We start from the raw sequence: 564,340 nt of genomic DNA on the forward strand, positions 1-564,340 counted from the left end.
TGCTCTTTTTAAAATGTCATTCTTCAGACAGTAATGTGTAGTTCTGTTTTTTTTTTTTACTCATACCGATGTGTGTGGGTCTGCCCTAACTTTAGAGCTATATGATATAACATGACCTGAGCCGCCCTTATAAATACAGTAGCAGTAAAATCCAACCAAGGACTAAGCTTATCAACACCTAAATCAAATTAGGTTGTTTATCCAATGACATTTAAATGGACTCTTTCAAATGCATTTTGACTAATGTTTTATTCCACATACCATTATCAGTTCAACAGCCTCAGGAAAAATAAAGTATAGAATAAGGTATCTGGTATACAGTATGTCCGTCTGTGGTTTAGTACATGTGAAAACATGATAAAACGCACTGTGGTAAACATGTAGGTATTTCCTCTCAAATACCTGATCTATTTCCCTTAAATTTTTCATGCTACTTCGATCCAGCAGATCCTCTTTCATACTGAGCTACTGAGCAGAGGAACAACCCCAACACAGTGAATGGAAATTTGAGGATTAATTTACATGCTGCGTAGGAGATGTGAAAAGCAGGGCACTGCGACTGATTTAGCAATAACTGAGAAATATGAGACAAGAGCAGAAATATTTGTGTATTAATTACCTCGCTGGTACGCAGTATTACCTCTCGCCAGCTCGTGTGCTCTGGTGACGAAAAGGGCAATAAAACGAATTTTTAAAAAAGACTTTGGACTCTGTCCCTGTGGCTATGCCAAGGTTTGAGTTTAGAAGGCCAAAGGTTTTACATGGCCCGGTTGAACCGATCATCGGGTGCATCACTGGCATTTCTGTGTCCTGCCTAAAATTCAAAGTACCTAAACAGGAGATTGTTAACTATCTCAGTCTTTGTACCATTTCCTCTCTATTCATGTTCCTCTTCTTCACACAGAGTTCAGTCCCTCCACCGTTTTCAGGCCAAATCATCTTTCCCTTTTCCCCATTCTCTGACCCCTTGCACTAACCTGGATGAAAGTTAATGGGGCAGAATTAATATCCACATAATGCAATTAAACTATACATTGACTATATTTTGCCTATGTCCTTGGGGAAGTTGTCCAATTTAATGGACTCTTAAAATGAAAGTGATGTTTCAGTTCACAAATGTGTAAAAAGAGGAAAGGATTCGTTCTTTTGACTTTTGAAGGTGACACAATAATCCTGTTATTTTATAATATTTTACTCCAAGCTTGATTGGAGATTTTATGAAATGCACTTAACATCCCATAATTTTTCTGCAGAAAGTACCTAAAATTTTGACATTTAATAACATTGAGCATCAGTCATTATGTAAGAATATACAGTAAAATGCACCGATGGTGTTACGTTATTTCTAAAAAGCTGAGGTTACCAAGATTTAAAGAAATGACATGTATAGTATGTATTTAGAATATTAACCTCAAAAGTATTTTCTAATTCATTTTTTGATAAAAACAACATAAAGATGACAGAAACCAGAGCAACATTTTTATTCAGAGTATCCTTTGGTACAGTCCCCTGCAAATTCTGCAGGACTGTCTTAGTGCAACCAAAACAGGAAGAGCATCACCTCAGACTGCTTGTTTGTAGACAGATAAATACACCGACATTTACAGCTGTTGTAGCTTGCAGTGCAGAAACACTTTTCCTGTTGTCAAGTTTGAAATAACATTGATAATAGCGTCACGTTATTTCCATTTATTGTTCGTGCAGAGGTAGATGTAGTTCATTAATTGACTTTACAAAATATAATCTATTCTTGTAACAGAAAGCTACCAATATCAGATTCATGTATTTGTCCTTAACATACAAGATGCCTAAAACTAACACATAAATACATCATTGTAACATGAGTTTAGCCATTCTCCCTGTGAAGGGAGAGAGATGCATTGGAAAGACTGAATGATCTCAATTGGAATGCTGATTAAGATGTCTTGAGTAGAGGTTTGAGTCGGGTTTAATTTCACTACTCAAAAGAAATAAAGCAATCAATACACATATACAAAGACTGTATTAGAGTAATGGTAGACAGCTCCAAAGAGGGACTATAAAGTTTACTCTAAAGTTTTCAGCTTTAAGGTCTGAAAGAAGTTCTTGGAGTGTGACTCAAATTACATCGGAGCTCTCTTCTCTTTTTCTTTGTGCAGGAGAAGCATCTGCCCTGCGAGACTATGCGGCCAACACCATGAACGAGTTTTTGGGAATGTTCGGTTATGACGACCAGCAGGTAAGGGATGAGCTGACCAAGAAGATCAGCTTTGAGAAGCTCAAAGCCGCTACCTCAGACCCCTCATCCCTCAGCAGTGAGGAGGCCTCACGGCGTGCCCGCTTCTCCAAGTACGAAGAGTACATCCGCAAGCTAAAAGCCGGCGAGACCCTACCTTGGCCCGTGCATGTTTCCCCTCCCAAACCAGACGACCTCAACTCCAAACTGGCCCAAGACAAGAGTGCTACCATGCCCCAGACCTCCGGGTGCCTACCAGGGGCAGAGGCCCAGATATACCCCTCCAGCCTGGACCACAAACAGCCAGTGGCACCTCAGCTGGGTAACTCTCAGCCACACAATCCCTCTCACATGCAGAACATGGCATCCCGAGCCTCCAAGTATGACTTCTTCATACAGAAGCTGAAGATGGGAGAGAGTTTACAGCAGCAGAATGGCAATGCTTACAAGCGACCCTCTAAGTATGACCTGGAGAACGTCAAGTTTCTGCACCTGTTCAAGCCCGGTGAGGGCAACCCTGATATGGGCGGTGCCATCGCCTTTAAGACTGGCAAAGTGGGTCGCCCTTCGAAGTATGACATCCGAACAATTCAGAAGCTAATGCCGGGAAACCCTGAGGCGTCACTGATGCCCAATGTCCTCGCTACAGCACCTGGGAACACCGGAGCTCCTGGTGTTCCCACTGTAAGCGCAGCTGGGGCCAGCATCGCCCCAGGGCTCACAATGGACCAGGCGGGACACATAAGTTTCAATGCCTCTGACTACCTGAAGTCCAGCTTTTCCAAGACTGACTCCATCACCACGGGCACTGTGTCCTCTGTTAAGTAAGTCCGTTCAGACATCATATTATAACACTAGAAAGCCTCTGCCAAAGGTATACAATGCTTTTGATTTAATTTAGTATGTTTTAATTTGTATGACATTACACATGCAGATAGATAGTGCTGTTTTCTTTTTAGAGTTTTGTCAGAGAATTGTCCAAAAACATAAGCAAGTCACTAAATTTGTCACCACACCAAGTTCTACATCTTTTAGATGCATTAAACTTGGTACAAATAGCATTTTATTTGTAGATGGAGTGGGAATGTTATTAGATTTGTTTTTAAGCCTTAAACTGTAAAAGTTCAGCAGGATTGTAAAAATATAATTGCACGACAAAGTGAAACATGGTGGCACTATCAGCACCAAAAAAAAAAAAAATCCACGACAAACCTCTCAATAATGTACGGTGATTGAGATTTGTTTTGCTAGGTTTAGAGGTGCTTTTTGATGGAAAATATTGTTTGACTAATGCATTACTTATTTGCAGCAAATTGATACATAGTTCTTTAAAAAAAAATCTGCTTGTAAGTCATAATACCTGTCGGTGAAATTTGAAGTTTACTGGTGGATTGAAAGCTCGCAGGTCTGTCTTCTACACACTGATGGTCTCTCAGCTGGACCCCATGGACCTAATGTGGAGCTCACATACACTTAACTGCTACTGTGAGTCAGTTAGCCTAACGCAAAGGTAATTGCTACCTTCACAGCAGCCAACAGAAATGTAGTGTGAAATAGCGCATAGCGCCCAATAGATCCACGACATGATGAGTTGCGAAGGTGCATGAAGTGTTTACTCGCTGTAGCACTCCATGGAGACTGATTTAGCACAGTCATCGCAAAGTGACTGACTTCTTTCGTTTGGCTAGGGTGTAACAACTCTCCCTTTAATTACTTTGGAGCCATGACTAACCTCCCGGCAAGTCACAAGGGCCGACTCAACACTGCCTGATGAGTGCACTTTAAAGGAACCAAACGAGGGGTTTGGGGAGCTAACCTACAGTTGTGCACACTACCAGTAGGAAACAGCTCCCTGAGTCTGTTTGATTGGTTTTGACCTTGTCTCCTGTTAGTCAAGACCTATCAAAGACACTGTTCAAGAGCCCTTAGGCACCTCTCCCTCAGGCTTTGGCCTTTGTCAGGTTGGTGTTGCAGTTTTGGCTAACTGACCCAGTCTGGTGCTTGTATACATGGAGGAGATGGGGTACTAGGGAGAATGTCTGGCAGTGCATCCTCCCCTCTGGGCCAGATTAACCTCAGGTCACCCCCCCATGTGGAGCTGCTTACATGGAGCTAAATGCCACTTGCTGAGAGGGAGCAAACAGGACCAATACTGTATTATGACTGTTATTTCTCAGGCCAGCATCATGAAGGGACTCACTGTACAGGTGACAAAAAGCAAACATCATTCCTCAACACGCCCCTGTGATGTGATAAATTCTTCTTGATTTCCCGCTTTGAAATTATTTTGATTAGGTTGAAACGGATGCAAAGTCGATTAGCTTGATCTATATGGATTTAAAGCTGCAAAGTTGTCTTAGATTGTTGTTTGAACTGAGTCCAGACTGATTGGAGACAACCTGACATCAGCATCAGAGTCCAGGCCTCTGGAGTTTATCAGAAAATACCTTTTCAGAGCTTTTCCTCCACATCCCCATTATCCAGTTTTGCATATGAGCACTCACCAAAATACCCCCATAAAAGATTAATGTCCTTTTGCTCCTGCATTTTGCCTTTCATTGGTTGGGAGACCATGCATCAAAGTGTGAGCCTTCCATCCTTGATTCATACGGCACATGAAAACGCTGTTGTGCCACAGGAAAATGTATATTGATAGTCCAAAGTTTGGGAGCGGCTTGTAAGTAAATATTGTGTCAGTTTGTTTTTATTAACAACAGGCAGCCCAAGCTCACCATTAATCCTGTCTCTTTTGTGTTTGCTGTTGCATTAGGAATGGTCTGCCACCAGATAAACCCCCCAGCGACGACATCAACCTCTACCAGAAATATATTGCCAGGTATGCAAATCCTTCAATGTGCTGCGCCAATGGAAAAATACACCCAAAACAGAGACAAACCTTTTTTTTTTTTTTATCCACTGCTGGTGCATTTTATTCAGTGATGTAATGAGGCTGGTATGGCAATGTTCTGTGTGCACTAAATTAATTAAGAAAAGGCTCAAATTTATGTGCTGTGGAAGGAGAAGGATGGGGCGTAATGAAAGAGAAATGGCTTGATGATAGCTACTGTAACTGGATGAGTAAATGCTCACATTGTGTACAGCACTAAAACATTAAGAAGAACATAATTCTGTGCAACTTTGTATTATTAGCTGTGACTGACAGAGAGGATATGAGATCAGGCTTCTGCCCATTTTTTGTCGAACACATGACGAAGTGATTGATCTTAAAAGTCAGTCATTCACACCGACAGAGACAAAAGCATGGAGGGGAGGGGAGGGGAGGGGAGGGGAGGGGAGGTATCTTGTGTTTCAGTGGACACAGAACAATGTCCCCCATTCTGGATTCATCTTGAGGCGACACTAAAAAGGTGATTATCACTTGTTTGTTTATTCCGTTTAAAAAGAAAGAAAAACAGCATTTGAAAAGCCAAAGTGGCTTTGGCGTTAATGATTACTTCTCCAAGCCATAACATGAAGGGCACAAATCAAAGCCTTGGCACTGACAGACACATACACACACACACACACACACACACACACACACACACACACACACACACACACACACACACACACACACACACACACACACACACACACACACACACACACACACACACACACACACACACACACACACACACACACACACACACACACACACACACACACACAAAACCCCTTCCTTGGACTGATTACATTTTGCAAGAAGATTTAATTAAGGAATTTTTAATGAGGCTTCTGCTGGCACTGCCAAGAACTGTTTTGATATTTGCGCTGCATAATGCATAAAATTTGTCTAAACATCTCGGCAGTTGATGCACGGGGAGGTTGCAGATAAGCCCAGATACAGTTTCAATTTCCGTGTTGGGGTTGAGAAAAAAGAGAAAGGAAAGAAGAGGAGGGAGGGGAAAAAAATGGAAAAGGAGGGCTCATAAAAAGGGCAAATGTAGCACCAGGAGGGGAGGTAGAAGCGGGGGAGGGTCCTCTTTACAGCCAGGGCTAATGAGTCCACACTAATACTAAAAACCGGCTTTGTAAATGTGTTCGTATCCAATCGTAGCAAAAACTGAAAAAAAAAAGTTGTTCATTTGTTCACCGCACTACAGTTTGATGTTTTAAAGAGCTTCCCTGGTTGTGTTTAGTTGCAGCTTTCACTCTTTAAATGCTTTCATGCACCCACCATTGCCTCGGCACTTTGATCTGTGTATCTCTATTGTAACTGGAGATGCGCTGCAATCTCTGTATCGTGGCGATATTAATATTTAATCTGCTGCTGAATAGCAGAGGCCCATTAGGCCCCCTGACGCGGCAAGTGGGAATTGTCCAGAGGCAAAGTGATACAGCTGGGCAATGAGCAGAGGGGTGGGCCGTAGTCTCAGGGGGATGGGGGGGCTTTGTGTGTTAATCAGTGTGAATGTGAGTGTGCATGTGTGTGACAGAATGGTATAGAAACATTAATAGTGGGGACATATGTTGGCTTTAGTGTGTGCACGACTTCTGGTTCAACTTTCTAAAGGAGCCGTCAGACTTTTTCCAAAGGCCCCTCTACCTCCATAACTATTTTCCACACAAACACACACACACACACACACACACACACACACACACACACACACACACACACACACACACACACACACACACAACACACACAAAACACACAGCCAACTTAAAAACAGTAGTAGATGTGCCGTTCAATTAACTTAATGAACTCAGCAAAATGATCTGTAAATGCAGCTCTGGGATAATCTGAACAAGGAATAAACAGAAAGAGAGATGGAAAAAATATGACTTAGCCCACTTTTCCCTCTCTCTCTCTCTCTCTCTCTCTCTCTCTCTCTCTCTCTCTCTCTCTTCTGCACTAGCAGATGGAGTTCTTGGCAGCAGCAGTGCAAATGTTTATTTGTGTGTTTTCACTGGTAATTGGAGGATTTTAACAGTCATCATCGTCAGGCTTATAATCACCATCATAAAAATGGCTGTACTGTAGCAATTCGCTGCCTTTTTTTTTTTCTTAACCAGCACCAGACTAATATCTGGTTTCTGGATCCAGACAGTGAAAAGGTTTGGGGTGAAGAGTAGACAGAGCTTTTCCCGCATCTCATAACACCTGGCCGTTTACCTCACCAAGCAAAATTTGTGGTTAACCTGAAAGAACTCCGCGATGATTTGACAAGGACTTTCACAGCAATGAGAAATAAAGTAGTCGTGGATATCCTGATGATTGAGTGGCTGTGTGTGTATGTGTGTGAGGGGAGAGGGTTTCAGTATAATAAGTGTCTCTTACGGCTGCTTTGGAAATAAATGGAGATAATTTGGCTGAAATTGGTGTGACAGACGGGTAAATTGTTGCAACAGTGTGGGAAGCAGAAGTCAGTTGGAAGGTGTGAGCTTCGTTACGTTGAAGGTGAGATGAGCACAATGCCTTTGAAAACTCCTTCACCTGTTTTGTTCCGTTCGTGATATTTTAAATAATCTCCCCACTAATCATTCTTGATTTGCTGTTGATCACTTTTGAATCACTCTAACATCTTTCTGAGCTGCTTCATTATTCAGCTTTTTTTTTTATCCCGATGATTGTTCTTTGTGCGATGAGCTCTGACGTATTCCCAGGTTTTCGAACAGTCTTTTTATCCATTGCTCGGTTAAAATGTGGTTAACTGTGGGAATGTGTCCTGTAACTTTGTTTTCAGGTTCTCTGGAAGTCAACACTGTGGACACGTGCATTGTGCCTATCAGTACAGAGAGCATTATCACTGCATGGACCCCGAGTGTAACTACCAGGTGAGCGTGAGTATTTTATCACTTTTCTTGAGCATCACTCAAATACACATTCCCAGTTCATAAAATAATACAAAAGAAATTTAGTTTCAAGAACCACCCTCAGTGGTTAAAACCAGCTAGTGAACCATTTCCATGTTGATCGTAACAAGGTAGAGTGATTTATTTTATAATCTCTTTTATCACGACATGATGAGGGGGGATGTAATGATCCCAGGATAGACAAATAGGATAACGTGTCTACTTTTCATTGGTGGTCACACCCAGCCAAAGTTTACACATGAAAAGTTTGTTGGTCTTTGGTCTGCCGAACAGGCAGCAGGTATTTACATCCGTTCAGTTTTCAGACGTCGTCAGGCACAGTTTGACAGTTGGCCTTTTATTAGAAAGGTTAATTGTAAGTATGCTTGAAATATGGCTCGTTTTTCTCTGTTTGTTCTTTTTTTCTTTCTAAAGAGCCTGCCACCGTAAAGGGCCTACTTTTAATCCACTTTCACGTTATTAATCTTGGCCTGGTCCCGTGAGACGTCATGTATGGCACAGGAAGGAGAATAAACACAAAGCAGATCATCACACAGGCCTTGTGTTTGCCGTAGCATATGGCCTGACAGAGTTAGACAAACACGGGTAGATTTGTCGAAGATGTAAAAAATCCATGCGCAGCTCGAGCTGTGTGTTTTCCTGCCTTTCTTACCAATTCTCTGAATTAAGCCATCTTCAGCTGTAATCTCCTGCCTGCTCCTGATCAAGAGAGATTACCGCTCGATAAATATTGTTTATGTGGTGAAAAGCATTACAGATCTAAGCTTTCATTTTCTGCTTGAATCCCACTTCACAGTCTGATGAGACACATTCTTGGAGGAATACAAAGGAAAATCATTTCATGTCATTATTTAGAGCGTTAGTTCAGGTTATCATGGCAATTTCCACGGTCAGGTCCACATTTCTCTGTTGCTTTGGCGTTGCGTGGAAACACAGATATGCTTTGGAAGCCAGCTCTCGGGATGTCAATACACTGAAAAAAATAGGCAGGCAGTGATGAGCAGCCCCTTTCAAAGCGATAACTCATGAAATGTTACATGACACACACTCCTGGAATATTATCCCACTGCCAGCCTGCGGGCAATTGGCTGAGTCTTAACATTCTCCTTTCATGGGCTTGTACATGAGGGAGAGTGTGCATCTTGCCACACTAGTGGGAATCCTAAAATAAATGTAGCAAGTGGCTCCCAACCTTCATCACCACTCGACTGAAAATTAGATCTTTTTCACAGTCAGCTCTCTCCATGGCCTATTTTGGACAGCTTAATGGATCGAATGTACCATGACCGCAGTTCAACTTGTCTTCTGGTCATTATCAACCATCGCACACCAAAAAGCTCAAAATGATGAACTGAGATTGGGATTTTTTTTTGGAGAAAAAAAAGAGAAACTCAAAAAGTGATAAATCTAAAGCTTTAGTCGATGTGATAAAAAAATCGTAATGAAGTACTCCAGGAGTCAGACGTTTCAGAAATATACAGTGGGAAACAGGCCAAGGGAAGGGAATGAACAGCTGTGTGAGATCTCAGCTTTTTAATCGTGCGCAAGTGGAACACATGACACAAAGCAATTACCCTACTTTGTACAGCAATTAGTTGCTTTTTAGAATAGTTCTTTCTGATGTTTTTCCCTCAACTGGAAATAAATATGGATTGAAGACAGAACTGTCTCATTGATTTAAGCTTCTCCTGTTACAGTTTCTGTAACATCAGCTTAAACCCAATTACAGCAGATTTGGTTGCTGCAGGTCTCTATGGAGTGACTTTTCTGTTTCCCCTTCCTGACTCCCGCCTGTGGGAGGGATTTTATTTATTTATTTATTTTGTAATTTTAGAAGGCGGGTCTCTTAGCATATTCACTCATCATTACAAGCGAAACCTGCACCAAAAGCAAGCGTTCATGCTTTAATTAAAAATGGAATCATATCTCAGCGAATTGAAAGGGAAAATGTTTTTTGGTTGACTTGTTTGTTTGTTTCTGTTGTCTTCTGTTTTCCCCTGCGCACGTCTGAGAAACCATCTGCACGGAACAGAATTTTTCCAGAGCCAAAAACATCAGAACTCTGATCTTGCATGTCAATTGATTCATCTTAATTTGAAAAATACATTTTGTAGGAGGGGAATAATACAACACAGAGACAAGGGGTGTATAGGGAACATACTTTATGTTCCACGTGGAAGCTTCTCCTGCGCCCAGAGAGTCCCATAGCCTTTGGTGCTGCATTTGGATAGGAAAAAAACTTTGAGATATGCAAAGTAAATCAATAACCCCAGAAAGAGTCCTCTTTAAAGACATCCTGGCCCTCTCTATTGCAGTGTGTACATCCCTCCCTGACTGCCAATTGGCTCCCGCATGTTGCAGCTGCTGCTTCCACAGAGATAAAGTGACTTGTTGCTGATTCTGTGACTGGTTTAAATAAACACCAACCTGTTGCCGTACATTTTCCCCCTCCCCTTTTTGCAGCGGTTTACCAGTAAGCAGGATGTAATCAGGCACTACAACATGCACAAGAAGAGGGACAACTCCCTGCAGCATGGCTTCATGCGCTTCAGCCCTCTGGACGACTGCAGCGTCTACTACCATGGCTGCCACCTCAATGGAAAAAGCACCCATTACCACTGCATGCAGGTACACTGCAGACTCACAGCTCCTCTTCCACCTACACACAAACACACACACACACAATAAACCCACAAACATGTACAGTAGAGATGCATGCACGCACACACGGAAACATCTGCAAATATGGTTCCATGTTCTTAAGCATTACATACAGTGCAAAAAACCCACTGCTCACTCATTCTGATAAAGAACGTGAAGTTGAAATGCACACTTCATGATTCAATCTATATCCCAGTGGCACACAACATACATGATTGTCCAGAGCACAGACTGTCCATATAGAGTCTAAAGCCTAATTCTGTCCATTAGGTTCCTTTAAATAACTTTTTAGCACCAATGAAATCACTTTGCTTAAATTAGAACGAGGCTTGTGAAAAAATAGCTGCAGAAAAAAATTACACAAATTTCATCCGGATCTAGAAAATCAGGCCACTTTCAAGACAAACACAATTTCAGGATGTTTAAGAACCACACAGTTCCACACGTTTTCCATTCAAACTTTCGCTTAAGAGCAGTTTAACAAAACATGTCCTCATGTAAATAAAAGAAAATTTAAAAAGGGCGAAGACACGTGAGGCTGCTTCTGCTTTCCCCCTCCTCTTTACACTCTCTCGCTCCTTAATTGGCATGGATAAAATTCTGTTAGGTGTTTATATAAACTGCACATTTTTCATCTTTTAGTACCAAGCAGCCCGTTGAAGATTATTCCCCCTTCTGGATTTGTTTAATTTTTTTCACATCTGCTTATTTTCAATGTGTCATTGTGCCGAGAGCTTTCTCACCGGCAGGGCAGCAGCGCAGCAGCGCAGCAGAGGATGGCTTGAGATATATTCTTTTTTAAACCTCTCTCACGGTGTAATTGTTATTAGGACGTTTCAACCCTTGTTTTAACAGTCTCTGAGAACCTGCAGATGTTGGCATCGGCTCTCTTGATTTGGGAGGAAAAAAAAAACACCGTGGCATTTTTTTCATTGTTTGACTCAATATGGAGAAGTTGCCCGGTTTGTGCGGGTGAAAAGTGCCAGGGATGATATACAATTGCTGCTTTTAATTCAAACATTACAATTTTTTTCCCTCCTTTGTTGGCTCTGCGGGCTCCTGTGTACCAGAACAATTTAAACTAAAGACAGTCATCTTACTCCTGTCTTCTTTCCTGTTCTCAGAGTTACAGTAAGTTTGTGGCGACTCACACTCCAAATATGAATTTCATTTTCTAAAAGGCTGCTTTGCCAGGAAGAAACTGTAGTTTCGTCAGCCCTCTGTGACCACTGCCTCTTTCAGTCACTTCTTTTTTTTATGGTCACAATGGTAAGATTGTTTCCAATTCACGTGAAACTCTGGTGCGCATTAACACACATTAAATTGTGAATGTGAGGAAACAACTTTCCTCTACTGATTTCTAGGCCACTAGCATTTTCCTAACCACAATAAGCTCTCTTCTCTGTAGCTTGTACAGTACATCACATCAGCATTTTAGAAGTTGTTTTTTTCAAACTATTCTTGCAAACTGAAACTCAGATGCTTGCTGCGGGCCAAGTCTTGTTTTCGATTCCTATGCTTTGTGTCTGCTCTGCAGGTGGGGTGCAGCAAGGTGTACACCAGCACCTCGGATGTCATGACCCATGAAAACTTCCACAAAAAGAACGCCCAGCTGATCAACGACGGCTTCCAGAGATTTCGTGCCACTGAGGACTGCGGTACAGTCGGGTGTCAGTTCTATGGGCAGAAGACGACACACTTCCACTGCAGGTGAACACACCGAATATATTTTCCACATAGATAAGTTCCACATTACGCATAAATGGATTAAAATGTATTCTTTTTAAACCAACTTTAAATATTTTTTTACTATAATGTGTTTTGGCTTACATATGAATCGACACCTGGCTGCAGGCACTTTAGAAGCACTAAAAAAAAATAACATAACCATGTTCCTTATTTAAAACAAATAAAATAAAAATAAAATGCAGTACACAGTTTATAACCACCAGAAGTTAAATCATGACTAAATCGTATTTCTTAACATTAAAGAGTCCGAGTTTGACGGGAGAGTAGAATAAATCAAAGTAAATCAGTTTAAAAAAAACCCAACTTCTTAAAGTACATAAAGTTGAAAAATGTAAGAGCCTGCATCACAGAAACATTTACGATAACTACAGAGAATCCCTTGGTTGATTCATCAAACTGCCTCCCAGGAATGCGGCGCTCTCAGCAGAGGTTGCAGGTGGTGACGTGTCAATGAGCTGCTGCTGTGTCACTGAACCGCCCCACTTATCATTCCTCCATTGTGAAAAATTTGAATCATGTACACTGTCTCCATGACTCCCATCTGTACTGAGGTACGGAGGGGTAACAGTGCATCCTACCTAATCATATTTTTTTCTTAATTATCTTTTTCATTTTTTTTAGGCGCCCAGGCTGCACATTCACCTTCAAGAACAAGTGTGACATTGAGAAGCACAAGAGCTACCACATCAAGGATGATGCCTACGCCAAAGACGGCTTCAAGAAGTTCTATAAGTATGAGGAATGCAAGTATGAGGGCTGCGTGTACAGCAAAGCTACCAACCACTTCCACTGTATCCGCTCGGGCTGTGGCTTCACCTTTACCTCCACCAGCCAGATGACCTCCCACAAGCGTAAACACGAGCGTCGGCACATTCGCTCCTCCGGCGTCATGGGCCTCCCCTCCGCCTACCTGGTGCCGAAGGATGAGCCAGAGGAGTCGAGCAACGATGACCTGATGGACTTCTCGACCATCAGCAGCAAGAACTCCAGCCTGAGTGCCTCGCCGACGACCCAGCAATCCAACACTGTACCGCACCTGTTGGCCACGACCATCACTGCTGTCTCCTCCTCCTCTCAGTCAGGCCACACCCTCAAGTCCACCCCCTCCATGGCCAGTGTGGGCCAGCGTATGTCCAGCCTGCTGTCTCAGGCTCTGCCCAGCAACATGCCGGTGGGCCTTGCCTTGTCCAACAGCGCCCTGGCCACCTCCAACCCATTCTTCCCCCTCATGCCCAGGCTGCCCCTCCAACCACCTCCACCAGCCGCCAGCCTGATTTCAGCTGTATCTTCCGGGGCCCACTCCATGCCCACCGACACACTGACCCAAGGCTGCTCCACAATGGGGGCAGAAGGGGCCATGGCGTCTACCCCGACCTCCTTTGCCACCTCCTCCATTATGGAGAAGATTTCTGCAAGCAAGGGTCTGATATCACCCATGATGGCCAGACTGGCGGCTGCTGCCCTGAAGCCCTCCAACAACCTAGACACAGGTTAGTCAAATATAAATTACATACTGGAAAATGGTTATTTGTGCACAAAGAAAGAGTAAAAAAACTCCAACAATTTTGATAATCAACAGACAAAAACAAAAACCTTTTGAGCTCTGTCATCTCCAAAGACAATATCCTGCTACATATTTCTTCTGTGTGTGGACTGAGCAGAGGGTGCACTACTCAGAGGTCATCTCTGTAACTTTCCCAAAGCGGAGAAAAAGGCAGAATAAACTGCTGTTTTCAGGCTTAAAGGGACATACCGAAGGCATGGTCCTCTGCTCTGGGCTTGTTATTGTGTTGATCGTTTGTTAGATACCCACAATCCATTTGGAGATAAATGCGCTGACAGGGGAGAGTAGAGCCTGTAAAAGTCTCTTATGATGTTCAGAGTGGGGGCTCCTGGGGCTTGTGTTGAACATGTTTCCTCATCATTGGTCTCTTATCTCTGTCTGCGCCCGTTCCAAGCAAATGGAGGTGGAATGAAATTAAGTTCAGAAATTGCGAGAAAAAAAAAAAGAAGCTTTTTTTTTTCGTATCCTCTATGCAAACTGATAAAAAAAAAAACTGAAATCACTCGGGCAGAAATGACTCAATGCACCAGAGCTAAGAAACAGGCTTTTTTTTTTTTTTTTCACTGATACAAGAACTGAGACACACTTGCATGCATCAGCAAAGACACACTTTCTGAATTTCTAGAAACCTTCTGTTTCCACGAGAACATGTCACTGTCTATTTAGCATAAACATAATTCACATAAATTTTGGAGGTAATTGCCTTGTCTATGTTTATCATTTTGCTCTAAACAAAGCCTCTGAAAATGAAGTTAAAGTATTCAGTTGATAATACACTGCGCAGCATTGTCTTGCATTCAGCTGCAGTGGGTCTTCTTGTGCTCTGCCGGAGCAGGTGGGGAGTGGATTGTAAATGGGACTGCTCCGGATGTTGGGACTGGGACGGATTACAATTCCTGGTGGTACTCCTGGAGCAGGACAGGCCCTGGGAGAGAGCCGGGGCAGCTGCTCCGGGGAGCCGAGCTGAGCCCAGGCTGTCAGGCTGAGCTCCACCTCTGGGCTTCCAGCAGGTAGTCTGAACACTGGGAAGGCCCCCACTGAGGGTGGGGCCTCCACAGATGGTGCCTTCACCACCCCTCTCACTGGCTTACTCAGAGGCTCCAGCTCAGATCTCTTTTCTGGCGAACAAATGGTCTATAAAAGAAGCTCCACCGTCTCAATCACATACGTTAGTGTTAAAAGTGGAGTGCAGATGCATGATGGAAGAGTAACTGTGGTTTTTGTTTCTCATATTTGCTTCATAAAATGTGTGAACAGGACATTTAGGGCTAAAAAATGAGGAGGAAGTGGTTTGTGCTTCTGTGAAAAGGTGTGAGAAAAGTCACTGTTTGTGGCTATTTTTCACCGAGTTTATTTTTTTTCATCGGGTTGTGAAACTTCACCCCTTTAGCAGTGAATTGTGCATTTTTCTTGTTTCTGCCTTCAGTATTTTTTTAAAATATTAATGTTCCGCTCTAATTTACCCCTAAGTGTTTTTCCCAGAGATTCAAGCATCTGAAGGGTTTACTAATTAGACACACAGTACAAATGATCTTTCACAAGCTCTGTATCTTATCCGGAGTAATTACATGGTCGTACATTATTCCTGGATAATTTCCAGAAAGAAGCTGCTTTGAGTCAAACTCATTTGTTCTCCCTCCTCGGGAAGTGGGTGGAAAAAATAATTTCACGATGTGCATCAGAATAAGATAGTTGTGCACTGTAATCCATAGTAAACAGTCAACTTATCCTCTGTTTAGTGCAGGAATACTCAGCCCGGTGATCATGTGTAGATCATACAGCGAGTGGCTGCTCTTGATATAATGTGCTCTCATTTCATCTGAGTTGATTTAATTGTCAATGACAAGGCAGGATTTGTCTGGCTAGTTAATTTTGGGTATATTCTTATCAAGTTGGGGGGAGGGAAGGAAAGCTGGACGGAGACTTGGGAAGCAGTCGGCGACCTCAAACCAGACGCAAAATTGTTTGACTGCTGTTTTCCTTTAGCCCCACCCCCAACCCCTCCAACCCCAGCCATTGTCAAACTGAACTGACACTGACACTGACACTTCCCCATCTCCTAGCTTTCAGCTGACAGGGCCCAAGACTGGCTTTTCCACTCCTATTCTGCCTGATATGTCTCTGGGTCATCTTGGTAGCAAGGGGGGGAACTCTGGTCGGTTTCCCCCTTACGTAGGCTGGTCTTGTTTTTTCCCCTAGCAGGAAAAAGGAGAGGATCGTCACCAGGGCCAAGGGCACACACTTGGTTGCCCATGACCTTGCCTGTCACTATCCCTCAACACCAGCCCTGATTCCTAAACAACAGTTTTCCCACCAAACCAATCACGGCTGCTGGTGAGCTGCAGTTTAAGTGTCTCAGAGCCCACATGCCAGGGAACCTCAGCCGTCCCACTCACATTTTTTTTTTTTTTTTTAAATGAACCACCACTTATTGTCAACCTAAAGCCCAGCTTTCGCTGTATAGCCCCAGGACAAATTAATATTTCAATCCCTTGGGACTGGGAGGGGGCAGAATCCACCTTCCTGTCAGCATTTCTACCTCAGGTCGTCCCCTGGTGTTTATTTATTTCAATTCAGTGCTCCTGTCCTCACTCACAGCATTCACTGAATACCTATTTGGAGGAGAATGTGATCGAGAGGTCACGCTATTTGAACCAATCTGATTGGCTGTCAGCTCCAATCTGACCGACATAGCACCCCTGTTCCTTGTGGGTACGCTCAGTGGCATTGGCTGCCGCCCGTTGTCAGGCCAACAAGGAGCCTGGGAAGGTGGGAAGGGAGGGGGTGGCCAATCTGAGACTGCCACTTTCCCTCAGCATTAGCATCTCACTTAATGACCAGTTAAGAGGCAGCCCGGCAAATGAGTTGTGACAAGTGCTGTAGAAAAAGGAGTCTTTTTCCCTCATATCTCCCGCCTCTCAATCACCATTTAAAAGGCTTGACGGCCTGACATAATTTTGCAATAATTATCACTCGGAGTATTCTTTTCGGGCCAGGACCGAAGTCAGATTGGATCTCGTCACAGGGTAATAATGCTGACCAACAATAACTTTGTTGTCTCTTCTCTTCTCTGCGTCTCTGGCTTGATCCTTTAGGGAACAGGCAGCCGGCTTTAGCCAGCCAGTTCAATCTGGTTCAAGTGAAGCAGGAACCAGTGGACGCCAACTCCGGGGCTTCCCAGGACTCCACACAGGAGCATAGCCTGGACCTGAGCAAGAAAGACCACAGGTATGCAGCTGCGAGGTGTACTGAGAGTTAAATAAAGAAGGGAGAATTTTAATTATTGTTATTCCCATTCATCTAACCAATATATTTGCAAAAAAATCAAGACAGAAATAAGGTTTCTCTGATTGATAGATGATTCTATTCACAATTATTTGTCAAAAACATTGTTATATATATATATACAGGCACATACAATTATAAAATCCTCAACCCATTTCTCCATTTTTGTGTGAGAAAGATGTTTACATAAACCTTCACCTCCAATCTCCCCCCCAACGCAGAAAGATAGAGGTAGATCTTATTCCTTAAGAAGACAGCATTTTTCTTCTTCATTATACAGCCTCACCTTGTGTGATAAATAGTAATATTTACTGTTCTCATGCAAATCTTGACTAAACATTGTTCATTTTCCTTGTTCCAGTAATGAATCAAACGGACACCCTGTACCAGGGAATACATCTCTTTTATCCTCGCTTATGAATAAGGTAAGATCCATCCATCAAACGCCTTTCATCCCAAGACAAATTAGCAGGACACGGAGGGGCCTGTTTGTTTTTTAATGTTTCACCGCTAATAAGATGAGTTTGTATCATTTAAATTTTCCAGCCATTTTTCATACAGTGTAATTTTCACTGCACCTCTCACAAATTAATATAATGAAGCAGTAGCTGGGTGCCATGCCAGATATATAGAGATGTTTGTTTTTTGATGAGCTGTTTTGAACAGGCCGTCCATTTTTTCTCCCCCTTTATACTTTTTCTTCCCCCGCCTCACTCCACATTTATTTATAGAGTTTATAAATTATTTGATTAAAAAGTCAGAGGAGAAAAAGCAGGAAGGCGCTGCCCTCATTTTTTAACAAGTCTAAATGTGAGCGTATGGAAATTTAAACGTGTATATTTTTTTTGTGAAGATTAAAATGGACATAGTCTAAGTCATATATCTTACCTGACTGATACAAATGTGCCAGGCGGTTTCCATCACATTGATGATGTAATGGCGGCTCAGCCTCCATTTTTATTTTTTTCACTCTCACCAGCAGATCAAGACCTTCTCCCTCCCTCTTGCACGCTTCCCCTCCACACACAGACACACACACACGTTGTCTTTTTTAACCTTTCCCTGCGAGAGCTTAACTTCAGAGCGGCAGACATTAAACCCAGACAGTGGGTTCAGAACTGTTGTCATGTCAGATTTTTGGGTTTGATTCAAACCACCACATCACATAAAAGGGTTAACAGTCGCTCCCGGAGGATGCTTGGCAAACACGCTTGGCCTGCACTCAAGCAAAACCCTGAATGTTTGTAAATCTGGCTGCTCTTTTTTGCTTCGCCAAATCACGTGTGTGTGTGTTCATTCTCACACTCTCACTAACATATGCAAGCGCCCCGCTCACGTATGCTCAGCTAACATGGTGGTTTATGTGCTATGTGTTTTGTAGATGTCACAGGTGAACCCTGCCCTCTTCAATGCCATGAACCTGAAGACGGAGCTGGAGGCTGGCCAGGGCGGGGACACCTCCGAGGCAGCGCAGTATCTGAATAGAGTGCTGAAGAGGCCGCTGCCAGAAAAACCCACCGAGATCTGGAGGACGTACCTCCGCAGGTAAAATAAAACACAGATTCACTCACTCATTCACTTTGATAGTGAGAAAATAGAGTGTTTAAAAGCACTGTCCTGTGAAGGGGTTTTCCTGTGTATGCTATTCTTCACATACCGTTTCACTGGAGACCCCCTGAAACATGAAGAATCCGGTCATGTTGGTCCTTTTAGTGTTTATTTGAAAAGGCCTTATCTGTCTATGTTAAGGTTTGACACGGACGACTTCTGCGAGGCTCAGTGTGACTTCCTTCAGAAAGTGCACTTTCACTGCATGGTGGAGGACTGTGGTGCACTCTTCAGCACCGTGGATGGGGCCATAAAACATGCTAAGTGAGTGTCACACCGGTTCATGATCAGAAAATATATTCTTACTTTCTGCATTTTTTTATTTTTTTTTATTGATCAGTATAAAAATGAGCTTCCGTCTTGTTTTACAGCTTCCACCTCCGAGCCACCTTCAAAGTGAAGTCGGAGCCTCTGTTTGGTGAAGGCAAGGACTCCATTGAGGGGCCCCCGCTGCAGCCTGTGGCCCCTGTCTCTATGGCCAACAATCCCTCCATAGATGTGGCCCACCTGACCTCCTCCGGTGGCTACAGCTCTCCTCCTCCCTCCCTGCTGGCCTGGAAGCAGCTGACGGGCAGCATCCCTCAGATGCCGGCCTCGATGCCCAACCTGCCAGCCAACTCTCCTCTGGCCACCACCTCTCTGGAGAATGCTAAGCCACAAGTCAAACCTGGTTTCTTGCAGTTCCAGGAAAAGTACAAGAAAACTTTTGTGTCTTGCACTCAATACAGTGTGTTTCTTTTCTTGTGTTAAAGAGTTGATGAAACTGTGTTTTCCATTTTTGTCCACCCAGTGATCCCTGTTTGGCTACGGACTGTAAGTACTCAAACAAGTTCCATTTCCACTGCTTGTTTGGAAATTGCAAGTATGTGTGCAAGACCTCTGGAAAGGCAGAGTCCCACTGTTTGGACCACATCAACCCCAACAACAACCTGGTGAACGTCCGCGACCAGTTCTCTTACTACTCTCTTCAGTGTCTCTGTCCCAACCAGGTGAGTGCGGCTTGAGAAGTCAGCCAGGAGCTGAATCACCTACTGTCATCCCCCAGAGCTTTCTAAGCATGAAGTATGCTATCTATTAGACCAGTATTTGAGGTTATTTGACTCAAGGCTTTCACAAGCACTGCTCCCCGTCTTCCATCTCTCCTGAGAAAGACAGTCGACTCACCCCAGTAATGCCTGTTTATATGTCAATGATGTCATTTTGACTGCCGCATTCTCCTCTCAGAAAAGGCCAATTTAGCTGATATTACCCAATAAATCATTGTCACTTGCACAGTAAACAAGGCTGTCTGGAATAGGGCAAAAATCAGGGGAATGCTTTGCAAATGAAACCTAAATGGCAGCCCCTGCCTGCTCTCATGAGCCCGTATTTGGAAAACCGTTTAAATGAATTCATTAATGTGTCGAAAATCACCCCTCTCACAAAAAGTCCCCCCTCGTGCTCCCTCCCTTCTCCCCCGCCTCCTCTCCTCCTCCCCTAAGTCTCCATCTCCTGAACTGAGCAGATCTTATTTGGCCTAGTCCTTGGGGATCTGGGCCTCACAAACAGATGGTGGTGTACAGACATGTTCGAGAGGAGGGGTGTTTGTAGGAAGCCTGGAAGAGCAAAGTAATTGTACTTAGAAATGTGGGATGTTCCAAATAACCAGCAAGGAAAAAGACTGCGAGGTGTTGATTATGTTTTTGGAGAAACTGTGTATGGTGGTCACTTTAACTTTGCACACAATGAAAGATCAAATAAAATCAATCAGCTCCTTTTGGCTTTCAGACAGTCACCACGTTTGACTCATGAAATTGGAAATTATGTGTCCCCGCTGCAGCACTGCGAGTTCAGAATGAGGGGCCACTATCACTGTCTGCGGCCTGGCTGCTACTTTGTCACTAACATCACCACCAAGCTGCCGTGGCACATCAAGAAGCATGAGAAGGCCGAGCGCCGTGCTGCCAACGGCTTCAAATATTTCACCAAGAGGGAGGAGTGTGGCAGGCTGGGTAAGACCAAAAAAGTTTTGACCTCCTGTCTCTCTTCTTTTTCTGTCTTTGTCTCCTGTTGCCGTCATCACCCCATAAAAACCTCCATAACTTGAACAGCTCTTGATAATATTTTACCCGGGTAGATGTGCGGATTAAAGGTGTTTTGCTGAGAAAGCTGCAGACCGAATTGTATTTGCTCTTGCAAGAGGATATTCCCTTCAAAGGGAGAGAGAGACCCGTGTTGGCAAACACACCTTGTGCTTCGGGAGTGGTTTAAAAGGCATGAAACAAGTCCGCCTCGTAGGTTTTGTTGCTGCGTTTTGCATATTCACAATGGCACCTCAAGTCCCAGAGGTAGTCTTGCCTGTACTATATGAGCAATAATGTCAAAAAGGGCAATCACATCCAGGTTGTTTTCTTCTTTCTTTTGCCCCTGTCAGAAATGAGCAATTAGGTTTGTGTTTGTTAATTATCTGGCTTGTCTGGTTTAGCCTGTTTGTGTTCTGAAGCTGCGCCTCACAGCCACCGCTGCCATCACACAGAAATGAATTAAAAGTGATCTGTTTTTTTCAGGCGGTTACACAAGCTTTTCAGAACGCAGAGACAAAGCAAACAAAACCAGGCCCTAAACAGCTGTTTTTTGTCCCCAGCCTGATCTGCCAACTGTATTGTTCGGGCTGGGGGAAAAACAGAAAGGATTACCATCGCTAGCACTCCAGTCATAAAGAATTGATGGGCTGCCAGTATCCATGGCAGCAACATTAAACTGAACACCGCTGATGATGTTACCTGGTTTCTGTCTCACAAAAGGCCCTCCGTGTCACGGGGGGTTACTGTTATTTGCTCAACTTTGCGTGTTTAAAACATTGTGTGCGCAAAAGCTATTTGATGACACAGACATGTTTTTCTCTTAAACCGGGTGCCATGGTTACTGACATGCTAGCACCTGCCCAGCATGTTACTCTTTCAATTATTTCTGCCTGCTTTTATATAATGGTATTTGATTAACAGGCACAAAACGGAACATTCATTTAATTTGAAATCATAAAGCAATTAGAGGCAGACCGCTTAAAACACAAGAAAAGAACAGAAGAATATGAAGCAGACAGCAGTACAATGGAGAACAAAAGGAAAAATGACAATGGAGATACTTTGAAAAATGAATTTAATATGGTAATAATTGTATATTTACTTTGGTTTGCAGGGGTGTGTGCATTATTGGCCCACAGAAAATGAGAATTTATTTATGTAAATTCCTAATTGAATAAAGCATGTCAGTGTAATAAAAGAGCTCCACAGGTTTAGTGCACAGAAGCCTTGACTTGCTCAGTGTGACACCGGAGTGATCTAATATTCCTCCTACATGTACACTCCAAAACACTTTGAAACCCGATCCCTCTTTTGTCAGAGCTATATCATGAAATTAAAAAAAACTAAAAATATTTCACTTTGTGTTTGATCTAATCACGACACCGTCACACTGATAATATTGCGTTTAGCGCGGGAGCTGTTTTTGCGTGCCTTGCAATGAGCTAGAGACAAATTGATCTGCAAAGGGAGAGTTTACAGCTGTGATTGTTTTCCTTCTGCAGGTTGCAAGTATAACCAAGTCAACAGCCACTTCCACTGCATCCGCGAGGGCTGCCAGTTCTCCTTCCTGCTCAAACACCAGATGACCTCACACGCACGCAAACACATGAGGCGGATGCTGGGGAAGAACTTTGATAGAGTCCCATCGCAGGTACGAACGCACAAACGGTGACACGTCACATTCTGAAAAGGATAATTGTGTGAAAATACAGGCTGGACACCTGGTGTTCATTGTAACATATTCCAACAAAGCCGAATACCTCACACACTCTTTTACTGAGAGATCAAGCAAAGAAGGTACTTTTTCCCTTTTGAATTATGCATTTATAGATTGTAGATGTTTTGATGTCTTTCCTGTTAATCAATTGTGTAACTTTTTTCACCATAAAACACTGAAATGTTTTAAAAAGAAACTGATATTGTTTTTCATCCTGATTTTTCTTGCATGTAGAAAATTATATTAAAGAAAGGTTCCCGTCCAACAGGCACTGCTCACAAAATCTTCTTTTAAAATGAAATTTAAAGCTGCAAAAGGCCTTTTTTTTTTAATGATTTTATATTTTTTTATTTAAGCTAAAAAATAACATAGTTATGTCGACTTGTGAACTTAGTTTGTTCGTTTTGTGTTTGTTTTTTTACGTTGTGTTTCCTGTTCGATGAGTCAGATTCAGGGAAAGACTAACAAGTTCCTGTGGTGTTGTTCTGTAAAAAAAGAGAGTACTGCTCATATCCTGTCATACCAGTCAATGACAGCTCAGACATGGCATTCTTTTGATGAATTTTGTCACACTGGAGCGTACACCATTTCCTCACCCAACTTCTGCAGTACATTATGTACGTGGATTTAAACATGTGGATTTTCTAGTTCTGTTTGTTCTTTTCTTCCAGTTTCATATAATGACAGAAGTACGAGGTTCATTCTGACGTCTTACGAAATATTTGATCATACGCCAAGAGCCAACACCTGCATTAATGACATATTTTAACCCAGGATCTTTGTTTCGACTGTACCTTTACAATGAAGGATATTTTGTTTTCCAGGTGATGCCGCTCGGTCAAAGGGTGGACGGTATGATGTCCGGGCACTTATCGACCCATCTGGGTGTCAACTCCAACTTCTCCAGTGTCATGGAAGAGCCTGACGAGTACATGGACTACATGGGCGGAGGAGGCAGCCCTTTGGGCCTCTCCTCTGAGTCCTCCAACCAGGACCGCAGCTGCACCAGCACACCTTTAGGCAACGATAGCTCTCCAGCAGGTGAGAATATGTAAAAACTGACCTGACAGGGTAGCATGTGGAGATTTTGTTTAGTCTAGTTTATCCAGAGGTGAATAGTCACAATACAGGTGACTCTACTCTCAGCTTTGACCATTGTGCTTCACCCACACTCACCTACTTCACCCAGCAACTTGTCATCTCATGTATTCTTCAGTCATGTATTTCATGATTCAGTAGTTTGACTTTCGGTCAATAGACGCATTAGTCTTAATAAACGACGCTGATGACAATGCTGTATTCTTCTGTTCTGAGTTGTGGACAAGACATTTTGCAGTTTGCCTGGTCATCCTCATAAAACCTCCATTTTGTACATCAGTGGTTTGAGTTATTGCACTGTATGTAGCTTATTACATTTTGCTTTGGCCAGAGATCATCCCTGTGGCTTTATGTCTACTTTAGCACTTTTAGTGGGTTGAATTGTGGGACAAAGGAAAGGAAATGAGAAGCAGCCTCTTTTTTTTTCCGCAAACGTACTGAATAAACAGGTTCTCCTCTATTTATTTGTACTTCTAAATCTAAGCCTGCCTGTGATTTTCACATTTCTCCATGTGCCAGTATTATCCACTACTCTCATCATTGTTGTTTTGGCTGGTGTTTGGGTTACTTGTCTTGAATGGGCCTCATTTTGTATCATTCTCTTATCTTTTATCTTTCCCTTTTTACCTCCCATCCCTCTGTGCGCGTGCGTGCGCGTGTGTGTGTGTGTGTGTGTGTGTGTGTGTGTGTGCGTGATTTGGCCCCTGTTTTTTGCGTCTGTGCCCGTCTGTCTCTGTGTGTGTGTGTGTGTGTGTGTGTGTGTGTGTGTGTGTGTGTGTGTGTGTGTGTGTGTGTGTGTGTGTGTGTGTGTGTGTGTGTGTGTGTGTGTGTGTGTGTGTGGTTTTTTTCCCCTCTTGCCTGTCCTTCACCCTCTCTGGTCAACCTGTCTCTCCAGGACACGGCTGCCCCGCCACCACTTCTGCTCCTACCACCCCTGCTGACACTAGCGCTACCCAAAACGCACCTCCTTCTACCCCTCCTCCTCCACCACCACCACTTCCTCCTCTCTCTGCTCCTCAGCCTGGCCTCCAGTTACAGGTCCCATCCCTCTCTCCCGCTCTCCTCCGACCTCCTCTCCCCTCACTCCCATACCTTCTCTCTCCATCCTGTCTATCATACTCTCTGCTCAGCGCCTCTCTGGGAGCCACTCGGAGTGTTGTCATGCCAACCAACACACCAGCTTTCAGCCCCATCATTGCCACTCCGTCTCCGGTTAAAAATGACGTCCCTATAGTGCAGGATGCTGCAGGTACTTATCCCCGGCGCAAACCAACACTGCAGCTGTCGCTCTCAATTATTGAGTCCTGTGCAGCATTTAACTGTGATCCAGCCGTTCTCTACAGTATTGTAGTGGAAAGTTAAAAAAAAATCAAAATGGGCCTTCCAGCATGCAAAAAGAACATTTATGTGGGTACAGAAAAAGTATGTATAGTTACTTCACTTACACCTTTGAGTGTACTTTCACCTTCAGTAGTACTACAATTTGGAAATGGAGCAGTTAATTTGGCACCTGCTCTGTGAAGCCTGGGCCTCGTTTAGCCTCCATTAACAAGACTGCGTCAGCAGCCTCTTATTTTAATCACGCCTCAAGTTTTATCGAGGCCCAAGGCTTCCTGTCTTGCAGAACAGGGATCACATCATTAGCAGTGACCCCAGGGTGTTGCAAAAGGTGGGTGCCCCTCGTAAAACAACATGAAGTTAAGAGGGTTGGTTAAGACTCCCAGCTCCGCCTCTGTTTGGAGGCTGGAGACACCCTGTAAAAGTGTCGTGTTCCACAGTCAATCTATCATTTCCCCCCCCCCCTCCTTTAATCATTCTGGGAATTAGGAATAAAACAAATCGTGGCTCTCTGTGCTTACTCAGCTGTGAACCACTTCTGGCTGAGCAGGGTTGAACATTAAGAGTTTTGACCAGGGCAGTAATTTTCTTGTAGTTTGTGGGGTTTACTTTGTGAACCAACGTAATGTTTTTAAATGTCTTTTTTTTTCAGGCAACACCATCTCCATTCCCACGGCCACTGGTGCGAAGAAGCGCTTCTGGATCATCGAGGACATGTCACCATTTGGCAAGCGCCGCAAGACCGCATCGTCACGCAAGATGCTCGATGAGGGGATGATGCTGGAGGGCTTCCGGCGCTACGACCTCTACGAGAACTGCAAGGACTCGGGCTGCCAGTTTTCTCTGAAGGTGACCCACTACCACTGCACTCGCGAGAACTGCGGCTACAAGTTCTGCGGCCGCACCCACATGTACAAGCACGCGCAGCACCATGACCGCGTAGACAACCTCGTCCTGGACGACTTCAAACGCTTCAAATCCTCGCTCAGCTGCAACTTCCCCGACTGCCAGTTTTCGGGCAACAGCACCCACTTCCACTGTCTGCGCTGCAGCTTCCGCTGCACCGACAGCACCAAGGTGACGGCCCACCGCAAGCACCATGGCAAGCAAGATGTGATCAGCGCCGCCGGCTTCTGCCAGTTCAGCTCCAGCGTTGACTGTGAGGTTCCTGACTGCAAATATAAGCTCAAGTGCTCACATTTCCACTGCACCTTCCCCGAGTGTAAGCACACGGTGGTGGGCATGTCCCAGATGGACTCCCACAAGAGAAAGCACGAGAAGCAGGAGCGGGGCGAGCTGCCGTCTGTGTCACCGAAACAGGAAGCGGTGCACCACCTGGGTGGAAATGTGGCAGCAGTCCCTCTATGCTCTATGGGCCTCTCCACCTCCTCACCTGGTTTGTTTCACGGATTGTCCCACAACATTAACAGCAGCGCTCCCTCCATGCTCTACACAACAAGTGGCCTCACCTCTGACTATACCCACTCATACCCGCCGTCCTCCATCAGCTTGGACGGCTCCCTCAACCTGGGCACCGACACCAGCAGCTCCCTGTTCTTCCTGAAGAACGCGGCCGGTCTGGGTCTCAGCGACTCCCTGGACCTCAGCAAGAAGATGCACCACGAGGCAACACGGCCTTGCTGCAACCCCGCACCCCCGCTGGGTCTGCCGGCAGTTCAGGACGACACCACAGGAACATCCGGAGAGGCCGAAGACGACCTGTCACCCGAGGAGGAGGCGCATGCAGAGGAAGAGGACGAAGAGGAGGAAGAGGAGGAAGAGGCAGAGGATGAGCTCAACACTGACTCAAATGATGATTCGACGGCGGAGCCTGAGAAGGACAATGGCGAGAGTTTCGATGCTTCCGTTAACCACACTGATACTTCCCAACTGGAAAAGCAAGACGCTGACCCATGAAAAAAAAACTAAAAACTAAAAAAATACCAGTGACTGTAGGAGCTGCAGAAAAATCCTGTGTACAATGAATAAACGAAAATGGAAGTGGCCTCATTTATCATGTTCAGAGACTTCAGATGACAACAAAAAAACAACTACAGCGTGGAGAAAGTGACGGCCCAAAATGATTTATTATGATGTTTACAAGATGACCAACATTATTAATTCAATTATGCATTAAAAAATATGAACGGAGACACACAGAGTTAGGCCCTGTTTTACACACAGGGCAGCAATGTAAAGCATTTTACTACACATCAGTCTTTTTGTGTGCGTGCATGTTTGACTTTTAATTTATTTTTTGTTTCGTTTTTTTCACTTTTTTGTGTGTGGAGAAAAAAAACACGTTAGAAAAACAAAAAGAAATCTCTCTATATAACTATATATGTAAGTGTGTGTGTGTGTGTGTGTGTGCGCGCGTGTGAAAGATGATATACAAAAGGAAATTGCTGGCACACATGAACTGCAGGGCCGCAGATACGTAGAAAAAGGGACGTGAATCACTAAGGGGAAACAGGATGCGTTTCAAACATTTGATCTTTTTTTATTATTATTTTTATTATTAATATTATTAAACACTGAGAGAAAGGGGTTACATTCTGCTTGTTCCCATCTCTTTGGTATATTTGTCTTTGTTCTCACCGACACGTGGAGTTGACCAGTAACTGATTGGTCAGTGTCAGCTGCAGTCAGGCGACCAGCGAGCCGCCAGCCTCAACAGTTCTCCGACATTCTGCTAGAAAAGTCAGACTAGCACCAAAACCAAGCTTAGCCCCTGTCATTTTGAAACCCCCCTGCAGAGGAATCAAGTTTGTGCGTGGATAGTGCACTTTTATATTGGCTGACCATGATGATTACAATGACAATAGATAACTCATGAGTATATTTAAAAAATATTTTTGTTACCATTTGCATCTTTGCATTAAAATGTTGTTTTGTTGTGTTGTTTAGTCAGAAGCATATCGATCTGTAAGCAGGCGTGATTAACGGTCGGTGGGGTTGGGAGGCGGGGTGGGGGGTCAGACTGACCGAAGGAAACGATGAGTCACTCAGATGCACCGAGGGGGGTGTGTGTGTGTGTGTGTGTGTGTGTGTGTGTGTGTGTGTGTGTGTGTGTGTGTGTGTGTGTGTGGAAGGGGGTGGGGGGCGGCAGGCAGAGGAAGTGTCGGGGAGTGCGTGTTCTGTTGAAAATGTACAGACCGAAAATGTCTCAACGGCATTTTGTTTTTCCATTCACTATGGCTGTGGTTGAGCTCCTGTTGTAACGTTTTTTATTTAATATTTATGTGACCTTCTGATGAGAAATTTTAGGGTGTTATTGCACTTTTTAGGTTCATTTTTACCGTCTGAAAAAAAAAGAATGATATATATCTTTTAACAGGGAATTTGCTTTAAAGATGTTGTTTTAGTTCACTTTTTTTGCTTTAATGCACAAATAGATGTTAGTGTGACTAAGAACTGTTGTTCTGTGGTTTATTTAAAGACTGGTTTTTATTTTTTTGCTTTTTCTGTGATTGGACAGTTTGAAAAGAAAAAAAAAAAAAAAAGGAACTGCGGTGTGCCAGAAAAACTGCGCCCCCAAAAAAGATACACTAATACGGACTGTGATTTAAATTAATTCTTAAAAAGTTCGTGGCAATGCTTACTTACTGTAGTACTAAATTATAAATCTGTCAAACCACCCTCTGTTTTTTATTGAGTGAATATGTACGACTGAGGAGTGGACACATTGATCATGAAGCTTGGCATTGGAAATAAGTGATCATAATATAGGGAATAATAATGTGTGTAGATGATATTCCTCGAGATATTGTTTTGAGTAGAAAAAAATAAGGTTGTACAGTATTTTCCTCTGTAAAAAATAACTATATATGAACAAAATGCTCTTTGATGAACAGCTTCCTTTAAAAAGAAAACCATAAAAAGGAGAAATGAATAATAAAAAGTAAAAAATTCAAATATCCTCATCATAGTTTGCTTGTGTGCGTGACCTTTTTTTTTTTTTTTACCCCAGGAGTTATTCATACTAGCAGCGGCAAATTCCGTTATTTGCAGTACTTTTTTTTTCTTTTTTCTGTCAGAAGCTCAAACTAAAATACACGGACTTGAATTCAGTCATTAATGTTTCTGTTTTATTTATCAACTCATTATATTCATTGTCATTTTTTCTGTGTGTGCTTTTGTTTTTGTTTTTTTTGCTCATTAACTGAAATCCTTGGTTTGTATTTACTTTGCTGTGGGCATGCTGCGTTCACAAACTGAACTGTCTCTCGGGACTCTGTTGTAAAGCAGAGGCATTTACTACATTTGTTTTGTTTTCTCATCATTTGCTGAGATAACTGTAGGCGCTGGGAGACGTTGTGCACTTGAATTCAGTTTGTGTGTGTGCGTGTGTCTGTGTGTCTGTGAGGGTGTAAAATAGCAGGATTTGTAAAAAGTTGAAAATAAAGAAACTATAATTATTATGACAATACACATGTAGTGCTTGATAGTGCTTCAGCCTGAGGACATTGTGGGTCATGTGTGGAGGGCAAAAGGTCGCAGGAGAGCTCTCTTTTTTTTCGTTTTTTTTTTTATCAGTCAGTGATACTACTGAAGTGTGTGTGTGTGTGTGTGTGTGTGTGTGTGTGTGTGTGTGTGTGTGTGTGTGTGTGTGTGTGTGTGTGTGTGTGTGTGTGTGTGTGTGTGTGTGTCTGTCCCTTTCCCTGTCCCTGAGAGAGGCAGATAGGCTGTATGAACACGGACCTGTGGTTCTGTCCCAGCTGCTCCGAGCTTCAATCCAGACCATAACCTCATGACCTTGTGAGTCTTTTCCCTGCTTTGTTTCGCTATAAATCCAACTGGGACACTTTTCTTGTCACAGAATTTGAAGAAAAAACAAGAACCAATCTGCATTTATGCAGGTAGAGGAATCAACAATATTTGTTGTTGGGGTCGCCCGTTGTTCACTCTTGACGTTCTGGTGCGAGAACAAGATCAGAGCCGAGGACCATTAGGGAGATTTAGGGGCCTGCTACTGCTAACAAGATGGCTCTCTGTGTCTTGCTCAATGTTAACAGGGCACATTTGTTATTATTATTATTTTTTATTTTGCCTTGAGCCATGTGCTGAGTTTTCCTTCCACTCCCTGGTGTCACCGAGTGGCCAGTGTGCTGACTCTGTCTGTCCCCTTGTCTACAGCTGTTCCTGTCCTTCCTCCTTCTCTTCCTTGTGATGTTTTTTTAATAAAAAAAAAAGAAAAAAAAACACGGGTAAAGGCATCACCATCTGTCAGCCAGCTGGCATCCTGTATATAATCTACCAGAAAAAAAAAACAGAAAAAAAAAACAGAATAAACATGAAAATTATATTACACAAAAACCAGACGGAAACGACCTCCAAATCCTGCATAGGCTGCTGCCGAACCGACAGATCATTTTACTGTTTTAATTAACAGAGTAAAAAGGATGGTATAAAAAAGTGGTGGAGAAATAAACAGAGATGTATTTCCACTCCTGGAAAAAATGTAATATGAAAGCTGCCTGCTTACTGCAGAGTAGTGAATAAACAGAGCAGCATTTTAGACTTTGTAAAATATATTGCACTTTTGGACTAAAAGCCATCTCCCGTTAGCGTTCAATTTGGCTAGATTTATGAGACATTTTATATGAAACGTAGACAATGAAGCAATTTTTTAAAAAGTCTCTACTTGAATTTGTTGCCCTCAGCACTGCTATTCATTCTAGTCCTTATTGCTTATTTCCATTTGGATACAGTGCTGTTCATCTTCATTGTGCTATATTTATGTTTTTCTTCTGTTTCTGCATGTCTTATGCAAAGATTGAGCTTTTCACTCAGTGAAATAAAAGCATACTGAATAACTTTAGGCCTGTTTTCAGTGTCAATGTGTTTTTAAATAAATAATAACAATAAAAAAAGAGTGCAACATCATCCACCAGATGCACCTTCTGTCTTTTCACAAAACACCTTCACGTCCTACATATTATGAGCACCAACTGTGCGTGTGGTGGGTATGCGTGTGTGCCGGCCAACTCTGACATGCAGTTGGTTGATGTGCCAGGAACAGGTTGAGTGAGAGAGTGAGCAGTGTGGAGAGGCAACAGTTGAGGCTTGGAACATACACGACAGGTGTGCACTGCATATGTGGTCACATGATGCCTATAAGGCAGATTAGGGCCCAAACAGATGAAGCACTGCTTAATGGCAGCTTTTATTAAGTTCACAAAGCGTGGAGGGAGGGGGTGAATAGAGGAAAAGCAGGTGGCCGGGCCTGTGCACTCTTAGATGAAGACAGATATTGTACAGTGGAGTCTGAAGAGGGTAGCCACTGTGGAAGGATTTATGGAGATTTGCCTGCCCTGGACTCACCGCCTGCCTGTTCCCGAATCCTGCAGTAATGGACAGAGGGAGAGCTGGAGGAGAAAAATGTGTGAGCCATGAAACCAGAGAGGGTGATCACATGAGATGAGATTAAACTATAATAATACCTGTGTGTATGGTCAGTCACTGCAACAACAAAAAGTAAAAGAATGACAGAAGTGAAGACAAACTGAAAACAATTCTGGAACAATTCAGCACGGATTAAAGAATGAAAATGCAAAAATCATGCATTGTGAATTCAGTGAACATTTAAGATCCATGGTGTATGAGCAACATCGTCACATATATATCCTGTAAAAAACATTGAGATATCAACAATTAAAGGTTCAAAGAAACTTTTGACAGATGCAGATGTGCACTATAAAAATAAATGATATACTTAAGGATGGTATGTTAAACGACAGATGTCTGAACAAAACTAAAATGTGAAGTTCTGGATAGCTACAATGTTTCATATCCATTTTATAAAGGGCTATTCATTTAGGTGCAACATGAAACCAACGGAAAATAAAAGGTGTTGATGTGTGTATTTGCGCCCGCTCTCACTGTGAACAATGTGAACCTCAAGGTGTAAAACTGATCTGCATCAGATCAGGGGAGTCATTTGGGGCTCAGGTTGGCTGTCTGAGTGTGTTTGGACTGCGTGTACTCTACAGTGTGATGACATGAAGGAGCACCCACAGCGCCACGCGTTCAGGCCCCAGACACAGATACTGAACGTCAGTGAAATGTGTCTACAGTACTCTTCACTTTAGTCCACATCTCTCTGCAAAAACTGCCTCCAGGCACACACCACTGAGACAAACATACTGTTCCTGGTTTGTTGATCTGTCTATCTCCCCCTCTGTCTCTCTAATTCTTCCCGGCACATATAAGCTCACGTGAGGCCATTGCTGACAGTTTTTTTTTTTTAATTTATTTATTTTTACACCTAACCGGCAATGGGGAAGAAAAATAGAGAGAGAGAAAAAAAAAAAGCCATTATAATTAATAGTTTCATGTTAACATTCTTCCTCATTTATGCTGACTATCTGAACCTTTTTCAGCTTCCTGTTCCAGGCACATCGCTCAGTTGTAGTTGAATCTCACCGCGTCATTTTTGGGTGACATTTTTTATTTTAAGTTAAAGAAATATGATAAACTCAACTGAACGCCACCTGCTCAGCGCCAAATGGCAAACAGACACAGCGATGGATTAGCTGACACCATCAGGCATTTACAAAGTGGGTGGAGACCAAAGCAGGGGCTAAAGCAGTGTGAATATTGGATTTAAATTCATCAAGGGGACAGAAAAGCGACTCAGAATGAACGCTAATGTTGCCTCGTGTCAGCTGAAGGTACTGAATAATCAGGCACATTTTCGTCAAACAAAATCTTATGTTTCCCAGCTAGTTAGTACACTCATTTCCAAGGTTGGTATAGCTGGCGCTGCTTTAGTGAGACACTCCTTTTGCATTTGTAACACAGTAGCTTCCGTGTTGTTGGGGTTTTCTGTGCATAGATCTGGCTAAATGTGTATCTGAAATTATAATTTGACAGTAAAACTAGAACATTAAAGGTAGGCTACTCTAATATTTTTTGTTAAAAAAAAATGAAAATATGAACTAAAATAATTAACAAAATGTGAAGTCACTAACTTCACAATAATAGCAATGATAGTTTTCACATGAAGTCAAAGGAAACTTTGTTTTGTTTTGCCCAGATGCATGATGATGGCCTCTCCAGTCTTGTAATACCACTCCACACCTCAAGGGGCCACAGTGAGTCTCTCTAGGAACAGTCAGATCCCAGTCCAGCATCAGAGGAAGAAGAAGTGGCAAAAAGCAAAACGAGTTAACTTTGGCGTTGCTTTCCAGTGCTGGAAACAGCTATCGTTCAGTAAAGTCATGAAGTTCGATGCTGAACTCGCAACAGAGACTGGTAAGTAAACAGCTGTTAATGCTAATGCTGGCGACGTAGCAATAGCTTGTGAAGATAACTAACTTTATCATATTGCTGACAGTGTTAATACGTTACATTAGCCTTTTTTTGATATGCGGTTCAGATAAGTTAGACAAGTTAGCGAGCTATGTACCGAACTAAAAACAAATCATGTAGCGAACAAACTGGACGTACCGACCTTGTCTGGACAATTCAAAATGTATTTTTGCTCCAGTTAATAAATAACACAAAATGTACCGAAAACTGTTCCAAAAGAAGTCGAGTTAGGGTCTTGCTTGTCGCTGTGTTCTTGCTGCCACAGTCTAGTGTTAAAATGAGATAAGTAAGCTGTAATGTAAAGCACAGGCTTACCCGATCATTGTTTTTCTTTAGCTGATGAACGACTGGGTCAATACAACACGATCAGTGACTCTACTCTACATCACAAACAGTCAAAGTTTACTCGTTCAAAAAAAAACTTTTGCAAGTTAACTCGCGTGCATTTTTAAGTGGCGTCGCGACCGGCTCAACGCTCGTGACGAAGAGGAGGGGAGACGGGAAAGGTTGATGTGCCAGTCGAGAGTTTTGTTTTCAATGAACAAAGTTAAACTGTAAAAGAAACACGAGGTTTTGAAGATGAGTTGCAGACAGCGGTGAACGTTAACGCACGGACGGGTGAGAAACGTGGACGCGAAGTGTTGAGGGTGAAAGGTAAAGTCAACCCAACCGAACCGAACCGGGAGACGTGGAGCCGAGGAGACGGAGACACGCCGGAACGAGGCTGGTATTTGCAGCACTGGCGGAGGCCGACACAGGCGCCGCCGCGTCGCCTCGACGACCCTCCCTGGCGGCGAGCAGGAAGAGAGGCCATTTGAGCCTCAGCAGGTAGAAAGGGAGGGCTCGTCACGGCAGCATTACTCCCCCCCCCCCCCCCCCCCCCCCCCCCCCCCCCCACCTCTCCAAGTCAGTAACGGCCTACTGAACCCATCAGGTTAGGTGGAACCCTGCTGGCCTATTTGGGAGAGATTTGTGATGACCGCCGACTCTTCAGTAAAGCTGACAACAGTCCAACTTGATGTGGCGACAATTAGCGGTCTACACCTTGGTTACCGTTAGCGAATAGGTACAAGGAACTCCTGAAGCGCAAACACGCGCCCCTGAAACACACAAATGAATGAAATGCTCAGTATATGGCAGGCGTCTCGTGAGAGCTTAACAACAGACTGATTTAGACCGAGAACATTGAGTCTCCACCAGTTGACGTCCAACTCGTCCAGTGAGATTATGTCCGCCTTAAATGTGGAAAGAAGCGTTTTTGTAACCAATCCTTGAATGAGCACTGCAGAATGAGGCGCTGGCTCCGAGTACAGAAATGTTTTGCATAAAATGACTGATCTCGCTTGTGTCATATCTTTGTCATAAGAGTAGTTTGTTGCTGATAGGCCCCACTGGCATACAGTATATCATCTATCATGTATATATGACATGCATGCACCCCTCATTTTACTGCTTCATTGGCCCCTTTATAGTTCACGTTTTTGGATGAGATGCTTCCCTCGTCTCTTTCAGCACTCTGCCCCGGTGAGACCTCTCTTTAAATCCGGTGCCCTTTGCAATAGATGTTCATTTATCTATTTTTGCATGTGTATGAGCTTATTTTGGAAAGACCGCGGTCACACTGCAGAAAAGGGGGCTGTGTGAAAAAAGCTGCTTTGCCATTGGTAGCAGCTGTTGCTGCTGAGACACCTCTGAGGAAATGGAGAATTGGACACACACTCATCCAATTTACCATTAACAAGACCTTATTGGATGCAGGGCCTTAGAAACATGTGGCTTTGCCTTATGTGGCTCTGTTTAGATATTACGTTGTTCCTTTTGAACGTGTGTGACCGGGGTTCGTGATACTCTATATCAAAGTTTGATATTCACAGTAATCGCGAGTCTGTCATTCAGCAGCAAGTAAAAAAATACTACACAAAAAAACAAAAACAAAAAACAAAGCAGCTATTGCAATAAGGCGTTTAAGACTTAAAGTACTGAACAGAGTTCAAAATAACAAGAATTTCCAAGTCTATGGGAGAATCAGTGTTAAAGCCGTCCATAGGAAAATGTGAGTTGTAACATGAGATAGTTTCAAACATCAAACACCGAAACTGGTCCACAAAGATCTGCAAAAAATGAGGGATTTCCATCAGTTTTATATTTTCCACATTTATATCCAACCACACCAAGAGAACTAGGTTGGATGTTAAGCTTTTCAACATACCAACCGCTGGTCAGACGAACATTGACTTCATCCGCCTCCACGGCTTAATGCATTAACAAATATATAATTATCTTTTACAGATCCTATCCTGTATAAGGCTCAGATCTACGCCTCTATACCCTCAGCAGATTTGAATAACTGTCCTACTCTTGTGCAACACCTGCTTATGTTTCTGGTATGGTTAAAAAAAAAAATAAAAAAAAATGTTCTTCTCTCTATTTTTTCCATAAACACATCTCACATTCTTTAGAGGGCAGCGTATCTAGAAATCTGTCTTTCAACACGTTTTTTTTTCTGTAAGGTCACACAGCTAACAAAGCATTCTTTTCTCACAGTTTTGTTGGAACATTCAGTTCGTGAAAACAAACAACGGTGGCGTGGTATTAACCTCAAAAACCAGAAATACTGGATTAAACTCGGGCCGGTTCACACGGACTGTTGAGCAAATGGAAACTCTCGATCAAATCATCGTAGCAACGAATCAGATAAAACACGTGTTTTTTTCAAATGTTTTTTAGCTTCATTCCTCTCTGTTTTCTTTATCTGCACCGTGAGGTCAGGGTCTGTTGAAGGGCAGCGGTCCACTCAGAGCGACACAGGAAAGAAAATAAGTAAAACTGTGAATCTATATGACTTTTCTTTAAGACATTTGAGTCATTATGGGTTTGACCTTCAGAAGATGAGAAAGTACATCAGGTCCTTAACAGCGATACATTTTAAACGCTGATGAATGTTGGATTTAAAAAAAAAAAAAAAAAAAAAAAAATTTATGAGGGGCGGGTGTGTTCGTGTCATTAAACCACGAGTTAACATGTGGCCGTCGTGCACAAAATGAAACGCGGCTACTGTGCTGAGCTGGGAACAAACACAGTTCCCATATTTCTGTGAGCTGTGTTTGAAGTGGACACATTTTCACGGCAGGTGGGAGAGGGTAGGGCGGTAGGGGGGGGCTGTAATGTTACACGGGAGATGTTATTTGGTAAACATGCAGTTGTCATCGGACAAACACAAACAGAATCCAGAGGAAAGATTAGCGTGGAGGCCCTTTTAAACTGCTTGTGAAAAATGAGCCTCCCGTCAGCCCTGTTACATAAATGTTTGCTGAGAAATACCAAACATTGTGTTCTAATTGTTTTACTTTGCCTCAAGTTTGTCCAATGCCACAGATTAGTCATCCCCCGAGATCAACACAACTTTGCCAGCAGAAAAAACAACAACCAGTAGCAGACGGCAACCAGAACCAAGTGCACGAAACGGCTGAATCGTGCTGGCTCGTAGCCACATGGTCATTACCCTTCAAGTACTTTGCTTCAAATTTGGACCAGAGGTCTCCAGAGTTGAGTGGGAGTGTTTCATCACTCTATAAGTCTGATCCAAAAGGAGAGAGCTTGCAGCAAAAAAAAGTCAAATGGGCCGGCGCTCTGTCAGAAGCCAGAGTAATTCTCATTCCACTTCAGTTGCCACAGCGCAGCACCGCTAACTGGCAACCGAGGCCCGCTGCTGCCGCTTTCTTGGCAAACGGAGAAGTTCTTAAGTGCTAAGCTGTAAATTTGCTTAATTTGACGTGAGTCCGAGGGGAAAGGGATCATTTTCTTTCAGGGGAAAAAGCCCGGCATATTGGCTGACAATAAGCTGGAATGGTCCAACATGGTGTTTCTGCTCCGCGATGACGGCTGGAACACAAAACAGACAGCGTTCGACAGAGCTGTAAAACCGCTCGACTCTGGCAGCGGCACCCTGTGACTCATTTTTATGTTAATAACATGAAAGCCTTTCAACAGCCATTTTCTGTGCAAAAAACGTGATGATGAAGCAGCTTCGCGTGGTTTGTCAGTTTGTACATACAAGACGAGTTTGAATCCGCCTTCATAAATTCCTCTTATTCTGCGCCACAACGGCGCAGTTACATAAAGAAATGGACACATTCATGGTTGCAGGAAGTGTCACTCATTTCTCCCTTCAGTCACCATGTCAAACTGAAACAAAAAGATGAAGTTTTAGTCACTAATGTGGAAGAAAAACTGAAAATGTTTCCTATACATGGGAACAGGTCAATGCTGCAGTAATCTCTGACTCATGAGAGCAGAACAGCTCTGTAATAAAGACGATTTGAGAAGAAAATGCTGTAAAAGTTACAATCATCACTAAATATCATTATACGTATCTATGGAAGAAATGTCAGTAAATGAATAGAATGTATTGTCATTTTTTCTATACACTCTAGTTCATTATTAGCTCTGATTTATCTTTTTTAAGATAAGAGAGTGTTTAACTTTCCCACATTCATCGTAAATCGAAAATAGACGGTGAATGATTGCCAAAAGATGTATTAATGTAATTAGCGGTGGTTAATGAATAATGAATACTTCTTTGACACAGAACTGGACGTTGTTTTTTTTTCCCCTTTACCTTATAATGCGGTTGCAAATAACTTAAGAACGTTTTTTTCTTTCTTTTTTTGAGGTTCTTTTAGGGCTTACTAAGTATATCTACTATGGAGAAATGGGAAATATGCTCTTAATTGTGCCATTAATGTCACTTCTCTCATGTAGTTGACATTGGCTGGTTGGGGATCAGAGATAAACTTAAAATAGACTGGTTGGCCAGAAATGTGACAACTGTGGCATTTAAAGGACAGCATGTGTTGGGGTCTGTCTTTAAGATTTAAAAGAACACTTTTTCTATTTTCCCTGGTTTGACAGACATCGTAGCACAACTGTTGGGACACATTTAAATTTAAAGTGTTACAATCAGCTTTATTTCTGTTGAATGACTCTTGAATCTGAGCAGCCCAACATGAACATCATGAGAGCCTTTAAAAAGACCGGTTTCAGTATCACAGCTGTGACCTTCATAAAACAGAGCTGGGCAACAGGTGGGCATCATGTGTGCTAATCTTCCACATTATGGTTGTTGATAACAGACACTGCACAGCACCGCTCGGTTAAAACTCAGTAATTTAATATGGAATACATCAGCAATGTGATATTTGCAGCATGGAAGAAGCAAAGGTTGGGAAGATTCTGCTGATGCTAATAATAGAAAATGTCCATCATTCATTTCGGGTTTCTGTTACCAGAAGAATTCTGAGTACTGCAGACCCTCCAAAACAAGACATTGGGCGTCCACTGAGGGATTTTGGGGATTATTTTTTTCACTCGCTCTCCTAACCTCAAAGGGCATGAAAATGTGGATTGTATTTCGTGTTGACAATCCTTGCCAATTTTGGAGGAGAAGGGTGGGTAAATGACGGGTAAATGTGCCTTGCCCCTTTTTCACAAGACATTCAACGCCTACAGTTAAAAAACTTCAGGGCCCAACTGCGACAAAGTTGAATATAAAGGAAAAAAGTATTTTAAGCTTTGCCAGAGTTTTCAAAAGTGACAGGAGTCATCTCAACATTGTTATTCAGACCTAACAGGATTTTGTAGTTTTTTGATTGTTGCATTTAAAATGCTTTTGAGATAAAAAAAAAAAAGAAAAAAGAAAAGAAAAGAAAAAACAGGCACTGAGCAGTAGGAGGATGGAAAATAATCAGACATTTTTTTAGCGACTACAAAATCACAAATCTGCAAGAAAAAAATTCAGAAGGTTAAAGTTACAAATTTACAACAAAAACCCTCCAACTTGTGGAAATAGTACGTTTTTGTTTTTTTTCACAAGGAACACTGCTTCAAGGTTGGATCAGCTTATCAAACCACAAACACCACCACTTGAAATGTATTGTTCCTGCAGTAGCTGACCTAGTTTAACAAAAATACAATAGCGATCTAAATATTTGCTCAAGAAATGGTGGTGGGGTTGGGTCAGTTGAATTTTTCCAGGGTGTACTTCCTGTTTCGTGCTAATTAGCAAAAAATTTGCTTTCTAAATAGCTAATGCTGCGTTCAAATGGAACCTGTGAGCTTGTGGTTACAACATGGGAAGTTGTCCTCACCGTATGCTTGTTGTTCAAATGGTTAAGTTGTAAGAACACCACCGCTAAGCAACAGTAAAATGGAGGGTGTCTAGAAGCCACAGAGGCTAACAATTTTGCAAACTGGCAGGCGGGTAACGGAATGCAGGAAGTGCAAAGACATAGTTATGGCGGGAAAAGAACATTTTCCACGCATGCATTATTGAAGGTAAGAAGCAATATTTAGCTCAACTTTTTAAGAAAATTGAACTTCTATAGGCTCCGCCATTTCTGTAAACGTCAGCAAACACGTCACAACTCGTGAACTCGGGGCTTAAAGGCAATTTTTAGTTCCAACATCACGACTTCCACAAGACGGGGGCCTTCAAATGGACTCTTCTCTTTAGGAAACATTCTAACTGCTAAACATCTGCATATTAGCATTGTCAATTGCTGTGTTCAAATGGAACTCGTGAGCTCGTGGTTACAACGTGGGAAGTCGTCTGCTTGGCGTTCAGGTGGTCAAGTCGGAAAAAAAAACACGGATGCAGTCTAGAAGCCACACATGCTTACAATCGAGCAAGCTAACAGGGGGCTAACGTAATGCAGGAAATGCAAAGGCACAAAGGGAAAAGATGAGGCCGTTGGGAAGATCAACATTTCCCTCAGACGAAGGCTGTAATCTAAGTTACGAAGACAAACTCTACACGGCTAAAATTACAATATATTAGCTTAACATCCAACGAAAAATGAAGGTCCGCGTCCTCTGTCATTCCCGTAAACGCCAGCAAGCACGGCAGAACTCATGAACGTGTGACCTACAGAAAATTCTGAGTTCCACGACGTGGTGAATAGCACCTGATGGGCAGTTCACATGGACTCCTTCTCGTATACACGGTAAATACAACCTCATTTGAACGCAGCACCAGTCAACATGCACTCAACTCGACCGCCACCGTGTCAAGCGCCGCCAGTAGTCGCGAGCGCGACTGTAGACGAGTTTAGTTTATTTAGATAGCAAAGACAAATATTGTATGAAGTTGAATGACTGTGCTAACAGAACAGGAACTCCATTGTGAATGTAAAAAAAAAAAGCTGTAAAGGAGACAGGGGACGGACTCAGACCCTTTATTTCCTTCTCTTTTCCTCATCTCCCTCCTCTGCTACCTGCCTGCTACCAGCATGCTTCAGGTGTTCCACAGTCAGGCCCTGTGATTAGTCTAATTTGCACAAGCGCTGGCAAGTGGCGCACCTGTTGCCCCTGCGCCGCCTGCAGCCGCGGTCCCTCAGCAGGCTGACAGGCCTTCCCTTGGATAATCCAATCTCTCCACCAGTGCAGGACAAGGGCATTTGTTTTTTTTTTTTTCTACGTCTTGTGTCCCCTACGTGTTCTCATGGCCACCACGCTCCCGATGGCTCATTATGGACCATTCATAAATATTGCCAGGCACTTCCCTGTTTGTTTTTTGTTTTTTACAGCATGCTGGTCTTTTCCCTCATTGCTCCTTAACAGTGCCTTCTGTTACCTGTCAGTATAAGGTGAGTAAAGCTTTCCTTCAGGTTCCAAGGAGGCCCCCACAGCCTTTCTTTCACATGACAGCCTTCCAGTATCCACGTACTCCATTTGGATTTGAAACAGCGCCAGGAGAAAATCAAGTGACACGGGCCACACAGAGTGGGAGGGCGGGAGGGAGGGAATGTGATCCCACTTGATTGTTGAGAGTTTATATAGCGAGTGATGACAAAGTGCTTTATGACTTTGCAGTGTTCGCTGGGCCCTGCGATTGAAGCCTTATACAGGCAAAGCCCCCTGGTGACCTTGGCTTGTCAAATGTTCTCATTTTCACCAGGAAGGAGCCGGTGTTCAGCGGCTGCTCAGAGCTGGTAAGCTGCTTTTAGAGCGACAGCCGCAGAGAGCTTTTGGAGGTGACCCGTGCTTCCTTACTTTCACTGCTGAAACACTGTTGAGGAAATGCATCAGTCAAAGAAAAACCATTCAATCATAAGCCTGTATAGAATAAGTCCATTAATATTTTAAACAACACTAAGCATCTGCAGCCATGCTAACATGGCACATGATATTAACGAGGTAAAAAAACGTTAGATTTTCTCTAAAAGGGGGTCTTTAAAAACAAGCTGAGGATGACGTCATTTGGTGATTCATTAATCAGAGTTCATTCTGAGTGGAACATGAACGTTTGACACGAATTTAACATCAATCTAACCAACAGTTGTAGCAGTTGTTGAGGCCTTTGCCTAAAAACAGATCATGTCCACTTCATGGTTGCCCAATGAAGAGAAACAGTGAGGGCATCACAAAAGGATACATCCTCTGGAAACCATGAACATCGGTTCAAAATTTTCTTCCCATCCATCAGTAGGTTTGACTGAAAACTTTTGATGGGATAAAATATCAGCGGTCATTGGGATTCATCCTCTTAGGAAAATGAATTTCATGCCAGTCCATCAAATCGTTGGACTTCAGTCTGGATTAAAGCAGTTGAACAACACATTGACCTTTACAGACTGACACTAACCTCTCCTACAGCCACTCTCCTTGTGTGGATAAAAAGTGCAGAGAAACGTTGAAACACACAAAAGAAACTAAACTGAACAACATTGATGAAACCATCTTGAAAGAAGGTTAAGAGATCCTCACTGCAGATGGCAATAACATCAGCAGAAAGTGGAGAAAATGGATTTTTCCAGAGGGCTAACGCAACCGGTGGCGTTTCCACAGACCTGGTCACACATCAGGTATTACATCAGATGGCTCCTAGATACATACTACATGCCTCTTATCTCACAGGGAAGTGGAAGGGTAAGCTTTTCACCCTCAGGCCTCCTCTCTGTGCTTTGTCCGTAACCTTTCCTATGCAAATTCCAGGGCTCTTTCCCCTGGAGGTAGACGTGTGGAAGCTTGATGCTTCAAGAACAGGACCTTCGTTGCTGGGATGTAAATGAACCCAAATCAGTGTGATGGGAAAACAAAAAAAAAACTGGACCGAGATCAACACTCAAGGACTTAAGGAGGAGTTTTAAATGAGAAGAGATGATGTGTGCACGGCGGAGACAGAGCCACGGTCGCCCTCTGACTGCTGCTGCTGCTGTGGGCTAACAACTCTTGCATTGATCCAAGAAGACACTCAGCCCTCTAACCTGCTGAGTGCTCAGTTCCAGTGAACAATGGAGTTCAGAGCGCGTCGATACACTATCCTATTGAGTGCTCTCCGTTTAGCAGCAAGATTGATGAGGTTAAGGCTCCCAACTGGGGAGCCAAATGGTGTCAAAACCAAGGTGTTGCTTTGGACAAACAATCCCATGCTGCACTGCCACACACCGAGGGGCACTGGTTACCGGCTAATACGCCACCTCTAACCAGGCAATATATTTAAATAGGCACAAGGTTTCAGACTGCAGAGGGTGGTGGGGAGAGTTGGAAAAAAAAAATGTAGATGATAATATGAAGGAAGGATGGATTGCGCTTTCTGGAAAGAAATGCACTGCAAATCCCCCAAGACACTAAATGATGTACAAGTGGATTTATTACTGTAGGTGCTTATAAATCTACGGTTGGCCTGAACTCCTGGGAGAGGTTAATGGATTACAAAGGGATGTGGTATCGAACCCGAGAAGTTTATACACCTCATCAATACGTGAAATGCTATTGATCATTTGGACCGTGATAAATTAAATTCATACATTTGATAACGCATGGCAATATTCAGAATGCCTCGTATGAGGAAAAATGGGCAAAACTGGACATTAGGAAAACAAACTGTGGCAATGATTTGATCTGTGATGTCGATGCTGAGAACCTCATCAGCGACCCAACCTGTACATATAAAGTACAGTAAACGTCTCAAGATACAAGGATCCATGAACTTTATTTGGGGACCAAATGTTTCCACATTAATATTTTCTATGAATGCCTCGCTAAATCTGTGGAAAAGTTGTAAAAATTAGACATGCATACACATCACATTAACATGTTATATTTTTACATGTTCATTTCTTATACGAGTTATTGAAATTGATGCAACTATACTGAACCACATGTAACATTAGTAAAGTGCTTGGTATGCTTAAGATTTATTTTAAAGTAATTGTTTTGCATATTAACGGTACAACAAAGTTTAGCCCAGAAATGACAATGGACTGCTCAAAGTCTGACAATGTAAAGCTGAGCCTCACCAGCTGACTTGGATATACTAAAATAAACCTTGATGTTTTAAGTAACAACACTGCTCTCCTCCGGTGCCACCTCTTGCCAACCAAGACTTTAAGCAGAGCAAAGCCCTCTCTACATTTTCCAACAATTTAGCAATTCTATTGTTTTGGTCCGCGCAGAAAAGCCTCACAAGGCTACTGGTGTGACAACAAACTTTTAAGTCCATAAATGACACATTTTATGTAGGACTCAGAAGATACAACCTTTTCTCTCCGCACTTATTGTTCTACCTTTCTTATATTTGCCTGTCTCACCCCTTAACAGTTTCCATGAAGCAAAACGTATTGAAAATGTAATTTAAGTCTATGAAGGCTTTCTTTAACATCTTCACTCTATTGAAAATGTTACGATAAATCCCATTCTAGAAGCCAGTACTCACTACAGAAACCAAAAGACAGGCACTGATAATGCACCCACAGAGATAAACAAAGAAATCACACATTTCATGTTTAACCATGTCACTTACTCATTTGTGGAGAACGCTGAAAAGAAGCGTCTGAAAGTCCCTGCACAGTCATGCTTTCTGACAATTAAGCAGAGGGTGATTCATGACTATACGTACAGTAGACACACACACCACTTTGTTACAGTTAGAGTCTTACAGATAACATGACAGCTGGTTAGCAGAGGAGACACAAAAACTTAAAAAAAAATAAATAAAGATTATACAGATTAAAGATTAACCTGAAAATCTCCCCTAAAAATGATTTCCGTATCAACAGGCCTTTAAATTAATTTCATATTCAGACATGCTTTTGTCTTTATAAACTTCAAATTTGCAAATGCATTTCAAAATAGATTTTTTTTAAAATAAGAAAATAAATGTCAACCCGATTAAGGTCTCCTATTTTCTGATTGTATTCTTACAAAACCCTTTTTAGCCAAACAAAAAACAATACTAGATATAACCAACCTAATATAACAGATATAATGTATTTTAATACAGGTTAAAAAAAAATATAGTATTTAAAAAAAACAACAATAAATGCCAGTGATTTTTTTTTTTTTTAAATTAAAAATATTTGTTGGTTGTCACTTACTGTATTTACAATAGTTACAATTATTTTTTTTTATCCACTCTAATTGTTGTGAGTTGTCACGGGACCGTTAATGTTTGCTACTATGTCTCATATCACAGTCGCCAACTTTTACATTTTTAACTGACAGAATGGGGAGATTTCTTTCACAGCCACCCCGACCCATAAAAGAATGCACTTGAATGCATTATTAATACATTTAAAATACAGTTGCCTATTTAAACATTATTTGACAGTCTGTTAAAGTGCAATACAGGGTCAAATTTTGCTTATGACATCACTGCCTTTCATAATGTATTTGACATTCTTCATAATCGATAAACAACTTTTATTTGGTGTGCCTGGATATTCTGGTTTAACCATGAAAACCTCTGCAGTAGAATGTATTTCTTTTGGCTAGATGTCTGTAAAATAAATATAGCGGTGATTCTTCTTGGGATAATTACAGTTTATTACAGTTGTGGCTGAAAATCGGAGTGTTCAGCAAATTACAGAGGACCAATCACTGAAACTACAGTGGTTACAAAGCATATCGATTCTGTAATCTTTTCATCAAAAGTTATTTATCCTCAAACATTTATTTCTAATACATCAAAAAAATATACTTTACAGCATCGTTGTCTCATCGTTCAGTACTTTAAATCAACACAAATATGTAGGTCAGGACCTTTGCGTCAGAGCTCTGCAGAGTCCCTCGGTACCTTCTCTGTGCTCCTACAAAGGCCATGTGATGGAGGTGAAAATTGGCTTTTATTCCTTCTTCTCACACATGGACTCGTTAGCTACAGACACAATGAGTAATTCAATGAGTCAGGTATTCATTTATGACTTTCCTTTTCAATCATGGGGTAATTCTGTTTTTGACTTCCCCAATCCACCTCCACACTGAGAAAACAAAAAAAAAAAAAAAAAAAAAAAACACCGAAGTTCTGCAACTTCCATCTGTGGCAGTGCTCGTTGTCTTACTGCTGCTTAATTACAAAATATTGGCGCCGTTTTCTGTAAAGATTACTCACTGTAGGAGGCCCTACATAATTTGGACCGGAGGGTTTGTCACGGAAAATAATACAATGCAACTGGGCTTTCTGTATTAGATTTCCGCTTTTAGCCTCCTTGACATTTCAAGCTGCATGAACTAATACATCTGTTATTTGTTGATCATTTGATTATTAACATACTTCACAAACCAAATCAGCTGCCCTGCTGGAGACACAGACACAGCTCAGCAGACAGCCTGGGTTTTTCTCGCCTGCCACGCACAAACACACTCGCAAAGATGCACAATTCTGCCCTCAGTCAAAAAGGAAAGCGGGGGGAAAAAACATTTATCTTCCCCTCCTTTGAGCGTACGAGCACTCCGACACCGGCACGGAACAAAGCCCGTCATCACATTCTAATCTCGAATTTCAGGGCTTTTATTTCACCCAAATGCCACCGTGCTGGCCTTGTGAATTATTGACAGACTGACACCAATGCGAAAGGACACATAAAAGAGGCTAAAAGCTCCGGCCCTGGAAGAGCTTGTCCTCTCCTATTGCCATCAACAGCGAGACAAACTCTGCTAATGCTCCACTGGAAGCTCACGGTAACTTTGACACTAAAGCACCAACATGTGATTCCTGACCCACAGCTGCACCGTACGGCAGAGATAACCTGGGCAGCGCTGCCTCTTTGGTCTGAATAAGAGCCTCGGCACATTACGAGGACACCAAGGCAGAGCTGTGAATTATCTGATCCAATCATGAAAATTAAAAGCAGCAAGTCACACGCGGTTAGTACTGCATACAGGCTTTTCAAGTCGTTCTGATTTGACTCCTGCTAATCATTTCTCCTTTCAAAGACACGTCACACCGTGGTTCCTGGCTCGGCGTGAAGTCATCTAAGTTGCATGATCAAAAATGAGTCGTGGTAAACCATGTGTCACTGGACGCGCCAATATTTGTCAGTTTTGCATCTTCCGACACCCACACCTATTGCTCATTCTGCTCAGCGTTAACGATGTTAGAGGAACCAGTGGAGACAGACAGTAAAGACAGATTAGAAAAATAAAATAAACAAACAGAATGTGTGTGAGCAGAGAGAAACAAAGCCATCAGCAGAGATGAGAAGTGGTGTTTTGGAGAGTGTTTTTGTGCTCTTGTCTAATCAACCTCGCTCTCATTGCTGGCACCCTCAGGCCTCCTCAGTTTGTCCACCTGTTCGTTAATCTGTCCATCCCCACCTCGCCGGTCCTCTGTCTGCATGTTTAGACCCTGCTCCTGCTCCTCCTCCTCCTCCTCCTCTTCCTCCTGCACCTCCACATGGCTGACATCATCCTCCTCTTCCTCCTTTTTCTCCTCCTCCCCCTGCACCTCCATGCGGACCTGGTCCAGGGGCAGCGTTGCACCCAGCCCAGCGGCGCAGGTATCTCCATTGATATCGTGGGCTCCATCGGGCCCTCCCAGTGCATCCTGGGGGCTGTGGTCTCCGTCTTTGATGGGGGAGGAGTAGGTGGACCCATTACTGACAGGGGAGATGTCACTGCTGCTGCTGCTGTTGGTGTGGTTAACGGATGTCGAGGTGGATGGTGAAGGCGGCTTCAGGGGAATTTGCCACGAGGGGATCTTAGGAATAGCGGGAGTGGAAGGGAATTGTCTCCTGTGGAAGAAAAAAAAAAATTAGGCCTGATCACAACCTCATCAAAAACCTCACCGTAATCAAAATGTGTGAAAAGCACTTTCCCACAATGTAATCAACCATAATTGGGCATACTGTGACCACAAAACTACATATAGCTGTCTGAGTCAGGTGTTAACACACAATTTAAACACTGGTTTACATTTTAACACGCAGCCACACACTCTATGTAATTCTCATAATCACAGCAAAGAAAATGGGTTTTCTCCCCAAAACAGCCAGATGTTCATCACACCTGGTAAGGATGCTCGAAGATTTTTTTTTTTTTTTAATTACACCCACTGCAGCTTTTAAGATCAAAAAGACCACGTTGAATAGGTTCAGCAATTCTTGGTGCTTTAAAAAAAAAAAAAAAAAACAGTTTGGAGATGATTTGGATCATTTGAAGAGGATGGGAACAAGTTTGAAGACAGATGGTGATACAGAGCCTTTATTTTGTGATTCAAGGCTTTGCCAGAAAACTCATTGTGAGAGTCAGGATGAAGTCAAGAAAGCAAATGACAAAGGGATTATTACTGATTAGGATGTATGAGGGGAACAAAACATGATCAACTAGACAGTTCTGAGGCAATTTTCATCCTTGCCGGTTTTCTGATGTTCACTTTTACTTCAGGCTTCATTATAGACACTGATACATAATCACGCATGCTAATGGGCCTGACTGAGCCGGGCTGTGCCTGACTAGATTGAGGAACAAAGCTGGAGAGAATGAGGGGACGTCTGGTGGTATATGGTGAGACCTTACCTCAACAATAATGCAATATGCCTTATATCTTGTTATCAACGTTGTCAGAACAATCTGATTTTACACTGAAAGTATCTATAAAGAGTAATTTCTCTCTTTTTTTTTTTTTTTACAGCCATCCTTCTTTTTGAACACATACAATTGCAGTGGAGCAATTGTGCACATATGTGATTATCTTATATACCAATGAAATCATTAAAACACCAGCTGATGCTTGCAGTATGCTAATTGGCTGAGCCAAGCCGAGAAGTAAAAAAAAAAAAAAATGGCGCAATCAGGAGTGCAATTTGCAAGCGCCGTGTGACATTATGTGTTTTTTTGTTTTATGTATTCATACACAAACTTTTAGGCCATCGTCAGCAGTACAATAGGAAGCGAGTGTGAGCCTTGTCCAAACATACGTTTCTCAGATTTAAACTCACCTCCAGGGACAGTATACGCATTCAGAGCTGAGGTCAGCATACTTGCTTCTTTTTTTTTTAAGGCTTTCATCCTGTGCATGTGCTTTCAACCACATATCATCGGCTTCCTCTGCAGATGGAAGTGTACTCAGTTTTGTCAATTTGTCAAAGTCATTAACTCGGTATCAGTTCGGATTATTCCCTTCACATACACACAGGACTACATCCCAGTCATGTGTTTACAACGGAGCACTGAAAGATCCAGAATAGTAAGTGTTCCCTTGAATCAAGATTGGTCAAACTAGCTCCGAAAGTTAAAAAATAAACTTTCATATTGAATACAGTGTATGTGCGTCCTCTTCAAGGGTGAGCTGCAGACAACTGCTGCTTGGCTTCTTCTTGGCTTTTTCAACACATGTATTATAATTACATGAACCTTTGTTTGTATTTTAATTTGTCCATATTTTGTTTTTTTGTTTTTATATTTGGTGTAGATGAAATGTGGCCATCTCCTCTGGATAAGAAGTCACCAAGTAGTGAATTACATATCAAGCTGGTGGTGCTGTGCTCCTGTTTAATACCATCAAATAGTTCAAATAGATGGCATCAAGGAACTCCAAAGTGCACAAAAGCAGTGAGTCCCAGGGCTTTCAACGCACGCACACCCGGACTGTTTCATGTGACTGGGGTCAAGATAACTTTGTTACCTGCTGAGCAGTAAGCCCTTCAAAGAGGCGATCTCAGCCTTTAGCTCTCCAACTGTTTGGTTGTCCACGATGCGGTTGGTCGAGGACGAGGCCTGTGGGAAAAACAAGAGTGAGAGACACACAAAACAACCTTCACACACACACACACACACACACACACACACACACACACACACACACACACACACACACACACACACACACACACACACACACACACACACACACACACACACACACGCGCACGCGCAGTGGTCGGGTCACATGCAGCGTCGCAGCACAGAGTCAGTGGAGTGTCGGCCCTTTAACAGTCCCTCCATGCTCTGTCTCAACAATATGAAATAAAAAAAAATTTAAAAAAAATGTTTTAAACTAAAAGGACCGGCTGGGTAAACAAATATGGCAAATGCAAATGCTAAAAGCCACACTTTTTTGTTTAGCCAGGTCATCCGTCGCCATAACAACCTCAAAACAACCTGCTGCTGGTAATGACAGACAGAAGGACAAACAATCTCACTACAGCCGTCCTTCATGGCGTCAGAAAGTCCAGTGAGTGTGAATCATGCTGTTTTTACATAATTTTCCATACTATCTAGAAAAGATTAGGCCAGTGTGCAGTGGTTTGGATAATGACTATCTTGAACAATGGCCACATTCATGAAGGCAGACCAAAGCTTTGCAGTTTGTTTTGTTCTTTTTGTCTTTTATCAAAGGCGTGTGTTATCACACACACTGCTGCAGCATGAAATGCTACAGGGTATAATGGAAGTATTTGAATGGCAAATTGCTGCTGAAAATCTGCCTCTGCAGCACTTTTTTAGGGATAGGCTGGACTTTGGCAGAGGGAAGTATAAAATGACAAGTTTTGATAAAGTCCAAGAGAAAATATAAGCATCACAAGTCAAAAGATGCAATGATAACACCGATGCAAAATTTGCAGAATTCATGACAATCATTGCAACTCGAACGAGGAAGAACTGTAAGACCTGGCCCGCAAACACCTGAAACGGATGCTTTATGTCAGAAAAGCTGAGGTCAGAGGACTTGAAGGGTTGCATAAAGACTAATCACACAGATTTACGCTTATTGACAGTTTTTAAGACATGACTCGATAAATTCTTTTCTCATAGCTTTGCCTTTGACGAGGCACAATGAGTAGGTATTGTCTGTTGAAGCCCAAGTGTTTGGGAACCAGTGAGGTAGAAAACTGCCTCCCATTCTTTTCCCGAATAAAACGCACAAACATGTGCGAGAGCAGGAGGATAGACTGACGAGACCAAAGGGAGTAGAAGGAGCAGACAAGGGAAAAAGTGGGATAAAAGAAAAGTAAAAACTGTAATTAAGACTCTCCTGACTCACCAGAGGAAGCTTGTTAGGAAGCGTGGACCCCCTATCGAGGGGAGAGGGATAACTTGGAGTCTTTCGCTTGTAATTAAATCTAAGAGAAATTAATTGAATCACATCTGAAAGGGATCAGACTCATTTACAGTGGATGGAGGGAGGCAGAGGAGGAGAAATGAAGGGAGACAGAGAAGGAGGCGAGGGGGAAGGAGTTTTTTTTTTTGGGCTCTTATCGGCTCCTAAACCTTGCTGATAAGGAGTCGTGTTTTAGAGGTGGTGCATCGGAGGCCTGCTGAAGACACTCTTATTACAGCCGTCACCTCATTAGAACCATCTTAATCCCTCGCCTCCCCAAGGCACCCGTATAATAAGGCTGGATTCTGCTTCTCTCTCATTTTGTGTTGAAAAAAAAAATTAATTGCTGTAGAGGCTGAGCTAAAAGATTTCCAAGGCACAGAATCATCTTAAGAAAAAAGCAGATCTCTCCAAGTAACTGAAATGTGATGATTTCTATATACTTATGCCACAGCTTGAGAATAGAAGGGTTTAGAGCCGACTTGTTAACCACCAGCTACATACATAACATGCATTATCTACAGAGCAGCACCATATAATATCTCACATCAAGCCTTGTCACACAACACTAACTCTGACATATGTCTTATTAAGTCTGAAGAAACCTAATTAAATGTTGGGCCAGGACTGAATTTCAGCTCTGAGATACATTATGTCAGTGTATGTACACACACACAGTGTAAGAATGGTGTGTTAAGTGCAGGCGGTGTTTGGATGGAGGCTGAGTGGTGGGGGTATCAGTGACTGCAGAGAATTAAAGTACGCCGACTTTAAAAGCCCCACCTGAAGTACTGACACATATCCAATAGACCGCACCAGTGTGTAAGTCGTGATGTTTTAACAAACTGCTGATCAAAATATTTCACCTCTGCAATTATTTAGCAGATTTCATAACAGAAGCACCTTTTAAAAAAAAACCTGCCAGCTCCGTGGCTGATACAACACTGAATCCGACCTCCACACATTATTCTTACTATTATTTTACCAGTAATAGTGGACGATACCAGTTGGCTTTTTTTGCCATTGTAATTAACTTGAAATGTTTTTTCTTAATGTATGTCATTTGCATTGGTACGTGTCAGTGTGTTTTCTTACACGTTCACTTTTCCTATATAAATATGCTCATTAATGTTGGGGGCTTTATATATATTTATTTCCATTCATCTTCTATACTCGCTTAATCCTGGACATAATCACAGGTGGGCTAAAGCCTGTCCTAGCTGACTTTGGGAAAAGGCGGGGTACGTTCCTGGCAGGTCACCAGTTATATATAATATTTCATGTTTTGAGACCTAAATAGTGCACTTTGCTTTCTCTGGCAGACTTTAAACGAAACCAAACATGTTTCAATCTGTAAGTCTCTGTTTTGTATTTTGGTCACCGGGATGTGGGTGTATAGAGTCAGATGCAAAACTTCGGGCAACCCCAAGCAAAAAAAAAAAATGTTTTCCAGGTGTTGCATTTACTTCTTGTCACTTGAACTCAACAAAATACGCAGCTTGCAAAACTTCTGTGTCTTCAAGAGTATGATAACCGCATTTGTTGAATCACTGCAAAAATATGTTTGCATATACTCTATATACAGTTTATATATATATATGAAAAACATCGGTTGATGTATCGATATTAATATCAGTATCCCAAGAATCCAGTATTGTTCCGGCTCTTAATGATCGCATCTGTTTGGCGGCCTTATCTGACCTCTAAACTCCTGCCTGTTCCTGTTTCCTTGTTTGCTGAAATAAATCATTTTAAAAACAAACATTCAGAGTTAGGACTGTTGTTTCACTCTTCTCCGTTTCACTTATAGTACACTTCCTGGTGTACAGGTGGAGGGCTCTAAGGGCTCTACGTGGCCTAAAGAGTAAAGAACTTGGCACTGCACATTGCAAAAAGCATTAGTCATGAACAAACAACCAACAAACAGATAAACCAACCAACACAAACCAAAATAACACAAACTCAGCCTATCAGAGGAGACCCTCCTATTGAATCATCAACTACCACTGAGCTGGCTCAGTGTGTTTTTTTTTTTTACTCTGTAAATACTGTTCGCAGTAAAGATTTCCTCTAACTGGTTTAAAAGCCTTGTAACTAATATGTCTCGGGTGGGTGCCTGGGTGCGATAGGGGTCGGCCTATTTCTGCTGGTTAACTGAGTGCTTGAGAGAAAAAAAAGAGAAAAAAAGACAAATATATATTACAAGGAAAGAAAAAAAAAAAGACCATCAACTCCAGCAGCACCCAAGGACGGCAGCGCATCTGGCTAAATGAAGATAAATGCCTGTGGACCATTAGCAACCAGATAAGATCTTTAACAAGCCTTGTTTAAGAGTGTCTGAAGGCAAATTAATTCACAGTTATTCCGCCAGCAGACTGTGTGTTTTCTTGTAACACATGTATATTTATGATGGAATTAGTTTCAAAAGGAAGTCCCCAGAGGAGTGTTTTTGAGTGGAAACACTGGTTCAGTGCAATTGATTTCACTCTATTTATGCACTTTCCCACTGGCAGCTCGTCTCACGCAAGCTAGGAGGCGGTTTCTAATCTTCTATGTAGTATCCACTAATAAAGAGAACGATCAGCGAGTTGAGACAGCGGGGCAAACACAGTTAACAGGCAGATTTGTAATGATAATGGTGCAGAAATAGACTTGGCTGTTTAACATCGAGGATGAATCATCCTGAGGCAAATCTATCCTCCACACCAGTGGGAAAATACAGTAGCATGTCTTTACAGAGTCATGATAACAAGACCATGGAGAAAAAGAGAGGAACTGTCCCATGCTCTGAAGTCTGGAAATGTGCGGCATCAGCCTGTGTGCTGTGTGCGCGTGTGGACATGAGTCAGTCTGTCTAAACTCACTTCCATAATGAGGTCCCCAGTTTAGGGACAGTACACGCACTCCGCAAATTGAGCGGTTTCAAACTACGAGAAATGTTTACTTAGCCGCTGAGGAAACAGAAGTCTCCATGTGTTTTGGGTTAAAGGCACATTTCCGCGTTGAGAGGTATAATTGCGAAGCGTGGCGCGCTTCGAGCAGCGTGGTGAAGCAAACCCTGAAAGCCGCAAACGGTGAATGATAAGTAGCTCCCCAGCTCCAACATGTGTTTCTCATCAAACATCCCGGACCTGAAAACAATTTCCCAATTTCCCCTCATGGCCTGAGACAACAGAGGGCCCGGTGCCGACTCACTGGGAAAATTTAAGATCAACACATAACTATAAAGCAGAGTTTATGATTTGTTTAATGGGTGTTTTGATGGGAAATATACTTTTTATACACTACTGCTATCCAACAATGCACTCACGGCAAATGAAGTCGACACTTTTTAATCCAATCTGTGATTTAGAGATGATGTATGAAACCAAATAACATCCCTTGTCCCTTTATGCTGGAGGGAGCTCATTGTTAAAATTGTACCACCTGTCTGGCTGACAGAAAACCTTAGATAGTTACAGACCTGCATGAGGTCAAATCAGATCATCGCTCCCATGTAACCACTGTTTTCTACAGTGCACAGAGGCAATCTGTGGCTCAGAACCTGTAGCAGCACAAAATGAGCTATTACGACTACATTTATGATGAACCTCGTCCAGGGAAGAGATCCATATTTTTCTTCCTCGTTTGTGCTGAAGCAGATGTGTCCGCATATGTTTTCCTGCGATATCCAGATGCCACAGTTACACACCCATGTGCTTAACAAGCTGTGGACATAAAACATTGTCTAAGATCGTCTCTTCCAAGGCAATTCTTGAAGCCTGGAGATCATAAAGTGATTTATGAGCAGTTATAAAAAGCAAGCAACAATTCATCGCTGCACATAAGTTTTTAGAACAATGCGTTTCACCTAAACACTTACAATTCTGAGTAGATTATGGACACTGTCTATAAAAATCAAGGCGAAGAGGAATGATATGGTTAAAGATTATGGTCCCATGATGAGATGCACCATACTTTTTTGTAGCTTGTGTTCTGATGATATACAGGATAATAAGGCTGTCTGTCTTAAGTAGTTATGACTCGGGCTTTGCAAAATATTTTAGTGCACGAAGGCCTCGAGAAACCATGTCTCTCTGCTCATCAATCTGGAGATTTCAACCTGCAACTTTACAGAGCTCTTTTGTAATTTCAAAGTTACTGCCTGTCCAGGTCTCCTCAAAAACATCAATCACAAAATAACTGACCTTAAAAGGTGCAATCCGTAACTTTCATGTCCAGACTACAGCAAAGCTTCACTGATTGCCGGCTTTTTAAAGTTGTTTCAATTTGAGGTGAAGATAAAAACAAAAATAGGTAATTTAGTGAAATTATAAAATGTAGATGGTCAAATTAGAATTTCCAACCATAACAAACGTGCCACTGTCTGCTTTAACTAAATTGTTAAAGTTTACCAGTAAAGCCAGTGAAGGGAGAAGGTCATAAAAAAAAAAAAAAATTAAAAAAAAAATAATAATTAGATCATATCTCATTTTAAATTCAGTATAGATGATCTTCTAACAAATCACTGGTGATGCTAAACAAAGGCTGCTGGGTTTCTGAGGTGGCAGCTACCTCTGCTGTAGCCAGCTCCTGAGAGAGCTCCTGGATTTTCTGCTGCTGCTGGATCAGGAGGTCCTGGACAGCAACCAGGGTCTGTTGCAGCTGGCTGACTGTAAAAATTAAGCAGAATAACAGACAGTAAGTTCATTTAAAAAAAAAAAAAAAAAAAAAAAAAAAAAAAGGAGGCAAGACTTTATGATACGGTTATTTTGATTAAACAAAAACTGAACATTTTCTTTCCGGAGACAATGACAGAACTGATGAGACTCAAATTGTGTCGCTGATCAAAAGCTGTCGTCTTAAGAATTGTAATCAAAGCTAATACCCGGTAACTTTAGTCGCAGATTTTTGGTCCGAGGCATTGGGGGTAGATGGTGGGAAGGAGGGGGCACATAGGATGGAGGTATTAATCTCTAGTGTCTGAACTTAAATCAAATAACAGTCTCTAACCTTCCATTATCCACCCAGACACTGCCTTCTAATGCATCTTAAATCCTCAAACGATCAACAAAGGAAAAAACAAGGCTCTCATTTGGGAGGAGGCTGCCAGACAAAATGTCCCCCCTAATCCTAATAAATATTGTTCTTTTTCCATTGACTTTGAAGATTGAATTAGTTCAAGTGTTGGTGTTGGACGAAGGTGTATGATTTCAAATAACACCGGGCACAGTTTGTTGCCCCCTGCTTCCAGTCACGCGTGTATTACCAAACAATGCATTAAGTTTCCCTGAGCTGATTATATTACAGAAAACCAATAAACATTCATATAAATCATGGGCGTGTAAAGTGTTAAATCAAGCCTAATAGGATTAACATCAACAAATATTGTGGCGGTCCACTGCTGAGGTTGTCAGGCCAGTGGTTAAAAGCCTGAGCTGCAGCCGGCTGGACGGGATGTAAAGAACCTTCCTCTCACATTAGCTCCAGCCAGGACAAAAGACAGAGCCCTGCTTGGGCGCTGCGTTTCTTTTGGAAAAACAAACAGACAAAATATTTGATCTTTCAAAGACGATAATATCTTTTAGTGACACCTGTGTTTAAATGGGTGGAGTTGTATCAATATAGGTGGGGTGCTGAAGCGTTTGATCTTTTAATGCGCGCAGGAATCATGCGTTCGAACAGAATCGCTGGTTGGGGCCAAAGACCATTGCGCAAACAATTTGAGTTTGTTACTCAGTTTGTGATCCAGAGTGCGACCAACCTTTCTGAAGACGGTAATAAAACTAAAATACGGTGGCTATCCCTGCTTAAAAAGGTGTTACTATGACAGGGTGTGCACTCTAAACTGAGAGCTGCCCTATTAGTGTTTGATTCCACCTCACCACAGAACAACTTATCCAGATGTGTGGGTCACTCTGCCAGCCTGTAATGCTATGCCTCCTGAATTACCGTTGGCACCACTTTTTCAGCCACTTCAGCCAAACAGCCCACAGCCCAACTCTTTTCATGTCTCTCCACAAAGTTGACTCCTTTGTACTGCTCAGACATTTGACAAAAAATGCATAACTTCTTATTCCCAGTTATCACAGATATGAAGCCAAGAATAATAATAAAGTCAATGACTTTGGCCGGGCATGAATCAGAAGGAGGCTGTAGCGGCGATGTGTGTGTGTGTGTGTGTGTGTGTGTGAGAGAGAGAGAGAGAGAGAGAGAGAGAGAGAGAGAGAGAGAGAGAGAGAGAGAGAGAGAGAGAGAGAGAGAGAGAGAGAGAGAGAGAGAGTGTGTGTGTGTGTGTGTGTGTGTGTGTGTGTGTGTGTGTGTGTGTGTGTGTGTGTGTGTGTGTGTGTGTGTGTGTGTGTGTGTGTGTGTGTGTGTGTGTGTGTGTGTGTGTGTGTGTAAAAGAGAGAATCAGAGACAAGATGATGTGTGAGGCTTGCAGCTGCTGTGAGGAGGGTGCACATTGTGTATTCAGTAAATTATTCAGTAAATACCTCGATATAACGTACACTACATATGTCCGGGCCTGTCTCTGTCTTTAATGGCCAGCTGGTCACCAATATGGCTCCCACCAACAAAGAGTGCCCAAACAGCCGCACAATTCCATTACAGCCTGGGCGCGCTGAAGTAGTTCCAAGATCCATTCATTAATTGTCTGTGTGAAGTTGTAGGCAAATCATAATGGGAGTCAAGGCCCTTACTCTTGAGCTGGGGCTGGCGAGAGAGACTAATGTAGTCCCCATTCAAAAGGATACATCACCTCATTGCGCCTGGCACTAGAGAAATACATGAACTTTAACAAAAGGGGGTTCAAGCAATTGGCAGCAGCGAGGCAGTCGGTCGCTATTACTCAGTGCAGCGAGGAGAGAAGGAGCGAGAGGGAGAGGGAGACAAAGGAAAAGCAGTGGGAGAAAACTCTCAGTGTAATTGCAACCCCTCTCCCCAACTGTTAACTACAACAGTCATTAACTACAATAGCAGCTTGGCTACTGCAGTCATAGCAAATTAGTTCCCCACATTGGCTGAAGAAAAGACCTGTGTTTTTTTTTTTTTATCCACTGGAGTCTCACCTACTCACTGAAAAAAAAACTTACTGAGGACTCTTACTGTGGAATTCTGTCTTTGCTGACAAACAAAACAGGTTGTGCAAGCTGGCAACTCTCCAAAAACTGATAGGTGGAGACAGAATGGGCAGTGAAATAGCCACAGGAAATGTGTTTGCATAGTTGGGAGAAAATGACCATAAAAGAGCATATATTTGTTAATCAGATTTAGGGTGGCACACCTAGCACGCCATCTCGCAAAATTGCTGCACACAATCTGCCAGAGCCAGCCAGAAAACAATGGCATGGGTGTAACTGGATAAAATGATAACAGACATATTTTTATCTACACGGTTTGAGTCTGTGACAGGAGCTGTAAACTCAACTTCTTAATTTGTTTCAGTTTGGAGATGAAGGAAAAATTAAACAAAGGATGCTTGTACGGACAAGATCGTATTTATGATTCGAGTTTGGATCCTCTTTGTCTCTGTTGCTAAAAGTCCACCTGAAAACTGTTACTACCGCAGGGACAGCGGAGCCCTTTCTCAACAGACTCATCCAGCTCTGCTGTCACAAGGACCGATACAGGAGATCATTCCTGCCCACTGCAATAAGACTTTACAATAGCTCATCTCTGGCCAAATCTGTTTTACATCACTGACAATAGATTCAATAGACTCTACTAGAATCACCATTACATCACCATGTTCAGTTAATTTGCACTTAACTGCTGACCATTGCACTGTTGTTGTTTAAGTGTATTCTATTATATTTGTATGCACTGTTAATTTTTCCTAAATTTTTATTCTGTCATTTGTATTGCTTACCCTGTATCTTTGCATGCTGCTGCAGCAGAAACATTTCCCCTTGTGGGAATTATACTATATAGAAGCAAAGTAATGAAAAGCAAGTCACAGTGAAGATATATATATATATATATATATATATATATATATATATATATATATATATATAATGTATATCTGTTCTGTCTGTCTGTCTAAAACAGGTCTCGTGCTAGTTTAGACAGTTTGTCTTCAGAACCTGAAAATGCAGAGAATAATTTGGGAAATAGGTAAGTGCTTTACTAATTTTAGGAATAAAAAAAACCCCTGAAATCTCAGAGACGGAGGCAAACAGCAAATGAGTGTGGCCTCATGACATTTTTAAAGGAATTGATTTGATAAAAAAATAAACACTTTGATTCAACAAACCTAAATTAAGTGTGTATAATCTTATGAGAGTATCTCTGATTATCTTAAAAAGCACTCTTTAAATAAAACCTATTATCACTATTACTAAAATACTAAACCACTTCAGTTTGCCTGAGCCTGTTTTTCCGTGTCAAACTGAGATTAGTACTTTTCAGGTGAAAACACACTCCAGTTCAACACTACCGCTAACAAGACCAAAGTTTCTCGGAGTGCCTCTCTCATTTACGCCTCCCTGGATTTTTAATTATACTGACGAAGAGCTAGGAACGCATCTCTCTCCCCGCTTCTCTCTCTCCACGTCTGACAGCCAGGTTGAGATTCCTCACCTGTCCAACATGGGAGCCGCACCTGTCACCGTGCACTTAATCACACTAGGGCCAGTGCTGAGCCCAGACGCCACACAGCGCCATGCCGCGCGCGCGCACACACACACACACACACACACACACACACACACACACACACACACACAAATGCGCACATACACGCACACAAAATTAAAATGAACTTTCTGCCCACCTACGGGGAAGAGGGTGGATGATGATGATGGCGATGGAGGGTTTGGATGGGGGTGAGGTTGGTGCAGGAGGGGAGACGGATGAAAGGGGGGAGCGAGAGGGGATGAATGTGTGTGTGTGGGGGGGGGGGAGCAAAGTTGTCATTTCCCAACTCCTCATTAATATTCCGAGGTTAAGAGCTTTTCAGCGAAACGTAATTAATTGAGCCCGAGCCTGACAGTAAACAAGCAATTTCAAATTAAAGCGAAATGACAGCGGCGTCATTTGTTAAAAACGTGCGGGGCCCCCCGATTTTGGCGACAGATAAATGAGGGAAAATGTTAAGGAGGGAGAAAGTGATGAAGATATTAATCTTCACCTGTCTGTGTCAGCGTGCCACTCATTGCCGCAATGTTGCTTTCCATCCTCTGCAGATGCTTCTTGTCCTCTCGGCTTCTCATAATGAGGGGAAGGATGTATTTCTGCAATTAAAAGCATGGAACAATATTACACTTCTCTCTGGTGGAAAGGGGCAGAAGGACGAGGAAAAGACAGGACCACCTAGACTTGGCAGTTTAGGGTCAAAGGCATTGTTTTATTACACTTGTGCTTCACTGTCTAAACTGCCTGATTAGGTACATGCAGGTACATCTAGTGTCAAAATCCTTATTAGGTTAGAAAAGTAATCTACGATTTTGATAACTGATTAGTAATTTCAGTTAATCATCAAGCAGAAGTGTCAAATATTTTCTGCTTTTCAAAATGCTGTCACTGTAAATTAATTTAATATCATAGACTAGGTAATTGTTTCGACAAATGTAAAGGGAAGTAACTGTCAGCAGCAGACCTGAACACATATTTCCAGCAGTATAAATGAATGAAACCTACAAAAAGGACAGTGAAAGCCAGAGACAGGCCTTCAGGGAAAAACATGGTGGTGAACACTGAAAATAGTCTTCCAAAACGAAAAACAATGTCATATCGTGAATCATCTCCCTGCCACTGAATAAACAGAACTCCACCAAATGATATGCAGATCTGACAGCCAAATGAGGATGTTTGTTATCCTGTGTGAGTGTTAGCCAGATGAGCATCTCACTCAGTCCTTCGCATGTGTGTGTTGGAGCACAGTTTGCCAAATCAAATAAATGTCCGAGTATCCTTGAAGACACCCACTGAACTGGTTTCAAATATTTATTTTTTCCGTTTTGGGTTTTAAGGCTGAACAACTTAATCCCTTGCTGCCAGTTTCCAGCTCTCTGCCGGGTTTTCTCTCCAGCTCAGGTGGCAAACAGCCACACCAGCGCAAGTAATAAACACTTTTTAGTGAAAAAGATTAAATGGGTGTCAACACGTGGTAATTAATAAGTGGGTTGCTGGGAGTGTGGTGTTTACAAGGTGCACCATAACATAAATAAAGTATGGGCAGAAGCCTGGACATATGGTGCGACTGGCGCTACGCTCTAGTGACATGACAGCAACCTGTGCCGTCCCACCAGGGAATCCCACCTCCCAGGTGACTGGTGGCTGGCAAACAGTGGACGGGTACAGCGTGTATTTTTGTCTTTAGAGACAGAGGAAGGAGAGTCTGAATGTGCATGTGCAGCCTGAAAGACTGTAAAGAAGAACGAAATAATACGACATAACAGGATCTAAAGAGAAGCGAGTAAGTCTGACAGGGTCAGGAAGGCATATGTAGGTACACGATATGTGCTCCCTTTCTCTCTCTTACACACACAAAAGGAAAACGGCCTGTCATCTAGGCCAAGAGCTACTGCTGGAGCTCCTGTCCTCCTCTAAAATGAGAGTAATGGCTTCCACATGCCACTCAGACTACTACTAACAACCACTATGGGATTAATGTCACCGGGGACAAGGGGCCTCATGAGCTCATGTTCAAGGGCTGCTAAGCCCGATAAAAAGCGGGGTGATTATTTTTAGGTTGTAGGACGTGAAAAAAAATGGTTGTGTGCTGTGTTAGCAAATTTAGTTTTTTAAAGGAAAAAAAGACCTATTCGAAAGGAGGAAAGAATGAGAAGTTAAAAAGACGGTGCTCAAATGAGATCATGCTCTGATGTAAAGCAAGGTAGCTTTAATAACAAGAGCAGGGTGATGTTACATACTGCAAAGGCGCCTTCTATTCCAGCGCTAGAATTCATCATGAACTGATGCCAAGTGATGAGGCAGTACTGACAGATAAGACGCAGTGTACAATATGTATAACAAACATTTACTGTGCAAACAAAGTCAGTACAGAAACAGAAAAGAGCACGGAGTAACTTGCCTTGTAAAGCTGATGAAAGCCAAACGCGATGCCCACCATGATGATGGTGAGAGCGCCATAGTCTCTCCATCTGTAGCCTGCTGGACCTGGAAGAAGCACAGGAGTAAAATACTGATCTCTGGAAACTACAAATCTACATTACATTATCTCACGTGGCTATTGCAAAATGTAGCTGAACTAATTATGTGGATGTGTTTTTGTGATGGACTAAAACCACCATGATAAAGTTTCACAAGCCAACGTCAGCTGTTTGATTTTTACACTGTACGGAACTGAAATCAATGGATGCCAACAGATGCCAAAAATTATATGAAAAAATACAATTAAAATCCCCAGCACAGTGTGTGTGATGTTAGGTGTACACAATTTATAATAAATGAAAAAAAAAATTGAAACTTGCTGGCATAGTCCTTTAAATATATCCTATAAATTACACAATATTCCCACAATGTACTCAGTGAACAAAATGCAGTGCAATTTACATCTGTGGGACGTAATAATCATCTATGTTTATGCAGAACATTTAAACTCTTTTTAAGGGTTAAGCCAGAGCAAACAGAAACTCTATCCTGCTCTTTCATAAAGGACACCATTGTCTTCCACTCATTTTTTTTTGGAAGGCTTTACATACAGTGTTTGTCTATAAACCTTCTAAAATGAACAGAAAGGTAAGAGAGTGTGCATTTGTGCGTTCAGAAGTTGACTGTCTTGCTGAGTGACAGATAATGCGAAAGTGTGTCATTGTGCAAGCTGTCATCCGGGTAGGCCAACTGTCTGTCAAGGTGGAAATTCCCCACTTAGGAGAGGCATTCAACTGAAAATGTCACTAAACAACAAACAGGTCTGGAGGAAAATATGAGTTTTTCTTTTTCTTTTATTTACTCTGGTCGGGTTAAAATGAATAGGAAATTATTAGAGGCTAGGCCACTAAAGTACACCATTGATATTCTATTACAGGTCTGATTTCACCTAATGGGTTATGTGGTACATGTTTACTGGCCTGAAGTAAGTAAACCAGATTGATCTTGTGCCTTAGCACTTGTGTGATTTTACATGCAAATAAAATGAGAGCCCCACTGTCATAGTGGAGTAGATGGTACATTTTCAAGGTGAATGCTATTTTATTCTCCATACTCAAGGGCATGTTTCATTGCTGCTGCAGCATTCTGCGATGAACCTGTAACCTTTCCTATCGAAAAATTTGAATCATTTTCCAACATCCATATGGTAACCACATAAATTTGGGGCTTCATCAACATTATAGCTGCGATAGACTGTCACCTATCCCAGAATACCATGCATCTGAAAGGCCTGGGAGTCCTTGGGATAGGTGGTTGACCCTGAACAAGCCTCACTGCATCACTAGGGGTCTTCACTTGCTCTTTCCCCCTCCTATAGGACCTTTCATTCTTTCCCTGTCTCTCCCTTTTTCTATACCACTTCCACTCTGCCATCTTCCTTTTTTTATTTGGTCACTTAAGCTGTGGAACTGTGGTCTCCATCCCCCGTTTTTCCAATCTCCTCTCAAATTTATTGGGTTCAGTGGAGGCCTTCCTGTCCTTCTACCGTGTGGAAATAGAGATCAGAGTATCCATTACTTCGACAGAGATGGATGCGGGTCCCTGTGCACCGTCCCCATAAGAAGGACATCAAAGGGAGGTAGCCCCCTCTTTTCGGCATGACCCCCCATACAAGACTCCCCGCTCTCACCTCATTATGCAGCTCCCTTATAGCCGTTTTGATATAAAACCCCCCACTATGGACAGAGAGCTGCGAGTCTCCCTAACTACATGGCCATCCCATCAACATCACTTTCATTACAAAACATGAGATGCCGGGGGAGTCAAGGACAGTGTGGTAATAAATGAGGGTGGAATACATCTGGAATCATTGTCATATGGGTTAAGCATTACGCGGACTTCATTCTGCATTGGTAAATCAGTGGACAGCACTCGTAACCTCCTGAGGTAATAAAGATACAGGTTGCGGTGTGGGGTCTTGCCAGGGTGGAACCCCTTGAAACAGAATGGCAAGAGACTTCATAAGCTTGTGCTCTGCAATGTCATAAGCTCTGTGTCTGAATTCACAATCAAGGCAACTGCTGTGTGGTTTACATGACAGTAATACTTGTAAAGATTCAGGTATGTGTTGACCTATGAATAATCCCGTTAAGTGTGATTAAATCAACAGCAAACCTGCAATGGACCAGGAGTTTAGGTTTTGAATTAGACTCAACTACAAACTGTTTTTGAGGCGAGTAAACACACATAAACATAAAATGTTATGCATATGCACAGGTGCAAAAAAGAAACTACTCACTGAGTGGAGCAGGAGCTAGTTGAGTTGCATGCAGTGCATACGGGGGCCCCGCAGGGCTCAGAGGCAGGACTTCTTCTGTACTGGCGGAGCGCTGGATGGCCAACTCTACCTCTTCATCCGTCAGTCCTGCAATCAAGACACACACACACACACACACACACACACACACACACCTATAAGACATTCGGAGGATGTGCAGTGACTGCGCGTTAATGGAAAAAAACTAAATGGGTCCTTGGCTCTCATAATGTATACTTAAATACTTCCCAAGCTCCCCACAAATCTTTTAAGTACAATTTAGAGAAAGTATGTCAAATCTCATTCAATTTCACCAACACCTCTTCTCAAAAATTTATTTTCATTTCATAATTTAGAAATTCCATTGAGGGTTTCTGTTTCAGGGACATCCATCAAAGGAAGATAGTGCAGAAAGGTCCGCACAGTGAAATTTGAAACTCTGCTAGCCTATTAACTGCCACCAAAGGCAAAGAAAATAAGAGTCTGTCCACTTCTCCAGTTATATTTCCCATGTGGAGATTTCATACACCCCAGACAGCGAAAATGCATTATTTTAATTTCTTCATTGTAATGTAAATGTATTACATAATTTTGCAAATGCCAATATAATTTAATCTTCAGATCTTTTTAATGATTTTAGTGATGATTAAATTGCAAAGAGCTCCCTGATGGAGAATCAGAGGGGAGGAGGAAAAAAAATCTAATATGAACATCTCCTTTTGTGGCAAGAAAGGATTTTATTTCAGGCGCCATATGCTGCGATTGCTGTGGTTCTGATCTTTTAATAAGCGATTTAGTCTAAACAAAGGAAAATAATTACAACTTCTGATGAACTACATTAAAAAGCAACATTAACCCATGTATAGCAAAACAATTAAAAGAAAGCCAAAAGCCCAAAAAACTGAACTGGAAGATACTGTAGTTCTCAGATATTGAGGAACATGGTTTACCACAGTATTACAAAAATCATCACATTTCACATTATAATGTTGTTCTCACTGTAGCTGAACAGGGTGTCTCTCATAACATTTCACCATTACCTCCTTTAGGTCAATTCCCTGTTTAATGACAGAAAATCCCTTTTAGAGTCTTTTACTTGAAGTATTCCTCCCATGAGAAAATGTACACATGCCCTGGGTAAACCTTCCTCCATCCTCTGACAGATATTGAGGAATTGACTGCAGTTAGTTCATAATATTTCTGGCAATAACCTCTAGAGTGGCCCTTAAAAGACAGGAATACAGCAACACCCACATGGATCGATACCAATATGCACTGTGTGAATGCAGAAATCTTCATTTATTAAATATTGTAACAAAAGTATTTTAATCAAATGATTCCTCCCATTTGAATGTATGTTTAAGTGGCTTCATTGTAAGTCATATCTCACTCGCAAGTTTAACCTTCATCAGAAATCACACTTTAACCTATCCTTGTATCAGCAGCCCAAAAGCAGAAACAAAATCTCTGATGATCTACCACACAGCTTTACGCCAAGAGGAGGTGGTCCCTGCAGTCACCTATTTAAATGCTCTGAGGACTGGCCATGAAAATTGTTGAATAATTGAAGGAAAATATTGGCCAGCCTGAAGTCAACAGCAGGTACTGAGTGCCAGGAAGTGGTGAGCGCCATGTGCTGAGTTGGTGCAGTCAGACTGCACCGTCAAATAAGCAATAATGTGTCCCTGGACTCCTGATTCATCTGACCACGGCAGACTGCATGGTGACAGACTATTGAGTGAGACACGCAACGATCTCAGTTTCACCAAATCAGACAAGAAATAATAATATTTCACCTTGAAATCCAGTCCTTAAAAAAAAAAAAAAAAAAAAATCTGCATTAAGGCTGTTATTGGCATTAATATGTACATCTTAATAGCGGTGCACATCTTTGATGTTGTTTATGTTGCAAATAAAAGGTTTTCTTTTACCTGGTATCAAAATAAATACATGGAAATTCCTAAAGCTGTTTTCTAGTTAAATTACAGCTTGCTAAGTTGTGTTGCAGGCTCTGATCTGTTATTGTTGAGGGGAAGACAACAGCAAATGAAAGAGCCCTTAGATCCAAAAGAAAAAGGAACAAGGTGAAAATGAGTTTTACATATAAAAGGAAAAGACAAAAAAGGGATTGTGAAATTTATTATGGGTTCCAAAACCTGTGGAATGACCCCTGGACCCCCATTTCAGATCGACCTGTGGGGAGATGAATTTTTTAAGACATAAATTACACCTAATGACGACACCATAAAAAAGAACAATAATGGAAAGCTATTCTGTATTTCATTATACTGTATTATTTGGTGCACCTGATACACGCAGTGCCTGTTTATGAGTCACCGTATTAGCAGATGCTCTGCCAAAGCATTTGCTTTGACCTTGCCATTCTCATTGGGGCATGAAATTACGGTGCTGGCACCTCGATATTACAGCTATAAATACTGTAAACTGCATATCCGGGCTACGTTTTCTATTGTCTTTCAACATAAACCTGATCGGTATTTATTTAAAGGAAAACCCATTGCTCGTCAGGTTATTTACAGCTCTATTTTCACCGGCTCATATTCTCTGGGTATTTTTTAAGGGCAGAGGGGCAGCAAGGCTCTTGCATGAAATCCACTTCTCCAATTCGGGCACTTCTGGACTTTATGGGTCAGGACCTCGCCCGGACAGCTAATTATAAAAATTGCTTACTAAAATATTTTGGGTGGTAAAAGGTGAATGCCTTTTTCGTTGTCCTCCAAGGTCTGAATTATGAAGTTGCCCTTGAGTGAAAATTACTTACATTTTGAATATCATATTTAGAAAAAGGAATGCATGGCAGGGGTCATAAATAGATGGAGGTCAATGGGTTATCAAGAAGAAGTTCAACCTGATTCTCCAGCTGTACACGCAAGGGAGATTCTACATGTCATTTGGTTCAACTGCTTGAAAATGGCATGCCCTAAATAATGACCACTCTCATAGAGTATTCATTTATGTATTAAAAAAGGGGACTCTGTTCTCATTTCCCTGCTTTATCGCCTTGTACTGATGACAAAGTAGGCAAGGCCTCGGCTAGGTGGCGCCGTGGAGTAATTTATAACCACATCAATCCCTTTACCTTCTACGCAGGCCTTGGTCATTGTCATTTTTGTCCGAGAGGTGAGTCACATAACCCCACTTACAAACAGCATCCTATTAATATCTGGGATGATGAACCTTAGCCTTACCTTCATACCAGGTATGGTAATAGACCAAAAGCCTACCTGTGTTCCCCGTGACCCTCGATCACCGGGCCTCCACTCAGGGTGAAATCTATTAGCATTATTTATTCAACTCAATAACAACTGGGACGGTATAAAAAATAAATAAGTCACGCCATCATTTATGTCTCCCTGACAGAGAATGTACTGTGCCTGTTTCACATGCTGAATTTACCTGTATTGCATTAATGTGTGTGTACTCTCTGCGCTTTATTTCCCATACAAACTGCAGTCAGTTTGGTAATCTAGGACCGGCTGAGTGATGTCAGCTCAGAGGCCACGGTCAAAGTGACATGTTGAAAGCTGGAAAATGTTGTTGACTCGACCCTGAGAATTAGATTTTTTTTTGGTAATTATGTGTGCAACTGCTAATTGTCTGGGCTAAATGGTGGTGCCAAAATGGGCCCCGATGCTCTTTTGTTGTTACATCTGTTAATTGTAGAAGACATAGATGGCCCAATTCACTAGATGAGACTCTAGCACATTATATTTCACTCAAACACAATAAAATTTACTTGATCTTGGCAAGGAACAAGTGAAGCAAAATTGCTTCAAGATTGCCGTATGACGGTTTAAAATGCAATTCATTTCCTCACTCCTCAGTAAAAGAAAGAAAAAGCATCTCTGGGTTTAAATCTTGATTTATATTACAGCAAAGTGACAAAGTTTCAATATTACAGCCAGTTTATTCAACTTCAAGGACTCAAGAAGGGCAGCTAGAAATATTGGACTGCATAATTTCCAATTCATAGCCTGAAATTGACAGTTGAAGGAAAACAGAATTTTTTTTTTTTTTCAATGAATATTGAAATAAACCGCACTTTTAGGATCTCTTTGGAAAAAAAGGAGATGTCCTTCAGTGCAGATTAGGGCACAAATGCGCAAGGAAATAATATGCACGACTGAGATTATTGTGTAAAGATTCTGCAACATGCAATCAAAGTGGGCCCTATTTTCCCCTTCATCAGCTGTCCAGCGTAAGTACTGGCAGCAAGAGGAATCCAATTTAAATTCCACTCTACTGGGAGATGGTATTGTTTCATTTTATGTGTGCTTTGACATTTCTGGCTGTTAATATAGAGTAAAATCAAAAAGTATTTACATAAATATGACATTAAACTGTATTAGAAATTAAGACGGACACATTTGCTGTGGTGACTGTGGGAAGAGGAGGATGATTGAGTTTCTCTGTCAAAAGGTTGAGAGGACAATACACGCTGGGCACAGAAACATGGAAAGTCTGAGTCTTGGCCTGTTGCTGGCAGCACAAAAGCCCACTGAAACTCAAGGGAGGCATAAAACGAAGCCAGCAGTCCAAACTAATCATATTCTACATATTACTGATTCAACATATGAGCATTTTTATAGAGGGAAAGTGGTCAATTCAAAAGGGAACTCCTGTCAACATACAAACTTAGACTAGACATACTTTTGATACCATAAACTAGCAATGTCATGCATCTTGTATATGATGTTTTGACATATATTTGACTCGGAAAGTAACCAAGAAGTAAAACTCATGATGCAACACTACAAATAAAGGCAGAGGAAACTTATTTCAATCTTTTCATCATGACAGAGAAAGGTTTTAATTGTATAAGTGACTGTATAATGACATCAATTTGTCCAATGATTTATCTTTAAGATATTGATTTTTACCCTTAACTTTCAACTTAGATGACTTTTTTTTACTAAATTACTAAATCAGCAACTTAATTGAAGTGTTCAAGGAATTTCAAGGAAGGATGACTGTAAAATATTTCCAGGTTCAGTGCTGTATGACTGTACACTTACAAGTCAAGAGTTATCCTGAGAATACTGCAGAGTGCTACTCAAACATACTTTGTGCTTAGTGTTTCATCGCTCATATCTACCGTCTCTTTCTCTCCCTGAGATCAATGCCCTCATGTAAATCAAGAGTTCTTGTTTAGATCCACAGAGGAACCGATTTTCCAAAATAAATCTGCATTAAAGCGTCATACATATTTCATGGACTTAAAGTGCAGTGAGAGCAAACCATTTTGGATAGTGGAGCTCCATGGAGTTTGCAGCAAAGCTGAAAGTAAGAGGAAAAGGAGGTGCAGCATGACATCATGTAGTGAGGATGAGGCCTTATTATATTTGAAATAACCAGCGGCAGATTCTGCCTTAGTTGTCAATAATGACACAAAAAGACCGAAATTTCAAGAGATATCAAGAATCACTAGAGCCATATGAGATGTGTGTAGTAGCAGCCGGCTACCATGGATTTGGTTTCAGGTTTCCTTTCCCAGTCAGAGCTTTTAGGCTCACTTTTCACTGTTTGGCTAGTCTAATGCTGGAAGCAAAGTCACTCAGCACTGCAGAGGTACAGTCCCCCAAGTACTGAACTGCCTTGCAACAAAATAAAAATACTCACCATGAAGAGTTTATTTGAGGTAAAGCTGAAACAGTCTCTGCTCAGCCATGAGCCGACTGTAAGAAACACATGGCATCACACTGCACAATTGCACCGCCGCATCATATTGAACCAACTTAAATGAGTTCAGAGTAATAAAGCTTTTTGCAAGTTTTATTGCACAAACAATATTCTACCATGTGTTGGAAATATCCCGATGAATTGCAAAGAAAGTGAATCGCCAGCAAACATTTCCGCCCACCCTGCTTAGAAAAGCTCCCTGTGTCATGCCTCAAATTTACAATAACAGTTAAATTAAGTAAAAGGGTTAAAATGCTGGAGGCAATATTGATAATTCCATTGAAAATGCAGAGGGAGTTTGTCAATATTAATTTTCCTGAACCCAAAGGAGCATCCCAACTGGTGTGTCATTTATTCACTGGGCCTGAATCATGTTCTCTGAAGCTAAATCGACCCCTATTAGATCCCCCAGGGCAAAGCGCTATGGCCACGACCTTTGACCCCGACAGATCTATCTTGCAAAAAAAAAGGACACTATCTGTATCTCAGGTCAACCACAGTTTGTAATTAAACACATAATAATTGTAATCTTAATATAATACCTCAACAAATATCTCTCTCTCTGTGTGTGTGTGTGTGTGTGTGTGTGTGTGTGTGTGTGTGTGTGTGTGTGTGTGTGTGTGTGTGTGTGTGTGTGTGTGTGTGTGTGTTTATATCAAAATATAATCAAGTAAATCAAAAGTCTCTCACCTTTTCTCTTCAAGAAGGCTTTTCTGGTGGCCAAGGGGCTTTGACGTACTTTTGGATTCTGTAGAAATTTTACAGCAGTGGTAATCTGGGAAGAGACAAATGCAATTTAATTCCTCATAATGAGATAATGTGAGAGGAAGGCGGCAAGCTCTGCAGGAAACTGAGGCTTTTAACACTACAAACAACAGTCTAGACCTTCCTTCCTTCCTTAAAGAAAGAAAAAGGTTCATTATAAATCCAACCACAAAAAACAAAAGTCCTTAAATGGATTCCATTTGATAGTTGCTTTTACGCCCCCCACACTCAGCAGTGAGGAAAAAGACCACCTGACCACTTTCCAGCTAAATGTGGGGAATGACCAAATCAGCAGTTATAAAATTAGCCCATCAAGAGTGCTGGACAAATGGAGTATGGAGCTTAATTTGCTATTACGCTCTTAAAGACAAACTTCCATTCTTAAGTGCGCAGTGGAAGAAAATCTATACTTAATGCAGAGGTGATCATTTGTATCTAATAACTTGAGAATCCTAGGCTGAAAACTTCTGTAATTCTTCCAGTTAAAAACCTGCCATGATCAAATCACCCAGCCTGAATGTTGTAATGACTTGAAACGTTAATGCACTAGAACGTTAAATAGCATCAGAACATCAGTAGTTTTAAGTGCACTGCGTTCATCGATTCTATTATGTTTTCCTTCGAGATGCACCTTAATTTTCCACCCCAGTATGCATTTCCAAGAATTGGAGGAAGAAAAAAAAAATCCTCCTCAAATGGCATTAAAACATAAATTTGAAGTGGGCGCCATGAAGTGGCGCCTCCTAAAATAGATAAATATGTAAGAACACAGAGAAAGGGGAAACACACTGGAGGGGAGGTTTCGATGACTTATTATCGCACCTGTGGTCCCCGTGATTCAATTGTAAAAGTCATCCCTCTAATAGGTTGAAAGGTTTTGATTACTCTTCTTTTCTCTTAGTGTTGAAAGATACAAAGTGATTGAGCGCCCTGCCAGTGGTAATTCATTTTGGGTAATGCATTGCATATACTATGAACCTGTTTCAATCCAAAAGCAGTTTAAACTTGTCCAAGGGGTAGGAGTGGCAGGGAGGCTGCTTAAAAAGCTGGGTTTCTGTGACAAACACGGTACAGTTGAGAACCATTGCACAGGCATCTTTATGAAACTTATGAAAATGTATTAAGCTTTTCTTTAGTCTGCTATCAAGAAGCCTTGAAGCAAGTGAAGAAGTACACTTCATAGTAAATCTTCTGGAATATTCATGCAGTAATAAAATTTCAACAGTGAATTTTATCAAAACGTACCAGATTCATCCCATGAGATGTTGCCACAATTTATTTAGACACTAATCTACCGTTTCACTGGGACACAACCGTGACCTTGACGTACACAAAGGTTGCGCAAGAGGTATGGAATTTCCTGGATCTCTATATGCTGAGGGCATATTAAAGTCAGTCACCCGGAACCTTCATTGTGACAACCAGATTACACCATTTGCATGGTGAACTCGCAACGGATGTTCTGGGCCAAAAGATGCAGTCAAAACACAGAGAAAATATCCTTTTGATAACAAGACAAAATCATTCTGCTCTTGGGGAAGCTCTCACTTTTCAAGTCCGAGAGCCAAAAGCCCAACTTGCGGTAAAGGCAGAAACCAGAGATAATAAACACCCTAAAATCTAATATTCAATATTTATGCCAGTAAATAACAGAGTGCTGTTGGCCCTGGGAGAGGTAATGACCTAATAGAGAAAGAATATGCTGAACGAGCAGTCCTTGTTTAAGTTCGCTCCAAATTTCAGTAGCACAATATTGACAAGAAAATTGTATCAATGTTAACATGCATAAGTATGACATCTTAGCTCAGCGGCATACTAATGAGGCAAATGTCCATTTGGTTAAAACTGTAGTGGTAGATCTTCAGGGAGAGGAAAAGTGCACTTCTTAGCAGATGACATAGATGCTTTGCACAAGTTCCATCCAGACATCTCAATCAATTATAACCACATTGCACAGATTTCAGTCTTGTTATTGACTTATGGATCACCCAGTTATAGTGTTGGGTAGCACACAACTGGGCTTTTAGGGGGGTAAGATGGATAACGGTACAAGGCACATTTGGATTGGCAGCATAAATTACTAAAACAGAAAGTAGGTAAATTTCTCTGCTGCAGAAAACTGGCAAATCATTTTTTGGGTTTAAAAATTAATTAGGCTCTTTTGTAAAGCGTTTTGTAAAGCTAATGCACCAAAGTGCTCCATGTTAGGAGCAATATTCTTTGCAAACCAGATAACCAATAAAGTGTCAGGTAAAGCTGAAAAAGAGGTGAAAACTCAATCATAGGAAGAGAAGACATTAACCAACACACTTAAAGAGAGTGAACTTGATGAACGGACAAGATTACAGAAATGTTATTGAGTTTGAATTGGACAAGACTTTGCACTGCACTTGTCTGAAAATTACAATTGTGATACCTCAAATTGTGAGAAATGAGGACCAAATCCAATTATGTTCGAACCACATGAATGGACGTCTGAGAGAATCCATGTAACCAGCTGTATATTTGTGCTCAAACTAGTATTAATACTTAACTACAATATATCATAAGACCTATGGATGTTTTGCAGGTGACCATGATTGAGATTCAGGATCAGGAGGTGCGAGCAGCTAGGAAACCCAGAAGATCTAAACTAAAAGGATGAATTCTCTATCTTACATTTGTTTGTTTTGGCTGGTTTCTGTATTCAAAGTTTGTTAAACCTTTTGAAATAAACTCAACTTGAGCCAAAACAAACAGATGCCTCAGAAGAGAAAGTCTAAAGAGTCGTGTTTTCAGTCTGAATTACTCAGGACAAATTAAACCAGTAGTGAGCAACTTGAAGGTAAAAATCATAGACTGCACATACAAGTGAACGCAGTTTTCCAGTTCTTAACAGAGGCTCATGCAGAAGTGCTTTAAACTGCAATGCCTCCGAGGGCCACTAGGTGTTGGCTCCAAAATGGCTCTGGCTCCACAGACTCCCATTCAAATGTTCTAAAATAATGGTGCTGAACTCGAGGCTTCAGAATAGTAGCACAAAACTAGCTGGCGACCTCTAAGCTAGTTGTGCTTGGTAAAAAAAAAATACAATACTTACAACTGTTACTATTCTTTTGTTAAACTGCAATTTCAAAGATGTTTATTTTGCTCTCTTTGGCGGCACCTGTGGCGATAAGCAGTAACTGCAGCTGTGGCAATAGCGGCTTTTGGAGGTCACTTTTCAGAGATCAAACAGCACCGACTGTGTGACGTCAGTCAACTTATGGTGGTTAAAGAGAGGTCTGTTACATTGGCTCCACCTATCCTCTCTGGGGGAACAACCACTGCTAAGGGATGGAAAACAAGTCACTGAACTGTTCGCCACTTATGATTTTACCCGGGAATGTAGCCACAGAGATTCAGCTTGTCCAGTTAATAATACCGCATATAAAACGGCTTTAATCGGCAGTCCACGCACTCAGTCACAACTGTTTTACCTCATTTGGTTAGAGACAGCGATTTAACAGACTTTTGTTCAAAAAAAAAAAAAACTCTTTTAAAGATTTAAATAATCTTTTAAAGATTATTACTTTAAAAGTTAACATATTTATAATCTCCTCACCTCTTAAATAAATCAACAAATATTTTGAAAAAGTCAGCCTATAGTATGTCATATCAGACCAAGTTTCTCAAAACTTTAATTTTTCATCTTAACTATCCCAGCATCACAGACTAAAAACATAATTCAAGTGTCACATGTACTTTTGAATATTTTTTTTCTGACACCCTTAGCAACAATTTTCTCAATGTCATCTACTTTATGGACACATTTTGTCTGCTACAATGAAGATATTTGGAGGGCATGATGGTAGAAGTTGGGTGGGGGATGCAATGAAGGGGCTAAAAGGAAATCATTAGCAAGTATAGGATTCTGTCTCAGTGTGAATCAATTCATTCCAAATTGCCCCGGCCTGTACATATGTGGAGAAGTGCCCCTGATATGATAACACACTGATAGACATGAACAAAAATTGTGTTAGGCTAGTCTCAAATTTCTCCCCCCAAACACATGTTTGGAGGACCAAAAGCGAGAGAAAGTGAGAGGCGGTGAAAAATGAAGCTCTATATTAATTTGGTGCTTTCATGGATGATTTGCTATCAGGGGCAGCTGTCTTAAATGACTTAACCCAATACCTTTCTGATATCAGAGCCCTGCCAGAAAGGAATTAAGTTTTAATGCAATTATTGTATTTCCTTTAGTCGCCTGACAGCTTGATGTGGCCAACAGTGCTTTTTAATCTTTTTAAAAGAGCAGCTTTAAATGCCCTTCTAATTGTGACATCTTTCCCGCCTTAATGTGACCTTTAGTGGAGGAAGCAAGGCCTCATGGGAGCAGCTACAGGGAATTATTGACCCTGAGAGACATCAGGAAGTGAGGTGCAGACCCAACCATTTAGCTCACATCCACACTTGTTCAGGCACTGCAGGAGCTCGAGGGCCCTGCTGGAGATGAACCACTATGACAATGACTGTAAAAAAACAACCTTTTGTTTCTGATCTCATTGTTTCCTGTCTTTCTTTTTGTGCACTTTTTTTTCAGCGAAGCTTCAATGTGAGAAAATCAAAAGAACGGCTGTTACTGCAAAAATCTAATTCAGCATCAGAAAAAAAAATTATAAATAAAAAGAGGAAAGGTCTTATTTATTTTTCTGGCAAAGTACAATCTAGTCGAGGCCTACTTTTACAGTATATCTGGTAAAACAGTACAGTAAGTACAAGCGTAAAAACACTGGTGTTGTTTGCATACTCGTCAAGTGGTCAATCTTTATTGCAACTCTTGAAATTCAAAGGTCAGAGTCAAAATTTCAGCAGATGAAAAAGGGTCATGGAAAACTTCATTGACATTTGCTATGCAAAGGTTTAAAAATAACATACAGCCTGTGTATCAGTGTCAGTGCCACAGCCATGGGCAAGGCTACAATCATGACATCAAAAGCTCATTATGCAATTTTTGTAAAGGGGGGGTGGTGGACGGAAATCAGGTTGTTGTTTTTTAAGACCACCACACGTACACAGCAAAACTTTCCATTCAGCAGCATTTACCTATCAGAGTGCTGTCAACACAAACATGGAAAAATTGAGTCAGTTCGGCAACACTGAGGGCTGAACGACATTTGATCCAGCGAGGACATTTTTTTTAAGTGTAAAAACAGTGCAGAGTAAAGATAAATGCACATACTACAGCTTTCGATATTATTCGAAGGCTGTCCAAAAAAAAAAGAAAAGAAGTTGCTTCATTCGTATGGAGATATAAGCAAGTTTAACGATGGTGTAAAATTCTATTTCAAAACCGTAACCTCATATTTTATGGTCCAATTTGCCACATATGTGTGATGACGTCATGTGATTGCTTCACTTCCTTTATATTGTAAATTCAAATTATGATATGTCTTAACAAGGAACAACCAAAAAATAGATGTGGTGTTTTTTTTTTTTACTGGTTCTACATGAGAAAAAAAATAAATAATACAACTTCTTTCCAAAGTGGCTATACAAGATAAAAAAAAATTAAATACTTTAGTGCAGCATGAGGAAACAGCAGTTTATGCTTACAAGCGTTTTAAGAATAATGTGATGTTAACAACAAAGAGATGCATCTCTTTTATTCCTGTAAGATCTAAACCGGAAGACAATCATGTGGCATTCAGCCAGTTCAAAACTAGCTTGAGAGATTTGGTATAAAGCCGAGTCTGACATTTCTTAATGTGCATCTGTCAGTGGTGCTGCATGGGGTTGCCCTTGCTAAACTAGCGAGACAGATGACTGTTTAGATAAGGACATCCCCAGCGGGGCCCTGAGAACCCCGAGAGCCCTGGTGACTAAAGAGGAGCAACTCCGTCAGTGACACCTCACTTTCACCCACTTTGGACAAAAAAAATACTTCTATAGCCCACACATTCCTTTTAATTCAGGTAAAAGGCCCAAACCATGAGTCGGGAGCTGCTCTGAGAGATGAGGGTCATCAGAGATTAACCCATGGCACTTTAGCAGTGGGGGCGCAAGTGGGGAGTCGCAGTGAAGCACAACAAACTACTTAGCTACCACAAAACATTCCAGCCCTTTCTCAGCTGCAATCCAGTAATGGATACTTCCTCAGCTCCTCGATTGGTCAAAATGTTTTCATACAATAATTTAATTCAGAAACACATTTACAAAGCAGGAGTAATCAATTTTAATTAGTTGATTTTTTTTTTCCATTCGCATAAAATTTAATGTACTGCCATCGATCTCCTTTGTTCTTTAATGCAGTGCCTCTTTCCTGTAATTCGAAGCTTTTCTTTTTTTTTTCTTCTTCTTCTTTTGCAGTCAGTGATGACATTCTGTGACATGCAGCTTTTCAGTGTGGAGAAGGAGCCTTTCCACACAGGAGAGTGTTCAACTTGATATCAGTCGAATGTACTAGAGTGTAGTGACAATGTGGTAAGTGTGAAAAGTTTTGTTCAAAAATGAGACGTCAAATATATAAGAATTGGTTTAAAAACACGAAAAATATAGAACAATACATAAACTTTTATCTGCAGGGAGGTGATGACCTTTACAAACAGTGGGGAGCTCAATGCAAATTTAGATGAATGGGAAGTGCTACAAATGTGGTTATAAAGTGATCTATACACTTGCCATGAAAAGTTTTGTAAAAAAAAAAAAAAAACACAATACAAATATACTTTCTCATTGAATTTCAAAAAAGATCAACTGTATTTATTAAATTCTAAAATAGATAAATAAAACTGCACTGAGATCAACATAAATTGTCATGCAAATACATTTTTGAAATATACGTTTTTAGCCTCAATGAACAGATCTGCATAAATTAGTTGAAAGTTATTTTGTGAACAGAAATAATAGAGAAAACGGTCTACTGTCACACAAAGAAACACAAAATCTTTTCTTAAAACTGCCACTGCTCTGTGTGTTGTCCTTCATATCATCAAGGCCCGCCGGCCTTTCACATTCAATTAGTTGATTGAGGCAAAATGCAAGCGGCACCGGCAGCAAACAACGAGAAGCTTGTGTCCAAGCGACACACCACAGAAGTTGTGTTGTGGTGTCAGGAGAAGAGCTGCCTCCGTCACGAGCAACTTACAGTGACAAGCCTATCCTCCTCTGTTGATCCAAACTGCTCCTCTCACTGAGGAAGCACCCACACGCACACAGACACGTACACTCGCTGCAACACACACAAGAGCAAGTCGAATTGAACCACTACAATAGGCAAATAAAGCAGCGAGCTGGGCTGAAGATGTAGTGAGTTGGCACCAGTTTTGTGTGTGGCCTTGCCAGCCTGCCAAATTGACTAATAAAAATAGAATAGAGAGGCCGGTGACAATACAGAGAGAGGTGTCTTTTTATTGATCAAATTATTCTTTCTTGAGTACACCGTGCCGCCGAATGAGAGTATGCACACAAAGACAGCTAGACGGATTGTGACATTCTAGTGACATTGTAATTGTGTGTCAACTCTTCTCCAGTCAATAGGCTGAATGCACTAATCATGTGTCTTGGATCAGCAATTTCATGGTGTTCAAAAGGGGCCAGGAATTGGTGGCATGACCCTCCACACAGGGTGAGACCCCTCTTTCCTCAGCGAGTGCCACAGAGAGAGGAGAGGGGACGGATGGTGTAAAGGGAGACGCATCGAGGCCAGAGCAGAGCCAGAGAAGATGAACATCGCCATCTACTGGCCAGGGGTGGTATGGGTGGCGTCTAGCGGAAGGGTGGGGGGCTGGGGGGTGGTCTGGCAGTTTACCCTTGCGGCCTGTCTTTCACTGAGACCTGTCAGAAACATTTAGACACACTTGCCAAGACAATGGGCCACACATCTACAGTGGCAGACAAGTCAGACTGAAATCACCATCAAACGAGGGAGGAAACTTAAGGCAGCATGCCTTCGTTTGGTTTTGGAGGAAGAGAGCAAGCAGAGTCTGTTCCTGATCACACTAAGTGACAAGGAAAAATGTTGGCTAATTCTCTTTTTCTGGAGGCGTCCAACTTCCACTAAGAGTTTAACCTCGAGAGTCGGATAAGCAAAAAAAAAAGAGAGTGGTGCTGACGGCATCAAAAACCAACAATCATCAGAGTCTGAGAAGCAGCTTGTGTCTTTCTTCTCATTCAACCCAGTGTCAGAGAATGCAAACAAGACAGCTCATCAGATCAAATAATATTTCTTCAGTTCAACTTTTGTAAAGCAGTTAGGCTACACACTGGAGATTTCATCGGTTATAAAATGGCATAAGGTGACTAAAGCATGTGCCACATTTGGTTGATACAAGCCCCAGCTAAACGTATTTCCCCTTTTCTGAGGTGTTTACACAGAAGTTTCAGGTTTTCCAAGATGGTTTCCTAATGTAGATTGTCGGTAACTGTACATGACAGTGATGTAAAGTCAACACAACTCCACCCAGCTGCCTCAAGTCACACATAACATTCATGTTCTGTCTTTAGATCTCAAATTGTTGATTTTTTTTTAAAGACTGTATTTGAACTTGCTCCTACAGTGTTTAAAAAAAAAAAAAAAAAAAAAAAAAAAAAAAAAAAAGGCATTTTTATCCAAATCAAAAAAAAAAAATTAACTCATCAGTTTACATTCTGCATGTAACTTACTGGCATGTTTCCCAAAAGTCTCATGACTAATAATTTAAAGAAAAGGGCATCCCCTTTCAAGAAGATCATTTCTTCAAAAATGGCGAGATTTAATAGATGGAAGGAGTAATCAGAGAGGAATGTTGCACGTCTCTGCTGCGCAGCACCAACACTTTTTGTGACTACGTGACAATCAGAGGCAGTGGTCAAAGTTTAGGCGTCGACACCCATCTTAGAGCACGTCACGTGGGGAAAGGGGAAAATGCATGTTTTGCCAGCCTCCTCCAAAAGAATGAGGAGACGAGACAACCCACAGTGAACCACTATAATGTCACACAGGGTGGCGTGTTACAGCAAAGGGGCTGAGTTGGCAAGCAGCTCAGCAGCAGACGCACACCTGTTCTGACATTTTCTGTCGACCTTGACACAGAAAACACATGACAATGCCACTCTCTGCATTTCAAAAGTGCAGGCTGTTTGACGAAGCCCCTTCACTTCTCCTTTTCTCATCCCCATGATACCTAAAACCACTTTCCACACACTTTTGGAACCATGACGTAGCGCCGTCGACATAAAGAGGGTCAGACGGGAGGCAAGTCTCGTAGTAGCAGTAAATACAAAGAAAATAAATAAATAGAGGAGACATACAAAAATCTGATAGCGAGTCATCTTTGGGGACAACCAAAGACCGTTGGCAACTGTCAGTGCCGGCTGGCTGACTCTTCCCACAGGATTGCATGCCACCAATACCTCCTTTAAAATCCCAAAGTCCACAGTAAACACAATCTGGGGAGGACAGAGCGGCCTCAGCCTCTCCTCTATTCATTCTGTCTCGCCCCTTCTTTTGAAGGTCATGACGGAGGTACAATGCTTCCATCCATCCACTATTTTAATCAAAGAGAAAGCAGAGTACTGCTGCCAGGAGAGCTGCACAGGAAAACAAATGCAATCTTCCTGTTAATCACTGCATTAACAAGAAGTCGACAGTCTCCATGCACACGCTCGGGAGGGGAGCCAGTCCAGGTGTTGGATAATTGTCAGTTGTGCCAGTGGTTATAGTTACCTTTTTAACTCTGCCAACCTGTTTCACTGCTGGTCCACACTTGTATTCTACCTTAATGATAGCTTCAAAAAGGTCCTCTTTTTACTGAAGACTGCATGCAGACACAAAGAAGTCTTGGTGAAGATTTCTGCATGCTGACTAGTGGACTTTGGATGAAGGCATGGACATCCAGCTTATCATCAGTGCCAAGTGACGTGTCGCTCAATTTGAAAGATGTTTGGGCACGGTCTAATTTAAATGAAAGGCAAACAAAACCTGAAAAAGACATCAGAGGTATGTAACAAGTCTGAAAAACAAGTCCATACAATGACTTTCTGGCAATCAACTATATAGAAGAAACGCATAACAGTATCCGGAAAAACAACCTGCCAAGACAGCACCTGGACAGAAATGATTCACGTGTTCCTTTCATTCAGAAAAAAGAACAAAAAACGACCTCAACTGCAGATGAGGATGATATAATTTTGAGATGAGGAATTGAACAGCAAGCAAGGCTCAAGTTTTTATTGGAATACACTACAAAAAAACTTTATCGTTTACTGGCAATGCCCTTCTGGATCCTTCTTCTAAACTTAGGCTAATTAGAGTGCGATATTTTCACTCAAGTGCTCTATTTTGGCTGGTTTTGAGATAATTTATCTCAGTTTTTATATTCTGTCACTTTCATTTTAGCCTAGAGAGTAGCACATTATCTCCCTTTTTTCAGATTCTCCTGATAAAGCCACAATCTCAGGGCCCCACACACAGAGAAAAGCCGAAAATCCCATTAGCATTTTACTTTCATTATTTTTAATCAAACCCAGAAAACTGACACATATTAATTAATATCCATTAGCAGTTTTTTTTTTTTTGCCCCTCTCCCAGAGAAGACGTTCGGGAGGAAAAGAAGCAATTAACTTAACAAAATAATCAAAAAAATTGTTCCAGAAATCTCTGATAAATGTCATGTGAGGTCCCGTCTAAATGTAAGAAGTGTAATACATTCTTGCTGTCATATTCCATTAAACTGCTATTACAGTCTTGATAGAACTATTAGTCACTACATTATTAATAACATTAATGTATTTACATTTTTGGTGTACAAGCCTGCTTTCATGCAATAATTTATGAAGGCGACTTCAGATATGTTATAACGCTCCCCATCTAGGCTCTTTTGTGTTTATTATTGATTGTGAAAACAGTCAAAATTCCAAATCTAATACCCTTCTGCCCTCCCCCCTACCCCTTAATGTATTGGAGTGGGCTGTTTACATTAAAGGACTGGAATAAAGTGCATTTACATCTGAAGCATAAGTTCATAATTTACATTCCAACATTTATTAGAGGTGACAAACGAGCGTTTGGTCCACTCGTGCTTTTCCACAATGCAGCACTCATTCAATCCATATAAATTACAGCTGGGCTTGGGAGTGCAAAAGCAAATTATTTTATTATATGTATGCATGTATGACTCTATAGGGGGTTACTAAGACAAACAGGGAATTACTTGATTAGGCCAACTGTGGTTAACAAAGAACGAAATATGAGATTGAGGGTTAGACCAATAAAATTTCCGCATAAATGTTTGGCCCTTATTTAAATATCTAAAATACACAGATCTTAGTGTAAAAGCTTCAAACTGTTGTATTACTGTAGTTCACTGTACTTCTGTGTATTTTAGGTAGTGTATATATATCTCTTTTAGGTGGAGCTGCTCCAATAGTTTACTCTTAGCTAGCGCTAATGTTATTCAATGAAAAGAAACTTGCCTAAAAGGCAGTATTATATTACATAATTAGACAGGGCAGCATTTTCAGAAGGGGATTTACAAATGCGCTGAGGGGATCCCAGCATTTGAACAAATATCTAGCGCTGTAGGGGAGCTTGCTGACAAATTAACCGCTTATAATTTACTAAGAAGCCAGATAAAAGGAGAAAAAAAATGTTCCCCAAAGTGTCAATTACAAATAATTTTTCCTCTGATTTCTACAGTTGTGAAAGAATGATACCCTAAAAGGCTTTTGTGTGCCAAAATTGCATGTTGTTCATCTATATCTTTTCTCTTCTTTTTTTTTTTTTTTTTACACAACGGATTCACTCAGAGAAAAATAATTTAGCATCAGCAGCAGGACTGTTTAGGATAGCTCTGAAAGCATAAGTGTATGGCTCCCCTGTGAGAACACTGGCTGGTCGGAGAGGAGAGCGACCGACCGACAGACAGACAGGTGCAGGGACCGGGGGAAATGAAGGGGGATTCAATCAGATTCATGTTCATTAAAATCAGAGGACATCACAAAAATTAGAAAGATGCTGACAAATCAAAGGGTCTCAGTACCTGAATTACCATAGTCATTTACTTATTAAAGCCAGGATGCTTCCTGTCAATCAAGAGCCATCACATTCTCCATTTGCAGCGGAAAGCCACCGTAATTGCTTCTCATACTAATCAACACAACTTGTGTAATTATGCCTTGAAAGTGACATTGGAGGCTGAGAGCGATGTGAGCAGTCTTGACAGCAGAGACATCTCAGATTCATCGGGAGATTTCCAGTCTCGCTGCAAGGAGACAAGCCACTCTCAGACCAAGTTACTCACTCGAGCAGTTTACAACCATAAACACAAAGAAAAGACAATAAATCAAGCTGAAGTAATTACAAAGCAGAATAGAGAGTATAAAGGAAGCTCAGCTCAATAAGGCCACTTTCCCAAGTATATTGAGGCAAAATGACTACGCTGTAATTAAACTGGTGTCGTATTTCTATCATTTCTTAAGTAAACACATTGTGACAGTTCACTAAATTGTGGGAGAATAGGAAATTACAGCTCTGTTACCATGCTGTTTACATTAATATACTTGCTGAGACAAAAACCCTACAAATAAAGCCCTAAGTATTCATTAAAGTTTATTGAATTCAGCTTAATCACAGACTTTACACATGTCTCCGAAATGAACTTTGCGTAAAACTAGCTTCAACATTCCTCAGAGCATCGGAACACTTTCCAAACCATATTCCCAGGCTGCATCTGTCACCAGTCACACTGCGGCCCAGCCAGGAAGGTCACAGTGAGGTCAAAATACTGCAACAAATCAAGAGCCACGGGTTATGGCATGAAACTCTACATACATAAACTACGTGTATTATTGACACTCTGTGACAACAGCTTCTTCTTCATTTACTGTGAACTTTACAGGGAACTAAAAAATGGTCCTTGGATGCTCTAGTAAAAAACTAAAACAAAAGATCAAATAAAAATAAAAATGCTATTGTCTGAGCTGGCAATGCAGATCCAGTCCGGCTCAGCACACGAGGCAGAAACCACTAAAAAATAATTCATAAAAATGGGTTGGACTCATCTGTGCTCATCCTTTTCAAAGAGGTGGGTGGATCCATTGGGGGAAAAAAAAAAGTCACCAACATCAAAAAGAAGTCAACTGATAATTCTGGCATACTATGAGGGGAATGAGCGCAATGATTTAATCTGTGAACAGAAATGAAGATGAGAGATTTATGGCTCATAAAAAGTTCAAACGACAGAAAAACCCAAATCCTTCTGTGTCATTCCTTGCTCATAACCTCCAAACTTTAGCACATGTTGAAGACAAAGTAAGAAAATGTTTTTTTTGTGGCTAAATATGAGAAAAACACGCACAGTTACTGACATAGAAAACACAGGCTTTTACAGGAAAAGCCTGTGTGATTCACCCCCTGCGTTCGACTCTAATGAGTCAAAAAGTGTGACCTGCACTTAAACAAGAAGTCACAGCCAGAAGCTGTAAACTCATTTCCCCGTCCAAGCCAGCAACGTCGGCAGGACCTGGAAGATGTGCTCCGAGCATGCACGATAAATCTGACGTGAAATCATAATCATAAAAGCAATTAGCTGACCCTGCGCCACTCGTCCTTGGACATGACAGTGAGAATTCATACAGAGTCCTCTAAGGAGGCTGGCTGCCGGGTTGGGCGAGGAGGAGAAAAAGTGCAACACAGCAACAATAAAATGGAGGGCCCTTCCTGTGTCATTAACCACGGAAACAAACAGCGCATGATGCACAAAGAGAGCTGTGAAACAGAGAATTGAGCTTTTATGTTATTTAAAGAGAAAACTTCACCACGACCACCGAAACAAACTTTGCTGCGTAGATGTTTCTTCAGTAAAACTGTGGCTGAAGGTAACAATGGCATCATATCCTCCCCATATATCACAACACTCGGCGTTATCTCACACTGTAATACAGTTTTCAGACTGCATTCGAAATGTATTTACTCTGAATCATTTGAATCAAGCCACAAAAATGTAAAGCTGGAGGATTTCAACACGTCTTTAATCTGTGCTGCTGCAGAGGCTGAAGCAGGTTTACAGTCAACATGACAGTTTACAGAAATTATTGACGAGGAGACGGCAGGTGATCAGATTCATCCCACGTTTCTCTTTCAAGAAGTGCACAAGAATTTGAGAAACCTCTCTTCTACCCTTGTGCACACACGCGCACGCACGCACGCACGCACACGTGCCCACGCGCGCCCACACACACACGCACACAGTCAGAGTTTCTTGCTTTCACTTCCCACTCAGTAATTACAGCGAGGCCGAACTAGTGGCTGCCACCTAGTGACCGTCTTCCCCAATAATCATGAAATATCTCTATGGCTCGCGCCCCCACTCGGACCATAACTCTCCTTTACTGCAGACAGCTCCAATAAAGGATTACAATTACAATTAAAGTAATGAGCAAAGAGGAAAAAAGGAAAATCTCAGAGAAGGTTCCCTTGACTAACTAAATGGTAGCCTAGTTTCTTGACAGAATGGAGTTACCATACCAGACTCATTACCGGCTCCCATTTCTTATTCTGCCCCAATAATTAATTTGGAACGTGTTGAAACCTGGAGGTCTCAAAACTTAAAGTAATGGTTTTAAAAGTGATGAATGTGAAATGAATTGAAATATGAATTATCAAATAAGAGATTAACTTCTTGTTATTTTTGGTTTATGGGAGCTGTATTGTAAAAAAGTGTGATCACTTAAAATGTATTGTATCTTCAGGGAGGTGGAGAGGGGGTGGAGGGGCGGCATGTGTGGGGAGGTGATTGTGTAAATTGTACAGTCCTGTGAGGAAAAAATATTCACACATGCACAGAGAATAGACTGGTGTTAAAAAGGATATATCTTCCCATGTTCCATGTGGAAAGTCATTAAGGAAAATTTTTTTTTTTTAAATAACTCAAGTCAAGACCTGAGAGTAACCCCTGACTTCCTGCCATCACCACTGTTACATTTGTGTTACACCCACGCGCAAGTGAAGAAAAAAAAATGAAATCTCTTTTCAGAGCTAACATATGAGCAACATCTGTCTGCCTGTGACTTGCGGGGCTCGGCAAAAGAGCCGTCGGGGAGGAAGAGGTGAAATTGAAGAGGAAAAAGAGCCAGAGACTGACAAAAGGGGGACAGTAGCAGTGCCTCCGTGTCTTTGGCTGGACCAATTACTGTTGGCATGTCCTCTGCCAACCAGCCAGGTCGCCCACACCTCCTGCACCTAACACACTGCTCCTTTATTCCCCCTCTATAGTAAGATGGCTATTGCAAAGGGGCTACGGAAATTTGGAGACTGCTGAGCCAAAACAGATCACTTCAAAGCGGCTTATTTAACGCTTGCTAAATTTTTCATCACAGTCGCTTAATATCCTGGGGAAGGAGAGCTTTTGAAGTTGCTGTGAGACCGGGGATGTTCTTCTTACAATTCTTTTTTTCCCCCTCCCTCTGCTGTATTAAAATCCCCAAACCTAAACACATAACACACAACCGGTTTACAATGCCTACATGCACGCGAAGCGTTGGTACAGATGCACCGTTTGCACACATAAACCGCACGCTTGCATTCCCCACAAACTCACACACATTGTTATTCATTTGGGGCCTGAATTACTTTTCAGGAGTATAGAGAGTAACAGGATTAATACTGCCCTGGATAACCAAAAGTATTAGAATTATTTTCAGTGAGGGGTCAACTCGCCCGAAGATCATCTGCACATCCACATGACCCCACAACAAAAAGTTTCTCATCAGAGGCAGAATTTATCCACTTTCATCCGGTGACTCTAGACACTTAGCGATAGGTTTGTCTGATGTCAGCACCTTTACACTTATCGTGTGCTTGATGAGAAATACAAAACAAATCTGATTATTACAACAGTTTGACTCCGCATTTCCACGATGCAAAAATAATCGAAAATAAATCTGCAACAATTTTGAAAATAAATTAATCATTTTAGATTTTTTTATTTTTTTCCCAAAAAACCCAACCGTTCTGTGGGTTTAGCTTTTTAATTGTGATGTCTTGTTGATGCTTCATGTTCGTATACAGAAATATAAAGATTTTGTTTTTTGGAAAAGGTAAGGACCCTCAAGACATCACTTGGACTCTGGTAAAATTTTGAAGCGGGTTTTTCCAATAGTCTTTTGAAATTTTATCGACAAAATAATTAACTGATAAATCCGGGAGCAATAAACAGAATAATTGATAATTAAAATAATTGTTTGTTGCAGCCCTAAAATTCATAACATTGTAAAAAGGTAATAAGATTCCGTTGGTCATAATTGTTGTTTCATTTCTTCTTCTTATTTTAACTACAGTTCTGAGAGAAAAAATTTTTAAAAAAAATCACTCTGTTAAATAAGTTAAATAAAAAAATAAAATTACAAGAAAATGAAGCACTTAAACTATTAAGCATCTTTTATGATGATAAAATTGCAATATTTCAAATTAATCCCAATACATCTAGTCCCACATCACAATATACTCCTATGCTACTGGATAATAAGTAGATATATTTCCCGTTTTCTCCTGTTATCAAAAGTATTTTTCCTCATGCAGATATCATTGACATTTGTTTGGGTGAATTCAAAGGCAGTGAGAACACAGTGATGAAAGGAGATGCGGGTGAGCGCAGGGTGTCACAGTAGAAAGAGGGCACAATGACTAAGGAAGCACCAGCAAAGGACTGGCAGGGGTAATGGCCATGGCAGGGATGAGCTGAAGGTGGGAGGGGGTGGGGGATGTAGATGCAGAGAGCCGGGGTGAGAGCGAGCAAACAGCAGCGCCGGAGGCAACAGCAGCGGCTGGCAGCGACTGGCATACCAGTCAACCACGGAGCACACACACTCACATATAGGCTCTCCCACCCTTTCTTTTCTCTCTCTCTCTCTCTCTCTCTCTCTCTGACTGCAGGTCCAGATCTGCCCCTCTGGCCTGTGTGGTGGCAGAGGCTGTGAGACCGGCCCCTGAGCTGGGCCCTCTTGCCACTGAGGAGGAGAGCCCATGCAGTGCAGTGTGCCAGGGCCTGCTGATCTGGGCGAGGTGAGTCAGAACCTGTTAACATGACTGGTGTCCCCAGCCTGACACACTGGCTTGTCTGACATGCACATGTGCACATAAATGTTATACAAACGTGTGTGTGTGTGTGTGTGTGTGTGTGTGTGTGTGTGTGTGTGTGTGTGTGTGTGTGTGTGTGTGTGTGTGTGTGTGTGTGTGTGTGTGTGTGTGTGTGTGTGTGTGTGTGTGTGTGTTCTCTCTCTCTGTCTGTCCTCCCAACCCTGCCAGCACTCCCTTTCCTCTCATCCAGATAAAATCCTTTCAGACACAAATTTCAATTATTCACCTCATCCAAATAATGCCATGTGACAAGAATTATCCCTACTGTAATAATCCACTTAACTGGGAAAGAGCAGCTCATCAAAAAGAGAAAGGAGGAAAGGGGTTGGAAGTGAGGGTGGCGGTGGTGGGACTTGTCAACCAGTCTCGAATCAGGACCCTCATAACAAGAATTTCTTCCCTTTTTGAGGAGGCAGTCTTGAAGCGCAGTGGGATGATGAAATTGAAGTAAATTGAAAGAAAGCCTGGGAGAATGCTCCCACAATCAATAACCCCAGGATTAAATTAGCCTTGGCATGAAAGGATGATGGGGGGAAGATGAAGAGTGAATGGTGGTGAATGACATTGAGACATGTAGGCTGAACAATACAGCACTCCTCTAACCTGGATGCCGTGCCCATACAAGGACAGTGAAAGTACCTGGGACATATTCCATCCCACTTAGCAATAACACAACATTCCTGGTTATAATCAGCACTTGGACCAGGCATGTCTTATAAACATGTCCCTTTACACGTTATTGAAAAAAACTGATGTTTATTATTGTTAAATGTTGCCTTTTGATGGTACTAATGACTTGAACTACTTATTTAGTAGCATGAGTAGCCACCTAAGTAAGAAACCACTGCGTTTAACAGGCATTTTTCTTTAAAAACAAAAAAAGATATTATTCAGACTAATTATTGACAAACCAATTGAAAAATTTACCTGGCCATAAATGTAAGTACTGACACAGACTGAAAAACAGTGGGCTAAAAAAAAAAGACAACAAAAATATGTAGTCTTAGTTTTAAGCAACACATGATTAAAGCTGCTGTTAAAATAAACCTTTCTCAATCCTTTTTCCTATCCAAAGACAAGGAACACAAAGTCCACTCTCATTGCGGCTTAGGGACACCAGTGTGATGCTAAAGTGACTGTCTGCTAATTAGAAGCCTTTAACACTGCATCTCCCTGGGGAATGTGTAATATCATCCGATTAGCCTATAAAAGTATTTAAGGAAATATTAAAAGAAACAATCTTAGTGTTCCTAAACTACAAATCATCAGTTGCCAAGACTTTTTTGCAAGGTTTCATACTTTTCAAAATGCTGCAGCTGCTTATTTCCCGGGTAAACACACAATCAGATCAGCATCAGCTGCCTTAGTGTTTAAAAACTGACAAAAAAACAACAACATTTAAACCACTTATGAGGACTTAATCTGACCTGCCATCTCTGTCTAATTTGCAGTTACATTAAACAGACCCTCATAAATGATTTTCTGATTACGGTCCATATTGACTCATCAATCAAGTAATCTGTATTAAAGAAGGAGTCCTTTACCAGTGTTTCTCTGGGACCAGCCGCTCCAACATCTCCAGGTGGAAGTCCAGGCTAAAAAAATAAAAAAAAAAAAAGACAAGCAAACACTTGTATTAGAGCGCCATCTAGTGGAGGACAGTGGCAAACAAAAAACAAAACAAAAACAAAAAAAAAAAAAGGTACAAACAAGAACTTTTTAACGTCACATATTTGAAGGTAACAACGAACCCAGTCTGGCAGCAGAGTAAACAATGATACCATCCCTCACATTTTTATTGTCACTGTCAACAATTTCTTAACCACACGGAGTGCACTCAAAATGTAGTTCTTTAAATGGGAGCAAACATTTGAAACCAGTCTGTTGAATCACATTTACTCAGCTTTCTTCCAAACCATGTGATACCGAGTAAATCTGGCAGAACCTAAACGTACGTTTAAGCATATATCTTTGCAACAACAAACTTCCCGAGAAATTGTTTGCAAATGTTGTTTACATGACAACATTCATTTTATTTTATTTTATTTTCTCTCCCCAGGATGATTGTTTTTTTTTTTTCTGGATTAAGTCAACACACACGCCACATTTCGGCGCTTCAGCTCTCAACTATGCACATTTAATTCTGGGAGACGTTTCCTCTCTGTTAACCAACAGTATTGTAATTGCACCTGCAAAGTTTAACAGTCTAAAGCAGTCACTGGTGAGATACCACTTTCAGTCATATTCCTGGAATGATTAGTGCTTGTTAATAATTCAAGCAAACACTAATGAACGGAGTACAAACCACTGCTAACTGTGACCTTTCCTCAAGTCATGAACTGATCAGAATAAGACACACACACACACACACACACACGCAAAGCTACATCTGGTCAGGGTGAGTGGTTAGCCAATGAGTTGAGAAAGCCACATTATTTTTTTTGTTGTTTTTGTTTTTGGTAACACACGGTAAGCCTCGAGAAGCAGCGGTGCCCACATGTCAACACAAGCATGTGAAACTTTTGAAACGTAACCTAGCACGCATGCTAACTAGCACGCATGCTAACCCTCGTTCGCCGAGCAGTTTAAAAAGTAACAAAGAAGAATGATGACACGTAAAAGCCACCAAATGTGAACGCATTAAAGAAGGGTTCACGGTTAAATGTGGGAACCACGGGGTAAATGTTTCAGCTTGCAGAGAGAGAGAGAGAGAGACCTGTGCTGGAGGATCGAGTTGGTCGGTGGATGCCATCTTCCTGCGGGCTTCGGAAGGCTGCTCGAGTTATCTGCGCTCGATTGCTTTTCCTGAAACGTGTTCATTCAGCTCATTAAAAACACAGCCAGGTTCACACGAAAACGGACTGTGGTTTTTACCTGGAGACCATTCAGAAGCAAAACACAACAGCAACTGAAACGATAAAAGTCGGAACAATAATTTATTTTTTTATTTATTTTTTTATACAGCAAAAAATGAATACATCATTAAGACTTTTTTGTTTGGCGTTCATTTTGTCATGAGTCTTAATAATGTGCTTCGAAAAGGTGCATTTTCCTACATCACTTTGTCCATTTAATACCAACAGTATCCATCTGCGGGCAGTCTGACTGCTTTCAGTCAATCAAGGCTGATGTGACTGATTTATCCCAGCGTATGATGTCATAACTTGCAAAGAGAACATCACTTTTCATAATCGCCACCAAGCTACACATCAAAAGAAGATAAATTTGCTGGCGAGACATCCTAATGTCTTCTGGAATCCAAACATTGCCTTGTTTCTCGAGATAACGGGACACACACTCTATGGCCACATTCATTTTTATTTTTTTATTATTTTTTTAAATCGCCCTCCAGCAGCCTCTGGCGGATATTGTATACGCGGTTTAATATGTTGTACGTAAAACTACATATCCCAGAGTCCTTAGCGCCACCACGGCGGTTCCGTGTTCGAACAGATTGTTGTCGGACAGCTGTTGTTGGCGTTTGTCAGAGTTAAAAGATAAAAGGAAGGAGAAGAAAAGCGGTTTCCTCGCAGATCTTAGGATGACGGATAGCAGACCGTGTAAGGTGTGCAATTTCACACGTCAAAAGTCATATGGGTTGGTAGTTCCCTCCCTGAATGAGATGAAGATAAAAGGTGAGTTGTCGTGGCTTTTAAAACGTGTTTTTAGAGAACTGTACAACTGCAAGGCTCCATTTGCTGATAAAACTATGCATTATATAGTACACAGTTCTGTAAACATAACATAACATTAAAGTGAAACTAAATCTCGTACTATATTGTTGTTACTGCATTCACCACTCATTTTAGTTTGCATTGGTACTAAAGGGACTGTATTATATGGACGTGAAAGAAATGCTATGATGGACAATGATCAGCCACTCAACACTACAATAATGGGGATTATTGCTGCACAGCATACTTTATCCGTCATGATCACGACCGAGCTGTGTGTAGCAACGCTTCCATTTCCGTCGTGTTCAAACATGCAGGAGCAAAACATGAAAAGTCAGTCGTCTTCTGCTCCTCATTCCTAGAATACTAGTCACCAGGCGTTGCCTTATCACTGCACTCTGTCCATTAGAGGTGCTTATACAGGCTATTTTATAGAAATATCAATGGGATGAGGACGCCATCACTGTGTCACTGTTTTTTGAACCCACCGACATGTCCAAAATTTAGATGTACTTTTAATCTTGATAAGCTTAACTTTTCATGACACTATGTCTTGAATGTTGTCTTTTGAGAATCTTTCATTATTTTTTTTTACCTTTTTGTAAAGTTATAGATTGCGGCCTCATGTCATTATACATACTCCTATTTATGCAGGTTCAGTCAATATCCAAATAACATAACTACATTAAACTACAAAGGAAATTACCCAAAAGATTCAGTGGGCAGCACAAGCAAACCAGAGGGATGGGTTTATCATTGACATAAAATATGAAAAATACATATAATATGTTTAGGATGGCAGAGGGAGTGAGCAGTGCAAACACTCAACAGTATGGAGAATAGGAGCAGCTTTGATGAAAGAGCAGCTGACAGCTTTAATAAATTGACTTGTTGAAAGTGCATAAGTATTTGCTTAAATCGGCTGGTGGTCACATGGTGTGTGAGCTATTAGTGCTTAGAATATGTAGCTTTTATCTCGGTGCTACTGATTGTTTTACTATGACTATATGGCTGAAGGCGTTATGAGTAAAAGTTCCCCCAGGAACTCAAGAAAAAATATATTAACATGAGATCTGTAAAGTAATTTCTCTGTTTTCTCCAACAGGGTGTGAGTTTCTTGGGTTCAGCCCCAGTCACCCGGTCACAGTGGTCCTCGAGAATGATGGGACGATAGTAGAGGATCAAGCCTACTTTTTGTGTCTGCCAGCAAACACAAAGTTCATGCTGCTGCATGAAAAAGAGACGTGGTCTCCAGTTCGCAGGGGTAAGAAGGTTCACTCCGAATGGAGATTTGTTTACAGGACCAAATCCTGTCATTGAAATGAAAATGAATTGTGTTGTTTACTAGTTGACGGAGGCACAGCTTGGATGGCAAGAGACTCTATGATACTGGAGAGTGATACTGTGGACACCTCTAGTACTGCAGCACCCTGGTGTGACCTGGCTCAGCAGCTGAAGCAGGACCTGACCAGCATTATTTTCATGTCCGAGGCAGACCTACAGGTACCAACATCAGTCCTCTGTGTCACTAAAATGTTCTGTTGTCCATATTGCAGCATAGTCTGATAAGAAAACTATACAGAAGTAGCACTGCTGGGAAAACACACTTTCCACAGTTGTCACCATTGACGTCTTAACTTCTGTCATGTTAAATGATGAAGGTGGTAATAATATGCAATTTTAAAATCTCATGGAAAGACAAAATATAGCAATAGATTCATCCAACTAACAGGAATTGTTTGTGTAGTGAAAGCCTGATGTGGCTGATTCCTTTTTGCAATCAACCTCCACTGTTGTCCAGGAATGATTAAAAACATAAGTGAGCCACAGTCACACAGGATGACCCTTCATTATGTGGGACTTGAACTGTGTTAACCTAGAGCTAAAATAGTCTCCTACAATAGTATATTACTGCTTTATGTCACCTGCTGCTCCAGACCCTGGTGGATGCCCCGTGCCCTGAACTAGCCTCTGCTCTGGGCTTCCAAGAGAAGAAGGCTGAGGTCCTCCAGGAGACGCTGCAGAGGGTTTTGGATCGGAGGGAGGAGGAGAGGCAGTCCAAGGAGTTGCTCCAGCTCTACCTAAAAGCTGTGGAGAAAGAGGACAGACAACAGGAGGAACCAAGCCAGCCTAGTGTGGGAGGTACAGCTGCATCATTATGTGGTTTTCAGTATTACGTTTTATTTTTGCCCTACCCTCTGCGTAGGTTTTATTATTTATTTAGTGTGGCCTTCTGACACTATCACCTCTGTGATAACTTACTAATTCTTGGTTAGAAAGTCGTTTTTGTTTTCAGATTTCAGTTGTGATAAAGACCCTCGACAGACAGAGAGACATGACAGCAATACTAGTTCTTAAGGAAAATGAAATGAAATTTTTTGCGATACCTCCGCCTCTGGATTCATTGTCTCTGCAAATATATTACAGCATCTTTTGAAGAGCCATTAGTGTGCTAAATAGAAATTTCCAAGTATCCCTAATGGCTGATGCTGTTAATAACATCAAAATGTTACATTATCAGGCAGTGCTTATAATTTTTTGTATGTAATAACCTCTGTTCTTTAATTTGTTTTTAATTTTCGTCACAGTGTTTATTTTCTTGCCCAAAATTATATCATAATGTAAAATATTTTTGTCCAGATGTTTGCTGTGAGTCTATGACTCTTAAGGCCTTTAAACACCGGCGGCGTGACGAATAAACGACACAAAAAAGTGATATACTCAGACAAATAGTTTGCATCTAAATTAATCGGCTGTTCAAAAGGTTATGTTGTGAATGTGAAAAACAGCCCCGATGGGTAAAAACCTTTAAAATGTCAGAGGTGCTCGTACAGTGTATCTACTACTCATAAATACAAAATATCCAATCAATAAGCATAAGTACAACACCCAGCATAATAATGAATACTATCCTATGCTTGTGTAGCCCAGGAGGAAGGTAATGACCCCCAAAAAATGGTTCGCTGGTCGCTGATGTATTAACCAGCATGTAGGAGTGATAAAATCAGAAAATTCGAGGAAACATTCATTTTAAAAATAATGATTGATCTATTTGTGCTTAAGAAGTATTTTATTGACTAGATCTATATTTTAAGACAGGTTCATGTTGTTTAGTTCATGTCCGTGCAGAATATCAAAACAAATATTAACAACAAAATGATTCAATCATAAGAATGGAAACAGTAACTTTTTAGGTTGCAAAATTAATAAGGTGGGAAAAAACTGATGATATTATTGATTCTGACACATTTCAATGCTTAGAGATATATCAGTTTTCAGTCTATTCTGCCTCTTACATTGTGTATTATCATCAACAGAAGAAGAGCTGTATTTGTACCTTTTGGTCACTAGGTGGAGCCAGTGTTGCTCCTTAATAATCCCACCTCTTCCAATGATTCTCACAAAATTGAAGCTTTTTTACACAACAATTATTGAGAAAACCTGTTTGAATGTGTCAGGTGCTGGAGACGTGGATATGACCGATGGGATGGAGGTGGACGCTGCGTCTGGATTCATTTCCAGGACATTGATGGTACTGAAAGGCAAAACATCCCCAGAGACCAGGCTCTCCACTGAGGATCTGCAGGTAGTCAACTCACACCACTGATCCTGTCAGCCTCAAAACCTCCGCAAATAGAAATTTGACTCTTACACTTTTACTGTGTGCAGCCGCTTCAGAGGATTCAGTCTTTCTTCAAACCTCCAAAAAGATTCTACAAAAGATTTAGAGATATCTGAGGAGCCACTCTTATGTCCTTTTCTTCATCATATTATTACATCCTTCCTTCTGACCCAAGGCCCTTGCTGTAACAATAGATAGATAGATAGATAGATAGATAGATAGATAGATAGATAGATAGATAGATAGATAGATAGATAGATAGATAGATAGATAGATAGATAGATAGATAGATAGATAGATAGATAGATAGATAGATAGATAGATAGATAGACGTAGCAAGTGATGACGTCATCCACCGATTTACACTGATCCAAATCGACGCCTAGAGAATGGCTCGACGGGGGATGCCATCTTTTCCGGTGGGAGTCAGGACCTTCCAAATATGGGGTGCATGGTGAAGCTAGCATCATCATGTATTGCCTACTCCACTGATGAATGGAAATGAAATGACAACCGAATAACAGTCATTGTTTCACAACTAACTCCGATGACATTCGAGTTCACCGGTGATTGACCCTTCTGGTCTGCCTTGTTCAGGCGGCTTGTCAATTGCTCCAGAATCCAATGTTAATCAAGCCAGTCACACCTTCAAACATACTTGTCTTTGAGATCGATTACCAAAACATGACCAGCAGCACACTGATTATAAAAAGTTGACGCTTTCTGGGAGCTTATGGGAGATTTATTTGGAACCAGCACTCAGTGAGGTTCAGTGGCATTACACTTACAGGTACTTCTGCACTGATTTCAATTTCAAGGCGGGGTTGTTGCTGCTTTGTTGTACCATGGCCCATCATCTCATCTTGAAGCAGCTGTAAAAATGAAAAAGCAAGCGTGTAAAGCTGAAATTCCTCACGCACTTAAAACACATCCGTACTGTCACGGTTCTGATGTACAATGGGAATTTACTTTAGGTCAAATGCAAGCATAAGTTTCTGTCCACTCTCATGTGCATAAATAAGGAAAGTCAAATATTAGAGAACCTTTCAATATATTTCAGGTCACTATACCAACAACACAAACTACAGCCCCAAATCAACATTTTTCTTGCGCAGTATCAACAATTTTGAGCATCAACTGAATTCTTGTACACGCATAGATTTAAAACGATAAACGCCAGAATAAAGTCTTGCATGTTCGCCTTTACAGTGTCTGAGATGGAGCTCTTTTCCATGTGTCTTCAGATGGTGGTGACCAGAGGGGTGGAAGGTATGGAGCAGGTGCTGGGCTTCGACAGAACGAAGACATCGGCGCTGCTTGAGGCCTGCGAAGCTGAACTGACCGCACGTCTCCAGCAGATTCAGGCCCTGCAATCCATCAGGAGCAGCACACAGCCGTACGGCAGCCAGCAGTCCAGTGAGAGGAGCCCGGAGGAGGGCGCAGAAACACCAGCCCAAGACAGCAACTAGGCCGAGGCTTTACCTGAGCAGAGACTGATAAGAATTCCCACTGCGTGCCTCGGGTCAGTAGAATGGGATTTGCGATTTGTTACTGATGATATCTACTGTGCTGGAATACATGAATGTTAAGAATTTTTATATTTGCATCATGTTGGTAAACATGCAAACCACTTGAATGCTTTTGCCCCAAGAGGAAGCAGGATGATTTGCACAAGTCATGTTTATCAAAGACATGATGACATTAACCACTTGCATATACTTTCAATGGGCTTCTTCTTTTGATGAGTGCCATGCTGTGAAAATAACTACAGACAAACAAATCCCTGAGAAACTTAAAGCCATCATTCAATATTTTAGGAAATGCCCTTATTCACATACTTGCTAATATGAAAAAAAGGATAACACTCACATGTCTGTCCTTTGAATATGAAGCTAAAATCAGCAGCTAGTTACTTTAGCTTAGCATTTAGACTGGAAATGGGAAAACTGTCCAAAGGTAACAAAATCTGCATCTTGGCACCTCTTAAGCTCACAAATTTCATCATTTGGAGGTCGGAGGTCTACTGGTTACCCATCTAAATTACTAGATCACAAGACAAGTCACTGCACCTGCCCAGGAAACAGTCCAGTAATGTTGTTCCCTAGTAGCCTATTAGTTAGAGCACATACCTCAATACAGTCCAAGGTTAAAAAAAAAACAGGCAAAAATACACCCCAAAAAAGTGAATCTTAAAGAAATAAAACCATACAAAAGAACAACTTGTCAATTTTGTACTTCTTCACCTTTGTACATTTACTTAAATGAGATATATTAACTTTTCTTTACCTTCGGACAGAACCAGGCTCGGTGTTTCTGCTAGTTATTTTGGCTTTACTTTAAGCCAAGCTTGCTGTCTCAAGCGTTATATTTACCAACCAGATATGAGAATGATATCAATATTCTCATCTAACCTTCAGCAATAAAGCCAATAAGCATTTTTCCAAAGATATGTAGGTCGTGCTTCAAGGATTAACAATAAACTGTCACTTTTAAATCAGCTTTCCAATGTTGTTGTTTTGCCTTCTGCTGCCTATTAAACACTGCTAGTTCGGTCAGAAGGTGTGCATTACCGTTTATTTTACATCCTTGGTTTAAATATACACTTTGAAGTAGCCAGCGAAACACTATGGATGTTCAGCAAAGAAAGTCATTTTGTTTCTGTTGGAAATGATTTACCTGTGCTATCGCTGAAATGATATTTGTATCTTGAGTTCAGGGGAACTTTTGGAAAGTTTCGAGTGGTAATCAATTTGTAACCAATCCTGTGCCTCCTAACTCTCTTGTTACTTCCCCATCTTTGTATCTTTTTCAGTTAACTCGTAGTTTAACGATAGTAAACTGCTTCAAATATCAAGCTGTTTTCTAACTTGAGAAAATGTTTGGAAAACAAGTTTTCATATACTGAAAATCAACCCCAAAAAAATGTTTGGATTTTTTTATTTTGGATTTTTGTTTTGTAAAGGTACACTGCAGTGTCAAATGTCATTATCAACTGATGTGTGACAACTTAGGGAATCTTAACATGGAAAAGTAAATGGTAGAGATACTTCTAAACAATGCAGAGTACCTGTACAATACTGACAGAAATGGCAGACAGGATCATGAGGCAAGCAGTTTTTTTTAGTTTCTTTTTTTTAGATATGCATAAATGCTATCATTGAGCAAATATATTTGTGTAAAATCTTATGTTACATAACAAGCAAGTGTATTTGATTGGGGCTCACAGGCTAATTCATCATTCTAATAATAAAGAGATAGACAAGATATGATGCATGTCACTTCGTACATGCAAGCCTCACTGAACACGCTATGGCTGACATTATGGGTGAGAAGGACATACAGTATGATGTAAGATGGTGTGAACAATGTGTGCAGGTGTCTGTGACTCATCTATAAGAAGGCGTGTCATCTCATCTGTCTCTTGAACAATGAACACAAGTGATGGATTTAAATGTGCGGAAATATCTCCTCTTTGTGTTGTGGTGAGATTGAAATGTCACTCCCGGCTTGAACTTTATTATTACTCACAGGGAGAAGTGCACCATTCATAATGATCTCCTGATTACTCACTATTGTGTCTATTTATGCTAAAAAAAAAAAAAGAAAGAAAAAGTTGAGTCTCAGCATGTCACGTGTATACCAACAGTAACTGTGAAACACGTAGTAACCCGACACATTCCATGTTATGTACTTATTTTAAACACGCATGGCAAATGTTGCAAAGGGCAGTTGTAAATGACTGTACAATATGTGATATATGGTACCTTTTATATTCACTGAATGGTGGAGAAGGGATTCCTTTTTTCAATAAATTAGCCTTCAGTCTCTATGAGCGTGCCGTTGTCCCACATTTTTGTGACTAATAAAAGTATTTAGAATTATGCACAGTCTAATTGAAAGGTGTTGTATTGTTGAGATTTCAACAACAACAAAATCTTGGGAAAATACAATGAATACTGATTAGGGAAGGCTCCTCCATGGTTAACAATAAAAAATTTTTAAAAAAAGAGTCTCCTTTATATTATTTTCTGCACTGAGTTCATGCATGAGTGAGGTAGTGATGGGTATATTAGCAACAAGCCTATTGGTAGCGTGCTGCTGCTACATATTTTCCATCAGCTGGTTAATAGGTTGCATGGGGTGCGTAATTCCTGTGGAATTGGCTCCAACTAGGCTGAACAGTTCGGAGCGAGTTTGATACATGTTACACAATGTGCATCAGATTGTGACTCAACAGTGCTCAGGTAAGAACTGCAGGTTTGCTCTGTAAGCACCCAGGTGCCCTGAGGACTGTTTGGGCATTTCATGCTGGAAACAAACCTTTTTTAACATGTGGTTAGATGACTTTCAGAGAGACTATGCCCACCTAAGACCTTATGAGTCTGTAGGGTTGTAAATGCCAAGGTGATATATGGGTCAGTACGTACCTTGCCTTGCTAAGTTGTGGTGGCCTTCAAACTGTAGTGGTATGTGGTACAACAGTTCAGTCAAAGTTAAAATACAATGGTTAGACAAAAACAAAAAGTCATAACGTCACATATGGTTTACCTCAATCTAAGAGACAAGAAATAAAAGAAACAAAATCAAACACGGGAGCAACCGAAACGGTAAAAGTAAATCAGCACAAGTGGTTTTCCTTCATACATTAACACACTCAGGCGTGCTCTTGTGCACCAATTGTGGGGCACACAGATGGAGGAAATGTTCCTGAGTGAATGCAAAAGTGTCAGATGAGGGGCAATTGGGTCTGAAGAACCTTATAATGAATGTTTTGATAGAGGAAAGGAGCCGCGATTGCTAAGAACAAGCTGCATAATGTATGAAGGTTAAACAACTGGCATTTATTGTTTCTCAGACCAGACAAACTGACTTTCTCATGAATTAATTTATTATTTCTGTGTTCAAAAGAGTCGGTCTTCAACTAGAATGGAGCAGAATAAATGCTCGCATTTTGAGGAATACCTATTTATCAAAATGCTTGATTACACACAACCTTAGATTATTTTCATGGTCACAATGTACAGATTTGAATGGAGAAATAATACTTCTCTAAATTGGGAAAAGTGTCCTTAAAATCTTATATTAGTTGCACAAGTAACAAATAATAAAGTACCATATAAAAGACAATTGAAACACGATTCAGTCAATTCTCTTGCCAAAAAGCCATCAGTCTTAAGTTAAAGGGAGAGATTCAGCCTTGGCTCTGGTGTACTTGATCTTCCATCCCTTATTGTTCCCGCTGCTGTCGGATCTGAATGTAACATGCACTTGGTAACTTCCTGTGTCGATGGGGCCTGGTGGCTTTGAGCCACAGAAGGGCCCATACTCCTGTCCAGCTGTGGAAATCTTTTAAAGGGAAACATCAACAAAGAAAAAATAGGATGGTGTTTTATTACTTCCCTGACTGATTAATGTGTAGCCAAACTTAAATATGCAGGAAACCACATGGGCATGCAGTATATCACCCAATAAAGACAAGTCAGTGACAGACTACCTCCACGGGCATGAGGAGGAATACATTGCTTATTCATCATCTTGTGTGTTAGATTCTAAAGTCACATTACTGACCTTCAATATGTCGTACGGACAGGGGGCATCTGGGTGTCCCTCTATGTCAAAGGGCTCCAGGAATTCTAGGATTATTCTGGAGCCCTCAGGCAGCTGAATGGTGTGGTCGCACTGACTCATGGGTGGGTAGGGGCTCGGGTAACCTGGGCTGGTCAGAACCCCCGACAGCGACGTCAACATCTGGCTACGGCATGGTACTGTAGAGACACACTAAATAAAGTCTTAAACTGTGGTCACTTTGGGATGTGATTCAGTCATGACTTCACAAAATGGAACTTCTATCTGCACCTTAAACTGCTGGGTCACGAAGTAATGGCTTTAAAAAGTTTCTTGATTACAAGAAAATGTTTTTTCTAATGAAACATTTCCTGGCATCATAAATGATGGGATTCATTTAGGTTTGCGTTATGCCCGGGCAAATGTGCAGATGTTGTCGCAGACAAAAACAAATGAGAATTGCAAAGAGGCAGAGTTGCTGTAATTCATATAATTAGTGCAATCTGTAGGCAGATAATAATTTTTGCCTATTCATTGCATGATTTGTTTTGTCACCCTTTTTCCTCTGGCAAAGACTAATAATTCAAGGCAGATCAGCTGGTAATTGTGATTAATTACCAAGTGTCAGTGCACTATTAGCGCTCCACACAGGTATCAATTTTTAATGCCATTTTGAAGTTGCTTTTCCCTTAGGAGTTGATAGTAATTAACCTCGCCCTACACCAGCTGGCAGAGATCAACTACTTTCTGCATCAGTATGCCTTTTCAGTCTGAAATTAGTAAGCACAGGCCAGCTATGACAGAACAAAATCAAATATGTAACACGACTAACTGTGTGGAATGTCACAGAATTTTTTTTTGGAGGACTTTTCTCTGTAGTACTTTGAAATATGTGAAAGATAAATGGCTTTTTTGCGCAATAATTAGGTGGAGTTAGGAGTTTACAACACAGCAATATTATAAAATTTTCCTGTCCCTTCTCAAAAAATCTGAAATTAGAAAAATTTTGTGTTTTACCATAATTATCTTATAAACACTTCAATATCACCTCAGTAAATAGTGCCAACGGAAAGATTTGGCAATCATCATATCCTTAACAATCACTGGAATTAAATGTGTTGTCGTCAAATGTGTCAAACAGAGGTCAATGCACACTAATGAAAATTGCTTTGCTTTATTGCCGTCAATATCTGCGGTGTCTGGTAGTGAGCAGCAGTGTATTTAGCTCGAGAAACACTACATACCCTATTTACAAAGATCAATACACAGTAAAACGCTGTATGCCAAGCTCTTAACACTGCACCTCAGTACACAGCCTCCGACTCACTTTGATTGAGCTCAGATGGACATGACTCTTGAGCTTTAGTCAGTATTGCTCTTACCTGTGCAGGATCTGTTGTTGTCATGGAGAAGGTATCCTTGTCTGCATGTGCAGTAATAGCCACCGATGTAATTGTGGCAAAAATGATCGCACACTCTTTCCCCATCTACCTTGGACAGGCACTCATTGATGTCTATGAGAGACAGACACAGTAGAGAGTGAAACACAACATGGTAAAAATGCACTTTTCAATCTGTGAATCAGAATGTGGGATTGTCTTTTTGTGGATATTTTGTAAATCGTAAGTGTGTCTGAACCCACGTCAGAAAATCTGAGATTATTTATTTGGGTTGCATCATCCTGCAGTGTAGAAGTCACCATTGCCTTTGTAAGTAAAGCAGAAACTTCATGAGACTAGTTTGTCTTAACTCTGGCTCATACAAAAACGTGGTGTCAACTGGTTGAACATAAACAAACTGTTTATGCAACAGAGCTGCAGCAGGCTGCGAGGTGTGATTGTTACTGGAAAATATAATAGGTTTAGATTGGAAACTTAAAAATGTAGTAATTCTATATAAAAACTGAAATTGCAGGGAGACTTTAAAAAAAAAAAAATTATTACAAAAGAAAAAAAAATGGGACCTGTACTGGCACATTTTGTTTGTATGTATTGTTGCTAGCACCTTAAAATAGGAACTCATAGTTTGTCAAATTTAAAATATATGTAAAATTGGAATCTCCTTGAATTGTGTCTAACCTGTTTCCTGTTGCGTTTTGCCTCTATTATATTGTACAGTCTTTCTTTTTTTCTAAATCTGGAATATTATTTAAAAACTTGACTGTTTATACCTGTGATGATAATCCAGCTATTATTTCTGTCAACTTCACTGCACTCTGCTAAGCTTTGCTCAGTGTAATTACAGGAGGCCAACAATGTATCTGCCCTCTGGCATCACTTGTCACTATCCTGTTTCACCTTCAGAGGTGTAAAATGCTTGGAAGCCAGTGAATCGGCCCTCGTTAGAGTAGTCACTCCTAAAGACCACTGACATGAGGTTCCCGGCTGACAGGATGATGGTGTTCCTGGGGGTGCTTTCATAGTTCTTCTCTTCCTCACCACAGAACCGCAAGGTTTCGTTCCCCTGTGCCAAAACCTGGTTTGACAAGGTCAGAGGCCTTTTAGTGAGCAATAAACCACTGACTCCAGTTCAGACGGAGGGAGCTGGGATCTCTCCTACCTGGATGTAGTCGTATTCACATAGGTTGGACGGCTCCATGCTGAAGTGGGTGAAGTAGAGTTTGACCCTGTGGCCGTCTGGTACAGTAATGTTCCACACTATGTGTTGGTTGTCTGGGTACGGCTGGGGGAAGTCGGGGGAGGTGAAGCTGCCGTGTAATCCTGTCATTTCCACACTCAGGGAGACATGAAGGAAGGAAAACAAGACAAATACACAGAAGCCACTGGGAAGAATTAGGTGTGATGGCAGCAGTTTCAAGGATTATTTCACAGAAATGAGTAACTGAAACTCACCTGCTCATGGTGGCTTTGCAGATACTGCGTGTTTTGGAGTGCTTCACTCTTCCTGATCCGAGGGTGAATGAACTCTGTCCTGCCTAGAGGACATTAAGGTAAACAAAGTGAAACAGGCACATGATCAGTTTGTCATCACACCCGACCTTCTTCAGTCAGAGAAACCTATCAAACTAATGTACATTAGAACAACTTTGATTCATTGTTGTTCTGTTAAACTCTTTCTCATTGTTTCATCACCTCATGTTTCTAAGAGGAAATGACAGTTTGGATGACTGTGACTTTTCCCTTAACATTGATTGCTTTATATTGTTGAATTTGAATGTTAAAACTGAACAAATGTGAATGTAAAAAGGCAAATATACTTATAGAATTGAAAATCACCAATCACCTGTGTCACACCTCAGTGTCCTGTGACTGTTGTTTAGACAGTGAAGCTGATCAGAACAGACCTTGAGCTGCTAATTATTTCAGGCCCTGCTCTGATAATGGCCGAGCTGAGAGGCTGTCAAATAAAAGCCTCAGAAAAATAAATACACTATAGCCACAACATTTACCAGCACGGCCCTTTTGTTTGCACCTAATCTCTTTATCATGGATGAAAACAGTCAACATTACATCAACACAGTGAATGAAACCAGATTGAATTTTTGTTCTTTTTTAGACGGCTGCATTTGCACTCTGCCAAATGCTTTAGTTTCAACCTTCATTGTAAAAGCTTTAATAACAGAGGAATCACAATGTATTCATGCTGTCGGCTTTGATGGAATACGGATATTGATGTTATTCAAAAGTGACTGGGGTCTTTCAGCCAGCAACAGATGCATGATAAGTAGCTTATAATAACCAACCCCCTGTTTTCCCCAACGCTAAAGCACTAATAGCTAGTATCTGAGGTGAATTACAATGATTATCCATATAAACATTGATGTTAATTGCCCTCTGTAAATTACCTTTTTGATTGCATTCTTTGTCGGCCTCGACCTTTTCGTTTTCCTCCTTCCTGATGTTGAGCTGGTGGGATGTTAAACCCCGATGGAGTCTGTACTGATGGCAGATGCTGTCCTCTTGGATATCATCCATGACACCCTCAGACTCTAAACATAGCATTCCTGGAACAATAACTATTGTGCCATTCAGGCTTTATGCATCATCCCAACCAGGGGTCTCCTTTTCATTGCCTCTGGGAGTGTAAATTGGTTTCAAGACACGGAGCCTTTGTTTCCAGAGAACTCAGAGGGATCTTAAAGGTGAAAATAGAGAAAGATCCTGGACTATTTCCACTTACACATAACCCTCCACAGAGCTGCATCACTGTCATAAAACTGTAAACATCCTGACAACTTTCTTATATTTGGCATTTTGCAGTCTTGGTTTAAAGATATTCCCCCCAATTTGAATTAACACTGCAGCCTCCAGGGGCTGCTAGTGGTTCTTTAGACACTCATACCTTTTTTTTTCCCTTTTGCCTTAAGGGTGATTTGTTTTACTAATTTTGAAATCTCTTCTGCTCTGCTCATGTTTGCATGTTGTTTTGTATTCTTTCATTGTTATTTTCTAGATATCATATTTGTATGTATGTATCTATTGTATTTTTTAAACTAAACTACTAAAACACTTTAAATTCAACAGGAAACATCACTCTTATTGGATCTGTACAATTTTCTTTATATTTTAGGTGGTTGGTATTCATTTACATAATCACATATTGAAGTATGTGGTAAATACAGTTAACATAAGTGAACTAAATCATATTAGAACTACAAAACAAAACAAAGATGTCTTTGAGACCACTTCTATCCATTTTAATATACATTACATGATGTACATTCATTTTAACGTAACACAAACACATTCTGCAACTTTGTTCATAGTTAATCATTTTAAAGACCTACACATTGAGTTGAAGTAGGTTTTATTTATTGTGAATTTAAATATGTGCCAAATTTGAAATGTTTAGTAGAATAATTGAAAGTATTTGTTGTTATGAAGTGGATTTTGAAATATTTTGAAGACTTAGTTATAATCTATAAAATATAGCTTGACAGAAAAAAGAAAAATTAACTGAACACTCGCTGTAAATGTTGTCAAGTTTAAATTTATATCCCTATTTCATTCAGACAACTCACATTTGAAATGTTTGTTTCAACAGCAGAACATAGTTTCAGTTTGGTGTCTAGGCTCAGGACTCATCACTCCCCGTAGATGGCATTACACAGATATATCTGGGGTGTGATAAGCAAATATCATAACCCCCCCGGAGCCTGCAGGTGGATGCTGGGGTGGTGGTGGGGCTGAGCAAACAGGCAGCAGAACTGACGTAGACAGCAGTGTTGTTCACGGGTAGAAAGGGGGAGATGGGAAATTTCCCAGCTTAAATAGATCACCAAATTTGGAGGGTCTGTATAGCAGATGATTATGGAGTATGTGGCATGTCACATGATGCAGAGCGGAGCAGCTCGAGTTGACGGGCTGAACTACCTCGCAGGCGTCACTCCATTTATTTTTTGCTGAAAGCCATTTTTACGTTTTGCCTTTGCTACGAATAAGTGTACATTGTAAATGTCATTGCAGTTATTGGTACTGAAATGCCACAGCTGTAGTAATTAGAAGTTACATGACACCCAATCCTTCATAATGTACCCCTGTCTGTCTTATTGATTGAACACGAAAGATTTTTTTTGTTCTTGGTAGGTCCAGTCAATCAGCCTGTTCTGAAATACAAAAAGGGACATCATCCCTCGAAAATGCCCACAGCTACTCAGACCCACACTTATTTTTGTTTTTATCTTTCCCCTCCAATGCCCATCTAGGTTCTCAGCTTTATCGCCGTTTCACACCCTGAGGTCGAATCTTTCACATCTTTAGGTCATACCTTAAGTTGTGAAAAACCTTTCCTTTTATTGTGGGTGGATGTAGCTTGGTAGTATTCAGTAGAAGAGAACATCCAGTACAGATGGTACCAAAGAGGAATAGCACAATTAAAGCCTAAGACTGAATTCTGAATCCTTGGCAACAGAAAAAAATGCTCGAGGTATGCCAAAGTTAAATATATATATATCTATCTATATATATATATATAGATATATATATATCCTGAAAAAACAAAAACATAAAATCAAACACTATAATAAAAAAAATTATGTAGAGAACAACAATATTTTTGCAATAGTGTATTTAAGTTGGAATTTTTAAAGTAGTCTCTCTCTAAGTCAGGTAGATATGAGACAGTCGGTGAACTGACTGAAGTGATGATGTCATCTGAAGACAAAAACGGAATCAACCAGGACAGTGTACAATGGAAGAGCTCACGCCATGACAGCAGCCTTTGTGATTGATACGGGGACATTTTCTGATTCGCGACTTGAATCCTCACATTTCTATCAATTTCACTGGGATGGGTATAATAACTTCAAATAATAAATGGCACTAATTCTTTGGAAAGGGACTGATTCCTTCAGGCAAAGATCCCATTAATTCATGATATTTACAATTTCGTGAACTACAAAAATGAAAAAACAAAACAAAAATTATTCAACATGGAGGCCTCCTGAGTCACCCGAAGAGCTGACATAAATCAAACGACTTTGAATCCCATCCTCAAAGCACAAATATTTATCATAAAGGCTTCGAGAGCACATATGAATATTAGGGCAAGTAATTGTACATGTGCGTCACGAAAAAAGGCCATTTGCCAAACACTGACTAGATTCAGTGTTGCGGTTGTGCAGGTACCATAGATAATGGGCTTACACACAGAGATGAGCATGCACTCAAAATGTGCAGGGACACAAAGCTCCGGCTGTTTTGATTTCAGCATGATCAAATCCTGAATGTTCATGTGTGCACCGCAGACAGCGTGCCCACAGCACTGTTCCATCAGCTTGTTGTGCCATGCAGTAATGAAGTGCTTCTTTATAGGAAGTCAGCCAGTCATTAAATAAAGAATAGGCCACTTCAGATCAATTGAAATGACAAAAGGACAGTGACTGTTTGTATCTGGCGACTCAACAGAAGGCAGTGAACAAGATGTATGGAGACAATTTTAGATAGGTTCCATATCAGATGCTGGGAGAAGGAAGAGAGGGAAAAGTGAATTTATTATTTCAGATTTTGCATCATTTACACATCTCTCTGCTGCTCCTTCATTGACCTGAACAAGCTGCTTCCACAGTTTTTACAAGCTACAGTATCTCTTTGAACATCTTGTGCGAACAAATTATACTATCAGACATGCTAGTGTGAGTGTATCTCCCCTCACAATGACATCCCTCTGCCATCTTCATCCTCACTCTCATCCTCGTTCTCCTTTCCACCGACTGCAATCACTGCAGTCCCAGACACCCACAGGCTGTAAACTGTAATTAAGGACTTGAATGTGTCAGTTGAGTTAAACACCAAGGAACAATGTAGAGTTAATCCACTGTAATTTGCTTGTCCACTGTAGTTATGCAGAAGTTTTGGCTTTCACAGCACAGTACCTGCTGCAAATGACGGACAGGCCAACATGTCTCTATTGTGTCACACACTGAATACTAGACAGGTTAACAACTTTTTAATGCAGAGATGTACAATGTTGCTGTTAAGATCATGCGCATTTATTCAGAGAATAGAGAGAGAAAAAAAGCTTTTAAATGCCATCGCCTCGAGCAATTCCTGAGTCTCACTCAGTTTCCACACCACAAACAGGTGCCTCGACTGGAGCCCCGGCACCAGATGTTCACTGGCTAAAGCAGAAGAATTGATTGTGTGTCGTTAATATATATTATCATTTCTCTTTGTTCTGAAGAGAGCAGCAGGTTCAGTTTAATGTTTCCATTAACGCTGCCATTGTACTTGTACATTGTGCGTGGGCGCAGAGATTACAGTAAATGGCATGAAATAAAAATACACGTGGAACTGTTTCACTTTGATTTCTTGTTTAAGTGTTACTTAAATTTTTTCTCCTCCACGAGCTTTTGTTAGGGATGGTTTCAGATGGAAATACATAAGAATGGAGGAACATGTAAATGACTGCAAGGAATAAATGGGAATAATCAGGGATATAAGAGGAAAAATAAGGCCAAAGGATCTCACATAATGATAATAAAAGATTTTAGGAATCTAAAGATTGTCTTTCTTTTAAGAAACAAATTTTAAAATCTTGACCAGAGCTTGCTTTGTTTGTATCAGTTGAGAGCAGTAGCCAAAGCTTATTCTGCGATACATTTTGTGGATGTGGAAAGTTTCCAAGTGGTTCTCAGATTTTTAATAATCTGATATTTAAGTTAACAATTAAACAATTTGAACACATTGTTGTAAAATAGTTCCCCTTGGTTTTGGCTTCTTTTGTTATTTAAACTGCCTTGTTCCAATAAGGAATTTGTTCATCACCTTCATTTATTGACAAACTACACTTGGATTTCCTGCTTATTTTTGTGGGTCTAAGAGATGTACCAAGACAAAATTAGCATTCTGATCTGTCTAATGGTGGTGATTCATGCTGGGGAACGATGCATATTTCAGGTTTTTGAAAAGATAAGTGTATGTTCTGTGTCCTTAATTATGTTGGAGTTTTTGTTCAAATTAAGTGTCTTTGCTCAAAAAACCCTGAAACTCAGTGTTACTATGAATAGGCAACATCTGAGTTAACAAATATTGAGGTGAAATATTCTTACGGCTGAGAGATTACAGGTTTTGAAGTAATAATTAGTCTTCTTTCATGATAAAATACACAAAATGTGTTAACAAGGGATGTGTTTGCCTTGGTGCATTTACTGCTAAGTTTCCCAAATGCCAAACCCACATGTTCAGGGCGTAATTTATTGTTCACCGTAGGTTCCCAGCATCCCCAGATGCTAATCACCAAGAATGCATCCTGATGAATTGATGCTGAGCCTTTTGTGCTGGATTTCATTCCTGGCGTCAGGCCCATTACTCTTTCAATTTGGCCTGGCATGGCTCTTTTTCACAGATAACAAATATGGTCATTTCCTTGCTAATTCAAACAGGCTCTAGCTTGAGCAATTCAGTGGACTGCCATGAGGCAGTAAAGCAGTCAGTGACGTCGGTGTGAGAAAGCAATGATGAGAAATGGCACACAGGTGCTGCTCTCGCCCCCGAATGCTTTCCTTCATTATGGCGCCTCACTGCCACCCTGAGTTTTCCTTCATTATGTTTCAAACAGATCTTGCTTTTTACAAACCTACTGAATTACAATTTAAGGGCAACTGAGGATTTTCAACTTAAAAGAAGAAACACGACTGTCACAATTCAGAAAATGCTTCAAAATCAAGAAACTACAAACCTCAACTAACTTTTTGGTAAGCCTGCAAGTGATCAGTGGTAAATATTTCATTTCTTGAAACATACCCTTATCACTGATATGAAGTTATATAACAGTGCCGACAGGCCATGACTTAAAAACTCAGATAGTGATATTAATGGGGGGTTATTTCTTGTATAATTGATTAAACATTTTCAGGTCTGTTAGGCTTGAGAAAAATGATGGTTGGCCTGTACAGTAAACATGGATTTCCAATAAGAGTAATGGCACGACCTCTCAGACTTCACATGCCATTAATACCTGAAAACTATCACTGTCACCCGTAATGCATGGTGACATTTAGGTTCTCAATGGCTTACACCACCCTTTTTTTTTCTCTGCATTGTGGCCTGACCATTTGACATGAGGGGATTTCATGTTGTTAGAGCAACTGCAATCAGGTGTATTGCCATCCCACAAGGGCCCAATTGTCCTGAAAATAGTCAAAAGCAGCACTACATACTGGGAGAAAATAACATTACTTGAGCTTCTCATCTGCTGCTGTGGCAACAAATCTATTACAGGTGCAAAGGCTGAGCTAAACAAGGACAGTTTTGGTAGCTAATCACAGGAGTGTCATCCTTGTGATTAAATCCCTTTATTGTACACATAGCAGTGCTTGAAGAAGACAGTCAATATCATCTTGTGATGCTTTTTCCTTCTCTGCGGTCCTATTCTTCTGATGATACAATCAACATGATTGGCCCCTGGTCATGACACTCAGTATGAAAAATAAACTAATGAACTGTGATAGTAACTCGGACCATTTTTGTCTTTCTTGAAACACAGTTTGTACTTTACATCCAATTACCTTCCTCATCATGTGATCTACGTTGTATAATTGCTGAAAATAACTCGTGTGATGTTCTAACTTTGACAGTTTTTCATCTCCTTTGACCCCAGTGGAAATTAGTCTTGAGCCTCACAGCAGGTGAAGGGTTTAAAATTTGTTTTTCAAAAGACACATTTTTACAGACAAAGTCTAGACAAATAATGATGAGATTAGTTGTTAGTGTAGGGAATCAGTCAGTTGATCAATGAAGCACAATTGAAGCAATTAATCTTTACATGTTTTGCATTGTCACCCAGTTTCCACTCCACCTCCGCACCGCAATGCCTCTGATTCACTGAATATAAAAGTACTCAACTGCCTTGCTGCCTAACTTAACTAAAATGTAACAGTTTGTGTGGAAATACTTAATGGAAAAGCTTTTTAAAAATTAAGAAACGATTTATTTACTCAATAGTTGCTTCAGAAAATACTCAGGCTTCTTCACATTTTGCATACATCAAATCTACCCACTAACCCACAATAACAAGTGAAAACACATTTTTAGAAATATTTGCAAAAATCAAAAGCTGAAATCTCTCTAGCAAGGTTGGTGCTACCGGGGTCTCTCCTGGACACAGATGACACGCTCAGTCGTACTTTTGGGTATAAAATGCCTTTATTTGCCCAGTCCATACACCAATGTCTATGTGCAACCGCTTCTCCCTTCCTCCTTCTCCCTGCTCCCCTTTATAGGGGAGAGCTCATCAGTTCACATCCAGCTCAGCTGTGCTCATCAGTTCATATTCGGCTCAGCTGTGCTCATTACACCTTCCCTCTCTACCCCCTGCAGCTGAGCTAACCACACCCCGCCACCACACTCTCATTTACAAGTTTTAAGTCCTCAAGTTCAATACAGTTCTGAGTTTTCTTCGAGTCTCTACAGCAGGGGTGTCAAACTCATTTTAGTTAAGGGGCCACATACAGCCCACTTTGATCTCAAGTGGGCCAGACCAGTAAAATCATAGCATAATAACTGATGGGAGAGAAAAAAAAAAGATTTGTCCCTTCCTCTTGTTTGCATTGTGGCTCCGGAAAGTCTCTTCTGTTTTCTCTCTTATTTGCAAGTGATTCCTTTTTGTTTTACTTTCCACATCTAATTGACTCCCCTGTGTCCTTATCTTGTGAATTACCATACGAAAGCAGATACAAAGGGAATAAGGGGGTGACTGTCAACTGTTTTGTCACACTGTATGAAAGCTGCCCTACGGAGGAGATCTGGGAGCGTTGCTGCACACCTCTCTTTTGATGTAGTTGCTCCTTCTTGCAAGAATAAAATGTCCGATGTGTTTTGATTTTGAACCAAGCCTCATGAGTAATTTCTCTTCACAATAACGCATACATAACGACAATATTTCTCTATGTTTAAATCATTGGTGAAGGTTTTTGGATGATAAACCCTATTTTAAGGTACTTTCTACAATAAACTAGAAACCTAAAGAGCAAAAACTCAAGACATCAGCCCACTGTTTATCTGCCTGGGATCTCTTTGTGACGCATTTGACGTGAAACGCGTCACAAAGCGAGCAGCGAGCGCTGCTGCCTCCGGAGCAGACGTCGCATTTACGCTGTTTTTGAAGCAATTACTGGATCGATTAAAAAAAAAAAAAAAAAAAAAAAAAATTACAAAACGTTTGTACTCATAAACCTCCATATTCTCATAGAAATGCAATTTCATGTCTTTCTGTAATTTTCACACTTAGCAAAGTCATCCGGCGGGCCGAGCTTGTCCCCCTGGGGGGCCGCATCCGGCCCGCGGGCCGCATGTTTGACACCCCTGCTCTACAGGCTTTGCAAACTTGGATTCATCAGTTTATCCTGTCCCTCCAGAAGATCCAGTTAAGCTTCGTCACATTGGTTCAAAACTGCTATCTTTAGATCTGTTGTGGACTTTGGCTGTGTCACTGACGGGCAGTTAAGAGACTTGTACAGAAGCTACTTCAGTGTTGTCTTGTCTGTATGCATTGGGTCATTATTGTGCTGGAAGTTGACCCGCCACCCCAGTGTCAGGACACTTGCCCTCTGCACAGATTTTCTTTAAGGACAATCTGTATTTGGCTGCATTGGCTCTCGTGTTGTTTCAACATAGTCAGTAGTGTTGGACTTGGGCTCCTGCTAGTAACCAAAATGTGTCAGCCCCCAGTCCTGCGTGTTCTTTAATGAGGCAATAGGAGAATATGTCAGACTCCAAGATATTTATTTAACAGCAGCAGAATAACCAGTTTACAGAGCTCTGGGTCCAGACTATGTTTCCCTGACCGCAACAGAGTATGTGTCAGTTCACGAAGTCTGAGCTCCTGACTTTCCCTCACCCAGTCTTCTTATAGTACAGACACCAAAAAGTAATGTGTATTGATGTATCCTTTGTTGGTTGGAGGAGGTGGTGGTTGTCTTCCACCAAAAAGTCATGTGTATTGATGTATCCTTTGTTGGTTGGAGGAGGTGGTGGTTGTCTTCCACTAAAAAGTCATGTGTATTGATGTATCCTTTGTTGGTTGGAGGAGGTGGTGGTTGTCTTCCTTCACATCCTGGAGTCCTCCAGACAGCCGTCTGTTCCTGTTTATGCCTCAAAGAACAACAGTATGTGACCCCACAGGTTGCAGACCCCCTCCTGTGACCTTTTGGTTTGGCACAGTACTCTCACTCTCATTTACAAACACTACACCTTCATTCACAACCACACCTTGTTCGTCTACACCTTCATTCACAACCACACCCTGTTGTCTACACCTTCATTCACAACCACACCCTGTTGTCTACACCTTCATTCACAAACACAGCCTTTCATCTACCCCTTAGGATTAATAGTTGATAATACGACCTATATATAATTAATATGATATGGCATATATATATGTTGTATTATTGTAAACATAACCTAGCACAGAATCGCACAGTAGTGAACTTTTTTTGTGTATATTTGTATGCCATTGCAACAGTGATAGCCATAACCGGATGAAGAATGTTTTTTGGTAGTCTCGTGAATGTGATATATCGAGAACACATTGAGGGAATTCCTTCAAAGTTGGCACAAACGTTCACTTGGTCCCAAGGATGAATTGATTCATTTTTGGGGGTTAAAGTTCAAAGTTCACTCTAAACCTCACATCGGCCAATTCTGGTGAACATGATATCTTAGGAAAGCCTTGAGGGAATTTCTTATATTTCAGCACAAAAATGTTCTTGGCATCACACATAAATTGACTTGATTTTTGTGGTAAAACGCACAGGTGATTGGGACCTCACTTCCCCCACATCCATCCATACCATTCTTGTGGATGCATTATCTCATGAACCCTTTGAGGGAATATCTTTAAAGTTGGCACTCACTTGGTATCAAGGACGAACTGATTAGATGTTGAAGGGGTCAAGGTTCTAAGGTCAGGGCCTCTGTTACCCCACATCTGTCCCATTCTTGTGAAGTCGATATCTCAGAAATGCCTTGAACGTCTTTAAATTTGGCACGAACGTTTATTTAAACTCAAGCATGAACTAAAAAAGATAGGCAAAACACTTTCCATTTTTCGAAGCCATAACTCAAGAAATGAGGGGAATACTGTGACCATATTTTAGATTTTGTCATATTGAATTGCTGACACCAATCTTGTCCCTCTGCAAACTGTGGTCATTGTATAGCTCTTCTATGCTGATGGGTTGAAGAGGTGTGTGAAGCATCCACATTTTAGAATTGGTAACTTCTTTGCAGGACCATCCATATTTTTACATATGAGTCTGGACAAACATGGATGTAAACTACAATTTGATTGGTTACCGGAGGAAGACAACCACAATAATTCCAGTTATTCTAGTCATTCATATTGCTATATTACAGTAATTCTAGTTATGTATTTTAGACTGGTAAGCTTTCTCATGCTAAACTGATGAGATTGCTACTTTTCACAAAACAAAAGTAACCTGCAGTTTGCAGGTTACTTGCATTGTCACCTAAAAGCCTCGTGACCCTGTGTCTTTACTTTCATGCCACAGACCTGACCAGCTACACAAAGTAGTGGCATCCGAAGTGAACAGGGTCACTGTTGTGACCAGCTTGCTGTATCTCCTCCTCAAGCTGGTGACAGCTCATTTTCTGAGCCACAGCTTTAGCACTCAAAGAGCAGAGGGCCCTATAATGATCAGCTTTTAGTGCTGGCACTGGGCGGCTGAATAAGCCATCAGGCATCATTACGCCTTGCTGGGGAAAACAATCTCTTCATTCCCACTGGTGCTCCCAAACAGGGGAACTCTTTAGGAGAAATGAGACACTTCAGTGTGTGTTGTATGTGAGCTAGAATGCTTTGCTCAGTTGCAACTAGTATCATTCAGCAGTCAAAGAGCCCATATTCCCGAATATGCATATATATATATATATATATATATATATATATATATTATCTGTTTACACATAAAAATCTTTACGATGCGGAAATCTTCATTCAAAACAGAAAGCAGTGACTGATCAATAACAGGATCACGGAACGTTCCCCTGAAAAGAAAGCAGTCCCTTCTAAAAAGGCACTAATGATCTCACAACACTGAGATGCAAAGCTGCGCATACTACACAGACAGACAGGTCCATTATTTCTTCTGGGCATATTCTGTCCCCCAGGACGGCATTTTTAAAATGGTTATTTATATATTTATTTGACTTTATAATGCCTCAGCTAGTCAACCATACTGCATTTGTTCAGTGCTCTAGATATGACCTAAACCTCAAATGTCACAACTAAACAAATTGAGCCTGGCTGACAAGGATGAATAAGGCTGCTGCAGGCACTGACTTCAGAGTAGCCGGGTTAATAAAGTACAAGTACGCCTCTATGGACGGTACAGAACTTCCATTCTTGCTTTCAAACAAAACACGTATACAATTTGATGTAAAATGAATGCATTATGCTGTTTTATATTTCCAATTTACTCTGATACACACTGAATCAGCTCATATTTTGTATATATAACAGTATGTTAACACAAATCAGTAAAACAAATCTGTGAAATATTTCATTTCAAAAGAACAATCCCCTTCTTTCTATGTAAATCATTTATTTCAGCATATCTCTTGGTGAACATTGTTTGTTGTACGCAGGAGAGGACACAGCTTTCCTTTTCAGCTGGAAATTGCCACACAACTTGCCTGCTCACACCTTTCCTCAGAAGCATTCAGCCGAGCGCTGGATGTTAATTTGGCCCATCTTGTCAAATGGGGGCAGGTTAGGGAGCCGTTTGATGTTAACAGTTTCAAAATTTTCACTAGTGCAGGATAGAAATTCATACTGACACATTTGTGAAATGCTGAGACAAACACTGCGATCACGTAGCTGGCTGTAAGGCTGACACAGCCTACAATGAAAGTAAAATTTTATAAAAGTATAAATATGTTTTTGTGGGTCACATGTATCTGAACACATTTACAGAATACAGTAAATTATTTCAAGATAAAGCGTAGTATTAATTATTCACATTTGTTCTCAAAATAATCAACTTGGTGGACCCAAAACAGTTAAAACATCAAAATGCTTAAACTTCATGACATCGTGACTCCTGCACAATGACATGCCTTTTTTTTTTTTTAAACACATCTTTGGTTTTGTTTATACTTGAAAATGATATGGCGAAATGATTCTGCACATCTAGGTTAAATAATTGGTTTAAGAGTATCGGTGAATTAGTTTGCTATGCTAGTGCTATGACAAGTAGCTCCTGAAACTTTTTTCTATTTGCTCTTCACTATTCAGTACAATCAGTCCTTTGTTCACCACTACATACGAGTTATTTAGCAGGAAAATCTCTTCAGTTTAGGTCGATTGCTAATAGGACAATAAGCTCAGAGGTTTATTGAAAACATGTAGCCCACTATCGCTATAAACTATGACTTTTTTTTGTGGAGCAGTTCATACTCTTGCTGCATTCAAATGGGACTCGTGAGCTCCTAAAAACATTGTTGCTATTCAACAGCCATGTGGATGGTGTCTAGAAGCTACACAGGTAAACAATTTAGCTAACGGGCGGGTGATGTATTGCAGGAAATGCAAAGTTACGGAGCAAAACAATGAGGACTTTGGGAAGACAAACATTTTCCTGTGACATAGGCTATTATTTAAAATTATGAAGAAAAATTCTGCACAACTAAAATGACAAAATATTAGCTTAGCATCTAACGAAATATGAATTTCCATGGCTTCTGCCTTTTCCGTAAATGCTGGCAAACACGTCACATTTCGTGAACTCTGGGCTTATAGAAAGATTTGAGTTACAACATTGTGAAAACCACATGATAGGGCTGGGACTCTTTTCTTGTAAATACGACCCCTTTGACACAGTATATCTGATACTGGACTCTGCAACATAGGTCTTCCTAGTAAATAAAAGCTTCATCCATTTTGGACTTTTATTTTTGTTGACCGTTGTCAGATAAAATTCAGATAATAAAGTCATTTAACAAGGTTTGTGACGCTAAGAAACTGTGTGTGGGAAAAATGTAGTTTATATCGTGCAGACCATGAAAGTTTCCAGCACACGCTCCTGGAAAATTTTGGCATGCATCTGTTTTGGCAACATCTGGGAATGACTTGATGATGGTCTCAAAGTCTGTGGGATCCTCATGGAGGTTAATCCAGCCATGACTGAACGGAAGGCAACCTGAATCAGTGCTGAACATTGGGCCATGTGACACGTTTACTTACTGTTTGACGTATTGAAGAGCCTTTTAACAGTCAAATTACTTTTGTACCTATACTGATGTGTTTTATGACCCTGGGTCAGAAACATGTTTACTACCCCCTCACACAATTGACTTTCAGCATTAAAAACTGCAGGACACAAGGCGGATGAACTGTTGGGAACAAACCACACAGAAAATTCATACACCATAAAACCAAAACAATGAGCTAAAATATGCTAAAAAGCTCCTTATAACTGCTCATTTTAATGGTAATTGTTCTACAACGGAATTACACATAATAATTAGATCAGTTATTGCTATGAAAATATGAATTAATGGAGCTCAACACAAACATCCATCTGGAGAGCTTTTGTGTAATGATGAGAATATTATTCTTTGCTAAATGTCCCAGTTGTTTTAATACATTATGTGCATATGCATTTTGGGTTGTGTATACTTATCTATGGTCACTGCAGTAAGATATAGATATCCTCTAACAATGAAACAGCCATAACCAGATACCATTTACCAATCATACAACATATAGTCACATACCATAAAGTTGACAACTGCATATGTAACCATGGTGGGTTCACTTTGAAGTTGTTTTTCCTCCTATAAAGTGCATCAACAATACCTAAGTCTTTGTTATTTTTAAACACCGGCTCATATGAAGTCACATTTAAATTTGAATTACACAGTTAAGCCTGAGCTCTCCTTTTCCTTTTCCTTAAGATCAAAAGGAAAACCAATAAAATGCTTCACTTGCAGGCATCAGCTTTGATGTTGCTCCTCTGCATGCTCATTTGAGCCCAGGGGCAGAAAGTCAGGAGTGGACAGCACCTCTACTGACATCAAATTGTATTGTGTTTATAATCTCAAGCCCAGGAAATACTGATTGGTGTCAGATGATGCTTTTTTTTTTTTTTTAGGAGAATCAGATATTTGAGTCTTCCCCCTTTTTTCTTTATTCTAAAAAAAAAAAAAGTTTTATACTAGCATCAGGCAGTCTCATGTACACAAATGTGTAATTTTGATGATTTTTTTTTTCTCTCTGATTAAATCACGTAAGAATGACAAATGCTGCAGGATGAACTGTAATCAAGGAGCCCACAGGAGGCTTTGTCTGTTCAGCATCGTTCAAGGGAGCGACAGAACAGAGTTCCCGGCAGTTGTGAGTACCATGTAATTACACAGCTTTGAAATTCAAGAGCTTGGACAATTGAAGAGCTTTTCTTTTCAACTGCCTCAAAGACTTACACAACAACAATAGGGGGGGTGTCATCACCATAGCTTTTAATGTTCTACCTGAAATTCAATCAAAACTGAAAATATTCATTCGTGTCTTTGCACCTGTGAAACATGTAAGAGTCATTAACATGTTGAGAGCAGTTCATGTAAACTACTCCAAAGCTTTGTTTTGCCTCTGGTTGTTTAGTCTTCCTATAGATGCTAGAGGTACATTAATGAAGGTTATTTAAGAATTCATACATTTCAATGTGAGTCTTTCATTGATTGGCCATTTCCAAGCTTCAGCAAAGCATTGGGCATTAACTGCAGCTGGAAGAAAACTTTAAATAGTTGGGGTTAATTGTATGTATTTAGTTTGAACTTTTCTACACTACACTATTTTCTACTCGCAGACATTAACAAGAACACAAAAAAAGTACAAAAATTATATTAATCTTCCTCATATTTAGACAGAGCTTTGCTACATATGAATGAACGTTTTTTGTTCTCCATCTAACTTAAGCTTTTTATTGGCAGTTTAGTCATTCACACAAAAACGGCTTCGACATGATCAACCAGCCCATAGCAAGAAGACAAAATGAAAAAGAGACGTCACAGTAAAGTCAGTGAAGGAGTTAGTGTACAAGAAAGTTGTTCCAAAAAGTTTTGCGACATTAATTCACTGTAGAGACTGTAAATAATGTTCTGAAATTACCCTCATGAGTATTAGACATTAGCTTCCATTATTCAACAGTCCTCCGCTAAATGCAAAACATTTGTTATTTTTTTGCTCAGTTGTATGATTGGTCATTTACTCACAACTACAACAAAAACAACCACTATTTATTCTGGAACAGCAGGACATTTCACCTGCATGTAATTTACCAAGGGAAATTCATCAGTTCAGTAATAGAGGCTGTGGGCCCAGGTTGAACTCAATATTTGATGGTGGCCGGCACCCGCTCCACTTTCTCTCTCACAAGTGGTTAACAGACACACACATAACACAGCAGTCATACATGCCAGAAGGGCTCTGAGAGTGTGGAGTAATTGTAATGAGACTGAATGAGGAGCGAGAAGCCAGTAGCCAAACTCAGGCTCTTGTTGTCTGCAAGAATTATAAGTCGTGTTGATTTTGGCACACAGGGAACACTTTGTTATCTCAACTTGCAATAGAAACCCAGTCTGTGCTTTCTTTATCAAACAGTGAGGTCAGATTAATATCAACAAAAGAAATCCCCCCCCCCCTGATCTTTATGTTAAAATCTTCTCACTGTTTTATTCTACAGCAGTTTTCCACTTTCCAGGCTGCTTGTACTGAAACTGCTACCGACTTCAAATAACAGCACTGAGTGGATATGGGGGGAAAGCTTCTGATTTATTTACTTTCCTATTTTACTGACATGTTTAACGACCTGCGGTAAGTCACTGAAGCTACTCCCTAACCAGGAATTAGTAAGGATCACTGACTGGCAACTAATACAAAATACATGTACAATTCATTTTCATTACAGACCTATATTTTTTATATGTATTTATATTTGTAAAGCATAAAGGCACAACATTATTATTTTTGACTTAGTTCCGTTACTGTGTAGTTTTTAAATTCAGCTGATAATTTAAGAATCAAATTGTGGCACTTTTATTCTACTTTTTCGTTTCTTTTTTAGAATGTAGGAGCAGATTTTTTTCTTCTTACTTGCGTATTATTATATTTTAGCCCATAAACTAGAAGGACTAGAAAGAGCCTGTGATTTCAACATTAAAAAAAAAACCCTGATTGTTTTGGCTCTTAATGAAGAAGGTAAAGAATTGCGTGTCCACTGTTTGCTGTTTACGAGGATAAAAATATATTCTCAAACCCTCAAACATTTTTCACAATTTTAGTCAGCGTTGTAAGTCACAATAAAAAAATACAGCCATGGATTTTGCAAGAAATCTGACTTTGCATTTATATTGTAGAAGCAGGTGAAAAATATGACCTTTTTTTTTTTTAACAATTTGCAAAAGCAATTGACTGTTACCATGTCAAACATTATATCCATGCTTTATTGTCAAACCTAAAAGAAACTGTTACATACATAAATACATACATTGTATACATAAATAATTAATAGTTAAACAGACTCTCTGGAAGTCTCTGTGAAGTCCATCGATGCTGCATGTCTGACAGGTGTGGATGACAGTACAGCTGAAGAGTACTACAGTTCATGTAGAGCTGGGAGGGAAGGAGTGCAGGAGGCAGGCAGAGCCAGGTGGTGTGTTTGGGGCACTGTTAGCAGGAGGTGAAAGTTTTCCAGAAGAAGTTTTTACAGGGGGCTTTGCGGTCACGCTGAGGCAGTGATAGCCTGTTATAGACAGCCCTCTCCTCCAGGCGAGACTCCAGCGGCTCCTCGAGATCCATAGGTGCCGCTTCCCCCGGCAGCATGTTGGTGTCCAGAGCTCCGTCCAACAAGCCCGACACCAGCTTTAGAATCAGCTCCTTGCGCTCTTTGTTCAGCTCCTGACCAAGAAACAAAGAGAAGAGAAAATATTATTCAAGGGACAGCAGATCATGGAAAAAGTGAATTTTTAACATCTTACTGAGAAGTCCTCTGGAATTATCATGTGTTAGTGTTTTGATTAAGATTGTAGGTACTGACAAGACTAATTAAAAACTAAATCAACTTCCTTTAAGATATTTTCAAATGCGTATTAGAAATATCACACTACATAATTGTGTAACCAAAAGCAATTTATATTGTAAGTTCAATCATTCTTTAAAAACAACAACAACAACAACACATTATTCAAACTGTTTTCCTACAATAAAATTGCAGAAATGCAGCAATAATAACAGTTGAAATCCAGAAAACATATTATCTACTCACCCTGTTCAAATGGATGGGGCTCCTATCCTCCATAGGAATCACGGCAGCTGCTCTAACACTGAGCACGACCCCCATCAGAGCTGCTAACACCACCAGGAGCTGCATGCTGTGACAGGAGTGCAGGTGACAGACCAGGGCTGCAGTCACAGGAGCAGAAGGTTCACAGATAGCAGTGTGTGACTGAGTGAGTGTGAGAGACTCTGAGCAGCTCAGACTACAGCCAGAGATCCAGAAGGAGAGTGATGGAGAAAGTGGTGGCAGCTGCTCACAAGATTTGGAGACCACAGATGTTTCTTCTGCTCTACCTCCAAAGTCCCTCACTGTTTTATACACCTCTCTCTCTCCCCCCCCACCTCCCACCCCCACCCCTTCGTCTCCCACTGACGTAGAGGGTGGTGGGTGTGTGACGGAGGGTGAGGGGTGTACGTGTGAATGTTGTTGGGGGTGTGTGTGCGTGAGCAAGAAAGAGGAGGGGGAGATGAAGGGGTCAGGATTCAACAAATGGAGCCATTTCAAAGTTAACCTCTTTGACAAATTGTGAGGTGTTTGCATTCATGTGATTCACGAGGAGCGAACATGTGCAACGCACGGCGACGTCAGAGAGCCACAACCGGGTTTTGACATCAACTAAAGTGATGGTAGTTATGATAGACAGTCTCAAATAACACCTTTTAGACAGGTGGATGGAAAATTGAGCAATTAATCAACTGTGTGATATCAGCAGATGTACTCTAACCGTACTTAAACGTTCAAAATAAAATGGTCACATTTCCCATTAGCAGCAATCAAAAAAGTCGAAAAGAAATTCAAATTGAACACAAGCTGGCTCATCTTATACTACCAACACAGGTCAGTGTTTGACACGCCACTCCATGCAACATCTGACTCCTGTCACAGTGCTTTAGTGTGCCTCTTTGACACCTGCAGATTACAATTGAACGGTCTGACACTCCTGTAGACTCAAGGAAGTGTCTCCAGGAAATGCACATCACCAATCTAAAGGAGTAAACACAGTTGTTAAAAAAAACATAAAGGGAGTTAGAGCTTTGATGTGAAATGGAGCGGAGGGTTAACTTTGATTGACATTTAAAATGTTTGTTTTTTTGGTAGATTTTAAAAAAGTTACCTACTTTTATCATTTCAAAACTAAATTATGTCCTTACGTTCAGAATAATAGATACTAAAGGCAGGTTTGGAGAAAAAAAAAACTGATAAATGAGTTTACTAGCACTGCTCGTCAAATAAAGATGTTTGTAAAAGCGGTTTAATTGTATTTTGACTTGATTTATTCATAGAAAAATTGTATTAATGTCTTGAATCTCATCTTGTAAGTAACAATGACAGAGTATGATTTACCCTAAGATATATTGTAGGCTGTAGCTGCCTTACAATATCGACTATAGTTTATATAGTTTAGTCAATAGTTTGGATTCAGCCTGTGAGAAAATGTTTCCAGCTGTGCATTCAAAATGAGAAAAAAAAAGGGAATTACACCCTTTTTTTTTCTCAGCCAAAACTTTCCTATAGAGTTGTTTGGATATTGCCCTGGAGAGTGTTATATGTTAAGAGATAAACTGTCAAGATAAACTACAAATTATTACAGTTTGGTCAACACGTGTCAACTTACATTGAGACCCTTCTTTAAATTTGACACATTAACATCATATAAATAGCATCACTAACTATAGTTTATGTGTTATAAAGTTCTCACCAAAACTGACTATGGAGAGCTGATTACAGCATAAAATATATGTTCTTGTCTGAGAATAAATTGTTTAAAGTGTTTCAGGAGCTGCAGCTAAACATCAGAGACACATCGCTGAAATAGCACAATTAACAGTTTACTGGTTTCACTGTTGTGCAACTAACTGGCAGGGAACATACAGTACTTATGTTCCAATGTGCCTCGTTTGATATGTGCAAATGGATTCGTCATGCTTTCAGAACAGTTTTTGGGGTATTTTCTTCTGATCTGAAGAAGGCCCAAAGCCAATCCAAAGATTAGCTGAGCGTTGAAGCGGTTATATTGGCAATTCAGTGTGTTTGAAGAATCTACGACAACTGGCCGCCTTAAAGGTATCTGCAGCCAATACTGCAAGAGACTTCAAACAGTAAAAAACGTCAGCATGACGACTGATATTTGTGCTCCCAGATTGTACTAATGTGCGTGGAAGTCTCCATTTTCACTACACTCACTGTAGTATGGTCCAGCTCCACCTCATTGACTATCTGAGAGGGATCAATGAGGAACACTGACTCACAGATCATCTGAAGACTGGATTACTGTTATCTAATCAACAGATGAGTCTGAACATCTGGACATATCTGTCTATTTCACGACACAGGAAACATTTTAAACGTTGTGCACCAAGTTCTCTTTCTGCAGTACTCCTTTTATCATTAAAATACACAAACATCTTATTAAATATGAATGGATAATTGTTTAATGTGACAGTTATGCTTCATTTCCTATAATACAGAATGAACTCCAGCAACCTTCTAGTGCAGCTAAAAGTCCAGCCACCATAACTCACTGTGAAGCAAGTATGACAATAAGGCACGGCCCTGTTGTATGCACGTCAGTTCAGTAGAAAACCAGTGAGGACAGAGGTCTTGCGCAACAATAATTTGGGTTGATGCAACTGAACAGCAACAATGCTGCACACACTTGAAACCGCAAAAAAACGGAACAATTTATTGCCACCAAGGGGCTTTTAGTTCAAATAATCCGAACTGTATAATTTAAATGGAGTATTTTTTTTGCATTAAAAGGGCTGAGACTGACCTAAATATAACACATTCAAGACTGCCACCTTGTGCCTGAATATTGAAACTACATTCAGATCAGACTACACCATTGCTCACACCAGCCCCGACAAGACTGTATTTAATCATTTGCAGTGAGCAGGAGCTGAAAAACAACATTAAAAGGTGCATTTGGTTGGAAAGTGATACTAAAACAAGGTGACGATTAGCTCCAAATTTTCAGACAGGTTTTGGACTGTTGAATAGAGACCTTGGAAAAGCTGCCACTTTTTTCATTATCCAGCAGCAAGAGAGAAACAAGCACAGAATAATTTTTCATGCTATCAAATAACCACTCCCTCAGAAATAGAACAAAAAAAAACTGCAAAAAGACATAAAGCGAAGTCTTGTGTCTTGGTTTCATTGCGTGTCTTTGTGTAAAGTAAAGAAACGTATGCACACAGATTACAAATATCCATTTTGTGTTACCAATTTATTACAGCTCATAATTCTTATAAAAACACAAATTCATTGCTCGGGTATGATCCTACGTCTCAACAAAGATTCAATGTGGATTGAACTAACAAATAAGTCAAACTTCCGATATTTGACTTTAGATCGACAAAAAAAATAAACCACACTGAAACATCAGATCTTCATTGGGAGAAAAATCAACAGCATCCTGTAGTTCAAACTTACTACCAGTGGTCAGTACCCAATACTAAGAGTTATGATTGCATAATGAATTCACATCTTAAAAAGACATTTCTTGCGTTGCAAAGCTCGATTACAACTTCATTTGTACTTATTCTAAGACCCTAACATGTCTTTCATATCAAATTGGCGGTGAAACATCAGTTAGATTTATTTAATTGTAAGTTGGTGATATTTTAAAAGGATAATTTGCCTGGTTCATTATGATCGATGCAGAACAACTTTTCTTTTTTCAACAACACACAACCAATTTCAGGCACTATAGGGTTCATGTAGCAGAAACATCTGCATTATGAATACACAGTCATGACTGATGGCAGCTGCGTATTTTCCTATGATCACAAACTGATATTGAACATTATGAATAAATGTGCAGCAATACATTACATATATACAGTATACACTCTATATGGTATGTAATATATTGCAAATTGTGAGGATACAGTGAATCAAATAAAACAGTATACTGTTTGACAATGAGGTCAGGTTTGATGACAATGCTCTTCCCGCTCAGCCCGGCCCATCAAACTGCTCTTCACGAAACGCTGATAAGACAATTACAGAGTAGAAATGCAGTACTGTGTACGTCAGACAAATAAATAAAACACCAAGAGCGTGTAAGACTGAAGGAAGGAAACACTGAATTGAACGAACATTTTCTCTGAATAACTCAGCAAGTTCCTACCGCTTGGTTACTCTCTTGGGTGATGCTGAACTAAGTCGAGGAGGTGGAGAAAAGATGGTGTATCTGTGGTCTGAGGGCCAGGTACAGGGATGAACATGGCGGTCTGTTGTTGCAGGTCATGCTTCACTGAGAACCTGTCAATAGTCCAGCAGAAAGAGCGAAACGTTTTAAAATGCTCTCACCTGTGTGATGTATGCGAATCAAATATCAAAAATGAATTACACACAACTTTACCTTTCTTGCAAACTCGGGGAGGACAAACGATGCTTTGTGAATTTCAGGGTTGTAATATTTAAGGTTCATACTTTCCATTTCCTCTTTTGACAGTGCTTTCACCGGTTCCTTGAAATTTGTTTCCTAATCAGAAAGTGAAGAGGAACTTCAGTAACTTGACATACATTACTGATCACAGAGGAAAAGTGGACAAGTTATTTTGCTGTGAGGAACGGTTTTACAACAAGCTGGTGCAGTTTATAGGCAATCGAACAACAATCAGGTGTTCGGTGGACGACAAATGGAGAATGACAAGTGCACTTACAGGGTTTTTACTGCAGAGCATGAATCCAATTTGGCCGCTGGGATAAGTGGGGATGGTGCTGTAGGCATAGTCCACCACAGGGAATAGGGTCTTGCAGAAGGTTCGCATCTCCTTTATCAACTCCAAATGGAGCCACTGACACTCTCCTGTCAAATTGACACAAGAGCATGTTCATCTCCTGACTACTTTTTGTTGCAACTGTTCCATCCTAAAGAAGCTGGAGGACTGAGTATATAAATGGGAACATAACATTTCCAAAAGGAGTACATAAATGACGCAAAAATAACAATCAGTGTTTGAAATTCATGTGGAAATTGTCATTTAATAGCACAGTTATGACTTTGACTTAAATCTGCATTTTACTCGTCAGCATTTAATTTTTTTTTTTTTTTTTTTTTAACTTTTATTGCAAAACCAAAGGCTCACCCTGGGAACAAAGAATTCCACCGCTTGTCAACGCTGCCTTCATCAGCTGGTAGTAAGACTCCTTGAACAAACTCTCAGCAGGTCCTGCAACAAAAACAGATTTCAGAATGGGATTGCCTCCAAACAAATGGAGCCAAGACAACTGTAACAATTAAAAAAAAAGGAAAAAAAAAAAGAAGAAACCTACCAACTGGGTCTGAGGAATCTGTTATGATGATGTCAAAGGCATCCTGGTTCTGCTTCATGAATTCAAAGCCGTCTCCAATATGGAGGGTGAGCTTGGGACTGAAAAAGCCTTGGGCCATCCCCGGGAGGTACTTCTTCGATACGTTAATGACGTCCTACAAAGCAGACAACATCGACACCGACGTGAGCTGGCGTTACTTGGAAAAACATTGATGCGAGAAGCCAAAAGCGTAATCGGCGTCGCTGTTCCGACCTCATCTATCTCGCACAGAATCACAGACTCCACCAGCTGATTCTTCGCCACCTCCCTGAGCACACCGCCGTCTCCACCTCCAATAATCAGGACCTGTAAAACAAAAAGGAAAAAGAAACCCAATGCTGACTGTCAAGACAGGAAACACCACTCATCCTGGATGTGTTCATACTGCAGCTTCCCAGAAACTTCCCAGGATGTCAGTGATACCTTCTTAGGGCAGGGATGGCTGCACAGGGGCAGGTTGGCGATCATCTCCTGATAGGCAAACTCATCTCTCTCCGTGCACTGGATCACTCCATCCAGCACCAGGACGTTCCCGTAGGTTTTACTGAAAGGGGGTGTCACAGCAAAATATGAGGCACAATTGAAAGCGAATACACCCTGAAGCTACTGTTTACATAACCCGAAAAAGAGGCAGATGTGTGGCACATGTTTGCTACCATTCATTAAAAAAATAATAATAATAATAATAAAAAAAAAATTAAAAAAAACAGCCATTCATGTTTATGTTATTCTTACTAACGTCGCCTACTGATCTGAGGCAAAATGGGAAAACTCACGTCTCTGCAGCTGAAGAAACGAGCCTCGAGTTGCTCATTCAGTGCTAATACACTGGAGCTAATAGCGAAGCAACATTAGCCAAGTTATGGAGCTGGAAGTACTCACCTCTTGAAAACCATAACATCCTGAAATTGGGACTTCTTGTGGTACAGGACCTCTTCCACCTGGAGGCTCATGGCTTGCCCCGGCCATAGCGTGCACGACTCCGTAAACCATCCATCCTTAATGTGGTCCATCGCAGCTGCCTTTCAGCCACAAGTAACAAACTAACGTGTTTGTAAGTGTGGCAATGTGAGTAAGTTACGACAAAGCCGTAGCGCCGACAGCTCAACGTGCTGCCTCGCGTTATAGCGAATGGGACGCTGCTGACGTAGCCGAGTCGCCGCTCCGCGGACCAATGAGCGTGGCGGGACGCGCTGGCTCGTACGTAAGTTTGTTTGACTTCGCACTGGCGTCGCCGCCCTGAAAGCGAGAGCCGAGGAGCCCACGTGAAACTACACTACGGTCACTGAGCTTGTGCGGGCTAGAAAACATGGGAGAGGAGATGAGAACGTGTTGTAAAGTTATTCTTTAAACTGAATCGTAGTTTCCTGGGTATCACCCCCACCATCCAAAGACATGTTAATCAGTGCTTCTACAAATTGCCCTTAGGTGTGAATGAGAGCGTGAATGGTCTTTGTTTCTGTCTGTCTCTCTGTCTAAAATTCAAATGACAAAAAAAGCTAAAACAACTCATGTTTGTGATTAGACAGAACCTGAGTCAATCTGCCTTTTAGGTTGTAAAGTACATATATCAATTCAACACATACGTATAACATACACATATTTAGTGGATCATGGAAAATCCATTGAGAATAAGTGCCTCAACACTCTCTTACTTTCCCATTCCAAGTGCCACAAGGCTGCACACTCAAACTGCTGAAGAAGACCACGTGATTTGATTGAACACTTCTGCAACACGCCCATGTCACCTAAATCAACTGTTCAGCTCATTATGGCGCTCCATATGACAAGCCAACACAGCATTAACAGAGCTTCACATGGGCAGTTCTGAAGAGCGTTTCCCCTGGGGACAGATCCTATCGAGACCACTCCGTAAGGTGAAAGTGTGCTTATGTCCGTTTACAGAAGGCTGCCTCCATACTTTATATAACAGAGCGTTATATCCAGAGGATAAAGTAAGCCAAAAGGTAAGAAAACTAATCAAACTTGTCGGGTAAGTGTGCTATTCTGTGCTAGGCTATGGTCACAATAATACAACATGTAGGTATGCCATATCATATTACTTATATATAAAGTCGTATTATCAACTATTAATCCTAAGGTGTAGACAAAAGGCTGTGTTTGTGAATGAGAATGACACTGCTGGGCCAAACCAAAAGGTCACAGGGGGAGGTCTGTGACCTTTGGGGTCACATACTGTTGTTCTTTGAGTCATAAACAGGAACAAACTGCTGTCGCGTGTGAAGGAAGACAACCACCACCTCGACCAAACAACAAAGGACACGTCACCACACGTTACTTTTTGGTTCCTGTACTATAAGAAGACTGGGTCAGGGAGAGTCAGGAGGTCAGACTTCGTGAACTGACACATACTCTGTTGCGGTCAGGGAAACATAGTCTGGACCCAGAGCTCTGCAACACTGATTATTCTGCGGCTGTTAAATAAACATCTTGAAGACTGACATCTTCTGCTATTGCCTCTTTAAAAGAACACGCAGGACTGGGGGCGTACACATATTGGCTTTGTACTAGCAGGAGCCCGAGTCCAACATAAGTCAAGCAGAGTTTCATCAAAGATCACAAACTGGGTGCAGTTTAGTGTAACAGTATTTAAATGCCACCTAAATGGGCAGTGCTCGACTAATCAGTCTATCACAGAATAGTGGAAGTTTGGTCCAAAAGATGATCCGTATTGTTGCGGATGTGGGACTAGATTAGGTTCCAATTGTTGCAGTGATGCTGTTTAAAGACAGGTACCTGACCAAGCCATCAACCATCCAGGAGGCCTAATCAAACTGTTACAGTCCCAAAATTTAAAAGGGTAAATCGAAACTCATCAACAGCAGTTAATTCGTTTCGAAGAGTTGATTTTCACAGGGATTTTTCTGTCCACTTAAATTTAACAGAGAACTTTGAGTCTTTCTACATCTACAATCACATTTCAGAAATGGGACATAAACAAGCTTTATACACAATAACAGCAATGTGACCATATAGTTATCAAAGTGGTTTAATACGTTTGATTATTTGATTAAAAATTAAACAAACTCAAAACTTCTATTCTCTGACCAAATAAAATAGGGTATACGCTGAGGTCTGAGCTCACTGCCAATCTTCAATACAACACCTTGACAAAGCAACTCAACCACAACCAAACCAAAAATACACATGGGCTGAATGTTGTATTGAATTGAATTCTGAATGTTGTTTTACTGAAGTCAGATCCTATTTAGATTGTTAATTTCGGTAACATACGTGATTATACAGTTTTTGTGCAGAGGTGTTTACTTAGTTTCCTTCTGTTTGTGTGTTTACGCCTGATGCTTACATTGGAGAGAGCGTTATATCCATGGGGATAAAGCAGGCCAAGAGGTAAACAAACAAGTCGAACTCGTGAGTGTCGGCAAAGAAGAATTTTTACCAAAGATCACAAAACCTTGTTGGCGTGACGGTAAAGAAATGTGATCTTGGGAGGTAATCACCACACTGATCAATATTTCACAGATTTGTAGATGTAAAAGGAATAGTGTTTGCTTTCGAGCCCGAAACACGATCAGTGTGCACAAGACCTGGTGCTAGTGACTGTAGCCCAAGTCAAACTAATACGCTCTTCAGGTTTACGGTGCTGAAAAAGCTCAGCAGGACAGATCCTATTTTGGCTGATATCACAATGTACATACAGTTTTAGACCTCTACCTTCCGCGTGTGCTCAACATAGTTTCCTGTAAATATTTGCTTTTGTTTGTCGGTTTACACGAGGCTGGCCCAGAAACTTAAATAACACAAACGTTATTTCCTGGGGATAACGCGAGTCCTCGGTTGCGCAAGCACCCACAGTGCATAAGTACAGAAATTGAGAACACATTTACAGGTCAAGGAAGTTACTTGCAAATTTATACATTACTGATGTAAATGAAGTAACAATGCCACAGAACATGAATCTAAGCAACTGTTAACAGCTGTATTAAAAAAAAACAACCTGTCAATGATAACAGCAAAGCCTTAAGTATGGCCGCCTGCTGTGGAGCTGTTGAGCTGCATGCATGCGGCTGGTTTTCTATCCAACAATAATCTGAGGAATCCTGCGTAATACTCAGAAACTCTGTTGCTGATTGAAGTAAGAAGAGTCTCACCAACTATTTGCAGCTAAATTGTGGACATTATTGGGATAATGTGGAGGTTTCTGGCCCTACACTACTAAACTTTGGGCCTAAAAGGCCTTGAAGATCAAACCAAACCAAAGCTTCTAACAACACCACTGAGGAATCTGTCACAATGGCTCAAAGTGTGTGAATTGTTGGACCAGCAAAAGGATTTCTATAAAACTTTGCTTGAACAACAGGAAAAAAGCTTCAAGACTTGTGTACAGATCATAGTTGATTCCTCAAACAGGAGGATTGATGATCTGTCAAAGCAAGTCTATGATCTCAAAGTGAGTCTAGAAATGACTCAAAAGGATTTTGATGATTTTAAATTCTCATGTAAAACTTGGTCCAAGAACTGCAGTGGGAACTAAGGCAGATTTGGACACAATTTGCAAAAGCTTGACCTCAATCTCAGACAAGTCAGAATGTCTGGAGGACCAGTCAAGACGTCATAATATTGTTGTGGAGGGCATTATGGATTCTGGAAAAGAAAAGGTGTCTGAATCTGAAGAAAAAAATGAGGCAACTATTCAGTGAAAAACTACAACTGGATCACTTGAAAATAGAACTGGACTGGAAAGTCAACAACAGCATCAGAAAAGCCCCGAGCCATTGTAGTCAGATTTCTGCGGTTGAAGGACAAACTTTCTGTTCTTATATAAAGCTAAAAACCTGGGGGCGTCCTGACAAAAGCAGAAGGAACTGCTCCCAGCGATGAAGGCCGCTCGTGAGAGAGGTGACCGCATATTTGAGATACGACAAAACTTATTGTTCATCCACCCACCCAAAACCCACCACGACAAAAGGAAGACCAATGCTCAATTTGACCAAATAACCTCCAGCATTAGCAATTTAGACAGTTCACTCATCAGTTTTACATTTTTTTACACACACTATGGATCACAAAAAATAAATAATTCGATTTTATGGACCAGACCTTTAACCCCTTTGATCCTTCCATAATTTTCTTTCATCATTTGATGCATCTAATCTCTGTGGTTATTAGAATGAATCTCAGTTTAATGACCTTTGTGTTTTTATACCTCCTAATATATCTTCCACCTTCGTCTGAATACAAGAAGTCTTCCTAGCAACTACGATAGATTTATCCATTATTTATCTTCACTGAAACACACATTTTCTTTTACTGCTTTATCAGAAACATGGCTAACAGAGGTCTCTAAAGAAATCTTTGAATTACCTAAATACAATTCGGTAACACTGTGGAAGACAGAATAGATCTGGAGGCGGAGTATCTCGGTTTATATATGATGACTATGAATTTAAAATAAGGGATGATCTCTGAAACCATTTTGATTGATCTTGATTTGATAAGCGATGAGGGTATTTTAGGATCAATTTCAATATAAACCTCTTTAATAATAAATTAGATTCCCTCACTGGGGATTTTCTCAATACGCTTTACTGTAGTTACTTTTTTACACATATATAAATCTATATATAACATAATTGACATAATTGGTGAACTAAAACTATCTTTGGCTGGTCATGACAATATTTCTCCATTCCTTGTTAAACAGGTTAAACAGTCAATACTGAAACCACTTCTCTATATCTTTTCTCTGTCTTTGTCTCAGGCATTGTACCAGAGGATTTAAAAGTTGCCAAAGTTATTACTCTGTTTAAAGCAGATGATCCATGTTGTTTTAATAACTATAGACCCATATCTATCTTGCTATGTTTTTCAAAAATATTAGAAAAATTATATACAAAAGGATTCTTTTTCATCTAAATTCCAATTCAATTCTTTATAAATACCAGTATGGTTTCTGGAAAAAACACTCTACTTACATGGTCTTAGTTCACCTGATTGACAAAGTTACCTGTGCACTCTAAAAAATTAATTTGCCTGCAGTATTTTCATTAACTTCTCAAAGGCTTTTGATACCGCTAACCATCATATATGACTGGAAAAACGGCACAAATATGATTTTCATGATACTTCATGCAAATGGTTAAAAAATGACCACCGATAGAAGAGTTTGTTTGCATAAATGGTTGCTATTCCAACAAAGCTAGACTACTGTGTGGGGTTCCACAAGCGTCTATTCTTGGACCATTATTATTCCTTATCTATATTAATGACCTGTCAAATGTCTCAAATATCCTTTCTCCCAATAATGTTTGCTGATGACAAAACCCTGGTTCTCTCTCATTCAAATTTCAGTTCACTGATTAAGGATGCTAATGTTGGTTTAACTGCTAAGTTGCATGGTTTAGATTAAATAAACTATCTTTAAATATTTAAAAAAAAATAAAAATCTAATTTTGTCATCTTCAGTATATTCTAAGGATTCATCTAAAATTATAATAGAGTCTGTGGAGATGACTTGAGTGCCGTCTGCAAGATTTTTGGGAATCCTTGTTGATGAGAATTTGAATTGGAGATCATACGGACTGGGTTATTAGCAAAAAAAATAAAAAAATAAATCTATTGGTATAATAAAGAAGGCTAATAATCTAGTCAGCCCAAACCGTCTTCAAACTATATATTATAATCTAATTTATCCTTATCTTATCCTTTCTCACCCGCAGAGGTCAATTTTCAATTCGATACGGGGGTACCAAATTATGGAACAGCCTCTCCCATCTGACAAAAAAACTGTTCCTCTATTAAATGCTTGAAAAGGTGGTTAAAAAAATATTTAACTTTTGTTTCATAACTGCAATATATGCATATACACTCTCATCCATCACCATACTCATATCCTTTCGCTTTTATATTGACTTTAATGTTTTTGCTGTTATTTGTTTCCATTATTTTTATGTAGCGATATTATTTTGTAAACTTTGTATTTCCTATAACTACATTTTTAGCATTATCGGGTGGAGGCTTCAAATAAGCCCACTTGTTTTTTTTTTTGCCTCTCCCTTCACTGTACTGATTTTTTTTTTAAATTCGTTTTTAATTTATGCAAACTAAATCAAATCAAAATCAAATCAAAGACACACAAAAAGCCAAACAGAATGCAAAAAGTGTTCAGTGTATACTTAAAAAAAAAGAAAAAGCACAAAACACCAACACATGAACATGAGTCTGAATGTGCCTAAGAGATAAAGTTATGGAGTTTTAATACACTTCTGAGATGAATGGGAGGAACTCCCTGCAGCTACGTTTCCAAACCTCGTTGATTCTTCCCTGAAGAGTGGAGGCTGTTAAATCAACAAAATGATGCACATGGTTTTGGATGTGATACTCTACAATCACAAGGTTTGCACACACTTTAGGCAATATAGTGCAATTTTCTTTGGTTTGGTAACTTTTGTAATTATATCGGTGCTATGGACTGAGCTTATATTCTGTCATACTCTTCAAACAGGCGTTTAACTCTACTTGTGCTGTCTCACTTTGGAAAATTATTTTCACTTTACAGCAAACATCCATCTCAGCGAGATGCATTTACAGAAACACCTTATAGAGCCAGGTTATGAATCCAAATATGCTTTGTTTGAGTTTTTGTTTTAAGTTAATGGTATTACCCGACATCTTAATACGAGTGGTGATAGTCATAGTACTGCATGACACCGTTTCACCCGTTTGATACCGTTTTCTGGTTTGATAAAGCAAAGAAAAAAAAAAAAGATAGATGGTCTTCCTCTAAAATTATCTTTAATAAAGAGGTCTGTGCTTCCACATATTTACAGGATAAACTGTTCCACAGATGGAAAAAAATACACTTTGAAATTCATTAAATTCTGAATAGTGAAGTTCACTTGCAAAAAGGGAAAAAAGGGAAACATTGTTTCTGCTAGATGACAAAGATTTAAAACAAGAGAGAATAGCGTGAAAGAGTCTATCTTTTGGGCCAGTTGTGTCTGAATCCTCTGTAAGAAACAAAACGACAAAATAGTTCAAAGATAGGGACGTCTGATTTGCAGAGGGAAAGAAACATCTGTATAATAAATATATATTTACCTTTCTGACTTTCCAGCCAGGTACGACATACTTCTGTTTCCTGCTGCGAAGCTGTTATTTTGTCCCTTTGGAAATTTCTGTTGGATAAAAATGTTAATTCATCAAGCATTAATAATACACGTTGCTAACAATATATGTCACACAGTATTTATAAACACTATTCAATAAACAAATTACTCAACAAACATATACCTTTTTTTTATTATCATGGCCTTGTCTGTTTGGATCAAACTGCGTGTTGTCTTTTGATTTGGTACCTGTAAAAGAAAAGGAGGTTCACAGCGTAATCTTTATTAAGCACAACAACTGCAGCTCAATGAAAAGTAAGAAGTGGTTTGTCGTGTGATTAAAAAAAAAGAAAAAAAGTCAAATATACATACCAGCAAAGACTTTGAGGTCTGACTGACTGTAGTCAAAGGGCTTGAAACTGTCTTGAGGAGGCGTCTCTGTCTTCTCGGCAGACTTCATCAGCTTCTTGCTTGGTTTGGGAGTCAACTCTCCAACCTCACTGGCAACCCTCTCTCTTTTCTTTCCTCCACCTTTTGCAGATTCCTAATAAAATTGGTCATTAATATATAATGTGTCATCATTCAAGAACTAATATTTTAATGAATATATTTGTAAATGTAGCCATTTTGTTGAACTAACAAGATAGTCCACAGTGTTGGATGACAGTTCCCAGCAACAGGACGAGTCACATGCATTATCAGACAGCTTTCCTTCTGTGATTATTTTTATAGTTTAATATTCTGTTAAAACAGGTTTTTTTTACGGTGCTTCATTAAATGGCATGATGGAAAAAGAAATCAAGGAAGTCTTTACATTAAAAAAATAAATAAATAAAAAAAATGATAAAGACACTGACTAGACACCTTTGATTTGAAACAATATGTTGCATTTTAAAACAAGTATCTAAAAATGTTGTACAGTGCTTGAATAAATTTACTAAGTAATGTTGCACCACTGCTCAAGACAACATTACATTGACTTACATCTGCCTCCATCAACCAGGCGAGTTACAGTTTACATCCATGTCCGTCTAGACTCGTATATGCAGAAAGGATTTTGAAAAAAAAATTGTCCAATAAAGTTGTTACCATGACAACAGCCGATGTTTCAAATGTAGATATTGCTGAAAAGAAGCAACAAATTCTAAAACACGGACGCTTCACACACCTTCAACCTGACGGCACAGGAGATCTGTACAATCAGCACAGTTTCAAGGTGGCCACACGAGATTAGTGTCACTAATTCAGCATCCGACCATATGTGAAATATGATGACAATCCTATGCGACCATATGAGTTATGGTGTTGGATAAAGTTATAAACACCTAGAAAAGTGTTTTTTCAGAATATTTTGATGTTACAGTGAAGTTGACCTTTTGGATATAAGGCACCGTCACTCCATCCTTTTGTCCTATTAGACACGCGTGTAAAATTCTGTCATATGGATTCTTGACTTATAAAGTTATAAACATGGTTTGTGAGGTGACAGTGACCTCTGACCTCCCTAATCTAATCACTTCATTCCAGAGTCCGAGTGAATTTTTGACATATCACATTCACGCTCATTGGATGAACGTACAAACGCACGAACATAATGCCTCCCGCGACAGTTGATGTCAGCACTTAGTCATAAGGACATCAATAAAAGATCTCCACTCAGGTAAAAAGGTTAAAGTGGTTATGAGTCATCACTATATTGGAAAGGACAAGCTGGTGGCCAAACCAAATATTGGCTTCAATACAAGAGGTTTTTTTCCAACAAAGTATTTAGGAATTTTTTTTATATTAAAAGTCTTCACTTATGTAAACAGATGTAAACGTTTACAGTAACAGGACGGCTACCAATGTCGTGGCTAAAGTGAGTTGGACTGTGGGCTGCCGTACGAGATTCATTTTCAGCCCACAACACATACATTTACATTGTAACTCAAAATATTTGAATTTCATTTTTTTTTTCACATTTCAAATGTTTTTTTATGTGCCAAGTTAAAATGTGGAGTCCTACATTTCTATCCTCAGCCAACACATTCGCTTTATTTGACTCGATGACAATTAATCCGTTTTTTTCAGGCAACTGTTGGTGAACAAGACACAGAGAAAAGAGAAAACCAGAGCTGGTGGAGCCCAATCAGAGCACACCACTCATAATATCAGTGCAGTGGGAGCTTTGGAAGACCACAAAGCTTTCTTTTAATCTGTAATTAGACAAGAAGCCCTCGCTGCCAAAGCGCCGGCTGAAACTGACAGTTAGCCGGAACAGCCATTCTGTTGGCAGGTTGACGACCGTTACCTTCAAGTGCTGCTGCCAACATTTCTGACTGTGATGCATGTGACCAGACGGTGCCAGCGTGATTATTTGAAGGCGCCATTTCAGCAGGGAAACCAAGTTCTCGCTGAAGCAATCATCACACAATGGATTACTGTGGTGCACGCCATTACTGTGTACTCTAGCGAATGATGGCTCGAGCCTCAGACAGAGAAAGGCAGAGGGGAAGTGGTCCTACTGGCAGAGACGGCAGCGAGAGTCAAAGAGTGGTGGACCAGTGTTTCTATTGTCCCGCCTCGTGGACAAGACTAAACGCTGAGACTTTTGTCAGAGTATTTAAAACACCATGCGGCGGATAGAGTTTGTACGAGAAAACTAATCGGGTCCCCAGTGAAGCCCACCCCCGGAGACGGATACAACAGGAAGTGAGTTTTTGGGCAGAAAGTAGCTGTCGTTGCTCCCCAGGAGGAAAGAAAAGCGTTTGATGAGTACAGGACATGTCTCCAATGCTCCAGTCCCACGCTGTGCCCCCTGCTTCCCCAGGCGCATCATGTGACAGATATAAATATGAAAAGGCCACTATCGGGCCGGCGCGGGGGACTGACACAACAGTTCACTCGCTTGTGAGTCACCGTATTTATGTGCAGTGAAACCAACTTGCATCTTCAGAAAATGGGGGGCACTGCAGAGGTTTAAACTGGCTATTAATGTACTATCTTTAGTATGCTGTGCCAGGCTCTTAGGTGAATATATTCCCGCTTTTCATGAAATCTGTACTTCCCGACAGGGACATCAACAGTGAAGTTGACAAGAGTTCAAAGCCTACCTGAGGTGGAAAAGAGGAAATTAAGGAACGCGAGAGCAAATGACTCACCGCTGCTTGTTGGCGAACAGTGGCGACGTTCTGGAGAGACTCTTGGTAGCTCTGTTTAGCCTTGTTTCTTTCCTCTGTGGAAATCAACATCAAAAGTGAGGAACGTTACTTAAAAGAGTGTTAATGTAGAGCAAATGAAACCGCACTACCTGACACTTTTTTCGCCTGTTCCTTAGCTTCGTGCTTGGCTTTCTTCTTGGCCTCCAACTCCTTCTGTTGCTGTTCAATACTCTGCAGTTTCCATCTTTTACTAATCTGTCACAGGGAGGAAGATATAAACGGAGAGGTCACATCAAATAAGTCTGAATACAGATCAGTGAATCAGTCAGCTCTATAATTACCTCAAATATTTTTGAAAACGGGTCAAACTTGGCATTCTTGTTGACGTGAACATCGCTGGAGGGTAAGTACTGAAATACCAAAGGAAGATGAATGTATAAAGTCTATCAAGGTTAGGAAATTGCAAACAGTGCTGAGGGTTAATTGCTGGTCACCTCTTACCATTCTGAAAGGATTTTCAAAAGATTCATTGATACGTCTGGCTTTCATCAGAGCCACGGAGACGGACTCTTGGTCAATCTTTGTTTCCACCTCCTTCAAAAAGTTAAGCAGAGCTTACATTGTGAATCACACTTGCACACAAATTGTCTGGCGGAATCGAGGCAACTGAATGTCGATATCTACCTGAAACACGGTGATTTTAGCTGGCGCTGTGAGGCCGCTTGTTTTCTGTACATCAATGTCCATCTCGTGCTCATCCTCGGTGAAGAGCACCCCTTGTTTCACCGGTACTTCTGGGAATGATTAAATACATCAATATGAGGCCTGATTGGCAAAATCTTTTGTCACCTGTTAAGATGCACCACGTACATGAGTATCAAAGCTTACCATCGGGGGATAAGAGGGGGAGATCGCTCTCAGAGACTCTGGATGTATCATGAGGACCAAACAATGCAACATCTGGCTGAAAAAATGATACAAGATCACATTAGTTTGACACCTGTCGTGGTTTCTTCCGCTCTTAAAATAAAAAACTGTTCTATATTACATTTGGTTTAAACAAACCTTTTTAATGGGCGTGAGTCCTTTCTTCTTCTGAGCTGCAATCTCAGCCTACATGAAGAGGAGAAAACATTGTAGTATTTGACTAACTTGGATAACAACTGAAAAACACAAACACAGTGAATAAAATGTAGACCCCCCCCCCCCTGCTGCAGTCCATCTCTCCTCACCTTCAGGAGAGGCATTTCCCTGGCCTGCTGCACTAACAAGTGGAGCTCATTGACCTGCTGCCTCACCAGTGGGGGCACAGGGTTACAGCAGGCAATGATGCCCTGAGGCTCTCTGAGAAGGTAAAGGCAAAAACATGGTACTGAAGGTCATGAATAAAAACACCACATTCATGTGCACCAAGGGAGAAAGAACACACACCGAAAATGCATTAAAATTCAGCGGGAAATCTAAGCAACTTACTTGGGCAGCTCCTCAGATATTTTGCTCATCATATGGGTGGGGAGGATAAATCTAAAAGCACACGAGTAAAACTATATTAAATAGTGTATAGGAACATGTCAAATGACCTTGAAAAATCACGTCAGTTGCAAAAATTAGGCTGGACAGGAACTATAAATATGAACACGGCGGTAGCAGATTTAACAAGTTGCAAGTCCATCCATTTCCAAGCAGCCTACCCAGTGCTTTCATCTTCCTGCCTGGCCAGCTTGTCCCTCCAGGCAAACAGCAGTCTGAAGGCAGTGAGCTGCTGGGTGTTAAAAGACTTTTTCTGCTTCCTCTGCAGCTCCAAATACGACTCCTCTGTGAATATAGGCTTCGCGTATTTCTGTTTGGAAAGGGTGGGAGGCACATGGCGAGTCGTGACAAATGTCAGAAAATGGTGTGGAAATGTACAAATTTCAGTGAAGTAAAGAACCTATGGTACTATTTGAATTGAGGGGGACCATTAAGGCTGATTTTTAAGTGTCACTTTAATCTTCACGATGTATGAAAGTGAGACTCGGGCACACCTTTAGGGAAATGTCCTTGCTCTTGTTCCAGACGGTCTGCAGCAGGCCCGTCTGCCCATGGTTGAAGTCCATCAGCTGCGCCCTCACACAGTCGTAGATGTAAAGGAGGTAGTGGGTGTCTGTACGGGCATACTGCACCATCTCGTCCGGTAAGGGGCTACAACGCACGGGAAGGAGGAATAGTGTTTATTTCAGCTCCGTTTTTTAAAAGCAATGTAACAAAACAAAACAAAAAACTGAAAACCATGTCTGATTCTCCAGTTAAAGAGGTTAAAAGAAACCACCACCCAACTAACACGATCAAATTAAGCATCCAAAGAGCCTGTTATCAACATACCGAATCCTCCAGTCAGCCAGCTGGTAACGTTTGTCTGAGTCCACGTTGCAGAAGTGTTTGAGCAAGTGGTCGAGGGAATGTCTGGCCAGGTTGAGAGCTCTGCTTGCCTGATGCGTGTCAAACAGGTTGACAACATACAAGCCCAAGTCCCTCTGGAGCCACTCAATGTCAGAATCAGCACCGTGAAATACCTGAGAACAAGGAATAAAGCACATTCAGCTGAAAACCTCTCGGCAGAGGGACCAGCTTATTTCATAAAAAAACAAACACAAACTGTAATTTGACTCATTTGGACCACAAATATGAAAAACTGGGGGGGAGGAGGGGGGGCACTATGTGACATTTTACCATTTGGATCATTTATGCATGCCCACGCACCACACTTTTTCACAGGGTGTGAGTCATGGCGGCTCCCACACACACCACAGGACGCCCGCCAACTTTATCAAACATGTTTGAAAATGAAAGGACTTTGAGAAACCTCGAAGAAATTCAGGCTCAGAGGTTTTTATCTTAAACTTAAATTGCTACATTAGTGGGGACTTTCTTCTTTATGCTGCAGTCTAATTTCAATAGGAGAACATCATATGAAGAATTAACCACATCCCTTCACTTGAGATTAATTTAAGTCTCGATTCATTACTGAGATTTGGGAATGTGACACAGCTTTACAACACAGACAAGTGGTTTGACAGCTTCTCTTTAAATATTCTCAGTTTAATTATCTAAGCCACTAATTTGGAACTAAAACCCAAAGCAAATGAACTGTGCACACAACTACTTTATGTCAAGTGGGTAAAATTTGAAACGGGAAGCAAGATTTTTTAGAACTGACAGTCGTAACTAACATTCATTTTAATGTCTCATTTTGCACAGGTAACTTAGTATGATGTATGCTTATGCAAAATATGTGGTGTGGTTGCTGTTTGCATTCAGTTACAAAGCTGCATCTTGACATCATCATGAAGGTTTTGATGAAAAACATGGCTACACGATGTTAAAAAAAAAAATTCTGACTGTGCGGTTACCCGGCACCCAAGAAACAAAATCAGATCAGACGTGTAATCTTCTCGTTCCTTTTGACAACCGGAGTCATAGAAGATGACACAGCTAGAAATGATGTGTGGAGCAGGTCGATTACCTTGACAATAGCCGGGTCAGTGAATGCCTCGTTCAGGATGTACATCTCGCTGCGGAGCTCCAAGGTGTCCATGATGAAGTCCTCGTCTCTGGTGGAGATCTGCATCAGGCAGGTGAGGCCGAGGAAACTCCTGTAGGAATGGTGCTGCGATGGAGAACAAAGAGTTAACAAACCAGCTAAACAACAGCCTCAAAAATGATCAAAGCATCACATTAATACATTTCTGATAGAGGCCTCTTGTATTTGCACTGTTTTTATTGGATCAAATTACATATTTGATCTTTGTACCTCAAGGTCCACTGCAAACTCAGACAGTTTGCACAGCTTCTCATTGAGAGCCACCAGATCCTCCAGTGTGTCGATGAAGGTGAACTTTGTCTCATCCATTGGTTTGTACATCTGAAATTAATTAAGACTAACAGATTAGACAGGAGCCTAACAAACAATGACAGGATGATATCATAGTATCATTATTTCACTATATTACCTGAGGCTCACACTTAGACAGGAGGTTTTCTGCTATTGAGAGATGGTCCAGTTCATATTGGTATGGATGTGCGAACCTACATGGATCAAAATCCTTTAAGTTTTGATGGAAAATGAACATTACAAAAATATGTCAATATTATACAAGAGACAAGTCTTACATGTCTTCCACATGTTCCTGAGTTCTTTGCTGGTGAATGAAGTCAGCGAGGGCGGCTGGGACATCGAGATCCTCAGGCCTCTCTTTACGTATTTGTTTGTTGGTGAAATCTACAATTGGAGAGCGAGAGAGCAAATGAGTTAAACATGTTACAGAGTTCAGACAGAATTAATGTAATAATTTTCTTTTTTTAAAAACAGAGAAAAATCTGTCTTACAAGATGGAAGTGGTTTTGTTGCATTGGGCTTGATGAAGATCTTGGGAATAAAAGGTGTGTTGCTGTTGTCAACTTTTTCCCTGAATTTCAGCTGAGGCCTCGCAACATTCTTGGCGTGGAGCAGTCGGAATGTCTCGGAGCGACTGCCAGAACCAGAACCCTGATCAATTAAAAGAAAAAAACCCATTTTTAACCCAAAAGTGTGAAGCACTGATATGAATATTTATCAGGTGCTTCAAAAACTTTTTTAGTGCTTTAAAAAATTGAATTCCAAGATTGGCAGATCATGTTTCAGCTTGAATGCGGTCCATAACAGATGCTGGCATCTGCAGTGTAAGAGCTGCGAGGTTAATTAACCGACCTTGCGATTCCAGCTAGAAACGACAATTTTTGGAGGCTGAAACCCTGCAGGCATGACAGGCTGCTGGCTCCTGTTCACCCCATCAGCTTCATCAAGAAGAATCCCCTGTAAATCAGAAAGGAGGGCTTGGTTGGTTTGCAAAGACTTGTCGTGAAGGAACTTGTTTGACACCAAAGCTGCAGGTCATACCGCTCTTTCGAGGATAACATCATTGGAGTCAACGACCAAGTCGAACCTCTCCTCGAGCCCTGTCAGCTTGTTCCGGTCTCTCATGTGAGATCTGCAGCCGTGGTGCTGCATTATCTGACTCATGCTGACACAGAGACGCAAAGAAAATAATTGATTTCTTTTATTGATACACAGCAAGGGACCAGGTACTCAGCGAACCAACATCTGTTTGCGTGGCAAAGGCTCAGACAAACTTGACTTTATTCCTGCAAAATTGCAATGCACTCACTGAGTATCAAACAGATTATAGGAGCAATGTTGCAGTGTACATTCGGCTGGTGTAATTCACTTGTCTACATTCAACAAACGTGAACTTTACAGGGTGGTGGAAATATTTGCAAAGATGATAAAAGCCTGTCTGAGCCTTAACCCAAGAGAAACAAAAAACATACATACTACAGGACTCACCAGAGCAACAGCTTATCTCCTTGACTTTCGCAGAACTCCTGGAAGCCCGGGAAGCTCCGATAGAAGTCATAATCATCTCCAGTTTGAGGTAAGCCAGCGGATGCTTTGGTGGCTGATAATACAGCACCCAGTCCATACTGCAGGGGAGAGACAGGCCGAGTCGTTAGTCAAACCTTTTACAATCAGATCAAATGGGAGTACAATTAAAAGTTTAGGGCAGGGAAACACTGATATACTTATCTTAGTTTATGTCATATTTGAGTTTTGTCTTATTGATTTCACATACATATAATGCTTAAATGATTAGCTTATATTTTTCAAAAGAATAACTGAATATGTGCAAATAACATGTTTGATAATGACTTAATCATACAAAACAGCATCCCATTATGCTGAAGACAAATTCTAATATATACACACACATATATATATATATATATATATATACACACACACACATATATATACATTGGCTAACTTTGTCACATTCCCACATGCTTACATCCCAGCCCGCTCCCTCCACTCTGCTTCTACCAATCGGCTTGTTTCTCCTCACTGATCTAAACACTCAACAAAATCACGACTGTTTGCTGTCCTGCCTCCTAAATGGTGTAATGAGTTCCCCACCGACATCAGAAACTCTGTACATTTTCCGCCGCAAACTAAAAACACACCTCTTCAGACTTTACCTTGAACAGGAGAACTTAAAACGCATCTTACTGATAACACCCTGTAGTTTGGCTTTCTTGAAGAAATTGTATTTTCTTGATTCCTGTTGTTCTGGGTTTTGTACCCTCGTGGTTGAAATGCACTTATTGTAAGTCGCTTTGGATAAAAGCGTCAGCTCAATGAAATGTAATTTGATGGCTCACTTATGGAGCTAAGTTAAGTAGCTTCGCGCTAGGTCAGCTATTCAAATCAGCCCAACAAGAAATAAACATCCATCTGCAGACTGCCACATCCTTAAGCTAGCTACCTTTACACTTAAAAAAAAAAAAATACACGTTAAATAAAATCTTGTCTCAACAGTTAAGAGTAATTTCTACCAAAAACAAAAAACGATCTCAGGGTGGCGAAGTTACAGCTAGTGGCCAACAGGCTAATCCACGTTGCCCACCTGAGCGCTCGCGTAAACTGTGTCGAGCTTCACTTACTTTGACGAAGGCGTCCACGTCTTTAAAACCGGGACACAGCTCGTTTTGTTCCTCGTCGTTGGTTTCTGAACTGCTGTCTTGACGGCCACTGTTGGCGGAGTCGCTTCTCTTCGCAGACTTCATCTTCTAGCTCGGTGATATGTACATGTGTGCGACAGGAAATAACTCAATGTTTTCTTCGCAGCCGCTGAGAAGGACGCGCAGGTGGAGACAGCGCCATCTAACGCCGCGGAGTGGAAAGGCCGCAGAAGGGCGGCAGATATTTACGGAGTTTGTTTTGGATATATTTCTTACTGACCATTGGTGAGATATTATAATTTATACCTTTAACTTGCTACAGTTTGTTCCTGAAATGCATCACTTTTATTTGAAATACCTGCAGTATTTTCGGTTGCCTTTATATTAACGTTGACTAATATCAGATATATCAATATCATTATATCTGAATCAACACTGGCTATGAATTCTGTCATCTTAATACTGCATTACCAAGCTATGGTCGTCTGTGTACCCACTCAATGCACTGACACTGCAGACACAGTCCTATGTTCTGCCTCACCCCATCCAGCCTGACCACAGTGATGCACCAGCATGTTGGTACCATCAGGGGGCAGTGTTGACATTTGCAATCTGCAGCAGCAACCGTACAGCATCTGCTGCGTTGGGAGAAGTAATGTACACCAATCATGTCTTAGCCAACAAGAGATGTCTATATCCTATCTGAATCCAAAGCAATATGCAGTATTGAGGTAAAGATGCATCAGCTGTGGGTATACTGATCATAATACATTTCCTTTGGTGTCTGGTGCAGAAAGACTTTACAAAGGCCCAGTTTTGTGATTCGGTGGTCAATAGCATGTGAAGCGCAATAGTCAAAGTATTGACACACCAGCTCATTATGGATGATCTGTGGTGTGTCGGAAGAAACCTCTCTTTTCTTCACTTCCCTTTCCTATTGATCTCTTCACAGGGTCCTCTCCCTCTTATTATCTTAAAAGCATCTCTGCAACACTGGTTCAATCAATATTTCACAGTAGCTTTCCGTGTCATTCGCTTGTTTTAGAGGAAGGCATCCGAACTTCAGCAGATACACGCTCTAAAAATCCAAACAAGATGAATCCCTATTCTTTGGAAAAGCTACAGAACAAAGCTTGTGTATCTCATGTGATGTTAGTATTCAAAACATTTTAACATCAATGATGATAAGGCTTATTATATTATATAATACAATTAGTATATGCTGCAAAACCCTTTTTGGATGTGTTCTTTATCCACTGAACAGGACATTACTGCTGCCATTTACTCCCATTTATATGCTTTTTCATAATATTATGCATTTTATAGCTTTGATGGTGCCCCAAGGCACCACTCAAATTCTTCCTGCAGTAAAAGACACTAAAACTGCTGATGCTGAAAATGACACCATCCCACACATAATTCAAAAAAAAGAGGAAAAAAACTCCAAGACAAAATCCTCAGTGAATTGTTTTTATTAACTCCCTCATTTAGAAAACACAGATGCACCAAACGATATCATACATGCACGGCTTCAGCATATCAAGATCAGCTGATGACTTTTCAATGTGAAAACATTACTGCCACGATCTCACGGAGATCACCTGGACATTAAAATACTGAGGAGTCACAACAGAAAGGCCAAGCGTTGTCACCCAGAGCTCCAATTGTCAACCTTTACGGAATTACAAATTGAAGGAAACCTATTTATTTTCTGATCAATTTTGCCTTTTCTGAAAATTGTGAAGCTGTATTGGTATAAAAAAAAAAAAGACAAAAAGTAGTGATAGATGGCACTTTTTGTATTATCCACTGTGCACTGGCCAACTACCTTGTAACAGGTAGTGTTTGTGTCACTGCACCAAAAAGGCTGTGTGTGATAGCAGCTGCTTGGAAATGTTTCTCTCTGCTCATGTATTTTTCAGACTCTGGGCTTGACTGAGAATCACAATTGGAAGTAGGACACCACAGTTTGGTCTCCCAACAGGGGGTTGTTGCTTCAAGTCACAACAAAATACATACAGTATGTAGTTATACTGTATGAAATAGATACGAGATTTCAGTGAACTGGCTTTACAAGGAGCAAACAATGGCTCTTCATTGTTATTTCAAAACAACACTTGACCTTTGTGCAGAATTTTTGGAAGAAAAAAAAACCCAGGAACCATATCAACATTAAAAAAAGAGAAAATCAAAGTCAAAACATCTCCACAGTACTGATACATTACAAAACAAAGAGGCTGGCAATGCTTTCTGTGTAGCCAAAAACACAAGTTCATGAACTGTGTAATCCTGTCTTTTTTTTTTTTAGTTCATGTAATCAATAAATCAGCCAGAAAGATGCATTTCCTGTGTAAACATCTGATAACCATGACGATCTGTGATGAAATAATGAATACAGATTGACCACACAAAAAGCCACAAAAACAAGAAAACAGGATTCAAAGACAGCTCTCAGTTAGTTATCAACACTTGTCGGGGGAAGAAGAAAACCCTTTTTGTCTTCGTGTTTATTACGAGCTTTTCTCCAGCAAGATGCACCTGTCGTGGCTTTGGATTCAGGAGCTTATTTTTTCTCCAAACTGTTCCTTTGCTCAAGTAATCCACGGTACAAAAAAAACAACCCAGACATTTGTACTCCTCCCTTGGTCAAACTCGTTTTTTTCTACCTCCCATATTGACCTTATACTAATATATTTTAATGTCCGCAATGCTTCAGCTGGCTGGAGTCTTGAACCACAGTTAAGTACAAAAAATGACTTTAAAGTATTTCTTCTCCAAATAGCAGAATGGTCTTCTTGAGAACACTTGTCCATGACACCGTAGGCTAAGGTAATAACCATCCCGTGCACACACACCCTTCCTAGTGTCATCTTGATGGGATTGTCCTAATTTAGACTTCCCTAAATCCTGATATATTAGTCTTGTGTGGGTGTCATTAGTGCCATTACTCCTATGCCCTTTTCCCACAGAAACCCCTCAGGCCTGCTCTAATTTATTAAGATGTTTTAATGTCTGCTAAATCATGGCACATATCAGGCTTTCCATTCATCAAGTCAGACGGTTAAATAGACCCTTGTGTTCTGTGCTGACACATTTCTGATCTATCCTCTCCTGCCATTTCAGAGCAGTTGAAAGATAGAGTGAAGCAGGTCTGAATACCTGAGCAGCGGGGGTTTGCAGAAATACATAAATAAACAATGACAACACATAGCACATAAAAAAAAGCCAATACAACTGACAACAAAGGACAGATTCACAATGTATTAAAACCCAGCTGACCATACAATTAGCCAAATAATGTCTAAGCTGGTGGGTAGATTTCAATTATTATCAGACTGGCACAATTGGCAGCGCTTTAAACCTCCTGTCCCAACTGTAATGGCTGATGATGCACATTGACTGGCACTGGCTGTGCGTTGCACAGATGGATGTACACTGGGGATGCAAGTACTGATTAGTTTCACTACTGATGAATCAGTCAGTTGTATTTCCTATTTGTCGCATAGAAAGCAGTGAAAAATGCACATGACTATTTCCCCGAGCTCGAGGTGACATTTTCAGATTGTTATTTTGTCTGATTTACAGTTGCAACACCCAAACATTTTGAGTTATTTTTAATTGTAGATTCTGATTAGTTAGCAGGTATCCCTTTGTTTGTTATTTGTGTTTGTTTAAACTGGTTTGACAAAATAAGCTTAACTCAAGCGGTATTCTGGAGCTTCTAACCACAACACTTAATTAAAGAGCAGTTGGGAAATCCCCTTTTTAATTTTGTTATTGATAGGTCAAAGAATCTATACCACCCTCCTCTGTACATTAACTATGGAGCCACTGCCAGGTTACACTGTAAAAAAAAACACATTTTGTACGACATGTGCACCCTGGTTGAAAGGCAAAAATGTTTAAAGCCGTCAAGAGTGTGGGGTGAAATATTGTTTAAATATGGCACATATTGTCAGTCTTTCACTGAAGACATTGTTTCACTCGGTTGTAAACAAAGAAAAGAGTTTGAGGAAAAAATTCAAACCAGGTTTACTTTCTCACCTCCACATGCCCGGCAAGTCACAGTGCGAAGTGGGTGTGAAGTGTGTGTTGAATTGTCAGCTTTGGATAATTTAGAGAAAGTGGTGGGAACAGCACCCCTAATACTGATGCTGGAAAGGTCTTACAACCACTTCTAGTACACAACCAAGTTAGAAGCTGCTGGAAGTTGTATTTATGAATTTTGGACAAAGTCAAGCGAGCTGTTTCTCCCCACGTTTAATGTTAATGCTAAGCTAAGCTAATTGACTCCCCGCTCCGGCCCCATTAACATGCAGACATTAGAGTTGCATCAATCTTCTCTTTGAACTCGGCGAGAGAGTGCGTTACTCCCAAAAACGTGGACTCATCCTTTAAAATGGGATTTTAGAACTAGGAAGGATCTGAACTCTCCTGTAGCCTGATAATCAGACTGAATAGCGTTTTGTTTTCACTTCATGCACTGGAAGGTCAGTAACAAGCCTAAAACATTCAGCCCAGCCTTGTGAAAGGCACCCATCCCTCAGATCAGCTGTTTGGTGCCATGTTGCCTAGCAACGCAAGCAGCAGGGATTTCAAGATACAGAAAGTTTGTCATGATATTACTCTAAAAACTGGAAAGTGAGATAAAAACGATATATCCGACCTTATTTTGATTTCCTATATTCGATTGTTGGCAAAGCGGGATAAGAGTTGGATTTAATGAAGGTTAACAGATTGTAATGCAGCGTACACCCTGTTATGTATTACACTTTAAAATTTAAAACGGAGAGAAGCAACAAATTGTCCCATTGAGATGCTGGAACCAGTGAATATTTGGCATTTTTTTTCCTTGATACGTGACTTAAATGATTTCTGTTAATAATAAATCATTTTTTAGTTGATTATTTCGGCGCTAGAGTTGGGAAAATGAAATACAGTGGCAGCTGTACACCTCTGCCACTACTACCGTATGCAGGCAAATGTAATCTCGGTGAATGCAGTGGAAATCCAATCCACCAATCAGCGGGCTATTACAATAACTAGTCTGAGGCATTAAAACCTTTAGGAGCCTTCATGGTACATTCAGCTCTACACAATCAAATGATAAAAAGTAAATGGCTATGAGGTGTTTTATGAGTTTCATCTGGGACACAACCACCTTTTAATGGCGCACGTAAAGACGGAAATGGCTGCAGTATGTTCCGAAACACAAAGTATCTCTGACCAGTGTCTATAAGCGACGCCGTTACAAGAATCTCCAAAGGCACGGGCGAGGGTGAATGAACGTGTTCCTACTCTATAATTTTGTTGTGAAGAGGAAAACTGAAAATTCAGAAATAATAATAATAATAATTTCATCAGGGCCCTACCCAAGGTACACTGAGACCTTAAAAATAAGAAACAGTGAGGAAAGCATTAGGCTATCTTAACAACAACAACAAGAAGGCTGAAACCACTTTGGCACATGAATGGAAGTAAGGCATCAGTATCATTCTAGAGTCAAAAAAAGAGTTGAAATGGTGCATTGTTCACAACCGGCAAAAATGCCAAAATAGACCCATGTTTACAAAATAAAATAATGCAAGCGTTTACTGATAATAACTGTCTGACAGCACGCTCCACTCTTGCGCTGCATAATAAAATAACACAAAACAATATGTGGTAATTTCTTTAAAAAAAGAGAGAGACAAAACTCGGCCACTTTCACAAATTAAAGGAAATAAAATACCAATACTGAATGTTGAAAAACAGAAGTTTGTCATTTTGTCACAACGTTGACCTGAATGTAGATATTGCGATGGTGAGGAGCAGGGAGAGAGGAGGGATGTCAACACTCTGGGCCTTGGAGCCACGGGCACTCATACCTGCAACACACACACACACACACACACACACACACACAAAACACATTAAAGCACCAACACTTCAGCTGACATCCTTCGAAAATACAGATTTGTAATTTTAACTTAAAGCTCTTTGCGGTATAAACTGTGTACTCAACCAAAAACAGATAAGTAAATAATGTTTTGGCTGAAAATAAGATACTTTTTAAAACATTAAATATGCATATTGATATTTCACAGGGGAACTGAAACTGTGGTAAAAACTAATTTACGTCTTGACTTTTCACTGCGCTTGGAAGTAATAAATGTATTCAGGGAATTGGGTGGTAAGGAACCAGGACCGTGATGCTGCTTGCGCTCACTGCTGGTTTCTCATGACATGATATACGTGAGCCAATAAGCTCTTACAGACTGTTTCCCTCTAATATACACATAAAACCTTGTACTGGATGAAAATATACTTATTACTGATGAAAAAGAAATTATGTGAACCACTTTTGATATTTCAGAGATACTAGTTTCTATAAACACCATGTTCTGTTTTGCCCACATATTTTACTTTGAGCTATCGACAGACTTTCAAGGAAAATGTAATTCATTTTTCAAGTGAAATTTAAAAGAAAAGCCAGCATGGAGTTCTATCTCTCTCAGCTGCTGTTTTCAGAGATTCAAAACAGAGCTTCCACAATGCAAAGTAGCTTTTAGAGCTGAAGACGAGCCCCCCTGAAGTCCCACAGCACAGTAATAGAATCTAGTAAAAGAGCGAGACAGCGACAGAGATGGATTGCGCTGCATATTTCAGCAAAATATAAACCCAGAAGAGCCCAATGGAGGTGGCTGGGGACGTGAGTAATGGTGAGTCAATGGAGGACAAAATGTCCCTGTCAGATTTAAGAATTGTTAAGTGACTTTATTTACAAAAGTAGGTAAATATAACCAAAAAAGGGCTGAGATATTGAGTTCTCAGTGAATGTATATGTCAAATGTCATTCTTCTGTGTTTCTCTGGCGCATGAAGGCATCAGCACATTTCAAAAGCACAAGAGCAAGCCAAACTCACGTTATTCCTCTAACTTTCTATTTTTAACCATATAACCAAAACTTGATAAAACTTCAACACCGAGCTTACTTAGTTGGTGGATTCGTACGGGATCCGATGCCGGGCCCAGTCCTCCTTCGCTCACTGTCTGAATGCGGATGATGTAGTCGTCGTCCTCCTCAATGAGGGTCAGCTCTGCTGTTGAATTGGCTGTTGTGAGTGTGTTTACCTCTTTGTGTCTCTGTCTCCTGTATGACAGCTGAATGGAGGAGAGAAACAAGGTGGGTGAGACATTGTAAATATGTATTCTAACAGCCTGACAGCTTGGAGGTAAGGTCCATGCTTTCACCCAGTCTGATACATAATAAGGAGAGCGCAGACCTCCCCCAAGGCCAATAGTCCACTCTGCTATGAAATACAAATCTGCAACTGCTATATATATATATATATATATCTGAATATATTTCCAAAACTATTAGAATGATGTCAAAATGAGTTTCTGCTGACACCTCAGCTGTTGTACCTTCTTCTCCGGTTCTCCCTTATGAAACCAGTGTCCCTGAGTGCTCCATAACGACTGCATGCTGTATTCAGTTTGAGAATGTATATGTGTATCCTAGAGGATTACTGGTACCCGTGAATGTGGATTATGATATGGAGTCATGGTATTTCTAGAATAGCCTTTGTTTTGTCACCATTTAACTTCACTACAATCTACTGGGTTTAAAGATGTATGGCTTTTAGTAGGCCAAATGCAAGCAATATTAAGAAAAGTGACAAAAAAAAATGTGTGGATCTGCCCTGTGATTCAGATCCAAACTATGAGTTATAGGTTTACATAAATATGTTAACCAAGTTTCAGGAAAATTAGGACAGTAGTTTTTAATCCTGCTGACAAAAAAACAAATAAAAGAAAAAAATGAACTCATATCCTCCATGGCGGAGGTAATAAACATGATACTGTGAAGCATATTGAAAGAGTAAAACTCACTTGATAGCCTGTAACTTCGGACTCTGAATCCATCGCCACCACAGGTTCCCAGTAAAGAGACAGTTGAGGGCCAATTAGGGTCCATTCAACATTCAACGGCGGCTGGGCTGGCGCTGCATGATATAAAAATAATTAATTTCTATATGTCAGTGCAGAAACATATTACTGTCACATCAATATATTACAGTTATATTATTTCTCCTTTGGGATAAGGTTACTTCCAAGAATGAGATTAGAAGATATTGTTATTGTCATTTGATTTGTGTGATATGATAATGCAAACATGCCTCAACACATATTATTTATTTTAATTTTGTATTAATTGCAACACAAAAAGACAATCCACTAAGGGAATAACACAAAAACAACAAGAGCAGTCGATACAGGGCAGTTACAAGTTGTGTTAGGTGTTGTGTGAGTTGATGTTAATATGCTGTTGGTGTTAGTGTAGGCTTTGTCTGTCTGTGTGTGTGTGTGTGTGTGTGTGTGTGTGTGTGTGTGTGTGTGTGTGTGTGTGTGTGTGTGTGTGTGTGTGTGTGTGTGTGTGTGTGTGTGTGTGTGTGTGTGTGTTGCAGGTATGAGTGCCCGCGGCTCCAAGGCCCAGAGTGTTGACATCCCTCCTCTCTCCCTGCTCCTCACCATCGCAATATCTACATTCAGGTCAACGTTGTGACAAAATGACAAACTTCTGTTTTTGCATAATTTTTGATGGAGGAGGATATATTTTTCATAGAGAAGTAATCTATTAGAAGGTTTTTCCAGTGTGTAATGTGCATGTCTCAACACATATTAACCTTCTCCTGCATTGCAGAGAAACCCAAGAAGTCTTTATCAAAACCCCAACAGGCATTAGTGTGGTTACAAAATCAAAAAATCCGGAAGAGCGGTCTGGTGTGCTGCAACTTACGTGGCTTTTTGGTGGTGACATTGATGGCAGGAAGGAATGGGCCGGTGCCTGCTGTGTTAAAGGCGCTGACTGTTAGGAAATACTGCGTGTTTCCCGCCAAGCCGCTCACTGTGACTGAGGTTTGGTTCCAAGGCACGCGAACCTTCCCCATGGTCTCTGGTTTAGTGTCGTCTTCCCAGTATACCACCTGTGTGACACGGAGAGCAAGTCATTTGGAATATAACGGTGATGTATAGCATTTAGATTAGAGCCACATCAGTACTTTGTATCACATGAAGCACAAAATAAGTCTTTGAGAGAAATGATGAACACCTCTAACTGTAACCTCTGAAGAGAGATCATAGTTTTCTTCCACCTTTTCATATAATAGTACTGGTCATTTTTGTGTATTATTCAGATACCAGTTACAGAATGGTACAACAATTTAGGGCAATTAATTATAATTTCCTTTATTCCAGATTAATCTACTGATATGTTTTATGAATTTGTTAATGATTTAATTCATAAAAATTAAACAATAATAAAAAAATGTCAAGCCCAAGGTGACACCATCAAAATTCTTATTTTCTCTAAACACTTTAAAGTGGAAAAGTAGTAAATACTTACTGGCTAGAAGCAAAGACCAGTAAAACACATTTGATTGATCAATTATTGAAATTAACAATCAAGTTTTTTTCTTTAGTTGCTTGACAATTTTTTTTTTTAATTATTGTCTGATTGTTGTAACAATCCGATACATCAGTGTTGGGTAATATGGTATGAAATATTTATTTCTCCACTAATGAAAATCTGTCTGAATCTGATGTTGACTTCACAGATATGAAATAGCACAAAAGCTCAATTTCCTGCACGGAAAATATTGAAACTACTTTGGCTTCATTGAGGAGAAGAATAACAACAACATCTTACATTAAAGCCCTTTGATCATTTTGATTATTCCGTCAGAGGCATGCAGACGAGGCAATCAGGCTGCCCCAGTTTTTGAAGGTAACATAGAATTGCAATCACCTAATTTTGGTTTAAAATGTAACGTTTTAATATTCCTATTTTATTTAGAAAACAATACCACGAACACAGATCGATCCCCTGCTTTGTTCTACTGTACATTTTTACCGTTTTCAGCATTTTCTGTGTGGTGTGATTGCATTTGTTGGAATTCTGACATGAGCCCTGGTGTAGCTATCATGAAGCTTTGTATCATGATATCCCACAAATGTAAGCAACATGAAAAGGCACGCGGACAGGCAATTTTCTTTTGTTCTCTTGAAAACACTCTGACATGTTTTCCTGTCGTGTTGGTACAAATAACTGTATAATTTTGGCCTGAACATTCGCCCAACTGAAACACCCATTTCCATGGCGACACCGAGTTTGGAAGTGATGTCTTTGAGGTACAACAGGGGTGATGACAAGCATTTGGATCGTGCTACGTGTGATTTCTATTTCCATTTAAAAGAGTAAAATGTACCTCATAGCCCAGAACCCTTTCAGGGGTGAAGGAGAGAGCCTGCCAATTCACCTCAATCTCAGAGGCTGAGACACTTCTGGCCCAAACTCCCGCTGGCATCCCACTTGGCTCTGAAAACAGACAACAGGAGACTGAGCAGTGCCGCTGTCTCCCAACAGCACAGAGACAAGCAGAACAAATCTCTTCAATTTTTACATTTATAACTGTGCGGCATTCTCGTTGATCTCTGCTCAGATTAATCATCGCACACAGGTGCTACACTACACACTGGCCCCCTCTCAGCACGCTGAGAGTTAGCATAGATCTAAATGCCAAGCGTTTTTTACTTTGGCACAGCCATTCAAACGAGTGGTGATATTTGGAGGCAGGCTGCCTATTCTTACATAAATGTGTTGCAATCGTCTGCCGTTTTTTTTTTCCAACTTGTAAAACGATTTTAACAGATGTATTTTCCTGCACGTCTCATCAATCTCAGCCCCATTCAGTAGATGAAATAAAACCACTTTCATGATCCTTGTCCCTTTTAAAAGCAGAAAAAGCTGGGCAGCTTTGCAGAGATCCCGCTCTCGTCCATTCCTTTACCTGTCTCTGCAGAGTAGATGGTGATCACGGCGCTGAAGGGACCTTGTCCTTTGCTGTTGTAAGTGCCAACCTTGACATGAAATGGAGAGAAGGGAGCGATGCTGTCGTTGCGGTACACGTAGCGTGAGGCTCCGGGGGCAGAGGTGGCCACGTGAGTCCAGGTAACTTCTCCGAAGGCGCGGAAAGCAATGATGTAACCAAAGCTCTCACCATTCTGTAGTTCTTCGGGAACAGGCTGAGAGTGAACACAAAACTATAGTGATATTAAAACATATACAAACCACTCACGTTCACACCACCGCTGGGCTCACACAATCACCACCGATTCTCACGGTGCCAAACGAAGTGCATGACCCACAAATTGGTTTTGTGACCCACCTGATAATATGAAATAAGCAGCAAAATGCCATTTAAAAAAAATCTATGCTCATTACAGAAATCCCTGGACCTTTTAAAAGGTAACGTTATTCTTCATTTAATGAAATGAGAAAACTCAGACAAAGATAGTTTCGCACCTTTTGACTTCTGAAAGATCAACATTATTTTTCATCTACCTGACTGGTTTACTTCCTTTAATTCATCACACACACCAAACCTCATAAATGACAACTGTCAAATTCCATGTTATGTATACTTTGCGGGTGCCTTATATGCAGACTCTTTAACTGAGAAATTACAAGAACGGCAGCGCCAGACATCAATTGACCCCAAATTTATGACACCCACCCACGAGCCAAACAGAGCAAGGGCTTTGATTTAGCGAGAAATATTACACACCTCACTCAAGGATAAAAAAAAAGTCTGACTACAGTTAGTGTGAATAACAGACTAGAACATAAGACTGATGACTTACCTCCCACGTGATGACCAGTTCAGATCTGCTCCCACCTCCTCCACCCACATCCCCTGGTGCTGCATCTGGAACTACAAAACAGAGACATCTCGCTATAAAAACAAGTAATAAGACTGTATGAAAAGAAATTCTAGTGTAAAAAGTTAAATGCATTAACTGTACCTGCATCCTCTGTCCTGGTCTTGACAGACACGGGGCTGGGTTCTCCAATTCCAACACTGTTTTTGGCCAATACCCGAAACTCATACTCGACCCAGGCATTGAGGTCGACCACAGTGGCTGTCAGTGTGTTCCCGTCGATTACCTCGGGGACTGGAAAAATTTTTTTATACACACAAGTTATACACAGTTATTTGATTTTGTGTCTTCACCGCCAAAGGTGTTGCTCCTAAATGCTAAGGAAAGGTGAAATGCAAAGTACAATGTGAAGGTAAGGTAAGACCGTAAAGGAGTTACCTGTCTTCAACACACAGGGTCATAAAGAAATGTTCACGGTAGGGATGTCCTGACCCGATCTCAAAGATCACAATCAGGGCCAATCAAAGCCTTTTGTAAGTGATCAGCACGGGCTGTACTGAGATACATTTAGTCCCGATCCTTTGCTTTACTGTCGCACGGTGTCATAAATGGAGAGCACAATTTGTGTTAGGATGCAGATGTGCACTCTGACATGTGGCATACGTGAGGCTGTAATGTGCGCAGTGTGTTAAAAAACGAAAGCAACACAGCGGCCACTTGTAATGTCTGTGACACCAAAGTAACAGAGTGGTGTTAAATACTACTAATTTGATAAGGCACCTAAAATAATAATAAACACTCAACGAAAAACAGCAAGTTTACTCGGGTAACTGTGGATGTTAAAATTAAGCTATAATAACGTTTCCAAAAAAGTTGGGACACTGTGAAAAATGTAAACAAAATCTTAAATAAAAAATAGACAACATATCAGATGATGAAACTGAGAATTTTGTTTGTTTTATGAAAAATAAATGCTCATTTTGAGTTTCCAAAAATGGGGTTGCATTACACTAATCTAAAGTGGTATTGTGATTATGACACCCAACACCCATTTATAATGACATATTTTAGTTTGTTTACTTGGTTATTTTGTTTTTAGATAACATTAAAACCAGTGCTTCTGAAAATATTTTTGTTTGTTAAGATCGTTATTTTATAAAAAAATAAATAATCAAAGAACAGCTTGGGTGCAGGCAATTTTTTTTTCATAATGCACTGAAGTGCTACTTCACTGTCAAGCCTATACATTGGATTGATTTTGATCATTTTAAGTGCGCCCTGTGCAGCTGTATTATCCAGGAAAATACAAGTATCAGATTGAGACTTGTTATCAGCAGATATTCAGCAAAAAAAAAACAAACCAAAGTCATAGGGACATCATTCAAACCCTACCCACATCATCTTGAAACTTGTATCAACATTTTTGTTTGCTACGTCGGGGCAACATTGACTGTCAGTGATATCCCCCATCACCTTTTCAGTTTGTATGGGTAAATTGTTAGCAAACAGTTACCATGAATACATGCATTCAACCTTTGCAGAACCAGATGTCAGCAGAACAGATCAAAAGGGTAGCGGTTTTGACTGTGGTATGTGTAAAAATGACCTCTAGATCTCTTGAGTAAGACCCCAAATTCCTCCCATCTCCAGAGCCCTGGCTCTGTAGCTGACCCTACGCTCTGATCTCCCTGCCAAAGGGGCTGGAGAAATAACACAACTTCCCTGTGGGGGATCTGTGAATTATCTCGATATCTTCGCATGTGCTATAAGATGAAAGTTCATCTTCAAGTGCTGTGTACCTGTGTTAACCCTCTGCCAGCCCACAGTGAAGGGAGTTCTGGTCTGGATGAGGTAATTGCTGATGGGGCTGCCGTTGTCCCTGCCGGGGCTCCACGCCAGCTGGGCTGTGCTGTCTGTCACCTCCTCCACCGTCACCGAGTCTGGGGGACTGGGGGGGCCTGGATCAATCACAGGAACAGACACTGTGAGGTATTCGCACATGCAGAGGCGGAGAAGACGCGACAGCACATTCTGCAAGGCAAACATGAGCACCACATATATTTGCATAAAAGAAGACAGCGGCCTAAATGACACTGCTGTAAAGCCTATATATCTTGAAATCACCATTAGCAAGAGAACATTTTGAAAGAGCTTTCAGTTGAGAAAAAGTAATGCCCTTCACAAGGAATTAAAAAAAAGTTAATTTAAGATTTATCCTCCAATATTCACCCAACTTGTAATCCTTCCCTATCATGGTCCTACTGGTAATTGATCGATGAAACAGCAGACGTTAGTAGATGCAGAGAGTAAAATTAAAAGGTAAAAGATGAAAAAGGGCCTCACAGCCCAGAAGAACCAGCTTTATCATTTATTTTCATTATCCCACCAATTAAGCGGTGTGATGTTTTACTTTAGCCTCTTCCACTGTTTCCTGTTCTAATGAACGTGTTGGCTCATCAGAAATAATAGACCACTAGAGAGCTGTGAGACAGGCCACAGGATAATAATGCCCCTAGCTCGGCTCACACTCCTCACCAGCTCTGAAGTGGCTTCTGATCTGAAGCCAAATACTCTAATTATCTAAGTGTTAAATGATTACTTTTATATACAATCAATGCTCTGCGAACACAAACAGATGATTTTGTGCTTATAATTGTGCTATGTTCAATATGTATAAAGATTTATCAAACTACAATCATGGTGCATTCCCAACAAAGTGCTGAGGTACTTTTTGTTTTGTTTACAAAAGCCTTGAATGTACTGCCCTTATATATTTGGCCTTAAAGCCATGGCTTTAAAGATATTGATCTTTGTAAAACTCATTAGCAGCTCTTGATAACCCAAAAAACAACAACTTTAATACACTGGCCTCATTAATACATATTAACGGTGCACACGATCAAGGATCAATTCCTTATCCTCTTAATTATATTTCATTGGCTGAGGCAAGAGGGTGCCGTCAGTGTCTCGAGGGTGTTCAAGTAATCTGTTATTAATATGGACAGACTATCTGGGCTTTTATTTTGAACTTGGCAGAAGGTAAAATTAATATCTGGCTGTATTTACAGACACTGCAATATTAATTTGATCAGAGTTTAATATTGTAAAAATTGTTTGAAATTATTGTAAAATGTGCAGTCACTCATGTCACGTGTATTATTATATCATAAAAGAGATTAAATAACACTGATAAAACACCTAGTAGTGCAGTGTTGTATTGACTGTTGTGAGGTGTATCTCTCTTTATACCGGATTGACACTGATGATGCAACTGTCAAATGATGACAAGTGCTCACCAAGTGGTCCGAATGCTAATAACCATGATGTTATCCTTACACGCTGACCTTCTCTATAACCACCATCACCACCCGGTGGAGTGTTTGTGACGCATCATGGAGGGGCATCTAAAACATTTTCCACTGCCATTGTAGAAAACAAGAACCCAAATTATCACTCAAGAGTCTTTGTGGCAGGAGTGATTATCATTGACCTTCAGTGCTGCGAGAGGAGAGAAGCGAAACAGCATTGGAAATAACACCTTGCAAAATTATTGAGCAAGCTAATATACATGATTAAAATATGTCTATTGCCAGTAACAGCAATAATCATATTGACTGCGTGTGTGATCGTAAATGTCCGTATGTGCAGCTACAGTCGTAGTGACATAATCACCGTATAGAGAGACCTGCATTATTCCCATTGTTCTTTTAGCATTAAAGTGGCATTTCTGAGTATATGTAACTGCAGCCGGAGAGGGAAGGGACATTCTGCCTTCATGTTTTCTCACCAGTCTCTCACAGCACACAGCCATGCAAATAGTTTGGATTTCATTTGTCAAGGTTTTGAGATATTCTCAAAGATTTCTGCCTCCTCAATAGAAAAAGAGGTAAATGGGATTAAAAAATAAAAATAATTACATCTTGAGAAATGAAAAAATAAATAAATAAATAAACAGAAAGAAAACCATCTCTTTCTGGATTCAGTATTCTCATTGCTTTGAATAACCCACACAACCTGAGACAATTTCGTGAGAAAAAGTAGTTTCAATGAAAACAGCGTGTTCCACCGAGTTTCCAGACAAGGATGTACAGTATTTCTGATGAGATGAGAGTTGGTGGAGAGGAACTAAATGCATTTACACAAGCACTGTATTTACATTTTGAGGTTACTTGTATTATACTTGACTATTTCCATTTTATTCTAGTTTTCGTTGACTTCAACTTTACCACATTTCAGAGGGAAATAGTGTAATTTTTAGTCCACCACGTGTACGTCAAGTACAGCTACTTCTAACTTTACTGTTTAAAGAACAAAGCTAAAGAGACAAAAGATATTTTCATCATGTTCTTTCATCGTGTGTTTAAAGTGTGAATTATCCAATATGCCACAAATTTGAGAAAAATAATTTTAAGAAAAAAATAATTTCTGCAGGATGAATCATTTCACGATGACTCCCACAAATGATTTCACAACCAAATGGTTCCCAGTCATGAGTTTGCGAACTCATCTACCTACAATAATAAAATGCTGCTTACACACTGATGCATCAGTGTAAAAATTCTCATCATGTCTCCCATAATAATATACAAGTCAGAACGCCATTTTTCTGACATTACACGAGTAGGATTACATATACAGGGATTTTCCTGTCATGAAGTATCTTTTACTTCATTAAAGGATAGCTTCAGTAACTGGATATTGTTCATCGTGTCAGGGTGGCGGCTCAGAAAAAGATCATAACCAGAACTATGTACATGGCTTGATCCCACGAAAGGAAAGTATGAAAACATGTTTTCTAGTAATTTGGGTGACCACAGTTTGTTTGCTGGGTTGTCCACATTTTGTACACTTAATGTGGCGCTACACACTGTTTCAATGTGCTAACTGTGTCCTTCATGGGTCACAGGTAATAAAGACAGTGTGGGTTTCTAAATAGGAAAATGACTGCCCTACTGCTCACATTGAATGTTTTAATCGATATACGGCCAGTATTTGTTAAAGGTCTGCAGTAATCAAATAATGGCTTTTTTTTTGCCCTCCATGACCGGTTTCCTATACAGCTTCATGCTTTGCCGGCCAACATCTGAAGCCTTTCGATCCAAACAATGAGACATCCATGACAGCTGCCGTGAGCAGGAAGTGTAAATAATGTACCATCTGAGTCAGTCAAGTTTGTCTCCAGTCAGTATGAGGCCAATCCATTTCCCTGGCCTTGATATTGTTCCGACATGAAAAACAGCATTATTTCCACTTAATCCTCAGCCGTTTAGAAACAGGTATAACAATGCCATTTGCCTTGAAGATCTTCAACATGCCACGCTGAATCAGTGGTGGGTATCCTTACAAGAAAAAGATATGGATTCAACCATTTCAAAACTTGACACCAAAATCATCCCTCACCTCATCTGACATTTAACATATTTGCGTAGTGTCAATTTGCTGGACTATTTGGCGCATTGATTTAAGCGAGAAACATCCCTCCCCTCACTGTACATGCAATACACTCCCTGAAAAACATAACAAAAGTTATTTTGCTCTGCCCAGTGTTGCTCTCAACAATCATATCTCTCTGGAGCTATACATACTGCATGAGTGAGCACAGACAGGCATCTAAACATGCCACTGTCAAGTACATTGCAGCAATATTGAAAATTGGTTATTAAGAAGAGAGCAAGAGGGGAAGAAAAACACATCCAAAAAACAGAAAGAAAAAAAAAATCCTAGCTGGTGTTTTTTGAAGTTTTTTTACTTCATATTTCCTACAAACATCCTTGAATGCAATATACAGGAAAAGAAGCTTTCTCAGTTTAATGCAATCAAGCCACTGTTAAAGAAATAAACAGGACATAAAAACTGTGGATATGATTTTCACGAGGATATGGGTATTTTGGTCGCACTGCAATCACCGTCTGCAACAAATCCATTTGAGTTTAAAGCCCTAAGTGAACATTACACGCCCTCAGCATTCTTTGTATTCTCAGTAAAGCACATCCACAGACAGTAATGCCTTCAAAATATCTCAAACACAGCTTACAGACTACAGATATTCTTTGATTGCAGCTGCATCCATCAACTACCTTATAGTTAAGTCTAGATTTTTTAATTTCTCCCTTTTAAAAGAAGAGCCCATTAAACAACCCTGGCTGTAAGCCCTGTTTTAATTAGTGACTGCAGTGCAGAGAGGAGGTTTTCTTACCTTTCACGATCAATACCGCCACGGCTGACAGGCTCTCCACGTCCGTGTCCACCACACAAATATATTTGCCAGCATGGTAAAGCTGAATGTTCCTGATCATCAGATCTCCTGCTGTTCTCTGCTGAGGAGGAAAGAAAGCTTTATGTAGCATGAAAGATAACGGACCTTGTGACAGCTTATTAAAGAATGTAGTGAAGCATAGCTAAAGTGCAGTAAATAGCGGTTCCAAAAGCAACTGCAGATACTGTAGTTATTTTGTGAAGACTTTGCAGGTGAAAAATCAACAAAAAGTTCAGTGGAAATTTTTTAATATACCAGGTCACAAACAGCTGTTCAACATGACCACAAATGAAAAGGATCACGGCCAGAATTCACAAAAATTGAATTCAGCAAATGGGAGTTTTTGTGTCGGGCAAGATCTCGGCTATTTCACTGTGACCTTCAAGACATGTTGCACAAAACTATACAAATAAGCTATTACTACCGAGTTCAGCAGGCAGTTTTTGCTCAATTGAAGAGGGGAAAAAAAGCCTGTTTGAGTTCTCATCTGAGAGGACACCCGTAAGCAGCGAATGGTAAATTAGTAGTGAAATCGTTCTCTTGGCATTGGCAGGGAAACGTGGCAGCAGAGCCAATGTGGTTTAATTATGGAAATTAAATTCCCTGAAGCAGCAAAGTTAAGTTGATAATCTCTTTGGACTGGGGACATTCTAGCATTTCTGGGGAAGAAGTCTCTTTTCAGATAAGAACATTGTCAGTCAAACACACACAAGAATAATGGTTAATCTCAAAGGGTGTGAGGATGTTCCGAGAGTGTTTTGTCATTTGGGTCTCTGCCATGCTTTGATTCCTTTAAAAGACACCTCTAATAGTGTGTATCCCCTCCCTTTTACGAGGGGCTGTGCAGAGGGCCACGTCAAAGCAGAATTTGAAGAGAATTCCAGACCAGCCAAAGTATTAAAAATTGGATTACTTCAGAAGGTTGAGCTCGAGCAGAAGTGTTCTCAAAAAGCTGACAACCTGTCACAATGGCTGAGCAACTAGCGCATTACCTACATGATGACTTTTATGTAGGAAGTGTATTCTCACATACCGACTGCTATGTTTCCATTCACAAAAATACAATTGGAAGCTTAGAGGGTCTGAATGATCTAATAGGACTTCTTTCCAAGGAGTTTCACATTCCCACAGTTTATTGTGCCTCTGAGGAGACTTTTAGAATTGCAAAAAGGATGGTATCACACCAACTGCAGCAAAACTAACCACAGTAAATCTCTCCAAGAAATACCATGATGTCAAGCCACAAGCTGTCCCCTTTTAACTAATGGCAGGACATGGAGTGAAGCAAGATGGGAGGAGGTGCCAACTGCCCATTCGCACGTTCTGAAAAAGTATGACTGCGGGTCACTCACCCCACCCACTAGCTCAAAGTGACCATCTTCTTTGGCGATGAGCTGTCCATTGAATGCCCAGGAGAAAGAAACGTCAAGGACGGGGTCACTGGCGACCTGGCAGGGTAACACAATGCTCTCGCCCACAATGATCTCCATGTCCACGGGCCCCTGGATGATTCGGGTTGGATCTGCCCCAGACAAAAAACACATTGGGGTCATTTCTGAAGAGGAGGGTGACAATCTTGTGCAGAACATGAGGCATTTCATTGCATGTAGATGAGCAGGACTTTGTTGATTTTCTGAAACAAAGTCCCTTGATCGAACACGAAAACATGCTGTGTAATACAGTGACTCAGGCAGAGCAGTGTTGTGTATATAAAGGACAGGTCTCATGAAAGTCTCCATCAAATAATGTGTGATAACATGCAGCCTGCCACCGCTAAAATGACACAATACTCTAGGATGACACAGCTCGCATAAGCTTCTGAAATCCTGATATTACAATATTAATTACAATTACAATTATAATACACTGTGGATCAGATAAAACTTCATGTAATAGGCTGCTCTGTGCATCCAGTACAAGAAGCAGGAGCACTGCTTTAAAGTCTACTATAGAAATCATTTGGCTAAGCCTTGTGTGCTTCAAAAGCCAAGATAATGAACCTGCAGGAATCAAATAGAGAAGGTGCAACACAAAAGAAGAGGATTTGCACTCTTACATCTTACCTCAGGGATTAAAAAAAAAAAAAAAAAAAAAATCACACGTGAAAAGTGTCCCCTCAACCCTAAAGCTGGTAATAATCAATGTCTGGGTCACGTCTCTGTGTCCGTGACTGCATTACGGCTTTGAAAAATACACTAATGTAGAAAAATAACTGGCCTCGTCAGTTAGAGCGGCAGACAATATTGTTCAGCACATTCATAAAACCAATAAGAAACGCAGCGAACACTCAACTATTACTCTGCTGGAAACACATGCTTAACAATAACAGCCTTTGTAACAGCACCTCGCTAATGCTTTCATTGCTTCCACTCAGGGCACTATTATTTGTTGCAGTAAATTGTTTGTTTCAGCTGCTTTGAGAAAAAGAATGATCGAGTATTTTGTCAAAGTGCATTATTGCAGCCGATGCAAAAATGCAGCCGGACAAAGCAACTCAATGAAGATTAAACTGAGACAAGATTTTCAGGCTGCATGAAATAAGCTTTTCATTGCAATTATTAAGTCTTTTTAAACAAATACAAAATAATTATCTAAAACTCTAATGGCTGTTACTTAATTCTGCTCTGCTCTGAACAGAGACGTACCAAAGTTTTGATACACTTCTCAGAGCAAAACTTTAAGCCTGTTTATGTTTTCTACCCACCAGTTATTGACCCAAGTCCTTGCGGTACAGTAGCTCTCCCCTGCCTTAATCCATACAGAGCAATAATTTCTGCTTACTAAGTGGAGCGCACAAACAGTCTGCTATTTAACAGTGGAGCTTACCGGTAACAAGGAGCCTTCCAGTTGTACTTGACATGCCAAATCTATTCCTAGCGAAGCATGTATAGCTGCCTGCATCAGACTTGCTCACGTTGACGAGTCTCAGTGTTCCATCTGGGGAAAGTGTGATCCTATAGCAGCGCACAAACAGAGACAGCAGTTTACATCCAGTAAGAACAAAGACTGATTTTAGGCTCAGAAAACAGTGATTTCTGGATTTTGTTAGTGTTCTACGAAATCATGGACGTCTTGCAGTTAAGCATTGTGTGTGTGTGTGGACTGAATATTGATAAGACTAAACAAGGCTTAAAAAAAAGCCGAGCTTGGGTGAATGATTCACCTATCCTGATTGCATTTAAAATATTTTATATTTTTGTACATTAACTCACGCAGCAACTGCGTGGTGATATGTCACTACCTGTCATTGGTGTGGATAGGCAGGTTTCCTTTCTTCCATAAGATGCTGGCGATGGGATAGGCCTGGGGTTTGCACTCTAAAGTCACTGTAGTTCCTGCCTTGGCTTTGAGCAAAGCTCTGAGGACGTTCCCTGTGAAGTCTGGAGGAGAGGCTGATGGGAAAACAGTAAACTGACTTTAGTACAAGACTGAAATCTCACAGAGCATTTGAAGCATGCTTCAGTTTGATCTGTGAAACTCATCAAATCTTAAAGTGATGGAGACAGACACTTTAAACATTTGTAATGTCAATAAAATAAATATAGGATTGAAGCAGTACTGTTGATTTTTAGTCTGTTTTCTATTTATAAAAAGAATGTGAAATGAAAACCTGAGCATATAATTCTGTAACTCTCAATCAGTTTAACTGTAAAATATCAAGTTTATTGTTCAATTCCGTATCTATCACGCCATATTCATCCTAACATCAAAGTAAAGGATAAAATGAAGGAAGAAATACATTTAAATGTGTTTGACCCCACAAAATCATCCCCACTGACCCCATTATCCGCTAATCCAGACAACCTTTAAGAATGACAGTAAGATAACCTTTAAGATTATGTGGCAACAATGATTTGAGGATTTAAGAGAGATATAAATGCCATCCTACCTAAAACCATTAGTTCAGCAGCAAAATATATGACGCCGTGTTTATTCTCAGCCACACACTGGTACATGCCAGCATCAGATAGTGTCAGCACCGACACTGACAGGACTCCGTCCTCCACATGGATCCTGTCCTGTGAAGAAAAGGATGAAAGAAAGCAATTATTGCTCAAGACTTAAAGGTAGGTTTTGCTTTGGCAGCATGCTCCAGCAAAGCTCAATAAACATTGGATCAGGTTAGAGGCAACTCAATGGGCAAAGATCAAATCAGGATTATGGGGTACATAATTAATCAGTTAGAGCACAAACCATGGTTTTGTTTTCCAAATATGGCCATGCTCATTTTCTTACCATGAACCTGTTTTAGCTTGCTGGTTGGTCCTGCTTCTACAGCGGTGATTGCAATTTTTTTTATATTTCCGCATAAATATGACGATAAACATCAGCATGGTTTCACACAAGTCCTAAAAGTAGATAAAGATTGAACTGATGAAACAAATCAGCTAAAAATAATTTACATGGTAATTTATTTATTGAAGAAAATAATCCAATATTACACATCTGAGTGTAAAAAGCATGTGAACCTCCCAGATTAGCAATTAGAGTAATATGAAAATGAAATTCAGTCAAATGATTCCAGTTAATGGGGTGATAATCAGGTGTGAATGAGCGTCCTGTTTTATTTAAAGAACAGGGAGATATCAAAGTCTGAGCTTCACAATGTGTTTGTGGAAGCGTATCATGGCAATAACAAAGGAGATTTACGAGGATGTTAGAGAAGGAGTTGTTAATGCTCATGAAACTGGAAGAGGTACAAAACCATCTCTACAGTGTTTAGACTCCCCTGTGAGACAGTCTGTGTTCAAAGGGAGGAAATTCAAGACCATTTTTTACCCTCCCCAGGAGTGATCGACCAACAAAGATCACTCCAGAAACAAGTGGTAAAAAAAAGTCCACGAGGTCAATGAGATAGCTGGGGTAACTTCGAAGCCACTAAAGGCTTCTCTCACATTGGGTAATGTTAGTGTTCAAGAGGAGAACAGGGGCCACTGCTGCTTGTCTACAGTTTGCTCCAGATCAGGTGGACAAACCGGAAGGCTATCGGAAAAATGTTTTGTAGACGGATGAGACAAATGTACAAAATAACTTTTTTACTTAAATGAGAAGAATTATGTATTGATAAAAGGGAACACTACATTCCATCATTAGAATCTTATCTCATCTGTGAAAAATGGTGGTGGTAGTATCATGGTTTGGGCCTGTTTTGCCCCATCTGTGCCTGGATGGTTTGCCATCATTAATGAAACAAATTAATTCTGACCTATGGCGGTGAACTTTTAAGGAAAATATCAGAAAATCTGTCTGTGCGTCATGCAGTCAGACAAGGACCCATAAATTATCCTCCCAAAAATAGTTTCAGTAGAATAAAGTCAATGTTTTGGAATCGCCAATTCAAAGTCCTGACCTGAATCTATACAATACAACACAGTTATCATTGTAAGGGAAAAATAGGGCCTCCTATAGTGTCGGCGTGTAAACCAGATGCATACTTGTGATTGAATGGTCACTATATCATCGTATGTGTGAAATTACAATTATATTAATGTCATTTTTTTAACATCACGTTTACATCAATACCGGATTATTGTGACACCTCTTTCACAGATAAGTAAGATCGGATAATTTTCCAATATATATTAATAACTTAGTTTTATATTTTTATCTCATTTGTTTAATTGGGTTCTTTTTGTATCTGTTTCTAAAACTTGTTTAAAATGTGATGATGTTTTAGGTCATATTTATGCAGTAATATAGAACATTGTAAAGGGTTTACAAACTTTCGAGGACCACCGTAGCTGTTTCCAAATCGAAGATCCCTCATTGAAAACTGAAATTGCAAGATTTGTGTCTGTTTAATTTAAGGTGTCCTGTTATATAATGTATTTTGTTTCTAATGTTACATGTAAGGTTTTTGCAATATACTTGTACTGTTTCATTTTCAATATCATTTTTAATTTAAACCTACACAATACAGTATGCTACAGTATTTTTTTTTTCATTATCAATGTTGGACATGTCAAAATGAAACTAGATAGTTTGAAAACTTTCATTGTAAATATCAGATATCTTACAACAGTAAAAATGTTCCTAAAATCAAAATAAAGAATGGCATTTAAAAGTGTGTTTTTAATAATAATAATAATAATAATAATAATACACTGGTTGTAGTTGGAGTCCAAATAAAAAAATGTACAGGCTGCCTCACCCTGCACATTATTAAATATTGCCAAGAAAATAAATCTCAGCAGGCCATGTTAATGTCAGCCAAGTTAAGTTAAGTTTATCAAAATAAGACTGTGTATTTATTTCTCTGGTGGTCTTGAGTAAGATGTGCTGTTATATACAGTATATTTCACAGTAGATTAGGCCCATTGTCCCTAAATCTGAAGGAGTTTAAATATGCACCATGAATAATGAAAAACAACCACTGACTCCATTCAGGTGAAATGGAGCTATTCTCTCAGGAAGTACACTGATCCACTCCCTAAGACTGTGTAATCTGCCAAGGTAAAGCAGAATAAGAGACAGTTACGCCCATGTGTCATCACTGGCACACCTCAGCAAAGCTATTTACGCACTCCTCTCATCTCACTCTGAATTACACTTTGAAAAACAGCAATGTGTTTTGCGCCAGGCTCTCTCAAATGAAAGGATGAGCCGAAGCTGGAGATTAAGTCTTTAAAATGAAACACTTGTAGGTGGCAGAAGACAGGCAGTAATTCACCTCTGAGAGAAGCTGTTGGCCGTTCTTCAGCCACGTGTAGGAGGGTTTGGGCTTGCCATTGGCTCGACACTCCCAGTGCAGTCTCTCCTCTATGGCCAGGGCCGTGTCTTTCATGGTCTGGATCCACTGAGGCTTGGCTGAGGACACAGAAATATCCTCCAGTGAAATAAATCCAACAAGAACCAGAGGACACATTTCAAGGCATTATCTCATTAAATATGATGCATCCAAAATAATTCAAAGGAGAGCATGTGTCGATCGGCAGCCGAAGTCAGTGGAAAACATAAAACGTTGGGAGAATAGTTTTGTCTTTTAAAGGCTAGAGGAGAAAAGATTGAGTGTCAGCAATGAGTTTCATCACTTAAATGTGTCAGCCGCCCGTGGCAACTCAAGATTAACAATAAACACCGAACCACAAAGCAAGAAGCTCTCGTGGCTGGTGAGGAGCAGCCGGCACCACCGCTCACCCCAAGCTGTCACCTTAATTCTGTGTATAATAAACATCACCCGTGTCTATTTCCCATCCAGTACACAGCACCCTGCATCTCCTACATATTTACAGCTTTTCAGGAAATTTTGTGGCTAGAGTGCTGTGCTCATAATAAGCACGGCTCACTTCGCAGCCACTGTACATATACTGTCACTTCCAATTTCACAAGTGTCATTTTCCCCTCTTTCACAAAATTCGCAGGGAAACGCAGCAGCTGAAGCGAGCCAAGAACCCAAAATGTAACAACTCCAGTAAAATTAAAACCCACTGTTTATTATCAGGAAAGATGTTACTGTCTAAAATTCTAATGATAATTAAATTAGCAAATTACAGTATTTACAGTATTTACCACTTAAACAATAAAAATAATGTCAGCATTAAATAAAATAGAAAATACTGCTTGATGAATGGAGTGGAATTCTTTATATCCTAATAATTGTACAGCTAGTAACAGTTTTGTGTTGTCTTAGCAAGAAAAGAAAAAGTCTGATTACCATAAAAAGCCAGGCGACCAGTGGCTGTGTTCCTCCCCATCTTGTTCTCAGCCACACACTCATATCCTCCTGTATCGTCCTGCTGGAAGCTGGGGATCTCCAGCACGGCATTGGAGTACTTCATTTTGACTTTGCTGGGGAAGGGAACACCGTTCGCCCTCCTCCACGTGATTTCTGGGACAGGGCTGGAAGAGACAAAGGACGTCAGCGAGGACTCTTGATTCAAGTTTCTTAAACTTACCTGAGAATCTCTGCTCGTCAGGTTGCAAGTGTCTGTAACAATTCGTAGCCTACTCAGTGCAGTTTTTTGCACATGAATGGTTTAGCCTTAACCCAATCCAACAACAAAAAAACCCCCGTCTCACACGGCTTTTAGACCTATCACGGCTTGATGTTACACTCTAAGAAATATAATTGCCACTGTAACTTCACTGTATAGAAATCCTGAGGTTCCTCGTATCCAATGAAAGACTGTGGAAGATTGAAAACATGCTTCAAGGAGTCCAGCTTACTTCCCAAGGGCGAAACACTCCAGCGTAACTGTTGATCCTTTCGCGGCTGGTACATTGTCTGGGAAATTAACTTCTATTTTCGGCTCGTATTCACCCATCACTCCTATGAAGAGGAAGCACAAGAACTTGTTCAGTCTTCCATTATTCATGACTTACAAGCAATATGGCTGGCATTATGGACCAAACAATAGCACAGTAAAACTAACAGAGGAGAAATAAAAGACACATGAGCAAACATTCTCTCATGGGTAAACTCATAGTAGTAGCCTGCGTCTCTTAAGTGTGCATTCACCAGGGTGTAGTGAAACACCAGCAAGGAATAATTTAAAACTCGTCTTGGTGGAATACGCTGAGTGTTTGTGAAACCTTGTTTTTCTCAGCTCATGACTTTTTATCTATTATTTCAAAGCTTGAGTGGGTAGTTCCCCTACCCCTGGTGTTTCATTGTTTATATCAGCATTCAGGGAAGACAGTCGAGATCCGGATCAGAAAGTGATGCGGTGGGATTTAAATTTATGCAGCTACATGTACAGTACACTGAGTGGAAACTAACTGGTTGAGCCGCCAGAACACTCAATGTAATGGTCCAGTGACGTATGACTTATGTTTAATTCATTCTGAAGGCAATCTTTATTCACTCGTTCTATGAAAGCATAACAGAGAATAAAACAACAGACCACAGGAAATTCATGTGAAAGCATAGGGGAAGGCTTTTAAAGGGAATGTGAATTATAAGAAAGCAAAGTCAGCAAAGAGGAGATTCAGGGTGCTTTGTTTGCTGGCCTACATTGAGGAGAAACTATTTACTTACAGGCATTAGCACTAAGTGACTCAACTACAGTGGCAAGACAGGACAATGCACTCATGCTAGTACGATGATTAAAGCCACCTTAAAATGGAAGTTCCATAATACAAGGCTGACAGGCACACTTGTCACGTCACGTCCGTGCACTGCGCCTTACCGTCTGTCCTCAGGATCAGAGACGTAGGTGAGCTTTGAACCTTGCCCTTCGTGATGCTGTTCATCACTACACAGGTGTAGTTCCCCACGTCAGAGGACTCCACTTTGGCGATGTAAAGGTTTCCCGTCTGCTGGGAGACGAAACGCCGATTGTCTTGCTGAACAAAGTACGGGTACTCGTTGAAGAGCCATGCATAAGTAAGGTCTAGAAGACAAACAAGCACGCACATGAGCCGTCAATGGATACTGTATGATATTAAATGCGATTAAGGGAATTAAATATGATTATATAAAGGCTAATCAGTGGCAGCCAGATTATGTTTTAATCTTGTCAGAGCCCCTCGCTAGAACTCCAAAAAACTGCAGAGTCTCAGGTTCAGACAAAAGGCCGGACAGTTTACCTCCTGAGGAAGTGGGCGTTCCACACAGTAACACCACTCCTTGCCCCTCTCGGACTGACACAGCGCTTCTTGTGTGAACTTTGAAATGATCTAAGTCTGAGAGGGGAAAAAAGAAAAAGAAAAGACGGATCACTGCAGGATCTCACATATCAAGGGAGTGTAGCAGAGCTGAGTAAAAGCTTTCAGCAAGACACTGACACACAGGCCCATAAGAAAACTGTAATGAGAATTGCACTTCTGCAATGCCTCAGAGCGAGAAAGAAAGCAGAGAGAAGAGAGTGTGTGCAGAAATGTCAACCCAGAGCCTAAATGAGATATCAGGTATACATTTTATGTCGTTGGAATTAGGCTGTAAAGAACAGGCTATAACTCCAGTCATGTACATGTTTATGAAAGCTGTGTATAATACAGTATGGCATGATGGGATCGGCTGCAAGGGCTCTTAACACTAACAGAAAATATTGAAATGCTCAAATCCAACTTAGGAGGTAAATAAGTAGACAATGCTTTATAATATTCTGTAGCATTACATAAAAATAATGCTGGGGGATAAAAAAACAAAAACAAAAACAAAACAACACTTGTTATTATTATAATTAATACATTTGTTTTCAGGGTCATCATCACAAAAAAATATTCGCCATACAGATATCTTCCAGTTAGTTTGTATAATCAATGGACTTTACTGCACACATTGGAAAATATCTTCATTTGAAGGTGAAAATGGCTAAAACTCTCATCAGTGCTGTTTAAAGATGATCCAGTGAAACCAGGACATTAATTCTGACTCATTCTGAGTTTTTTGTAAATGTGATTATTCAATTTTTTGGAGCACCGCAAATCTCAGCGGTGCATATCTTAAAAGCTTGTCAAATAAATCCAAAAATATCCGCATGGCCAGAGACCAACACTGAGCGAAGGTGTGAAAAGATGTTTTGTTGTGATGTGCATGAAGAGAAGCCTTAGTGACTGATGCATAAATAATACGTATTCATTTGGTTATTCATTTGAAATGTTTATTGGTTTCACCTCCCAATACGTGATGTCAAAGAAATTCTATATACTGTCTAAGTTATTATTTGGCCACGCAGTTGTGTACACAGGTATGTTTGCATTGCAGCTTTTATTTATTTGCATTATTCTTACTTTCTTTTTCTAAACGTATGTTATATTCCAGTTTTCTCTTCAGGCTTCAATCCATTTAAGGATATTTTTCAAACGCTTCTTGCACTATATTTGGCTAACTGCTGTAACCCAAAGTGCATCCAATGAAATAGCAATGACTTTTGATTGAAATAAACAACACAAACTGAAGTCCTCAGTGTTGGTTTGTTATTCCCATGTTCCCATGTTACTTTAAGATTTAATGAAGCTTCACACCCAAGTTGCAGTACACTGTTAAATACTGCAAGCTGTGGCCGTTCCACTTTTTTGTTGCGTCTGCATTATTTGCAGTTAAGTGCGGTTACACTTCAATGGCTTTTCTTTGGAAAAAAGTGACTACAACTTACAGGCAAACAGCAGACTTGCTCTCCTGCTGAGAATAGCTCCTACAGTGTTGTAGGCCATACACTGGTACATCCCGACATCCTGGTAGCGGTCCAGACTGCTTATAATGAGGTTGCCCCCAGACAGACGCCGCCGCCGATCCAGGCCCAGATTTATGAGAGTCCCATTCAACGACCATCTGCGAGGCCAAAGACACCATCAGTCCCTGGCAAAATGCGCAGTCCATTTCTTTCTACCAACCAAGGTGGTCTGACAGGAGGTGAGTGGAGAACACAACTCACTGTGGTCACTCACTTGGAGTAAGAATAATATACTGTGATTTGGGCTGGTGTCGAGGTATTTGAAGTGTTGCAGGCTGAATTGAACATTTTTGGTTAGGATTTTTGTCTGTAGTTCTTTTCCTGCCATGCTTCAACTTTCCTGACAGACAAACAAACAAATCTACAAAGAAGAGCATCTTCTGAATTTATACAGGGTATCATATGTGCATGCCAGGCAAAAGTACATTTCCTGTAAAGTATTTGAATGGTCACATTATTTACTGACAGTTTCATGCATCTGCCTATATTTACACATTCATGACTGCTGGATATTATTTTCTCCCTGTACCTTAACAGAAAAAAAACACGTGTTTACTGTGTTTTTCACATGGGACGTGCTCACATGTTTACCACATTTTGCTACATATGGTAACATGGGTAAAATATGTGGACAGGTTTTTTTTTTCTCAAGGGAATCTACTTGGGCTTCACACATCACACCATGAAAACATGAGAAAACCACGTTTCCCATACATGCTTCACATGTGTATGTGGTCACCTGTGATCACATGAGTTTTTGCACATGTGAAATTCACTAGGTTTTTCCGTAAGGGCAATCTGTCATAGAAATTCCATAATGCTACAATATTTATACATCAGTTATTTGTGTATTTAACAGATGCTTTTTAGAGTTGTTGATTGTGTGTTTGTATGAACCTTGAAATGCAAATTTCTTACTTGTGTTGTGTGTTTCTGTTTTTATTCTACTTTTCTTTATTTAGCTCTGGCACTACATGCTGCTGCAGTTAACTCATTTCCCCCAATGGGATCATTAAATTTTAATCTTAAGAGTATTATACACAAAGCTGCCCTCTGCTTTGAAGGAGAGCAGAAGCAAAAGGTTTTAGAAGCCATCCTAGATATTATCATCAGTCTAACCATAATCACCTCTTCTCTGTCACATTATATTTACATAATGTGACATTATTCCACCTTTGACTTTTCATTAGGACAAAACATTAGCACTTGGCAAGAGGTAACAATGAATGCCTTTTAAACTCTTTTTCACCCTCTATTACATCCTCGCTACACTTACCAAGCGAGGGAATTTGAAAAATTACACATCACACAGCAGGTTCAGATTGCGCGATCAAATAAATGAAGCACCTAAAAGAACTCTTAAAAACATGAGGTTAATTCATAAATTTAAACAAGTGCCATTATTCAGTGGGAAAATACTTTTTTTTTTTTCATTCTTTGCCACTGCAACACTCCATCTCTTTTCAAATGCTATTCAAAAACTGAGCATTGATGGGTTCAAGGATGGAGCACTTTTCAAGAATGTTCCATCATTTTTCTCTTAACACAGAAAATAACTCTTTCTTTCTTTCAGACATATTCTTCTATTCTGCTTTCCTTAAGTGGAAATGAAAGATGTGGAGGTCGCAATGGCTGACTTGTCAAAAGCTTTCAAGTCTAACCTTCAAAATAATTTCTTAAAAAATGTATCCAAGCCATTGAAAGTTAATGAGTGTTTGCTGCCACGTTCTAGACACTTGACAGCTGTGTCACAGGATGTATTGAGAATAATGCCTACTACTTCTTGTACCATAAATACCAAAACGGTTGGATCGACTGGCTATACATCCTTGCTTATGCCTTGATGTCTTTGTCCACTCACTTGCATTCAATGGTCACCATTTTTACCTCTTTTTGACCTTCTGTGAAGTGCCTTTGCTGTTCAGTGGTGCCATGAACATAGAGCAGCTGATTGAATAGCAACTGGGATACTGAATTACTCTGCTTGAAACTCATTCTGTGAACACATGTTGCTTGGCCATCTGACCGCAGAGAAACTTGAGTATTCTGCATGATCCTTCTGTCCAGAGTGTCCAGGGTTCAAACTTCAGGTCAAGTAAAGGTTAGTCAAGTAACCTTCTATTTAGGTTTTAAGAAACTCATACAGCTTCACTTTTATGGCCTGCTGTGGAGAAGATGCTTCTCTATGTAAGATATGTTTTGTTCTCTCCCATGAGTTATTATGCTGCTACTGTGTGCATACTATGAAAGTCTCATATTTCTGTGAGTGACAGGAGTGGCAGAAGAAGGGAAAAAAGGGGAAAAAGAATAAGGGGGAAGGAGAAGTGTGAGCCCATTTACACTTCAAGAGAGAAGCCAGAGAGGTGCTGAAGGCATGCAGAGCCTAGCACAGCCCGCTTGACAAGACACCACGTTAAACATGCTCATCTTCGCCTTTAATCAGTACATGGAAATACCTGGTCTTAGGTGGGGAATGTGAAAAGCCTGAAATAATGAGTGTACGCACTCCACAACGCTATCATTCAGCTCATCTGCGCTGGCTGTGCTGCCGTAATTCCAACGTTGAAATCCTAAAACACTTATAATCAATGCCTGCTGGAACCCAACTGGTGTCTAGCAACCTGCATTGGTCTCATGGCGTTTTATAAGAGGAGACGATCATTAAGATGCTACACGCATGTCCCTAAGATACTATCTGGTGAGACTAGAGGCAGATTGGTGGTGTGCGAGTCAATATGAATTAGTAGAGCCAAAATGACACCACAGCTTAGAGTGTTTCTATCCATTACGGTCTAATTTGGAGGAAATAAATAGAAGAGTAAGCAGCCTCCTTTTCCTTTGTTTACAGTATTCTGAAGGCAGAACCTGCAAGCATATATACATATATATATATATTGCCAACAATATCCCTATTTTTTAAAAGAAGTACATCACTTAGGTTGCCTCCATTGATCCCACTGATTTACATTAAACAAAGTCTTTTTATGATGGTGACAGCTCTGAAAACACTTTCAGTGATGAAAGTGGAAAGAGAGAAAGTGCAAATGAGTTGCCGAGTCCCTCTATGTTCATTCAAAAAAAAAAATGATAAATGGTGATAATTATACACTTACTAATCTACACTTTTGTGCAGTAAGTTTTTATAACCCACTATTCAGATAGATTATGCGATTATTGATTTGCAAATTGTTTTTTTATCGTTTTAATTATCAAACCTTAATGCTTACACATTAATTTGAACGTGTCCTTACCTGTACTGAGGAGACGGTGTTCCTTTAGCGTCACAGGTCAGAGTAGCTTCTTCTTCTATGGAGTCGACAGGAATGAACAAGTCACCTGGCTCCATCCTCCATCTTGGACCATGGAATGATCCACTGTCCAGACAATCTGTCAGAGAAACAGTCACAGCCTGAGTTTGGAGACAGAAAAAGGGCCATTTTGATAGCAGTAGGCCTCCATTATTCACTGCTTTTCTGGTGGAAATAGTTTACACAGTGTCAAAGGGAGGATTGTTCAAAAAAAGGAGTCTGGACATAACCAAGCACAGAAAGGGATTCAATATTTCTCATATGATCTAGAGGTGTTGCAGAGTTCATATTCTGTCAAACAAATAAACTGAATATAATGGACACCTGAGAATGCAGCACTGTATCTGGATACCGATTATATCACGTTAAAATAGAGGAACTGTCGTTCCAGCAGTAAAAGATAATTATATTTTCATATGATTCAACAGAAAAACTGTAATTTTTCAAACATTTACAGGCAATCTGTTGCACATTAGAGAAGCAATTATTGTTGCCTCCTTCTGCGAGTATAAACATTATGAAAAGAATGTTTCTTTAATAGAAGGGAAAGCCTTTTGCTCTGGTTTTGTGCTACATTTTCTACTAAATGTCAAGGAAAACTGTGTAAAAGAAAAGGAGAATGTCTCTCCAGGTTGCAATCACAGTGAAATGAAGAAGAAGATTGAGAGTATTGTGTTTCTGCTGTGAATGGAAGTCAATACTGAGGAGTGTTCCTTTAAACCAGGGCTGTCCTCTCACCTCGGACATGATTTTTGTCTCTTCACACATCATTCCGCAACTGTAAATGTCCAAACGTGAAAAAAATCATTACCCCATATAAAAAGATGTTTTACCTGTCAGACAGTCGATGATTGATAACAGTAGAAGCTGTTTCCATGGCAACGTCATCTTTGGCAGCCAAGGGTAAATGAGACTTTCATCCAATACACTTTGAAATGGCACTTATGTTCTCTGGGAGAGAGGAGCTTGACCTGTTGATAGGGGATTTTGGTGGTAAAATACCAAATAAAATAAAAATATTTTTTATCCTTCTTTTAATATCAAACCTTTTAATCATCTATCACAAGAAGACAGAGGAAGTGTTAGAATGTCTGGAAGAGAAAATATATTTAGAAAAAAAAATTGGAAGCGCAGTTTGCTTCTGGATGTTTTTCCTTTCTTGTGTCCATTCTCACATTTCATATCAGCGAAGATCCAGGCAATGTCACTTTGTGCCCTGTGGTGTGGGCAACTTACACCTAGAGATGTCTGAGGGTGATACCACAGGCATATGGGAGGAAATCCATGCCAATCTATTAGGGGAGCGACCGACGCCTAAGCTCATCCTTTACTTGGACGGATTCACTCTGCTGTCTGAGGAGACTTGGACCTGGGAATTGGGTGCCATCCAATCAATTAGATTCACCCACAGCAGCATGTGTCTTCCCACATGCTGGGGTGAATCAAGACAGCCTGATCAGGAAGCCATTCCACCCAGGTCCATAATCAAGGGCAAGAGTCTGTCTGCTTGTAGCATGTGTTGCAAATTGCGATGCTCCCGCTTCTTGCAGGAGGAGACTGAGCGAGTAATGATGCAATTATGAAATGTCAAACATATACACAACGGAGAACCGGCAATAGCACAGCAGTAAAGTGAGCAGTCACACACACATACAACTGTGCAGAGTATATGCAGATTTGTGTACATCAGTCTACACCTGCATGAAGGCATGCCCCACCCCCCCACACACACAATACAAATTTCTTCAAGAGGTGTTCAAGATATATTAAGGGCAGGGACAGATAATAACATCAATCTGCTAAATGTCACACAACCCACACACACACCTACGCACCAAACTTGCTCTCTCACAATGTAAAACACATTGCCAGCCAGCCTCCACACACACACACATACACTCACTTTCCATTTAGAAGACATAAGCCATGATGTGCGGCTCATTTATGGCCTAATCCCGAGGCGAGCCTGGTTCAGAGCGCTACTTATGGAGGGTCTAATTGTTTGTCAGCTGCCTGGATGTCAAATCAGACACATGGGGTCTCAGCCAGGATTTTCTTCTCAACCTTTCATGTTTGCTCGGCCCTTTTTCTTCCTCCAAAGTCTGCAAAATTGGATTGGTACGGTACCTCTGGAGAAGAGTCCTGCATGCCATACCTCAGTCATAGGCCCAGAGTGTACAAACTGCTGCCACCTCAGGACTGAGGATTGGTGTGTGTGTGTGTGTGTGTGTGTGTGTGTGTGTGTGTGTGTGTGTGTGTGTGTGTGTGTGTGTGTGTGTGTGTGTGTGTGTGTGTGTGTGTGAAAGGTACAGTGGGTATTACACTACTGTCAACTTTGCATATTATGGTTTGCATTTGTAATTGGGTTTTGTCGGGGATGGCTCCATGTGACAGCTGAGGCCATGTGCTGCTTTTCTTTCCACACAGATCTAATAAATCATTCATATATGCAAACTACTGAGTTACAGCATTATGTCAGTGTAACATATGTTCACATAGTATTGTTCACGCACATGCACATACACACAGATACAAGCCCAAAGGCGCACACACACGCACACTTTCAGCAATGACGGTGATGAAGCGTGGTGACTGTGTGAATCACTCTTAATCAAAGAGGGCATCTTCCAAAGCCAACAAACCACAGAGTTAACTGACACGAACAACAATTAAAAAAAAAAGTATAAACATGATATCTACCACCTCCATCACACTCCGCCTGCATCCAAGTAACAAGCTGCTTGAACAAATTGCCCAGCTGAAAGAGTGGCAGTGTACTTATAGTTTGAAGGCCTGAGCTGCATTCATCACAGATATTCCAGTTGACATTGTATCATACAAGTATGCAATTACTGAATTGCTGAATGTTGCACAGTAGAAATGAAGTGTGTACGTGTGTGTCTGCACCTTTTTCACTCACTGTATGTCAGGGGACGTAAAGCCCATCAGCGCTGAGATACTGCTCAAGGTTCACTGAAGATATTTTTTGCCTTAAAACACTTTTGGAAAAGAGCGTTCTTGATGACACATGAATACATGTTTGGTTTCTCTTTCATCACCCACTGTAATGTAATGTAAAGCACCACTCGTGCAAGTCCACCCAAGGCAGATTAAACCCCTAAAATATATTGGTCTTGGCCTGTGGGTTGGCTATCAGAGGGTGAGGTGCCAGGCTGCAGTGTGGCATCACATCAGGTAGGAACCAAAGGAGCAGGCAGTGACTAAAACACCAGTATGTGTTTGACTGCATCCCTACATCACTTTGACAAAGAAACGCATGGTTGAGACACAAAACAACTCCCTAGAAAAGAAAGTGCCTGTATCTAGCTGCATGCCTCTCCAAAATCAGATATCAGTGTGGAGGAATTGGCTGCAGTTGGTAGGGCACGTCACGTTGCTCCAGTCTAAAACAAACAATCATTATCAAATACATGGCTTTAAGAATTGATGGGCCAGTTCAGACCAGCAAGACAGGCCGACGTGAGCCTGATAGAGTGCACAAATATTTAAGCAAATACATTTCAGTGTGAATATTTTAGCTGATATGAGCACGTTAACAATTGCAAAGCGCCCATGCGCTGTATGTATATAAATATATATATATATGCATGTATATATAAATAGATATTTAGTCTCACCTCTTATCCTGAAATATCTTGACACCAGTAGGAACCAAATTTAGCCCTCACGGAAAAAACGGCAGGCTGATCCTCCATGGAAACCTCGTTAGGAAAATTTCGGTCACAATTGCAAGGTCGTTCACACAGGTGAAATTGAGCCGGTGGTCAGTCACAGATAACGGGTAACGCAGGAGCCATAAACACACGCGTTTCATATCGCTGCTCTTCCCCTTCTCCTCCACTCCCCCCACAAAAAAATAAAAAATAAAACCATACACGCGCACGCACACAACACCCACGTTGTTTGCTGTGCTGAATCACATTTGCAACATTCCCAGTTACGAGGCTCGACTCTCGCCTGGTGTTTATGCTTTCAAATCCAACACGCGGTGTAGGTCTGAAATTGGGCTTGAAAAGGAATCTTGCAGAGATGATTTATTATGCGCATCAAGTCAGCTCTCCCTGCGAGGAAGGAGTGGGCTGCACGGCGGCGAGGAGGCGACGGAGCGGCCAGAAGCAGCAGCGCTGCGATGGGAAGGTGCGGGAGGGAGGAAGACGCACCTGGCGGAGAACTGCGCCCCCATGCGTCACACCGGGATAGTGCTTCCAAACTGGGAGCCAACCACGGTTATCACCGCCTACTATAGTGAGCACGATACAATTCTATTTTCTTTTTAGTTGTTTGTCTGCCAAAAGTTCATTTCTATAAACATGAAGATATCTTTGGTCAGTTCTTCCTGGCCCACATGTAGCCGATGATTACAAAAGAATGGTGCACAGTCAGCCAGGACTGCATGTCTATGACCAAAACAGTCAGAATATTACTTTAATTCAATCCCACATCATGAAGTGTAACAACAATTGACTCATTAGTCTCCAAGTTGTAAACTGGAGCTAATTCAGGTGTGCAGGATTTCTGAAGTTAAAGCACCCACATGCTTGAATGAGCTAAATCATCAGCACAATATCAAAAAAGATCTGGCTCTTTGATTAAAATGTAAAAATGTACAGGCCTGTGTACATCAAATATAAGAGGTACTGCTTTCACAAGAAATATTCAATGACAGATCTTAAAAGTGCTCTACTAACCCAGTCAGAATGAGATCTATAGAAAGCTGTTTAATTCCCACTCGAAGCAACAGTGACTGTGTATGGAAGTGAAAGAAGAAAATATAATTTCTTAGATGCAAAGTTAGAATAATCTTTAGCATTGTTAAATTCTATAGGAGACTGTTTTCATGTCAATTAACATCAAACATATTATTTCACAGGCTCAAAAAACCCTATTTCTTCTAATAAATCTCTTACTATGAGCGATAAGGTCTTGAACACATGTCACAGTTGAAACAGTATTGGAGAGATTTATGTCACAGTTCTTCTTACTGATTTGAAAGAGAAGGGGCTCAGAAAACGGTAACGTCACTTTTTTCTATGCACAAATCAGGATCCATAGCAACGTTAGAATAAAACTCTCGTGACATTATTTCAAATGCAAATAATCTGAAACTTTCACTCTAAAATAAATGATTTCAGCTACAGCCAGGAGGTCACAGCACTGTTGTCACCATAAGCCAGGTAGAAACAGCGACTTGTAATTTTTACAGTTTTTCTGCAGGTGATAACAAAGTCCAAATTAGTGAGCTTTAAAGTTGCCAGATCAGTGTTTGTGCCAAACTAAGATAAAAGGCCACAGGCTCCGTTTTCATAGAATTAACACGAGAGCTATCAGTCTTTTTACTTGACTCTCAGCAAGAAAGTTGATGAATAAATAAAAATAAAAAGTCAAAATAAAGTCAAACTATTCTTTCAGCAGGGTAAACACAATATTACTGTTTAATGAATATCAATGTAAGTACAGTATAATACATCAGAGACTCCCTGAAAAGAGAATATGTGACTTAGTCATCAACAGTGATCGGCTATTTTAGTCTATGCTGTACGCAATGCTGCATAACATAAGAGGAATAACTTCTCTGTTGGCCTTTTTGAGTTTGCTCCATTTTTTTTTTCCCTGGGTGGAGCTTTTACATTTACAAATCAAGGGTCTACATAGAAGATGCTGAATAAAAGCCCTTTGGGGCAATTTTGGGATTTTGGCTGTGTAAATAAACTGACTTGACTCTATCTTACTCAAAATATTCAAAGCCCTTAAAAAGATGCCGTTTTATCATGTTAACTATCTATCACTTAACCTTTTTTTTTTTTTTTTAAATCTTTCTATGGATCATTTTTGAGGCAGCATCAATAGATGTCTTACCACCCAGGTGCACAAAGTCCCCAAACAAACCACTGAGAAAATTGGGTGTGGTTTGCCTTGGTTTGACTTTCTTCCCCAGTTGTTTGTTTAATTCAACAAGCCTTCATTTCACACTGTATAGGCAGCATAAAATTGGCGGACTTGTGCAAGCTTATGGAGGTAGGGGTGGCTGCCAGATAGAATATGGGGGTGGGTGGGTTGGTGAGAGCCATTAGGACTCAAGTATACATGTACCAGAAAACCAATATAATGACCTGTGAGTGGCTGCAAACATCGAGCTCCAGAGTGGGGTGTTAAAATGACTCAAAAATATGTGAATGTGGCTTTTTCTTTGTGTGCAGCCGGGGCATAGAGGCTGAGTGACATCCCTCAAAACTAGTTTCTGACTGGATGAGACTGAAGTGGTGTGGGTATAACGGAACGTGTGTGCTACTCACAGTGCAGAAATAGCACCTGGTTGTCATGGAAATGTAACAGAGCAGGTAACCTGCAGTTGAATCTATTAAAAGGTGTTTGATGTGTCACCTGAGCTCATGTCAAGTCACAGTACGGACAATGAGGATAACATATGTAAACTTACAGTGTAAGACGAACATGGATGCCAGAGAACGTTGGGGAACTTCCAGGCACTGCTACACACATAAGACCTGAGCCACACAACGTCCTCTCCACCCAAAAGACCTGGAGGGAGGACAGACTCCACAAACACACTCAAGCACACCATTCATAACCGAGGGAGAAAGGACAAACACACAAAATAAAGGGAAAAACAAAAACAACATGTACACAGGGGAGAGAAGGACACAAAAGGAGAGGCTGAGCCCTATTGATTGATCCACAGTATACCAAATACTTTCACTTTTTGCCTGACTCTTAAACATGTATATTTACTTTTTATTCTATATTTTTTACTTCATATTGTCATTGGTTCTATTAGTTTCAAGTTCACTGCCATTGTCATATTAGGTATAAGAGCAGTGAATTCTAGTAAAAAGAAAACCTAATTTCCTGAAATTCTCGCACGCGCGCGCACACACACACACACACACACACACACACACACACACACACACACACACACACACACACACACACACACACACACACACACACACACACACACACACACACACACACATTCATGTCACAATCTCATTTGCATATATTCATTAAATATAATAAAATACAATAAAACAGAGATCACCCCTGGTACAAAATACAATATTCAAAAGCTGAAGCACTTATTGCATTGAATCTTCAATCTAGTTCAATGGCACTAAAGAACAAGTTAATTCCCAGCTGCCTTTGCTACTAACTCTAAAACTGCTTTTTCTCTGCACTCTATGTAAACATCAGCTATCACAAGTCTGATGCTTCCAGGTCTGAGGATGAAAAGTGGGTGTTGTACATTGTAAAGGTTATAAAGCCCTCTGAGAGAAATGTGTGATTTTGGGTTGTTCGAAGAAAACTTACTTGACGTGACCATAATTCAAGGCTGCATTCACCAACTGAAAGAAATTGGGTTGCTCTGGTCCTGAGCTGCAGAGGGCTGACGTTTCACTGTTTTTGATAAGCATCCGCTGACAGCTTTGGTTCATTGTGAAAAGATGTATTTCCCATGACAAGACTCAAGAGAAACTGCTTTCTCTTCCAATTCTCTGCTCCTCCTTCTAGTCAGACTCTTCCACTCTCAGGTAAACAACTTCCCTTCATTACTCTGACTGTCTCTCTCTCTCTCAGACACAAGCACCAACCTCTCATCTTTACCACCATAATCACGTTACCGTTTTGAACATTAACAAACACACAGGTCAATGCTGGGCCTCACTGTGTAAGTATCGTAGGTCCTGTAGTCCCCCAGTCTAACAGGTACCCCATTAAACCTGCATTGATCGTCCTCATTTTGGGCCCAGGTTTCTTTAACATGGCAAGAACATTGTTAATAATGCTCCATACAGCAGCCATTTGACATTTCCTTTAATTATGTCTGTAATTTATTCATGCACTTGATCCTCAGAGCTTGTTGTGAAAAGCTTCCTCGAGGAATATTTTATCCTGCTTCTCTCGAGGCCCACGGATTAACCATCTTAATAGCAAGCCCCTAAAGGTATTACTGCTTTCTGTGTGTGTGAGTGCATCTGTGTGAGTGTGTGTGTGTGTGTGTACTTGTGGTATGTGTGTGTACGGTGGCAATGAGCATTGTGTCTTGGATGCACATGTTAAGCTGCAAAAGTCATTAGGTCTTATTTCTCAACCATTCAGAGGACTTACAGTAAATGCTCCTGTATTACTTCTGTCTTGTCTAATTTTGGGAGAGCATAAAGAAAAGAGCAAACGGTTGCAAGATGTGCGCTTATCGCACAATGCAGCGACCCCCATGTTTAACCCAGTTTTGCAGGCGAAAACATCACCGCTTAATTTGCTCACTCTGCAGGTTGGTTAACAGACAGCGAAACACAGCAATTTCCCTCAAAGTAGGTGAGGAAATCTCTAGCGCACACACTTCAAATGGGATTTAAGATGTTAATTATGATGTTTCTTGATCACAGAACATTGCTCAAATCCTGACTGCACACCTGACAGAAATTCTTCAGGCTGGGTGGGGAAAAACGCATGATTTTGAAGACTGGGAAGTGGAGGTTCTTCTATGGAAGACACACACACACACACACACACACACACACACACACACACACACACACACACACACACACACACACACACACACACACACACACACACACACACACACACACACACACACACACACACACACACACACACAGAGGTAGAAATGGAAGGCAATTTGTTACTTGTAAATGGATTATAATTTGACAATTTTTCAGTTTGTCAGGACTGGAAGAAACACTACATAACTTACTTTATTACTTCATGAAAATTTTAACTACTATTGTTGCAAATAATAGCAAACCTGTGAGCCTTCAGATTTGTTGAAATTATTTTAGCAAAATCATACAGTAAATCCTGCTTTTTTCAGACCCCTGCTAAATAATACATTTGAATATAAAAACATTTCTCACCTACACAGTTGTCAATCTAAATTGTGTGGTGTTTTGTGCACTTCACATTAAAAGCATAATGCACAATAAGAGGTTCTCTCTTTTTCTCTCAAATCAACTAACTGGGGAAGTTTTCCCTGTTTCTTTTTTTAACCTCTTGCTCATTAACTAAACTCCTTTCAACAGCCTTGCAAAGAAGACTAATGGGCCAGCATACCTTTTATTGCATACTGCGGTTCCATGGCTGTGGGAGGATGAAGAATTCACTCTCTATTGCTGCTGATTAGGAGGCCTTGCTGGGGGCTACTAAAAGGAGCGATCCACTCCGAGATAAATCCTCCTTTTGGTCAATGAGAAATTCACTTGGCTGCAGAGGAGACCTGCAATTAGAAACCAACTTGTGAGGTCCGACCTGAGGTGAATCCAGTAAGTTCAGCAGGGAAATGCAATGCATCAATACGTCTGTGTACCTGTGGAAATGCATATTGAAGGAAATACATTCATAAACATAAAAAATAAAAAAAAAATCTGAAAAGCAGCAACACAAAGCAAAACAGTTTATTGAAAATAATATTGATCCTAGTTGACCAGCTCTGACAATATCTCTACTGTTTAACATCAGCTCCATCAGGGTAACACACATCACTTACTGTAATAACTATTTATACTGAATTGTATTTAAAAATGTCACAGTCCAGTATCAGCTCTAAATAAAACATCTTTTTCTGTTAACACACAACAGGCAACAAACAAAAGACAAATTTGGTGAAGCTCATAATGGTCAGTGGTGGTGTTTCAGCTCGATGGTCATTCAGAGACTATAGTTTGTAGTGCTATCAAGCAACTGTCCTGTTGAGTGTTTTTCAGTCTGTGTTGGTAAGGGTCTACTTGTGACCACTGGTGCTCTTTGCTGAAGCCTGTGTGAAATAAGTTTATTGAGACGCTCCCTTTACTGCATTTATACAGTTTTACAGTGGGACTGATGCACCGCAAATTTTAGCAGTGACACCTGCTAAAAAGGCAACTTCACACAAGTGAGTCATTTCTACATTGAATACCAACCAGCAGAATGTGCCAGCTGTACTGTAGCAGCAATCTGAAAATTTGAATTTTCAAATCAACATAAGGGAACTTAAAGAGGCACAAAGAGGCCAGAAAGTCTCTTAAGCGGTACATTACCCTTGCAGTAATTTGGAGTTTATAGCCTTATTCAAGGGTCCTTTAACAGTGTTTGTGGTCTGTAACAACAGACACCTTGCAGTTGATAGTGTGTGGTTTTAATAGCCTACACTTCTCACCTAATGCCAGGAATCAACCCAGCAGAGTATCTTCCATTAGTTTGTTGGTGGTCAGTATCTCTGCCTAGGCCAGCCTTGAAGTTTTGAAAAGATTAAATTGCACTGACATCATCATCTCTAGGTGCCTTTACGGCTCTGGTAAAAGGTCCCTAAATCCTAAACTCGCAGTGCAGACAGAATTAGACTTACTGCCTGAAGCCCTGCACTGCTGAGCAGAAAACATTGTGAGAAGAGCAGGTGGCAGCAGACATTACTGCCCACGTCCTCATGCCAGTCTGAACAGACATTTCCAGTGCAGCTGATTTTGGATATAAATTTTGCCAATGGCGACACATAAAGTGATAACCGAATCAAAATTGTTTTAATGCTTTCGTTTCAGTCAGGAGAAGGGGGGAGGGGAGGTGTTAAGTGCGGTAAAGGGTGGGAAGAGGAGACTGTTAAAAGAAACAACTTGCTCTGTGTTGTGAATTTTCAGACAGGGAGTCTGTGTTGCTCTCATAGTCACGTACTTTATTTGACATCATGATTGAGACGTACAGATTTACATCAAGCTTTTAGCCAACTCTTTGTATCCATAAAGACTGGCAAGCGTTATGTATTGGGTGTTAATATTTACGTATACATACCCAATGTTTAGGTTGTATCGCAGTTCCCTTTATTTAAGCAGCTATAAATATTGAAATCTGTAAAACTGTTGTGGGGGAATGACATAAAAGTGCTGTCAGCTGAATATTCATTACCTATAAATATTTTAGCTCTCATTTCACCAGCTTTCCATTCACTCATCCTATGTGTGTGTGTGCATACATGTGATATGCTGTTTTCAGCATGAAAATTTGCCATGCAACATTAGGGTTGTCTGGCATCCGCAATCAATGAAGCTACTGAACGCACACAGTCAGCCTACAATTCACGTGTGATTGTCAATTTATAAAAAGCTGCAAAATCCACACAATCGCACATGATTTTAGGCTCTTCTTGTGTTTCTGGAGACTAGATATAGACAGGAAATGTACCAAGCAAATTAACTTATCAATATTTATTGTTTAATATCAACGTACATGCATCTATGGAAATATTTTTGAAAACCATGACAAGGGTCACTGCTTATTTAAATGAAGTAAAGGATATTAAAAACCTTTCTGCATCATTAGTAGAACAATTTTACAGCTTCGCCCAACTTGCTTAACCCAACAAGTGCTGCCTGGCCCTGTAGGATACCTCCTTAAATGAATTGTTTGCCTGCTTCACGAGAAAACGACGCAGTTGGGAGTTGTGATTGCTTTCATTTTGAGAGCATTAGAGGCTCATATGTATGGGAACCATGTAGTATAATGAAACCCAAGTGGGCTATATCCCATAACTTTCTTCCCTTGAGAAATCTCCTACATATAAACACACATCATGGATGTTCCGCTAACATACACCCAAATGTTACTGGCATTTGTTTTTATGCATTGCTTTTAAGTGTTTGATGAGAAGATCTATGCTAGGGGGTCGGGATTCAGATATGTATTGGTCTAAGGTCCAGACTGTTTTATGGATTTTCAATAGTCTCTTCCTAATGAATGTTTTCATTCTCTGCTTGTCAATGACACAACGATCTACTGCATTTAGTATACATTAAAAGCAGCAAGCATATTAACTCGAAATAAATACAAAAATGACCTCAGCTGAACTTAAAAGATAGTTGCAATTAGACACTAACATCGACACACAACCTGCAGCACACAAAACAGTCTCTTCAGCCCGCTCAAGAAAATGCACAAACACAATTAACCTCAAACAGCTGGTAACAAGTGACTACTCTGCAGTTCTCAACTGTTTACTTGCACATTTTTTGGTGACAAATGATGCAGAAATAGAGCGAAAAAGGCAAAGTTTTATCATTAAGGCCCCCGTGAACAGCAGCGGATCTGCTTGGCTCTCTGATTTTGTATGGAGGATCATTAGCTGGTTTGGCGTGAACACATCTGTTTTCCGATGCCTTTGCCTAGCTTAGCATCAGGATGTCAAACTCATGAATTATTCAAACTGAATGATTAACATAAATGATCCCTTAATGGTCAACATGCTGACCTAAGAGTGTACAAAAAACAGAAAATCTATATAACAACTGTATGAAGATAAAACTTTGGTGCACTGTAAAACTACTCGTGGCTTGGATTGTGTCATTATCATGTACTGCTTTCATTTACAATAGTACCACATACAGAATATCCTGTAGAGGTTTTTCCTCACTATTACCCTCTAAATATATACTAAAGCAAACTAAACTAAACTGGAATAATTTGGCATTTTCAATAATATTTCTCAGATATGAAATGTTGATTTAAATGTACAAGTAATCCCAGTGCTCTACATTTGTTGGATATTTACACATTTCTGTCTCGATAACTAATATTTAATTCTGTAACACTCAGGGCAGTTCTTGTAAATGGTTTCAGATCTAAAGCAGTTCACACGGTTCTGTTTCCATCACTCCAGACGGCATTAAATTGCCTTACAGTGACCTAACCATAACCACTACGAGCCTAACTCAAACCTTCACCCGAGCTTAAACCTAACCTCACCCTCACCACAAACCATGTCATTAAACTAAAATTGTAATGATTTAAATCATGAAGACTGGCTTTTTGTCCCCTAAATATATAAAACACACACTCGCACAAAGACACGCAAATCCAGAACAGAACACGACGTAACAAAGCATAAATGCAACCCTTAGTTTCATATTCCCAATGTGCACTTGTATTAAAGTCATTTAACATTTAAATTTAATTTTTTTTCCCCTGGGCACCAATAGTCTAGCGAGCTGCCTGTAATACTGTTAAGTGGTGATGATGTAACTCTTCATATTCCACTGCAACACTGATATTACACACATTCTTGCACAGATTCCCACCACGGGGTCTTGAGTCAATAAATGAATGCAGCTAGCTTCGATTGCACTTATCAGTCAACAGCTATTCCCAGTCCATCTCCATTTAACACCCATCGCAAGGCTGCTATCTTGTTGGGCAGTTAATATGAGATAATCCATTGCCAATACAACAGCATTTTTGAACGGGGCTTGATGTTTTCAGTGTAGTCTATACAATAAAAGCGCTCATTAAAATCACATACAGTATGATTTTTCTCACATACGAGATGAGTCGTGTATTCTTTGAAACGTTCTTCTTCAGAAAAAAGTATTGCTCTGCACAGTGCCATCGTCTTTTCTTTCCACATCCTTGTCCTCCGTTGCAGCTCTCTTTTATCAATCTGACTCCTAAAGAGTTTAGTTGAATCAGATGCTGCACCCGAGAACACCTGAGTTCTATATCGCAAAGGCACAGTCCTTTCAGAGCTGTCGCTATTAGGTAGAAGCGACAGCTCTGAAAGGGTTATACCTATACTCATAGGCAGGCAGGTAATGAAAACCACACTGAAAGGAATGGACACACAGAAAGATCCCCGACATCCTTCGGTCAATGTAATAAATACAACCTGAAGAAGTTCACAATAGGATGATTTAACACAATGTGCAAGAGTTCAGCTTGTGCTGCTGACATACCATGAAGCTCTGCTGTATCCATAGTTTGAATGATAGCCTTGCAGGGGCAGGAGGACAATCAGAAGCAGATGGCAGCATTGAAGACGACTGAAATTTTGGTTAGTTATGTGAGCTATTATTTAAACTTCATCTGCACAAAACGTAAAGGGTACTTTGTTGCGTTTAGTATATAATTCAGCCACAATTATGTAACGTCATTACAGCACACAAACGATGCCAATAGTAAGTGTCCAACTATTTTCAAACACTATCAAAAATGTTTTAAAACGACACAACCCCCAAAGCATCCCTCTAACCATTAAAACTCCGTATATTCCTCACCTACAGACTCATTTACCCTACTAAAAAAAAAATTATCCTAAGGGTGGAGTCAAATTAAAATGCATTTTGGGCAAGAAAGTTTGCTAAAGATTTCAACCAAGAAGTTATTTACTTACTATATTTCTAGTTCATTTTAGTGATGTTTACTATTTATAACTTTATAACGATGTACTCACCAGTAGGCTCTTCTCCGTCCTCTCCATATAAGTTTAGCTTGGTAATTCTTGATGAGCGAACATATACTACATCACCCAGGCAGCCCTTCGCGTGGCGCTTATCCATTTCCGGTTTTGCCCAACGTGTTTCGCTCCATCGGCAGCTAGTCCCATTACATGACCTTTACACAAATGTTGTCCTGGCTCCAAAATGCCACAACGAGAACAGGATCAGAGCTTCGAAAATCAAATCCGACGGAAACAGTAGTAAATGCCTGGCTGGATAAGCGAGCCAAGTATGCACCATCAAAAACACCTGTAGTCCTTTTTTTATTTATTTATTTATCCCTGAACATACTGGTGCCATTTCTGTGAGTACATATTATTCATAATGGATAACAGTGTGTTTGTCCTCCCAGAAGTTTTTTTTTTGTGTGCTGAATTTATGCTGCTATCAAGTATTCAGTTAACAAATATAACTTTATTGTCCAGAGTTAATTTGAGTAAACAACTGAAGTTACGGCCGGACGCTGCGACTTCCTGCATTCATTCCAAAATAAAATCCCTTTTATGTTTCGTACACAGTCCAGACACGAAAATAATTGTTTAGTTTTGTACAATATGTACATGAATTGACCCTGGAAACTATCTCTGAACTTTATTTACGAACCGGTGACATACAGCAAGCTGTGTTGGCAGGAAGGCGAATTTCACACACTGCATCTGTATATACACTATGGACCAATCACAGTTAAGCATAGGTCCTCAACCAATAGGAATAGTTGTAGCCATGTCATTACTGTAACTGTTATCGACACATCTCATCAGTATATTCTATGCGAATATTACAATGACTACACGGACAATTGCAATGAAAAGGGAAGAGGACGTAGACACTCTGGTGCGCAACTCTAATATATATCCATGACAGACCAATGAAGGAGAAGTACAATAGAATACTTCTTGCTTAACCCATCTAAACTCGCATTCATGTTTATCAAAGGATAACCACAGGGAGAAGCAGTTGTTTTTCTGCAGCAGGTAGAAGTTAGGTTTGATGCTCAAATTAAGTCCACTCACTGCATGTGACTTACACTGTAATAGAGCACAAGCCATCTTCCTTAAAATTTGAATTTATCCCTAGTTGCTCCTAAAATTATAATTCAACTTAAATTATTTCAAAGCTTTCTGAATTGACCAAACTAAGGCTGTGAAAATACTATTTCCAGATTGTGTTCCTGCTTCCCTGGTGTGCACAGCCATCTAAGATATCACTAGGGGGCATTGTTACACCACAGGAGGAAAGGCTGCCAATAAAATATACATCCATTACCATGGCAACTACATCTTGCACCCTGTCCTCTGTGGAATTTATTCAGCCTTTTTTTTTGTTGCTTTGTGGCTTAAAAACATAAGACAAAGGTCAGTGAACTACCATTGGGCCTGTATTGATACGAATAAATTGCTGTGAGGTGTCAGATTCAACACTTGAATAAAGAATTTTCAATTTAGGTAGACATTTGTATTTCCATACCTCTGCTAATACATACCGAGACTCAAACATGAGCAGGAATCGACAGATCTCACTTATCAGCAGTGAAGTGCTTCGAGTCAGAGAGAGAAACACAACTCAAGGTCAAGATTACAGGTCAGTGCAGCACAATGGCCTCTTAATGGGTGGACATGTGTGAGCTCCTGGTAGTGCTCTGGTCTCTCCCTCAACGGGGGATGATGTCAAAGTTCACGACTCAGTGTTCAGTGATGGTTCGAGTGGTAATTGGAACGTAAGCTTCTACTCTATAGCTCAAACAATTACGTTTGGCCCTTGTGGGAACAGAGCATGGCACGGACAACTTGGCAGTGAAGAGCTTTATTTTATGGTATGCCATCTTGTTAATGGAAATGTATGCATTTTAGTGTATTTTCAATTCATAAAAAGCATCAAAGTTTTTTAGGATTATTAAACAGAAGGAAATATTTGTCCTCCAGTCAAAACTGTATGTGCAGTTGTATTGCAGGTCCTTGACACAAGAACACAAGCCGAACCTTAATTGCCAAGTCAGCCCTCTAAATTCAAATCTCAAATATATCGCACAACTAAGAGTGTTTGTCAACAGAAAGCTATTTTTACACAAGTGTTTATAGGTGAGAGATGAGCCTTTACTATATGATTTGATCCTTTGATTACACAGTGTGGATCCACTTATCCATACACTACACAGTATAATTAACAAAGCTTTGTGAGACTAATGTGTTTTTAACATGTGCATGGAAAAATAAGTTACTTTTAAATACAAAAGGTTATGTTTGATTTGTCTAATCTTGAAGAAAGTTTAACTGACATGCCATGCACTTTGATCTCATGAGATTGAAATCAAAGGCGTGTAACAAGATGTTTTGGTATTCCTTTAAAGTGATTGATAGATGGTCTGAATTGTTGCTGATTCATTTTCAGTTAACTGACTGATCAATTTAGGGTTGATATTTCAGCTGTCTTGAAAGCCCTTCTACATGTGGTGTTATGTCTTAGTCTAGTCTACAGATAATTAAAGCTGTCACTATGTTCAAATGCTCTGAATTTGAATAATGACATATAAATCGTCTGGACATTTTTTACAATTGTGTTGAGAAAAACACCTGAACAAAGTGTGACATGTTGTTTGTTTGTACTCATCTCCAAGAATGCTCTGCCTATCCACACTTCACATTCCTATGAAAAAGTGCTTCAGATGACTGGATGTTTCAACTCTCACGCAGTAAGATACACAACACATTTTTCAACCATTGTATGTGCTAATAGTATTTATTTACTCCTCGAGCTGAAATGGCTCATTGCAACTGAAGTACTGCGTGAACTCCAATGGGTGCGGACTAATAGGCACTGTGCAAACAATGGCAGTTGTGTTTTTCACCTTCAATGGTCTGCACAACCTGAGAGCAGAATATAAGCAGCACTTGTCCATTGCAATTATAACTACATTATTCTCCAGGAACTTTAAATTCCAGCAGCTAAATGGTAGATATATATCAGCATGGGAAAAAGAAAGTCCACTCAGTAGCCATTCATCTTCTTCAGATATGTGGAAAGGGCAATTACGTGCATGAATGAACAGTGATTGTACTTTAAAATCACCAATAACAGATGTAACTGGAGGCTCCGATGCATATTAGAAGTAGCCTGTGCGCAGGTACAGTACGCACAGGGGTGAAATAGGTGATGACGCTCCTCGCGCGCGTCTTTGTCCCAATTGATTGACGTTCCGTAGACGCGCGCGCACGCACACGCGGACTGAAATATTTCCCCACGTTTTGTGTACGCACGTATTTAACTCAAAGACACGCCGGTTATAGTATATGACAGCAGTCATTCCACACACACACAGAGTTGGTGCCTGTCCTTTGACCTCTTGTGGCTTCTAAAATAGAGAGACGACCTTGTGGAGACTTGAGTCATAGTTGCAGTTGGAGACTCCGTAGTTTTAGCCGTCACTCAAAGAGTTTCACACGATGGGCGGCTGAGGTAGAAAAAAAAAGTGCGCGACTAACTTGTGAGAGAGAGATTCACGTTTGCCTCATAACGTCAGCACCTAAATAATGCGGACTAAAAGTTCTGATCCCGGTTAAATTGTGAACAAGAGGAGCCTCTCCTGCAGGGGACTGAAGGCGAATCCTCGAAAGACTCTGCTCATCCCCTCCAGTTGCTTTTCTCTGTGGGTGAGTTGTTAACAAAATATAAACTGCCTTAATGCCCGGCATTTTGTTGTTGTTGTTGTTGCAAAAAGAGACTTTCAGCAATGTCATTAAGGCGTTTTATGAGCATGACGTCGGCATACAGTTACAATCTATATCAAACCACTACAAGCTCCTGAACGTGTTATTTATCTGCTGAAATCTGAGGCTGCTCACAGGTAAAAAGACTTTTCAGCTGTATGATCTTCATGGAGCTCAGAGACAAAACAGTCTTGAACTATTCTGTTGTCTAGCCACGCAGGTTATTGGAGTCAAAGTGCAAACTCCTACTGTGAGTGATATCAGAAAGCCAGAAAAGTCTTGATTAAGTTTTGATAATAGTATTTATCTTGGTTGTTTGACAATAAACATTGTCATGTGCTGGTGATTTATATGTGCTTTATTCTTATCCCACATGGGAGGGGAATTTATTGATATACATTTCCTTATCAGTAGAGTTAGCTGTTCTCTTTGATAGTTATGTAGATTTGTGTGGGTGGTGTGGCTTCTCTCACAGCTGATGTGATGAATGTAAAGATGGGTGATTCTGCTTGGCGTTCATGTTAAACGCACTTGCTCACTTTCTTTATACATCTTTCGAAAGTTGGAAGTCTTTGCATGTGTAAATTGCTTGTAGTAAGATTACATCGCTCCGTCTCTGTTGCTCCGTCTGGCCACTCAGAGAGTGAAGAGGAGTACTGGTGTGAGTTGCCCAGAGAATTGGCCACGCTCAGTCCTGTGAAACCGGCCTATTCAGAACTCTGCAGCTATAGCGAAATGGGTCGAGTCGCTCTCTTTGTATGACCCAACTTGACTGAAATGTGGTAATTGGGGAATCCTCACTCCCTGTGGTGATGTGTGGGCCAAGCTTTTTATAAATTAATTTACAGTAGAGCAAGTTGCTAGATGAGAACAGGGTCAGCTTTTAATTTCATCCTTGAAAAACACCCTGTGCTGTCTTTGATGTAAGCTCCCTCTCTCTTTGATATTCTCTTTGGTCCAGAATAAATTATTAGTGTTGACCAACGTGAATTTATGACTGTAACACCGACTAAATGGTACTAAAGCTGTTGATGACAACATCTTCCAAAGAATACATTTTGATTTTGGTGCCTCATAAGACAAACTTTTCTGAAATCTAAAACTTCATGACTGGATACCTTGAAGACTAAGAACAGAACTCCAATCAGCCTCAGGTGTTCAGTTAAACGCTTGCTAACTTCACACAGCATTGTATTCTGCAGACTCAAGCGAGGATGCAGATTTTCATCTTGAAATCAAATTTGCATGCAAATTGACAAAACTTTGGTGGTCAACCTGCCCAAATTTGTAAATTTGATTGTTTTATCCTTTTAAAATAATATTTGTCAATCAAACAAAACAAGACTTCAAGATTTCACCCTTGAAATCAGAAATCAGTGATGGGCAGTCGCTGTGCCCACCACAGTTTTCGCTGAATGCAAACGGATGCGTTCAAGTGTTATGTTCGTCCAGCTAATTGTCCAAAACTCAAAGCTTGTCAGTTCACTGTCTTTTATGTCAAAGAGAAACCTGCGTATGTAACTCCTCACATGTGAGATGCTGGAAGTGAAAAAAATTGACGACAAACAACTTGTTGATTTAAAATTGTTTTCAATTCATCCTCTGTTGGTCGTCAGTCATTGCCGTACTACAGGATGAAACACTCAGAAATTTCTGGCTGTGCCTTATTCACTGTAAAACGTAAATCCTTTTTTCTAGGAAACCTTAAGGCAGGTTGTTGTAACTAAAGGGTTCCCTACAAATGTGAATTCCACGTCCATGGCTCACCAGCATTTTCCAGTTTATTAGACACAGAAAGGATGATAAATTCTAACTGTCATATGGCGAGTGGTTTGTCTGAGTGCACTTCTTATGAAGCCAGCGATTGAATACAAACTGACACACGGGAAATGTCATCATGGTTGACACTGTGAGATGGAAAACAGAACTTTCAAAGCAAATAGCTCCCCAAATGCAACAATGAGAGAACAAAACTGCAACGGGGGCCCCAATAAATCATCCTCCTCCGGCCTTTTCAGAGGTTGTACGCACAATCAACCAGGGACATGTATATCCAGCATATGTTGTGACATGCTAGGCATGCTGTCTCCACCTATCTAATCTGCCTTTCAGAGAAAAACAAAAGATCATTGCTTCTCAGCAACCCTTGTAATTGTATAATTGGAGCTCGTTGCAGTAGTAGGTCAAACCCTGGCTTTCCAGAACTAGAAAACTGACAAAGACACCTCCATAACTCCATAATATAGACATTAAATGGACTCACTATTATATGATAATGCATTATTTTGGAATATTGGCAGGAGTGTATATTTATCAAACAATCTGTTGTTGTTTAATGCTTTGGGAGGATTTAAAATGCTGCCAAATGTGTTGTGACAGAACTTAATATATTTAGCTGCTGTCAGCATCTGAGCGGCTCATTGTTATCCATTAGGGGCAGCTAGTGCAAAGTAAGAGCCTTACGAGGCAGGGGGTGAATTTCTCAGCCACTTAATCAGCGGCGCGCTGGGAAGAGTAAAACTCTGTGCCACTCACTTATATCCAACTAAATTATGCTATCAACACGAAGCCACTGCATGAAAGAATATAACATAACCTAATAATCTAATTTAGTGGCTGAGTAAACCTGATTGCAAATAGCTTTGCTCTTCTGTCGCTTCCAGACGCCTTTCAGGGGGTTTAATGTGTGCGTTTGTTGTTTTCACTCGGAATTGATTTCTGTGTTGAGACTTTGTTGATGAGGCCGACACAGTTGGAGATTCCTTTAGTTAGAAAGTGTGAGAGTCAAGACTAAAATCGACTCATGAAATAAGACCAGCAGTAAGCTGCTTAGCATTGTGAAATTAAAGGTTTTTCATCACTGCGTAGAATTTATGTTGGAAACAGGCATGAAATGCTAAATTATGGAATGTGCAAAGCTCTCTAGGAACAACAACAAAATGTAAACTAATATATTCCGAATTACACACTACAATTTAACAGACATATCATTCACAAAACACTACAAACAATCAGTGGGCTGAGGGAAACAAAATGCAGGGAGTGCTTTAATGTTAATGGAAAGAGCTGTAAAATAAGTCCCACTCCTGCAGAAAAGAAGGGATCTGAGAAAGAAATTCTGTTTACATTTCCAGAGAAGCACAGTATTCACATATTTTACATATCATTTGTCTCAAAGAAAGCAGCCATGTGGATTAACAGTTTATACCGTTTAAGGTGATAATCTGAGAATAACGCACACATTAATAAATTAAGAAGTCTGCGTGCTGCTGAATGTGCTCTTGAGAATGAAGATACCAGCTGTCAGAAAACATAGGGTCATAATTGATATTTACATGCTCAAATGTTTTTCTGCGCAAACTGGATTTGGTCCAGTATCCATTACCACAGTGCCCAGCCACGATCCGCACACAGCCCATTGTAGAAAACAAATGAATGAACAGAATCTAAAGGAGAATTTTTACTTTTGATAAAGAATGGCAGGTGGTTCTGATGTGTCGTTCCCATGGTCTTTACTGCTGTGAGTGTTAGTTTGTGTTGTGACTCCCCTGCTTTTGGGCCGTAAAAGGACATACCCTCCAAACTCTCTCGCTCAATAATTTAATGATGCTTGGTTGGCTTTGATCACAAGATGACCATGAAAAGAGAAGCTGAAGCATCACCGTGTGTATTTGGTGGAGGGGATTTATTGCTCTGCTCCGAGGACAGCCAGTCCACTTTTGGAATGCTCGTGAAATATTTACAGGAGTCACTGACACAGGAACTCGCCCCCGCTAAACACTGTGGTTTAAAATAGAGGGACTTACGCCAGAAAACAATTGCGTCTTCAGCCGGTACATCCTGGGTGCCTTTTTACACATTTGTTGAAAGCTTCGTTAAGCATCAAACTTTCACAAGTGAAGGGAATAGGATTTTACTCAGTGGAGATGTCCTTAAACAATCTCAGTACATTTTTCCAGGATAGATACCAGCATTCTTGTTTCCATGGTGTCTGGCTTTCTGCCCCTTAGCTCCGTCGGTCCCTAACTACCAAGAGCAAAGGTCGTGACCGCTCCCGCCGACAAATGTTCGGTGAAATCAACGCCTCACACAGGGGGCACAAATAACTTTGCCCCGTCTGAGCACATGAAGAGCGGGATGATCTGGCTTTGAGGGTGGTCACGTATGCTGCCCTCAGCCTGCATCCACCCCCTGCGCTGCACTTTCAGGAGCTTTTTGGGCAAATCCAATTGACGATACGTTGCATTCCGCCTAGTGAGTGAGGAACATGGTTTGTTGGCACTTGTAATGCTCTTCACAGCATTCATCTGGGCTCTTGCCTTTGAACAGTGCTCTCACTGTTAAGCTCCCTCTTTCAGGACAAACACTCACATTGAAGCAGAAGTACAGAAATAAGTTCTGACATCTACAGCGCATCGCCTTGTTGCCTGTGACAGCATGTCCCAGTTGCCAGACTATGAGGTAAACATCCTCTCTATGTGTGGTCACCTCCTGCAGCTTTGTCACTGGATCACTGCAAACTCTGTTTTGTGTTGGTCCTGGAACCTGCAGAGAGGTGTGCGAATTCAGATAGACTTCACCAAAATCAGGGCATGTCCCATAATCACAGCTGAATCTGACTGTGCAGCAGGCACGTGTTTGTCGAAACATAAAGGTGAGATATTTTCTGTCAGACAGGAGTGAAGAATTTGACTATGACACATTACTTCCATGCTCATACATGTTCCCCCGTTTCAAAGCAGTACAGGTTCCCACCACTAATGAAAGACTAAAGCAGGCTCCAAACATGTCTCTGTGTAGAGTTTGTTTTTCTCTGCTTTCTAAATTTTCTAAAATTTATAAAGTGGACATTTGTGGAAGAACTCTTTCGATTGTTTACTTAAGTGGAACTTGCAATGCAATTTTGAGGAAAATACTGAATTACAAACTAAATATCTTGAACTCATGTTTTTATTTAAATAAAAGTTGATGAGTTTCATCATCAAAGTGTACTCAAAGTGTATACCAGTGGATTACATACAGAATTTGATTACCATTTACATTATTTAGCATATGTAAGCAGCATTGTACTATTGTAGTGGAAACTTAAGGTTTTTTTTTTTTTCCCCATTGCTGATTAATATGTTTTTTGTTTTGGGATATATATATATATTTTTTTTATTAAATGCAATAAATTAAGTGAAAATGCCTGTTATTAGAGCATCATATTCAAATATCTTGTCTAAACTAATAATATAAGCTGGATCCATCAAAGGTTTAAATTCTTGCTTGAAAATGACTAAAACAATTATTCAACTATCTGAGCAGGTGCCAATACATTTTCTGTTCAGTTAACTAATTGAGGAATTTGCTATGCATTGCAATTAAATGATCAAACTGATGAGCACAAAGAGAAGTCATGCAAAGATGGGATTCAATTAGCTCACCTGTTGGAAATATAACCTTAAAGCAGATTTTATTTTAAAGCATCATTTAACCATGAGAAGCTGAAGCCTCTCTAATGATCAGAGTTTCACTCCCATGATGGACTCATTATAAAAGGGCTCAAGCTTGTTTGATTTCCACAGTGCGTCCTGGTAAAATATGTTGATTTATTATATTTTCCCCGGGTCTCTGAAATCCTCAGCTCTACATTTGTGGTACACCATGCGAGGATTAACTTTGACCGCAACGCTCACTGCAATAATTTTACTCATCTACTGCTGGTATTCCTAACAACAGGCTCTGAACTCGGTGTCTGTCTTTTCCCGCTGATGGAATTTTATTCATATGCTAATGAGCCAAATTCCCATGGAATTCTCTCTCCTGTGCCATAGATATCACCCACAAAACTCTCTCCTCGCCTAGCCCCCCACATCCCCCACAACCCCCCACGCCACCCGTGCTTTTTGTCTGTTTTTGTCTCTCGCTCTCACTAACTTCATTCTTTGTCAGGGTCACAACCTTGCTCTCAGTAATCTTCCACAAAACTTTGTATGTGATAGTATCCAAGGCTACCTTTTCAGCAGGTGTTGATATGCATCTTTGTATTACCATCAGACCATGAGGAGGTTTTGGAAAATCAGCTGGTATCTCACTGCTTGTCTGAAATGCTTACTTCCAGTGAGTAGATAAATACAAGACAGGCAGATAAATATTGTTTTTAGGTGACTGAATTTATTACTTTATTGTGGAGAAATTTCTTCCAACAAACTTAAAAAAATTTTTAGGAACCCCCTGGTCACAGAAAATACCTTCATCTTTTAGGCCTGCGGTTCTGTTTAAACTGTATGGGGATATGGCTAACATGTAAATAGGGTTGTCAAACTTGGTAACCATAGCAACAATTCTTCCGCTCTATTTGAGGTCTCTGGTCAAATTAACTGAATGATGTATGAATAAAATGAACTTCAAACTTTTTCTGTGGCGCATGACCATGGCACAATGGTGACAGTGCACTCATAGATACATTTAAAAAAATATTGGACGGAGGAGAAGCCTCGTGGCATTCTTTTGCAGTTTTGTGTTTTTTTGGACACCTCATTTTCGTTTTAATACTCTAACTACAACTCTGTCTTTAGCTCAGTGGCAACGAGTTATTTACTGTTTTCCTAAATTTAACAGGGCTTTTTTCTACCTGAAGTGAACACATCTTGAAAAAAACCATGTAATGGCAGTAGTAACATCATTTTCAAAACTTGTTTGTTGCTGGTGTGGTTAGTGGAAATAGAGAAGATTCATTCTGTAGAACTTTTAAAAACAAAACGTTTTAGTATTATTACATTTCTCTCTTTCTTTACAGTAACAGACATGTTCTGTTATTTTGAAAGTCTTAAGAAAGTGTTGCAATACTTGAATATCGTTCTTATGCCCGGTCACACCATTGTGTGAGAAATTTTTGTTTTTGAGAATTGTGAGTCAGAAGAGTTGCCAGGAGGCATGTTGCAATAGATAGATACTTGGTAGATACTTGGCTCTGAATCTAAGACCAGACACTCTGAGTTTAATCACAGCCTGCCAATATGTTTAGTGTCTGTCTTGAAACATTTATTAACCTGTTTGAAGTTGTCACTTCTTATGTGACGCACCTGTCCACATTCTCAAAATTATTAAGCAGTCTATCATCAGCATATGGATTGATCCGGGCCACTGTGTTGCTCAGAACATTTTTCTTTCTTTCCTCCAAACACTAGCTCCAAAACTTCCGACCTAACACAGAGGAGCCCATAAAACATTCTTTAATGGACCCTTTCAATTGGGCGCACAGACCAGAACAAACACTTTAATTCATGGTGTTCCAAAAATGCTAATGAAGCAAGGGCCTGACACTTTCACAGGGGTACCGCTGTCATGGGCCTGTGTTAGACAGCAGTGACGCTAATGGTCACACAGGGTGATGCAAGGTACAACTCCTATGGTACTTGTCCTAAGAGTAATTTAGACCTACCAGGGCGATGAATCTCCTTAAGTGCCACTGGCTCTGAACCAGAGCATTTATGTAACAGATTAAGTGCAAACCAGGTGAAAACAATGAGGAAATAGTCACTTTTCTGAAACAGTCCATCAAATTGTTCAGCTGCCTCTAATGCTGTCAACGTAGCGCAGTTTATCCGCCATCACTCTTTGGCTGAACTTGATAATTAAATATAAAGTAGGAGATGAGGATGATAACACGACTTGAAGTGTCCTTGGTCTCTTTTATTCATTACACACTGCAGTTTTAAAAGTCAGGGCTCCATTCATATCTGTTTTTCAATGTAACACAAAAAGTTGCATTCATCTGACTCATGTTGTGAGCCCTTGTCAAAGCATGCTGCAAATATAATCGTTTGAGGAAAAGTTTCATGGGAGCACTCTGATGTGAGTCATGAGCCTTCTCCTCTTGACATGTTGCAGCGGATGTTTCAAAACCAATTTACCAGCTCATCAAGAGGAGGCGGACCAGTAAATTATGTCCACATGCCACAGACATTATTTTTGTAGATTTATTTGCTGGTGGTGGGGGTGTTAATGTACAGCGAGGAAATCTAAAAGATTATGCATGATTCCTTTCAGTAACTGAAGTCCTCTCAGACTCTTTTCAACCGGACAAACTGATGTTATAGAAGAAAGATTACTCTTCCTCCTTTTCATGCGTTGACTAAGAAGGCTGGAGGTGAAAGCCATTTTAAGAGAGACTCAAATTAGTTTTTTTTTACATGCGACAGGGTAATCGCTCTTTTGACAACCGCCAACTATGTTTTTGGTGTTTAAAAGGCAGGGTGGGTAACCACAGTGTTTACAATAGTGGGTGCACACTACAAGACCAGGCAGATTTAGCTTTGAGGTGATGCGTCAGTACTTTTTCTGTTGGAGCTCTTCCAAGCTGCTGTTGATTAGATTAATGAATCCTTAAGTATTTCTGTGTGTACTCCATCAGTAGACCAATCACAACCCACTTTATCAACTAAACAAAACAATCTAAAGAATAAGCGATGACAATACGTGTATTGCAAATTGTGGACACACAAACCCCAAAACGCTCCAAGAAGAATGCATTTTGATTAAAAACGTGATTGTCACTAGTGTCGTCTTACTGGAGCTAATCCTGCACAGAAATAGACACACACACAGTGCCGGTGATGTATTTATAGGTCCTCTGCCCTGAGCAGCTACATAACGAACACACAGAAATCATAGTTTTAAATGAAATGGCAGAACATAGTTTGGGATGTGAGTGTAAACAATGCGGTCTTTCCATCACCAACATTTTAAAGAAAATGTGTGGAACTCCCGGACACCCAAAATTAGTTCCCATTTCTTAATACAGTACATGGATTAAGAGAAGTTGACAAAAACATACTGATGTTAGTATTATTATAACTTTTATTAATTACAGTAGTACTTGTAAACCGAGCTGTTATCCGACAGATATTAAAAGCTGTTATCCTACAAAATGTTGAAGCTTCAATTTAGGAGTTGTGCAAATTAAGTGAAAAAACTGAAGGACTGCATCTTTAAAAACACCTTTGAAACCAAAATTCTTCCATTCGTTGGCGTCTTAAAAAAGACTTTACCAACCCAACTAAATGGCACTTAAGGCCTTCAAGATTATCCCGTAAACTAATTACCAGCTTAGTTCAGACCAGAGAGCACAGCATTGCTCCCTTATCTGCCACTCTGCAACAGTGATGAACAATGTGTCAGGGTGAAGGAAGGTGTGAAGAGGTCCTCTCGTGCCCTCGGTGTTTGTAGGGAGGAAGCTGAGTGTGACTGCTTGTCTCCAAACTCTCTTTCTCTGTGCTGCTGACTGTGGAAAACCGATTAAGCTCCTGAATGCCACTCTTTGTTACTCCACAACAGAGAGGGACATATTTCAATAGTGATTCATGTTGTTTTGTAGCCTCTGTGAGTAAGAGGACTTTGACTTTTTTACTCATTGAAATTTAGGTTGTGTAATAATTTATTATCTTAACACATTCCTATTATGGATGAAATATTTTTAAAATAGCCTGAAGGACTGGTGTAGGATAGAAACTGCACAGGAAATCCCCAATCCCCAATCCCCAATCTGTGTCATGTGTATTTGGAATTTGTGGTTGACATAGCGTGCCACGCATTTGCGTGCCAGGCTAGCTCCTGTAAGTGAGGCAGCTCTTCGCATGTCAATCACTGTGTTCCAATGAAAGAAGCATTTAACCCTAACCAAACAAGCTTCACGGCGCTTTGATGAATGACACGTCCACAAACTGCCACACAGAACATGTGGTCTTAAGTTAAATTAACATTCGATGATGGAGGAATGAAACTGCATGTTAATCACCTAAAAACCCATGTGGAGTTTAAATTTAAAACCAAATCAGTTGTAAATATCGATGACAGGCAAAATAAACTGTCTGTGTGAATAAAAAAAAACTGGAACAGGACATGTATTGAAACACTGATATTAGTTACCTCTCACTAACCACACACCTGCGTATGCTTTACAGGTTTCTTAAGGCTTTGTAATGTCAGCTGCTACACACTTTTGATTTAAACCTGTTATGCCTGTACACATTGTAGAAGCGTAAAGACCCTGCCTCTTTACATAATACTGGAAGCACAGGTTAGATGTAGCTGCGACTGGTGTGTGTCACAGAGCTGTTTAGGTGAATTCCAGGCACACATGATGAGTAGCTTGTCAAAGCGCTCGAGGGCATGTAACAGAAACAACGCACACGTTAAGGCACCGACAAGTCATGACGGAAAAGATATGCAGGCCGTAGAGGTAAGGGCAGGAGTAGAGGGTTGTTTGAAGGGAAAACATGCAGTTGGTGTTTTAACCCATATTAGACATCACTCATGTTTACATTGTGTCATAGCCTGGTGCAAATGATGTCGTCTTGTGTTTTTCCACGATAGTTGTTTTTTGAATTCCTTAATCTAAACATTACTGAAAATATCTCTCATTGGTATAGATTATAAAGATGGGCTGTGTTTTTGTAGTTTGTTTTTACGAACGGATACGAATTCAATACTGTCCTGAATGAGTTGGCTACTGACACTTATCTCTGTATTTGGTTTAATCAGTAAGATATAGATAGGAGTCCAGCAAACAATAAAAGTAAAAGTAATCAGCGGGCATTTACAGAGTAAAAATGATGAGCTAAATTTGTGCACAATAACAGCATCAGTAAGTTCAAACACAAATTGCAGTTGTCTCAGGCACACATTCAAACACATTACCATTATTGTTTATTATTGTGTGACGTTTTTGCTTCTCTCTCCCCATTTCTGTAGACCAGCATGAAATTAATGACACCTGGATTATGTAGCAGTTGTAATACATTTTACTGCATACTCATCAGCCTGAACACACGGATGGGAGGTTTTCTGGAGCAGCCAATAAAACTGACTTAATTATACATTTGTGTACGGAATTTTAGGAATGAGACTTGTAGTACTAGCCCAACTCATTGCGTTTCAATTGGTTTGTGTACTTTGTTTATACGAAGTCATCAGGTGAAAAGTTATATTTGCAAAAATGCTGTATTATTTGTTCATGAGTAGAGTTTGTCTGGGGTTAGTTTACTTCCTCTCAGATGATTGTGGACAATCAGAGAGACCTCTGTCATAGCTGTCATTGTCTCTGTTGACAGCAAAGCTTGTCATTCTTTTATATGTGCACTTGTATGTCTACTTCTGTTAATAGACTATTGATAGTCTTGCTTATTATAACACTCACTGAAATCTGTTCCATTGTGATTTTGATTGTCCAATAGAGTCGTGAGGTTACCACTTCAGATGTTGTTGTGATTTTTACATTTATTTCAACCTAGTCTTCTCATGTTTCAGTATGTCAAGCTTTATGCAAGTTTGTTTGGAAAATATTTTTTAATTACTATATATATATTTTAGCCCAACATAATGTCGGAAGCAAAGGACTTATAATTATCAGACTGGAGGCAAGGACTATTGTGTAGAAAATGCATCATTACAAAATGATAGGGTGGGGCAAGCCATTGTGAATACCCGCAGGGGATTGAGATTCTAGTGAAGACACAAAGTTAGAATTCACAAACACAATGAAACTGGTCATGAGATCCTAAAACCATTTCCTGTCCTTTCTCTTGGAATATTGTTTGATTTCATTTCAATGTGAGCTAAGGTGTCCTCAGCCATCTGAATCATTTGTAGTGGGTCAATTTAGATTGCTGAAAGTTTGAAGCTGAAATATGCCCATTTTTTATATTTTCATTTGTTATGTTTTCTTAGTTTACAACATTAAACGGTACATTTTTGGTCCTGTCCAGTCTAGTATGAGTTTTAGTGGAAACAGTAAGCTACTGTGACATGACCCTTTGGTTTGTGAACTGCATGAGTCTGGCCTTTCGGTTGTTGCCAACATGTTTTTTTGCGCCAGAAGTGATCATATGTGCACAAGCTGGGAAGGAGCGAGCGGTGCATCTGACTGGAAACCCAAGGACATGCCCTTCTATAGCAGAAATCTAACTGCACCCTAGACATGTTACTCAAAGCAGACACACCCCAAATGTATCTCTTGTTAATGCCTAATATTACATTTGTTATGTGATTTTTTTTTTTTTTTTTCAAATAGGCCGCCAGACAAGTAATCAGGTGGAGCAACTTTAGAAAATGACACTAAAACTAAAAAAATTATTGACTTTGTGTTTCATGATGAAGTGGTATTGCACTTTATGGCACTTCCATTGGCTTCACTTTTCAGACCCAAAATGCTTCATCTATTTTTATATACAGTCTATGGTTTGGGCTTTTTCAATGGCAAAAGCTGAAATACTTAGCATACAGTATATCTAAGGCAAAGAGAAAATTCGAAATTCCACACAAAAGTCTGACGAATAGAACTGTCATATTCTGTATTTCCCAAACACACGCACAGAACAATGAAATATGTAATCTGCGGTTGGATATTTCAGGTCAAAAGCATATTAAGTAGCATATGCTATTATAAAATGTGTGTTAGATTAATTTAGTGTGTTATGTTGCATTTCTAGACAAATTTTTCTTATTTTCTTTGGGCTCTGTCCCAGTTCCTACCTAGCATAGCGAGGTAACTCTTGATATATTTACTTGACTGGACAATGTATGTTTGGCCATGCTGCTTTTGTATTTCTCTTAATCGTTTCTGCACATGTTTGCATTGCATGTGAAGGTTTGAGTGAACGTGCAAGTCTGTTGGAGGTTTTGCCTCTAAGGCTTTACAGGATGTTTACAGGAACCGTGCTCTCTTAAACATGGAACAGGTCCAATTGAGGTGATTACAAGTGTTTTAAATGAAGTGCATAATTATGTGCCATTCTGCACCAACAGTGACTGAATTGTAGACACGTCTGAAACGTTCACTGATTTAAAAGTAAAAAGTAGAATAGTACAAAGTAGTTCTGGTCTATGTCACTGTTTATCTACAAATAACCACAAAAATAAGATCAAATTTGAGCAGACTTAAGCTTAAGCTTGTTTTCTCTCTTGAACATTTCACTCGATCTGACATTATAAATGTCCTAGATATGACTAAGGAGCTTTTGCTAGCTAATTTCAGACTGTAATATACTACAGTGAACATCAGTTCTTCTTCTTCAACCTATTGGTGGGATCATTATTTCTCCATTAGCCTCAAGGAATTATGTTGTAGGTAGAGTCTCCATTACTCCTAATGCAGTGCAGATCTGGAAACAAACTCAGGACAGTCTGTTATTCTATCCACATTGCAAATCCCTGCTTTGCTCCTTCGAATATAAACAAGGCCTATTGAGAGCAATGGAGATAGATAACATCTGAGACCTCCACATAAAAGGGATATTTAAGTTGTTTGAGTAGCTGAACAAGAAATGCAGACTGAACTGAATCATTCTTTATTTTGCTCCAGATAAGACACTATGCTTGCTTAATGAGGATAAAAAAACAAAACAAAAAAAAGATGGAAAGGGAAAGCCAAATCATTTCTTTTATCAACACCATCATGTCTATTTCAAGCCTTCATGAATCAATACCCTGGAGAAGTGCATGGAAATGAAAGTACACTTCCACAAAAGATCTGACCTCCTGACAGAAGATGACTCCGTTCCCTTTTCAATGGGCCAAAGACGCATTGCATTAAAATCATTGAGACGGAGCTGGGTGTAAATGGGCGTGCATAGTTTGTGCAAGGCAAGGATGGAAGGATCAAGGAAAAAGGGCGAGGGAGAGAGTGAGACAGAGAGAAGGAGAGACATGCCTGTACTTCCTCTGCACCCATTCTTTAATGCTCACTGAGAAGCTCCCGCAGTGCGGCCTTTGTCCCAGTCATTGTCACAAGCTTAGAGAGCCTCTTTGCCAAGTGAGAGGCTTTGGCGACATATGTCACTTCAGTGAGTCTGCTGTCGCTCCTTTGGCCACTTGAGTGGAGGGGCGGGCAGGGAGGCGTGTCTGTGCAGCAGGAGGGGAGCAACGTGAGGTGGAGGAGCAAGGACGTGTCAGAGATGTTGATTCAGAGAGAGTTGTTGGAATGATCTCCTGACCGTCCTGTACTTTTATACGGATTTTTAGTGCAGCTGCCTTGGGCCTCTGCTAGCGATGTAAAATGACTCAAAAAACTGTGAGTATTGGTAACTTCGTGAAAAGTTTGTTTTATTAGTCCCTGAGACTTTCTGTTTTTAGTCTGTATGTATTTAAGATGAATGACTTGTATACGAGATCATTCCTGCCTTTCTTTGCAGTCTATTCTTTGCAGCTACACACACATAGCCTGCAGGTGGTTAATTTGTGTAAGGGGGGGGGGTACTAAGTTTGATACTAAAGAAGGGAGAAGGGGTGGAGTGAGTGTATGGGATCATTGTATACAGTGTGTGTTGGCAAGGATTAGTCGCGTAGTAGTCACACTCTTCGAGCCCTGGCCAACTATTGGCTTAGCACAATCCCTGCAGATTTGTGGCTGTGATCTGCCATGTGTTCAGGTAATATATCCCTTGGCTCCAAAAAGACATGCTTTGTTATCTGTTTACATCGGGACTCCACCCCTTCTTACGCTCTGAGGATTTTGCCTTCAAAACGGACAGAGTCAGCTTTGTTTGCATTATCATTAAAGTGGCAGGTTTGCAGATCCCCACGTGCACATAAAGCTCAGTAATTTGCCTAACCCACTAAGTTCCTTGGGTGTGCAGCAGGGCGCTGGATTCGCTGCACATGAATGAAAGTTGCTTGTTTGATCATGTCTGCGTTGTCAGGATCAGCACAAGTCTTGATAAAAGGTCCCATTTATCATGTCACTGGAGGACTGTGGTCCTCCTGCCTGACAAGGACTTTGCAGGCTCTGCTGGGCTGATGTTGGGTTTTCTTCCTGTGATGTAAATCTAAACACGGTCACTAAAGTTTTTACTTATGCTATACAAGAGTACTACAGGTGGTCACTAATTCAAAGCTTTATCTGTGTGCGCAGGCATGTGTGTTCCTCTGTGTGAGACACAGCAGAAAAACTAGCACCAGCCTAGATTGAGAGTGGCTTACAGCTTTAACATGAAAGCATATGCTTACTCCACTGGAACAAGCATCAAAACAGCTTTGTTTACAATTCAAACCCGCCGAAGATAATCACAAAGTCCCTATTGTAAATAATACTCTGCCATAATCTCCCAATTTGTTTAATTGATTCTAAATTCAAGCGGCTTAATCCTGAATGTAGTCCATAACAATTACCACATTAACCTTTCTTACGAAGAAGGGAGAACACATGCAGACTTGTGTCCTGAGAAGACCTCGGAGGAGCACTCAGCCATTGTTAAGCAGCGTACTGTATGACGGCTGGAGCTCCCCGCCTTCATTCTCCTGATAGCATGATTAGCTGGAGGGTGAACCCGTTTGGCATTGCCAGTGCTGCCACCGCAGTCTCAGCAATGTGAGAACTAAGCTGTGAAACACTGACGGGCTTAGACCAATTTATAGTCTGCCATCTTGGATCTAGCGATCGTAGCAGACAGCAGCTTAGCCTTTGTGCCAGTCGGGTTTACTGTAAGCATCCCATGCGATGCCACCAGCCAGGCTTTACAGTTCAAAGGGTAATCTCCAGACAAGTGCTCTGCTGTGTTGTGCTACAACATCAGAACAATGAGGGACAACTGATGTTAAATGGCTGGAGTCTTCAAAAGGATATCCTGCATGAATTAGGCACAAGTTCTTGAAATGGGCCTCAATACAGAACTTTAAAAGTGTTTTTCTTTTTCGCAATTGAGAAAAAATATAATGGTTGCAATTTTAAAGAGTTAAACATCTTGATCAAAACAGAACAGAAAGGATATTTAACTGGGATTGTTGTAGAGAAACACTGTGAAGTATTTGCAGTATCTAACAGGTTCTTATGTTGTCAGATCTTGATTTTCACTTAGCTGTCAGCCATGTTGTATAAAGTGTGTGTTTTCAACATTATGTGTTATCATTTACGACCCATTTAGCGCAAAGCAACTGCCTGTGAGATGTTCATTCAGTGCTGTTTTTCTGTCATTAGAACAGATGCATGTAAGACCCTTATCGGACCATTGTTGGAAGTCACTGTTTTTTGTTTCAGAGTTAAATTGTTAAATGTATTACATGTTCCCAATGTTGTTCTCACTCCAGGTCCTCTGTGCCTTACAAATTCCCCGTGACAGCAGTTGAGCCACACAACCTCCTGATCTCAAGTGGCTCCATTAACTAGTGGAGGGTGATGAGGTTGGCGGGGAGCCTGCAGCTCGTTCTGCTTTTGGCTTTGACCTCCAGGGCCACAGGCCTCAATATCCCTCTGGAAGGTAGGAGTGATGTGAAACTGCTTAAGATAGTGCTCACTTGTGCTTAGCTAAACATAAAAAGTCAGTGTACCAGGTTTAATTGACATGGAAGGCAGTGTAATGTGTAATTTCCTCTCACTTTGTTTTAAGTAACATAAGATTTGTTAAATTGTGTGCTCGTATTTTTAGCTGTTCACTCTGCTTAAGCATGAACGTTAGCAGCTTTTAAAACAACTTAAAGTAAATTGTTTAAGTGACAAGCCTTACAGCAAAGGTTTTATTTGTTTAGGCCTAAGAATGCTGTTCAAGTCCTGGTATGCTATTTTAGGTCAACGCCTTTCCAGGGCACCATACTTGTTCATATTCTGTCACACAACTTTACCATTTAGCTTCATATAGAGTATAAAGAAAGAATTGGAAACGGTAAAGGAAAAACACAAAACAAAATGTGTTAAAATTTTACATTTCCGTGCTGATTTTGTGTGTCTTCATATTATAGTGGAGCAGCTTCCAACCATAATAACTCACACACCAAGTCCCATTATTGCACTTCCTTTTGACAACACCATTACCGTCAGGTGTGACGCCGAGGGCAACCCACCACCAGAGTAAGTGACATCAAGTGACATGAATCTGACCAAATGTCAAAGCTTTGCACAAAAATGATTCAGTGATGGAAACCTGCCACCTATTTTACTCCAACAGATACAGATGGACAAAGGATGGCCAAGACTTTTTCCCCTCAAACTTCACAACAATTAAAACAGACTACACAAATGGCACTTTTGTGCTTCACAACAAGAACCTCAGGCAGTTCGAGGGTAAATATCGATGCTACGCGTCGAACAAGCTGGGGACTGCCATGACAGAGGACATTAAGATCATAGTTCCCAGTAAGTAAACTTTCCATAATAACATTAAATTAAAACTGTTGTTAAAATGTGTGCTCGTATTTTTAGCTGTTCACTCTGCCTAAGCATGAACGTTAGCAGCTTTTAAAACAACTTAAAGTAAATTGTTTGATATGCGGGCCCTCGCACGCTGCACGTCGTGGATCCAGCGGGTCGGGGCCACCGACGTGCAGCACATGATGGTTCGTATATTCCCCTTGCAGTTATAATATTTTTCTTGATCTCGTTCCTTATTCTTCTTTAAAAATAAATGCCTTTTTTTTGGCAGCTTTAACATCTTCAAAACTCATGAAAGTTGCAGTTGTTTACAGAGAATCATAATAATCGCTTGGATAACAATAGGCCTTTCGCACTAGCGGTGCTTGTGCCCTAATTACTGACTTATGCTTTTGAAAGTCATCGCATCCTGATAATGTTTAATTTTGTTCAATGTCTGTCTGTTGATTAGGTGCCCCTAAATTTCCAAAGGAAATACTAAATCCTATTGTTGTGAAGGAGGGAGAGCCCATCATCCTGCAGTGTAACCCTCCAGAAGGTGTAGCCCCTCGTCAGCTCTACTGGATGTCTCTCAGTAAGCCATAAAATTGTTAAATTTTTGCAATTTATATGTTGGGTATGCCTGTCTGTTGGCTGGTCAAAAAAAGAAAGAAATCCTTATATTAGTTAATGTTTTGCAACTTTAAAGACATAAGCCCAACATCACTTTTTTGTTTCACTTTTGTCTTGATGCATGGATGGAAGGGCAAAAAACTCGCTGACCAATGCAGTCTTGCCTGTCCAATCCCTGATTTGTGTTGCACTTGGTCATGTGTTCCCATGAACACTATTGCAATGGCTTCAGCCAGCTTTGAATTTATGAAGGCATACAACGTGTTGCCTGGCCATGTCTACACACAGAAGTGCTCATATTTCAAATAGACACTCTTGGAGATGGGGCGAAAAGCCTGCAGTTATAGTGAGAGTTTGGACACATACATCATATCATTTTTTAAAGTCTCTGCTCAAACACATTCATGGTATTACACTTGAGTGCATGAGATGAAAAAAAGGAATAGTTGCTTCTTTTACCTCTCTTTACACCTGGCCAATTGTAGCACAAGATTGGTCTGATCAACTGTTCCAGCAAATTACAAAACATCCCTGACAACAACATAGAGTATTTCAGGTGTTATTTCACTTTGTTTAAAACATAATGGTGCATTCACTGCTCATAAGTGAGACATCTATAAAGGATTCATTTATTTGTCACTGGACTGTGCAGTGTATTAGCATGGGACGGTGTAGATAGTGTGAAGTTGTGTCTGCACCACAACTTCCAGAAGATCCTCACAGATTATATTGAAGTACAGTGGCTGATGACACCTTGGATTTTGAGGAGGCACATGGCAGTGACAGTAAGAACAGTTTCAGAAATATATACACATGAGGCCCACGTGTTACCTCACATCAGGGCCCGTTTTTCCACTGCTGCCAGAGAAAGTGATTCACTGTGGTTTCCTCAGTTCTGTCTGAAGTGCTTTGTCAATGGGGGATGAGTTTTCTGTACAACCCCTTGAAGGTCCTTAACCGCCTCCAACAAACATGACTGATGTCAGAAAGAAAAACATTAGAGCCTATAGGTGTTTAGGAGGATGGGCCCACGGGAACAGGGCAGAATGAATGAAAACACACTTGTGCACAGCTCTTGGTTTAAATTCTATTGAAGTCTATTTTGAGTCTTAGTTTTGCACCTTTATCTTTCCATGATTTGTCACAACAATAAATACATCCAACATGAAACAAGATACTATCTTGACGAAATGACATGGCATGTGTCTTCACTCTCAGCAGAACATTGAGCTCTCTGCATCCACTCCACAACAAAAAATATAGCCCTCTTCGTAGTAGTGACCCATCTTTTGTCATGTGACATAAATCAGAATGAAATATGTTTTTTGTTTGTTTTATATAACTTTGCCTTCAACATTGACAGATGTCTTAAGGCTGGTTCTTAAATAAACCTGTTCAATACAGTGCATGCTCTGTTCACCGAGTGACACAGAGCGTCACTGACCCGTTTCTTAAATAATGGCTCTGTATAAACCAACTATGCTGGCATAGTGCACTTATGAGTTCACCAAGTCTATACAACGAAACCCTTGAGGGCATTCCTATTAACATCTATCGGATATTAGGCTACTCATCATGTAACCCGAGTTTTGTTGATGTCAGCTGAAAGGACCTTTACTGTTGTTCTACTGATGCACTCTATATATTGAAGAAGTTCTGTTCAATTTGTGCTTTCTGACCAGCTAAAATATATTTTGGAAACTTGTGTTATAATTAGACATGTTTGACTCTGATAACACCTTGTTGATACCAATATGTTGTTTTCCAGGTCTCCAGCACATTGAGCAGGATGAGAGGGTTTCCATGGGAACTGATGGCAACCTGTACTTCTCTAATGCCTTGCAGAAAGACAATCGTCAGGATTACTGTTGCTTTGCTGCCTTCCCCAGAATTCGCACCATTGTCCAGAAAACTGCCATGGCTGTCGTGGTCAAGAGCTGTAGGTTTCTTACATAATCTGTGTGGCTTTAACCTAAATACCAAAAACTGAAGCTAACTTGTTCAGCATGTCATAAATAAGAAAACCACCTGAGAAGCTGATGCAGACAGAAACAGCTCACTTCACTTTTGCAAATTACATTTGGATGTTTTTCCAGGTAAATTCAGGATATTCCCTGACTACATACCAAGAAGCAGGGCTTGCCTTGTCATGTTTGTGCGCTAGAAAATGACAGTATAATGAGAAATACATGTTGGTGAAAACAAACGATCACTATCACTACCCATATTATGTTTGCTGTACTTTGCTTTTGTTCCAGTAAAACCCGACAATGACTCATCTGACAGTGGCGAAATCCGTGAGTGTTCTTCAAAGCCTTCACAGTATAAATCAAAACATGCTTCATTTTATGTGAACAAACAATGCAGTTGATTTGCACGTTGATAAAACCTGCAGATAACCGACTGACTAAAAAGTTTGTGTGTAGTTTAAATGGTCATTCATTAAAATAATGCATATCAGTGAGAAAGACTATTCCCTATGTTCAATGCAGCTGAAGCCCCCCCGGTGAGAAAACCCAGCCTGCTGCTGCCCTCTGGTGTCCAGACGGTGAAGGTGTTGTTGAAGGGAGAGGATCTGAAACTCGAATGTATACCAGAAGGATCGTATGTGCACACTCTGTATTCTCACTACTCCAACCGTATTACCACTGTGTATTATTTATTACAGGTATTAATATGTTATTGTCTGATGTCATAGTCCGACTCCAAACGTAACATGGATAAAAATGGGAGATGACTGGACTGATCGGATCAAACTGAAGAACTTTCAGAAGCTGTTGACCATACCCGCTGTGGAAGAGAGGGATCAGGGGAAATACATGTGTACCGCGGAAAACGCTGGCGGAAAGGCTGTCCACTACTTTGATGTAATTGTGGAAGGTTAGTAAACACAAGGAGTCAATTATGCATGTATTTGTGGGTGGATTTGCATCACAAGCAAAGCTGTTAACACAGGGATGGCATTTGTTCTGACTGCGACCAACAAGCTCTTCTTAACATCTCCCAGAGCCACCAAAGTGGCTGACAGGGCCTCCTCAGAGCCAGCTGTCTGTGACTGGGTCTGATGTTCACATCAAGTGCTTGGTTAGTGGAAACCCACCACCAGACATAACATGGAGGAGGAATGGAGACATTTTCAGCGGTGAGTGAGAATAAACTGGAGCTGTGGTTTAATTCAGCTTTTGTCATTGGGCAGCAGGACAGCACAATGAGCAGCAATACCAAACTTCAACCACAGAAGCTGGAGTTCAGTGTTACAAGCAAGTGTCTGCAAGGTGTTGTTCAGAGCTCATGAGGCCAACTTCATTTCACAATTTAAAACACAGTGTGTGCTGTATCAAAGTATATACCGATCCCTTTAAAAACCCTAATCTTCTTTTCTTATCCATGTATGAAAACAAGTTTTATGATGTCAGGGTAAGAATGATTTATTTCTAATATTATTGAATTTCTCAGCAGGAAAAGCAACATCATAGTGTAAATTTGGTGTAGTCAAAAGGTTGACTGACATATCAGAGGGTTTATTATACGAGCTGATGTTTCCTGATTATGTATATACTGGATTAAAGTATATAGTAGTGTATTAATATTGATATTGGACCATATTTATGGATTTTTTTTTTTACAATTATTTTAATTAGTAATTCATCTGCAGGCCATTTTTCTCCGTGTTATTAATTTGTTTGGTTTATAAAATGTCAGAAAATGTCCATCATAACTTACCTGAAGTGACTGTTTCAAATGTGTGGATTTCTCTGCGCAACATTTCAAAACCAAAAGACATTCAGCAAACAGTTCTCTAAAACATACAACAGTGGCAACTCTTAACATTACAGAAGCTGGAACCAGACAATTTTTGTCATTCTCCTAAACTTACTTTAAAAACATATTTGTTGTGCTGTTCTGATGATTTTAATGTCTTTGTTGCTGTCAGATGAACCACTGAATAACAGGCGAGTGATTGATGACGTTGTGGTGCTCCATAAGGCCAGACCAGAGGACAGTGCCGTCTACCAGTGTGAAGCCTCCAACAGTCATGGCAGTATTCTGACCAACGTTAACATCATGATCCTGAGTAAGTACTATGACAAAACATTCTCCCTACACAGCCAGCCAGGACACGTTTTACAACAGACACACTGTGGACACTCTTCACTTATGCCTGCGTCTGTTAAGTGTTTGTTGAGACGTAGACATCTTGCAGTGGCTTCAGATGCTGAGGTTCATCCATCTTTGTCATCCAGCTACAATTTGCCTAAATTAGCTTGTAACCCTGTCAAGACAATGCCTGTAAACAACCGTATCTAAGTAATGGATGACAAATTTCACTCAGGTCCTTTTTCTTATTGACTGATAGTGATAGAGACTTTTCTTCTGGCACTATAAATAAGAAGAAAACGCTTACACGAGCAGCTGAATAGCCTTAGGATTTCATGCTGTTCCTACTGTTTTCCATCATTTTTGCAACTTAGATACACTTAGACGTTAACTGCCTACTCATAATTTGCCTGTTAGCATGAATGAGGAGTTTTCTCCTTCAGCTGAAGTCTGACTTGATCTTCTACTTGTTGTAATATTCTTTAGAAAGTATACTGGAGCTTATCGTCAAAGCAGTTAAATTCTTTATAGCTTCTCATTCACACAATGATGGCAGAGAGCTGCAATATAAGACAAAGCCTGACCATGAGGAGCAATTTCAGGGTTCAGTATCTTCGCTAACTAACTTGACGTGGACATGGGATCACACAGCTAAGGCTGTGATTGGTGAACGACTTGGTCTACCTCCAGAGCCACGAGAGCCGCTTTTATCATAATACCTTGAACAAAAATCCCTCTCTGAGATTATGTCGCTCAAGTATCTCCTACCAGCATTCAAATAGTATTCAAGATTGATTGCATCCCCTATTTCCATTAGACCACTTAATATTACATGTTGATATATTACCTACAGCATGTGAGTCACTACCTGAATGGAGTCGTAGGTAATTGTAAGTGGATTATTACCAAATAAAGACACCCACGCAGAGATGCTGTCACCTGGCGGCCTGCTTTTGTTCCAATTGCTTTTGTAACTCATCATGTCTTTTCATCTGCACAGCTAAAAAATTAGGGGGTTCATTATCCATATTATTTATAGTCATAGATAAATGTGTATCTATTACATTAATTAATTAACGTTAATTGTATGACAAGCTGAAACCTTGTGATCTTAACAATGTTGAATAACTATTAATTTTTTGACATGCAAAACAACACAGCAGTGCACATAATCATGATGCTGTCTGAACATACCATACTGTGTTCAGCCCTCTGTGGCCATCTGTCATTATAGCTAAGCATTATTATAATTGTCATGATCAATTTATGTATTATTTGACTGTTTTCATTGATTTTATTTTTTATTGTTTATTAATCATTAATTAATGCCAGAGAAAGTCACATAAACCTGCTTGGCATTTTAATTTCACTTTTGTTTTTCTGTAATTTGTTCAAACTAATTTAATACTAAAAGAAAAAGGAAAAGTTAGTTTTCTGTCAATTATCTAAATGATTAAATGAGGAATTGTTTCAGCTCTACAGCCTCGTTGGACTGAACTGCAGCCACTTTACATAACTCGGTTAACTCGTATTTTTCTGTGAACCACTCAATTTAATGGTGACAAAATGTATCTGCCGGGTTTTTAATAAGTTTTACATTTGTAACAATCATTGCAAATGTTATTATGATTTTGTAGTGTTACAAGAGGCTGTGCTGCTCATATCTGTGTCTGAATTATAGCTGTATTTTCACTGATCTGTTCTGCTTGACATACCTTGACATTTGAGCTAGTGTAATCTCTGCTCTATCCCCTTGCCTTCAGATATGGCTCCTCTTATACTGACAAGGGACTACCATGAGTACGCTGTGGTATTAGGACAGGATATCATCTTGAACTGCAGTGTTTTCAGCTCTCCACCATCCAACATATATTGGTGAGTAGAAACTATATGTAAACAAACAAAAAATATCAGTAGTTAATTTATACATGGTGCTAATTCTGATCTTGCTTTCTTATTTTAAACACAAGAAAATAATGATTTTACAATATCCATTTTAAACAGCCTAAATTGAACATTTTACGGAATGAACCAGAGCACATACAGATTTCACAGCAGTGAGTCCAGTGAGTCATGCTAAATCCCCACTGCTTCAGGTGTCTGTATGACTCTGACTGATGTTGACACTTACTGTATGTCTGTTTAATGAGATAATCCTCTTCTGCTCCTTGAAATTGGGCTAATTAAATCCTATTAACTACCACTGCTGCTCCGTTACAGTTCCACAAAAGCGAAATAGGATTTCCAACAGTCCATGACAAAATACTCTGAATGCTACAAAAACACTGAATATTAAGATTACACTTCTGATTCTATTAAATGATATATCACTTCAATCTAATCAACAACGCTTACCATGTTTGGCTTTGACTTAGTTACTCCAACTCACCACATTCAGAAGATGATATACTGCACACAAGAGAGATCTTCACCTGAAATGACGGTGAAAATGAACTCGGCTCAAATCTTATACTCACCATATACTTTAAAAAAAAGTTCAGGTTGAAATTGTAGCAAAGGGCACCTTTTGATTTGCACTTATGATGTTGGATCAGTTCTCTTAAAGATTATGAAAACTTTATCTTCCAGGACCAAAGAGGAGACAGTCATCAAGGGGGAACGATTTTTTGCTCTTGAGAACGGACAATCATTGAAAATCACGAGTACAGAGAAAGGTGACAGTGGGGAATATGTGTGCGTTGCCAGTAACATGGAAGGCATGTCATCTCTCAACGCTGTGCTGGTTGTAAAAGGTAACTCAGCAACATAATGTCTCCTTTATTTAAGCAACAGTAGTTGTAGTCATTGCACACAAAGGCCACTTCACTGACATGAACACTTCCACTGTTTTATCAGTTTAGCTAGACTAGGGTTAGAGAAAATTATCTTTTTTATTCAGGTGAACTCACTCTTTACATTTAAAGTAGTCAATACAAGTGAGGTTACTTTACAACCACTCGGCCAAGTACCTTTAAAACTGAGGGGTAGGTTTGAGTTTTGCAGGTCATTTGTCAAGCAGAAGGCTCCAGCTTGTAAAACAACTCACCAAAAACAGCGTTTAATGGTCTCCATAAAACGTTAAAGCTATAATTTAGTTCTTTTCAACACACTCTGCTGTCATTAATTAAGTCGCTAAAACTAGTTGGTCTTTCTTTGTGAGGTCCTTTGAGACACACTTATGCTGAAAAGAAAATTAATCTTTCATTGATGTTATAATAAAATGCTTCATAAATAATAATGTGATGGAACATATTTAGAAATATATTTTTGTGGTCATTTCATGAATGCAGATCGGCATAAAAATTTCAGTTACTCATTTCCCTTCAGAGGCAGTTACAGCAGAAAAAACTAATTTATGAAGTAAAGAAGTTGCCTCAACTCAAGAGATTCACATCTTATATAAGGCATGAAGGAATTATGAATGTTGGCTTCAGCCTGATAAAACATTATCATCATCCTTTCTATTTAATGTATGTGGTTTTATCCCTGGCTTTGTGTTTTATCTCCAGACCCTACGAAAATAGTGGGTCCACCTCAGGACGTGCAGATCATCAGTGGGACCTCAGCTCAGTTGATGTGCCAGGCAGAGTATGATAAAAGTCTGCAGGGCAGCTTTGAGGTGGTGTGGAGGAAGGATGGGGAGGAGATTGCGCTCTCCTTTGAGGAAGATTCCAGGTAACTGGCTGCGCTTTGATAGTGTTTCCGTTAGTTTACAGGGGTGTTTGTGTTTAAAGCGGCTTTGTTCACTGTCTCAATCTGTATGCTAATGCTGTGCTAGATAAACAGGATGAAAAGTCCCAAAAGCTTTGTTCTGTATCCTGATCAGAGGAGGGTCAAAGACAAGTGATTTTGTTGGTCTTTTGTCCACTTGATAAATTGATTAATTACTTCTGCCAAGGAGCCTATGAAGCATTTTGTTTGATTGGTTATAGGTTATTTTGAGATGAATAAATGCTAATTAATAGTTAGGTATTAATAGCACTTGTTTGGGTAGTTCGGCCTTGGCATGAACTACTGCACTTACTGAATAAAAAAAAGTCTGGGCTGTTTAAACTACAATTGTTTAAAACTTTTCTGTTATTAAGATCATTAAACTTGTCAAGGAGTTTTGTCTCTCTGGTGAAGGTATTTTATATACTCACTGAATACTTTGTACTTTATTAAAGCGACTTTCCAACTGACAACTGTTCTCGTATGATTCAGATACTTTGAGCAGAGTGGCACGCTGCAGATCATGAACGTGAACCTGAGTGATCAGGGAACATATACATGCACTGCTAAAACAAGCTTAGATGAGGACGCTGCCTCTGCACTGCTCACAGTACTGGGTAAGATTGTTTTATGAATAATGTATTTTCTAGTATTGATGACACTTTGTTGGAAATGATTTAGAATGTAGACAGATATAAATAATGAAAAACAGAACAGTACACTGTGGTTCAGATGTTGTGTAAGGCCTGTAATTTATTCATTATCGTATCTAAATTCTCTAGATGTTCTGAGTATCTCATGTTGTTGTATATATTTTGTGTTGCAGATGTTCCTGATGCTCCAAAGAATTTAGAAATATCTGAACTTCAGAATCCGAGGAATGTCCAGCTGTCTTGGATGCCCGGGAGTGATCACAACAGCTCTGTAATAGGTATACGTTCATGTAGAAGAAGTAGTAGAGCTGAAGATTAAAAGGGGGGTAAGGGGTGATATTGGAACTAAATAATATATAAAGAAACAACATTTATCCAGAGACTTGTACATTCAGATGTTACGCTTTACACTAGATAATGCTGCAATTTCTGGTTAATTGTAGTACAATTACAAAACAATTAGACTGTATTACAGTGTAGTTACATCAGGTTCAGACTCACAGACATGAGAGTGTTAAAAAATAGTCTCATTTAACACTGAAAAAACAATAACACATTTTCAACAGAATATTGAAACATTTAATTTATCAGTCCTAGAAGTGTAATCTTTCAATCAACACTTACAACAAAACACAGGAGTCTAATTTATGTTTTATCAGCAGTTGTGATTATCAAGTGTGTGATAACTAAATGTGCCACCTCCCCACACAGAATTTGTAGTGGAGTATGAAGAGAGCCGATGGGAGCCTGGGAAGTGGAAGGAGCTACAGAAAGTCGTCGGTAACCAGGCAACAGCAGAGCTGGCATTACACGGACACCTTAACTATCAGTTCAGAGTGTATGCAGTAAATGCTGTTGGACCTGGACCCCCCAGTCTGCCCACCGGGAGACATGAAACACCCCCTGCTGGTGAGACTTACTCCCCCTTTTATTAGCATTGTCTGCTGCAGTTATCTGTCCATTGTGAAAGTATGCAAGTTTTAACAATTCTTTTGAAATGTGCAGAGGGGTGCCATGACATAAAGACAGACCTTTGCAATATGACTTTGTAGCAGCAGGCGGTGCAGATATTTTGGATTCTCAAAAGCCCATAAAGTCCCCAAGTATTATCTCAGGATGCTGCCTAATATTCTAAGAATATGCACCTTGTGAGATCAGGATACTTTTTCTACAATTACAGAAGTGTCTGTTTTAGCTAAGCAGCAGGGAAACATATTTTCTGTTTAGCAGTAAATTATTGTAGGCAAAAAAACAACAACATTTTTTTCATTTGTTATTGTATGTTCATACAACTAACTACATACATCCCTCCAAAGCGCCAGAAAGGAACCCAGAAAACATCCAAATTCAAGGACATCTTCCTCATCAAATGGACATTAGCTGGGAGGTAGGAGTTGTTTTTTTGTTTTTGTTTTAAAAAAAAACATCTCCATCTATCACATTGTAAACCAGAAAACATGATAGCATAGAAACTTTTTCACCAGTTTCTAAATAACCAGCACACTTTCATGTTGTAGCCGCTGTTGCCTATTGAACACAATGGCCCAGGCCTTGAGTACAAGGTGAGCTACCGGAAGCTGGGGGTGGAAGATGTCTGGACGGAGCACCTGGTCAAAAGACACTCTTTTGTCTTAAGGAACACACCCACTTTTGTTCCCTACGAGATCAAAATTCAGAGCAGGAACAGCGACGGCTGGGGACCGGAGCCTAAAGTTGTGACGGGTTACTCCGGAGAAGATGGTGAGTTGTGTTATTTATGTCATTTCCACGTATAATATGTTTATGTGCAACTCACTTGGGTTATGCTGTTTCATTGCGACATAGCTCAAAGCTAAACTAGCACATTTGGCTGTTGTTTTGCTTGTGACTCACTCTGAACTTCTTGTGTTATCGTTTCCCACCGTGTCTTCAGTTGTCTTTTGGCATTGTCTGCGGGAAAATGTGTCAGGTTAAGTTCTTTTCTCTTTTCCTTTTACCCAAGGTTTTAACCCCGTGCAGGTGTGCAGTAGTGACTTTTCCTCCCCTCTGAAAATGAAGAAAATCACTATTGCTGAATCTAGCAGGTGGCAGATAACCTTTGTAGAAGAGAGGGATGTCAAATTTCCACCTGCGTCTCAGAAGCTGTTGGAGATTTGACAGATCACAACACAATCTGCGCTATAGGCCTACTGAGGCACAGTGGCTGCTTCTCTCTCTATCATCTGCTGTGTTTCTATCTTCTACTGCTACCAATACAGTAACATAATAGTGCTGAAAACATTTACTGCAATTTCATTTCATGTTTGCTGTTGTATTTTCCCCTGCTTTGCCTCATTTTGTGTCTAGCTGAGTATATTTTTTGTGCACTTTTATGCTGCTTCTCTTGTGTTTGTGTTATCTTTTACCACCTTAACCAGCAACAGATCAATACTGCATCACATAAACCCCAAAAAACGACCTCTTCCGCCTTTAAATGATATTCTAATTGGGCAATATTTATCTAACAGGGTTTTTTTTTAAAAATTTTTTTAGTTACTTTATGTCCAAAGATTTTTTTCACTTTATATTGTGTCTGTATGTATGTATGTCTTGTGCTAGTGTTAAAAAGTATTGACAGAGGTGGTCTGTTGTTCACAGTATGTCTGTATTCCTGACCTTTGTCCTCCCTCTATAGTTCCTACTGCAGCTCCACAGGATATTGCAGTGGAGGTGATCAACACCACTGTTCTGAGAGTTAGCTGGACCCCGGTTCCACCTGCTACAGTGAGAGGTCATCTAGGGGGCTATGATGTAAGTTTTCATGGTCGTGATGCATGAAGTGTTTTCAGCCAGCCTTGTAACTTTGGATAGTAACAAAAGAACTCTAAACAGTCACACTTAATAGTGTGAACACTTGCTATAACTTGTGCAGTATCTGGCCTACACACAAGTTACGGGTACAAAGGTATCAGTTAGCAAAATATAGGCTAAGAAAAAAAACCTCATACTAAGTAATATACCAAGTAGTTATTGAATATAGTTGTTAGTGCCATCTAAAATGAATAGTATTTTTTTTTTTTTAAATAATGGCCATTAATTTCATAATTTTGTAAGAACATGAGGCAAGAAGAATAGCTTTGATAAGGAGGGTCTACTTTGAAAGTGAAAATCCTACACTTGAATTACCTGGAACAATTCGATCTTTAGACTAGCACAGTTTCTGAGGCTCTTTATGTTAGCTACTTCATTTTTAAACCCTCATTCACTCACCTGTATTCACTGTCTTAAGCAATGGCAACTCCCAAAGAAATGGACAGTATTCTACTTCAGTCTTTTGTCTTTTTTCCCTTCCCTTTTTCAACCAATCTTTTAAAGGGACAGGATACAGCTGAGATACAGAAATGTTCATTATGTGACTGTACATCTTCTTTTTTAGGTGCTACATCCAAATATTCTCAGGCTCCAGGCCATCTGATCTCAGCCCTAAATATTTTAACAGCAATCCTTCCAATGTAATCTGAGTGTATAATGCTGATTATAATTATAGTACAGTTGAACAGAACAGAATCGGCAATTTAAAGCATAAAACCTACAGTATTTTTTTTTAAAGAATAAAGTTATACGTCGCTTGAATTTGACAAACACCTGCCTTTGATTTAGTGAAATAGTAGTGCGCTCACAGAGAAAGATTATTCCTTGAAATGATAATGGTCCACTTTCTCGGGTGGACTTATTTTGTCCAGAAACAGCAATGTAAAAACTCAAAAATGTGATTTCTGCAGGTGTTCTCATTGAGGTGTCTCTATTTTGAGAGAAGTAGTAGTTATTATCTCATGAATCAGGCAAAAAATAAGTTCACAATTACATTTTTACAGACATGCAAAATGTGTCGAGTTATCTTTCAGGTATTTATTTCCTTGATATATAATTTTATCAAATACTTTGTATATCTATAATTCAATTATAAAGTATGTGTTCTCGCTGTCATCTGTACAGGTGTTATCATTAAAAGTAGGCACAATGCTGTAGTAAAAGAGTGACAGTAACAAAGAAATGTGTGTAAAATAACTATTTTATTGTTTCCGTCCTTGTTTTTCTTTACCATTTTCTATTACTTTCCTCCCACAGGTTCACTGGGTGAGGAAGATAAGTCTGCTGAATCCTAACAAGATTTTAGACGATCACCACTCGATGGCTTTCCCTGGAAAGCGGAGGCACGTCATCGTGCCCGGCCTTGAACCTTTCTCCAAGTACAAACTCACCGTCCATGTTTTCAACAAGAAGGGCAACGGCCCCAAGAGTGATCCGGTCACCTTCAATACTTCAGAGGGAGGTGAGGTGACACACATACACTGATCAACTGCTCTTTATGCACTTTTACGCAAATGTTGGCAAAGTACACAAGGACTAAAATCACACCACTCAAGCTTTAAACAGAATAAGGCAACAGAACCAAGACTTTTAACCTTGTGAAATGAGAAAGCTGTTTAAACGTGTTTCTTTTGTTTGTTGTATGTTTACATCAGTGTATTTTTCATCAGTTTAATAAATAAGAAAAGGTTAAAAAAAAAAGATTTGAAACATGTGTTGGGTGAAACATAATTAATTAATACAAGCATCCTAAAAATAATTCAACACTAAAACAGACTGGGACTCTGATGTAACCACCTCTAAATACACAGCAAGCTACCAGAGAATCATGCACAGGCTACAGTATACTGTACAGGAGAGCACTAACATTACTGTCTTATGTGTAGTTCCAGAGCAAGTGCCCATCCTGACCATCTCCAACATCCAGAGAGACTCCGTTCTGCTGGTATGGGGACCACCGCTGAAGGCAAATGGCATCCTCTCTGGTTATTTCCTGCAGTACCACCTCAGTATGTACACACGACATGTTGAACGCTTTGTTAATAATTTACTTACACAGTGCAGACCTTTGGCCCTATGCAAGGTTTTTCAATAATAGATTTCTCTTTGCTGCAACTCAGTGCTTTATAGTGTGAGGCGTTGTGGGCGACGTGCTAGCAGGAGTGTATCTGCAGCGTTAGTGGAGGGAAAGTGAGGAGAGAAAAGATCAGGTCAGAGGGGAGGAAGTGTGGCAGGGGTGGATATGTGATACTACACTTTATGTTTATTGCATAGAGGATTATAAAAACCTGAAAACATGCTGCACACACTATCATCTAACCCTTCGTCTTCTCCTATCTGTTCTCATAGCAGACAGTAGGTGGCACTGTTTAACACTGAACACCTCACCCTCGTCTGCAACAGCCTGACTGTGAAGGCTACTTTAGGTTGTGGTTGGACAATTGCTTCAGTGTTTCTTATCTCATTTCCACCTGAGCTCCAGGTTTTCTTCCAAGGGGATCATTTAAGCCAGCGCTGTTTGTACCCTTTTGGCCAGTTTCTTCTCTTCATCTCTGAGAAACATTTCTCCCTGCAATAAAGCACCTTTATGCCTGAGTGCAGTCAGGGCGAGCATGCGAGTGAGGGGCTTTCACTACGCTCTCTCTGTTTTCAAAGCCTGCAGTCTCGCTGGCTTACATTTCTCAAGTTTGTTGTGTAAAATGTGAAGGCAGATCCACCCGCAACCACAGAGTTTGGCCAGCTCTTCAATACACTCTGCCCCTCCCTCCTTTCTGCTTTTTCTTCCTCCCGTATCAGATGTCAGACTTTACTCAATCATTCCCATACAGTAACATCCGTGGGTGTTGCAGGTTTTTCAGTGGCATCGATTCACCATGTAACTGAAGAGTATTTCAAATTTTGTTTACCATCAAGTCTATGAATAAAATATTATATGTTGCACTTACATGTGCAGTCTGAATATCCAGCTGGTTTCATGACAGCGCCGCAGTTTGTTGTCACCAAAAAAGTAAAATATCCACCAATAGTTTACCGAAATTGACACAACAGGCGCACATGAGCTCTCACCTGCAGTTGAACATTGGTACAGTAAGGACATCACTGAGGGAGGTTTCAGAATAAGCGTGTCGCTTTTGACAGTCTGCACACATACTGTACTTTTATCTATAATGCATGTTTGGTGATATGTTATGCTACTTGTGATTGGTCCTCTTCTGATTTCCTCCTACTGCTTTCTCATGTTTTCTTTTTCCTCTGTGTCTTCCCTCATATCACCTGCTCCTGCATCCCTTTCCCTTTCTTCTTAATGGCTCCTCACTTCTTCCTGCTTTTCTTTTTCCTCATCTCCTCCTCCGCCTCTTTTTATCCATTGCCTCTTGTTTACACCCCCGGACCTCTTGAGCTCTCTTATTTCCCCCTTTCATCTTCTCTCAGCTTTCTTCATAATGTATTCCTCCTCAGCTCACCTGTCATGACATGTATCTGCTGTATTCACTTTCTGCATGAGCTAACATGACATCTCTTCATCTTCCACCTGCCTCCATCATTGACCCTCATTATAGTTGTGTTCCATTAACGTGCAACACGACCCGACTGTGAGGACGGATTCTTCGGTTGTAGGCTCACTCACGACACATGAACTGACCTGACATCTTTCCTCTTCTTGTTCTATAGTTAATGACACTTCACTGGAGGTGATTAGTTCCCAGGAGCAGAACATCACCAGGGCTGACACCACCCAGTGGAAAGTTTTGGGATTAGAGGAGGTCAGCCTCTACCGTTTCCACCTGAGCGCCTGCACTCGAGCAGGTTGTGGACCTCCACTGGCCCAGGAGAGCTGGACTGTGGCTCTAACAAGTGAGTAGAAAAAAAAATCAATGTACCTGCATTATATGAAGCGCACGCTTCATCCTGTCCGCTGTGGCCTCTCTGCTCCACGTGGATGAGCCATTCTCGTGAACGGCTCCCAGAAAGGAACAGAGCCAGAAGAACCCTTCAAAGAGCCGTTATTCCCATCCCTATATTAGATCCGAAGCGAATGCAAATAGAAGTATCTTCCGTCTCCGACTGTAAATTATACATAATACATGAAAGAACTAACTGGAACAGGTATATTATGTTTCCAGCTGCTGCTTTATTATGCTCAATGGAAATGTCTCCCTGATATCCTTGTGCGACAGTTTGCATATAAAAAGGTGCATCTCCAGTTTTTGTGACAGTGGTTGTGAATATTTAGCAAACCTGCCGGGAGGAATGTAAGTGAACCTGAAGACACATAAAACACAGGGAGCCTGCAGTTTAGTCCAAATCCTGAGCTATTTAGAGTTTTATTATAAAGAAAAATACTTTTTGAAATTTTCTAAAGGACACAGGGAGCGGATTGAGCTCATCTAAAACCGGAGTGCTGTGCTTCCTCTTTTTAATTTTGTTTTGAAGTGTAGCAGCAGAATTGTCAATTATTTAATTATTTAAATGCTCTTTCAAATGAAGCCAAAGAGAAATACAATAGTGTGATGAAATAGTCTGCAGATGAAAGCATAGATTAGCTTTCTGGCGTCTTGCCAGCTACCTGTACCCGAGCAATATTTCTCACATTGTCTGACATATTGGCCTTCACATAAACTTAATTAGATGAAAGAATGCTATTCTGGGCACTCCGCTGATGTTCAAATCCAAAAACTAGTTTGGATTCAGAGACACAGGTATAACTTCTGACTAGATCTGGGGAACCACAGATCCAAGACTTTTGGATACTTCATCGTCTTGATCTGGAGGTCAGAAGCACAATTTAACAATCCTCATCCAAAATGGGGCTGTCTATCTCTTGTTTTTCAACCTAAACACTCAACCAAACTGAATTTTTTTTTTTTATTCCAATTAAAAAAAAAAAAAAAAAAAAAAAAGCTTAATTTTGGTAATTGAATTTAATTACCATCTGCATAGTGGCTTAAATTTGTATCATCAAACCCCTCTCGCTATTACTTTGCAGGCCAAAAAAGAGGAATGGATGAGAAAATAGATGCTTGCTCTCTCTGAATGTTTAAATAAAAGTTAGTCTTTCTTCCCGAGCTTTTATGTTTCTTTTGAGAGGTTCTGCATCTTGGAGGTGGATGTCCAGCCTGAGAGCTATTTGAAGCATTGTTTGTAAATATGGCTGAGTAGAGGCTGGATGGGGAGATGCCCTCGGGGCATGTTAGTCACAATGCAGTGGAGTAGATTCATGGATGCCAATAGCACAGAGCAGGGGCAATGTGAATTTAATAGGGAGTGACAGAGAAAAAGAAAGAATGCATGTGTGTTAGTGAGCTTTGGCTGTTAAGTGTTCTTTTTAGATTTCACCTTTGTGTCCGAATGAGCTTTTAATGCTCTTCATCGTTTAGCTCGGATGAACAGTTGTCGAGCTTAAAAATGGTCTGGACGAATTACAGACTGACATGCTGAATTAATACAACCACACAGATGTCAAGCAGATATGTGTGCGTGTGTGTGTCCACATGTCTTTGTTTGAGAGGCTTGTGAGTGGCTGCAGTGCGAAACCGAAAAAAAAAAAACCACACACACAGAAAGATGGGTTGAAAAACCAAAACCAAGAGAGAGAACAGCGAACAGCCATAGCAGAAGAGGGTGGCAGACAGGAAAAATATATCTTTTTCTCCATCAAGTCTCATGAGATAACAAAGCAGCAAAGAAAAAGCAGACTGCAACCTAGACAAAAAGCACAGAGGAGCATATACCTCTAAAGTCACACAAAAATAACCACTCCTCCGGAGATTAAATTATTTGCTCCCTGGCACAGCGTTTGAACACCCAAGTTGTTTGCTATCTGCTTGAACTTAATGTTTTAAGCCAGTTTAGTCAGAAAGATAATAATTACAGTCTGACTTCATCTTCACTGTCATCAGCCCAGGATTCAAGTCAGAACCGAACAAGCTGTACTGTAGACAGCATTAATGTTGTTGTTTTATATGTTTATTCAGATTAAGGCACACAATATTCACACCAGACAATGTGAGAAATATTACAGGCCACATCACATGGAAATTCAATGATATGAAAATAAATAATGACACATCACTGTTTTTCAGACCTCTACCAACATATTTAAAACAAAACAAATCAATCTATGTGACAACTTTTCTATAACTTAACACAAAAAACAATAATACAGTGATCTAACATTCACATATTAAATTTAGTTTAATCAGATTCTGATCAGTTTCACTTGTCTTCATATGTTAAAGTACCAATCCTCATCGCTGTTAAATAATACAAAATAATACATAGTGACCACGTAAGCTACTAGCTACAATGATATGGCTTATTATCACATTAATTACATATTTTTCATCCCGCATTGAATCTCCCTGCAAGGGCAAGGAGCACCATGATGAAAAACTTAAGCTGTGTTTAGGTTCAAACCACATCTGAGCACTATAAACAATATAAATAAGACTATTACTGCTCCGTCTAGCAGTTATTAGGCTAAATATTAATTGAAGAAATAATGCACGCTGCATGTTGACGAATTTGAGTTATAGTGAAGTTGGAACTGCCAGTTTTCAATATGGAAACTTGACACAGAAAAAGGAAAGGAGTCTGTGGTCAAATTTGGCTTTACTTACTGGAAAGAATATGTTTTTGATTTCAGCTATTATTATCTATTAAATCCCCAGCATGTGTGCTTTTGCTACGTACTGAGTTCCTGGTTAGTGTAAGTGTACGATCTTTTTGCTGCACAGTGCACTCTAGTGGTGCCCCTCTCCACCCTGCTCCTAATCCAAAGCATCACTTACAAACATGCACTTCTCTACGTGCACATGTTGGTGCTTGCGAGAACGCGCCACCCGTCCTCCACCATCCCTACAAGTGTGTGTGTGTGTGTTTGTGTGCCTGTTCTATAAACCTTAAAGCTGGCTTTCCATATATCTGCAATCTTCTGCTGTATTTCATTTTCTTTTTATCCCTCTGAAGATTTGTCTCAGACTCCAGCTGTGGCCCCTGTTCAGAGCAGTCTGTATTGCCGCCCGCAGCTGCTAGTGAACATAGAAGAGGTGGTAGTGGCAGACGAGATTGCGGGCATGTTGGTGTAGTGAGTAGCTGGCCATAGCCTTGGCAAAAAGTTTGTCCTTTGTAGTTGTACAAATATAATTCGGGTGATTACTCAACACCAGTTCAGGCGAGGCACAGAGTTTCTGTGTGAAAATACCTTGTCATGTAGTTGCGGTTTAAATTTGCAATTCAGATTTATTGAGCAATCCCTGCTACTGTTACAGTTTGTCGACGGCAGCATAAGTTGCAATGCAGTTGAACAGTTACTGCCATTAATACAGATTCCCCACTTGCCCTAACAATCCTGTCTTTATGCAGTCTATAGAGCTCGCTTGTTGCACAATATAGAGTATTAAACCTGACAGCATTGCAGCAGAAATCTAACATCTGAGGCTTCTCTTTCATTCCAGGCCACAACTGCTCTCTCTCTGTTCCCAGCTCTATCCCAGGCAATTCTACTCATCTTCCTTTAGGTATATAGCTCTCACTCACACATGCACAGTCAATGGTATCCCTGTGATCCCATCTTGATGTACCTGAACTTTCAAGTCACAATAGGAATCAAGACATTGCGTTGTTTCAATCTATTCTGATATCCGCTCATGGTGGGGGGGCGTCAGGAAATGCCAGCTTTGTTTAACATAGAGTGAAGACTAGATGTCACTCCCGCCCACAATCTCTATCTACCCTTTATGAGCCAAAATCCAGCTCCACTCAATTAAGTCTGGGGCCCGGGATTGCCTTTTGAACTGTCGTCTTGAAGGGTTTCTGCTCGATGCACTGTTCTCAAGCTGCAGGGGATCCTATTTGCCTCTACTAATCCTCTTTTCCTGGCTTCTTTCTCCTTTTCTCTGTGCCTGTCTGTGTTTTCCTTTTCCTCCTTATTTTCCTCCTCCTATTTCTTCTCTCTTTATCAGTTCCAGCCCTGTTCAACATAAGCTTGCATGTGAGTGACACCTTTGCCAAAATCAGCTGGACTGCCAGAGAAGAGCAGCGGGACTTGCAGCTTTATGTGGCTTATAAAAATAACCGTAAGCTACTTTTCCTCTCTCCGCCTCGCTAAACACCGATAGGACATTTTAGGTGGCATCATGTTTAGGTACACCTCGGAATGTTTAATATTAACATCTAAAAATACATCATAAGCCCACATGCCTGCTTCTATCATTTCCATGATTACCTTGAAATGCATTAAGATGTATTTAAAGTCACATATAGTACAACAAATATGTTTAACTGAAGAACCATTTATTACTTGGCAACAGCACATCCTCATCTTCTTTGATAGCATAAGTTGTAATACAAACTTGCTGCTTGTGCACTTCTTGTGCTTGGCTGTGTAGGTGATGGTAGCTGGTGGATTTCAGAGGCTGTAAACTCTTCTCAAAGTTTCTACGTAATTGATGGGCTCAAACCCGGGACGGTGTACACTGTGCGCCTCATGGCCAGGCGGCTGCTCGATAATGCTAGTATTTTCGAAGAGGTTATCCAGACGCGAGTCACAGGTGAGAGGAGAGAAAGGAGTCAGTAAAGTAGAGTAATTTGAGTTCCCACATGCCCTAACAATAGCTGCAAATCATTGACAAACTGAATGAATGACTGTGGTGAATGTATCAATACATTTTTCAGTTTTTCTTGATTCTCTGTGCGTTTGTTTTGCTTTACCCTCCATCTAATATTCTTTCAGACGAGATGCAGTGTTGTAGCTGAAGGGAGTGTGAGTCAAATGCAATATGCGAACATCCTCTCCAACCGTAATCCATCGTGGATTTTTTTTTTTCCTATTTTCATCCAGAGATAAAGTTGTATTTAGAATGCTTGAGGGGATTGTCATGCTCAAATAGACGGTGTGTGTAAACACGAGTCTTTTCTGTTTTTGTTCTCAGGTGCGGAAAGTCGGGGGAGCAACTTTCCAACTCAGGGCTGGTTCATTGGAACCATGTGTGCCGTGGCACTGCTCACCCTTGTCGCGCTTATGGCCTGCTTTGTGCGGAAAAACAAAGGTGGCAAGTATGCAGGTACGGCGCCGCCGCCCCAGCAACAAGACATGTTCTCCATGGAAAAAGGTCAGTTAGTCCGGGTCACCCTGTCATTTTGCTTGGGGAAGTGAACCAAAATTCAACTCCTAACATGGCTGATGATTTTTATTTGAAGCCTAACCCCAGCTCGCTTAATGAATGTGCAATGCATGGGGAGCACCTATGCATGCCGACCCCTCCCAAGCCCAAGTTCATCCATGAGACGCTTGCAGCTACTGTACTTTTTTTTGCATATGGCATCATTTGTCTGTTAGCTCTGCTTGGTGCCTCTGATTACATATCTTGTAAGCCAGACGAGTGGGAATCAGCTGGCTTTGTTCCGCTCCTCATCACCTCTCGCCTCTGCAGACATTGCTGGCTCTTCCTTTGCACCTTTGTGCTGCTCTTTATCAGAGCCAAATTCAGTCTCACATTGTCCATATCTGCAAAGTGTCTCTTCAGTCTGGTTCTTTCCTCTCACCCTGCTCTCCCGTCTTCTCCCCACCATACTCCACTTCTTCGCCTGCAGTAGCTTTTGACATGAAGCCCTGAATATTTCATCAGCTCTTTTGGATTTCCCTGTTTGCCCATCCAGCTCTTTTCATGAAACCCCTCTTTTGTCTCTCTCAAAAGGAACTGTTGGTTTTTTTTTTTTAAAGTATATTTACACGGAGAGCTAACATCCAGCTCTTTGCGCAGGCACACGGAGGAAAGGCTTTCCATGTAAAAATGTTATGTAATGTTTACACAGTCCTATTTAGTTTTTGAATATACCTTTTGAATTTCAAGTCTCATTTACACTCAGGAGAAGTAAAAGTTAAGACCTTTTATTGCTTTACTCTTCCTTATCTTGAATTTTCAGTTTTGGCTTTGCTCTGGTTTCCTGGAATTACAGAAATTGATTAAAACTAACAAAAGGCAGATGCCAGTGTTTGAGTTATTTCCCTTTGTAAAACATTAAAGACAGAAACCATTACCGTTATCTGAATTTGAAGCATTTACAGGTGCATACAGAAGTAATATGTAAATGCTTCTATGTATGAAATTTATGCCCTGAAACAGTGGTGCTGAACTATGTGTCCTGCCTTATCTGCAGTGAAAGAGAAGGAGGATCTCCACCCTAACATCGAGTCACAAGGAATGAATGATGACACCTATGAATACAGGTGAGCTGCCAGCGCGTGAAAAGGAACTGACATTTTTTTTTTTTTTTTTTTTTTATCCTTGAAATGTATTATGCTGTAGCAAAATTAATACAATAATCTTTATGTTTAACATTTTCTGTCATGTATCACTAATGTTTTTCCCTCCCATCTCAAAAAGCAAACCGCACATTCATGAGCTTTACCAGGATCCACCTAGAAGCCTATGTTCTCGTCATTTAATGGGCTAGGTAATCACACAGTGTAGTTAAGAGTTGTGAGTAACTCTCAGCTTAAGCTTTGTTCCCTTTTAGTTGGTATTATGTGCTTTTACTTTGTTGTCAGATGCTGATGTTGTATGCGTAGCAGAGTTTGTCACCTTGTTCCTGCAGGCATCAGTAGGCCATTTTGCGTGTTAGTGTGTTTGTATGTGCATATTTGTGCACTGCCCACCTTCTGTTATGAGTGTTTTATTGAGCGTACATTGTTTTTCCACTACTATCCAAAATTTAAAAAAAAAATTCTGTTAGTACATTTATACTGCACTTATTGTTTGCACATTTTTACATTTCTGAGACCTCACCTGTGGGACACTACTGACTAGAGCATGTCATAGTCATGTAGATCCTATCAAAAACCTTTTACCCCTTTTAAATAAGCCCCACGTAGCGTAACACATCTGCCCTTTTATAGCATTTCTTTCATTTTGAAAGTGGAACTCCTTAATTTAGCTCCCTAATGTGATCAAACTGTTACTGATTCACGCATTTCGTTGCTTTTTATTTGTTATTTCAACATTTGTTGAATGATGGGCTTTGGCAAACTCGGTGGTATGTCTGTGACCAGAAAAACAAATTGAAGGATACATACATACATTTTGTCACAAAAGTGAATTTTGATTTGACTTGAAGCTCTTAGATCAGCTGCCTGCTGAACCTGTCCTACTTACAGTTTAGGCTCCTCTAATGCAGAAATATATTTTATTATAACATTAAAGATCATATATAGTGTAAATTCATATCTCTATTTATGAAGCAGGTCTAGATACTGTATAAATACAGTGAAAATGCTTACCGGTCAGATAAATAGGCACAGTCCGTGTTTAGCAACTGTGCCGTTTGGACCTCAGTAAGTTTGTGATGTCACAAACACATGCTTATGTGACCCATGTCCACCCTCAGCACAGCCCACTGTCCAATCTTTTATGTGGAAGAAAACATCGTCAATCTGCCTCGAAGCCAGAAAAGTACAAGACTGAAGAAAACCTGTGATCAGCTTGAGTAGGCAACACTCAGTTAAGAGTCAGCCAATCAGAAGAGAGGCTCATTAATACCAATATACCTTAAAGACACAGACTCAAAATAGTTTGTTCTTGGTAGAGCTCCAGAAAAAAACTGAAGACGGGAGATATAAAACTGTATTGAGATGTTTTTGGTTCTTAAAACCTCAAAAATATCTTCTTATAGACACCAAGACTGAAAATAAAACACCAGAAAAGTGTCAGTGTTGCTGGCTGCAGTGCCTCTGCTTACCTGGGAACAGGACAGATGCAGATTTACGTTTAAGCAGTTATTCACATTGTGAATAGCAAAGGCCACACTTTTACAATCTGGAACTTCCTACTGCAGATTTTCAGGGTACAGTAATTGCTGATGGAAAATATATTACATTCAATGAAGCAGGCATAAACTAAGCATGGCAAATGGGTGAAAAACTGGGCCTTTGAGCCTGAAGCAGACAGCTGTTGTACTTTATAATAGCTGTTGAAATTCCATTGTTTGCATTGTTTCGCTGCCCTGGTGACAGTTTAGGGAAATCAACTGAATCCTATTTTGCTTGACAGCGCTGCAGCAACTGTGTGACAATGGCGAGTTTGTTTGTGCAGAAATCACCTAAAATAGCCTCTTCTGTCTGCTTTGATTCTGCTCATCATCATATTATTCAGAACATGATTACTCATGATTGTGTGGTCGCTGCCAGTTGCAGTCCTGGGGTTCTTGCCAAGACTGTAATTCTGTTTAACAGGAAGGAAGGAATTGTCTACAGTGTCTATGACCATATTCACAGAGTGTGCGGCTCATAGATGTATTAAGAAAGTTTGTACTGTCCCGCAGCTCAAAATGACTATTTGTGGGTTGTTGATAAACATCAATGATTCAGTAATATGATGTAATGACCTTCCAACACTATGTGTGCAGCATATAACACTGATAAAACTCGGAAAAACAAAGAGTGTCGAAGTTTTGGATTCACGTGGGAAGAAAGAACAAGACGAGGCGAGGCGACAAAGAAAACATTAATATTGAGACACTCAATTTAGCTCTGACACCTAGTTCACTCTGCTTTGTTTTGTGTTTGTGAGTCAGCACAGATGTTGGGCTGCTGCTATCTGTTTAAAATGCCTCTCATGGCCGGTTTCACGAGGCTGCTCTGAGTACTGTCCCCCCAGAGTGCCGTTAGCCTTACTATGATGTTGTTTTCCTGGCTTTTTAAAGTTGGATTCAGGACTCTCTTGTGCCCTTTGAATCTCTCAAGGCAATAGACCACCCACTAGTATGCTACGTTTCTGGGGAGCTGACAAGTGGTAATTATGCTTCAGATGATTTCTCTTTGGAGACAGCCCTCTACTACTTTTGCCCCTGCTAGAACAGCAGGTGTCATAGCAGTAGCAGGCTGTTAGCCAACAGTATGATAAAAAAATTTCCTCGGCTAGATTATGTTGTTGGTTTTTTACCCTTATTTCTTTCTTTTTTTTTTTTTTAACAATCTTAGCCCTCGTCTTCTCATATTTTTTTATGTGCAATTAGGGAGACAGCAGCAGATGTGGGGAAGTTTTCCTCCAGACGCCTTAAAACTCAAATAAATATAACTTCAGGTGCAAAGTGGAAAAAATTCCAACTTCCACCTGAAATTTCGGTGCTGCCCCTGAACCAAGTCAGCATGGGTCAATGGCAAAACAAATGTAATTACTTTCAGCCCGGTGATGTGCCTCCATCTCTCACCTGTTTACGAGGCTGAAGGAAAGTATTTTCTCGGGGACAGCTGAGACTGAGCTGGATCTCGACCAAGGTCTGGAGTGAGCTGGGGCTCAAAAGCACTCAGCCCCATTTTATCAATGCATTCAAAGTCACTGTGGGCGGGCTGCAGCGGCTGTGGCATTCCGCTGCTCTTAGATAACAGCCACTTATCTTCAGCGCTTTGGAGTTGTCAGAGAAAGAAGGTTTGATAACAGCTGAAATGCGGACCTTATGTGGCTTGCATCGTAAACGGTCCCACGAAATAGGATAGATAAGATTGGTTATTAAAAATCCCAGTGAAGGAGACCCAATTTGTAATCTTAGCTCGAACCGCGTCTCTGCATAGAAATCCTGCTCAAAATGTGGAGCTTGTATTTGACACAGGTGTCAACTACAATACGCCTCAAATGGCGCTATCATACATGAGCCACCTGAGCGCTTGTGAACGCAGACGCTCTGTGTTATGAATACAAAACCAAAGGAGAGGGAGGCGCTACAAAACATGGGATAGTTCAGGGAATTAGAAAAAGAGGACAGGGAGGAAAAATCTCCTCAGTGCTTCGAGGTGACCCCGCGTCTTGTACCGAGACACCTGCAAGTTGGCCACTTGCCCGGCCTCAAATTGGCATCTAATCTCCTCGGCCCGCGTGTGGGCCCCCGGGAATACCGGGAATGACAGGCTGTTTGTCTGGGATTGCATATGCCCCACCTCTTCCTCCCTCTCCTTTCTCCCTTTTCTCAATCTCAGCCTTCAACCTCCAACACCCCCCCTCCCCGCCCCCCTCCCCGACACACACAAACGCACGTGCACACGCACACACCTCCCACACGGCTTCTTTCTCACTGCACTCTGGCAATTTCCATCGCTGGCTCTAAAGAGATTTGAAATTGCCTTTGGTCCTGAAGCCTTAGCAATTAGCAATTAGTGAAGTGATTGTAGCAGGCCCCCCCCCCTCTGCCCCCCGCCTCCCTTGTGCTCCCTTTTCCTGCTGTGCAGCCGCTGCATCCACCCCAGCCTACCGCCTGTAAGTGATGTATTGAAACCATAACAACTTTCCTAGTGAGTGGGAGCCTGTGTGTGTTAGTGTAGCCAAGCATTTAACAGTCTATATGTACTGAACATTGTCTGTTTGCTGGTGTGTCTGTGTGTAGGTTTTGATTATATGGGAAATAATGTATATATGTGTGTGCGTGTGCGTGTGTGTGTGTGTGTGTGTGTGTGTGTGTGTGTGTGTGTGTGTGTGTGTGTGTGTGTGTGTGTGTGTGTGTGTGGCCGTATATGCTGCCTCCAAACATCTGCTTGATGTGCTATACAATGTGTTTGCTTATGCACTGCACCACTGACCTCGGCCCTCCTTCTCTGTTGTTGTTGATGGCAGTGACAGCGATGAAAAGCCACTGAAGGGCAGTAGCTTGTGTTCCCTGAACGCAGCCGGGGACAGTGTCAGCAGAGACAGCTCGGTTGACTACGCAGACGGCGGAGGGGAATTCGACGAGGACGGTTCATTTATCGGAGAATATTCCATACGCAAGCACAGAGGCTCTGCGAGCGAGCCCAGCGGACCCAGCCCTGTCACTGCATAAAGCCGGGCTCCAATTGAAATGGTCTACTCCCAATCCTTTCAAGATGCATTTTAAATTCAGCTTCCCCGGCATTAAATATAGCTTGAATGGCCAAAATATGGAGCTATAAAAAATGACTCAGATATGAAGAAAGTTTTACAGCAGGCAGAAGTTAAAGAAGGAACACACCCGTCATACCCATCAGTGTGAAAAACGTGAGTCTGTGGACATACTGTAAGAAAATTAACGATGTCGTTTTAGTGATTGATGATTTTTTTGTGTGTTTTTGTACCCATCAGCCACAATAGTACATTGATTTTAGACAAAGTAAAAAAACACACAAAACATCATGTATGTATTTCGTTTTACACAGGAAATAAAAATAACACAGAGTAGACATTCATGTGTCCACTGATGATATACAGAGCCAGATGTCCTATTTATTGACGACAGAATCACTCTCGTGATTGCCAATATCTAGTTATAAATGCTTCCATGTCTTTTACTGTAATTTTTCATTTTTTTTGTGTTAATATGCAAGTGTGTGGAAGATCGTTTGTAATGTTTTTATAATCAAATTGCTGATGTCCTTTTATATCAATATATCAAACATGCTTTTCTTTTTTACTCTTTTTCTTCTTTTTTTAAATTTTTTCAGGAGACAGAAATGTAAAGGCAACATGAACTGAAAAACAAATTCAAGTGTCTAGTTTTCCTCAAACATACATCTGGTTGGTCTGAGAAATTACAGCAGGAGTATATCAGTTTTATATTGCTGGAGTGTAATCATGAATATATTTATTTAAGGAACTTGTCAAAACTGTAACTGGTGAATAAAACTTTCACCTAAGGGCCTCGGCAGCACTGAAGTGAAAGTTTTTAAAGTACAGCAATTTGTCATACTCCTATTTATAAGGTTTTGGACTTTAATCATGTGCCTTTATTCTGCCAGATATCACAGGATGAATCACTCTCAGGCAACCAGGCGTTCTATTATCTTGAAATTCTTAATGTCGGGTACTTTCCTCACAGTTTTTTTCTTTTTTCTTTACTTGGTGCAGTGATTCATCAGTTTCTATTTGCTGCTCATTTTCTGTAAAATAAAAGCACCCACTTCTATGGTAAGATCACTTTCGAGTTGAGTAGTCCTTCCACAGAATGTGGATACATCGAGGAAAAACGTCTTCTTTTTTTTTTTTTTTTTGGTGCTTGGCTCTTTCAAAAAAAAATTGTGAAGCAGATTTGGTTCACAAACTAAGCAGAAAGCAATACAGAAATGATACAAATACAGATGAATTAAGCGCGACTTTCACAAAGGTCAAACAGAAATATTTTCCTGTTATGTGTGCAATACATGCAGTGAGTCTTTGCATGCATAATGCATGTTGCTAAAATATTCATCAAGCATATAACTCAAATAAAGTTGCGATTTGACCTATTCAATAATCTTACTTAAACAGATGTAATAAGACAGGATGTAGCAGTGGGGCTGGCTTCAAAGTGCTAAATGTTTCATTAGCAAGAAACTTGATTTTTTTTTTTTTTTTTATGTTTACCATTCAACAGTGAGCTTTTTTAAGATACAAGGAACACTTTAAAACTGAAGAAGATTCTTGTAAAACTCATAACATACTGTATTTTATTCTGAAGTAAAAGAGGATTTGGTCCATAGAAATGCAAACCAGAGAAACTTTAGTAAGCAAACAACATGTTGAAGTGTTTTTTCTGAAGATGATAAAGACAAGAATCCTCAGTATACAACATGAGAAAACAATAAACAGAGACGTCACTTCAAAACGAAAAAAACAACAGAACTGGTCATATTGTCAGGAGTTCAGTTTTGTCCTCCATTTTGCCCCCGATCACCTCTCCTCCTGTGTCCCCTGTCTTTGTCTGTGGCCACGCCACTCACCTCCCGTGGCCACGCCCCCTCACCAGTCCCAGCAGATGCAGCCACTCATCCCTGATCACCACCTGCAGGTGTGCTGCATCTCCCTGATCACCTCCCCAGACTATATGTAACCTGCCCCTGCACAACTCTGGTTGTCGGTTCATTGTGTGTTTTGTTAGCCACCCATCCGTCTTCCGTCTGCTCCCCGTCCGTCTTCCGTCTGCTCCCCGTCAGCTCCCGGTCAGTCCTGTTCCTGTTCCCGTTCCTCCGGCCTCTGTGTCTCTTGCGGATATTCCCGGTCAAAATCACCAGTCGGTGGAGTTGCCCTCCCGGCTAGGAGGATTGTTGACGCCGTCCCTTCCGCTGGTCTGCCGGCTGCCTTGTTACCCGTGTCCCCCTGGAGCTGTCGGTTGAGTTGCCCTCCCGACTGGACGTAAAGTGGACACGCTCGGTGCCACCCTTTTTGGTTTGTAGTTTTTGTTTGTTTATTTTTTGGGACAATAAAGACAGTATTTTTGGAACTGATACCTCGAGTCTGTGTGCTTGCATTTGGGTCCTGGAAAAATAAACTCCACCTCATAACACATATGGAAGAAAGTTTAGCTATGAAATATAGTCAACTTTGCAGTCAATCTTTCCCATTACTGTACCAGTTCCCGTGGCTCCAATTATCTGAACCAAACCAGCGCTTGCTCTCCCCTTCAAGTTCTGAGGGGAAAATGTAGCACCTTTGATGAGGCAGAAATCCCGACTAACGAAGATGCGAGATGATCGGCTCATCCGTCATTTGGCGGGAGCCTCTTTAAATCCCTCTTAAAACAGCCAGACGATCCCGCTGACTCACTCCATTATGTTTTGAGCCTTTCAATAAAACGGCTCAGAGCTTTTCTTCTTCATTTACGATATTTGTTAGTTTCAAATAAATACAAAAACAAAATGAAGAGATGAGAAGCTAGAATTCAAAATGTAAACTTATCGCGCATTCAAAGACAGAAAGACGCACAGAGTTGCAAACTATCAGGGGTCACAATCTGGGCATTTATTAAAGGGCAAGCAACTTATTTTTTTGGCTTTAGTTCAGCTTTCCACTGAACCCCTTGCATATCTCTATAATGCCTTGGAGGCCCTTATCTTTTATTTTGAAAGTTTCCACGCTGCTGTTTAGCCTGTCTGTAGCCCGGTGATTATAAATAGGCATTTGTTGTAATCAAACCAGACTTGGGACGGTGAAGTTGAAAAGCACTCCATGCCTCATGGCAAGATAAAGGTCATTTAGAGAGATAATCCCTGTATTGTCAGGGATTACACCCTCATCCGTTTTAAAATTGCTTTCTCCGTGGAACATTAATACCTCTAAACAACAACAAAAGATTACCCCGGTCAAAACGTCCCCTGAGTGTCACACAAGCAGCTTTTTTTTTTTTTTCCCCTACTTAATTTATTTTGAGGTCATGCAGGTGACCTTTAGAAAAGTCAGAATAGCGCTGTTTTAGAACGATTACACGTCAGGATATTAACATTACCTGAATCCGTGCCGAATTGAATGACCCTGCTTGTTGCATAGCACTTCGCTCATGTTATCAGTGATGGAAGACGAACACTCGCACACAAACTCATAGATCCGAGCTCAAAGCAGTTCACTCCCTTTCAGTCGATGTGATCGGAGCTGATATTTAGGCCGAGCACCCTGGAAATTGCCCGGTGGGAGGAAATCGATAGCACGCTCACGCTCGCTGTGAGTTGGAGTCGACGTTGTATCAACTTTAAACCAAGTGAAGCTGCAAGGACAGGACACTACACAAAAACAGGTGCTACATAGTGCATTTACGCTACAACTGCCCCCGCCCCCCCCCCCCCCCGGCCCCTGCCTCCGCCACCTAGCATGAAGGCCACGAAAGATCTCATCAATATTAAACACCGTCGAGTTCACAGAGAGGGGAACTGTGACAGGTATTTCTGGCGATGCTCTTAAGGAAGACCTTCTTTTCTTTGGCGGCTTTTGAAGGAATGCAGTTAAACCATTTGCAGGGGGAATCAATGTCGGGAGTCAAACCAGCTCCGGATTTTTAAAAGGGACCAACAGCCAGTCAAGGCCATTTAGAGCAACACACAGATGCTCTCATGTTCAATCTGCGAGCTGCCTTACCAGAGAAAGAGGTTACAGGGTGGGCTGAGTATTGAAGGTTATTTGACAGCACCGCTGTTCAGTGAAACAAGTTTCAGCAACATCACAGATGGAGAAAAGCGAATAAGAAAGACAGCTCATGACCTTGATACCCAATCGGAGTGACTGTTTCACGATAGTCTTCCGGTGGCCTTCCCTCTCGGCATGTTTTAAGTGGATGTGGGACCAACGCTGCCTTTCTATTGAAATGCAAAGCAAACTAACATGAAAATAGTCACAGCCAGAGCATTCAAAAGACTGTGATGGGAACAGGCTAAAGAAAAACAAAAAAACATTCTGTTTGTTTCATTAAAACTTTCTAATCTATTGATTCCACTTTTGAGAAAATCCCCCCCCCAAAATATTTGCATCAATACCTCAAATTAAATTAAAGCTGTTTCAGTCACAATAACAGCCGGAAGAGCTCCCATTTAATTCAGGTGTTCCTCCCCTGTTTCTGTTGATCCCTTTGTCATCCCAATGAGATGCTACACTCACCTCCTGCTAAAATTTAATTTGTCTCGCTAGAATTCAAATGGAAAGGAATAATTCTGCATTCAGAGAATCCTTTTAGAGGGCTATTATTTCCCCAGTAAACTGCTTTAGATGCAAGCCCAGACACTCTCAAATGCCAGCCAGCAATTGAGTGGATGTTTGTGCGTGTGTGTGTGTGTGTGTGTGTGTGTGTGTGTGTGTGTGTGTGTGTGTGTGTGTGTGTGTGTGTGTGTGTGTGTGTGTGTGTGTGAGCGAGGGGACGAGAGCGGGAGGAAGCAGGGACACTCAGCCGTGGCAGAAACTAATGAGACATGCATTGGTAATATGATTACAAAGTCCGCCTGGATGTATCATGGAGCAGAAGGGCGCTTTAGACATCTGGATAAAGTGGACACTGGGATGTTCAACTGCTACTGTGTCTGCATTACTTGAAAGTGATTGGCAGCAGGCGGAGATGGTTGAAAGCGATGCTCTCGCCGGCTGTCATTTAGAAAATGACAACACTTACGTCAACAAAATGGCGCTTGATCAATGATGATTTGAAACTACTCAGGTGTTCGCATCATTAAAGAATGCAGTCTGGGCTCGTTCGGGTCAACAGTTTGATCCAACAAAGGGTTTCATCTCGACGACTGCCGCAGGATTAGATAAGAGACTTGTAAGTGCTGTGTGGGTGGAGAATAATTCTCACCTTCCTTGCTTAGCTCAGGGCTGTCAAAAGCAAGAACTTGGCACAAACCACAATCCGTGCACAATGGTCTCCTCAAACTCGGCGACAGAGCCGTGTGAAAAATGGCAGCCGTAATTCGCACAGTGGAATCGAAAATGACTTTTTTATTTGTTCACGTTCGAACACTGCACCTGCTCACCCGCAGTGATGTTTTTAATGATATTTTTAGTGCATCAAAATGCTTGTTTATAATGATTCATTTGGCCTGCAGTGTGTTCCTTTTAACTTTGCTTTGTAGGCAGTAATCAGATTCTAGTATTGTACACAACCTCTTAAAAAAGACAAATTGAGTTTGAAATCTCTGCGTGATACGCAGTTTTATTGAAGTTCAAAAGGTTGGCAGCAGCATGAGGAGTCGAGTGGACGCAGAGAGCGCATCTCCTGTACTCCACTGTACTAATTAATTGGGTTATTTCAGTTTGCTGATGTTTGTTAATGATCAAGTGATGAGCAGTTTCTGGATATCAAACAGAAGGCAGAGACACATCAACATCACTTTTTATTTTACCAGAGCAATTCTTTTCCTCTGAATTTTGCTCCTGCGGTGTGTTTGCTGTGGAACACCACTCCTGAATTATTCATGACTCCCTTCATTAAAACACCTACATTTGCATAACACACAGGGGCCGCACAAGATGCATTAGGGCTTTTGATCCTGGTGTACATGTCAAATAATTTAACACAGAACCGGACCACCAAAGGGCTCAGCAACATGGAAGGCTCGTCTCAAAGAAAACTAAAAACCTAATAATAAACCTTACTTGGCTTAAAGTTTGAAATGAGGAATCACCATGCGGAGATGGAAGTGGGTCAGCGAGGATCCCTTTGGTGTAATAACCCATGTGAAGATGTAAATAAAGTATGATAAAGGAGTCGTGATATGTGTGGAAATTAGTGTTTCTGTGAAGAAGTAGCTATTTATCATGATTATTATTTTTGATGGAGGCGATGACAGCTGTTTATCAAATGTACTTTTCCAGATGTATCAATAATAATAGAGCAAATTTGGTGACATTTCTATTTCAATTACACCACTTTGCAGTCATACACCTATCTAACCTCACTCGCACTGCACACTCCATCTGCACATCCATCATATTTTAAATGCTTTGCTGGCTGTTCCTGTTCCTGGTTGCAGCAGTCAGGCCAATGAGCACCAATTGGTAAAAAGCTACAGGAAAGGCAGATGTAACCACCGGTGTTTGTGTGCGAAGCCTAGTTAGAGCTGAACTTCATCCATACTTTTAGCTCCAGCTGGAGAAATGGCCAACATGAATTCAGTTGCCACCTGTTGCACACACACATGTGACGGGTAATATTCTGAGGCCAGGCCTTGTTTTATCAAAGTGTGTCTGTATAAAGTCGTGTGTGATACAGATTCTTTTTGCCATGTGTCCATTAGTGCAGGCTGTGGTTGATGGGCACCATCTCTGTGTTGGCAAATGCTGCTGGTCGCTGTGTAACAAGTGGATGTACAGTATTTCATTTTACAGGCTAATTTGGTCATTTAGAGAGATATGAAATAGTTTTCCTGTAAAACTAAAAAAAAATAGCTATAGCCACCAGGCTGAACTGACACGTTGACGGTGTGCTGTATCTCAGCTGAGCATGACTTGACTGACGAGTACTCTGTTCCCATTGTTCAGATCTGATTTGTTTGTGTGCAAAATAATACAAACAGCACTAAATAGATAGTCTGAAACATTGCTGTCCTCCATCAAGAATCACCACAGAGGCATGAAAGTCGTAAAATCTGCACAAATTCTAACATAAATGACGTTCCATTATTAAAAATTCTGCATTTCATGACTGAAAATTAAAGTTGCCCAAATCTCAAGGGAAAATTTCAGCTCTGATTCGATCCACTTTCACCTGCAGGGATAACCTCTGTATGCACAGATGTCCTTATTTGAATCCAGATTCAGTACCAAAAGCGTTCTGGTTTTGGTTTGTAGTCTGTTTATAGTATGAGTAAGTTTGAACAATCATTTCTCAATGAGCTTTGATTGCAAGATGGAGGTAAAGAGTTCCTGTGGAGGTGGAAAACATTGGCTCTCACCTAATCATCTCCTGATTAGATTTCTTTAGCTTTGTTGTAGTGGTTTCAAACTGTTTAGTGAGTGTAAACTGGCGAGTGGGGGGACAAGAGTAACATGGGATTAAAGTAACACTGTGATTTTCTCAGAGCCCTCACAAGTTACATATACACGCAGCAGTGGCCAGAACCATGAAACATTTTGTACATATTTCTTACTTGCTCTGAGCTCTACCTGAAAAATCTGATTTCAAACAGGGTGAGTAAATATAATAATTGGAAAATGTTTCTGAATGACAATGTTTTTTTTGTGTGTGTGTCAAAGTCATTATCATTTAACATAATATTTAGTACTTTAACACATGCTAACGTTTGCACAGAGAAGGCCAGTAAAGAGATCCCTGATATTTTGATGGTCCACCGTCTCACCAGTGCAGTGGCACACAGGATTTTTCCCAATATGCCCTTTACACCAGTTTGGAGAAGTCGGGGACAGTGGTTTCATGGGGCAGTACTGGAACCCTTTAAATTGGGGACACAACTAAAAATATCTTCAGACATATATCGAAGTTGCGGTTGCAGATTTGCACGCTATAGACGAGTGGATGATTGGTCTTGACTGAGATCTGCTCTATGAGTGCTTATCTAGTTATGATTCTTCCTCAAGCTGTCGAGTTCTGACTTTTGCAAAGCAGAATTGTGACATTTCATGGATGATACCCAGTATGCTTAAATACGGTTTCAATGTTATTCCCCCAGTTTTGTTGATTTTACATCTCAATTTGTTGTAAAAAGGCGAGAGAGCGTAATGAACCAAAAACTGTCAAATAAAACTGGTGCAAACGGCATCATTTGGTCAAACATAATCACACAATCGACTCTGACATCCTGGTGGAACACCAATATCAAAATATATTCGGTTCTTTCTATTCTGCTCCACACACATTGATTACTTTATTGGCTTTGTCCTAATGTGCTGCACCATGAAAACACTTGATCCTTTTCTATGCTGTGTACCATTACTGCTGAACATTTAGACACACACAACAACAACAAACACACACACACACACACACACACACACACACACACACACACACACACACACACACACACACACACACACACACACACACACACACACACACACACACACACACACACACACACACACACACACACACACACATACACAACATGCACATGCTGGAGAAATGAGAACAGATGGGTAATATGTGTTTAGTGGGATTTTCTATCCCTCACAGTCTTTCTTTATTACGATGTTTATTCAAATGATGTGATGTCCCTTCAAGGCACAGTTCAAACTTTTCTATCTGATAAAAGCTCAGGCTGATGGTACCAGCAGCAAACAGTGGTGCATTGTGTTATAGTACTAAAGCGTGGGTATTATTGCTCAGACAAACTTTGTGTCTTCTTCTGTTCCTCCTGCTGCTGCTACTTGTGGATAATTTGTAATGTTTTGGAACTAACTGAACTAACAAAGATCTAACTAAATGGCAGCAACATGCAGGCAATAGTTGACTGGTGGTTAGAACAAAGACACCATCTGATGTCTCCAATGATTCAGAGAGGATTTATTGTTCAGTGAAACACTTTGGGATCCGGGGGACACAAGTGAGGCGTCAACATGCTCTGTTACAATCATGGATCATGCATTCACTTTGAGTCAGCCTGCAATTAGCAGAGAGTAGTTAGCAAAACCCATTTTATATTACACTGCAGATGAAAGAACCTCTGTAGATAACAGAGGCAGGAACATAAATAACTAGAATTACTGCCTCATGGTTGAATGCCTCCGCTAACCATTACAACTGCAGTTTACATCTGTTCAATATATGTAGTGAAGACTTTAAAGGTATTTCATTGAAATAATTAAGTGTATTTAAGGGATATTCAAATAGGATTGATTTGACTTGACTGTGACTTGACTTGGCTTACTTGCTCTGCTGTATGTCCACTGTATTAGTGTTTAAATTCATTTATGAAGAGAAACAAAAAATTGGGTCAATCTCCTTGTGCATGTTCACATGTTTGGCCAATAAAACTGACTCTGATAGAACACAAAGTTGGTGCAATGACAGCAGACAATGCTTAAAATATGGGTGTTGCTGCAAAGGAGCTACAACAAATTCTAAAAGGTGGATGCTTCACACTCATCTTCAACCTGACAGCTCAGAAGATCTTTACAATCTGCACAGTTGGAAGGTGGACACACAAGATTACTGTCACCAATTCAGTCTTTGAACAAATGTGAAATACATTCACACATTTTCCTTCTGTTCCTCAGTTACGGTGTTGAATAATGGCCCGAAAAGTGTTTGTGCAGAAGTGTTAGTGAAGCTGACCTTTGACCTCCTACTCATCCTTGAATCCAATTAAATTTCGACTGTCATTCTTTTGATTACACCATCTTGTTACACGCTCTCCTTTTGCAAGGATTTCACACTGTGTCAGAGTTGCAACTTTTACAAGTTCAAACATCAGTGAACAGAACACTTTTTTATTCAGATGATCAGAAGAGTCTGGTAGAGATGATTTTTAGGTTGAGGATTGTGGGGATACTTCAAAAAAGGTGCTTTTTTTTTAAGAGCCTTCTGGGTTTTTCAAACATTGCTGGTTAATTTACTTCTGGAGAAACTAGTGGTAAGCTCTGTGACCTGAATGTATGCTAATACACGGGGGGCACAAACTGGGGCTGGCTGCTCACTTCTCAACATATTCTAAAGACCACAGGACTGTTTTTATTTTTATAGCAGTTTTAAAGAGCACAGACAAAAAAAGCCACATTTTGCTGTTTAATTTGGAGGACTGTTCGCCATGACACATTCTCCAGGCAGCCCCAAACCTGTCAACTACACTGCCTGCTCCTTTAGACGAGAAGGGTTCAAGGTGAGGTCTGTCTTTGAATTTCATTCCCCAACATTTCTTTCTCTGTGCGTGAGAGAGCTTTTTCTATTGTGGGTCACAATCTATTTATTTTTCCTTTTTGTGAAGCCCAGTGAGACATTTTTTCAGGAGGCAAAAGAAATAAAACTGACTTAACATACACTGTACACCCATGCAAACACACACACATACATTTGATGACATATTCATGGCTCAGCCTCTTGTATTCACATTGCGCGAACTGGGTGGAACCGGCCTCCACGTCAAACTGTACCTGCAATGTTGGATTTGACATCTCTACTGTCCATGATAAGAAGTTAGCGACACAGAGTTTGACTTATCTGGGCTCATAATACCTAAGTTCTTATAACTTTTCACACTCCAATGGCTGCAAGCTCCCCTAAGGACCTGTGTCCTCTGCATCTTTCAGTCTAAATCACCTCATTTCATTTGGCTCCATTATACTCCATCACACCTTATATCCCCTGTATGACTTCGAGAAACCTAATTTGCCCTCCATTGTCTCGGCGACATGCGGAGAGACACAACAGGGGCGCCTCTTCCTCAATTAGTGGTCAGTCATCCTCCTCTGGAATCCATCATCAAGCCCTGCCTACCTCATTTATCCGCACTTCACTCTTCTTCTTAACTCCACATTTTCTGCCTGAGAGAAATCTTCCCTGACATGCACGATTACTAGAAAGCCTCTCACTGTCCTTTCCCATCATACTTATTCAGCTCTGATGGAGCCTAATTCTGCTCTATAGAAAGCAGAGTGTGAAATTCGGTCTTTTCTATATGTCATTTGCAGTATGTGGATGATATGTGCTTGTTGAGACAGCAATTTTCAGTCAGTCAGTCAGTTAGTCAGTCAGTCAGTCTCTTTTTTTCCTCTCTATTCATTGTTGCATATAAAAAAGAGCCCTGATGTGAAATGTGAATAGAAATTTAATGCATATGCTTTTTTTTGGTGGCTCTGCATTGATTGCAGCATACAAAGCAATTATGCCGAGCCCACAGAGCTCAACAAGACAGTGCAGCATGAAAAAAATAAGAGGCATCATCAGGATCATTTGAACCTCACTGCTGTCTGAGCTCCTCCGGCTCCAGTAAATAGCCCTACTCACACTTAGGGTGGTGTAATCATTCATTTCTGATGATTCTTGGATAGAGGCTGTATGTTCAGACATCAAAGCCTCAGGAGAAGGCAATCGCTTGACATTAATGTGACTACTAACACCTCAACAACGTCATGTCTCCAAGAAAGTGACTTCACTGTACTCTACGCCTTTTTTAATTCATAGTGCCTTAATGCTGCTTTTGTCCTCAGAGACCAATTTCCTCCTGTCTGCTGCTGAGTTCTGTAGGAGAGAAGATGGCCTGCTGTGGCGATGCTGCTCTCTGGCACCCCTCACAGAAATAGAAAAATAAGTTCTGTTTGCAGAATATATGTATGTGTTTTTATTTTATTGTGTAAGCAGTATATTGGATTTATTGTACATCTGGTACATTTTTCATAGAACAGTTCTTTTTTCATGTGGGTCCTTTGGAGATTTTGCTGCCTAATTTTTACACAAAGGAACTCATAAGTAGTAGATTTTATAACTCTTTTCAAAGACTGAATAAGTAGTAGCCCTGAAGCACAACTGCAGTGTAGCATCCTATTAAATGTAATGAATTACCAGCTGCCTTGAAAATAAGCAGTATTCCAGAAGACCTGGTGGGCTTTGAGGCTTGCGGGTTGGCTTATTCCCAGGATCTTGAAGACAGTAATGAAGAAGATGAATGAAGATGGTAAATCTTATTGTCATTTCTATTATCTTTTATTGAAGGACCATGTGTTTCCCTCTCCCCAGACAGTAGGTAGCTCAGTGGTATATACAGTTTTTTGGAAAGCATACCTGCCACCGAGTGGGGTATAATCAGAGAACAACACAGCAGATCATAAAGCCACATTCCTATCAGAGAGAAATGTGTTGTCGGTATTGTTGTGCTGTCTTCTGTTCTGTACAGTGGAGGGAAAACCTTTCTGAGCCTGCAACACAATTATAAACACACTACTGCACAACAGCTGAGTTTGAAATAGTTTGGCTTGGTCACAGTAAACGCAAAGCAAAATGTTTTAAAATTATACACAGGGAATTTTTATCGTTTTAATGGCTGAAATCAAAAACCTTTCCTATTTGCTTTTAATTATAACCACGAACATGTCTAAGAGGAATGACAATCAGGATGTTTTTTTTTTTTATATATATGTAAAGTCTTAGATTTCAAATCCAAAAGCTGTCAGTATTGATTGGTTTGGCAACACGTGGTTGCTCGGGGTTACTGTAAAAGCAATTTAATACTTCAGGTTCAAGTAATTCTTAAGCAAACACTTGTAGAGCAGCTACTTTGCCAGAAATACAACAGAAGAACAACAGGTGTATCTGTTCACAGGGCAGCCAAACAAACTCCCATAGTAGTGGTAAAAAAGACGATCAATAATTGGCATGCAGTGCAAACAGATTTTCACACAACAGCAGAACACAGTGAAAGGAGCTGCTTACCTTGTGTAGAAGTTGAAAGTCTTTCCATTCATCACCTTGTGCAATTATTTAAAAATGATTTCCTGTGCAAAAAAATGTCCTTTGTCTTTTTTTGTTGAAGCCCTCTGATGAATGACTGCAGTCGATGCTAAACTTTGTGAAATATACATTCTATTTCCAGTATTTCACAATAAAAGTCACTCAGTGCTTACCCACTTCCTTTTACTGTGAGGGAGCAGCAGTAGCAAACATCAGGTTCCAAAATTCCTTGTGTGGAGGTACATATTTTGACAGGTGGGAATCGCGCACTTACTCACCAACTCACAATTAAAACTAAAGAGAGCAACCTACAGGATGTAAAGTCACTAAATAGCTATTGATGAAAAAATGCAACCACAAGTACTATCAAAACAGGACTGGACTTCATGAAAATCTAAAGTATTTCTCCTTTATCTTTAGCTGTATCTGTAAACCAATGGGCTCTCCAAAATGTCGGGATTCTACTGCTAATATAAAGCTGCTTCCTAAAACTTAAGTAGAAGACAGTGCTGTTATTGTCTTGTCTGATAATATCAAAGGGAAGGACTTCTCATTATTGGTTGTTTGGAAAGCAGTAAATATAATAGTAGGAGACATCTTTTTGTAGCTAAAATATTCTGTTTCATTTTTGAAGTGTTGATAAAAAAAATTGAAGTGAGTAAGAAATAAAAGTGACTTTATTTATTTCATTTCATGACGTGTGTCAGAAGAATCGACACCACTTTACAGTTTTGGTTAGTTTCAAGAGACAGTATAACGTCATCTTTTTATTCTTCTTATGATGCACAACTAAAGCTGGCCTTTAGCCTCCAGTTCATTTCAAATGGTGATGAGCTGCTACAGTCATAAATGATAGGTTTGCTTCTGGACTGTATCCTTCAGGAAGTTGTGTGAGTTGCCTGGAAAAGTCTTTGATTATGAAGCAGGGCAAAAGTGGTTGAATAGAAATGAAATTGCCTGCTGTAACAATGTGTATGTATGCTGAGTGGTTGTTTCAGGCGTTTACAAAGGCATTATTACTAAAGCTTGTGCTCTTGGATTGGTGGAGTGTGCAATTTTCTCTCGCAGTGCAACTTCAGACTGAAGGACCTTTTTTTTTTTTCCCAAGGATGACAAAGCAGAATATACTGTTAGGGCCCAAGGCTGTGGGAAGTATGGTTGTGCAGGGTGCTGCAGCACCCACTGACAGATGGTAGTGGACCTGCACGTCCACAACAATACGTAAAATAAAATAATTAACAAACAAAAAAGTTGAATAAAATAAAACAAATTAAAATAAATCAGTTTATTTATTTATTTGGTTATGTTCATATTCTAATGATATTTTTATTTCAGCAGGCTAAGTGGTAAATCTTGGATCGCAGGTTCCCGAAAGGTCGGTCCAACCGGAAATGACGTTTAAGGCCAAACCGTCGGGTCAAAGGTAATACTCGTGATGTAACCACAAACAAGCACGACAGCAGAACAAAATTGCGGCGCAAGAGCGAATTATGGATTTCATGATGAAACAATGAAAAAGAGCGAAAACTGGCGGACCGGAACTGGCTGTCGTGAACAGTTTTAAAATTAAAATGAATACATCCACTGATACTAACCAGGTCCTGCTAGCGTGTTATGCAAAAACGCGGCTAAATAACTTGATGTCTTTGCTTTGCCTGTGTATACTAACTGTATCAGCGGTCGATGCGCGTATCATCAAGATAGTGTGTAGATATGTTTTTCAGAACAGCCAGTGCTGAGCTGCTTTTATTATGGGTGTGCCTTATTTTATTATTAACAATATAATTTTGAATATGATAAAAAAAAAGTCATTCATGGCGGGATAATGGCAATATTCCAACTTGGTGACACAATGGCATCATAGCAGAGACTGCACAACAGTATGACATATGTTGCGTGTGTAACTAATGCATAGCAACAAGCATGGCTGAAACCATTGTGTTTATGTTGATATATAATCCATAATACTTTGAATTGAATATTGTTCAGTATTTTGTCATATTCTCCAGAATATCATCAATGCAGAAATGCCTGGAGTATCATAATATTATTTAACGGCCATATTACCTAGCAGCCCTACTAGCTATCAGATTATCGCCTGCTGTGCGAGTAAATAACATAGTTGCTGGGCACTGTTTTGCCATCAGTGTTTATTGTGTAAATCTGTCTCTGCTACGAGCCAGCGCCGGCCATGGTCTCTCTGTGACTACCCGATATTAACATGTACTCTTACACTATTTTCTTTCCTTTCATAGACACATATTGTATGTTCATGAAAGTGTAAAACCTTCCTCAAAGGGCCATAATCATGTATGAACAAAACATTTAACAGCAGTATACCCAGGTCTAAATCATTTTTTACTGATATTTTTCATGAGAGCGTTTAACGTGCTACCACCACCCTTCCCTCCTCCCCTGGGCCCAAAACCCACATATTGCATCATCCCCACAGCCCAGCCCAGCCCAGCACCCCACCCACCCACCCCCAACCCCCTTACACACACACACACACACACACACACACACACACACACACACACACACACACACACACACACACACACACACACACACACACACACACACACACACACACACACACACACACACACACACACTTGAAACACGTTCCCACGGCTCTGTGACATCCCACTTTTTAGTCGGACAGAATTATGTGCTGTGATCAATAGGAGAGAGATGGAGGATGCGCTGATACAACAGAGGCGCTGCTATCACAGCAACTGTAATTTAGAGCATGCATTATTCAACAGTGCTGTAAAATCTGTGAAGCTTCAGGATTATTTACACTTTGAAAAAGCATTGGCAGGGCAATTGCAGACATGTCCTATAGAGCACAAAGGTAATATCTCAGCATCTGAGAAGAAATACAAGTTTTGTAAATTTGAGCCAACACAATATATATGATGCTGTAAACCTCTTCCATCATCATTAGTTATGACTGCTGACCATGAATAATGTACAGAATGCCAATAAGATGACAGAATCAGTGTGAAGGAATCTTCTTTTGCCACACATCAAAACCTGACTCATCTAATGGAGATTTTCAAGAAGACAGCAGTCCGTGGTGTTGTGTTGCATTTTCTTGTGAGCTGTTTTTTTGTTGTTGTTTTTTTTGCAGTAGTGTCTGTATGTCTGAGTCTTTACAATCATTATGGTAATTATCCATGGCAGCCAGCGATGACTCCTGCACGCTGTTTGTCCACTGAGCTGGCGTCACAGGAGGGGCACGGCCCACGCACTGTGGCCTGCATTAACACGCACTGAGCTCTCTGCACGTGCGTGTGCACTATTCGTGTCTGCGTGTCCCGGCTACAGACGTTCCCTGCAAATATAACGCGAGCTCTCTGTAACTTCTATTCCTAAGCCTTCCTCTCGCTCTCTTTATCCGGCCTGCCTCTGAATGTGTTGGGGCGATGCTCGGACTCTGTGGCTGCAAGCGTAAACGTCTCTGCATCTCCACGTGAAGACAAACAGGGGGGCATTGTCAGGAGGGATAGACCCTGCATTCAATCTTTGACTATAAATAACCTCCGACCACCTCCTCATTGACATTCATGGGGTGAAATAGCTCCATGGAAAAGAACGACCGCTTTGTTTGCAGTTTTATTCGTCTCATTTGTTTAATCAAACATCGCTGCTTAGAATTGATCACATGCTGGTCATTTTCCTCGTCCTGCTTCACATGAGCTTTTTCACACTGGACAGTAAAGGTGCGCCTGTGGATGTCTTTACATGTTGTTGTTTTTTCCATTAAGGATCACCTTGATGCGATTCCACAAAATAACAAAATATAAAAACAATTTTGTCCACAAACTGAAATAGATGGATGTTATAGTACTTTTTTTTTGTTTTGTTTGCTGAATTTAAATCTTCACCTTCATTTTTACCTATATTTGTTAGGGATGGGTCATTATTTTCCATTTTTCAAATAGTCCTTAAAAAGTGAATTTCGAATAGTTTAGGGAATTATCGTCTTTTTCCCTTGTTTTTACCGCCGCCTGGTAGTAATGCCAGAAGGTTGCATTAATGTGCCTAAATCTTTGAGTCATTTCAGGCTCTTTGAATACTCTAATAGTTTCCAGCAAACAACAATCACATTTCTTTTTGTTGCTTAAAATGGCCATCCCTAATATTTAGCTTTAGGAAGCTTCCTCTTTAGAGTACAGTTATAGTCTGTCTTCATGGAGGGGCTTCACTTACCATGGTACTTCTTTTCCATGTTCATTTGAATATAATGCTTCAAAAATCCATGGGCGATAGAGAAATTCTGAAAATAACTCGGATTTAGCATGAAAACATGCAAAAGAAACATTTAATTTTGTGCATGGGAAAACATATTTGATAATTACTGTTATTTGTGGTGTTTTTGAGATTTAGAAGAGAAGATAGAAATCACTCTCGTGTGTGTACGTTTAATGGGAAGCTATTGACAGCAGCCAGTTAGCTTAGCATAGCACAAAGTCAAGAAATGGAGGAACAGCCAGTCTATCCAAAGGTGACAAAATTCACCTAAAAGCACCTTTAAATCTCTTTAAACATCTCATAACTTTGTCACTCTTTATACTCTGTCACCTCCCTGCTCCCGTCATAATCTATGCAGGCACAGGAGGGCGCATCAGTGGCTTCAGAAGAGCACTACTAGTTCATATCTAAGGGACAGATGTGTGATGATAACCACCTACTCAACAAAACCAATCATAGTGCCATGAAACCAGTGTGAGTTTCTCCTTTGAATATTTGATACAATCTGTCTACATCTATATACATTTTTTATTTTTTTATTTTTATTTTTTACAAATATAAACAATGTAAAGAAAGCTGAAGTGGAAGGGTCAACCATTGAGCTAATTGAGGAGATAATACTGTTTCAGTGTAATGCAGTTGACATTGACAGTTGCTGTCAGCCTTCACTCAAATATGTATTTGTGCAGTGCATAAAGAGCAGTGCAGTAGCCGCTGAGGAGGAACATATGCAGAGCCAGAGCTTGTGTGTGTGTTTATGTTAGAGCTCCCATAAACCAGGTGGCGTGGTAGAAGCCACACTGTGGATATAGGCTTTCTCTCTTTTGTTCCAGCTGAACTGTGGTCTCACAACGTCTTTGGTGGTGTTCTCTTTTATTACTACACCAGCTACACATCCCAATCATGATCTCCAGTCATGTACACTAATGGGTTCAGTTCACCTCCTGTTAAATATCAACTGTTAGAGTCCTCACAAGTGGAAAATGTATTTATTAAACCCAGGAGTACAGGAGAAAATATGATCAATTCATATGTAGAAAGCAGCTGCCTAGATGTGTACATGTATGTACATGCTGCATAACGGAATCTCGTTCATATCTGTAGTGTGATGTGATGCAGGTTTAGTCATTCTGCACCACATGCACCAAAAAACACAACAACACACACACACACACACACACACACACACACACACACACACACACACACACACACACACACACACACACACACACACACACACACACACACACACACACACACACACACACACACACACACACACACACACACAACCACCAAGTAATACATCTGGGAAATACATCTGAAGTTAGGCACTTTGTCAAATGCAAGAAAAGATTTAAAAAAAGGAAGTTAGTGCAATCTCTCCTCTTTAACATTCACACAGTTAAAATTTTAACCATCCTTCCCATTGACTGAAGCTTTACGTTTTCCATTTCATCTGCCAAGAAAAATAACAAAATTCTACCAAAAAAAAAAAAAAAAAATCAAAGATGTGTCGCTATGGAAACTGTGAATTATCAGTGTGTGAGTGAAAGTCTGTCTTGCAGGCGCGGTGGCTCAAACATCATTCCGGAGTCACATCTTATCACACTCCTCGCTTGTTAAAAGTTTGTGGTACTTTTGTGCCTGATCTCCATTCTTCTTCTTCTCACTTCCAATCAGTGGGTTTTGACATTTTTTTGGTAGTCAGAGTGAAATTTCTGTAGACACATGCACATTTTACAATGCAGGACAAAATGTGCCAATTAACACCTTCATGCTAACACTACGTGTTTTACTGTTGCACATATTGGACTGCTAACAGCCTAAACTCGAAATCGGTGATCAGTATTCTGGAGATTTTAGCTTATTCCTGTAATGCAGACTAGTTGTAAATCAGATGCACAAGTGCTTCCACTACTCAAGTTAAGCTGCTGTACATGCTCTCATTATGTTGAGACTATTAATGGCATCTAATGCTGCAGGAGTAATGTTGATATTTCAGAGATAACAGCGTCTTATATTAATATGTTGTGGAGTTTTCTGCTCACTGCAAACCGCACCAAAGCGTCCTTGACTGTCGAAGCTTGAGGATTTGTTTGACATTGAATCAAGCCAGCTGCATCAGAGTGAAAAATCATCAAGAGCTCTTACATATTGCCCATTTGCTCCCAGGATGTTGTCATCTGTCTGCAAATCAAGCTTTTTGTGTAGCAGCATACGATCCCCGGCCACAGGAGACTTATTGGCTATATGCCCGCATAAATCACTCAATATTCATCTGGCTCCCTGAATCTGTTTAGCGGAACCACACCGATGTGAGAACACAAAGTCTGACCCCAAGACCCAAAAAAGCCACTGCGTGTTATCATTATTAACCTCGGTTTACCCCAGAGGAGATCACATCTCCTCAGAGCTATTGTGTTTCCAGCTAACTCCTGCTTGAAACTCAATCTTTGCAATGATGAGCTGTGAAATTTGCTACCTGTGAATCATTGGTCATGAAAAATTAATAGGTGAGTCGAGTATAGACTTCTGTAGACGCTGACTTTGTAACAGGAAGGAATTATACTGCGTGTATATCTGTCCGCTAACAGGCCACTTTATTAGGTACACCTTGCTTGTACCTTGTTGGACCCTCTTTTACCTTCAGAACTGATTCTATTCTTTGCGGCATAGATTCAATAAAGTGCTGGAAACATTCCCCAGAGATTTGATTCATATTGACTTGATTGCATTGCACAGTTGCTGCAGATTTGTTGGCAGCACCTTAATAATGAGAATCTCCTGTTGCACCACATCCCAAAGGTGCTCTATTGGATTGAGATCTGGTGACTTTGGAGGCCTTTTTAGTCCAGTGAACTCATAGTCATGTACCAGAACCTATTCTGAGATTGTATGAGGTTTGTGCCATGACATGCTATCCTGCTGAAAGAAGACGCTAAAAGATGGGTACCTTGTCGCCATTAGGGAATGGACATTGCCAGCAACAGTAGCCAGTGGTGTTTAAATGATGCTCTGTTGCTACAAGGTGCACAAAGTGTGCTAAGAAAATGTCTCTCACATTATTACACCGTAGATCCATGCTTTCATGTTTTTTTTTAATGTCAAATTCTGATGTCGCAGCAGAAATTGAGACTCATCAGACCAGACGATGTTTTTCCCAATCTTCAATTGTCCAATTTTGGAGAGCTCATGTCCTCCGTGGCCTCGGTTTCCTGTTCTTAGCTGCCAGGAGTGGCACCTAGTGGGGTTTTCTGCTGCTACAGCCCATCTGCTTCAAGGTTTCACGTGTTGTGCGTTCAGAGATGCTCCTCTGGATAGCTTGGTTTTAACATGTGGTTATTAGAGCTGCAGTTGTTTCTCATCAGCTCGAAGCAGTCCGGCTATTCTACTCCGACCTGTGCTTTCAACAAGGTATTTTTTCCCAGAGAAACACTGCTCACTGGATGTTTGTTCTATTTCATATCAGTCTGTGTAAAGCCTGCGTGAAAATCAGCAGTTTCTGAACTACTCAAATGTTAAAAGTCTGTTAAATTAGAAGATTCTGCTTATTGATTGGCTGATTACCTAATGCAGGGGTGTCAAACATACGGCCCGCGGGCCAGATCCGGCCTGCCGGATGACTTTGCTAAGTGTGAAAATTACAGAAAGACATAAATTGCATTTCTATGAGAATATGGAGGTTTATGAGTACAAATGTTTTGTTATTTTTTTTTTTTTAAATCGATCCAGTAATTGCTTCAAAAACAGCGTAAATGCGACGTCTGCTCCGGAGGCAGCAGCGCTCGCTGCTCGCTTTGTGAAGCGTTTGACGTCAAACGCATCACAAAGCGAGGGAATCTGCAGAGGAGAGCCGGGGCAGATAAACAGTGGGCTGATGTCTGAGTTTTTGGTCTTTATGTTTCTAGTTTATTGCAGAAAGACCTTAAAACAGGGTTTATCATCCAAAAACCTTCACCAATGATTTAAACATAGAGAAATATTGTCGTTATGTATGCGTTATTATGCTATGATTTTACTGGTCTGGCCCACTTGAGATCAAAGTGGGCAGTATGTGGCCCCTTAACTAAAATGAGTTTGACACCCCTGACCTAATGCAATGTCCGGTGTGTGTGTGTGTGTGTGTGTGTGTGTGTGTGTGTGTGTGTGTGTGTGTGTGTGTGTGTGTGTGTGTGTGTGTGTGTGTGTGTGTGTGTGTGTGTGTGTGTGTGTGTGTGTGTGTGTAGTGTTATTCTGTAGTAGTTTTCAATGTTTAACATTTGTAGGGCAAGAGTACTTTTTGCTGTTTTTCTTTCATAGAAATAGAATTCTCTCATTAATATGACAAACTTTTTTTTTATTGACTACACACTGCACTGTAGTCATTACGAGTGCCCCATTTTTTCTCTGCAGTTTTGAAATAATTGAACAATCTGAAAAACAAAACTAGTGTGAGGGTTTGAGCAAAAACGACTTTGCTCTGTCTGCTTTTGAATCTAAGTCACTTTGTTTGTTTGATTTTTCTGAGAAGCAAGGTCAGAACTGCTGCCAGAGATTTCAGTCTCCTCTATTTATGCGTTTGTATTTGTGTCAGGTCTTTGAGAGTGAATGACTAACGACACAGAAGGATCGACAAGCTGCAGCCTCGAGCTGTGAGAAAGATATGATTTATCCCTGTTATTAACCTGTGCCATTTCCCTCCACACTTATTCAAATTCATGACTAAATCTATCTATTTCCCCACGCCATTTTTTCATCATGCTTTTTGCGTTTTTGATCCATATTCCAGGATAAAGATTTGCTGTTTATACAAAGGAGCCATTTAGATTGCACCCGGTAGTGAGGGACGGGAATGGGTATAAATCTTATACGACAATGTATTCGATTAAAAGCAGCATGAGGCGTGCGCTAGAGAAATGGCTGTGCACAAAAATGCACCTACACATCTAAAGAGGCAAGTTGAGACAAGTTGGGCAACCCACGCAACACAAATAATGAATTTCCACGAACAAAAACCTACAGTTTGGTTTAAATTTTATTTCCCATCATTTATAGCCATGATGTCAGTGGAAAGAAAAGACAGCAGGCCAGGATTTATTGTGTCTGATGCTGGAAGGTATATCAATACCTCTAACTGTCTTGTCACTCCCCACCACTGTTTTCCTCATATTTCCTGTTACTCTAAATGATAAACTATCTGTACAGCGAGGCCAGTTTATTTGTAGAGCACCTTTCAAACAGAGGAGCAAATTTAAGTGTTTTACATGGGTAAAGTAAAACGTCAAACTAAATACAATAAGTATGTAGATTAATGGTCAAGAAATATAACCCTATAGAAGAATATATAAGATAAATGAATCACTTAAAGGCATTTTAGTATTAAAAATGTAGCTTTGCATTTCTCAAAAACTTCAATTTGGATTAAATATATATAAATGTTAAATCATATTCATGTTATAGTGACTTGTCAAGCCCATATAAAAAGGACAAAGCATTACAATTTATTGTGGGAAAGAATGATGTTATCGCGATGCAGTTGATGAATTATTAGTGACATTAAAATGTACTGATGAGCATATTTTTGGTGAATATAAAACTGATAATGAGCCCATTGAAGTTACACTATCAATAGTCTCCTTAGTAATATACAGCATAATGGTAGACTGATAAGGATTGTTGAAGAATATATAGTCTTTTATCTGTGTCCATCTCCGACTATGGAGAATCTGACAGTGCATTGTGTTTTTACAATGTCTGAGCTTCAGACAGCGCTGCGTTTTGGAGAGACAGGTTAAAAGAATCATAAATCCAGCCATGAAACTGGTGGTGATATAAATAGTTGTTTTATGCTGTTGTAGGTCTAACAGCTCCATTTCTCATCCACCTCTTGGCAGCCAAGGCATGTTCTTAGTGACTGTAACCGCCAGAAAAATCCATTGTAAGCATGACCTGAAACCCAAAGCAGCCATTCGTGGCCCTTAAAAGATGTGCGAAGGAACTTTACTTGCTTTTGGAGTTTATTATTTGACTTTCACCTCTGTGGTTGGGTTTGTTTTTTACACCTTTCCCCCCGCCCCCTGCTGCCTGTTTTTTTTCTCCCCATCACCGCAGGCTTCTTACACAAGCTGTTCGGATTGTTTTTCATCTGACCACTAATTACATAGAAGTCCTTTGAGTCCAATGGGTACAAGTCATCTCATGATTCTGACCTAGTCGGAGCCAGTGAATACTCCCATAAATGAAATAAAAAGTCACCCACAAAGGAAACATGCCCTTGTCATATAATAAATATAAATGATGCCATCTCTCGCTGGAAACCTTTTCAAAGAGAGTTTTTGAAGTCACTGTATACATGCAGCATGAATCGTATTCGGCAGAAAAACAAAAATCCCCCAAAAGAGCTCTCTGTTTTTCTTCTTTTTTTTTTTTAGTAGCTGCAGAGAAATTGGGTATTGCTGTGCTCCTTCTTTAATATGAGCGCCTAAGGACAGAGTCGGACACCGGAGATGGAGTCCCCCCTGAGTGAAAGTTCAATGTAGGAGAAGCTGCACGATGAAATGCAGTTCACAGCAGTCGTTTTCTCCACACCCATGGATGCATATCAAAATATGAGGTTCCATCTTACATGCATCACCATGCGGACCACCACCACAACTGTGAGTAATAAAGCACCCGTTCTCATGCTCTGTTTGGCATGTTGTTATAGTGGGGCGAGGGGAGAATTTTAAGGGGATTGTGCACCAAAATATCGCCTGCAGAATAACTGCAAGCACAACGGTCTCACCCTGACCCATTCAAATTCTATTCAAAGGCATTAAACAGTATTTGATTTGGTGTCGATTCATTAAGGTCTAGCAACGAGTAAATGCTTTAATTTGTATTTATTGTGTGCTGAACTAACAGCTTCAAACAAATCTAAGTTTTAAAAGTAATTATTTGAAACTCTTTGCAGTTTCGAGGTTTGACGGGTGTTTTTAACATTGCCGAGGAGGCTAATTGACTCGCTGCAACTAATTAATTCAAAGGTTGCAAGTTCGTGATAACAGTGTAATGAGAGAAGGGAATGTCAACACCAGTTGATATTAGCCCTGCTAAATATAGACGAGATAATATTCGACAGCTTTTCTGTGGGGAACGGATGTAACAGATGTAAAAACAGATGGTGATGACACAATATGGAGACAACAGAGACCTACAACCAGAGCGTGAGGTGGAAAAATAAATAAGCGCTAGTTATTCACATGTTGCGTTTGTGTCAACCGGCATCAGCAGATCATAAAGTTTTACATTCTGAATTTTTACACGAGTAAAAGATACAAGGAGATATTGCTAAGATATTGCCGATGTTTTCTCATATCAACTCCAGAGTTTATAAGAAACAATTAACAGGTTGTATCATGTGACTAAAAATTTGATTGTAGCATTAATTCAGCACTAGAGATTTTGAGGAGGGCAAAAAAACCATGGTTACTGATTATGGATAAGATGTTCACACTTATAGAAATGACACCAGTATGATCTGAGGTTAACCTGAATTGTGGCATTAACGTTAACTTGTTGCTCCCAGCCTGCATTTAGTGCTGCTTGGGAAGGATTTGACTTTTGGTACTGAGACTAGCCACCGACAAAGAAGAGCAGGTACGTGAGAACTGGAGCAGGTAAACGGCACCTCGTGCCCCCTGGGTAATTTAGTTTATTTAGGGTCGTTATGAATCGCCTAGATAACCTGATATGGACGAGCAAAAGAGAGTACCGGCCGCTTGTGAGAAGAGTCAGTAAAAGATACTGTGTACTGGTGAGTGTCGGCCCACTCTGAGCACAGGTGGATGTTGACATGTTGGAACAGACCCACAAAATCCAGCTTCATGAGACCATAGTTTAACAACCTAGGAACAGTTCATTTTTGAATTTATAGGCACAAGAATTGTGGAATATCGATATTAACTGTTGTTTGTTGCCTGTTCAGATAATAACAATAAACCTTCATTAGTTCAGCACTTTTTAAAACATTTCCACAAAGTGCTGTGCAACAATAAAAACAAACAGTTGCATTATTCTATTCTATTCATGGAATCAAAGTTGTCTCATTATCGACAATAAAAACATTTAGAAAGCTCTTGTTTACTATTTGAAGATTTGTAAATTTAAGTGACTAAAGCTGAAAGTAGTGGGGCTTCTTTGCCTCAACAAACTTTATCTGTGCTCTAAATTAAAAAGCAGATGCCTGCCATCTGGACTGATGCTATTGTCAGCATGACTTGACATGCAGTGGGTGGATGTGGCTCCAACTTTGCTTGTAATAACACCTCTGTACGTGGACTACACCTACCTGTTGAATTCCCAACTGTCAAATGTCCCGCTGCCGGAGTGTCCGTGTCAAGAACAGCATTTCTACCTGAAAGGCAGCGAACCTTTTAATAAGCTCTTCTGCTCAAACCTGCCTGTTCAAGCATTCAACTTCTGTAGAAAAGTTAGCAGATCGAGAAAAATTCACCAAGTTAGACAATGACAAAACAAAACTGTGACACAAGTTGCCGCATTATTAACTGTTGCATATCTAATATAACAGCTGTCATTTTTCTCCCTATTTGAACATGTTAAAAAGATAGGAATACACATCTGTAGCTGCTTTCCACAATATTGTCAGAATCTGTAAAAAAAAAAAAAAAAAAAGAAAAGAAAAAGAAAGCAGATTGAACATCCAAACATCAGCTGACAGCCGCATTAGGCTTTTTAAATACAGTTTGACTCAAAAATTGGTTTTGATAAGTGGTTGATATCTTACAGGGATCACTGCTTTTGGAGTCTGAAAACAACACCAACAAACTGTTAAAGCTCATTTGGTCTATCTACTCATCCAAACCAGGAATCAATCTGGTTTAATAGTGACATTTAGGGTTCATTTGGTTGACCACGCAGTGAGGCTGGCCTTATTTGCATGTCGATGTCTCTTATCAGGAAAACCACTGTTTGTCTCTCATTACACAGACTCAAAACTACGAAATGTTGGCATGTTTTTGTTTTTCAACAGAAAAGCTTAAAATAAACCTGATGATGTACCAGTGCATGCTCTGAAAATTAAAACACAATGTTCGTCACGTGTCTCGGAAAACAAGCGATGCTGAAAACCTCAAGAGGCATCTTAGCTCAGTCATGTTTTCCTGGGCTTGAACATGTTTTCTAATTATGCACTGTCCCCTTTGGCTGACAGAAATGTTCTGTGAGCAATAAAGTTGTGACATTTTCAAATGAGGGAGGCCAGACAATTAAGGCTTACAGTGGGATTACCTCCTCATATATGACCCAAACTTGGATGTTGGGATGGAATCCAAGTAATATGCTTTTTATTCATGTCTCATTTCCCTTTTTTTTTTGCTTGTCCAAATGTCACATAAAATGGGGGAACATTAATATTATCCCTATGTTTTCTTTTTTGGTCACAGAGTGCTGGCGTGAAAGCAGCATTGAGTAAGACACTAGGGCTGCTGACATCAGTTTAACTCCAGGGTCTGCCGACAAAATGTCAAGTTTCTTAGCGATTTGAAGATTAACCCTTAAAAACTGTGTGATAGAATGACATTAGCCAAAGATTTGCACATTTCACAGTAGTTCCACTATTGCACACCACAGCCTGTATTTCAATGTGAAGAGTAAGTACAATCTTATCTTTCCTGATGTCAAAATCTCTTACAAGAACCATTTCTAAGTGAAGAGGATCTGTAGACAAAAAGAGAGACAATCTACCATGCCATCTTAGCCGTCCACCGCCTCCTCCTCAGCGGCTGCATAAATAGCTGCTGAGATCGCTGATTGATAATTATCCTTATCTCCAAATGTCTCCTGTTACGAGGAAACAAATAAGGGGAGAGGGAAGCGGGAGCTGGCAGGCAGAGGTCAACGCGAGGACTTCTACATTTCATCCGGCACACAGTGAGAGATGGAGGTGCCACCGTGTGACAGTCTCCGACCCCTAGGTGAGATCTGAAAGGGATGATAAAGGCAACTGACGGGGAGAAAATTGGCAGATAATTACAAAGGCTAGCGGGGCACATTTAGTCTACCCTTGTCTCTTTCTCTCTGTCATATAACAACACACACACGCACACACACCAACACACACATAATGCAACAGTGACATGTCAGTGGGATCCACAGGTAGGGACTTAAATTACCTGTAACTCCAGTTCCACCATTAGACCTGCTTGTTGTCGTTTGCTTTAGCTTGCTTTCAGGAGGCTTTGGTAAAAATATGCAATTTCATGGTACTTAGAAGAAATATCATTCATAAAAGCTCATCTATTGTGTCTGTGCTACAGATGCAGATGAATGGGCTCTATTTCTTTACAAGGTGAAACTCTGCTGTTTGAAATCACATGAAAGATCATTTAATGTCATGTTTGTGAAGTTGTTTCACCTCCTCAAAATGTCATCTACTGATACCTTATATTTACTGGAGCAATGGAGTCAGGTGGCAGCAGCACTGTGAAACAGACAGGTGCAACCCAAAAATGCATCCAATTTTTTTTTCAGTAGCAGAGAACATCCCAAAACCAGTCCTGTAGCACGTGGACACTTGGCAGACACTCAGTGCCAGCAAAGCAGGTAGTGTTCCCTGTACACTGTACAAAAGTGGAAAGTAATGGGGAAATGGTCAGGCTGGTGTGTGAGAGTGTAGCATGTAGTTATGGGCATTTCAAGCGAAAATACTATTTGAATTTCACTTTGAACTGTTGGATTATTATTTGAAAAGAGGGACTCGCTCAGGCTGAAACAAATGCCATCAAACTTGGAAAACTCTCGACTTTGATAAAGCTGATGAGAAGCATGTCTTCCAGCTTTCATCTTTGTGATGAGGGCTGGGCTTTGCTCTGCACGTCTTCACATAAAATGTACTATTTCCGGTGACAAAGCTAGATTGTTGATCTGTGGACGGACCATTTGCTCTGTGTTTTGCTCTCCAATGACTGTGCATATCTGTGGTAGACTCATGATATAGCTTTACCTGGCAGAGTTTGTACTGACCCTCGTTTTGATTTACTTTTTTGAAAGAGTTCTACACAAAATCTTTTTGACGGTTGTCGTCGTATTTGCATGCTTCTCCCGTTTGTACCGCAGCATCTAATCTCACAGAGCTGCACACGTTTTACCAGAGCCTGATATGAACCTGTTCTTTTCCTCGTTTTGTTGTTAAATCGCAGTTTGCAAACAGCTTCGAGGTGCATTACTGCCACCCTCTGACAGTAGTGAAACAACCAAGTACTGGTAAAAAATAAGCAAAATAAGACAATAGTCGCATTAAACTATTTTATTTTTCAGAAGACTCTTGAAATTGATTTTAAACATGACCCATCCCTTGTAGCATGTCGGATTTTTCTTTTCCCTACCTCAATCTCAATTGTTTCTGCTGTCCAGCCCTAATCATACCTTGAAAGAGCTTTCTACTTTACAGACAAACAATAGACACACAAACAAAAGTTAAAAAAAAAAAAAAAAAAAAAAAAATCCGCGCAGTAGAACCAGAGATTGTCACATCTCGTCCTGTCCGGTAAGTTTTTTTCTCTTATTTTGGGAATTTTCTGGTTTTATTTCCTACTTCCCTCTTGTGTCATTTCAGGTCACTTCACTTCTAGTCCCTCGTGTTTTCCCACCCGCCCTGATTGTTTCCACCTGTGTCCTATTGTCTCGCTGGCCTCTTTGCCAGTTTGTTGCAGTTCGTAGCTCTCCGTTCCAGCGGTCTTATCCGTGAGTTTCTTAGTGTATGAGTTTTGGTCTTTTTGGATCTGTCGTCGCCGGCCCCTTGCTGGTATTTCTCCCTGAGTGAATTGATTACTGGTTATGACTTGTGGATCGTTTTCTTGACACTGCCTTCTGGATTATGCCCTGGACACTGTTGTCTGTCATTTTTTTCTGAACTGTTCTCAGTCAAATCTGTTAACCAAAACTGTGTTTCTAAGTCCTGTTGAGTCCTATACTTCCTGCCCAGTTAGAGATTATTATTTTTTATTCTTAATACCTGCCTCCCACAATGCCGACAATACAACTCCAATGCAGATGGGTCAGTTGGAGGTTTGAGCATGTTATGCTGGTAGAGGTAAATGTAGCCTTAAACTGTAACTGTTTTCAAGTAATCATACCAAATGCAATGAGAGATTCTCTTCACCTATACTGACTGCTCATTTACTTCACACACTCATTTACCATTTTTTGCTAATGCTTGTGGACCCCCCTCCCTTTTTTCCCATCAGCCACCTCTGTTGCCCATTAATCATGTCATTCGTCCCTCAGTGGACAAACCCCAGGGAGTGCTGAGGGGATCAGAGGACTGAACTGCACTTGAACCGGGAAAAAAAGCCACTAAAGCAGCTCGGGCAGCTGAACCAAATCATGTCTTAAGAAAATTGTGCATACACGTGTGCGTGTTTTGTTTTTTTGTTTTGTTTTTTTGCATACAGTATGTAAAAAAAAAAAAGAAGAGGGAGAGCTTAGACTAAAGTGCTGTGGTGCTGCCTCATCTGGAAATACTGTCCAAAAGGATATGCTTTCCTTTTAGTAATATTATTCCCTCTGAAGTGTATTCCTAATCCCAAACATTGTTTTCTTTATTATTTCCTTCTTGGCAGCCACCCTCACTGATTCCACTTGACAGAGGCAAGGTGGGCGCAGATATATCCCATTCGGTTTGCTGGTCTTCCACAGAAAAGTGAGAAAAATCACACAAGACATTGTTCTTTTTTTTTTTTTTTTTTTTAGCTGAGTGACATGTCGCAGAATGAGTCGGCGGCATGTGATCTGTGGGTGCCCGAGCTGTAAATCTAACATGACTCAAGAGCTGAGTCCTCTTGGATTGCTGAGAGGGAGCTTGTGCAGTTGATTTGTTTCATTTTAGTTTGTTTTGGATGGAAGCAAATTCCCTCCAAAAATAATAACTTGGTTACTTCATCAATTTAAGAAATACAATTTTGAGGTCCATCTCCCAGTCAGATTCATAACTTAGACTTGAACAGACTACTTTAATATTTTGGAAAATACACATCGGTCTGTTAAACATAAAGCATACAGCTTAGATGTGAACAGAGCCAAGCTACCTGTTTGACTTTGAAGATAAGAGGCTGCTGCCTGTAACTTTGTATTTAGCAGATAGACAGATCAGAGTCGGTTAACTTTGTTCAGTTCAAAGATCTGTGGTCTTTGATATGTAATTCATTCACGTTCTGCTAAGCTAAGGGATGGCATCACCTATGTAATGCACTTTTATATGTTTAATGGTATCGCTCTCAGACAGCAGACACAGGTTTGACCATCCATTGCAATCTCTGTGTAGTTCACTACGTGCATTTCACTGGTAAACCTGAGAATTATTGAATTACAGAAAACAATTTACTTGGTTAAAATGAGTCTTTGGTTTCACCTCTCTCTCTATGCTTCTACACTCCAGTGATGTGTTGTTTGTGTGTTTGTTAAAACAGCAGCTCCTCCGGATCCAGAAGCAGAGGATTGGTTAGCAAGTGTTTTAGTTCAATTGGGGGACAATGTGCTCCGGTTAAGCACTGAACATTTCGAGGCGATTCCTTTAAACCAATCATTTTATTGAACTGAGTCGAGACGCTGAGAACATCTTTGCACACCAGTTGCCCACTTGTGCTTTTTATAGCTCTAGCTCTGTCTTTTTTTCAGTGAGCCAGTTACGTTAAATTCAAACGTCAATGTAATTTTATTTATTTACATTTCTAGTTGCTATTCTAGTTTGCCAAAGCAGGGGAGTATGAACTCCATGTCCTGCCCTGGTTGAGAGAAGGGCCATGAAGGAGGGCACTGGTTAAACCACAAGTTGTCATTTAACTTCAATCACCAGTGAGGGTGGCTCCACTGCTTAAGACAATCAGTGACAATGATTCAGTTTAGTCAGTCCATTGTGGAGATTAATTTCTACATGTACTGAACACCTCTTACGGTTTGAGAATGTGAGGTTCTGGTAAAAAGCAGTAAATTACTGTAATCCACACTTTTCTGTCATACATCACTGTTGATGAAACATGAAAGAATAAAGAGTGTCTTGGCTTGTTGATAAGAAGCTTAAGTTTGATTGCTCAATTTCACCGGCAATACATTTTCAGATTTGAGAAAATCCAATTTAGTACATTTTCCATCATTCTCCCAACGATTTTACCTAGACTACGGGATGTGAAATACCGGAGTTATAATTCAGTGCAACAAGACGATGATTTGACGTGGATCCAATGCCAGATCAATAGTTTTGTTGACAGAGAATCCAGATGAGCCAGCGTTGCTTAGGCAATAGAGGGCGTGCTCCTTTATGCAGAACCCAAGATGAGGGCAGCCAAATTGTCTAAACAACACACATTCCTCAGTTGATGCGGCAATGACATCGAACATATTGGATTCCATGCTGGAGCAATCAGGCCAGGACTGCAGTGTTGGGGCATTCTGAGACGCGACCAGGAGCCAGGATAATTAACATTTATTGATACATGACTGCTGTAAGCCTGTTTGCCCAGTGAATTAAACCAGCTCATTACAGGCTTAATGGTGGGTAGGGGAGATAAATAATAGATGCCAGTCCACTCACCGCCACTTTAGCATGCATCAGGAGACTGCACCACCTCCCCTCCACCTCCCCGCTGCTCCTGACATCAATTTGCCCTACACAAAGTCAGGACATCCTCCCTTGAAACCAAAACTGACATCACCACTTCAGTCCAATCCAAGTGGTCTCATGTGGGCTTGGTTGGAGGTCTTAATGACTGTAGTTGTGGATAAAGGTTGTTTTGAGCTGGATACTAAATCATAATTATGCACGTGCTGACATATTTTCAATACAGTGAGGATGTGATTATCAGCAGCATAAGTAATGTTTATGTTGAAGCCCGCAGAGATGTCTTTGCACTCCTGGGAAAGTTTAATGATGAAAACACAGATGTCAAGACCGAGGGAAAAAGTTATTTTTCGGTGTCAACATCACAAAAGTGTTTTCTCTCGCTCTGTTCTGCCCTCGCTCCCTCCACCCTCACCTCTGCTCGCAGAAATGAAAAACCAATACATTTTAGTGGAGTGCTACAACAAGGCATCCTGACAAACAGATGATGGTCTTTGTTGTGCTTCTTATCTCCTGTGCCTTCCCTGTCCTTTCCAATTGTTCTCCTCTCTGACAACATAAGTTTCACACCGCTGCTCCCCCCAACTCCCTCCTGTAACCCCTCATGAAATGCTGCCTTACTGAGCTTTAACCTGCTCCGTCTTGTACAATGCACTCAGTTCAAAAGCTCATGAACATGCTGCGAGCAGTGCTATAAGTTTGAAAGGAACTAGTCATAGTTTGGATGAGTGTTTTATTTTTCTATTGACGCACACCACTGCCATATTTAGCCTCGTATATTTTTTTGTTTTTTGCTATTGTCCAGATTTATTTCTGAACATTTATTGGCCCTACAGTACATCATTAAGAACATTTCAGGTTACGTTTTTAATGAGGCAACACAAATAAATTGGCTATAAGCTCTTTTATCCTCAAACAATAAAACCTTTGCTTTTTTTTATTTTTAGTATATTTTTATTACAGTATATGCAGTAAATTGAGCAGGATTTTCTCATTAGCCACTTTGCATGTGAGTATATTCTGTTGCTGTGAGTAGATAGTAAACAGACTTCCTGTTTCAATCTGGGAATATTTTTTAAATGATCTGAAAATGTTATTTCTTGGAATTCATGTTTTTTGTTGGTAGTGAGCATATTTACATTAAACCAAACAGAAGAAAAGATAAGAAGAAAAAAACTATGCAATATGTAATATATTGTTATTAATGGCATTTCCAATAAGAGTGGGCGGATGAGAGGAGTTTGGAGTTGGATTTGTTTTACATAAATTTTTTAACAGTCCTCTTTCAGATTGGAGTCACGTATTGCATTTTTTGTTCGTTTTTCTTCCTTTATGTTGTCAGACCATATTGCCTTGAATGAATAATAACTGATCTGCCATTTCAATCTTTAATAACTCACCTTTAAGAATAACTTAACAAAAGGCTCAGAGGCACTGCTTTACTGCCTTTATATGGTCAAAGGTTTGAACTAGGGCTGGACTAGATATCAAGATATCATCTTCGATTTTGTGTCATATAATATCAAGACATGGCATAATTGTTGTCTTTTGCTGGATTCAAAGGCTGTATTATAGTAAATTTATGTAATATTCAGACCTTACCAGACTCTTGTAGGTGTTCTATTATTTGTCTTTACTCACGTCACCATTATATCCACGTCATTGATGATTATTTATTAGAAGTATCATTGTGTAAATATACTGTGGACGCACCGATTCTCATCCTTACTGTTGCATTATAAATATCAAGATGTTTGGTCAAAAAACGTTGTCCATGTCTCCAAGGCCTAGTTGTGTTCTGATTGTGATTGAGACACGTATGGAGCACATTTCTGCTTTGGCAAACACTGGAGGTCAGCAAAAAGATGGTATTAAGTTGCACTTCTGTTTAATACAACTTGAAACTAATATATTTTTGGTTCTAACAGTTAAGATAGTGTTGAACTCAGCACAGTTGTTTCTGAAACATTGGAAAGCAACAGTATTGCTAAAAAATAAAAAGCAAGACTCATGAGCTGCCAAACAATCATACTGATACAAAATCACAGTTTACCCAAACTCTGTTGGGAGATAAAGGCGGATGGTTTCAGAGTTTATGATTCAGCAGAAAACCTGGCTAAAGTGTATGGTAATTTAACTACATTGTTTTCAATATATCTTCATTATAACTATATAAAGGCTGAAATGTGGATAATTTGTTGAATTTCCATTTCAACAAAGGAGCAACCTCAGGTCAGCTGATTTTGAATTTCAACACTTCATCCATGTTTCATGGCTGCTGACAGCATTCAGTGGTTCAGTTGTAAGAGAAGTGCTCTCATTGTCCTCATTATGTCACTTCTGACATTTGTGATGCATTTGCCGGTTTGTTTGTTTTGGTTTGTAGAAGGACTCCTCCGGTGCCACCGATGAGGGTCTATCGGTATCAAAGCAGCACGTCAGAAACCCGACACACATCACGAGTCTTTCTCCGAAACTGCCAAGGCTGCGCTAGGAACTACACTGAAGTCTATGTGAGGCAATCCCTCGTGAATCAATCAGAGAGATCTGAGAAACTTCTGTAACTTACACAGTAATACCGTACATGTGATCCGATACACGCGAATATATGGTATCAGTTTAATGCATGTTTTCAGTAAAGGATTAAACATAAAGAGGCTGGAAATGAGTATTTTAACTTTCCTATCCGGAGTTAAAACATTACTCAGATATTGTGGCTGGACCTTTTACTGATACATCCTTCCTGTCAACACAGAACAAACAATGATTTCACCACCTTACTTGAAATTTTGTACACTACAATTGATTGCAGTTACAATTGAATTTTTTTTGAAAGCAGGATTGCCATGCTTTCCAGTTTCTACACAGAGTTCTGCTAAAACTTTAGCTTTACAGATATAGACTAAAAAATGTTAGTAACAGTTCTTTATGCTCCTGAACAAAAAATTGCTGCATGGACGAAAAGGTAGAACAAACTCATACCATCCATTTTAAAGGCAGGCCATGTTCTTAACCAAGGTTGGCCAGGCTAACATTAGCTTGACTCTGCACTGGTGGAGCTAAAAGGTATCAGCTTAACGTTAGGTAAAAGTTATTTTCTGTAGCTACAAATCACAGATGTCCACTAAATGTCTCACGGGCAAGATGTTAGTCAATGCTATTTAATGTGAAAGCCGGTGTTTCCCCAAACATTGAGATCACCGCAAAAAAAAAAAGAAAGAAAAGATTAGGTCAAAACCCATTGTATGGATTGCTGGACTGTGGATGAAACACGAGAGGGCTTTTAAATTGAAATGAGGGCTTTGAAAGGGACGGCACAGCATTCGGGCGACCAATGTAACTTTGATCCCTCAGCCTCTCAGTGACAGTAATTTGCATTATAGAGCTGGCCTGGCTGTTGCTGTTAATGTACCTGAGCTGCCCGCCCAAGTAAAGTCTGTGTCTGGGAAACGGTGAGATATGAAATTATTTTCTTTCTGGTTCATGTTACCGAGTCAGCCTGTGATTACAAAAATGCACAAAGGGTAGCCTAAATGCTCTGTTATCTTTGTTGACCTCTCCTTGTGTGGAAAATAATAATGTTGCTCAGCATGTAAGTCTCGACCAAAATGATCATCGTACAGCATCATAAAATTGTACTGGGTTCAGACACTTGGTTTCCATGAGGAGGTTTTTCAAGGTCTTCTATGAGGCTTTTCAGACCCATCGCTATTATGGATAGGGTTAGAAGCAGTCCTGACTGCTAACTGAATATTTCTCACACAGCTACTGGGAGAATTACAGAACAGGTGTCTCTTCAGTTGTTTTGACTTTGACGATTCTTAACACTGACAGGCCGAAATGACTTTTAGCGAAGTGGTATTAAGGCTGCATTTTGAACAATTTAGCCATTCCAAGCTCTGCTGGAATCATCACTGCTGAGTATGTGTAATATTGCCTGTGGGTGCATCCCTGACTAATGCTTCGTTCCTTTTTATATTTCTGTCAGAGCCTCTTTTTTTTTTGTGACCCGAAACAGATTTTTTTTTTTCCCCTATCATTTTTCCATACCATCTGCCCCAGTAATCTATGAGGCAAAATAAGCTGCTGCACTATTTCCACATTAGCTTTTTCAAAGGAATAGAGGGAGTTATTTTCATGTGCAAGGCCCCCATCCACATGCAAGATCCCCCACTCCCTCCAAATAGATTTGAAATTGACAGCAGCAATAAACTAAGATTATTTCCTTGCAGAAATATCACTTATTTAGAGGAAATATTTGCCTTTCAACAATGGATTTTGTCTTATTGTTTGCTTGTCAATTTATTTGCTCGAAAGAGTCCCCGTCCCCTTCCAATACTGTAAATAAAACAAAAACAAAAAAATAACAAGAAACGTTTACTTTAGGAAAGAAAGCACTTGCACACACTACAAATATGCAGCTTTTCTCCGTTAGTGATTCATGTTTGGCGGCAACTGTCAAATCCAATGTAAGAAGTACGGTGACATTTGTAGTGCAAGTAAGGGTGTGAAGGACAGTGTGATGGAGAGCCTATGAGCATTTGCTGTCAGGATAGGCAGCCCACTTCTATGTTTCATCTCACAATTGCTGTCAGTGTTTACATTTTTGTACTTAACCTTGACCACTATCTCCCCTTAACCTTAACTAATTAGTTGTAGGTGCTTCACATTACACGTTATCTCCACATATTGTATGCATTAAAAAATGCTCAGAGGGAACATTTTGCATTTAGAAATACATATGTAGAAGGAAAAGCACAATCCAGTCAAACTATTGTTTCCCCCAAAGACCTGTAGATTCTACCGTGTAGAATATAACCCACTTTCAAAAGCTTTCACCTTGTAGAGTAACAAAATGTCCTGTCGTTCCCACAATCCCACACAGCAGGCAGCTTGACTTCAGATTGACTAGGAACCATTTATTCAGGTGACTGAAAACAGAGCTGGAAGTTTGAGTTTAGATAACTTCAGAGACTGTCACACTGTCTTGAAAATTGATATTATTTTCCATGGAGAGGTTTTAGTTTTCTGTGACCTAAAACATTGTAGGAGAAGCTGCACCAATCTATCCTTCAGTCATGAAATAAGAGTTATATAGTGGTTTGTTAAGTCTGACAGTAATTTTTGTGCCTGTGCCTACTGTTTAAGATTTATCTGAGAATTGTGAATCCTTTATTTAATCACATAATTATAGTGTGTTGCTCTGTTTTCCACTTAGCTTTATTGGTGTTTTTCTCTTGAATTAGGAAGCAATTAACACTTCAATGTTAATTTACAAAACCACATGTGCAGCAAATCAAGACAGCCTCATAAAAACTGGGTGAAGATTATGCATTCATTTAGTACTAGCCATTATCAGTACATAATGCTACAATATGTTGTAATCCTGCTATTTGATTGTATTGTAATTGCATTGAATTACAAACGAAAGCCATAAAAAAAAAAATGCTAGAGACCATCTCCAGTGCCACCGTTTGGTTTGCGCGTACTTGGCAACTATAGAAACATGGCAGTCTCCGAGCAAAAGGACCCACTCCCCATGTAGTTACAACCCGGTATCATGCCAAAGCATGTATTCCTCTGTCAGTGTCACGTTTCACCTCACCTCGCCTAGATGTGAAAGGCAAGGTGCCTTAGGTTTAGCCACCAAAAACCATGTGGATAGGTTTAGGAAAAAATTGTGGTCTGGGTTAAATGTGACATGGTCACAATTTGGTTAAGTTTAGATTGCAAAACTACTTTGGGTAAGAATTAGGATTTTCACACATCAAAGGTGAAAAGTTTCCATCTTCCATCCTTAATTTTTTTTTTATAGTTTGGAGTAAACCATCTCGGTACTCAAATTGTACAGCATGTTGCCATGCTTGACAGAGTGAGCACACATATACACTCAAACGTAAGTGTAAATACTTAATGATGCGGTTGTCACTTCGTCACATGAACTTGATCTTTGTCACATCACCGCCCTCTTCGACCCTGGCCATATATGCGTGTACTTTTCATGGCTAGGTGACGTTAAATGTACGAAAACACAGAGATTCTTAGTTTCAGGTGATTATACAGTAATAAAAACTCAATTACAAAGATTATATTCCATTTCTGCCAGTAAATTTCCTTAAGTCCTACACACTTGTCTCTTAACAAGTGAGCTTCACCTCATTTAGTCAATGTTAACACTCGTAATTATTGCAGGGAGGAAAACAAATTACAGATTGTATATCAGCCACGCCTCACTGATTTTGACTGCACAAAAGAACAGACGGAAACTGGTGGCCACACTGAATTGCACTGCTGCAACTGCTGCAAAGTAATTTTCAAGAGGGATGCTGGTCAATCTTCACTGAACATCAAAACAACATGTGTCCAACAGCTTTCCATTTGGACACTAATAGAGCTGACGGGTTGAGACATTTGAGACAAGTAAACCTAAATGACACCGCAACAGCTGGTGACGTGTGATGGTGACTAACTTCTGCACCGTGGGTTATATAAAACAAGGACAACACGACATACGTACGAGTGCACACACAGAGACATAGCACACTTTGACGTGCACACACACACACACACACACACACACACACACACACACACACACACACACACACACACACACACACACACACACACACACACACACACACACACACACACACACACATATAATCCCCCCATCCCCTCAAAGGAACACCTCCACCACCTTCTCTCGTGCTTTTATCATTCAGTGTTTGATCCCACTTTCTTTCTCTGTGTGTCTACCCTAAAGCCTGGCCTATTCGAGAAGCCAGGTGCAGCCTCTTCAGAGCAGTTAACACAACAAACCTCCACTTGCTGTGTTCGCACCAACACCACAATCATATGCAACAAATCATTCTGCTTTTTCACACTCTCAGACAGAAAACATCAAATCAGCTGGCCGATTTTTCTTCACTAAAATGTTGTGACTGACTACAGCCAGTTACATCCAAGATACTTTTACTCTTCCTCCTCTCTCAGAACCTTTATCAATAAGCTGTTGTCCGTGTAAATGGAGAAGATGGGGGAATATGGAGCAGCGAGAGGCAGCTGTATCCTTTAGGAAGCGGTAGAGACCAAAACCAGACCTAAAAAAGTGAAAATGAGACTTAAATTCATCGCATGGCCAATATCACAACTCAAGTTCATACAGGTAGGGTGCGTTTAAAAAATGCTGATATTTTGGTCTGATTTTCAGCTGTTTAGGGTCAATGTTTTTCTATTGATAGTTTAACTCTGGGCTTTTATTGCACCTTGTTTTGCCCTTTGTGAAACACAGATAGCGCACAGCAGAGCAGAGAAACAGGACAGAAATTAGCCTGACCTTTTGTGACAGGAAAATGCATGAGCGACTCCCACACTGAGCTTAAATGAAACGGGTGTACAAGAACTAAATATATCGTAGTTACTGGACGTAACTCCAGTTCTATGAGTACATGCATATTTTGTTTCTTTCAAAAGGGCCAGGAGGTCCGCCCACTCACAGCAATGGTAGAGGAAACACTGACATTGATATGTCACAGTTGGGTTTACAACTTGTCTCATCTACCATCAAATGGCCAAAAAAACAAGTTATTGGAGGTTCAAGTTTTAAGTCCAATCCCTGGTCAGAAGATTTTCAGTGGTTCAGAAAAAGTATTGTTCACTGTGATGTTCTTGCGAGGTCAAACCACTGATCTCACAAGAGTGCCTTGGGGTTATCCCACCCCAAGTCTGGTTTATCCAGCAGTTGATTGGACTGAATGGGGTCAAATAGTAAGGTTATTGAGATAAACACCAAATCTATGTCTTTTGCCTGCACTGTAGCGTGACCCCTGGATGCAGCTGAGCAGGAAAGCGAACAGGATGCATCTGGTATTTCCTACAGCTAGACAGTGATACTATGAATCTGTGCCAGTAACAACCAGTTACCACCACAGTTTAATCTGCTAATGCATTGCTGGCCAATGCATTTCATAGTCGCAGACAACATCTGTTTAATTACGTCCCATTAAATCATTAGCTGATGTTGACATAATGAGGTCATCAGCAGGGATGCTACCGCCCAACACACACCTTTTCCCACTACACACTGACTCCACAGTACAGTCAGTGATGACTGGCTCAGCATAGCAACCCATCTCTTTAAGTCTGTCTCTCGCACCCCCCCGTTCCCCACCACCACCATCTCTGTCAGCCATTCTTCTGCTCTATTGAGTACGAAGCCACTCGTGCCCCTCTTGTTCTCAACTCAAGCAGAATCATTGGCAGTGACAAACATCATTATGAGGCTCCTCAACGAGCGCTCCACCTTTAGCTGAATGTTGTAGCCCGCAGGGGGCTCTTCTCCTGAGTGGGATCTTCGTGCTGACCCGTGTTTGCGTGCTTGCAGTTTGACTGTCCACTCCAGTGAATCAAGTGAAGTCACTTCCATTATATTTGGTCTGAGAACACAAATGAAAAAACATGTTAATAAAACACTCCCATTATTGTTTATTTATTTCCTTTCACATTTCTGGAAAGGCGCTGTAGGTTTTTTTTAAACGGTAAACATAGTTCTATCTATTAAATAGTTGACATTTTATGACCAACAGAACCTTTTTTTAGTGACGCAGTGAGGCCAGAATGAGAGGATTTCTTTCTGTAAATTATAACCATTGAGGCAAACATATAGTTGAAAATCCTGAGGTAAAGTTGAAAACAATGTAACAATTATGCTAAACATTTTAATGAAAACAAATATTTTTCTATTAAGTATTATTATTTGTCTATAGAGAATGTATGATCTCAGGTTTCAATGTTTGACTTTGGCATTTTTTGCTAACTTAACTGGTAAAAGACATAAATAAATAAAGACGTGTCTTGATGAACTACAACTTGTCATTAAGCTGTTGCAAATTTGGTCTCAGCAGTTTTGTGACACAGTAAACTATGAATGAACACCGTCCTTTTTATTTTTAAAATCAAATGAAAAATGTTAAACATGTTTCTAATACTTTAATACAGAGGCGAGATACATACTTTAGTCTGGAGTGTGTGACTATGTGTGCCGCTATAATGACAGTGAACCCATCAACAAAAAAGTCCTGAAAGTTTTACTTGTACTGGTGTTCTGCTGAATGTAAATTAGTTACTTTAAAATTTAGGCAGTTAATATGTGTGAAATATTAATCCGCAGACTATTAAAGACACTCTGTCACAGAGTCTGTTGGGGGCTTAAGTGTTCATGCTGCAGTGCTCGGAGAAAGTCTCCTGCAGACTTCAAGTATTAACACTTTGGGTCTTCTGTGAATCTGTCATAATACTGATTTTCCCAGAATAGTCAGGCATGTCCCTTGGCTGCCTTTTTTTTTGTATATCTAAAAATTATTTCACCCATGATTTACAACGTGACTTTACACATGCAGTTCTCCTGTGACCATTTTGACAGCACCATTAATGTGAAATCCAGGACACGAATTTCATTTTGGGTCACAACAACAAACAACACACACTGTCCTGCTTCTTTTTGTTTTTGCATAATGTGGTATTTTTGGAGGCACATCAGTGATATGGCTCTGGTTAGGAAGCATGTGGTGACTTTGACCTTTTCTAACCTTGGCAAGAGGATGCTACGGCCAACTGTGAGGCCGGCTGTCTTGTCTCTCACTGGGTGCTTTTCTTAAGTGACAGTGCTGGAAATGTTGCCAACACATTCCTTTATTCCAATAAAGTATATCTAAAAGTATTTAACAATGCAGACTGAAAATTTGTCAAGACAACATCTTTGCTGCCAAATTAAACCAACTGTTTTAATAAATAGGAAAATTAGGACCACACTGCGACTGCATGGTAACATAATCTTGTTTATGCTGACGTTGCTCCCTGTAAATATCTTACACGTTGTTTGTGCCATTGAATAAGCTTCTGTTGGTCTTTTTGTGGAACAAATCACGAGGAGCAGATGTACTTGTTAGAAATGGAAGCCCCTGCAGGGAGTCGGTAGCTCAGGGCTCTGGGATCATGTGTTCACTCTGTTGCCGAGTCCAAGAGGTGTGTGACACAATTGTGACAGGTGGATTGCCAGGTGTCCCGGTCCGGTGGCCAGACTTTCATGTGCTCAGGCCGAAATGTCACAGATATTTTTTGCTGCCTGTGTAGATCTGAATGGTCCAAACAGAGATGTGGTAACCAGTAAAGCTCCATTTGTGCAACATGTTTAATAATAATGTTTATACATGCAGTTTGTTAATTTTTTTAATTTTTTTAATTTTTTTTTATCAAATTTTGCTTATTCATTTAACAAAACATGTATTAGTACACTAAAGTATTTAAAATTTGACTTCTAGAAGCTAAGTAAAAGTGTAAACAAAATGTTTTTTATTGCCATAGCTCCTGAAAAGTATCTGTATTTCAAAATAAAGTTCTCTTTTTGATGTGGAAACAACTTCACGTTAGAGGCAGGGACAAAGTGCTATGCAAATTAGAAAGGTGAGATGACTCCTGCAATCTAATGTGACTCTGTGTGTGTGTGTGTTTGTCCATCCATCTGTCTGTGTGGGCCCGTGTGTGTATATAGGAGGCAATACACCTGTAAGCCCTGCACTCACTGGAGCAAAGCCTATTAGAACAAGCATAAGACATATCCCACAGACTGTGAACTGTGAACAAACACATAAACACACTCACACACAAATACACACAAACCCATCACAGGCAGACAAGGCATTGTACAGTGCAGGCATGAATTACCATCTTGATAGTACCCACAGCAGCCACAATGTCATGCAAACGTATTGTTCTGTCTGATGCTGAGGTCACCTTCAGTGAGACAAGTCAGGGGTGTGGTGCTGGGCTTTGTTCTGGCTGCAGAACGTATTTCATATCATGAACACATTCTTCATCATCCAATGACAGGAAAGAGTCTGGTGACTTTCAATGGCGGACCTACTGTTCTGCCCACTGCAGAGGTTGCTGGGCTCAGGAGATCTGAGTTACTGTAAACACAAATTGTGGTGTTCCAAAATCCACTTAATGCAGCAGTGATGCTTTTCTAGGCACAAAGTTTATTTCTAATCCTTTCTAAAAGCTTAGCCATTCCACTGACAGCAAACCACTGCAACTGTCGAGCATTTAGTATCTCAGGCTCTTTTGTGCATTGTCCAATATTTGGTGCAGATTAAATATTGATTTCTATACATTTTGGAACACAGTGAAAAATGTTCCCTGCAGCTGCTCTATATGGGGCGTTCCTGGAGGCCACTCATCATTTCTTCGGATTCCCGCAATTTGACTCAAGGTGTGAAATTATACCATAGGCTCTGTTCCTCTGGCCTTCCGATATTTAAGTTATTTGAGTATTCAGAAAGCCTTTCTCAAGTGGATTGTCCCTTGCAGTAATCAAATTCCACTAAACTCAACTTTCCAGAGTGCTAAGTCCTTAAAGCAATCAAGGATGAGGAGAAAATAGACAATCTCAGAGAGAGTATCTCTTGCTGATTTGCTCGGCACGCTTATCCAAATAGTCTGGCTCCTTATCAAATTGGACCGGTTTATTTGAATGGGACTGAAGTCCCTTTTGGTCAGCAGAAGATTAATATTGATTTAATCTGAAATTGTTAAATATGGGACAGATGGTGACGGTGGAAAGACAGAATTCTGAACGCGTTGTCTACAATACACTGGTGTCTGTCTTTCTTTTCTGCATAGAGACCAATCATGTGCATACTATTAAAGTGTGTGCAACGTTGGGAGAAGCAGTAGCAGCAGTAGCGGGCAAAAGACATAATTGTGCACTTCTGTGTCCTCGTTACAATGTCAGACCAATAATTTCTCACACAATATTGACATTTATGAAAACATTTAGCATCCTACTGCAAAATATTTTGGGAATGAAAATGTTGGCACTCAGCGAACACAGTAAAAGGTGATCTTAAACCAAATGTTAACCTTTTTGTTGCTCTATTATCTTGCAAATAAGTGCTTTCATTCTCACTCATATGTTGCTCTGATGACAATAGATGTTGCATATAATCCTTGCTCTTTGGTGAGCGTTGTTACTGATTGTGAAAAATGAGAATCGGTTTTCAACTTGAGGCTGTCTCAGCATCATTGTCCAAAGCTCATTAAAATCTCTCTTCATGTGCCAGTAGATTGTTAAAAAAGGAGTTACAGCGAACCTTCACCTTAAAATATGGTGAGCCTCATCGGGGCCAAGTGTCAGCTCCCTGTTTTTAAGATGATCGCAGCAAAATTGACACGCAGGCACCATAGATCAGTCCAGCTGAATTTCTAATTATACATATCACGAGCATTGTAATGACGTGGCCTCGGCTTTCATCTGAGCAGCAGGTAATAAACTCCAGAGTATCTATGAGTGCACTACAAGCTCAATGCTCACCTTGTTGTTGTTCTTTTATTCCCCTATCCCACACACAGAGGCAGCCTTTGAGCCTCTGCAGATGCTGGTGAGAGCTAGGAAATCAATGCACTCAAACAGGGATAAGAGGGACTTGGTTTTGGATAACTCAGGGTGTTTTAGTGTGCATTATTCATTAGACAGGAGAGACACAGACACAATCGCTGCCACTGCAGAGGTTTACTGGAGACAAAGAATATGAAAGCTTAACTATATCGTTACCCAAATCAGCATGCCAGAGCAGTTCCTGGTGTTCAGTTTTCTGTTGCTCACTCAGTGGCAGAACATGTGCCACACAGCTTCTGAGGAGGTTGTAAACTTATTTTAAGAATAAGTGGAAACAAGGTCAAGGAATTCTGTGTAGCACCTCTGCATATTTTTGGCGTGATGGGGTAAAGATAATTCAAACAGACACACAAAATTCACAATTAATATTTATGGGAAGAATACCTGAAAGAACCAACTACTTCTAAAGATCTTAACTGAGGTGTTACTTGATAGACTTTCATTACAACATGACAAAACGAGAAAGTGGGCAGGCAATCATTTGCATTCAGCCTCGCCAAAGCCACCAGATGATAACGTGCCAGTGTCACATTTTGCCTCGTTTACCTATATTTTATGAAAAATAGGGTGCCATAAGTTAGCCACCAAAACTACGTGATTAGGTTTTAAAGCGGCCATGGTTTTGGTTCAAATAAGTATTTTTACGTAACAATATGCACGTCATCTAAGTTACTTAACATACGTCAAATAAGTTAAATACTCTAAATGTTAGAAATTTTCTTCAGTTACTTCACATCGATTTTTGCATTCTCATGAATTTGAACACCAGTTGTCCTGATGAAAGTCCTGTGTACTTTGTCTCAAGACCTTCATCACATGATCTTCTTCCACCCTGGTCATACATGCCTACACCTTTCACACCTAAGCGAGGCAAAACATGACACTGACACGATATCCTCCAGTGGCTGACGGGTGTATTACACACTCTTTTGTGATTTTGAGAAGTAAAAAAGCTACTCTCATTAGAGTATAAATCTCATGAAATTGAATATTGAATGTCCCAATGTCATAGCTGACACAATTTCTTATTGAGTATTGGTGTATATTTATGTAGATGTAAATCACTCATGGAATAACTTCCTTAAATTTGAGAGATGAGAGTAAGGAATCCTACCAAATGTATTGTGTAAATAACAAATTCATCACAACAGTACAGACATTTATTTTTTATTTATTTATATTCACCTCAACTCATTAAGTTCAGCCTCAACATGTGAACATATTAATCATGTCTCTCCTACACAAATGTTCCAACAAGTGGGTGGTCTTTGCTCCAGGAGCTTGGCAGAGCCACACAAATATACAGAGTAGCACACATGTGAATACACTTTTACGCACGCATTTGCACAACTCAACCACACACAAGCTTTTTGTTGTTGTCACTTTGTCACTGTCAGTTTGTTCTTTGAAGTGATATCTGTCACAAATCTGGAATATTCATTTTCTTAACTACCATAGTGATGAAATACTCAAGGGCATTGAATAATTTCATGTAACTCTTTCAGATTTTCTTTGAGAAGTTCGACGTGTTCAAGCAAATATTACAAACACTCATACATATCAAAATTCAGAGGGAATTTCTGCACTCAGGTTTTGCTTTGATTGTGTGACATTTAGTAATTATTACATTGCTCCCTGTTTGCGTTGAGACAGCAAGGAACTTTTATGAATAAACTTTGCAGAACTGGAAACACAAACTCTTTGGCTCAGGTTGAGTTTATAAATGAATTTTGCTCATGTGTCATTGCAGGACAGTCAGGTGTTTTTTTTTTAAATAAGGAAACAATTGTGAAAGTAACCATTAACAAAAGAAAAAACACAATGAAAATGCAAAGTTGTGATTCCAGCCAACGATTTTATGACATATGTAATGGCAAGAATTGGTTAATCCTGAAGTGGTCTGGGTTGTTAACCTCTTTTCATGGTTCAAGAACTCAGCTTCTCAAATTGAGAAGACATATTGACTCAAGGTTAAATGCTTTGGCAAGACAGTCATTAGTGTGCAGCAAGAGAAGGTTGGCGATAAGAGAGAAAGACTTTTGATTTTCTGTGAGATATCTCCCACACAGACAATTTAGCCCATGGAACCAGAAGTCACAAGTCAATAGTAAAGCCCCTAAATCATTTCAAACTAAGAGGACTGATTAGAAAAGAAGAGTTGAGTTGAAGGTACATTAAGATTCTCACCAACCGAGAAATTCTGCAGTAGCAGCCGATCCATATTTATAAGCCTGTCTCCTGAAAATAATTTTCATAACCAGAACAACAAACTTACAAACGTGACTTATAGGAAATGAACTACCGCCCCAGTTAGGCTGAATGAAGGAGCATTTGCAGTATATTGAATATGCACTGCAATCCTGTTTCATGTTCATAATGAATGTATCTGCAAATGGTCACTATCAGCATATTTAATTATAGTCACTTTAAGACACTTCTATAACATTAATGGACTGACAATTTGACAGTTTGAAAAAAAGGGGTCAAAAATCAGTGCAGCCTAAAGAATTATTCTTTCTTCCTCAAAACCTGTAAACAGACTTTGATGTGTTTGTTTTTATAGTTTTTGTTGTTGCTTAAAGGGCAATTCCATTCCCCTTTAAGCAACTCTAAGCATACTGAAAAAAACAAAAAGTATTGTGTAACATCAAAGTGAAAATCCTGTGACCCCACTCATCCTCATTATGACTTCCGCTTTGAAAAAAAACTGGAAGCCAGACAGAAATTGGGTTTCTTCCAGAATATATTTAATGGTGGCAGAATCTATGTTTTTATTTTTAATTGTAGCCTTATGCTCTTAGATTATTAATTTGAAATTAAATGTGTTTATTTCTATGGCTTTGCACAGGTGAAGGAGACTCTTTCTAAACCTCTGCGATTTGCAGACAGCCGGCATTCACCTTTGTCAGAATAAAACTTACATCTGTGCTTTCAAACTCTCCCACGCCTGCTGTGCCTTGTGGAATATATACAGTCAACACATGACTGCAGTCGTTGCTCCTTGTTTCTCTGCCAGAATCCTATTTGGGGACTTCACCTGAGCTTTCAACAGTATAACCATGGACGTGCTTCACAGGAACTTGTTGCAGCGATACATTGCTCCCCCGATGAGTGGGAGGTTATTGGATTTACTGACAGACTGAAGGCAGCTACCTGTCAAATTGCAGGCTATGAGCACAGATGTACAGGCATGTATGTTTTTTCCTCTCCAACATTCATTGTACATCAGTGATTGTATTTCTCATCTTGTCCATCCAGCTTCTTCACTATATGAGCAATAGTTGTCTTATGAGCTTCAGAATAAAAGCCATGAAAAATAAGTTTGAAAAGCCTTGATGTGTACATCATACTGTTTCACTTTGATATTAACTAACTGTAGAGATGAGCATTCTTCTTCTGCAACAAATGACTACTGAATATTCATTGTTGATACATTTTCTTTTGGTGGACCTATCACCAGCTTTTAGAGCTCAAGAACATGCCTGTAATTTGCTTATGTTGTTCAATCATCCGCGGCATGGGTTCAGTCAAAAGTCTAGAACCAATTTAGCTCAATTTACAGGTCTCCAAAACAATGAAAAGTAGACAATCTTCTCATCTAAGAGGTAATTTCTTGGCTTTAGAAATTATAAGATAGCGACAGCTTTTCCCTCACCGAAATGAAACATCGTGACCTAGACCTTAATTTTAAACCCTTCAGACACACCTGCCTCACTTTTATAATAAACGTTGCAATGTAAACATATCACTCCTACACTCATCCGTAGGGACAAGTTTTATTTTGCCATAAAACATGACAGAAAATGTGTTTTAGTGCAATTAGTTTTGGAATTATTACTTATTTCTCTTTTATTATTCTCTTGGGAGAACAGCAATCGATCAATATCTATTCAGTTTACTGGTGGGCAACAGGGAATCTCAATCACACAGAATAGAACAGCTTAAATCAAGTGAAGCCTAAACCAAGGATGTGGACTATCATTGTGTTACTCCATGCATGACAATATAGCAGGTTGTGTAGCTTATTAGGCTCTTAAAGGCTCTGCTGTCATCAGCTGCAATAAATGAGCATGACAACATATACAGATCAAGTCGGATGTTCACACAACCATTGCTGGACCAGTTTTGTCAGTAACAGAGTATCTCCACAACAGACATACTGTATGTCTCAGGTTTAGCTTCATATCCTTCTGTCCTAAGAATAAACTCCAGTGTGTTGTCTGCATTATTGAGCAGCTGACTGAGATGCTGACTCTCCTTCATTTGATTCAGACTGAATGACATCATGCAGAGACAAGGGCAAGAATGAATGCCCTAAGTCAGTCAATGCACACCAAGGCTACCATCTGTCCCTGAAGCTTTGTTCTAACAGACAGCACAGGTCAATCTGCTTTCACCTCAATCACTTCCCACCAAAGAAAGTCTCACAAAAACAGACTGTAGAGATAATGGAAACATCAAGAAAACTACAATTATTTTATTATAATATTTTGTTATCATATTATATTATACGATTATTTTCTCAAAACTGATGTATGCTGTTATTGTTGTTCTTTTTTGCTAATTTTATTGAAAAGCAGTAGCATTTAACAAAATGGGCATTCAGAAGCTTGTTTTTTAGCCTAAGGCTGAGTTTCTGCCTCCAAATTAGTCTCCACAAGACACTACCTATTGACAAATAAGCAATAAATAAGTAGACTGTTTGTTCATTTCATCAAACTGAACATTGAGAGAGGGGTTGAAAAGATAAGAAATGATACAAGTTTACCTAAAAGGTTGGTCAAATTACAGATTTCGTTGATTTTTAAAGTGGAAAAAAAGTAAATACTGCAGCAAACCGGTGAGTTATGGAGCCTTTCCTCAAACATTATTCAAATGATGAATGCACTGTTACTTTTCATATCCTTTCAGCCTAAAAATGTGGCATGTGCAAAATAACATAGGTGCCAAAAACTTTTGCATTCAACAATCGGTACCCGTACCTATAACAGTATGTTACACACAAGTCAGTGAAAGTGTTTGTGATTAACGACAATATGTGCTTTAAGATCCTTATTTTGTATGTACCTAGAAAAGTGTGTGGTGATGTGAAACTTCTGCAGAGAATAATCTGCCTTTTCTTGCTCTCAGCAAGATGGCCGTGAAAAGGCTTGTCTTTCTGGCTCCTGGCAGTGTTGACAAGTTGCTCATTTCAGCATCCCATTTAACGGCCTCGGGGCAGACGTAATTCATGTATTTAAATGACATCTTCCGAACAGCAACAGAAAGTTCATTGTCACATGGGGATGGTTGCATGCAGTATCTCGCCCGTTCGAGAGCAGAGGGAAATGAGTAAAACTGCATGAGGTAAAATTCAGTTAGCTTTTCTTTGGAAGAAATTATCGCAGTAAAACGATAAGGAAATTTCCCTCCAGTCTGGGGCATTAAAGAATTCATGAAATATTCAAGTCTAGTTGCAGATATTTGTGTTTAAGGTGGCTATAATATTAAGGGTTCCTTGGAGCTTTGATGTGCCATTATTAGCTGTGTGCATGGGTGACTAAGGAATACTAAATGTTCATTCAGTAGCTTAATCCAAATATTCTTTTTTCCTTTTTTCCTTTCCAAGGCTTAGTTGGAAATTCATTAATTTCTTCTGTAATTATCACTCTACCATTGGCTCTAACAGAGCTAGATTCTCTTAAATCCCACTCAACATTATGAGTGGATTATGAGCCACGGGCCTCGTGCATAAAACAACGTCTGACTGTTTAAACTTTATGAGCTGGCAATCTGTGTTGTATACTACAAGTAATGATGAAAATCACTGTGCATGATTAACTGACAAAGATTTGTTAGCCTTGACACAACTCCGTTTCTTGTTTGGTTTTCCACCCATTGATTATCTATACCTGTTTTAGCCTATACGGGGTCATGGGGGGGGGGAAGGAGCTGGAGCCTGTCCCAGCTGACTTTGGGTGAAGGCAGGGGTACGACCTTGGCAGATTGCCAGTCCATCACAGGGATTTCGTTTGTTTTTGTTTTCCTTAAATGAGTGGGGAAGTATGAGCATCCAAATCAGGGATGATTAATTGATCTGGGAAGGAAAATTAGGTCATGTTACTGCTGCTAGCACAGAAATTTACCAAGCATAGAGGCAGTATAGGATACATGTCAAATTAAAACTGCAAGCAGTGATAATGCGGGCCTTCGCACGCTGCACGTTGGGGATCCAGCGGGTCGGGGCCGCCGGCTCCCCGAGGGTCCGCATATTCCCGCTTGCAGTTTTAATTTTTTTTTCAACTTCCTGTGTCACGGCGAAATATTAAACTTAGCTGCATCGCCCTGGCTATACTATATACAAAAATTCATTTTGGGTCACTTTTTGTACAACATGCTATAGTATGTCTTTTTTGGAATATTTTGGATGACTGAAAGTATAAATTTTTTATCACCTTTGGAGTATGACCTTTTTCTGAACTGACAAGTGGGAATCGAACGCAGTTCATTCTCACTGTGAAGCAACTGCTCTAACCACTGCACCACTGTGTCATACTACAGCATGTCTTCTGGAAATATGAAAAAAATAGTCTTGTCTATATGAAAAGAAAAGTCATACTATGTTGTCCATATTATGAAAGCAAATTAAATATAGCATTAAAATGTATTAATGGGGTTTTGGGGGATAAAGTTTATGGTAGTTCGGACAGAAATCCAAGAAGACACACCCTTTTTTATTATTGACTTTTATATTAGGATTTTGTTTTGTATTTTTGTTGACCTTTGGTTTGGCATTAGTATGACTGCATTTACAACACAAACCCGAAACCATGTGGCTTACCCTTACAGGGTCTTGCCTTCCGTGAACTGTGTGGATTACCTTGAGCGGGGCTCGAACCCGTGTCTTCATGAGGTTGTTTCCAGCTCTGAAGCCGCCACACCATGGGCACACCGATTGACAAAAACAAATCCTTTTGATAACTTTTAATTCCAAACATGTTAAGAGTGCACAGAATAAATTTCAAGTCAGTCTGAAAAAAATTGTAGGAGTTCGTTAAAGTACATGTGTGAATTGCCAAAAATGGCTACTAAATTCAAAATGATGGACTTCCTGTTGAGTTGACGTAATGGTGTATTGTAACTTTTTTGTACGTCTAGGTGCGTTACACATGTCCACCAAATTTCGTGCATGTAGGTAAATATATCCGTATTTCATGAGTTTTTGAGTATGATAATGCCGCCAAAAATGCGGTTGTTTACAGAGAATAATAATAATCGCTTGAATAACAATAGGGCTTTCGCACTGTCGGTGCTCGGGCCCTAAATACATGCATGATTGTGAAATAAATAGCAACAATATATACAACAAAAGAAGAAAATATGTGTATCAATAACAGCATGCAAAAATATAGTCATGAAGAAGAACGGTCTCTTCTATGAGGTTTACTGTCATTTATCTATTATATGACTAAGCGTAAAATTAGAAATGCAATCATAGTAGTGAATGAACCTCAAAACTGTTTAAGTGCTTGACTGAATGTACTTTCCACCACTGTTGTGAACATTCAGTATGCAGCCAGTGTAATGGGCTGATATTAGCCCACTGAAAAGGCTACCAGCTGCTACTTTAAAATTTTTTTTTTTAAATCAGTGACTGGGTATATCACGGTTTTAGCTCTCTTCCATCAAGTGTTTGTTTTACATTATTTAACTAGTCCATGTGGGGTTACATTAGTGTCCAAAGACTGTAAGGCAAGATTTAATCAAGTATGGCACTTATGCTGTGTTCAAATGGGGTTGTATTTACCGAATACCCGAGAAGAGTATTCACAACGTCGGAGCTGATCATTTTCTACAACTTCATGGAATGTGTCCACATTGCCGTTGCCCAGAAACACTTGAATGCCAAGCTGCACACGACCTCCCATGTTGTAACCACGAGCTCGAGAGTTCCATTTGAACGCAGCAATAATCGGCAGTGCACTTTCTACACCTCCGTCTTCATATTGTACTCTGAACTCCATTTAGTGGGTTGCTACAGTTACCGGTACTAAATGCAAATCACGCGCAGGTGTTTTCCCTTAGTCTGGCTGATAAAGACCTCTGTCATACCAGCACAAGCACAGGTGCAATTAATAACATTAACGATGGCTGCTTTACAATTAGCAGGTGTCAGGGTCCTGGTGGCCTATTCTTCATGCTGGCTGTGCACTATCACGCTTCAAGCATAGAACATAGTCTTAGACCATTTGGCACAACGGAAATGTTGGCTTGCGATAGCAGGGGAAACACATGTAATTCATAACATTTAAAATGACTGTATTTAATTTAGATGAGCGAGAGCTACTTCAAAAGTCCTGGTGGATGCTGGCTCACTGTCATTGATGGAATTGAGCCATTATTAATGAAATTTGCTTAATCTGTGTTTATGCAACACGAGTGAACATATTTGTGGATTATGGCCTTGGAGGCCTTTTGAGAGTTTACATCCAAAATATGTGATAATTATACAAAATATGATAGGCCTACATTTTCGGATTAAGAATTTGCTGAAACTTGACCAACGACATCAAAATGCTGCTTATTCTTTAATGCATCATCTGTCATGTATCAAATTATGCAGTCTACTTTGCATAATTAAGAATTTTGATACTTTTAAGTACATTTTTGTGACATTACTTCCGTCTTATTCAAACAAAGAAAAGTGGGACATTTATGTTTCTAATTCAATATCAACCAAAGAAAGACATAGGCTCCATAAATGAAGAAACGAGGAAAATTCACATCATTTTTAAATTAAGAGGAGCTCTCGTGTCATTTTGGGGATAATACCGGGAACGAAACACACCCTCCTGTATCCTGTATGCGCGATGTCCCATGTGCCACTGCTGCCGCGCGCGCAGGCAGTTCCAGACCTCATCCCGTGGACGAGCTTCACTCTCGGATCGAAGACCGACTCCATCCAGACCGCCAACACTTTCTTCCCCTGCTGATGAATGAGATCCATTCACACAGTGAAACGAGAAGACGTGCTCTGCGCCGCGGAAGTCCCCGTGAGAAGCCACCGCTTTTCGGGCTCGGCTTGCGTATATACGCCTGTCTCCGGGCCGGTGCGAGCAGGGCTGCCGGGGGGTAACCCACGCGAATGGGTCGCGGACTTGCGCGCGGAGAGCGGAGGGAGGACCCGGCAAGTACGACGGAAAGAGTGAACGCCAGCGTTTAAGGGTAGCCCGCCTCAAGGCGAGAGGAGAGTTCCCGGGCCATTTCTACGAGAGCGACGTCCGCACTTTGAAAAAAAAAAAAAAAAGAAGACCAACTTCACTGTCGCCGCCGACTCGATGCTGCTGGGAGCTGCCGGGCTTGAAGGAGTGAGGAGACGCGAGGTTGTAACATGGATACACGAGAAGGAATAGACATCAGCAAACACCGCAGGAGATGCACTCAGGTAAACTCTTACATGCTCTACTCTGCATTCTGTGTAAACTTTAATATTGGATATTGATCAACCGTTATTGCTTATTTTCCGTGTGTTTCATAGGGCTGTTATCCTTAGTCAACTTCCACTTCTGAAATTGAATTAGCCCGTAAAGTAGAGTAAAACCTTGTAGTGATACACTGAAGATACCGGCAGACCACCTGTCGTGATCTGTTTCTTTCTTTAAGCAGTATGCATATTTTTGGATTAGGGCTGTAACTAAATATTAATTTATTAATTTGTGAAATATGTTGTGTGATTAACCCTATTTTTTTTCTGTCTTTGATATGTCAAAAAATGGTGAAAAATGTCAACTAGTGTTTCTCAAAGCCTAAGTAACAGCCTAAAATGTCTTGTTTTGTCTGAGCCAACAGCCCACATTTAAAAGATACTCAGTTTATTATGAGGACGAAAGGAACCAGAAATATTTACATTCATCAAGCTGGAATAAGAGGATTTTAACCCTTTTTTTTTTTTTTACTTAAAAAAAAGAAAAAAAGATTAAATAATTATCAAAATGGGGGATTAAATCTGTTGTCTATCAACTAATCGATTAGCTGACAAAACATTGCAGCTCTATTTGTAATTGCAGCACCCACACGTTACATGTGTAGCGTGTAATTGCACACGTCAAGGCGTATATTTGTGCCCATGCCTTCACGGCCATGTGTCGGTTAGAAAAACTAAAAGGGTTTTCCAGTTCACAGCTGAGTTGCACGATTTCGCATTAGAGATCATAACGTTCTCTAATTGCAGTGACCATCCCTTGTACCACGCAGCTATTCTGCGAGAGGAGCACAAATCCACCTATCAATTCTCGCTCGTTTAAAATCCCTGGCAGGACTCATTGTAGTCAGTGATCAACAGAGGATTGGATTCAGTCCAGTCTCATCATTGCTCCCCTTCTTTGATTGCTCCGAGCTCCATTGGTTCGGACGGTCTAAAGACCGTTAGAGTGAGACTCTGCTGGAAATAGTTATTTTCGTAAGATCAAGTGTCCATATGCTTGACAGGGAGCTACCCTGCACAGTGTGATGCTGCTATCAAGTTAATACAAAGTGGCTTTCCTATGACTCTACTTCTGACCTAATATTTATATGTTGTGCCATTTCCTCCCCTCTATTTACATGGGTCTCTCAGTGTTGTCTTTTGTTTCATGTTGACATTGAGCCAGCTGCATGTTCCCTGGGCACATGACTGTTATTGCCCAGATCTAATGTTTAACTCCCTCAGCTGAACTCTGCACTGGAGTGCAGTTACTCTCCTTACCTTTTTGCATTCAAGTGGTTGGAATAGTGGAGCTACTACACAACTCCTTGGGGAAGTGTGCTTATGGCTGGACACGTTTCTGATGATGTCACTGGCATAGAAAGAGGAGGAGGAGGATGAACATGAAGTTCATAGTACCCCACTGAGTGGAGCGAGAGGAGAATGTGCGCATAGACTGAGGAAGGTTGACGCAGGGAAAATGAATGTGTATTCTGATAGATACAATTAGATCAATCAATCAATCTTCTTCTTTTTTTTTTTGCCATTTTGACACGCGAGCGTTGGGAGGAGGATGATCCACATGGTTTCAGTCTTGTCTCCGCCGTTCATCCTTCTTTTTACGTTCACATACAAAGAAATACTGCAGGCTATTAACATTTTACCTGCAGCGCTATAATCCTAATCTTTTATGCATGTACAGTTGCCTGTACAATAAAAACGAATTCATATGGACAACATGCTCACCTATTGCTTTAAAATGTTTCAAGCTGACAATGCTGATCATTCCCACTGCACTGAAACACCACAGTAGTACTACCACTGCGTGTTGTTTTTCTATTTCCTACTAGCACCAGGCGCCGCCCAGTAAGATAACACGGAATAGTTAAATATGCAATAATTGAAGTGGACTACGTGTGAGTGACCTGAGAAATGGACGCTCACTCGTCTCGCTACATGTTGAACCCTGACGAAGGCACGTTCAGCAAACACTTTCCTGTGTGTTTGTTGTACAGCTGATGGCCCTGTCTGCAGCTGTGCTGAAGTTGCACATCATATAATGATTCGAAACATGTATTGAGTGTGTCGACGTGCGGAAAATGAGAGTAAAAGGTGTTGTTGTTGTTTACAAGCTCTCTCCGTTTTAGAAAGTGGTGGTGACAGATGCCGGTAGGATGTCTGCAGGGTCAGCTTAGGAAAGGGGGAAAAAAAGTGAATAAACACATAGGATATACGATTTCTTTCACTTTTTTAAAACTGAATTTAGCCTTATCAAGTTGTAGTTCAATAGATATACATCCCTGCTCATCTTTACAAGGAAATAGATTAACATCTTATGTAGCATCTGCCAAAACAACACAGTGTCAATAGTGGACCCTCTATATACTGTGTAGTTTAGAATAGTGTCTCAGTTGCTCTGTTTTTACCACACTGTGCCGTCCTTTTTTTATGCTTCCAGTTTGTATAGATGCTTAAAGCCGCGGCGCTTACAGACACTTAAGGTTGTCTGTCCAAGAGGATCTTTCATGCCTTACAGTAATAACAACTTGTCTTTTTCTCTGTCATGGGCTTAAAATGATCTCCCATGATAACGGCAGAGTTCAAGCAAAGTGTTTCACCAAGACCTAAATCCGCTTATTTCAGTAACTATTAATTGGAAGGCTCTTCAATCCTAATGGGATGCCTAATTAGCACTTGAGTAAAGGCAGGTGCAGTAAAATTGTCAACTTGTGCCTGAAAACCGTTAGCTGGAGCTAGCATCAGCTGTAAGACAAGACAAGGCAGCTTTGTTTGTCGAGCTCCTTTCACCAACAAGGCAATGCGAAGTGCTTAACAGAAGACATTAAGGTATTAAAACAAGATGGTATAAAAGATACACTGACACTATTGTTTATTGCCGGGGCCTAATCAGAGAGATGAATATCTTGGCCACTCGACACCCGGGTGATTTCCAATAAAATAAGTCATAACCACTTGCCAATTCACTTCCAGACGAGACTTTCTTTTAGTGTATTTACAGTGAGTGCATTGCTTGAGGTTCAACCATATATTCCACGAGGCTCATGTATAAAAGCTTTCCAGGAACTTCCTGACTGAATTTTGATGCATAGCTCTGTAATGGTGTTTAAATAATTTCTATATCTTGCCTCATTATGTTAAAAGTTGTGCGAGGAGCATGCATGCAAGCAGGAACACCCTTTCAACAGACTCGGTGGCTCTTGTCACAGGGGAGATTGGATTGAGCGCTTTGGTGGAGCGCCCCTGGTGCGGTCTGGAGAAATGAGGAAGCTGGCATGTGTTATGTCATGCCTGCGGCTTGTGTGCTTAGATCAAAACACTATTAGTCTCTTTGTCTTGTGCCACTATTTGAGGTAGGATCTTGGCTGGGGAATCCGTTGGCACTTCCTTCACTCCCGCGGTGTGCCATTTGTGAGGAAAAGGGGTGGGGTGGGGCCAAGGAGGGGAGGGGAGGGGTTGGCACGCATAAAATCTTCAGCTCAAGAAAAGTTTTCAGCCCATTGATTTTAGGTGCATAAATTCTTGAAGAGTTGCCACAGTCAAGTTAAGATTTGGTTGATACTTTCAACGTTGCTGCAACTTGGAAATTGCTCTCGGGTACAGTGTTTACAGCCAGAACAAGGAGTGAGCACCTTGAAAATAGCTTTGAAAGTACAGTCAGACTTTAAAACTTTACAGGAGGCTAGCCTGGCTCCGCCTGGCCATTACTCAGTGCCTCAGTCTTTTCTGTGTACTATGTACACTCTAATTACATGAAAGTTTGCTCAGCCTCTCTGAAAGGCTGTGCAATGCCGTTGAAGTTTAAAAAAAAATGGCAGTGATGGAGCTTGATGAAGCGATACGAACAGTTATAGCAAAACTAGCAAATATCAAAAAGCATGGCCAAAACCATATGTTCATGAAATGAACTTGAGTGATATCAGTCTTAACAGAAGCCTACAAAAACTGATACGGCACTTACTCAACATAACAACTAGTTTAATGATGGACAAGAAAAATATTTGCAAACCTTCAAAAACGGCAGTGTAGTCTTGGTCATTGTATAAATATCCCTCACAAAAATGAATAAAACAAGACAAAAATAACTGCTATCTTTATCTTACAGCTGTATACAGTAGGTATGGCTTAACGATTGAATATTTAATGTTGAAGAAACTGTAACTGTAAAATACATATCACATGATGAGGGCGTCATTATCACTGCCACACATCCGCGGAGTTGCTTGGTAAATCTCTGATTCGTGTGTGCGGCGTCTCAAAGTGTGCAGGGATGGGGAGGAATTTCACGTTTCCTAGTACTACTAGTCTCAACTGGAGCATCGCGAGAAAATGAATTTTAAATGACTGGAGGCACTCAGAGCTGTGCGATGAGCCACACGTGCAGGAAAACACTGATCGAGCTGGTGTCTGCAGATCAAGAGAAGTCACAGCTCCGGAGATTAAAGATTCAGCATTGTATGCCATTTTTTTTTTTCCTGGTCTCGCTCCTGCAGAGTGAGAGTCTGGCCTCATTCATGATTCAGAGCTCAGGGGGTGGGTGGGGGTGGGGTGGGGTAGGGTTGGTGTGTGTGTGTGTGTGTGGGGGGGGGGTACTCCTGTGTTTTAGTGTGGATTTTTATCTTCATCTGGACTCTTCAACCAAAAGCACCGGAGTACCCTTCTATTAATACATGTTTGAGCCCTGAAACATTGATGGCAGTTGAAAGATGGGCTGTAGCGGAGAGGGTCGAATAAGCTGCCATCACTGTCGGCTTCTGTGGCTCACTGAACTACAATCTGTGGTTTATCAACTCCAGCTGCAGCTGTCACAGAACAAGAGGACAAGAGGTGTCACTTTGACAACACTGAAATTTGGAGGGATGTTTGGTCTCCGTAAATATGAAGACTCCCTGAACGCAGCTGCGTTTCCTCAAAAGTCAAACAAAATGAAACGTTCAGTTTTACATCCAGACTCTCCGTTGGCCTAAAACACGGCAATGATTCCCTGCGACCAGCTGAAGTCTGAGAAGCTTTTGATTTTGATATATTTGATAAGTTGGTTGACAAATGAATTGAATGTAATATTTTGAAGGTTTTGACTGTTGGTTGGGGAAAACCAGACATTGCATGGCATCGCCTTGAGTCACGGGAAATTGTAATTGACATTTCTCACTTTTTTTCTGATGTTTTATAGAAAAAGCAATGAATCAAGTTACTGAAAAAACATCCACAGATTATTGAAAATGAAATCAAAGCTGCAGCCAGGGAATGATGCATCTCTGACATACAGTGCACGGTACAATACACATCACAGTTTCCCGAGGTGCAGATTACCTAAGGTGATGCCTTAAGACAGAATCAAATGTCTGGCATTTGCGCTTTTTGATAAATAACTAATTCATTATCACAACGATTTTGATATTCTCACTGAAGACGACATCTCGGAGCTGGACCTGACATTCTGCAGCGCTGCTCTTATCGCCGTGACTTCCTTCTAATTAAATATTTTTAACTCTCAACATCGGTCATCAGATGGTTGGCATACTTGTAGTGAACAATGTCAAAATATTTGAATTTGGTAGATACTATTTATGATTCCTCCAGAAACCAACAAGTTTGTGCCGGTGCTTGAGCTGAAATGTTAGTATCAGACACGGGAAGACGAGGCTCTCGACATGGATAACGCAGCTTCTCCATCAAAAATGTCAGCACAGGTTAAGTCATCGCCCAAAAAGAAAGAAAACATATTCATATATGAATTCAGTCTTTTTATTCTCCATTTATGCCATCTGCATTTGTGAAACGAGCGGCTAAATCCGTTGTGGTTGTGTTACCTTCGAATGCGGTTGGGTTCGTGCAAATTGGGTCAGGAAATGTTTAGGCCACGACTGTCATTGCGGCCTTGATCATATTCCAATTTTCAGACACTGGCTTTTTTCAAACACATGAAAGAGGCTGAAACTTGAAAGGCAAAGTTTGAAAGCCTTGCCCATCATTAACTTTCATCTCATACAGCAAACAAATGAGAGAATCAATTTGTGATGAAAGTAAGTCGTTGGCTTGGTCACTACCACTTTAGGTCATTTGTATTGAATAGGGAGTCAAATATTGGTGTGGACACTCTCCGACTCCCCCAGACATCATCTTAGTGCTGAGTTTCTTTGGATCAAAAGGCTCTCTTTTATCCCCCCACTAACCCTGTTGTCGGATGTCTCGCGTCTCAGGGCTCGCAGAGTAATGGAGATCAAGAGATTGCCGTTCGAGGCCAATAGATACCGGCTTTTATGAACGGGGTGTGTCAGTAGTTCACACATCCTCGTAGTAATTCAACTTGTGTTGCTGTCAAAGCAGGACTAATTCATTCTAGATGACCAGACCGTAAAACATTTACATGGCTGACAAAACAATTAGTTGAACAGATTTTGAAAATACGAAGCATTTGTCACAAGTGTGAGCATCAAATTGCAACGACGGTTCCGTCTGCAGCCTGAGGTGATGCGACTATTTACTTTACAACGTTAGAATTTGTCAAATTTAGTATACAATGCTCAGATGTCATCCAAACCTTGACATAACATGGCAAAAGTGTGCAATCGTAAATATAGTTTTTGCGGAAATTTGAGGCTCTTATTTTGTTTCCCCTCTTAAAGACATTGTGTGGAATAATTTATTCGGCGCATCCGTCAGAATTATTCCCTCAAAGGAGGAGCATTCCAAAAATATCCAGGAGCACAAGAAGGGATTTGAAGTCTCTCTGTTTTATTATTAAAAGACAACATTTAATCATGATATTTGCATCCTAATAACTGCAAGATAAATTGGAACTAAAATGACACTCTAAACCCAATCTCCATAATGAGATTTATGGGGGGAAAGTGTTGTCTTTAATGGTTTAGTACACGCAGAAGGAAGAGTAGTGTAGGCAAACGTGTCAGGGACGCAGCTGATTTATTCACATAAGCATCAGTATGCTCCGTCGTGCCTTTCACTGGTGCAAAGATAGGAGGCGTGCAGATTACTGAGAAAGTATGAATATGTAATCTTTCAGTTGTCTCTGCATTATTTGCGGCCTCTTGATAGACTATACTGTATATTCCTATTCATTTTTTCCTCCAGTTTATTTCAGTGTGTGTAGTGAGAGCGGGCTGCACCATCAGTCAGTTAAATGTACCAGGCAGAGCCAGTTTGAACAAAGACAATTGCTAATTTCCTCCCTTCATCCTTTCTCGCTCCATAACCAGCCTCCCTATGTGCAAACATTTATCCGCTGCTTTATCAGAAAGGATCATAGCTATCAACGTGTCGTGGGCGTCAGTACGTATTTAGACAAATAATTGCGTCACTGTTTATTAGTGACAGGAGGAGTAAGTCTCATTATCATCTCGCAACTTTTTATTTTTATTTTGGGGGGGATTTCATTGGAGTCGAAGTCGAGATAAATTACCGTTTAGACCTTGAGAAAATCAATCGTGAGACTCTCGAGGGGGGGGACCGAAAATGGTTTTGCGCCGCGTACAGCCAGCTCTTTATGTCAGAAATACATAATCCCTGCAGCTCAGACGAATTCAAGGAGCCAGGACAGTGCTTTATTACATGCTAGGGATGTGTCTGACAACCAGCTTGCTTTTTGTTTTGTCTCAGCAGGTTTGAGTACAAGCAAGCAATCCCTTTATGTTTCTCTTGCAGACATGATCCCTATTATGTAATGTTAAGCACACTTAAGCAAACTCCTACAGCGGTGGAAGGGCTCACAGAGTAGATCTGCTATTAAATGTCACTGCGGACCTGTTTATAAAGATTAAATGCTGTTAGCAAAGATTTTTAGATTTTCAGGATGTTATTGACATTTCTTTTACCGTCCTCTGGTGTTTTAATATGTCATCGCCTCGCAACCATTGGACAGTCACTGCCCTTGTGAAATATGTCCAGCTGATGAGACCAGTGGCCAGCGGTTCTGAATGTTTAATGGCGTTCTCCCTGCTTTTCTTTTCATTTCACAGAAGAACAGTGAAAGTGCTGGAAAGGACAAAGCCAGGATTCTACACACCTGTGATTGGATGTGAGCTTGTATTGACCTTAGACCATTAAAATGGAGTTGCTATGGAAACTTATACTGCTGCTGTCATTGGTGGAGCATCTGTCAGGTAAGCCTCCTAAATGTGCACCTTTTGAATGTTGTTGCATGATGTCTATGGCTTGTTATTTATATATAAATATATATATATATATATATATATTGTTTTTTTTGTGATGGCACCTTGGTGAGCAGAGCAGATGGCACTTAAAAGTCGAGTGGGGAGAAAAAAAAAAAAAGGTTTTAAGGCAAAGAGCAACCAAAGCTTGCAACCAAATTTACAAATGGTAGGAGAGGTTTGTGTAATTGTCTTTTCATTGGCAGCTTAAGGCAGCAAATCAACATCCCTTCAGTTGTTCACAAACATTTATATTCCAGGCAGTGGATCCTGTTGGAAAGGCATGAGCCATCTTTGAAAGACAGCCCCCATCGAAGCAGCTGAACGCGCAGTCATTCATTTTAAAGAGCACCTTAATTGTTGCCCTAATTGAGACGGGACCGGTAGTAGTGCAGAAATCTTGTCATTGATCTTTCCCTTAATGAGAGACCCAAATTTCCTCCCTCACAAAATGCTCAGGGTCAGATGCTAGCTCTCTTCAGAACGTCACAGTCTGATGCTGAGAACAAAATGAACAAGGGCTTCGTTGCATGAGTACAGTATCTTGAGGAATGAGTAATCTTTTATGTTGTCTCGCTCAAAATTAGCAGCACCTCCTCACAGCTGGGACCTAAAATAATTAGTGTTTGAGTGTGTGCTTGTGACTGTCAGTGTATTATTTTTTATTTTTTTGCATGCGCGACTGTTTTTTATTTATTCATTTTTTTTCAAAAGCACAAGAAGTCGACACCTAAATTTGCATACATGGCAATTAGCACCACTTATCACTAAATCCAATACACATCGGTGGATGTCTAATGAGGCTTTCCGCAGGGAACTGTGACTCATTGTGGGATTAGGATCTACACCACAATTCTGGATCACACATTATGTCCTACTTAAGCGTTCTCCTAAATACACAGATGAGTGAGTGTCTTCGCCATTGATGGGAATCCATCCACAAACCTGACAGTTCTGATCACAGACAAAACGCCATAAGGAGACAATTCAAGTCCAAGGCAGTCTGTGCCAGCCACAGAATTTACTCCTGCAATCGTGAGCAGCAGAAACCACATTCAGTTATCTATTCAATGCAATTTAGTGCTTAACAAAGGAGCAGAGGGCAAATCGTTTCTGAAAAGCATTGTGTTGCACTGCCCTTGCCTCACTCCTCGGGCTCACGCTCACAGTTGGAAACACCGAGTAACTGAGCATTAATATTCAGTATGGGGTTACATTATGCTTCGCTTACGAGACAAGTATGGTGCAATATAGCTGTAGACCTCTAAAGGCTCTGTGTTCTACGAAAGACATCAGCATTTTAGTATGCAGACCTGCATTACAGGATTGAGAAAGCACAGCGTGAGGGTGTGAGATGGTTGCAGGTTATTTATCCAGACTCTGAAATGTTTTTTTGTGTGTTTTTTTTAAATAGTAGGGATCGGCTGTGTGGGAGAGCACATAGGGAAGTCAGTCCCCGAGCGAGTTCATCCGGAGTTAACCACCTCTTTCCCCTTTCCTCTCTGAGGTCCACTTTTGTTATGAAGTAGCTCATTATATGTGAAGGCTGCAGAGAGAAGATTGAATTTCTATTTAATTAGCACACACTACGGTATTCTAAAACTTTCAAATATATCAGAGGTAATACACAGCGATCTGGTCAGTCAGGGAAAAGAAAAGGATCAAGTAGGAAGAGATGTGAACTGTTGTGGCATTTATGGTACATATTCCCACTTATTCTAGAACCACTCACCAAAAATCAAAATCATTTGATGCAAAATATTGATTTCAAAACACTTTACTCCGAGCTCAAAGAAATTACAAGCATTTGCCTGAAAATAATTGGCAGCGTTGGAATCATGGAAACATCTGTAGTTGGCTTTGAAGGGCTACAATTTAGCAGCTCTGGAAACAGGAACGTAAACACATTCATTAAGATTGCTGTTAAAGGCTCGAACCAGCAATCCCGTATTTTGTTCTCTCAGAATGACTCAGAGTTAACATTGGGACAATCTTTCGGGCTGACTTAAGTGGGTGTCGACAGTTTCAGAGACGTAATGCCTTTTTGGCACAAGGTATTGATGTTTGTTTGAGGAAAAATCAGCAAAATACCCAAGATTTGTTGAGAGTGATATGATTAGATGTTTTGGCTTAAGAAATCACTCTCCTCGGTCTGTGTTTACTGGCCAATCAGAAGTAAGTACTCATGCAAAGATGTAATGAGTTTTCATCGTGCTCAGCTGAAGTGGCCTGGCAGCCTAACTCGCAGTGAAAGAAAGTAAAAATAACACTTGTGTGACTGTTTTGTAGAGTTTGTGGTTGAACTACTGGAAGCCTGTCAGACTTAAAGGAACAATTCACCACTTTTTATTTGGATGTTCATGCAGTGCTGATGGTAAATGTGGTCAGATGAAGTAAAACTTTGGCATGCATTGTCACAGCACGGTGACACATTTTGTACATTTTGTCTCCACCCACTTACTCTGAAATAGCATTCAGAGTCAGCCAGGAGGAATGATTACAGCAGCTACTAACTGTTTTAATGTCCATTAGGGTCTGCAGTTTCAACCTATCCTTTAATATGACACAGCCTCTGGTCGCCCTAAGAAGAATTGATTTGATATATCAATATTTAATTGTATCATGATATGTAGTATGATATACATATCGTCTTAGATTTTGGGTATCATAATATTGTGATATGGAATAATTGTTGTCTTTTCCTGGTTATGAAGTGCTGCTTTATCCACTTAGTCACTATATCCACATTACTAATGATTATTTATCAAAAATATCACTATGTTTTGTGAAAGCACCAATAGCCATCCCTACAATATCATTGCAGTATCGATATCCAGCTATTTGGTCAACCATATTGTGACATTTGATGTTGTCCATCACCCCGCCCTATTCTTAAAAAGGTCATGCTACCCGCACCTCTGTTCGTTTAAAGCAGGTTTGTTTCCAAGGGATGTTCAGGAAAATGAGGAGCTGCTTACTTGACCAGCATCATAATCTCAAAGTGAAAGAAGTGCTTTGGCTTTGCTCTGCATGTATGCATCCCAGAGATGAGTGGAGTTTCAAATATTGACTCATCTCATAGATTCATCAAAACATGGTGAAGCCTTTTAGGAATCCTTAAGCAAGGGTTTTATTGCATCTTTGAAGTGTTGTATATGTGAAGATGTGTACTGCTCCCCCGGGATTCATCCACTCATAGCATGGCTGTATTTTATTTCTTCATTCAGGAATGGAAAATATCCCATTTGCATTTTTTTTTTCACAGTGCTAATTATAGATTCGTTATAATTCATTTAAACAGATATATTAGTGACAGGAAGCGTACAACCGCCTGGAGACCTGCTGTGATTGCATTACAGTCATATTTCAGTTTGCATGCCTCTTGATGCTGAAGCTACCAGTCTGTCAACATTACTCCATATTAATGAAACATTTTATCTTTATTATCTCACTTGGTCACAAAGACACGGCAGTAATGATGCTCTTAACGCTTACCGCCAGATATGTAATTATCAGAAAGGAAGAACAAATATTTTCTGTCATTTACTGTATTTCCGGCCATATTTTTCCATTCCTTATTAAATCACATACAGTAATTTAATTAGAGGTTGTGCAGTCCCGGTAAACAAAATAAATACAATATTTTGGCTTCGTTTCACATTTTATAAGAAGTGTAGAAAAAGAAAAGGAATCCACACCATGTTGTACACAACAAATAAACCTACTAATGGTCAAATCAGGCATCTATGGTTCCAAACATAATGGTACAGTTTAAAACTGTGATAAATGTCATCATTACTGTGTACACCATGGCATCTGCTGAGTGACAAATAACCTTCTCACCAATGTTGAGGAGGGAAAGGTAGGGATATTACTACAATTAAATTCTCAGAAGCAATATGTTCCGGGCTTTATGTAGACATTCAATATAGAGAACAAAAACAACAAAAACTAGCTTTAATTTGCTATTCCCACACATGGAGTTGGACCTAATCAATTTTGTGTTTCCCCAGTGAACATAGCATTGATGTAAAGGGGTGTTATTGCATTTCAGATGCACTGGCTTGTTCTAGCTAGAGAATGGTGTGACATGGTTGGAAATTGGTTGGGAATGTATCACATTCCTCTGCTTACAGTCGGTGTAACCGAGAATGTAATGAACTTAATTAATGGATCCGTAGCACAGTGCGGTACAGCAAGGTACAGCACAGCCTCGGCAGTGAAGTATGGTACATTTTTTTTCACGTTTGACTCTTGGGCCTTTTCTTTTTATGTGTTTCTTTCTACATCTGCACCACTGGAATCACCAGAATGTGGCAATCTTCCTTGACTTTTCATTTTTCTGGCGAAATGCTTAAATAATTAATGGTTTTAAAATTTACAATTCCCTGTTTCAGTTTTTCAAGGGCCTTGAAAAACACAGATATTTCAGACATTCAGACGAGATGTGATGAAGCCGTGCTCGAAACATCCTAAACCTTCCACCTGCTCTGGGGTAACATTTGTTGCCCCTGAATGAGAGACCTTAAAGGTGCACCTTATCGGCCTGGACACAGGGGGAAGATGCTTTAAAAAGCAAGATTGGCTTTTTTTATTTGATGCATAAAACCCTGAGCTGAAACGAATGGATTTGGGGCCTCACAAACGACCGATACCTCCCCCACAGCCGACTCCCCATGTGCCTGTTTATTCATGCTGAGGTAAGCTGGAGGAATTCATTTGCTGTCAGCTAGTATTGAATTTGAGATTAGTTTTTATTTCAGCCTCTAAAACAGCTCCCTCTGCCTTCCAATTGCACTTCGATGCTGAATCCTGTGTTGTCTGAGGATCCTTAGAAAACATGCACACATCACCGTCTGGCAGCGGGTGACAGATATGAGTACATGCGGGCATTTTTTAAATTTAAAAAAAAATTTTTTTAAACACCCTTTCATAATGACCTCCATCTGTGTCCCACGGCATTGTGCAGTCAACTTCCTGTTAGGATTCTGGATCAGTGCACTTCTCTGACAGAACTTTCATCACTTATCTTTCTGCTTTTTGTGTTGCTCAGAGTTGGACCCGCCATCAGATTCTGACACTCTGGTTCAAGCATGATGTCTTGACTCCTTCGCATATCTTAAAATTGGTATCAATCTGTCAGTTAGAGTACCAGAGTTGATTTACATTTTTAAACTATGGTCTGCATATATTTCCAGTATGCATCCGTTTTCTTTCTGAGGCACCAAGTTTGCCACCGGGATAAAATCTTCCTGGGAAAGAATGAAAATTGTCAATGTGTCGGGCCTGTGGATTTCGCACTAAGGGGCAGCGGTGTAATGTGTTGCACCTCAATGTTTGATTACCAGAAAGCGAGCCTGAACATTATTCTTCATTCCCTACCGCATGTTACTTTCATTCCCTTTAGGGCAATGAAAGAGTTTCAGAGAGTTTGCATCAGTATGAACTGAGCCCCCAGGCTCAGCCCTCGCAGCTCAATCCCTTCTCATTATTCAGACTCTTATTCACCCTTATAATAACAGTTGCCATGGTGCTGGCAAAGATCAGGTTAGCTCTGTCATAACCGAGAGTATGTGCTGCAACCAAATATCGACGTGGATTAATTTCCCATTAGTTGAATATTGAGTTGGGTTTATGCACTGCAGTCCACTTAGGGATTGATTAAGAGCGTAGTACATGGCGGTTTGGCAGAAACATTCTGACAGACGTGGTTCGCTGTGTTTGCTTGCAGTTGTTGAGCAGTTGTTTCTGATTTAAACTTGAGACTGTCCTCCAAAAACTGTCGATGTTTTGTGCAAGCAGCTTATTACGACCCACAGTCATGTTACTCAACCTCTCGTGGATGTACAAATAACGTCAGTTTGGCGTCCTGGAGAGGTGAGTCAGTGCAGCTGACGTCTTAATATTGTGTTTTTCCTTGTTAGGAGGAGGCAGGTTGGGTGGATGGTTCATCTTATTTGACTGCAGGAAACCCTCGTTTGCTTCCTGTTTCCAGCCACGAGTCTTGACAGTTTTTTAAAAATCCGCATTTGCTGTTGATGTGACAACAAGGATTGCATAACTTTAAGGAAACAGTACACTTTAGTGCACATATTGGTTAAAGGTAATATTTTAACCCAAACCATTATTTTTCCTTAACCTTAACCAAGTTGGGTTTTTTGCCTAAACCTAACCAGGAAAAACTCCTGTGGGTCGAATTTGAGGACTTGCTAGTGTGAGAACAAGGCACCACAAGTGAGTAAACTTAGCACCATTAATCACTCACAATTAATCACTCAGAAGTTGCCACCTTTTTAATCGGGATATTACACAAATAAATTAAAAACATTTACTCCATTTTCTTTACACTCATTATAAGTTATTAATATAAGAACCTGTTATATTTCACAACCTGAAAGAATAAAGAAGTTCAATATTAGATTACTGATAAAATTATGTATTTATTCACAATTGTATTCATTAAAATTATGTTAAACATAAGCTGTTAATTCAATGAGTGTTTCACTTAAATGGTGCATTGCACACGCAGTGTGTATAGTAGTAGGATGCAAACCTTAGGCATGTATATATGAATGGATTTATTTTAAAGTTTTGGTTTTTAGTTAGGTGGGAGGAATGATAAGAACTATGTATGTGTATAAATGTTGACTTCACTAAAATCCCACATTTATCAATTTAATAAGGCACACTAATTCATGTCATGTTTGCCACGGGTTTTCATCATGCTTCCAGGTTTGTGTACAAGTATGAGGAGTTGTTTGAATACGTACTGTACACGAGGTGTCTTCTGGTAATCAATCATCTTACTGCTGCTTCAACGGACACGCTTCATGCAGCAAAGATTATAATTAGGCGGCCTTTTATTCTGTGTAACTTTCTTTGAGGTTTATCCTTGTGGAGAGCAACAATCAGTGTACAAGGTCCCTTGTCAAACATCTCCACCCTTTCAGAGAGTTATTTTGAGTCTTGAGGATAAATCTGTTCGCTGCGGACTCCAGAGACTTGAAAATGATACCTGCCTCTCATACAAATTAGTTACCCTACCTGCGGAATAGTCTTACTTCTGTATATAACAGAAATGCAAATGAAATTCGAACAAATCCAAATGAATTCCCCTCCGATCTCCGAGTGAAATGTTTATTCTAATGAAGTGTTGATACCCCATGGGTAACTCAGGCCGTGCCTGCACAACATGCATTCACCGTTGTACCTTTGTGATTACCCAGGAAACAAATGTCACATTAGACATGCTGCTCTCCTTGTTGTTTGTCTTTTCTGGCTTTTGTTCTGTTTTTTTGTTTAAAGACAATTAATCAACAACACCATAATATAACTCCTATCATACAATTTATGTGCTGTGCTTTATATACTTATTTCTTCCATGCCAAACAATACATGATGAATAATTATAATAGTCAGCCTACACACAGTCCATGAATGCAAGAAGGAAGTGTGATTCAAAGTGATTTGCAAGCAGCACTTGTGATGTGTCATGCCACGATTGCATTACAAGGTATTATTTAATTGATTTAATTTTATAACTGAAAGCAATTTGCCATCCACCTCCTCAGACCTAAACACAGAAAAACCATCCCTCTCAAGTATTCCCCCTCTCTGGACTGTGGGAATTCAGCTTTTTTCTTTGTTCGAATCATAAAAGGCAACAATTTGATGGTTCAAGTGAGAGGCAGATTTAAATTGACACCATATTACTCTCAGAATTTGTTGTGACATTTTATTTCAGATTTGTTTTATTTGTTGACATCCCCCGGGAAGCCTGTGATAAGTTTGAAGGGTTTTAATGAAATCTAGCTGAAATGTGGTGGCAGCGTGGTGTGCCTTAGACAAGCCTGTCCAGTCAGATACTTGCATTAAAGTTTTATGAAGGTTATCAGCTGATTATGCAGAACCACGGGGATCTAGAAAGTTTATGACTAATATGAAAAATGCTCATGGGCTCTTCTCACGTGGCCGACGGATCCATGCCAAACCGGAATATATAGTCATTCACGCTTCTCCTGTGCGGCACCTTTTTGTACCTCTCTTTCTTCCTCTGTAAGCCTTGAATATCTGCTTGCCAGCAGAACATGTTTTAAATGTTGTGTTCAGGCTCACCAGGACATCAAAGCTGATGTAGTTTTGTTGCTTCTGCACTCAGGAAGCGGAGTCCTGCTGAGGCCCCTGTTCACCAAACAACCCGGCAGTGTGGTGTTTCCCATTCAGCCTGGAGAGAATCGCAGAGAGGTGGTGTTCAGCTGTGAGGCCCAGGGACACCCGCCACCCTTCTACAGGTAACACCTGCGGACATGCCTTTATGCATACACTTCCGTTTTGTTGCACCAAACCTTCAGGTTACACCCCAGCGCTTTCAAGAGCAACATTTGTACTAACAACCAAGTGAGAGTGGATTTATTGCCCGGGGAAAACTGGGGATTTGCTGACCTTATGGCTCGCTGCTGCTTACTGCCCACGGCGCTTAGATTTACTGTCAGTCATGGTTAATTTGAGAATTATGAATTAATTGGCCTCTGTTGGTGGTGTATTGTATATTTGCATTGTCGGCTGGACATTGATCCATCGAATTCACTTTGAGAGCTTCCTGTCATCAATATCCCTGACCAGAGAAAAGATCAAGTGACCCACGAGACTCGCACACTGAAACTACGGTATCTGTTACCATGACTGAGACTGAGTGATGAAGAAAAACACCAGTGGAGTGTATTTCACGTACCAGAAGTTGTCTTTCCATATCTCTGCTTTAGGCTCCTCTGCTACAGATGTTGCCCCGTGGCATCAGATTGGGATGTTATCACCATGATAAACATGATACAGGACTGAGGGGCAGAGGAACAGTTGCTGCTGTTCAGTATGTCGGACCTGCGTGGTTGAGTCGTCCGCCAGCAACTGTGTTCGAGTGATACCAGGTTCCTCCGCCACCTAAATGTTGACAAATTAGAATAAATGGCAAACAATGATTTGCTTTAAAGTGTGGCGAGCGTATAAGCGATTAATTTATAATCTATCAAATAGGACTACGTAGCAGTTGTATTCACTGTCAGTGTAATTGAATACAAATCGCAAAACCAAGCATTTAATGTGTAATAGTTCGAAACGATCCCTCATAACATCAGCATACGGGGCTGTTAATGTAGCCTGAAGATCCGTGATGTTATGCCTAATGGACTCAAATTGAAATGAATGTACAAGATCTTATCTCTCGGATCGACTGGGATATTTAATGAGCCATCGGTCACTTTTTCAACGTCTGGATAGTTTTTAAATGAAAACCGGTTCATGAGTTCAAATCTGCAAATTGTTCTGCCCTTCTGAGAGCGTGCCCGGCTCCATATGAAATCAAATTTTGTTTTAATTAGCTCTTTAATTACAGTAAGTGCCACCAACTGTGGCAGTTGATATACCACATTAGGAAGTGATTTTCAGATTGATGACAAGCTGTTGCAATATCATACTTTTATCTCTTTTAATGAAGGGCCAGATATATAGAAGGACATGTTGCTGTGTTTCGAGTTTAGTCATCATACATCATAGTGCTGCTATTACAATTGCTGTTTTTTTTTTTTTTTTTTTTTTTTTAAAAGGTTATTTGTGCCACCTATGGATTTATAAAGGCTATTGGGTCCTTGTGAGGTTCACCAGCAGAGCACCGTGCCGGGTTGCTTGTGACTGCTGAAAATCTAGCCAGGTCTATTTCAGGGGCACCAAGGACAAATTAATTTGTCTCGGACTACCCGACGATGCCACATGGAGCCCCTACTCCAAGTTGTCACCGAGGCCCCTTGATTTGTCTCATCTGGAGCTCTTGGACCAGTTCCAGCTGCAACATTAAATCACTAAATCAATCTAATCAGCCGATCTGCTGTTGAGTACCGCTCTGCTGCCAGTGCTCCCCCATCCCCTCCTTTCTTCAACCCTGCCTCCCACTCTCTTTGTCTAAATCCTTCTTGCTGAAAAAGGAGAAAAGAAAGTCAGGAATAGAAACCTCAAGCTTCGCTTTTGTCAAGGACTGTGAGAATCTAATCAAGACTGAGGAGAAAATATTCAACCTAATTCTGCCTTATTTCATCGATGAACAGCTATTTCTCAACAGTCACGTTTTGCAGTGTCTCTTTTCTTCATACACGGTGTTTACTCTTACTTTTTCTCAATTTCCATCCCTCGAGAGAATGACAGTGCCGTCTGTATGCCAACTTTGCCCGAGTATAATGCAAATAACTTCAAGAATCTATTGAAATGATTAAATGTCTCTGAAAACATTTAGGAAACTTCCTGCAAAACAAAGCGGAGGAGTTTAATCCTGTGTGTCTGTTGTCGTAAAAGTTTTACCGTACACAGTTAATAGAAACTGAACCTTGTAGTCTTCAAAATCATTTAGGAGGTCATGGTCATGTGCTGCATCATCAACCCAGCAGCTTTTTTGGGGTTCATAAACCTTAATTATGCAAAGTGAACAAGAAAATCAAGTCGTAGAGACCTAGTAGTTAGAAGTTGATTGCTGGCAGTTCACACACACACACACACACACACACACACACACACACACACACACACACACACACACACACACACACACACACACACACACACACACACACACACTCACACTCACACTCACACACTCCCACATTACTCAAAACAAGAGGTTTAATCAAAAAGCACCATTATCTTGTGCTTTGTGCCATTTTGTCTGAGCAGTCCCGGACCCTCCTGTGTGATAAACACAATGATTGGAGGGGAAGGTTTAGGTTTTTGTTAGTGAAAGGGCCTCTTGTATGGAGTTGTGGTTAATGGACAAACACACTGCATAAGAAAAAAGCAAATGTCAGATGAATGCTGAGCATTTAATTTGTGAGTGGGACTTGAATAGAAATGAGCAGTTGTTTGAAATAACTGTTGCTGCTGATTGTCTCTCATTTCAGTTGTATTCATCACTCAGCTTTTGCTGCAGCACACATCCGTTAGTGGGATTTCTCTTGATGTCTGTATTATCCAGAATAAGAGCTGTTTGCCAATCGCTCAGAGTACTCTGCAGTTTCTGAACGTGACTGCATGCCATGTGACTGTGGATTGCATCAACATCAGTCTGTTTAATACAGTTTATCATCAGACAATCTGCACATAGGAAAGACAAAATATAAGACATTGAAACTATTCTTAAAAACTAGAAGAGCTTATATGTTGTGTGTCGTGTTCTTGCATTCACAGGTGGAGACTAAATGACTCTTTCATCCAGCCCAGACCAGGGTCACGTTACTCTCTCATGGGAGGAAACTTACACATCAGCCATCTGAATAAAGAGGAAGATGTTGGCATCTATCAGTGCCTGGCATCAAACTCTTTTGGCACCATCGTCAGCAGAGAGGCCAGTCTCCACATTGCATGTAAGTTCATTCTATATTTAAAGTGGACACATCAACGTCTGTATACAGGTCATGGAGACACAAATGGATCCAGAGGGAGTTCGGGCAAGTCTGTCGTGAAATTGATGTCACAAGAGCAGGGTACAGATTTTCGATGCCATTATAACATAGACCAAATTGTTTCAAAAGATATAAACTGTAGTATTAAAACATACAATGTTATTTGGGATCAGATTTTGATACCTAGGCTACATCTATTCTAATTCAGTTTTAGTTGAAAATCATAACTTTTATTACGGTTACGCAGAAGTACATTACTTTAGTGTCAGTGAGCCAATACAGTGTCCAATACATAGGTTCTACTTTAATGGCTTGCCCAGGTAGAGGTCATTCAATTTTCACTTTGGATCATACATTAGAACATTTCATTTTACTCTTTTCAAACAAATCTTTGGCCACATACCTGTCTGAGCTCCATGCGCTACAGTAACTTCTGGGACTAGAGACTTCTCCGTGTGCTGACACCAAGCCAGTATCTACCTATAGCCTGCTTGTGAAGCATTTAGGGTCGGAGTCTCCAAACATTTTTCCCCTGAAAGCTCTGAGATCTACCGGGTACATCATGATCTGCTGGTTGGAGACCCCTGGTCTATAGCATGCATGTGAGACGTTTATGGGATATGTATAAACTATAGCTACAGAAAGTAACCTGGGTTACGCTGTCCCCCTTTAAACTGCATGAAAACTAAAAAATGTTGTACGGTAGTGTGTAATGTAATTTTTCATTCTTTAAATGCATTTTATAAACTTGATATCAAAGAAAGTAGAGTTCAGGGACCTCTATGCTCAGCGGTGGATGTCACTGAGCCGCCAATTGTTGGATCTGGAGATTACAAGTTGGACAATAGAAAACCTCTGTGGGAGTTGAGTTCGACCTCTGTGGTCCGCCTCTTATCTGTACTTGAGACGAATGGCTCAAGGCTTTGCCGGCCACCACCAGAATAACAGAGCTGCATCCTTGATCAGACGGTCGGCTGTCAAGTCTCACTGTGGATAATGTAGGTGCCATGTTCTCACAATGAACAAGAACATATGGAATAAAGAAGATCTTATCGCTGATTCTGCTGCATCACAGCAGAATCAGCAACATAATTATGTAACATAATTGTGAGAATAAAAGTGTTATAGGAATGCACATAAAACTCAGTGGAGTACTCTCCTAAGAAAGCTGTGTTGTTTCAGTATGATTCCATTTTTATTGGTCAGAAGCCACTTAAATTGAACAATTTGTTATTTTCACATTTATTATACCCCTTCGATTAAGTGAAGTTCACCTCGATTCAACATCATTTGTTTTGAGGTCAGTTGCGTCTTTGTTTGCCTTAGAAAGTAAAAGTTTCATTGAATCTCAGACATTGTGGTTCACTGCATGTATAATGACCCAGTAGGATTCTCTGGAAATTGTTTGTTGTCTGACCTGATCTTCTTTAACAAACAACAGCCAGCGACAAGAGACTCTCGCAGTGGGCTGATACTGTGAAAGTTATTAATGAGAAAACACAAATTAACTGGCCATGTTTCTGTCGTGTTGTGTTTTTATCCTTTAGCCCTGATTAAAGCTCCAGCACTGGTGTTTACTGTGCTCGGCGGTTCTGAACTTCTCACAGCCCTATGATGAAGACTGCGTGATTGCGTGGTGGTCCTTGGCAGATCCCATATAGTTGATGCTTTACAGCCTTCATCCATCACGTTTTATAAGACCAGAGTCTAAGGCATCTCTGATGGCAAGGTGAACTTGAGGCCTCCACTCTTGATGGGCAGCCCATATCAAATGACAGCCCTGATATCTGCGAACAGATGGTGCAGCTAGATTGAAGTCTGATGTCTGTTTTTCTGCCATAGCAGCTGCAGCGATGATCCTTGGCAGGAGAGTGCCACAGATATCCATCTCACCAGTATTTGGTGCTCTTTTGTCACAAAGCAGCATTCAATCTTCAGCATATAGAGCAAATCTGTGTCCTGAGTTGCCAGTGGGCTGTTGATCATATTCACATTTCCTATCAATTTGTGAGTCCTGACCTGAACTGCATGCCATTGTGATTGGTCTCATCTGTCGGCCGGGCCTGACCGGAGACCTGCTGCTTTTGTCAAGGGATGAGAACAAGCATCAGTGCTGATGTGTCATACATCTTATTTATTGCTCTTGGTTTAACTTAATTAAGTGTACTGTGTGATTGAGCGGGTCCCAGGTCAAGGGAATAATTCATGGAAGAGCAGTCTGTTATGAAAGTCAGGATCATGTCATTTGTAACAGACCCTGACTCGGAGTAGCTCAATATGCTTTTTCAAACACCAAGGGGCTCGCATGCTCTTGGTTCCGTAATAACTCTGTGAGACAAAGATCAAGGTAAAAGCCATTCATGAAGAGAATACAAGGATCTACAATAACGTCCAGCCGGTAATCTTATCAACTCTGGTAGCCTAAAACCAATGCTTTTAGGCTCTACTGCTCGAAACAAAGAGATTACAGCGTCCTCAATATTAAAAACATGATTGTATCTTCTTTAACGATGTGATCTATAATTGCTCATCTGTTCATGGAAGTCCTTGCTGGTGGTGACCAAGATCAGAGTCTTGAATTTGCACCATCTAATGATGTCCCATATCATACAATTTGTATTGCACGGATGTGGACTGCATGTATAAGAGTTAAAACGGCCTGCATTTTTAATCCACCATAAAATGGATGATATAACCGTCTCCGCTACCATCTGCTATGTGCTTAAACCTCTAAAAGTATAAAGGTTCGTGCTCTTGTTGACAATACAGTTACATGTTTAAAAGGTTCAACTCGCCTGCTGGGAGTGCTGAAAGGAATAATCTAGTTGGTTATCGAGCCGGATTGAGTTTCCTAATCCCTAAGGAGGTTTTTTTTGTGTGTGTAAATGAAAGGATTTTCACTGATGCAAGATGCCACATTATATAACAGATTGCAAGGCCTGCCATTGAATGCTTGTCCCGAAGAAGCCGCAGCCCAGATCCTGTGCTGCTTATGGAGCCACTATTGTACCACAGTGTTTAATGAAGGGTGAAATAGCTGTAATCATGATAGCAATGCAGGATGTGACTCCTCTGTATCTTGGTGCCCATGATTTCTGATCACATTCATTCCTGTAATTGCACATAACAAGATTTGTATTGCCTAACCTTTCTGCCTTATCTGTGTATTTACTTTGTAAGATGTCTATATGTTTTTTTTGTTTTTTTTGCTTGCTTCTATCAGTTCTTTATTCATTGCTTTTGACTCGGGTGAAAATCAAACCTGTTTTGAGGAAGGGAGAAAAGCGTCTTTCATCGGCACTCTGATGCTTGGCGCTCAATCTGGGTCGCGGTTCATCTTTCGGGGAGAAAGTCAATGGGCATTTTCTGAATGCAGCACCTCATAATAGTGTAGTAATTGTCAAGAGACACCAGCCGTAGCGCTCGGTAAGAATTAGGTGTTTGATGTTTATCATTCCTCGAATGTCATGTGTCACTCACTGTTAGGGCTTCAGTGCACGATGCTTCTCTGAGATGGGAGGGAAGAGAAGGCGAGATGCAGACGAAGACGAGAAGAGGATAAAGGATTTTCACAGTAATGCTCACTGCAGCTATTTGTTTATATGTTTACCTTCATCGTTACAACATATGGCAACTTGTTGATTGTAGCTTTTTGGTGACTTTCACTTTATTATCAGCAGCATCTTTAGGTTTTTAGTATTTAGAAAGTACTTTGGTTTACACAGCTCTGAAGAATAATTATTTACCACTCTATAAGTTAATAATTATTGCATAAAATATAACAAGCTGAAAATGACAGCTCTGGAAAGTAGATAAGGGCTTTCAGAAATAGCAACACAAGATACAAATTCTCATCTTGATGTCATCTTAATTCATCAGGCTTCACTTTAGAAAAATCAACTTTTCACATCCACATTAAACACATACATGTTGGGTATTACACGTTCTCTCTCCAGTTATACTAATATAACCATAATAATAATACTTTTCTTTTAATATTTGTTATTATTGGTAGCAGCATTATATTTATATAGTACTTTTCAAGTACATATGACGCAGCGCTCCAAAATCATTTTCACAAAACACTTAACCTCATGCTCTTATATCACACTCAATCATTTTGTTATTTAATAGGATTTGATAAACCCTGCCTGGCATTTCATCCTGATCAATCAGCGTGTTAATGTCTCTGCTTCATCGTAAAATGATTACGATTTTGTTATTACATTAGCCTCGTTCACATCAGGTGAGATGGAAGGTATTGATGGAGAAACCATCCGACATTTATCCGACAATATTTACTATTTTCTGTCAAATTTAATATTAAACAAGTTCTCTGATTTGGAGGATGAAACCTGAGGGTTCATACTTTTTTTTAATAACATTCAATCCAAACCCACCTCAAGGGGTCAGTTTACATCAGACCTACAAAACATAGCCTTTTTTTCTTTTTTTTTAAAAGATGGATGATTGAAGGGAAATGACACCACAGTCAGAGAACTTCATACAAAGCACTTCTGGAAAGTTTTGAAAAACCCTTTATGCCTTTTCTTTTTTTTTCATTGGTTAGCTGTTAGGTGGCAAATGTAACCATATCACAAATTTGTCCTCAAGCCCACAGTCGAACGGAATAGCTTCAATTTTTTTTCTATACAATCGCCTTTCGTTCATTACAATGGGTCACATTGGAGGAGCTAGCCCAAAAATGCAAATTCACCATCCAATTTCATGGATCTGGAAGCACTCAAAATAACCTGAACCCTGCCATGAAGCCCATGGAGGTGCAGAACTGTGATAGGCTTGATAAGATGATCCACGCCATGCCGAACAGCTTGGGTTGTCAGGCATTGTTGGCTTTTAGTGTGTCTAGCTCATTTACGCCCCACTATACACTAAAGGAATATTGATCAGGAGAGCTCCACTCTCGGAATGAGTTGAGCAACTCTGATATGTTCTCGTGTGAACCTAGAAATGAGTTCAATCTGATCCTGTACGTTGTTCCTGGTCTCTAATGACAGCGAGGATATGGTAAGATATTTTACTCTGCATACCTTTTTTCAAACACTTACAGCATCCGCACACACACACTTGTTTTGGAGTGATGTCTCACGTAGTGGGAAAGAGTGGATAGGAAGTTGTCGAATGTGCTGTTTATTCAGAGTGTGAAAGTAGTCAGGAGTTGTTCTTTTTTCAGAGTTGAGAAAATCTTCACCTGCAGCTTTGTAAACTGATATAAATTAATTAAATTAAAATATAGAAATGTAAGAGTTTTACAAATAAGCTATTTTCATTTTATATCGATTAATGCGCTATACCTTATTGAATATACCGTATATTAAGTCACTTAAATGGTATGATTAGTATAATTCTTACAATATAAAAACTGGAAATCCCATCAAATCATTTGCCTTGATTGAGAACAAAGATACATTTCAAAAGAAATTTCAGATATTCATTATTCTTCTCATTTAGTATAATTTTTTTTTTTTTTTATCAAAACCTTACGTATGCAGTATTGAGGAAATGTCTAGAGGGGGTTTGCCTGCTCATTTCTAATTCTACGAGGTAGACAAAAGCTTTCCAAATATACTGTCACCAGAAAAAATACTGTCCTTTGTACAAGAAAACTATATTTAAAAGATCCATCCTCGTCAATACACTCATCCAACTGATGTAAAACCATAAATGAGGAGCACACTCCTAAAGCCATGCTAATGATGAGCTTTGAATATATTAGAACTACAGGGAGGTACTCACCAGACTTCTTTTCTGCTGAAGGAAAACACACTCAAGATGGTTGGCTGTCTTAAAGTGGGCCAAATGTTTTCTGCAGCAAGCATAAAACCACGCACACCCTGGTGTAGATAGGATATTATTTCTTATCTTTAACAGTGTGCAGAATATTAACTCAAACCAAACAATTTGTAACATCAAACCATTTAGAATCTGAAATGCAGCTGCTGGGATGCACTGCCAACTCAGCAGGTAGTAGCCCTGCCAGAGCAGCTTTAGTTTAATGTCTTTAGATTGCTGCTCTCCTGCTCACTAACAGAATACAGTATGTTGAGGCGGACGAAAAAGTGGTGAAACTTGTGGCTCTAAGGATGAAAATGTCGCTCGTTCTGTTGGTTCATCACATTGGTTCATAGGCAACTGAAATATTTCTGCAAGCATCCCAGTGGTAACAGCACATTGTAAGTTATCAAATTAATTCCATTTAGCTGCTTCAGTGTCAGGGTCCTGGTACTACTCCTAGGGACTCACTGTCATCCTGTTGTGGGTTACTGGAACACTTAAAATGGAGCTGTTGTTAATGTCATTAATAACACAGGCTTTTCCCATTTTGACAAGTCAATATGTCTGCTGGGAAAAAAAGGCCTATTGGATTTTCATCTGGAACAGACAGTGGGTTCATGTCCTCTTCAGGATTACTTGTAATAATGTAGGCAAACCATTTACTTTTCATCTTGTGACATGATCATAATTGCAATTTGTCCAACACCGGTTTATGACCAGATATTTATAAAACTGGCATTCAGCCTGAGAGATACATTGCGTAATGTGCCAATTAGCAAATGTTTGCTTGCTAACATGCTAAACCAAGATGATGAACAAGGTAAATATTGTACCTGCTAAACATCACTATTGTCATGGTGAGTGTGTGAGCATGCTGATGTTAGTCTTGAGAGCATTACAGCCTCATAGAGCCGCTATCATGGCTCTACTTGTATTTAATCTGCCAGTAAGTTTCAATATATTCAAATAAAGCTGATAAAATAAGATGAAACAGGACTTCTAATGTAGTCTAAAGATGTCTCGCTGGTCCAGAAGGCACTTCAATGTGTTGATGCACAGAGAGGCTTAATGTGATTCTTAACCATGGCTCAGACATAGATTTAGACTTGGCCACTGAAGCATCCACACAATCTGTCTGTCTGCACCAAATATGAAAAGAACTTAATCATTCACTAATTAAATTGTGAAGTCAAACAGAGGCTTTTCAATAACCATTTATGGAACAAAATGGAATACTGTTCTGCTGGATGCAATTTTCTATTGCTCACAACATCTGTAAAGATCACACACTGTATTTATTATGCAGGGGCTCATCCTGCTGTGCTCGCACACGGGATGTGTCAGTTTCTTTCTCCCTGTTTTTGAATTCAGTCTTGATTATGTCGTTATATGGCAGCTGCATATTTGGCTGCGCCGCCTGCGATATCTCCAAGAGCCACAGCAGGCAAGAAACGGCAAAGTGTTCAAGGATTGTTGTCTCTATTTGCTTTCTCTCAGCAGGTTGTCAACAATTAATTGGTCTCCATACAAATGATGTTTCAGTCTTAGTCATTTAATTGTTGCTGGTCTGTGTGCAGTGGATGAAACACGGAAAGTGATAACAATACACTGTTCCAATTAAATTCACTCATGCGTGACTTATACTTGAGGAATTGCTTTCTGCTCCAGTCAGAAGTGTTTAGGACTTTACAGCACCATGTCTGCATTTATGCAACCATGCCATGAGTGTTTCATTACAAATATGCAAAAGTTATGCATGGTATTGTATTGTGTGAAAACTCTGGTCAGTGGCTGTGCTCTAACTAGATATGAAATTACTGAGCAACCACAGATATGACTTGCATTTGTTTTGATCTCTGTAAACAACTAGGCTTGTTGTGTTTGCGTCCTGTGTGCTTATGGCTTTTGTGAAGAATGAAATGATTATTTTGCTTTATTGCTTTTGTGTTTTGGTAAACAGACTTGGAGAATTTCAAGACACAGAGAAGAAGTCCAGTGAGGGTTCGTGAAGGTCAAGGAGTGGTCTTACTGTGCGGCCCACCCCCCCACTCAGGAGGTAAGAAGTTTTTATTATCATGTGAGGGTATATCTTTCAATCTCTACTTTATCTCTACTGTGTATCCGTGAAGAGTCACTTCTGGTTTTACACACATATGTCGACACAGTGTGGTATCACCTCGCTGATTCCTCATCAACCCCTTTTTCTGGACCAAGTGAAAGTCTTGTTTGTGTTCTCCTCAATTCTCCTGGCTGTTTGACTGTGTTGTTGAAGTCAGTAGAGTGAGTCATTTTCACTTTGGGACACTCTGGCCTGTCAGCTTGATTTTCAATGGGGGCGAGAAAAAACTTTGGCATGCAGACTGGAGAGGTTGTCTGTGGCTGGGGCTCTGCCAGGCTGAGTAATAGAGCTTCTCTCTGAAGGTGCTCTGTTTGCTTCACATCATCCCTTTGCATCCATGATATTATCAATGGGAGTTTCCATATTAACTCGCACACAGGGGTCTTAAGATGGGCTTTTTGCCAGCAAGGCTGAATGTATTTTTCCACTGTTGGAGAATGTGGATGTAGTGTAACACTCTGCACACAGCAGGGGGCTTTTAGCTGTTATATTTAAAGATCAATTATAAAGTGCATAGTTTCGTGTTTTTTACTGCAAATACTTCCTGTCTTGGACCAATTTAACCTAATTTTTATGTAAAAAGTATTGACTCTATTATATGCTTTATTAAATATCTTGAATGTGTTAAAGCTGGGTAGTTATTCACTTTATTAATGTATAATGAGTGAAATTGTATGATTCTGTTGCCCAAAATTAATGATTGTAAGCAAACTGGCAGAGCTATTTTTAAGTATTTTGAACCAAGTCCAAGTCACGTCTCAAGTCTTTGAAATGCGACTTGCTAGTTTGGGTCAAATGGCTAAAGTTGCACCACATACTCTTTTTTTTTAGGGAAACAGAGCAACTGTGAATCAAAATATCTGTATGTGTCAAATAATTAATTGAGAGCCTTCAAAATACAATTCCAGCCAGTCTGTAAATGACTGGTCTCGGTTTGATTTCAACTCATTTCTGGTTGGTCACCTTAAGACCAGCATCAACGATCCTAAATACAACGTAGTGATTTTTATAGTAAAAATAAATTGCATAACAGGAGTCCAGTTTCACTAGCAGCTCTTCGCTATAACATTTGTTGACTGAACTTGATTTGAAGTTCTTTTTTGTACACTATCCTCACAATGTGTAACTTTATAACTCTACACAAATTTGACAGATTATACAACAGTGGTGTTGTTAAAACTTGAAGGTAGTGGTTGTTGAAACAACCTTAGCATTTTTACAGTAACATATTTACAGTGTAAGGTGAAGCGCTATGATGACAGCAGCACTGAATGTGTACAATTAAAATAATGACCCCAAAGGCTTCTTTTTAATTTTACATTTCAGAAGGATGCAAATTTATTGAATGCTTGAAAGTAACAGGAGGCTTAAACTTGGGTGATGTAATTACAATTAAAAAGATCAACCGAGGGGCCTGCAGCCTTGTGTCACCACGATGGCCCAAACAACTTAAATTCAAAGCCCTGAAAGGCCAATCGTAATTATACAAAACTCTGCCATATTCAGCTTAATTCTGCCGTCACATTGCTATGTCGCCTGTATTTCACCAAATCACACCACTTTCCACTGCAATGCATCCTACAGAACTCAACCAGGCATGTGTACTATTTATTATTCACCAGGAATGTTTGAAATGAGGTTGTAGATACTCAAGACATAACTGGCAATTTGAGCTTCAAAAGGCAAAATTGCAACTAGTTTTTCCTAAATCCTCCTCTTTCCCTGAGTTGGAGTTAAGTTGAGTCTTCAGGCATTCAAGTTTTACGTTGAGTGAAGTTTTACATCCAAGTCAAGTCACATGTCCTCATTGTTAAGCAAATTGTTTTCTAAGGCATTTGAATATCTGCGCAACGGTAAATGAATTATAGTGATATTAAGTTTGGCCACATTGCCCAGTGGAACAAAATGTACATCTTAAACTAACCAAAACATGTCAATGAGTCAGTCTAACTGCAGGAAAACATAAATAGTAGGTTATATGACATTTGGTAGCAGCTAACAAACACAAAGAATGTCCACTTAAAGCTGTGGCTGCTGGATCCTATATGCACACTGAGCACAAACTATTGTCAGGTGTTATTTTGGGTAAACTTTAGTTTACTAATTCATGTGCTGCTACTGTGTGAAACCACGCTGTTCTGCTGCTGCAGATAAGACGAGGTGCCTCTGTCACACAGTTACTTGCAAACCTAATGGTAGGCCAACATTGATAGTGCTTTGTTGTGTGTATGCTATAATGAGACATCTCACCTTGTGTTGTCTGGAAAGGCAAGAACAATGAGCTGTATGCTTACATTTGGCAACCTTGTAGTGTAATTGCTATCCCCTGGTGCAAGGAGTCTACAGTCCAAAACACTCTAAACAATAAAACAGCAGCAATTTTGGGAGTGTTGCGCTGTAGCAGCAGTGTCACCACAGTGTCCAAACATTTTTTTTTTTTTAATGTGGGCACACTTTATTCATGTTTTAATAAGAAAACAGCACTGGTTTAGTCTGGATGATCTCACATATGGAGTTTCAGTTGAGTTCTTTTTCTAGCAGTTTAACGTACGGTCTGTCATGAAGGCAATCATGCATGCACCTGGCTAATGTTTACGATTTGGAAGAGGAAATTGCATTGTTTCTGGGAATATTTTGACAAAGGATTGCAGCGCTCTCTGAACAACATTTTGGTTCAGGCATCTTTTTGGTTAAGGGGAGAGAAATAAGTCAAAATTGACTGACTTTACCTTCAATAGATTGTATACAGTCAGAAATGTGAAGAGATGTACAGTAACCGACTGTTCATTTATTTACTTGGGAAGTTATTGATGTACTTTACCAGAAGTAATTCTGTTTGTTTGTATATTAAATTAATGTAGGTTGTTCAATTTGTTCAAGTTATTCACCTTATTCTCACTGTAGCTATGCACTGTACATGTTTATACTATAAACCATTGAAAATGTTGCACAGTTGCTTGATAATGACAATATTCACTATTTTCACGACTCGTGTGAAGTGAGATTTGTCTTCTGTAATGCAGCTGTATAAAACATAAATTTTCAGTATCTGCTGCAGCTAATTGGATCTATTCAGAGCAAATGATTAATTTGGTAATTTCATATTCCCATCGCCTCAGAACAATCCTTGTGTTTTGGGGGGGAAGCTGAAGCCAGAAATTGCACGTCAAAAATATGATTTATTCTTAATTTAAACTTTTATTTCCCAATTTGTGCCAGCACAGGTAGCCCTAAAAACAGTTTTGAATGCCAAATGTTACACTTACTGTATGTAAGAAGACAATTACCTTTACTTTTTTTTTTTTTAGCATAAATGCATAAACTCATGTATGGCTAAAGTACAGCAGAGTGTTTCATATCAGGTACAAAGGAGAGACCACTCTAGGTGTAAGATATTTTATATTACATACAAGAACAAGGCCAAAGGATCTTTTGACTTTACACTTACGTGTACTCACATTTGCAAACATCCAGAATTATTTAGGAGAGCTGCTGCTGAACTCTGGCAAGGACTAAAAGTGGTGATGACTTTAGGTCATAATGTGAACTTCTCACCTGCATTTTAAATCATACAATCATGTCTGAAGATGAATCCTTTTTTTATTTATGTTAACAGCAGCTTAGAGCTTCACCCCTGTGAGAAACCTTACAGTGTGTGTGACCTCACAAAAATCTTTGAAACTGACCTCCTCTTATCAAATCAATCATCTTTGCTAGTATTTCTTCCCTCGAGCGGTGTGTTACTCTTTCAGCTTCACAGTTGATTTTTCTTATTATTATCCCAGCTTATTTTGCTATGGGTAATGAAATGTGTGTTGTTGTTGTTTTTTTAACCAACAAATGGTTAAATCAGCAGTGTTTTTTATATTCTCTTTCATCTGTTGTTGCTCTCTTGCAATAAGGGGATTTCAGGACATGGTTTCATATAAATTAGTATTAAAAATGCAACATCTCTCTTTATAAACTCATTTTCATAACATTCAGGAGATTCCCTTGGCCTCTGATGTTGCACTTTGTTCAAGAACTTCAGCGGCTTTGTTGGGACTGCGATCTTGCATATTTGACAACATCACACTCACAGATGTTTACAGAGATGTGCGCTGCAGTGTGTTTGGCTAAGAATGTGACTAAATCGTTGGAGAAACGCTATCTGGGTCTTGATGTTTTTGTCCTCAGGGAAATGTAGATAGATTTATTCAATAACTCTCTTCAATAATTCATGTTCATCTTGTCTGTCAATTGTTCCCAAAACTTACTCATTTTTATACTAACGCTGAACTCCCTTTGGACTTCACCCTCCTGCGTGACGCTGATCATTTGGGACTGGAGTCCTGGAGGGGCTGTTGTCAGTAACCCACACAGTTCCATTGCACCTAGCCCATATCTGTCACCTCCAGTCTCATGCGAAGTCTCTACCTGCTCTTAAGCAGGAATGATAACTATGTACACAATAATGTCACATCTATAGACCTGTTAAATGATTTGTCAACGTTATTTTATGTGGTAAAATGCAGGAAAACGCAAATATAACATTTTATACAACTGAGACGCATTGACTTTAATTTTTAATTGCTTCCTCATTACACAAATATATTATGTTATAATTTTAGCACTGGAAAGCATCTATGTTTCCTGTTGTAATTTGAATCAATTATCAGAAGGTAATGCACATACAGAAAATATATGTACAATGTCCAGTTAAGTGCATCGTCAGCATTCTTTGTCAAAGGGTCCTTGAAGGTGTTTGGATGCCGACTTAAGGAACTTCCATGAATAAAATACAGTTTCACTCACATAGTGGAATTAAAGTAGGCTACGTGTGTCACTAGAGTGTAAAGGAAACATAACAAGTAAACTGCAGTGGCTTGACTGAGGACAAGTCAGTTCCACATCACACACACACACACACACACACACAGCTGCAGAGACATCCTTCCCCCTCCAGTCTTTAGTATTTGCTGACAATAGTTTCCCCCTCTTGGTTGAAACCGTGACCTCACTGATGACATCAGCAAGGGCATGAAAGCAGGAACTCAAACAGTACTTGTCTGCGTTGTGATTAAACTAGACGGTTTGGATGTAACTGTAACAAACATAATGGTAAACATAAACAAACATGGAATAATATTTGTAATGCTACAGATTGAAGCTGGAGCTCGAACACAGTTAGAAATATATAACCAGAAGTGAAGCCTTAACCGCTTTGTCACAGACATTAAGTTGTGCTTATTTTAACAATCTTCAAATGAATCACTGCAAGGAAAATATAATGGATTATGAACATGATTAAACTATTAGTATTACATGACACTTTGCTAATGTTTATTTTACATGAGCATATTAGGTGTGACTGTATTTTTTTTCACTGGGAAGAATCTGTCACAATATACCAGGTGTCTTGGTTAAAAGATGGCCTACTTTATTTTCGCAGTACTTTTAATATTTTTACAATACTTTGATGGGATTTTGAGAATAACAATATTTCAGTAAACTAAACTTCTAAACTGGTGCCACAGATTGTGTCAGGTCAAGGAGCAGAACACTATTTTAAGTAGACAGAAATGCGTGTTTTTCGAATAAATGTTCAGAATTGGCCATGAATGAAATGAACACAATCAAATGTAATGCAGGACATCTGGTTGGATAATGTGAAATACAACAATCTCCAAAATCCAATATTCATTCTCAGTGCTCTCAGGCTAAGTGTCAACAAAAATTTGATTTGGATGAATGGTGAGTAATTCCCATCCTTGTTCAAAGTCACTCAAAGTGGGTCAGGTCGCTTCCCTGTTGTTTTCCATGAATTAAATAAATGCAGCCGGAGTCTGCTTTTGTCCGGTAATGTACAGGCTGCTTTTATTTTCTTTTTGTTGAGGGGGATCATAGCGCTTCTCTGGAGACCCGGCCCAGCACCTTGAATGATCCATTTTCTGACAATATTTTGTCCTAGTAGATAATGCCTATTTATGGAGATGTTGAGATTTTAAATTACAGTGTAGGATGAGTCATTTCCAGTTTTTTTTAACATATTTGCTTAAAGGTTAGTCTGGCCATATCTACTATAGTGATAGTTCATTCTGTCTAGTTTTCCTTACATGCTCACATTCACACATATCCACACACACACTCACATGTTACAGACCCATTATCTTGTCCTCATTCAGCCTCATTATTGTGGCTATAAATATGAATGACTAAATTGTGCCTGATCCTGCTGTGAATATGTTTCCATAAATATAATTTTATTTTTAAGTTTGATCAGAGAAATATGTATCAATATTTCCCCATATGGACAAAGAGGCTATAAAGAATAAAAAAAATAAAGATTAAAAGCAATTGAAAAGATCTGGGCACATTAAGAAGGCTTGAAAAATACACAAACATGTAAAGACAAATAATAGCTTGTTCTGCTGTTACAATGACAGCACAATGAGTGTATTGTTAAACATCTGAAACACAGAAAAACCTGACTGGCATTTGAATAGACTCCCAGTGTTGGAAATGTGAGAAGCATGTTCTCATAAAGGGTGACAGGACATAATTCACGATCAGCACAATACAGTCGTGGAGAAGGATCTGCCTCATCTCCCCTTTAAAGGACTTCAATATCTCATGCATGATTCAGGAAGCCATTATTTCATTTTAACGATGCCTCAAAACCCTCAAGACCGCTGCAGGAAGTAGTTTGGTGCAGCCAGGATGCTCTAAAAGTGTAAGTCAGTTTGAAGTTGTACTTTAAGTATGAGCAAAATATTGTCATGTGTCCAAGAGCTGTGATATAACCCTTTCAAGGCGCGGTGCTGGATTTACATTTGATGTTTGTGTGTGTCATCTCTCACTTTGAGATGGTCTGAATGGCTGCGGTTTGTTCGGGACCTAATGCATCTGACCTCCTTTCACTAATGGAAACGGGCCTTTCAGACTTACTCAAGGCTGAAATCACTTGTTTTCTCTATCCAGTGCATCTACCCCAAAACAGAGGCTGGCTAGCAACAGCACACATAGCTCACAGGGATTTTTCCCATGTGCATGACCTAAGCCATTTCATAGAGTGAACTTGTGTGTTATGAATACAGATAGGAAGGCCTGGTTAATGGCTGTTACTGTTGAGGGAACAGACTCGCGAATACAAACTTTGACACAAGTTGTGCATATACTTTTCTTTGATACAATACACACTTGTACAAGGACCCACTCAATTCAGCATGCCCTTGGCCTGTCATGTTCCATTTCCCTTCCCTCTTCTGAGATCATTAAGGGGGAATTGATGCTGCCTGTTCATTATACAAGGGCTAAATGAAACCACAATGAAAATCTGCCACTCACTGTCACTCATGATTACATTATTCCATTACTGCCCATTACTGATTTGAGAAGGCTCTCAAATCATCAAATCCAACCCATGGTACTTTCCACTTCCTATTTCCTGCTTCCTGTTTCTCACCATGAATCCTTAACTAACCAATTAGTAACCTCTTATTTGTTGTTGTTCCCGTTTGTCATGCCCTGTACCTGCACCTATGGATGATATTGTTTCAAAAACAGACATTAAATATACATGAGCATGTCAGGAAGAAAGCTGGGATATATTATTTAGGGGAGAGGAGGATATTACAACTGTTCCCTCAGACATGAACGGTATCATGGTCTGAAAGTATGCCACATGCCCATGAAGGAATTTTAAGTTATGTGAGACAGAATTTTTAAATGTTCCTTTCATGATGGAAAAGGAAAATTGTTTTCTAAAGAATTGGACGATTAGCAGATTAATCAATTGGCTGATTGACAGAAAATGAATTGCCAACTCTTCTGATTAACAATGATTTTTTTAAATATTTTTTTTTCAAAGTAAAACGTGTTAAACTTCTCAAATTCCAGCTTCCTCAATGTAAATATTTTCTGATAAACTTAACTTTGCTTGTGGACTGTTGGTCGAGACAAAACAAGTCATTTTAGGCTGCAACGTGGACTTTGGAAAACATTGGTCAACTTGTTTTTTATTTTATTTTTTTGCCATTTTTTACCATTTAAAGACCAGACAGCAATTTGAATAAAAAAGAAAAGAATCAATTCTGAAAAAAAATATTTTCAACAATGTATTGCCTAAAATATTTCCTTTTAATGTAAAACTACAGCTTTACAATAAATACATGTTTTTAGTGGATGTATGAAACCAACAGGAAGGTGTTAACAAAGGATCTTATTCATCGTAGAATGTGGCACGCTGGAAATATGGGCATCGCTGGCACAAAATAGAGAGACAGGTGTGATTACACAGTGCGGTCAAAGTTTCAATCTCATGTCGTGTTCTTGGGATGAACACAAGGTCAGGTTGTCCTCTACGAGTCTGACACACATAAAAGCACCTACTCTGTGCTTGGTAGAAAGGAGCATCCTCACCAGCTCGTCACAGTCTGTCACATTTCAGATTTCAGGATCCAAAAGTACAACACAAAAAGTCAGCCAGTACAATTTTACTTGAATAATAAATCTCTTGCAAAAGGTTGTAGTAACCCGGTCTGCACACAAAGGAGAGGGAGCAGGTGAGAAAAAACAGTCCTGGTTTTGAGGTGTGGTCAAAAAAAACAGGTGAAATACAAAGCAGAAGGATGCTGGAATCTACTGGCATAAAGTCGCGACTGACAATCTGGCAGGGTGTTACTGTTGGAGCGGTCGTATATACACTGGAGGACTAATGAGCACAGTGGGAACAGGTGGGCAGAGGCACGGAGACGATCAGGAGCATGTTCAGCACTGACAAAACGTCGCAAAATGTTCATTTTAAACAAAAGCCTGTTGAAAGCTGTCCCACACAACATTTGTTAGAAAAATAGCATTCAACCCAGAAACCAGAGTGAAATGGTGCACACTGTTTTCAGGCTGAATGTACTCCAGATGAGGCAGCAGGGCAGGTGAGAGTACCTAGGAGTTGAAACAGATGATGAGGGCAGAATGAATGAAATAAGCAAAACCGGGACCCAAGTTCTCAGGATTCTGAGTCCCTTCGTGATTTACAAGGTGCACAGTAATATGTCAAAGCCCACGCATCCTCCTGCCCCCAAAAGAGCAGAAGTAAAGAATACTGAGTCAGTAGATGAGTGTCGACCTATCGTCTCAATTATTCCCCGTACTATACTGCCGAGTCATCGCTTAGACAAGTTTTTACCAACGGCCAAGATTGCTTTTGGGACAGGGATGCAATACGGTCCAGAGCAATCTATCCTTGTGTCAATATGTCAAAACACCATCATTCCTTTTTATAATGTTGCTGATTGTTCGCGCAAAGCCTCTCTGACTGCACCCCATTTGGTTGATAGTACTGGGAGTCTTTCCCAGAAGCTTGTTATCATGGATGATGAATAGTAGACTAGGTGGTACCATACAGAATAACATGATGCTGTAATACATTGGTTTTATTGAGCATTATACAAGTTTTTTTTTATGCAGGAGCCGCAGCTTAAAGTTTGATTCAAGGTCCTCCACAGCTATTTGACCACCACAAAGGGAGGTGTTAGTTGTTGTTGTTGTTTTTACGTACAGCCGCTGTTGCTGTATTTTTAAATTAACTCTTACCAAGTAATAAATCCCAAGAAGAAAAGGTAGATAAAAATAGGAAAAACAAAATGAAAATAAAACAGGGGATAATTAAAATAAAATGATAGTACAGTCATTACAGGCTTAATTTATAAAGGGAAAGTCCATTTAGTTCAAGTAGCATTATACATTGTTGTACAATGTTTTGACGTCAACTTTCAAATTCGCAAATCTATAACTCAAACTGGATTTAGAATTTCTTGTCTCACTGGTAGCTGGAGTCTGTTGCATTGTTTTAATGCAGGTTTGTTTTCAGCCTGAATGCTGCTTATTCACTTAACAACCGCGCTGCTCCTCATTTTTCCCCAAAAACTTTTAAGTGGAACAAGCCGCCACAGGAAAGATATTGCCGTTCCTGCTGTGGATACAAAATATCTACTTCCCTGAAAAGCCAGTAATTCTTACTCTCAGCATCATCACTTCAACATATTGGACCACTGAAACTTTTACAATATTAAGGGCATTTATCCAACAGTGAGAAAGAGTAATTGCTTTTCAATTATAAATTGTGTTTTTAATCACGGAAAGCTGGCGCTCAGTCCAATCCGCTAATTGCTTTATCCCTGAAGGCATCCACTGACACCGAAGTGATGAAGTGTCTGATGAAGCACAAGTTATCTGCACTTTAGATGATGCCTAAATACAGTATGTTGTTTTTCACGTGTCACCCACATCCATTCTGCTTGTGTTTGTTCACAGAACTTACCTTTACGTGGATCTTCAATGAGTACCCGTCATTTGTCATCCAGGACACGCGACGATTTGTGTCCCAGAAGACCGGCAACCTCTACATCGCAAAAGTGGAGCCCTCTGATGTCGGCAACTACACTTGTGTAGTCACCAACACGGTCACCAAGAGCAGCGTCCAAGGTCCACCAACACCTCTCGTCCTGCGGGTCGATGGTATGAAAGGATGCTGTTACTGAAGTATACGTACAGTACGAAACAGGGACCCAAATTTAAGACGGTGCAACTTTCAAATAACAGGTGCAAAGACTTTAATTAGTGATTGCTTGGCAAGATGAGTTTATCGCAGTAAAATCTTTAGCTGGCGATTTTGACAACTGTTGCCAGGAAATCTAATCATTTGCACCTCATTTGTGTCTATGGCTTGGCTCATAACATGAAACATTTTTGCAGGTTGTTTTGTTTGTTAACTGTACTTTTATAGAAAATAATTGAACGTTAACTTTGGTCAGAAAAGTTACAATTAGATATTTAAGACCTCAGACAATCCAGAAATCGCCAAAGAGCTCAAAGAGAGTTATAACTCCTTCGGGCCTGTATATGACAGTGACCCAAACTATATTTTGGATTTTGTCTCACTGTGACCTTTTCAGGCTTCGAGCTGAGAAAATTCCCCTCTGACACGCGTGGCATCAATTCTGTGTTTCTCTTTGTAACGTCAGGTGTGATGGGCGAATACGAGCCAAAGATCGAAGTGCAGTTTCCTGAAGTTGTCCCTGTCGCTAAGAGCTCAACTGTCAAACTGGAGTGTTTTGCACTTGGAAAGTATGTCCCGTTGTGCATTATTATACCACTCATAACTGTCATGTCATAACTACACCATTAGTTGTTTACTCTACGAGTGCAAGCTGTATGGTAATGGGTAGAGACCCTGTGAAGGGATTTTGTGACTCTTTTTTTGTGCTGTACACACAGAATATACATAGAAGAATCACTCACTAGTTCATATTTCAGATTAATTAAACATTGACATACTTTATCAGTGTTATTCACTGTTCACTAGCTTCATCTATGCTTTCTTGTACCCCCAAGTAAAACAAAATCTTCAGGATTATTTTTCACGTTATGCCCTTGCTGTGTGTTGTTTTTTTTAATGCCTTTAGCCCAGTGCCAACCATCAGCTGGAGACGAGTGGATGGAGCCTCTTTTGGCAGGAAGGTGGACATAAATAAAGCCAGCGGCGTTTTAGAGATCCCTTACTTCCAGCAGGAGGATGCAGGCATGTATGAATGTGTGGCTGAAAACACCAGAGGAAGAAACTTGGTCAAAGGAAAGCTGTCGTTCTATGGTGAGTAGGAGGATGGTTTCTTTGACTCTGATCTAAAACTTACTTTCGTTCACATCTCTTGTCTTGGGTATATAAAAAAAAATACCTTATGCCTCCAACCTGTCAGTTTTCTTCCTAACATATCATGTGCATTTATAGATTCTTACCAAATCTTGTACCTACTGATTCATGACCTTATTTAAACCCCCTCAAAGGTTCACTGCTCTGAGGCGTGATTGAAAATCTTGCGAATAAAAGTGTAACTTTGGTGTGAGTCCAAGAATTATTTTTATTTGTTGCCACGCAATCTGTAGCTTTTATTAGAGTCCATATATAATGGCATCATATAGTGGAATGTGGTAGTAAATTAACCTATTAACAGTAGTTCATTTCTGACAAGCTCTTTATGATGCCAGCGGCAAACACGAGGCCACAGCGCACACAGATTTACACCACCTTTCAGGGAGAGGGGATTTTTTTTTTTCCATCACCAACACCGGACTTATGGCTCATATTCTGAGGTAGCTTTTAATGGCCCTTGATGAAGGATTTTTATGGTTTCTCCCTCCATTATTTTGCAGTTTATGCATTGATAATGTCTTCCCACAAGGCCCTATAGGGATGTGCTTGACTGAAATCAAATTAAAAAAAAAAAAAAGAAGTTCTTTCCTGTGAAAGAGGATACCTTTGATATGATAATACAGGTTTCTTTGCAGCACCTGTGGGTAAGATGTAATGCTCATGGTACCAGTAGGCAGACTGAGGATTAAACATGCTTAACTGTAAACAGTATAGCATTATAAGACTGAGTGTTGACAATGTAGAGGGCTGAAAACAAGGTTAAACGGTATGATGATGTCATGGTCATTCTGTAAACAAGGTCATAATTTTCCCGCAACCTGTAGCCTCTTGCTGTTTTGGTACTAAAGTCACATTGCCTCTGCACCTCCTCTCCACTGTAGCTGTGTGCAAGTAGTGTTTCTCCTTGTAAGATTTAAAGTCCTCTCTCATCTGAAAGCCTCACAGACTGACCGGCTGCCAGGTGATAAAAATCTGTAATCTCATTTTAAACTCCCTTAGACAGGATCTTGTGGGACATCCATCAACTCTGTGGAAGAATATGAGAATCAATATGGGGATGTGGTGTTTGCAGCAACAAAACGGAATGAGCACAGTTACAATAAGAGGTGGCCTCTCTCCTTTGATTTCCCACTTAATTGTCCTTCTACTGTTGCAGGGGATTTAAGAAATTAGATCATGGTCTTGCAGTTTACTGCATTTGAATGAAGCTCAGACACAATCAGATTGACTTTGTGTAGAAGGCACTTGCGTGACATCTTCCGTTCCATTACGTTATCTCTGACTGGCTCATTTATAACGTTGTTAACAGAGTGTCATGTCGTAATTGTTTCTCTGTAGTGAAGCATTTTCAATACAGAATGAATTTATTATGCTAAATGTATTTCCTCTCATGGAAAGAACATTAAGAGAGCATTTGATAACAAAATGTGTCAAGTCTTTCTGCGACTGCTGAACACTGTTGCTTTATAAGCTTTTCACTTGAGTCCAAATTAGCTCTCACTAAGTAAAATGCACTTCAGGAAATGCATGCAGTGCCGCTAGTGAAGGTGGAACTTACGAGAAAGAGAAATTTAAGAGAGAGCAAAGAACAATTTGATTTGAAAGGAAGAAACGCCAAACACTTCTTCACACGTGTTTTTTCTGCCATCTAATGGTTTCAGGATTTTAACTTTCAAATGGTCAGAAACACTTTTTTTTAACCTCAAGCTCTTCTGTCAGGATACGGTTGTTAATTCAACCCTAATCAATACTTTGATCCCTTTCTCAGCGCCGTAGATCACAGTGGAACTCAATTAAACAGATTCTTTCATAACATCGCCACATTATTATCTGGAGAGACATTATTTTATATGGGCAATAAAGAAAGTGGCGGTGTTTTAAACGGAAAACCCTCGATATAAGTTGCTGTGTGTGGGTGGATAGTTGCCCTGCAAAAAAGCCTTTAACACTGAATGTACCATCGAAACAAAAAATGTATCAAATAATTATAATTCAATTTTCTAAGTAATACAGCTGTAGAAAGCAGACAGGCTGACTCAACTTCTTTTCCTACCGTTCCCCCTGACCCTGGTAGGGCTCCGTTATTTGTGCAGGTGTTTCACAAGCTCCATAAATCTTCTTACAGTGTCGCCAGAGATAAGGTGCTCGTCATTTACGTGACAGTAAGACCACTGTCATAAATGTAAAGGAATTTTATCAGTGGATTTCTGGTGTTTCAAATGACAAAAAGCGAATATGACATGTGCATTAACTGCATTGCTAAAATTGAATTATAACCCTCTCATTGTTAGCCTCACAATAAATATAATGTGGTCAGCAAACCTGATTTTCATAAAGATCTAGTTGTAGCAAATCCAGCAGCTTATTGTTTAACTTTACAGTGATGTTCTCAACCATTCACTATTGATTATTCTTTCCCTATGCAGTTGTTTTTATTTATATAGTTTCCAAGTTGAGGTCAACTTCAGGTTAATTGGGAGTGGATTTATGATTTGTGCCTTTGGTTGCTTCGTAAATGAACTAATTGCCCGCTTGGTTGCCTCATTGATTCATTTTATAACTGCTGCTTGCTGGTGTAAGCATTTGTGTGGCGTTAAAGTGTTCATTTACAGTATGTGGTTTGTGACCTCACAGCTGCACCCCACTTGACTGAGAAGCCTCAGGATGTTCAGAAGCCCATTGATGACACACTGGTGTGGGAGTGCAAAGCCAGCTCCAAGCCCAAACCCTCGTACCGCTGGCTGAAGAACGGAGAGCCTCTGGACCCCATGGAGGTAAGCGATTTTTCCTGAACTACGTTTTTTTTTTTTTTTTTTCATTTAATGAAGAAGCAAAATTACATACATAAACACTATACCCCCTGAAGCACAACAACGATGGAAAGAAATAAGCAGAGAAGAGACAATGATGCCAGGTGTTGTCACACAATCAGTCTGCAACAGAGAATAATCAGATAATCAGTCAAGAGTGCTCACCACCTTTTCAATTTGTATTGCTCAGTAATGATCGTTTAGATCGGAATAATCAAATATTGACTGTATTTTGCACCCAGACAATTCGTTTAAATTATGGTTGTGCAAATCTCCTCCTGACAAAACTACCCCTGAAGGCTCCACAGCAATATTTGGTTTCACTTGCAGCCTTTAATTTGGATAATCGCTGACATTTCAAACAGTTTACCAAATTAGTCCCCAAACAGATATTTTGTATGTTATACATCTTAATAAGGGATTTCCAAACTGCTCTTTTTTCCTTTGACAAAATGAAAGTGTCTGAGAGCTACTCATGTTTAGTAACATGTATTCACATAGCTGAGCTCCACCCAATCCGGCTGAATAAGATTCTTTAATGTGAACAATAATAAATTGATCTCAAAACACACACACACACACACACACACACACACACACACACACACACACACACACACACACACACACACACACACACACACACACACACACACACACACACTGGTTGGGCACCCCTGCTCTAGATCCACTGCTGTGATCTAAGAGGCGACATGTGCACTAACACTCACTATTTTGAGTGCATCAGTGCGTTCACACTGTCAAGTACAGAAACATGCAGCACACTACAAGTACCAGGATGATGCACTCAAAACGGTCCGAAAAAGAAGTATGAAACGCTGGGCACTTTTCATTCTAAATGATCGCCATCTTTGCTACGTAGAGGAAGGGGTGGGACCAACGACGTAAAATGAAGGTGGCTGAGGAAGCTTGCGCTGTTCCTGAACACCAAAAAAAAGTGTTTCTTTTTCACTACCGCTGCTGAAAAGAAGCCATCAGTTTGTTTATTGAGTGTATTAAAAAGAGGGTACGAGAACACGTCGATATTTTGGCGGGTGAGGTGTTCACATGCTGCGGCGATTTCCTGAAAGTGCAGAACAGCAGTATGCAGTTTAAAACAACACTACCCTTTCAAAAACACCTGCATTACACAAGTAAGAGTCCTAAAATTGTAAGAGCACTATACTAAGGGAAGTATGTCATTTGGGACACAGCACATGAAACCTGTACTGGAATTTGTCATCTTCATCTTCAGTGAACACCACGTCTTATGAAGGTGTGTTTTGACAACAATCACATTAAGACTGTCAAAAGGCTCAATTTTACAGGCTTTAACTTAAATGGAATTGTTACTGCTGGCAGAGAGCCAATAATTTTTTTCATGACAACATGCCTTAAGCAGTTCAGTGAGTGGAGATGAGTGTAATTTAATGTGTAAAATGAAAGATAAGATTACAGTAGATTGGGAACCATCTTGCTTAAAGGATGTTAATGCACTGTTTGTTGGATTTATTATGCTCACAAGCATATAATGCCTCCAATTCATTGGCTTGTACTTGGCAACAACGTGTCACTTTGAAATGCCTGTATTTGCTTGGGACTAAATTTGGCATCAAAAGTGTGTGTGTATGTGTTGTGGGAGAGAGTGTTTGTATGTGTTTTGCAAAGAAGCCAGAGCAATACCATTTTCTGCCTGTCATCAACCAAGAACTTTGTCGACAATTTAACGCTCAATCTCTCCTATCTGCTGCTCTCAATTTTATCATTAAGTCTCTCCTCTCTGGAGGGAGGGTGAAAAATGCCTTATCATCCAAAGTGCATTTCACATTTAAGCAATTTGCCTTGTTTTGTGTTATTGTGCTCCTGGAGCTAGTGTGCTTTGTGCCTGAAAAGAATAACTCCCACGAATCACAGTGGCTGATCGTGTCTGTGTTTGGGCTGGGTAATGAGCGCAAAATCGGACTGTTGCCGTTTTATTGGACATGGCTCTAAAGGAGCCAGGTGGATTTTGTTTTCTAGAACTTGGATTTAGGGGCTGAAATAATACCCAAAAACTGTGGCACTTTAATTAGAGAGCTGAAAGTCGATGCACCGAAGAAGATTACAGAGTTTTACTCTCTAAATGGTTTTCCATTATGACACGGAAATCTACAAATCCTCTATTTGCAGCAGCTGAAATTTTAATCTGCATAAATACATTTCCTCTTTCGGTCATTTACATCTGTCTTTTATATTCATTTTAAATGACTGAAAAAGGTCACTTCTTCTATTTGCTTCTCCTCTTTAAGCATGGGAAACCGTTATCGCTCCACCTGTGCATCTCGAGTATTGATTTGTAAATAACATTGTAAAAATTCCTTTGGCAGGTGGCCGAGGAAACATATTCTCTGAACACAGGGCTATATTAATGAGGTGGGGTGTTACCATTTTCAAAATGCCACCGTCAACCGCGGCAACAGTAAATCAATTTCCAAACCCAAAGGTCAGCAATGTAGAGAGAGGGAGAAAGAGAGGAAGGCCAAGGGGGCCATTTGTTATTCCTCATTAGAATGTATCAGTCCTCCTCTCTCCCTCTCGCTCTATCTCAGCATCTCTGCTGCTCTCTTTATCTTTCTTACGCTCTCTTTCAAGCTTTTATTTCCTCCCACTTCTTCCTCTCTCTCCACCTCATTTTGGGGCCCCTCCAAAAGGGAATTAAATGGCGCAGGGGAGGGCTGTCACTTCAAAATGTCACCCCGGCGAAACAAGGACCCACTCATGCTTGTATTTTTCCACCAGCTCCCCCTTTTTAGTTACATACAAGAGAGTGTGTTTTTCGTACCTCTGACCTCCAAAGTCCGCTACCTGCCTTCAACAGAGTTACCATTGTCGAAGCATACATCCAGTCCAGCTACTGCAAAATGGGGTCATTACATATTCTGCTTACAAACAGAGCAACAGCAGAGCATCTGTGATTTTCCTTTTTGCAGCTCAACTTGATACAGTACTGGTATCAGAGAGGAGTCAAGCATAATTAAAGATGGTGATAAAGCAGATGAATGCCACCATTTGTCTCCCAGCACTAAAGAGATTGTGATAGAGCCACCACCGAGTCTCTGAGGGTTTTTTAACAGGGCAGCGGGTATAGAGTAGTGTAGTGTGGCACCGACCCGTGCACTTACACAGATCTTGTTCATCCCTTTCATCCCCTTGGGCCCGTGCACTGTGTAGCCTAAAAAGAACCATCTATCATCTATTCAAAGTCGCGATGACTCCTCTCTCTCTTACTCTCGCTCCCTCTTTTCCCTTGAACACACATTCTGTATAAGTGCCCGGTCCTAACCATAAAACCCCGGGACTCGTTGTGTTCCACTTGGAAAATGCTGTATCCATCTACACCCAGGACCCCCCTCTGGTGGTTGCTTTAGCGGCAGATGAGCCACGCATCCATCTTGTGACTGGGCCTGAGAAAGAACTCTATTTGAAGATCGTCAGCGGTGTCACTGACTGATGTTGAGGGACAGTACTTGTCTTTTCAAGTGCCAGTGCCGTAATGATTCCAGACGACAGACAGCCTGGCGGCAGGACCCTCTGGACTACTTTGTCAGTGACATTAAAAGGTCCAGCTACACTCAGTGGAAAGATCAAGGGCAAGAACAATGAGTGCTGCCACACTTAAACTGACATAACTATAAAAAGGGAGTGGAAAGCACTGCCAAACATTGTAAAGGTCAAAGGAGCACTGGGAAGAGAAGAACTTTGTTCAGGTTTTGGTATGACTATGTTTACTGTAGAGGTGTTTTATTCTGAAAAAGAAAAAAACAGCTTCACACGTGGAGTATTATTTCTCTGTGCCACCTAATGCTCTGTGATACTTGGCGGAGTTCAAAACAGCCTCAGTGCTGCAGCTTATTCCTGACTGATTTCTCTGAGGCTTGATTTTAGCCGTGGTTTTATAATGTCTCAGTGCTATGTTAAGCAGAGGGGGGTTACATCAAGTCGCTGTGGGCCTATTAAGACCACAGAAAATTAACAGTGTTTCAATTATCAACCCCCCCCAAGGAGAGAAAAAGTGTGGCTAAAGCTTGAATTAAATCAGGTCATTTATCAGAATGAACACACTTGGCATCGAAGTACTTAAAACGTCCATATTTAGACCTAATTAGCCACTGCAAAGCAAATTTTGTCCCATGTTCACATATTTTCTTGAAAAAGATCTAAACATTTCTTGTAGTACCCTTGAATGTTAGGTTTGTTTAAATTAAAGTAAAGGCTTTGAATGCTGCTCCAAACAAGACACATTAAAAGCATCATTGGGATTTAAAAAAAAAAAAAAAACAGTTAATACTTGGAAAGTGATGGAATGAATAGTGACCTTTATTCATGGCTTTATCTGATCCATTTATGACCTATTGGAAAACAAGAATAATCAAATGACAAATAAAAAATATTGAAAACATATCTATTGAAAATTCATCATGCAGCACATTCACAGTCATCAGAATATGGTAAATAAATAGGCTACATTGTGATATGGAGGGTTCATACTGTATTGCAAAGTACATTTATATGCATTTTCAGCAATGGATATATATATATTTATATTTATTTTAGTAGATCTCATTGAGCTAGCCATTTTAGAAGTAGCTCAAAAGCCAAAAAAGCATGGGCACCCCTGGATTAGAATATAGCAGGCTTGTACTTCTTATTATGTTTTTATATGGTATTGTTCTATAAACAGGTAACTTTCCCAAAAATCAATGTCACATTTGCTAAAGGATCATCCAATTAGGTCTTTTTTGTTGACCAAAATGGCTCAGGAGAATCTTTAAACTGTTTGCAGGCTGTTTGGCAATTTAGCTCCAACAACTTTACAAACAGAAGCTAATCGACCTAATGTCTTTGCTCCTTTAATTATTATTTTTTTAGAATCAAAATCTGAATCAAAGGACTATGTGTAAAGTGAAATGGGTTGTAATAAAACCACAGGGAATCATCCTGCGCTGTACACTACTGCACCTCCCCAGCAGCAGCAGATGGCAGCTGGCTAACTGTTTTCTCAGGAGGTGGCAGACGTCAAATAGATAAAAGAGATGGTGAATATTGGACCGAGGCGGGAAGAATTATGACTTCTAATAATGTTGCTTCATGTTTGTTGCATATATACATTGGAAGTTGTTTGCCAACATGTCAGACATAAAAGGTTTATATGGCACTAATGTGATTTTTTTTTTAACAGAACTTTCGTCACATATTGATTGACTGAGGGCCTGAGTACTTTAAGGAGCATACTGCACAGCACAGAGTGGTTCCTGATAGGATATAAACCTTGGACTGTGCCGGGGCATATTTTTGCACCCGTGGCAACCACTCAAGGACGTTTCCTCTGCTGCCTCCTCAAAAATTCTCTGAACTTGTCTAGTGTTTGTTGTCAGATTAGTATAGCAGCTTCCATTTCGAGTCATTTGATGTTAAAAGCATGCATTTGTGTGTGTGTATATATATGTGTCTTTAGCAGGACAGAGTTCTGGTGGCTAATGGAGTGCTGACAATCAGCAGCTTGAATCTGGCAGACATCGGCATGTACCAGTGTGTGGCAGAGAACAAGCATGGCCGAATCTTCACCAACGCTGAGCTGCGAGTCATAGGTAAGACCAAACACACAAGGCTTTTCTCTAAATACACTCGGTGGAGTTATACTTGAGGCCATAGATCTTCCACCAACATTCAGAATGACACAACATCTGATACACATGCCTCCAGTTTTGCCAGCTGGATCACCAAGATATTTTTCCCTTTATACTCTGTTTTTTTCTTATGTCTTTGCTGTTTGTTTTTTCATGTATAAACAATATTTTGGAAAAAGTCTGTACAGTCCAGTAGATCTGAGGCTGCTTCCAGTAGTTTGCCCAAAAAGTGCACTCTAGTTCTGCTCACATAATCAGATGCATTTCATGCTTGTCCCTCAGCTGAGAAAGATAAAGTGACTGGTTTACTTGTGGAAGATCAGCTGTGTGCACTGAGCAAAGCAGGAGATGAGAGTTATTTGATGGCTCAGTAGTTCTATATCATATTTTTTAAATAAAAAATTTGAATTTCATGGGCTTTCCTACAGTACTGCTGTATTCAATATTAACATATCCCAAATCTTTTGTTCCCATTTACATTTTTGTTTCTTTCAGTAATCATTGAATGAACTTGTCAGTTGTCACTCTTTAACTAGTAACTGTTACTAGTTACTATATTTGATATAATATCTAGTTTTAATCTACACAGAGTGAAATTTTGTCATCCTAAAATTGTGCAACAATGCCTGTCACAATATTGCAGAATTTACTTTGCAATTATGTATATAACATGTAAGAGGCTAAAACCAAGAAATAAAATTATCTCAAGAAGAAAACATGATAGACATTTGCTGTTTCCTTCACAGAGTAGAGGTTCTGTTTATATTTTTGCTACACTGTGGTGAAACTATAACTCCAACTCCTGCAATAAGATTTGAGTCCATATTAATTCCACTCATGTTAAGAGAAGACAAATATGACAAATACCTGTTGTGGTGTCAGATAACACTGACTTTTTACACATAGTGTCAAGAAATAATTGTTAGGTGCAACGTGTGCATGCTCACCTGTGCATCACGCTGTGTATTGTTGTGTGTGTATGCACACGCACTAGCACACGCCAGCAGGTGCTCGGCCATGTCAATGGCGCCAGGCTGTGTATTCACTTTGAAGAGCTTTCTGCTGAGTCGGTGTGCATACAAAACAGCTCCAGACGACGGCGCCTTGGTAATTAAGGCTTAAAGGAGCAGCAACAAAGCCTCCCTCTCGTTTTACATTGTCTCATTTTTCCATCAGAGCCTCACGGCTTGATTCTTAATGCATAATGGCCTTCGAAGGAAAATTCATGAAATCGGAAAACCACCTTCTTTTCAAATACAATGTCTTCCTGAAACGTATGTATTGTGACTGTTTTCCTGCATTTATAGGTGCATTAGAGTCTGTCTCTGCATGTGTGCAAACAAGTTTATATGTGTGTAGAAAGGAAAGGATGTGAGAGCTGACCTCGCTAATGGATGGAGTGACCTGCATGTTTTAGGAGGCTCCTCCACTCTCTTCTGCATTAGCTCATTTCACTTTGCTCGTCTGTCTCTTTTTCACTGTCAGTAAATTAAGCCTTTTTTTTTTTCTCTCATCTCCCTCACATTCTTCTTCTCCTGCCACTCTCCCCTTCAGCCATCGCTCCGGACTTCTCCCAGAACTTGTTGAAGGCCCAAACTTTGGCCCGACAGGGTGGCGACATCCTAATCGAATGCAAGCCCAGGATGTCTCCTCGGGGTGTGATTTCATGGAGAAAGGGGAAGGAAGCCCTGAGAGAGAGCCACAGGTACCAGCTTTCTTTTTGTCGAGCTGTAAGTGCACTGTGTGCGGACACCACAGTTGTTTAGTTTGTCTGCTTTACTTGCAGAATAACATTTCATTGGCTTGTTATTTTATTTTTCTCTAGTTGATATTCATGGTGACAAACTGCAAAGAACAGAATCACAGTGTAACTCAATACAATTTGAATTGCATAACACGTTCTGCACTCCACCACTGCTATCTACATTTCTTCCATGAGCTCCATCCTTCTTTGCTCTTCTGACTGTGCTCAGAGCTGGTTTCTACACTGTTTACTTAAGGTAATTGGGCATTCCTAGACTGCGGCACTTGGATCGATGCACTGATCCATCAGCTCATTAGCGGCATGTAGGGCCTGCAGGGTCATTAGAGCACACGGCAGACGATGATCCAGACCACCATTGAGACACAGACGAAGTGGATGAAATCCCCAAAAGGGACTGATCAATAGATAGCTGCTGAACATACATTCTTTAGTGATAGTGGTGGTGACAACGGTGGAAGCCAGTTGCACACCTTGTTTTATTAGAAATCAGGTTAAGTGCAGATCAATGCAATACCTGTGTGTGCTGGAGAGGAGATGGAGGAAGGAAAAACAAATGTTAATCAGACCAGAAAAAAAACAGTCGTCCCACTGAAGCTGTAATGCTGGTCAAGGTAGGAGTAGGATGTAAAGTCATAGACTGATCTGGGTTTTATTATTTGTTCTCCCACGGCTGCAAACGGGGAAATATGCAGCCGTCATGTCTTATATGAAGACCGTTTTTGGAAGCAAAGTTGGAAGATCTGTTCAAATACAGTCACTTGAACAAACAGGTATTCACAGGAAATGTATAGCTCTTCTGAAATGTCACTGTTTGGTGATATTTTCTCTGTTTTCACAGTTCTGACAAGCTTGAAACTTTCAGCATGATTAAACTAGAAGAGAACGAAACAGCCCGATGTCCAATTGCATTTTAATCACTGCCTTGTCAAGAAATTAACTTTTTTGTGGGAATCTGTTAATTTGCTATCATAATCATTGAATAATATAGAATGTCATCTACACAAATCCCTCACTTTCTGTTTGACAACATCTTTATTTTGAGCAGAAGTGCACCTGTGGGAGGCAAAGCACACCTGCAGGGACACACAGTGATGTGGTGGTGGGGTCCTCATTTCTTATCTGATATGAGATTAATTGTTCAACTGGATCAGCAGCTTTTCTACATCCAACACCTGGGATATCCATCCTCACCACAGTGGGGTTGCTGCAGGTTTAGTCATGTCTCACCTCCCCCTGCCAGACAGCATGTTGTGGAAACTAAAGGTGGGATTTGATTGTTAATGCCTTTGCCAGGCCGAGACATCGGATGGAGGAAAGAGATGTTTTATTTGCAGCCGAGCAACAGAATCAGCTCCAAGATTATGTGTTGTTGCAAACGCCTGCTTAAAGTTGGGCCAAGGTTGCAGATTTATCATCCTCTTAAGTATTGAAAGGAAAATGCATCCATATGGCAATGTGCAATATGAATCGCACCCGTAAAGACGAGATTTCCCATTTGAGATTTAACGTTACAGCCGTGCTCTGAAGTGGGTGAGCTGCACGCAAGATGTTAGCTTCTGATATTATTGCAATATCTCTGGCAAGCCTATTCCCTTGTTCCTGGCTCATTAGCATTTACTTTCCTCTATATCGAAATGGGGCTGTTACCAATGCTATTACAGCGGTGGCACAACACTAATCCATCCCACTGGCTCAAGTAAAGTACCCATAATTCCTTCTAATCTTCCAAGGATAATGTTTTCAAGGATTCAGAGTAGGAGAAAACAAATCAACTAAGAACAAGGCAGGATCTGATTAGTTAATGAAATCATGCATCGGTGATACCTATATCAGCTCATATCCCAGGCATGTATAACAAGATCGCTTTATAACAGGGTTGCTGTGCACTTACACAGGGAAGTATGAGGTTAACGATAAAGTGCTTACCCTAATTTAATTTCACTGCTGACCACTGCCAGCAATTGCAAAACTGATATAGGAAATAGCTCTCAGGGACATTACCTTCAGATTGAACCACAGTGTTTGAGATTGTTATGCTAAACGATATGTATTGCTTTCGTGTTATGTGAACCAGTTTCTAATCCTGCTGCTAAGAAAGCAAGAGCATCGTTAGTGAATGAAATAAGCAGTACCTGAGAATACTGATAGTTCCCAGTAACATTCAGACTTAATTATGCAGTCCTTCTTAAATGGGTAAAATAATGTTTCTCATTTACAGCCTCTTGTTTTTTGTGACACCATGGCGAGCCACGGCAGGCTTTTAGATTATAGCCAGTAGCTCACTTTAACAGCGGCCAGTGAGGTTGAGGTAAAGTGCCTGTTTACTATATCACGCTACTCAAGCTTTTATGTACCCCACAAAATTCCCCCCAGCACCTTAATTGCACCAGAGCAACCTTTGAGAGAACAAAGTGAGCGCTTTTCAAACAGATAAGGCTCCTTACATCTTTATCTCGCACCGTTTCTCTGTAGCTTTAGTGAGGAGGAAGCCGGACATAGGTTACCGCACGGTTTAATGGCAAGTCTTATCCCTGTGACATCTCATATCCATAACTCTTTGTTACAGGCCATTACAAAGAAAGCCCTCAGTTCAGTTAGGAGAATATACCCCTGGCTCCCTGTGGAATGAGCACTGTAAAAGGGGCTAATGCATTTTAATTCATGCAGCGACACAGGTCATTTTTGATCATTTTAGGAGGTTCACGCTGCCTTGAAGGGATCTTTTAGAGAGTTGTGTTCGAGCTCTTACAAACCAGTTATGTTTGAAACACTGACTACCCCCATTACACTATTATATGCAGTATATAAGATAAGACTGTAGCTTCTAGTGAGGACTGGCACGGCAAGGCATTGATCAGTGGGGTAATTCATTTCTTATAGGAGACAAATATGGTCAGGAAGTTGCTGAAAGGCAGAATCAAAATTTGTTGGAATATAATTTGATCAAACTGTCGTGACCTTTCTGACTGAACTGCAGACAGATTTTTCACTGCAGCTTGTCATTGTTAAAGAGTTGAAGCTGCAGCATTTTCTGCTTTGCATCCATCTGAAATGTCAATAATACAAATCTCCTAGCAGCTCTGTATGTTTATTCAGTGTTGTAGTTTCTTTCTTTGACAAATTACTCTTCAATCCCAACACATGGCAATGACTGAATACTCTCCTTTTGTCAGTTAATCCATGGAGTCAAAATCTAAGTGTAACAACTGCTTCACATCATGAAATATTAATTTGTGCTCATGAGGCTTAATGGTTTTTGCGCGTTTGTAATAACTTTGATAACGACAGGCCAAATTAATTATTAGTTTAACAAGCACTGGCTGTCTTGTTAGCACAGGGGAATTAGTTTTTAAAACAGTGTGATATTTTATTGATCCCTGATGGGAATTTTTCTTCATGTCTGCCCCTCTGGGGAGATCAGAGCTGGTGAAGACGGTTTTGCTTAAGGGCAACGCAGCAGGGAGGATTCTTGACTTCAGTATGAGAACTGAGGGACAGGCTGCGTAACAACTAACCTGTCCTGCCTGTGTTGTTATTTTTACTCTGTGCAAGAAGTACAAAAGATACCCGTTGAGGATCAGTGAAGTTAACTGACCTTTTTTTTTTTGTCTAGTTTTCTCTCGTGTTGTCAGGCAATTGCTGCTAGAATATTATTCTACTAACGTTGTGTACATCAGTTAAAATCGAATTGAATGTTAACTGATTTTGAGGTTTTGTATCTCACCCCAAATTATTTAGAAGATCTTCTTTGAGCTGTCACATCATCTCAAAGCAATTAAAATACATAACATTGTGACACTTTGCTTGAGGTTAAATCATCACCACAAAAAGGGACATGACATGTGTAGCAATGGCTAATTGAAACTTGTCTAATTTCTCAGTACTACCCAAAATAATATATATATATTTTTTTTACAAATAAAAAAAATACCCAGCAGACAACACTGTTTTTACTTCACTTTTACTTCTGTCAATCACAGCTATAATTAGTAAAAACAATGAACAGAAAATGAAGCTCAGTTATGTATAATTAGAGCTTATTGTTGATAAGTGTTTTACTCGGTAAAGGAACACATTTAAACCATATTTATGAAACTATTTGCTGTGGGAAAAAAGATAATCAAATATTCTCCTTTTAAAGTAATTGGAAGCAGTAAATAATTATTTCAATGAGGTGAAGCCGGCGAATGCAGTACATAAGCAGAAACTTCAATCATGCTGTCTTTTAATGGATGTGATAGATTACCTCCAGTAATAAGAGCGATCAAAGCAGTGAGAACAAGGAAAATGTGTTTGCTAAACCAGCTGGAACGCCTTGATAATAGAACAGACAAAACGACCAAATGTGACCCGCAGATATTAAAACTGAATCATTTTGTTTAAACCAGGCTAGTAATAGTGATATACGCTAATGTTTTGATGAATTATGAGTTTCAAATGAATGGTTCTGTGACACTATCTACATGCTGAAAACATGAATAAATCCTTTTAGAGTTTAATCTGAGCGCTCTCTGTGCAGCATGTGGCCAGTTTTTCCACTGAGGCAAAGCAATGCTTTTTTTGTCAACATGGAAAATAGAATTAATCCAACCATTAATTTTATTATTGTGCACCTCAATTACCTGCGACCTTGTCATTCATTTCATTTTGATAAAGTGTTTGGGTGTCTCAGGCATGTGCGGATCTCACCTAACAACTTTTGCACTGAAATGTTTTCTTCTTTTATCCTCTATCCTTGACTATAATCAATTTACACCACAAATGCAGCAAAGTAAAATGTTGTTGTGCCTATTTCCTTACAAGTTTTGGTCCGTTTTCTGTACGCACTGTTCAAAGCCTTGTTGACTTGGGCATGCTTTTCTCCTTTAAATGTTTTTTTTTTTTTAATTTTTTTTAAATGTTTCCAGAATGAGCATCAACATTTCTAAGATTTTGTTATTCATCTTGTGTTACTCCTCCAATACATAAAATGGCTGACAAAATAGTTCCTGATTGATTGTTACTGGTGGTTGGTTTTAAAAGCACAAGTGATAATGCAGGGTATTTGAGTTTAATATGAGCTGCTGTGTGAAGTGAGAAAAACAACGCTCAAAGATGAATTTAACTGTCGCTGTGCAATGAAACGGCTGTCAGCAGATGAAATCCAAATGGGAAAAGATAACTGCAAGATGAACGAGGAGATCTGTCATATTTGGATTCACATCACTCAAATACTTTATTGAGTGCTGCGCTAGCAGCAGTACTCTCTCTCTGTCAGATGTAATCTGTCCGTCTTGACCGATGTCAGCAGCAAATTAAATGAGAATAGGGGTAATTTGGATTTGCCGGTGCAATATGTCACAGAGGTCCAACTTCCTGTTATTACCAGAGAACCTTATTTGCTTTTCTGCTCGTGATGTTTTACGGACACATGCAAGACTCAAATGGATTAATTCCAAAAGCTAGTCGGGTTTGATCTTAAGTAATGCATTTAACCAGATTACAAATGAATAGCTACAGAGCTCCTGGTAGTCTGTACATATGAACCTAACATTAGGGTTTAAATTGATTTATTTTAGGCTGCAGCTCTGTTAATTGTTATTGTGCTTTCTCTTTATTATGTGTGTATTTAGGATGAGGTTGCCTAACAACCATGCAGTATGATCATGTATAGTGTATTTATGTGTGCTGAATCACTGCTTCTAACACAACACCAGCTCAGACAGTTTGAGTAGATCCCCCTTGATATTCCCATGAACTCAAAATGGGACTTTCCTCCTATAAAGTGTTCTTGCACTGTTCTTACCAACTCAGTTGGTGACATATCAAACTGTAACTCTTCACAATGATCTTTTACTATGTCAAACTGAAGCAGAAAGAGCAAAGTAAAATTCACAAAGATAAACTCCAGGCTGAAGTTAAAATGTTTTAGGAGTCTGAACCTGCTGCTTTTATTCACTTAGAATAAAAAAAGTCAGTGAGACATTGTCTTTTTACTCCCTACAGAGTTATGGTGTTGGATACTGGAAGCCTGCGGATTTCCAATGTCACTAAAATGGATGCTGGACTCTACACATGTGTGGCCAGAAACCAGTTCGGAGTAGCGAGCAGTGCTGGCAGCCTCTTGGTTAAAGGTAAGATAATATTTTCCCAGGTTAGCCTCAAACATCAGCCTTTATTGGTTCGCTGTAGTAAATGGCAGCTGGATATTGCTTGTTTATTCTTATTATACCCTCATTAATTGTTACCCTGGCAACAGCTGCTCTTACACCATATTACAGTACATAATAGAGTTGCAACAATAATTCATTTATTTAGACAATACTACTTAAATTACATCAAATCCAAACCTAATATACATCACCAGTGAGTTTGCTTTTTGCCATGTATTTTAGGAATTGTAGAGTTCATTATTTTTTTCAATCAATTTGAACATCAGTCCTTCTTCAGGTTTTGTCACTTGCCTTTGTAATAATGAACACATCATTTATTATTTCGGAGTAATACGCAATAAATAATCGGGCAGTGTACACCAGAGCTGAGACCCGACCGACCAGTGCTGCATTTAAAATGAACAATGACCATTACTGCCTTCTTTATGACCAAACAGCGAAGCAGAGTTCCTATTAAAACTAACCTCTTCTTACCTGACAAATATGCAGTCCAATTAGTTGATTGGCAGCAGCTGGAGGAAGCGAGGCACGAGACTCATTGCATTCATGCGCCTGCAATGTTTAATTCATAGTTTTTTCGCACGGTGGCTCATAGAACTGCTCAGTTTGTTTAAGATTTCAATCCTTTTAAATCACACACTTCTGCAGTGCAAGGGATTTTCTAGGTCTTTCTAAAGAGCAGAGTCAACAACACTGCTCTATCAAAATGCCTTTTGGTGATTCCTCTTCACAAGTTTTTTGAATTGCAAATTGGTTTGCATAGAAGCCCAATTTTGCTTTCTTTTCTTGCCCCGCAGCCTCTTAACATATACGAATGAGTCTTTTACAGTGTATATGCATAATAGGTGTAATGATAATATTGGTCACAGGTGGAAGGTCCGGTATATAACTACATTGTAGAATAAAGTATGACATGCTTCTAGTAAATGTATTTAATATTATGTGTTGTGAGTTTGATCCAGCCAATACTCAGTGTTACCAGCCTCTGCTCACTGAATTAATAATGTAACATCTTTAAAGAAACATTATTCACAGTTTAGGCTGTTGATGAGGGCTGCAATTAATTAACAACACAAAGACACAGTTAGTGACCAGCGGAAGAACTCCTGAGGACTCGGTAAAGACCAAAGCAGAGCTAAAAGAGAGTGAATATGTTCATCATTTATTATTAGGACACAGACACAACTCCAAATGATGTGTATTGTTGGTCGGCAACTGCTTGATGTGGAAACAAGCAAGCAAATAATTTGCCACTTTAACGTAAAAGGTGATCAAAGTCAATGTTCTGTCAGCGTCAGAAATGTGCTGCTGTGGTGTGCTTTCTCTCTTTCTGTCTATTTAATGGCAGTTAATTGTATTTTTCACTTGGCTTCCTGGCGCTAAATCATTCCTAAGACTTCACCAGCTGATGGCTGATGTTTCACTTCTACCCAGACGAGTTATTTTGACTCAACTGAACCTCAGACATACTATTTTAGTATACTATCAGGCATACTATTTACATTTCAACGTCTCATATGTGGATAGCTCGGCATATTGACACATCTCAGCATTTATCGGACTAATTCAAAAATGCATTCCAAGCTTCCTCTTATCTACACAATAAAAGCAGCTCTGCTTGGATATATACTGCTGCTCCATAGGTTTACAGAAAGAGAATTGCCATTCAGAGAGTATTGTGTGAGGAATGAGAGCCAATTTGTGGATTTCCTTCCAGTCATAACAGGAAATGAGCTTGACAGCTTTGCATTCCAAGGCAGAAAGTTTTGCTCCTCTCATTTTACATCTGTGCCAAACTTTGCGAAGACTCACCTGGAATGCACTACCATGACCAGTCGGCTCTCCTTAGGGGGTGTGAGGTAAACAAGCTGGCTTGTTTTGACAGAGCTGAATATAGACCTTTACTCCCCCTGACATGCTGCATTGGCTTGCCTGTCCATTAGATGCTTATGACATGCATGCATAATTCAAAGTGGACCGGTGTATGGGCCTCTCAGCCTGTGCTGAATTCTTTGCAGCACACTGCTGTTGAATGACACGCCCAGCCGAGACGACCAAAGATTATGTTGATTTGCACCACGCGGAGGATGAAATAGGATGGCTTTTTGTCTCCCATAAACAGAGCCAAATTATATACTCAGAACTGAGCTACGATAACGGTGCTGAAGATTTTCTTTTAGTTTGTTTATTTCGCTTCTTCTTTGTTGTTTAGTCATATCTAGGACCGTGCTCCTGTTTCTGAAACTCAAAGCAAGAGATGCAATATAAGGTCACTGACAGAGTCCGATGTAATTTGTCCTTTTTGGTTAACGTCTCGAGGACAGGATTTGTTTTTGAGTGTGGCAGGTTTTTGCAATTCTTTAAAGTCAAAGTTCAGGAAACATAAAGGAATGGGAACAAGCTAACTCGAAGAAGTGTATAACTATACAGCAGAGTGTCTATGCGGTTTGGAAGAGGAAAGGCACCATGTTAATTTAATCAGGAGAGACTCGATTTGAGTGAACAGAAAATGTTATTGTCAAATGCAGGAGCAGAGAGAAGTGTGAGGGATGTGAGAGTCTTTGGCTATGAGACCCCATTGTTATGTCATTAGATTTAAAGCGGGGTGAGGCACTGCGCAGTACACGAACCCCACCCCTCATAGGTGATGGTGGTAATGGAATTAATCAAATTGAATTATTGGTTAACCGGTTAGATGAGTGGCGAAAGATAAGACATTGAGATGCAACAATAATTGGCAGGTCGGTAGTGTCCGTGACTGCAGATCTGGATGACATGAGAAGTGGACTCTGATGAACTCTACCTGGGCAGCGGTCATACATACTGGAGGGGAAAAGGGTGGAGGAGGGTCGCAGTGGGCCACCCAGACCTGACAGCTAATGCAGAAGAGAGGAGAACTGATTTAAAGTTTGACAGCAATGAAATGATTGGCTAATTGAGACCTTGGTATATAGTGTGATCGGTTTACCTGAAACACCCATAGTCAGGTGATTAGAAGAAGCAGGAGAGGCTGATTGAGAAAGAATGAACGTAACGATAGTCTTCCTGATTAAACTTGCGCTGAACTACATAATGCTCTTTGTTCACAGAGGCAACTATAATTACCAGTCCAGCAGGTCATCTGGACGTGACTGTAGGTGAGAGCATTGTGCTGCCCTGTCAGGTATCCCATGACCCAACGCTGGACCTCAAGTTCACCTGGTTCTTCAACGAGCAGCTCATCCACTTCGGAAGCCACGGGGCTTACTTTGAAAAAGTTGGTGGGGTGAGTGCCTCTGTGTGACTTTGCATCAGTGAAAAACATTATGGAAATATGAGATGTTGTGGCCTTAAGGCTGTGCATAAACACCCCCTTTAGATCACAATCATAACTGGTGGCTTCAGAAAGCACACACACACACACACACACACACACACACACACACACGTTTCTGATTTGAGCTGTTTAAATAACCCTTCAACTCATGGAAGAGCTATAGAATATATTTGAAGCACCAGGTTCTTGCGTAGGGTAACATCAAGTACTTCTATACCCTCTTGAAAATGTTTCCACTTGATGTGGTGACTGTGCTTTTTATTTCAGCATGTATAAAAGCTTTCAGCATCTGAGAATGAGCTTAAAGCAAAGCCATACATAAATAGTTTTACTCTATGATACTCAAATAATCTTTCAAACACTAACTTTTTGTTCCACAAGATTTTACACATATAAATTAGTTCAACCTGACTCATAGGGAAACTGGTTGAGCGCCATTATAATTAACATATTTAATCACATTTACATCTAATTTCTCTAAAGCGTCCTCTCAGCCTCATCTTTAAATATTGTTCATGATGAGTCGTGCTGGTTTGAGGTTTCTTTTTTTTTCTTTTTTTTCCTGTTCTGCTTGTTACTAACACCTCCTCCGTTGACTAAAGCAGCAACTAAGGAAGTCATAATGCAGTGCTCAGCCATGCGTTACATTTGATCATCATCTTTTAATTAGGAAAAGCAATTATGGGGTCTTGGCTTCGAGATCACCTCTTGTTTTTTTGTTTTTTGTAGGCATGATCATAAACAACAACAAAAGGTTTATAATTGCGTGTTGCCCTGCTGTTCATTTAGACGCACCAAACCCTCACACTCCCCAGACTTTTTGTGGTGGAGAAACAAGCGACATGTCATTTGTGTATGACCTCATCACTCAACCCTCCATGACCCATGTGGCAGGAGTACGACCTTTTGATCAAAACTAAAAAAAAAAAATGTATTTGTATTTTTAACATTGCATGCTTTTTACTATTAATGGAGTCAACTGTGCACTCAAGGGCTGCAAATATATGAATGTTACTGTTCAACACTGTGACATCTGTTACAGATAGATATGAAATACGCTTTTTCAGCTGAGCACTGAGTCAACTGAAGAAATTTAAATTGCTGAGTGAGTTATATAAAACATTAGAATATATAATATAAAGAATGTTATTATGTTATTACTGAAATATTTTTCTGTATTCTGTTGCAGAAATATGCTGAAACAACACAACATCAAATTTTGAATAGTATTTTTGCTTTAAATGCCATTCCCTACTTTACCGCCCACAAACAGGGAAAAAAAACCAAATTGTTTTGGCTAAATTATAAATCATGTGATGATAATATTTCCTAATTAGGTATTGTAATGCAGCGACATCATATAGGACTACTGGTAGCGAATATCTCAGCTGGGGGCAGTTTGCATGTTCCCCCCATGCCTGTGTGGGTGCGTGCATACCTGTAGGTGTAAATGTGAGCGTGAAGGATTGTCTGTCTTCTGTCTGTCTTTCTGTGTTTGCCCTGTGATGGACTGGGTCAACACTGCCTTCCCCCAAAGTCAGCTGGGATAGACTCCAGCGACCCCTGTGACCCTATTAAGGATAAAGTGGGTATAGATGGTGGATGGATGGTAGTGAATTTACTGGATTATACAGGTGCTGAATAACAGGGAAACTGTATGACAGCAGCAACAAATTTACACCAGTCTCAGTGTCAACACAGCGCTCATGTTTTGTGAATTTCATAACATTTTGCAGCTCCACATAGAAACATGACTCATGCATTCTTGTTGCAGTTGTAGTGTCTATCCATGAAATCAATCTTTTAACTCAAATTAAAAGATATTTTTAATGAACTGGAATAGAAAAACCTAAATGGGCTTACCAATTGAAAGCTAATAGCCAATACTGAATATTTCATGTCTGATAGAGAGTGTGGTTATACTACTTAAGATGAAAGGGATTTGAAGGATTCATCAGCAAACCTGAGGGAAACACAGTCGGCATTTTCAACTTAATATTGCAAACTATCAAAAAATAAGAGAGAACATGTCTGTACATGTATATCTTTTTTTTATATATATATATATATTTGAGTTTGTATTTCGCTTTGTTTTATCCACCATGACAAATTAGCCCAACCATGAAGCAACTGCACTGCCTAGTTAGTAGATGCAGATGCGACTTGCTGTGGGCGGAGGATGACATTTACCTTTTAATTCTTTGTCTAAAAGCCACACAACGGATGTTTACAGTATTTGTAGCGCTTCTTACTGCCTCGCTTGATTTATATATTTAAGCGTGGAGGTTATTTTTTTCTTTCTGTATATAAAATTTGCCAAAGTGAGAGATCCGCTCCATCCCTATATTATTTTAATGATGGCAGGGAGTTTCAAAGAGTGAATGACTTGGAGTAACTGAATTTCTGTCCCCATAAAATGTCCCTGATTATACATCAAAGTAATTATCGAGTCTCATCCTGTTTCACAGTTCCTTATGTTCATAGATAAGACATCCACTTAATACTAGCTCCAACTTTAAAGTTCAAAGCTAATAATGCATTTGGCATTGAATGGTTGTCTGTAGAGTAAATGGAATCAGGCAGAATAAAAGGGATAGAGTTGAAAGAAGCTTTTTAATTAATCACTAAAATCTTTCCTCATAAATGATCATGAAAAGCAGGACTCACTCATTTGGTGTGTCCCTGGACTTGTCTATTGCCTTTCTTCTTCTGCAATGTAACAAACTGAGTGCCAAAAGAAATCCCTGTGACATTTGCACTTGTTTTTACAGTTCTTTCGCTCCATTTTGCAACTTGGAATTGCACCTTTTTCTCTGTTTTTTTAATTTATTCTTTTGTGTTTATTTTCTCCTGACTTCTGCACCCACAGCGGTCAGCTGGTGACATTATGATCAGGAACATTCAGCTGAGGCATGCTGGGAAATACACCTGCGCTGTTCAGACCAAGGTGGACAGTGTGTCGATTGCCACGGATGTGGTCGTCAGAGGTAAGGATGTCCCTCATGTAGAAAAAAGTTAACTCTTACATCACACAATTGTCCAAATTTCTGAACTAATGTATATTAAAAAAAAAAAAAAAATTTTTTTTAAATGATGGCACACTGTGTGACTTGATAGTTGATGGGAAAAGAGCTGAAGTTAAGGACCATTTGCATGGACTTTTGTCAATAGCATAGTCTTTTTTTGCTTCTTTTGGACTCCTCACATTATATACACAACCTCCTGTTGGTAACTAAAATGACACAATATGCAATGCACTTCTAACTCGTAATTTTGTTGTTCTGTTTCCACCATTGATTTTCAGCATCACCTTTAACAATGAGCTTTTATTGAGGAAATGAGGCAGATTAGATCATTTTTATCGTGTTCCTGTATGCACTCTATTTATTGTCCAAAAAAATATATAAATACATCTTGTGTTTGTGACATGTTGTACCATAAACAGATACAGATAGTCAGAGGGTATGACTAAGCTGTAACATGTTCCTTCTCCGAAATGTAACAATGTTCCTATTACCACTCTATATCACAAAGTGAATAAAGAAAGGTAAACAGAATTACTTTGGTGTTTATAATTAAAGCATGGCATAGCTTAATAATGCACAACCTAGTTCCCATGTTAGTGGTATACATTATATTGTGGAACCACCGTTCACAGATGTATAATTCCACTCCACTTCTGACCTCTCAAAGTGAAACAGTGTCTCCGTGATTACAGGTTACATAAGTTTACGAGAGATGAACACTTTAACAAAGGAGAGGTCTGCCTTCATAATATTTTTAGATTACTTAATTTCAGTCATCTTTAAAAGAAGTAAATATAAATATTTTTTAAAAAAAGAAGTCCTTTTCCTTATGAGTATATTATCTTGATATCACGCTGATTTATCTTGCATACCCTGGGAGAGACACAGACCCCTTCATTGGGAACCACAAAAAAAAGTGAAATGACATAAGATGCAATGAGATTTGCTCGGCATTCATAGTTTTGATGCATTGCCAGTGATAAAACAAAGAGTGCAATTTGGATTGCTTGTAGTTCAGTATTTCACTCTAGTTTCAGAAAGTGTAAGCGGCTCTCATCATTTTGTTACATAAGCTCTGAGCGCGGCCCACCCACTCTGTCTCCTTTCTGCTGCCCCGTGTCTTCATTCATCTCGGCAGTATTTATCATTCTGTGCGAGTAAACTGTCACTAATTATCCTTGCAGGTCCTCCAGGCCCCCCTGTGGACTGTCAGGTAACCGAGATGACAGAGACCACTGCCGCTCTGTCCTGGGGACCTGGGATGGACAGCCACAGCGCCATCCTCAGCTACACCATCCAGGCCAGAACGCCCTTCTCTCTCGGGTGGCAAGCAGTTACCACCGGTAGGCTGGTTTCATCTGACAGTCTGTCTGTAGGTTGTGTGAATGTGAAGTTTACTGAGCAGATAAAAAGGAGTGCGTGTGTGTGACTGGTACCCTTTTCGAGCACCACACATGAAATGACTTGGCTAACTTTCAGTGGCAGATCTTGCGGGGCTTTGATGAAAGATTATTTCTGTGATGTCTCTCAGTTCCTGAGCTGCTAGGGGGGAAGCAGCTGTCAGCGACTGTCATTGACTTGAGTCCCTGGGTGGAGTACGAGTTCAGAGTCTTGGCAACCAACAGCATAGGAACAGGAGAGCCCAGCAAACCCTCCAAAAAGGCCCGCACCAAAGAAATGCGTAAGTATCAGAAGCTCCTTACGGCTCTTCTGCTGCCAACGGTGACACAAATGGCTTCCAAATTATACACAATACATGTAGAAAGAACCCACTGCAAGACAGCAATTAGATCCCTTCAAACACATGTTCTTTACATGTTGGAAAAAAATCTACTCAAATCCAATCCTAAACATAATTGTACCAGTGTATTACAGATAAATCTCTGCTTTCTCAATGTACATAACACATGAATGAACCAACAACATCATTGATGCCAGGCACGTTTGGTCCAATAGTTTCAAGGAAAAACAACATAATACTATTGTTTAGTTCACAGCCAGCACATATAAAATCTGTCAAAGGAGATTGAAATTGATGTTAAAATTTTACAGTTAAATCACCCATATAACAGCAAATAAGCAGCCATCAAAGGAGTTTTTGTACATAATAACACTTGCAGTACATGCAAGCATACTGTGTGCACCTACATATACTTACACGCATTTATAAATACAAAAACGATGTACTAATTACACAGTAAATTTGAAACACAATATAGTGTCTAATGAAAACTGACCCACTGGCCATGTAAAATAGTTGTCTAAAGCCTTTTATGGCCCAAGAGCGAGCTGTAAAAAGTTTTGGTAAGTTGCCCCAAGCGATGTCACTTAAGTCGGCATCCATTATTAAATGGGAAATTGTACGAATTTGAGAAAGTTGTAACTCTTGAAAACTTTGAACATGTACAATATCAACACCTTTTTTCAGTAAAAGAGAGATTGTGGATATTTTCAGTTAGAATTGCAGATATATGAATATACAAATTGCACATTTAACACTGCGTCGGATTTGTTAGTTCCCAGGGTGACTCCAGCGAGGGTGAACGGTGGTGGCGGAGGCCGTTCGGAGCTGGTCATCACTTGGGAGGTAAACATGCATTTACATATGTGTAATCATTTTTTTGTCCTTTTTTTGTTGTGTTTTAGCAGATAGATTAAGTGGATGTGAATCTGTTTTTACTTACATGCAAATTTAAATACACAATTGAAAGACATTTTTATAATAAAAACCCAATTTTTATATATTAATGAAATGTAGAAAAACAATTCGGTTCACATTTTGGGTGATTTAAAACACATCTGGAATGAAATTTAAATGTTTATGCCCCTTTAGTTTTTGCAATCGTATGGGCGTCTGACATTAATTTTGAAGTTAAAAGATAGGAGCATATGAATAATAACTCTCCAACTGTCTTTGGCTGGTTCTATTTTATTTCTCCTCATTATTCATTATAAAAACACTTTACCAGACAGAATGATAAGTTCGTGCAGTACAGTAATGCCCTCAGAACTATTCCGCCAAGTGTCCTAATCTGCGCAGAGCTGCATTTCTTTTAGGTATTATCTGTACGATCAGTCATGCTCGTCTCTCTTGAGTCATCCCTCTGAGTCATCTCATACCTCCTTAGCCTGTTCCTGAGGAGCTGCAGAGCGGTCCGGGCTTTGGATACGTGGTGGCTTTCCGCCCACTCGGGGCGCAGGGCTGGATGCAGGCTGCTGTCACGTCTCCAGAGGCTTCTCGATATGTCTTCAAGAACGAGAGCATCCCTCCCTTCTCCCCTTACCAAGTCAAAGTCGGGGTTTACAACAACAAGGGAGAAGGCCCTTTCAGTCCGGTGACCACCATCTACTCAGCAGAGGAAGGTGTGTAAAAATGACACCTATACATCAGAGGATGTGTTAATTTATCTCGGGGAATGTACAACACATCTGGCGATGCAGCTTTTGTCGCTTCTGCTCCAAAGCTGTTGAACAAACTAGATATCAGTACATGTCAGGGAAGCTAAAAGAAAGCTTAAAACACAATTCTCTTTATTTTAGCCTTTATCTAGCTACTCCTAAATTGTTGCACATTTAGTCCTGAATATTTAATGCTATAGGGAAATATTTTGCTTTCTGAGATTTGAATGCAAGTCTTCATTGGCTGTAACATCATATTCAGTTGATAGACGACTGTCTCACCTGCAGGCAGTGGTGGCCTTGGTTGGCACATATAAAAACAAGAGAATAATGTCTTTATCAGAAAACACTAGGCACTAAAACTGAAAGGTAATTACGTTTTTATACCCAAGGTTTGTTTGTTTATTAAAAAAAAGGGTCCTTCAGTTATTTTCAGTCTATGTCTGTGATGTATGAGACTGCAAAAGAACATAATGAATATAAACAAGTTCAAATTAAAGTATTATCATCATTATCACATGAATAATAAACATAAAGCTTTTTGTTAAATACAATAGTGCTATAGACACACTGCTGAGTATTGTGAGCTGTATAAAACCACCAAATAAAGTTACCATATCACACTTTTGAGTGACACAAGCTCCAGTGAATGCTTCGCCCCACAGACTGGATGGAGCTGCAGAATTCTCAGCAAGTCAAACAGAGGACGTGGGTGTCGTGAATCCATGTTTTCTTCCCTCTCCTGACTACCCTGTGTGCCTTTCAGAGCCCAGCAGAGCTCCAGGGAGGCTGAAGGCGAGGAGTGTATCAGCAGCCGAGGTAGAGGTCACCTGGAAGCCGCTGTCCTGGAGCAACAACCGCAGACGCATCCTAGGCTACGAGGTCAAACCAACACATGCCCACACAAGAGGACTCATACAAACATAGTGGAGCAACAGCTACTGGCATTAAATCCGTTATTATTTCATTAGATAACAGTGTGATGACCTTTTTGTGTTTGTGTCTGTAATATTAATTTATGAAATAAACCACCATTTATGAGAGCTATCCAGGTTTAATTCCCACAATTGTACAATTGCAGATGGGAGTATTTAGTAACAAATTAGATGCAAACTGATGAAGTGTAACCTGTGTATTTTTGTTGTTTCTAGTTGCGGTACTGGGGCGAGAAGGAAAAGCCGGAAGCAGCCAGTGTGATCAGGACAGTGGGGAATAAAACTTCAGCTCTCATCAGGGATCTGGAGGGCAGCAGTACCTATTACATGTCCCTGCAGGCCTATAACAGCGCTGGAGTGGGTCCACAGAGTAGCATAGTCAATGTCACAACCAAGAAACCACGTGAGGACTTCTCTTACAAGACAGTGTTGGCGAATGACTGTGTCCTTTTTGTCTTTTTTTTCATGCTTTTTCTCTGGCTCTAGGTGCATGGTCCATTCAGTACATATTTCATCTTACCAATAATGAAAGTAGGGAACATGAATTACAGAAAGTGTACCACATGGAGCTCTAAAGTGTGTTGGACGTAGTTGAGACATAAAGTATGTTAAGTGCTTTTTCTCCCTTATAAAATCTTCACAAAGCTATTGTTTAAGAATATTTGACCGTTTACTGTGTTTACATCGATTATATGTTGTCCGTCTTCTTCACGGACACGCTGTTCCATTTGCTGGCATCTCACTAATGTGAACAGCAAGAAGCTAAGGGACGTCATATATAACCTCTCATTTCAAAGGCCTGGCCTATTTTGTGTAAATGCCAGTTAAATTCACCACCACGCTGAGAGATTAGACGTAGAGGTCTAGCTGGCGGAGGACGAGATGTTTCCAGCTGAGGAAGAATCCCGTCTCATCTGTATATCGTTTCCCCGACTTGTCTTTTTTTTAATGGCTTGCATGCACCGCACATATACTTCATTGTCCTGTGCAGTTGTCACCAGTGTGCATCTATGCAACGTGTCATCTGCGTGCAAGCACTCGTGCCAGAGCTTGTGTAAGATGTAAAGAAAGCAGCGGCCGGCTCATCAGAGCTGGCTCGCTGCACACAATAACCAGAAAGAGCTTTACCTTTTACACGTGTGCAGCATTTTATATTCACATTAGCTAACATTAGAAATTGTTATAGATATATAGATTCACATTCTTTCTTGTCTTTTTGTCTCCCCTATTTACCATCCTCTAATATCAGCCAAACGTACAACTATTCTCACTCACTCCCCCCCCCACCCCCCTCCCACCCCACCCCCACACACACACACACCTTAGTGGAGTCAGTGCTCCCGCTTAACAGTGGGATGATAAACTGATAATGAGAAATCTCCTTCATGCTGAGTTGCTTCAGGACTGTTTATTGACTGGACAGTCTGTTGTTTTGTTATCCTCCTCTTCCTCCCCTTGTCCTCCTCCAGCACCGAGTCAAGCGCCAGTTAAAATCATGTGGAACACTTCCAACTCCAAGGTCATCCTGAGGTGGGACCAAGTGCACGCCCTGGAGAATGAGTCAGAAGTCACAGGATATAAGGTAAAAAAGTGGAGAGTTTCACACTTTTCCAATAGAGACTGAACTGCAAACCTGACGGGCGAATGGCTTTTTAGATTGTAACACAGCAGGTTGGTAGATTGGTCCATTTACTCCAGATGAGCAATTCTTTTTTTTCTTTATGAACACACTGATTTTGCTGATAAACCTCACAGTATTGTTAATGCATGAAGCCCTAATTCATGCTCATGTTGTGGTGGTGTAAGGTGAAGCTGCATATTAATTTAAACTTGCAAGTCCTACACAATATGCCTTCTTTCCTTGAAATAGTGATCCCTAGATAACCCCAACAGCCATAACCTTTTTTTTAATTTTTTTTTTTAACCACATAGTTTCAGCCACACAAGATTAACAAAAAGCAACTTGTCTGATTGCTGCTCAAGGGGAAGTCATTTCTGATTGCGGCACACTCTGATCTATGGTCATTTTCTTTTGATTGTGACATTTGACTTTCCACAGCAGCATCAAATACATAATGCATATGTTAATGATTCCTTCCGGAATTAAATATCTGTTTATTATTAATCTTTCTGAAGTGTCATTTGGATTATGAATCAGAAAAAGAAAAAAAATATATATTTATTTGCAGCCTCCTACACTGAAAATGAGAAACCGCTGACAAATCGAGGTCTTTGTCAGCTGAGGTCACTGTGCATTGTTCCCACTACATTAAAAGGGTCTCCTGAAAGTGTCCGTAAGGGGGCAGATGCTTTTGCAGCCCAAACTGCAGCTAAAAAGTCAACGTTGACGAATCTCTAAATCCCCTTTATCTCGGCCGCACCCTCTCTCCCCTGGTGATCCAGCACCGTCATGAGCAGATATCCACAGCCGTCCTTTTTCTGGGACTTAAACTTCAATTTTCTTGTCAGTATATTAGCAAGAAAAAACCCTCACACAATGCACTTTTGCTCGGAGTCCCTCTGTGCCGTGACACACACTGTTGTCATCCTCCGCACTCGGTTTCCTGCAGGTGATGTACAGCCAAGACAAACACAGCCGGCCCAGTGTGGTGGAGACCAACAACACCTCCTTGGAGCTGTCGCTGCCAGTCGACGAAGGCTACGTGATCCAGATCAAACCCTTCAGCGAGGGAGGCGAAGGCATCAGCAGCCGCCAGATTACCATCCCCAAGATAGCAGGTGGGACAGACCTGTAGATGCCCACACACTGATGTTTAAGACTTCATTTGTGACCACCTCACCTTTAAATTGTCTCGTCTACACCTCTCTAAGTGAATCTTCTGAGTTCTTAATTTTCCTAGAACTCGTAGAGAAAGACAGTATCGCCTGTCATCACGGCTTGTTAGGGTGAAAATATACTGAGTACTCTAGACACAACAAGAACATTATCTCAGGATCTTCTCTGAGGGATTTTTACCCATTAAATGGTGCAAAGCAGTGACTCTTCAAATGAGCAATTTATGTTCTCTTTTACAATAAATACAGCATCTTATCCGCAGGCTGGTAAATATATATAATCCAACAACTCTGACATGCGTGGAATATTGGCAGTACCTGGTTGTTTGTGAGCGGATGTTTCCTTTTTATGAAACTACAGTAATTCTCTAGCTGTCGTCTCGCTCTTTGAGAATCAGGTTGCCCCACAAAACTGAGCATGTTGTACTTGTGCCATCTACTGATATATGTGTGTACTCACAGCACGCAGCACGTCTTTGTACTGGATGCATTCGGATCGGGTTTCTGTGTGATAATTGATGCGAAACGTTCATGTCAGTCAGTGGACGTTTTTTGTTTTTTTTCTCAGGCCACAACAGACATTGATGAACACAAGTCCAAACACGTGTTTTGATTTGATTGTTGTATTTCAGGCTCCATGGCTGTGGGAGCAGCCGCGGAGTCGTTGGCATTTCCCCTGGTCAACTTTGCAGCCTTGATCTTCACAGCCACAACGATACTATGACAAACATCTGCAGGGACCCGGCGCCGCAGCTGCTTATTAAGAGGAGAAACCGCAGGACAAAGACAACAGGAAGCTGACAGCCACATGCCCACCTGCTCCCTTCCCAACGCAACTGTCTCTTTCGTCTGTTTTTTCTACACAGACCTCTTCCTGAGGAAGGTTCTCTTCCTCCACCTTTCTAAAAAAAGTTACTGAAAGGAACTGGCTCTTTCAGAAGTTCCTTTTATGAAACTGAAAGGACACCGTAACTGCAGTCTCTTTGAAGATGTTTTTTTTTTTTTTTTTTTTTTCTCTCCTCCTTTCTAACCTACCTATGGATATTCTGTGGTTTTCATCTTGGAGGCCACAATAGGATGTGTATATGTTGTTTCCATGGGGATGCGCAGGAGATGTGTGCAGCACAAATGTGTGGATTTAAAATTGGCTATCGGAGGAGACCTAAAGCATTTACATAGCACATATTCTTTACGCTTGTTTTAAGACAGGGAGTGGTCGAAGTCATTTCCCTGCTCTCTCTGGAGTGTCTTTGGGAAACCTGCACTGTCTAAGAAGAAAAACCAACCGTTACCCTGCCCCAAAAAAAGAAGAAGAAAAAAACAGGGAAGGAGGATTCATTGCTTTATGAAAACCAGATGTCGAGATCTTTATTAACTTTGCCTGGACTTCATTCATGCTTTTCTGTTGCATCAAAACCTCAGAGCTGTCATAAAACTGGAGCCAAAGGTTCGAGGCCAACAAGGTTCAGTTCCATCTGTTGTATCAATGTGCGAAAAATGCAGCGTGTACACCCCCCCCCCCCCAGTACGGCTTCCATTGTAAACAGCAGACTTGTGTTGATTAATCGATGTCTTACCTTCCTCCTTCATCCATGTCAAGTGTGTAACAAAGGCGCGCTGAGCTGTGTGAGCTGCGTTGTTGTACACTGTATGTATGAAATCCTCAGGTCCCAAATGAGCCTTAAGTCTTTATGATTATAATCCATGTCGTTATTATTCAAAAGCGATTTTATTTATTTTCCTTCTTTGTTTATCCGCATTGTGTTTAGGCTCACTCATGCTATAATTTATGAATAACTGACCTAACAGATTTGGTTTTTTTTTTTTAATTTTGTTCATTTTCAGATCATAGTTTCGGGTGTTTTTGGGCTCAGACACAACAGGCCTTTCTCTTATGTCCTTCATGATGAGCATTGTAACACAGTAAGTGGCAGTGATTGCTGACTTTTCTAACGTAGCTTATTACAAAGTAGGGGCGGTATTTTACTGTCAGCTGCTGTGTGGCATGAGATTGGTCAGTGTATGTACCTACGTTGCTTAGGGTGTCTGAATGGATCGACCTGCTTTTAATAAACATAATGCCATTTTCTTCATTTTTGTCTTTGATGTCAGAAGAGGCCGGACGTCTTGTAGACTTCAAATCTGAGTGCTGCCTCTTCGTGAGGCCATGCAATATGGAGTAAAGCTTCGCAAACGCGTGGGTGAACTTTTCACATTTCTGACAGAGCCTTTTGAAATTTCCGTTTGGGAAAAAGAAAGACGATTCACTGGTTCATTTTGGAGTTTTTAACAACATTGGTTTGCACTGGAAAAAGCTAGACAGTGGATCATGAGTTTAATAGGCTATACTTTTCTCAAATGCCTAAGTTCCCCAAGGAACCCACTTGCATACTTAATTTTAAATGGTTACATTTAACTTGTTTATTAAGGTCACACTTGAAGATAAGTGGCCAGAGTTCAGCTGAAAAGACCAAAAACGACTCACATTAAATATGAAATCCCTCTGTTTGTTTCATATAAACATGAACAAACTACTAACATGTGGAACCTGTCATCATGATGAATGCAAGTACAATACTGAAAAAAGACAGAGGATGCATTTTGGCTTCGTGGAAGACGTCGTTAAAGCATTCAATGGAGATAATGTAGTAGAAACTCTGAGGCACAAACCAAACATCTCTGTAGCTGTCTTATCCGACCTGCAAAAGCCTCGCAGTGCCATTTTTCTTCACAGCAACACTCATTTATTTTTGAAGAGTCGAAAGTAACGTCCAGGGCTGGACTGGGACAAAGAAATCGGTTCTGGCATTTTTGTGCCGGGCTGCTCACCATCCTTCCAATACGTACGCTCATGCATGCCTAAGTGTGTGCATCACATTCGTTCATGCTCCAGTATTCCATTCAATTAAAAATCAGGAATTGATTTGCACATTTAACACATGTAATCTTTTTCTCCCTTTGAACCAATTGTAAATGTAGTTCTGTGCGTCGAGTCATCTTCACAGTGTGAAGAAAGAGAGAAAGAGCAGCGTTTGTTTCCATGTTCCTCTTATACAGATGCTTTTGACGAGCGTTTTAAAAAACAACTCATAAGTGCAATTATTATCTGAAAATATACAACTGTAAAAAGTGTTTATTACCTCCTTTTGATTTGTTTACTGGTCTTGCAGTGATGTCCTCACAGAGAGGAGAGCATGTATGCTGAATTTCCTCAAATTGTTCCGTACGCTGTACAGTATCTGCATCACTATGATCTGTTAACACTTAGCAAGCTCGCTAAATTCAAACGTATTTTGTAAAGAACAAAAAAGTTGATGGGTCAGGTCTTCAATGACACATTCCAAATCACACAACGCTAAATTGTATATCTTTCCTCTCAGCAATCACTTTGCAAGACGCTCAAATACTAATTTACAACATTGTTTGTGGTATTTTGAATGCTGTTCGCGTACACTTCTGTCTTTTTATATCCTCCCCAGCAGCAAGATGCATTTTCAGTATCTTAACAAGCTGAGAAACAAACTTCAGCAGTAGGTGCGTGTGGAATAATTACTTCTTCCAATAGTATTAATGAAACCGGAGTCTTTCTGTTGCATTTCTCCAACATTGCTAGAGAGCATTTTTATGCAGGGTATATATATACCCTCCTTTTCCTCAACAAACCTTGGGGTGCTTGGTAAAAAAATAAAAAAAAAAAAAAAAACACCACCGCAGATATATAAAGAGCTGCTTTTTGTACTGCATTATTTTTTCATGATTGCAAAACACAGAAGCTGAACTTAATTACCGTCTTTGATGAAAACTATAGACACAAACACAGACGTGTTACAGACATCAAACAGAGGGCTTCCCTTCTCATCTGGTTCTTTTTTGTCTTTTTTGTTTCTCTCTCTTCTTTATTCATATTGGAAGGAATGCAAGTACAATGTACAGCAAAGACGCAGCACCAAGCAATGGAGAGCAGCAGAGCAGAAGAGATGAAGCTGTGGAGGAGGACAGCTTTGTACAGAAAGGACAAGGCCAGGTTTGAGGGTCAGCCAGAGGTCGTCCAATCATATTTCGGCACCAGGTTGTCTCAGCCACAGCCAAGTGTATGCGATTAATCACAGTCTGGTTGTTTACTTGTCAGATGTCCATGAGCAGGCCTTTTTCTGAACAGAGTGAGGAAGTTTGACCTTGCAGCTTGATCCAAGGAGAATTTGGATATTTTTTTGTCCCATAGTGAAGGATGGTGAGAAGGATTTCAGCAGGGTAATGTTTGATGTCAGCGCAAAGCTCACTTCGTTTTTGGTAACCGGTTCCCTCTAGTGTACATCAAGCCGGTGGCCATTAATTACTTCACATCTTCACAATCCACCAAACAGCACCAAATATACAGTACACGGTATGCATGGCTGCATTCTTTTTTTTTTTTTTTTTTTTTTTTTTTTATCCAGCTTCCAGTTTGTCACCCACATCCATGACTAACCATCACTTTAAAGGATCTGGAACCAAAATCCGAAACACAACAGGAGTTACACGACACATGTGGACATTGACTGTAAAGTTTAGTGTCTGAAAGCCAAAGTTACACCTCAGTAATACTCTCATAAACCTGACATGACAGTTTTTAACATTGTTTTTATCTGGTGAATGAATTTTCTGCTGCACTTAAATATAAAATATGACTTTTGCAAAGAAACAGAATTTTTTTTTTTTTTTTTTTTTTTTTTTAAATTAGTTGCATTAAAGACACTATAATTAAAGGGAAATCATGCCGTGCCAAGTTTATGCATTTGACTTTCTGGCACTTTTGTAATTAAAAGTAGCTTGTTCATACAAAGTTATTTCATACAAAACCCGAGTTTGTACAATTTGACTGCTACCTTAGTTGGCACATTACATGTCTATGGCATCTCTATGTAACCAAATCACACACAGCTAAAGGTTAAGAGACGCTTCTCCTACTGTATATTTTATTCATTTATAACACTGTACTTTACATGACAGAGTATTGGAATAGTGCTGATGCATAATACCATTTCAGCAGGCAGGATGTAGACGTTAAGATGAAGAAAACTGCTTGTAAAATGAACAGCAGTGAGAAACCATCAGTCACCACAACAGAATGACGGCTTCACAGACTTTATGTTTCTTCATCGGCAGGTAAAATTAGAAGAAAACTTATGATTATGAAGATATACTGTTCAGCACTGGTGGCTGGAAATGAGATGAACGTGTTGAGGGTTGTATCAAAAGCAACAAACTATAGCCAATTTTACGTCGTTGGATCTTGTGATTAACAAAACTGAATGCTCGATACTTCCCACTTTTCTGACGAATACTCTTCATTTCCTTTCAGGAAGCTTAATTTCCTTTTTCAGACTTGATATTGCGAATAATTCTGCCTCTGTGTCTGCTATTTTTCAGGATGTTTCTTTCCTGATTCTGGATAATATCATCCATCCTTATGTGTTCAATATCCAACGTACTCAATTACAATCCAAAAAGGCAAGAAATGATCACGCAAACATTATCTCAAACATTACTTTTTACTGATGCAGCAGCCCGTTCTGTGACGTGAACCTACTATATGTACTTAACTACACAAAATGGCCAAAGTGGTATTATATCCAGCTGAAAGCATATCTAAAGGCTGGAAGAGGAGGGGAACTGGGCTCCGTCTGAGACATCGGCATGCTCAGAAACTACATCGCCAATGTTTGAATAAATACAACAGAGACACTGTGTATTAACAGCTCCTACAGTCAAGACATAGATGCATAACCTTGCATACTTGCCACCCACACATCAAGGTGAAATACATTTAACAGAAGTAAAGTATTGAAGGTGAGACAGATAGAGGGAAGTACAGTGATCAGACTATCTAACTTTGGTCCTCGATAAAGTTGTCTGAAGGACCATGATCCTTTCTAATCAATGCATCCTCATCGTTCGGTGTGATGAGATGGACCAAAGCTCACTTCATTTTAACCGTCAATGCAGGAATGAAAACTTAAGAGAGGATCTTCTGCTCTCACTAAAACCCTGCTTCACTGGATGCTTTATAACAATTCTGGAGCGACATGTTATGGATTACTTTACTCATCAACTGACAAAGTGAAAACACACACACACTTACGTTTTTTTTTCAGCAGACACCGCCAGATGATTTCTTGTTATTCGTTACAGCAAGATAAGACACTCATATTCCTAATTTCCCAAATGCCACTCTCTGTATGGAGTGGTTACCAACATGGCACACAATCCTGGATTATTCCACAGTGAGTGAGGGTACAGACTATCTAAACAAACCCCTTCTACATTAATTCCTTTTGACCTTTGAGGAATACTCCACTGGTTTGAACATAGAGGCCCTGAGAGGTCCACAAGGAATTTAATTGGATTATGTTTTTAAATGTTCCCATGTTTTGGATTCTGGAGGCATTCTGTCAACCAGTTAAAGACCACAAATGATTTCTTTTTTTTTTTCTTTTCTTTTTTTTTGCAGAATGACCAAGTGACCACTCCACTGAAAATGAATGATTTCACTAGTGAAATGCTTGAATCAAAATAAAACATAAGAATTTGGAAGGAGTCCCGTTTCAGATTGTTTTGCTCCATCAGAACGCCACTGGCATTTAAGTCTTATCAGTCGGGATGGTGGGTGGCAATTTCAGGTCGGGTACTGACGCTTCTGATCCAGAGGGGGGCACTCTTGTCTTGGGAAATCAGGACTGTAGAGAAGAAAGAGGAGAGTCAACCACAAATCCCTGATCCTCAAAGGAGGTTAGAGGAGGCTAAATCCTGGCCTGATACTATCATTTGGAGTCAAGATGGCACCTGTACCTCTGATGCACCATGTCGATCCCCAGTAGATGATTCGGTTTCCCTGACAACAACTGCCTTTGTCACCTGCATGTCTGGATGCTGCTGCTTGGCTTCCTGTATTGCAATAGCCAGAGCCTGCAAGGAAAGAGTCAATATTTAAACTTCAGTACTTCATACAACTTTTCTGTGTTTTTCAGCTCCAGACTGAATTCCAAATAAAGTTCCTATTTGATAATAACAGAAGGGAAATTCGACACAATTTCCCTGCAGCAAAGGCAATTTCAGACAATGTTTTATGCCCCCAAATTGAGCTGAAAACATTCGTCTTATTGATTAACCTTTCGGTAGAAAAATAATCAGCAACTACTATAAATGTTACAATAATTCACCATTTCAATTATTTTCAGCAGACTATTTTGCATACTTTATTTATATCCATAATGCATTTGTTAATTGTAAGAGCCCAAATCTGTAACCCTTACTTTTGTGTGTGTTTATACAAAATGCTGTTTAGAAACAGTTCTCATACTGAAATAATTATTATATCGACAATTAAAAAGCCTCACTGGAAGAAACAAATCCCCAAAATACCCAACAACTAAAAATGTCCAAAAAAAACCCACCCAAAACCAATGAGTAATAGCAGAAAATACTGTCCTTATGAGTCATGGTTCTGCCATTTAATTTGTTGTATTTCCTGTTTTATTTTTCAATGGCTCTGTTCCAAATGTCGTACTCAGTATTAACGCTCACTATTTTGAGTGCATACGTTCGTTCACACTGACAAGAATGAAAACATGCAGTGCACTACAAGTTCCCCGATGATGCACTCAAAACGGTCCAAAAATTAAGTGTCGGATGCGATAGATGCTTTCCACCATTTACAGAAACAACGTTAGAAACAACAACAATAAAATAATTGATAATCAATAATTAAAGCCAGCAGTTATGTTGGCAGGTGATGCATTCAGATGTTAAGGTTAATGTCGGAAAGTGATGAACGGTGCTGTGCGGTTTAAGAGAACACCAACATGTCCAAATTTAAGTACTCAATTAAACATGTAGGAGTACTATATGTGAATGTACTAATGGAAGTACATCATTTGGAACACAGCCCTTATCTACCCCGCCCTGATTAGTTTAATCTTTCCCTCGTTGTTCTCCTCTCCGCTGTGTATTTCCTTCTTATGTTGTCAGTTTATCTTTTCTGTCCCCATGTTTTTGGCTCTTTGTGTCTGCTCCATGCCTGTTCTCATTTGTGTTTTTGACCCTGCTTTTCAGACTCAGCCCCCAGCTGGCGCTCTGTAGTTTTGTTTGCCTCTTTTTTTTAACCCCTGACCTGAAAAGTTTATGTTTGTTCCTCTCTCCCCCTGTGAGCTACTCAAACTATACTTTTTTGACTAGGGTTTCATCCACAGTTTACGCGCCATGTCGGCTCACCTGCTCCTGGTCGACATCGTCGTCTCCTGTGATTATGATCCTCTTTTCGATCCTGGTCTCTGAATATCCTCCTTTCACCGTCTGCAACACACAATGGCTTTTCTTTTAATATCCTTCAATGTAACCCGCATTTAGCATAATTCAGACAGACCAGTTGACCATGAAATGGTGCTTCTTTACCTTTGTGACGTGAGTGGTTGCTGAGGTAACATTTTCAGCAACGAGGATGGGTGACCCCGACGCTTCTCTTCCAAGACTGCCCTTGTGCACCTGAGAAAGCATCAGAGCAGGTGTCATTTGGCAAATACTATAAACACACACATGAACAAATCATGACAGAGGATAAGAACAACAGCAATTCCTTTTAGATACTTTACAACATCCTGTCAGGCACATATTCATGACTTCATGTCTTTGTAAGTAGGTTTAAACTCTGGAGAGCAGCGAGGAGTGTGCTGCAGGTTGAGTTCAAATTGAAGAGGTCCTCTTGTTTGTACTCACAGGGGACACGCTCTGTCTCGTAGAGTAGGAGACTTCACTCAGTCCAGTGATACCATGATCCTGCAAGAGATCGGTTCAGCTTCAGCAATGGATAGTAGGACATTTTCAGCTCTAGTTTTCTTTAAATATTTGTCTAATCTACAACATTTCTCACTAAAATATGTAATTCACCTGATCTGTGAACTCCACGATGGTCGTTGTGACCTCTGACCCGTTGGGCTGAGTCTCTGTCCTGACGTCCGTCTTCCTCACTGCTGGTGTGGGCATGATATCACTGGCCTCCCTGCTCAGCGGTGCGCCGCCGGAGATTCGACTGGTTTCTCTGTGCGACTGCTCTCTGTCCACTGATGACGACATGGGCACCGACCTCTTTGGTTTTTTGGGAACTACAGGCTTAAGAGAAAATAAAACAAAGAACAAGTTTAAGGTCGGTGAGTTTGATGATTTGTTGCCTTTTTTCCGAAATTCAGTGGGGAAACTGGACTTCAAAAGGCTTGAAGTTGGAGGCAGCTTGCCTACAAAAGGACCACATTTAATCAATATGGTGACTCAGGAATGAACAGAAGAGCACTTCGGATCTGTGAAGAAGAAGATGTTTGTCAGCTCTTTCAAAGACAGAAGATCAGGAAAGCACCAGGGCCAGATGGTGTGTCTCCCTCCTGTCTGAAAGCCTGCGATGACCAGCTGGCCTCCATCTTTACGCAGATCTTCAACACATCACTGGAGCTGTGTGAAGTTCCCTCCTGCTTCTAACCCTCCACAATCATCCCGGCTCCCAAAAAACCCTCCATCACAGGACTAAATGACTACCGGCCCGTCGCCCTGATGTCTGTTGTCAAGAAGTCCTTTGAAAGACTGGTATTGGCCCACCTGAAGGACACTACAGGCACCCTGCTGGACTCCCTGCAGTTTGCCTACCGGGAAAACAGGTCGATGGATGACGCAATCACTGCAATGCATCCTGCAGCACCTCGACTCCTCAGGGACATATGCACGGATGTGGGAGGACGACTAACAGGCAGAGCCCAGCGCCCTGAGGTTTGTGATGGGACTGGCTGGCCTGCACTACCACACAGGCAGAACTCCTCCTCAACCCCTGCACTCAGCAGGACACATCCAAAGACCGCTGGGAAAAGGAGAACCAGCAAAAAAAAACTCCACAACAATCTAGCCTGCAACTTGAAAACAGATTTGCTCCATTGTCGCAGGATCCTAAATCTCTATCTGATGACCCGGATAAGCAGCTATCTTCCCAAAGCAGGGTAAGAACTGAGAGTAAACGTGAATGTAAAAGGCCGCAGGGAAAGCTAATGACTGGGCCTGAGCCTCTGATTGTTGGTGACTTTGCTGTAAAAAATTGTAGAACGATGTGCAAGCAAGAATACCAAAATACTCTGTTTTCCGAAAGATATGGTCTCTAACACGAGAGACAAAATCCTGGACATCGTGGCTGACCATCCCACGGTGAAAAACATCATAGTGCATACAGGAAGCTGTGATATTGTGAAACAACAGTCTGAAGTTCTGAAGCGAGACTTTATTGATCTGTTAAACACAGTCAGCTCCGTCAATGCTGAGGTGTTTATCAGTGGCCCTCTTTCACCTGTCAGAGGAGGAGATGAAAGATTCAGCAGGCTGTTTGCACTGAACAAATGGCTGTCAACTGTATGCACTGACCATTCAGTACATTTTATCAACAATTTCTACCTTAACTGGGAGCGCAGACATCTTTTTAAGGCAGATAGAGTTTTCCTGAACAAGTCAGGGGTAAGACTGTCTACCTCTAATCTATTTCACTTCCTGCGTCACCCGTCTGTTCCCACTGCCAAGGACAACGAGAGATAACCCCACAACATCGCCGTAGAGACCTTCGGGGAAGGAGGAGAGCCAAGAGAAGGAGTCTCCAACCTCATCACCAGGGACCGCCTCGTATCACCCACTTTCTCCCCCCCTCCGAGAGGAGGAGTCTTTACCTCCCTCACCAGCCCCTACTTCCACCCCCCAGTCCCCATCGAGGTCTCCTTCCTCTCCACTCACCCCACCCTCCCCCCGCCTGGAGTTCACTGACCACATGAAAGAGCTGGTCACTGCTGGAACCAAACTCCCTCCCCGCCCCACTCCCATTTTCTCTCCTATAAACCCTCTTCGACGTCCAGCTCCAGCTCCACCTCCACGTCCAAGCACAAACTTGACTTTTTGTTTTGAACTGAAACTTGGTTGGACCAAGATAACAGTGCAGCTGTTCTTATTGAATCAACACCTCACAACTTCAGTTTCATGAGTGAAACAAGAGCGCACAAGAAAGGAGGTGGAGTTGCTATTTTATTTAGCGATTCTCTTCAATGTAAGCAGATGTCCTTTGGTCATTTTACTTCTTTTGAATATGTAGCTCTGAATTCCTCTCGAGCTTTATTCCTAAACATCTACAGACCACCGAAATACTGTGCAACCTTCTTTGATGAGTTTACTGAGCTGCTGTCTATAATCTGTATTGATTTTGACTGTGTTGTTATTGTTGGTGATTTTAATATCCATGTTGATGATCCCCAGGACAGAGGGTCTATTGAACTATGTGGTGTCCTTGATAACTATGATCTCACTCAGCATGTGACAGGACCCACCCACAACAGGGGACACACTCTGGACCTCATCATCACCAAAGGTCTAAACATCTCCAAGGTTGCTGTGACTGATGTTGCACTCTCTGATCATTCCTGTGTTTTCTTTGAGAGTTCAATCTCCTGGCACACAAATGTCCAAACCGAGGTTGTGACAAAGCGTTACATCTCTGAAAACACCGGTGAACTATTTACTCAGAGGTTCTCCTCTGCACCATCCCTCTCTGGCATCTCAGTCAACGAGCTTGGAGATGGCTTCAATTCTAAAGTAAAAAAATGTTATTGATTCCATTGCATCCACTAAAGTGAAGGTTGTTGCTGGTAAGCAAAGATCTCCTTGGAGAAATGTCACGCTGGTCGGAATAGAGAAAAGAGAGTGTCGAAAAGTTGAGCGCAGGTGGCGAAAAACAAATCTCCAGGTTCACTGTGACATCTATAAAGAAAGACTTCGCAATTATAATTTGGAACTGGGAAATGTAAGGCAGTCCTTCTCTGACATCATAACCAAAACAATAACAATACACGCGCCTTACTTGCTACCGTCGACAGGCTAACAAACCCTCCAGTGTCAGTAGCTGCTGAGCTCCAATCCACTTGGGCATGCAATCAATTTGCCTCCTTTTTTACTGACAAAATTCAGAAAATTAGACAAGCAGTAAGTGCCTCCACACCAACCACAGGATATGTGTTGTCCCCATCTCTAAATAATATCCATTCAAATATAATGACACAATTTCATTCAATCAACCATAGAAGTCTGGAAGACATTATACAACATCTGAAGTCCTCCTCCTGCAGCTTGGATATTATACCAACACACTTTTTCAAAAATATTTCCAAACTGCATGACCACTGATCTTTTACAAATTGTAAACACATCCCTTTTCTCAGGTGTCTTTCCTCAGGCCCTAAAAACTGCAGTTATTAAACCACTCCTAAAAAAAAGAGGCTAATTTAGACTCCGCAACAATGAAAAATTATAGGCCAATATCAAACCTCCCATTTTTAGGTAAAATAATGGAAAAAGCGGTTTTTCAACAGCTGAATAACTTCTTGGCCGTAAATAACTGTTTTGATGTCTTCCAGTCAGGCTCTCGACAGCACCACAGTACTGAAACTGCTCTTGTTAAGGTTTTCAACGACATCCACTTAAATACAGACAGTGGCAGAATTTCATTCTTAGTATTACTGGATCTCAGTGCTGCATTCGACACGGTTGACCATGACATACTACTAGACAGACTAAAAATCTGGGTGGGACTCTCTGGCACAGCACTAAACTGGTTTGAATCCTACTTGAAGGACAGAGAATACTTTGTGTCTGTAGCTAGTTACACATCAGAGCAGACTAAAATGACATGTGGTGTTCCCCAAGGTTCAATTCTGGGGCCTCCATAATCGCTTGTGTGTTTTTACTCAGTCTTTTAGCTGCTCTCTTGTTGATTTAAGTGCATTAAATATATATGTTTAGCTGTGCAGCTTTTTGACAAGTCAAATCTTAACCCTAAACCTGAGTTTAACCGCAAAACACGTGTGACAAACACTTTGGGTGGGATCGCACCATGATTTGTTTCTTTCATTTGAACCACAGTGGAAAAGTTGTCACCGCTCTGTTTTTGCATGTTTCATTCACGTTAACCAAAGACTGCACAAGTTGTAAACAATTCATCAACAGCTCACTTCAGTGGTCTGTCATCACACTTTGATGGAATTTTGGGCAGCACAAACAGAGTAATACAGTGGTGTTTTGGGAGGGGAGGATGGAAATCCAGCCCAATTTCCTGTTGTTCTGGCAAAAAAAACACTTCCTCTAGTTAAAAACATGCTTAGAGATGTTATAAAACACTTGACTAATGATCTCTTGCTATTTTGTGGTACATTCAGATCCCATTCACACCCATGCTGACCTGCACAGGAGTGTAAATAAAAGAGGTGCATATTTTTAGGTGCCTTAAAATAGCTTTTTTTTTTCTCATCTGTCTGTAAAGTTTGAACAAAAGGAGCAGAAGTGCTTCAAACACAGCTGATATAAAAACGTCTACCTGCACATCGAGCCGTTTCACCTCTGGTCGGACTTCTTCTGCTGGGATGTGTTTGGCCGGAGGGCTGCTGCTGGCTCCTCTGGACAGAGGGGCTGACACTAAAGGAGGAGGTGGTTCGAAGGGGCCCTGCTGCTGGAAATCGATGCCCAGGCACAGACCCCCATCCGGGGACAGATCCCTATCTCCCAGCTCTGACATGCCCCTGGAGAACTCCTCCATGCCCGTGTGCAGGTCTGTAAGGACGGTGAAGTCTACTTCGGCCTCCAGGCTGGACGTTGAACTGACCGTGATGCTGGAGCACTTGCGCTCGATGCCCAGGTGGGTTTCCTTCAGGTACAGGATCTCATGGTCCAGGTCATCCTCTGATACAGAGCCCAGACGTCTCTCCCATGGTTCCCTCTACAGAGAAAAATATTGATAATGCATTCATATCGTGTGATTAAATCTCAATCAGAATTTCAGATCATGTACGAAACCTACAGGTATATTTACTCGTATAGTCAAAAAAACATTTTTGTCTCTCTGTTGATCAGAATTGTTTACTGACAGCCTGACAAAACATTAGAAATCAGATGTAATTGTTGGATTGTGTCTTGAATTTTGGTGCTGTTTGTTTCCCCTTTGATTAGATATGAATTTACCGACTTGTGCTTTTAATGAAATGCAAATAACGATATAATTTCCACACTTTACATGTAAAAACAAACGTGCTAATAAGAACACGTCGAAGAAAATGTGTTAAAAACCTAATTATAGTTTGTTTACTCATTCCCCAAGTTGTGGCTACATAAATAAGAGAGGAGCTGAGTGATGACTCACTGAAGTGTCGTTGAAAGGATCCTCATGAATAGCAGGTGTCGGAGGAGTCTCCTATAAAAAAGAAAATTTAAGAAAAAAGCAAGCAAACATTAATGAAGCAAAAATAAACTTATCTCTATACCATAGCTAATGTCTGTGTAAGCATATCAGAAAAGGAAACAGCAGAAAGTTAGGAGATTTTCTTTGTTATTGCTTCTTCTGTTTGCAGCACATGTCTGATAAACGCTTTAATAGTCACATTTGCATTGTTTTCTTCTCATTTTTTTTTTTTTTTTGCACTTGCTAAGGTTTTTATTGATAAGAGTAACACAACTAATTCATTTATAAACTTAAGGGGTTGTGCTAAACTTGCATGATAAGCGTAAGAATCCTACTGTCAAAGGCATGCACACAGGGTTTACTTCACAGGTTGACATCATTAGAAATGACTGCAAGTGCAATGGTAATGCCATGCACTGAAAGGTTTGATTTTTCACGATCCCTTTCAGGGAAAAGGCATTCATATTCGTAAAGGCAGCGTATGAATGCCTGAGCCCTGAAGAGGTTTGGCAGCTCTGCAGCCTGTGATTACATCTAATCACCTCTTTACATTTTCTGCTACTGCTACAGAGATGCCAAGGCAGAACATTTGGTTCAAATGCCCTTCTCAGCCATTTACAAAAAGGGTTTAAATTATGTCAAAAAAGAGGTTTCAAAGAAAAATGGTGGAAAAGGGTCTTGCACTCCTTGCAACAGCAGCCACCTTTGCTCTGAGAGGATGTTGGAAGGAGGGACCAGGTGCAACGTGACAAGTTAAAGGTGGGATAAAAGGGACGCCAGAAGCTTAAGCAATGGGATATTTGCTTAAAGGCCCGCAGCATTCTGAAATGGCCAAGCAAGATGTCAAGCTTTGCAGAGGGGAACAAGGGAAAGCAAATGCTCCCCGGGCCATGGACGTGAACTGAGTCGGTCAATGATGCGATGCGGAGGAACGTGAACTTTTGCTTTCTCATACACAGCCACATGAGTTCTGATGTATATGTGTGCGTGATTTTTTTTTGTTTTGTGTTTTTTGTTTTTAAGATGGTAAAAACAAGATTTGCACGACATTGCCTGAAGCTCATGCAATGTTTGACTTTCCGATGACTGACAGTGAGTTTTAGGGGGCAGGTGGTTTACCGCTTGCTTCCTCTTGGCTGTTTCTTGGCTCGCCGTCCTGTAGTGGATGTGGCTGTTGTCCATGTTGCTCTGTCTGTCTCGGGACCATTGTGTTTTCAGAGGGAGAGTGCGAGGGGGAGCTGTTGGGTATTTGCAGCTAAACTCCGAGATGTTTTGAAAATAATCTTCATGCAGGGCACCTCCTCTTACCCACTGGCTTTGTCCCGTTGTGTCTCTGGAGTCTCGGAGCTCCGGCTGTCCGACCGCCTCGTGCTTCACCTGCTGATGTAGTTGAGCTTGCTGCTGATACAACACTGCAGAGTCACTGTGGTATTTAGGGGCCGCTGTGCTTTCTTTGGCTACATCTGTGGCAGATTGCTGCACAGTATTATCATCCAGCCTCCTTCCTGACTCACAGGATGATTTTGTCATTTGAACATCCCCGGCCGCGCCAGAGACGCCTCTGTCAGACTGGCTTTGAGTTTGAGGGTTTACAACGTCTTTGTTCTCTTTATTCAAAGACTTCTTTGATCTCTGTGGCTTGAGAGGAACTATTTTGGTGCCTTCTGAGTGTGAGTTCCCAGTTTTGTTGGAATCTTTTTCTCCCATGGGGCTCGGGTCTTGTATTTTCCAAGCCTCGCAGTGTCTTGTGCCGCTCTCAGTGGCCCTGTTGGCCTTTGGGAAAGAATCCACAGCCACTGAAATTTCAAAGCCCTGAGGTCTCTCTCGACGCTCATACTGACGGTGCCTCATATCGCTGTTCATTTCACCTGTCTGTTTCTCAGGTGGCGAGCCATATCCATTTTCCTGAATGGCATTCTTGGCTAACACAGAATCATGATGCCCATTTGTTGCTACTGTATCATCCACGAGGTTCGTATCCCTTAGTCCTGTTTCCTGTTTTGGTCTAGTTCTCGAAGCGTCCCAGCAGGTTTGGCAATTGTTCATATTTGCCTCGGTCCAAGATGTCACCGCTAACATGTCTCTACCCATAGAAGAGGATTCACTCTTTTCCGCTTTAGAGTAAGAGTCCAGTGTTCCTTCATAAGCATCCTGCTTGTCAATCAATTTGGCATCACCGGTAGCCTATGTTGACATAGAGTAGACAGTTGCATTAGCCTAGCTAGATCATCTGCTCTTCCATTTGTGATATTATTGCTACCCCACATCAGTACTGTGAATGATTAGTAAAGAATAACAATGACTAACTGGGGGACCTATGACTCTGCAAACTTCCATTTCAAGATGTTTTTTTCAGTGCCTTGTCTAAATGGAATCTTGACAGAGAATAAGAAGAGTAGACATCATGTTTAGAAATGGTAATATACAGGAAAATAAGTATCATAGGATCTAATTCTTACTGATTTGCGCTCAGGGGTTCCTCCTGGAGGAGTAGCTGAGGAGAGGCGCTTCTCTCTCTGGGCCATCTTGCTGTTCGGCTGCCTCAAAGCCCTCTTCAGCTCATTGATGCTGGCCTGGTGCTTTTGTAGAACGTCCTCTGGCTTATCCAAGAACTGCTACTCACACAGTGAAGAGCACATCAGACACACAAATTAACACAAGATAAAATCCCACATCTACTTCTGGTTACAGTCACTGAACTAGATGTAAGTTGAAAAATGTATGTTCAAATCCTGAATCCAACTCTTTATGAATGAAATGCTCTACCACATGAATGGATAATACAGGTATTAAAGATGACCAGAAACATATATCAACCAACGGCTATGGGTATAATCAACAATGTTATTTTTCCTTGCAGCGTTGTAGAAGAAAGAGATCCAATTAAAGGTCCCACTTACAGGGAAAAACTGCTTTACAAAAACACATCTTAAACATTTCAGTGACTAAACATTTTTACTCTGCCTTCATGAACACCCAACAGTCTCTAGAAGATGAAGCACAAAGCCAGAGCTAATTGAGGTCTGTAATTATTTACCAATCAATGTCGAGGCAACAAAAAAGCCTTTACCTTGAAAAACCTTTTTGAAACTGACATTCAAAACTATGATTTTGGATTGTAGTGCTGCACCAAACAATTATGTGCACTGTAGGAAACAAAAGAATATGCTTTTAACGTGAGCTGTTGCACAATTGTGAATAAGAAAAACACAGAACATCTGTTGACGGTCACACACAGCTCATGCCAAAAAGAGGGGGCAAGCAGTACCTCCTGTTTGGGCCGAAGGCTGACCAGATCCTTGTCCGACAGATGAGGTGGGGCAAGTAAGATGAAGTGAAGGGTCGGTTTTTTTTGTTTGTTTTTTTGGAGCAAAGCAGGAGGGGAAGGAGAACAGATGCGTGCAGAGACAAAGAGGTAAAATGCTGCAGGTGAGTCAAAAAGGCAGGCGGCCAGACTTGACAAACAGAAACAGTTGACACCATCGGGGCTTTGGACTGAGACTATTAAGCCATTTAATATTCTGCCAAGAAGACAGAGTCAATCAATTTTCAGTGTCGGCCAACTGATAATTAATGCAGCCATGTATTGACTGAGCTTAAGTGTTTGGAATCTTCATCCAAAGATTTGATGGGAAGGCATTACCAAACCACAAATGAAGAGTCCATTAATTGACTAATGCAATGTCAATATTTTCCTACTCAAAAACACTACCACACATACCTGCAGGGGAATAATACAAAACAATTAAGAAGTTAAATCTACAAAGCCAGTTTTACATAAAATTAATTTGAAAAAAAATCTAATTAAATAAAGATGTTGATATTTGAGGATCTTAGCTGGAGCACTGGGAGATTTGTCAACTGGGGAGCCATTAATTCACTGAATCATCAGCAGTGCTTAAGGGCCATCTGTTTATCCTGCTAATAACAATCAATCCCTCCCATGTCACACAGGGACACTGTTAAAGATGCATGCTGTTCAATATTTGCTGTCAATTGAAAAAGAAGACTCTTTTTCCACTGGAGTTCTTATGTACTCTGGATACAACATCTGTGTTTATTCAAATCTAACATTAATTTATTCTGAAACGATTTCCCAGTGAGCAGAAAGGAAAAAAGAAAATAAAGACCTAAGTAAATGTATGTTAAGGATCTCTCAGCTATTCTTCTGTAGATCAGTTCATGCAGTTTCCATGGATCATACTTAGTGGAATCCTGGAAATCATGACATGACAACAAAGGACAAACAATCCCAAAAAAACAAATGACAGGTCGTGCTTAACAGACACAGAGTGCATGACTAAAGGCACAGACAGACATGAAGGTCAAAGGTCAAAATACCTCTGGCTTTGAGTCTAAAGGCGAGCCTGCCTCCTCACCCTGCAGGAGAGGACGAGGTAGAGGACAGATATGTGAGAGAGAGACAGCAGAGGTTGGTATTAATGTCACAGCAATGAGAAGACCATCTGTTAGAAGCTGGATGTTGGGTTAGGAAAAATATCAGCTGCAGCGAAGAGGTCAAGTTTAGTTTTTGGGAAGCAATTTAGGAAATCATGAGGAGAGAGGACTCATACTGGGAAGTCTTAAAAGTCTGGAGAGGAGCCGGAAATAGGGGGAAGTAGGCCAAGGGGAGAAAAATAGGGGATTGATTATAGTTCTGAATGAAAGGAATGTGAGTTAGAGAGATGAGGAGTGTACGTTCACGAGGGATTTTTTTCCGATTTGGGGTGCAGAAGGTGCTGTATACTCTTTCAAATGTTGCACTGTAGTGTCCTAAAACTGTGACAGAGTTACCACATTGGCAATATATAAGTGAACAGGTGAGTGCTGATTTCATTTACACTGTTACGATGTGCTCAGTAAACACTTTTGCTTCGATTATGTAATTCGTTTGTAGTGTGTCCACAAACTTTAGCCTTTTTTCTCACAACTATAAATGCGTGTATCCTTTCATTATTGTACCTTTAGCTCCAAGGTCTTGGTGGGCGTTGACATGTTGGCGCCCCGTGTCTGCCTCTGGTCTTGACCTTCATACTGCTCGTCCTCCTCATCTGCGTACTGGTCCTGGTCTTGGTCCTGATAGTGATACTGATCTTGGTCCAGGTCTAGGCTGCCCTCTTGGTCCAGGTCTTCTCTGGACATGAACTGTGTGCGTTCACTGGAGCTTCTCTGGGACAGCTGGTCCATGCTGTCACCAAGAGCTGAGGCTGTAAAATATAGGAAGAGAGTAACAATCAAACAGCTGGAGTCCAGTGTTGAAGCTTTTAAATGTCCTGATCTACTGTAAAGTATCTCAATGAGTTGTGGAATCTCAATTTCATGTCCATTTTTGGTTGTGCAAAGGGACATTGGTCGCTTCCTTCACTTTGAGAGCCAGAACACAAAATAAACAATCCTGTTGTATTTATACATTGCTATCTGTTGCTCAGTCCATTTTTCTAAACCTGGGCTGATGGAGCCAAGTTATTGCTTCTCAACATGTAATCTGCAAACATGAGTGACCCTCTGTGTGGGTGGTAGAGTAGTCTGGGTCCTTACCTCCATCAATGCTTCGGGGCAGCAGGTAGCGCTTGCTAACAGACCGTTCAAACTGCGGGGCAGGCCTGTCAATCAGAGCACTGGCCTGTCTGGTTTGGGCTTGGGTCCGACCGCTGTAGCGGAACTTGGAGCCAATCACCAGGAAGCCCTTGGGAGGTGGCTCTGGGGAAACCAACCTGCAGGAAGGTTCAATTTATGTCAATCTACCATACATATTTGTTAGAGCTTTACTTCTTACTATTCTCAAGGGAAATTAAATGGAAATAAGCATGTTCTCTGGACTCAATTATAGTGAAAATAAAGACAGCTGTATTGAGTTTATAAGCAGGTGTTAATTTCCAGAAGTAGTGCAAGCATCTGGTTAGTTTAGCTTACTACAAAGGCGAGAAATAACCTGGCTCGGTCCAACCTGTACCTCAAAAACAGGGCTTTTCAAAATTAATAGTAACAGGACCAGATAGGATAATCACTGGGGTCTCGAGGGCCAAATATAATATTTTGTCAATTAATGGCTAACAATAACTGTTGAATATTAGTAAATGGAATAAACTAATAATGTGCAACCCAAGATGAACGTTGTAAAACAGTTCGGGGCTATTTATGGTACAATCAAAAATAATTCCAAGCTGACAAAAGTGTTTATAAGAGGTCAATATTCATATTTGTTTGAGGTGAAAACAGTGAAACAGTATCCAGACAGGCTTCTTCTTGCGGGTCATAGAAAATTCCAAATGGGCGTTTTTATTGTCCTGCTCTGAAGACTCCTTGAGTTTTGTTGTCACTGTGAGATTCTCAGGCACCAAGTACAGACTCCAATAAGTTACTCTGCCTCATCAAAAGTAGTCTGGCCCCATAAGACCACAAAGTATAATTTCTACACTTTGATTTTTTTCAGCTGCTTTAGCTGTATCCCTGTATTTCTCATACTGTAACCTAAGCTAACCGTCTCCTGCCTGAATAGCTTCATATGTGCCATACAGACAGCAAAGTTGTATCATTCAGTTCATCTGAAGATGTCTATTCTCATCCAAGAAAATACCTATGAACCTATGACCCGCAACAGTGGGTCCAATGAATTCACAACAGCAAGAATGGTAAATGTTGTATGTGTTTGCTGCAGGGGTTGTGTTTAGCCTTCTACTTTTCACCTTAACATAATATGGAATTTGCACAGGGGTGCTCAAACAATGGTATCCATTCTTTTCAGTTAAATCATACAGAAGTATGGATTCTCTACAGAAAATGTTACCATGAATATTCAAGGAATCAACTTATTTTTTATTATGAGTGTCACTTGAAGGAGCTCTGCTGTGCAAAGTGCCAACAGTTCATGCAGGGTGCAACAACCACAGTGCAGAGAGAGTGCTATCTGTCAGTGTACCTGGGAGTGTCAAGTCCTACCTGAAGAAGGTGTGGTGCTCAATGCAGACCTTCCACAATCGCTTCGAGGCCCGATGGTTGGGCAGCTTGAAGCCTATGGTGCTCTCAAACTGTTCATACTGAGTGATGCAGGAAAGGAGTGGAGGAGGTGGAGGAGGCGGAGGAGGAGGAGGAGGCGAGGAGGTGAAGAAGAAAAGGAGAGTGAAGGAAGCAAGTGCAGGGAAAGATGGAGGGATGGCGGCAGGGTGAATTGTGTTTACTCCGCAGCAATGGAAAAATCAATGTTTGTCCGTTTACTCGTGGAGATATATTCTCGTGTCTCCAGCTGCCATGTCAGGAAGATTTTCTATCTCTAACCAACCTATAGATTAGTTGTTAGTTGTTCATGCACTCACTCCATCATATGTTCAGCAGCGTGAGCAGAAGAAAATGCTCTCAGATCAATAGGTTATTAGCAATATAACAGGTCTTTAAACATTAGGAGCAGTCCATTCACAGGAGGAAGCCAACTTTTGTTCCACACAAAAAAAAGATCTGTGGGGACAGTTTAGTATAAAATAGGATTTAAAACACAATGACGGCCCTCTGGCCAAATTTTAAGTGACAGCTGACTTAAGAGGATAGATCTGCAGAACAAAGTATATGCACAGCATGGCCTTGGAATTCACTATGAAGATGTCAATGTCAGTTTAACAGTGGATATAAAACACACTGCAAATATCCTGAAGGCCAAAGAATGAAGGAGAATCATAATAATTTTAGGGAGTTGGAAACCAGAGCGAGCATAATGTGGCTCTCACACACGCATGTAAAATCCCAGATGAAAATGCAAATCCTCATGACTGGCTAATCACACTTTAAAGTCGGCACAGAGGAAGAAAAAAAGGAGGACCGGAACAAAAACATGACCTATCAGCCTAATCTTTAAAAACGGTATCTCTGAGAGCTATAAATAATAGCCGGGAAAAAAAATACTCTCAGCAGTTGTCACATGGTTTGCAACAGATAAATCTCAGAAGTAACACTTTTATCAAATCATAAAAGGACTATTTATGTTGCTTGGGATGAGTCAAGAGAGGCACTGATGTAATTTTAACAACTGTGAAACCATGAAATAGAAATGTGAAGCTGGCTCTTTACCAAATGAGCCTATATTCCACTTGCCTCATCTTGGCCAGAGTGACGATGAGCTGTTCTGGTGGGGTTGTGCATGCAGTAATCGCCCAGTGAACTCCTACTCAGCCAAGCAAAATGCTAAAGAAAAGATAATGATAGTGTGTATTTACCTCTCCGGGGCGGATCTTGATGTAGAAGTTGCTTCTTTTGTAGGAGATCTTGAGGATTTTGGGCCAGGCAAACCGATTGATCCTGAGGCGGTCTCTGTAGATGAGCAGACCGTTGGCACTCACACCGAGCATGATGTCAATTCCTTCTGAATCCTGAAGAGCACAGGAATAAAATATCAAAGAATCTGAAAAAGTGCATTGACAGATGGAACTTCTGACAGTACCTCAGTGTTATCTTTGTACCTTAGCGTGATGTAGGTCCACTCCATACATCGAGAGCTTCTTGGCATTTTCTAGAAAGTTCACCTCTGCTTCTGCTGGACTCATCCCCCTACAGTACAAATGCCACAAAGGATTCTCCATTTCTTATTATCTCATCATATTCACCCCACCTGAAAATAAAAACACCAGCATCCTCCTGGCATTCAAATTAATGAATGAAGTCATATTTTCTCTGACCTGTAGTTGCGATGCAGCTCCATCACTCTCTCCTCCAGCTCACGCGTCTGGTTGGGGGCAAAGCGGAAGTCATTGACATAGTCTGGGCCGTGTTCTTCGGGCTCGTAGTCTCCCAGCTCAGCCTGGACAGTGTAGGAGCCCAGAAGGGCGTGGGTGACAAACGAGCAGGGGAGACGGCCGGACAGCATGTCGTCCCTCAGCTGCAGGCACAAGTAGTACCTAAAGAAACACAGGAGGTGGAGATGTTGCCAATATTTTCCTTCAAGAATTAAACATTTCAATGTGATCAGAAAACATGTGGAAGAATCAATTACTGGAATAGTGTCAGGCTGTGAATGGATCGATTGTCAACTATATGGTCCATTATCAGCAATGTTGTAGTGCTGATCAAATTCTCAACTGTAAGCTGTATTGGTCATATAGAAGCTGTACCTTACAGCAGCTGCTGTCCCCATCCTTCTTGCATAGATGAATACAGTATGCTGTGAATGTTGTGTGTGCATAGATTTGTGTTGTAAAGTTTTATTTCAACACAGTGAAAAGAGATATGGAAATTACTATGGTGTCCTTTGATGACTTGAGCAAGAAGTCTAGCTAACTAACATTAGCTCGCTAAAAGTAACATGAGCCTCACCAAACATTTTCTAACTAAAGTTAGCAAGCTTTCATTTCATTTCCAATGTTTCCTTGGCATATCATTACCAATAGAAAATGTCATATATTATCTAACTGGTGCTCAACTAATAGAGGATTAGCTTTAGAGACATATTGGAACATGTAGAGTTTATTATTTCATTTAAACAGTCCTTTGTATTGCTGCGGTGCTTTTAATATTGGCTTTTTATAATTGGAACCCACTTTGTTTTTGCTAAGGAATTCAAGAGTACTCCCTGATTGGGCAGTCAAACAAATTAAAATGCATGTGCTGAAGGCTTAGTAATTGTATTAGTTCAACTGTGTAACTACTTTGGTGAATTCCATTAAGGTTTCATTCACAGAGTCATCATAAGCCAGATATATGCACTTTTTGCATGCTTAAAAAAAAAAAAAAAAAAAAAAGAGTATTTTCTGTGGTTGTCATAACACACCTGCCTGTCTCCTTGGGATGTTGATAATGTCTTTGGGACCGTGTTGTGTGGGCCTGTATCTGAACGGAAATGATGGTCCGTTGTTGTTGTGATGTGCGTTTGCGCGTCTGACTCGCTGGCAGTTTGCTCTGTAATAATTTGTTGGTGACTCATGACGACAAAAGTTGTTGTGTGCTACATGCTTCGTTGAGCTGGTTTAATGGATTTGATTTATCATCATCAACAGACTGCAGACATTACGTCAAACATCAAAGATACTGAAAGCATTGTACGACTTCAGTTCACTGAAGCATTGTGCTGCACTGGCTTTCCTGCACAGTCTGGAGAAAAAGTCGCCTCCTCCTTCCCTGTTTTCAGTGCATAATTTGCACTCTTCGTGTTATAGCACAGTGATGTTGGCAGTGGGCAATATGAGGCGGGGATGCCATCCCTACATGTTAGTGTGGATGAATTGATCCTTTATCTGACTGTGGTTTGTCTAAGTTAGATTCTACGGGCCCGACCCCAACCTATGCTCCAATTTTGGCTAACCAGCTCAAAGCAGTGGAGAGGTACTTTTGCCTATTGAAAAATATATATCAAAAAGGCAGTTTACTCAAATTCATTAATCATAAAATTTCCACAGTAGTTTTCTCATTTTCTCTGAAATAACAGAAATGTGACCGAGCAATTTTTCATCTCTCATCTCCTCCTTAAATGCGTTGTCTGTACGTACCATTATTGTTATGCGTGTTTTGTTATTGCTGATTTGGAATTTGTTACAGTAGTTTAGTTTATCTGCACTTAGTATCGATTGGAGCTGATATCAGCAGCAGCCAGGTCAAGTCAAGTATGTTTAGTACTTAACCTAACGCTCTGAGGCAGAGAGCCTACAGCTACTGTAAGCCAGGGAAAAACATCAGTATCAGTCAGTCACCACCTGCACTGCTGAAGCAGGCTAAACTCTGTCACACAGTGCTCGGCTCAGCTTGTATACCCCTTCATTTATAGGACTCGTACTAGTAAGGTAAAAAAGCCGAAAAGGTGAAAGAGTTCCAGCATATGGCTGTTTCTTGGTAGCGGTACATAGAAAAGCACACCAGACACGTATTAAACTTGTAGTTTGTACCAGTATCAGTTCAAAGGATTTGTTCATTCATCTTTGGACAGCACTGTTTGCTATGGTTATTAATGTTGATCTATCATTGGTGATACTTTGTATCTTCTGGGTGTGACAATGTTAGTGTAAACACAATACCTCTGTGAATCCAGTTTCCTTGTTAGTGATTCATTCTTACCAGGGGTAGACGATATAAGTGTAAACTCATGAGATTCACATTACGTAGAAAATACAGCTGCTTTTAGCCATGCCAGATGTGCGTTCACGCACATGTCATACCGTTGTGCTGCCTCACGGTATAGCGTCATTTCATCAACAAGTAGAAATGTTGCCATTATCCTGATATTAATTTTTTTTTCAATCACTTGTCATCGTGAATGATACAATATAATATGGCACACCCCTAATTCTTTCAAGATCTTTGGATAAACCACCGTGTGATACCTCACCTTTTTATGATTTATAATTATTATTGTTGTTCTATTCTGTTTGACAGTTTCTCTGACTGACGGTCATCTCTTTGTCTTCAATCTTTGTTGGAAGAGTGTTAAGCTTGCTGCATAAGGTACTAAGAAACACAGGGTCTGTCTTGGCTGCAATGTCCTTTGTGTAACTCCTACCAAAATAAAGATGTCCTTAGGACAAGTCAACTTAAGCACCTCAGACAACCAAAACAAATTTGTTTTTTTAAAATGTTGTAATCACACGTACCTGGTGATGTCTTCAATGAGCACAGATGGGTCTGGAGGGTAGAACTTGACAGAAAACCCCATAACCCAGGAACCAACTGTGGACAAATCACCAGCAGGTTGTTTTGTGAAGGATGTTCATTAACATACTACATGTGTGTGGGTTTGATAGACTGTGTGCGACTACATTCTGTGTGTGTCTACTGCACTTACCCCGAATTTGCTTTTTAATCTCTTTGGAAGGATCCAACCAATTCTGATAAAGAAAGAAAGAGACAATCCCCTTTGAGACATTTGACCTCAGAAAAAGAATTCATATTCCCATTTTTAAGAGCCCTGTTAAGTACTGTATCTCTCTGACTGCTTTCCCTTTTTAAATCTATTCCCTCGTTGAGAGCCTAATATATTCATGCTACAAGAAACTTGATCAAGGCTTCTATAAACACTGAAAGCATCAATATTGAGGCTTTAAATGCCAGCTGAATCCAGCTCTGTCTGCTTAATGTCACAAGAGCTTTCATGGTGTGCTGTAGACCCTGTGCACTGTTTTTAAAAGGCCATGCTGTCTAATCATATTAAAAAAAAAATGTTAAAGGCCATGTATGCCACTCTCAGGCTGCAAGTGGTAAAGCACGGTTAAAAGGGCAACCGGGGTTTCACTGCTATATAACACCTGGAGAATCAATAGGCTAAAATAGGCTGGTCAGCTGAAAGGCTACTTGACATTCGTTCCCACGCTTTAATTAATTAGGGCGCACGAGATAAGTTTATATATGGAGATACCACACTACAACAGGCTTTCTACTCTAAGTATGAAGTGCACTCACCTCCTTCAACTGTCAGTTCACAAACTATAAAGTCAATAGCATCCTCAAAGTTAGCATATTACCAACGATATAATCCACAAGCTCTCCATATCATCGTTATTGCCTTTAAATAACAATAATCCTTTGCATCCCTTGTATTACAGCTGTCCTTAGTTAAGAGTTGTTCTAGCCATCGCAGGCTGTCTGACTAATCAATGACATATTTAGTCACCAGAAAGGATAATACAGAAGTACTGTTTCAGTTTTAGTATCTCGTGGCCTCGATTTAGTAATTTGTGCGCACGATTCAAATTTTTTTTTTTTTCTCGGACCAATAGAAGGAAAAACGCTAACAGAAAGAGAGAGCTGTGAGTTCCAGAGCAGAACTGGAGTACATTTAAATGTGCAGCAGGGAATTAGCTGATGTAATGAAGAATAAAGCAACTTTTACTGGGTTGAGAGAGAACAAAGATAAACCAGCAACCGGAATTGCTAAAGTCTGCTTAATGCAGGATGTCAAGTCTGTTGTATTTGTTTAAAACAGCTGAAGGAGCATTATTGGTGATAGAGCTATTGTTTTTATATTTTATTTACACGTTTTGTCAAACAAGGAAGGAAAACCTGACTTTGCATTTCATTTTGATCACGATCTGCTTTCATAAAAGTTACATCATGTGGCTTTTACTTACAAATAAACATTTACTATGTTGTATATTGTGCCAATGAAGCTAAAAATACAAAGAAAGGATTTTTTTTTTTTTTTTTTTTTTTTTATCCATATCAGTGTAGTGTGTAAGCTGGAGCAGATTTGGTAAGAAGCATAATATTAATAATATTCATATTCTTAAAATTGCTAAATCCCCGTGTGGATGTCCCAACATCACCCACCCTACAAAGAAACAAATGATCATGTTTGCCATTGAACTCTACAAAGATATTGACAAAAGAACCTAATTTACTCCCACACATTGTTAATGGTTGGTGTTGTATTGAAAAAGGAAATGAAATGTTCCTGACATGTTGTTTAAAGTGCTATTTAATTGCTTGGCAATGAAACCTTGGAGAGGTTAGAACTGCAGTTTGTTCTCAAAGTAAATATTACTTTAAAAAAAACACATAAAAACGTTGAGCTTTAATAAACACCCACTGTAATAAACATTGTGCCCACACATTCATTTGTGTGTCTGTGAAGTCTCTCATAGGCCACTCAGGGCAGTTTCCGCCAGGGATCAAATTGGTGTCCAAGGTTTGGTTAAATTGTCTCAGCATTTGGCTACAGTGACAGAGTTTCAGTTACAGATCTCAGAATGAATAAAAGTGCAAAAATAAATGGACACAAGTAAGATATCCTAATGTTTGTGTGTGTGTGTGTGTGTGTGTGTGTGTGTGTGTGTGTGTGTGTGTGTGTGTGTGTGTGTGTGTGTGTGTGTGTGTGTGTGTGTGTGTGTGTGTGTGTGTGTGTGTGTGTGTGTGTGTGTGTGAGCCTTTGTGTCTGACCTTGGAGTTGTCTGTGTCCTGGAAAGAGAGGCCAAAGTAGTCCCTCTCCAGCAGGTTCAGATGGCCACACACCATGTCCAGCAGGGTCTGGCCCTTGGCAAATTTCTGTCACACACACACACACACACACACACACACACACACACACACACACACACACACACACACACACACACACACACACACACACACACACACACACACACACACACACACACACGTATAAGAACACAGCAAGTGGGAAGGAGAAAAGGTGCATGCTCAGGTTATATGAACCATCACATGCAGCAAAAGGGGGGAAAAGGGGGACAGTTTGCAGAGGTTTGCGTAATAATTCACTTTAATAAAGATGTGGAGGACTTTGGGGGAATCTACTGGCTCGTGCTCGAGTCCTTCACAATACTGCAATGTTCCTGACTTTATTCGGGCAGAGTGCTTTGTTGCATGTCCTACGCTTCTTTCTCTCCTTTATATTTCCTTTCAGCATCCACACTATCATATAGTACAAGCTGGTATAAATGACCGATGTGTGAAAGAGATTTGTAAATCTTTAACGGGATATCAATCATTGCAAAAAGATAAGGTATTAAATAACAAATTGAAAACTGATAGATAATAATGTATTTTATTTAGTTTTGTTTCATAACACAGAAGTCAAAAAGTATCACTGACATGAAAATCCACAGTAACAGTGATTTGCGAGATGCTCCCAGTCTGTCCTCTCCCTGCTGAGTAGGAGCAGCAATTATCTTTATGCCTATATATAAGGGGAGGAATAGCACTTCGCATCAGTGGCGCTTCAACAGACCACACCTATTTTCTATCCAGACCTTCAGGGCTGAAATCAAGGCCTCTGTGGGTTGCACAGACGGCCTTGGCAAAATGCTATTTCCACACACACACACACACACACACACGCACGCACGCACGCACGCACGCACGCACACACACACACACACACACACACACACACACACACACACACACACACACACACACCAGATCCATCTCCTAGGGAAACCTGGCTCCTTTGGCGACAAAGCATCTAAGCAGCTGTTACCATGGAAACAGAAGTAATAGGTCCCTTTTGTATGTGTGCGCGCCCTCTCACTTGCTCCATCTCCGGTTACGATAAGGCCACCACAAACCTTTGTTCATCTCTTGTGAGGAACGCTGGCAGTACAGTCAGCATAAGTTTTTACAAATTTAAGACGGGTAATTAATTAACCATTGCAAAGTAATCCTTCTCTCTCTGCGCCTGCTGCACTGAGGCTGTCAGGAGTGACGCAGTAAGAGTCTAATGTTGATTAACAGACTGTGGGTGCAGTCAGATTTTTGTGGGAGTGGCACATATATTTTACAACAAAATGAAATTGCATCACACATCGTAGGTGGTCCCCCAAGCATGGCGACCAATTCAGGAGCTGTTGATGAGATTTTGTTGTCGCTCCAGTTGGATCCAATCACATTGCTGTAACAAGTTCTGCGGCCTGATTTTGTTAGCAGCCATTTGGTGTAATTCTAGAAATCCATTTTGCTCGTTGCCTCACCCATGCTGAGAAAATGAGGAGAGACAGCATGTGGGTGAATGGCTTAATGGCTGGCCAAGGAGAAGGTAAATATATTGAACTTGGTCACTCTAACTAATGCAATGTGGAATGAAATAGCTGAATTTAGTTTCTAGCCTGGATTTTAACCAGGATAGACCAAATTTTAACAGACGTCTTCAGCGAAAGATCAATAAATCATACCATTCCATTTACTTGCACAAAATTCAATTACAACTTACGCACTGTTTTAACAAATGACCAAAAAAAAAAATGGCCTTTTAACATGTATTGTGGTGCACACCTTGTGCCACCAGAGGTCAGTAATGATATAATCAACTGTCGGAACAGCCAAGCAGACAAAGATAGCTGCCACTCGTGGGATCAAGGATCTACAAAGGAGGCTCATCTAAATACTCTAGATTAGGATTGTTAGAGTCCCATACGTCCCATTTGTAGGGCTGTGTATCATTCAAAAAAAAATTCTATGCCGGTACAGTGTGACCTGGGTTGTTTTTTGTAGCTACAATTAACAATGTCCCCTCAACACCTTTTGTCCAAGTTATCAATAGATTATACAATTTACTGATGTTCCTTAGATGCCTCACATGCTATCTGTAGATCATATCCTTGCCGGTTTGCCTGTGGCCAAGAATTAGTTTGAAATGAGTGAAATAAGGTGTCCTGATGTATGACTTACTCAGTAAATTCAAACAGAGGGTTTTATTTTCATGGCAGGACCACCCAATGAGAGTAAACGTATGGTAAATGCTGTGGCTCCCTGACGCTGATTAGATTCACTCTTGCTTAAATGGAGTTAAATTTCGAAGTCCGAGTTCCCAGCCCTAAAAGTTACTGAATACGTAAACATCTGATTTAACAGTGCAATAGGTTTCAGTTGTAGCCAAGTAATTTGTACCTCTGAAATCAGTGTTGCCCAAGATTGCTCCTCCCACTTTGCTCTCCTACAGTCCTCTGAGTGTTGCATTATGGGTTTTTGTAGCCTTAATCAGTCCCTCCAGGAAATCGCATTCTTGTGATCACATTAATTCAAATTAAATTTTGCAGAATTCCTGAAGGCTTTACAGCACAAAGTAACCCTTTCCAATTAAAACATACTTTACCAACAAACATGTCTCCTCATTCACAGACAGCAAAGCTTTTCAACCCCTCTTCTTGTCATCAAAATAAATGTTACGGCAGTTTACTCGAACAAATGGAAGTGATGGTTTTATTGGAAAAGTGGTCTTAACATGAGAATTAGAAAATGTATTCAATTAATTTGATACACCCCTACAGTTGTAAGGGATTGCACTTTTTTAAATACAGTAGGCCTATGTTTGAATTATGACTTTTTGTAATTGAGCTAATGGTTCTTTAAGTTCAGAAAATGATTTAATAAAAAAGGTGAAAACTAAAATATTTACAGCCTGTTCTGTGATATGCAGTATGCGTATTACTATAGTAAGTATACATGTGATTATTCCTAGGTAAAAATAACAAAATTTTTACACTCTCCTGCAATTTTACCATAAAAAAAATTTGAATTTTGCAAACTGCATTGCATTTTTTTTCTTGTGAAGTGGCTTCAAAATCAAGTAATTTTGATTGTGACATTCACCAAAAAAAAAAAAACAGCAAAATCGCAGAGGAGTTTCAGAAGGTTCATGTAAAGTGACCTGTTGCCAAACAGCCAGGATTGTAAACTAAGTAAATCCCTCTGAAAAAGGTAACTGTTCAAGGCCCTGAGAGGAAAGAGACTGCTACCATATAATATAGGTCAAAAGCATTTAATCCCAGTAGAACATGTATGACACTGTAAGCTACTATATGCCATGTGTGACAGACTTCTCTCTGCTCTCCTCTGATGTATTAAAAACAAAAACAAACTGTTTCAAACGGGACTCAGGAATTCAGACATGTAGACAGACTGTAGATAATCACATCCATGCCTTCTGGTTATCCACTCCCATACGGGATTTCTGGGAAAACCTCACTTGCACACTGTTTGTGCTCGGTTATTGCATTCCACGGTCCCCCTCGACATCTATACCAGGGGTCTTAAAACAGATGAACATTCCTCATAATCTCACGTTAATTATTCTTATCTCTTTAACTACCACCAAAAACTCTTTACCTCTGAACTGGAAAACAAAAGGTTTGTTTACAGCTCAACAATTCTGTTCTTTATTAAACATAAACAAATGTAAAAACTGAATGCACCAAGAAAAATCCAGTCAGACTAATTGGATCAAATGTGGTCTCCAGTCTGGAATATCTTAAAACTACAACGTCTTACACTTAACCATAAATGTCTTCATTACCTTACAACCAACCAACCGCAACCGCCGTAACATAACATAATTGTTCGTTCATAATTGCATTTAATCTCCTCATTCATTATCCTCCACCCTTATTGGACTGCTTAATGGCAGTGATGAAAATCCCTCCAGCGTTTTCAGCCAGGTTACAATTTCATGTTGTGCTCCCTTTTTTCTTTTTCAACTTTTCAGTTTAAGTAAACAATTATCAGAGTCTTGTCCTTCCCACTGGGTTCATTAAGCAGCATTAAAGCCAGGGCACCATATGGTGAGGATATTAAATAAACTCAAATGAAACTGCTAAAGCCTCTCATTGCAGAGTAATTTTATTAATAACTTTAAGGACTAGCAGGTTTGCCATCTTTCAGAGTAACTGAAATTATAAGCTTCCGAAAATGTCATTATATATTTATTGAAATTGAACCTTTTTCACCTGATTTTGGATTTCAGGCGCATAATCAGATTTCAAATTTCCTTCTATGACCAATGTAAACAAGACCAGATTTCCAAAGTGAACTGATTTATCTATGAATTTTTACCTGTGAAGTCCCTGTGCTAGTTTAAAGGATGAAAGAGACAAGCTGTTTGGATGTCGAGCAGTCCAGAACATGGAGACACTGCCCTCAACTCGAGCTCGAGTTCTGGCAAATATACGTTCTGAAGTTGCCTTGAGCAAATCATTGAACACATTTGAACCTGCAGAGGCTCAAGCTCTGTGCACACCGATATCCCCAGAGTTGTGTAGGGATGCCTTGTAGATGACTGCTGTTATAATGGGAAGATATGATACAGAATATACTGTTGGTAAACAGATTTTTTTTTTTTTATCATCCTTTCAGCTTTTTCAAAGGAGACCGAGCTTGGTCTCAATGTCAAGAATCTTTTATTGGGTTTTAACAAGTAAACCACATGATCCCACGAACTTCACATTTATGGAGCTGGTGGTTTTCCCCAAGGAGGCATTTTGAATGTGTGCGGAGCACTTCGGACTGTAGGTTTAAAGCTTTTTTCCTGTGCACATGCACACGCGTATCTCTTTTCCTAGTTTTTCACTGCATGATTGTTGAAAATGCTGTATCCTTCTCTCAGGTAAAACTCTTTGGAGTATTCTTTCTGAATAGTGTGTGGTCTGCGTCAGCCGCTTAGCTCTGAAATATCAGTAGCACAGAATGCATTGACTTCAGTCCCGCAGTCCCCAAACAGCTCTGTCTCTCTAATAAAGTGGAAACTCACGTGCTCATGTGGTTAACCAGCAAAAATGTATGCACCATGGAAATGAACATTTGCCTTTTATAGTTTGGACCTGCAGAGAATATTCTATTGAGCCAAAGTTTAAGTAGTTAAAAGTAGTGGTAGCATGGTCTTCTCAGGATTTTATTTAAAAACCCAGATGTGTCATAAAAGATGCTTTTGAAAAAGCTTGAAGGCAGTGAAATACTATAATAAGGTGTTGGAATTCTTGCTTTTAAGTTCCTCTCCTGGCATTGATTAAACCTCTGAAAACTCATCTCTGCTCATCAAAATTACATATTTATAAGTTTCTTCTGCCTTAAAAAAAAAAATCCCCAAATGTCTTGAAGTGGATTAGATATACCTTGACAGTGATAACTTTTTAAGACTGTCACATCAAAACCAAAATGCTCAGCCATGGCATTGACAGCTTATTTCGTTCATAATATGTCTTCTAGTGTCTAAAAACAACAACACGTGTACATGTTAACAAGGTTAAAATCTTAAATTTCACTGGAGGCTGGCCTTTAACAGTACGGCTCTTGGTTAAGGAATGGACATTATAAATGCACCGAGCTCGGTCGTAAGCCAAACATCAATATTCTGCTTCGCCCTGGTTTTTATCATCGGGCCTCTGTGCGTGGTGAACACTGTGACTGCAATTAAAATAATGATTTCACTGCATTCATCATTCTGTCCCTGCTTCCCTTTTATCCATTGCAAACACACTTTCTTGCACACTACCATTCACACTACAGTGTACAAACAAACAAGCACTGCCAGTATCTACCTCCTCTTCGTCTTTCGCTCCACCTCTTACCTCGCTCCTCATATTTTCCTCCTCCTCTTTCCTTCTCCCATTCTATTTTCTCCCCGGTCAGATATAAGAGCACTCATCTGTCAACTCTATGGATTTTCTGTCCAAGCCCACTGCTTCTGGTGTCACTGCGACGACCTAAAAGAAATGTGTGTGTGTGTGTGTGTGTGTGTGTGTGTGTGTGTGTGTGTGTGTGTGTGTGTGTGTGTGTGTGTGTGTGTGTGTGTGTGTGTGTGTGTGTGTGTGTGTGTGTGTGTGTATGCATGTAACTAAGACAGAGGGAAAGATGAGGGTTGAGATGAAAGAAAATGCGTTTGTGTGTGCGGTGCCTCAGTCAGGACTCCTGACATATTTCCCCACTTGCCGGCTCTTGTAAGTAACATATGTGAGGTCAGGTGGGAGGCAGTAAACCGTAAAAAGGAATATAGTTGACATGAATGAGGCTGAGGGGCCAACAAGCTCATTCCCATCCACATCACACTCGAGCAGCAGCAGCGGCAGCCAAGGGGACTCCACTGCTGGTTTTAAACGGTATTGGAAATCTCCCGCTGGTGTGAAACACCACTCACAAGTCATTGCAGTCAAGGCGCAGATTAATTTTCTGCAGCACTTGATCAAGATAAGCGTGTGGGCTACTGTGAAACTCAAATAAACCGATGGCGGTGGGGATTCACCGAACTACACCCGTCTGTTTACAAACACAAAAGGCTACAGAGTCACGATTTATGGAAGCCTGGGATTGCTCATCAGAGGCTTCCATCCCCCACAATGCAGAGCTTGTCTCACCTCCCTCCACCCGTCAACCTCCTTCTTTGTGAGAGCAGCAACAGAGATGTTTTTCCTGACTCAATAGCACATATTACCAAGGGAGTCTAAATCCCTATGAGGTGTACCGTGCTGTATGCTGAGTCATGGGCTCTTTTCAAATGGAGGAGATATACACTAGCCTCTTAAAATGCTTAAAAAAAATAAATTAAAAAAAATCAACCTCCACAGCAAAATAGGAATTTAAAGTATGTGTGCATTTTAGCGCAGAGAAACAGCCAAAGTGTGTTTTGCCAGCACAGCAAAACAACCTTTGAAATATATTTTTTTTAATTACATATCTGTGCGTTTCCAGAATTGCTAATGGTTGAAACAATTAATATGGATAACTCTTTGAAAAGGAAGCTGTGTGTTTAGCTGTGAGGCTGAAAGCAGCTTTAAAGGAAGCATTCTAGTTTTGCAGTTTTGGCCATCATTTATATTGCCTATAATTTTTTTGTACCCTCCAAATAATTCCTGAATGCAGAGATACGCCTACAACAAAGTCTGATGGAAGAAAAAAATAGGGAGTCAAACAATCAAACAGGTTGAAAACCAGCCCGGAGCCAGGAGAATAAAAAAACTATTGAGGGTAGACTTTCTTACTGACAATAAGCAAGGAGTAAAAACGGACATATTCCAGTACGGCCAGTTCTATTAAAGTCGTGTCTATGTAAAATCATTTTGCTATTATAGTTCCCTGAGGTTTTCTCCAGCTTGTTTTGTATTTTTAACATTATTTCTGCAAGAGATTTTATTTGTGGATCTGTGACTGAAATGTACGAGGAAATATTACGAGATAAAACGAGAAACTATTTCAAACAGAGCAGTCACAGAGCCAAAATATCTACATATACTGTGTGTGAAGCAGATTTTAACTACAGTGCAAAAATGATAAACCACTGGTGGCACTAAATGTCCAGTCTGGTGTCATTACCACCATTAGTGAAAAAGAAGACGCAACAAGATCACATAATTTAATTACAGTAATATAATTTGCTGCCCACAGAGCTGATGTTTTCTTTCATCTCTTTATCTCATCAGTAAGGGGAAGCTTGAGTGAAGTCAAAGTCAGATGCTTTATGTACAATACAAATACGTTTCCATTATTTAGTTTACATTTTGCTGCCCTTTCTTCCCCCAAAATTTCTGGTTCATTATGCACTGATTAAATATGCACATAAAAACAGGTACATGAAAAAGCATTTGAAGAGGGAACCCAAAATGTCAGAAATAATCTCTGATTGCATAAGAGAACAGTGTTTGTACACAACTAGGGCAGGAATTATAGCTTCATTTCCTCTTTCAAATAATTTGAGCAACCCTGTTGGTTTCTTTTAAGCGTATATGATTATTTGACTGCTTATGCCTTGCCTTGTTGGACCTGTTGATGTTCCAGATCTTAGCAAATTATTTGATTGATGTACATATCTATGAAAATAACTCCCACGTTGTGATCATTTTTAGAACACATATTCATAATCAAAGTGTTTTTCTGGGATTGATCAGACATCATCTTCATTTTCTGCCAAGTCTCGCAGATAGTGGGTAGCATACCTCAACTGCTGTGTCATAGTCGGAGCCGTCGAGCAGAGTTACTTTGACTGGGACAGTCTTTGGCCGCTTGCTGCTTTTCTGAGGGGATTTGGAGGCTTTGCTGGGGGTCTTCTCTGAGCTATCGTCCATATCCCCGTGGTCCTCTGGAACCTGAGAGGAAAGAAAATCCTTCCTCTGAGTAAGCGTGCTTGAAACCACTGTACTTTGTCTTTCCTTTGAATATTTGAATTCTCGAGGCATCATGTACTTGTCTTACAAAATTATTTAAATCCCAAATCTTTGATCATAGGCGGTAATCATCAAATGTACAATGTTGTGTGAGCTGCTGCTCTAAGATGTTAAGCTACTGGCACAGGCAGGACGGGCTAGCTGCCTTGCATATCAAGCACAAAGCCGGAAGGCCCCTAAGTGATTGAGAGGCCTGAATAAAATGATGTACAGCTGCTGTGAGTTCCACAGTGCTCCCACCTGATTGGTTCTCCTGGTGTCACCCTCCAGTGCAGTCTTCATTTCCCCAGCCAAAGCCTTCTCTGTTGTCATGGAAATGGATTATAGTCCTGCAACCACACATAAACATATTCAGTCAACATCAAATCGTTTACTGTTTCAAGAAACCAGTGTGAAGTGTTTACCGCTGCTAGAAGTTCAGTCTGCCTATGGTCTCCAGATGGAATTGACTCATGAGATGCAAGCAAAAGAGTTTCCTATCTTCGCACAGTCTACCGAATCTGCACTTAAACTGATATTTGGTGTGATGAATGGACGCCGAACCACTACCTGTGGTGACATCACATCCAATTTCCTTTTCAGCTGGCAGCTATTATGTGCTATCTTTTAATTATGCTGGACCGACATCCATATTGAGTGTCTGTTTCACACTCACGGTCATTGCATTGTGCATCGAGGTTGCCTCAGTCGCACAGCTCACAGCCTCTCGCAGGAGCACTCGGCATGAAGAGCGTTGGCTTCAGGACGCTCTCTTCTCACGCCAGCAAAATAGATAGCACAAATTACATCAGCCAGAGAGCCCTGCAGCACTAGACAAGACACACGGAGATAGTGAATGAGAGGGAGAGGCGACGAGGGGGGAGAGGCCACTGAGAATGTGACAACAGTTTGAGGATGAGACAGGAGGAAGGAAAGGGTAGCACCGAATAACCCCAAGATTACAAAGAGAGAGACGCCAGCGAGAGGAAAGGTGTTAAAAGTGTGAGATGTACAACAATACTGCGACAGTATTCAGGTGAGCGGGCGACAGATGAGGTTTGTCATCTGAAGGTGACCACTGCTATACTCGAGCTGAACTCTTGCATAGTGCTGCTTCTGCGGGTGACATGCAGTCAAATAGCTGATATTCAGATTATGCGTTACAGCTAGGAGAAATGAATTATGCACGTTAAAGCCCCGAGTGAGCGTGTAGCTTTACTATGGAAGGTGAGCAGAGTCAAGGCATTATGTCAACTTTATGCGTCAGCTGAAATTTTCAGATAAAATGGGAACATTTCTGTCGAAATTACAGGCTGTTGAAATTCCTCACTTCAGCCATATTGAAGATTAGATTGTGATGGAGGGAATATAAGTGCAGAGTTTTAAATTGCTGCTTGCTTTTCCCTGTCCGGTAAAAATATATGGTGGTAATTGCTGAATTATTAGCTTCCTCCTTTCCTGAAATGCATTGTTTATCTTCGAATATCCTCACTTTTCAACCCTCACAGAGAAGTTTGTGAGGAAGAAATGCACCCTTTACTGCATAATGTTACAATATCCACTTAAGCTTCAGGAAATGTGTCTGCCCAAGGCGTTTGTAAAGGACTGGAGAGCTATCTACTTGGTTAATGACTCCCAATAATGTATAAAATGTCTGTAAAGCCATATAAAGACTGTGCTTTTCACTTCAAAGCATTGATAGTACACGAGATTTTTAAAATAGTTTATTTGAAGATGAGAAAAAAGGAACATCAAATCCACAAAATGTTTACTTTAACACACATTTGTGAAGATGTTTATAATATAAAACCTACAGCTTGAATATGAAAAATGTTACAAAAAGGCACAAAATAAGGCGTGAGGTTACTGAGAGCTGGGAATTAGTGAGGATGGGACATGGGAAGCGCTGATAAAAACAATAAAGCTTCCAGGGAAAACTTTCATCAGGGAGGAGCAAAACAGAAATATAATTTGGTCTAATAATGGCCAACATAAACCAGGAAAAAAATACGGCAGCATTTTTCCTCAAAGAAGAGGCCCTAATTTAAAAAAATGTCTCACTCCAGCTGTCTGAGGACACTTCTGTGTTTACGATTTTAGAGGCTGCACAGCATGCCTCAGCTTTCATGATAGGTCAGTCTCAAGCTGCATAATGAAGTCGGATCAAAGACTAGTGCAGTCTGGCTCTGTGATGGCTGCAGATGTCACACACTCTGCAGTGTTCTTTGCAACTTTGAAGGGGTTGTTTGATTTATTTAATAAATAATTATGGATGGTATAATTGGTTGGAAATATACTCTCGTAATGACTATTTTATATGCACAGTTAACATTGTGTAGAGGTTTATACATTTTCTAAAACTGATTTGTGTCATATGATTCATGTTTATGTAACAAGATAAGTCAGACATGGGAAGCAGCTAGTTTACATGTACATGTATGTATTATGCTGATTGTTGGCATATAAATGAATAAAATAAAGTAATTGCAGTCCAGAAATGTATGAGACAGTTTCGAAACAGCAATTCAGTCACACAGCTTGTCCACCACCAGAGAGCATTGATGCATTATTAACCAGGCTGCTAGCATTTCTCTATAACCGCTCTCTAAATGGGGTGGCTGTGGCTCAGATAGTAGTTGCTCACTAATCGGAAGGTTGCCGGTTCGATCCCCCGCTCCTCCTGTCGACGTGTGTGAATGTATTCCTGATGGCAAACACCTTGCATGGCAGCTCAGCTTCATTAGTGTGTGAATGGTTGAATGGGAAACAGTGTAAGAGTGCTTTGTGACTTCTAAGATGATAAAGTGCTGTACAAGTTCAGACCATTTAGATGACTTAAAAAAAAAAAGAAAGACATTGTTCTTGCTCCACCTTCAATTCCTCAATATTTACTTGCATTGCCACAACCGTTTGTATTGCTTCATCCCGTTCTACCCCCACCGCCATTGTTCAAACTACACTTGAAAACAAACGCCTGTTTTCAATGTCTTTGCATTGAGACACTCCGACTGGTCGTTTGTTTGTCTGCCCTCCAGAGGGGCTCAGCCAACCTTATTGCAAACAGGGTTTTCAGGACTCTAACCACAGTGAAGACAGAAGCTGTGGGAAATTGGTGGGCAGAGCCAGACTACTAGACTTGTATTGTTGATAAGCTGTAAAGGAGGGGTCACCGATCTTTTTTTCCTTTGAGAGCTACTTTGAAAAAGTGATAACGTCCGAGAGCCACACATGTCGAGTTACATTTATTCACATAGCTAAGCTCCGCCCAAACCAGCTGAATACGCTTATTTTATGTGAACAGCAACGAATTGATACTCTTCACACATATTTTGTATCACAACAGCTTAAACTCAACAGCATGTGCATGCTGTGGTATACTGGAAAATGCTATATACATTGCCTTTTATTGGTCTGGCTACTATCCGCGTTTTTTGTCTAATCCGTTGCGTGATTGCTCGCCTTTTAACATCCCTGATATGACTGCATGTCTTGCGTAACCTGACAGCAGCTAGGAAATGTTGACAGCTGATTGGCTGAAAGCTGAGTCGCTTTGTGTCACAAAGTGCCCGCATGTCTGTAAATTTGATTGGATAGAAATGTAAACAGATTTACCAAGAGACTGAGTTATCAAATGTATATACATAATGTTTGAGCCTTCGGCGATCTACTCAGAACCGGGTCACGATCTACAGGTTGGAGACTCCTGCTGTAAAGTGTCCTACTCAATACATGTACTGATGTCAGTTTGTTTAAGAATATATTGTATGATATAGTATTATCAGAAATCACTCACCATTGGCCTCAAATCTTCACCAAATATGTCAGTGGGAATATTTCATTTGTCATTTAGCACATATGTGTGTACGGTCTTGAGGGTGACAGGAAATACAGGAGAAATGTGGTTATATGATAATCGTCTTAAGAAGGCCACAATAATGACCTGAAGCCTTGAATTAGAAATACAATCTTCTCATGCAAATGCAATCAGTGTTATGTGCCGAGAAGCACAGTGAAGATGATTCACATTCCAAGTCCATTGTTTTTAACATGTATCATTAATATGAACTCACTCATGTTAGCCAATCGGGTCTGTCCACTGTAATGCAACCGCTCAGTGTGAAGGCGAGCTCCATGAAGCAGCTGTCAGAACAATGTGTCTGCGAATCACGAGCGAGCTTGAGAAGAATCCTAATGGATCAGTGTCAGACGTTAGGCCGCTCATTTCACACACTTCGTGATTGCGAGGCCAATCAATTCTTTCATTTGAGTCCTCTATGATTCAATCAGTGCGGGTCCACATCAGTTCTGGTCTCCACACACCTAACCATCTGTGTGAGAGAGATGATGGAGGCTGAGACGTGCGAGCTGCGGCGGCTGCTCAGACTCAAAAATCCTACAACAGTCAGCGTCTTCAAACAGACTGCCATTAAAGGTCTTCCTCCACAATGTCATCTGGGGCTCTTTGCTTCTTCAACTTCAAAGCAAGTCTCTGCTTTCAGAGCATCACCTCCCTCGACGCTGTCAAACTTCACAACGTGTGGGACTGAAGGCCTCCAAAAATAGTTACGTTTTATGACTCGACTTTTCTTTACTTAAAGAAGACAGAAATACTTTTTTATTAATACTTCAGAATCTCATGCACTAAATTAAAACAGCGACAGACTACATTTCAGAAAGTGCTTACATCAGTATCTAGCTAATTTAATGCATGTCATTACACAGACACCACTGTACTGCAGATTTAACCTCTCTACTTCCACTCCTGTCTATTAATCTCGCGTTGTGTGGGCACTGTGGTATACTGTATGTGTGGATGTGATTGTCAGTGGGTGTGTTGTAAATGTGTCCAAACTGATAGCACATACAACTAACTGAAGGAGCAATGGCCCCAAACTACCACTGATGGTAATTGTGTCACACATCAAGAGATAGAAGCAAACGTAATACTGACAGCAGAGCTAGAGAAGCTTTTCGTTCCAATCTCACTGTTTATCCACCCTGCTGAGTCAATGCTGGTTACTAAAAACTGTTTACGTTTAAGGCCCTGAAAACCATTTTACGTACAGTAAAAACAATTTGGCAGATTTTTGTCTTAGTTTTCTGTCTTTGTTCTTTTCATTTTTTTGCTTCTCTCACTGCCTTGTGCACAAATCAGAATTGAGTAAGATAAGAATCAGATTCTGATAACAGTTGAGGATTCTTTATCCTTGTTCAGACAGACAGCCCAAATCCATTTTTTTGTCATATCCATATTCAGCAAACTGAATCCAAACCATATGTAGAGGTGGTTTGAAACGCGATTCCAATCGAATTCTGCAAATGCGTTTCAGTCCAGATGTTTGGTGGCTCAGATCAGTCACTCGCAATGTCACACTCAATGAGTGAGCAGAATCTATGCCACTTCTGTGCCAGCAGCTTCCGTGTTGGAAAGCCGCGTCACCAGTGTTGCTGCCTGTTTATGGTTACCACAGCAACCAATGCAGATAGGTTGGTGATGTTTGGATAGTCCAAATCCGATTGACTCACTTGCATATAACAGTGCAAACAGTCTGCCTTAAAGATCTGATTTGAGAAACAGACCAGGTTTGCCTGCAGTCTGAACAAAGCCTTAGCTTGTCCACACTTCCATCTTATCTTTTGAGCCGATTTAACAAACTGGTTTGTAAATAGTTGACCATTTACTCATCCACCCAACAACGCACAATGAGCAATGCATTGGAGTCATGTTTCTGCTTACCTGATGAAAAGTTCAGAATTTGCTTTCCCTTTAGCTCTGCGGTGGTTTCCACTCCCCTGAATAAAATTCAGAAGGTGGTCTTTTAGCAGCTAAATGCCTGACTGTCTTAACCAGCTAGTCACTACCCTTATATAGCTGCCATTTAGTGGTGGCTAGGTAGTGTACAGTGGACTTTTTGTTGTTATTGGTAAAAACAGCTGCCCGGTGAGCCGTAAACAACATCATGAAAGTTGATAATGTGCACGAAGTAAATTTGTCACCCAAAAAAATCAAAACAATAATGCAATATATGCTATGAAGTCCCACAATGCCGAGGGTAACTGCAGAGTTTAATGATGATTCTCAAAGGGTTTGTCATCACAAGTGACCTTTTTACATTACACTCATTTGAGCTTTTGCTACGATAAAGATGAATTGAAGTCACTTCGATATTTAACCTCACTAAATGTCATTCCCATCATCTCTCTCTCCCATCGTTTCCTGTTTCTCTTTAGACTGCACATGAAGGAAAAACTACCCGAAAATATTCTTGAAGACATAAAACCAGATTTCAGGAGGCTTTAATCTCCTCCATGTTAAAGAAGCCCACAGGCGCATTAATGAGCAACTTAATCCTCTTAAAACCAGCAACAATATTATAATAATCGTTTTATTTCCAGTTAGACTTCATTTTTTATTTTAATTTGAACAGTACGGGTGTTGGACTCAACTTGAACACCTGTAAAATATAATGTAAACTGCTAAAACAGTTATATCAGCTATACAATATGGTTATTGTTTTGGTGCCTTTATACTACATTTAACATTAATTTCAAGTTTAATAATATCAGTGACCATATTCACAGATTTGTATATATAACGAGGGGCGATTAGTTTTGAGATTGCTCCTGTTGCGCGTGAACGGAGCGAAGCACAGTGACGTACACAGAGGAGGGAGAAGCAATAATCTTCATGAGTAAGTTTTACAAGTTACGTCACTCGATCAACATCAGCACCTGAGGTACACCTGTTTTTGTGACCACTGGAACGTGAACATTTGTGATTCTACCATGGACCTGAAACTTGAACAGAGATCTCGCATGAAAGAAATCAGCTACAAAGACTCATGAAGTGCTTCAGAAAATCGACGGTAATGAAGCAATGAACCGGGTGAGGTGTTTTCTGTGGCATTTCGACGGGCCGATGCTGATCAAGCACCAAAACTTGGAAAACTGACCAAGATTATTGCCTCTACCTGCTCCGGTCTTGTCTAGTGCTGCGCTGTCAGAGAATTTTTTTGATCGATTCTTGTATTCTGTCTAATCATTTAGTTGTAGGATGCCACATCTGGAATGAGACCTGCTTTAGTTAGGTATACCCTACCAGATCAGTTGTTATTACTCATATGATGTCTGACTAGTCTTTGAAATTCAAGAGTGCGAGTTCCACCCAGAAGGCTTTGGCAAACTGCTTGTAAGAACAAACTGCCAGAAAAAGTCTATTTCTAACTAATTAGTGGTTTTTCTTCACCATTTATTTCCTTAATTAACTGTTTAAATATACTTTTTGGAAATTATAATTCCCTCCAAGACTTGAAATTTGTTCTGAAAATGTTCTTTGGACTGCAATAAGAAATATTTGGTAGGGAGACACTAAATTCCATCTTTTTTTCTCTAATTTTTGTCAGCCTGAAGACACTTACTGCACAAACAGTGGGTCTTGACTTGAAACGTGCAACTGCAGCTGTTGTTATTGTAGAATGTAGCTCCGCCCTCACTGGTCCCTAAACCCTCCAAACATCCACCAAAAATACAGAAGACATCACTTGTAGCTACAATCCTGCTTAAATTGATCTTAAAGATAATAACCATATAGTTCAGAATCATTTTAGCTGCTGGTGGCACAAAACATATACCAACTGGTCAATTTACTGGTACATTTAACAAATGTACCTGTATGTATCCTGCAGTTCAATCAGGATGGGAGGGAGCCATGACTCACTTCCACTGACATTCACAACGTTAAAGACTGTTGCAAACTTTTTTTTTTTTTTTCTGCTACCCACTTCACTGTTCTTTTTTTTTTTTTTTTTTTAATCACAGTGGACTTTGTTTCAAACCTTTACATTTTTGTCGGGTGAAGATTAAAGCTGATAAATCGAACAACTGTGATGTACGGTATCTCCGACTGAAAAAAGAACAGATCTTATCTTCAAATCAAATTAATATGCTTTGTCTCCATGACACGTTTTTGACTGTTTGAGTGTGCTACAAAATACTGCACGTACTATATCAATAAGATAAGCTGCGTTTAGCTGATCAGTCACAGTTATTGAAAATCTTTTATGACAAGACACAGACAAGCAAAATTCCTTCAAACATATACTCACTTGTCCTCATAGTCACACATACACATGCACACAGACTTTACTATCGCATTCAGGACTATCAGCACTGCCATGTCAGTTTATCTCTGGAGATGACCTCCTCTGTGCTCTACATTTCAGTCCAGATACACAGGAATCATTAATGAGCATGGCGGATAGCCTGATGTACGTCTGGCTCAACTGCAAGACTCTCAAACCACACTCATTTAACTGAAAAGAAGTCCCAAACGGCAGAAAGTCCTAGCCAAGAAAAAAGAAGCAAAAGCAGACAACGCGACGCCCCAAAAACACTCATTGTCTGCAGCAGGGCGGCTCAGATAAATTGCCAGATACTAAAACACATGATGGCTGATCATCTAGGGCAGGATGATGTTCGCGATGCACCATTCACCGCGGCCTGTCCGATCCCATTTGTCTTCATGCCATTTCTCAAACAAAGAGTCTGTCAATTTAGAGGCTCCAAAAATTGATGTGTCTTCAGGCAGGCGTCAATAGCCCACAGGCCCCATCCTTCATCGGCAGATGGGCAGAAGAAATTTGTCAAATATAGCATCTCAAAAATATGTCGGAGCAGGGGAAACACAGGAATGACAGCTTGTGGATTCCTCTCGCTCCTCAAACACAGTATGCTGTCAGGAAACCGTGCATGTGCTAACGGCATCAAGTGTTCGCCTTTCTCCAGAGTATGTTGGGGAGGGAACAAAATGAGTCTAGTACACAGTGTGAGAGCAAAACAGGGACAAAAGCAGCAGTCAGCGACACCTCTTCTGGTTACAGGTTCTGCTTTGCTGGAAAAGCGTTTGGACGTTTGGAATTATTTTGCAAAAAATATCAAATCGAGATAGTTTCACAATCCCCCTCGGAGAAAACAATGCTGTGCTGTTTGAAATGGATAGTTATTTTTAACAAAACAATATGTTGTCAGAAAGTCTTATTGCAATTTTAAGTAAAAACCTGCATTATTTACAGAAAATAAGTAAATAAACCAGAGATATTAAAAACGTTTATTTTTGTGTCAGGTTTTAGGGATCTCATGAGAGCCTCTCAGCCAGAGTTGGCGCTGCTAATTGCTCTATTTTACAGCTTTTTTCAAAGTGCATCATTTAATGGTGTAGATTCGACCTGCCTGCTTGAACAAGTAAAGAGGCCCGTTTCATTTTTGACAGACCCTGTGCTGCTACTGTTGGAAGAAATGCATCATCCTCTCAAGCATTTCTTACAACAAACCCAGAGGGCTTTAGCCCCCATACTGCATTTCATTATGACTTGTTTCCACTTGGCCACCACCTTATTTGCAAAGGCAATATGTGTTTCCATACAAACCAGTGCTTCCAGTAGCATCCCCCTGCGTTAAAGTGCTTTTATTGTGATTACAAACCCACATGGGCTTAAAGGGTTGGTTCCCCGAAATCTTCTTTAAACAAAAGCCTTCCCATTCAGAGGCTACACAATGGTGGTGCTTAAGACCATTTAAAAACTGCACTGGACAAAATTTTAAACCATCTGAATGGCTGGGGTAACTGATAAAAATGAAAGACCAGGTTAACTGACCCTTTAATGAAGACACTGATTGAATCCAGGTTGTTAGATTTAGGTTATTACCATCCAGCAATGGCCCTCTCCAGGCTGCCCTCTCCTTTTGCCAGAACATCGGTGGTGACTACCTTATTTACACAAATGAATGAAGCATGTCCCACTATGTTCTCCTATTAATCTGGCTATTCATTAATTAGTAGATTTAATAGGACATAACTTTGACTCAGAAACAAAGACCACTCAATACAATATTACCATCTGTCTGTTTTTCAGGATATTTTAAGAAATCTTTCTAATCCACTACCACTACAAATCTAGGGCTCTTCTTTTGTGCCAAGTGTGAAAAAAAAAAAATCTTCAGGGAGTAAACCAGACCATTTGGCTGCCCTTGTGGATTTTTGCAGCTAAAAATTCCACTGAATGCCATATTTCTTAAATCCTTCTCCATGGTGGCTTTGACTACCACAAAGACAATCTCGGTGCTTATCATTAGATGTCATCAGGGCAGAGGGACTGTTAATCCGTGGCTGTGACACTGCTGCATGAGGATTCTTAGAAAATGATAACCATAGCCTGGCATTATTTCTAGTAGTTAATATTGAAAAACAAATACCCATGTGGTGTTTGGGATCTCTTGTTTTAGTCAGCTGATGTCCCTGTTACTAGTGTGGTCTTGAGGTCCAGGCCTTGAGGTCTTTTTTTTTTTTAATTCATATCTGCAAATCTTTATTTATTTTTTAGATTTTATACACTTTATTAATCCCCGAGGGGAAATTTCTTTATTCAGCTAGAAGTGCAACACAGTATTCACAACTATAGAGAGTTTCTAACATTCTGTATGCTGTTCTTACTGTTAAAATGAACAGTATTTTGAATGCAACACTCTCCATCTTATGAAGGCAGTGAAGGCTCACTATATTGCTTACTGTGAATACTAGAATGAATAACTGTGTATTTTATGTTATTGATGTGTATGCAGACACGTCTGAAGCAGCTACTGCTGCTCAAAGAAAATGGTACGCACTGTCACATAAAAAGCATGTTCTGTACAGTAAATGTTAAATTACTGTATCGACACTGCCATGCACAGAAGCCACCCACTGCACTAGCCAATCCCTGAAGATTCCTCAATGAGCCTTGCCATTTCATCATGTGGCTCACTCCATATCTGGGCTTTATAATCAGTGCCTCCCTCCTAATGGCATACACAGCCAGTCCATCAATCCTCGCTGGGCAGGGGCCGGCTCTGGGAAACCAGGTAAGGGCTGGTGGGGGTTGGGGAAGAGGGAGTGGCGAGATGTCCCTGTTGAGGAGAAACAACATACATACATTCTGCAAAACCTTTGGCACTCAGCAGTCCTGGGAGCAGATTGCGTAGCACAACTTTTAAGTCTGCTGCAAATCATGTCACGCGGCAACCGGGATAAATGATACGACACCCAAGCCAATGAGGCTGCAAGTTCATCCTCCCGAAGAGAAAGCAAGCCCAGAGGGAGTGGTGCTACCTGCGCCTCCCGAGTATGAGCTCTCTCTTGTGGGAAGGGTCTGCACTACTACAGAGGGAATTACAGGGGTTAGTACAGTCTCTGCACAACATCTGAACTACTGAGTTTCTTTTCTTGAGCTGATATGAAAAGACAGATTGTTTGATTACAAACTTATCTATGTCTGCTTCTTTATCACTTGGAGCCAAAGAAGGTGGCAACTGTGCATATCTAAATTATTAGAGCGCGGGGAGGGGCTGGGGCGGGTTCACTGTAAAGTTAATCCCCACTGATTAAAACAAATCAAGCAGTGAAATCTCTCAAAATGAGCTGTCATAGTGCATCATTTGATTTATGAGTATCTTAAATATTTAGCAGTTTACATGAGTAGCTTCCATTCTACACTAGAAAGTAATCTAATAATCACTTAGTGAAGAGGGTCAGGACATGTAACAAGGCGTGGCACTGCTACTTTTAAGGTTAAAAGCATTTTAATGCCTTAGACATGATTTGAATAATTAGTCTCAGAGCAAAACACATTGTTTTAAGAGCCATGAGTTAACAGAAGCTTGTGTGGGTGACATGGATCGTGAGACATGTTGACGTACTACTGATTCGCTCACTGACAAACACAGTCCAAACAGACAAACACACTGCAGCAGTTCACATCCAGAGGGACTGTAGACTCTAACATATTATTATTTTTATGCAACTTCATATGGTGTGTGTGTGTGTGTGTGTGTGTGTGTGTGTGTGTGTGTGTGTGTGTGTGTGTGTGTGTGTGTGTGTGTGTGTGTGTGTGTGTGTGTGTGTACAGGCGGAGTGAAAAAGAGCTCAATTTAAACATAACCATCTCCTCCCTGAAAACTGACAATCATGTTGAATCAGCACCTTCTGAACACTGAAACTGAACCATATGAGCTTCATAAAGTTACTTTATCTTGCAAAGCTATTTTTCTGGGTGCATAACATCATATAGGTGTTGTTGTTGTTTTGACCTCCTGTAGCTGCAGTGATCATTATGACTGCAACTGTACAAAGAAATTAATTAATAGTAAAAGTAATTAAATAATGAATTGAGTGCAATTTATCCATAAACATATAGGCCTATGATTCCCCACAGTAAAAGCATCCTCTGCATGCTCATAGTGTAGACCGTGATGATTCCTCTGATTACCTCAAAGTATTTCAACCCCTTTGACATGCAAAATTAAGTAGAAAAAGAAGAGACAGCTTCACTCTTCACGCAGTGACAAGAAAATGACAGGCACCATGCTGTGCTTGCAGCAGTTGTCTTTCTATTTGACCAAACTGTAGTTAACACAGAGGCATCAGGCGTGCCTGTTTAAAATGCAGTTACTATGGTAACCCGAGCCTAACATTGTCTGTCAAGCATATCAAAATAAGATAAAGAAGATGACAAAAAAAAAAAGAGAGAGAACAGCCCGTAGGCATTATTTTGCTAGTTGGGAGATAAACATGCGTGAGAGGGAGGAGGAGGTGAACCGTCACATGGCACAATGCTGAAGAATGTGACAGTTCATGTAGAGGTAGGTGCAGTGAAGTGACACAGTGGAAGCAGTGGTGGTGGGTGGAAGAGGATGACCAACACTTTCAAGTAGGATGTCAGCTTCTAGTCCGCTTTAAAATGTTTTCCATTAATGCAAAAGGTCAGTCAAACGAGATGTAGATCTGTGGTAGAGTATGTGTGTCAATGTGGAGGGACAACATGATGTTGGATCAAACACTGCATGAGATTAGGGTTTAAGCATCTTAGACATGTGAATTTAGGGATAATCATTTATTTATAAATCTGGTCACACTACTTGTATCAAATGTGTAACGTGATGTAAAATGTAGGTGCAGATTATCACCATGTAGTTTCAATGCAGGATATGTAATGGAAATGATGCTCATAGTCTTTAAACTTGTCATCTGATCATCAATGAAAATCTTCTTTGGTATTTTGTGAATTAGGACGCTGCATAGTTTTATGGTATCGACATTAAGTGTTGTATAGAGGAGCTGCTGAGTAGTTAATCAACGTTTGTACTTTTTTACAAGTATTTAGATTTGTATTTTGTATTTATTTATTAGCATATTCCCACACCAAAAATGAAGACCTCGGTTGACTGTTGAATGGCGTTAAAATGACCTGTATTTACATTTATTGCGACCTCTAGTGGTTGTAGCAATGACAAAGGAAGCAATGAAGGAAGTCAGGTGATGGAGTATAAAGAGAAACGGTTGAGGTGTCTCAATTTTTGTACTTCCGTTAGTAAGTTTATATGTTGTTACAATTACTTGAGTATTGCCTTAATTTTGGCAGAGTAGTGTTGTCTCAAAATATAAACAGCTGGTTATTGCTGCACAAAATAACCATAGCACTTGAATCCATCACCCACCAACATATCTACCGCCTTCTTAGTTATTTTACCTAAACATTTTATTTGTTTTCATTATGCACACAATAAACAAACTGAGGGCTTCTTTTCAACAACAGTATGGTGAGATAAACACTTTAATGTGAACATGTAGAACTTGTATTTTTAGGTTCCTTGGTAGCCACAGTTTTAAAACAGGTCTGTGGTCCCTCACAATAATGAACAACATAAGGTTGAAGTGTCCAGTGCTTTAAGCATTTGTGAACCAGTACGAGCGCACCACCGGCTGCTCAAAGTCCACTGCATGTTTTCATACTTGATAGTGTGAACACACCTACAAACTCAAAATTGCTATTGTAAGTATTTAAGGGTGTGATTTGACACAGCCAAAGTCCAAGTATATAGATGGGTAGAAGGTGATTGGATGGATCAAACTCAGGATTTTAACCCGTGAGACAGCTGTTAGTAGCCCCAGTGAAAACAAAAATGAACACAAATTTACTATAACTTACAAACGGTATTTTAAATATGTAACGCATATTACGCCAGGGAAGAGCAAGTAACATAACTTAAGTAAGAAATGTAGTTGTTGTAACCCAAACCTGGGCGGATAAACCGAACCAAACTGCAGTTATTTCACATTAACCGCATGTCTATTTATGACAAAGCTTTGGTATGTCTGTCGCAGTTATTGTCCAACAGTCCAGTTAACTCCTATGTTGTTTCAGTATGAGGATTTGTTGTTGTTTATTTTACTTTTAGATTTATTTATTTTTTTACAATCGGTAGTCTATGGAAGCAGAGTTCAGACTAGGTTTAAACTTACTCTTCTTTGAGCCCCAACTGCTTCAATGTATACTTTCACTTAAAGAGTTCAATAAAACCAAACATAACACAACATTTTCAACTTTATATCACATACTGAATTTAGTTTTTTTTCATTACATTACTCATTACATTTTACAGCCTCTCAAGTAGGATCGCTAGCTATCAGTAATCATAATAGTATCCTTCAGGAAATGTATCATCGCAGGTTTTAATCAAAAGATGTTTGAATTATGGTTTTCCACATAATAGAATATACCCATGTCAAACTGTGTCATAACCTTAATATGTTGCTGGAGGAGGGAAATGTGACGTCTTGCTGAGTCGGGCATTGTCATTTGTGATGATAATGCCAAAGTGACAGTTTAGTGCATGCTGTTATCTTTAGTATGCCTTTAAAGCTCCTCTCACTTCTTTTCAAGGGGGGGGGGGGGGGGGGGGGGGGGGGGGGGGGGGGGGGGGGGGGGGGGGGGGGGGGGGGGGGGGGGGGGGGGGGGGGGGGGGGGTGAGTTCACCTTGTAGAGGCCCTGCATCAATGAGCTATTACAAATCGATCATAGGATGACTGAAAATAGGACTCGAGGGAGAATTGTATCAAAGTGTGCTACCTCAAACAAGCATGCATGCTGAATTTACGTGCACAAAAGCACGCACACAAAGGTGCATCCTGCCAATCTACAACATAAGACCCAGCGCCTAGGGTGTTTACATTGATTGGTGATGCACTGCACTGACGTTACACATCCTCCAGGACGTATGGAGTCACCGCCTGTGCATCCGCCATATAACCTTGCGAGTCCCACACTGTTTTAACTGAGGAGTTTGCTTGAATGTCTGCTGCATCTTATCTATCACACAAAAGGGAAATTACTCTGTGGTAAATGTAGCATGTATTGTGTATCTCCTAGAACCACCTTCATCCTAGGAAATAGGTGTTCAATCATTTTTCCTGGAGGTATTTTGAACAGAGGCTTTGCCCTCTAATCTGAACGAGCATAGGAGTGTTACAGAGGCGCAGCACACTGTCTACAGTGCTGCACAATTGTAATGAACACCAGGGATCCTGAAAGTGGAGCAGGTGAAAGGAAAATGAGATTGGAGGATGCAGAAAGGGACAGAGCCGTGGATGGACAGATGGATGTATTTTAGATGTAATTTGCCCCCTTCTTGACTCTGCCTCCACAAATTCAGAGTCTTGGAGATGCTGTAGCCTGTGGTGTGGCTGCGAAGGAGCCAGAGACTCGAGGACTGACGGTCTGTTTTGAGTGGGAAGGGGGTGAACAGAAGGATAGATTGCTGATAATGATAACTTCTGTCGTCTGACTTGTCTGGAGGTGCAAATAAAACTTGCAGAATGGTGCTGTAGGTTGTTTTTTTTTTCTATTGGAAACGGTTTGTCAGTAAACTTTGTTCCTTCATTCCTTGTCAAACTTTTACTGCAGTGGCTGTTCGATCTGTGAAAGTCAGTTTTCTTTCATATTGCTGTTTCTGCTGTAGGCTGACTGCCAAAATCTAATCTGAAATTTCATTTTTGTCTATAGTTTACACAACATCTGCCATTTTTGGAGTACTTTGTCCACCATGTAAGAAAGGGGTTCATTTTGAGAGAAGAATTCAGAAGAGAAATATGCACTATAACTCATTTTGGCCCTGATGTACAGCTCACAGTTGCAGCTTGTGAAATTGAGTAACTACCTACCTGTTGCCTGACTAATTATTCTCTAAAAATGACATCCAAGGAAAGCAACCTGATCAGTTGCATTAAGCCAAATCTGCCCCTTTTCTTTACTGGTTGAGATAATTGTGCATTTTCTTTCATTTTATACTCTTCCACCTGTATTTTCAGGGCATTTCTAGTTTAATAGCTCACTTTCAGACACTGCAGTTCACACCTTCAGAAGACCCTCCGGTTGCAGGGGCGCCCACGCCTGCCCCCTCTGCCACACCCGCGACAATACACTCCGTCTTCAATTAGCTCATTATCTTGAGCATCAGCTGTTAGCCTATAGCTTCACACACAAAAAACACAATTCTCACACACACACTAGGCATGGCCAAGAATAGGTCTGAACAATTGTACGTGGGCTGGATGTGTTCAGTACCGGAGCCGAACGGACGTTATGTGATTCAGTAGGACGATAAAGGTGCACCTGCTGCCTGCTGGGCCCATATGCATGAAATAAAGGATGCCCTCATTTTATGCAGCTTATTCAAGCAGCCTGCCGACCATATTGGTCGTATGAGAGCTGTGTGGCAACACCCTCTCCATCCGCCCATGACACTTGAGGCACAAAGCGGTGTCTTTGCGGAGCATGCAGAACGCGTATTTGTGCAAAAGCTCATCGCCGGTTTGACATGCTTCTCATTCTCTGCCTACAATGTCACTCTGTAATAGCCGGTAAACGCAGCGTGCACCTGCTCCGCTGTCATCAGCGCCGTAGCAAGACAAACAAATAAACTGCATTACCTGTCCTGTCAGGTCCCGGTGTCAAGCCTCAGTCCAGGTTCTGATCATTGAGATCGCAGGAAACTGGAAGACGGACGCCGCCACCGCCCCGCAGCGCCTTTTTTTTTTTCTTCCCCCCTCTGCCACGGGAGATGTAGCCCTGCAGGCTGGGACGACAGACGGGCACAAGCCGGCAAGGATGGCTAACAGTCGCGAGGGTTTGGAGGACAGTAGAGGGGCGTTTTCACGGTGTAAGCAAGGGAACTCCTAACGTCGTGCGTAATGTGTGAGGACCGCTCCGCTCATGACACGCAGCGTCTCTTAGCACTTTGCTGATTTTCGGGTCATTTTTTGCACCGTACATCTCAGTGTTGCGGCGCTTTTTGCAAAAGATGTTTAAACGCGCAGTCCTATAGCCTAGTTTCACTGTGATCTAAATAAATGTAAACCCACTTGTGTGGCCATTTCTTTACGACAGAATTTAGTGCATGTACAATATGTTTTCTTTATTAGGCTGGGTGATTTTTCATTGCCAATTATATGTCTAGTTATACAGTATATTCCAATTCAAGCACTTCAGCTCCATAAATGCATTTAGATACATTGGATATTTTGCATTAGATTACCATTAGGCAGAGACAGGCTTAAACCTGGAGTCAGATTCAGCATCATGAAATAGGGATCGGTTAAGGATATGCTCAGGATAAGATGTAGGAAGCATGCAGCCACAGTATATCAATGTGAAGCAGATTAAGTTATCCCAGAATGCACTCCTGAGGTTTGGAAATGAGTGCCAACACTCCTTAAACTGAGGGATGGACCCCTGCTGAGCTGTTGCTCCAGAGCTTTTAGCAAGGAGCAACTCTGTAGCCTATTTGTGTCAGAGCACCTTCAGATGTCATTTATATACCTGTCATTTACTAAGAGCCCAAATGCAATTTGCATTTGACATCATTAAATTGCAGATTTACTTTACTTTGCACAACACTAATTGAAACTCCTATTGATAGCTGTAACTATCTCTCTCTCTCATTGTGTGTCTGTGGTGGGAGGGGGATCTTATTCAATTATAGATGGCCGCTTTATTTTTTTTATTGTGCTCAGAAAGAAATCATTCTCAATATACACGCGCACACACATCCGACCTGCCTTAATTTCTGACGTACTTTGCATTCAGAGCTATGTGAAAGCCCATCATTAACTCGCAACATTAAGTCAAAAAGGCCATACTGTTCTCTGCACAGCAAGCAGTGTGTGTAGAATGGATGAAGGCTCAGTGGGTGATGTATTGCATTGGTGACTCATAGCAACCTTCTGTGCTAAACGCCCTCTCTGGCTTTCATGCACAAGTGTTCTGTTGAAATGCAAATATGCATACAGGAAAATCAATTCTTGTCACGCTTCTGTGGGTATCCTTCACTTGGTTACAGGATATGCAAAAATTAGCATATGGGGAAGATTTGTGAAGCAAAACTAATGCTATGGGATAAGTCTTGGATTATTATCGCTGGGGTAATTGTTTCAATGCGGACTGTAATGCCCACATACCCATGTTACAATTTTTTTGGTATATCAGTGGATTAATAAGAAGCTACAAGTCAGGCCAAATAGTTGTGAGGAGATTCCACCACATGGTGGCAGTCAGATACTATCTTCACACTCATCATTGCAAAGTGTGGAATGAACTGTACAGACTGCATATGCTTCAGCATCTATCACTCTCTTAAAGGGAACTGCATTTGCTGTGCACCTGTAGTTTTACTCTGTAATTACACGCTGGGCTATTTTCTGGTAGTTTCAGCTCAAACCTTCACCAGAATTCCACAATGAAGGATGTGGCACATATACAAGTCTCACTTATGAAGTATTATCATTTCTGCAGTTATTAAAGACTGGACAGCACCCCGGTTCTATTTACGGCTGAGAAAACTGACCTCATGTCATTTGTTAATTTAAGATGAAGTCATGTCATCAGCATGCACCTTCAAACATGATGTATATGTGCTGGATGTTTAAAGAAAGATTTCAACATCCCTTTAAAAAATAAATAAATACATTATGGCTTACAGTTTTTTTCTTGTCTAGACAACCTGAAGCAGTGTGCAACTATTGGAGAAATTTTCATTTGCAACATTGTAAAACAGTTTATAGAATTATTGTCACCTTTTAAATCTACTGCTTTCCAAGTTTATTCAACTAAAAAAAAAACATTTTTATTTGCAGATAATTTGAACTGATCTCTTCTGGCTTGAAGTCTTTTGGCATTAAATGATGATTTAAATGAATGTACTACCGAGTCTTCATCAAGTCGTTAAATCTTGTTGTTAAAGGGGGAACTTCAGTCTTCCCCTTCTTTCGGTGAGAGTAATTACAAAAACTCTGAGAGATTTATCGAGGTTTAACCAGTGTTGTGTGAACTCGTTTGACTTGAGTGTAACACATGTTAATTCTTATGTAAAACTAAAGTATCAAGTGATTATTAGAAAGTTCCAGATCAAAGACCAGTAGAAGAGTGGCCCTAAACCTCACCAATTGCACAACTGTGAAAATGGTGCAACAGGCACCTCCTTGTAATTAAAATAATTCAGCGAAAACCTTACAAGTATTTCAAAGGATTTTGATGTTTAATGTCAGAATCAACCAATTGTGTGTTTCTTTTCCCATGCTATTATATTTAAGAGGCTCTTAATTCCTTCTATTAGACAAAAGGCACACGAAGTTCCCTGAAAGTTCTTCAATGCTTTTGCTATGTTTTTTTAGTAGCCTTCTCTTATGCTGTTAAATACAGGATAGTTTCATGCAGCTATTGAATTAGGACACAGTGCCTCAATCCCATTTATCCCATTATGATGACAGCCTGTGGACACTCTGAAACTGAAACGCACTCAGTCCTGGATCGCGTACAAATGTGACATGATTTTTCCTTCTGGTCGAGAAGTTTGCCTCTAACTTTTTGGTCTCGGCTGCTCAGTTACTAATGCAGGTTGCATCACTTGATGCACGTTCCCTGAGTGTCATCAGACCTCTTGTCAATGAAAGTTCTTCACTTATCCTGGACCTTGAAGTTGTATAAACAATCATGCATGCACACTGGACACACACCTGTGTTCACTGTTCCAAGAGTGGTGCTTGACGTGGGCCCTGTCTGACAGCTGTGTATTATGTGGCGGGGTGTTCTCAGTTTAAGACAGGGGTGGGCAATTATTTTTTCCATGGGGCCACATGAGAAACAGAAAATATTGTGGAGGGCCAGGCCAAAAGGCTGAACTCAATTCTGCATAATAAGCACTGCAGCTTTAGTCCATGCAAGAGGTAAAATTAGAAAATATGTTTATTTTGTAATTTCCAATCAACCTCACACGCCGGTCGGAATCCACCAAAGGGCCACATGTGGCCCACGGGCCACACAATGCCCAGGTTTGGTTTAAGACCTCTCCACTGAGACCTCACTAAATTTAAGCCAAGCCAAAACCACCTCCCATGGCCATACATGCAAATGATTAGAACATCTGGATCTAAGTTATATGTTGTGCTCCTTATAGATTTATAGTATGTGTGCTAAGGTGCATTTTGAGATCTCGGTGTCCTTCCTTGAACACCTGGCTTGTAAAAGGAGAAAAACAAAAGTATTTATATTAATATTCCAGAAGGATTCATTTCTGTCTAAATTATAGTTATTTGATCATTTGGGACTTTAGTTGACATAAATGTCCAGTTAAATCACTATGCAGCATGAATTCTGTGGGCATACTTAACACAGAGATGCAATGCAACAACTACCACTCAAGGATGTGGTAATGGAGGAGAGGACTGTGCTTAGGGGCTCAGTGCTTACATCATCTGCTGCTCTGATATCATTTTACTATTCAAAGCTTGTACAAATAGAGACTTAATGTTGTTTGACAAGTTTGACCCAAGTGAGGGGTTTGATAGTTAACTCAACAGATAAAGGGAGAGGAAGAATTTCAAATCAATCATTCATCCACAGGTCAGTCCTCAAACACGGATACAAAGTCTAAGATTAATACATTTCGACAGTGCATTGAAGCAGCGAAAGTAAGTGTGGTACGGGCAGATGTTTGGTGTTTCTTCCAAGTTGGAAACAATGAAAGATTAATTACTTGATGTGATCAATGAAGAAATGCCAAGTGTGAGCTCGTTAAGTGCATCAGAGCTATGGTTTGACTGAAGCAGTGATGAGCTTTGTGCAGAAATGTACTGCTCTTGTTCTTCTTTGCCTAAAATGCATTAGATCCTTTAAACACCCGTTGTTTAACAATTCTTAGCATTTGTCTGTACTTTTTACTCTTGTGTGAGAAATTGTGTGAGGAGCCTGACAAAAGGATAGATTAAATCGTGATAAAACCGTTAAACAAAATTAAAAGTAAAGAGTGGGATCTTACAAAATTTACATTCAAAAGCAACACAAAATATATCAAGAACAATGCTCAAGGTTTTAATGAAGGGAATCCAAAATTGTATCAGTTCCTTTACTGTTAAACCCAGAGTGCTTGATTAATCAGGTAAAATGTATCTAATGGGATTAAATGTTTTTAGAAAGTGAATGCCATGACTGATCTTTTGATACTGTATGCTGTTAATGTATGTACCTGTGTAATGAAACATTAGTGTATATTTAAAAAATCCCCTGATGAAAAGTTACAACATAGTTTTGTATACTGTAACCATTACGGCAAGTAAAATATGTTTTTATTTAATTTTGTTATCTTCATTTTACATAATTCTTAATAAATTACAGATATTGTAACCAAACAGTTAAAATTTAAGGAAATATACACGCATATAATCTTAGTTTTACATCTATCATAGGAGGAAATTAATTGAAATGATAAGAATTATATATTGTATATGCTGGCTCTATGGTCTATCTTTAAAACACACAATATTGCTAATATCACTTTTATGTCAATAATTCTGAGATACACCATTGAAACCTGATACTGCCTCTTCTCTAAATTCTTTATCAAGCTGCTTGGCCAATGTTAAAATTTGGCTCTCACAACATTTTCTTCATCTCAATGAAAGTCAAACAGAGATTTTGCTACTTAGTCCTTGCTTGATAATATTTAATCTTGACTGGGCCCTATATGGCATCATCCTGTCAACCTAACAAACCTGAGTATTACTTTTGATTCCTCCTTTAAATGAAACCTGCAGATGAAATATGTTGTCAAAGCCAGCTTCTTCCAGCACAGAGTTTTAGTTAAGGTCAAGCCATTCCTTTGTTTTAAAGACATAGAAAAGGTCACTCATGCTTTTATTACTTATAGCAGACCTGGGCAATGTGTGGCCCGCGGGCCACATGTGGCCCTTTAGTTGATTCTGACTGGCCCGTGTGAGGTTGATTGGAAATTACAAAATAAACATATTTTCTAATTTTACCTCTTACATGGACTAAAGCTGCAGTGCTTATTAGGCAGAATTGAGTTCAGCCTTTTGGCCTGGCCCTCCACAATATTTTCTGTTTCTCATGTGGCCCCATGGAAAAAATAATTGCCCACCCCTGACTTATAGGTTGGACTATTGCAGTTTATTAAATGTTGGGATGGGCTCGTATTGTTCAATATGGGGTTCATTTTAAAGTTTTCTTTTATATAACTGCTTAAATGGAGCAGGCCATCTTATCTGTTTGACCTGTTGCATCACTATAACCCTTGTCGCCCGCTTCAGTCACTGGGCCAGAAGCTCTTTGTTGTTCCCATCAATCCAGACCGGCTCTCGGGGGTCAAACGGGCTGTCTTAGAGGCAGCTCTGAAACTTTGAAACAACCTCCCCCTCCAGATGGCGCTGAACTATGCCAGTGTTTGAATTCCATTTGAGAACATTTATTTTTGCTGTTTTTTCCAGATTAGGTCAAATTTGATTACAACTTTATTACAACCGTGTTTCCAAAAAGTTGGGACACTGTGTAAAATGTAAATAAAAACACATTGTGATGATTTGTAAATTATGTAAACCCATATTTAGATGAAAATAGAGCAACGACAACATATCAAATATTAAAACTTAGAAATTGTATTGTTTAATGAAAAATATATGCTTATTTTGAGTTTGATGGTAGCAGCACATTTAAAGAAGTTGGGACAGGGAACCAAAAAATGGAAAATTTGTGTAATATCAAAATAAACCCACCTGGTCCAACATCTCACAACAAGGTTCATTGGCAACAGATCAGTAACATGGTTGGATATAAAAAGAACATCCCGGAGGCCTGTGAAAGACTGCGTAGGAACATAGTGCTAAGCGTAGCTTACAGTTCCTCAATTTAAAATTGCCAAGAATTTTGGAATTTCATCATCTACGGCAGACCTGGGCATTGTGTGGCCCACGGGCCACATGTGGCCCTTTGGTTGATTCTGACTGGCCCGTGTGAGGTTGATTGGAAATTACAAAATAAACATATTTTCTAATTTTACCTCTTGCATGGACTAAAGCTGCAGTGCTTATTATGCAGAATTGAGTTCAACCTTTTGGCCTGGCCCTCCACAATATTTTCTGTTTCTCATGTGGCCCCATGGAAAAAATAATTGCCCACCCATGATCTACGGTAAATAATATCATAAAAAGATTCCGAAAATACAGAGAAATCTCTGTAACAAATGAAAACCAATATTGGATGTCGGTGATCTTCGGGCCCTCGACTGGCACTAGATTAAAAACACATAATTCTGAAGTGTAAATCACTGTATGGGCTCAGGAACACTTCCAAAAACTATTGTCTGTAAACATTTAATTTTTGCATCCACAAGTAGAGGTTAAAACTCTATCATGCAAAGAAGAAACCATATAAAATGTGAACGTGATCCAGAAGCCCACCACCTTTTGTGGGCCTGACCTCATTTAAGTTGGACTGAGGTGAAGTGGAAAACTGGCCTGTGGACTGACAAATCAAAATTTGTAATTCTTTTTGGAAATCATGGATACGGCGTCCTCCGGGCTAAAGAGGAGAACGACCATCCAGGTTGTTATCAGTGCACAGTTCAAAACCCAGCATCTGTGACAATTTGGGGGTGCATTAGTGCTCATGGCATGGGCAGCTTGCACATCTGGAAAATAACTATTAATGCTGAACGATACAGGTTTTGGAGTAACATATACTGCCATCCAGACAACGTCTTTTTCAGGGAAGACTTTGCTTATTTCAACAAAACAGTGCAAAAATCACCTTCTGTACCTATTACTAAAGTATGGCTCCATAGTGGAAGGGTCTAGGTGCTAAACTGGCATGCCTGCAATCCAAACCTGTCGCCCATTGAAAATATTTAGCGCATCATGAAACAAAAAATACATCAAAGGAGACCCCGACCTGTTGAGAAACTGAAATCCTACAACCATAAGCAAGTATGAAACAACATTTGACTTTCAAAATTCTAGCAATTTGTCTTCTCAAAACAATAACATTTCTCAGTTTCAGCATTTGATATGTTGTCTTTGGTCTACTTTCAATTAAATATGGGTTTATAGGATTTGCACATCATTGCACTCTTTTTAATTTACATTTTACAGTGTCCCAACTTTTTTGTAAACAGGGTTGTAAATAAAACTGAGTTGATTTGGCTAGACTTGAATCTATAGAAACAAAAGTTTTAAAGCATTTTTAGTGAACTACAATAATACAGAAAATCGAAGTAATTCCACATTTTAAGACGCCAAAACACAATAAAGCAATCTGGACCGCCACAGGGCCCCTGACTGCTGTTACATATATGTAATGTCAAGAAAAAAGCAAAGGAAAACCCTGGCATAGTGTTTCTGGTTCATGGGATAGTATGGAAGTTTTAAGCAGACAGACAGATGTAAGCAATAGAAACAGTAATGTCGAGGGAATGACGGGCAGCCCAGTTTCTTGTCTGGATCTAATTTGCTGTTAAGCATGAGCATCAAAGTCAGTGCACCTTCTACAGTCCTCTGCGAAGCCCATCCTCATACTCAAGCTTTGCCTGCAGATGTCCTCGCTGAAGTCAAGCCAGGCAGCTGTACAGGTAGCAGCCTTGACCAAAATCAAATACGACTTGTAACATCTTTGTTTGTTAAACAGGTTTCCAGACACACCGAGTTTTCTTTTGCTTGATTCCCTGTGACCCTCAATAGAAATAAGTGGGAATAAAGTACTAAACAAATCAGCAACACTCCAGTGCAGGTGCTGAGGGCATTGATGTTCCCAGAATGAGGAATTAGACTTCAGTGTTCCTTTTCTGTGAAGATTCGCAAGTGAATTGCGTTCAACTTTACAATCGTGCTAAATGTGGTTTTCACATGTCCAGTAAAACAGAGGCTTCACTCAATCATTCATATAAAGTGGAATTGAGTTTCACCTAAAACTCCATGTTCCCACTATTCGGTTCAATGTTTTTTGTAAAGTATGAGGAGAAATTTAGCACAAAAAGGTCACCAATATGTAATAAATCTACAAACACACAAATACCAAGCAATTTGAACACGCGGAAAATAATTTTCTTTTGTTTTCACGACCTACACACATACATGCTGCATTAAGGGGAAAACTGTGACATCAGGGCTTTCAGCGAATTCTAATGTAGTTTAGAAGTATGTTCCTCCATTAATGTGTTTCCCCCTGTTAGAATTGTGTATAGTGCTTGTACTGTAAAGTATAGCTCTAAATCAGGGCTTTTTACATCGTAAAGTAGTTAATATTGCACAGAGAAAACCAAAAATTCCCTCTTAAACAAACACGTAGTGACAGTAGGAACTTTCTTTTGACGGGAAGAAACCTCTAATAGAACCAAACTCTGGCAACATCATCAATATTTTCTTCATATACATACAGTAGTGAAGTGTTGTAATGAAACAGACAGAACTGTCTGAAAATACTATGATTTAAGGTGCTAAAATGTCCTTGAAAGGACAACTTCAAATGACCCACATCCTAAAAGCTGTGGCTTGGTTTAATGTGATTTGAATTCAGTGGATTTTTGACAATGCCAATAGTTTATACAGATTATATATTACTCTGTCCATCAGTTGGTGCACCACTTTGTTAAAACCATTTAGCAGAAACTAACTACATTTCCTTGGGTGCTATACTTCAGTATGATTCTGGGGCATTTTCACTTGATTATTTTCATTTAATGCAACTTCTACTTATGTAGTTTTTACTTTACTATATTAACAGATATAATGGTGAGTTTCTGGATTGAGATTGGGGATAATTGGGGTGGTATTCCCCTGATTTGTCTTCTATTGATTTGTCAAATGCTTTGGTTTATGGCCAAATAGCCACAGACATACCCATCAGCCTAAGCTACTAAGATGCTAACATGCTGAATTAAGACAGCGACCATGGTAAACATTACACATGCTTTAACATCAGCATGTTGGTGTGAGAATGTCGCCATGCCGATATCAGTATTTAGAGCAAAGCATCCGGAGTGTAGTCTCACAAAGATGGATGTGTTAATCCATGCCGTGGAGTCTTGAATTGTGCTCAGTGCTGCACATATGTTCTGCCCTGGCAAGAACTGAATCAACCGATTAGTTCTCCCGACACTCAGGCCCACACAATGTGTTATCGAGATTTGGGAGGTGTGCATATGTTGTTAGTGATGCAATATACAATTGTATGTGGCCTGTAGCTACCCCAGGGGTGTCAAACTCATTTTAGTTAAGGGGCCACATACTGCCCACTTTGATCTCAAGTGGGCCAGACCAGTAAAATCATAGCATAATAACGCATACATAACGACAATATTTCTCTTTGTTTAAATCATTGGTGAAGTTTTTTGTATGATAAACCCTGTTTTAAGGTCTTTCTACAATAAACTAGAAACATAAAGACCAAAAACTCAGACATCAGCCCACTGTTTATCTGCCTGGGCTCTCCTCTGCAGATTCCCTCGCTTTGTGGCGCGTTTGACGTCAAACGCGTCACAAAGTGAGCAGCGAACGCTGCTGCCTGTGGCAACGAGCGCTTCTGCCTCCGGAGCAGACATCGCATTTACGCTGTTTTTGAAGCAATTACTGGATCGATTAAAAAAATTACAAAACGTTTGTACTCATAAACCTCCATATTCTCATAGAAATGCAATTTATGTCTTTCTGTAATTTTCACACTTAGCAAAGTCATCCGGCAGGCCGATCTGGACCCAGTGGCGGGCCGGATCCGGCCCGCGGGCCGTATGTTTGACACCCCTGAGCTACCCAATCATTGGATAGTGTTTTGTATCTGCTGTGTTTACGGTGTGTAGAAACTTAATTTAGTGACTCCCAACAGCTTCCATACATTTTTTTCATAGAAAATGTTAGGTTACTCACACTTGGAGCATTTCTACAGCTTGGATTGGTATGAAACTCTCACAATTGTATCAACAGTCCAAATGTTTAACAACTGTTTTATAAAATATCTGTCTATCGTTTCTGATGACTTTATTCTGGAGTCAGTGTTTTAGTTGTACCTTTTTTTTTTTTTATACAGGGGGGGGTTGCTTCCCCAGTTAAGAGTCTAATCAGGTCAAGCATCCAGGTTTCTTTTTATATTGTGACAGTAAAAGTTTTTTCATTTGCACATGTTATTGATGCTGTATAATAACAATAATTATTAGTATTATTACATGCAGTTTATTAGAGCTGTTTTTCCACTGTTGCTGTTCTCTCATTTAATCTTTTTGTTCTTTTTAAATTAAAGTTCCATCAAAAACTCTTGGAGTTCGGTCACAGGACAAGACTATGGCTCAGGATACGGCTTCTGCTTTCTTTAAATCGGTACGTCGATTTGAAAAACACTCTTCCACTAAAACTATTATTGTTGCAGTGTTATCTAATGTTTATGCAGTGTTATGTTGTGTGATGTTGTCATAATTGCTATGTTTTAGTTTCTGGGATCTGATTTTGTTGGGCCATTGGCATTAAAACTGACTGCATGCACAGTGTTGTGTCACTACAGATTATTAGCATACATATCAAGCATTTCGGTTGACTTGGTTCAGAACTGACTGTGTCCTGATGGATTTTTTTTTTAGGCAGATTCTTGATTTAATACTGGATATAATTAATTTAGATGTCAATGGTGAGCTGGTGAGAAGCCCCGTCTAGTCGAGGACTGTAGTATCTTGTAGAGGGCCTTTTTACCTACACATTACTTCACAATTGTTTCCTCCCATTCACACATACACCAATGGCAGCAGACTTCAGAGCAACTTAAGGTTTAGTGTCATCCCCATGTGGATGGGGGGAACCTGGGATTGAAAACATCACATGCTATGACAGGATCATTCATGTAGATGCCAACGGGCACCTATTAGGGTTTAGTGCTCTCAAGCTATGTAATCTATAAGAGGTTAGACAATGTTTTATCAGCTCAACAAGCTCATCTTTTGTATGTAAAATCATAATCTATAAAGAACACAGTAAATAAAATGTTCATATAAATGAAATGGGGTAAAAAAAATTATATTTCCTTCTGAACCATTGGGAAGCATGAAGTTGGTAAAATTTCAAGTACCCATGATTTACACACCACACATTCGGGTCAGTACTTGAGTAAAATAATTTGATTACATTCCACATGACATTAAACTCAATTACACACATAATTCCTAATTGGGGGGAAGGTTTGGGTTGAAGTCACAATTCACACAATGAGACACTCCTACATTGGTGCAAGTACACAAGTTGAAAGATCCTCACCACAAATCTTCAAAGATGCTGAAATCAGAAATAAATACAGTGGTTAAAAGTACAGCCCACATACTTGACACTGTTCCCATGCAAGGTGGATTTGCATATAACCACATAAACAGTTTGTCCCATCGTTGTCACTCACATTAAAAACTCATGGCCTGCAACCAGCACACCACTTTTGGCTTTATTCCAGGGGAGGAAAATGAGCAAACATGTCTTTCTCTCCCATAATAACTGCTCACATTCCTCCACAGAATTGTGAAATCCTCTCAGAAAAGTTACCACAATGGAATGAAAATGGGGATCATTGACAGTGTGTCATTCCTTCAAAGCTGTAAAGGGTCCTGTTGAAGTGAAGTGGAAAATATCGGATACAAACTGTTGATGCCGTATGACACGTCAAGTTGAAGAAAATAGAGCTGTTAGAGGGGAACATTAATCAAGCCCAAAGGCCAACATTTCTTAGATTCATGTTATTAAATTCTGCGAGTAATCCTCGTACATAATTACATCTACTTGCAGCAGGTGTGTTGATACATGCGGTGGTACACTACACTTCTCACTTCACCGTAGGCATCAAACAAGGATCTGACAGACAAGCCTTTTCTGATAAATGAGAATGTAATTATCATCTAACACAACCTGATTTATACAAGTACAAACAATTTCCCTTTTTACTGCAGATGATAAGCATGCTCACACTTTAGCCTCGTATTTAGTGCCGGTAATGATGCTCTTGTTTTATGTAAAAGTTACTACTTGTGTGTTGTGCAGCCTGTTTTATAGTTGAGCATTTTGATCGTAGCAGTGAAGTTTTGCAGCAAGTGAATTTTCATCATTGTAGTACAATGATATAGATTCTAGTTACGGTACATTACTGATGGACCTCAGAAGACACATGGTGCATAAGCTGAACACATAACTGTCAATGTCGTTAGCCCATGTTTTCCTTTCTCGGTGTCTCCTGCCGATAAATACATATCCACTCTTTGTTTGTTTCTCCTTCCTTCCTTCCTTCAGTGTGGCTGAGTTACTATAATCAAAGCAAAGACTAAGGCTGAATAAGCAGTGGCTTCAACGGAAGTTTTAGAATGCATTTATAGCATAAGATATTCATGACTAAACAAGCACTTAACTAAAGTTTTTATTTAAAAATTGTTTTTTTTTTATCTTTAAGAATTATTTATTTACTCTATATTATTGAGTCAGCAGTCAGTATTCAAAATTCATAAACACATAATTTGCTTGACGAAGACTGATTGAGTTAGGTTGGGTTAGGTTAGGTAGTTACTTTATTAATCCCCGAGGGGAAATTTTTTTTGCTACAGCAGCATACAGGAAGCAATAAGATAATAATAGAATAATAGAAAGCAATATAATAGCAGTAAAATAGCAGTAAAAATATAAAATGCACAGTATATACAGTACAGTATATATCTATATATATTATATACAAACAACCAAGAAACACAGACAACAGTGTTATTGTTGTTTGATGGATTTTGCCAGAGGTGAGTTATTGTACAGTCTTATTGCGGTCGGCAGGAATGATCTCCTGTATCTGTCCATGTGACAGCGGAGCTGGAGGAGTCTTTTGGAGAAAGTGCTCCGCTGTCCCTGCAGCAGGTGGTGGACTGGTGACTATTGACCCACCAACGTGACATGACATCACCTTTTTTTCTAACTGAGTCACATCCACCTCAAACCATTAATAGACCAAAATAATTTTAAAACGAGAACTTTTGCAGAAGACAATGTGCTCACGTAGAATCCTATCAGTCATATTCATAATTGTTGCTCAAAAGTTTAATATTCAGGAGGCTAATTTGAAGAAATATAGTTTTCTCCCTTTTGTAAAGCCCAAAAAAACATTTGCCCATAAGGTAAATTCACTTATGCATTGGGAGTGGGTAGGCCACAGTTCTAGATATAAAATCTCATCACAATCCTTCATGCGTATATTGGTAATCATGTTGATAAAGCAACATTTGAATGTCGAGGTTACAGCGTGTGAGCAGCAGTTCAAATGGGAACACTCCTCACATTCCACACTAGAATGAACCAGTATTTGCATGTTAGTCTGTCCTTTGAGGTGAGATTTGAGTCTCGGCTGCTTAAGAAGTTAAATGTTATGAAAGACTTTGCCCGGTAAGTTTTACCTCTGTGGTGAAGAATTCAACAGGATCACGCTCGAGGACAGCACCACATTTTTCCTGAACCTTCGGAGATTAACTTTCTCATCCTCTGAGGCCATGAATTAGGGGTTTCAGCACATCCTCTTTAATAGTAATAATAATACATTTTATTGAATGGCGCCTTTCATCACACTCAAGGTCAAGGTGCTATGTTGTAAATGGTGTAGTTTCCAATCACAGGCTTTTAATTACCTTTCCTCATTCATGCCTAGATCTGCCCCTTTTCTACTTTAATTTTACATTATTGGGCCAGCTCATGGGTGGGAAGAAATCTGTGTTGTAGGATGAGGGATGACATCTGTGCTGCATCTCTGCCAGACAGTCAGAGCTGAAACAGTCCACAACTATATATCTGTCAAGTTGTGCCTGAGTTCTGCACTCCAGAGGGGTTAACGGTGGGGTCCCACTGTCTTAATGATGCCTTTTTACACTCAGAAATGTGCTGGGTTGTTTCGTTAGACACATAGTTGGGTTGTTTATGCAGGGTCAAAGAGGTTGTTAGATGTTCTTTTGCATCTTAACAACCAATTTGGTTACATTGACCCTGCTGTGGGTTCATTCATTTTTCCAGTTGTCCGTTGTCAATCTTTCTGGGTCCATCTCACACAGATCAGAAGGTTGCCGACCACAAACGGGGAAGGATTTTTGTGGTAGCACAATATGAATAGTTTCCTATAATTTTGAGAAGGTAATGGCAACATCGTGATGTTAAACTCATTACACTATGAGGGATAGGGTGAGGGAGGTTTTTATTAACTAGCCAACCAGCAAGTGGTTTTTTTAAATTTTTTTAACTAAATACTAGCTCCTTTAACAGTCCCTCTAAAATTTGCTCACAGGCAGACTATATTAGGAGGCTTGGGGAGGTCTGTTGGTTTTACTGTCCCCCTTGCACATTGTTATTTTTTCTGTCAAATCAGGTCACAAGTAAATGGTCTGTACTTGTATAGCACTTTATCACCATTTGGTCTCAAAGCGCTTTAACATAGTTTTTCCCATTCACCCACTAATGAGACAGATCACCATGCAAGGTGCTGCCATCAGGAGCACATTCACACATCACACCATCGGGAGCAACTTAGGGTGCAGTGTCTTGCTCAAGGACACTTAGGCATGTGGACAGGAGGAGCTGGGGATCAAACCGCCAACCTTCCAATTAGTGTGCAACCCACTCTATCGTCTGAGCCACAGCCTCCCTATAAAGTGCAATTGGGTGGGTTTTCTCTGACATTCCTGGAGTTGTGCACTCTGAATTTGTCCCCCAGTGTCAGACTGGTAATGAAGAGTTCAACTGTGATGTCCTAACGTGTCTGAGGAAAACTATTTGCTGCAAACAACTTGAATTGTGGCACGTTGGCACTTGGGTTCTCCAACATGACAGCATGTCTGCTCACAGCGTGTTAGAAACGGGCGAGTTTCTTACACGGAAACACACAATTGCTCCTCTCCACCAACCCTATTCAACTGATTTGACCCCCTGCCACTTCCATCTGTTCCCCAAAAATGTGACACAAAATTTGATGCGAACTCTCTGCTCAAATTTCTCAGTAACTCAGGAGCTAATGTTGATCAAGCAACAAAATTTGTGACACTTACTCAGGAGGGTTATAGTTTTCTCCCAATGTGTGCACGTCATGGTGCTGCACACCCTAAGTGCACAACAGAAGCAGTCTCTGAACTTTCTTTGATTGACTCTGGTACGCTGGATATTGGGAACTTTTACCTGAAAACAGTTGCTTTCACTATCCCATGGGAGCAAAGCTGTGAACCATATAACAATAAACTCAAACTCACTGTACAGCACTCTGGTTATACTTATTATGTGATGGAACAGCAACTCTTAATTACTTCATTAGTAGGAACATTTGACAGCAGTTGAGTAATTTTTATGTAGTTACTTGTGTTGCCAGAAACATGATTCCAAATAAATGCTGTTTTCCTCTAATTAGAGGTTTTAGCTGTAACCATATTTATGTGCTTGTTTAATTGTTTTGGTGCCCCTCTGCTCCCAAACAGCCAAAAATGGACTAGCCGAAAGTATTTTGAGTGGTTAAAAATCCTAACTTTCACTCATTGTGCCATGATTACGAGAAACTGTCCCAAAGTGTCTAAAGGCTGGACAAAGGAGGGGAGACCACACACAAGTTGTTACGAAAAGAAAGTTTAGTATGTGGAACTGAAAGGAAAATTAACCTGAGAACAAACAGAAAAAAAACAAACCAAACAAGGTGGCAGCCCAACCCCGCCCAGCAGACTCCTGCAAGGATAGGCCTGCCCAGAGAGCCTTCACCCAGGGAGTTACGTAAGATCGCTGTATGCTGCCGTGGAATGTTCCCTATAATTTGAAGTTCAAACATAAATCTTTGTGAAGAAGGCCCCGGCTGACAGGTTCCTAAACTAAGGGCTGGATTGGATTTGGATTCTGCATTATTATTCTCTGATTATGTTTTCCATCCATACTATTTTGTCCTTTCAAACTATGTCTCATATACAGCAATTGCAGGCATTATGTTAAATGTGAATTAATGCCAGATATTTGTCAACTCTGGATGTATTTATGGAGTCATACCGTATGTACAGTTGAATTTCCATGTTTGCATTGAGCTGTACTGTGTGCTCTATATGGAAGTGTGTGTCAGTGTGTATTAGGTGACTGTAAGTATTAAGGATTAGCAAAGAACGGACTCAGTGGCAACTGTGTAAAACTTTCTGCTGAGATCCTGTGGGAGTCTGAACTTCTTGGATTGCGCAGGGCGTACTTCCGCTTTCGTTATTATGATGTTTGCGTTGGTCTCCAATTATAAATCCTGAGTGATGGTGGAATCCTCACAGAACTTGCAGAAATTTGTTGGATGTTGAAGGGGGCAGCTGTGGGTGGATTCTCCTGAGGTCCACTGTCATTTTGTGCGGTCTTGAACGTGTTGACCTCCATGTTGTTGAGCCTGACAGACGGGTCCTCGGAGGTGCAGTTTTTGGTGAATGGCGATAGAGAGAAGACGCAGCCCCGAGGGGCACCTGTGCTGGTGGAGAAGGCATGAAGATGTGGTGAAGTACCACTAAGGGCTGCAAGGGGCTGACTCCAAAAACCTCCAACTCTCATTCAAAAAGCCTCAACTTCTCTTTCGCTAAATTTCCATCTTCTGATTAGTGTTCTGGTGGACTCCATGCACTTCCAAATAGCAGTGGAGTCGTTGTTGGCTTTTCTGTCTCCTTATCCAAATCCTTTATCTGCTCTACTTGACTCGACTCGCTTTTCCATTGCAGGTAAAACCCCTACAGTGTAGCTGATTGTCAATGTGACGCAGGGTTAAACTACTATGACATCATCTTCAATGCAACATACAAAGAAAAAATGTACAATATTGTTGGCAACTCAGTTGATCAAGGTGTGGTTTCATTTGTTAAAATTACTTGGCTATTAAATAATTTAGGTGTATCTGCAGCATGTACTGTATCGTGCACGCAGCGATGCAGTAATGATTTTTCTAGCTGCTCTGATTGATTCGTCCAGTTTGTATTTTTGTTGTTCTTTTCTTGAAACCTCCTACTTGGCCTTGTGAAATTTCTTAAAGTGGGGGTCAACAATTGCATGTCGTTATAAACACTTATTTTTCCAGTGGAAATGCTAATGCAAATCTGATATATGATGTCACAGTGTCAGTCAGCTAATGAAGGTCAGAGTCTGCAGTCTTAAAGACACTCTGGTTTGTGCAGTTAAAGCAAGCTTTGATCCTCTGCTTCCTCACTGGTCCATCTTCTCACTGTTTTAGTCACAGGTTTGGCAGAGTTTTTTGTCTCTGTTTGTAGACTTTAAATATAAAGATATATAGATAAAATGCTCCAACTGCCATATCACTATCACTTTCAGAAATTACTGTCATGGTTCTCTCCACAAGCAAATCCTAGTGTGTTCTTTTATTTATTTTGTAACGTTTTGTTCTATTTCTGCACTACGTAGTTTCTGAACTTTTTGTGCTTTTGTGCTAGAGTGATTTATTTCAATTTCACATGAACAGCTTAGAGTAAAAAGATAAAATCACTGACTTTATTTTTTTAAGATAGGCTCAGTCTCAGGTATTAGAAAAACATTATGATACAAATTTTAAACTACGTACATAATAAATCACTGCTGTGAACAGTGCAAGGGAGGTTTTGTGTCTCTTGAGCTTCCTTGTATGTACTGTATGTGCTGTGAGTGTGACACTGTTCTTAACTTTCTGACTCCCTGGTTGCATTCTCCTGCACTCAACCCCTCAACTCCTCAAGGCAAGCTGCAGCATAAATCTCACAGAAATGTGTCAAATAAATGTACTCAACCTCTTCACTCTGAGCGACTTCTGTTGTTATAGCAACAATAAACACAGTTTAAAAAAAGTTGTGTTTGGAAACAGAAAGTGAAAGTTGTCTTCCGCACCAAGGTCCACTGTTGCCTTTACCTTACAAGGAAAATCTCACCCTCATTATATAGACGGCATCTGAACTGCGTCACTTCTCGGGGACCACCAGATTGTTGTTATTTGTACGAGCTCTGAGCGTTGTTTAACTTTTAAATGTAACTGTGGTGCATTATAAGCTGCTTGTATAAAAGACCAAAAGAGTCACTTTTTTTTTCGAGGAAGAGAGTCTCACCATTACGGTGGGCCTCAGGCTCTGCAGTACTGTATATCAATTCCAGGTCTCATCACCAGATTGTTGCCTCTAGCGTTACAGTTGTACACAGCACTTCTCGGTCACTGAGAATTGTGAACGCTAAGCCTTTTGACTCTCTTGTTGTGTTTGACCATTTAATTATACCATATGTCCCTATGCTCAGTATCACTGCCACCTCTATGTCTTGTGTGCTAAAAACCCCGCTTTAACCCTGCTCTGCTGTGCCTTAACAACCAGCAGCTTTCCCGGGGCCTCTCACCTCGTCCGCCTGACCCTCAATTCCATTCATCCCACTTCCCTGAAGGAAAGACAGTAACTCTTTTTCTCACCTTTCTAACTCAGTCTATATTTTGTGTTTTGGTCCCTTTGTAGTTGTAATGGTTGGTCATATCAGGTCACGTTCCAGATAACAGCATTTGTCTGATTCCTGTTCATTTAAACTTGAGGCTGCGTTTTTTTTTGGTTAAATTTACCAGTGCATTTTGTTTGGCATGTATTCTTCTGATTTTAGGATGTTCAAATTATCTCTCTAAACAGATGGTTTACTAATTTGAAAACCACCTGATTTGAAACCTCAAATATCTACACTTAGCTGAAAAATACTGCTATATGGTATTCTATATGCTCTGCCTAAACTTTGTAGCGGATAAGTGATTTACGATTTCTTGCTTAAAAGGTTTATGCGTACTCCCTGTCGAGCGATACTTCATGAATATCACATAAAATGTACATTAAAAAGTTTGACTCAGAAAAAACCCAGCTGAGCAGTTTATCGTAAATCGTGGAGTTCATTGCCAGTTTGCAGTTTGGCTGCAAACCTCCAGTGTCTTTGTGTCTGGTTTCACCATTTGGTCCTTTATTGTATTTACAAATATCTGGTTGGAGTTTGAGTGGACAGCTAATTATCACAAAATGAAGAAAATACCACATTAGTGAAGAATTGTGGAGAAGAACATAGTTCTGCGGTTGCTCTAGATAAGTAAATATGCAGGACTCCAACATAGGGTTTCATACTGCATACTTCATTAATGACCACCACATAATTGTTTCTAATGATGTAGCAGTAAGAAAAGATCAGACATTGATTATGTTTTAACCAAAGGATGATAAACTTTAATGCATTTTTACATCCATATTACACAACATTCCATTTTGTTCACAAAAATATTACTGCAAAAATTATGACAAGTATTATGATGGAAGCTGAACCAGGACACACGCTTCAGAAACAGTTATTGCATATTTGAGCCACAAATACAGAAAATGTAAAATGTCAATTATATTATTATATATGGAAACGCTTGTGTGACCCAAGCAGTCCTTATTGTCTACTTGTGTAACTTGCAGCAGTTCACTGTACGGAACAAAGGGCCCATTCATTTAATGAAACAGAAAACAAAACAACAAACTCTAAGCTGCGGTAGGGGCCCTGAACCTGCCGTCGCATGGTCAGGATGTCTGCACAGAAATATTTCCCAGGGTGTACTGTGGGAATAAGACCTTGTTCACTGCAGAAGGTTTACACTGAGGCTCCAGGGTATGCTTATTTAGGATAGACTTAGTGTGGCATTCCAGGATGATAGATGGTATTAGGGCTTGAGAGTCCAGTTGATCTCACAGTCTGTCTATAAGTGGAAAGGTGTTCACATGACAGAAGTGCAAATTACAACAAAATAACTTAAATTCTATTGTATAGTATATATTCTAGAAAACAACAGTAAAGATTGGCCACATTTGCAATTATAAAAAAAAAAAAAATCTGTTTTCTCAAGTAAATCATCTCAACATCTTAAGATAACAAAAACATATTTGTGTAATATTGGAATATTTTTCCTTCTTATCTTGAGAAAATGAAAAGAAATTTTGTCAGATTAATTAGAAAATTAGCTCATAATCATGAGACAAAGATGTTTTGTTTTGTACAGATAAAAAGAAAATTATCTCATTTTACAGAAAAAAAAACCCTTTGTTATCGCAAGATAATCAGCAAAATTTGTTTTTAACAAATATATGTAGTGTGCCCTCGTACAGATTTGTCCTAGATTTTTGGTATTTGCTTTGCTTTTCGTAAAAGGACACGAACAACATTTGAAATTTATTAGATACTGTACAATAGATCGACTGGGTTAGAGAGTTAAAATGTGTAATAACACCAGAGGTAGCCTTGAGAAGCTTATGACTGGATACGGTGGCGGTTCATAGCTCATAGTGGGAATGTGGGTTGGGCCTGAGTCTTGACAATCATAATTTCAACTTGGCACATGAGACAGCCATGAACAAGCAATTTCGGGAAGAAGAACGTTAAATCCCTGTGATTGACCTTGGACATGCCTGACAGACAGTATAGCCCCAGGCTACCCAGTTGTGCTGCACTCAGTACCTCCACAAGTCAGACCACATCTTATCTCCAAACAAGAGAAGCTCAAATATCGCCATGTAAAGAATTTTACACCGTGTCTGGGTACTTTTTTTTTTACTTTTTTTTTTTTTAAGCATTATGTAGTTTGGTTTTCTTTAACCAGAGGGCTGTAAATTGCAGGAATGTATATAAAACACAAAAAGTAATGAATAAATAGTTTGTGTCATTTCTGTAAAAAAAAAAAAAAAAAAAAAGCACAAATACACATAGTGAATATTAACATAAAAACTTTTCTTAATGGTTTTGTTAAAAAAAAAAAAAAAGTAATCTTATTAGAGACTCATGCTTGTAACTTTTTTTTATGTCATTTCTTTCACACCAAGAAATGGAGGAGTACAACTGAACTGATGATCTATTTACATGTACAAACCCATTTCCAAAGAAGTTTGGTATGTGTAAAAGTATAAAGTGTAATCTGTGAATGTGATAAACCCATATTTAATTGAAAATAGAACAAAGACAACACGTTGAAACTGTGAAAAAAAAAAAAAAAAAAAAAAAAAATCTATGCCAGCAACACATTCCAAAAATGTTGGGACAGCGGCAGGTATACCACCATGTTGCATCACCTCTTTTGTAAATAACACGCCACACTGTAAACATCTGGAAACTGATGACACCAGCTACTGGAGTTTTGAAAGTGAAATGTTGCCCTATTCTTGCTTGATATAGGATTTTCGCTTCTCAACAGTTCGGTGTCTCCTTTGTTTTATTTTTCATTTCACGATGCGCCAAATATTTTCAATGGGTGACAGGTCTGGACTGCAGGCTTTTCTACTACAGTGCCATGCTATTTTAATATATGCAAAAAAAGAGGTTTGGCATTGTTTTGCTGAAAGAGGCAAGGCCTTCCCTGAGTAATGAGCAGTAATGGGTTGGTCCCAGTTTCGCGAGCTACTCATGTGCAGACCATGTGCACTAATACACCCACATACTGTCACGGATGCCGTCTTTTGAACTGTACACTGAATACAAGCTGGATGGTTCATCTTCTCTTTAGCCCATAGGACATGGCGTCCATGATCTTAATTTTTGATTTGTCAGACCGCAGGACAGTTTTCCACTTCACCTCAGTCCAACGTAAATGAGCTCGGGCCCAGAGAAGGCAGCGACTTTTCTGGATCATGTTTGTACATGGATTCTTCCCTCCGTGGTAATATTTTAACCAGCATTTGTGGATGCAACGATGAACTGTGTTCATAGACAAAGATTTTCATAAGTGTTTCTAAGCGCATGCAATGATTTCCACTACAGAGTCTGTTTTTAATGCAGTGCCGCCTGAGGGCTTGAATATTGCGGCCGTTCAATACTGGTTTTTGGCCCTGTCTCCTGCGTACAGAAATTTCTCCTGATTCTCTGAATCTTTTAATGATTTTATGTACCGTAGATTATGAAATCCCCAAATTGTTTGCAATTTTATGTTGAGGAACATTATTCTTTGAGTGTCAAACTATTTGCCCACAGTCTTTTACAGATCCCATCTTCACTGCAGAGACTCTGCTGCTTTAGGATGTTCTTTTTGTGCCCAATAGTGTTACTGACCTATTACCAATTAACCTAATTAGTTGAGATGTTCCACCATTTTTTTTCTTTTTAACATTACCCAACTTTCTAGTCTTTTGTTGCCTCTGTCCCAACTTTTGTTGCAGGCATTACTCTCAAAATGAGAATATATTTGATATATATATGAGAATACACATCATCACAGCATTTGATGTGTGGTCTTTTTTCTATTTTCATTTCAATATGGGTTTACATAACATGCAAATCATTGCACCCTGTTTTTATTTACATCTTACACAACTTCTCAACTTTTTTAGAAAGTGTTGTTTATGAATGAGTTTGATGCTCCTTAACACATCATCTGCAAGACTCAATAAAGTCACAATGTTTTTGATAAAAAGTACAGATGATAAGTGACTAATTATGACAAACTAGGTTTTCGTATGCATTAAGTTACAAGTTAAACAGAAAATAGTAATTTCATATTGGAATCTATTGCAACAATGAAACCAGGATTACTGGCATGTAACTAGCAGGAAAATAGAAAAATATCATTGTATATAAATACAGCGATCAATTCTGAGTAATTAGTTTCTGACAAAGGGTTTTGCCGTACTGTTAAAATGTTGTGTCCTCCACCTCTACTTCCATATGTATTCCCTTTTGTATTACCCTGCTATATTTGTTTAAGCTATAGAAATATAAAATGTATAAATGTACATACAAGTCATACATACATACATACTATACATAGTATACAAAGTGAGGAGGCAACTGTTGAAGGAGTATATGTAATTTGTAACCATACAGTTGTTCTCCATCTATTCAATACATCAGATCATGGTTATGATCATCATCAGATTCTCACTGGATGCTTTGACAAAACTATAAACACTGTGGTTAAGCATAACATCAGAAACTGTCTTGTGCTCCTCAAATTAAAAAAAAGTTATTTTTAAGTATACAAGATACCTGTGCATTTATTCTAATGTTAAATACATGATCAACATTTTCTGTAAAGATACGCATTCTGTAATGTTCATGCTCTTTCCATCTTACACTTTGTCTATCTTTCCGTCTCGCTCACAAACACATGCCAAAAAAGACACCTGAATGTGTTACATTACCTATCCAACCTATAAATACAGAAGAAATTGTAATCCTTTTCATTGCGTCAGGGTTTGTTAGCTTTTAGTCTTGAAATACCCACTCATATTGAAGTTGACTTTCATAGAAATGTTCTCAGTCTTCTCTAATCACAAATAAACTAACTGTCACTTAAAGATAATTGTTCCTTTACTGTTTTTATTGCCTCATTTCTTTTTCTAGAGCAGACCACATAATTTGATAAACTGTGGTTTGGTGGAACACAATGGAGCCCAGCAAAAATATTGAGAGAAGCAGCATAGTAGCTTGTATACAGCACTGCAACTTTCTTGTGACATGTGAGCCTTGGTGAAACTTCTTCAAGGTGCAAACATTTTGGTTGGATAAATAAGTAAATACTTTTTGCACAGTCAAAGGAAACTAAAAAGATTAAATATTGGTCAGTGGCCCTAAACACAAGGAACACAATCAGTTGATTATGGGAGAGCACATCATTTTATGTTGTTCTGTTAGCATAGACTCGTGAAATTTGACACGTTTTAACCATAGTGTGTTTAGCCCTCGGGCAATATAGCGCTTTCCATTTTTTTTCTCCTGCCCAAAGAAATCTCTCACTTGAAGGAGAAAGCCAGCGTTACTCTGTATTTTTTTATTGTGAATGAACACTTAAACAGACAACTCTGTCTCAAGATCTCCATCTTTCCTTCCCTGTTTGTGGCGCTCAGTCCAGATTACTATACTTTTGGCACATTTGTAGGATTAAGATAATGGGATTGGTTGAAAATAAAATAGCATGCCCGTGTTCAGTGTGATGAAGGAACATGACTTCCAGTGCAATAATGTGTCTTATTAATTTGTTTTAATAGTTTTTGGACAACAATTGAGCTTTGTCAGGGTGTGACTACCAGTTTAAGTTTAAGTTCATTGTCGGTTAGGTGTTTTCAAAGCATTTGTGGACGGTAATAAAAATATATAATGTTGTCTGCCTTACTCATTAACATATGAGCAATCTGCAGATAAAAACAGTTAATTACAGTTTAAGGATATGATGTTATTTGCTGCACTGGAATATGGCTATATCAGAGCTTTGTCATTGATTTGGGCTGGATTCAACAATGCATGGCTCAATATAGAGTTCACTCCAGCCAGAGCTGTCATACAAATTATATATTGTTACTGAAAAAACTGATATACACAAAATATGCATTTGCCAGGATATGAATGCTTTCCAGATTGACCGTAAATAATCTCATAAACCAAAGCCCAATAATATGCCCCAAAATTTGAGAGGCCAAAAGCTTTTTTTTTTTGGGGTTGCACGCTTTAGAATTTTTAATAAGGAAGATATCACAATATCATGCCTTGATCCCACTTTCCATGACTCCCTTTGGTACGCTTTGCTTTCCAGTATTTTCATGAAAATGTCTTTGTGGTCCCTTATACCTTGATACCGGCTTATCTCATTGTTTTGAAAGACTGACATAAGCAGGGCCACTGGCTATTATATAACAGTAAAAGTAATCCTCACGCTGCTCTCAGGAGGGAACAGAAAGGGAATAGCCTCCAGGGATCTCTACCAAATTTGCTGAAGAGTCATTGAAACCAATCGGCTTGATGGAACCTGCCCCAAGACTTGTGATGTTGAGGAATGTCAGCAGCATTAAACTCCAAAGTTCTTCCTTTTACCTAGGGGAGGCGGGAAGCCAAACGGGAGAGTGAAGGGGCTGAAGAGGTGGGAAGGGTCCATTCACTCGAGAGGAAGAGCAGAAGATGAGGAGCTGTGAAACTGTCATCCGAGGCCCGGGATTCTGTGGAGACTCATGATTGGCGCAGCCTGCGGAGGGCTTAGAGGACAACATTTCAGATCAAATCAGTGATTTGGAAGGCCTAATCCTGTGATTTAGTATTGTATCCACAGGAGAATCACAACAGACAGATTTTCAAAAGAATGATGAAAATCAAAGCAGCATTAAATCATGACCTCATGATCCCAGTATGGGACTGTACACTGCTACAAAAAACACACGTATTTACAGAAATGTGTCCAAAAGTACAGTAACAAAAGATACCTGACATTTATTCACCGAAGAGTTGGGCATGATTTTGCCTGCCTGGCTCTTGGCTGGGGAATGTTTATATATTTATGAATCATCTTTGAATTAGCGTATTCTGCTGAAAAAAAAAAGGGGGTGTGCTATCCTTCTGGAATGAACTATGTGTACCAGAAAGAAAAAAAAAAAACCTATACAGCCTAAACGGTTACTAAAATACATTTTCTATTTAGTTACAGAATGTTCTGATACTTTTTCATATTTTTTTAGCAATCAAGTAGTGTAATTTTAAAGACTTTCCAATATGAGATGTATAAGCATGCAGACAAATGTGACACAACAGACACTCAATTTACCAAACAAGTAATATTGCTGAAAAAAATTCAAAACTCATCATTCATTCATTGAAGTCTGACTTGATACACAGACAATTTTATCTATTGCATTTTATAATTACATTTGAACTTTTAACACAGTGACTAAACATATTTGATTTTTTGACAGCAGTGCAGCTCGACACAGACTATCAACACAAATTTGATGGAGTGAAGGAATGCAAAACAAAGTGCTCATTACTGACCAAGCTTGGTGTTTTCTAAATACCAAAACCCTATTTTCATCTCCGTTCAAAACAGTTAGTGGATTCTTTTCCCTCTTCACTCATAGTTAGTTTGGTGTGTCAAACATAACTAATGATAGTCTGAGGAGTGTTATTTCTATGTCATGTGTACAGAAAGAATCTGACTGACCTGGGCAGGCAAAAATCATGGCACTCTGGGTCGGCATCAGTCACAGCACAAAAGCAGCGTGGTTTCTTTGTCTCCTCATGTTCAGATGGTTGTCCACCAGCGGCACGTCTGCTTCGCTGAGGTCCTCCGTAGCTCGACATTCCATAGGGCACGGTGCGCCTAAGAAAAACAAGCAGTAATAAAAAAAAAATCCAGGTAAGATCACGCATCATAATTTGTGCAACAACTTCATTGGAAGATAATAACTCACCTCTGGCAAAATCCATCACACAACAATAACACTGTTGTCTGTGTTTCTTGGTTGTTTGTATATAATATATATAGATATATACTGTACTGTATATACTGTGCATTTTATATTTTATTTTTTATATTTAAAATTTTTTTACTGCTATTTTATTGCTTTTTATTATTCTATTATTAGCTTATTGCTTCCTGTATGCTGCTGTAGCGAAAGAAATTTCCCCTCGGGGATTAATAAAGTAACTACCTAACCTAACCTAACCTAACCTAACCTAACCTAACCTAACCTAACCTAACCTAACCTAACCTAACCTAACCTAACCTAACCTAACCTAATGACTTTTTAACATTCTTACAATAGAGTTTCTAAAAAGCTCCAAAAGTTTCAATGGTCTCGTAAGATCGTTCGGAAACAGATGAGTTTTGTTAGAAATCAAATGGTGTTGCTTTTTACAGGTTGCAACACCTGCGAACATGTTTTAAAGGAAAACCTAAGACAGCCAGAAAGGTCAGTTAAAGTTAATAATAAAATTGAAATGTGACTTCAGAAGATCAAATTCACAAAGTCGGCAAATTCATCTTGTATTGAGTGTTCTAGCCCGGATCCTCCCATCTGGATACCAACATTTATAGAGAGAGTAGCAGGTTGGCATATCTTTCTCTTTCCACTCATCTGTTTTTAAACATCTGTGATTGATTTTGGGAAAGAAAAAGATGCAAAGGCATTTGTGGCTTTAGGGTATATATGGTCAGAGAAGAAGAGGAATCTGTTCTTGAGTATCCCAGTGGGTGTTGTGCTTAGCTGAGTGGAAAGTCTTCCCATGAGGGCAAATAGTCTGCCCTGATCCTTCAAATCCTCAAGACATTTGAAATAAAAGGTCCATTGCCAGTATAGATAAATGGTTACCCCATGCAGATTTGTCAGATTATGTCAGACTGCCTGCTGCCTGTATCCCATCAAATACCTGCAGTGTTGCTAACATCCTGCCTGCTGCTGCTTCCACTGTGTCTTGTTAGCCTGGTGCTTCAGTCTGCCTGTTTATTACTGTACGAGTGTAACTGATTGACCTCAGGGGGAAAAGCCTTTAACCTTCTACCTGTTCAGTCTGCAGTGGCAGCTGTGAGTCAGTGCTCTGTCTTAATGTATCACCAAAAGCACTGGAAATGCTGATGTTGATGAGGGCAATTTTCTGATGATGAAAGTAGGGCTTTTAGGAAACCTGCCCTTTAACAGTTTGCAACACTAAATTACCTATTTTATTCATTATTGTTGTTTAGGGGAGAGACATATACACCTTAACATTGGAAGTTACCTTTAACTACAGTCTTGTAGTCTTGTAAGGAGAAGGAGTGGCTCCTTTGGAGGATGTGGGGTAAAGATGTTTCACAATGGAAGGGAGGTTACGCTTTCATGTTTACTGAGATTTTGAGACCCTTTAGCTCAAAAGAACCAAATCCTTTTTTGGGGTTTATCTTCCATCATGCTGCCCACAATGTGAGAACACATTTAATAGCATTGTCGATGCTTCTATATTAATATTGTGGTTTATGTCAAATTCCCGCTCAGTAGTTAAACTATGTAAATGTGTCCTAACATGCTAAGCAAAATTAAAATGACCTATTTACCTGAAACAGCCAACAGCTATCTTGGCACAAGAAGACAGAAGAAAGATAAAGTGCTTTACTGCTGTTGCCAAAGATTTTATTATGCGATTAGGAGTTATTGTTAATCAAAACAAAAAGGTGTTATAATTTATATTTTCAGGTATTTCTACTAATATGCGGTATGCACGCAGACACGCTGGAAGCTTAAATTTGGAAAAACTGCATCAGTACCTCCTGAAATTATGTCAGCCAGTAATGTTTTGCTTCTCTGGGTTCCTCATCCCCAGCAGAGCCAACCTAACCCCTGTGGTTAGCATACCCGTGGCCAGGACAGGCCCCTGGCTTTTGGTGATTGGAATATGGCCACAGAGCCAGATTACTTCCACCATCATAAATTATAATACTTTCATTATGTTGCCTCCCTGTATGTTTGTTATTATGCCACAAGCCAAAAAAAAATGTATGACTCTTAGTTGTGGCAGATTTTAAAGTTATTTCTATCAAATATTTTGATTTTGTTTTGAAGCAAATGAGGGCTGCAACAAAAAAAATCTACGGCAAATTTACACCGCAATAATAATGATGCAAGTTTGGTTAATGGAGCAGTTTAATTTGAAGTACACCACAAGGAAAACAAAAATATCAGCAAGTTTCTCACCCACCACTGTGGACACTTAGCTTTCTGGACCTTTTTCTATTCTCCACCCATTCAGCCTCACGACCTCTTCACTGTAGAATAATGGTATTTCGACAGCTTGGGATCTGTGATTTTTTTTAAATTTTTTAATTTTTCTACTTATGAAAATGGAGGCATACGGTACATCCTGGACAACAGTTGTTGGCCCCTTAGATAGGAACCCCAAACATTCAGCCAGAGTCATGAAGCACAAGAAGAGCAAGGAGCAAGGAGTCCTGCAACAGATGGTACGGCTCACACAACCCACACAGACTGAATACACAAGAACTGTGGCAAGCACTCCAATAATCTCAGAACAACTGACCTGCCAAGTACCCTGAAAAGCAGTTCACATGTGTTACCCAAATATTGGTGTGGTTTAGTTGTTTCTGTTTTCAGCACACTGTATCACGTTTTTCAAACCGCATGTGTTCAATATCTTCTTAAGGAACCCAGTTTAGATGCTACCAACTTAAAAAATGTTCAGTTATTTTCTAAACTAATCTTTGTTTAAAAAATTCTTGAAAATATAGAGCTGGACCAAACTATTGGCTCTTAATTACAAAATCTTTGGGAAGTTTCACTCTGGGTTCCCGAAGCTACAAAGCGCTCTGTTTTTCCTATACGTGTTAGCCTTGGGACAGAAAATCTGACATCATAACAACTTCTGACATCTGACATCATAACAACTTCTTCCGAAGTTCCGGATGATACAGCTGGACTTGTCTTTTAAACCTTCCAAAACCAGTAAACTACCTGCAATATTTTGCTGCATACATGATTTAAAAAGATAGATTTCCCAAAATGTCTTAAAATTCAACCCTGACAAGACAGAAGTTCTCATGATTGGCCCTCAACACATCTCAAAAGAAACACAGTCACTCCTCTGCCCCTCACTCCCAACATAAAGTCAGCTCCAAAAAAATCAGTGTTATTTCAGATAGAAACATGAACCTGGTGCAACATGAAAAGAAGGTAGTCCAGTCATGTTTTTGTCAACTGAGGAATATCTAAAAAATAAGACCACTTATGTCCTTCAGGAACACAGACAAAAGTATACATGCTCTTATGTCTTTGCACCTCACTTACTTTAATGCCTTGTTTAGTTGCCTAAACAATGATTTTACAGAACAGCTCCAACTTCTTCAAAACTCAGCACTTAGACTATTGGCCAAACTGAGCATTTCTCACATATCACACCAATTTTAGCTTCCAATCCCTTTCGGATTCCATTTTTAAGTGCTTTTTGTCACAAACAAGGCCCAGAACGCTCTGGCAACTGAGCTCCTCACACCGTACTGTCTGAACAGACCCCTCGGGTCTGCTAGTGTGGGTCTTCTAACTACTCTAGAGTCCAGGTTAAAAACAAAGGGATATTGAGCGTTGGCTCCTTGGCTCGAAAACGGTCTTCCCCTGAGCATCAGATCAGCTGACTGTGTTGCTGTTTTTAAATCCCAATTTATAACTTCCTTTGAATGGCTTTTTCTAACAGCTGACAGACTGCATTTCTGTTGTCATCAGTTATTTTAAATTCTTTCATTGAGTTTTTATCTTTTATGTGTATGTATGTATAACATGAATGCATGTACTCTGTGTATATGTACGTGAATGCATGTATATGCACATGTATATATTGCAAAATGTTCTGACCTTGGAAAGAACGTCATGCCTATTGCTTGAAAAGTACTTTATAAATGTAATTATTAATATCATTAAGTAGAGTGATACATAAAAATGTTCATTGTATTGTTTTTGAGCATATTACTTTTAGTGTCTAAACTTTGATATAGCGTATCTCACATATTTACAGAACAAGCCCATGTTTAAATAGAATGCTCACTTTTGTACATTTGCCCCAAAGCTGAGTTATTTGAAATATTTGATGTATTATTTTTTATTGTTATTATTATTATTATTATTATTATTATTATTATTATTATTTAGAGCATGTATTCAGTAGCTGTCTATGTGTAACTGATCTTCTGGGATCTTTTATGCACATGGGACAGGTGCAATTCAATCTTATGCAACCTAATAATAACAAGGAACCACTTTAATAAAAACTTCAGTCTGTTACTTACATCATATTAATATTATCATTTTACCCTGAACTTGAAATTCAGCAACACTGTCGTTCACTTCACTAAAATAGTCCTAGATCCTTCACATTTAATAACCCAACAGATTATGACGCACATGTTGGGCCCAGGAAAGGAAAATGTGAAAATGGACACAATAAAAGACAGACAGAGCAATAAAAACGCTCTCTGATTCCATTCTCGCATAGGACAAGTTGCTTTCTGTTGTGCTTGCCATCACTTTGAACCATGACTGCGTCTGGCGCTTCAGGGTGTCTTACCTGACGTGACTTGACTGCAGCCAGCATGGCTGAGTTGCACAAACCAGACGATGTGCTTTGTATGTCTTAATTAGCCCGCTAACAATGGAGGAGATATAGTGCAATCCCAGAGGTGCTTGCACAGTAGTGGCTCGTTTGAATGAATAATTGGAGAGTTATAGATAGCTATAGCCTATAGATAGGCAAATTAATAAAGCATGTCTTACTCGGGAGTGTTGATCCAGATGATATCCAAGTGGCAGTAGTAGACGCATTCTTTATCCTTGTAGGAATAACAGGTGCACCGTTTTTGTCTGGACTTTGTCTCTGTTGTTTCAGACAGCGGTGAACCCGCGGGTCCCCTGGAGCCAAACGCCTTGGAATCTGTGAGACCTCCAGGGTTGATCTCCGATTTGACCAAAGCATGGGACGTCAAGACACCTTTATCAGAAGTATGACAAAAAGAAGCTGAATAAGTAAATAAATAAATAACCAAATGAGTAAATGAATAAATAATCTAACGAAAACATCAAACGTACCTTGTAAGAGAATGAATGGCAGTATTTTGAAAAGCATGATTCTCGCAAAAGTGGACAGTATATTTTCCATCAGATATTCCCAAAGAGAATCATAGTCTGATGAGAATGCAAATTAATCTCCCACCATCATCGAGTGAAAATCCATTAACTTTGGTAATGTCCATGTGCAGCTCATTTGGTCCAGACACGAGAAAACGGATCGCAGGGTGTGTGTCGAGCTTTGCCTTTCAAATTTATGACTTCATGTCATAAATCCTACCTGTACTACCTTGCACATTGAGGTGAGAGGAAATCGCGGTTTCCTTCTTTAGACAAGTTGCAAATCGCAGGAGTCTGCAATGGAAATGTGATCTGTGCAGCAAAGAGAGCAACGATGATCCGCAAAGTCACTTCGCCTTCTAAAAGCCCAAATCAACGATGCAGGGCTTTGTGGAGGCTTGGGTGCACGACCACGCCTCCTCCAACACCCCCTCTATCAGATGCAGCAGCACTACAACGTATGTGCGCGCACATGAAACACTCCACTTGCCATTCTTGTTGATGCATGACATGCAAAATCAAAACTGGTCTTGTTTAACTGTATTAAACGACTTCATGCAGAAACATGAAACAGCATGGACTTTTTGCCATTCATTATTGTCCTAAATAGTGCAAATGCATCACAATATAATCCATTATCACTTATTATTTTGAAGTGTTTAACGAGCTGAGCTAAACAAACTGGTCTGAAGGTCATTTTGGTGCTGCTGCCACACAGGAGTTGTTTCCCCTCTAAATCCTTCTGCAGTTTAACTGTTGGGGAGAGCTTAAGTTTCAGACTTTGTCAAGTGTTCGAGTCTACACAAACATGCCAGAAGCCAGTGTTTTCATTTATTCAGGTCAGGTAAATTGTAAGCAGTTGTGGTTAATGACTTAAGCTTGTAGTTCTAGTAATTGTGCTTGATGTTTACATTATGCATGATATGCCTTTAATAAGCTGTATTACAAAAACAAAACAAAAAAAGCAGATAGGCAATGACAGACAAGAAAGATTAATGTGGCAGAAATATCAATAGTTTGTTGAACTTCTCATCACATGGTGGGCTTGTTTTTTAGTGGATTTGTTTTACTGTGTGCAGATGCTGTCTCAGCTGGGCTAAAGCTGCATTTAGTTTGTTTAAGATGTAGGGCTGGCAGTAGGAAGGTATTTTGTGTCTTTATTATGCAAGCAAAAAAAAAAACATTTGAGAGAAAAAAATTGGCACCGCAATCAAAAATCAAGCTTGTAAGCAATCAAAATAATTGTATTCTCAGTTCATATATTTTACAAACTTGATTTTTGATTGCAGTGCAAGAAATTTGCTGTCTCTCTCCCCTTACAGAAAAACCCATGAGTTTCTTGTGTTCCCACATGGGAAACGTGATCACATGTATACCACGTTTGCCACATGTTGGCAACATATGAAAACACATATGTGGAAATTAGGAATGTGGAAACATTTTCACATGGAAATTGATATGGGCTTCATATTTTACACCATGAAAATGTTCAAAACCACATGTTTCCCATGGACATGATACATTTTTCACATGTCATGTGATTAAATCTGATCATGAGTTTTTGCACTTGTGAAATTCACGTGTTTTTTTTCTGTAAGGGTTCATACAGGAAAGGCAGAGACTCACAGGGGTGCCCATACTTTTAACTTTTCTTTTTATACAGAGGAAGCCGAAATATACTCATGTAACAGCTAAAGTGCCTACATATTAGACAGGTGTATTTATCATACACAAAGGAGGAAAACAGGCTGAAGTCGGGGTGTTTTTCTTTGCTGCTGTTTTCTGTCAACATAAGGACATGTAACTGCAAGGTGTGTTGAAATCAACCATCTGGTGAAGAAGTAAGAGAGTATTACTGAATGCAGTTGCAAATAACCTGATAAATCGCAGAAACCAGCATATATGATAGAACTGGGCCACCTACATGTGTACACTGCAGCTCAGAAGGTCACAAGAACCTTCACAAGACTTCTTACAGTCTGTACCTTCAGAGTTTTTTAAACTAAGTGGAGTGGACAGATAGGGTATGGGAAGGGGAAGAATAATCCAAGGCATACCACCTCATCTCTCAGATGTTGACAAGGAGGAGGTCATGTAGCAGGATGATGATTCTGAATACATAGCCAAAGCAGCTGAGGTGTTTCATGAGTCAACACAGGAATGTTGTTTTAGCGATAGAGTCAAATTCAGCTCCACAGAAAGAACTGTCTGAATGTGAGACACATGCCAAGCAGGCAGTGATTGATTTGCAGACAGATATAAAACGCCAATCAGATTCATGGCGCTGAAGCCAATATAAGTAACATTTTAAACTGGCATTTACAATGCTGTAAATTTGTGATGAAATTATTAGTCAGTTTAGTTGGTTTTTTTGTTTTTTTTAAATCTTTCATTCTGTCTTTGTGGATGTATATGTACAATATCTTTTTCAGAAGTCTTAAGTGTGTTCATGAACACAGCACATCTCAGCCACATGAACTAACCATGGAAGTTAAATACAAACACCTTTAGGAATTTGAAGGTGTCACGAACCGGATCACAGTTTAGACAAAGGAGGAAAAGCAAAAGTGTTGAATGTCAAAATATGATGGAATGATTTATTAAATGAAGTTGTTTAAGTAAAATCAATAATGTAGGTGGTGGATGCCGAGGTGAGTGGTCAATAGTGCAGTAAGCTCTTGGATACTGATAAATTGGTAAAACAAAATCGAACAAACCCAGGAAGCCGTGGAGGAGATGACCGCTGGGTGGGTTGGTGGGTGGGTGATGGGCTGGGGAACATTCAGCCATGCTTAGATCACAGTTATGAAAGAAAACTTACCTCACTGAGCCACCAACTCCAATTTCCTCTCAGTTTGAGTTGTGTCCTGCGGCGATCATTATTATCAAACACCAGACTGCCATAAAAACCTGGATGACAGGTATGAAGAGGAAACCTGCTAATCTTTTTATATTTTCTTTAATATTTTCGTCTGACTGTACACTGTCTCTGTCACTTGTAAAAATAATTGTCCCAAGATGAACTAATAGATGTAGGATTAAAGTCAGTTTAAATGCAAGGCCCTCCTGCAGAGCATGAAACATTCACACAAAGAGACTGGCTGGGCCAAACATAGAAAATACACACTTACATCGAACAAATCATACCCTCATGGAAATATTTCATTTAGATGTGTTGGCATAATAACCCAAAGTCTCCCAAAGCCTTTGCCTTCTCACTGCTTAAATTACATTTAGTAAGTGTCCTGGATTTGTATCTTTCCCTATAGAGGCATCCAGTACTCTGTCTGACTTGTGACTGCCCTTTGGTTCCTTCCCAAATTCCCCAAGGCTAAGGTTTTGTGCCATACCTCAGTTCTCTGGCACCATCCCCAAGTTGGGAAACAGAAAGAATTCCACATAAATTAAGACCATATTCTGTTTTCTTTCTCCTGACCAGAGTTATGGAGACAGAACGCTATCAGAGTTGACTGTGTGTGGTTTAGCGGTCACACAATGTGCTCACACTTGCAAGGTATCATTTGTGAATCTGTGAAGGACCTCTCGCAACCTGGTCTGGTGAATCTGATGTTACAGCGTGGGTTCATTTAATCACTGCTGGTCATTAGGCATCATCAGGCAGTTGAAATTAGAGTGTATAAACACGGTGCATAATCTCCTTGGATACCTTGGTTTGACTTAGCTGATCAAGGCAATAAAATGGATTAAGGGTGTGGAACCTAATAGTTGGCCTCATTTAATTAAATGTCTCTCACTTCATCACTGGATTAAGCAACACATTTTAGTGCTTCAATTATTTACCTCATGTTCATTAGCAGTGCCATTAAAAAAGTGTCTTCGACCTATAGGTTTTCCCAACAGGAAATATCTGCTGTTTCCCACACTGTTGTTCTACTGACCTTTTCCCTTCTGTTTTCCTTTCCACTTTCACTCAAGCGGTCAGATATATAGTTTCACGTTATAATACATGTATGTTCACATTTTGGCCTTAACTGGGAGACATACGGGAATGTAATACATTTTAGGAAGATTCTGGTTACCGCATATTCTTGGCCTCTTCTTATGTTTTGTCAGAAAAACCTTTTGAAAGTGCATAGCCTGGGGATTTGCACACTCATTACCCCTGGAGTGTTGTGCAGCTACTGAGGCAGGGAGTTGAGAAACAATAAATAGATGGCATCAACATCTCGGAGGCTGCATATATGTGAGCCTGTTGAAATTAATATGACTGATTTTAAATGGTTCTCTGTATCTGATAAGGGGGAAAGAAAATCAGGCACATAAAGGAAGTGGAAGTGTTACATGGAGCACCTGGAATATGAAAAAAAGTTTAGTATCAACAAAAGCTCCACAACTCTCTCTTTCACATTTTACAATATTTACTCTCTGTTACCCTCTGTATCAGATCTAACGGTGTATTGTAATCAATAAGAGGGCACCTTTAAAACAGACAAAACAAGCAGAAGCCTGCCATGGAGGCACTCATTGTTCATGAGTAATATTTACACTTTAAACTCAGATCATGTTGCTACAAATGATCTCTCTTGTTATCGAAAGTACCAAAATACTTACCAGTCATGGATCAAAGCTTTACCCCTTTGAGCCTTTGCTTTTTTGACCTGAATCTGTGACACATTGGAGGTGTTTCCTCCGCATGTGAAAAAGGGTTTGACCTGATTTATTGAATCTCTGCAGAAATATATATGGCTGAGCTGAACTTTCTACCAAACAGAACATCCTTCCAAGGGACGGATTATAACACCAAAGTCAGCAAGATACTTCTCACATGAGTCGCAGCTAATGTCCTGGATCCCACAGATTGCCTGCTATGTGGTATTGTTGTTGAGTAGCACATGGTTCGCCAGGACTGATGACTATTACCCGCACTGAAAATGGTATGACCTGGGGGATTCTTCAATGAGTGGTGGTATTGACATTTATGTAAAAACAACATTGTCAAACTAAGGCAGTTGCAGAGGGCCCGGGAAGGAAAAATTTAGATTTAAAATGACAATTTAAATTGAACAATAATGTTGGAATTTAACTTTATATCCATAGAAAACAAAGGCTTCATGTTTGAAAGAAACCATTGTGGGTTGATCCTCAAAAACAATTTCCATTCCAAGATATTGGTGATAATGGAGCTGATTTTGTATGTTGCATAAGGACAAAACCATGTATTGGGCGGTGCAGTGGTTAGCATTGTCGCCTCACAGCAAAAAGGTTCCGGGTTCGAATCCGGTCCTGGGCCTTTCTGTGCGGAGTTTGCCTGTTCTCCCTGTGCTTGCGTGGGTTCTCTCCAGGTTCTCCGGCTTCCTCCCATCATCCAAAAACATGCACCTCAGATCAGGTTACCTGGCGCCGCGCTAGTGGCAGCCTGTTGCAGCAGCTCCCCCCCTGAGAGCCCCCTGCTGTAGTGAAGAAATTTCCTCTCGGGGATTAATAAAGTGAAATAAAAAAAAAAACATTAAAAAAAACATAAGTGGTTAGCCAAAATCATAGGCATGTAGCTACTGCTAGATTGATAAAAAAAAAAAATCTCTGGAGGGACGACTGCCAAACCAAAACTGTTGCTCATGCAGGAAATCTGCTTCAGAATAACATCTTGCTGAGAGGTTCACCTCCAATTGGCATTTATGGTTTTAACTGATTCTTAGGGATTCATAAATAAATGTTTGCAGGTGTTGGGCTTTGAAAGGCAAACACAGGCCCCCATCAAATATAAAGCACAAAACCACAAAGTGTCATTTATAATGCTGCTATTGTGATGTAAATAGAAAATCTTGGCAAAGGGCTGAAATTGATGTGGGAAGATACTGAAATTTATGAAAGGATAAAGTAGCAAAGTGAGCATTTAACGTAAAAAATAAAAAAATAAAAAAAATGTTTGTGGTTGGATGAAATGTTCCTCTTATAAAATATTGGAGTAACTGTGAACAGCTGAGAAATTAAAACTTTTAGCTTAGATCCTGATGTTCTGTCTGGTTTGCACTGTTTATATTACTTTTTCACTGAGTTCAAGAAAAAGTGAAATTCTACAAATAAGATAGTATTTGAATTGTCTGTCAGATATCAGATATCAGCTCCCCTACATTTATAATCACATGCTTGTCTATTTCAATCAGCCATTGTTAATTAAAAATATTTTATTTGAACTCTGAAACTGAATAATATAAATCGAGATACATGCTTTCTTGTTTGAGGCTTGAGGTTTGAATGAAAACTTGCCATTTTATAGGCATCTGTTTTGGATTTGAAATATGATATGATCACCATTTCACCAGCTTCTCCATCTTCACTGTAAAACAAAAATATCAACAAAAGTAGTCAAATCTGTTCTTAAAATTATATAAATTATATATATTTTTTTCTTCACTAATTTCAATGAAATGACATACAAATAAAGCACTTGATTCTGGAGTTTATCTGCATGGTATGTTTTGAGACTGGGCTGTTAGGAGAGCAGACTTTTTACACAACTGAGAGGCCTGGCTTATGTTCTTTACCACTGTGGACACTCTGGTAGCTGGCTATACATACATACATTGAAACCCGACTTAAAGCCCTCTTAATTCTAGCCTGTTATGATCATTTATGTCAGAGTCTGAGGTATGGATGATTATTTGATTAGTGGCAGGTAGCTGAAAAAGAAAAAGGTCACAGCAGTCTGTGCAAGAGCTGGTGATCCCACCATTTATTTACCTTTTTGGAGGAATCTGAGTTAGGTGTAAGCTCTTTTTACATGATTGACTTCAAGGTGGTAAAAACAATAAATGTCAAAGTTTTTATGTTCTGGGTTAAGTTTCAGAAACAGATTGAAATCCCACACTATGTACTCCAACCCTGCATGGTTTTATCCACATAAACAACAACCGAAGAATCAACGAGACACATAGCTGCAATTCTTTTTTTTTCTTTTTTTTAAAAAAAAAAAAGGAAAGTAATGCACACTGAAACAAAACTGGCTTCTGTCAGAAGGAAACATAAACAGATTTGATACAATCCACTAACGTGATGTGTGAGCGGGTGAATGTGCAGCGTAGTGTGTTTTGGTGATGAGCCATAGAGGGCTGTTATCTGATGAGCAAGGGTTCAAAGTTCAGGCAGGTTATGAGCTAGGTCACTCCACTCCAGCCACAATTTTCTTAAATCTTCAAAAAGTATACTTAAGCAAAACAAAAACAAAAACAGTTAATACTTTAGCTGTCAGAATATTAGATATGATTAGATGGTAGATTACAAATCCCAGAAGTGAATGATTTGATACATTTTATTTCTGAATTTTCTTGTCAAACAGACATGTTAATTGACTTTAATAACCTTAGAACAATGTTGATAAATCTAATACCACTTTTTGAAATAAGCATGGGTGGTCGGGGCACCATTCAACTCAATTAAATGAGGATTTGGCGCCACCATGTGGTGATTCGACGGTACAGACAAGGGTTGTGAGTACGTGTGATGAATAAAGCCACCCCAGCAAGTAAGAGAAAAATTAATTCACCCAAAATTGACGCATTTATATTTGTGATATGTTTTTTAACCCAATTCTGCACTGATTCCATATGTTTATAGATTTGAAAGTCATGTTTGTCTCATTCATTTTTCCGCCCTGTTTACATGCCTGCAGGTAGGCTAAAAACAACAACAACAACAACAACAACAACAGCTGTCCGTGTATACAATGTTCTGCAATACAGTTCAACAGCGCCTCAAACTACATCCTCCAAAGTTCATGTATTAAAAATATATATATATAACCTTAGACAACCTTTGAAAAGATATGACTACTTAAGCAAACTCGTTGTTGAACATAAGATTACGCTTGAGGACTTCTGAACACTACGGAAAGCACACGGGGACAACCTGCTCTCAGTCGGTGGCGACGTTACCGTGACAACGGCTCTTGTTACCGTGACAACGGCTCTTGTCACGCTACAAACATTTTAGACTTCTTGCTTTCTTTCTGAGGCTTGTTGCTCACTACAATTTAGTTAGTGTAGCTTTGAATAGACTATAATTTAACCGTAACCCTCCGCAACTATTTCATGGTGTGCTATGTCAAAGTACAAGGTAAACGTAAAGCGTGTGTAGGATTTTGTTGTTTTGTCGGGCTGTCTGTGAACAAATGACGATGTAATCGCTTAGCTTGCGTTAGCAAAGTGTCTACTAAGTGTCAGGCCTACCTGACGTTATGAGTTATTGGTTGTGTGAAACTTAAGCGTCTGTCAAGTTAGAATAATGTGCAAATAATTAGGTGGTAGAGTGAGAGATTGGGACACCGAGTTATGCAGCCTGAGGTAACCTTAGTTTGTAAAAAAAAAAAAAAAAAGACAGGAGTTACTGATTGATGTGTGGTTTGCAGCTGTAAGGGTTCAATTTCAAATCAATGGGATTAAATCTTGATGTTTTCCCCGCCTTTACAGACATGTGGGTACAGAGGTTCGTGTGAGGAGAGGTGGGTGTTGTTCTTAAATTGGCAAATTATGAGTTTTTGTAGTAAGTACTACTGACACTGACTGTATTACTATGTCATTACTATGGGAAGATGTTTTGTGCGTTACAAATGTGGCCCGCTCAACACCATACAAGATGTCCTGCGCAAAAGACCGAACTGGGTTGAAGTCAAAGAGTGAGTAGATGCATATTCTAGACAAGGATGTTCAGTAAGGTGCAGACTTCTCCATCGATGTTTTTTTTGTTTTGTTTAACATTGATCCATGGATGTGTAAGGGCTGCGTGTTAATCATTGCATTAACTTCTGTGTTGTTGTTTTTTGCCTTGTGTATGACATGTTTTCTCCGTCTAACAGTGAGGGAGAGTGGGACTTCAACTGGTGTGATGTGGGTTGGCTCAGGGAGAATTTTGACCACACCTACATGGAGGAACATGTCAGGATAAACCACTTTCGCAACCATTATGAGGTGGGGTAGCATCAGTCCAGCGTGGTAAGAGACCATATTCTGGAGATTTTGACAGTGATAATAATTTTCTGTTTTATGTCACAGCTGACTCGCAAAAACCTCATGGTGAAAAACCTCAAAAGATACCAGAAAAACCTTGAAAGGGATATTGACCGCATTGGGGTGTCCAAATGTGATTTTTTCCCCTGCACCTTCGCACTGCCCAGCGAGTATCATCTCTTTGTAGAGGAGTTCAACAGAAGCCCAGGGAGCACCTGGATCATGAAGCCGGTTCGATAAAGTAGAACACAAATGTTCCCAAGTGCATTAAACAGATCTTTAACTCAGTATTTGAATGACCCCAACAATTTAAATTAAGCTATCACTTTGCTATAAGTCATTAAAATGAACTATTATGTTTATTTAGGTAGCAAAATCTCAGGGCAAAGGCATTTTCCTGTTCAGGAAACTGAAAGACATTATGGACTGGAAGAAGGTAGGATATTCATTTTATCAAGGAGTTGGTTTAAATTGCTAAAAATAGACATCCTACATAGACACCCACATAGTCAGATTGATAATACTGTGCTTCCACAGGACGGCACGCGCCCAGAGGAACAGAAAGATGCAGCTCAAGTGGAAAGCTATGTGGCACAACGCTATATCGAGAAACCCTACCTAATTAATGGTAATAAACTGAGAGAAAAATACACTGGATTTCATTGTAAACCACATTTTGAAAAAGTCACCAAATATTCAAAAAAATAATTTGACCAAATTTGATTTAAAGGGTCAGTGAACAAACAGAAGCTTTGTTTCCTTGCTACATTTCTTTTTTATGTTCTTTGTCCCCACAGGCCGGAAATTTGATTTGAGAGTCTATGTGCTGGTCACATCAGTACGTACTGAGCCATGTAAGTTGCACTGAATAATACAAAACATAAATTTGGCTCCTTGCTGATATCAGTGTGTTTGTATTTCAGTATGTTCCCTTGAAGGCTTGGTTGTACCGAGACGGCTTTGCCCGCTTTTCCAACACCCGCTTTTCCCTCAGCAGTATTGATGACAAGTGTATCCCTTTTTTTTGGTATTATGAAATTTTGTCACAATTTACTTGAATGCTGATACACTCATGTGATCGTCTAGTTCTGAGTTTTTAGCACAACTAATTCCCTGAACAAGTTTAGCCTTTGGTTCATCAAATATTCAAGCAAAGTCAGTTTGAAATAGCCCAGTTTGACCCAGTTTCTGTTGGCTGTTGTTCCTAATTTTGTTGCTTTCATCCACGTCCCTGTGCAAGGTGTGATCAATACAGTTTATCAAGTCTCCTCAGTATTTTTTTTCAGATATGCACCTCACTAATGTGTCCGTTCAAAAGACGGCACCTGACTATAATCCTGAAAAGGTGCGTAATTCCAGAACCTCACACAATCTGACATGCTTTATTCTTGTTAGTTTTCTGAAACGTCTCCGTTTTAACCAACTGTATCATCTCTGTATTCCCACATTGTTTCATCTAAATAGGGATGTAAGTGGCAGATGCAACAGCTTCGAAGATACCTGACTGCAAAACACGGCAGAGAGACGGTGGAGACCCTGTTTGAAGAGATGGACAACATCTTTGTCCGCAGTCTGCTGAGTGTACAGAAGATCATCATAAATGACAAACACTGCTTTGAGCTCTATGGTTACGACATACTACTGGATCAGAACCTCAAACCGTAAGTGTTCACTCGCATAGTGCCAACACAGTGCATCATCATCATCACCTGCACTTATTCACTTGCAAACATGCACAACAAAGGCATGCATGCTGACAAATAAACAGAGAAAAGTCCATGCACAGACAAGCAAGCATGGCACCCATTTGACATTCCTTCCTGGATCCTTAAAAACAAAGCAGTAAATCTGCTAGTGTTCGGTTCCAGAAATAACCATGTATGAATTACCTCATAAATCTGTACAGAATATCTTATAAATTGACGGGCATGCCAACATTTTGCTGTAAATGAAAACACACAAACTAATGACAGTACCTCTGCCCAATACAAATGCTAACAATTTCTAATTGAACTGTTTGCTGTTCTTCTTGAACTGACCCAACGCTGGCTCGGGGCTAAGTAAATGTTTGCTGGGTGTCGTCACCCTCCATCTCTTCGCAGGTGGTTAATTGAGGTGAATGCGTCTCCGTCACACATACCGAGTAGTCAAGAGGATTACGAGATGAAGTGCAGACTGCTGGAAGACACTTTGAATGTTGTTGATATGGAGGGAAGGTAAAGGCCTTTTTCTCATCTATTTTTCCTCAGATAACACGGTGTGAAGACTGTCTGTTCGTTACAGGAATCATTTTATTTATTGATATTCATTTGTCTATAATAGTCTGTATGTATGAGTCTCTGTTATGACATATTTGAAAGGTGAGAACATTGGTGTGAAGAAACAACTTGCCGTAGCAACAATAAAAAAAAAAAAAACTACTGTCACGTCCTCAGATCACACCATGAATGCTGTACAAGAGATGATGAGATGAGTCTTTTATCTCTTTCTTCTATGCCGGTTCTTCGTCCTAATTGACTGTTTTTTCTCATTAGGCGGACTGGCAAGGAGAAAAGGGTGGATGGCTACGATCTCATGTGGAACGATGGGCCTGTCTATAGAGAGGATATCAACCTACACACATTTGGCACTTTATGTTTCACTGCCAACACACACTTAGGTAACCTAACTGTGCTGTTGATGCAAACTTTTAGAGGCAGCATGAGTTCCAGTTTTGGAGATTAGACAAACTCTGAGCGAGGTATTGTGATAACTGTGCAAGGGTGCGATTACAATGACGGTGTTTGATCATGTGGTCACGTGGAATATCCTGTATCATTTTATTATCACTAATTATTACTATATATATATATATGCCTGTTCTTCATTGCAGGGTGTGTGAATGACAGAGAGAAGCAGCTTCAAAAAACGTTTCCATGCCAGAAGAGGATATAATCTCATGCAGGATTTTTATCCTGCTTCCTCAGTATTTAGTGTGCAAGACTTTATCTTCATGGTGGCCTCCTGGTGTCTGTCTGGGAGCCCACAGACTCAAATGAGCGCAAATAACCGCAAATACATTGGCATTGCTTCCTACAAAATCAGGGATGATCTGGTAAGATTTCAACCTTGATTAAATCTGAATATGAAAATAAATCTGAATATATGAATGTAACACATTTTGTTGAAAGTACTACAGTGGTGTGAAAAAGTGTTTGCCCCTTAAACCTAATAACTGGTTGGGCCACCCTTAGCAGCAACAACTGCAATCAAGCGTTTGCGATAACTTGCAATGAGTCTTTTACAGCTGTGGAGGAATTTTGGCTGACTCATCTTTACAGAGTTGTTGTAATTCAGCCACATTGGAGGGTTTTCCAGCACGAACCGCCTTCTTAAGGTCATGCCACAGCATCTCAATAGGATTCAGGCCAGGACTTTGACTAGGCCACTCCAAAGTCTTCATTTTGTTTTTCTTCAGCCATTCAGAGGTGGACTTGCTGGTGTGTTTTGGATCATTGTCCTGCTGCAGAACCCAAGTTGGCTTCAGCTTGAGGTCACGAACAGATGGCCGGACATTCTCCTTCAGGATTATTTTGGTAGACAGAAGAATTCATGGTTCCATTTATCACAGCAAGTCTTCCAGGTCCTGAAGCAGTAAAACAGCCCCAGACCATCACATTACCACCACCATATTTTACTGTTGGTGTGATGTTCTTTTTCTGAAATGCGGTGTTACTTTTACGCCAGATGTAATGGGACACACACCTTCCAAAAAGTTCAACTTTTGTCTCATCAGTCCACAGAGTATTTTCCCAAAAGTCTTGGGGATCATCAAGATGTTTTCTGGCAAAAATGAGACGAGCCTTAATGTTCTTTTTGCTCAGCGGTGGTTTTGGTCTTGGAACTCTGCCATGCAGGCCATTTTTGCCCGGTCTCTTTCTTATGGTGGAGTCATGAACACTGACCTTAACTGAGGCCAGTGAGGCCTGCAATTCTTTGGATGTTGTTGTGGGGTCTTTTGTGACCTCTCGGATGAGTCGTCGTTGCGCTCTTGGGGTAATTTTGGTCAGCTGGCCACTCCTGGGAAGGTTCACCAGTGTTCCATGTTTTCTCCATTTGTGGATAATGGCTCTCACTGTGGTTCACTGGAGTCCCAAAGCTTTAGAAATGGTTTTATAACCTTTTCCAGACTGATAGATCTCAATTACTTTCTTTCTCATTTGTTCCTGAATTTCTTTGGATCTCGGCATGATGTCTATCTTTTGAGGATCTTTTGGTCGACTTCACTTTGTCAGGCAGGTCCTATTTAAGTGATTCCTTGATTGAGAACAGGTGTGTCAGTAATCAGGCCTGGGTGTGGCTAGAGAAATTGAACTCACGTGTGATAAACCACAGTTCAGTTATGTTTTAACAGGAGGGGGCAAACACTTTTTCACACAGAGCCATGTGGGTTTGGATTTCTCCCTTAATAATAAAAACCTTCATTTAAAAACTGCATTTTGTGTTTACTTGTGTTATCTTTGACTAATATTTAAATTTGTTTGATGATCTGAAACATTTAAGTGTGACAGACATGCAAAAAAATTGGAAATCAGGAAGGGGGCAAACACTTTTTCACACCACTGTATAAACCATGTCATTTTCTGCATGAGGCTATGGAGTTCAAAGAGAAGTACACTGGTATGAAAATGGTTTAATAATGAAAGCAACACTCTGCCTGGGTGTAAGTGTTTATGTTATATTTGTAAATATGGTTTTAAACAGTGTGCCAGAAACAAAAACAGCTGTGTACAATTTTTTTTTTGGCACTCCAAATAATGACCAAAGGACCAGTGCCTCTTGTGTGCAAAACATTTATTTCTATGCCTTACAAATACTTGCATTCAACATTGAGAAAATACATACCACAATCTTTCTGCGTGCATTTCAATGTAATGTACACATTTCTGATAACATCGCCACTCCTGGCCCCTTATCTATGGCTTTGATAATTTACATGGATATTAAGTAAAGATGTGCAATCAGAATACATATCACATTTACATTGATGTAGTACTCTCATGAATCAAGTGCACATGATAAATCACAAGAAACAGATAAGACACTCTCAAGTAAACACAGTGTTCTATAGACGTCAAGTATGCAGTGGAATGTGGACGTGATATGTCTGATGTTAACATGTTACAGCCTAACAGCTATGATGTGTTGAAATCCCACTGAATCCTGGGAGTAACAGCACAGTTACAGTTAGTTAGTTACATTCAGCTCTTTCACAGAATATTTTGCTTTTTGTGCGCGACAATGTAAACATAATAATGACCATGAATGAGTACAAGTCAACCACAACACTTCTCATAAATATAACTATGGTATATAAAATTTTGAAAAATATGCATTTACATTCGTAGCAAACATTACACCGTCTTCAATGACAGGAAGAGCTCAGCTCCACGCAAAATACAGTATATCTTCAGAGACTACAATTCAAGCTGTTCAAACATGAAAAGCCCTTGGAACCAAAAATGTTAAAACCATAGCGCAAATATATCTGAATCAAAACTACATTACTGAAGCACCTTGCCACTTTTACTGAGCCTCCGTTCCTTTCAGCTTAGGATGCTGTAACTTAACACATGTTGTAAAACACGAGGCAAAAAAGAAACAATAAAAAGCTACGTCAAGTAAAGGAAGAGAATTGAAAACATACATTCCAACATCAAAAATTGCTCTAGTAACGGCTAGTATGGTTGTATCTGTTGATTAAAATGCAATATGACCGGAGTTAAACTTCACTATGGATTACTGATGCTGAAACTGTCCAGTGGGACAGTAGATGCTTATTTTATGCCTATTTTAACATTAGTAGAATACAGAGATGAATGTGCAGTGCAATAGAGTTTACTTTACATAAAAGCTGTTTTTCTTGCTGTGTTCAGGGTCATAATAATGAGCCTTCTATCAAAACACAGTCCAGCATTATGACTATAACTGTACATTTTGAATGAAATGCATTGCGTATAATTCAGTTGTATTTATGTGTCACGTTATTCTTTGCTGTTTTGTCTGTATTCTAGCTGCACAATCCGCTGATAGTTTTACCTTTAGAAGGCTGTACACTACTGACTGGTTTAGACTGCTGTACAACAGTTAGAACATGTTAGTATTACACAGATTACACAGAAAGCAAGCGAAGGTTCAAGCTCCTGTACCAAGTGACCACAAAGTAAAGCACTACACTGCAGGATTATAGGGTTTACTTTGCAACAAAGTGCACATTTTTTGTTTTGCCATTCTGCTTACTGCTAAGCGGAGCCTTGGAGAGAGACGACGGGTCTTTCGCAGCTCTTTTCAAGGCAGGTTTAGAGGCATGGCCTCCTGCTTCTGCCCTCTGCCAGTCCTTCTCCTCTCTTTTGGATGTGACGATCTCTCGCTTACTTGCAGCAACAACACGTTTCTCTGCACCAGCTGCTTTAATGCCGCCGGGCTCCTTTTTAACATCTGTCTCAGAGTTGGCTCGTACACGACTTTTCCTCACCTGACCTCTGCTGCTTGCATTAGTGCCAGATTCCTGTGGTTGCTTACGGGCATTGCCTGCGGCCTGCATGTGCTTGAGATGGCTCCTTCCAGCTGAGGGGCTAACTGGGGTCTGCGCCCCTCCTCCACCTCCGCCTTGTCCTCCTGGGCTCCTGCCTTCTGTGGAGGCTGCTCGGGTCTCACTGCTGCTCCTCTTTGCAGGCACCCCGGGTCGGGCTCTGCGCTCTAGCAGGGGGCTGAGCCGTGAGTGGCGCTGGTAGGCGTAAGGAGAGCAGCTCCCATTGCACAGCGGGTAGCGACTGTGACAGTGAGGACACACTGGAAAGCGGGAGAGCTGGTGCTGGGCTGCGGCGGGTGATGGGGGGTTGTTGACAGGGGTAAACGGGAAGGCTCGCTGGCTTTGCCGCAGCCCTTTAGGGGAGTTGAGTCGGGATGGTGGAGCTGTGTGAGGCCGAGGAGGGTGGGCAGTGGTGGCAGAGGGGAAGCCCTGTGGCCTTGGACGGCTCCCGGGTGGTCGGCTGCTCTCCGCTTGCACTGTTTGGATCTGGAGCCACTCCAGCTTCAGCAGCCTCTCCAAGTACTTCTCTAAGGACCCTACAGGTTTGGGCCGGGGGGCTCCACGACCCTCTGTATGTATAAACACTGCCAGCTGTCTCAAACTCCAGCTGTTGAAAGGAGGAGGCAGAAAGTCTGGGTAACTGTAGCTGGGTTTTTCACTCTCATCTTCATCACCCCCTGTCCCATGGGGTCCAGGGATTTCCGGGGGAAAGTCATCAATGTTGATGACCTCGGCCCGGAGGTTGAGGTGGGGAGGGGTGCAGGGGGTACATGGAGAGGGCAGCACAGGCAGCCTCTCAGAGTCTGACAGATCACTGGCACTGTCAGTGTCATCATCCTTGTGGTTGTAGTGCTGCTGTAGTGCCTCTGGGGTGGGGGCTGGGGAGTGGGTTAGGGGGTGCACCGGCATATGTCGTAGCCCTGATATCGGTGACAGTGGCAGGGAGAGTGCTCGCCGATTTTTCCCCATCCCCCCACGATTTTGGTGGAGCTCACTGCTGCATTGTGGTGGCATCCGTTGATTTTCTCGCTTCTCCTCTTTCCTGTGCGCAGATGAGTGTTTACGGAGTTGAGGCCTCAAATCTCCTTCTTCTTCAGGGCTGTAAAGAGACAGATGAGTTTTAGAAAAAGCTGTTGGGGATTTAGGGATTTACTGTGCCTGCAGTGAAGCTTTCAAAAAGAATGTAACCCTCTCTTACCTGGAGACTTTGCTTGTATTCCGTGAAGGGCCAGACTTGACCCTGCCACCTTTTGACTGTGCACCCTGTAAAACAATCATTATGTCTATTCTTACTTCTGTCTTGAGTACACAGCCAACAACACATACTGCAACACTATCATCCCTTAAATCGATCCAGTCAGAGAACAATAGTGCTGAAAAATTGTCTCTCCCGAATTTATCAGGTCGTCCTTCACATACCCTGGTCATTGTCGTCATCATGTCCTTATCCTGACCTGGTCCTGCTGGGCCATTCTTCATTTGGCTCGCAGCTTTCTTCGTCTTGTTACCTTTCTTTGAACTGAGGAAACATGATCGTGGTTTGCCAGCTTTTCCTCTGACCTAAACATGATAGCTTGAAATTTGCCGTCGACATGCCAGTGTAAAAACGAGGCCTACCTGGTTACAGGAGCGCTGTTTTCAGTATTTTTTACCCGAATCTTCTCTTTGGAAACGACGCGCTTCAGTGCCGTGGATGCTGTGCGTTCCTGCATGATGGGCCCCATGTTGCACCAGAGAGGATGTTGTTTTGAGTCCAGCACAGTAAAATCACACGGTAGCTAAAGAACCCAACCGACATCTCGGATCAGATACTCAAGCCTGAAAATGAGGCTAAAAACACCCATTTTCTCACAAGTGCTGCAATGCATCATGCGCAGATATCAGCCTCTCCTCCACTGCAGGTTAATCACGTCCTTCGGTTTGTCGTCGGCTCGCCTCGCTGTTCAATAACTAATCCGAGATTATTTTAATGATCTGATGACAGAAGACGTATCTCTTTTTCGACTGACATCCTTCTCGCCATTACAAATGCAAAACGGTGAAACAGCGCAGACGCTTTGTTTGGTTCTCCGTCCCAGTCAGATAGGTTTGTTTACCTGCTGCTGACTGGCTCTCCGCTTGTGTCGAAGCGAGCGGCAGAGGTGCATCCTGGGACCAGTAGTCTGAGTATTACCGTCGCTCTTTGAAACAACTACAAACGCATCTCTGACAGTGCACTAACTTTAAAGCATAATAGAGAGCACAAGTGGGGGGAAACGGCCAAGGCTGTGTCCGATAAAAGAAGTGGAAAAGAAGGCACTAACATGTAAGTGTATATCTTGGGTTCCTCAATCACCCAGGCAACGTCAGTGATCGTCTGTCCCGTATGTAGTTTCCTGTTAACTGCGCGCATGTTAGCTGATCTCCACCGACTTCACGCCAGAGACATGTGTGTGGGCCGGAGAGCCGTGAAGGTTGCTGTCACTTACAAATCAGGTTTCAGGATGGCAAGCGATAGTGGAGACTTCATGACGCACGGAAATGCGCAGCTTTGATAAATATATGGTGGATCAAGGCTCGGCTACATCCTGCAGCTTATGTACAACCAACGCTTTCATATCTCTACGTGGTGAGGTTGATGCCAAAGTCTGATTTTATTGAGCCAGATTGCAGGCAACTTCAATAATGCTACAACTGTTCAGGCAGAGAGGAGTAGACTGTGTGCATGCAGGCACGTACTCAGAGTACACGCCCACTCCGTCTTGGGACTGTATTTGTGTGGTCAGATTTACAACATAAATGTATTGTTCTTGTCAAAGTTGCAGGGCAACATCATTGTTTTTTGGGGGGTAAAAAGAGAACACTAATGTTACAGCTTTGATTAGAGTTAATTTTGAGAAGGACTGTGACATACTAGCATGTCAAAACTTTCTTCACAGGTGAGCAGAGCACAATTTGTCACCGAACATGGACAGAAGATGGTTTATTGGACATGAGAGGATTCCCCCTTCAAAATCAGAGCAGCCGATGTCCAGCTTCAGCAGTGTCTCGAGGCCCTGCTTGACTATCAACCTGAATGAAATGCTTCGAGCTAACAAACCAAAAGCAGAGAAGAAGCCAGTTCCAATCCGGCCCCCAAGCCCCAGAGTCTCTCAGCCAAAGGAAAAAGAGTTCCACCGCAGGGTCTCATGTGAACCCATGCCGAAACCCATCATCTGGCAACGATCACACTCTCTGCCTCTTGCCACAGGAAAGAGGAAACAATGCAGCCATGTTGGTGTACGTTTTGTGGACTCGTTGGGACTGGACCTGGAAGACATCAAGATTTTTAAATCGGGAGAGGATCCATTTGTGCCACATCATGTTACTTTTAGATTGCTGATGGGTGCAGAGATGGCAGATGGAAGACATCTGGAGATTTCCTTGCCGTACCTAAAGCCAGTTTTTGCCCATCAACCTGGTGACCAGCCAGGGTTCCTGCAGCGTCTCTATGAGCAGAAAGTGTGTCTGGAGAGAGTCTTGTGTTTTGAACTGGGGATCATCGGAATCACCCAGGTCCTCAATCTGGACTTCAAGAAAGATGTCACAGCCCATTATTCATTTACTGAGTGGAAGAGCTGTACAGAAGCTAAGGCCTCTTGGGTGTCCACCACCACCAAGACCGGGGAAGGAGGAGGGGGGCAATTCAGCTGTGATACATTTCGTTTCCATCTGCCTGTCCCTCCGTTCCTGCAGCCAGGAGCAGTGCTAGAGTTTGCCATTCAATACAAAGTCTGTGGGGCTGAATACTGGGACAACAATGATCGACAGAATTACAAGTTAGTTTGCCAAAACTACAAACTCACTGTGCCAAAAGAGTGTGAGGACAGCATGGTGCACTTCCTTTAGGATGCACACTAAAGATGGAAGAAATCTATTTAGAACACTTTAGGACTGCTGGCAACTAAACCTGTAAAAGAGTATGACTGCAACAAAAATGTTAATTTTGTTAGTGCTAATAGGGTCAATTTGAATCAAGTTAGATTTAAGATACACTGTTAACTATGGGCACATTTAACCAGAGAGAAATTAACAAACACCAGGGCACTTATGCCTGCCACTGTTTCACACTTTTACACTGCTTTTGTTTTTAAAAAAAAATTGCGCTGAATTATTAAATCATCCTAGCTAATGAAAACATGCACTTCAGTGTGGGCACATCCAAATGTAATTGACACCCACAGACTATTACATCATTATTCTTTAAAACTGAAATAAATGCACTTTGGTCCACTGCTTTTTTCCAGCTGGATATTTGACATAAATAATTTTATACAATACAGGAATTTGGTCTGCTGAACCATTTTGCTCCGTATTCAGAATTTATTTTGGAGTTAAATGTTGTCAAACCAAATGGCCAAAGCACATGATATATATATATATATAATCTGAATAACTTTAAAAAAAAATCTAATATGAATGCTTATTTTGTTTAAAAATAAAATGTGTTCAACAACATTTTCAACATTTTGTTTAGTATCATTTATGTTCTTACAGAAAGCTGAAGACCCACATCCTCTAGCTATTTTCTATTAGTGTCTGTAACAAGGGTTTTCTCCCATTGACTGTATATGACTCCTAACTGGGAATAAATTACGGTATAGCTCAAGGGAAATGTAGTTGTTCCTAACAAAATAACTGTCTTATATTTGTGAAAGCGATGCCTTGTTTTAACTGTATTATAGGGACAGAAAGTTGCGGTGACGCATCGTATTTGGTGACCCATCAGACTCTGTGACCTGTCGTGTTGGTTAGGTTGTTTTGGGAAGAAGTCAGGTTAAAATTCGTATAAAGACATTTATTAGACCCGTATAAAGAGATCCATCTCTTTGTGCAGGTCTGGTGGTTAGGTTAAGAGCATCTTGTAGGTCAGTCACATCTTGAGCCAGCGGACCAGGGAGGAGGAGCCTGGTTGGCTCGAGACCAATCACGTGCTTGCGTGTGATTGACGTGAAGAATTCGCGCGTTTTGGAAGCGGACGGAATGAAAACTGTCCCCCCCAAAAAACATGCATCATGTCATGTTTTTTAACGACATTTGAAACCACAGTAAGTAAAACCATGAGAATAATCCAATCTGATCAAGTTTCCTCGACGATTTTTTAAATGTTTTTTTTATTATTATTATTTTTTTATAGTTATTGAGTGCTCGCTTACAGCTATTGTCGGAAATTGTTGTTCGCTAAGAGGTTAAGCTACAATTAGCGGGCAGGTACGTTCTTGTTACGACGTAAGTTTGAACGTCAGTTAAGTTAGAAAGTGTTGAGTTTAAGTTTGACTTTATGTACAACGTTAATGACGTGAATCATCTAAAACAGGATTTTATTTTTTTATTTTTGTTAATAGTGTTCACAGATACACGTTAATCTCGTCAACAGAAAGTTAACGGACATCATCTCACTAACGTTTCACGTATCACGTGTCCACCCGACATCGGTTTTTGATTTAAGATCGCCTCATTAAAGTTCACAAATAACTGAGCTTTTGCCTGTACTAGAGGCTACTGACTGTTCAAGTCGCTTTATAACTGGTAGGTTTATGTTTGCAGTTGTCCTTCGCAGTTATTTTTTTGAAGAGAGCACAAGTTAAGTGGTCGTAAACATTTCCTCGGAGGTAAAGATGGCATCGGGTCAGAGCGCACAGGTGAATGGCTTTTTACACCTCAGCTTACATCAATACTTACATGTTTTTTTTTTTTTTGTTTGTTTGTTTGTTGAAATACTGGCAAGAAATAAACTAGTAAACCCTTTTTCATGGGCAGTTGGAGAATGTCATCGATGAGGTGTTAAAGAGTCGGGATGTCCAAGCACTGGATGTATTCTTGCAGAGGGACATACGTGAGGAGACCCCAATGAAATGTTCCCAACAGTTTCTCACCAAACTGGATAAAGTCATCGGCCGGGTAAGATGAAGCCGAGCACACTCGCCGACACACCATGAATGTCAGTTCTTTGTGGATTCAATGAAAGTGTGTTCATATCGTTTAGAGTTTGGATAAAAAAGATCCCAAATCTGCCAGTCTGGGTCTTGTCAGCCTCTACAAGTGTGGGAAATGCCTAAAACTACCCGGTGGTGGTCAAGGACTCGCAGGGTTAATGGCTCAAGGCCTGATCAAAAAGATGAGTATACACAGTGTACGTACTGTAATATGTGTGCTGAATGTAATTAAATACTTAGTTGATTCAACCTGTTTTTGTTCACATGGCGCAGTGGTTTGAGAAGTGCAGGCAGCTGTGGATCCAGTGCGGCCTGCAGTGGGATGAGACTTTGTTCACCCTAGCAGAGGACTTCTTAAATGCCTTAATGGTGAGCTAGTATTTGACGGTAAACACACCTTGCATAATACAACATGTTAAGTGTCCCTAATTTCTTTTCTTTCATTTACAGGCAATTCATGAAGCCTGCAAAGAGGGTATGGTTTGTAGCCTGCATGTCTTTATTTGAATCACATCCTCAGTATGTGTTTGGTCTTCAGTTATTACTTTTTAGCACCCAGATGGAAATTTAAACGAACATGTGTTTGAAAAGAATGTAATCTTAAAGGTAGAGTATTTCTTGAATTTCCTTGTTTGTTTCACGGCCGGAGCAATCGTTAGATTCTTCTCATGGTATTGCAAAATAAAAAAATAAAAAGTCATTTTTATTGTGTTGGGCGACTATCAATTCAGGTGATCTTATTTTTTTGGACGTATTTGTGTTTGAAGGAACAAATTTAGGTGCAAGCTAATTTATCAAGATGTTTGAACAATTTCATGATGATCCTCAGTATATAAGAAAAAAAAAACATAGTCTCTTAAACGGTTTTGCTGCCACATGTTTTTTGCAGGAACATACAAAATCACTGAGTCCTTCCTGTATCCTGTCGGTCAATTGGCGGTAGACCCCAGAATCTACACCCTGATCCAAAAAGAGGTTTGAAATATTTTTAAATCCTATGTTGTTGTTTTTTTAGTAGAATTGAGTCTGAGAGACGGAGGTGTTTGCTTATTAATTAATGTCCTCATAATGTTATAACAGGCAATTCGTAAATTTAACTTAATTCTCGACAAAGTCCCTGTGGAGCTTAAGAAAGACAAGAAGCTCCTAACATCCCAGGATGCCTCAGATATCATGTAAGTTATAATTTCTTCATGGTACGCATCGTTAGGACTCATGTTTACCATATCCCATACACTCTTGAACATTTGCTTCTTTTTCTATAGGATCAAACTGGCTGGTCAAATAATGGAGGGTGGTGGTAAGTTTTTTATATATATATATATATTTTTTTTTTTTAATTATGAGCAGTGCAGTCTCTCATCACACGGAACCAGGAATAGATACAAAAATGTACAACATGTTTTCTTCGTCAGATTATGACTTGCAGTCATCCCTGATGGAGGCGTTGTGCAGAATGGCCACCCCTGACCAGAGGAAGAAGCAGGCAGATCGGTGGTTCAGCATGGGGCATGTGGCCACTGCCTTTGCCAAGATCCGTGATTCTGAGTTTGAGACGGTAAAAGGAGACAACTTCAGTTCATTTTGTCATTTGCATTTACATTTTCATCTACCACTGTGACAATTTATTTAAATCATACGAAACTGATTTCATACACATGAATGTGCATTTTTGTGATTTCAGGCTTGTCGCAGTTTTCTCAATATGGTGAACGGGATGCAGGGAGACAGGAGAAGGTAGACACATAGCTCAGTGCTTTCTAAGACACGGCCTGGAGGACTCGATGGGTCTTTAGGGTTATCATTCAAAAGAAGAAGATTTGCATTAAACTGTTATTCACTCTAGAGAATGTATAAGAATAACAGTGTTGGTCATAGGTCACTTACAGGATAAATATTTTTGTAACTCTGGGCCAATTCATCTGGAATATAATGTTACTTTAAACTCTCTTAATATAAACAGGATTTGGCCGTTTGCAACCAAAGAAGGGTTCACAGACATTGTCGATGACTCTTAACAACTGAATAATAGTGTCTTCTCTGTACTGTAGAGTGTATTCTTACCCTTGTTTGGAAGTATATCTGGACAAATATGAGGTCAGTATTAACTGGATTTCAATGCTTCTAATAGATTTTTGACAAAACCTCAATTTCAAACTACTGCATGATTGAATATCCAAATTTGCATAGGAGCAAAAACAACAGATTGTTATCAAAAAGCCTTTACCTTGTTAGTGCAATTAAGAGCTCTAAATTTTGATCATGTCACACTTCATCATTTACTGTTAGTGTTGAAAGGTTTGTGGTTATGTTGCCAGCTGCTGATGCCCACGGATGAAAAGCTTGAGGAATTCTGGATCGATTTCAACCTCAGCAGCCGCAGCATCTCCTTTTACTTCTCCTTGGTTGACGAGGAGGCGCAGGTACTTCAAGATCATTAAAGTGCAAATCAAACGGCAACATTTACATTCAGCTGATACCAACAAAGTCTTGTGGAAGGTCAACAGTCAACATCTGTTAGAGCTCTTACAAAGCGTGATTTCCCCTTAATGTAGGAGGGCCACTGGGAAACGATATCTATCAATGAGAATGAAGTCCAAAGCTATACGGTTACAGGTAATCAAAGCACAATGACTCCTGCATTTCTGTTTAATTTCCATAAGTTAACCCATTTATACAGTATGTCGTGTATTATGTTTATCCATCCATACAAGGATAGATGGAAAAACACAACAAAATTGTTTGTTAAATGCATTTGCATACATTAGTGTCTTTTATGTCCTTTCTTTAGTCAGGAAAAGAGCACAACAGATTGATGAAGAGCACTTTGTGAAGAGGTCACCTTTTTATGTGCATGTGACTGGTTTGTCTTTTAAGTATGTGGTCCAATACAAACAGTTTTTTTTTTTTTTAATCTGCAGAGGAGGGCAAGAGGAAAATCTTGCAGATAAAGATGTCAGAGGTGGTGGTTGTTGGTGCAGTGGAGGGCTCCTGTCTTACCATTCGTTTCAGCTCCTCCCTGGACATCCTGCAGGCTGCTCGTAACATTTATGGACACAACAAAAGCAAAGTAAAGACGCTACGGCTTATTCACTTTATCTTCACTGACTGCAACTAATAGGAATATTTATTAGGTTTTCTTGTTTCACCACAATACATGCAGGACCAGTAAATATATTAAGATGTACAATAATGACATTGAAATGCAGCATAAAAAGTCATTTGTTTTGAAGCAACCACATTCATGTTTTGGCTTGAAGCAGTATAGACTGTGAGCATGGCACATTTGCATTAACAGGTGTCTCCTTCTCTCAGGGCACATCTGTAGTGAAAACTACAGCTAAAACTGTTGTGGCAGAGAACTGCACCCAGGTAATCATTGGTTTGTTAACGTGATACTTACAAAATGCAGCTGTAATGTGATCAATGTGTCGTCACAGTATATTAAATTGGCAACAGTTGGGATGCCAGAGATCAAATTGATAAGGTGCAAGTTGACATTACAGTGGGTGTTGAGCCTTTGTAATGAGGTTTACATGTTTATATTGTATCAGACATACTTTGAACATTTAAAAAAAGTACTGTGTGTGTGTGTGTGTGTGTGTGTGTGTGTGTGTGTGTGTGTGTGTGTGTGTGTGTGTGTGTGTGTGTGTGTGTGTGTGTGTGTGTGTGTGTGTGTGTGTGTGTGTGTGTACACACCATCCAGGTTGTTCCAGAGAGCCAGGTGTCACCAGGTGAAGGTGAGAGAAGTACTGCCCCCTACCATTTGCCTGCTCCAGCTGCACCTGTACAGGTAAAAGAGTTTTGTATTGTACATTAAATTAAAATGTTTAAAGGTAGTACACTTTACTCCACATAGGTTTGTCAGGGACAGTGGTATTTTACTGTTCATTTTGCTCATAAACATACATTTAAAGACTTATGTTTAGACATAACTGTAGGTCTGTTGAGGTATTACACTATTATGTATAATACTATTATGTATAATAGTGTACTATTATGTATAATTTGATGCATAACTATTGCATAATTGTTCATTGAGTATGTTAATGTAGTGACTAACACCATTATGTTTTATGCTTACAAAATATGAGTCAACAGTGGGTTGTTAAAAAGAAAACAAACAATTGTTAAAAGGCATTAAAGTTTCAAACCAACATTTGAAGTAAAGGAAGTTTGAGAAAACAAACTTATTTATCTCAAACTGAAGTCAGTTAAGATAACCAGTTGTGGTCAGTTGATGAATATAGTTTGTAACTATTACACTGAACCGTTCTGTGTTGTGGCGGCATCAATTAAATAATGCACTAAGTCCAAACTGTTTGTTGCCATTTTTCTGTAAAATTGTACACCTGACGCCTGCAGTACTTACGATCAGTCAGTAGGGGGCGTAGAGACTTCAGAGGGAACCTGACATTTTATGTTCAATTCCTGACCAGCAATTGCCTGACTAAGAAGTTAGTGACATCGCAGACATTTAATCCATCATGACAGTAGAATGTCTTCATTTCTATTCTGTACATGATGCTATGCTTTTAGCTTCATGTGGAAGGTATTAGATGTAACATACTTGTTAATGGAATTTTTTTAGCACCACATTTAAATTGACCATTTATTGAGGCCACCCTAAAGACTCCCATGTGCATTCTGCTTTTCCATCCAGATGGTGACCCCAGCCAAGAAGAGGATTTCAGAGTCCACAACCTTCATTAGCAGCAGTTCAGGAGGAGTTGTGCATAGAAGCAGGTCCCTCGCTGTTATGCAGTCAAGTAGGTGATGCCACAAAGTATCAAAAATTCATACCAGTTCCAGTATAATTGTATGAATTTTATTATATTACATTTCCTTAGAAGTCTTAAAAACTCTAAAAGTTTCAAGTAAATAGGGTTTAAATTCTTAAATGATATAAAACGGACTAAAACAGTTTAGCTTACTTGCTATGGGATCACAGATTTTGTTTCTGTCGCACTCCTATTCTTTGATGAATACTACTTTCATCATGTATTACAATCTGCAAACAATTATCATACATTAAACCTATAAGATAATAAGAAGCTGTTCATGAGGAACCACTATATACTTTAATAAGTATTATATAGAGAGCGAGCTAAACTAGTTTTATCTCTAAAAACCAAACAAAAAAAAAAAAAACAAAGTTGTTTTTTTTCTTGACAGTTTTGTCTGATGCCTTTGTGTTGACACATAAACTTCAGGAAAGTGTTTAGTTGAGAGAGAAAACTGTATAAAGGAACAACGGCTGAATTCCGAGTGTTTGTTTGCTTTCTTTTGGGTTTAGTTGAGATCGTTTGTGACTGTATTTGAGATCATATCTCTCTAACTGATTAAGTCCTGTCTATTCCTTTTCACATCCACAAATTTGTAGCCCAAACCATTCCAGGCAGGTCGTCCTCCCTTCGTAAAAGCTTCTTTATTCTCTCTTTCTTTTTGGGGGGATTGTGACTAAAGATAAATTAAAACAAGGCATGTAAATGCAACTACGACATTGTTTTTTTCTCCCTTCTAGGAACTCCAGCCACGGCCAAAGATAAGGCTTCTCTGGAGATGGTTCGTTCATGTGACGCAACTGTTAAGGCCTGCAGTGATAGTACAACCCTTGACAGCACAAAAGCAGCTGGCATGAAAGAGCAGGTATGACACAACACGGAATATACTGCATTCCACCATGGTACAGGTGCTCAAAATACCGTGCACTATTTTAAGCCCTGACTGGTCACTCAGCAGCAAAATCAAAATGTGACACCATTGTATGCAAAATGCAAAAGTTGATGCTGTTTTTTTTACTTTGATTTTATGGTATCTGTCTCTGTGATAAATCTCTACAGAGTGCAGCCGCCAAACAGGTCATCAAGAAAAAGGTTGACAAACACAAAAAGGTAAAATCATCTGTAAATAACATTCCTCTACTACTGTTAATAGAAATGCTTTTGCTTTCTGAACTGTTTTCATTAAATGTGAGTATGATACAACTGAACTGTGGACACAGTAATATTGATTTTGACTCTTCTTAGTAATTTAATGGGTTAACTATTCAGAGTAAATCCGATAACCGTAGACCCTAATAATGTTAAAAAAAAAAAAAAAAAAAGTGTATCTTTGCTTCTGGCTCACGTTCACTGATGTGAAAACACCTGATTTCTACCTAGTAAGAGAAGGTGTGTGTCCCTGTGATGTCTCCTGTTGGGCTGCTGAAAGTGCGGTTAGTTCAAGAGTCAGTTACAGTGGGCAGCAATAGAGGATTTTGTTCAAAAGTAGTTTCGCTGACTTCACTGACATTAACAGCTGAGAATGAGAGAGCAGCCAACATATGAGTCAAATATACCGTGCCTCATGCTGTCTGGTGCTGGGCTGTTCTCCGTTATCCTTCTGTTTCCATCGCATTCATTTATTGGTTGGATTATTTTCAGACAAGACAGAATCTGTATAGTTTACAGCCTGTCATGCTGTTGCTCCTCCTTAACTCTACATACAACATAAGGATACTAATTCAACTGACAAAATGTAATGACTTTAGTCCGCGACTCGAGGGGGTTGCTGTAGAGAAAAGTTGTATGTTCTTAAAAGGTTAAGTATCACTCAGTTACATTTGGTTTTTCTGCACATCTTGCAGGACATCCCAGTGGCAGAAGCAGTTCATATGGTTCTTTCTGGGGAAGAAAAGAAGTCTCAGGGTACTGTATAGCTATTCTGAATTATAGTTAAGTGTAGCTCAGAAATACAGCTGCACTGTTATTCTTCTCAGATTGAACTTGAATTCATCACTGATCTTTTTACTTCCAGACCATAATTTTGTGCCTGACACCCAACCCAGTAGTGGGGGAAACACGTAAGTACTGTTAATAACCTCCACTCTGTTTTCAGACCTACTGCCATCAGAGTGTTGTATGTTTGTGTGTATACGTTATGGGCCTGATTTATTAAGATCTCAAATAAAGGGTACTAAATTGCATGTTCCTTCCAAAAGTTTGCACTTTTTTTGCACCCGTTTGGCGGGTGATTTACTAAGAGTAATTGCGTCATTGAAATCAGGTGCAAATCGCTGTATTTAAATGAGGGGTTTGTGTGTGTTAAAGTGATTCCAGCAATGGAAAACAGAGCGACCGCAAAAGGAAAAAGGAAATCTGATCCCATTGAAATTAAGAAATATAAATATAACAAGAACAAAACGCCAGAACGGAGATTATCAGCAAGAAAGTCAAACTGTGGGAAAACAGAAAGGTGAAAAAAAAGGCTTAATAATAAAACGTCGGCCATAAAGCAGGAGGGACGGTGGATGAGATCCTCTAACAAACACCGACCAGCAGGGCCAGCTCTTTCTGTGATGAGCAGGTGACTTTTCATTCAGTGCCTCGCGAGTGTTCGTGAACCTGATGAAGCTACCTGTGAATTCTGCGGGACACATTCAGGACCTGTGACAGCACACCTGAATAACGGGACTGGGTGGGATATCCAAGCAGCGTTATGCTGGAATGATCCAGACGCAGGACAATGCTGAGTCGTAAGAAGTTTTTTAATTGCTGGTATTTAATGGCTCCTACTTGTTGTTGGCTGTCAATCATCATTCAGTTCATTCAATAACTCAGAAGTGTCATCACTGGACAAACGATATATCTGAATAATCTTTCTCTCTGACGTCTCAAAAATGTTTCCCCGGGTGTAAAACCACGTTCTCTACGTATCTTTAGTTTCCCTGCGTCTCCTTCTCACCACAATAATAAGAGCAGCCGTCTCTCCAGATTTGCGCATCTGATTAGCACGTTCCTTTCAGTGGTACTAAAATACACAAGTAATCACTTCTCCTGTTTCTACTTTCAGGTTCAGTAAATATCTTTACAGGTGCTAAATTGTTCTATTTGCATGTTCCCTCCCAGTATGTTGCACCTTCAAGCAGAAACGTCCAATATTACATATGCATGAAGGCAAACACGCAAAATGGACGACGTGTTAAATTTCACATTTGAAAGACGCAATCCTCACTGCACGTCGTTAGTAAATCTACTAGGACATTTGTTTGCGGGTGGTGTGGAGTTTGCGCATGATTTTACATACACAAACCTTTAGTAAATCAGGCCCTAAGTGTATATAGAGTATATCTAAATATGTAAGTATATAGAGTATATCTAAATATGTTAACCTTACAGATCCTCTTGCTGGAGCAAGTTCTCAGTTTCTGAAATGGTGGTGATGCCCACACAGAAAATCAGCTCTCTGCCAAGACCTGGTAATTAAAGAAGACATTCAATATGTTAAATAATTTCTATAAAGTATTTCAACTTTAATTTTGTTTTGAATTTTTTTTTTTTTTTTTTTACTGTAGCGCCTCGTTCAAGTATAGCAGGACAGCAGGAGTCCCGCCAGTCCTCAGCAAAGAAATGGTCAGTTTCAGACTCGAGCATTTGCCAAAAGCAGCTCCATATTGAACTGACCGAGCGCCTGCAGCAGGTCCTCAGTGAGAGGAACCAAGACCCTGCACCCCAGGAGCCGGCTGCATCCCAGAGAGAAATGTCTGATATCAGAAGAGGCTCTAAAGACCGGAGCACTGGAGACCAGTCAGTTTTGTCGTTGTGTACTCCCAATGTGCAGCAGGCCCTGAGGCATGCTAAAGGGAAGAGGAAAGGCCAGACATTAATGGAGGAAAATGCTGTTCCAGTCAAAGCTTCAGGCAAGATCTCAACAACCAAATCTCGTCAGGAGATGAAACCACCAAACGTAAAGGTTGAAACTAAGAGGACCCTTTCACACAAAGAAAAGGTTTGAATTCTGTAAAATGTATGCAGCTTAAGTTGATGTCTATTCCCACTTTTGTTTTTATAATGATTGTTTCATGTCATTCTTACTACTTCTACTGTCTCCACTCAGAGAGATGCAGAAGTTACAGGCAGCATGGTGAAGCTCATCTCCAGCCATTATGAGATGAGCACCTGTTCTACCGAAAAACGCAATGCAGAAAATACCCCTCGGAACTGGATTCCTCCTCTTGTCAACAGGTAAAAATGTAGGGCTTGCAATTTTTATTTTTTTTCCTCTAGTAAATGAAAAAAATCTCATGCTCTGCTTGTGTAAAAGTGCAATTTTTGTTGTGTTTCTGCACTAGGCCAGTCTTCAATATGAGCTGGCAATCAACTGGTAAAGTAAGTAATCAGACCTTGATTTGCGTCTTATCTTGGCTTGAGTCGTATTAAACCTTACTTACTTTGGCCCTGATTGTTTTACTTAAGATGATCTTTATTCACTATAGAGACAAATATCTGGAGCTGTATGCCAAATAGAAGCTCACATCAAAGCCACAACAAAGTCTGTCAGGAAGAGGTAATATACGTCAGTTATAAGACATTTGGAGAAGTCAATTCTTTCGGTGTATTTTTAAACGTATTTAATGCCTTGTTTTCTGTTGTACAGAGGAGACATTTTTTCATTCAATATTGATGCACCGATGAGTATTGGGGTAAATATTACTAATGTTGGTTATTTCATATATTTGGATGTATTATACCTGACTCTTTAGAATGCCACTAGTGTTTAAAGTCTCTTTTATTGCACTTTAGGGGTCTAACAAAACCTTCACAAACACATCTGCCATATTGAGCAGGTAGGGTCAGCCAGTAGAATACAGCCATTGAAATTCTTTATCACGACATCGTATAAAATCAAACTCGCATATTGTTTGACAGTGGTATCGACAGCTCCTCAGTACTCATCAGCACAACCAAGACAGATCAACCTGCAGCAAAAGTATGCTTTCATTCTACTAAAGTGTTTTATTAGAGACGTTAAAAGAACATTTGCATGTCTCTCTTTGTCTGTAGGAACATGTATGTTTACTTGCTGCATGATGTGCTTCTGTAGAAAAGCACAGATCTGTTGCTCTGTCAGATTTATCTTTCCTCTGCTACCTTTGTGTGTTGCAGAACAAGCGATATGTGAAAAAGCATCTGTTCAGTGACACAGACACTGACAATGCCATGACAGAAGTCAGCTGGCTGAGAGAATCAAACAGGAAGGCCAAACCTAAAATTTACGAATACTCCAGGCAGGCACCCGTCCAACCTAAAGCTGTGCCACCTCATACTTCATGTAAGCCGTTAAAACCACACATAAAGGCTAAAGACATCATGTAAATACAGTTATTTAAAGATGTTAGCAATCCAATGCATACAATGTGTTGTCTTTCATTGCAGACGAATCCCCGGATTTCTTCCCTCTCTCTGCAAAAGCTGTAATGGCCAATGATAAGCCCAGTAAGGTAAAGACGTTTTATTGTTTGTTTATAAATAATATGCTTATATGCCAGTGATGCACTATCCCAGTTAGCCACAGTGTGTCATTGTTGTATCAGAAGAAGCCCTATTTGAAGAAGGCAGTGGGTCAGCCAAAGAAAGCAGCAGCAGCAGCACCCAGCAGACCACATGCAGCTGGCAAGAGGCCCAAGAGAGCTGCAGCCATCTCTGCCAAAAGCTACAGGGTGCCAGATACTGATGACAGCCAGTCAGAACCAGAGAAGCTGCCTACTCCTAAGGCAAAAGACTCCTTTATTTTCTTGTTATTTTTTTAAAACATACATTTGTCCTTTTTTTTTTTTTAAAACACTGCTGAATAAATACACACCTATATGGCTAGGTTTGTCCTAGCACAAAGCTTTTAGTCCAATATCTATCTCATAAAGTATTGTGCATCTGCCCAGACCAAATTACCATTTTGATATTCAGTTGATTAAAGTTATGATGCATATTATTGTGTACAAAGTTAACATTACAAAGGAGCAGACATCCATTAGAGCCATTACAGTCAGTTACAGGCTTTACAAACATTTCAACAAGTCAAACTGAATCATGGCTCCAAACACTTTATGAAATGTTTGTTTTCACAGTCAGTTCTCGTCTTTTTGACACTCACAAACTTTATTTCTCACTTAAACACACACACAAAAAACGCCTTGATGAAAACTTGTATCTGTATTTAAATAAACTACTTGAGTAACAATTCATTAAAATTAATAATACATATATCTTAGATATTACTTGTTTTAAAGCCAAAAATCTGAAATTACAAACACTCGCAGTTGCAATTCAAGGTCTAGTTTTTAATAAAGTATTATACATCAGAATTTAGCTCGGGCAGTTTCCATATCCGTAGGACATGGTACACAAACACTTGTGGGATTGATTTTCTGTAGTACAGCTGCAAATAGAGTAACATAAAGCTGTTTTTGTCCCTTAAAAATAGTACACTGTGACTGATTATTTGGAGAATACTGAGGAAAAAATGAAGCAAAAAAAGACCTTCAGCAAACAAACAACCAAAAGTTCAAAGAAGCTGGAGTCAGAGTCTGTATCGGAGAAGCCACGCACTTCCAAGGTAGAGGCCACTGTGTTCATTTGTTTTTGTTATCCTGATAAAATGATGTGCATCTCATCTCTACATAAGAAGACACACACTTTGCTCACACTTCGTTGGGGACTTGCAGTAATTTGACTAATCTTAGGCTCTGTTTCCATATGTGTTGTGGGACCATAGCAGTGTACAGTGTACCAAACAGGCATTTTTTAAGAACTGGCATTTGATAATTATATTTGTTTTAAAAATTGTCGCTAGTAAACATGCATTAGGTAACATCCATTCAGAACTAACAGAAATGTGAATAAAACTGCTCTAACTAATGTCCAACTAATCACTGTTTTTGAAACAAAATCACGCAATCTGAAAATCATTCCTGCTACTGATCTCTCTAGAATATACAAGACTAATTAGTTGCTGATTGTGTTGTTTGCTGCATGAAATAACACCACAGTTGTTGTAGTAGTAGACAGTTGCAGTATTTTGTTGACCAGCAGGGGAAGAGTAAGAAGCCCTTTTTAGAAGTGCCAAAAGTAAAGAGAAAAAACACCTTCGCTGAGCAATCCACTGACAGGACACGGGACAGCAACATCCAGTCAGATACGAAAACGCCATCTGGTCTCAAGGTGGGAGTCCAGCCTTCTATCCAGGAGTTTCTAGCTTAAATTTAGAATTCCATCAGACTGTGAATTAAGTTCATTAGCTGAGAATAGTTTATTGTAATGATTGACTTATCATGGTCCCATTCGAAAAATTCTCATTAAATCCTCCACAGAAAAAATATATAAAATGATATATAGGGCAACTGACAGATTTACATCTTAGTAGATTCTGACAGCCTATTGTCAAAGCACAAATGTAAGTGCATGTTAACATGTCCATTCAGATAGATTTAAAAAGAATATACTGTTTGTAGCGGATCTAACTGAATGAATTGTGCTGGTCTGTCAAAATTATGACATTTATGAATGACCACTTTATAATTATTGCTCCCAGTTAGAAACATTCTTAAAGCCATTTCGGGAAAGCAATTAGCCATATTTACATACAGCATCCTGTCTCTCATTTTATATCCAAGGACAAAAGATATATTTTATGTTAAGCTGCACATAAGACATGTTTTTGAAGCCTACACTTGTGTGGTGTGTTTCTGAATGAGTTTCATGTGCACAGATCTTCATAACAGAATTGCAATTTTTCAGCAGAAAAGACCTGAGAATGTTCTTCAAGACACTTCGACGTTGAATAAGAAAAGTGTCACGACTGCTCAAGTACAGATGAGTGCTTTGAAGGATTCCTGGGCTGCGTGCCAGACCTCTTTCTGTCCATCCCCTCCTTTCATCGAGACCATGAGATGTAAGATTCTGCAGAGAGCCACTCACCCGCATCAAGAGTTAGATAACAGTCATTTGACTCCTTTGACATCAATTCATGTCTGTTAAATGTTTCATGTTGATCAAATGGTTCAACTCCATCACTGTGGCCACATGCGTTACTTAATAGCCCCTTTTGGCACTCGGCTGACAAAAATTGTTTCCCGTCAGTGACAGTATTGTCAAGATAATCTGTTATTTTCACAATGTAGGGCAACACTGCAAATTAATTTAACCAGCTCGAGGGGTTAAGTGTGCCTAATTCACAGGCACTTACTTTCTGAGATTTATTCAGGCGGGTGCAGGGCCTGACTTCAGTCAGTGAAGTCCTCATGTGGCACAGGCTGTGGCTGGAGCCGTGTTGAAATATATATTATCTCTCGAAGATGAAAAGAGGATTTGAACTTGTCCCACCTGACACGGTTCAGGTTCAAAAGAATATCCTTTACCCAAAACCAAAAATGTTGAACGCATTTTATATAAAGCATTTATTTGTGCAAACTGTGTGGCTGCGCAAGATGCATTTTTACTCAAAAAAAAGTGTTACATAAAGAACCCTTTTGCTCTCCAACCTCTTAGCTGTAAAGTGATATGTAGAAAAGCATGTACATAATGACCTTCTGCTCTCTGTCCAACTTCTGAAGCCAGCTGTTTGAACATCTGTGCTTATTTTGGACCCTCACAGCTGCCGAGAGGTCAGCCCCGACCTTGAGTTCTACTCTCTCCCCTCTCCTCACCCCGCGGGGATCCCCACTCCCTGCCTCCCCTGACCCTCCCTGTCAGGACACCCCTTTGCCGATCCTGCTGCTACCCAAACCTCGCTCTGCAGTCAGCAGTAAAGGCAACTGCAAGCCCTCCACTTTCTACAGTGCAGAAAAGAAACGCATCTCATCCAAGACTCGGTCCATCCGGTCTGTGCCCTCCCTGCCTTTACTGAGAGGTCAAACCCCCCCGCCCAGTCCCCTCAATGGGCCGAGTGCAGCCGAGGTACATCACCTTTATGTCACGCTCATGGATTCTGTGTCAAGGGTTAGGATGACATTCAGTGTAGGATAATACATGCTCCCCATTCACCCTGACGATATACAGTACTGTGCAAAGGCAGGCATTTTAGATGTCGCATAAAAATGTTTTTGTCATTTGATATCTTTTGTATTTGTGTTAAAAGATAGTAGAAGGTCTTAGATTTCCAAAGATTCCATTAGCAGATAGTGAAATATACCTGAGAAATATTTGTAGGTGTTAAATAAACTAAGTAGGTAGTCGATTGCAAGTGTGGTCAGGCCAAATATTGATTTGCTTTATCGTTTTGCCTTAATGTACCTTGTTTTAAATAAGAAATCATTGAATTGTTTTTGAAAGAATCCTCACTTCACAGCACTTTTCATAAGTGCTTGAAACTTTTTAACGGTACTGCATATGTGCAGTCTTTTCAAGAATACATTTTAGTTTTCAGATGCAACTGAACTCACTTCATCTTAAAGATGTTTTAACATCTCATGTCAGAGTCTTCATCAGTTTTGATGAGCAGTGGGAAGTTCTGTGGTATTTAGCATCTTTGAGTTATTCGCACACCTTTACTCTACAGAGAAGTCATTGACGTCACCCGACAGGCATGTGAGAATCAACTGGAGTAACATGAACGGTTGTGTGAATTATTAGATGACTGAAGGCCGTCTTACCCGCAACCTAGAATTTAAGAAAGTAGGTCTGCGACCTAAGCATCGCTGGTCGAAAGTCCCAGACCAGCCGAGAACATGTGGGTAGAGAACGTGACGCCGGAACACTTCACTCACTCAACAACCATTTCCTAAGGTTTCAGGATCTCTATTTAGGCAGCTTCAGACAGAAAGACTCTTAAACTGCTGAACCCTCAACTGCTAACAGTTGTTCGGGGTAAAGCGAGATGAATTGGGTTTAACCAAGCCATTTGAAAGATTTTATGATATGTACATCATGTAATTATATAGAAAATGTTGAAATTGCAGATGATGTTCTGACCAGATGAGTAGTATGATTGAAATGACCTATTTAACTGCAGTCAGAGCATATAATAGCACTGTCTCCCTTCATCTGAGATTCTCAATTCATTGTGGAAAATGTAATTTACTGTCACTAATTCATGGCAGACATGGTGATTAGACAACCACTAAATGAGTTGCCATATTTCTTCTTGTCCCTAATTTTTCTTTCCTTTCTTTACCCCTCCAATCTTTTATTTGTCTGGTCCAGCAGCACCTATCATCAGCTAAGTCTGCTTCGTCTCTGTCCACTCGGCCCCTGTTGACATCCACATTCCTTGAACTGGACAAGCCACCCGTGCCCTCTCCTCAGTCACCATTCCCTGAAGACACCATTAACCACAGTCGCCACTCTGTCTCCAGTAAAGTGTCTTCAGTATCCCGGGTTTCACTCAGCCAGTCATCCACTAAGTCATCCGTACTCAGTAGAAGAGTTAAGGACAGCCGCTCTGCTGGGTCTTGTACAACAGAGGTGGGAGCTCTTTACTGCACTTTATTCTTTATGGTTGCATTATTATGACTGTTTGGATAGATGGGAGCACTGAAAAGCACTAACTGGTTCCTGAAATGTGGTTTTCAAATAGACGTAGCCATCAAACAAACAGCTAACACATTACTGTCCATCCTGACAGAAATCACCACTTCCAGACCGAGACCTGACACTTGAACAGCGTCATGTCTCAGGTAAAATATCTGTTGTGTTCATCTTGCTCTTTGGGCCTGGATGTCCTACTTACTGAAATCTTAACCCCCAAGCGAGGTCTGTTTTAGAAGAAATCTTAGAGTGAAGATGAAGTGGCACAACATGTAAAGTATTTTAAAATGAAATTCTTATTGCAGGACCCCGTCGCAAGCGCCACATCTCTTTGTCCAGCAATTCTGAGGAAGATGAGAAGGAGGAGAGGAAGAAAAGCAAGATGAGAAGGCAGCGTTCTCCTCGGATGAAGCCAAGGAAATTGTTTAAGTCCTGTAAGACATATTAATTGTACAAATTTAATAGTATATTAAGTCAAGAAAAAGTACTCTGGATGGAATAACACCGACCCAGAAACCCTATCCAGAGCCTAAAAACACCGGCATCAATCACACAAACTATTATGAATGCCATCATGTCAGATTTTAAAATACATGGTGACTGTGTGCCATCATTTTCATAAACAAACAAAGAAGTTTTGTTGGTTTGAATTTTTAGTGTAATATTCTATAATTAAGGTCAACTGGATCCTATGATCTGATGCCTGAACTGATCATTTATATACTACACAAGTAATCCAATACATAGGTCCTTAAATGTACTTTTACGTACTGAAACATGAGTACTAAATAATGTTTCGCCTCTCCGTAGGGTAATACACACATTTCCTTGTTATTTCAGCAAGCAGATTCATGGTCAGGCCCACTGCTGGGGAAAGAAAAGTAGTTTAAAGGACGAGGACAACAAAGAAAGCAGGCCAAAGGATAGAACTTTTAAAATTACCAAGAAAATATCAGAAGAAAATAAAAATACCAAGAATAAGACTGTAAAAGACACAAGTCATGGCGCAGGTACCCTTTTCCTCTGTTTTTACCCAACATGAGATTCAGAGTGATTTGGCAGGGAACAGATCTTTTGATGTTTTGTGTTGTTGTTTTTTTTTAACCATTAAAAATCACAAAAAAGTTCAAAGTCAACTTATACCAGAACAAAAGATATTGTTACAATTCGATGTGCTTTACATTTTTGTGTATTGGATGGTATACAAAGCGAAAATATTTATTGAAGCACAGCCAAAACTGTTTTTAAAAAAAAAAAATTTTATGATACAACTTGTTAAGATGTGAGTCGAGCCCTTCTGATACTCTCTAATCACTGGACCCTCTGTTACCCACAGTCGCAGAAGCGTCTGCTCTGGAGGAGTTGAGCCAGGTGATGTCTTCCTCTCGCATGAGCTCCAGCCACTGGGAGGCAGAAGTGGTGGACGGAGACATGGACAGGGATGAGGATTTAGAGTTGAGAGAAATGACTGTAAACCCAAATAACCTGGGTCAGCATATGAGCTCTGAGCTACATAAGAAGTTCCAGGTTAGACATTCATACAAAAACACACATTTATAAAGTCAACAGGGCAACACTTTCTTTAATACTTTACATTACGTTGCTGCCTTGTTAATGAAACAGTTTGATTTATTTTAGACATGTTAAACACGTGTGTTTAAGAAAGCACTGAAAATGTTTTAGACGTAGTCTATTCTCATGACTTGTCTTGAACACTAATAATTATGAAATTCTGAGCTTCTGAACTGTCGTTAAATGCCACCACATGTGTTTGTGTTCAGAACCGTTCTAAGATAATAGAGGTTTACAACAAGCAGTCTTTGAAGACCATGCAGCAGCACGTCTCCTCCATTAATGTGCAAGTTACCAAAAACAGGTTAGTATGTACAACGTGTGTTGGAAACAAACCATGAAGCTAACCTTTCTGTTCAGTGGTCATATGTAGTTCAATTCAATTTTATTGCCTCACTGTGCTTTAAATACGAAGGTCAAGACCTTAAAACATTATAGAGAAGAACCCAGCAATTCTCACATGAGCGACAGTAAGGAAGAAAAACCTTAAACATAACCAGGCTTAGAGGTCGGCAACCATCTGCCTCGACTGGTTGGGGTGAGCGGGGAAAGAAAAGAACAGCATAGAGACAATAAAGAATAAACACTAGGCAGGTTAGTGGGGTCAGTAACTCCAGATCAGAAACATGCAGCTCCAGAGACGAGAGATACCTGCAGAAAGGTTACTCACGGTTACTGATGATTATACAATTAATGTGCAAATTCAGCATTTATTACCACAAAGATATAACTTAATTTGATGGCTTTTTTTTTTTTTTACTTCTAATGTCAAAAAAACAAGTAGGAAGCCGTTCCTTACTTTTCTAAAGCAGTTCACTGTAGTTTACTCAATTAGTAAAACTTTGTATTTTTTTATGTTTTCCATCTGTACAGTGTTGTTTTCCAGTAAATACAGTCTATGTTTTGCACGTCATTTTAGATTTATTTTTCACCCAGTAATCTTCTCTGCTGTGTACAGGACTGAGATGATTGAAAAGGTTAAGGAGGTCTTGTTGGAAGAGATCCACAAATTGGAGCAGGGTGACACAGTGCTGAAAAGCATGGAGAAAGACTTCACTGTAGGTCACTCTGACTCTTTCTGTCTCCTGCATTCTCTTCTGTCTCTCTCACACACAGACACACATGCTGTAACATTTTGGGAGAGAAACAACAAGATCTCTCTCTCTACACTTTTCTGTGAGACTAAACCGCCACTTAATATGACGTGTTGTTCATTTGACCAGCATCTGACCATTGTTCTTTCACAGATTCACTGGAAAAAGCAGACCATAGCGTTCCATTCTTACCAGAAGCAGGAAACCAGGAGGTGAAATTTAGGCTGTGTGTGTGTGTGTGTTTGTGTGAGCAATGAAAGAGCAGCGTTGTTAGGGCCTCACTTTGATCATTGTAGTCCCCACAGGCTGAAACCCAAATATTGAATAACACACTTGTTTATTCTGTAGAACAAGGATTAAAAAGTAGGACTGGAAAATACGTTTTTTTTCCTCGAGCTTATCATAAACTAAATATGCACCCTACAGCACAAGCTGTTTTTTTTTGGAGGGATGTAGTCTTTACTTTGTGTTACTAAGCTGGGTTAGTGATGTTTAGGGAGCAAACAGTCCCCTACGGTTATCCCGCCAGCACCCAAATATGTATATAAAGCATCCAAATGCATCAACATGAGTCACCCTCTTCGTGCTCTAATTAGCACATGTGATCCAATGAGGGTCCTCTTCTGTGGGGCTGGTTATAAAATCAGCATTTCATCATTAGTTCTTCACTTGACAAGCTCAAGAGTAACTCCTATCAGCCCCTCTATTACGCCTGACTTTGTTTAAAATGTGCTGTTGTTGAGTTGACTCCGTTGGTTGTTCCCTCTCTGTCCTTGTGAGTGCGACTTCCCGCTTCTGAAAAGCATCACATTCTGAGAGGTGATGTGTTGAATGGGCGAGCTGAGGCTTCATTTAGCCACATAATTACAGAGAGGGACTGTTGTCTGTTCTGGCAAACACTTTCACCATATTTTGTCAGTGGTCAGTTCTTTCTCATCTTACTCAGTAGTTTCATCCAGAGCGGTTGAGATGATGGTCACGTAAATGCTTCGAATTTTTCAGATTCATGTTCACACAGGTTTATATTATAGACTTCAAGCTTTCTGCTTCATCATTTATTGTTAAAAAAAAAAAAAAAATGTTTTGATTCTGAATCCCTGACATCCTTTGAAGTGTTGAGACGTACCATGAAAAACATGTAAAGGAAATCAAATACAACTTCTCGAAAAGTCACTTCTTTAAACCATTTAAATACTGTCACTGTGTCAAGTGAACCACACTAAGTGCTGTTGTAGAAACTATGCATTCAGTATTTATTTCCTCTGTGGGTTTACACAGTATATTTGCATTTTTTCTTTACTTCCAGCTTGTGTGTCTCCCCTTCATGTGGTTGCGTGACTGTCTGTTTCCTTTCCTCCAGAAACGAGACCCTGAAGAGGGCCCTCCAGAGCAACATGTGTCACAGTGTGGAGTTTGAGAAGAGAATATTCACATCCCAGGTCAGACCCTCCGGCCTAAACTTCACAGTTGACATCTAATATGCGCTTCATTGTGTTGCTGAAGTGTGAGAGACCAGTTGGCTGTTTAAATCCAAACCAAAAGTAGGACATGTCACCTCATCCTGTCAAGCAGTCAATCTGTCCGGTAATTTTTCGCTGAGTGGCCTTTATAACATTTTTCTTATCTCATCTGTCTCACCCCTTGCTTGTCCTGACTGTGTCATGTACTGTGTTAACACCGCTAATACCACGCTGCTCTACCTGCTGATTTCAGATGGGCCTGATAAGAAAAGACATGAAGTCGGTTCAGGACAGACTCCTCAGTGAGATGGTGAGTAAACACAGGTGTTTAGCACAGGTGGCGCTTCAGCATGGAACAAAGCAGAACATTCGGTCTGGCTTTCTGTCTGGCTTTAAGTTGTGTCCTTCACTCTGTCAAGAGAAAAATTCTCCTCTGAAAGCCTTTACGTGACATCCAGTATTGGAAGAATTTATGACTCAGACTATGTTGTGTAACATTTTAAATTGTCTGTCCTGGTTGTTTCTTTGTGCTTGTGTGCCGTCTGTAGCAAGAAGGGGAGATCCAGAGTGTGAAGAGAGGACTGCATGCTTTGTTTTTCCCCTGATGGGAGTCCACTGAGGTCTGGACACAATAAACCAGGTTGTGTATTTCATTGTGTAATGCACACTGACCTGTGCTGATTTTAAGTTTGTATGCAGTGTTAATCTTTCCAGGTTCTGCTTTCATTGTCTGCAGATGTGTTCAGTTTATTCTGACCTGGATGTGTTGTTCCTTTATGTTCGATTTTTTTATTAGTAATGTTTTGTTATTCAAATGTTATTTATAAATTCAATCATTTTTGGTGTGACTGTTAGTAAGTAAAGGTAATTCGCTTTTCTGTGTCTTTGTGGCTCTGTGATATTTTAATATAAATTCCTGATTTGTTCATGTAGGTTAGTTAAGCACTGAAAAACTAAACATTGGAGATCCTCGTTGCTTTTTAATAATTCTTTAACCTTATTCTTAAATTGCAAATAAAAGTGTTAAAAAAAACAAACGAGATAAGCCATTCTTAAAAAAAGACCTTGTATTTTGAAGACAAGTAGTGCTTACAAAGGTATTTCTCTTTTCAGTGAAGACATTGACGGTCCCATTCCATGATTGACATACTGTACGTACAGTTGATATCAAATTCATCCCCAATACTACCTCCCCCAGACTGCACAGTCTTTACACAGTCCAAGTGACACACTATTCATCAGTTAAGAAAATGTGAAGCTGGTCACATGCACAACTTCTTCCCACTACACGGATTCACACACCACCGCCTTGTCAAAGGAGTTCATGAATTAGTACAAAAAAAAACAACAATGACTGAATGACGGGATTGTTTTTTTGTTTTTTTTCCCCTCTGCTCTTGTCCTGAGAGTCAGAGGCTCCATCAAAGTCTCTTTCACCAGCCAGCTTCCATTTGGCATCCAGTAGTCTCCAGGACACACTGCCACAAACATCACCCTCATCTTCTCTCTCCCGCGCCTTCATATGGATAATACGAGGGTGCTGGAAGAATGTTAAAGACACGCTGAAGACGAAAAGGCTCCAGGCTCTTTGAACTGTCACCACTGAGCAGCTTTGAGCAGCTCCAGAAAATTTCTCAGCTCGGCATTTCTTCACAGAAGAAACTCCCCACTTTCACGGCCGGTGGAACCTGTTGAGACAAACGTGCGGTGAAACCCGTGTGTAAAGGGGGAAAGGTAGGAAACGTGCCTGTGTCATCACTATTATTGCAGCCATGAATCAGTTCTGGGGAGCTATTTTAAGCCTGGCCAATAAATTTGCTGAGAGGCTGGACATGTACTGTCCTTCTTATCCTCCCTCTGGTTCACTGTTACAACTCACAACAAGGTCCCCCTGCTTTCCAAACAAGCTCAGCCAAGGACACCGTAGCATTTCATCATTTCTCCAAGCCCGGCAGCTGGAGCTCTCCAGAGGACAAACCTCCCCCTCCCCAGTTTAGAAGCACTCCCATCTATCTTTAGCTCCGCAGTGCTCGCTGATGAGCAAGGAGAGTTAAATTTAGACTGCGGCAGCCTAGAATAGACATGCATGCATTTCCAAACACTACGCACAGACACACACTTCACAATACTGACCTCGTTAGGTGTTTGCTTGAGGCATGCACTTCCATCTCTGTGCTTTTGAACTCGTTCAGCTCTTTTCGGATTGCGGCCTGTGGGGGGGGGAGTGGAAAAACAACGGTCAGTGCATCCCTAAGTGCATCCTGAGCCACCAGGGTGCTGCAACCTCTGCACAGCAAAGTGGGAACAGGACCAAGAAAAAATATAATCAGGCAAAACATTTGAAAGAGAACGGGGGATTTTGCCAGCTAAGCTGATACCAGCATCATGCAGTGGTGATAGTCACAGAAATTGGGGATTTTTTTTTTTTGTAATCAGACTGACCTACATATGGAACTTGTTTTGCTGATAAATCCAAGTGATTCATGGCATGTCATAAAGGTCAACATGGGACTGTAATCTTGACTGTGTTCAGGCACAAATACACACCTTGTCTGCCGCTGAGAGACGAGTCCAGGGCTTGTCTGCTCTCCTGTCGTAGTCCTGAGCTTTGGCCACCTCCACATAGTCACTGAAGCGGATTAGGATCTTTCTGTCTCGCAGTTCATCTACTGTGGGCCGCTGGTTGAGCTGGAACACAAGAAAATCTCAAACATTTGCTGTTTACTTTGAAGGGATCAGATTCTCAATGTGCTTTATGACCATAATGTGTATTTGCTTGATATTGGTTCGGTGTTTTTTTTTTTTTAAATATATGTGTAATACTCAGTCACACCTTTCTGTTTAGCCGCTGTTTGATCTCCCTTCTCTCTTCTTGTTCTGTCTGGTCATTTCTCTCTGAGAAAAAAGAAAACACAAATTAGAAATCCTATTAAGTCAGCAAGCCAAAAAGTAATATTATATTAGTTTCCCCTTAAACAATATTTAGAGTACAGAAAGGGAATGTGCACTCATGCGTTCTTTGGGTCTTGAATAATGCACACCACCAGACAATCTGTGCCATCTTTAATGCAACATCCCTGTCATGCTATAGACGTGTTTTAAATACGCATATTCCATTTTAAACACGAGGATATATTCGCGAGAAGAGACGGTAGTTTGGAAACGGGATATCTGAACTCACGTTTCAAGATGTTCCGACTCTCCAGCTCCTCCACATTCGGCCTCTGGCTCAGCCTCCTGCGAAGAAACACCAGAACCACGTTTTGAACCATTTTGACTTCCAACAGTTTTGTCCTCTTTTTTAAACCGGCTGTAGTTTCTTCACTGTGCGCGTTCTCGAGAGGAATCCCCTATGTTTCCATCTCGCATCCAAACCGCGGCTGTGATTCTTCGGCAGAGGCGCGCCCCACATCTGGAACAATCAGCGAAGCGCAATTCTCTCGTTTAGAGAACTCGCCACCGAATTATTTCTCGGTGTGAGCGTGCTGCATCCCAGGTTCAGCCGCCGTGTTGATTTTACTCTACACCGCCGCGGCAGCGCGGGCACTCTTCTCTATTATTCGCCACGAGCGCTTTTGAACCGAGTCGTGATGTGCTGCTGGGGCGCGACTCCCCCAGTCTCCCCGGTTACTGCATGCATAATTTGTAGCAGGCGGAGCTTAACCGGCTCCCACTCACGGCATCCCCAACCTCCTCCTGATGTACTACCGGCACGCTCATATCACCCACTTTGTTGCACGAGTTTAATTTATTTTTAGTCGAGATGCTTTTTTTTTTTACAGGAGGGTGAGAAATGTATTTCAAACGTGGACTACAATACTTGATTTAAAATACTCTAACTTGTGATGTAAAACAATCTCATAGTGCAATATAATGATTTTATTGCTGCTATCAGTTTAGTTAAAGCAGCCTCGTGCTGTAACTTAACCATCAAAGCATCCGAAAGGTCTCCAAAGTCCTTTTTTTTTTTTTTTTTTTTTAACCAGAATCCCTTTGCATGTGTACTTTGTATAAATAATAAATGTGAGCTGCACAAAGGGCTCAGCTTCAGACAGCATGTGGCACACACCGCAGTGCACCTCCAGAGGTGGAAAGGACAGAGAGGGCAAAATGCCACCACACAGCAAGACTCTCTTTATCCCCTCAACCAAGATAACTCTGGCCACTTTATAGTTCTGTCCTGTAAAAGATCAAAGTTAGGTCACATCAATTGAGACCTGGACACCCACAAGACTCACATGAAGCAGTCACGGTGGTCGTGTGTGTGTGTGTGTGTGTGTGTGTGTGTGTGTGTGTGTGTGTGTGTGTGTGTGTGTGTGTGTGTGTGTGTGTGTGTGTGTGTGTGTGTGTGTGTGTGTGTGTGTGTGTTTATCACAGGGTAGATAGGGATATAGGAGCTAATTGAATTATTGTATTCTTATCTGTGAATGTGATGTAAGTGGGACTTCCAACTGTTTTACAATCACACTTATGTAACAACAGATTCCACCATTTAAACACACAAAAAAATATGTCCTCAACTGCCCTGTTTGATAAGCACTTGTCGGGGGTTTCTTTTCTGTACATGCTTTTCACTAAAGCGACACAAAACTGACAGGAAAGAAAGCAAGCGGAACTGTCCATCTAGTGATGTGTTTTTTTTTTTCAACCCCTCCCAAATACTCCGTTTCCACTCAATACTGTACAGCGTAATGAGAGCAGCCAAGCAATACCTCTTTGTTAATTAACATGTATGACTAGACATCCACAAATAGCATAAGGAATAATTCAATAGCTTGACTCCCAACAGTGAAGTACAATTAGATGTGGAACACCAACACCAAGAAAGTTGTCTTGAGCAATTTCAGCATTTTGCAAAAGTCACGTGTGTAGGAATTACATCAATTTCTCATTTGTATTTTGACGTGGAAAGAAATCCTCTAACAAAATGACAAATCAGTTTCCAGTGTTTTCTTTCTTTCCCCTTGAAGTCCTGTGTAGAGTTCTCCTTCTGATCAAAGCTGTTTCTGATCAAATCGAGCACGTTTTATGCCACTATCTGACAACCTGATCAGGTGGGAAACAGCCCGGCGTGACTTCTCCTTTGCCTCACGACTCCTCGATAAACAAACTGAAAGACAAATTGTTTCTGCAGCTCTGACAATATTTCACTTCAAACAGATGAAATGGAAATTCACTTGCAAAGCCCCAGCGAATAGGTATCCACTGTGTTATTGACCTGGTCGGGGAGTTGCTTAGCAACAACACTTGGTATCTTAAAGAGTCTTCCTGCAGAAATTCTCACTTCTCTCTAGTAACACGGGAAGGGGGGATTTCACTACTACCATCAAGCAGTATGTGCTTTACAGAGCATCAGTGGCTATTTTTAGAAACACCACCTTCTTTTTTTTTTTTTTTTGTCTTTGTTGGCAAGTTGAATAATTTGGAGAGCATTGCCACTATTAAATTCTGAATTGCTTTTACGGGAGCCAAATGATTCACTAAACCTTATTGCAAAACTGCTCTCAGGTGACACAATATGGTTTATTTAGAAAAATGAGAACACCACTGCTCTGTTTTTTTTTTTTTTTCTCCCACAAAAAGTATGCGTTTTAAAAGACATTCCCAGAATACCAAGATGACGCTTGTGGGCACAAGGATTTCCATTTGACACTTGGGATGTTCTACAATAAAATGAGTTAGAATAGAAAACCTAACTATGTCAGCCGGGGGAGGAATGAAAAATCCAAACAAAAGAACGCAAAATCGACATGTGGGTGTCAGAGGCTTTTCAGTCTTTTATTTGAGCTGCCAACTGCGCCAAGTACACAAAATTGGCCCCTTCTAGCTTTCTTTGTTGGTTTTTTTTGGTTTTTTTTCCCGTGTACAGTAGCAGGGCCCCACCTCCTCCTACCCTGCTATTATTTCTGCTGATATAACTCCACGACATTTATGGAGCGAGAGAGAGAGAGAGGGGAGTGCGTGGGGAGATGCATTATTGAACAGTGTCAGGAGCTAAGATTAGAAACAGCAGAGCGAGGCTGCAGCACGAGTGTCAGGTGGGGAGTCTCTAAAGATAGAAAGGTCATCTATCACTGACACAATGGAGAGACAAGGTGTTATTATCCACCATAAGTCCTGATGGCTTTTTCTGCTTGATCGGCAGCAAATGAAACTGCAGGGTTTTTTTTAATCGGGAGCTGCAGATGAATATGGAAAGGACAGCGGGTTGAACTTTTAAGATCTGTGATGGATTGTTTTGTCATTTGGTGTGAATGCCCGGGGTAGTTTGTTTTCTTCCACTTGTCTGATATGTGCTATATTTAGCTGGGATTATCCTCAAAAAAAAAAAAAAAATTGTGCAGCGCAAAGGCGCTCGCAAATAAAGCCACAGTAACGATCCTTGACCTTCCTTAGATCATTAGAAATTCAAAGAGCTACAAATCAAAGGAGGAAATCAGTTGCACTCAGTGTTGTGTAGAAGTGGGTCTTTATGTAACAAGTAGCTTCTCATTGCTGCGCTACAAGTGGAAGCTCTCCGTCCGAAAACAGCGGCCCTGCTGGTTCTTATGCAAACTGCTCCCTTCCTCGCCTTTATACATGATGTTTGCTCACAAACCTCAGAGTACCTAGATTTCTTCTCTCAAAGAACAATAAAACATTTTCTTCCACTGAATCTAAGATGAGGAGGAGGAGAAGAGGCCAGTATTATTAGCTGTCTCAGACAGACGATAGATGTTGTTCTGTGGAAAGTGTGGGTGGCACTCTGTGCTTGGCTGCCAGATATTGCACAGCAGGTTATGTAACTCTGTGGTGCGCCCGTTTGATACGGCGGTGTTAAAGAGCCCGAGTCTTGTGACACATTCACACTTGAGACCACTGCTGTCAGGCATTTGGACATTAAGTTACTCACTTGTATTAGAGAGAGAAAAAGAAACCGTTCTATTAATGTCCTTGTAGCTTAAAAACATCAGCGGGGCTTCTTTACCAAGATATTTCCTGGAAGCAGTGTCTCTGCACTTGCTGTTCTCCAGAAACTGCGAGAATGATTGGCAATTTGAAGCATGTAGGATTTACTGGACATGTGTGTATTTCTTCTCCCAAAAGAGCATTTCCCTCAGTTCTACTTAAGGTAGTGAAGTACCGGGGTGGAATATAACAGAGAGGCTTCACAGACAAGGACTGGCCTTGAGTAAACATCATTACACCCAAACAGTATCTTCTGATTGCACAAGTTAAATTAAGCCTGTGGAAAACAATCAGATAATCCAATTAGATCTGATTTTTTTTTTTTTATTCCTTTTAAAAAAAATTTTTTATCCCACCTCCACCCACGCTTAGGTGTTATGTAACGGAGACAATTATGCATATATAGTGGCCACATTGCCCAGATCTGTCATTGCATTGCGTTGTTGCACCATGGATTACTTGGGAATTGTTTTAAGTGCAGAGTAATATCAGAGGTTTTAACTATAATATCAGCAAGAACAAAGAGACGCTGTGATACTGATGAATTTAACACGTCACAAGACACAATACACTATGCAACCTGGTGTTCAAAAAATGACCAGTGCAAAAGTTTATTACAGTTATTCCAAAAAATTCATCACTAATATTCCAGAGATATAAATAGCAATCTAGAGAAGATGTCTTTGCTTACTTGGCAAGTTTCATCTCAATCTGCTGGCGAATTTCCTGGCGCTCTTGATCGCTCCTTACTGGGAAGATATTCCTGTCCTCCAGCTCCTGCTTGCTGGGCCTGTTTCGTAGTTTGACCGCCAGCAACTCCTTCCTTAGCCTGCGAGGAAGTGTGCCTGCAGCCATAAATATATTCATTAAAACAAAGAAGACTATTTATCATGAGCCTTTGTGAGAATTTGATCCCTTCTCATATCTCAACAATACGCAAATAGGCCTATCGGCTACACTTTAAACGAATCCCCAAATGCACCAATGCTAGTGACCGCTTCATCCCAACACACGTCCCCACCAACTGACCACTGTTCACGGTGAAGTTTAGACGTGTTTAAACAGAGGCTCTTTTCTATCGCTCTGCTTCACTGTAGCTAATTGGATTTGTAATGAGGCAATGACTTTCAGGGTAAAGGGGCAAAGTCTTAACTTGAACTTGAGGTGTTTTAAGGATAGGGCGGCATGTTGCTACAGTCGAGCTTTATTTACCAGTGATCAATGTTAAAATGTAAGATTTTCAAACTCGTTGTCATTGTCTCATTTGAAAACCAATATGTACTGTACTGTGTCCATATCCACATTACAGCCTCCGCTTTAAATCACACTTTTCAAGCTCTTTGACCCACCAGAGATGACAGAATCATTCCAGCCGTCCAGGTCGGTGGGGAGGCCTGAGGCGTTGGAGAAGCACTGGTCCAGCCGCACGTTCTCCTTGTTCTCCTCCGCCTCCTTCTTGGGCCAGTCGGACACTCCACCCCCCACGTAGCTGCCCCCCAGAGACGACGTGTGTTGGTTCTCAGAGCTGCAGGAACGAGACAGCCGTCCGTCAGAGCACCACAGCCGCGGAGGTGAGCCCTGCTCACACCCTTCGTGGACACTGAGGGGACACAGGGAGAGGGACATAATGCTGATGACTGTTGGACGAGAGAAATTTAACATCTTGATTCGGACGATGTTATGGATGTCCGGATGTCATTCCACAAAGCAATACTTTCTTCAAAGGGGACGTTTTAGTTCAGACTTGATAGATGGTTGTACTGGCAGAAATTAGGGGGTTTGTGAGCAACATTTATAGTAATCCGATACTTATCATAATGTACAGTTTATATTATGGTAGTCTTGAAGAAATCTTTCATTAAACCCATCCATTTCTTTAACAACAGTGGGATACGATTGTTTTTCGCAGTGCCAGAATATCGGAGTGAGGATGCTTATGAATTTAACTCTACCGGGACTCTAACTGAGACTGAAATCCCTTTTCCAAGACACCAGATAACCACAAAAATAAACAAAACAAGTTACAAGAGTCATTGAAACCATCAGGTAATGCAGCTTCTTCTATTGGATCTTGTACTGTCCTCACAAGATTTAAATGTGATAAGAGATGTGAGGCAGTTTAGAGGCTTTAGCAGTAGCGATTTATAGATGAATTCTGTGAGATTATTATGTATTTTTTTGAGGGCAAGGAAGTCCATCTTGTGATACAGAGAACAATGATGGGTGTGAAATTCATCTTTAACGATAACGTGTAAAATCGTTTTTTGTTGTTGTTTACAAAAGACAGACTTTAATTCCATAATATAAATCTAGCTCTATTTTTACTTTTTGAGCTTAATATTGAATATGAATCTTGAAGGAAAGTCGACTGTCTCGTCAGGTTCCCAAGTATTTGTAAGAATAAGGCCACAAACTGAACAAAGGATTCACTGTCACACTGTTAACACGTGATTTTTAGGATGCCATTTAACATAGACTGGAACCACTTGAAGGAAACGACATGTGCCTCTTGTGTAGTTTTGCAAACACCGATTTTTGAGACCATCATCAACCCTCTATAATTTAGTTTACTGCAGCTACTCTTCTGGTCTGAACAAAGTCATCGCCGTGTGTTTCATGAGCGGCAGTGCTTCCTGTCCCATGAGAGGACACCAGGAATCAGACGTCTACTGCAGCTCCACATCACCTTCAGAACACAAGCTACTTCAAAAAAGCATGCGGACCGAAGTTAGATCATGTAGCCAACAACACCTACGCAAACCTCCTCCAGTCACATATATGTAGGCTACACTGAAGCAGAATAGAGTTGCCCCCCCCACCCAAAAAAGACTGCAGAAATACTCAACCTCTTCTCTAACACTATAATGTGTTAGCTAAGGGAGTTCTGGCTTTATCTAATTTGCTTGTCAGTGGGTCTAAATCACACTACAGATATACATCTATGTCTAAACACTCATGTGCACAAATTAACTATATATAAAAACAATATATTCATCATAGCATCATCTTATTTCATTTGCAATGTAAATTCATACAGATTCAGATATACGTATGTTTCAGAGTTTATTTTATTCATGCTGTTTAAAATTAGTAGAAAACAGTAAACCTGATTTCAGTGTGAACTGGTCACCTCCAGTGAATTACATACCAGGCACAGATATTCAGTTTGACAAATGGATGAACTGAAAAGATTTTGGCGGTCAAAGGTCAAGGACACTGTGAGTTCACTTTTTTTTTCCCACTTATTTTCTGAATCTCTGATGAATCAGTTATTAGACGTGCATTTTGAGGGCCCGAAGGATCAGTGATCTGGTCCTCAAACAATCCAATGGATTTTTTTTTAAATGATAAATCTACCTCTATTTCATGATCATGATCACACACCTTATGCCTAAATATGAACTACAGTTTCAGATGACTGATGTCAGTTGTACCCAGTGCTGACATTTTTAAGTATGTAACCCATCGCTTTAAAATAGGTGTTGTTCACTCATGACTGTAAGATGAAATAGTTCCCGTGCAGCCTACAATATCACAAGAGCTCACTTTCTGTAGCCCTGCATGAATTTAACTAATGAGATTAAATTACACAATCTTTTAAAATCTTTAAAAAAATATTGCAAAGAAAAAATTAGCAGGACCTTGATACTGGTATTTACCATCTGTGCCCAACTCTACACCTGCACTTTAAAACATGTTCTTTAGAAGTCAACTAGTATGCAGCTATATATGAAGGAATTTATCTTCATCAAATTATTGTACTTTATTTTATTTATTTTTTGACCAGGTTACAGACTCCTTGTCCGAGTAGGTTCACAGACATTTTCCTCAGAGTTTTTTTTTTTTTTTTTTTTAAAGGTTTTGTTGATTTATTGTGGGATTGTGGGTGGGAGGGAGGAAGGGAGAATAGATGGGTGGGTGTTTGGGTTGCTTGGTTCGTGGGTGGATGGCTGGGTCAGGGAGTCGTCTGCTTATGTGCCTCCATTGGATGAGGGCTTCTTTTTCCTCAAAGCCAGGAGATGGCGGGTTCTTTTCCATTTTGAGGGTTGCTTTGTTGTCTCTGGGGGTATCCTCAGATCAGGTGAGCCATTGGGGATGGACGCCTCCTGCTTTTGCGGTTCTTTACGCCTGGCAATTTTCTCCGTGGGGGCCTGCAGTCCTCTGTCTCCTTGAGTTCGGTGGTGAGCTGGAGGTCGGCGGTCATCTGCTCGTTGAGCTGAGATTTCAGCCCCTCGAGTTCTTCTTGAAAACACATCTTCTGAGAGGAAGTGTGTTGCAGCACTGCGATGTCCTGGGCATTCTTCTGACAGATGGCGTTGTGCTCAGCTCTCAGGTCTTTCATGATCTGCAGGTCCTGTGACACTGTGTCTGCGTGACACTGCGTCTTTGTCTTGAGCTCCTGAAGAAGGAAGTCATTTTGCTGCTTTAGTGCGAGGACTTCAGTTTCATACTTCTTGCTCAGCTCCTGGTACCAAACCTTGACCTCCTCCATTTGTTTTTTTAGAGCCTCGCATTTGTTGTTCATCGCCTGTAGTTCACTTGAATGGTGTTCCTGGAGGACTTTATAAGCCACCTGCAGCTCCTCATAGTCTTTCTGCAAGTCTTTTTTCTTTTTGCGCTTGATGGCTTTGTTCACCTGCGTAGCAATCTTGGCGATGCTGAGAGTTTTCTCATGAGAGTACTTCTCCAGCCTCTCCAGCTCCTTCTTTGTTTCTTTGCCTCTGTTGATGTACATCTCCTTCAGCGTTTTTTGTTTCTTGAGCTGGGTCCTTGTTTCATTCAGCTTCTCCAAAAGTTGGGTGACTTTGAACTTTTCAGCCAAGCAGTTGGCTCTTCCCGTTTCCAACAACTCATTGAGCCGTCTGATTTCCTGAAGGAACATATTGCGCTCCATGGAGTTGTCTTGGCTTTCTACTCTCTGCTGCTTGAACCTGTCGTACCTTGGCTTTGGACTGGTCATTTTTTCAGTGAGTGGCATCACAGAAATCTTCCTTGGAATTGTTGCTCGTCGTTGAACGGATGTCTGTATCAGTGGTCGGTGTGTTACTTTTCCTCACAGTGCTGTCACTTGGTGATAGACTAAATTAGAATGACCTGACTGCCTGATCAGCTGATGCTTTATATAGTGCCCTGATGATGTCACAATACACATAGAATGGAATTCTTCCTTTGATGTCTGGCTGCAGAGTTGCAGAGTTCCCCTTCTTCTTCTTCTTCTTTTTTTCCTTCTTTGTTTACATTTAAAAACACTAGAGAAGAAGAAAGCAGGCCGATGACATCATATTCTCTGGATGGGATTAGTAGTATGTGTTTTCTGCTTTTAAGAGAAGGATGTGTTTAAGAAGAGACAATTGTTCAAATGCAGAATAAAGATGAGTACAAATCTGTGCTGGAATGGACTTGGATATATAAAACTCAGAAAGAAAAATCATTAAAATACTAGGAGAGTGTAGGAAGAGTAGGAGGAATGCTGTTTATGTACAAAGTAAATAGTAATGGACCAAGAATAGAGCCCAGTAGCAATCCAGTACTGACAGTAAGTAACAGATGTATGGGGACAGCTCAGAAGACTCACCTCTCCTGCCTGTTCTTGGAAGCGAAGGCTCTCTGCAGTTCTTCCATAATGCAGCTAGGGGGCATGGGAGGATGCATCATATTGCCTAGATGTGGGGACCCTGAGGAGTTGGCCAGGGGCCCTCGTAGCGGCAGCGCCATTGAAGCCATACTTTCTGTGGCCCTGGGTGGAGGCTCCTTGGGGAGGTAGGAGTTGGGCAGGTGAGCAGGAAGTGACACAGGGCCTGAATCTGATGTGGGAGGACCAGCAGACAAACACTGGTGGTTAAGTAAGAGTCTCTTCTGTGTTTTATTATCTTCACATGTGTGAGCAGGGTTTGAATGCTGAGCAAGTTTATATTCTTGCTTATGAGATTTGAGAGTCTACAGTACATCTGGTACATCTGTTGAATATGGAAGGAAAACAGAACATCTGGAGGAAAAATATGAACGCCGTAAAAAATAAACTCCAGACATTTTCTTGCAAAGAAATAAGATCTGCAATCTGCAGTCTATCCTTGAACTTTGTATGAAATGTCTGAAAATGTGGCTCAGCTCAGTCAGTGTGTCTTTATTTGAATTTTGCCATTTTTTTGCCATTTCACTTCTAATCCAATTCTGTACTTTTTACTGCACTACATTTACTGAACATTCTTACTGCTTACTTTTTAGATTAACGCATTATCACATTTAAACATGTGAAAATTAATTCCACAAAAACAATACATTAAAGCAGTGGTTCAAAACTTTTTGACTTGTGATTGTTTAGAATAAAACAGGTCTAGATGTTTATGAGTTGTAAGCAGTTCCACAAAGAGACATTTCTCCTCTAGATGTTTCAAACTGTCTCATTTAAATAACTGTTTAAAACCCAAAGAGGTCAAATTATCCAAAACGTAAAAAAAAAAAAAAAAAAAAAAAAGAAGCTTAGACATAAGTCCAAATAATAAATACATACTTAAGTAGCAAAACTTATTTTTTTCTGTCATCTCAAGACCCTTCAGATTTACCGGATCTTGTGACCCTTTGGAGGGGATTGAACCCTAGACACTGTTGAACTAAACTATCTGACTGCATTGAGCAGTTAAAGGTCACTCCACCTCAACCAGGTACAACAGTAAAATCCTACAGTCATATGTGTACAGAATGAGTATTTTCTACTTTAAACCCATCTTGCTGATAGTGCTTTACTTAATTAAGATTCTGAATGTAGTCCTTTTATCTGAGTAGGTGTATTTTTACATTTTGGCATCAGTACATTCATGAAAACCATTCAAGGAAGATGTAAAGAAACATCTGTGTTTGTTGTAGTTGATCAAACATTTATTCCGTTTTTTTAAATGTTTTACCCATTTATAGTTTAAACTGAGCCAAAGCAAGTTTAATACAGCTGCTATGCGAGTGTACATTTATTCTATGGTCGATAAAATGACTGTTACTTAACCGGGAAACACTCACCATCTCCTATACTCAGCTGGGGCAGAAGTTTTGGAGGTACTTGTGGTGGGGAAGTTACTGGAGGAATCTCCTCCTCTGATCTTTCTTCCATCTGCTCTCCCATGTCCTGCAGCCCCTCAGGTAAATCCCCAGCAGGGTGCACTTCCTCATCTCTGTCCTCCGGCGGTAGTGATACAGTCTCCTGCACCCGGTCACAGTCCTGGAGAGGGGCAGCTACTGAAGGACATTAAAAAGACACATTTAAAATGTAAGTAAACAGAGTTTTACTGCACAAAAAATGAATACAATGTCTCTGTTAAAATGATGGCAGCTGATTGAAACGGCTTGTAGAGGAGTGTTTTTAAAATTAGAGTTATGATTAATACAAAAGGTGAAAACACTTTTAGGTACATCCGAATTAAAAGAAGAATGGAGTATACTATCAGAGACAGAGAAACTTATTAAAATGAACATGTTTTTTCCACTAGTTCAAATGGTGAGAATTTTTACGAGCCATTCTGAAATGTTCTGTATTGTACTGGTTTTTGATACAAATATCCATATTGTAGATCTCCTATAGCAGATGAGGGGGAAAGGGGACATTCAATTGTCTTTGCTGCTCTCTAGTGGCACATTTGTACAAATTTGGTTCACATAATTGCGGATTGTACAAACAATAACAAATATGTGCAGGTGATTCAAACATTTGCTTATGATGTACACATAAAGCAACTAATTCAATCATATCATAGCATCAATGTGTTTTTGTCAGTTTATGTTGAAAGGAAACAGAATCCCTCCATTTTTATTTAGACTGGTTTAAAGCACTTTATCAAATTGATTGTAGCAATTTTTTACAATCTCACATCGATCTCTTGAAGCTGAAACACCCTCGCCACTTCACAAATCCATTTTCCCCTCATCTGTTGCTTTTTCAGTTCCATAATGTTCATTGATTGGTTGGCACTGAGTACAGCGCGGGATTGTCCCACCTGAAGGGGGGTGCTCCTCCTCAGGACCAAGGTATTCCACGCTGCTGACTGTGAGGTTGGGATTCAAAGGTCCCCCAAATCCTCCGAGCAAGTGGGAACCATCTGAGCAGCAGCCTTGGGTGGGGGAGCTCAGGTCGTGGCATAGAAGACCACTGGATAATGCTACATCTGTGAATGGAGAAAAGAATGTGTTACTATTTTATTTAGTGTATTGGAAAGGATTCATTTGAACTTTTCACCCAATCGGACTGCATTTTTAAACGGACAAGGTGTCTATAGAGTTAGGGCAGTTAATATGAGGGTGGACAGACAAACACTGCAGGAGACCTCTGATGTGACCAGCTGGGTTTTCTCCAAATGACATTCCCTCTTTCAGTCACCTTGATTTTCAGGCGAGCACTCTCCATTACAGCAAGAGCATCACATTTAGCCTCGTGTTCAGCAAATATAATGCTCCTTTTAAAAGCAGACACACAAGGTGACTGTGAGACAAATCAATATTACTGTTTATCATATTTGAGTAGAACAATGATCGGATCATATTGTGTTATTATTTTAGAAAATTCAATTGTCCACATGTCCAGTTTTTGGACTTTGTCTGATGTAGCCTGAGCTTGTGTCTCTTGTGTGTTACCATTAGGGTTTGAGCCACCAGGTGAACTTTGCTAAACCCAGAAGGCCTTTGACACATACTTCTGTTCTGAAGGAACATTCAGGGCCCTCAAAAAACTCCTCTAACAATCTGAATGAAAAAATGATGCCATCTGCTACACAATACAAAAAAAAAAAAAAAAAAATCACTTTCACTTTCCCCAGTCTGTTTCCAAATCAAAACAAATATGTTAGCAAACTATGACAGATCCCTTTGCTCATTGTACAACGTACAACAAACTTACATCACTTATACTTGCTTGTATTGATGTGAATTTTTTGTCTTTCTTAAACTAAATACAATGTGAACATTTTTCTTTTGTTGTACAAAAAGAGCGAGAAGTCGTGCTATTTCTGATTTTTTCTTTTTCTTTTAGATAAAGAAAACCAGATGCTTGTGACTCAAATATAATACATGAGGCACACACTGAGATGTCTGATGTAACACATAACATTGAAACACGATTTATTACATCGACTTTAATTTGATTTTTCAAATGTGATTTAATAGAATGTTAAATTTTGTTCAACTTAAAATATTCCAGTTAATATTATGAGACTGATGTCAGTCATATACTCCTGACCTTATAACCACCTATTATAGCAACAGCAAATTAAAAGCTATGTCTCAGTGCTACACAAGCATGCAATTTCTTTCTTTTACGTTTTTAAAATATAAACTATGTTGTTCTGCGCAACTGTGTGGCTTCAGCAAAGTGAGAATGTGTAAAACTCCTCAGAGGCGTCTTTATAAATTGATGAGATCTGACTTAATTCAAATGTTTCAAGCATGACTTGCCACATCTTTTCACCCACAACTTCTCATTAGGTCTTCCTAACCTAATTCATTAGAGGAGATGAGGAAAAATGTGGGCATTTGATGTGAGTGTTTGTAACCTGGAAGGCGACAGCCCCCCCCTCCACCCAAACAACCTGCCCTGTACCTGTGGAACTTTGCTTGAGCTTCTCATTTTTCTTTTTCCTCCACTTCCAGGGCTTGAAGATGCGCCCCAGGCTGGCCAGTTTGCTGTTACGTCGGATGGGTGGAGTGTGCACCCCGGTCACCAAGCAGCCAGTCCTCAGCACCCTCTGCTGGTCCAGCACCTCTACTACAGTGACAGTGGAGACAGGCGGAGAAGCCCAGAGAAGGGTCGAGAGGTTTTACAGGAGGATGAGATGGGGTAAGGGAGGAGCGGTTGGGGATTTGTAGATGAACAGGATCAAAAAACAGGAGAAGAAGGCAAAGGGAAGTGAGAGTGTGTTGCAGTGCGGAGGTGGGGAGACGAGGATGAAGAAATAAATCAAACGTGTGCCAAAGTAGGTGAAAGGAGACAGAAAAAGAGGGGGAGAGAGAGAAACAGGGGCCCAATTAGTATTCTCACCTTACTGAATAAACCATGATGGAGTCCAAGTGCTGTGAACAGATTAAATTAGAAAGACTAATTTGATCAAGGCACACTCCCTCACGGCTGTTCTGTCCCCGCGAGTCCCCTCCCTCAGAGCCATACGTCACACATCAAAATAAATAACCCTCACAATCAAAATTTTGGGGGGACATGAAAGCACATAGACACAAACAGCCTCATAAGACTACAAAAGATGCATTTCCCTGCAGACCAACAGGTGTGCCAGCCACGCTGCTTTCCCAGAAACGGCATTAGTTTCAGCTGCCTGGTAAAACAAGGCTGATTGTTTTGTTGTGTCAGCCAACCTTTTACTGCTCCTTTGCTACATGTAGAGTACAATATACTGATCAGCCATAACACTGAAACCACTGGCTGTTGAAGTATTAAGTGTAATACTAGAGTTTTGTGATAAATACTCCCATCGTGAGGATTATAATGTTCAGTTGTTAACTGATCTGATTGAGAGAAGTGCTGATTTAATTAAATGGTGGTGCTGTTGAAATGCACTGGGTTATAGTCAGTGGTGTTCCTAATATTTTGGCAAACCAACTCATTTAAATGGGAGGGACAAAATATCAGGAACACCTCTCAGTATAACCCAGTGCAGTTCAACAGCACCACAAATGACAGTCTCCATAATGGCCATGAAAATAAATCAACATCGCTCTCAATCAGATTGAACGGAACATAATGATTCTCATGAAAGAAGGACTTATTGCTGGGCTGTTATATTATACTTATTGCTTCACCTGTCAGTTGGTTAGCATCAGGCTGATCAGTGTAATTTGTTCTAGTTAATATGGCACACACTATGTGTCTATGTTATCACCACAATGTTTTGATAATTTGAGTGTGCTCTTGTTTGTTTACGTATATCGGAAACTGGTTGGACCACATGCTCTCGTGTTTGTTATGTTCTGCATGTAGAAAAGTATTTTGTTTTTCTATTTGCTGAATCCTATTAGCTTCTACAAAGTGCTTGCTGATTTTCCAGGGAACCACATAAATTTTTTTTTTAAAAAAAATGAAATGCACAGCTGCTCACAATCACTCAGAGGCCAGTAACCAAAATATACCATAAACATCAGAGAATAAATGAGCTGGTTGTGCAAGAGAAATGGTAAACAGTGAAAATTATTCATGTTATAACACATTTTTAAAATACATTTTAGCATCTGTGAAACTCAGCTGATTTTGTTTGCAAATTATTTTTTAATCAACAAATGGAAAATGCAGCAAATTATGAAGGGTACGTTCTCTAATATCAATTTATGTATTGTGAGAACTGAGCTGTAGATCTGTGTCTACTTGTCCCTGTATCCTTTTCTGTCTTGAGAGGAAACTTGCATCTGAATGAATGACAATGACTCATATCAGGCAAAGTGTGGGTCTTATGTACGCACATTGCTGCTGGGTTTCCTGCATCTAGTTACAAAGAGAGCCAAGAAAGCGGAAATGTAAAACAAATGGCAAGTATTTAAGAGCTGCATACGTCAATGTGACAAAAAAAAGAAGTGATATCTGCCTCCACAAGGCTGATATCTTTGTTCAAACAATCAGTTGAGGAGGAGGCGAGGAAGTGTGATGGAGGAGGTTGGTGAGGACGAGGGGAGATTTGTAGTGTGGCTCAGGGTGTGATGTGGAGTACAGTGATGGAGGAGGGAGGATACAGCTGACTCTGTTTCATGCTTCTTCTTTTTTTGCAGCCATGGCCTTTTCCCTGAAGCACATGGGTAGGAAGTAGAAAGTAAAGACGATAGTGGCAGTGATTGGGGGAGGAGTGTAGAAAATAAGAGGAGACATCAGGAGAATAGGGGAGAAACATGGAAAGGAGAGGTGAACCAAGAAAGGACAGGAAATTTAAAGAAGGAAATGACAGGAACAGTGACGATAAAAGAAAAAGGGAGTGAGAAACAAGGAAAGGACAGAAGGAATGGAAAGGGGAGAGAAGAGGAGAGAAAGTATAAGGGAGAAAAAGATGGAGTCAAGAGGATAAAGGGTGGAAAGCAGAAGAAAGGAAAGAAAAAGTAATGTTAGAAAACAGAGGGAGAAGTAAAAGAGAATAGATGAGATGAAAAGAGGTCATTTCTAGTTTATTATTTGACCCTAAAAGTTCCTGGAAGCAGGTCAGTTGACCACGTACACCCATCTCACCATATCATCATCACTACTGTCACACATGCAGTGTGGCAGACGTGGCACCGCACGCAGAATCCAGGTCAAGCTTGAAGGAAACGCACCCAGTCGCGCAGAGAGAAAAAAAGCTTAAGAGAAGGAGAGGGGGAGTAGGAGGGGTAGAGGCGTTGTGTGTGTGTGTGTGTGTGTGTGTGTGTGTGTGTGTGTGTGTGTGTGTGTGTGTGTGTGTGTGTGTGTGTCTGTCTGTCTGTCTGTCTGTGTGTGTGTGTGTGTGTGTGTGTGTGTGTGTGTGTGTGTGTGTGTGTGTGTGTGTGTGTGTGTGTGTGTGTGTGTGTGTGTGTGTGTGGAGGGAAATGGGAAGGGGAGAGGAGGTAGGGTCAGGCCCACTGCTGTTGCCATGGCGACCACATCCAGATGCTGCGGCAGCAGTGGGAGCGAGGGGGAGGAGCGTGGCCAGGCTGTAGCTTAGAGGAGAGGAGGGGAGACGAGCCCCCTATACAGACACTGCCTGCTACATCTAAAGCCAGTGGCAGCACCCAGTGCATTGTGGGTAGGTGGAGAAGCCACATGGAGGACGAGATCTGTCTGCATTTTGAAAGAGGGGAAGGAGATGGGAGGGAGGGAGGAAGAAAGGGAGGGAGGGAGGGAGGGAGCAGGAGAGAAGGGGGATTCCAGGGAAAAGAGGCGAGAAGGAGAGATGGGAGGGGGCTGTTGCTATACGGAAGAGCTTGCAGGAGAATCGGGCCTCGGCCAATCATGGAGCAGCTATTTATAATGCATATCAAGTAACTCTTCATTTTTCATAGAAGGGGTGGTTATTCAGAGAAAATGACAGGAGTCTGGATAGAGCACAGGAATTAGGTGAAAACACATGCATGCACATGGAGGTTTATTTTTTTCCGCTGGATGAGGATGTTTCGAAACGTGTGTCAGATAAGCATGAATGAACTACGTGCACCATGTGGTGATGATGTGTGATTCTAATTAATATGCTAATGCCAATAGGATTTCTTAAATCCATGTGTCATGCTCATGCAGCGTCCATTTGCCGTATGGCTATATTCCTCTCCAGCACAAGTCTTTGCAAAATGTAATTCCAGTCAGGTGGTGGCATCACAGCTTTACACAAGAGAAAAGATAAAATTACCAATATAACCGTGATATAATTCATAAATGACCTCAGGAATGCAGGCAAATACAACCTGTGAATGCTGAACTCTGTACTGCATTAGTGCAGTTTGATCTCAGAAATGATTTAGGACTGAAATAAAGTGGGCAATATGATAATGTGACTTGGCAAGAAAAGTAAAACAGAGCGCGTTAGTGTGCCACCGGGGACCACACCCCACTTAACCAGCTTGTCAGCACATTCAGGAGCATACGATCTCTCCCCGCATACACACTGAGCACATCCCCCTTCCAAGTGCACAACGTGAGCGCTAACCAACACTTCAGTCTACAAATGAAAGGTAACTTTAAAAGGATGAGCCAAACAGCCAGTAATACTGAGCCTGTGCTGATTTGCTTTGACATTGACAACCACAAAAGTAAAAGTGAGTGAGCAGTGAATACAACTGTTTGTGACCTATTCAGATTTTGCAATGAAAAGGACCCACGCTGAGTGGTATCAATGGCATAGTTTCTACAGTGAGGTTGTATGAAGAAAAGCCTTACTTTGCTGAATCACCTGATGGTCTTCTTACGAGTGTGCTTGAGTTTTTCAAGCTTCCTCTGTTGTATTAAAAGAAACAAATCAAAAAGAAACTGCACTCCATTATTAAAGCGGTAGTTCATTGGGATACAAATTAGGCCAAATTGCATTATTTTACTGAATTAAAAGTATAACATCCAATTTTACAAGCAGGTGTTTAAACCTCCCAAACATAGTCAGTCCTCCGATACCTGGAACAGCAATACTGAAAAGACTTTCCAATGGGTCAGAAAATACTATTTATCCTTCTTGTTACAGTACAACTTATCCAGCTCAAAACAAATACAGTCATGTGCACAATATTGCATCACAAAAGTTGTACTTTAGATCATCTCTTCGCTGACTTACCGAAGTTGTCCTGTTAGGCAATTACACTTTCATTTTTATTAGCCTGCAGCATATCGGTCTGACCGTTTTAGTCAAGACTGAAATATCTGAACTATTTCATGGATTGCCAAAAACATTTGCACAAACATTCATGGTCCTCAGAATCCTTTATTAGGATGAATGCTAAAGATTTTTATGATGCTCTGACAGGATGACACAGGGAAATGTTCTCTAGAGCTACCAGCAGGTGACATTTTCATCAACGCTCTAAAATATCTCATCACATCTATTATATTAGGTATTGCAACATTTTGTAAAGACATTCATGGTTCTCAGAGGATGAATCCGAAGGAATTTTGATGATCTATTTGTTTTGACAACTACTGGATAAATTGCCATGCGCTATCGTACAAATATTCGTGTCCTTTTCAGGGTGAATTACATTGTATTGGTAATCCCTTTACGTTTCCTCTAGTGCCATCACCTTATCAAAATGTTGTTTATCTAATACTGTTTAGAACCAACTACCTGCAAAGCTAGTAAACCTGCCATTAGCTTCAGTACTCTGTGTTTAAAAAAAAAAGCATGCGAGCGTCCTAAACCTAGATTGTGAACACAGGTAACATTACAGTTATTATACATGAGTATGTTAGCACTGTCCTTATGGGTATATTACCTTGCTAGTATTAGCATATTGCTCAAAGCGCTACTGTCTCAAAGTACAGCCTCACAGAGCTGCCAGCCTGTTACTAGCACTTCTAAACCATAGACTGCATATAAAAGTGGATGCAGCTTCCAGGTCTGAAGTGCCAATGCCGAAGTGTCTTAAACTGCAATACCTCCTAGGGCCACTAGTGGTTGGCTCCAACAAGGCTCAGACTCTGTACGCTCCCATTCAACTTCTCTCATGGAATACCAAGTCAATACATTTCTGCCACAAGTCAAATTTGCGTCATTTGCAAAAGTCCCTCCTTCTTATTAGTTTTCTGGCAGTCCACCTGAAAATAATCCCGTCAATAATTTTTTTTGGGCGTGTCTGTTTGATTGACAAGCCTGGAGTGCAGTCGGGTTTCTGCTATAAGTGGGCGGGGCGTAGTGTCCTCGCGTTTCCGACCAGATTGAGTGAGATCTACCACTCACTCCTCCCAAACTCATCCAAATATGGCCACTTCAGACCAAACCTGTGCGAACAACAAAAATATCCATCTCTGTGCAGCCTCTCCTATCCTGTGTGTGCTTCACTGGACTCATCACAGCCATAAATAACATCAGACCTGCCCTTGACTCCTATCATCCCAGCAGACCCTACAAAGCCTCGGTTTCTCGCCCCAGCCACCCTGCTCCTTCCACCAAGGCAACTGACAATGTGCCCTTGAATGGAGCACCTCCTTACCCGCTGCCACGCCAGCTAACCTCTTCGCTTTACCCCCCTGGCTTTACAACTGTGCTGCCATCTGTCTGTAGCCCCGCTGCCTCGGGGGCCCGGCCACAGTCAGGGCACACAGCTAACAACTCGCAAGGAGAGAGTGAGGAGCAGAAGGGCTGAAGCAACGTACAATGATAAGAATGTGAAAGAGAGAGAAAAACTGAGATTAAGAATGGTAGTCTTCAGCTATACTGAGTGATTTATTGAAGGAAAAACTGAGAGAATAATGAGCATGTTCACAAAATGACTCTTTTCAGGCTTCTGAAACCTTATCTCATACAGCTTCCTTTATTCTGTGAGATTCATCTTGTCAGTGCAAGAGAAATTTACACTATGTACAGATTTGCATATTCAATCACCAATATCCCTCCCACTGAACTTCAACAATACATAAATAATAAGAATACTAATGAATTCATTAGGCAGAGGACCATAACCACCACTGAGGACACAGAGGTCATGTCCTTGTTATTCTTTTTTCTTCATGTTTGTGCACTTTCATTTTACATACAACAATGCTCTTCATTATAAAGGGGGTAGGGGGTTGGTCGAAAGCCCATTCCAGAACACAATATTCTCATTTTACAACCTATCCTTAGATAAATTATTAAAATAATATTGTGCACCTTACTGATCAACCCATATTAACCCTGATAAATAAGTTCTGGCCTAAATAAACCAAAAATATATATTAATTGGGTAAATGTGTTAAGATGACTCAATCTAATATGTTGGCTTTGTTTACCAGAACTTGTTTAGAAGTGATATTTCTGGGAAGACAGGTTGTCATAGTATACAGCTACTTGAGTCTGCAAAGGTCAAGCCTCTAGATCATCAACGTGATTACAGCCAATGTGTGAAATACCAGCGTGTGGGCTACTGGCATCAAGAGAGTGGAATGATGTCAGGGAGAGCAGCAGCCAATGGGAAATGCCCGAGGCCCTTGTTTATTACCATATGTTAGTGTTGAGAATAAAAACTAGTGGGTGGCTTTGCTTGTAAGCCGCCGCATCAACAAGGAAGACTGAGAACTTAGTTCAGTTGTAGTTTCTGATGAAAGGCTCCTTCACTGTTTAGAGTTTCATGAGCTGTTTTGGGCAGACAGATGTTAGGACGAGGACAAACTCATTATATTTTGGTGGGGATTGCCGGGAGGTGCTGAAATATCAGCTGCAGTTAGCAGTAAGTCTTTCACAGAAAACCTAACAGACAGTGTTTTGAAGTGTCAGTGATAAACTGTTTTAAAGTGTTTTTAAGCTTGACTCAGTCAGGATACCTAACGCTTTGCTCTATGGCAGAGCTTTCAAAATAAAATCACTTGCTTGTCATTCACGGGAATGCCAACTTTAGTGAAATACTACATCACTACAATACTTCAATAAAACAACAACTACAACAAAACATCTTTATTTGACTTAGAGTAAATGATGGGTGAACTTTAAGGCTCAAATATAAAAACAATATCTCAAATATTCATCTTACAAGTAAAGTTGATGAAATATCTTCTGTCTTTTTTTTTTTAATTTCCCTTAACAGCTTAATTTGTAAGTACTTTTCTACACATTTTACACATTACATTGTAATCCACAACTATATTCATGACTAAACAATCAAAGTTTAAGTCTGGAAAAATAGAATTACCGCCTCGCAGATGTACGCCTATGGCAAAAAGTCAAGTTGCAGTTTACAGCCATGTCTGTCCCGACTCATATAATATACACTGCTCAAAAAAAATAAAGGGAACACTTAAACAACGCATCCTAGATCTCAATGAATGAAATATTCCAGTTGAAAATCTTTGTTCATTACATAGTGGAATGTGTTGAGAACAAAATAACATAAGAATGATCAATGGAAATCAAAATCATTATCCCACGGAGGTGTGGATTCAGAATCATACTCAAAATAAAAGTGGAAAAATCAGATCACAGGCTGATCCAACTACTGTGGAAATTCCTCAAGACAAGTCAAAATGAGGCTCAGTAGTGTGTGTGGCCTCCACGTGCCTGTATGCACTCCCTACAACGCCTGGGCATGCTCCTGATGAGATGACGGATGTTCTCCCGAGGGATCTCCTCCCAGACCCGGATCTCTTCACACTGCTGACAGACACAGCAAACCTTCTTGCCACAGCGTGCATTGCTGTGCCATCCTGGATGAGCTGCACTACCTGAGCAACGTCTGTGGGTTGTAGACACCGCCTCATGCTACCTCTAGTGGTGAGGGCACTGGCAAAATGCAAAAGTGACCAAAAATCAGCCAGAAAGGACGAGGACAGAGAAATAGTCTGTGGTCACCACCTGCAGAACCGTTCCTTTATAGGGGTTGTCTTGATAATTGCCTCATTTCCACCTGTTGTCTGTTCCATTTGCACAACAGCAGGTGAAATTGATTCACAATCAGTGTTGCTTCCTAACTGGACAGGTTGATTTCCCAGAAGTGTGATTGACTTGGAGTTACATTGTGTTGTTTACACAAATTCTACAAATTCTAAATGTTTCACACACATCTTCAGTCCAACAGCACAGAAGATTTTTTACAATCACCAGTTTCAACCCAAGATCAGTGTCACTAATTCAGTACCTGACCAACAGTAAATTGTGATCACAATCTCTCCTTCTGTTTCTGAGTTATGGTGCTTAATAATGTCCAGAAAAGCGTTTTTGCAAAACATTGTGATGTCACAGTGAAATTGGCCTTTGACCTTTTGGATATAAAATGTTATCACTTCATCATTTTATCCAATTAGACATTTGTGTAAAATTGTATCACAGATGAACAGACAAGCCAAAAACATATTGCCTCCACCAATGGTGATAAAACCTCCATATTTATTTTATTACCAAGAGTTTAATACTCAAAAAGTCACCTAATGTCCTTCATCAAGACACAAGCAAACAACAAACCAACTCTTACGCAAACCAGGTTTAAGAATTGTTGAATACTTGTGAACATTTGCAGTCTTTAAATGTTGACCATGAATGTTGGCAATGAGTAACACTGCTTATACAAAACTACACAAAATGTGAATGACAATACTCAGACACACAAGCACATACACACAATACATTTACACACAGACACGCCTCTGCATTTCAACCAAAAAAAGATGGACTATCTTTGACCAACTATGAAAGCCTCGCTGCAGCCATCACATCCGCCCAGTGGGCTGAGAATGTTCCTGCTAAAAGTGCTTTTCCTGTCACCCACACAATAGGTGGAGCCTCCGAAGACGTCATTCCAACCTGCTGTCCCAACCATCTCCAGAAGAAGAGGGAGACCCTGAGTGTGTCCAAGAAGACTTCCAGTCCAGAGTTAAGTTATGGGCTACGTTCCCAAAACTTCCAAAATCTTCTCCTATTCCATCAGAAAGCTCCCTCCAATCAGGTAATGGAAGTCTTGGTCCACCCTTTGTACCTTGGGCTGTTCCTGCAATCTATCTCATTAATCTAATAAACTGAAAGATTCATATTGACTTATTCAGCTCCTTTTTTTTTCTTCAAAAGTGCTGCTTGCAAAAGATTTGCCTCTTCACAAAGATTTAATAATAAAACTACACTTTTAGTGTTGATTAACGGAGCGATTTGTTTTTAAAGATTTTCACAGAAACAAAAAAGTCACAGTTTCAACCCCGAGCGAGTTTAGCTGTGGGTCTGTGAGGACCACGGCTATCAAGGCAGGTTATCAACTCCAGTTGCAGAGTCAGATGGTGTGTAATTTATTCATTTTATTTCCACTGATGTGGGTCAAGGCCTGAAAAATGTATATAAAGCATACTGAGTGTGTTCATGAGGGAGGGAGAGCACGTGAGAGTAAATATTCATTGCATCCACAATGTGTGAATACTTGAGTATCTGTGTAGGATTTTGTGTCTGCAGTTGATACAGAAGCTGATAGCTCATTTCCACCAGGCTCCCATCACTCCGCAGGGAGGACAGCACAACATGCTGTAGTCTCCAAGCAGGAGAGACAATGGGAGGTGCACACAATTCACCACTGTTAGCACAGTAATTTCCAAACAAGTTCTCACAGCGAGGATGACACTCGCATCTGGATTCCCTCAAGTGTGCTGCAATGCAAGAGTGGGATGGTTAGAGCCTCTTAACAACCAGTTGATGTAACAGACCGAGCAGTACCAAGAACAGGGAGCCACAGTGTACTGTATAGTAGTGTGTGCAACACTGCAGCTCCTCAAAGGAATTGCAAAACTGAGTTAAAAAAATAGCACGATATTTATCACCATGTTCTTGTCCGAAAAGCTGCATTCATCCCACGTTCTAGACCTCCAATAGGTGATGAAGGGTCATGGATGAACAGCGGTCTAACAGTTCCTTTTGTGACGCCAGACTGAACAGACACGAGTCAGTGCGCTAAATGTCCAGTAACCTCATTTGTCATAGACATATGGATATGTTTAAATAGGCCAGAGGCTACATGCATGGTTGTGTTAGTGATTAATCCATGTAATAACCATGTCAATAGCCATGTCATGCATATCATGGAAAACATATCGGGGACATGAGGTCAGACAAATACACTCCATGTGAGTTTGATAGGCAGATGTAGGTATGAAATATGTTATAATGAAAATGTCTGCTCTTCCGTGGTTCTAGACAAGATTTCATGAAGTAATGTTTTGGTTTTATACATCCAACTCAGTCAAAAGCACCATATGACAACTAGCTTCTGTAGCTAGTCTGAAAATGATATAAAAAGAACAAAATGTTTCTGTTTTGGTCTGGTTGGAGCTGAATGAATTGGTCTTACAGTGAAATCTGTTGTGAGAGCTGTGTGGGGCAGACAGCAGGCAGGCAGACAGGCAAACTGTCTACAAGAGATTTTGTCCAGTTACTGAAACACATTTCACTTGTGTGATCACACAGGCCTCACTGCAGCTGCTCTGTGCCACAGGGACACTGCTGTCATGTAAAAGACATTATCAGGTAGCTGAACAGGTGTGGGCCATATGATGAATCCGTGTTGATTGAGCAAGTGCTAGAAGCCACTCAGCCATCGATAATAAGCAACTCTGTACTGGCCTGGCGACAGTTCTGGTAGTAGTTTTAATGGGATTGGATTTGAGCTTTTGGCTTACATAGATGTATGGGATGATTAAATTAAATGGAATTTGTGCCTGGATCTGCACAATGTACTTTCCTCATTAATGTGTCACTGCTGAAAAAAAAAAAAATATATATATATATATCTGGGCCTCTTTCCCAGCAGATCAAGGGCCCAGTTGAGATGAGGCATCTGTGATCCAGGACATACTGATCAGTACTCAGAACACGGCTCTGCTCGGTTCAGCAGCCTGCTGCAATGCAAAGACTGGCTCTGTCCATGGTGCTGAAACTCACTCTGCTATAATACATCTAAGACTCAAGTCCTTAATCGCTGCCGATTTGTAACTTAAAGCACTTTATTTCTCTTCCACCATATTGTTTGACTGTTTGAGTTCTTAGTGTGAAAATCATTCACTGTGTTGCGCTCACAAATCGAAGGCCGTGTCTGCAATTGACACTCTCGATATCAAAATGTGCTGTCCACAAATGTTTTTTTTTTTTCATTATTGATTAATTTGCTGGTTACACTTTTGATTAATCAGTTGATCATGAATTGTTGAAACTATTGATTAACTGTCAATATTTCAAATAGAATTTTTGTCAATTAACTAATTCATTAATTATTTGGTCTAAACCAACATTAGTTGTGTGTAAATTCATCAGTTAGTGATTTGAAAAATGTTGATGCTACATAAGCTATAACTTGTAAACCAACACTGCTAATTTTCATTTTAATTAAATATAAAACGAAAATTTTAGGACTATTGGCCAGATATAATGAGAAAAATAAATGTCATTATGGGCTGAGAAACAGAAATGGGCTTTGCCGCATCTTTAAACCGGACAGTACGGTGACAGTCAGTGATTGTGCAAAGTGCTGATTCTTAAACCCGAAGTTACTGCTCCTTTAGACAGACATAATAAAGGGATCAGTGTGTGAAACATCTCATCCACAGAACTTGAAATGGGCCATAAATGTGTGGAGCCCTGATCATGTCCCTTACATAAGGTTTGTTATGGCATTTATATTATATCACTAATTTGTGCCTTACATGTGTCAAGCTATTGTTTCTTTGTATAAAGGTCCATTAATTGATCGGTGACCAAAACTGGCTAAGGATCTAATTGCTGTTGTATTTGGCTTGATATTAAAAAAAAAAAAAAAAAAAATTGAAAAAAAAATTGAAAATGGAGTAACCTGTGAACCAGTGCACAGTAAAGTGAATTGAAACTTTTCGCACACAGCCAGTCAGGCAACATAATGAAAAGCTTCGATTAATTTTTTTTATGACTGTATTCCTTCAAGTACAGTTATTTGATCTGGCAATGTATTTAATTTACCATCTCCTGAGAGACCCTGGCAGAGAGGTTCAATAACACTGTACTGTAAGTGGCTATCAGACAGACTACAAAAGGCCTTGCATCACTTTCCTTTGACTCTATAGTGGCTCAAAGTCTGTCACCCTGACATAACATCATATCTCACCTAACTTTGCAACATGAGCTTTATATCTGCCTGGTGTTCATCTTTTTCACTCTCTCATTCCCTCCTTTATCTTTGCCTCCTTTCTGCCTGTCTCCTATGTTTCTAGGTCCCAGACAGGAGTGTGTATCACTGACAGAGCTTACGACTCACCTCTTCATCTATATCAGACTAACAGATTTGTTAGGAAAGGGACACTGAGACTATGAACAGATGCAACTAGGTACAATACATCAATTTATAGGTGTCTGTGACTGAAAGAGGAAGAGATGGGGATAATGCGTTAGGGGAAACCCAACAGTTGAATAATTCACCTGCACAACGTTAAGGGAGGTGTGAGTGACACATTTAAAAACAAATGGTTGAATTGATGATCAGAGGCCAAGATATGCTCACCTTGATTCACTGTCATGGGCAAAGCTCCAAACTGCACATTTGCCATTATTCCACCTGAAAACATCTTTCATAGTGTCCTGATGTCCCCAGTTTGTAACCAAGGCTTTCTGTATTCTGCAGACCCTCTTCTAATGACATCACTACAAATTCATCATCGTCCAAAGTCTTAATCTGATTTGTTCTCATGACGAGTAAACCAAATGTGAAAAATTGGTGAAATGTTCCTTTAAAAGTTTTACAACTATAGGAGCATTCAAATGGAGAAGGTGAAAACAGATTGTCATCACGGTATAAAGGACAACAATTAATGTTCTTGCATGTATCATATTGATTAGAATTCACATACATGTTATGAATTACGATTCACTATTTTTCAAATCATGAAGAATTTTTCTTTCTTAACCTTCCACACTTTTAGGAAAGAAGTTCAATGCATCAGTGAGTCGATCAGTAGAAGACTAATCTACAAAAATGGTATAACTGCTTAATCATTTATTAAACAAAAAGGTGGTTAAAAAAACAGTAACTAAGTAATACAAAATATGAATTAGCTGTCAAGACAATGCAACATACAGTTGTTTGTGTTTACTCCTTGTTTGCCTTTCATCAAGTTTAAATTTCTGACATCCTTAAAACAGGATGTAAAACCTATTCAGTCTGAAATTTGATTTTTGATGTCAGAGTTCGACTGAACTCACTGACAAAGAAGAATTTCAAGAGCAGCACCTACTCACAAATAACTAACTGCACTCAATACATTGTATTAAGTGTCCACTGTGAGGATTGAGCTGTCTCGAGCAGGATTCAAGTCTCCGCAAGTTCATTTCTATGGATGTTGGCATGAACGGCTGCCTGAAAGGAAGAGTTCAATACAAGTAATTGGGTAAAACATACCATCCGATAAGCAATGAGAGGAAAAGAAGAAAATGATTGAGGAAAAAATCAGTCAGGTGAAGATCAAGCAAAAAGGGAGATTCAGCGTTCTTGGTTAAACTCAATCACTTTACGTAAGATTGATGGAAAACTGAACCAGTACTGGAGCTCCTTCAGAGGCTTTCCAAATCAGACCAGCCACTTCCTCTTGCTCCTGGTCTCCTACAGACTATCCATCATCTCACGGTGGCCAGTTTGTAATTTGGATAACATCTTGGCTTTCTCTGAATAAAAGCTGCCGCCTCCTCATCTCGTTCTCTCCTCTCTCTGTTCCCCTCTCCTCCATTTCCTCTGTGCCTCACTAATTTGGTCTCCTGTCCTTCCCTCTCCGGCTCCTTTTTCCTGCTCTCCTGCAAAATGTGTCTCCACTGTTTCACAGACTCAATGCCCAGAGGAGCTTCCTCTCTCAGCTCTTTACCCTTCACAACATAGCGCATGCAACTTCCTGAACTCCATTTAACCTCGGTCTTTAGAGACTAAGTAGCTCCATTACATGCAGCCTTTACACTGGGGTCTCTGACAGGTGTGCAAGGCTGCTCGGCTCTGTTCTCCGAGGGCTGTCTGTTCAACTGTCTGACTGTCTCGTTTCTCGCCCGTTCTTGACTGCGAGTTTGCGACTTTAAGTCTGAACAAACCTGACAGTCCTTCCGCAGATGAATGCATACATGGATGCACTTGCCAAAAAACAGACAGACACCATGTAAGGCACACAAACAACAGCCGCAGCAACACATGGCTCAAACATTTTCAAATGCCTAATCTGCTGCCGCATTCGCAAGGGAGCAGGCATGATGTAGGACTTGTGTTGTTGGAATCATTTTCCTGCCCCATTTTCATGGGCGACTGAAAGACAGTGAAGGAATCCACAGAGAGCAGAACTCAACAAGGCGTCCAGATGCAGCCTATCCCCATTCACCGCTCAGTAGTTGTGGATCCACAGTGTGACAGTACAGTACTGTACATTCAGTTATGTTACAGGATGAATGAAATTTTGTATTTAAGCACTAACAGTTTTTTTTTTGTGTGGCCTCATTTTGTTTAGAGGGAAAAAAACAAGTATGTGATGAATTAGTTATATTTATGCTTTGTTCTGTATCCTACTAGTGTAATAATCATTTGATTCGTCGCCATCGATTTTTATACTCACAAGACACAATGACAAACAAACTTCAAGATTCATGAAGGGATAGTGCTGAGTGATATAGTGACAAATACCAGGTGGAGGTAATCGATTCATTAATTGATCAACCAATAGTTAATCAGCAATTAAAGAAAAGATAGGTGCCCCTATTAAACAAAAACACCTTCTGGATTTAACAATTTTCTGATTTTCTTGATTGTATATAATTTCAAATGAATATTTTTCAGATATAGACTATTTGCTGGTAAAAAAAAAAAAAAAAAAAAAAAAAAGGAATCTGAAGACAGTGATGTGCATTTTTCACAATTCTTGAACATTTCATGAACACAGATTTAATTAAATCAAATCTATAGATCGGAAACTAACAAAAGTGACATAAAAAAGTAAAAACTACTTCAATGCTTCTTTCCATAGATTCTTTAAGAACTCTACAGGAATGCTGAACACCATTATTCTTAAATATATTCCCTCAAACTCTCCATGATACTTTAAAGTTAGTGTTCAGCTGTTGAAATCTCACAACTGTGAAGGCCATAGCATATGGTTCACATCATTTCCATCAAACCATCCAGTAACGCCTTCTGTCCTGAATAGGGGTATCTGCCTCATTGTGTTTTTCACCTCATTTATTCAGAATTTTTCTTCAATGTGTCACCCATCTGTATGAATATATTCCAGTATAAAACAGCTCAGAAAGTGCTGTGACAGAGCCTTTTATTTCATATAATTCACCAGCCACACTACTGAATGACTGAATTAACCTATGCTTGTGGTCATGGACCGACAGATACACTGGCCCACAAAAGTTGTCTGGACACCTAAAAATCTATGAATTCCATTGCATTACATTAAAATAAAAGACATTTAATGTAAAGAAATACAACACAACCACAAGCTAAATATTCCACAGAAATATGTTTGTTGGGTTTTGATAATAAAACCATAGAAAAACTGTTTGAAGTAGTTAGGGACTCAATAGTGGCTTTATTGTAGATCAGAGTGTTTTAATATTTGGTAGAACTGTTTTACAACGTCTAGGAGTGAAATAGTTTTCCTGCCTCCATGTTTCAGCAGCAAAGCTTTCAGTTCATTCCCACCTAGACAAGCTCACATTTTTTTCTCCATTACATACCATTGGAACGTATGGGATTTAGGCCAGAGCTGTGGGAGGGCTATCCAAGACTTTAAATTTCTCCCGGGCAAAATAGTCTTTCAACAGGTGGATGTTGTGCTTTACCACTGAAACAAAAGTCGTCGAGACTTTGACGTGCCCACTTCCAATCTTTACTGTACCCTCAATGCAGTATGCTTGGAATATTTCCCTTGGCTTTATCCACACAACCTTTTCGCCATCAGATTTATGTAGGTTGAATTAAGATTCATCCGAAAGTAACACGTATTAAAAAGCTGCTGTCTCTCTGTGCATGTTCTTTTAAAAATTGTATTCTGGCTGACTTATTCTTTGAGCTCATGATGGTTTCCTCTATGTTACTCTCCGTCTGTACCCATGATGGCCAACGAGCTGAGATCTGGTAACGCTTTTTGATTTCTAGAGCAATCTCTGTTTCTGTTTCTCTCACATTGTCTTGATTTCCAATCTACTGCAGGTCTTTCTGGGTGTGCTTGTGCAGTGTTTTCCATTGTTAATCACTTTGACAGTAAAACTGTGGAGGATGGAAGTCTTTTTATAGAATGGCCATCTTTAGGCAAACAAATGATGCTTGACCTTTTCTCTGAGCTCACTTCACTCGTCTTTGAGAGCTTGCAGTTGCTTTTAACTAACTTGTTCCAAGGTCATTTACGGTTTATGTAAAAAATCAGTTATGCTTATGTTCACACAAGTGCCAGTAGCAGAGCGAGCAGTTCATCTCATTAACGATGGACATGATCCATTAATTTTGATAATCAAGACTTGTCAGAATACTTTATTGTTTAAATTTTGAGGGATATGTTCATGCTTTCTCAGGTAACAACCTGATGTATTTATTTTTGTTGTGCTCAATGTATTTTTCTATGAATATGGCAGATATTTCGTTAGGCAACCAGGAAGCTCCTCTCGAGATGGCTGAGTATTTCTTCTTGGCCTCCGTGTGGACCTGAATGAATAGCTCTCCAGTGGTTACTACTAACAGGTGGCCTTGACTGACTCACAGTCCCTTAAGGCTGACCGTGATGAATGAGTCGTGACTCTAACTTGAATTACAGCTCCACCACTGAAAACAGGAAGTGAGGACTTAATTAGGCTGGGCTTGATGGAGGTGCAGGTGTTTTTTCTGGAGACCAAAACTTCTACAGCATGTTTCTACTGTCTATCCAGATACTGTGAGTTTGTTCTTGTCTGTCATCCATAAGTGTACACGCAGCTTCATGTATTCTCCTCAAAGAACAACGCTAAATCAGAGAACCCAAGTATACAAATGCTCACCTGCAAAGGTTGCATCACATGGGGACTTATAAGGACAAACAGGAAGCCACAAAGTTCAATGTGTGAATTGGGGTTACACTAATCCACTATGTTCATTATTAGTTCATCTGCAGCTTAGTTTCCTGGAAAATAGGTCAATGCCTATCACAATTTTCCAGAGTCGGTGGCAATGTAGGTTTTAATGCATTTTGTTTGATTCAAAATTGTCCCCATAACACTTCCCATGGTAATGAAACAGTTAATGGAAAGTGTAGTAGTTAGTAATAGTAATAACTGGCTAAACAGAGTGGACCTGTAATAGAGGCATTATTTTCTGGTTTCTCACTTATTTCAACTTTTTTAGACTTAAAAAAGTCTCACTTCTCGGTCACTGCTGCTCCTTCGGAGTTGCTGAACACAGCAAACTCACATCCTTTCTCTAGCCTGCTGAAGAAGTTAACAGTCATTCAGAGAAAGTGATTGACTGGCAGACAGACAGAATTAAGGTGCCTTAATGGCATCAAACCACAATGAACGCCTGTTTTGTTTAATAAAATGTTGTATTTTTAAACATTTTGAAAAACACATTTAATTCCTTTGTTGGTCTCATGTTAGAGGAGAACATTGTTACCATCGTCAAGTCTGCATAAATAAAAAGTTACCTCCAGCAACTGGTTAATTTTGGTCAGCACAAAGACTGGAAACATGAGGAAAACCAAGAAGCTCAGCATATAAACCACTGCAATTTGTCCAATTTACACAATAAATGAGATGCAATGAGTTGATAAATGAGCTTTAGAGATGCTAAGAGGTGGATGTTGATGAATTTTAATTCCTTCAAACTGGCAGGCTGTTCACCCCTGTTTTTAATCTTTAGCTTAGCATAAAGACGGATGGATGGATGAATTGGACGGATGGCTAAGTAATGTGATGCATCTATTTATATCACAACAGCAGTGAACGTCCACAGCAAATACTTTGCTTCCAACTTTTCTTTATCTCCCTCTTCTACACTCTTGAGTATTTGACTGCCTCACTACAAGATGGACAAAAAAGATTCCTTAAATTCGCTACCTGTCATCACCAGGTTGGTGTTAAGATTCTTCTTGTGAAAATGTTTCTCACTTGTTCAGCTGCTCTCCTTCAGCTGAGGTCTGCAGTCAAACCTCTAACTACTCTATGTTGTTCACCTTTAACCTTCCTTTTCACCTGAAAAGGCTGACATGGTTTCATAATTCAGATTCTCTGTGTTTTGGTAGGCAGAGCAGAGACTGGGTGTTGACAGAAGCAAGATTTACCAGACAAGAAAGTCTTTTAAAGTTGCGTTGGTTCATTCAGTACGTATGAATGACATTTGTTTTTGTTTTATCCTACAGCAAATCATTTCAAATCCAAAACTGGGCTTTAAATCATTGTTACATAAGAAATTCCTGTGGCAGTAATACCATTTTGTGTACATTATTACGTACAACAAATCCTTGTTGAATGGGGAGCACATTATATAAGAAGAGCTGACTCAGAATTTACCATATTTACCCATCAAGGCCTAAGTATAGAGAGGAATTATGCTCAAGACATTGCTCTGGTTTGGGGTGAGTCATCATCACATCCCAATATCAGCTTTCACAAGGTTTGATAAACCTCCTTGTTCATTATGGGGGCTCCACTTATACCTGCAGTCCTCAGAGATTCTTCTGATGTCAGATGTGAGAGGATTATCTGGTATCAGTGAGAGCAGGGGAGGAGGATGAGCCCTTAAAAAAAAAAAAACAGATCAGCGGGCGCCCGTGGTTCAACACTGTCCTGTAACTGGGCAAAGTGAGTCCAACTGTTTGTGGGCTTAAATCGACATGAGAGTAAAGATCCACCATGCCGGAGTAGTTTCAAACAAAATGACAGCTCTTTGACTACAAGAGGGAGGACAAGTCGGGCGGCAGGTGAAATGTGATTTTCTTGATGAATTGTTATCGTATTTTTTTTGTGTGTGTCATGCATGAGTTTTCATCAAAGGAGTAGCTGATCAGTTGCATCTAGAGCTTATGAATTAAATTAATGAAATAGTTGGTCAACAGAAAATGTATTTACAACAACTTTAATCATTTATTTCTCTTATCTTTTTATTTACAGAGCCAAACATTTGCTAGTTCTCACATCTCAAGGAGGATGTAGGCTGTTTTTATGTGTTTTATTACTTTTGAAACGGAATATTTTTGGGTTTTTGACTATTGGTCAAATCAAGCAGGAAAGCTAAAGACATCCACTTTGGCTTTTGGGCATTTTCTTTCTTTTTTTTTTTACATTTTTTGACATTCTATTCTAAATTATGAATAATTTAACCAGAAAACAGATGGAAATAGTTTTACATTACAGCCGTATCTGCACCATATTTGATATATTTATACCATTTATATGTATACTGAAATAGAGTGGATATTCCCTGTGTACTTGTCCTGAAATGTATCTAATCCAACGCTTTCCAAACTTCTAGTGCTCATCACCAGTGCTCTTCTCGCTGTGTGCATCTTTCTGTAGGACAGAGAAATTACTTTATGGAATGAAGCCACAGGCCTGCCTGGACAAGCTCTCTGTCCGCAAAGCATCAAGGTGTCCTCTCCACACCATTACCTTGGCCGACACTCTGCAATGACAAAGTGGAACTTTGAGTGAAAGTGACATTTTATTAGCAGGGGAATCTAAGGGGCCATTGTCTAAATGAACTGACTAAACAAGTTTTTATATTACCGCTCCTGTTACCAAACTTATGTTCCAAACAACTCTGAAATATAGTTGTACATCTGCAAATCAAGGAGGATGCCTCAATTCCAGAATAAGAGTAAATATCATCAGAGTCAAACTGAAACACGTGTTATTCCTCACGCTTAATAAAAAGTAGGTTTGGATTACTGGACACTTGGACTGAGACCAACATTGACTTGTCCTTCTCTGAGACTCTGCAGCTCCTGTTGTACGATTATGGCACCCTCATTCAAGAGAAAACATTGCTCTAATTCTCCGAGATGGTCGGCAGTAACTGTTGTCTCTATTGACTCTACTCCCCAGTGTTGAGTAAGAGGCTGAATACACAGTCAGCCTCTGCAGCTGCAAGGGCCACTGTATTGGGAGAAAAAAGGCCATCTTTGCCAAAGTAATCCTTTGGCAAAGACTGGTGCCCCAGACGTTAGAGCAGTGATGATCCACACAGAGGAAGAGGGGGTGGGTGATGTTGTGTACTTTGGGTCACCAGACGCTGACATTGTCCTCGGAGTGACGCTAGTATTTACTCCGTCTTTCATTTGTATAGTATGCTCACGTCTTGTACAGTAATGTATTGTGGGTATTACAGTGTTAGAGGCTGATGTTCGGTGCTCCCTAGCAGCTTTAGCTCTCATCACCAGCATGGCTGATCTGCAAAACTGCTGTGTTGTTTATTCAGGTGTGTCAAAGACCCAGTGTGACAACATCACATCCACCTATGTGCGAATTAAATCATCCTGGGGAGGGCCGAGTTCAGCATGGGTCCATTTAAAATGTGCCATGGCCAGTTGCAGAGTGCAGACAGGTGATATTTCAGAGATGAGAAAAGTCTCATTAGAGAAGAGTTGAAAGGTGAACGACAGTTTTCTGAATCATTCACTCGAGCATTCTTCATGTGCGTAAAACTCGCCATGTGTGGGAGTAAGCAATGACTCTTTCCAAGCCCACACAATATGACCATAAATAGCCCCACTTACGTAAAAATCCAAGCACACTTTCACTGAAGTCATAATTCAGGAGTGAGAAGCTCACAGCTAACACAGCAAGACCCACGTTATCTGCAGGAAGCTCATCAGAGAAGTGCAGAAAACGACTGCTCCCTGGTGTTCTGTTATTAATGAAAGATCAATTCATTAGCCCATTTCATATGCACAGAGATGACGAGCAGACCACGGAGCTACAAACGAGGGCTCCATGTTGGAAAGCACACCTGCAGGATCCGTGAACTGTCTGAATCAAGTCCTTGTGAGTACAAGGAACTGTGCTGAACTGAAGGTATTTCCACCTATAGCCTGCATCACGTGGACGGGTGGTCATTGATCTCAACAGTGATCGGTTCAGTAGGGGGGGGGGGGGAGAGTTGTCAGTGCTGTCAATACGGCAGGCACAGAGCTCTATAGGCTTATACGATAAGATGTGCATGTGCCTTTTTAAAACGCAGCGCATCACAAAACGTCAAGCTAAAAACCCATGTGTCTCCCTAATAACAGCTGCTAACGGTGACAACAAATGCTTTTAGCCGGGACCACACATGCATGCGGAATTTGCGATGCTAAATGAATGCGTTGAAGGCAAAAGACACAGTAAAAGTTACACACGGTGATATCATATTAAACGGCCTACACGCGGATTATTGCCTCCACGTCAACCCAAAGGGCTACATGTGTCTTCACGAGGCGCAAATCTGGTGGGGGAATGCAGCTATTCATAGACGCTGATATGGCACATTAATTTTCAATTTGCAACCCCGCGATTCAGTGTTACAGTCAATAGTCTCCATCCAATGTTGGAAGCATATGCGCTAATTATCCCTCGGTGTTCAGACGTCCCACTGGGCAAGCAGGGATCTTTGCATCGCAAAAGAAGCGCCATCATAAACACACACTTATAGCAAATAAAATACAGAGACAATGACGCGTCTGTCTTACCTGTGCCGTGAGCCAAATCGATGCCCGGTTCGGTGAGTATGTTCGGGTCACTTTGAGATCTGCCTCGTTGCAGACAGCCGTCTAGTCCATCCGATGTAGCCATGGGGAGACAGCACAGGAATCCTGAATAAAATATTAAAACCCCAACCCGAGGCAGGCAAGGTCAGGAGGAAAGCAGCGAGCGAGTGTAGATTTAATTCGCTCTGACAACAGCCGCTTTGAGCATCTACCAGGGAGCCATGGCTGAGCTGAAATTACGTGTGTGTGTGTGTGTGTGTGTGTGTGTGAGAGTGAGTGTGAGTGTGTGTCTGGGCTCGAGATGATGTGTGGATGTGGGAGGGGTGATATGCCCTCGATGATGCCAACGGGTTGATGATGCCCATCCCTGTCCAACAACACGACCAAATATTCAGCACACCAACTAACATGCTGCACATATGAATAAATACCCTACATATAGGAAACTTCTTGAAATATTTATATGTTTTATGTCTTTGGGAAACGCACCAGTAACACAAATCCTTTCGTTCCCGTCGCACCATTTATTCAGGGTCGATACGCTTTACTATAGTTATTATACTATACTATACTATACTATACTATACTATACTATACTATACTATACTATACTATACTGTTCTATATATATTCATATATATATATATATATATATATATATATATATGTGTGTGTGTGTGTGTGTGTGTGTGTGTGTGTGTGTGTGTGTGTGTGTGTGTGTGTGTGTGTGTGTCCATTTATATTATATAAATTATAAATTATATTAAGATAAGAATATATGGAAAAGAGATGTTATGGATTAAAAAATATGCTTCAGGTTTGTATAATGCACATTATAAGCTATTTAAAATTAATGCCCGTATTTACGACGAATGCACTTATTTGTTGATATTTTTTATTTTCAATTAATATAGCTACAACATTATCACACACAAAAACAATATAGCCTATGTAAAAACCTCACATCCAGAATCCATGCAGTGCATCTAACATCATTAAAAAATATGCTGCTTCGACCTTTAATATGTAATAGAATATCATTATTTTTGCAGTCTTTGCTTAAATTAAGTAGAAATTCCTTCTAAATTGGCATTTATGAGTAAAAAAAAAAAAAAAAAAAAAAAGAAAATATTTTGCTTAAAACAAAGCAGTTTAACGTCAGTGCCGCTGGACTACATTTGGACGCTGCCTATTGGCTAATTCAACGTATGACGCACAAAACGCGGAAGTGAACGCCGCCTCGGGAGAGAAATGGCTGCCGACAGGTGCAGCTACTCGGTTCGGTTGTTTATTCTTTTGAGTTTGTCGGTGTTTACTGTCGCAGACGTTCACGAAACAACTCCGACCGACGCTCCCCGCGCCATCGTGGTCGATAATCCGCAAACGGTCGCGGGCACGGCGACGCAAGCGGCTGATCAGCCCGCAGTGGAGCAAAGAAGTCGGTGGGAAGCTACTCCGGCTGATGCTCCGACCGACCAGCGGCGCGCCTCCGCCCCTCGACCCGCGGGACTCTCACCGGTACCGCAGCCCAAAGATGACTTCCGGGAGGAGTTGGTCATCAGACCGCTGCACTCAGGAGATGTTTACGCCAGCTTCCAGTTCCGCACCCTGTGGGAGACCGACTTCATGAGAGGAAACAAAGGCAAGCTGTCTGTTAGCGGCGAGGAAACACGCGGGTTTGAATCCTGCTCCTGTTAAAAGGTCTAAAATGTTGTGGTACATTCATGACGGTAAACAAACAAACAAAACAACAAGTGTTCGTGTTTTTTTTTTTTTAATGTTTTCTTGATGCACCAGTAAGATGACAAATTAAAACGATGAAGCGTTTCGTGGTTTTTTTCTTTAGTTTTCTGTTTTCTGTCAGGACTTTGTTTATATTTACTTTTCCTCCTGACAGTCAATTTTTTTTTTTTTTTACTTGCAGACACCTTTTTTTTTTTTTCCTTCGCAATATCTATTTCAGTTTAAATTAGTCCCAAAGATAATGATGACGTATGAACTCCAAGCTCAGGATAATTTCATGAGCTTTTACTTTTATCACGTTTATCTTGGTCATCATGAAGTACAGTCACACATGCTGTTTATTACTGTTGTTGTTTTCAGAACAGCATCATCTTATCTGATAATACTTTCATAAATGATTAAGACCTGAATCACTAATATCACCAGAGAGGGTAAGTTCTGTTGTTTTGATATGCGGTACGGTTTAACATCTGGACTTTGTGACTTGTGTTTTCATTGCGAGATGACCTCAGTACACGTCAGCATCATTACAGCGGTCTGGTTATCCTCTTTCTTGTGTTTCATAGATACACGATGACGAGTTCACGAGTAATTCAAACCAGAGCGGAGGGTGTTGGGGATGGACGCGGCGCTATGAATAAATTTGATGTGAATTTAAAGTTATTTTTCTCACATACGAGCAGCTGACGTCTCCGGAAAGTTCGAGTCGTGCTGTTTCGTTTGACGTGCGCTGCACCTCGCTGTGATGAATACTTACTGAGCACCTCAACCGAGAAGAAGGGATGGGAGTTGGGACGTACTGTCGGTCACTAAGGGTTGAACTAATATTGACATTTTGGAAACGTGAAGGTGATGAGACGGGTCTTTCACTCTGGCTTTTTTGTCACTGTTGTAGCCTCCCACTGGTCGAGCACTTGTAAACGGAAACAATACTAAATGGGCACAATGAACATCCCATACATTTCCAAAATACCTTGTTTTTCTATTGTTAAATTGAATACAGCAATTCTTGCCTGTCTTTACTCTGAACTGTATTTCGTTTCGTTCCTCAGTGTCCCACTACCGGTTGTTTCCCAAGTCTTTGGGCCAAGTCATCTCCAAGTTCTCGGTGCGAGAGCTGCACATCTCCTTCACTCAGGGCTACTGGAGGACCATGCAGTGGGGGCAGCCCTTCCTGCCGTCCCCTCCTGGGGCCGAGCTCTGGGTTTGGTTCCAGGACTCTGTGACAGAGTGAGTGTAGCTCTCTGGTGGCAGCTGAGGTGAAAGAAATGCACAGCATATTGTGGATAAGTTTTAATCTTTTTAGTTGTGCTATTAGTGGTGAACATCCAGGTTTCATGTTAATCCCACATAAAGATTAAAGCCTCTACACTCACCATTTTTGCATCATTATACAAAGACAAAGGCATTTAATGGCATCTTATACAGCAGAAATTAACTTCATAATAAATATAAACAGCGGGCACCCAAAGCATACAGTGAAGATAAAACAAATAGATATATTCGTGAGGAATATATAACAAGAATAAAGATGAGCTGTAATTACAGTTGGGTTTTATAAAGATACATTTCTGATTTAATTACTCGGAGATGAAAAGTTGTAAAAGCTTTATTTTTAGTTTCCTTATTAATCCAGTACACAAATAACGTGCACACTTCTGAAAATCCCAATAGGAAAGCTCACAGATAGACATTTATAGTGTGTGTGTGTGTGTGTGTTTTTTTTTAAACATTCATTTAAACATTTTCCTGTTTTTCTTCCATTTTCAGTGTGGATGCTACATGGAAGGAGCTGACCAATGTTTTGTCTGGCATCTTCTGTGCTTCACTGAACTTCATTGACTCCACCAACACTGTTCAACCCAGCGCTGCCTTCAAACCACTGGGGATAGGAAACGGTACAGCGAGACTTCTTCAGGCCGTTTGCATTTTGTAAACGCTATGATGAGATTAGCTACCTCAAGCTTTTGAGCATGGGGGTGTCATAGATACTGTCCAGTTGGCTTGGGTGGTGTCACGGAATTAACCTTTACTAAAACATTTATAAATCTGAAAGATATGATCTTCAGTACCATCAAAACATACACTCCTTTTGGTGATCGACTGGCACAGAGATGCTCTATTAATCTTGCACCACCACAGGACACTAATGATACAGGCAACCGGAGTAAACACAAAATCCAATTTTAAATGATGATTGTATTTATTGGACCAAAAAGGTTATTGAAAATCTGAATTTAAAATGTGAAAAAGTAATGATCCCTGGAATTTAATTGCTTGTTTTGCCACCTTTTGCAGCATCTAATGCGACCAAATTCTCCTAATAATGGGGGATCAAGAATTTCAGCCCTCTCTTTGCAGAACTGTTTTAGTGCAGACACATAGGAGAGGAGTGAGCATGAACTTCACTTTTCAGGTCTTGCTACAGCATCTTAAGGTGGCTCAGGGCCGGACTTTGAATAGGCCACTGCATAACTGATTTGTCCTGATTCCTTTTGAGCCGTTTGGAGGTGGACTTACTCTGATCCTACGTGCTAATGGTGAAAACCTTCTTGGATAACTTGGTGCTTCTGAAAATGATCTATTTAAGTGATGATTAGATCAAACGGAGCTGGTAGTTATCAGGCCCGGGTGTGTCTAGTCCAGCTGCAAACGTTTTTATAGATGTAGTAACTAAGGAGATAAATACTTTTTCACACTGGACCACTTGATATGAGATAAAGGTTTTGCTTCAATTCTTAAAACTATCATTTAAAACACGTATTTTGTGTTTGTCGGGTTGTCTGACCTGACAGTTTACTATGAGATACACACAAGAATCACAGCAGTGTAGATGCCACCTGAGCCTTTTATTCAGGATGCTCTATATGACATGTGGACTGATTTTAGATTTATGTGTTGAACTTAGTGACGGACCATCGCTTCCTTCGCTATGCCACCCTCCCACGAGAAATTGTTTGCACTGAGAATTTGACACCCTGGAAGAAACTCTTGCCATGTGGATCTAAGGTGAGTGTGCGTCCGTGCGTGCGTGCGTGTGTGTATCTCTTTGTATTTCTACAAACATATCAAAACGTAAATGCCGTCTGTGTTGTTATTGTGTGTTCCAGCAGCTAGCTCATGTTTTTCCCTCTTGTTTCTTTCTTTGTGGTCGTGTTGCCCTTGCAGGCGGGTCTCGCTGTCCTGCTGAAGTCAGAGAAACTCTTCCACAGCAGTTTTCATTCCCAGGCAGTGCACATCAGACCTGTGTGTCAGGACTTGCAGTGCAAAACCACATCCTGGGAGCTGAGACAGACGCTGAATGCAGTTTTTGACCTGCACACCTCTGGACAGGGCAAACGAGGTGAGCAGAAGCACATTCGTCCTGCATTCCTCCCACATTGGACTTTAGATTGTGTCCCCCTGCTGTCTTTTTTTTTTTAATTTTTTTTAATTCGGGCTGTTTGTTCCTTCAGAGTGGTCTTTGTTTAAGATGTTCTCTCGGACCCTGACAGAAGCTTGTCCGCTGGCCTCCTCCAGTAATATTTATATCGACGTCACAGACAACCCCCAGGTTGGATTTTCTGATAATATATCATCATCCAGTCTAAATCATTAGTTATTTCCCATAATTCAAAAATCAGAATCCAAAATATTAGTTTTACCAAGTAGTCAAAGCAATTTCTAGGTGGAGATCATTTAAATCTGATGTAGCAGCTCATAATTTCAAAGTGGTAACATGTGTATGTGGAATATGTAGATAGTATAAAGTATATGGATGGAGATCTGCTAATCTGATGTCATTTTGCAGGGGGAGCAGTTTGAGCTCAGTCCGGCCACTCCCCTGCTGAGCCAGGCAGTGGTGCTCGGGGACAGACGGACTTTCTCTGTGTACGATCTGACCCAACAAACCACCTTTGGCTCTGTGCGCTCTCTCAACCTGCTGATCCGCTGGAAATCCAGTGAGGGTGAGTGAGAGGAGAAGAGAGTGACACAGCTTTATGCAAAAGGCTGGACATTGTATAGTGCAACAAGAAAGATAAAACTAAAAAGTGCCAGCTGCATTTATTTGTTCTCCCTTGATTAACTTGTAGCTACTGTTTATCTGTCATAAGAATAAGGTCGTCCCGACATTGTTCAGTAAATTTGCCTTTTTCTTTTTACCGATAAATCATCTTCATTATTACATGTTTCAACAAAGAGACTGTTTCAGACTGTGGTCCTATTCTACAGCGCCACTATTTTTATTTTTAAGTGTAACTATTAGCTTCATGTTTCATTGTCATTAGTGTTTTCTGCAGTGTTCCTGACGTGGTTAACCATTAAGGCCTGTTTCTCACTTCCTGCCTGCAGGTCACATGCTTCGCCCGTTGCTCCATGCCGAGCGTTACGTGGCTGGATACGGGCTGCAGACGGGAGAGATCCACACGCTGATGTACAACAACCACCCCTACCGGTCTTTCCCTGTGCTGCTGCTGGACTCGGTGCCCTGGTATCTCCGTCTCTACATCCACACACTCACCGTCACCAGCAAGGGAAAGGACAACAAGCCCAGTGAGTATGCAAAGAGTATTGGGGAAATGAGACACATTTTCAACACTCATGTATGAATTATTTTTGGTTTGCTCAGATGTTCCCAGACTTTTAAGGCCTTTTACCTAAATCAGTGAATACATTTAATAATCAGACTGGCTGGATACATATGAGGTTGTTAATACTAGTTTTTAACAGTATTTAATAGTAGAATCATTTTGGGTGAACTTAACCTTTAAAAAGTCCAGCAAAGGAGATGCTGCGGTGTACTTGAGGGGAAAAAAGTTCACCCCAAAGTCCTGTGACACAATAATAGGCTGATGTTGTATTTGGGAATGCTTATATACGCACAATAATGTCTCATACTGCAAAAATGAGACTGCGAAACAGAAAAGACTTTGTCATAAAACACTATATGGGGGGAAAAAAAATCAGACTTTTACTAACACTGAAATGATCTCTACCTCAACTTGAGGACATTCGCTGTGGAACAATAATTTAACTGCAGCTTATAAACTGTGACTCTGTGACAGCTCACCTGTCTGAAGGGGAGAAAAGTCGGCTACACATTGTCATTTACCATGACATCCTGATAGAGCTGGTCTCTGTGTCGGAGATCATTTATAATTTATATGTGACTAATGAAGTTACCGTTATTGTGTCATATGCAACTCTGTCGCTATGGAGACGCTCATTTCGATCCTGCTTCTGTATGAAGCTCCAGGTTTCCAATAAACTCCTAAAAACAGCTGGTAACAACAAACTAAACTTCACCTTCTGATAATTTTTTGTCAAAACGGAGAATATATTCATTAACGCTGAGTCTCATAACTGAACCTGTTACATTTCAGTTTGTAATAAATGGGAAATTGTTGAGCAACGTGAATGAGGCAGAACTCAACGTACACGAAAGGTCTTTTGTGTTTTTTGGAGAGATCTGTGTGTCATACCTCCGTCGACTAAAGGCACACAAACTGGGAGGTTTTTTGCTTTCAGTGATGTTGATGGACTAATATTGGTGCTGAAATATCAAAAAGCCTGAAGTTCAAACGCTGTCCTGTGTTCAGAAAAAAATATCTATTTGGTATTTATAACTGGTTTGGTTTTTTTTCAAAACGGAGGGACTCTCAGGCTTTATTTTGTATTTGGCCTGAGAGGTATATGGCGTATAGCGTGTACCTGCAGATCATGTATACTTACACCACTGCTTTCATTACGGGTCTTGCGTACCACCAGTGGTGCACGTACCCCAGTCACTGGGTTAATTACTTTACATTTACTTTCCTACCTGCTCTGTACTGTATGTGAACAGTAAAATTGTCACATCCTGCGAAAGGTGTGCCGTGTTGTGTCGTTCACCATAATATTTGATATTATTTGTAATATGACAAGAAAAACTTAAAATGGTACTATACTGTTGTACCGGCTGCGTAACAACATGCTATACGTTACATGTATAATTTACATACAGCACCACAAGCATGCTGCTCCACCGTGGGGAAGTTAGTTCCAAAAAGGGGAGCGACTTTACTAGTGTGGAAGTGGTTTGGTTCAAGTTGATCAGATGTCCAACAAACCACTGTAATATGGTTTTACTGAATATTTGAAGACAACATTTTATATTAGCCTTTAAATATTAAAACTGTAACTGTACATTCTTAAAATTAATGGCAAAATATTTTTCAGTATTTTGTCATATTGTCAATGATATCCTAATCGCAGAAATACCCTGAACAATATTTATAATCTTCAAGGATCCTATCGCCTAGCCCCACTCTGCACCCATAATTAAAACTATCATCAGGAGAAAAAGTTGTTTCAAATATCACGTAACAAGTTGGTGTGTTATGCTGAAACAGAAACAGATGCATGGCTGTTTCTGACCAAGATTTTAGCAACTGCAAAGGTCAACAATTTCATGGTAAATAATCATATTGTGATGGTTTTTTTTGTTTTTTTTTTTTTTAACTGGTTGTGTTTTTAAAAATTCTTTTTAATTTTAACTGCCTTTTTAGACAAGAAAATCCATTTTGAATTTAATGTACCCCTGCGTACACTGCTGAGATTGTGCTGATTTATTACTGTTTTAATTCTTTATGCCATTACATACTGTAGAAATGTAAAGGTAAGGTTCACCTCACACAGATAGGTAAAGTTAGTTTACCTCCCACTTAGGCACACCAGTATGAGACACTTTACCTCCTCACACTTTACCTCCTCACTTTCCCAACAGGAATCATTTTCATGTCATGCTTCTTTTCACCACAAGGGGGAGAACAGGAGTCACATTTTCTATTAGACAGGCTGGAAGACATATCTTTTGTGTACCTTTCTGTCTAGCTGCTGTTTTTTTTAAGTGCTATTTTTGTATGAAATATTGTTTGATTATATCAGTATATAAATCAATGGTCTGTGTGTAAACATTAAAATGGTGTATCATGTTTCTCCTCTGCCAGGTTACATCCACTACCAGCCATCGAAGGACCGTGTGAGGCCTCATCTGCTGGAGATGCTCATCCAGCTTCCTCCCAACTCTGTGACTGAGGTTACAGTGCAGTTTGAGCGGGCTCTGCTCAAATGGACTGAATACACGCCTGATCCCAACCACGGCTTCTATGTCGGGTATGCACGAAGGATTGTCTCCAGACATTTCTGAAGAAAGATGCAAACACAATGTTGCCCACGTCATTTTTAATTTGTAGTTGTAGATGGTTCCGTTTTGTGTTTTTTTTTGTTTTTCTATGCATCAATTGTTTTTAAATTTCTTTCCGGCTTGATTGTTCAACATTTAGGTCTTCAGTGATCAGCTCTCTTGTACCGAGCACTGTCGCCATGGATACAAACAGCACTCAGGAACGACCCCTTTTCAGCAGCTTGTAAGTATGGAAAATGTATTTTGGTGCCTTTTATTAATGTGCGGTTTGGTTCCTGCAGTGAAACACAGCTTTCTAGAAACGAAAAAATGATCACATATTCTATCTCCTGACAGTTTTCCCTGTAAAGAAGAGTCCAGCTACTTCGTCCGCGTCTACACTGAGCCTCTTCTAGTAAACTTGCCCACTCCAGACTTCAGCATGCCTTATAATGTCATCTGCCTGACCTGCACTGTTGTGGCTGTGGGCTATGGCTCCCTGTACAACCTGTTGACCCGGAGCTTCCAGATAGAAGAGCCCAACCCGGGGCTGGCCAAGCGGATAGCCAACGTCATCCGTAAAATGAGGGGCGTGCCGCCTCTCTGAGGCTGGACAAGAATAACAACTGACCTCTTTTAGAAAGGACCTTTTCCTGTTGGTGAAACCACCGGAAAACGTGTAATATTCAGGGAAGAACTGAGTCGAGCACTGGTATGAATGTTTAAACAACTGTTAACTTGAAGGTTTTGTTTTCAAATGGAAGAGGACAAAATGATTTTGTTGAACATTAATATATTCAGGATCATTTTCCTCCCGGTTGAGGACACAAAAAAGTCGACATTTGTCTGTCTGGATGAAAAGTAAGAGCTTTGCTGCTGTTTGACAAGCAGGAGGAACCAAAGCGCTGCAGTAGGAACTGCATCAGTATCTTTGTTTTATGGATGTTTGAACCCATAACTCCATTACATCCAACACAGCCTCTCTCTTACTGAGGCACTGTTACCTTTTTCCTGTTTAAAACTGTGAGACAGATTTGATCTCACATTGCACTATAAAGCCTCTGAGCTCCTGTGGCAAAAAAGACAAAAGTTTTTCTGACCTTGTTTTTTTTTGCCATTTCCCAAAAGATAACAACTAAGTTTCTTAGAAAGTCACTTTTTTTTTTTTTTTAATTATCAAACCTGCTAGGTTAGATAGATCCAATGGCCAACCATAAATTCAAACATAATTCATTCAGAAATACTTCATGTTTATTTGATAGTGAATTTTATAATTTTATACTCATTTTAAGATATGCAAAAAGAACAAATGCCCACAAAAATAATGAAAAGTGACAAAAACCTAAAAAACTATTTCTGTATTGGACGTATTATTCTGTAAACACGTTGTCTGTTTGGATCATTTTATTATAGAAAAAAGGGTTCAGCCCTCTTACCAAACATTTGTTTTGCACTGATTTTTTTTTGGGCTGCATGCTTGATTGTTGAATGCTACAGTCTGAATGTCTCTAATTAATTGCCTTTGGCTTGTTGAATTATTAACTCATTCATTCACCAGTTTGATGTCACACTTTGAGTGTGTCTTACAGCAAGGTTAAATCCTTATCATTATGTAAGACACCAAACGGTGAAATACTACCATGCATTTGTTTTTTTTAACACACCATCCTCTGATATGCTTATCTGTCTAAAAGTTCATTCTCTCTCACTTCCTGTAAAGAAAGTGAGCAAAGTATGAATGTTTGAATCTCTACAGTGTGTCTGATGTAACTGAAATATTATTGCCTTTTCAATAAACTGTAAAAAGGCTTTTATTCAAATTACCAGCAGTGAAAGTAAGTCGCCTGTTCTAAATTACATCAGAGCTGGAGTTTTATTACTTCCCACCGAGTGCCCACATTTTTGTGTAAACAAACTTGGCCTCACTTCTGGCAGACCCAGAGAGAACAAACACAGAGGTCTCTGTATTCGGCTGGTCATCCAGTTTCACCCCTGCATGTTTGCCAGCAGCGTGGAACAAAAACAAAGGGGGGGAAGCAGCATTCCTCATAAATGATGTTCATATCTGATCAGCTACAAATTATCTGTTGTGTCCAGACAAATAGGTGCACACAGAGACCAGACCGCTGGAAGTGTTTTGTCACAATGCTCAATTACAATTACATGAAGAAATTTGGCTGTTTACGTAAAAACTTTGTGGTGCAACGTTGCTGAAACCCCAAAGCACCCGAAAGTCTTGGTCACCTCTTTAAATAGTCAAGTTTTCTACCAGTAAGCACTTTCCATTTTTGGCACATTTCATAATTTATTTTTCCAGCCAAGCTCTCGCCTTAAACGGCAGTAAAAACAAAGCCTGTGAAACTCAAGACCTATAACCAACAAGGTGAAACATATATAACAGGTTTCTAAGTACTGGATATGGAATATGTTTATTGAAATAAAATAAAATGAAACACTGAAGGCTCCATAGTCTCAAACTGCAAAAGGACTCAAAATGCTACTCATACAGAAATCCTGTTAATTGACTACCATGTTTTTTAGCATCAAAGTAACATCACTTAAAATGTAAATTTAAAGACAAACATAGAGCACATTTTCTTTCTAGGAAAGCTTTGTCAGATTGGCTCACCAAGCAAAAGTTAACAACTCTCCTCAAAACACAAAAAGGCGTAATTATATTAAAGAAGGGAAAATACTGTCTACCTAAACAATCAAGCTTACAGTAAAGCAGGAATACAATGTGATAAATGAAATATTTTACTCCGTACATTTGTGGTAAAGTAACCAAAGAGGTGCACACTGCAATGTATAAGGGAGTTCAGTTGTCCAATCAGCAGGGCTCACTGCAGGCGTGGCCACATGTTGTCCTGCAGCACTTTTGCTCTCCTGGACATTCACCATCATGATAACAGTACTCGGCACACATGCGGGTGGCCTGGGGCAGAGCGCAGCGGCCTGGCTTCACTGACACACCAAACACCAAAACACACGGGGTTAAAAAACACTCTAAACAACCACAGGCAGCATATTTGGCACTTTGTTTGCATCTCACCTGTGTATGGGGCCATGCACTGATGTCCGCAGCCATTGTGGCAGCACTTCTCTTCATTGGGGCAGTCGCTGTCATGAGTGCAAAACTCGGCACACAGCCCTGCACCCCAGCGCCTGCCGGGACACACTCCTGGCTTTGCTGCAGGGACAAAGACATCAATATGTCCAAAGAGTTCTTAAACAGAGAGACTGGAGGGGGAAAAAAATGGCTTTAGACTGGAAGAGACTTGTTTTGTCCTTTAATAGACTGTCCAGGCCTGTTTTCCACCTCAGTTCATTCACTGGGAAGATTTAACAGCTGCCCACTTAAAAAGTTGAATGTGGATCCCGCTGAAAGTAGGAGGGACACAGACAGCTCCACAGTCAAAGACATATCATTCGTCCTCTGCAGGACAGTCTTCTTCACACACACGAATGTAATGGGACAACATTAAGGCGAAGTAGGCAGCGGCCTGGTTTTTTAGAAGAGTCACTGAGAGAAAGAGGCAGCAAAGCAGAAAAAGATAAAGATAAACATCACCTGTGGTAACAGCAAGACAACTGCCGACTTGGTTGTTTAATGAAACAGACCAACAAGCAGTATTCAGCTGTAAACATTTGTGTCAAATCAAACTTACCTGTTAAATTGCCACTTTTAACTTCTGCAGCGAAAACCGTGTCAAAGTGCACAAATGTACCGAATGCTAAAAGCAATGCACAAACCGTGGACCAGTGTTTCTCCATGTTAACCTCTTGCACACAAGAATGTGTTCCTGTTTGGACAAAATATCCCAGGACACACAGTGTAGGCTGATGAGCCCAGTCAGAGGATGCTGGGTCCTTGTACCTGTCAAGTTACGCTCCCTGACATAAGAAGTGATAGTAGACACGCTTTTTTTTTTTTTTTTTTTTTTTTTCCCCAACAGCGGCTTTAATTGAGTTTATTTTTGACTGGAAGGTGGAGGACCTTTTTTTTAAAAAAAAATTAAATTATTTTAAAATTACAGGGTGTTGCAGTTGTATAGCCCAAATAGTGATGTATTTACTTTAACCTGATGGAAACACAAACTAGCAAAATGAAAACATTTTATTAAGAATGATTTTGGGATGTGACTGGTTTCTTGATTGAGGTGTGCTCGATGATGATAAAGTTATGAAGTAATTATTAGTTGGAGCTGTTATTGATCGTGCTTCTGCACTTTACTTCCACTTTACTTTGGTATGCTGCCATTCATTTTTGTTTTAGATGTTACTTCGTTGCATGAACTGTCAGGATTTGTCTGTCCTTCCTGCCTCGTTTTCTGGCACAGTGGCTTCTGTTTTTTTGGTGTTTTTTTTTTTTTTACGAAATGCTATGAACTCAAATCCCAGTTAAGGGCCTTTAATTAATCTGTACAGCAATTAATTTAAAAATAAAATCCCCCCCAACACTATGTGTCTGACAAAGGTGATATATTTGGTGTATATTCAAACAAACCTCTCAGCATGGAGCGTCCTCAGACTCACCCTGTGTTGCCATCTATTGGAATAATCAGGAGTTACATGTCAGCTGTTATGTGAGAGGTGGTTTAGTCATATTCTCCATGACACTGATGATGCACAACAGAAAAACACTGTGTCTTACCAAGACAATAGAGCTGTTTTAAAAACAAATATTATGCTCACAATCATGTAAGATGTCATGTAAGGTGTTTATTTACGTGCTGCTTGTCCAGATAGTTTCCTTTTACTGACCACCATGAATATCAAGAACGAGTAACTGAAATAATCCTTGTTAGGAAAGGTTTTTAAAGAAGTGAGATCAGCAGACACTTACCATTTGGGTTAATATTAAATATAAATGGAGCTCTTATTAAAAGTGCAGACAAAATTTACCTACTAGGGAAATAATTACACCTTTATAAAAAGAGCCATTCTTCTAAATGATAAACACAGTGTAATTTACTGTTTATAAATCCTTTATGGACACCTTTTAGTGTTTTTTGTTCTTGGGTTCAGATGAGCAGTTTGTCCCATTGGCTCAACTGTCTTTGCTCTTGCTCCTCTTCCTCTTCCTCTTCCTCTTCCTCTTTCCTGTCATTGTCATCTTTTTTTCCCCATGTCTAAATATTCATTTTTATTTTTCACCCTAGTGATGTTTACAATTCTTCCTCTTCTTAGCTACAGTGTCTGTTTTGTCCCTATTCTGATTCCCCGTGGGACTCTGCTGCGTCTCTCTCTTCCCCCGAACAGAGGAATCAATTTCCTGGAGATCCAGAAGAGGAAACCACTGTAGTGTAAAGTGAGTTTCCACCCAAAATTTACGCTCAATTGCAAGTTTGTCATGTATAACTGATACAGCCTTATACAACAGCCCTGAAATCAGTTTTATCTTCTTTAAAGTTCACATTTTTTTGTTTTCTTGAAACTGTTTTGGAGCATTTTGGATTGTTTTAGGAAATGTTTAGATCCACCACACAATACTTTCAGAGAAACATCAGACCGGTCCAATGTTAATTCTGCCAAAAAAAAAAACTATAACATAAAACCAGAGTCATACCATTTTTCTCAAACTTCACTTTTTTTTCCCCAGTGTTGCACCCTGTTGGTACCCAATATTTACAAAATTGCAATTCATTTTAAATTGCCCATTTGTTTCTCCCTTCTTCACCCGCAGTCATGCTTTCTTCTACTCTACGTGCATTTTTGAGCGACACACTGTTTTATTAGTGTTACTCATACAACAACATAACCGTTTAAATTGTTTGTAGTAATGTAAGGTGCCACCTTTTATCACCATGTTATTATGTCTTTCAGTCTTTCTGAAAACCTGATTTACAGTATGAGCTGAATGGTAACCCAACACTTCTGATGTCCTTTTACCCCCAAACTTTTGTGCAGTCCCTCAGCAAGTGTGAAATATTAATTGTTTAGAATAACAAATAATTAAAATCATGCTGACTTCAATAAAGTGAGCTGCTGCCTTCACTCATGTATTTTCAGTATTTTCACTTCAAGGCCTTGTTGGTTCAACTCTGTTCTCATACTAAACAGTTACAGACAGGCTTGTTGCTACTTACTCACACAATCACATTATTTTCTGCATGAGGCAGCACGCTGCTTTGTCTGTATTAGATTTCAGATGAGACTGGCTGAGCTCTTTCTGCCGTTAAGACTAGACTGTCTGACTTTCTGATCCAGCACCCTGATCCCGATAAAGTGGTGCCAACACATGATATCTACTGCGCTGCGTCATGGTGTACCAGGTAAAAACACATTATGTCAATATTACATTAATGGGTAAAGCATTTAAGCTTTTATTTGTTCAATGTGACGTCTGTCGATTTTATAGAGGGACATTTGATTTTTTTTGATTTTTTTTTTTTAAACAGATTGAAATCTTTCTCCTCTGCAAACAAACCACCCACCTTAATTTTTATGGGAGTGGAGACAAAAAAAACTGAAGTATTTCAAATCTGTTACTGTTTGGTAAAAGTATTAATACCACAGGGGGAAAAAAAAACCTTCAAAATCTGAAGTAAATGTATATATATTAATAAATATAAATAATAAATAATATATATTATATATGTAAATAATAAATATAATAAATATATAATAAATATTCACAACAAAACCAGGTAAAAGAGCTCATCGTGATTCAAGATTATATACCACAGAATTGTTACTATATTATCAACATGTAAATAGTATGTTAATACTGTAGTTGTTCTGAAGGGAGCTAATGTTTTGCTCCCTAGAATTCAACTTCGATCTTTTTGTAAATCCTTAAAGAGATTCAACAGCAAATGTTAAGGAGATTTGTTTTTTGAGACTAAAAGAAAATAGCTTCTTGTATAATTTAGAGATGTTAAATTAATCTGCAAAATCATTTTCCTTTTTCAAAGATCATTGTACTGTTTTGAAAGCAAATTATAGTCGATGTAGGATTCCTGAGCAGTTATAAAAAACAAAACCTTCGGGCCAAACTCATACGATAATTATTATTATATTATCAACATGTAAATAGTATTTTAATACTGTAGTTGGTTTGAAAAAAGCTCATTTAAACTTTGTTAAATTCAATGCATCTAATTTTATAAATGGATCACATTTCATATCATACTTTGTGAGTAAAATTTGATAAAATCCTTACTAACTACAGCCATATAACTAACTAGAATCTATGACTATTATAATAACCATATAACTAACTATAATTCGTAAACCAACAATAACAATTGTAGTAAAGGTACATTTATAAAAGTATTATTTTGGAAAATGTAAAAAGTTTTATGTGATCATCCAGGTGGTCACTCTTTGAAGCCAGCTGTAACTGTGCACTTTAATCTTATACATCTTTATACAGCAGGTTTGTGGTAGAATAAATAACTCTGGCTGGGGTGCAGTACCTTTTATAACCTATGGGTGGGTGTCTTCATTTGGAGATCTCAACAGCCTGAACCTGTTTTTGTAATCTTCCACCAATCAGACAAGTTTTAAAATCGAACATAATTCCAGTTAAAGATAAAATAATTTCCTATTGATAGACATGTATTATTTGTGTTATTATCTCAGTGTTTAGGTAAAAAAAAGACAATCTGATAATATAAAATACTTTCTTGGGTCAAAATCTCATCTTTGTTTTAAAATATATCTTTTCAGTATCTCTCAGATGTTGCAATGTGGTGTAACTATGTAAATGTATTCTGTCTTCCTTTGATTTGATTGACAGGTATCCCCCAAATCCTCAAACAGGGAGAATCCAGAAGGTTATTATACAGGGTGCAGTGAGCAGTGAGGAGTAATTTTACCCCCAGGACTGGAAAGGCCATGCAATTTACATGTCCACCCGCCTTGCTTAGAGCCAGCTCAGTAGCCAATGAGATCTCATCTGTGGGCTTTTTAAGATCTGAGATCAACTCTTATTGTCACTGGCTTTCATAACCTATCTGACATATGTGACACTTTCAAGGGTGTGTGTTGCACATGTTTGCATATACATGTATATGCTGAAAACATAAACAAGGTTTTACTATTTTAACAATTCAGTATTTAAAAAAAAAAAAGAAGACATATTTCATGTTGGACTGTTACCACACCAAACCATAGAAACCCCTAGTTCCTGCTCTATCCCCTCCCTTTCCCTTTTCCCAGTCTTTTGCTCTTGTCCTTGGGAATTCAATCATGGAATAGTGTTGCTGGAAACCTTTCCTCTATGTATTCATGTAACAAGGCTCAGCTAGTGGGTGTTATTGTATGTCCTTGAAATGATGTAGATGCTATCAGTTTCACTGCTGGCTGTGAATGCTGAACACGTGAATGAGGTGGAAAAAAGATTGTTGGGTATGACTGTAAGTGAAAGTTAGAGCTGCAGCAGTGATGAGTGGAGTTGTAAGAAATGTTGAGAGCTCAAAATGAGGAAGTCAACCCATTTTAATGGCCTCCCTTTTCTATTTTCACCAAAGACAGGTTCACAGATGGAATAAAATCACGAACAACAGCAAACTGATATCTGTATATAATCGAGCAATGGAAAGGGAAAATATGGCTGACATGAAGTAAAATGAAGATGTATCAGCAACTATTAAGAATTAACTGCAGGTTTTAAGCATGTTTTGCTCCCTCGAATTCAACATCGATCTTTTTGTAAATCCTTAAAGAGATTCAACAGCAAATGTTAAGGAGATTTGTTTTTTGAGACTAAAAGAAAATAGCTTCTTGTATAATTTAGAGATATTAAATGAATCTGCAAAATAATTTTCCTTTTTCAAAGATCATTGTACTGTTTTGAAAGCAAATTATAGTTGATGTAGGATTCCTGAGCAGTCATAAAAAATAAAACCTTCAGGCCAAAGTCATACGACAAACATGATAAATGGACATAATTCTCCATCTTGTGATCTTATGTTTTTCAGACTGACCCAAAACAAGTCTCAAAGCCACCCCTTGATCTCCAGGCCCTTCCCCCAAAGGATCCCATATAGTGAATCATGTATTACATTGTGCATTAACCTGCCTCTGACCTCTGTATGCTAAACCCAATTGCCATATTATCTCTACCGTAATGTTCTATTCTTAGTTATCCTCTTCAGACTGAATCATATTTTGTGTCCCACTTTAGCCTCGAGCATAAAGATACGTTTGAAATGACTGAAGGGATGTGGGGGTGGCTCGTTGTCTCACCTAAATCATCAAAGGTAGGTAGGAGCTGCATCATTAAAGAGGGCAGGAGACATTTTGTTTTTCTGCTGTTGAATCAGAAAGTTTCAGGTTGGAGGTGTGAGACAGAGTTGTTATTCTCTCATTAGAAATGTTTGATTTTTTTTTTTTTTAAATTTAGCTCTTCAGTAATGCCTCCTCGGAAACCTGACTCTTTAAACGTCTCTAATTATGACTACAGGCTTGAGCAATTATCATGTTTGTTATTATGATCAGCATCCCTGACCGATGTGTCTATTTACCATGCTAATACCAAGAATAATGATAATCCTTTGAAAATGTTTCCAAGTCAAAATAATACTAATGCCTCTAATGATGAAGCATGCTCAGAAATCCCTCCCCGTCATCCCATTGTCTCCTGTGGTGGAGAAGCTGGCCCCACAGCCCCATGGGAAATCTGCAATGTATTCAGCCAGGCCTTGGGAGTAAAATGAAAACAAATGTGGTGTAATAAAGGAGAGAAGATGAAGCGATTCTGTGATGATGCTCTCTACGAGCCTTATAAATCAAAATAAAAGTGGAGCAGGTCATACATGCCCCCACCCTCACTGGATACGCACACACATCCATATTTATATATATATATATACATGTGCATATAAACACATGCACTCTACATTTATGCAAACAAATAAAAGGAATACATATAACACAGAGTAATATGGTACCTAAAGTAAAACTCTGCCTTATGTTGGGGTTAACGTGTGGATTTGCATGCACATCAGTAATTTCTCTTACATAGTAGCGGCATAAAATTGTACTTATTCTGAAAATAGAGCTGTATTATTATAAAATTATTGATATTTTGGCATTAAACTTCATACTGTAGTGTCCTGACACTAAACAAATTTCAAATGCTAGCATGCAGCTCCAAAATCAGACGTTACATTTTTACCTTGTAAACCAACATAAAGCAGTGTGTGACTTGTGACCCGCTGTTTTGCTTGACTGACTTTTGACATTCACAAATTGATATTCTTTTGTGTGTGTGTGTGTGTGTGTGTGTTTTTGCCCGTATCTGGATTATTTTAAGATGCTTGAAGAGGTAAACATATCTAATTCACCAGCAAAGATTAAAAGGAACATCTGAAAAATGAATATATTTGTGTGCACGATAAAGGTTCCGTCTGATTTCCCATCCTGTTAATCTTCTCATGACCCCTTGGATTTATCTTGCAATCAACCTGCAGTTTGAAAACCACTATTACTTTAATTGAACATGACTGATGCTGATGGTAGTGGTAGTACTGCTGCGCAGCTGTAGGGGCTGCTGTGGTGTCAATGTGAAGCCAGTGGCCCCAAACAGAGAGACTTGATGATGGTACAGTAGCAGGCAGCACTCATTATACAGGAAATCCAAAAGATTAAAATGAAAAAAAAAAAAAAAAAAAAAAGAAACCTCACAAACAGCTGGTTATCTTGGCCCAGATTTTAAGCAGGTGATTGAAGACTCAGAGATTCATTGACAGGATAATTAGAGTTGATTTGAAAAGAGTCCCCCTTATACCTATGACTGTGTGCGGAGTTTTAAGGTCAATAACAAGAGATTAATTTTTATTTCTATTGCATTATAGAATGAGATCTCCCTTTCAAACCTGCAAACTTTGAAGACGGATTTGAGACTTTTTCTGACAAGGTGGCTGCTTATTACGTGGATGAAGAATAGTAAACAGAGGGTACGATAAATAATTGACGCCTAATAAGCTGAGGGAGAGTACAGCAGGGTTCCTTTTTTATTTTCAGGCCAAGAATAGAGAGAGCCTCCTGAGTTGTTTATTTCCTCCTTCCTTTCTTGCTTTTCATGTCCTTCTCATTTTACGAGCCATGAGTCAACACAGCACACGTAAATGATATTTTGACACAGAGAACCATGAATAATGTATTTGAATTTACTTTTATGCCAGAGTTAGACCCCTCTCGGCACCCTTTTTCTCCCTCCCCGCCTTACCTTTTTCCCCCCACATTCTTGGTTCCCCCTTCTTTCTCCCCTCCTCTCACTCTCTACCCCCCTTTTCTCTTTATCCCACCCTTCTCCTTTCTTTTTTCTCTTCCTCTCTTCACTATTCATCCTCATCAGAGCTCAACCTCATTTCTCCTCTCCGGGCCCCTCCCTTCTGTCTCCTCATCTGCCTGCTCTCTCCTCCTACACCTCCATCCAGCAGCAGACAGGAAACAGTACGGGATCATTTCAGATCTGAAGATCTACCGCATCAGTGTTTCTTATTCAGGTCCTGCGTAGTTGGCTGCTGAAGTTTTATAATCATGAGTGCAGGAATTGGGACAACAGATAAATTGAAATAATTTAGTACATAAAGAGAGATATTTTTGCTAAACTTACTGAGCTAAAGGGCTGATTTTCAGGGTTATTACTGTTTCACCATTACCCAATGAGCTGAAATGTAGGTAAATAAAGTCAAAGTAAAAAAAAAAGAAATGTGAAGGAAGAATTGTCAAAGGACATTTCTTAATGGTTAAAAAGCGATGGTGTTGAGAAGGACATTTAATTCCTTTAAAGTAATCAACCATTTTAAACACAGAGACCCTTTTTTACATATGTCGCTTTACGCTGCCCACTGAAGGCCTGTAAGGTCAGCAAGGCCCTGATGAAGGCAGCAACACACATTGATTCAGTGTCTAAATTAATCATCCATAACTTGATCTGTTCCGATAAAGTCATCAGCAGCCAGCATACTGCATGATCAGCAGCAATCATTCTTCCCTGACACGTCGCTGATGTTTAGCCCGGGGCCCACAAACTGCCAGACACAGGCATGTTTTAAAAGTAAATTAAACACATTTATTCTGCTGCTAAACAGCTCGCTTGTAGTCTGGGAAAACAAAGGAAATGAGGATAAAGGAAGTGAGCCTGAAGTTCGGGGTGCTCTGACCATCTGATTATCATCTCTGCCACCATTATTTTCATGATCTTTGAGCTCCTCATCCTAGCCTTCTTCAGTATCATCATCTTTAGCCATTCAAGCAATGGTCTTTGTAAACTGTATTTGAAGATTATGTGCTCTTAAAAAATAGCAAAACACTGAGATCTCAGAGCTTATCCAGGTAAAATAAATATTAAATAAAACAGATGAATACATTTGACAAACATACAAAGTGTCAGTGGTACAACAGCTTTTGCAAAATAATAAAACATCTCAGCACAAGCTACTTCAGATAAGATTTTATCGTACACAAGCTGGAGGCTGAGTGTATATTGATTTGGAAGTCTTTGACATTTAAAAGTTTGGGAACCCCCCCCCGATACTGACCATAATCCAGATAGTGATACCAGTCGCTGACTGCAGCCTGTAATCTACTTACTTTCCTCTATTGAGTAATAAACTCCTCATCCCCCTGACGTAAAATCCCTCTGCTGAGAAGTGGCATTGAAGGAAGCAGGGATGAATAATCTGCATCATCCTCTTCGTCCACAGAGTGGTTCTTCATTCATAATTTACCACCCACACCATTACATCTGATGAAAGCCACTGACCTGAAAATACAGAGGGAATGAGCTCCTTCAAGGATGCCGTTAACATTGTTTGCATTCGTCTCGTACACGTTACCAGCAAACATCAATAAATGAGTCCAGTGTCAACATTGGGATCTGATGTCCTTTCTGCTCGTGCACATGGGAATATGACCCTGACCAGGTTTCCACACAGATGTCTTCTATTTGAATGAAGTACTGTAAAATATATTTATAGTTCCCATTAAAGGGATACAAAGATTGCAATCTGATATGTAGTAGTAAGATACTGAATTATCAAATAGCACCACACGCAGGGACGTCTTATAAGTGATAAGACATCAAAGAGTGCTTTCCAAAGCGTGTTTTGGACGTCATCATGCATTATACTCTTAACAGTGCATTATGCATAATTCCATGCAGTATTGGAAAGTCAAAAGAATTAAATGCATTTCTTTATGGTTCATTTTTTCTTTGCTATGACCCAGAAACTGCATTTTCCCAGTGGTATTTGAAAAGTGCAAATATATACGATATGTAGTTACGTTTATTTAAATTGTGGTGTGTGTGTGTGTGTGTGTGTGTGTGTGTGTAGGGCCGCAGCATACAATTATGGTACATTTTGTTCTGGTCATACATTTTCCTTGAGCTCAAGCCTCTTTTTGTTCTTGTAGGTGATTGGATTGTGACAAACAATGGAAAAAGCTTAGCCCACAATAACAAGAAAACAGTTAGTTAGTGGAACATCTTTTCCCACAATGCACTGCACTTTACTGAAAACACAGGTAAAAGCTGAGTTATTTAATACATTTAAAGTGAGTGTATTCATATTTTTTAGGGTGGAACCAAAATAATAGTTTTGAATGAAAGTTATTTAACCGAGTTTGATGATTTTCTTTTTGTTTCTTGTGAAACATGACCAGTTTTCACATTAAATATATAGGCTGTTTAATCACAGCTAAATGCATTCGTCACTGTATTGGCCTGAGGCATTTGGGCTGCGTTCATAGCGCATCATTTGCTGTGATATCTAAAGCTACCATATCCCTGTAAGCTAGTTTCCCTGACTGTATTTCTTGTTGCAGTTAAGCACATATTTAACAGACTTTCTAGTTTCTTCTATATAGTTATTCATATCAAGCTTTTCAGAGATAAGCCAGTCTCAGAGCGCAGTTTAAAAACGTCCACCCCCCTGCCCGCCTACCCTGAAATAAAGAGTTAAAAAGGGGAACAAAAAGAAGACGCTCTAGTTTTGTCAAGACTGTACCCGTCCTGTGTCGGTATGAAAATCAGGGTATATTACGAACCTCGGTGTGACTTTAACTCACCACGAGTCATCTGGGATAATGAGTCATATTCTACCTCAACAGCTTTACCACACACCTACAGACAGGGAAACTTTTTACAGAAGTTACCAGTGCAGTTTGCCTGCAACTGCTGACAACACTGAACCTGGGACAGTAGCTGTTTTTTAAGTGTAGCTCAAGTTTTGAACAGATGTGATTAGATCCAGTTTAAACTTATGCTATGAACAGAATTATCAGTTGTGAGGAAAGGTGATTGACATGAAGCCTTTGATGTTTAAAACTTTGCAGTTTTGTTTGAAAAACTATGGATATGACAGATACAGTGAATCAATACGATGATAGATACGACCCTTACAGAAAAAAAACATGAGTTTACCATGTTTTCCGAATGGGACAAATGTGATTACATGTATGACACATGTTTACCCCGTGTTCCCATATAACATGGGGAAAACATCTGCAAAAGTTTTCAGATCAGAATCAATCTCAGTTTCATACATTACACCGTGAAAATAATCCAAAACTAAATGTTTCCAATGGGGGAATGTTTCACATGTGAAATTCATGTGTTTTTTTCTGTAAGGTAGGTAGGTAGGTATTTACTTTATTAATTAGTAAGTAAGTAAGTAAGTAAGTAATTATTACTAATAAGTAAGTATTAGTAAGGGGATAGATAGAATGATAAATATGACAGATACCATATATAAATTTGATAATGAACATGATAGATGAAATAATAAAAACAACAAATACAGAAGATACGACAGAATCAGGGTGCATAACCCAAATTTTAATCACAGTCAAATATAAATATAAATTCATCAAAATAGTTGCATGAAGGATCACGAATGCACAAACACTCAAATGTACACATTCAGGAACAAAGAACCTTGACTCAGGCTTCATCAAGTATAAACTTCATCTGAAGTTGCAATCTCCTTTGAAATGGATGCATCTGTGCCATTATGGGGAAATAATTATGGCTACTTTCATCCAGCACACAATTAGTATGTCTTTTGTGAAGTCGTCAGTCAGATGAAGGACAAGAGCACACAGAACCTTTGTTACTTTAATCATTCATCTGTTTTTTTTTTTCCACACTGGAAATGAGTTTCCTACAGTTGAATGTCAACAACTCAACGTGTCCTTCAGGCCTACTTCACATCATTAGTGCTCCTCTTTGAGTTGATACTGTGACACGAACAACCTCAGCTGTATGTTAGCGCCATTAGAAGCAATGTTATTTCCAACAAAGATACTGTCTGAGACCGCAGTTACATAAATTTCCTCTAAGATCATTGTTTCAGATTACCACAAACACACATATTTTCCTAGTAAAAATCGTATTACAGTAAGTGGAATCAGAATTAGTGATGCTATCATAGTTGCATGCAGGATGTAATTACAGTGAAATATAGGGTACTCAACCGTTTTTGACAAGCGTCTTATTTTTTGCAGTCGCACAGAGAATTATTAAGATGCTTCGATTAACAGTTAATAATGTGAAAACCAATGACGTAATATGTTTATTCACTGAGCCTGAAAGACAAAACTAACTGATATGTGAAAAGAAAATATAATATGCTGTGTTTAATGGCCATAAAACACACACACACACACACACAGTTACTCAAGTACTGTATTTGAATGGTCGTGTACTTTTACCTCACTGGCATACTACCACTTTATATTTTTATTAGACAGTTGCAGACCTGCAGTTTCTATTTTTAATACAAACATGTGATCTTATAAAATATAAAGAATGGCAAAATTGTCCAAAGGTACACATAATAACCATATAAATTAAAGTTACAAAATTAGCTTTCATTTTAAGAAAAAGTTACTTTTTCATTCCAGTAATTTTATTTATTATTGTGGATTTTTAGATTGTGTTATTGCTGCCTTTACATTAGTAAATCCTCATCATATTTCCACCACCACTCCCTGACTTGTCACTCTTTGCTAATCACAGATAGAAGTGACTTTTTATCTCCGTGTGGAGCAGTTAATCTTTGGCACACACAGTCACCCTCTGTGCTGCTTCTGCAGCGAAACCCAGTGAACCACAGCTACAGTTTGACTCCCCACACCCCCCCTACACCTCCTAATAAAACTGATTTGCTCTGGCATGTATTGTTTTGGAAAATAAATCAGTCGACTCTTTCCACTTCATGCACTCGTGACATCATTTGTTTCCCCTCTTAACTCAATTATTGTCACTTAGTTCATCTGTAGGGCAAAGATGACCTGTAGCTACAGTATACAGGGCCCTTCCCACTCTCGGCATGACAGAAAGGAGTCGGAAACGGTTAACGCCTTGAGCCTGCAAGTTTGTCAAAGTTAAATACAAGGGAGAATATTATCTGCCTTATTTTTCTGCCACCCAATCCTCTTTTGCCCGCCTTGAAAATAAGCTTTAAGGTAATTGTGTCATTGTGTCATAAGGCACAGGAAAAATGGTAATCCATTAAATTGTATTCTGTATTCTCTGTTGCTTTTGTAGAACAGAGCGACACCACGAGATTTTGGAAAGGTGAATTATGTATAATTACCTTTGATCCATGAAAGCCTGACGAGTAATAACATTTAATGCTATAGCTGATCAATGAAACTGAGACATCATGTTTTTTATGTCACAAAAAAAAATTGATTTGTCAGAAGGTGCCAGCTTGGTTACTGTCAAGGAAATTTTTATTTACATAGGTTATATTGTGTTGAGTTTACTTTAAACTTGAACCTTTGTTGCCTGATATGTTCATCAGCAGCTGAAATGTTGAGTTGCAGTAACATTCAATGCTACAGCTGTTAAATAATTTAGCCTAAAACATGAGAAGGACCAGATGTTAGTGAACACACACATTTGAAAAGGTCTTTGTTGTGTCAATTAGTTGATTAAGTATCATCTACCCCGCCGTTACAGTCAGGAAACTTGATCTGTTTTTAAACGGATTCATATTACAGGGGCAGTGGAGAGCAAGAGAAAGGGCACATTTTCAATTACATGTCACCATATTTGACTGACAGTGAGCCACCATTTGATCAGGCTTTTACTTTAATTGCTTGCATTTCATTACGTATAGTCATTTATGGGGGAATTTAATCAGCGTGGATTCAGCTACATACTGTGTGTGGGCTCAGAAAAGAAAAACAAACAGGGGAAGATTTTCAATTAAATTATGAGAGATTTTCATCATCAAGGTGAATTTAACTCTAAAAATGAACTATATGATGGGTGTTTAATTTGGTTTCTACAACATTTTTTCATTTTGTATAGGCATGCTAAAGCCATCAGCTGAGTGCTGAGTTGTTAACCCCAAATTACTTATTATTATTGATTATTAACTTTAACCAGAGATGATCAGCGTGGCTCTCACCTCAAACATTTTAAAGGGTTAAAAAGTCTGTAGTATAAAAGTAAACCTGAAACCCTCTCAGAGACCTGAAACCTATATAAAACTATTTCTTCCCACACAAAATACTTTCTTCCACAAAATGTCTTGGATGCCAGCAGTAGATTTGATCATTTGCAGAAAACAGGTCAACAGTGGCCTTAAACAAGGACACAAGAGTGAGCTAGTGAGTGTGAGTGAAAAACAGACACGGGGAAAGAAGCCTTGAGCCGAGCCTTATGATGAGTGCCTCAGCCCAGCAGGAAGCCTTCATCCTCCTAAATATTTAGCAAGCACCTGATTCTCAGCTGATAAATCCAGACCTGGCCATATTAGGTCAGGGGCATCACAAGACCTGATCCTCCACCACCTGCCGCAAGGACACACTTCAACAGCTTGTCTCTCACTGTCAGATTCTCTGGTTCACCTGCAATGAGGAAATCTTTTTGCAGAGAACCAGATTATCCCAGAAAATATGTCACTTGTGGATTTGTAAAAATCTTTGGTTTGCTGATCAAACACATATTTAATCCAAAATAGTACTGATGATAACCTGTAGAGGAATTTTGTATATCAGCAAAGCAGTCGAGCTTAATTGCGAGTACACAACTGAGGCAGTCATTATGACAAATGATAATTGGATTTCAATGGGCCTGGTCTTAAAAACTCAGTACAAATATATTTTCCTGCTTATCTCAAGTGGTGGAGATAGTCATTTTTACAATCAGGTTTTGAGATTTGTTTCTGAGATTTAAGCGACAAATTTAAGCAGTTTTGAACTGAATGTCTTTCACCCAAAGAAAACCTCCCTGCTGACTGAGCTCTGGGAACTACTCGCCATAACTGGGGCAGGCACTGTTGAATTTTTAAAATATAAAATTTTCAAGGCTTCAAAGGCACCACAAACAAAAATCAAACCAAAATCCAAAGTGATCCGCACGGCTTGATAGCACCAGGAGATCTTGAGAGGAACCAAACCTTTAATCAGTGTACCCAGACAGCTTTATTTCTAGTCCTGCTAATATCAGGTTAGTCAGTGTTTTTTGTGCTGATTAGCAAATGTTAGCATGCTTTACACGACGACAGTGAAAAACAATATAGCTGCCTGGCTAAAATCAGCACCGCCTGTGCATGTTAGCATTTAGCTTCTGTGTACATTAAAGCTTAACAATAGAACTTGCATGGCTGTGTTCAGACCACCAGCAGCCCCCTCATTTATTATGGACCAGCCTGTCCGTGCTGTGGGTTTGCAAAAGCAGGCGGCTCTAGCAAAACAAGCTAAGGTCATCTGACAAGTTAAACCAAGCTCAACTTTTGTTGCAATGTGACATCATGTGGCAACTGCTGCAGCCAATCAAATACATGCAGGCGCACATTCCTGGTAGATTACTTTGTAATGTCAACATTGCAGTGCTCTGGTGTATGACAAACCTTTAAAGGCATTAATCTGTTAATCCAACTGGATTTCTGGATAATTTTTCGATGTTTAACCAGAATATTAAACAACATGTCCCCGCCAATGCTTCCCCCTGCAGTGGGATGTCTTCGATCTGAACCCCCAATTAGTCTTGGTTTTTTATTATCATATTAATGATGTACGTGAGTAACTGCTGATTTTTGTGTTCATCACCACAAATCACAATCAGAACCATGCTGGATTTAGTTGGTTGAGGGTTGTTCACTCTGAGGCAATATTGTGCAGGCCATCTATTCTCCCCCCCATGTCATCTCACTGCAGATCTATCCAGTTTGGGATAAAATGCCACAAATGAACAGAAATAGATGGTAAAACTGCAGAAGACGGGCACAAACAAAACCTTCTCTTTGACTGCCCTCGCTGTAGCATTGTTTCTCAGTAACAAATGGGGGAAAAACATGCTGCGGTTTCATTCATCCTATATGCATGACGCCCTGCGTGGGTGTTCACCTAACAGATGGACATCCTGATCTAAATTATAATCAGGTTATCCAGTGAGAAAAAGGACAGCTCATCATTGATGGGCATGTAATTTGCACAAAAGTAAATACTACCATGAAAACCCCCATCGCTTGTGACATATGCCTTCAGTTCATGTCATTCAGTAATGCACAGGGACAAAATCACACAATGACAAGACAACAGGAGGTCAAATAAGAAAAATATTTCACATGTATTGTAGGAGAGCAGTTCACTCCTCTCGTGCCATTTATTTTCTCATAAATACCACAGCGCTGAGTACTGTTAATACTTTGTGAATCACTTTGTTCATATTTGCCAGACAGTGTTCGGTAGCAGCCTCTGGGGCTTGTCTACATTCAAACAGGCTTTTTCCTCTTTCTCTGTTTTCTGTCACTTTTAAGTGATCGGAGACAAGGGTGAAGAAAGTCAGCAACAAGCAGCTCTACAGGAGTGTGTCGTCTGTTGACGCTGGTCTCTCCTGGCGCATGTAGGAGCTGTCACTTTTCCTTTCAATCACAATATCTTAAGTGTCAAAACACAGAGGCAGGAACAATTTTTGAAATGTTTGACCACAGTTTTCATAAATCTTTTCAAAATATTATTTCAAATCTGAACTGAAAATTATAACATTGATGCCAGGACTTATTAGAAACTTGTTTAATCCATAAGCATGTATTGGAATAAAACTGTTAAATTAGAGTAGAAGAAAGAAAACAAATCTGTGCTGTGTTTATTTTCTTAGTTTCCTGTGCTTACTCTTTTGTATCGTAATGGCAGTATTTTCACAATGTTCCCCACCATCTGTGGGAATGTGATACCTTTCTATAGCTGAGTGAAAGAGGGGTGGGGGGAGGAAGTGGTGTTCTCTAATCCCAGAATCCCTCACATCGAATCATGCAAATTTGGTGCACTTTGAAGCGAATCCAGCTCCTACCATATGCAGAGTGAAAACAACAATCTATTATGCATGCATTGCACCAAGCTTATGGTAATGTTATTTCACTGCTATTTCTATAAAGTCAAATTTGCAGATGCACAACATATCTAAAGTTTCTTTTAAAATAATATTATGTTTCATTGTGGCGTGTATTTGTGAATAACAAGCAAAGTGTTTGGAGGTAGCTGCTGGGATCTGTTTGTGTCTCGCTTGAAAATTGGATGGGTGATATTTTCTTCTTCCAATCTGTGTTTGAGAGGTTGTATTTTTCCTGTATTCACACTGAGTACATTCTTATGATTCGAATTCTGCTCTTCAAACACAACAGCACAAATGAAAACTTCCTGGAATACAATGCTATTTGTTTTGCATGGTGTTTGTCACTCCTGAGCACCCAGGAGCTTAGCGTTCATGATGTCTTTGTCATGTTGTTCATCAGTAACCGACCATGTTATCCCATCAGAAAATAAGGATGAAGTTGGAGAGGTGCATCCACAAATATACTTTTAATGACAAGGTATGTGTTGAGGCTCTCAGGCTGCTCTTCACTTTATACTAGTCGGCACTCTCATATTATATTTCACAAGCCAAAAAGCTGTCAGGGTGCTTTGTTGCTTTCTGTCTACGGGTGGATTAAGAACACAACATCAATGATATTTCCATTTGTTCAATGGATAATTAGGGCCCACGACATGCCAAGAATCATTTTCAATCTTGGCTCATCCTAATTTGGGGGAGGAATCATGCAAAGTGTAATTGGCAAGACGAGATGTGACTGGTGTCTCCCAAGCGGATCCATGCTTTGTTACAACATGCAGTTTTTAATGAAGAGACCAGCTTGCTTGATTATGTTGTTTTGTAATATAAAATCATATGCATAAGCCTTCCGATACAGTGCAAGTAAACTGAATTAAAGTAAAAAAAAAGTCATTACCTGACACCTTCGTCTGTCTGTCTGTCTGTCTGTCTATAATTTGTGTTTCATCGTTTTCTCTCTTGGAGCACATCTAAGATAAATAACTTCACTAAAAGCAACATCAGCAGGTTTGAGAGTACCTGGGTCAGTGTGGGTGGTGCTGAAGAAGGGCTTGTACACCGCTGAAAGGACACACACACACACACACACACACACACACACACACACACACACACACACACACACACACACACACACACACACACACACACACACGCGCGCGCACACACACACACTCACACATTATATATGCAGACAAGCACACTTTGCGGTGTCTATGTGACAGTACTGTTATGAAAAAGGATAGGGTGTCAAACTGTTTCTTGTTGATTATGAAACTTATTTCACAGACTGAAACAATGCTTTCCTGTTGTACTGCATGTACCCAAATTTTGTACAGACTAAATGAGTGTATAACAGTGACAGTGTTTAGATGTCACTTTACCCCACTGATGTATGCTGAGATGATTAGAAATGTATCTTTTTCTGTGAAACACACCGGGGATACTTTAAAACACCTCTGCCTTCAGTTTAAAAATGTTCTTAGATCTACATAGTCTAAAAAAGTTAAATGAAGAGTTTAAACAAGACACTGAAGTCTGATGATGTGGAATTAAAAGATATTTTTCAATCCTTGAGAAATATTCTCTGAAGATATTTAAGGCTGCATCTTACCATCCACTGAAACTATTTTGTGCATCCTCTTATACAAATTTCTTTAAATTCATGCATGTTTTATTTTGCATCTTTGGAAACTTTGTGATCTCTACTAGAATATAAAACAAAGCTTTGAACCATGTTTGGCTGCACAGCGTGAGTTAGTAATGACTGGGCCACCAACAGGTCAGAGTGATTTACATGTTAAAGGTTTTTTACAGATGCACATGATACCACTTTGATGTGAAGGCATTCAATACACACACAACACTGATACATACACGAACATGCAGACTCAGTCGCACTCACAACCATTATGCACTCATAGCATGAGTGTACATCTTATAAATCCACGGGATTTGGGGAATAAAACTGCTAACGTACTGTTGAGAGTGAGGGTAGCTCTGCAGGGGCAGCTGCATATCATGCAGGATGAGAGGCGGGACGTGGGGTGGCTTTATCACTCAAACTGCCCTCATGGAGCCCAGTACTCTCTGCCAGCCAGAGTCCAAGTTATTCTATGCCAGTGGAGCATTGATTTTCCACACTGTTAGCTCACATTATTCCCCCTTTCCTCAGAGGAAAATTGCCGGGATGAAAAAAAAAGGACTCCCTGTGATCGATTGGTCCACTGCGCTACTGTATTCAGGTTACAAACTGAGGGAGATGAGGAGAGAGGGAGAGCAGGGAGGGAGGGGTGGAGGGAGGATGAAGACTGAAGGGAATATTGACCATAAAACTAGGACTGAGGAGAAGCAGGAATACAACAATGCCCAGGTACTTGTTTAACACCCTTTTGACATTTATTATTATTAAATAAAAATCACCGTCCAGCACTTTTGTAAGTGACAATCAGCATGTTTTGTCATAAAGGCAAAATATGCAATCTATCAATTAAGACCTGTCAGCTTTGGAGAATCTTGTAATTGCTGTCTTTTGAGTGTCATTTGTCTTTCCAAAAAATATTTCTTGTTTAATTTGGGGGCAATGTGGGTTTGGTATTCACCGAATCATTTTAGAATATCTCTTTCTGTGAATCTTTGATGAAAACCGTCCCTGTTTTTGGCCATAGACTTTTCTTTAGGTTGCAGTATGTTCCAAAAAAATTATGGATATGAAACCAACAACAGAAGTCAATGTTATAGTTTCCTTCCCTTATAAACCTGGCAACAAAGAACATCATTTGTATGGAGACGGTATTAAAATAGCCCATGCCATCAACAGCCAGTCACTTAGCCATTTACTATTAATAAATAATGCTCTGTCTTCCTCTCAGCCATCGCTTCAACTAGTTTTAAATGGTATACATTTTCATTAATGTCAGTGGGTTCTTCTTTATTGTGCCATCTTGCATGTTAGGTGAGCCTTTCTCTCAGCTTCTTAAGAACATTATGTTAGCGGTAATGCATGTGAACTCATTTTCACGTGATGGATGTGAAGGATGGGCAGAGACACAATGGCCCATACAGCAGCTTGTCTGTGAGTCTGAAAACAGTGACTTCATGTGCGCTTTACCACGAAACATAACGTCATATTTGATGGTCGGTCAGTGGGTCCACCACTTTGGTCCAGACTAAAATATTTAATTGACTATTAGCTGTAAATCTTTTTTTTAACAGACATTCATTCATAATCCCCATTAATCTTCACGATATTGACATGTCTTGACAACTGTTTGTTTATGTGTTTATGTATTAGGATGGTTTCCAATGACATTTATTTCAGACCTTCTAAGCCCCCTGAGGATGAATTAACTGACTTTTCTATCTAGTGATATCATCTGGTCAAAACTATAATACTGTCTGTGATATATTTTGGTTTATGACTAAATACCTGTAAAGTAATGATAGTAATGATGCTATACATACACGTACTATGTGCTACATAGTAAATGTTAGCATGATAACATGCTGAACAAAGATGATGACTATGGTAAGCACTCAACCCAGTGTCACCCCATGCACCTGTCAGTGCCCCAGAGGATTCTGTCTCAGTGTCACGTTGTGCTTGGCCTTGGCACAGTATGACTGTTGAAGAAGGAAGTCATTCAATAAGGTACAAAAAGAGATTGAGTACATGTAGACAGAAGGTGGATTTCTTTTAAGTGGCGCAAAATACTTAATGTAATGTACATCAAGTAACGTAACATTACTTACATAAAATTGACTTATTTTAATCCAAATCATGAATTATTTCTAACCCTAATCACGTAGGTTTTGGTGGCTAAACCCCTTGACTAAGTCCCTTTACTTTTCATGCCCAGGCAAGGTAAAACAGGACAATGTGGTGAACTGATGGGTGTATTGTATCCTTTAGTGTGATACCAGTTTGAAACACTCTGCTAAACAGCAGCATGTTCGATTTTGTTTGACTGTATTTATGTTAATACAATAGAAGTGAGTGGAATTTTATTTGTGGTGCTCACATCTTAAAAAATTTGACTTCCCAAAGCAGTGACCTTGTTTAGACAGGTAATCAGCAGCCTAAATTGACAGCCACTGTACTTTACTGTGGTGGCAGGAGCCTCAGAGACAGAGTTTGGAAAGAATTATAGGTAAATTACGGTACGGGGTTAGGGAATGCATTAAGTCAATGAATGTCCTCACAAATAAAGCCGCACAAACATGGGGTCTTAAGAAGGCCAGCAGGTAGACAGTAGCCTTGCTCCCATGCAGGAGACTTGCATTGGTACAGAAGATCGGGCCATAGTGTTGTGCTCAGGGTCTTGTACTTGTTAAGACTTGTATAAACATTTATATATATATATATGACCTTTATTTAACCAGGTAAAAATCAATTGAGAACCAATTCTCATTTACAATGATGACCTGATGATTTGATGTTGTTTGATTGAATTTTCCTGTTGCCATGAATGAGTCAAATCTCACTTCCTGCCAGTGACGAGGTAGCACCTTCATATTTGACTGAGCAGGAGGTCATAATGATTACATTTTAGTATCAAATATTGCTTTAATTCAGTTCATTTCAGAAATACAATGTTGTCCAGTGTCATAAGTAACGGCTCTTTCTGCAGATTTGTAAATTTTGTTTATGTCCACAGAGGCTTGTAAATGTAGGTTTAACAGGTGTTGCTAAAGATCAGCCGAAGACCTTGAAAATTTAGGTTTGATATTATTGTAGTCAACCTACTAATAGACGTTTCAGTCATTTGGAAGTGATAGCACAAATTTAAATCCTGTGTTTACACTGTCTTATATAACAGATAAAGTGCAGGATGTTTACATGTAACAGAAAACTGTAAATACTTTTAATAATGAGGATTTCTGATAATGTTTGTCTTAATTAGAAGGACATCTCAGTTTATTATTTTACATACGTTACATGAAAGGTTCCTAAAAAAAAGTTGCCTGTTTTATCTCTGTAAGTAACCTTGTTAAGAACCACAGTGTCTGTGTATGCAAACATTCATTAGAGTTCAAATTCAACATATTAACACAATCCGAATTATCCCCAGACACAGCAAATGCTAAATTTCCATCTCGACTTGATCTAAAAGGCCAACAATCATTGTGTTGTCCTTCTTTTTCAGGCCAGAATGGGTGATAAGCATTGTCACTTTAATTACATCTAAGTAAATATTTCATATTAGCCAAATCAGATCTTGTGGCTGCAACATTCTTGTAAATGGAATTTTATCTGTAGCTCGGGACCATTAGTGGCACTGAGTTCTGAGGCAGCCTAGAGGATGGTAATTAAGTCCACTCAGCCGTGACTAAACATTTTTGACATTTTTCCTAGTCCGGAATGAACTGTCAGTGTGCAGAGAGAGTAACCATCTTGTCACTTTGTGTTTGTATAAGAATAGCAGAAAGCTGGGTGCTGCACTGCGAGTCCAGAGTTTTATATCAGACATTTTTCATTATCCGAAAGAAAAAGGAGTGAAATGCAGAGAAGAGAAAATGGTGGTGCCTTAAACATGGGTTTTTCTGTCTATCTGTGCGTATATGTGTGTGCACAGTGTGTGTGTGTATGTGAGTGTGACTAAGATAGAATGAAAAGAAGAGCGACACACAGACTGTAACCCATTTCTAATTCTAAGTTATTTCATTTCAAAACAATGCTGAGGGAAGAGCAGCCTAAAATACTGGATGAGTGAAAATTCAGGAAATGTTTGGAGCTCGGTTAATGCAAAGAAAAGTAGGCCACATTTGACTTTGCTTTGCATCATGGTTTGCTGATGGATCAAAGCTGTCAGTATAGCCCAGTTTCTCATGGCTGCTTTTGTTAGATTTTCCCTATATTTGTTTGGACCTTCAACCAGGGTGTGTGTGTGTGTGTGTGTGTGTGTGTGTGTGTGTGTGTGTGTGTGTGTGTGTGTGTGTGTGTGTGTGTGTGTGTGTGTGTGTGTGTGTGTGTGTGTGTGTGTGTGTGTGTGTGTGTAAGCTTGTTCATTAGCAGAAACTAAGGTCGATTTCAACAAAGTTACTGCATATTGTGATACATTTTGCATCTCATTTCAGAAAGGTACCAGGGTACTAATATGTTTCTCCTCTTGAGCGTGGCGATATAATGAGTTACAGTGGTATTGAAGACAAAATCCAGAGATAACAAGGTGACTTTGAACTTGCCTCTGAAGGCATTCTACTGGTATCCTTAAGAAGAAGAAGAAGAAAACAACCAATGCCTTAATAGCCAATACAAGCATTCCATCAACTTTGGTATGCTTGAGTAAATTGAATACTCCTGCTTTGCCTTTTGTTCTAGAAAATGCATCAAATTGATTGAAAGAAGCAATTACGGTACCAGGGAGCAGTATTGATTTTATGAAAGTGTGCAATTACTTTAATTGGAATAACCGTGTCTCGATTAGATGTTCGTAGTTGACTATGTTAAAAAAAAATGTCTGCATTGTACATAGTTGTTTTGATTTTGAGCAAATTTCCATTTCCAGTGCAACCGAACCTTTGTACCTGATTAGCCTGTTCATTTTCTCCTGTAACCATTTTCTCTAGAGATTCAAAAGACATTCAATCAACATGGGTTCAACGGTAATGAAAGTCAATGGGAACATTAGTGAAAATTCTTTTCAATGTTTTGAATGGTTCTTGTGCACAATACAGGATTTTATTTTTGCATTACCACAGGAGAACAGAGTGCTGTGAAAGTCCCGTTATGAGCAAGTAAGAACTGTGTTTTATCCCTGAATCTGTTGGTTGCCAGGTACGATTGAAATGCATCTTCTGTTCCAGCAATACTGAGTTACAGCACTAAAAAAAAAAAAAAAAAAAAAGGGGTGGGGGGATTGAACAGTGAAGTCAAGCCTTAAATCTGGCTACATACCATGTGACTTGACATGGAGCAACCAAATGAAAGAGAGAGAAAGAGAGAGAGGAGGGAGAGAGAGCAGTACCCCCATAAAACCATCACTGCTTTCAGTTCAAATAGGTCCTATCATCTCCATGACAACAGTCGTAATGGTAACATGGAAATATATTAATGTAAAACCATGGCAACGTTCTCCAATTGAATTAAGCAGCACCTGTGCACATTACAGAAGAAGATAAAAGACAAAAGGAGCCAGCTCCTGCTTGCCAAGCAGCTGTGGCTTTCAGACCTTAAAAACCCATCTACATTTCCTGAACACATTTGTTTTCCAATGTTTCTCTGCGGCAAATTACCGTAGCGTTGAACAGTTTTTGAGGGGTTTTCTGTCCTATTTGTGCAAACAGATGAGAAACTGGATAATTACGTTCTTTTTTTTTTTCTCCCCGTCGACTATAAGCCTGGCTCCTCTGCCAGAGTGGTGTAGCCGGATTAAGAGTATATGCGTTTTACCATTAAATCACATAATGGTGGGGCAATCATTCTGATAGGTAAAAGGGCACAGTGTTTGTGCACAGAGACACACAAACTCGGTACATTGTGCTCTCTTTCATTCAAAACAGAGCGTGTGTGAGAGAGTGAAAGTGGTTGTGTTCTGCCTTCTTTTCTGTGAGCTGAGCTAAAAAGAGAAAACATTATCTACATCACCATGCCATCAAATCTGATGGATTTTATCCCATCCCTCCCTCCTCCCTACCCCCTCCCTCTTTCTTCTCCCTCCTCCCAGCCTCTGTGTTCACTGGTAATGGCAATGTAGCATTCTCTCACCCTTGAAAATTACGAGTGTGTGTGTGTTTGTTTGTGTCTGTAAAAAAAATAGGGAAGGAAGAAGGGGTGAGGCTGACGAGGACACAGCCTAAGTGAAATTACTCTTAAAAGGATATTGTTGTTCTCAAAGTGTTCAACAGCATGTTCAACAGCCATATTTTATTCATGCCAGCAGTCATGTCCAACACAGAGACCCATACAGTACATATACTTTGGCTCAACTCTGCCTGTCTGAAGAAGAAAATTTTCATCCTGTTGCAAGGTAGCGTCGATAAAACTCTAATCTCCGATCTCTCAAGGGATCCGATGAGAAACTATTTTCTCCAGGCTGCTTTCCACTGTGTGACAATGCCAATCCTACCAGGCTGACAGAGGTCCAAACTGTCATTACTAAATGTGCTTATACATCATGAGGCACTAAGGCTTCCCTACAGACACCTTCCCCACAATAGGTCAAAATTGCATAACCATCTCTTTCAAATCACCCAGGTGTTTAATGGCAGGGAAGAGTGAAAGTGCACTGAGAGAAAATAAAGAGTCTAGATTGGTTTGCTGGCAATCATACAGTATATCATTGTGTGCGCACTGCACCAAGCCTCGAACTGTTTGATTTAAAGCATTGTGCAATGACACTGATGCTTACTTACTACAAAATTGCAAATATTTGTTTGATACATTACAACCATGAGAATGTGCACTGATATTTTTACAGCAATTTGACCATGAAGCACATTTTTTCTGCATATCTTGTAATCACAGACACCTCTCACTGCACAAATCCACTTGTAGACCGAGATTATAATATTATTGTCCCTTTATAAAGCCAAGGTGAGAAGCCATTTGGAGTGAAGCCTGGAATTGTAAGTTAAATGCTAAATTCACTGTAGTCATTTGCCTGGTGGACAAGATATTCCTTTCTGTTTCTCTTATTTGAAGTTCAGTTAAATAATAGCTGTGGATTTTACTTTTTCTTTTGACATACACTTATATTTTACAGAACAAAGCCCCAGTCTGTAAGTTTAGTCTTTCATGTTGAAGGAATATTTTAACCCACTCTTACAAAATTTGTGTCGCTTTCTCAACACGTGGAGATCTGGCACAAATGATTTTGTAGTCGCTTTATGACTTATGTCAAGACATATTTAAACACCTGCAAATCTTCTCAACCAACACAAACACCCTTATCTGTCACAGCAATTATCGCATTACTGTATATAGTATTTTCAATTTGCAAAGATACCAAAGACATGTGGGACTAGTTTTACAAATAATTATAAAATGTGTATCATATTTAGAAGCTAAACAAAGTGTAATGAAATAAAATAAAATCTGCTTATCAGATCTTTATATTTGATGTGGATTTATAAAATATGGGTGAAATATTCCCCCATCATTATTTCACTAAATAATACTTTGGGGTGAAATAATCGAAACATCCACTATTTTTGATAATTAATCATATTTGGGTGAAAATGTTCTTTATCATAGAGTAAAAAGTAAAATTTT

The 564,340-nt window shown here is 40.2% G+C and overlaps 19 protein-coding genes across 38 annotated transcripts in view; 8 read left to right on the forward strand and 11 right to left on the reverse strand.

Moving 5' to 3' along the window:
- Positions 1 to 29,194, forward strand: part of casz1 (castor zinc finger 1) — a 167,454-nt gene extending 138,260 nt beyond the window's left edge. For 4 of the 9 annotated variants that reach the window (XM_069689034.1, XM_069689032.1, XM_069689033.1 and 1 more), the window contains 17 exons: positions 2,139 to 3,039; positions 4,986 to 5,051; positions 7,912 to 8,008; positions 10,505 to 10,669; positions 12,240 to 12,412; positions 13,073 to 13,941; positions 17,111 to 17,243; positions 17,662 to 17,725; positions 18,682 to 18,845; positions 19,050 to 19,172; positions 19,280 to 19,600; positions 19,699 to 19,897; positions 20,728 to 20,899; positions 22,474 to 22,622; positions 23,513 to 23,729; positions 24,682 to 25,035; positions 25,777 to 29,194. In XM_069689034.1, the coding sequence (XP_069545135.1) occupies positions 2,139 to 3,039; positions 4,986 to 5,051; positions 7,912 to 8,008; positions 10,505 to 10,669; positions 12,240 to 12,412; positions 13,073 to 13,941; positions 17,111 to 17,243; positions 17,662 to 17,725; positions 18,682 to 18,845; positions 19,050 to 19,172; positions 19,280 to 19,600; positions 19,699 to 19,897; positions 20,728 to 20,899; positions 22,474 to 22,622; positions 23,513 to 23,729; positions 24,682 to 25,035; positions 25,777 to 27,041 (5,432 nt within the window). In that variant the 3' untranslated portion in view covers positions 27,042 to 29,194. The remainder of the gene's footprint in view (positions 1 to 2,138; positions 3,040 to 4,985; positions 5,052 to 7,911; positions 8,009 to 10,504; positions 10,670 to 12,239; positions 12,413 to 13,072; positions 13,942 to 17,110; positions 17,244 to 17,661; positions 17,726 to 18,681; positions 18,846 to 19,049; positions 19,173 to 19,279; positions 19,601 to 19,698; positions 19,898 to 20,727; positions 20,900 to 22,473; positions 22,623 to 23,512; positions 23,730 to 24,681; positions 25,036 to 25,776) is intronic. The other 5 variants (XM_069689031.1, XM_069689038.1, XM_069689036.1 and 2 more) reach the window with 5 other exon arrangements.
- Positions 29,195 to 45,236: 16,042 nt separating this feature from the next.
- pex14 (peroxisomal biogenesis factor 14) lies at positions 45,237 to 90,445 on the reverse strand. The gene is made up of 9 exons (XM_069689063.1): positions 90,364 to 90,445; positions 89,192 to 89,242; positions 70,499 to 70,583; positions 64,091 to 64,216; positions 61,772 to 61,857; positions 59,867 to 59,969; positions 55,309 to 55,406; positions 49,339 to 49,430; positions 45,237 to 47,446 (listed from the first exon to the last, which is right to left on the reverse strand). Exons 1-9 carry the CDS (start codon positions 90,397 to 90,399, stop codon positions 46,951 to 46,953), a joined length of 1,173 nt encoding a protein of 390 aa, XP_069545164.1. The 5' UTR covers positions 90,400 to 90,445; the 3' UTR covers positions 45,237 to 46,950.
- cntn3a.1 (contactin 3a, tandem duplicate 1) lies at positions 79,102 to 363,282 on the forward strand. 3 transcript variants are annotated; one of them, XM_069689053.1, is made up of 24 exons: positions 79,102 to 79,131; positions 291,942 to 292,075; positions 300,091 to 300,234; positions 308,441 to 308,573; positions 311,506 to 311,681; positions 319,477 to 319,572; positions 329,929 to 330,132; positions 330,639 to 330,741; positions 331,080 to 331,264; positions 333,959 to 334,098; positions 339,629 to 339,761; positions 341,355 to 341,505; positions 347,551 to 347,678; positions 350,807 to 350,982; positions 353,903 to 354,020; positions 355,244 to 355,402; positions 355,591 to 355,740; positions 356,576 to 356,646; positions 357,188 to 357,422; positions 358,225 to 358,340; positions 358,610 to 358,796; positions 359,863 to 359,975; positions 360,964 to 361,132; positions 361,822 to 363,282. In XM_069689053.1, the coding sequence occupies exons 3-24, from the start codon at positions 300,180 to 300,182 to the stop codon at positions 361,911 to 361,913; spliced, it is 3,090 nt and encodes a 1,029-aa protein (XP_069545154.1). In that variant the 5' UTR covers positions 79,102 to 79,131; positions 291,942 to 292,075; positions 300,091 to 300,179; the 3' UTR covers positions 361,914 to 363,282. The 3 variants fall into 3 exon arrangements, with proteins under 3 accessions (XP_069545154.1, XP_069545153.1, XP_069545155.1); XM_069689052.1 differs by lacking the exon at positions 79,102 to 79,131 and having other exon boundaries at positions 291,513 to 292,075; XM_069689054.1 differs by lacking the exon at positions 79,102 to 79,131 and having other exon boundaries at positions 291,513 to 292,075; positions 339,632 to 339,761.
- Positions 91,099 to 98,772, forward strand: dffa (DNA fragmentation factor, alpha polypeptide). Its single transcript, XM_069689017.1, has 6 exons — positions 91,099 to 91,282; positions 92,427 to 92,585; positions 92,670 to 92,824; positions 93,259 to 93,463; positions 94,780 to 94,907; positions 96,188 to 98,772. Exons 1-6 carry the CDS (start codon positions 91,189 to 91,191, stop codon positions 96,410 to 96,412), a joined length of 966 nt encoding a protein of 321 aa, XP_069545118.1. The 5' UTR covers positions 91,099 to 91,188; the 3' UTR covers positions 96,413 to 98,772.
- Positions 98,859 to 103,382, reverse strand: masp2 (MBL associated serine protease 2). The gene is made up of 6 exons (XM_069689018.1): positions 103,361 to 103,382; positions 103,068 to 103,290; positions 102,806 to 102,983; positions 101,891 to 102,022; positions 100,512 to 100,708; positions 98,859 to 100,289 (listed from the first exon to the last, which is right to left on the reverse strand). The coding sequence occupies exons 1-6, from the start codon at positions 103,366 to 103,368 to the stop codon at positions 100,116 to 100,118; spliced, it is 912 nt and encodes a 303-aa protein (XP_069545119.1). The 5' UTR covers positions 103,369 to 103,382; the 3' UTR covers positions 98,859 to 100,115.
- On the reverse strand, positions 120,304 to 121,543 carry sst7 (somatostatin family member 7). Its single transcript, XM_069689068.1, has 2 exons — positions 121,252 to 121,543; positions 120,304 to 120,884 (listed from the first exon to the last, which is right to left on the reverse strand). Exons 1-2 carry the CDS (start codon positions 121,354 to 121,356, stop codon positions 120,657 to 120,659), a joined length of 333 nt encoding a protein of 110 aa, XP_069545169.1. The 5' UTR covers positions 121,357 to 121,543; the 3' UTR covers positions 120,304 to 120,656.
- Positions 124,471 to 127,705, reverse strand: srm (spermidine synthase). The gene is made up of 8 exons (XM_069689019.1): positions 127,468 to 127,705; positions 127,009 to 127,129; positions 126,799 to 126,891; positions 126,547 to 126,700; positions 126,360 to 126,443; positions 125,934 to 126,079; positions 125,630 to 125,752; positions 124,471 to 125,529 (listed from the first exon to the last, which is right to left on the reverse strand). The coding sequence occupies exons 1-8, from the start codon at positions 127,596 to 127,598 to the stop codon at positions 125,512 to 125,514; spliced, it is 870 nt and encodes a 289-aa protein (XP_069545120.1). The 5' UTR covers positions 127,599 to 127,705; the 3' UTR covers positions 124,471 to 125,511.
- Positions 134,345 to 144,500, reverse strand: exosc10 (exosome component 10). The gene is made up of 25 exons (XM_069689020.1): positions 144,332 to 144,500; positions 143,178 to 143,314; positions 142,731 to 142,854; positions 142,542 to 142,646; positions 142,181 to 142,340; positions 141,965 to 142,073; positions 141,805 to 141,880; positions 141,606 to 141,716; positions 141,318 to 141,461; positions 140,177 to 140,367; positions 139,840 to 139,996; positions 139,507 to 139,655; positions 139,289 to 139,339; positions 139,048 to 139,159; positions 138,881 to 138,928; positions 138,704 to 138,779; positions 138,500 to 138,609; positions 138,317 to 138,409; positions 138,157 to 138,225; positions 137,965 to 138,070; positions 137,816 to 137,889; positions 135,048 to 135,219; positions 134,860 to 134,924; positions 134,668 to 134,744; positions 134,345 to 134,576 (listed from the first exon to the last, which is right to left on the reverse strand). The coding sequence occupies exons 1-25, from the start codon at positions 144,452 to 144,454 to the stop codon at positions 134,546 to 134,548; spliced, it is 2,670 nt and encodes an 889-aa protein (XP_069545121.1). The 5' UTR covers positions 144,455 to 144,500; the 3' UTR covers positions 134,345 to 134,545.
- cntn3a.2 (contactin 3a, tandem duplicate 2) lies at positions 145,806 to 180,826 on the reverse strand. Of its 4 annotated transcripts, none has more exons than XM_069689051.1 (23): positions 180,372 to 180,826; positions 177,567 to 177,704; positions 176,677 to 176,812; positions 173,348 to 173,523; positions 171,837 to 171,932; positions 171,437 to 171,640; positions 170,475 to 170,577; positions 169,963 to 170,147; positions 168,979 to 169,115; positions 166,198 to 166,327; positions 165,550 to 165,700; positions 165,135 to 165,262; positions 163,661 to 163,830; positions 162,249 to 162,366; positions 157,852 to 158,010; positions 156,197 to 156,346; positions 156,035 to 156,105; positions 155,182 to 155,416; positions 154,600 to 154,709; positions 153,132 to 153,318; positions 152,225 to 152,337; positions 151,324 to 151,492; positions 145,806 to 150,216 (listed from the first exon to the last, which is right to left on the reverse strand). In XM_069689051.1, the coding sequence occupies exons 2-23, from the start codon at positions 177,619 to 177,621 to the stop codon at positions 150,119 to 150,121; spliced, it is 3,081 nt and encodes a 1,026-aa protein (XP_069545152.1). In that variant the 5' UTR covers positions 177,622 to 177,704; positions 180,372 to 180,826; the 3' UTR covers positions 145,806 to 150,118. The 4 variants fall into 4 exon arrangements, with proteins under 4 accessions (XP_069545152.1, XP_069545150.1, XP_069545151.1 ...); XM_069689049.1 differs by having other exon boundaries at positions 155,182 to 155,434; XM_069689050.1 differs by having other exon boundaries at positions 162,249 to 162,369.
- chl1a (cell adhesion molecule L1-like a) lies at positions 208,656 to 239,673 on the forward strand. Of its 4 annotated transcripts, XM_069689022.1 has the most exons (30): positions 208,656 to 208,784; positions 210,797 to 210,966; positions 211,445 to 211,553; positions 211,651 to 211,838; positions 212,305 to 212,427; positions 214,234 to 214,404; positions 214,724 to 214,762; positions 214,958 to 215,069; positions 215,164 to 215,345; positions 215,473 to 215,607; positions 216,400 to 216,540; positions 218,327 to 218,438; positions 219,153 to 219,316; positions 220,073 to 220,238; positions 220,767 to 220,891; positions 221,101 to 221,205; positions 221,639 to 221,836; positions 222,244 to 222,314; positions 222,445 to 222,667; positions 222,840 to 222,875; positions 223,581 to 223,696; positions 225,014 to 225,218; positions 225,643 to 225,765; positions 227,429 to 227,611; positions 231,214 to 231,276; positions 231,721 to 231,834; positions 232,147 to 232,308; positions 232,690 to 232,821; positions 233,918 to 233,987; positions 238,360 to 239,673. In XM_069689022.1, the coding sequence occupies exons 2-30, from the start codon at positions 210,885 to 210,887 to the stop codon at positions 238,562 to 238,564; spliced, it is 3,855 nt and encodes a 1,284-aa protein (XP_069545123.1). In that variant the 5' UTR covers positions 208,656 to 208,784; positions 210,797 to 210,884; the 3' UTR covers positions 238,565 to 239,673. The 4 variants fall into 4 exon arrangements, with proteins under 4 accessions (XP_069545123.1, XP_069545125.1, XP_069545124.1 ...); XM_069689024.1 differs by lacking the exons at positions 231,214 to 231,276; positions 231,721 to 231,834; positions 232,147 to 232,308; XM_069689023.1 differs by lacking the exons at positions 222,840 to 222,875; positions 231,214 to 231,276; positions 231,721 to 231,834; positions 232,147 to 232,308 and having other exon boundaries at positions 232,690 to 232,869.
- Positions 363,283 to 365,588: 2,306 nt separating the features above from the next.
- LOC138615415 (band 4.1-like protein 1) lies at positions 365,589 to 414,840 on the reverse strand. Its single transcript, XM_069689047.1, has 24 exons — positions 414,582 to 414,840; positions 398,045 to 398,133; positions 397,577 to 397,726; positions 389,301 to 389,405; positions 387,211 to 387,253; positions 387,020 to 387,095; positions 384,122 to 384,340; positions 383,906 to 383,993; positions 383,663 to 383,815; positions 382,398 to 382,495; positions 380,997 to 381,172; positions 380,421 to 380,665; positions 379,800 to 379,838; positions 378,727 to 378,756; positions 377,918 to 378,073; positions 376,578 to 377,642; positions 375,420 to 375,470; positions 374,601 to 374,999; positions 370,112 to 370,333; positions 369,941 to 370,000; positions 369,620 to 369,709; positions 369,440 to 369,520; positions 368,018 to 368,134; positions 365,589 to 367,905 (listed from the first exon to the last, which is right to left on the reverse strand). The coding sequence occupies exons 2-24, from the start codon at positions 398,114 to 398,116 to the stop codon at positions 367,900 to 367,902; spliced, it is 3,741 nt and encodes a 1,246-aa protein (XP_069545148.1). The 5' UTR covers positions 398,117 to 398,133; positions 414,582 to 414,840; the 3' UTR covers positions 365,589 to 367,899.
- Positions 414,841 to 437,762: 22,922 nt separating this feature from the next.
- edn3b (endothelin 3b) lies at positions 437,763 to 446,593 on the reverse strand. The gene is made up of 4 exons (XM_069689026.1): positions 446,294 to 446,593; positions 445,982 to 446,195; positions 440,893 to 441,051; positions 437,763 to 439,936 (listed from the first exon to the last, which is right to left on the reverse strand). Exons 1-4 carry the CDS (start codon positions 446,361 to 446,363, stop codon positions 439,882 to 439,884), a joined length of 498 nt encoding a protein of 165 aa, XP_069545127.1. The 5' UTR covers positions 446,364 to 446,593; the 3' UTR covers positions 437,763 to 439,881.
- Positions 446,594 to 454,288: 7,695 nt separating this feature from the next.
- ttll9 (tubulin tyrosine ligase-like family, member 9) lies at positions 454,289 to 458,657 on the forward strand. The gene is made up of 13 exons (XM_069689155.1): positions 454,289 to 454,790; positions 454,881 to 454,964; positions 455,145 to 455,256; positions 455,341 to 455,526; positions 455,663 to 455,731; positions 455,833 to 455,923; positions 456,093 to 456,133; positions 456,219 to 456,306; positions 456,582 to 456,640; positions 456,760 to 456,956; positions 457,398 to 457,511; positions 457,830 to 457,954; positions 458,168 to 458,657. The coding sequence occupies exons 1-13, from the start codon at positions 454,738 to 454,740 to the stop codon at positions 458,227 to 458,229; spliced, it is 1,281 nt and encodes a 426-aa protein (XP_069545256.1). The 5' UTR covers positions 454,289 to 454,737; the 3' UTR covers positions 458,230 to 458,657.
- A 1,456-nt stretch (positions 458,658 to 460,113) lies between these two features.
- On the reverse strand, positions 460,114 to 463,996 carry fam217ba (family with sequence similarity 217 member Ba). Its single transcript, XM_069689027.1, has 4 exons — positions 463,484 to 463,996; positions 463,286 to 463,385; positions 463,065 to 463,129; positions 460,114 to 462,965 (listed from the first exon to the last, which is right to left on the reverse strand). The coding sequence occupies exons 1-4, from the start codon at positions 463,588 to 463,590 to the stop codon at positions 461,528 to 461,530; spliced, it is 1,710 nt and encodes a 569-aa protein (XP_069545128.1). The 5' UTR covers positions 463,591 to 463,996; the 3' UTR covers positions 460,114 to 461,527.
- A 22-nt stretch (positions 463,997 to 464,018) lies between these two features.
- On the forward strand, positions 464,019 to 466,342 carry ppp1r3da (protein phosphatase 1, regulatory subunit 3Da). Of its 2 annotated transcripts, none has more exons than XM_069689029.1 (2): positions 464,019 to 464,171; positions 464,785 to 466,342. In XM_069689029.1, the coding sequence occupies exon 2, from the start codon at positions 464,813 to 464,815 to the stop codon at positions 465,731 to 465,733; it is 921 nt and encodes a 306-aa protein (XP_069545130.1). In that variant the 5' UTR covers positions 464,019 to 464,171; positions 464,785 to 464,812; the 3' UTR covers positions 465,734 to 466,342. The 2 variants fall into 2 exon arrangements, with proteins under 2 accessions (XP_069545130.1, XP_069545129.1); XM_069689028.1 differs by lacking the exon at positions 464,019 to 464,171 and adding an exon at positions 464,247 to 464,474.
- Positions 466,343 to 467,502: 1,160 nt separating this feature from the next.
- On the forward strand, positions 467,503 to 487,678 carry sycp2 (synaptonemal complex protein 2). The gene is made up of 45 exons (XM_069689177.1): positions 467,503 to 467,526; positions 467,645 to 467,785; positions 467,871 to 468,017; positions 468,094 to 468,189; positions 468,271 to 468,295; positions 468,710 to 468,795; positions 468,901 to 468,995; positions 469,086 to 469,120; positions 469,236 to 469,378; positions 469,505 to 469,557; positions 469,872 to 469,917; positions 470,139 to 470,243; positions 470,376 to 470,436; positions 470,742 to 470,890; positions 471,136 to 471,192; positions 471,527 to 471,613; positions 472,484 to 472,589; positions 473,345 to 473,469; positions 473,664 to 473,714; positions 474,449 to 474,509; positions 474,619 to 474,664; positions 475,980 to 476,059; positions 476,156 to 476,589; positions 476,698 to 476,825; positions 476,933 to 476,969; positions 477,077 to 477,147; positions 477,238 to 477,283; positions 477,384 to 477,427; positions 477,510 to 477,570; positions 477,747 to 477,912; positions 478,017 to 478,081; positions 478,175 to 478,354; positions 479,062 to 479,193; positions 479,670 to 479,798; positions 480,375 to 480,528; positions 481,231 to 481,532; positions 482,778 to 483,038; positions 483,199 to 483,250; positions 483,407 to 483,535; positions 484,438 to 484,628; positions 484,883 to 484,977; positions 485,632 to 485,731; positions 485,921 to 485,979; positions 487,128 to 487,206; positions 487,481 to 487,678. The coding sequence occupies exons 1-45, from the start codon at positions 467,503 to 467,505 to the stop codon at positions 487,676 to 487,678; spliced, it is 4,932 nt and encodes a 1,643-aa protein (XP_069545278.1).
- Positions 487,679 to 488,276: 598 nt separating this feature from the next.
- Positions 488,277 to 526,205, reverse strand: phactr3a (phosphatase and actin regulator 3a). 3 transcript variants are annotated; one of them, XM_069689062.1, is made up of 12 exons: positions 525,917 to 526,205; positions 503,753 to 503,914; positions 502,158 to 502,325; positions 501,187 to 501,402; positions 499,751 to 499,979; positions 495,525 to 495,775; positions 494,867 to 495,020; positions 490,409 to 490,464; positions 490,061 to 490,122; positions 489,775 to 489,915; positions 489,361 to 489,437; positions 488,277 to 488,915 (listed from the first exon to the last, which is right to left on the reverse strand). In XM_069689062.1, the coding sequence occupies exons 1-12, from the start codon at positions 526,017 to 526,019 to the stop codon at positions 488,900 to 488,902; spliced, it is 1,635 nt and encodes a 544-aa protein (XP_069545163.1). In that variant the 5' UTR covers positions 526,020 to 526,205; the 3' UTR covers positions 488,277 to 488,899. The 3 variants fall into 3 exon arrangements, with proteins under 3 accessions (XP_069545163.1, XP_069545162.1, XP_069545161.1); XM_069689061.1 differs by having other exon boundaries at positions 501,187 to 501,399; positions 503,753 to 503,917; XM_069689060.1 differs by having other exon boundaries at positions 503,753 to 503,917.
- Positions 526,206 to 527,152: 947 nt separating this feature from the next.
- pigt (phosphatidylinositol glycan anchor biosynthesis, class T) lies at positions 527,153 to 536,630 on the forward strand. Its single transcript, XM_069689070.1, has 11 exons — positions 527,153 to 527,576; positions 528,730 to 528,907; positions 529,448 to 529,575; positions 530,586 to 530,686; positions 530,846 to 531,020; positions 531,133 to 531,230; positions 531,468 to 531,624; positions 532,010 to 532,210; positions 534,646 to 534,811; positions 534,982 to 535,065; positions 535,179 to 536,630. Exons 1-11 carry the CDS (start codon positions 527,186 to 527,188, stop codon positions 535,426 to 535,428), a joined length of 1,929 nt encoding a protein of 642 aa, XP_069545171.1. The 5' UTR covers positions 527,153 to 527,185; the 3' UTR covers positions 535,429 to 536,630.
- Positions 536,631 to 537,231: 601 nt separating this feature from the next.
- On the reverse strand, positions 537,232 to 538,643 carry wfdc2 (WAP four-disulfide core domain 2). Its single transcript, XM_069689071.1, has 3 exons — positions 538,490 to 538,643; positions 537,874 to 538,011; positions 537,232 to 537,785 (listed from the first exon to the last, which is right to left on the reverse strand). The coding sequence occupies exons 1-3, from the start codon at positions 538,593 to 538,595 to the stop codon at positions 537,652 to 537,654; spliced, it is 378 nt and encodes a 125-aa protein (XP_069545172.1). The 5' UTR covers positions 538,596 to 538,643; the 3' UTR covers positions 537,232 to 537,651.
- Between the last annotated feature and the right edge of the window lie 25,697 nt (positions 538,644 to 564,340).

This window comes from Brachyistius frenatus, unplaced genomic scaffold (assembly GCF_029030835.1).
Source record: "Brachyistius frenatus isolate BFR_SWC_R1_liver_20210118 unplaced genomic scaffold, ASM2903083v1 Contig_6, whole genome shotgun sequence".
Classification (NCBI taxonomy): domain Eukaryota; kingdom Metazoa; phylum Chordata; class Actinopteri; family Embiotocidae; genus Brachyistius; species Brachyistius frenatus.

Coding starts and splice junctions, on each gene's coding strand:
- pex14 (XM_069689063.1), bottom strand. CDS start 90,399: ATGGCATCCACCGACCAACTCGATCCTCCAGCACAG. Junction 55,407..59,866: donor TGGCACGCTGACACAGACAG/GTGAAGATTAAT, acceptor TAATTTTTACAG/TCAGCCAGCTGCAACAGACC. Junction 49,431..55,308: donor AGGAGCTGGCTACAGCAGAG/GTAGCTGCCACC, acceptor TTTTTCCCACAG/GCCTCGTCCTCGACCAACCG.
- dffa (XM_069689017.1), top strand. CDS start 91,189: ATGACGGATAGCAGACCGTGTAAGGTGTGCAATTTCACACGTCAAAAG. Junction 91,283..92,426: donor GAATGAGATGAAGATAAAAG/GTGAGTTGTCGT, acceptor TTTCTCCAACAG/GGTGTGAGTTTCTTGGGTTC. Junction 94,908..96,187: donor TCTCCACTGAGGATCTGCAG/GTAGTCAACTCA, acceptor ATGTGTCTTCAG/ATGGTGGTGACCAGAGGGGT.
- masp2 (XM_069689018.1), bottom strand. Junction 102,984..103,067: donor GTGAATACGACTACATCCAG/GTAGGAGAGATC, acceptor TTGTCAAACCAG/GTTTTGGCACAGGGGAACGA. Junction 102,023..102,805: donor AGCATTTTACACCTCTGAAG/GTGAAACAGGAT, acceptor TGTCTCTCATAG/ACATCAATGAGTGCCTGTCC.
- sst7 (XM_069689068.1), bottom strand. CDS start 121,356: ATGCAGCTCCTGGTGGTGTTAGCAGCTCTGATGGGGGTCGTGCTCAGT. Junction 120,885..121,251: donor GCCCCATCCATTTGAACAGG/GTGAGTAGATAA, acceptor TTTCTTGGTCAG/GAGCTGAACAAAGAGCGCAA.
- srm (XM_069689019.1), bottom strand. CDS start 127,598: ATGGACCACATTAAGGATGGATGGTTTACGGAGTCGTGCACGCTATGG. Junction 127,130..127,467: donor GATGTTATGGTTTTCAAGAG/GTGAGTACTTCC, acceptor ACCCCCTTTCAG/TAAAACCTACGGGAACGTCC. Junction 125,753..125,933: donor TGCTCTGCAGTAAAAACCCT/GTAAGTGCACTT, acceptor CTTTCTGATTAG/GAAACAAATTTCAAGGAACC.
- exosc10 (XM_069689020.1), bottom strand. CDS start 144,454: ATGAAGTCTGCGAAGAGAAGCGACTCCGCCAACAGTGGCCGTCAAGAC. Junction 143,315..144,331: donor ACGTGGACGCCTTCGTCAAA/GTAAGTGAAGCT, acceptor TCTCCCCTGCAG/TATGGACTGGGTGCTGTATT. Junction 141,717..141,804: donor TGTCTAAGTGTGAGCCTCAG/GTAATATAGTGA, acceptor AATTAATTTCAG/ATGTACAAACCAATGGATGA.
- cntn3a.2 (XM_069689048.1), bottom strand. CDS start 177,621: ATGACGTTGCCATGGAAACAGCTTCTACTGTTATCAATCATCGACTGT. Junction 156,106..156,196: donor GACCAGGACAGAGGATGCAG/GTACAGTTAATG, acceptor TCTGTTTTGTAG/TTCCAGATGCAGCACCAGGG. Junction 153,319..154,599: donor AAAGGGTTCTGGGCTATGAG/GTACATTTTACT, acceptor CGTGTCACACAG/GTGGTATACTGGGAAGACGA.
- chl1a (XM_069689022.1), top strand. CDS start 210,885: ATGAGGTTGGCGGGGAGCCTGCAGCTCGTTCTGCTTTTGGCTTTGACC. Junction 212,428..214,233: donor GCTCTACTGGATGTCTCTCA/GTAAGCCATAAA, acceptor GTTGTTTTCCAG/GTCTCCAGCACATTGAGCAG. Junction 215,346..215,472: donor CTTTGATGTAATTGTGGAAG/GTTAGTAAACAC, acceptor AACATCTCCCAG/AGCCACCAAAGTGGCTGACA.
- cntn3a.1 (XM_069689053.1), top strand. CDS start 300,180: ATGGAGTTGCTATGGAAACTTATACTGCTGCTGTCATTGGTGGAGCAT. Junction 311,682..319,476: donor GGCCAGTCTCCACATTGCAT/GTAAGTTCATTC, acceptor TTTGGTAAACAG/ACTTGGAGAATTTCAAGACA. Junction 356,647..357,187: donor AGCTGGTCATCACTTGGGAG/GTAAACATGCAT, acceptor ATACCTCCTTAG/CCTGTTCCTGAGGAGCTGCA.
- LOC138615415 (XM_069689047.1), bottom strand. CDS start 398,116: ATGACAACAGAGAAGGCTTTGGCTGGGGAAATGAAGACTGCACTGGAG. Junction 397,727..398,044: donor ACACCAGGAGAACCAATCAG/GTGGGAGCACTG, acceptor CTTTCCTCTCAG/GTTCCAGAGGACCACGGGGA. Junction 378,757..379,799: donor CTTTAGACTCAAAGCCAGAG/GTATTTTGACCT, acceptor CTGTCGGACAAG/GATCTGGTCAGCCTTCGGCC.
- edn3b (XM_069689026.1), bottom strand. CDS start 446,363: ATGGAAAATATACTGTCCACTTTTGCGAGAATCATGCTTTTCAAAATA. Junction 446,196..446,293: donor GCCATTCATTCTCTTACAAG/GTACGTTTGATG, acceptor CTTCTGATAAAG/GTGTCTTGACGTCCCATGCT. Junction 439,937..440,892: donor CATGATTTTTGCCTGCCCAG/GTCAGTCAGATT, acceptor TTGTCCTCTAAG/CCCTCCGCAGGCTGCGCCAA.
- ttll9 (XM_069689155.1), top strand. CDS start 454,738: ATGTTTTCCCCGCCTTTACAGACATGTGGGTACAGAGGTTCGTGTGAG. Junction 454,791..454,880: donor AGAGGTTCGTGTGAGGAGAG/GTGGGTGTTGTT, acceptor TACTATGGGAAG/ATGTTTTGTGCGTTACAAAT. Junction 456,641..456,759: donor CTGACTATAATCCTGAAAAG/GTGCGTAATTCC, acceptor TCATCTAAATAG/GGATGTAAGTGGCAGATGCA.
- fam217ba (XM_069689027.1), bottom strand. CDS start 463,590: ATGGGGCCCATCATGCAGGAACGCACAGCATCCACGGCACTGAAGCGC. Junction 463,386..463,483: donor AACAGCGCTCCTGTAACCAG/GTAGGCCTCGTT, acceptor ATGTTTCCTCAG/TTCAAAGAAAGGTAACAAGA. Junction 462,966..463,064: donor AATACAAGCAAAGTCTCCAG/GTAAGAGAGGGT, acceptor GTCTCTTTACAG/CCCTGAAGAAGAAGGAGATT.
- ppp1r3da (XM_069689029.1), top strand. CDS start 464,813: ATGGACAGAAGATGGTTTATTGGACATGAGAGGATTCCCCCTTCAAAA.
- sycp2 (XM_069689177.1), top strand. CDS start 467,503: ATGGCATCGGGTCAGAGCGCACAG. Junction 476,826..476,932: donor ATTCCTCCTCTTGTCAACAG/GTAAAAATGTAG, acceptor TTTCTGCACTAG/GCCAGTCTTCAATATGAGCT. Junction 483,536..484,437: donor AAGGAAATTGTTTAAGTCCT/GTAAGACATATT, acceptor TGTTACCCACAG/TCGCAGAAGCGTCTGCTCTG.
- phactr3a (XM_069689060.1), bottom strand. CDS start 526,019: ATGGCTACATCGGATGGACTAGACGGCTGTCTGCAACGAGGCAGATCT. Junction 502,326..503,752: donor GCTCAAGCAAAGTTCCACAG/GTACAGGGCAGG, acceptor CTCCATTCACAG/ATGTAGCATTATCCAGTGGT. Junction 499,980..501,186: donor CCAGCTGAGTATAGGAGATG/GTGAGTGTTTCC, acceptor CTCCCACATCAG/ATTCAGGCCCTGTGTCACTT.
- pigt (XM_069689070.1), top strand. CDS start 527,186: ATGGCTGCCGACAGGTGCAGCTACTCGGTTCGGTTGTTTATTCTTTTG. Junction 529,576..530,585: donor ACCACTGGGGATAGGAAACG/GTACAGCGAGAC, acceptor TGTTGAACTTAG/TGACGGACCATCGCTTCCTT. Junction 531,625..532,009: donor CCGCTGGAAATCCAGTGAGG/GTGAGTGAGAGG, acceptor TCCTGCCTGCAG/GTCACATGCTTCGCCCGTTG.
- wfdc2 (XM_069689071.1), bottom strand. CDS start 538,595: ATGGAGAAACACTGGTCCACGGTTTGTGCATTGCTTTTAGCATTCGGT. Junction 538,012..538,489: donor TAAAAGTGGCAATTTAACAG/GTAAGTTTGATT, acceptor TTGTCCCTGCAG/CAAAGCCAGGAGTGTGTCCC. Junction 537,786..537,873: donor GTGCATGGCCCCATACACAG/GTGAGATGCAAA, acceptor TTGGTGTGTCAG/TGAAGCCAGGCCGCTGCGCT.